Below are 521,984 nucleotides of genomic sequence, written 5' to 3' on the forward strand. Positions count from 1 at the left end.
TACTCACCAACAAACAAGAAAAAATCACGGCGGCCAAAATAAGCTACGATCTGCACTGTCTAATCTGCCTTCAGAATTACTGCATCTGTCGTAAGAGGTGAGCGGAGCAGGAAAATGAGCAAGTGAATTTAGTACAAAACATGGATATGTTCACCTGTAGTTTGCTGCTACATACGGCATCCTGTGGAAGCAATGGACGTCCTACATTTCTCCTAGACACACAGATGGCATTACTAGGTGGGTTAACCCTTAACTCACGAGCTGACTTTACTGTAACGTACACCACGAGGTGGGGTCTCTGGGACCCTATGTTTAAACCGAGACTTAAGGCAAAAATAATTTGAAATTTTTAATTTATGCCGGCCTCTGTGGCCTAGCGGTTCTACACGCTTCAGCATGGAACCGCGCTGCTACTGCGGTTGCAGGTTCGAATCCTGCCTTGGGCTTGGATGTGTGTGATGTCCTTAGGTTAGTTAGGTTTAAGTAGTTCCAAGTCTAGGGGAGTGATGACCAAGTCCCATAGTGCTTTTAGTGCAGGCAACTTAGTAAGAAAATCAGCAAATGGTGGAAAAAATTTATAAACTTCTGAAACTTCATATTGGGTATTGTAATAAGAAATAGAAAAGTTCCCCTTCGTAGGGGTGGTCCCCCTTTTACTCCCTCCTAAAGTCAATTTGTACCCATCTTTTCATTTATACGAATGGTATTTGAGGCATAAGAATTGGAATAGAATTCTATTAACGTAATAGTTTGCAGTTTATGTTGCTTTGCAAAATATTTAAATGAAAAGCGTAATTAAGTGTAAGGAAATATTTCGGAGCCTAAATATTCTACTTGATTATATTTCTTTTGCGATCGCTATTGTTGAAATCAGGAGTAGGTTCCAACAATGAATTCGTCAAGTTCCCTTTCCCATTCACTCAGCGCTTCCCTACCACTATTGTCGCCGCCGTTTCTTCCTTCCCAGTGTCAAGTTGAGTTAATGTTGTGAGGTGTCAAAGTAGTGCCAGAGAGTTCTGTTTTTGTGACAATATTTATCAGTTTGTGATGTTATGAAATGCTTCTTCTCAGTCTCATTTCTTTTGTCTGGACTGCAAAAACAATAATGCTGGACCCTGCTACTTGTTTTATTTGTGGTAAATCTGTTTCGGAAGGACTTGGAAACCTGATACGCGTCAGCAAGGAAAGGAAGAATGGGGCTCATAATCTTCTACAGAATGCTGGACTGACTGAAATGCATAAGGTACGCCGACATGAATATATTAAGGAACGTAGTATAAGGAAACTAATTAATCAGAAGGTTGCATAAACAGATGATAAAAGTTTGAGATCCTCTTCCTCTTATCAATTCAGTTTCAAAAAAGACTGTTTCATATGTGCTGGAAAGTCTGACATAGAGGCGGGAAAAAAAAGCACTACACAAATGCTTTGGAGCGTTTGAAGTTCGCTCTTTAACTGTGAAACATACAATGCTTGAGAAACTCGATGATTATATCGGTAGAAAGGTCAACAGTGTTTCGTGCTTAGTAGCTGCAGAAGCTCGTTATCATCAAGATTTCTATGCTAAATTAGTGTCGAAGCCCTCATCTGTTCGAAAAAGAGGCTGCCCTCAGGATACCAACTTCGATGCAGCTTTTAAAGAATTATGCAAATTTATAGATAGTTCAGAGGAATTTCAATTTTCACTGATTGATTTGTTGCAGAAAGTTAATGAATGTCTCCTATAAGGAGAGACAATGACTATAAAAACTGTGAAAAACAGACCTTCTGAAGACTTTGGTGATGGGGTCTTGTTTGCCACAATGCCAAATGCCACAATGCCAAAAAGTCCCCCCAGTTGTATGTTTTCGTGGCAGTGACCACAAACTTTTGAATAAGTGGTACAATTAACGAGCAATTAATGAAAAAGATGAGAGAAAGAGAATAGTAGAAGCAGCAGCAGCTATCATTCGTGAAAATATAAGAATGACTCCTTACAGTATTGCCGATTACCCAGATATCGATGACTTGACAGAGAATGCTGAAGTTATGGTTCCTGACACTTTACATGAATTTGTGAAGGGTATGGGTTTGTCAAAAAATAAAGGCAGTTAACAGTCCTCTTAAAAAAAAAAATGTACAGCAATATCCCATGCGACTGTGTCAGTTGCCAGGCTTTGTTCATTTATGTTCCCACTGCAACTTGGTCTTGCAGTGTACTTGTTTCGTAAAGTGGGATTAAAAAACATAGTTGAAACTGTCTCGAATATGGGTTTCTGCTTTTCATATAGCACTGCGGCCTTATTTGAGACGTCTGACATTTAGATCTGCAAACCAAATATTTCAAATGATTCGTTCTCACAGTTCGTTTTCGATAATGCTGACTGCAATATTGCAACAATGATGGGAAAAGGTACATGGGTGTAATCAGGTGTGCGAATACAAGGAGAGCGATAGAACTTCAGAAAGTAACAAAAGTCTCTGTCATGCCGAGCTCTACTGAAACATCAAGTGCCCAAAAAATTAGTCTGCTAACATTCCGAAGGCAGAACAAGAATTGGAATTGAAGAAATTGTCCTGCAAAATGTCTACTCAAAACAATCATTCACTAAAGCAACAGTGTCCTCCAATCACAATTTTACTTGGATGATTGGAAAGTTCTTACAGCTTTCTATTCCTGCATGGCAAGGTTTCATGGAGAAAATCACAACTGGAGAATCTTATACCGAATCAAAAGTACTAGTGCTTCCATTCATCAACAGTTTTAACTGCTTTAACTTATGCCATCATGGAGAGTGAGAAGACCGCACAGCAAACATGTATCATGACGTTTGATAAACTACTCTACATGAAAGTTAGATACACTCCTGGAAATCGAAAAAAGAACACATTGACACCGGTGTGTCAGACCCACCATACTTGCTCTGGACACTGCGAGAGGGCTCTACAAGCAATGATCACACGCACGGCACAGCGGACACACCAGGAACCGCGGTGTTGGCCGTCGAATGGCGCTAGCTGCGCAGCATTTGTGCACCACCGCCGTCAGTGTCAGCCAGTTTGCCGTGGCATACGGAGCTCCATCGCAGTCTTTAACACTGATAGCATGCCGCGACAGCGTGGACGTGAACCGTATGTGCATTTGACGGACTTTGAGCGAGGGTGTATAGTGGGCATGCGGGAGGCCGGGTGGACGTACCGCCGAATTGCTCAACACGTGGGGCGTGAGGTCTCCACAGTACATCGATGTTGTCGCCAGTGGTCGGCGGAAGGTGCACGTGCCCGTCGACCTGGGACCGGACCGCAACGGCGCACGGATGCACGCCAAGACCATAGGATCCTACGCAGTGCCGTAGGGGACCGCACCGCCACTTCCCAGCAAATTAGGGACACTGTTGCTCCTGGGGTATCGGCGAGGACCATTCGCAACCGTCTCCATGAAGCTGGGCTACGGTCCCGCACACCGTTAGGCCGTCTTCCGCTCACGCTCCAACATCGTGCAGCCCGCCTCCAGTGGTGTCGCGACAGGCGTGAATGGAGGGACGAATGGAGACGTGTCGTCTTCAGTGATGAGAGTCGCTTCTGCCTTGGTGCCAATGATGGTCGTATGCGTGTTTGGCGCGGTGCAGGTGAGCGCCACAATCAGGACTGCATACGACCGAGGCACACAGGGCCAACACCCGGCATCATGGTGTGGGGAGCGATCTCCTACACTGGCCGTACACCACTGGTGATCGTCGAGGGGACACTGAATAGTGCACGGTACATCCAAACTGTCATCGAACCCATCGTTCTACCATTCCTAGACCGGCAAGGGAACTTGCTGTTCCAACAGGACAATGCACGTCCGCATGTATCCCGTGCCACCCAACGTGCTCTAGAAGGTGTAAGTCAACTACCCTGGCCAGCAAGATCTCCGGATCTGTCCCCCATTGAGCATGTTTGGGACTGGATGAAGCGTCGTCTCACGCGGTCTGCACGTCCAGCACGAACGCTGGTCCAACTGAGGCGCCAGGTGGAAATGGCATGGCAAGCCGTTCCACAGGACTACATCCAGCATCTTTACGATCGTCTCCATGGGAGAATAGCAGCCTGCATTGCTGCGAAAGGTGGATATACACTGTACTAGTGCTGACATTGTGCATGCTCTGTTGCCTGTGTCTATGTGCCTGTGGTTCAGTCAGTGTGATCATGTGATGTATCTGACCCCAGGAATGTGTCAATAAAGTTTCCCCTTCCTGGGACAATGAATTCACGGTGTTCTTATTTCAATTTCCAGGAGTGTATATAGTTGCAGTGGAGGCTAATGGAGGGAATGAGCTATTCGCTAATGTAGTTATTTGATAATGTCTTTCCTAGGAGCAATAGAATTCTTAATGAGAGACAGTGGACTCTCTCAACTTTTGGAAACTGTATATGCTGCAGCTTCTGTTTTCCCACATACATAAGGCGTGTCATTTGTACCTCCAGGACATGGAAAAACTGAAAGAAACCATGAAACTCGTGGAGTTCGATAAATCCACCAAGGAGAGTTTCTTCACGGTTCGACACTCTGATAACTATTGGTGTGGAATATGGACTGACATGACGATAGAACAAGCTCTTATGAAGAACCTGAAGAGTGTTGGAGGTGTTTCACATGGAAGAGGTCTCACCAATAGTGTGTGAACTGATGCGTTTATGGTATACCAATAGTCTGTCACATATGTGCAGCTAGGGAACAGTTCTGGAATTTACATTCGGTTTCGAGTGATCAACATGTTGAACTGAGGAGTGGGAGGATAGATATTGATAAGAAAATTCACAGAAGATTTCAGATATGGTTCCAACAACACACTCCATTTGCTTATAAGGATCAGTTGTATTCCTTAGGATCTGGATTAGTAGCTTCTCGGGAAGGAAACTGCTACAAAGCAGTTGGTGAAGAAGCTCTTCAAACAATAGTTACTGTCTCGCCAAAATTTGGGCCTCTGAAGCTTAAGGCGATCCAGCATGGTTAGGACAATGTGCATGTCAACCGTTAGGCGTGAAAAAAATATAACTGAATTGGATGACTGTACAATCCTTTCGATCAAGTACCTGAAAGGAACACTGACAATAATGAATCGAAATTCTTTGTTATAGATGGAGGGTTTCTAATCCACCTTCTTCGTGTGGCCTGAGAACTTTTTGTGACATTTATAAAACCTTAATAGCCTATATTCTGAAACATTATAAAAATGATGTTGCTGTGGTATTTGACAGATATTCAGAAAGCTCTCAGAACATAAAAATTATTGAATGCCGAAAGCGAACAATGAAGCGGACCTCATGAGAAATGTTATTTAATGACGAGACATTATGCAGTGAATAACAGTCTGCCTTTCTTAGTAACCTCAGCAATAAGGAAATGTTTATTACACAGCTTGTGCAAAAACTAGACATTTTAGGTACTGAATCCAGGATTGCGGATGACGATTCAGATGTTGAAATTGTTGCTAAAGCTGTAAATGCATCAAAATTTTACCAACAATTGATTATAGTGGGTCATGGTGTAGATCTTCTTGTGTTACTTATTGCTCTTGCTCCAGATGACACAGACATAATTCTGATGAAGGAAGGCAAAGGTAGCATCAGAACAAGGTTTTATAGTTCTTAAGATATATGTCACTCCTCACTCGTTCATGAATGCAAGAATTCTATACTGTTTCCTCATGCAGTAAGTGGTTGTGACAACAGTTCAGAAAGCTGCAAGTTTTCCAACTATTCAACCGGTATCCCCAAATTCATAATATTCCAAAGATATTCAACGATCCTGCTTCCTCTCCTGATACCACTGCAAAAGCAGGAGAGAAATTTATACTCTCTCTCAACACAAAAACAGTAGAGAGCCCTGATAGTAACTTTAAATGCTATTCAATTTCAATGTTTCAATGTACTTGTGTGTCAGGCAAACAATGCTGTCATACACTCTCTTGTTTGCCACCCACTACTGATGCAGGACACCTCTACTCTTACTGAGTTTACCTACAAGTCCAGCTATTGCTGGGGAACAACTCGGAGGCCAGAAACTGGGGCTGGAGGTAATCAAACTAATTGCTCTCCCCGATTCACATGAAATGACTACCTGCTCCAGAGAAAATACTGCTACTGATTTCATGTGGCTGCACTCAAGGCTGTGGAAGAAAGTGCAGATGCGTGAAGGCTGACCTACATTGCACAACAATGTGCAAAAACTGTTGTGGACAAAGCTGCACTAATGTGCCTCACAGTGATTTGACCGAAGATTTCAATAATGGTTTTATGCCAAAAAATATTTACAAGAATTTATTTCTTTGAGAGATATTGTGGTATTTTCATTATCTACATGCTGTATGCTTGATTGTAAATATATTACAACAAAAGTAATTGTTCATTAGTTTTACAGTAATTCTTAATTTTCATGAAAAATTATTTTCATTTCAGTAATTTAAGTTGCATAAATCTGAGGTAAAAGACTATAAAGCAAAATTGTTCCATATAAGTGAAAGTCTGTTTTAAAAGAAATGTCACTTTTCTTTACCTACAAATTTTAGCACTCCTAAACTAATTACCTTGGTAAAATGTAAACGTCATGTGACTAGGGCCTCCCATCGGGTAGACCGTACACCGGGTGCAAGTCTTTCAACTTGATGCCACTTCGGCGACTTACGCATTGATGGGGATGAAATGAAGATGATTAGGACACCACAACACCAAGCCCCTGAGTGGAGAAAAATTTTCGACCCAGCCAGCAATCGAACCCAGGCCCTTAGGATTGACATTCTGTTGTGCTGACCACTCAGCTACTGGGGGCAGACATTACCTTGGTTAATCATGCATTTAACCTTCTCTGAGTAGAATTTCACTAGAAATATTTTCTGTCATATAGGTAACTTCGTTACATAACTGTTTTTCATCAAGTTTGGAAAAAAGGAAAATAAATTACATTAACGGGTGGAAGTGCCCCCTGTAGGGGAGGGAACTTTTCTTTTTTTACTTCTTCATTCCTTAAGAGTGTTTTCCCAAAGTTTCAAAACTTTGTAAATTTCCCCCCCATTTTTCCTATTTGCCTGGACTATTTACTTTGTTTCATTACGTCTACACACACTTTTTGCTGAGAAAAATATTCCACCATTGTATAGCTTATTCATCTCTCTTCTTAAACAGTTATCTTTCTTCTCTTCTTCTACCTGCAAGTCGGGTCTGGTGGTCCGACAGTAAATAGCACTTCTGGAAACTGAGAGGTTGCTGGATGGAGTCCACGGTAATTTTCAGTCTGCCTTCAGCCTACCCTTCACCTCTGGATGATAGGAGGAATCGACAGGAATGACACATGGTTTGGATTCCATGAAAACTGTAAGCACCCTTCCCCTGGTCAGATAACTGCAGTAGTTCAGGGACATGCAAGTCCCTTTAGTGGGATCCAACTGAAAGACTTGCACCCAGCCACTGAGCTGCACCCAGTTATTATCTGCAGACAACAAAGAGCTCAGCGAGTATTAGGACTAATCCTCCCATCTTGTCAATACATCATCTTCTATTTATATTTGTTGACAACGTAGTAGGAGACCTTATATTTTTCTGTCACAACCTTATTTGGTACTCGTCATGCACTTCTATTAGGTTATTGACTCATAGCTTTCCGTAGTTCAATGGTGCTTTTGTCTGCATTGTGACCCGTATTCTCAAGCATCTACATATTGAAATTCGCTTTGAATAGGTTCCAGTTTATTTTTTTGAGTTGCAAATCAGTTTTTGCCTGCAGTGCTTACTTGTTTTTGTATCTCCAGGCTACAGGAGAAAGGGCGTAAGGTTGTGGTTGCTTGTTGTCATATTATTTATGACACACCACAAAGACACATCGTTAATAGAATGGTGGTTTGCAAAGTTAGGTTATGTCTGTTTCTGCTCTTGCTCTGTTGTGCTACACAGATGTCTAACATAGCTTGTTTAGCACTTGGAGATAGAATTCAGCAATAATATCCAGTAGTTCTGCATCTCTATTGCGTGGCTCTATCGAAGTACAGATTTGGTGTTAGCATCTAAAATAAAAAATGCTCCAGCTCCACCACCCTGACCGTCACTAAACAAGTACACAAATTGTTCACAGAAAATGGCCTAAACCTAAATTTTTCAAAATTTTAATATAATGCAGCTTCAGATATCAAATAAAAAACTTCATGTTCCTGAACTGGATAGCAATTAGAACATTTTAATCGCACACATAAAATTTCTAGTAATCCTGATAGACAGTCAGCTAAGATTGAAAAAGCAAATTGATCAGATAGTCAAGAAACTTGCTCAAGGTACTTCACACTAAGAGCAATTTCTCACTTTCTTGACAGAGAAATAATACTGTTATATTCTGCATATTTCCGCTCCATACTCTTGAACACTATAATGTTCTACGGATATGCTGCAGGAGTTGAAAAAAACTTCAAACTTCAGAAATGAGCAGTGAACTAATATACGGGGTCTCTAACAGAACATCCTGTATGGTTCACATCAAGTGTCTCAGGATATTTACTATTACAGGTCAACATAAACTCACCAGAGAAGCAGTAAGACACCCACTGATGAACTATTAAACCTTTACAGATGGTGCAGCAATCAAGTCACTTGCTCAACCACCCACTCACTGCCTGCATGTGAGCATAAGGAAGTGGCATTGAAGTTTCAAGCAAAAACTGTACATAAACTTGGGTAAATGTAATGACATGACAATTGGCAAAAAAGGGAAATCGTGTCTGGCCATGCTCATGACCATATAGCTTGTGAAGTTGTTGAATTTGTTGGTGCTTAGTGGCGGACTATTCAGTGTGTCTAGTGCTTAGTGACAGACTATTCAATGTATCTACAAGAAGCAGTGTAGCACTTCTGGCCACAAAACATGACATCAGAATTGTGACGTCCCTCTATCAGATCCTGACAGAGGGTCAGGAGGGGAGTTAAAAGCCTTGTGAATCAAAATCACTTCCATATCTGACAAGAATTACTGAAGGCAGTTAATGAAGGCCAATTCCAACCTTTTAGTGAGAGAACATTGCAATGGGAACTGAGTCCAATAAACAGTTGGAGTCAGTCACCTCGAGAGACTCACACAAGAAGCCGGGTGTCTTCAATGTGCTAGATATCATTGAATATGGGCAGTAGCTGACTGGCAGAACTGAATGTATTTTGACAAATCATGTTTTTTCCTATATTAAAATGATGCACATCAATGAGTACACCAAAGGCCAAGTGAAGCATGTCGTCCTGGTTGTGTGCAAGGTCAGGTTCAAGCTGGTGCTGGGTCTATGATGTTTTCCTTATCATGAACTGGGCTAACTCACCAAGATGACCAATAACATGAACCTGCATGTTTATTTAAACATTCCGACTGATAAGGTGTTGCCTTTCAGTCAACATCTGCATGATAAGTATGCTGTTGATACTCCTAAATCTCAAGACAACAACAGGAAAGTTTATCAGGCTGAAAGAATATGGATTGGTTTCTTGAACATTGTGATTGGTTTCGAGAAACACTTCCCCACACTCTTCATCACCACTGACCTGCAAAATTGCCTGACTTGAACCAAAAAAGAAAATCTGCGAGAAATGATGGGACAGTGAGTAAAACTCCAATAGTATCCCCACAATTTGGTCAAATTGCATGATGAAATCCTCAATGAGTGCCTTAACTTGGATGTGACGTACCTGCACAACCCTGATGACTCACTTTCTAACCAAATCCATGATGTTATCAAGTCAAAGGGTAAAACTACACAGTGTTAAATAATGTAAGCAATGATTTATCTAGGAGTGACTAATTTTTTGTCTGTTGAGCTTATATACTTACTAATTATGGTTGCAGCAAACGTGAGGGAATTATTTCAGGAAAATTGTGACATTTAAAATCAGGACACAGGACTGATGAAAACTTTCCATTGAGGCTCTGCAACTCTCACAAAAGTGCACATGAGATTTGTTTATCGGTTGTAACAGTATACAAAAAGCTTCCCATCAACATAAAAAAAGAAATTAATAATGTACAAGTGTTCAAAAGGAAATTAAAACATTTCTCATGGGACAAACGTCTTATAAAATGAATGTGTTTTTATAGTTACAAACATCCCTTAGTGTAACAGTAGAGGAATTCACTTACCTAAAAACAGTCTTAAAAGAAAATATTCTTCCCATATGACATGAAGAAAAAATTTTCTATTATTTTAACTCAAATTATGATGTTAAAACATAAATTTGTTTTTCATTAGGATAAAAATATGTACTCTCAGGAGAAATTTTATATTTTAATTTGAAAATGTTAGTTCATATATATATCTTGTAGGATAAAAATGTGTACTTTCATTGATTTTACTATTTTAACCACTCAGTTAAACTTATGCCAATAAACAGCATGTTTTAATTCAAAGCAACCAAACATTTTTAGAATATAGGTAAAATGGTAATATGTGATATATAAAATGTACATATAATACTGTAGTGTCTCATTTGACTTGTCACAATTATTAGTACACTACTTGTACAATATGTAATCAACAAGACCCAATAAAAAGTCAAATCAAATCAGAGAGACCAAACGCATCCACATATAAACACAGATAGGAAAACACAAACCAGTTTTACTACTGGTTCACATGAAACGGTTAAACTGTTAAACTTACAAAAACTCATTTTACATAAAATCAAATCAGCTCACAGGTTCCAGACATAGTTATCAATGGAGACAAGCTGCATGGAGTTCCTAGGCATCCTAATGACTAATAAACTGAGGTGGCATCAGTATATAAATAAATTAACCTGAAGATGAGTTCCATCTGCTTTCTCTCTGGTTATGTTGACCTACAGGTGGGATTGCTGACAAACTTTACATACTTTCATTCTATACCATTCTATGGCATAACTCTCTGAGACAAGGTGCAGAAAGTATTTATTCTACATCATCACACAGTAAAAATATTATGTAAAATTGATGATATAAGATATTGCAGAAGCCTGTAGAGGGACATTGATTTCATTTAGATGTCAATATATTTAATCCCAGATTGTACTTGCAATTAACAATAAATGTGCACTTAGGGTGAAAAGTGAAATTCACAGTCACAATGCTGCAAGCAAAAATAATTTTGATATAGACACTGTGGCAATGTCTCGCTTTCAGTAATGAGTTTTACTCTGTTGCAAAAGTTGCCTGTGGACATCAGGCAGGAAACTAGAAATCCTCGGACATTCCAATACAAAGTAAAAGAGCACATTATTAGCCATTGCTATAATTTATAAGAATATTTGGGATCATGGACGTAAAATTCAACTAACATTAACGTCCATATTAAACAGAGTTTCAGCTTCTCTAGCTGACAGTTTATGTAAAATTACACGAATTAGAGAAATAGAAGTAGCCGAAAAGTTTAAGATGGAAAGCAATAGCTGTTTTTCAAATAAAGTAGGCCTAATCTAGAAGTAACTCCTATAATTATCAGTGTGAATAGATTAGCACTATAAATAATTTGTTATAAGGTCAATTTACAGAAGTTGCTGTTTCATGCTGTTAATATACAGCTTCACTTATTCCACAGCCCCAAGGACAGGATTTATGGAACATGACATATGAACAAAACAAATCAATGAATGTATGAGCAGTGCTTTGTCAATGTTATAGCTTAGCTTATAGCCACAAAACTTGTATTTGGCAATTAGTCTTCATTTTAATACAAAAATAAACATTCAAATGAAACTTTGAGTCAGTAAGATTATGGTTATTTTTGTTAAAATGTGCCCAGAGGCAGTTTATCCAAACAGCACGTGTAGTACATACCACAGGCCTCACACTCTCAGGGACCCCATAATACACTGACCAGTTTTTTTTTTTTTTTTGGGGGGGGGGGGGGTGGTAATTGACCATAAGTAGTTTTGAATAGCAGATAATAACACTGTATAGAATTATATGCACAAGATTATGCAGCATTTTTTAATCATTGGAAATAACAGATCAGTGACATACAGTTGTCCATTTGAGCATTAGAAGAATACATTCAAAATAATTCTATTTTATTAAATGACTGTTTACTTGTTACAAATTGCCATAAGAGTGTTATTAACATGTTGTAATCCACTGCTGTGTATTGCTATGAACCTGCACCACATTATTGTGGCAGAGTTTTTTGACTTTACATTGTGAACTAAACCTCCTAAAATTGTATATCAATGTACCCTTGCATCAAACATCTTGGCTCAGTAAACTGTAGAACAATCACAATTATTTCAAAGGTTGACAACTGTTCAATAGAATTAATGTTATTGGCATTCTGGCTCAATTAGTACTGTAGCCTTTTGCAAACTTTTTTTTATGTCCCTGTCACTAATATGGAGGTCAGGCACGATATGTTTGTCTACCATGCTTCAATTAAATTCTGTGGAGTTTCCACCTATGGTTTATCATTTAACCCATTCAGATTTCCCCCATGCTCTTTCTGTCCTGCCAAATGTAGTATTTGATTTCCAGCTTATACTACTAAGTATAATGTAGATTATGCTTTCTCAGCCAGTGTGCTGCAACATTTTACTGTGTGCCATACTGTTATGGAATTTGTCATGGCCCAGAGGTCAAAATTTTATAAGTTTATAATACTAGAGACTCACTACTTGTAAACAGTGTTTTTTCTCCCTCCTTAATACAAGCCAACAAGCCAACTTTGAAGTCTATAGTTTTAGTGTCTTATGTTATTTTGATTAAGTTTCTCAGGAATGGTTCACAAAATCAAGTACATAGGATCTGTTGACACTTAAATAGTGAAATAAAATTTTATTACATGTTACCTTCAAATGTTACATGGGAATAAAATAATAAACTGAAAAGCATATGAGTACATATAGCTGAATATGGGCCCTACAGTTCATCAATGCTATTGGCCATACACAGTCTTCAACCTACCCCACTGACATATAACACATGACAAGTAGTTTTGCCTTATTGAGAGGTTTAGTATGAGCAAATGCTGAATCGTGATTATGTTTGTCTCGCTTAGTGAAATATGATCTTGAGCTGAAAAAAATTATGTGGAGTCAGGAGATTTGACTGTTTTGTGAAACATATGCCATGAAAATTAACTTAGAATTTTCCAGCAATGAGTATATATTTGAACTTTGAACATTGTTGTGAAAGACACTGCTGGAATTTTTGACCTTAATGTTAGTTTGTACTGTCACCCTGAACTTCAATGTTTTTTTTACACTTTTCTGTACCATCTATAGAGTTTTTTGTCCAATTCAAACTCATTTATGATTCAGTTATTCATTCTAAGTGATATTTTTGTGCAAATTCTTACTTTTTTCAGCAGGAAAAGGCCATTGTCAAGGAACATACAGCTTTTCCAAACAAAAATTAGTGGGGTTTGTTCTGATAAATTTCAGATCTTTTGTGAACTTTTAAGTGAAATATGAAAGTGTTCCATTTTTTAGTTTGTGTGTTTTAATTGTTAATTGGAACTGGCATTTCTATATCACAGCTAGAACATTTCAAAGAAATTTTATGATAATCAGAGCAGTCTGCATCAAGAAATTTTGATAAATCACTCAAAAATAACCAGGACAAGCCACAGGAGGAAAAAAAATGCTGCAACTCCATTTTACATTTTATAATTTAATTAATTTATTCTTCATCTATCTTTTTTGCTATGACCAGCATTTCTTTGAGTAGCACCTCCTGAGTGGGTGTATAAATAGCCTAGAGAAAATGATACACCCCAGTAGCCTCCCTGAAAGCTGTTTATAGTTTGGGCCAATGATGTCTCCATAGTGGACTGTCACAAAATACAGAAAAATTAAATACACATGGAAAAAATTTTCTGTCTATGAAATGGCAGCAGAGACTTCCAGTGTTGGAGGCTCCTCCATCTTGCAAACTGAGAGAAGTTGATGGTAAAGAGACTGGCTAAGAGTTAATTAAGGAAAGGCAGAGAGCAGGAGGAATTCTAGACGTAATGGATGCAAGAAGCTGCTGTATGAGAGATCATGGTGGTAGGGGAGGAGATAAACAAGAGAGAATAAACTGAAAATGACAGATGTGGTAATGAGCAGTGGATATGACCAAATGCAAATTATAACTGGAGCAACTGCCATAAGTTTATGTGCAAGGGATGTTTAGAACAAAGTACATGCTGCAGAGCAAGCTACAAACTGAAATCCTGTTTCTGCAGCATGGGAAGAAACAAATAAAATTTACATTTTGCATAGCAGGTACGATGTCCATTAACATTTTGTTGCAAAATATGCCTTTGGGCAGAAAATTGTGCCTTGCCAATTATCCAAGAGCAGTTTCCAGTGCTTACCACTGACTTCCGAACCCTTTGCAGGCTGCAGATTTACTTGCAACATGCTGAGCTGAATGCTGCATCATTATCACCTAATATGTCTACCTACCCTAAGTATTCTGTGTTTAGGCTTATGTCTGGGCTGGTATTGACTGAGCAGCCTGCCTTGCCCTATGCTGAATATTTCTGGAGTGCTTTCTGTAGTGTCTCCTCCTGTCACTCTAAGTTTTGTCACTACTGAACGAAACATTATTGTAGGTGTAACAATTAGTTTCCAGCTTTGAAGCTGCTCTGTAAATTTATCAAAGTCATACAGCTGAAGAGGCATAACGATGGCATTTTCTTCAATAGTGTCCCATTATAGTATTACAGTATGAGATAATTCAGATTTGGGAGTACTATCAGTCATATAAACATATACATATGTATAATGTAGATTTAAAAAACCACTCACCAACTGGGAAAAGTAAAATACACATATAAATGTATTTAAATCTGCCAGCTTCCAAAGCCAGCAGAAGTATTGACGAAAGAAGAGGGGTAAAAGAAAAAGGCCGCTGAGGATTAGGAAACGGGGAGAACTCAGAAAAGTCACACAGAACCCTGACTCAGGGCAGACTTACTGGACAGGATGAGAAGGATAGGCTGGTTCTAGTTCCCATATAGATGAGGATAGAGGTTAGGAGTATCAGTAACCCCTGACATCTATGCTGACCTGCATGACATATGTTGTGCAGGAACTACTGGAATTCATTTCACAGGCTGTACATGTGGATGGGCACAGCTGAGCACAGAGAGGGGGAGGATGAGGTGCACTGAGAAAGTGTGGAGAAGAAGATGAACAGACAGAGAGGAGAGAGCAAAATGGACAGGTAGAGGCGTGAGGATGAAATGGACAAAGAGGTGGGGTAGGGAGAGAAGGACAGAGAGAAGGAGGGAGGAGGAGATGGAAAGTGAGGGGATTTGCAAGAAATGGACAAGGATATAGGGAGGAGGAGACAGGCAGAAAGACAGGGAAGGAGAAGATGGATAGAATGAGCAGGAGGAGGAAAATTAGAGGGAGAAGGGGAGGAGGAGATGGACAGAGAGAAAGGGGAAGAAGGAGGTGGAGAGGAAGGGGGGGGGGAGAACAGAGACAGGAGGAGGAGAATATGGAAACAGAGATAGACACAGGGAAGGGGGAGGATGAGATGGATAGTGAGAGGGGGGCAGAAGAGGATGGAATGAGATATGGGGGAGGAGGAGATGGACAGAGCTAGAGGGGATGGACAGGGAGAGTGGGAGGAGGAGAGGGTAAAGTGAGGGGGGAGGAGGAATGAATAGAGTGAGGTGGAGGAGTAAATGGACAGAGAGAGTGGGAGGAGAAGATGGCAGGAGATAGGAGAAAGAGATAGACAGAGAGGTCAGAGAAGAAGGAAATGGAAAGAGAGAGGGAGGAGGAGATGGACAGAGAGAGGGGCAGGAGGAGGAGATGTGAACAATGTATGTGCCATACACGTTCACAGGTGAAGCCATGGGTAACAGACTAGTTACGTCTATTGCTGAAACAGAAGAGTGTAGTGTTAATCTGCTGACACTCATGGCTCGGGACTGTAGTTTTCAGAATCTATGGACGACTTGTCACTTATGACAGCATTGAGTAATTCATCCCCATCATTCTTCCCAAGTATCTCCATGAACTTTTCCTCAGTACAACCATGATGCCTTGTTATTTTCCTTGTAGAACAGATGAGGAAAAACTGTGATGCTAAATCCTGATAAGCAATAAAACATAAAGCAAAGTTGAATGCAGATGAATGAGATCAAAGCAGACAAAGAATCTCAACACAACAACTAGAACTGTGGAAAGCTACTGAGATGTAGGGCAGGAATTCCACTGGGATGGCATGTCTCTTCTCGTTATTAGTGTTCAGCAGTCAACAAGGAGGCCAGAGTATACCACTGAAAGAAGATCCAAAGACCCTTCTTAATTTGTCAACATCACCTGGGGAGCAGCAGAGGTGATGAGCTAACTCATCAACAGCAGTCAAAGGGTTAAAAGATCACAACCCTTTTCATCACTACAGTAACTGCTTTACAAATCTATCACAGATGTAACATACATGACTAAAACTAGGAATTTCTGCCATTTTAAAATTATTCCAACACAATAAATGTGTATAAATGTAATTATTTGAAACCATAGCTTGGAGAACTAGAACACATACTTGGAACTAAATGGTCTCTGGGTAAAAATTAAGTTGAAATACATCACACCTTTGAAACTAGACTTTTTTTCCCTTACAAATTAAATACTTCTGAAATACTGCTCTGATGTCTTTTAAACATACAGAAATAGCTATGTTAAGTTCATTTTCACAATCAGGTTTTATTTGGTTATATTTTAAAAATTAGTACATAAATACATCAGTCTTTAAAATTTGTGTGAATTACATTAAGAGAAAAGCTCAAATAAATGTCTTCACATATTGTATTCTGAAATGTCACTGTTTTAATATTCCAAATAGCTCATTTACCAACTGATGTAACATATCTTGTTTTCAGCGAAGCATGTGTAAAAATTTCTTCAATGGCAGTGATATCCAGCTTGTGCAAAAAACAGTGTACACAAATAACACATTAAACTTAATGTTAATAAATGTTTTGAAAGAACTCTTTTTCAGTAATTGTGTTGGAACAGTGAATTTGGTATTATAGCAAGACATTTCAGATCAAAATTGTACATGTTAACATAAGGTAAAGTCAATTAAATTAACTCACACATTCACTTTAGTAAGTTTATTATGGATAAGGCACTGTGGTGTTTCTTGTAAGGATATCAGATAATTTTACAGAATTGCAATAGCCTGTCAGGAGTTGTATGAAATATTACTCAGCGATTTTTGTTGACAGTCCACAAACCTGCAATAAAATAATGAATTTGTATTAGTTAGTTTAGTTAGTTATTTGTTCCATAAATCATATTCTCTGTACACTTTATGATGTGGAACATTTCAACAGAGCATAGGCTTTTTCCATAAAAACAAGAAATTATTTTTATTCAAAAGTGACTCTATGATACAGAAGGAGTTTTTAAGAAAAAAAGACTTTAATGCATTTTTCAAAACATTTTTGATATCTGTCAGACACTTTCTTTCAATGCACAGATCATCCAAGAGTTTTATAGCTGCGTATTTCACTCCTTTCTGTTCCAAAGTTATATTCATTAAAGGATAATGCGCATCACTTTCCCTTCTAGTGTTGTAGTTGTGAAAATTTCTGTTACTCTCAAAAATGCAAATGGGTTGCTGATAACAAATGTCGTAAATGAATAAATATATTGTGAGGGTGTAATTACTACTCAGAGATGCTTAAAGAGATACCTGCAAAATTTATGTGTGTGGACCTCACTTTCTTTTTTGCACTGAACACCTTTTGCCTAAGTAAGAAGTTACCCTAGAATATTACCCCATAAGACATATGTGAATGAAAATATGCAAAAGATGTACCTTAATGACTTCTGCAAGTCCAAAGTTGGCAATTATTATTATGGAAAGAGAAGCTGTACCTACACATTTTAACAGATCTATTATACAGTTTTTTCCAGTTTAAGTTTTGATGAATATGTGCATCTAAAAACTTACCAACCTTATTTAATATTTTCTGTTTGTATGCTAAGTTAAAAGGAGATGGAGATATTTGTGATATTGTGCAAAGACAATAAAAGCTAATGCAACTACAGTTACTTTTAAAATAGGTTACCTCATCAGAACCTATTATTTTTATAGCACTTCATGATCTCATGTTCTACGAACCATTATGTCTATTCAAATCACTCGTTATCATGAGGCAGTCTGATTTTATGCAAAACAGATTTGGTTTTATCATTTCCCACAAAGAATGTGGTGATACTGTAATTCTTTTCTGCACTCACTGCACTGCTTCCATTCTTGACAGGTAGTCCATCTCTGGGTACAACCAGAGACACACTCGCCACTCAGTTTCATTATCATCAGCAATTTACTACATAAAATACCGGTATTGCTTTTCAACATCCAGATTCTAAATTATTTTATGATTTGCAGGCAGAATTCAATAAGTTGTAAGGTGTAACATGGAATCTCTGTAAAACTTGTTAACTCAAAGGTTCTCATGCAGGATCTTACAAACATCTGCTGATTCATTCCCAGCAGTGCCTTTAATATGACAATGGCTGCAGCAGGCATCCTATTCAGTCACATTTTTGACTCAAAACTCATTTTCTACAGTAGCAGTCATCACCGGTCATTCTATCCCACTTCTGTCTTCAAGGTGTTTTCTTCGAAGTGATAGCAGGTTCTTATGAATTTCGTGCCATATCCATTTGAAGAGTATGTATAGTGTTTCTTCTGGAAGATGGAAGGAGAGAGTATTACAGTAAAACTTTGTTTTTACATTCCCATATTTTATGTTTTCCCACTTTCTGTGTTCATTTTTGTCAGTTCCAACAGAAGTCCTATTCTCTCAATACAATGATGCTTTCCCGTCATTAATTATTCTGTGTTACACCATTTCCCACATTTTAAGTTTGCTCTGGCATTATCACAACCTTTAACTCTAATTCATACAGACTGCTCCAAAAAGTGCATTGCATTCCTGCTCAAAGTCAGCACTGGTTTAGAGTAGTAAGAAAGATGTTCATTGGCAATGTGTAGGGTACCCTGGCCACCTGCATTACAGGATTGCAGTGTTTGAGATGGTGGGAAATTGTGATGAATCACTGCCCTAATGGTAATTGTGATCTGACAATAGTGACTTTACTAGCAACCTTCCTTCTGCTCATTGAGTTGTATTACAACAGCTTTAATTTAATTTTAAAGCCATTTGTACAAATAAACACTGCTTTTAAAGACAGCTGCCTCTATAATGAGCATCCACAAATCATTGTTACTTCCTCATACAATATGCTAATCCACACTAGACATGCAGTGTTGGGGTAGTACCACCTGATGTCAGATGTAAACATACCTCCTCAAGATGCTCTGTAACATGACAACAGTTTCCACCTTATTTTTCACCCAGGAGAACCCTGAACTGAGTGTCCTCCTTGTCAAGAACAAGCTGTAGATTTCATGCTTATTTTTCTCTGTTTATGAAGACTCTCAACTTTAATATTTTAACCCATGTTGTGTTAAAAGTTTTATTTCCCATAATTTTATAATGGTTATCAATAACAAATCTCACTTTAGAACACAGATATCTTTTTAATAAGTTTTCATGATAGACTTTTGCTTCTGTGTTTTATTTGGACCATTGGACAGGACATGAAGTAAGAAAGAAACCCGTGTGCAAATGCCCTTGAGATTATCATGAAGGCAGTGGTGAGTGATAAAACACACAAATGTGTGCTTCCTTCTTTGTTCCAATCATGTCCAAAGGTGTAAATAAAACATGGAAGCAAAAGACTTTCATGAAACCACATTAAAAAGATATCCATGTTGTAATATATTGGTTAAAATACTTAGGTTAGCAGTCTTCATAAACAGATAATAACAGACATGAACTCTGCAGCTTGTAGCTGAAAAGGACGTCACTCAGCTCAGGGATGTCCTTGGTGAGAAAGAGGGCAGAAATTCTCATCATATTGCACAGCATCTTGAGGAGGAATGTTTATGTCTGACATCAGGTCCTACCAACCTCAGACTACACACCTAATATGGATTAGCATATTTCACACAGAAGTAACAATAATTTGTGAAAACCCATTATAGAGATGGCCATCTACAAAAGCAGTACTTATTTATATAAATGACCATGAACTTAAATTAAAGCTGTTGTAACACAATCCGATGAGGAGAATGAAGGTGGCTACTGGAGTCTTTCCTGTCAGACCATTTCAGTTGTTACAACAGAAGAAAGAAGACAGTCAGCAGGAGATGTTTCAAATCATGCCAACTTGCCACAAAAAGTTATGGAAAGGTCTAGGCAGAAAGTCCTCTTGTCACTAAAAAATAAAAATGATTACTGCACATTTAATCAGGAATTCTGAAATAAAATGTCCCACTAGATTAAACTTCACCAAAAGTAGTCAGTATAATTTATATTCTACCTTTTCCATATAGTGAATTTTCATTTGAATGCAACATGGGAGCTGCAATTCTAATAATGATCGTGGAAAAACAGTACTGTACCAGTAATAATAAGCAGACAAACACTAGTGTAAATGTCACATTCCGTACTAACTTGCAGCAGTGCCTATGAGTGAAATGATCAGAAAAGATGAGGAATGTACTTCTGTGGAAGAAAAAAAATTTCAATTTTACAACATGTAGATTCGCATGTTAGATGAGGAGTTCAGTTAGTGTAGGAACTTGGACTTCCCCTTTGATCCTGAATGTGATTGTGAGAAACCAGCCTAACATTGAAGCCAATGTGAGACAATCTGGTTCACTGGCAAACAAGCATACATACATTAGGCCATCAGCATATGATTTTTTTTTTTTTTTTTTTTTTTTTTTTGATAAACTTGTTGCAGAGTGGACTTTGACTTGATGGCAACATACTGATAGAAAAGGTTTGCTGCGAAAAATGAGGATGCCCAACGTCCCAGCTTCAAATGGTCAGACTGAGTGATTTAAAACTGTGTAGTGAAAGTGTAAGTGTTGATAGCAGAACTGTGAACCAATGCAAAGGAGATCTATAAATATCTTTAATGAATATGATCCAAAAACATATTTTTAATGTTCATTACACTGGTATTTTTTGTAGCAGGTTACCAAGTAGTCTGAAGCTTAAGGGACCAGTCAACCAGAATCAACGCACAAAGAAGTGGAACACAGAAGTACTAAGAAATGAAGAGATGCAGTTCAATTTCTCTGAGGCTGTAGACACTGCGATATTAAATAGCTCAGTAGGCAGTTCATTTGGAGAAGAATGGACATCTATAAAAAGGGCAGTCACAGAAGTTGGAGAAAAAAATGTAAGTACAAGGAAACCATGGGTAACACAAGAAATACCTCAGTTGACCAACAAAAATGGAAGTACAAAAATGTTCAGAGAAACTCAGGCATACAGAAATACAGGTCACTTACAAATGAAATAAACAGGAAGTGCAGGGAAGATAAGGCAAAATGGCTACATGAAAAATGTGAAGAAATAAAAAAAGAAACGATTACGGGAAGGACTTGCTCACCATATAGAAAAATTAAAACAAACTTCAGTGACATTAAATGTAAGGGAAGTAACATTAACAGTACAGTGGGAATTCCATTGTTAAATGCAGGATAGAGGGCAGACAGGTGGAAAGAGTACATTGAGGACCTCTATGAGGGAAAGGGCTTATCCGATAATTTGAGTGAAGAAGAAACTGGAGTTGATAGGGAAAAGATAGGGGATCCAGTATTAGAATCTGAATTTAGAAGAGGTTCAGAAGACTTAATATTAAATATGACAGAAGGGATAGATAATATTCCACCACAACTTATAAAATCACTGGGACAGGTGGCAACAAAACAACTGTTCACATTGGTTTGTAGAATGTGTGGAACTGGTGATATACCATCTACTTCAGGAAAACATCATCCACACAATTCCCAAGATTGCATGAGCCAACAAGTGTGTGAAGAAGAATGGAAAAGGAAACTGTGGATCTGTTAGATGATGATCAGTATGATCTTAGGAAAGGTCAAGATACCAGAGAGTCAGTCCTAACATTGTGGTTGATAATGGGAGCAAGACTGAAGAAAATTCAAGACATAGGATTTCTTGACCTGTCAAAAGTGTTCAACAATATAAAATGGTGCAAGGTATTCGAAGTCCTGAGAAAAATATGGGTAAGCTATACGGAAAGACGGGTGATATACAATATGTACAAGAATCATGAGGTAACAATAAGAGTGGAAGACCATGAACGATGTGCTTGGATTAAAAAGGGATATAAGACAGGGTTGTAGTCTTTAAATAAAAGAAAGGTTCCAGAGCAGGATTAAAATTCAAGATGAAAGGGTATCAGCGTTACAATCCACTGATGACATTGCTATCCTCACAGAGAGTGAAGAAGAATTACAGGACTTGTTGAATGGAATGAACAGACTAATGAGTACAGAATATGGATTGAGAGTAAACAGTAGAATGACAAAAGTTATGAGAAGTAGCAGAAATGAGAACAGTGAGAAATTTAACATCATAATTGGTGATCATGAAGTAGATGGAGTTAAGGGATTCTGCAACCTAGGCAGCAAAATAACCCATGATGGATGGGGCAAGGAAGACATAAAAACCAGACTAGATTTGGTAAAGAGTTACTCCTGGCCAAGAAAAGTCTATACTGGTATAAAACATAGATCTTAATTTAGGGAAGAAATTTTTGAAAACATACAGTTGGAACACAGCATTTATGACAGTGAGACATGGACTGTGGGAAAACCAGAACAGAAGAGAGTACAAGCATTTGAATGTTGAAAATTTGATGGACTGATAAGGTAAAGAATGATGAGGTTATCAGCAGAATCAGTTAGGAAAGGAATGTATGGAAAACACTGACAAGAAGAAGGGATAGGATGATAGGACATCTGTTAGGGAGTAAGGGAATAACTTCCACTTTACTACAAGGAGATGTATAGAGCGAAAACTGCACAGAAGATAGAGTTTGGGGTTGCAAGTGTTACTCTGAGATGAGAAGGTTGGAACAGAAGAGGAATTTGTGGTCGATTGCATCCACCCAGTTAGTAGACTGATGAATCACACACACATACATAAACACAAACACAAACACACACACACACACACACACACACACACACACACACACACACACACGGAAAATATTACAAAGTGATATCTTATGTTTTAAAGGCAAGAAATGCCACAGAGGAAAACTGAGTAAGCAGAGATAACCATTTTAGTTATGGTCAGTGCTGATGGATCTGAAAAATTACTTTCTTTGGTAATTTAAAAAGACAAGGTGTTCCAAAAATATGAGAACTCTGCCCACTAATTATGATTCCAACAGCACTGCATGGATGGTCAGATATATCTTCACATCCACCATGCATGCATTCGATGCTGAAATTGAGGCAAAAAATAGGAAAATGATGCTGCTACTTAACAGATGCCCAGTGCACCCTGACAACCTCCAGCTTAGAAATATTAAGTTAGTGTCCCTGGCTCCTAATTGTACAAGTGAGCTGTTAGATCTGAAAATAGTCCATTCATTTAAATGGAAAAATAGAAAAATGCTCTGCCAGAAGGCTATATTTATGCATGATAATGGCATGGACCTCAAATCTATGACCATATAACATTTGGGTGCTATGCATTACCTAGCCAAAGCATGGATGGGTGTGACTCCTTTAACTGTTTCTAACTGTTCCATGAAAGCAGGATTTAAGTTTACAGAAAACACACAGGATCCTCTGGAAGAAGATTTGTCGGAGCCTACTGGTATACGCATATCATCTGTGTTTCAAGAATATTTCAGAGCTGATGCTTCAGTTATCACTTCAGAGGTGCCAATAGTAGACAGCATCATTACCAAACATTTTGAATAAGGGAGGAAAGATGTGATTGTGAAGAGGATGACAAAGTTTATGACCAAGAACCAGTTGTGCCAAGTAGTAGAGAAGCTGTGGAATCTGCTAACACTTCGAGGCGGTACACTGCAAATGCATCACATAACAATAATGCATTTGATGCTTTGTATACTGTAGAGAGACATGTAGATTTAATTGCTGTGAGAAAGAAACAGAAGCAATTAATTATTTCAGATCTTTTTAAAAAGGCAATATTTAAATTGTTTTAATTTTATATTTTGAGCAATATAGAGAGAACGACATTTTCATTTGTTGTGTTTCCTTTGCTTTCCTATATTTTACACTTTTCTGCATTTTACACTTTTTGAGTCAGTCCACTGAAAAGTGTAAAAAGGGGACTTTCCTATATTTCAATATTTGTAGGCCCAATGTGATCTGACACAGTGGAAATGAGAGAACATTTTATTGAGCTAATCTCATGCTGTCAACTCATTAAACCAGTGGTGAAATGTTGTACTGTTGTTTTGTGAGTTAATGTCACCAGAAGCCTGCTGCCAATGTTCCAAACACTTATATTCAGTCTGCTGCCAATGTTCCAAACACTTATATGCAGTCACTCCTATCATAAACTAATAAAAATTTATTGGATTTAAATTCTCATGTTTCAGCTTAGTTATATTTTCAGTCCAACTGATGAAACAAATGACTGCCAAGAAAGCTGAAATGGGCATAACTTCATTACAATGGGTGCCACTACATACTACCTGTTATTAAAAACATTGCGATGAATAACAACCCAAACTATCTCCAAAAAATCTGAGTGGCACTGTTACAGACTTTGCCTTGGAATGTATAATTTAAAAACTCAGAAGAGAGATCATAGACACAGAAGTGCCCAGATAAACAGAGAGAATCTGAAACAAAAATCTTTGTTTTTTAGAAGTGCACAAATTTGGACTGTTCTAAAAAATTTAAGAATTACAACATAGTCCAAATAGGCTGTATGTTTTTTGTTATTTGACCTTATTTTCATTCTTGGTGAGGCCTTGAACACCCATGAAAATAAAATTTAAAAATGGTCTACAAGTGTAATTTCATGACAAGAAACGCCACTACTAAATTTTCTGTGGTTTGTTCAGAGGCTACAGAAACTGATCAACATTATTTATTGTACTTCCCAATGTGTGTAAATTATTTCTCATGTGATCACAAATAACAAAATGCAGAAAAAGACTGCTTAATACAAAATGCTCTAAGCTACTCATTCTGAAGGCAAAGACAAAGGTGTATTCTGTACTTAATACAAGAGATAATAATTAACATGACAGTGACCCAATGGAAAGATTTACACTGATTCATATGCTTTTGGAACATAAATTTCTCTTTCCAGTATGTAGGGAAACAATGGACAACAGTGAAAAGTCCATTAGACCTGAAAAACAGGAAGAGTCACACATAATGCACAATAACAGACAAGTAACATATCACTGTTATAGTTATTTTCTGCATTTCCATTCATTATCATTCCTTAAGATCTTCTGTTTATCTGTCTAAATTGCAAAGTCCATGTTTTCATATTTTTCTGGTTGAATAGAAATCATTATGCACACCCTTTCTTGTGCTTTACTGAAGCTTAACACTGTCAAGACCAAGTATATTGATCTGAACTACCAGAAATAAAATCAGTAAAATCTTACTCTCATGACAAAGTAAACAATGTGACACAAAAAAATTTAGTACAGTTTTGCCCACGGGCAGTCACAAAAGAGGAATTATGGGAATTCTTTGTTTCCACCAAGATCTCACTATTGCAAGTGTTGTGAAACTTGGAGCAGGTTTGCAAGAAGTTCTAAAAACTGTAAAAACAGTAACTGTGTGTTGTAAAATAAATGTGTTGCAATGTTAGGCTGATCAGATGACATGTATAAAAATGAACTAAAAGTAGCAAACAGAGTTTTTAAGAGACGCACTAGGTACATCAGCGGATAAAAAAGTGATTATGGTAGACATACGGTACAGGCATGATCTTATCAAATCTTCTTGTGTAAATAAAGAAGTCTGAAAAGCAAATGCAAATTACAGAAAGATCTGCAAGACCACTTAAAATGGTTTTTTCTTGCTATTGATGGTCTGAAAAGAAAGCACTTCACAACAGGTGGAACGCATGTAAATAAATGGGGCAAATCACTTCTTAGCCAGAAAATCAAAGTGCTAGTGAAAAGTGTTTTTCTAGAAGTCAGAAATGTGATACAATTTCATTGGCAACTATAAATAAGGCTGCAAAGTATCTTCCCTGCCAGCTCAGCAGAAATAGAATGTAAGGAAACATTAGTTACAGAAGAAAGTACTGAAGAAGAAGCAGCTATGTTAACAGTGGCAACTCATGGAACAACACAACCAAGAAGAAAGAAAAAAGAAACAGCAAGAGTGGCAGCATATCCAGTTACAGAAACAACTGCACCATTAGATGATACAGATGTGCATCATGCTGCAATGTTTAAACTACCCCCAAATAAGAACACAATATGTTAGAGCAAGACATCTGCCATGAAGAAATGGGAATTTTTACTGGCCACAGATGAGGACAGCACCTCCACATTGTAGACCAGAAGTGCTCTTCAGATGAAAGTGAAAAGAAAGCAGACACAAAAAGGGAAGTGGTGAATCAAATATGCCTATCAGAAGCCTCAAATTTATAGTGGTTCATCGAAATGTCCACTCACTCCAAGACAAAATCAAAAAACTACTAGGTCTACAACTTTGCTTCTGCTATTTATTCTCAAAGTTCGGGGCTTTATTGTCAAAAACTTACAGAAAAATTACGATTCATAGTATTTCCCATTGCTGGCCACTACATTCTCCCATCTTTTGAATAGCATACGAATCCCGTGGTGGAAGAACTGGGAGTCTTTTGTGGGGGATCCATGAATCGATTCAATTTTGCACTTGTTCATATGATCGGAAGTGCTGGTCAGCCAGACTGTATACCACTGATCAAAAAAGGTGGTAGTCAGAGAGAACAACATAGGGAGAATACGGCGGGAGTGATAGGACTTCTCATTTCAACGTTTCCATGTATATTTTGACTGGTTTTGCAACATGGGGCCGAGCACTGACCTGCTACAAAATTACCTTTACGTGTCTATCACTGTATTGTGGCTGTTTGTGTTTCACTGTTGAGCTCAAATGCATCAATTGCTTTCGATAATAATGTCCTGTGACTGTCTTCATCTGTTTCAGTAGCTACGAAAACGTTCTGTCTTCCACCGCCATGCTGTTCTTTGTCATCAAAATCACCATTCTTATGGCAGTGAAAACATTCTCTACACATTATTCCACTAATAGTTCCCTCACCATTGGTCTTACCCATCATTTTAAGAGCCACAGCCACAGGTTTCTTCATGTTAAAGCAGAAAATTAAAACTTCACCCAGACGGTGAGAAACGAGTACATAAGCTGATGTACTTAATCGATAATAACCTTATGATGCAATCACAAATCGACTTAATATTTTTATGGCATTATGCTTACAGATGCCTAAGCTTTTGGTATTGCACCTATGACCAACCACCTGAACCTCACTTGCTGCTACTGTTGTCTATTGCAAAACGGCGTAAACAAAATTGTAGACATAATGGAAGTATAATTGTCAGACCAATTACAAGAATATCTGTTATGTGCTTTAGTGAGCATTGTCTAACTGATGACATGTTAGCAAACATGAATATACAGGGTTTTGTTATGCCAGCTTATTTCGTAGAAAAATATCTGCTCATAAGTAATCGTGAAAGACGGAATCAACTTTTGTGCTTGAAATGTATGAAAAAGATTTTGAAATTTATGCTGTAGAACTAACTTAAATAAACTTTTGTGCCTACTGATACATCTCAGAAGTTGGCATTACTAATAAGCAAATCAGTCCTTTGTTTCTGATGCTAGTTTCCATTGAAAGTAGTGTGATTATTGGCTGTTCTTGTAGTAAGCTAACTTCTACTGCTTTTTATACAAATAAAATGAGTAAGTGTAAAAGTAACTTGAAGAAACACAAATTTGCAGGTAAAAGATATGTGAGACCTGCATTTTCTTCTGAAGTACTCAAAAACATGTGTGCTATAGTGAAGAAAACCACGATAATGTTTCTGAAGAGACCACAGCCCCTGTTGTTGTTGTGGTCTTCAGTCCCAAGACTGGTTTGATGCAGCTCTCCATGCTACTCTATCCTGTGCAAACTTCTTCATCTCCAAGTACCTTCTGCAGCCTACATCCTTCTGAATCTGCTTAGTGTATTCATCTCTTGGTCTCCCTCTATGATTTTTACCCTCCACGCTGTCCTCCAATACTAAATTGGTGATCCCTTGATGCCTCACAACATGTCCTACCAACCGATCCCTTCTTCTAGTCAAGTTGTGCCACAAACTCCTCTTCTCCCCAATTCTATTCAATACCTCCTCATTAGTTATGTGATCTACCCATCTAATCTTCAGCATTGTTCTGTAGCACCACATTTCGAACGCTTCTATTCTCTTCTTGTCTAAACTATTTATCGTCCATGTTTCACTTCCATACATGACGACACTCCATACAAATACTTTCAGAAACGACTTCCTGACACTTAAATCAATGCTCGATGTTAACAAACTTCTCTTCTTCAGAAACGCTTTCCTTGCCATTGCCAGTCTACATTTTATATCCTCTCTGCTTTGACCACCATCAGTTATTTTGCTCCCCAAATAGCAAAACTACTTTAAGTGTCTCATTTCCTAATGTAATTCCCTCAGCATCACCCAACTTAATTCGACTGCATTCCATTATCCCCGATTTGCTTTTGTTGATGTTCATCTTATACCCTCCTTTCAAGACACTGTCCATTCCGTTCAACTGCTCTTCAAAGTCCTTTGCTGTCTCTGACAGAATTACAATGTTATCGGTGAACCTCGAAGTTTTTATTTCTTCTCCATGGATTTTAATACCTACTCCGAACTTTTCTTTTGTTTCCTTTACTGCTTTCTCAATATACAAATTGAATAGCATCGGGGAGAGGCTACAACCCTGCCTCACTCCCTTCCCAACCACTGCTTTCCTTTCATGTCCCTCGACTCTTATAACTGCCATCTGCTTTTTGTACAACTTGTAAATAGCCTTTCGCTCCCTGTATTTTACCCCTGCCACCTTCAGAATTTGAAAGAGAGTATTCCAGTCAACACTGTCAAAAGCTTTCTCTAAGTCTACAAATGCTAGAAACGTAGGTTTGCCTTTCCTTAATCTTTCTTCTAAGATAAGTCGTAGGGTCAGTACTGCCTCACATGTTCCAACATTTCTACGGAATCCAAATTAATCTTCCCTGAGGTTGGCTTCTACCACTTTTTCCATTTGTCTGTAAAGAATTCACGTTAGTATTTTGCAGCTGTGACTTATTAAACTGATAGTTCGGTAATTTACACATCTGTCAACACCTGCTTTCTTTGGGATTGGAATTATTATATTCTCCTTGAAGTCTGAGGGAATTTCGCCTGTCTCATACATCTTGCTCACCAGATGGTAGAGTTTCGTCAGGACTGGCTCTCCCAAGGCTGTCAGTAGTTCTAATGGAATGTTGTCTACTCCCGGGGCCTTTCAGTGCTCTGTCAAACTCTTCACGCAGTACCATATCTCCCATTTTCATCTTCATCTACATTCTCTCCCCCATTTCCATAATATTGTCCACAAGAACATCGCCCCTGTATAGACCCTCTATATACTCCTTCTACCTTTCTGCTTTCCCTTCCTTGCTTAGAACTGGGTTTCCATCTGAGCTCTTGATATTCATGCAAGTGGTTCTCTTTTCTCCAAAGGTCTCTTTAATTTTCCTGTAGGCCATATCTATCTTACCCCTTGTGAGATAAGCCTCTACATCCTTACATTTGTCCTCTAGCCATCCCTGCTTAGCCATTTTGCACTTCCTGTCGATCTCATTTTTCAGACATTTGTATTCCTTTTTACCTGCTTCACTTACTGCATTTTTATATTTTCTCCTTTCATCAATTAAATTCAGTATCTCTTCTGTTACCCAAGCATTTCTACTAGCCCTCATCTTTTTACCTACTTGATCCTCTGCTGCCTTCACTATTTCTTTTCTCAAAGCTACCCATTCTTCTTCTACTGTATTTCTTTCCCCCATTCCTGTCAATTGTTCCCTTATGCTCTCCCTGAAACTCTGCACAACCTCTGGTTCTTTATGTTTATCCAGGTCCCATCTCCTTAAATTCCCACCTTTTTGCAGTTTCTTCAGTTTTAATCTACAGTTCATAACCAATAGATTGTGGTCAGAGTCCACATCTTCCCCTGGAAATGTCGTACAATTTAAAACGTGCTTCCTAAATCTCTGTCTTACCATTATATAATCTATCTGAAATCTTCTAATATCTCCAGGGTTCTTCCATGTTTACAACCTTGTTTCATGATTCTTGAACCAAGTGTTAGCTATGATTAAGTTATGCTCTGTGCAAAATTCTACCAGGCAGCTTCCTCTTTCATTTCTTAGCCCCAGTCCATATTCACCTACTACATTTCCTTCTCTTTCTTTTCCTACTGTCGAATTCCAGTCACCTATGACTATTAAATTTTCATCTCCCTTCACTACCTGAATAATTTCTTTTATCTCATCATACATTTCATCAATTTCTTCATCATCTGCAGAGCTAGTTGGCATATAAACTTGTATTACTGTAGTATGTGTGGGCTTCGTGTCTATCTTGGCCATAAAAATGCGTTCACTATGCTGTTTGTAGTAGCTTACCCGCACTCCTATTTTTTTTATGCATTATTAAACCTACTCCTGCATTACCCCTATTTGATTTTATATTTATAACCCTGTATTCACCTGACCAAAAGTCTTGTTCCTCCTACCACCGAACTTCACTAATTCCCACTATATCTAACTTTAACCTATCCATTTCCCTTTTTAAATTTTCTAACCTACCTGGCCGATTAAGGGATCTGACACTCCACGCTCCGATCCGTAGAAAGCCAGTTTTCTTTCTCCTGATAACGATGTCCTCCTGAGTAGTCCCCGTCCGGAGATCTGAATGGGGGACTATTTTACCTCCGGAATATTTTACCCAAGAGGACACCATCATCATACAGTAAAGCTGCATGCCCTCGGGAAAAATTATGGCTGTTCGCAGTACCACAACAGCAAGGCCGTTTTGGTTAGTGTTACAAGGCCAGATCAGTCAATCATCCAGACTGTTGCCCCTGCAACTACTGAAAAGTCTGCTGCCCCTCTTCAGAAACCACACGTTGGTCTGGCCTCTCAACAGATACCCCTCCATTGTGGGTGCACCTACGGTACGGCTATCTGTGTCATTGAGGCATGCAAGCCTCCCCACCAATGGCAAGGACCATGGTTCATGGGGGGAGGGGGGGGGGGGGGGGGCACAGCCCCTAGTGCATCAAAAAGGAAAGTAACTTTAGAAACAGGTGACAGTGGTAAAAGTAATGATATCATGGCAATCAAACCTATTTACAGTGATTTGGCAAATCCTGAGTTACTAAAGAAGTGTTTACATGGAAAGACCCAGTATGTGAATACCAAGCAAGGTGGTGCAGTGGTTAGCACACTGGACTTGCATTCGGGAGGATGACAGTTCAATCCCACGTCCGGTCATCCTGATTTAGGTTTTCCGTGATTTCCCTAAATTGCTCCAGGCAAATGCCGGTTCCTTCGATAGGGCATAGCTGACTTTCTTCCCCACCCTTCCCTAATGCAATGAGACCAATGACCTCACTGTTTGGTCTCCTCCCCCAAACAACCCAACCCAACCCAGAACATGAATGAGTCCTTCAGTAATGTTGTGTGGTACCGTGTGCTTAAAAATGTATTTGTTGGCCTTATGACTCTAAAGTTAGCAGTGCCTGATGCTGTAATACCTTTTAATGGTGGGAACTACACACGACTTAAGGTTCTGGAGAAGTTAGGGGTAAGATTTGGACAGAAGACAGCTAAAGGACTGTGGGAACTGGATGAGCTTCGTGTATGTGAAGCAGAGCTAGCTGCTCAGCAAATGACAAAAGAAGTGAGAAAGAAAAGGAGGAGGCAAGCACTGGGCTGTTGTGACACTGAAGAAGACACAGACTATGGGCCAGGGCAATTCTAGTGCATAAAAGATGCAGAAATGTAAGTCTGTATAAGAATTTGTAATAAAAAAGTTTTAAACCTCAGTATCTCTGGACTACATTTTTTTGCAATAAATGGCCTGTTTTCTAAAAAGGTACTGATGGTACAGACATGAAATTTTCACAGCATGCCAGAGTGTGAGATTCAACACACATGGAACTAGGATAATTAAAATATCCTGAGTTGTTTTGTTTTTATGTTCATTTATATACAAAATTCTGTCAAAAAATAGAGTGTTTGAAAAAGAAAAGATAACATGCCGCACAATACAATTTTAGTAATAATTCTAGTTAAGTGTATCTAGGAAGGTTCATTCAATAATTATGGAAAATTGTAAGTTGGTGTCTTAGAAAGTTTCCAAGGTAATGGGTCACAAAATTCAATAATTTTACATTAGCGGCAAAGGACATACAGCGTCCCCTTAACAACTTTAAGGTAGTCTTGATGATATCAGCAACCTGAACAAATGAGTTATGGTATGTGGAGGTTTTAGCAGTGACTTCAATAAAGTTTCAAAAGATTGGGATGATCTTTTGGATATTTGCAACACACAACTTGCTCCCAACTATAAATACCCCCACCAGAGTCACAAGTTTACCAACATCACTATTGATATGGTATTGGTAAGCAACACCACTATGCACAGATTCTTGAAATATCTTCAACACTGAGCTTAACTAAATGAATAGAAACTGCGCAAATGGGACAAACCTTCAACCAACAAAAAGGTTGAGAAGTTTATAAATCTACAAAGGAAGGAAACATGAGTTGATGTGTATATGTGTGAAAGTGCAGATGAAAAGTTCCTTTTAAACTGGAATTTTCCCATTATGCCTAAAAAGTGCCAACCTCAAACTGCTATTCAAACAAGGTAAAAAGGACAAAGTGACTAACTATAGGCTCTTTGCTCTACTCCATGTGATCTCAAAATTCATAGAAAAAGTTTTTCAAAGAAGAGTGGTAGATTTCCTGGAAAAGCACAAAATGTTATCTATGGCACAGTATGTTTTCAGAAAGGGCCAGTTAAGTGATACAGCGGTTTTTGAACTTTTAAATGCAGTATTTCAAAAATTAAGTTATGGTGAATGTGTCAGTGGAATACATCTAGATCTCTCTAAGGCTTCTGATATCATAGATCACACTAAACTCTTGCTGAAGACCAACAACATGCTCATCACAGGAACATCCAGCAACTGTATAAGATTGATAAGATCTTACATAAGTGGACAAATGCAAGTGGCTGAAGTGCATCACCACAAATTAGGACAACATCACTGAAAGCATGACCCATTAAATACGAAGGGCCACAAAGATCAGTGTTGGGATCTCTTCTATTTCTACTATCTGTCAGACAGGGGGAAGCAAATTATCATTTGTGGGGAGTTCAATGTTGATTCCCTGAAAGAGTGTAATAGGAAGAATGACCTTGTAGAATCACTCAGTTCTTTCAATTTGAGCTCCATCATTGATTTTCCTACTCGGATAACTAAGAACAGCAGTACATTGATAGATAACTTTTTTATAGACCAAGATAAGTTTAAGGACGTAAATGCTTATCCTGTTGAGAATGGTCTTTCAGATCATGGTGCACAGCTAGTTACAGTAAATGACATAGCTCCAGTATAGCAGTATATCAAATCAGACTTTCAAAGCAGTGCGTTCAATTAACAATATAAATATTGCAAACTTTAGGGAAAGCCTTCAGCAGCTAGATTGGGATGAAGTGTATAAGGAACCCGATGCAAACTTGAAATATAACTTATTTCACGATACATTTTTAAGGGTATTTGAAAATTGTTTTCCCAAGAAAATAGTTAAACATAATTCCAAGAAAACATATAAAAAAACCTTGGCTAACTAAAGGAATAAGAATATCTTGCAACCGTAAAAGAGAACTGTATCTAACAGCAAGATGAAGTACTGACCCCGAAATTGTTCAATATTAAAAAAAAAAAAATGGTTCAAATGGCTCTGAGCACTATGGGACTTTAACATCTGTGGTCATCAGTCCCCTAGAACTTAGAACTACTTAAACCTAACTAACCTAAGGACATCACACATACCCATGCCCGAGTGTTCAATATTATAAAAACTATTGTGCGGTACTAAGAAAAGTTATTAAAAAGTGCAGAAGCATGTGTATCATGTCTGATATCAGTAACTCTGATAATAAAATTAAAGTAATTTGGAATATTATTGAAGGGAAACAGGGCAACCAAGAGCACAGGAAGACTTAAGTGCCATAAAACTGAATGACAAGTGTACTAACAAACAATCAGAAATTGAAAATATTTTCAATACACATTTTTTAAATGTTGTGGGGAAAATAGGATCTAGATCTTCACTATAAGAGGCAAGGCTACTAATAGAAGAGGCCATACCTGTGCTGTTTGAAACAACTGTAATTCCACCAACCTCTCCCTCTGAAATCAGTAAAATAATAAACTCACTGAAAAGTAAAAGCTCTTACAGAATTGATAGTATTTCCAGCAAGGTACTTAAAGCTTGTTCCCCACAGATAAGTAGGATTCTCAGCCACGTATGTAATAGCTCTTTGGAGCAAGGTGTTTTCCCCGATAGACTGAAATATGCCATTGTAAAACCATTGCATAAAAAGGGGGATACGTCGGATGTCAACAACTACCGCTCAGTTTCTAACAGCTCTATCAAACATTTTTGAGAAAGTAATGTATTCAAGAGTAGCCTCCCATATTTGTAAAAATAAAGTACTAACAAATTGTCAGTTTGGTTTTCAGAAAGGCTTTTCAACAGAAAATGCTATATTCGCTTTCACTGATCAAATATTAAATGCTCTGAATAACCATTGGTATTTTTTTGTGATCTCTCAAAGGCCTTTGATTGTGTAAATCATGGAATTCTTTTAGATAAGCTAAATCATTATTGTTTGAGGAGGGCAGTGCACAAATGGTTTAATTCATACTTAACTGGAAGAATGCAGAAATTTGAAATAAGTGGTTCATGTAATGTTAAAACAACAGCTGATTCCTCAAACTGGGGGGCTATTAAGTACAGGGTCTCACAGGGTTCGGTCTTAGGTCCTTTACTGTTCTTGATATACATTAATGACTTACCATTCCACATTGATGAAGATGCAAAGTTAGTTCTCTTTGCTGATGATACAAGTATAGTAATAACATCCAAAAACCAAGAACTAAGTGATGTAATTGTAAATGATGCTTTTCACAAAATTATTAAGTGGTTCTCAGCAAACGGACTCTCTTTTAAATTTGGATAAAACACAGTATATACAGTTCCGTACAGTAAATGGCACAACTCCAGTAATAAATATAGACTTTGAACAGAAGTCTGTAGCTAAGGTAGAATTTTCAAAATTTTTAGGTGTGTCCATTGATGAGAGGTTAAACTGGAAGCAACACATTGATGGTTTGCTGAAACGTCTGAGTTCAGCTGCGTATGCTATTAGGGTCATTGCAAATTTTGGTGATAAGGATCTCAGTAAATTAGCTTACTATGCCTACTTTCATTCACTGCTTTCGTATGGCATCATATTCTGGGGTAATTCATCGTTGAGTAGAAAAGTATTCATTGCTCAAAAATGTGTAATCAGAATAATTGCTGGAGCCCACCCAGTCATCCTGCAGACATCTATTTAAGGATCTAGGGATCCTCACAGTAACCTCACAGTATATATATATTCACTTATGAAATTTATTGTTAATAATTCAACCCAGTTCAAAAGTAATAGCAGTGTGCATAGATATAACACCAGGAGAAAGGATGATCTTCACTATGCAGGGTTAAAAATCTGACTTTGGCACAGAAAGGGGTAAATTATGCTGCCACAAAAGTCTTTGGTCACATACCAAACAGCATCAAAAGCCTGACAGATAGCCAACTAACATTTAAAAATAAATTAAAAGAATTTCTAGATGACAACTCCTTCTACCCATTAGCTGAATTTTTGGATATAAATTAAGGGAAAAAAAAGAACTACTTAAACATTAGTGTCATGCAATATTTTGTGTAATGTAATATCTTGTACAGACATCTTTTATTAACCTGACATGTTCCACATCATTACAAAGTGTCATATTCATGATCTATGGAACAATTATTAATCTAATCTAATCTATATGGAATGACCTGAAAAAATTCTGTGAGAACATCATTCAGTTTGCTAATGATACTAGTGTGCTAGTTAGTGGGAAATAAAAATTAAATGCTTCAGAAGTATATAGCAGAGACACTGAATAATAGTGAAATCTCGTTCAGTCACAACATGTTGGTAATACATCCAAGTAAGACAGTGCCACTAAGTTTCTGCAATCTGAAGAACACTGAGCAGACTGTTCAGATTCAGATATCTGATAAAGAACTTTGGAGTGTAGACAATGCAAAGTCTTGTGTTTTAGGCTCCAAAATAATTGTAAAAGGGAGGCATATATTGAAAAAGTGTATGATAAATTAAGCACTGCATGCTACTTAATGAGGATATTCAAAGGATGCTGCAACAAGATTGTCTGAAAACTTTATACTTTGTCTACACAGTGTGTCCCAGAAATGTAGCGAGAAACCTCTAAGGGAAGTGGGGCACATCAAAAGGATTGAGAATTGCATAGCAACCTATTGCTGCAAACATCATTGTACACCACTAGGTGGTGCTGCACACAAGAGTACTGGAGGGGAACATGACGACTTCCTCATTTGAGTGCCAGCCAGTACACAAGGTAAGTGGAATGGTATACGAACTGTGAGGTTGCAAACTTTCACTTAATGTGTGGAGCAGCTCAGTGCAGTGGATGAGCCACTGGATCCATTTATCAATAACACTTCCCAGAGAAACAATAACTGTACCACACTTCGTTTGCACATCTGCATCAAAATTTGTGTGAATATGGGTCATTAAGAAGTTGTTGGGCTACTGAGGGCAGGCCGTGGTTGGTGCATTTGGTCATTACGGAAGAAAGCATGTTGGGGGGGGGGGGGGGGGGGGTGCAGCATTGCCAGCATATGTGTCATTGCATCGGACATAAGAATGTCATTGCATCGGACTTAAGAATGCCTCGAAGCAGTTCCCAACACGCTTTGAATGCCAAGTCTTTAAAAGCCTTTCATCTCCTAAGGGTGCAGTTAGGGCTTACTGATGACCATCCCATACATGTGTGTTTTGCACCAGTGGTTTCTGCATCAAAGTGACCAACATGTGCATTTCCCATCTTAAGTGATGTTCACTGATGAGGCCACGTTCACTAGCGGTGGTGTTTTCAATCACCACAATAAGCATTTCTGAGCATCAGAAAAACCCCATTGTGTGCGGCACAACATAGTTTCACAGTTAATGTGTGAGCAGGTATGGTTGGTAGCTGCATAGTCAGGCCATAACTTTCACCATCCCACTTGACTGCCATGAATTATCAGACCTCTCTGGAGCAGGTACTTCTTGGCTTGCTTGAAATTTTACAGAAAATGTGAGGCACAGCATTTTGGTTCCAACATGTGGGGCACCTGCTGATTTTGGACTGGCTGTACATAGGCATTTGAACAGGTCATTTCCGCATCAATGGATTGGGTGTAGTGGACTGGTTCCCTGGCCCCCGTGCTCACCAGATTTATCAAGCCTTAATCTCCATCTGTGGGGAGCCACAAAATCAATCACATATCATGATCCTGTGGAGTCTGAAATCGATCTCATCACGAGAATAGTCAGAACATCTGCTCCAAGTCAAAAAAACTCCTGGTTTGTTCAAGCATATCCAGGCTGTCAATGCTCCATCAGTGTCAGGCATGCATAGTCTTGGATGGTGAAAGTTGCTAGAATCTGTTGTAACATTAGGGCTGTATTCATGTGGTACACTGTGTGTACTCATTATATCCAATAAATGTTTCAGATTAATCATTCTCTTGTTTCCTTTCTGATCTTTGACCTCTGCTACTGCTTACAGTTGATATTTTTGGCCATGGCTTGCAGTGCAATTCTCAAACTTTATGATGTGTGCCACCTTTTCTAGAAGTTTGTCGCAACATTTCTGGGACACCCCGTATATACTCAAAACTTAACTATAAAATTATTTTCTGGGGTAACTCTTCTCACAGCTAAAAAGCTGTTAGTCTACAAGAAAGGATTACAAGAATAATGGAAGGTATAAAATTGAGAAAAACCTGTAGACCACCTTTAAACAGCTGGAAATCCTCCCACTTCCACAGATCTATGTGTATGAGATGCCTGTTTTCATGAAAAATGTTTACTGAAAAATCCCATTCTCTTCCCAGAAAATGAAAGTGTTCACTCCCATAAAAAAGGCAAAAAGGAAACTTTCAAACAGTGTCAGTGAACACCAGCTTAAATAAAAAAGAAACCTCACATTATGGTAAAGTTAGTTGGCATAAGTTTCCCCCAGATATTAAGTCAATAAATGACCTGAAAAAGTTCAGGTCAGCTGCTAAGGCATATCTGATTCATCACTGCTTCTATAGCCTGCAGGAGTTCTTCCAGGGATGTATTATATAAATGAATTACTTTAGTAGTGATTCTCCAACAGAAAGAGGTTCCTACTCAAAGGTCTGAAGATGACCACAGTAGTGGTCGAAACCGGTCACCTTGTTAAATAAATTGTGATCAAGACTGTTTTTAATAGTAATTATTATATAAATGTTGGTATCTTTAAGTACCTTAATTATCTACCATGTAGACAATAATGTAATACAAATATCAATTTACCTGTACAGTATATGCTCTTTCTGCTTTTACAATGTATTCTCTTTCCACTTGTACAATATATATTCTGTACACTATAACTTAATGCACATTTAATGTAAAATAGTGTAATTAATGTAATTTTAAATTCTGTAATATTACATTTTGTTAGACACTGACTTATGCTGCATCAGAATGTACCATATGTGTACTACATGATTACCTGGGCCAACAAGGATCTAATCTATCATGAAAAGGAAAATTTTTCTCCACTTTTAAATTTTTGAATCCCAATGAGAGACAAGAATGAGGCAACAGTGAAAGTAAAGCTGTGAGGGAAGGTCGTAAGTCCTGCTTGGACAACTCAGTTAGTAGAGCACTTCGCTGTGAAAGGCAAAGGTCTTAGGTTCAAGTCCTAGCTCAGCACACAGTTTTAATCCACCAGTAAGTTCCACATCAGCCTACATGCTGCTGCCAAGTGAAAATTCATTCTGGAAACAAGCCCACAGGCTGTGGCTAAGCCATGTCTCCATAATATCCTTTCTTCCAGTAGTGTTTGTCCCACAAGGTATGCAGGAGAACCTCTGTGAAGTTTGGGAGGTAGGAGATGAGGTACTGGCAGACATAAAGCTGTGGGGGCAGGTCGTGAGTCATGCTTAAACAGCTCAATTGTTAGACCACTTGCCCATCAAGGCTAGGTCCCAGGTTTGAGTCTTGGTCGGGCAAATGTTTAATCAGTTTCAAAGTTGAAACTATAACGGTGTTGACACTCCTGAAGTTAAGCATACCTATCTGCTATTAAAATCATGCCTTCAGTGTTGGTATTGCGAGATCTGGACAGAGCCAGTCTTGCAGCAGTGGGTACAAATATTACCTGGAGCTATTACATTTTGTTTGCAATGGACAGTATGCTGGCCTTCAATACATGCATGAGTTCAGTATCTGGGCTCTCACTGCAACTGGAACTGAATCACACTTGGATCCTATTTGAGAGTTTGTGTTACTTTTATGAACTTCATTCACTATTTAGGTCTTTTGGTTTGCTAGTCTCACTTGTACCTCCCTTGCTTTTGTTACCAATGTATCAAAAACTACTCTATGGATTCTACTGCAGCATTGCTTACAGTATATGCAACAAACTGAATAACACTAATGACAATTTTTTTCAGCTACCACAACAACTGAAGCAGTATTTAATTCTGGCAGCCCAGTCCCTACCATCTTTCTAGCCCTCCAGTGAGACGAAAGACACAAATGTTTGCTGCTTGTGTCAGGACTTTACCACCTTGGTAAAGGACCCCAACTTATATCAGACTTCAGTAGTTCATTTGCTGCACAAGTTGTCACTTTTCTCAGATCAAGTGACACTCTTTTATGACAAGATATTTGCGAGAATCTAACTGTATTCATAAGATTCGTTTAGGACCTGCACATCTGAAGTTTCCTAACATTAAGGTAGTATGAGCAATCATATTCATTGACATAAACATCAGACTTCAGTTGTACATTTCCTGCACAAGTTGTCACCTTTTGACCTATCACACAGAAATGTCCCATGTCTCAACAGACTGGGAATAAGAAGGTAGGTTGTGGAGATAGTGGGATATCTGCTTGGGAGTGGTAGGAATCATTTAAGGGAATAATCTCTCATTTCACTGTGTGATTCAGTTGTGTAAGTTGTAATGAGGTGAATGCACCTTTGTTGCTGGCTGGAGTGTTGGTAAGTACATTCAAAGTATAGGAGGGTATGACATGTCTATTTATGTATTAGGTTTTTAGAGTAGCATCGTACAGTGGAGTGCTTGTTAAGACCTACGACGTAAAGTGTGGCAAATTGCTCATTACTGCAAATTTACTGAGGATGAGTAGCAAGACTGCAAGGCAGATTTTTCATGTGGAATCAGTGGCAGCTATCAAAGTGAAGGTATTATCAGTGGTTAGTTATCTTAAAATGGATAGAGATTCTTTTAGATCCACCAGTGAGATGATAGTTAATGACAACAAATGTGCCTTACTGAACAGAAGAGGACATATGAAACAAACTAAATGTCATGAAGTTGCAAAGGAATGAGGGTAAAGTGTCCTGGCTCTGGGTGTAGATCAAAAGGCATCATCTGTTTATTTAAATCAAATTAAGTGGTTTAGGGTTCTGGTTGACTTGGAAGAATTCTTCTAATAAGCCCATGACCAAGAAACCATAGTAGGGGACCATGTGAGTGTCAGTGGTTGTGAAATTATTTATAAATGTATCTTACAAATGCAGGATAGATATTGATGAGGATATAGTTGGGGATACATATAAATGAAAAGGCAGGACAGTTGCAGCCACAAAGTTCTGCTCATTATTTGGGTCAGCAATTGATAGGCCCTGCATATTTTAAGCCAGAACAGCATAGCAGTTATTGGTGTCACCACTTGAAACATAAACCTATTACAGCATTTCAGTTGTTAACAAGATGTAATGTCTTCATATGTACTTACACTTCATGTTGACCTTCTTCTTCACTTTCTGTGGATTTATGTCTGTATGAGTGCGCCAATTTATGAAACTTTGGCCCCCATTTGCTCAGGAAGTCAAATTCTTGGTCTCCTTCTTCTGTCCCTGTAACAAGGTGTCTTATGTTGCCACTGAAACAGGTCAAGTCAAGCATAACATCAAATTGCTGCACAGGAAGCAATGTCTCAGCTTTCTCCCTGCCTGTCTTGACAATACATTCTGAGCTCATATCCTTCTCACCTTCTGTTTTTTTTTTTTTTTTGTATTTTCCAACAGCATCACATTCTTCTTTTCCCCAGCACAATAGACTGTCCACAATCACAAATTCTCATCTATATCTATGTCAATACTCTGTGAACCACTGTGAAGTACACAGCAGAGGATACACCCCACTTTTTCCCATCCCATTCCATTCCAACACGGGAAGAATGACTGTTTAAATGCCTCTATGCATGCTGTAATTAATGTAATCTTGTCCTCATGAACCCTATGGGAATAATATATATGGGATTTTAGTGTATTCCTAGTCATCATTTAAAGACTATTCTTGAAATTTGCTAGCAGGCTTTCTAAGGATAGTTTTTCATCTTTCCTCAAAAGTCTGCCAATTCACTTCTTTCAACATCACTGTGACCCTCTACCATGGATCACACAAACCTGTGACCATCCATGCTGTCCTTCTCGGTATACATTAAATAACCCCTTTAGTCCTATTTGCTACAGGTCTCCCACACTTGAGCAGTATTCTAGGATGGGTCACACGAGTGATTTGTAAGCAATCCCTTTTGTAGACTGAATTTCTCTAGTATCCTACTAACAGAGTGAAGTCTGTTCAACTCAAAATCCCTTTCAAGTGGATGAGGCATATGTTATCTATGTGGATACATAAATTTTCCATTTACAATAACAATATTAGGAAAATAAGTCTGCAGCAAAAAGTTAAGAACATTTTTAAGATTTTTTTCCTGAACTACTTATACAATATGACATAGCTGATTTAAACCTGATATTACTACCCTTGTACTGATTATGATATGTTACAAAGGCCCCCTGTATGCTAAAAAGACCCATTATCAGCAGTGTAACTATTGTCAAGACATTTAAATATTACTAGATATTTAGTAATGATTCAAAAAGTGCAAGAAAATCATTGACTAAAGAAAACTCTTCAGATAGAAATACAGGTTAACTGATTAGCTACAAAATTGGAGAAATATGTCTGTTAACATCACAGCAGTCAATGGAATGAGAAGCACCTTAAATAGACTAGTTCGTAAGACTTACACCATAATATTGAGTGAAATATAGTTCATATAACGAGAAAAACATGTAAGTGAACAGAAGTTTAACCATTCAGCTGCTGTTACCCAGTGTATTCCATTACTTATTCAGTGATGTTGAACGCCATTTGGGTTTTTAGCAGCTACACTTAATGAGTATATGTCTACATAGCAAGTATTCATATAGAGTAGCTGTACTTTTATACTCCTCACTGCTTCCCTCAGTATTGCACATAAATATTTTTGGTGTTCTGCCCTGACTTTTGAGTTCCTTTTAATGTGAATGAATATTGTTGTGTTTTTGCATTCCTAACACATAATATGTGTAGTCATACAGCATATTAGAGAGGTCAGGTCCTCATGGAATCTGCAGCTTGATCTATCTAAGATCTGGACATTATTCATGTTAGTGATTAGCTTCAGTACATCAAACTGCAACACTTGGTAGCTGCTAAGAGGAATGTGACCATTCTTTTTAATCAAAACCAGCCACAAAGAGAATTTTTTATGTTTCTCATACCCCTCTGAAATCTGATGCGTACCCAAGAAATTATAATTACCAATTGGACAAAATACTGGAATTATTGTATCATCTGTTGATCTTGCCACACAACCATCCTGTTTACCATGCAACATCTGGTTGGTGTTTTCTTTGACATAGAAAAAGCATGCAATATTATTTGGAGGTATAACATCCTATCAAAACTCCACAAACAGAAATTTCATGGACAATGTCTTACATTCATTCAGTCCTTCAAGTGTAAATATCTTTTCAAGTACTGTATCAGTCATGTCTGTCATCGTTTCTACCATTAGATTGGTGCCTCTTTGGTATCCACTTAACTTGACATAGTTGGGAGATTACTTCCCTTCCTTGGATTTCTACCACAGTGAATTGTAATATGATCATTTATAGAAAATAACATATCAACCCTAATAACAATTATAGTATTATTAACTACTATTACACTTTATTATTACATAAGAATTCAATTTTCAGCACTTATTATATCATACACTGACAACACTAATAACATGACAAAAAGCTGCCCCAATAATAACACTGTCACACTGTATTCAATCCAGAACATTCATTGTGCATAGGAAATCGAAAACCCAAAGGGCAAAAGACACACTAATTTTCTAAAGTTCCTTAGCCATATCTCAAGGGAAGCTGACAGAGCTCATTTGCACACTTTGTACAAGTCTTTTGTGTAATCCTGGCTCAATTATAGGCACATGGTTTATGGAAAAGCAAATACTTCATACTCAAAAAATTATTTTCTGTTTTCATAATGAGGGGATCAGACTTACAATAGCTGCATTTGAGATCTGACCTAGACAGAAATCAGTTCTAGACATGCTCAGGCCGGTGAGACACCATATGTAAACCAATACAGCTCTCCTTGCAGTGCCAGGCTTTTATTTATCACCAACAGTAAGTGGAATCTCATCTAGTACTGGAGTACATCTTTACAAATCAACGCCAAGCTATGAGGCCATATGGGAGTCTCACATACTGAGACACAGAGACATAATGCTCAATTGAGAGTGGATTAAGTCACTGTCCTGGTCACTGAGGAGGACCTAATTAGCTGTAGAACTGCTGAGATACAGGAGCAACTCACTATGTTTCTGAATGAATATTTTATTAAATTTTAGGTACTATATGAGGTTTAAATAGATGACTCCAAACACTGAGACCCCATCAGCTGCTCTGCAGTATTCCCTGAAAGTGCACTCAAGATAATTTAGCAAACAAATTTTCAGTTAATGTGATTTTAATGGGATTAGAACAGAATCAGATACAAATGAGCTATGAAATTCCTCACCTCCTTTAACTCCATAAATATTCTTCTAATTGTCGAGTCTACTTACACAGCAGATTAAAAGTCCACAAAATCTTGAATTCCCTTTGCCAACTGCAAGTGTCATTCTGCTGCATACTATGACATTTTGGCATTGAGAACTCAGACAAAATTGCCAAGGATGCCTGCATGAGACAAACTGTGCTACAGCACTTCCCTTTTGAGACAAAGAAACTTGCAATAAGAGGCTCAATGGAGGGCTACATTTGTTGATGAACAACGAACTGAACATAGGTAACTTTTTTGAGCCACTGAAAGGAGATTAAATAACTCCAGTAAGGCTCCTAGTAGCACACTATCCTAAGATGCATGGGGTACTTCTCCATCGATAGGACCCAACAGAATGAATAGCTTGAGTGATTGTTGCGTACAAATTTTGGTATGAAATTTTTTAATTAAGTCCGCCCCTCGTGGTCTCGCTGTAGCGTTCTCGCTTCCCGAGCACGGGGTCCCGGGTTCGATTCCCAGTGGGGTCAGGAATTTTCCCTGTCTCGAGATGACTGGGTGTTGTTGTGTCATCTTCATCATCATCATATTTCATTCCCATTACGGTCGGAGGAAGGCAACGGCAAACCACCTCCATTAGGACCTTGCCTACTAAGGCGGTGCGGGTCTCGCGCATTGTTCCCCTATGCTCTGTAAAGAAGCATGGGACTTCATTTCCATTTTCTTTTTAAATTAAATGTCTGTTTATCACTACAGACTGATTACTCATAGCTGCCCCACTACTTGTTTATTGCAATCTTCTATTGATCAGAATACAAAATCAAATATATCTAACATAAAACTAAATATATCTAAAAACAAAGATGATGTGACTTACCAAATGAAAGTGCTGGCAGGTCGACAGACACACAAACGAACACAAACATATACACAAAATTCTAGCTTTCGCAACCAACGGTTGCCTCGTCAGGAAAGAGGGAAGGAAAAGGAAAGACAAAAGGATATGGGTTTTTCATTATAACATAAAACTAAACTAGTTTTGTGCAGAATAAGCTCACTGATTGAGAGGAACATGATGGTTGACCTGTAAGTTCAATATAAGAGTTTTTTAATCCAAGATTATTTATATTTTTACAAGTAGAAGAACAGCATACAAATAATTAAGTAAAATATCTCTGCTGTAACCTAGGGCTTAGGCCCTATTGCAGTTCAGCCAGATCTGTCAAGCTGCATAACCTAGCTGATACCAAAAGCATAAATAACATGTTTGTGGGCTTGTTTGAAGGTGACAGGCAGTGTCAAGTTCACCACCAGTGAAAATAAAATTCTCACACTATTTTTCCTATGCCAGTTTCATATCTACAAGTGAGTGTGGCACATTTTCATCCACTCCACTTGTATTTAAGAGACAACATGAATCTAAGAGAACATTTCTGACAGTGGAGCCAGTTCCGGTTAACTTCACTTCAGTGACACTGAGTTCAGTTGCAACGACATGGTCCTCGGGAAGCCATTGATCAAGCATCCAGCACATCATCTACATGTGTTTGTTATTGCACTTTGCATCTAAGTTATGGTGTCCATTTGTCCTGTTTTTCCTGGGATAGTCCCCTTTTTTTCTAAAACGTTCCGCTGTCCCACGTTTCATCGGGGAGACTCCAGTGTCTTGCTTTAATGTCCCATTATCACAAAAGCTTTTTTTGGTGATGCTAAAACGTCCTGTGATTCAGCTTGGGTAAAGTATTTTATGCTAGCAGTTCATTCTGCAAGCATACATGCCAGGAAGTGTCACTTGTACAATTCGATCTACAATATTTGTTTATTTACTGTTAATATTTTGCACTATTGTTAGTACCAGTTTGTGTAGGGTCATATTTATGGTTGATTTAGGTAATAAGAATTTACATTTCTGTTGTCGTAAACAGTCTGAAGACACTGCTGTGGGTATGTGACTATTTTAAATCTGTGCAGTCAGTGTTTCAATCAGGCCAAAATGAAAGTGTAATTTGACACCAATCTAAAATGTGAGTTCACTTTTATCACCAGTAGTGCTGTAACTGTCAGAGAGAGAGATAAAACAGAATGAAAGCTGAAACAGTGAAGACCTTGCTCACTGGCAAAACAAGTTTTAACTGGGCATCACATGCTCATTTTTAAGAGACAATGTCAAAAGAAAATTCCCTTGTTGGTACCATTCATAAAATTAAAAAGTACAATGACAGTGCAGGAGAAACTGCATGGTGCAGATGTAAACATTTATTTCCATTAAATTTTGTTGATACTGTTTGTGTCCCATTTGCTCCCTTAATTGCCCCAGGTTCTATACTGTTATGTCTTTTTAATAAAACTGAAATGGACACCCTAGTTTAAATGATCCAGTAACTCTCCTGGTTTGGGCTAGAATCAGAAATAATAATTTTGTTTGGACCTTGTGTTATTTACATACCGAATCCCACGAGTTCAACTGTATAAACTGCAACCTGAATAAAAGTTTGAATTGTAATGAAACTGACATTGGTAGTTATGTAGCCTTAACAGAAAAAGCTAACAATGGAGAGCATGTGTTAAAGCACCCCATGACTGTTAAAGCACTCTGTGACTGCCGTCACAAAAGTACCAAAAGAGAAATACACATGAGCAAATTAAAAAATTAAAAGATTGAATGGCTGGCCAATACTTACCTCCAGCAGGTGAAATTCTTAGTACAAAATATTATCCTAGCTTTGAGAACTGAACTACTCCCTCATGCAGAAAAGAGGGATAGGTTTCGTAAGGTCAGAAAGGAAACACACGTCATTCAGATCCCATGATGAGAGAAACCAACCCGTTGTGAGGACTAATGTGAAAGATACCAACTTTAACCACTAACTCTCACTGATATCTCCTGCTTTACTTTTGCATCCCCCTATTGCCACAACGGGATGGTCCCTCTTAACCTGGAGCCTCAGTGAGCTGCCTTTCCTTTAAAACCTTCCTCAAATAACCCCTCTCTCCTCCCTCAGGAAAGAACTACATAAATCCAAAAGCTATGATGGTTACTGTGGCATCAGTCTCTAGCAGGCCACAGCAGCCAGCCAAGGGGTATTGGGTCATCCATGGGTGAAATACCTTCAGACCTAAAAAAGAATGTGATATTTCCAATACTGAAGAAAACAGTTGCTGATAAGTGTGATTACTGCCCAACCATCAATTTCGTAAGTCAGAGTGGTGAAATACAACACTTTTATCAGGGATAAAACACAGGGAGAAAAATTTTTACTTGCCCAAAGCCAAATTTCAATTCTAAGAATTGAAGAAATAGAATGCAATAGCAAAGAAGGGAATGAAACAGGGTTGTAGCATATCCATTGTGTTATTCAATCTGTACACTGAGCAAGCTTTCCAAATTTCCCCAGACGAATGATGAAGATTAGATAGATATGTCACATAACTAATGAAAAGTTACTGAATCAAACAGGGGAGAAAAGCACTTTACTGCACAAACTGACAAGGGAAGGGATAGGTTGATAAGACACAGTTGGAGACGTAGGGAACTGTTAATTTAATAGTGGTGGTAACTGTAGGTAGTAACAGCTATAAAGGGAGGCCAATGTCTGAGTACAGTAGAAGATTGAAATGGATGAAGTTTTCCAGAAATAAACTGTTTTCCACAAGGCGCACTAGTAAGGAGGGCTGCATCAAACCAGTCTTTGGACTGATGACCACAACAGCAGTAGCAGTAGCAATAAGAATACCAATTTTCATTCAAATTTCTCTACCTGTTCCAGATTACACTGGAACATAGATATATGGCTTGTACAGGGTGGTTATAATTCAACTTAAACTTTCAAAATAATGTAGAAATTAGACCACTAGTCAGAATGATGTCAAATTGCAATGAATATTATCGGAGATGGGGGAAAATGTATGGCAGAAGAGAAAAAATAGTGTCAAAATTGATCAATAGATGGCTATGCATGTGTCATAATATGTAAGTGAAAATGCCTGTCATGCACAAGACCCATAGAAGTTGGTATAAACATGCTGGGTACACAGCTTTTCCCTCCTTTCATGTCCACGAAGTTCGCCATGACTGTCTCAATGCCGAATCATGCTCTGCTTGTAAAACTACATCACAAAAGTGATGACTGTGCACACGTCGCTCTGCAGAAGTTCCAGGCACTGAGGGATTTAAAAAAGGTGGTCGAGGTCTGGAGAAAATGATTCAGAAATTCGAAAAGACAGGTTCTTTTGGTGTGCAACCTGGTAGAGGCAGCAAACGAATTGATTCAATGTCAGTGGAAGCAGTGGCCACAGCAATGCAGGAGGAGATGAGTAGTGGTGCGCAAATGTGTAGTGCATGGAAAATTGCCCAAACATTGGACATACCTATGATCACTGTGCATAAAATCCTACGAAACATCCTTCTTTGTTATCCATTCAATATTACCCATGTGCACGAGTTACTTCCTGTTGACCTGCCAGCAAGAGAGACCTTTGCTTTTAGAATTTCTTGCTTGCATGGAAGCAGACAACTGTCTGCCATGGAAGATTTTGTGGACAGACAAAGCCCACTTCCATCTGAAAGAATATGTCAATAAACAGAATTGTCGAAAATGGGCAATGGAAAATCCACACACAAATCAACCTGTACCACTTCATCCTGAAAAGGCCACTGTGTGGTGTGGGTTTACGGCATCATTTACCATAGGGCCATATTTTTTTGAAGAGACAGGTGCTTCCAGTCCTGTTACCTGTACTATCACTGGTAAGTACTATAAGTGTCTTTTGCACAACCATGTCATTCCAGCTCTCCAACAGAGTGCATGTGTGGATGGGATCATTTTTATTCAAGATGGCACACCTCCACACACTGCAAATCCAGTTAAGTAGCCACTGAAGTGCCATTTGAGAAATGCTAGAATTATCAGCCGCCATTTCCCTACAGCCTGGCTGTCCCCATCACTTGATCTTAATCTGTGTGACTTCTGGCTGTGGGGCTATCTGAAAGCTGTTGTGTTCAGTGTTCTGATTGTAAACTTAGCTGCATTGAAGGCATGCATTGTGCAACACATTCTGAATGTAACCCCGGAAACACTTCAATCAATTGTGGCCAGTGAAATATTTGCACTAGCAGAATAGAAATGTGGAAAACACAAGTCCAAAAACAATTTACTGGAATCACCAAAACAAAACAATAATACCATCTCCTAAAGTACAACCAACTCAATACCAACTTCAGATCGACGCAAATACAAAATAACAAACAATAATAGTAATAGAAAGACCTGACTCTTCACACGGAGTGAACACAATAAACAATTCTACAATGTCAAGAGGTTTGTCGACTATACCAAGTCCATCCACAAGAGATTGGCCAACTAGAAGAAGCATCTGGCCATGGCTGCTGGGCTGGCAGCTCTGTATCCTTCCAAGTGGTGTGTCGAACTGCCTTTTGCCAGCAGTGTGCCACCTTATAAATCCCGTTGGTGGATGTATCTGTGGGAACTATTTGCGATAATATGACTGCCATATCAATGTAGTTCCTGGGCTAGCTGCGACGTCTGGTGAAGCTGTTCTGCAGGCTCCATGAATGGGTAGCGGTCCCTGGCGGCCATTGATGGAGACCTGGTGGTGTGTTGTGTTGTGGTCGCTGGTAAGTATTTGCTTTGACAACACAGACAATGTAGGTTTTCCTGGTTAATATATGCCCCATGATGCAGGCATCCTGTGTTGGCTGGAAGTGAAGTGGGATGTCGATGCAGTAAGCACTATGATGTTCGAAGTGGGCGGCCACAGCAGACAGCATATTAAACATGTTTTACACCAGTCACATGGAAATTAATAATCCGATTTTATTTTGGTTGATGCTTTTTATGCGATTTTTGGCCTCAAGACAACTAAAAACCGATGTAATTCATGCTTTTTATGCAGTTTTTGGCCTCAGGATAATTCAATCCAATGTGATTGATGCTTTTTTAGCGGTTTTTGGCCTCAGGACAATTAACAACCGATGTGAGTGATGCTTTTTATGTAGTTTTTGACCTCAGGACAATCAAAAACCAATTTTTCCCATCCAACGTGATGTGACCTTGCTGTGATGGGTGGGCTTATGTAACTAATAGTATTACACCGTACACCCATGCACACTAAGTAGTACATTTTGTTTAACATCGAACGTACACCTTAGGCATTGTTTTATGATTGATTTGTCATTTGTAATCGACCACTCTTAAATTATGATGCTTACAGCGCCATCTATTGCTACATTTTGTAACTATTTGTTTTTCTTCTGCTATACATTATCCCCCTTCTCTGATAATATTCAGTTGCAATTTGATGTCATTCTGACCAATGGTGTTATTTATACAGTGATTTGAAAGTTTAACTTTAATTATAATCACCCTGTATATACACTGAAGAGCGAAAGAAACTGGTACATGTGCCTAATATTATGCAGGACCCCTGCGAGCATGAAGAAGTGCCACAACAAGACATGGCATAGACTCAACTAATGTATCAAGTAGTGCTGGAGGGAATGGACGTAATGAATCCTGCAGGGCTGTCCATAAATCCGTAAGAGTATGAGCGGGTGGAGATCTCTCCTGAACAGCATGTTGCACGGTATCCCAGATATGCCCAATGATGTTCATGTCTGGGGAGTTTGATATTCTCAGTGCACACATGAAATTGTCGTACAGGAAAATCCCCGCTTTATCGCTACCGTGGAGATGCCATGTCCCATTGCTCATGTGCTGACTATAACACAATGTTCAAATCACTTAAGTCTTGATAACCTGTCATATTATCAGCAGTAACTGATTTAACAGCTGCACAAGACACTTCTTGCAATTAAATAGGCACTGCCGACCGCAGCACCATATTCTGCCTGTTTACATAAGTCTGTATTTGAATACAAAGGCCTGTACCAGTTTCTTTGGCACTTCAGTGTATAATTCACTGACAAACTTTGAGAGTTTGTAGTTGTTATCATGAACAACAAACTGAGCCTAAGAACACACATCCAGAAACATAGCCAGTGAGATTCCAGAGCATTGAAATTACAGAGGAAAATATCTTCCACTATGTCACCCTTTTGTTGTCAGAAAACATGCACTTATATTCTGGCAGAATGCAAGTGGAACTTCCCAAAATAGAACTGACAGAATTCATGACGTTAGGTGGTGTCAAAGATGTCCATGCCTGGCATCAGAATGATATAAAGATTGCCAGTCATTATTGTGGCAGAGATGTCAACATAAAAACTCATGTTTGCTGCCACATGGGTAGCCTAGCAGCAGATAACTTCGATATTCCACAGAATCATTGGATAATGTTTCCAAATATGGATTGCTATCCTCAGTTCTGCAACCACAAGTTTGTCGGTATCACTTTGTGTCACCCTGTTGAGTTGTAATTGTATAGGTGAACATTAAAGTGACTGGAAGTTTTTAAAATTTTTTGTTGGAATTTTTTATTAAGGATGCTAACAACAATGTTGATGGACAGTAAATCTACAGTCATCATTATAAGCAAAGAAGCAAAATTAGTAGTGTAATGAATATAATAGAGGGAAACATTCCACGTGGGAAAAATATATTTAAAAATAAAGATTATGAGACTTACCAAACAAAAGCGCTGGCAGGTCGATAGACACACAAACAAACACAAACATACACACAAAATTCTAGCTTTCGCAACCAACGGTTGCCTCGTCAGGAAAGAGGGAAGGAGAAGGAAAGACAAAAGGATATGGGTTTTAAGGGAGAGGGTAAGGAGTCATTCCAATCCCGGGAGCGGAAAGACTTACCTTAGGGGGAAAAAAGGACAGGTATACACTCGCGCGCGCACACACACACATATCCATCCACACATACACAGACACAAGCAGACATTTGTAAAGGCAAAGAGCTTGGGCAGAGATGTTAGTCGGGATGGAAGTACAGAGGCAAAGATGATGTTGAAAGACAGGTGAGGTATGAGCGGCGGCAGATTGAAATTAGAAATTAGCGGAGATTGAGGCCTGGCGGATAGCGAGAAGAGAGAATATGCTGAAGGGCAAGTTCCCATCTCCGGAGTTCTGACAGGTTGGTGCTAGTGGGAAGTATCCAGATAACCCGGACGGTGTAACACTGTGCCAAGATGTGCTGGCCGTGCACCAAGGCATGTTTAGCCACAGGGTGATCCTCATTACCAACAAACACTGTCTGCCTGTGTCCATTCATGCGAATGGACAGTTTGTTGCTGGTCATTCCCACATAGAACGCTTCACAGTGTAGGCAGGTCAGTTGGTAAATCACGTGGGTGCTTTCACACGTGGCTCTGCCTTTGATCGTGTACACCTTCCGGGTTACAGGACTGGAATAGGTGGTGGTGGGAGGGTGCATGGGACAGGTTTTACACCGGGGGCGGTTACAGGGGTAGGAGCCAGAGGGTAGGGAAGGTGGTTTGGGGATTTCATAGGGATGAACTAAGAGGTTACGAAGGTTAGGTGGACGGCAGAAAGACACTCTTGGTGGAGTGGGGAGGATATCATGAAGGATGGATCTCATTTCACTTCATTTGACTTCCTCAAATCCTGCCCTGAAATGAGATCCATCCTTCATGAAATCCTCCCCACTCCACCAAGAGTGTCTTTCCGCCGTCCACCTAACCTTCGTAACCTCTTAGTTCATCCCTATGAAATCCCCAAACCACCTTCCCTACCCTCTGGCTCCTACCCCTGTAACCGCCCCCGGTGTAAAACCTGTCCCATGCACCCTCCCACCACCACCTATTCCAGTCCTGTAACCCGGAAGGTGTACACGATCAAAGGCAGAGCCACGTGTGAAAGCACCCACGTGATTTACCAACTGACCTGCCTACACTGTGAAGCGTTCTATGTGGGAATGACCAGCAACAAACTGTCCATTCGCATGAATGGACACAGGCAGACAGTGTTTGTTGGTAATGAGGATCACCCTGTGGCTAAACATGCCTTGGTGCACGGCCAGCACATCTTGGCACAGTGTTACACCGTCCGGGTTATCTGGATACTTCCCACTAGCACCAACCTGTCAGAACTCCGGAGATGGGAACTTGCCCTTCAGCATATCCTCTCTTCTCGCTATCCGCCAGGCCTCAATCTCCGCTAATTTCTAATTTCAATCTGCCGCCGCTCATACCTCACCTGTCTTTCAACATCATCTTTGCCTCTGTACTTACATCCCGACTAATATCTCTGCCCAAACTCTTTGCCTTTACAAATGTCTGCTTGTGTCTGTGTATGTGTGGATGGATATGTGTGTGTGTGCGCGAGTGTATACCTGTCCTTTTTTCCCCCTAAGGTAAGTCTTTCCGCTCCCGGGATTGGAATGACTCCTTACCCTCTCCCTTAAAACCCATATCCTTTTGTCTTTCCTTCTCCTTCCCTCTTTCCTGACGAGGCAACCGTTGGTTGCGAAAGCTAGAATTTTGTGTGTATGTTTGTGTTTGTTTGTGTGTCTATCGACCTGCCAGCGCTTTTGTTTGGTAAGTCTCATAATCTTTCTTTTTAAATATAAAATTAGCAGTGTTGTGTACGAGGTCCATACTATAGTCCCAACATGTCATCTTCACACTATCACTACATGATGATTTGTACATGTAAAGACATGAGAATACAAACAAAACCATTTGGTCTACATGCAGTAACTGTGATGTTCAATCAATCTTCAAAGATCTCACACCTCTTTCATTATAGTCTTTTACGGCAATGTCACAGAAACTCGTGACATACTCACTAACTAGACTTGGGAGTACCTTAGCCACTCACATGCTGTTCCAATGACACTAATATAAAAATCCCACTGCACACTAAACTGAAAATACGTGGACAATAGTGCAGTACCTATCACTATCTGCTCTCTCTCATCATCCTCTGAATACAAACTCACATATCATGAGTTCTGTACACAGTATTCTTTTCATCAAAGAGTGCTTCAAATATACAAAATACTGTGTGGGAACAATGTTTTCTACAGCTGTCCTTGCACCTCAAATCTTAACTTTTTGGTCTCTTTGTTTCCACAAGTGTTCCTTCAAAGGTTGTTAGTTCATAAACAATAACATTATACTGTACTTTTTGATCATAGTGCACTCTGTAACCTATTATGATTACAATTAGTCACAGGGAATTCTGAATATTCTGCCCATCTACTTGTGACTGTGAAGTAAGTTGTACATCTCTCTGAGTAAACAATACATTTTGGAAGTGACATCACATTATCCTCAAATGTAAAACATGTATTACAGGCTTCCTGTTTCACAGGTAGTTTTTAGTGACAATAAATCAAGTGTACCTCCAGCAATATGAAATGAGAATCTCTAACATATTCAAACAGAAATATCATGGCTGTTCTAATTTAGTGAACAAATATAATGGTGATGAAAATAAAATGTTTGACTTTTTTTACTTAGCCATTCCCTACTTCTGTTGACTAGATAATAAATAAAATCATTAAGGGGTTGCGTTTTCTTTCACATATCAAGATCACTTCATAAACACAGTTAGGAAAATGGAACAAGAGGGATAACTGTTGGAATAATCAACAACTAACCTGATGCCAGTGATGACAATGATCCAGCGACACTGCCACTTCCTTCATGAATAAAATTGTGGAGATCATCCACTGAGGCCATTTGACTATTGCTGTAACTAGGGTCTTCAATGGATGGGGCAACATGTGGCTCAGTATCTAAAGGATACTCTGAAAAATAATGTAACACAAAACTTTGAAAAGCCAAATTTACATTTCAAGTTCAGTAATATTAATGAAAGTTGAGAAAAGTTTATTTCAATTATCAATAACAACTAAACTTAAGAACAGTATATTACTTCAACACATTTTCTTCACTTGTTACTACCACTGACTTACACAGCTTTCAAAGCAATATGAGTACACAGCAAGATTTAAAATATGCTATTGCTGGGGGCAATGCACAACTAAACTAAAGCTCAGCTCACTTCAGTGATGTAGGATGTACTGGTTGCCTAGGGAGGACAACGTTTATTCATAGGGAATTCCAAATGTGGAATGAATTGAGAGTTTTATGAATCTTGAAAGACTTACAAAAAATGTACAGAAAATCCTTCATCATTCATTGTAATTGTATTTCAAAATAATATAAATTTATTATGTATATTATTCTTTGTTCCATATTTAAAATATTAATATCTGTAAAACTCTGGCCTTGATATTTGGATGAGGATAGATGTGAAAGACATTGTAAGTGTACTTACATTGCATTCTGGTTAAATATATCTGTTTATTTGCTCTTAAAACCTTTATTTATGTTTCTTTAGCATCTATACATGATAGGAAACTAATAACTTATTTTTCAGAATGTATGTGAGCTTACGAATGGTTGTTGCTGGTCGTTTGCACAGCCGCAATGTATTATTTGAAGATTGCCAATATTAAATGGCTCAAAGCTACAGCAATAGCTTACAAAGTTTGAATTTTTATTATGCTACTTAACTTCAGTGTCATTTTAGTTTATCTGCAAATATTAATAGCAGTTTTCATTAAGTTCATGTGGCAGCCGCATAATGGTTATCTTTTATTTCAGGTACGTAAATTCACAGAAATCAATTAACTCTGAAATGATCAATTATCAATACACTACACAATAATATGTCTCTTTGTGAACCCATGACATTAAAGCAGACTTAATTTCAATGAAATTGCAATGCAAAAATAGCCTGAGATATTTTGTTAACAGACAAGACAGTGCAGTGCTTCACACCACTCTTTACATGTTTCACATTGGAGGGATTAATCCTTCAAAAAATATTTCCACAAAAACAAAAGACTGTGTAATTTCCCCGTGATAATTTGTATTGTCACTTTAGTGTGTGCAGTGTCATTTGGTGTGTTACTATGCGTATATGTGCAAACAAATCGTACAGTTTAATGAACTGCACATATACATATAATTAAAGCACACCACTTGATGTACAGAACAGATCACAACAACATACATATTTAGAAAAAAATAAAAAATAATAAAAAAATGCAAGAGGGCAACTGTACACCAGCACTCTTAAGCCCATGCATTAACTAAAGAGCAGACTTTTAATTACAAAATTTGAAAATAGATGCTTGTCATCTGACAGTACAGTCTCTTGCTGTTAATCATAACGAAAGACTAAAGTTCATTATCCTAAAAACAGCTGCAAAAACAATCAAACAAGTCGATCATATGTAAGTCTCAATATTAACTGTCACAAAACAGTTTTAAAGTTCTCAGCTGCCTCAAGTTCCACAAATAAAGTTGAGGTTATTATGGGCACTGAAACTCAGTCTCTGAAACCACTATTAAATTTTGTAAGTTCATTGGAAAATTAAACTATGAGCCTGTGATCAGGCAAAACTACTCAAGTCTAATGAAATAATGTAAATGGATAGATAAAAACTCTACTCACCAAGCAGTGGCAGAGGAACACAGAGAAGGATTCAATGTGTACAAATTTTAAGAGCCAGTGGCTCCTTCTTCTAGCAGAAGAGTTGAAGGGTTCTACCAGAAAAAGGAGCCACTGGCTCTGAAAGCTTGTAAATGTTAAATCCTTTTGTGTACATGTTCCCCTGCCACCGCTTGGGGAGTAGATTTTTTTTCTACCCATTTACATTATATTATCAATAACTGATTACTTTCATTGTAATACAAGTCTAATGAAAAGCAGACATATGAGTCTGCACTCTTCAAAATCATTTTAAGTCCAATGATTGGAACTGGAACAAATTTAAAGCATTCATATAGCACTGCTGCTTTGACACCTAGACACTGTAGGTACCACTAAGCAAACCCACAGATGTAGCCCCCAACAACAAAAGACAGTTGTCACACTGCTGCTTCCCCTTAAATACCTTTTGTGACACCATGCATTACTGAATCCATGTTAATTACTCGAAGAATGGCCATCATTCAAAACAAAGACTATTTCCACATATGTACACATTATTAGAATAAATCCGCAATTATTACAGTCATTTTGCAACCTAAAATTACACAAACTATATACTATTACACAAGTTATCAACATATTTCATATACATGTTTACACCTTGTTTTACAATATGAAAGAATTACATCAAAATGACAGAATGCCTGAGGCCATCTCAAAGAAAGAGTATTCTTTTGTCCTGTAGGTATTGTGTTTTACTTTTTATTGTTTGCACTTCTACAGTGATTTAATATAACTTTCCTTAATGGACTTTTACTTACTTAACCCCATAAAGTATAACTAATACTTAATTCTATGAAGCCATTAACTAGGATGGTAAGGTGAGAACCTACATAACTCAAGCTGTCTTCATAACCCATGTAGCTTGTGGATGATTACGGCTGTAGCATATTTTCATATATAATTTTTTATAAAATCATTAGTAATTTAAAATATAAATGCAGGATTTGACATAAGGTCAGTAGTGGTGTTGACATTGTCAGCTTTAATTTGATGTGTCATATGGCGGGGAAGCTTCAATGATTTATAAGGTCAATAGTGGTGAAACTTCCTGGCAGATTAAAACTGTGTGCCCAACTGAGACTCGAACTCGAGACCTTTGCCTTTCGCAGGCAAGTGCTCTACCACCTGAGCTACCGAAGCATGACTCATGCCCGGTCCTCACAGCTTTACTTCTGCCAGTATCTCGTCTCCTACCTTCCAAACTTTACAGAAGCTCTCCTGTGAACCTTGCAGAACTAGCACTCCTGAAAGAAAGGATACAGGGAGACATGGCTTAGCCACAGCCTGGGGGATGTTTCCAGAATGAGATTTTCACTCTGCAGCAGAGTGTACGCTGACATAAAATTTCCTGGCAGATAAAAACTGTGTGCCCGACCGAGACTCGAATTCGGGACCTTTGCCTTTCACGGGCAAGTGCTGTACCATCTGAGCTACCGAAGCACGACTCATGCCCGGTCCTCACAGCTTTACTTCTGCCAGTATCTCGTCTCCTACCTTCCAAATTTTACAGAAGCTCTCCTGCGAACCTTGCAGAACTGGCAATCCTGAAAGAAAGGTATCCTGGCACACAGTTTTAATCTGCCAGGAAGTTTCATATCAGCACACACTTCGCTGCAGAGTGAAAATCTCATTCTGGTCAATAGCGGTGTTGACCTTATCAGCTTTAATTTGATATGTCATATGGTGGGAAAGCTTCAATGATTTAATTGTTGTTAATTTTTATTGTCCAGCAAAATAACCACAATTAAAAGCAATTGTAATGTTATTAATATTTATCATATAACCATGCATAATATTTATCATATAACCATGCTTAAAGCTGCAATAAGATCATTTCAATAGGAATAAATTATTAGAATTGGAACATTTTTGTAAGGTAAAAACATGTGATTTATTGTGTGTCTCATAACATTGGCTTACAGAAAAATCAAGTAGTTTTCTCATACCCTATGAGCACACACTGGCAGCACACTATAATGAGGAGAAATAGGGAAAAAAGGGGGTGTGGGGGGCAGATTGCAAAATTTGTGAGAAAATACATAATTTTTTTTAAAAATAGATATAAGATCATACTCCAATGAATTAAGTGGCAAATTTAGCTGTATAAGACTGATCGAATAGAACATCATAATAGTCCAATTTGTATAGATCTCCAAATGATGATGTTAATTTATTGTTTGAGAAATTTTAACAAATGTTGAGAAAAATTTTAAAACTCAAAACTCATGTAGCTGTATGTGGTGATTTCAACATAGAGTTGTCTGGCTCAAGTGAGTCAACTCAAAAACATTTTTAAACTTGCCTAGATCATTAAATTGATTTGTACTAGCAATAGCCCAACATGTGGAAATGCCTGTTTTGACAATATGATAGTTAATTTTTTCAAGAGACCTAAACAGTGTTAGCATAGCATATGAATGTTTTGCAAATCATGATCCACTACTCCTCACACACCGCCATGCTCAGTCAGATAACGATTGCCAAGCTTGCCACGGGTTAGAGGACAGAAAGAGGAATGTTTTAAGTTATTCACAGACTGCCTTAGAAACACAAATTGAGACTTTGTTTATGAATATGATGCAAATAAATTAATTGCTGAAACTCTCTGTAATAATTTCTTAAAGACATACATTGATTTATGGTACTCTTGTTCACCACTGAAAAGAAACAGTCTGAACCAAACAAAAAAAGGAAAAAGAAAAGAAACAGTTCTAAACCTAAATGACCTTGCTAGTATCTGGGAAAAAATGCTTTCACTGTACAAGATGTGTACAAATAATTGCAAACATTGCACAGAGCAGTACAACATTTTTTATAAAGCCTGCTTCAAATGTAAAAAACATTATAAAGCTGAAGTTAAACTTGCCAAACAATTTGCCTATGAAAATTATGCAGAAGAAATTACACAGAAGCAGCTCTGAGAAATATAAAGGTGCTTGGGATATTATAACACAAGAATCCACTTCTATCCAAATTAAAACATTCTGCTTGAGCCAGAAGAGCTCAATAGATACTTTATTATTATAGTAAATGAATTAAGACCTAAAATTAACCAGTCAGACACATCAGAAACTGACATACTTGCTGATCATCTTCCTAGAGTAAATGAATTCCACTGGGATCTTGTACCAACAGTAAAAGCTGTTTGAAATTTTTCTAACTCAAAAAGCATGAACTGTTATTGGCTATCCAATTACACATTGAAAAGGACAATACACCTTATTTGCAAACCACTTGCTTTTAGTATGAATAAAAGCCTTGAGTTTGGAATTTTCTCGAACCAGCTCAATATTTCAAAAGCTAATACAATGCCTGTACACAAAAAGGGGAAAAGAATACCCCTGAGAACAACAGGCAAATATCTATTGTTGCAATCTTTTCCAAAATATCTGAAGTAATTTTTCACATACCAGTCAGAAACTACTATGAAAAACATAGCCTTCACCACAGATCAAGATAGGTTACAGTTATGCCAGAAATCACTAAATTGGTTCACATCTAATAAACTACTCTGCATCCAGAGAAAATCACTTAATTGGTTCACATCTAATAAACTACTCTGCATCCAGGGAAAACTCAACACATGCTGCTGGGACAAGATAAAGACATAGAAGCAAAATCTGTAAAACTGCTTGGAATACATACTGATTTTAAACTAAAGTGGCAAACCCCTATTAATCATGTCTGCAGAAAGATATGAAGGGTGTCCTCTCTCCTATGGATACTATCTGATATAGTGAGAAATAAATATCTCATGAAAGCTTACTACAGACTTTTTCAGTTTCACATATCCTATGGGCTTTTGTTATGGGGTCACTCATGTCATGTTAGTGATGTATTACTGAGGGAAAGAAGGTGCTAAGAATAATGTGTAAGGATGGTCCAAGGGAAGACTGATGTCTGTGATAAATCTTTATATCTATGTATCATTGATATATATGGAAAAAAACATAGCAGATACTAACACAAGAGAGAACAAATGTTGTCATGACATTAGAAATAAGATTAATATTGACATTCCTAGACACAGGCTGACAAAAACAGGCAACTCTCACAAAGTGAACTGTCTGAAATAACAGTTTTTAATAAATTTCCACATTCTGTCATGAATACTTCTTTCAATAATTTTAAAAAGTAAGTTTTATACATGGTTAATAAACAATCCATTCTACAGTTTGAAAGAATTGCTGAATACTAGTAGTGAAGAAAATGAGTTTTAGGATCAGAATTACAATTCCGTACAACAGGTTAATGTAAGATAAATTGTTTGTACATGCAATGTGAACAGTAATTAATATAGAGATTGCTATTGTATATCAACGTAAAGCCCATTTCGCTACATGTGGTCAATGGCTAATAAAGAATCTGATCTGAATTGTGATTTTTATGGTATATTTGGTTTTATTGTATCTTGATTGAAGTCTATAACATATTATCCCTGGAAACGCAAACTTTTTCTCGTATTTTGTTTATTGTAGTTGACAATGTGCATTCTCTGACTGCCTCATTCATGTCTGTATGTGCCAGTCATGGAAAATCCCATCCCATGTCCACTGGTCAATGCTTACTAGAACCAGTCCTGCCGGGCCATTGCACTGACTGTTACTCGAGTATACAACAAATAACACTTCCCAGCAGATGTAAATATACAGTGAGAGAAATGCTCTCACTTTTACAGAATGGGAAAGATTTTGCTTCCATGACACTTGAGCTGAGAGAAGCGAAGCCTAAGATCAGATTCTGAAGAATGTTGCACAGTAAGGACAGTCAGTACATAAGCTCTCAAGCAAACAAGGCCAATTTTTAACTGTGGTCAGTAATATGTATGCTTAATCATGAGACACTGACATAAAATAACTGAACTCTGGTGAATACAAGGCAGTGACCTGATGTCTGCAACTGTCTCTCCTGAAAAAGGGCTTAATATCCCTTTCCTCTTGTTCCTGTGAATTTGCTCTATCTTTTCTCCATTTTTGGTGAAAGGATTTTAGGAAATACTGAAAATTAAAAACTTAAAAATTTCTGTCTTGTCATAACTGCACAAATTGTTTTAGTTTTAACATCCAGTAAATATTTACTTATCTTCAGTCAGAAATGTTACTAGCACCCACCTATCATATTTGTTTAGCTTTTTGTGACTCAAAAAGAGATAAAGTATTTTCTACCATCAAAAAAATGAAAGAAATGGAGTAAAGTGACATATGTTTATTATTCCCTTTTACAACTGTCAGACAAATTAGTTGTTGTGACCTTACCTTATGTGGAATAGAACCTCATTTTGGAACTTTAATAACAGACAATCTGTCACTTCATAATCTTTACTCTCAAGAGAACAGGTTTTTATGCACCTTTATGCAAATGCTTTGTTGTAATCAAGAGTTTTGAATCTTCTGTGCTATTCCAGAATTAAATGGTAACAAAATGTACTCACTGGATAATGTCTCTGTTGATGCGTCCATTGATTTTTTACTATCCAGTTGCACATTTGTCACATCTGATTCCATCATAGAATCCTTCCCACCACCTTCATCATCATATTTTATGATGTTTTCTCCAACACAATCTTCCTCTTTTTTCTTTTGTGTGTCTTCTTTGCATATGGCATTATACACAATTAAAATCAAGATTAACACTGAAATAAGCAATAACATTCATTAAACAATAAAGTAGTTCACAAGCTGTACACAATGTAAGAACAGATGTTTAATCTAAAATGTGGTCTCCCAATATTTAATTCTCATCATTTAGTAATTTACAATGAATTACTTCTATCTTTCAGAATCTCTTCAACTTCTGATTTAATCTGTGTCCCATTTCCAACAACTCATATCATTTAGTTTACCCTACAGAAAATGTAAGAGAGATGGCTTTATTATAACTTTAGTTTTAAAAAGTTTTAAAAAAAGGATAAAAGTTGCAAAAAAATTCGTGAAAGTTAATGATATCAAAATACCTACTGAAATACATTACTCAGAAAAAAGTGTACTCAATTATGCTTAACTATAAACTTATAAGTTAGATCATTAGAAGGAAGTGTATCCTGAATAACTTACACTTCTTTTACGGAGTTTGGGTTTTGCAAAAGTGTCAGTGAATTAGGCATGTTCCCAATTTTGATAAACAATGTCACTGGTATGGTTTCAAATATCTGTGAAGCATATGACTTTAATCTGTCATTAACTACTGAGATCAAAACACACTATATTAAACAAAACAAAAATTAGAGTCAAAAAGAAATAATGAATCTATAATTACAATACTAGAAAAAATACCTTCTTTCTCTTAATTAAAATAGAATTTAGGTGATATAGGGGTTAATAATGCAGCTACCAAAATCTTTGATCACTTACTCAATTACACTAAATGCCTAAAAGAAAGGAAATTTAATATGAAAGTAAGTAAGAAAAGATTCTTCTGGGTAACTCCTCATATTTCATACAAGAATTTTTATTCAGAAATTTGTACCTATGTTTACCTCATACATAACATATTTATTTCTGCTGTGCAAATGTTAGCATGAAACTATATTCAAATATTGGTTATGTTAATACTCTGCAAATTGATGTAGTCTGTAATAAATTGTGTATATGGACTACGTAACACATAACTACTAACTTAGTATCCAGTTTCTTATCTCAAACATTTCCTTCATTACTCTTCCTCCTACAAACACAGGCATTGCACAATAACACATTGCTTGACAGTTTTCTAATTCCCAGTTTCTTTGAAGCTTTAGAGGTGGAACTGTTGAATGAGGTCTCATCAGTTTTCAAGCTATCTCAGTACAAGCAATATCATCATTAATAATTGCATCCATTTTCCTCCATTGCTAACTTCAATTATGTTTTACCATTAAGAAAACTCCAATCTTTTGCAGACATGTTTCACTTACTTATGTTAGGCATCTTCAGTGGTATTCGATTTTGTGTCCTGTTCATGCAGTGTATATTTCTTGCTGTAAATATTTATTTGCACACAACCTATACTACAGTACACTGCACATGCTCGCCCTACTCTTGGTAAGATGCTTTAGAGCTCCAAAAGTGGGGAGATAATAGTCATGTGTGCATTTGTGCATGAGCTGTGTGTGTGTGTGTGTGTGTGTGTGTGTGTGTGTGTGTGTGTGTGTGTGTGTGTGTGTTTTATTTTTTTCTTTTCTGAAGAAGGCTTTGGCTAACCCTATAACTGTCTTTTCACTGTGCCTGTCTGCAACTCAACATCATATCTTTACGGTGAGCACCAATCTATCCTTTTCAAAATATTCTTGTGTATGAAAATATTGATTCTGATGTCTTATTGCATTATGCACACTATTTATTTTAATGTATTATCGTGTAACATTAGCTCATAAGTACTACCATTAATTTACTATATTGCAACATGGTGTATCAATTACCATAAATTTTTAAAAATCAAGACTGTAAATAGAAAACAACAGTTACTATTCCCATGTCAAAATGACTATAATGCTATTGGTATTAATGGAACTTGCAATAGTATAAATAAATAAACGAATCCTCCTAGTGACCCAATACTTTAACCCATCTGTCTTCCAATTCATTGATGACATCTTCATGGCCTTAACTCCTGAGGGTCAGATTCTACTCCTTCTCATTATCCTAAACATCCATTTGAAAATCTGTTTCATCGGGTCATTCTCAAACTAGCTATCTGCTGGTTGGCAGCACAGGTGCCCCTCAGAAGCTGCATTAGTGATAGTAATGCAGAATACACTATTTTCTAATGGAAAAGTGATTGTTTAAAATATCTTTAATAAGTAAGCTCATTCCATTATATTTCATTTATATGAGCAAGTGATGGTTTTTTGACCTGAGGTTTTGTATTTAAATTATCACATAAAATCGCATCACATATAGTATGCCATATTTTGCTCTTAGTAAACACTGTCAAATATCACGTAACAACCATGATCTGTGATGGTTAAGAGTTACATTTTATTGTGAATAAGTTACTTAAGATGTATGTGGTTAGTTGAGTGCTTAGCTCATGCATTAAATGGGAATAACTGCCTTTTTATGTTACATCATGCACCTGAGACATTAACCTGTATGCCAAATTTTTGCCACCCATAAATAACAAAAATTCGTGTTAAGTTATTTAGCTCTATTTTTAGGTGTTGGATCAATATTGCTGTAGGATAGTCATACAGTGAGTGGTACGGTATATGAAGATTGTGATTTGAGTTCCATTGTGACTCGTCCAGGTAGTTGAGTGAATTAAGGTGCCACTTACAGAATTTAGAGATATGAGTGTGCCCCAAACTGAATATGTCTCATGGATTAACAATGAGGGCTGGTGAGCTAGCCAGCCTGGATGTGGTTTATAGGTGGTTTCCCATGTCCAACTACATGGATACTAGCCTGGTACTCATGTCTCACCTCAGACACACACTGTGCTAATATTTAGAGAATATTCTGACACTTGCACGTGAGATTTACTCTAGAGGCAGAATGATTAAGTACACAGATTCCACCTCTGGGAGAGTAGTGGTGTCAGGAAGGGCATTCAGTCATCATCTGTCACTAACATTGCAAAAATCTGTATAACAGCACCAGCTTTGTGGAGAATACAGGAACAGGCAAGGAAGAGGAGGAAGAAGAAGAAGAAGAAAGCAAAAAATGAGAAGTTCCATTGGGGAGATTTCAGTGGGGATCTCAAGGGGTATGTCAACAAGGCTATCCCATGGAATTGTAGGTTCTGCATAAAACATAAGATAATGTCTGAACAAGAAGCAAAGATTTGTGCCCGTTAGGCTAAATCAGTTTACATGAAATTTTAACTAGACAGGTTAAATGGAGGATGATGGCCGCTGTTAAAGGTAACAAGTTATGGGCATAAGGGGAACAGTTCTTCAACTTCTTCAATTACATATTCACTTACAGTATTCAGTAAGTATGAGTTGTTACCTGAAGTAGGAGGGGAAGAGCCTCATCCAGTTATGGGTCACAGTATGGTGCAGCAGACTTCTAGCAAAGAAACTAATGAGGTAATGGTCCAATCTGACATGTCAAAACCTACCCAAAAATGTTTCACAAAGGAAGAATACATCAAAAGATATGCACCATCAAAATTTCAGCTGCTAAGGTGCACTTTTTTTAAAGAAATGTTACAGTTACTCCATTTTGTTGCATGAAGAACCACATATAGCAGCAGTTTTCCTAACATGCGAGTTGGCAAATAAGCAGATGCAACTATGGCAAAAGAACATAGCACTGCACAGCACGAAGTTCACAATGCACACATGTGAATTTTTAGCACTTAAACCATACCAAAAATGTCTCAAATCATTAATTTTGCAGTTCATATCAACAGCTAAACTGTTAAACAAGTAACTGGCAGACGAAATAAAATGAAGGCAGTGTATGATGATACATTACAGACGACTTCCATCAGTCAGTACTAATTTGTTGACATTAAAGATTTTATAACTGTTCCTGTAGCACAGTTCTTATAATAATTTTACTGACAATGAAACAGTTCTTTGTAGTCATCACAAAAATGCTAAGTGTCCACTGGATGATGAAAACAAACATTTTGCTTATACTCCCACACCCCTGATAAAAGATAAATTACTGCATTCAGACTCTTCCCAGTCATTTTTAGTTTCATTTTGGAAAGGAATAAGAAAAGGTCATGGGCATTGTTCTGCATACTGTACTGTGTACCTACCATACTTGATAAAATTTGTAAAATGTGGTGATGCAAACAGACAATGTTGAAATGACTGAAATTTAACAGTAACATTCTGCTGACAAAGAGCTATCAGAAATTATACTGGCTGACAATTTTCTGAAAACTGCTTTATATTGTTCAAATATATTTTTATCGAGAGGCTGAATCACACCATTAGTTCTGGGTGGAATCACAACTATATTAACTGTTTTTTCATTGTCGTCCTGAAGACAGAGGTGTCATTATGTCCAGCCAAAGAATCTAACAAAAGCAATGAATTATTTTCTGCAGATGGAAAGAAGAGGTTTTGATGTAACATTGAAAATTATTTCCCCCTTTTTCCAGCTTTTGCTGAGCTGATTCCAAGATTTTTGGGAGTAAACAGTCCTTTATTTTCTAATTGTGGTTCTAATTTGCCTTGAGGTTATTGAGGACAGATATGAAGCAGTGAAATCAGTATTCCATTGGCACTTACCACTGGCACTTTTGTACACAAATGTGTCATAGCATTCATCAATTGTACAAGTGACTCTCTCTCTCTCTGATTGGCTTTATACAAAGATTTTAGAGAATAGCAAGAAGCTATCATATTAGCTATGAATTTCTCTATAGTGTTACCTATTAATCAAATCTCCTCTACACATTTACTTAAGACAAATTTTGTAATTTTGCTACTTTCCTTCCCATATAATTTCCTGATTCTATTTAACAAGGTCAAAGAAACCCATAAAACAGTAATATTCATCTCACTTGCAATTCAAAGTGCCCAGTCTCACAGATCTTCATCAGTAACAGTGTACTGATTATCACATGCAGTTCTACATTTTTCTAATAGTCTTTCTTTCATACTTTTGCGAGCTTTATTTTGGCTCATGTTTTTTACTTTGTGTAAATTTTTCTTCCATTTATACAATTCATGTTCACATTTTATGAAGCAAAACTGGCTTTGCACACTGCTTAAATTGTATTGTTTCCTCTCTCCCACGAGTAACCAAAAAAATTACAGATTTTTCTGTGTCACCAAAAGCTATTACTGTATGTTGTCTTTGAGCTTGGAAGCTAGTCTATTCTTGTTATGGACTTTAATTGGTACAACAATCATTGCTGAACCCACAATTCACAGAATCGTCCAAGTTATTCCCCATTTCTTGTAATGTTTCCACAGTTACCAGCAAAATGGCAACATCATTCAAATGAATAGTCACTAAATTAACTAATAAATAATACACATCTAGGTCTTCAGGACAAGTAGATGATTTTGACTGAGTACCACATTCTCCATATTTCACCTTTGTGAGGTTGAAAACATTAGTTGGATTCCACATTACTGTGAAATGCTGGAAGTGGCACAAAGACAGATGCTATTAGCACGCTTATACAAAGAAAATTAATTCAGTTTTGTCTCCATTGTTAATACTTAGCAGACCCACAAAGGCAGTAACTAATTATTAAAGGTATTAAATGAGTTGCAAATTCAATCATATAGAAACTGAGAACAATTACCAAAGAAACCATCTATAGAAACTGAAATTCACTTTACAAATTATGATCATGTTGTGCCATGTTGTCTGTTTACAGATATGGCATCAACCAAGGCTATATTCTCATCATGTTGGGCATGCACTATCTGCTACATCTACAGTATGTGTGCATATTTCTCCACCCACCACATGAGCTACGAATCTGCCGATTTCCAAAAAAAAAAAAAAAAAGTGTGTGTCTTAACAGCTAAATTCTGACTTTTTTTGCTGCATACTCTCCCTGTATAACAAATTTCAGGAGGGGTTTTGACATGTTCTAGTGGACCATTCCCTAGATCATTAACAAAAGAAATTAGTAGGAAAACCATCTTGCTGCTATGTAAAAGGCATTGCAGGTGTGTAGGCCAGATGCTAAAGGGACGGGGTACCAGGCCACTACTATTGTGAAGCCAAGTGCTAGCCTTAGCCAGGTAACAGAGGATCCAGAGAAAATGTTAATGTTTGGTGGCCATGTGTGACATGTTTGCATTGTTCTGCTGGTAGATATCATCATGTGAAGGAAAACAAAGTGCATGCAGGAGTAGACATGGTCCCCAAGGATAGATGCATACTTGTGTTACATCATTGTACCCTCCAGAATGATGAGATCACCCAGAGAATGCCACATAAAACATTCCCCAGACCATAATGTTACCTTCTCCAACATGGATCCTTCCAACAATTCTTGCAGGGCTACACATGTCAAATGTCACCTGTCCAATGGAATATAAAACATACTTCATCTGAACAGGCCACTTGTCACCAGTCACGGGACATCCAGCTGTGGTATTGGTACGCAAATTCCAGACTTTCTCACTGATGAACTGAAGTCAGTATGGCTGCATGAACCAGGTGCCTGCTGCTGATGCCCACATGCAGCAATGTTTACTGAATGGTCATTGAGTGGACACTGTTGATAGCCCCTTGGTTCATCTGGATGATCAGTAGCTCAACTGTTGTATGTCTGATTGCCCATGCATATCGCTGCAGCCTTTTTTTTTTCACCCATATACCTGTGGTCTTTGGTGAATCCTAGATGCCATGGCCTCAGTTTTGGATAGTGCCATTTTGCCACACTTGGTATACTGGAACCATGGTGGCATGAGAACACTTTTTAAACTTAACCTTTCAGAATTGATTCCACCCTTGGTCCACAAACCAATGATAATAACTTACTGGACATCAGATAAACTGCTCCATTCCCACATTATTATGATGACTGCACTGCTTGCCATGTCCCCCAAACATGATTCATATATACCCTAGCCTGCTAGCACTACCACCTGCCATCTGTAAATGCTTATTGCACAATGACATCGACCATAGGTGGTGGACACATTAATGTGCCTTCCCTGTGTAGATCCCCATTGGGATACTTTGAACTGTTTGTGAGGAGTTTGGATTTCTTGCTATGCTATCTGCCTTTGGAAACCTTAATCTGATCCTAAAATTAGTTCTCAGTAATTAACTTTCCAACATAGGTGGATAAAGTCAGTATGACCATAACCAATAATTTTTTTCTTAGATGAAGATCAAAGTAAGATAATAACTGTATACCCAGCAACATATTTGTCCTCTGATCATGGTGAACAATTGGATAGGATAAATAATATAGTGTTTTACAGAATAGATGCTCTTCATTTAGAATAATTAAAGACTCCAGGGCTAATATTTTTAAGTACAGTTACAACAGGCGACATGGGATCAAATTTATAATTAACCGAATGCTGACATACAATTTAGTTTGTTGTTGTTGTTGTTGTTGTGGTCTTCAGTCCTGAGACTGGTTTGATGCAGCTCTCCATGCTACTCTATCCTGTGCAAACTTCATCTCCCAGTAACTACTGCAACCTACATCTTTCTGTATCTGCTGAGTGTATTCATCTCTTGGTCTCCCTCTACGATTTTTACCCTCCACACTGCCCTCCAGTACTAAATTGGTGATCCCTTGATGCCTCAGAACATGTCCTACCAACCAATCCCTTCTTCTGGTCAAGTTGTGCCACAAACTTGTCTTCTCCCCAATCCTATTCAATACTTCTTCATTAGTTATGTGGTCTACCCATCTAATCTTCAGTATTCTTCTGTAGCACCACGTTTCGAAAGCTTCTATTCTCTTCTTGTCCAAACTAGTTATCATCCACGTTTCACTTCCATACATGGCTACACTCCATACAAATACTTTCAGAAACGACTTCCTGACACTTAAATCTATACTCAAAGTTAACAAACATCTCTTCTTCAGAAATACTTTCCTTGCCATTGCCAATCTACATTTTATATCCTCTCTACTTTAACCATCATCAGTTATTTTGCTCCCCAAATAGCAAAACTCCTTTACTACTTTAAGTGTATCATTTCCTAAACTAATTCCCTCAGCATCACCCGACTTAATTCGACTACATTCCATTATCCTCATTTTGGTTTTGTTCATGTTCATCTTATATCCTCCTTTCAAGACACCATCCATTCCGTTCCACTGCTCTTCTAAGTCCTTTGCTGTCTCTGACAGAATTACAATGTCATCAGTGAACCTCAAAGTTTTTATTTCTTCTCCATGGATTTTAATACTTACTCTGAATTTTTCTTTTGTTTCCTTCACTGCTTGCTCGATATACAGATTGAATAACATCGGGGAGAGGCTACAACCCTGTCTCACTCCTTTCCCACCCACTGCTTCCCCTTCATGTCCATCGACTCTTATAACTGCCATCTGGTTTCCGTACAAATTGTAAATAGCCCTTCGCTCCCTGTATTTTACCCCTGCCACCTTCAGAATTTCAAAGAGACTATTCCAGTCAACATTGTCAAAAGCTTTCTCTAAGTCTACAAATGCTAGAAACGTAGGTTTGCCTTTCCTTAATCTAGCTTCTAAGATAAGTCGTAGGGTCAGTATTGCCTCATGTGTTCCAATATTTCTACGGAATCCAAACTGATCTTCCCCGAGGTCAGCTTCTACCAGTGTTTCCATTCATCTGTAAAGAATTCGCGTTAGTATTTTGCATCCGTGACTTATTAAACTGATTGTTTGGTAATTTTCACATCTGTCAGTACCTGCTTTCTTTGGGACTGGAATTATTATATTCTCCTTGAAGTCTGAGGGTATTTCGCCTGTCTCATACATCTTGCTCACCAGATGGTAGAGTATTGTTAGGCTTGGCTCTCCCAAGGCTGTCAGCAGTTCTAATGGAATGTTGTCTACTCCTGGGGCCTTGTTTCGACTTAGGTCTTTCAGTGCTCTATCAAACTCTTCACGCAGTATCGTATCTCCCATTTCATCTTCATCTACATCCTCTTCCATTTCCATAATATTGTCCTCAAGTATATCGTCCTTGTATAGACACACTATATACTCCTTCCACCTTTCTGCTTTCCCTTCTTTGCTTAGAACTGTGTTTCCATCTGAGCTCTTGATATTCATACAAGTGGTTCTCTTTTCTCCAAAGGTCTCTTTAATTTTCCTGTAGGCAGTATCTATCTTACCCCTAGTGAAATAAGCCCCTAAATCCTTACATTTGTCCTCTAGCCATCCCTGCTTAGCCATTTTGCACTTCCTGTCGATCTCGTTTTTGAGACGTTTTTACTCCTTTTTGCTTGCTTCGTTTACTGCATTTTTATATTTTCTCCTTTCATCTATTAAATTCAATATTTCCTCTGTTACCCAAGGATTTCTATTAGCCCTCGTCTTTTTACCTACTTGATCCTCTGCTGCCTTCACTACTTCATCTTTCAAAGCTACCCACTCTTCTTCTACTGTATTTCTTTCCCCCATTCCTGTCAATTGTTCTCTTATGCTCTCCCTGAAACTCTGTACAACCTCTGGTTTAGTCAGTTGATTCAGGTCCCATCTCCTTAAATTCCCACCTTTTTGCAATTTCTTCAGTTTTAATCTACAGTTTGTAATATTAGTAATTTTCGCCTCACAAACATTAATATACGCTCGATAGGAAACGCCTGATGGCCTAAAGTTATCAAGCAATTGTAAACTAATAGAAATGAACCATCACATAGCAGCGACAGAATTTATAATTCTTTATCTTTGCCGTTCTTGCGTGGTGCCAGTAAATCTCTATGTACATGTATCGATTAATGATGTAAAAAAGAATTCTGTTGTTTCAAGACAAATGAGGCTTTTGGCGCCTCACCTTTTACTGTTTGTATTCCATGAGAGGCGGACGTGGACTTGCTGCGTTCCGCAACTTTATTTTATATGCTATGTGAAAATATTCAGTGAAAATGCTAAATGTTATTTTTTTTAATCAGAAAACATGTAGTTTCTGGTAACTGATTACGAACAGACAGCATCAAGAGGACATTTTGACTGTTATGTATAAAGTATTTAACCACTATGGTCATCTATTGTAATTTAATATGAAAAGGTACGTAGCATTAAAAAAAACGTGTGTTAAAGATAAGTGTGCTTATTTTCGTAAATTAACCTTGATGATTCCATCTCCTTATTTACCTGAATGATAATTATTTTGTGTTACTTCATCATCAGAAATTACGATCACGCTGATGGGCCGAACGCAGCATGAGGCAGAAGGAACATTATCGCTTTCCTATTATTTCTGAACCAACTTTTTTTGTGTAGTGTTGCATTTCTTTTAAAGTCTATAAATCTTCTGGTCCCTTAGTGTTGATCCGGGTATGTTCTACATCGCGACTATAAAAATGCACAGAAATGATAATGTTTCTTCCGAACGATCTCAAATATATATCAATATGCTGCTCTTATTCAGGTATTTAATGCTCAACGTATGTTATTATAATAGTGTAATCAATCCCTGATTCTGTTGCCAAGTGGCCCACTAAAATATTCACCTTTTCACATCTTCCCCTGGAAATGGCTTACAATTTAAAACCTGGTTCCTAAATCTCTGTCTTACCATTATATAATCTATCTGAAACCTGTCAGTATCTCCAGGCTTCTTCCATGTATACAACCTTCTTTTATGATTCTTGAACCAAGTGTTGGCTATGATTAAGTTGTGCTCTGTGCAAAATTCTACCAGGCGGCTTCCTCTTTCATTTCTTAGCCCCAATCCATATTCACCTACTACGTTTCCTTCTCTCCCTTTTCCTACTACCGAATTCCGGTAACCCATGACTATTAAGTTTTCATCTCCCTTCACTATCTGAATAATTTCTTTTATTTCATCATACATTTCTTCAATTTCTTCGTCATCTGCAGAGCTAGTTGGCATATAAACTTGTACTACTGTAGTAGGCGTGGGCTTTGTGTCTATCTTGGCCACAGTAAGGCGTTCACTACGCTGTTTGTAGTAGCTTACCCGCACTCCTATTTTTTTTTTATTCATTATTAAACTGACTCCTGCACAATTTAGTTTATCCCATGGTAAATTCATATTATTACTTGAAAATAGTTTTCCACATAAGCTAATCAGAAAAGACATTAAACAGCAATGTAAAAATTCATGTATAACTAGCTGAATTAAAGTATTTAGTGAAAGGAAGAGGGAAACACACCTATTGACAACAATAAGTAAAGATCCTACAGTAGGAGTGAACTGCAAAAACTATTCAGAATTGCTGAGAAAACGTATGAAAAAAAAATCAAGTCCATTATTTCAGAAGTCAGTAATATTGATAACATACTAAATCTATGCAAAGTGTAGTGAAACGAAAGATGGGACGACAGGTGCACAGAACAGGGTAACATCATTACTCATTTAAAGGGAAGGGCAATAAATGATTAGTCACAGATAGTAGATATGTTTAATAATCATATAGCAGTATGTTGAAAAAGTATGTCAATATACAAAAGTCTCACTTACTTCTTCTGAAATTAAGAAAATCATACGTTCTATCAAAAATAAAACCCCATCTGGATTTTATGGCGTTTTCAACAGAGTATTAAAGACTTGTTCCCATACAATACTTGCTGTCTTTTCTAAAATATGTAATGCATCACTAACTTAGAGATTCTTAAAACCTATTATCAGAAAGGTGATAGATGGGATGTCAAAACTGCTTACACATTTCACCACATGACACCATTTTCTGAAATTTTTGAGAATGATACATATTGTGGAACAATGTTTCACCTGTGCAATCATAATATCTTCAGTAAACCACAGCATGGATTTGATGGGATAGTGAGCCTATGTATAATGGCATATTCAACAAAAAGAAGTTCAAAGTTTTACTTAATAATTCAACCAATGTGAACAGGGGAGATTTTCTGACTGAGAAGAAAATGATTATGGGGGTCCACAAGGTTCAATCTTAGAGCCATTATTGTTTCTCATTAATGTAAGTGACTTTCCATTTAATATACAACAAGCAGAGTTAGTTCTTTCTGCTTATGACACTAGTATTGCAATCAGTCCCAAAATACACATAGCAACAGAAGAAACGGTAAGCAATGTTTTTAATACACACATCAAAAAAATGTTTTGCTTTACCCCAGTTCCCAGAGCTCCTGAAGACAGACGTTGACTGTGGATATTGTATCACAGACACAGTCCCTTTGACTCTTCAGAGATGTCACTAAAACCACCGAAATATGTAAACAATCATGCATGTGCAGCGCCTATTAGTCAGAGGGGATCCAACAGCCAATCAGTTCCAGTCATTCCACCAGAAAGGAGGTACAAGGCTTGTGTTGTCTGTAGTTCAACCATGCCTAGACAGTCAATATCACAGTTCCATTGTTACTTTGTGCTAGGAAAAGCTCTCAACAAGAGAAGTGTCCAAGCGTCTCGGAATGAACCAAAGTGATGTTATTCGGAAATGGAGGAGCTACAGAGAGACAGGAACTTCCAATGACATGCCTCACTCAGGCCCCTCAAGGGCTACTACTGCAGTGGACGACCACTACCTACAGATTATGGCTCAGAACGAACTCTGACAGAAACGCCACCATGTTGAATAATGCTTTTCGTGCAGGTACAAGACGTCATGTTATGACTCAAACTGTGCGCAATAGGCTGCATGATGTGCACACTTCAGACAGACGTTGATGCATGCCTGTATTCGTCATGGCATACTATCCACAAGTTCATCAAGGCACTGTTGGTCCAGATTGTCCCACTCCTCAACGGCGATCTGGCGTAGATCCCTCAGAGGGTTTGGTGGGTTACGTCATCCATAAACACCATGCAGCATGATACAGATGGGCCCAGCAACATGCCGAATGGACCGCTCAGGACTGTCATCACGTTCTCTTCACCAATGAGTATTGCATATGCCTTCAACCAGACAATCGTTTGAGACGTGTTTGGAGGCAACCCGAACAGGCTGAATGCCTTAGACACACTGTCCAGCAAGTGCAGCAAGGTGGAGGTTCCCTGATGTTTTGGGCTGGCATTATGTGGTGCTGACATATGCTGCTGGTAGTCGTGGAAGGCACCAAAACAGTTGTACGGTATGTGAATGCCATCCTCTGACCGATACTGCAACCATATCAGCAGCATATTGGTGAGGCATTCATCTTGATGGATGACAATTCACACCCCCATCTTGTGAATGACTTCCTTCAGGATAATGACATTGCTTGACTGAAGTGGCTAGCATGTTCTCCAGACATGAACCCACTCGAACATTCCTGGGATTGATTGGAAAGGGCTGTTTATGGATGATGTAACCCACCAAACACTCTGAGGGATCTACGCCAGATCTCCATTGAGGAGTGGGACAATCTGGACCAACAGTGCCTTGATGAACTTGTGGATAGTATGCCACGACGAATACAGGCATGCATCAATGCAAGTGGACTTGCTACTGGTTATTAGAGGTACAGGTGTGTACAGCAATCTTGACCACCTCTGAAGTTCTCGCTGTATGGTGGTACAACATGCAAAGTGTGATTTTCATTAGCAATAAAAAGGGTGTAAATGATGTTTATGTTGATCTCTATTCCAATTTTCTGTATTGGTCTTGAACTCTTGGAACTGAGGTGATGCAAAACTTTTTTTTATGTGTATAGTTTTCCTGACTGGTTTTCTATAAATGGCATCATGTCAATTTTTAAAAGACACAACAAATACAGTTCTGTACATCTATAGATACTACACCAATAGTAATAATAACTATGGTGGAAACTTCATAACTTTTAGGTGCCTATACTGGTGAGAAATTAGTAAAAAAATTTGGAAGTACTAAAACAACTTAGTTCAGTCTCATTTGCACTTCAAATTATTGCAGATCTTTGGGAGAGAGTAGCCAGTAACTGCAAATATATTTTGTGTATTTTCATTCAGTAATAGAAAAATGTTCTGAGTTAACTCATCTTTTTTTAGGAACAATACGTTTATTGTGTAAAAAAGTACCGTAATATGTCGTTCTCACCCATGATCATTTTGTAGACAGCTGTTTGAGGAGTTAGGCATTTTAACTTCACAGTCTATTTATTCCCTAATATACTTTGTCATAAATAAACCACTGCTGTTCAAAAGAAACAATGACACCTATAATTACAACATCAGAAGAAAAAAGTGACAGTCATTGTTCCAAATTAAGGTCATCTTTAGCAGAAAACAAGTTTCACAATGCTGCCACCAATATTTATCACTTTCCCCCAATGATATAGATTGTCTGACAAGCAGCAAAGGTAAGTTTTAAAACAACTGGAAAAGTGTCTCCTCGACAACTCCTATTCCACAGCAGAATTTATATTTTTGTAGATTGTACAATATGATGGGTACAAATTACTAAATCATATCTGCATTTAAAAGGAAGGTCGGCATGCTGTCTTACTTAAATATGAATGTGTAATGTGAATGTAAAATGACTCATTCAACATCATTATGATTAATTGTACAAATGATCCATGGAAACTAAAACTAATTAACTTCAATGTGGTCTTCACCTTCACAACTCCATTTCCGAAAGATTTTGTTTTACAGCATGGGCACCACTTGCACCCAATTCAGCAATGTCAGTACAAATATTGTGATAACCTTGCCAGTGTCTTTACAGAAAGACAATATTATGTTCAGTTAATTCATAAATACATCTCTTTATTATTTATTAAATAAATCTCTTTTACTGCTATGCATGCAACTGCATATGCTATGGTGTGCAATATGTCCCAAAATGCTGAAGAAAATTGGTTTGTTCTTTTTTCATGTGATGTCAACAGTGAGCATAATGGACTTATGGAGACACCATTAGTTCACAGGCAATTCCATATAAAATCCCAAAAATGTGCTTTTTCACCATTTTTTGTACCAAAACTAAGTTGTGTATACCAAGAGGACCATGCACAGAAAATGGCTGAGATTTTTATGATATATTCCTAAGATTCAGATCTCAAATAATATTGAAGATTTTCTTAATATATTTGTCTGTTATTGAGATACAGAGATTCAAATTTTACCCTAGTTCTATATGAAAAATCAGGTATGACACAAAATCCAAATAATAAATAACCACAGAAATTGCTCAGTTCTTATTAGCACATTCACGAGGCATTTATCCAGAAGTGTGAGAAATACTCCATAAAATGGAATGAGGCAGTGGGAAAGAGTAGGAAAAGTAATAAGTACTGGAAGATAGTAGGCAGTGGTTGTGGTACAGAAAAAACAAAGGAGACAATGGCAGAGTGAGAGAAAGACAGGGACACTGTGGTAGTGGAACTTAGTTGACAATGACAGGACAGTGCTGGGAAAAAGAGTGATGGAGACAGTGCCAGTGAGAGAGGAATAGAGATGGAGAAAGTGGGAATGAGTGATAGCCAGTGATAATGACAGAGAGGATCTATGAGAATGCCAAGGAGGAAGAGAGAGACAGTGACAGCAAGAAGAGACAGCAACAGTGGGAAGGAAAGAATGAGAGAGAGATAGCAAAAGAGAGACAGTGACAGTGAGAGGGGACAGTAGTAGTAGGACGGAATGAAGGAGACTGTGGCTATGAGACAGGAGACAATGACAGTTAGAGAGACACAAAGAGACAATGGCAATGAGCTGGGCCAAATGAGTAAGTGAGAATGGGCAAGTGGGAATGGATTGGTATGAGCAGCTTACAGCGATGGGCCAGGGGGTGTGAGTGAGCCTGTGGGAGTGAGAGGTGACTTCCATGTTAAAAGGAACTTGAATATGTTCATATGCCAAAATTTATGGGAAAATTTTTTAGAGGTTATCAGGAAGGTAGAATGATCCACTTTTTGTTCAGAGTATTTTAATTAGCAGCTTACTCACCTTTTGTATTCCAATAGAAGCATTTCTTCATTGGTCATTTATACTCATATCTCCAGCAAATCTGTTGCTATTGCTTGCCTCCCATGAGTGAGTACTCTATGTATCAATCAAAGGCCTAGTGAAACATCTACATCCTTCACTGGGACATCAACCATTTCTTTTACCACTTAACACATGTTCATTTGAAAGACCCTGCCCAAAACCTTGCCTTCCTCTTCAAATGGTTATTACATCATCGATCCCTAAGCATGTCATAGTTCATCCATACACCACTTATATTCTCAGTCTTGGACCCTATGAGTCAGTCTCTTGTAAATGCAAGCTCTGTCCTGTACACCCATCGAACACTTCCTACTGAAGCACTACACAGACAATTCCTTACTATTACGTGTGGAGGCAGCTATGTCATCTACCAGCTGTGTTGCAACTACTGTGCAGTTTACAAGGTAGTTACATCTAAGGTATCTTATCCACTGTTGGCTGGGTATGGGCTTGTTCACTCAGGATTCCTGAACGATGAGCAGTTGTCAAGTACCATAAACCCTAAGAATGTTTCATCTACTGCTGATGGCAGTGACACTAAAAGGTAATACATCTCAGAGTATGGGGATCTTAACTTAATGGTCTAACGTCTTTTCTTTTTTTTTTCATGGAATTGACTGCTGCTGAAGTCACTTTAGTAACCTCACTGTATGTGTTTAGGGAAGATATGGATATATCAATATGCATAGCATTGCCCACAACCTGAGAGGGCACCTCCGTTGGGGAAGCTGCTGATATCAGAGGCTGGGACCTAAAATTCTGTAGTTGGCCAATATAATATCATCTGGTAGCTTGCTCACCCTCAGCTTTTCCTTCACTAGCTGCTGTTATCTGATTCTTCCTCTATGAAGTGAACTTCAACTGACACTGCTGTTAACCTGAGGATGGACTGGAGTTGTATTTTGACTACCATACTTTCCAAATTACTGCATAACTGGAGTGACGGGTCTGTTATCTGGACTCCATGGGCTTGTATAATATTTCTATATAATGCTTCTATTTGATGAGCATGTGGCTTCCACCACCATAAGTCTTATCTGGAGCAGTGGTTAACAGTTTGACCACTGGCAGCATTTGGTAAATGTTTCATTTTGGCCATTTCTCCGTGTTATTTTAAAACATCAGTTTTAACGTAATAAATGGGGTGTGGTAAAATTCGATGCAACTCATATATCTGAGGAAGAGATTATTACTGGAAAATAAGACTCCAACTACCTGTTATATAAGTGCTTTAATTATCAGAATAAAAAAACTTATGCGCAAAAACAGTCCATGCACATGAAACTCTGAGGACAAATTTGGCATTTCAGTGACACCTGCTTGCTATGTTTGATAGCATGCTTTTGCCCACCAGCTTTGGAGAGTTTGTGGTAACAGCTGTTACGTCTTCTCACTGGAATTTCAACCAGTTTGTGATTGCCATTCATTGATGTCTTCCGAACATCATCAATCCCGAGGAACGCACTTGCAATAGCCTCAGGGAAAGCAATGATACCCATTTTTTGTTTTGTAATTTGAACAAAGTATGAGCATTTACAAGAGTAGTATTGATTAGTAATTCAAAGGCCACTTTGTGGTACCACTTCCACAAGCATGAGTCATAGGTTTTCTTTTGATCTGAAAGATCAATGAAGGGTTTTGCTACATTGTAATCCACAGTTGCATTTGGTTTTTTCAATCCACCTCTCCTCGTTTTCACTGCCACAAGCTCAGGTTTATGTTTGGTTGTCAAAAAAATGACATCACTCTTGTCACACCACTTTCCAACAACTACCTTTGAGTTGCTTTCCACAACCACCATTTACCATTCGTCAACTTTTTCGTGGTGATAGTTTTGAGATCTACCCTTCTTTTTGCGTGGAGTGTTCCCACCAGATGAGTTTGTGTTCATAGAAGAATGTGCACCAAGTTCACAACAGTGTAAAAATTATCTACAAAGAGGGTCCTTCCAGAATTTGAAAGTGAATTGATTAATTCTAAAATGGCCGCCATTGTTACATCTACAGCATTAACTTCTTTTCCACGATACGCTTTAACATTCCAAGTATATCCATCTACAGCACACACTTGGGATAATTTCTCTCCATACTTAAAACATTTTCCAGGAACATACTGATGAAATCATAACCTTCCACAAAATGGAACCATTGTTTCATCAATACAAACAGATGATCCACAAGCTTCCTAATTTTGAACACCTTGTCATGTTCATCTATGTTTTCATTGTCACAAAAATGTATGCAACTGAGGAGAGAATAAAACATATTTTGGGACATAACAGAAGACACCTGGTTTTTGTAAAGTAGATTCTGATACTAATAATCCTCCAGGCCCCACCCACAACATAAGCCCCATAAATTTTCTCTAATCAACAACGCGGATATCACTCCACAAAGTCAGTCTGGATGATGGTGATAATGTTTCTGCAGCTATTTCACTAACAATCTTTTGCTCAGTATTGTTTGTTTCATTCACTATGAAATTGCACATTTCTTCATCAAGTAAAACATTGTAAACATCAATGGGATGGATATTTGCAGGTAGATTGTCCAAAAGTGCATTGCTTACTCCACAGTAAAAAGAAAAAAAAAAGAGGTTTAGGTTTTATTCAGGAAGTAGGGAGCCCATCAGTACAAGAGATCTCTTCAGATGACAGCTCACTTTCACTGTCTTCATCAGTGGAAGACGAAACTTTGTTTTCCCAACTGTAGATATATTATTTGTAACTTTCACATGTACCTTTTGTTTCTTCAAAGGAATTACCACTACTTCATCTTCACTACTACTCCCACTCAGGGAATGATCATGGTAATCTGGGTCACAATCACTACCGCTTCCAAAGAGTGATTCATCACAGAAATCAACTCCTCCAACCATTTTCAGATTCTCTCCTCTTGTGAGTCAATTTTTCGCCGAACATCTACAAAATCTTACTGAAAACAAGCACTACACATTGCCACATAAGTAAAAAAAAATATCTGTGCCAGCAAGGAACATGTACTGATGTTACATCGTAAACAGGTAACAACTGCCTGTCATCCATTCCTGCCACTACAAAACCAACATCACAATACTTTTACAACTGGCCGGTATAATGTGAAACTCATTTGATTCCAATGCAGGTGTGACTGTATATGCACCATAGGCAAATACTCAAGAACCCCCATGTGATTAAATATGATGCTCATGGCAAAAACGGAAAAACTGGTGTGCATCAACTATGATGCACAAGGTGGTGAAAGTTTTAATACACACATCAAAAAAAGTTTTGCATCACCCCAGTTCCCAGAACTCCTGAAGACAGACATTGACTGTGGATATTGTATCACAGACACAGTCCCTTTGACTGTTCAGAGATGTCACTAAACCCATCCAAATATGTAAACAACCATGCATAAGCAGTGCCTATTAGATGGAGAAGGTCCAACAGCTGATCAGGTCCAGTACTTCCACCAGAAAGGAGGTACATGGTTCGTGCTGTCTGTAATTCAACCATGCCTAGATGGCCAATAGTGCAGTTTCATTGTTACTTTGTGCCAGGAAGGGTTCTCAACAACAGAAGTGTCCAGGTATCTCGGAGTGAACCAAAGCAATGTTGTTCGGAGATGGAGGAGATACAGAGAGACAGGAACTGTCAATGACATCCATTTCTCAGGCCGCCCAAGGGCTACTACTGCCGTAGATGACCGCTACCTATGGATTATGGCTTGGAGGAACTGTGACAGCAAATCCACCATTTTTAGTAATGCTTTTTGTGCAGCAACAAGACGTCGTACTACAACTCAAAATGTGTGCAATAGGCTGTATGATGTGCAACTTGACTCCCAACGTCCATGGCGAGGTCCATCTTTGCAACCATGACACCATGCAGCATTGTACAGATGGGCTCAACAACAAGCCAAATGGACTGCTCAGGATTGGCATCACATTCTCTTCACTGATGAGTGTCGCATACGCCTTCAACCAGACAATCATCGGAGATGTGCTTGGAGGCAACCCGGTCAGGCTGAACACCTTAGACACACTGTCCAGCAAGTGTAGCATGGTGGAGGTTCTCTGCCATTTTGGGGTGGCATTACATGGGGTCGACGTATGCTGCTTGTGGTCATGGAAGGCACCATAACGGCTGTATGATAAGTGAATACCATCTTCTGACTGATAGTGGAACCATATCGGCAGCATATTGGCAAGACATTCATCTTCATGGCCGACAATTTGCACCCCCATCGTCCACATCTTGCAAATGACTTCCTTCAGGATAAAAACATCATTCGACTAGAGTGACCAGGCGTTCCCCAGACATGAACCCTATCGGACATACCTGGGATAGATTGAAAAGGGCTGTTTATGGATGACGCAACCCACCAAACACTCTGACGGATCTACGCCGAATCGCCATTGAGGAGTGGGACAATCTGGACCAACAGTGCCTTGATGAACTTGTGGATAGTATGCCATGACGAATACAGGCATACATCAATACATGAGGATGTGCTACTGGGTATTAGATGTACCAGTGTGTACAGCAATCGGGGGCACCGCCTCTGAAGGTCTCGCTTTATGGTGGTGCAACCTTCGTGTGATTTTCATGAGCAATAAAAAGGGCAGAAATGATGTTTATGTTGATCTCTTTTCCAATTTTCTGTACAGGTTCCAGCATCTCGGAACCATGGTGATGGAAAACTTTTTTTTTTATGTGTGTGTTAAAATTGCAACATACGTGTACAACAGCGCAGTAATACTTGGTTTTACATTAATTTTGATCAGGAACTATGATAGTTTGTTTTTGTGGACAATCAGAAAATATAATTGTATGTTCCAGAACGTTAATTTTAATGCACACAATGTGCTAGGGGATCTTACACAAAATTTCCTAGGAGTGGAACAGTTGAGGTCTTTGTATCAACAAACATATCTCTTGATATGCTCACCTTCCCCAGCAGATGTTGCTCTCTGGGGTGTACCTGGCAATGTGCTCTCCAGTAACAAATTGCTAAGGAATTCAGACTGTAGACTGAGAGGAGCCCAAACAAAGGGTAACTAGATGCTGTACGCATAACTACTGTGCTTGAACCTCATGACTATCCAGGTATGGGTGGATCACATTATGACTATTTTCACCTAGCTGGTAATACAGTCATTCCAAAATCTGCAGACAACCTATGTCCTAGAGAACTTCAAGTATAGTGTAAAATGGTAGCCTCCATAAGAACACAAGAGATAAAATGCACACAAAACATACTGACCAAGTGACAACTAATGGCAATAGGATACAGTCTTACATCACCACAGAGTCATCATTGATAAGAGGCCGTTTGTATATCTGTTTAAAGCAATGAGCTACTTTATAACAGTTCCTTTGCAGTGTAAGATCTGGAGCCAGTTTCGTCTAATTTTTAGTAAGACACCTGGTTGTTGTACTACACCATGCTGCAGCACCTATGATGGAATGCTATGAAAATCCTCCATAACCTGTTCAATTTGATCAAGAACAAAGACACTTCTCCAACTTGTGACACAATGCAATATTCACGTCTCCCATAAAACCATATAAGAACAGTAAATATCCAAGTAGTTATCATAGTGTTGCCCTCAACAGCTACATAGAAAAGATATCAGAGCAGTGAGTAAGCTATCATCTTATCTGGCCTCACAAATCTAGTGAGCTCCTTAGTTTGGTTCCAGAATTAGCTGAGGAGATATCATTCCATCACTGATAACCTGACATTCCTGGTGACATCTATACAGTAGGCTCTCCTATAAAAGCATATTTTTTCAATTTTTGAAAGGATAATGACCCCACTGTGAGGGATATTAGTCTCAGAAACTTCCTTCAGTGGAACTTTCAAGTACATTGTCTCTTCTTTGTCTGCTTACTCTTGTTGTGCCAAATTCTTAGATACTGATTCAGGGAAGCTCTGTTGGGATATTTTACATATCATTTACTGCAAACATGCATTGCAAAAGTAGGACATTACTCCAAGTGCTAGAGAATCAGTGAGATTTTGAGGCCTTCTTTCTGATGGCACACTTTATCAGTTACTATGTATGAGGGGGATCTGGAAGCAAGGAAACAAGTGCAGAATGTCCTTGAGCATATAGTCACAAGTGTTGGAAGAAGACATTACATAACTATTCCAGTTTTACAATGCTGTCATATTGCATTGGTTGGATTAACAACACTCACAGTCCAGCACAAACTTTGTATATTACGATCACATATTCTATACATCATGAGGTTGTAACCATACAAGACCAGCTCATAGCCAGTGTTTGTGCTGACTAAAGCTAGTGAGCTCCCGCTGCACATTCAACATCATTTCCTCATAGTGCATCATCAACGCAGGTTATTGTCATATTCACAAGATCAGATCTACAAGACTGCCCACAAGAAATGGGACTATTCTGTATATTTATGAAATGCAGATCTAGTGGCCCTTAGGTGGAACATATGAGTATTACACGTCCCTTCTAGAAATGGAACCACACACTTCCTAAATAGTAAGCAGCTCAAATTATTAACATTAATTTTTTTGTAACTGAAGGCAATGAAACATGAAATACAGATATTTATGGGCTTCAAATTCAAAAACAACTGTGAAGTAATGTGTTAGGTTTGTGATGGTTCTTCATGTGGTATAAAACAGATGGCTTCTGAACTTATGACATACAAAATGGGTAACACAACCTTCCAGTAACACACATTATCAATGAAAATGCTGTATCTTGCTTCTAGTGCATGTGAGTGTGACTGTGCCAAGTGTGAAGTCACCACGTGTGTGTGCTTGAATCGACCCCAAACAGTATCAGCATGGTCCAACCACCAGAGGTCGCCTGTGGAGTGCATGCACATGGCATGTCTCTGCCATACTTTCTGCCACTGACTCACACATATATATGTGCGGAGCAGCTCTGACTCTCCCTCTATGTTCATCCAGCTGTACTGCTCACATCATGTGTATTCACAAAAGGCTTATTTCCATTATTGTTCAGAGGTTTATGAATAAAGCCATATTTGTGTTACTTGAATCTGTTTCGTGTATTACTTTGTTGCTACATGACTGGTGATGACGATGGGATGGTTTCTGCATGTGCAGTCTTTAAGTGCAGTTTCATCACGCCAATCATTATGGACACCATGCTGCCAGCCCTCACTGAACAGCTTAGTTCAGCAGGAACCACTTTGTCAGCTTCCTTTAACAGAGAGGGCACCATTCCACTGATACATCCACACACTTTTCCTCAACATGATGAGTAAGCCACAGATTGCGAAGTTTCCAAAAAATGACTCAGATAGCATTTTTTGGCTTTCAGTGTGACTCAAATTTGTCCAAAACCTTCTTGCTCTCATGGAGTCTCTAAAATGTATCAATTACTGTGTCTGTCTGCTCCTTTACAAGAACTGGGAACTCTTACTTTTGATCACATGCACAGTTTACTGTCTAACTAGCATTGCAAACAAATGCATGTCATAGTGGTGCCACAAGAAATCAAACGAGTAATACAGGACCTGGGCAGCGAAACTTCATGGCCTCAGCCATAAGTGTCAACTCATTACTGATTTCTATAATGATTCTTATGCAAATTCTATGGTGCACAACATGATTATCTTTTTAGCTCTGGACAAGGAAGTGCGCCCGAAGGCTTTACTATGTGAAAAACCCCTGTTGACAAAGGTTTTGCAAATAGTACAATCTTCTGAAGTTTCTCAGGCAGCAATGAACCAAATTAAAATGTGGGCAATACGGCAGTAGTGTCACAAGATGTGCCCACTAGGACAACTGGTAGCTTGCACAAGGAAGCAGCAGTGGTGGTGGTAAACATGTGGGCCCAGTGCCAAGCAGACCAAGGCTGGCCCAAGCAGCCTTGACCTCCACAGCACCAGTGTCAGCATTCTCTGTTACTGTCATCTCCTTTCTGTTTTGTCCAGCATGAATTTTCTGCATGCCCTAAGTGCTGGGCTACTTGTAATGCTTTCCAGAAGCAAGGCCACATAGTGTCCACATGTCATTTGCTGAAGATTGCCCAGGATATGGATATGGGCATAAACTATGTGGCTCCAATGCTTGTGACTACTCCCAAGTTGTTTATTGAGTTACGTGTTGTTTGCCAAGTGCTCCAGCCACAGGCTGACACAGGTGCTGGAGTAATGTTATTGAAATCTCAAACCTATGTGAGTTTAGGCTCACTTCTGTTGAAGCAGATCACATGGAGGAGGTCAGTTGTAACAAACAGAACATTGTGTTGTTTGGACAATTTATGGCCTCCTTGTCTTACAAGACAGTGGTTCATTCCATTACATTTTTGGTGGTTGCTGATGTTGCTGTTGGGAACTTGTTCGGGATGGATGCATTTCAGGGACTTGGATTTTCTATCAGTGATGCAGTTCACCTTGTGGCTGATCAGGTACCATATTCTCAATATAAAATACATTGTTTGGAGTTTTCATACTTGTTTTCAGAAGGTATAGGGTATGTTTACAAATTTTCTGCTCATATTTTTTGAAATCCATGGCTCATTCTCACTTTTGTCGTGCATTTTCCATTCCTGTTGCCCTAAAACATCAAGTGAAAAAAGAACTGAGCAGACTTCAATCTCTATGGGTGGTACAACCTGTTATGGCTAGTGAATGGTAGTCTCATCTGGTCATCTGGTTGGAAGTCATCAGTGGAACTTCGCCTCTGTGGCAACTTCAGGACAAGTCAACATGCAGTTGGTTGTGGATACATATCCTCTTCCACCCCAAGAGGAACTGTTGTTGAAAATTTTGGGTCGCCAGTACGTTTCTAAAATTGATATGTCTGAATTGTATCTGCTTTTTTCCAATGATTTTAGAGCAACTGTTTACAGTGTAACCTCACAAAATCTCAGCTTTTTCAACCTTCCCTTGTTTATTTGGTGTTTGAAGTCTTGTAGAATGGTTTTTGCTCTCTACCAGATCACCTCACTGTTATGTCTACACCCTGCCCCTAATCCATGAAGGAGCTTCAGACCTTCTTAGGTTAGATGGCCCACTACTATAAATTCCTGCTGGAGGTGGCCACATTGGCCCTCCCATTGCATGCCTTGTTATGCAAGAATGTACCTTTCTCCTGGAGCTGGGACTGTGAACATGCTTTTCAAATGTTGAAATCCAAACTGCTCTTTGCCCCTTGTTTAGCTACATTCTCTCTGTACCTAAATTACTTGTTGCTTCTGTTTCTAAATCTCTCACTTTGGCCCAGCAGCATTACTCTCAGGTGGAGAGAGAAGCTCTTACCATAGGCTATGCTCTCTGGAAATTTTATGTTTTTTGTATGGCTCAAAGTTTCATCTTATTACTGACCAAAAACCCTTGGTTTCCATATTCAACCCTCCCATTTTCTTGCCTGACAAGGCAGCAAACTGCTTAAAATTCTGGGTGCTATGCCTAATCATACCAATGTGGATGCCTTGTCACACCTTCCTGTGGGTCCTAATCCTGACTTTGACCATGAATAAATCCTTTGCTTCCATCTTGACATTGAAAAGCAGGCTGTGGTTGAGGGTTTCCCAATAACTACCTCGAGCATAGCACCTGGAGTTGCTGCTGACCATGTTCCCCACTAGGTGACTTGGTCTGTTGAATAGGGCAAGCCAGATAAACCATGGGGTTGGGCTGCAGACCGTCTGAGGAATTATTTTTCCTTACAGTATTGTCTCTATGGTCCCAGAGCAGTCATTTCTGCTGCATTACTGCATGAGGTTCTACACCTTCTCCAGGGCAATTGGGAAATTTTGCACACTGAACTGTTAGCTAGAAGACATGTTTTTTGGCCAGGAATTGATGGTGAAATTGCTGGTTTTGTCACAGCTTGTCAGCAGTGTGCCAGGTAACTCCCAGAGTGGGACTGTTCCCCTGGACTGCTCCCCACCAACTATGCAAACACATTTGTGTAGACTTTGTGGGTCCCTTCTTGAATTCCTATAGTCTCTTGGTTGTGGATGCATTTTCCTGGTTTCCTTAGATTCTGCAGTATGCGTTGACCTCAACTGAGGTCACAATTCGTATGCTTTTTGATAGCTTTTCTATTGAGGGATTGCCTTCTACCTTAGTTTCCAATAATGGGCCCCAGTTTGTTTCTCTAAGCTTTCAATTGTTTAGTTCCTGTCATGGTATTCATCACGTTACAGCTCCACCATTCCACTCTCAGTCAAATGACAAGTCAAAATGACTCCTGCATATGTTCAAGTGTCAAATGAAAAGGTCTTTTGTGGATTCCTCACTGGACGATGCCTTCCTCCATTTTCTGAGCACTTGGAACACTTCATGCCTATGAGGCAGCAGAGCCCAGCTGAGATGCTTCATAGCCAGCAGCCATGCACACTCTTCCACCTTCTGCAGCCATGCTTTAGTGCCTGCCCGGCACCTTGTTCCACCCCTTCCACTGGCGCTGGCTGTCGCTGCTCTGCACATGATGGATGTGTCTCTCATCAGGCCACTGGCAGCTCCTCCATCACCTGGGTGCTTGCTTCGGCACTGACTATCTCACTCTATGTTCATCCAGTTGTAATGCTGACATCAGTTGTTCTGTGTCTTGTTACGTGTGGTTTCAAGAGAGGCTTATTTCCATTACTGTTCAGAGGTTTATGAATAAAAATAATAAAGTCATATTTGTGTTATCTGTATCAGTTTCATGTGTTACTTGGTTACTACAGAAACCACTTTGGCAATCATAGTTTTACAAATCCAAGAAAATCTGTAATTTGAATGTAGCAGCAGTAAAACTACCACTATAGAAGTAAGAGGGTTTTCATCAATGAGCTATGGTCTGCTGACCTCAAAAAATGTCACACAAGTTGCATGATATTGAATGCAAGACAAAATGCTAGAGACATTTTGTTAGTACCGTAACAGCAGTCACAAGTTCTTAATTTGGATATTTGTACTAAAACCTATGAAGTGTAAAAATCGACTACAGAAAAACATAGCATGGTCCTGTAGTTACAGCTGAGAAGTACATGCAATCTGTCTCAGAAAATCAGTATGTTCACAGATGGCATTGTAGCACTGGATTACATGACAATCTTAAAAAATAAAATAAAATACTGTATCATCCAAGTCATAATTTGTCGGTAGCTTAAGCAATATCGAGATAACGTAAATGGTAACTTACATAAGATAACAATAATACAAACAAAGAAGGCCACAACTGCATCTGTGCCCAGTTTTATTGTTAGTTCCTCTTGCAACATCTCACAGTTTACACCACCATATTTTTTTGGACACACGCAACTATAACGGAGATCAGGTTCCTGGTTTATACAAGTACCTCCATTCAGACAAGGCATATTCAAACATTCATTGTGGTCTATACAAGCATTTCCATCATGTGACAATATTCTCCCTTCACCACATCTGAAAGATTAGAGAGAAAATTATTCAAAACGTAATACACTTTACAAGGCAACACAAATTAAAAATAAAGCTCTCATAATATTTGACTACTTACCAGAGACTCTGGTATTCCATAACTTATACAATTTGGGACTAGGATTAATAAAGTTTTGAAACTTTGCACTTCATGGGCTTGAAAGTACATAAAACAAAGTAAACAATTATCATCTTAAGATGATATTTATTTTGACAGCAAAGTAATAAAGCACAACTAAGGGACTTCACTCAAAATATAAGGTGCACTAACTATGTATGTTCTTCTATACAGCATGATAAACTAGCATATCACTGATAAAGTCAGACCTTTTCATACTGACAAAGTCATCTAATTTTTGCTGTTGAATGAAAGTTACTGTCAGCACATATTTCGGGTGTCACTCATTGCACATTGTACAAGGATATTGTCTGAAACTTGTGGTGCTGTCAGTCACAATTATTCTCATGCATATTTTCTGATTAATAGTCCAATGCATATAGTAATGATCAAATTAGTGACTAACTCAATTTACTCAGATTTGCTGATAAATACACTAAGCAGCAGCCCAATGATGATGGGAAAAAGGAGCAGCTAAATGTTCTGATAAAAATATAATAAATAACTATGTTTTAAATAGCAAATGTTTCTTCACTGATGATCTATTGAAGGTGTGGAGACAAAAAAGGGTAACAAAATCGCTCATAGGAGGTTCACCATGTTCATTCACTCATTCATGATGCTGCACAGATGCCAACATTTTGATAATTATTCAGGAGAGTGGAATAAGTCAAAATGTACATTAATGTCTGCATGGTATTTGTGCACAATCTAAAGGGATCATGATTAAATTACCAGGAAAGCTGATAATTTGTAAAAAGCTGTCATTTCCACATTTATATCCAATAATGTTGCTTGTAACCTACTGGTTCTTTAATATTCATAAGACACTGATACTTATAAAGGCTGTAAGAAATGAGAACTCTTTTCAGTTAACACCATTACCTGTCATGCTGGAAATGAGTTTGCTGCAGTTTACACTAATCTCACAATGAGCCATGAGGTCATGCTGGTATCAGTGTCCACATCTAAATGCTGAACAAGGAATACTATTGAATTTACTTTTTTAGCTATACAGTCACGTTCTCATACACAAATGATGACACCTCAGACAACATTTTACTTTCATTGGCTTCATTTTCTTTATCTCTCTTGTTTACAATAGCACTGTTTTAAATGGCAGTTAAACAATCAACATTGCACCTTTCTAATGTAAAAAAAAGGTCCAGGATGAAAATTACCCTTTTTGCATTAGAAACTGTAATTATGTTTCATCAAACAATAAAAAAAATGCATGTATCCTCAGATTGCAGACATCTGGAAATAATGATGGTAGTTGGAAGCAGATCTTATAAAACATACCGTATTTACTCGAATCTAAGCCGCACCTGAAAAATGAGACTCGGAATCAAGGAAAAAAAAATTCCTCGAATCTAAGCCGCACCTGAAATTTGAGACTCGAAATTCAAGGGGAGAGAAAAGTTTTAGGCCGCACCTCCAAATCGAAACAAAGTTGGTGCATTTTAATATGAGACACAATTTAGGTCGAATGAATGACGATACAGCTACAGTAGTTTGGTTCGAGTCGTAAGCTTAGCAGTTACGCTTTACCAGGTAGCCATTGCTGTGCGTCAGGCGCTCTGTCCGTATTTATATGGGTACCCTTCCTTTTTCACGTGCTTCGTCTGGTTTGAATTGATTGCTTATTTTTCTTTGATCTCATAAGTGCCGTTCTCTTTGTTATAGGTGTTTACGTCACTCTATGCTGAGAATGCATTACTGTACTGTGTCATGCATTGTTTGCCGCATTCTGATAATGAGTGTTTATGGCCTGTCGCCGCTCGCGGCATGGCTTGCTTTTGTGCGCACTACCGCCGCTTACAATGGAAAAAAAAAGAAGAAGAAGAAGAAGAAGAAGAGAGGAATTGTCTCATTAGTGAAACAATGGCAAGAGACTGCTATTTGTTGTTACTTACATTGCTGCTTTCTTTGATAATGATCAACAAGAACCTAATAGACTGTGTATGATAGAAGATGTTCTGAATGAGAGTTTAGCGAAAATTTTTCTCCATTCGAAAATCTTTGCAGACGCCTCTTTAGTACATTACAATCTGCACAGAAATTAGAGTCATCTTAGATTTAAAAATCTAGTCAATTTCCGTGCTTCATTTCTGAATGTATTAGGCATAAGAATAATACCAATATAAACATGACATGATATGTATATCCTTCGTTTGCTGTTTTCTCACTCTAGTTTCGTAGTTTATTAGGCACACAGGATTTAAATGAGATAGCAGCAAACACGAAAGAATACATGGCAGAATGTTTATTTTCATATTATTCTTATGGTGAAGAGAATACTGCATGTGATTCATATTTCATCAGGTTCCTATTAGCAACCATCTCTTCTCACAGGTAGGTAAAAATTCAGAACGTAGAGTTGGCCATATTGACAAAAACCCCAGTCTTCCCAGTCGGATTTTAGTAGTACATTGAAATGCTGCTACATTCGAAGATGAACAATACGGAATTTGTATTTACTTCGTTGGATAATGTATGAAAATGCAGTGGTCGAAACTCGGTGCGGAGACAAAAAGCTCGTCTTCCACCTTTTTTTTAAATTTATTTACTGATGCAGAGGTTTTGGCACCAGTATTTATCTTTGTGCCTGCAAAGCAAGCATGTGTAGCGCTACATGTATTCGACGGCAGAAGTTAGTTGTGGCGGCACCTACCATTTTTCAGAACTTCCACTTACTTTGCACTCGATTCTAAGCTGCAGGCGGTTTTTTGGATTGCAAAAACTGGAAAAAAAGTGCTGTTTAGATTCGAGTAAATATGGTATTTGACCTTGAAGAACTGGGAAATGTGTAAAACAATGGTGAAGCACACTGTGAATTTCAAGAACCAGGACTGACAGTAATAGACAATCCTCCAATACCTGAAATAAGGAACCATTATGATATACTGTATCATCCATTTGCAAAACAGGAACACTTGCAAATTCATATTACCACAATGAAGCTATGGAACTGCTTAGGCTAGTGTTCACAGATGTTCAAATAACATACAGGAATGCAGCCAGGCTACACCTTTGACAATTGTCAATGTTTCGAGATATGCACATCCTACCATTTCTAAGGCATGAATGCTGCAAGGAAGTGCTGTGCAAGGGAACTGAAAACCTCAATTTGAAGAATTTAATTTCAATGGTGTCCTTAATAACACTATTCCAATAGCTGGGAGTGCATTCCAGAATCTCCATGTTGTTATATTCCAAATGATGACCATTGCTGAGGCAACCGCTCAGCTGTTGGAAGTGTTTGTGATGTCTATGCTCTGTACAATGGTTCTCCTTGGTCCTGACAATCTAAACAAAACGTAATATGCCACAACTGCAGGGAATACAATATCCACCTTAGACAAACCGAAAGAGACTTAATCTTATATGGTGGCCAAAAAATACATTTCACATCATATTTCTGCAAAATATGACAAATCCTTCTGGAAGTGCTTCCAGCATAAGGCAAAATGGCTGTAAACTTTGGTCCCACCTCTGCATTATCATCATTCACCTGACATGTTGTCAATCAATAGTGCAATGCACATGTTATCATTATTTCACTATAACTATTCTGACAAAAGATGGCTCTGAGATGGCCTAACTCTTGCGACTAACTTTAAGGTCTAAAATGACAAGGCCCCTGTGAACCAAGGTATAAAACACCCCTTCACATTGAGCCAGGTGGTGACAACTATCAGCCTTTAAATAGAAAGTGGTGTGATTTGGTTACCTATAAGCTGCATGTTCCCATGTACAATCAGCTATTTTCCTGACCAACATATCAAGAAAGAGAACGCAGCCATTCTTCCCACCTCCAATTTGAAACGAATATTCAAGTGAACTGAATCCAGATGTTCTAAAATGCCATTTAAATTCTTGCTATCACGAGGCCAAACAGCAAAAGTATTTTAAATATATTGAAAAGGGGGGGGGGGTTAAAATAGTTCTGTTAATTCAGTGTCAAGCTTAACATCAATTAACCATAACAATTCAGACAGAGAATGCAAATAAAAATATGAGTCATTCAAATGCAATCCCTTTAATTGGTGTTAGAAATATGCTGGGTTCTTAATGTGATGCTCACATCGACCTACAATTGAGCTCAACAGAGTTTCAAGGAATTATGCTATATGATATGTCATAGCAAGAATGTTTCTCACAACAGGCCTAAGAAACACACCTCCCTTGTAGATCTTTAGGTGCTCATCTACTTTAGTGGGGACCCCACAGTAAGAATTAAGACTCTTCATAATCTCCTGCAACAAGGAACTTTTATTCAGGATGATCTTTCCTTTGTGGGGGACCAGAACCACACAGAATTTTTTGAAAGAAATTTCTGCTGTTTGGCTGTTAAGGTACATCAGGCGTATCTTAATGGTTCAACATCCACCTGAGAATGACTAGAAAGTTGAAATCATGATTGTGTACAATACATGAGCAATTAACAGTCAAATGGTGGAAATTTCTTTCAAAAAATTTTCCTCAGGAGATTGATAGTCTTTCTCTCAACACTTTTTGTAGGGTCAGCACTGAGCCCATGATATGCTGAATCAGAGAGTAAGCACCACACTTTTTAAACATAATCCAGTTTTTCCAACACCACTGTAGCATTGACCTTGCCCATGGGTAAAATAGCAACACATGGATACACTCTAAGTGAACATAAAGCAGCCCCCTCTCAGCTGCTGTTATATCAATCTTGGGAGAAGGTGCCCCAGTCAACACAACATGCTTCCTGCCTAAACTCCTCTGCAGCATTAGAAGGTACTTCATAAATAGCCTGTTCAATGTATCTTATAAAATCAATGACTGGTAAACACTCAGACATCAGAGCAAAATCTAAACCTTTCCCTACCACAGAGAAAGCTCAGTCATGACAATTTTTCTCCCTGAGAATGAACACATAACATTGAGATATAATAATAGACACTGAGCCACTGAAATATTCAGATTTCACCAAATGCCATACAGTTAAAAAATGAAATTTATAGTCAGACTGTGACCAGGAAACACCATCCAGCCAATCCCAAGAAAACGGTGAAGTTTTTTGAGCAGTCAATAAATGAAGCTAAAATAATTCCTTGAAAACAAAATCCAATTGTTGGCAAGTGAAATTGGCTAAACCAGCCTGTTGCTTGATGCTCTGTAACCCAAGGTTTTAAATTCCTTGTGTAGCACTTCTTTTGCAGCATTTGTCCTTAAAAATGACAGGGTGTGCACCAATTGAAATACTGACAACTGTCAAAGACATAATCCAGATGCAGTCGTCTAAGTTACACGAACATTTTATATGCCAGTAGAAACTCATCTTTCACATTGTTTACAGATGAGTTCTTTCAACATGTAGGTAATGAAAATAATGATAATTCAGAGAGTATTCTTCTAAGAAAATTAAAATGGACAAATTACAATCTGTCACTGGAGAAAAGTACACTCAGGATAACTAACAGTCTTTTTCATAATTTTGTAATAATAGTGGTAATAATAATTAATAAAGTAATAATTTCATTCTCATTAAACCATTAAAGCAACAGGCAAAGTCAAATGCATAGTACACTTGTTAAACTGATAAACACAAAGGTCCCCTCCATAACTTTTAGCCCTACACTTTTCTCCATTACCAAACTGATAATTCCATTGTGTCTCGGGATGCATTCTATCGACTAATCCCTCTTTTGTAGACAAGTAGTGCCATAATGTTTTTTTATTTTCTCAGTCTGAATCAGTATGTCTCCAATAGTCACTCAATCTACCCACTAATCCTCGGCATTTTTCTGTAGCACCATATATCAACAGGTTCTATTCCCATCTAGCCTGAACTGCTTAACATCCACATTCCACTTCCAAACAAGGATAGATGAAGACAGACAAATACTTCCATAGGAGTTTTCCTGACTTAAATTTATAGTAGATGCTGACAAAGTCATCTTATTCAGAAATACTTTTCATGCTATAGCAGTCTGCTTTTTATGTCCTCTCTACTTTGGCCATTGCCAGTTATTTCACTGCTCAAACAGCAAAACTCATCTTAAAGTTTTAGTGTCTCATTTCCTATTCCAATTCCTTCAGCATCACCTGAGTTAATTTGAATACATTTCATAACGCTACTTTCACTTTTGTTGATATCTAGCTTATAACCCCTTCTCAAGGCACTATGAGTATAAATTCCATTCAATTGCTCTTCCAAGTCCTTTGCGACATCTGACAGAATCACAATGTCATAAGCAAACCTTTAAGTATTTATTTCTTCTCCCTGAACTTTAACCTCCTTTTCAAATTTCTCCTTGAATTCCATCACTGCTTGCTCAATTTACACATGGAATAACATCAACAAGATGCAAAAACCTTGTGTCACTCCCTTCTCAGCCATTACTTTTCATGACCACCTCGTATAATTTCAGGTTGGTTTCTGAACAAGTTGTAAACAAACTTTCACTACTGTATTTTATCCTTGCTACCCTCAAAATAGTTTTGTGTTCCATGAATCATTCCTTTTGAATTGCAGTGAATTATTTACAACAAACTTTACGAGTGAATAAATGTACTGTGAGACAGTAGTCACCACTATTAACTCCTTAGATAGATTCCAAGATGATGGTTGGTGAGCATCACATATTATTCTAGCAGCACTTGCTCAACAATGAAGACTTTCTTTCTTAAAAGCGAGTTAGAACAATATTCCATAAGACATTATTGAAGGAAACCATGCAAAATATATGAGCTTATTGATTTGACTCTCCTTAATATTTGCAATGATTTGAAGTACAAATCAAGCTGAACTAAATTGTTTTAGAAAGAAAGATACTTTTCCAGTTTAAATTCAAATAAGTACCTTGGGTGCACTGGTCTTCATCACAACTGGAACTCACAACTCACACCATCCTTGCATCATATGACAGGAACCTCTGAGCTAACAAGCCACTGCAGAGAATAGTCCCTACAACATTGTCAAAAGCTTTCTCTAAAGCTGTTTTTGTTCTGGTCTTCAGTCTGAAGATTATTTTTTTACAGCTTTCCATGCTATTCTGACCTGTACAATGCTCTTCTATGTACCACAATGTACGTCCCTTTGAACATGCTTACTGTATTCATGCCTTGGTCTGCCCCTACAATCCTTAGCCACCACATTTCCTTCTGTTACCAAATTGACAACTCCTTCATGCTTCAGCATGTGCCCTATCAACCACCCCTTTCTTTCAATCAAGGTGTGCCACAACTTACTTTCTCCCCAATCCAGTTCAGTTATTCAATATATCCACTTAATCTTCAGCATTTTTCTGTACCACTACATTCCAAAAACTCCTCTTCTTATCTGAACTAGTTATTGTCAACATTTCACTTCCATAAAAGATTAACTCCTATCAAATACCTTAGCAAAGACTTTCTAACCCTTAAACTCATTTTGATGTTAACACATTCCTCTTTGCCAGAAATGGTTTCCTTGCCTTTGGCTATCTGCATTTTACATTCTCTCTAATTTTTCCATTGTCAATTATTTCTCTACCCAACCAGCAACACTGATCTACTACATTTAGTGTCTCATTTCCTAATTTAAGTCCCTCAGCATCACCTGATTCAAGTCAATTACACTGCATTAACCTCACTTTACTTATATTGATGTTCATCTTATAATCCCTTTTCAAGACACTATGCATTCTGTTCTGTTCTGTTCTGACTCTTTGGTGTCTCTGCCAGAATTATGACATTATAGCCTGCCTCAAAAGTTGAGTGATCAATTTTGAAGCAGCTAGAAAACTTACTTGCTGTACAATTGCAACAAGGGGAGCATATCTGGCCAGTGATGCAAATCTTATTTTTTCTGCTGCATCGTGTTTGTCAGTACAAACTCAGATACTTAACAGTAATTTTTCTGTACAATTCCAATTTTTGTCATTGTCTTCTATTATGATTATAAATATACTATGTATTAAAAATAACAGAAGTTAGATTTGTTATGTAATTTACTTTTATTAATACAGACGTTGTCTTCCATAAAAAAAAGTGGCCCTTACAAGGAGATCAGCAGACCTTGTTTCAACTCTCAGCTCTGTCACATTCTTCTCACAGTATTGTATCTCACATCTCATGTACTTCCTCTATGCCTCCTGCAGTCTGTCATCTCATCCCCATCACCGCGCAAGTTGCCAAAGCGGTGTCAACTCAAAAGACTTGGACTAGGTGACTGGTCTACCCAACAGGAGGCCCTAGCCACATGACATTACATTTCACGATGTTACAAACAAATATTGAAGTTTTTATTTTTTCACCATGAACTTGAATTCACTTTCAAAATTTATCTTCGGTTTCCTTTACTGCTAACTCAATGTAAAGAATGAATAATAAGGGGGATATGCTACAGCCCTGTCTCACTTCCATCTCAACTACAGTTTCCTGCCATGCCCTTCTACTCTTATAACTGCAGTCTGGTTTCTGTACTATTTGTAAATAATTTTCCACTCCCTGTATTTTATACCTCCTACCTTCATAATTTCAGAGTGTACTTCAGGCAACACTGTCAAAAGTTTTCTCCAACTCTACAAATGCTATAAATATAGGTTTGCCTTTCCTTAATCTCTATTCTAAAGATAAATCACAGGGTCAGTATTGCCTTGTGTGTTCCAAAATTTTTCTGGAACTCAAATTGATCCTTCCCAAGGTCGGCTTGTACCAGTTTTTCCATTCTTCTATAAAAAATGTGTGCCAATATTTTACAACCATAACTCATTAAACTAACAGTTCGATAATATTCACAGCTGTCCACTCCAGCTTTCTTTGGATTTGAAACTATTACATTATTCGTTATGTCTGAGGATATTTTCCCCATCTTATGTACCTCATACACCATACAATAGAGTTTTCTCATGACTGACTCTTACAAGGAGATCAGCAGACCTTGTTTCAACACTCAGCTCTGTCAGATTCTTCTCACAGTATTGTATCTCCCATCTCATCTACTTCCTCTATGCTTTCTATAACATAGCAACATGCAGTCAGCACACCGCTCTCCCTGCCATTGTCAGGTTTTGTGACCAGAGCCACTACTTCTCAATCAAGTAGCTCCTCAACTCTGGCAACTTGGGTACGAGCATGAGGTGTGCTAGCTTGTGTGAATGAATGGTGTGTGTTTATCTTTTCCAATGAAGGCTGGGGCCAAAACTTATGTGTAACCGTCTTTTAATTGTGTCTGCCTCCAACTTAGCGTGTTGTCTTTATGGTACACAGCAATCTAGCCTTTCCTACATTGTTCATGTTCCTATCTGGAGTTTCCATTGTTCAACATTACGAAAAGTCGTAAGAGATGATTTTGCAGAAGTGTACGTGTTTTATATGAACACAGCAACTGTTACTTGACTGCACTCATAGTTAAAGGAGATGTTCAAAGTGTTGTTCTTGTACCCAGACACAGGTGTCTACCTGTCACTGCAATGAGTTTCAAATTCTTTCAGACATACCTGGATTATTCCACAATTCTTGACAACACTGACAAGAGTCTGCTCCAATGCTTCAACCATGTTAACTGGAGTGGTGTACACAACACCTTTAAGGTGGTCCCAAACATAAAAATCCACGGGGTTCAGATCTGGTGATCTTAGAGGCCATGGTAAAGGTTCTTCTCACCCAGTCCATCTTTGACCATTTCAGAGCATTAAATGATGTCTCACCATAGCAACAAAATGTGCAGATGTTCCATAATATATGTACCATGTCCTCTGTTATTGCTCTAAGGGAATACCCTCAAGCAGTCCACTAAGATGATCCCACAAAATCAAAGACAATTCCACCAATTTAGTTAATTTGGTAACAATAAGGCCATACCTAGTACCCCTAATCACATGTTAAATTATTTCACTGATCACTGTTACCAAGACTCATGAATACCATGTGGGTTGGAGCCAAGATGACTCCAAATGTAACAACTGTGATAATTAAAAACACCATCATGAGTGCACCCTGCTTCAGCTATAAATAAAAAGTTATTGTGAAACACAGGATTGCCTACAGTTTGCTGTTGCATCCACTGATAGAACATTAATCAAGGACCAATGTCCATCTCACTAAGACAATGAACTCACTGGAGGTGGTACAGATACATTGCACTGTGGAGCATTATTCTCCGAACACTACTGTGGGCCATTTCTGGAATTTGTGTCACAAATCTCCTTCATGAGATTCAAGAAGAGTATTTGAATGCTTACAGCATCACATATTCAAGCACAAGTGTAATTCATGCCATCCTACTGTTCTCACACCATGTCAAAGCTCCCAGTTTCTTTGAGGTGTCAATGCAACATTATAAATGTTTCACTTTTGGGATACCTTCAAGCAGTGTATGCATCTTGGTACTAGCATGCAGGTTCCTGCACGTTGTTGTTATCTGTAATATACATGAAATGCGTATATGCTTACTCCTTATTACTGTAGGTTCCACATTACCACCAACACTGGTGCAACACAACTGATGATCTGCAAACTACTAACTGTGTACTGTACTGTTGTAACCATTCTGTTTACAAATCTGTATCTCAATAATGTAATAAAGGACTACATCATGGATCAAGCATGGAGTGTTTACACAGTATCTTGTCAGTAGTGCCTGGTAAATGCGAAGTCACAGTTATGCCACAATGAATTCATTTGCAAGTCTATGTTTACTGAGACCTATTATTTCTATATCATGTACCTACAACTGCGTGCATCTATGACATAAATTATGATAATCGTATATATTCCTTCCACCTTCCAGCTCTCCCCTCTTTGCTTACAAATGGTTTTCCATCTGAGGACTTCATATTCACACAGCTACTTCTCTTTCTTCCAAAGGCCTTTTCAATTTTCTTTTAGGTGGTGCCTTTTTTCCCTTGTTATGCATTCTTCCTCTAGCCACTAATGCTTAGCCATTTTGCACTTCTTGTCAATCTTATTTTTTAGATGTTTGTATTTCCTTTCACCTGCCAGATTTTTATAATTAATTTTTATAATTAAATGCAGTATCTCCTGTGATATCCAAAGATTTCTACAACTCCTCATCTTTCTGCCTGTCTCACCCTCTGCTGCCTTCACTGTTTCATCTCTCAAAGCTACCCATTTTTCTTCTGCTGCATTCCTTTCCCCTGTTTCAGTCAGCCACTGCATAATGCTCCCTTTACAACTCTCAGCAATATTTGGTTCTTTCAGCTTATCCACGTCCCATCTCCTTAAATTAAAACCATTTTGCATATTCTTCAGTTTTCATCTACAGTTCATAACCAATAAATTATGTTAAGAGTCAACATCTGCCTCTGGAAATGCCTTACAGCTTATAATCTGGTTTTAAAACCTTTGTCTTACCACTATATAATTAATTTGAAAACCTCCAGGTCTCAGCCATGTATATGACATTCTTTCATGGTTCTTAAACCAAGTATTGGTGATGATTAAATTATGCACTGTACACAATTCTACCTGGTGGTTTCCTCTTTCTTTCCTTTTTCTTTCTTTCATTTTCCTGTCAGTCTATATTTTCCAAGTGTTTTTCCTTCTCTTCCCCCATCACAATTAGATTTTCATCTCCGTTAACTGTCTGAATAATTTCACTCATCTCATTACGTGTTCTTTCAAGTGATTCATTATCTGTAGAACTAGATGGCATATAAACTTGTAATTCTGTGGTGGATGTTGACTATATGTCTGTCCTGATTACAATAATGTGTTGACTATGCTGTTCATGCAGCTTATCTGCATTCCTGTTTCCTTATTCATTATTAGACCAGCTTCTGCTTCACCTCTACCGGATTTTGTATTTATAAGTCTGTACTCAACTGACCAGAAGTCCTACTCTTCCTTCCACAGCACTTCACTAATTCTCACTGTATCCAACTTCAACCTATCCATATCTCTTTTTAAATTTGCTGTCCTTTTTAGCTGATTAAGAGACCTAACAATCCTTGTTCAAAACCATAGATTGCCAGTTTTGTTTTTCTTGATGACAACATCCTCCAACACAGTCCTTGCTGAGAGATTGGAACAGAGGACTATTTTACCTGTTGAATATTTTGTCCAAGATGATTACATCATCATTTAATCATATAACAGAGCTGCATCTCTCAGGAAAAATAATAGCTGTAGTTTCTCCTTGCTTTCAGCTTTCAATCTCCTATACAGGGTGAATGTAAAGTCCGGGAACACTTCCTGTTATTTATTGCACAAGAACTAAACATTGTACAGATGTCATATACATTGCATTTTGAAGAGAAATTCTGAAAGTTTTTATTTTACAAACAATTCATATGCGAACCATGAGTGACCCAGCAGACATAAATACGGTAATCGAATTCTTGCCATACCCATCCCAGCATGGCATCGTCGACTGTGGCAGTCGCTTCCCATATTCTCTCCCGGAGCTCTGCTGCATTACGTGGTAGAGTCAGTACATACACCAGATCTTTAATGTGTCCCCACAGAAAAAAGTCACATGGAGTGGGATCTGGTGATCGGGAAGGCCATTTCATGAAACAGCTGTCCCCTTCTGTAGCAAGGCGAATCCATCGATGCAGCAGCTCTGTGTTCAGGTACCCACGAACTTCACGATGAAAATGAGGTGGGGTCCCATCCTGCTGGAAGATGAATGGAGAGTCTGATTGCATTTGAGGGATCAGCCATTGCTGCAACATGTCCAAGTAGGAATATCCAGTGACAGTGCTCTCGGCAAAGAACAACAGCCCGTACAGTTTTCGACGTGACAAGGCACAAAAAACATTTACCTTTAGGGAAACATGCTCAAATTCAATGCATTCATGTGGATGCTTTGTACCCCAGATTCAACAATAATGCCTATTCCCTTTCCCATTCGTGTGAAAAGTGGCTTCATCACTAAAAATTAAGCAATTAACAATGCCATCCCCATTTTCATTCAATTGTTACAAATGCAAACAAAACTCAAAATGCTTATCTTTATCGTCATCACTGGGCTTCTGCACTAGCTCTGATTTGAATGGTTTCGTAGATAGCTTGTTGGAGGACTTCCCATACCGTCATTGGAGCCATTTCAATTTCACGGGATGCATGATGCACCAATTTCTTTGGACTCATATATGTCTCTCACGTCACTCACACTGGGACATCCGCTTCTCTTTGTGGGGCACAAGCAACCAACGTAATGAATTTTTTTGGCCAGTGGTAAACGGCCTTCCTTGTTGGTGGCTTCTTACCGTACTTGGTTCTAAACATCCGTTGAACAGCTGTAGCACACTTTTTGTTGAACTCCAACACACAGAAAGCTCGTTCCACACCTGAACTCACCACATTTGCGACTAGCACTGACTATCAGCAAATTACCAAATTATGCTGTGATGGTATAAATGAAAAAAGACTTTCAGGGTTTCTCTTAGAAATGATGTATGTATGATATCTGTACAATGTTTCGTGCAATAAATAATTGAAAGTGTTCCCAGACTTTATGTACACCCTGTATATTGTGTGTTTAAATGCATGTTTAGAAATATCTTGTACAACTAGTGGCAAGTTATTAAACAATTTATACCCTACTAGCTCACAATCATTCATTGGTCTTGGTAATCTATTGCACGAGGTGTAAATATTTCTGTTGTTTTATGTATTGTAACCAATGATGTTTCTGTAGTGTTTTACTTTTGGCACCTTCTGCTTCAAATAAATTAAAACAGTGTGTGTGTGTGTAAAAGGGGGGGGGGGGAGAGGAGGTGCACATCATGATTTTTCTGCTTAGTAAACAAACAGAGGTTAACATGGTTTATGCAAAGAGCCAGTAATTACTCATTTGGCTTCTTACTGCAATAAAAAGATCTCATGAACAGACTTGCTCCATTAGAAAATGCATAGAAAAAGTGGAAAATTAATAGATGTAATATAGACTACAGGAACATGTTCTTAAGTAATGAATCACTATAGATGACTTACTACTAATACACTTCACATTTCATCATGAAGGTAACTTATAATGTACAACCAACAACTTGATACAACTACCATTATCAGAGGAAAATTTGGCCTTTAAACTAAAATTATTTGCTGTGTTTTGTTTCACTAACCAAAAATTCATGCACTCTAAACCAACAAGATTTTGAGCAGGTTACTGAGGTAACTGTAGCTGTGAAAGATTATAAATTTCCTGTTGAATCAATCTGTGACCATGCAGCACAGCCTTAGAGCTTAGAAAATTAGGGCAGATCAGTTATCATATGTCATACCTTTCTTTTTAGACAACTTACTTACAGTTATCCAGAGAGGACTTTCAAAGTTTAAGTCTATTGTGTCAAATACAATAAAATTCCAGCCAGTCTAGGAATGATACATATTGTCTTGTCTAAATCACAATCAAGTCAAAATCCAGAGGCAGTATCACCAATGAAATTTAACAACTAGTATCGAAAGCATATTTATTATTGACAACAACATACAACCAGAAGAGAACTGACTTCCTGGATGGAGAATGCAGCTATTTACACAAACTTTGAATATTCCAGAATGCTGGTATATATACAAACACTGATATTTCAGAATAAACAAACTTTACAAATGTCAGATATTTCTAAAAACCTTACAGAAAAGATAAATACTACATAACAACTAATTGTTTGTGACAGTTTGAATTGACAACCCACAACATGCCAGCCAGTGAGGCTAATAACAATGACATACTGCAAGCACTGCAGCTTGCAGTAATGCTTCTGCTCCTGGAGAATCAGCAATCCACTGTTTCAGAAGTTCTCATCAGAGCCAACAACAGCACTCTGGTTCCACATCTTGACAATGATCATGCATGCGGAGGCACTGGTGGATCCTTACAGTCTGATCATGTTTTTACACCCTCTTCAATAGGATCAGCACTGAAGGTAGCCCCTCCCATCAACAAACTCCATGTTCGTCAAGGGCCCTCAGTTTCCTTGAACCTCCCATTGTTGATTTGTACCTCTGGACAGTAGTAAGGCTTCGTACAGGGGGCACTGATAACATCTCTAAAATTTTGTCTTCCATATCAAGAGTCATAATCCTCTATTTCATATATGACATCAGCAAGAATTGGAGGATGTGATACAGTCCACAGCCTCAGGGCCATGGAGCAGAGAGAACGGTGTGAATGCTGTATTGTCTTGCTTCACTGTATTATATACAAATGTAACAACAAGCAGTAATACTAGTCTCGGCCAGGAAACTTTTCCACACTCAGAGATCATCATATGGGGTGCTCCACTCTTCAGGATAATGTCTTCTACATGGAACTTCACAATTACCAGGGCTTTGACAGTCAGCACAGCTTTCATGACAGCATACTAGCTGAGGTAGTCAGTGCAGACTATTATCCACTGATTCCAATTTGTTGACTTTCGGAATGTTCCCAAGAGGTCAATTCCAGTTTGGTGGAATGGTGGTGCTCCAGGTGGGATTGGTACCAGATGCCCCATAGGTAACTGCAGCACATGATTTCATTGCTAGCAGTACTTACAGAGGCTCACATAGTCTCTAACAGATCAGTAGCGACCTGGCCAATTATATCTGCATCTGACTTGACTCTAGTCTTCAGGAATGTTGCAACATTGTGCAAACAATTCAGGATTGCCACCTGCAGATGAACTGGGATGATGAACAACCATTTCTGCTTCACTGTATTATATTTCCTCTTATACAGTGTTCTGCTTATTAAATAGAATTCTCCTTTGGTCAGTTCCTCATTCTTCACAACTTCTATGGTTTACAGCAATGCTGGATCTTCCCTCTAATCAGCAGCAATGTCATTTAATGCAGAAATGAGATTTTGTCCATCCTGCTGTGTTTTGCTGAAGGATTCCTTAAAAGGCAGTCAGCATCCTTGTGTGCTGCATTCACTTTTTATGCTATGCAGATTTACTCTTGAACCCTCTGTGCCCATCAAACCAGTTCACCAGATGGATCCTTCAGGCTAGTCAGCAAGCACAGAGAATGGTGATTTGTCACAATGATGAATAGTTTGCCAACTAAACACAGCTGGATCTTGTTGATGGCCCAAACAACTGCAAGGCATTCTTTCTCAGTTGTAGAGCAGTGCTATGGAAGCATAGTACTGTCCCTATCTATAAACAGCTAGAACTGATGTAAGCTCTGCCTCACATTCTTGTCATACAATGCTAGATCTGGAGGTGTTAGCCCCTCCTTAAGCCAAGGGAAGATCTTTCTTGCCCATTGTTCCAAGAAAATCAGGCATCTCTCTGCAGCAGTTCTTGCAAAGGTCATGTCTTAGTACAGAAGATCTTCATGAATCACCAATAGTAAGAGAACATCTGAGAAAACTTCACACATTATGAACATGGCAAGAAGTTGGAAAAACTATGACTCCTCTTATGTTCTTTGGGTGGGGATGGGCTCCATTGTCATTCTCCAGGAGCCCCAAGACTTTTATTTCCAAGGTGACAAGGAAGCTTCAGCCAAAGAACTGCTGTGTGAATACACTTCTAGACAGTTGTTAGCTGGTTAAGATGTTCTTCAAACGTCTTAGAAAAATTGATAATGTCATCCAGATAGCAAAGACATGTCCGTTTAACATGTCACATCAAGTTGTCCATCATACTTTCAAAGGTGGCTGGAGTGTTACACTGTCCAAAGGGCATAGCTTTAAACTCAAAGAGGAGGTGAGGAATTATGAAGGCAGTCTTTCTCCAGTCATCCTTGCAAACCTCAGTTTTCCAGTAACTTGTCTGTACGTCCATAGCTGATAAACACTTTGCTTTGTTTTCAAGTGGTCTATTGTGTCATAAACGTGCAACAGTAGATATACAATGTTCTTCACTGTTTTGTTCACTTATCTGCACTCAATGCAAAAACACCACATGTCATCCTTCTTCTTGCCCAAGAACCAGAGGAGAGGACCAAGGACACTCTGAAGGTTTAAGTGTGTCACCTTGCAGTACCTCCTCTGCTTCCTTCCAGATTATTTGTTGTTCAGGTGATGACATTTTATATCAGAGCTAGATGTTTGGTGGGTGACCCTCGGTATTGATAAGTTGTTTTACTATGGGCCACTTGGTCAGATTTGGAAACATCTTAAAATTGACTAAGAGTGGCTATCATTCATTGATGTTGTTCCTTGGTCACCTCAGAACCTATTAGCAGCTCAACAACAGCTTCCTCCCCTGGTTTTTCTGTAATGGTAGCAAAGCATGAGTTTGCAATGATAACAATAACCTGCCCTTTCTCGACTGGTTCGGCTGTCTCTATGCACTTACCTTTAGGGATGAGTTGTGGCTGCTGATGACAATTAGTTATCCAAATTTCTTCTGGATCATCTACAGTGCTTAAGATTGTTTATAGCAACTAAAAATCCTTTGTGAGCCTGAGCAGCTTTTCATAACCAACAAATACTACACAGCTGCACTGAGCACCTTGGCTGTTGCCCGGAAGTCATTTTCTTGTCAGTGGTGTAATGATAATGTCTTCAATGCCAAACAATCAACCACAACCATTTTTGTTATTTGTGCTTGTTGGAATAGCTTTGTCAGTCTAAAGCTCTGACCTTCCACAGCCATTGCTGACTACATTTTGTTAAAATGACAAATTTGGAAGGTTGTGTTCTGTCACTGACATACTCTTAAAATGCATGCTTCTGTCAGCTGGACATATTTCCAATTTGAAACTTTCAGCACAATCACTGTTGCATCATGAAACATAGTCTCTTTTTCTTTTTTTTCTTTTTGGCTGATGATGGTAAACATTCAACATTAAAGAAAAATAATCCCCTGAGTTGTCTAGCACCCAGAGAGGTTTGCCATCATTGATGATGTTAGTGAGATTTCCTGACATCTTTGTGTGTCATCCATGGAGGATTGACATGTGTGGTGGCCTCATTTTCATAGATGGTTTCCTCAATTAGTGTTCATGAATTTTGCAGGGAGATGAGCAGCTGATACCTCTGTAGGGTGATGGGGAATGGCTGTGGTGCGTTGGGGAGTGACCTTGTATAAGGTACGACAATGTGCTTTGTCCCATAGTTCGACTGTAACCATCTGCAGCTTACTGGCACAAAAAAAACTGCTGTAATGTTTGACACCTGGTGATGTAGTAGTAATTGAAAACTCACCTTCTATCTCTGCAGTAGCATACAATGTGTCCAGGGCATTCACAGTGGAAACACACTGACATGTCTCTGTCTTCCCTTTGTAGTAGTATTCTTTTTTTGCGTTTCAGACTTCAGAGAATATATCATGATTATTTGATTACCTGCACTGTGGCAAATTTACACTTTAAAGTCCTCAGTGCTTCTCCATCCTCTGCTTTCCTCTTCATTCTTTGGTACTCTCTCTGACATGTCTCTGTCTTCCCTTTGTAGTAGTATTCTTTTTTTGCGTTTCAGACTACAGAAAATATATCATGATTATTTGATTACCTGCACTGTGTCAAATTTACACTTTAAAGTCCTCAGTGCTTCTCCGTCCTCTGCTTTCCTCTTCATTCTTTGGTACTCTCTTTATGGTATAATGGTATCATTCAGCATCTGGTATCTTCCTCTACCCTTCTCTCTCTTCCCCAGAACAAAACCTTCAATTGCCTCTGCTAGATGGCAATCTCATCTCAAATTATGTCCTATCCAATTTAGCTTCTTATTCTTCATTGTCAGCAACATCCTCTGATCTTCTCCAACTCATCTCAGTACCTCCTCATTCCTGCCATTTTCAGTCCAGCTAATCTTCTCCATTATGCACCATATCTACATTTCAGAAGTTTCAATTCTCCTCCTGTCCTACTTTCTCAAAGTCCAAATTTCTACTCTGTACAAGTTAATGCTCTGTACCAGACATTTAATTAGTCACTTCCTTAATTCAGTGTTCAAACCACTAGTTACAAGTCTTTTCTGCTCTTGAAATGCCTCTTTCACCAGCATATTTCTGACTTTGATGTCCTGTTCACAGTGCTTATCTTTCCTGATACAGCTTTCCAAATACTTGAATGTTTCCAGCAGTTCCATGGTTTGTGAAACTATTATATTTCACTCTTATTTTCTTTAAGCTACAACCATATCTTTCATTTTCTTTCTGCTTACTTTAATACCATATGATACACAAGTTTCATTGAGATCATTTAGCGTTTGAATCTATGTCTTGATTTTCTGCAAGAATCGCCATGTCATGCACGTATCTTATGGATTTTATTTTCTGTACATCTATCCTGATGTCTCTTTCCCCATCCAAAGAACTTTTCACTATTTACTCCAAATAAATATTTAATAGGATTGGTGAGCGACAACGTACCTGTTGACCCCTCTCCTGATCTTACTGTCTTTCAAAGTCTCACTTCCTACTCACAGTTTTACTTTCAGATTCCAGTAGATATTTTCAATCATAACATGTAAATAACAGATTTGTTTGTTTGTTAAGCATGCAATATAACACCTGAATTATGAACTGAAACAATATTTATAATGACATGTCATAATGGTAATATCCAAGTCAAAAGGGTTTTAAACAATTTGGCATACATTTACTCCCTTATGGAGTCTGTCACCAGTCTAGTGTGTGTGTGTGTGTGTGTGTGTGTGTGTGTGTGTGTGTGTGTGCGTGCGTGATGGCAGCAAGATCTAGTGTGTGTGTGTGTGTGTGTGTGTGTGTGTGTGTGTGTGTGTGTGCGTGATGGCAGCAAGATAACACCTTATCACTGAGAAAGTGAGTATAATTTTAAAATTGACTCATTCCACATCGCAGAGACATCACAATTATGATCCATGGAATATGCTAATAATGCCAACAGCTATACTAAGCAGTATCTCATGTGTAAAGCAGTATGTGCTAAGCAAGTATTCATTCCACTCCAAAAAGTTTTAATAATGAAACATTTGTAAAATAATTTTAATCACTGTTTTTACCAAACATTAAATCTTGTAATAAGACAAAATACAGAGCAAATAAAGTTCAGAAATGTAGGTCATAAACATCTCAAATAATTTTAATCAATGTTTTTGCCAAACAGTAAATCTTGTAGTAAGACAAAATGCAGAGCAAATAAAGCTCAGAAATGTAGGTCATAAACATCTCTTTGAGTCTGTTTAATTATACTGTTTTTGTCCTTTTTGGTGTGAAGACTCATTAAAGGCAACTCTCCTTGGAACCCTATCCTATGGTAACCTTTCAATCCCTGCATGACTATTGCAACATGAAACCACTTGATATTGCTAATTGTAGTTAAGCTCTGTTCAAATAGTGCATTTTTACCTCCTCTCCCTACTCCCCCTACAAACACACACTCTTTCCTCCACGAACAGACTAGACTGACTATCCATTGATGCCTGAGAACATATTCTCTTACTGAAGGCTGTTCCATTTTTGTTCCATGGGGCAAAGGCACACACACGCACTCATCAACTTGCCAGGAGTAGCTAGTATAGGCTATCTGCCATCTGTATATAGCTACACTCACAATAAATACTTTCTAAAAAGGCCTCCTAATGCTTAAATTCATTGCAAATGTTAACACTTTTTTTTCAGAAAAGATACTGTTGTATGTCTCCATTTTCTATTCTCTTTACTTGTCACTTAATTTCCTCCCAAAATATCACAACCCATCTATCACTTTTAGTGTCTCATTCGCTAACCTAATTCTCTCAGCATTTCTTGATTGAATTCATTTCTTTTCAAGTCACTATCCATTATGATTCAACTTATCACCTAATCCTTTGATCTCTGATTGAATTATACTGTCATTGCAAACCATGAAGTTTTTATTTTTTTGCACTGAACTTTAATTCATTTATCAAACTTCTTAACACTTTCCTTTACTGCTTGATCGACAAACAGATTGAATAACATTTTGGGTATGCTACAACCCTGCCTCACTCTCTTCCAACTACAGCTTCCATTTCATATTCTGCTATTTAAATGATAGAAGAATGAATTTTATTGCATTTATGGAACAAGTTTAGATTCCACTGTTAAAGATAACAATGACAGTTTGAATTCGGCAAAGGTAACCTCAGCTTCCATTTCAAAATAATCCTACAATTTCCTGCTACCATCAAAATGTCAAGAGCGTATTCCAGGCAACATTGTTATAAGTTTTCCTTAAATCTAAGAAGTAAAGCTGTCGTCAGTTAAAATACTGGTTTGAGCACCACAGTGCTTCACTAGGCACTGTCCTGTAGGTGGTGGTATACAACTGCCTTTCTCTAAACTTTGAACTACCTTACCCAGTCAATTATACGGGACCCTACAGTTTAATGTTAACTTTGGGCTGTGGCACAATTTGTCAGTTTTCACATTAACAAAACATTGCAAGAAGTAAAAGACATGATAAGTGGCAGATAGAATAAATAGGACTGACCAGAGATCTAATGCTATAAATGGAGTTTTCTGTTTTTCAATCTATCTTCAAAAAGAAGTCTTAATATCATGACCTCACATTTTCTAACATTTCTGTAGAGCCTAAATTGAGCTTCCTCAACAATGGCTTCTACCAGTCTTCCCTTTCTTTTGTAGATAACTCATGTTAATATTTGGCACCCATGATTTATTCAACTGAAGGTTCAACAATATTCACACTTGTGAGCACTTATTTTCATTGAAAATGGATTCATTATATTATTTTTGAGTCCTGAGGGTATTTTGACTGTCTCACATACCTTGCATAACCAGGTGGAATAGTATGTCTTGGTAAATTCTCCCAAGGAACTCCATGATTCTGAGGTAAATCCGCCACTCTAGGTGCCTTCTTTGACCTAGGTCTTTTGGTACTCTATGAGATTTTTCTTATAGTATCACACCTCTCATCTCATCTTCATCTACTGTCTCTTCCTTTTTCCTAATATTTCCTTTTAACTCCTTTCCTTTGTGTAGCACTTTTATAGATTTCTTTCAGTTTTCAGCTTCCCTTTCTTTTCTTGGCATTGGCTTGCCATTTGAGCTCTTCACACTTATACAGCTTTGTCTCTTTTCTCCAACGGTATCACTGTTTTCCTTTATGTGGCATTTATCTTGCTCATTCTCATGCATGTCCTGCAACATTTCTGTTCTAGCAATTTCTGCTTTGCAGTTTTTCACTACTTGTCATTCCCACTTTTTAGAAATCTGTATTCCCTTTCAGCTTATTCATTTGCTGCATTTCTTTTTATTTTCTCCTCTCATCACTTAAATTTAATTTCTATGGGGCATTGTCTCTTTCCCTATTAGTTCCTCTGCTGCCTTCATTATGTGATCTCTAAAGGTACTCATTTACCTTCTAACATGTTCCTTTCCCCTGTTCTAGTCAATAGCTGCCTAATGCTAATATTTGAATGTCTGAGCATCCTCTGATTCTTTCAACTTGTCCCAGTTGCACCTCCTTAATTTACTATGTTTCTATAATTTCTTCAGCTCTAATCTAAAGTTCATGGCCAAAAATTTGTGGCCAGAATCCACAACTACTCTTGGAAATTGTTTCTCAGACTAAAATTTGGTTTCTAAATTCCTGTCTTATGATTATATAATTTATCTGTAACACTGTGGTGTCTCCATGTCTCATACACATACAAAACCTTATTTTATGATTTTTAAAGCAAATGTTTGCAATTATTAAGTTGTCCACTGCGTAATTCTACCAGATGGTAACCCCTTTCATTCATTTTCTCCCAGTCCATGTTTTACCATCATTGTTTCTCTTCCTTGAACACAATTACATTTTTGTCTCCTATTACTCTCTGAAAAATCTATTTTACCATGCCATATTTATTGTTTTCAGTATTTTCATCATCTGTAAAATGAATAGGAGTCCAAGAGTCTGACTGTCATCTTACCAGGAATTATTGATCAAATGAAGAACAGTAGAACATAGAAACATTCTACTTATTGTCTGTAAAGAGACTGTGTGTGTGTGTGTGTGTGTGTGTGTGTGTGTGTGTGTGTGTGTGTGTGTGGGTGGGTGCGAGAGAGAGAGAGAGAGAGAGAGAGAGAGAGAAAGAGAGAGAGAAAGAGAGAGAGAGAGGCAGACTCAATTTTCAGTAAGTACATTTATGTGCAACACATAACAACAAACACACATATGCACACACACACACACACACACACACACACACACACACACACACACACTGTGGTTTCAGTTACCTGAGACTGCTGTCCTTTTGCATGTGTGTGTGTGTGTGTGTGTGTGTGTGTGTGTGTGTGTGTGTGTGTGCGCACACGCGCGCACACACACGTGTGTCTATTGTTGACAAAGGCCCATGGCCAAAAGCTTTAATTGTGAGAGTCTTTTTGTTGTGCCTATCTGCGACTCAGCATCTCCACTATATGCTGAGTAGCAACTTTCCTTCCATAATATTGTTACATTCTGTCCTGGGTTTTCGATTGTTCGACTTGTTCATATCAAATAACTTTGTAGTAAAGCTACTGACACTGGCAAGAGAAATACTTACGCACACTCATACTCATTCCAGAGATCAACACATACGAATGGCTCAGGGCATACAATGTTGATACAAGGACCATTTGAAAAGCATTTGTAACCCAAATTCTTTGACATAGTAGCTTGTCCCCACTGAGTTCCATTAACAGCAGGTGGCAGTGGTAATTGTTTCCCTTCAAGTTTGATGTCCTCCATACAACCTTGATCAAAAAAAGATTACAGGAATAATCTTTAGTTATTTAAATTATAAAAGGCTATATTTATTGCATCTGTACAACAGTTTGGATACTGGTACCAAAACAAACCATAATAAGTACAGTCTTTTGGAAGCAAAGGTAACCTCAGTTCCCATTTAAAAACAAACCAAGAATTTTAAATTTACTTACTGTAATGAAACGAATTTTGCAGACAACAATAAGAATTTATTATTGATGGTTCATTCTTGGAAAACACAAGACACCATTCATTTCTATACTAAAATAAATTACACCTATTGCTATTTACACAAGTAGGAAGAACATCATTCTGAAATAGTGGATGAATATCATTGAGTCACAGCTGGTATTGGTCTACTCATGCAAATGCCTCAGAGTATCACTCTGTAAAGGTAATGGAATGTAGTCAAATCAGATGATGCTAAGGGAATTAATTAGGAAGTGGGACACTTAAACTCACAGATAGTTTTGCTATTTTGACAGTAAGATAACTGATCAAAGCTGAATTTAAGATAATATAAAATATAGAAATAAAGGAGATGACTCACTGAAAGGCAGAAGCACTGTGTCGTCGATAGGTATACGAACAAAGGTACAGAGCTTGACCAGCTTTCAGAATGCACTTCCTTCTTCAGGTTTGCAGGAAAACCATGCACACAGATGCACATACAGTCACTCACATGCACACACCTGTTCCCTACATTGTGCTCAGTTGACTTCCAGCGCTTTTCTGGCCCATGGTGAGTGTGCTGGGGTGAGATGAGGGTTTGGGGTGGGGTGGGGTGAGGTGGGGTAGGGTGGGGTGAGGTGGGGTAGGGTGGGGTGGGGTGGGCTGGGGGAGGGAGAGAGGCAAGATGCTGTGAGGGGGTTGGGAAGAAGTGTCTAGCAGCTTGTGGGAGAATGGGGAGTCTGTGGGCTAGCAAGTGGTGCAGGTAGAGAGGGGAGTTGGCAGACAGCCAGGCACTTAATTTCATAGCCTAGGATGAGAGATAACAGCATGCATATAGCTAATGTCACAACACAAATTGGGTGGGGGTTCTGTGGCAGGGGAGCAGCCACTGAAATCTTGCATGTTGTGCCACTGGGTGGTCCACCTTGTTTTTAGCAACGGGTGTGTGGTGACCATTCATTCTAGTTGACAGGTGGTTGGTTGTCATACCAGTTTAAAATGCTGTGCGGTGGATGCAGCAGAGCTGGTATATAACACGGCTGCTTTCACAGGTGGCCTGACCTCTGACGGGGTAGGATAAGCCCAGAGTAGGAGGTGCTGGGTGGGTAGATTGAACATGTCTTGCATCTGGGTCTTCCACAGGGGTATGATCCCTGGGGCAGGAGTTGGGGGTGGGAGTGACATAGGGATGGATTAGGATATTGTGGAGGTTGGGTGGCAACAGAACACCACTTTCAGGGAGGTTGGAATTATCTTGTGTAAGATGTCCCTCATTTCAGGGCATGGTCGTAGATAATCAAAGCTCCAATGAAGAATGTGGTTCAGTCATTCCAGTCCAGGGTGGTATTGAGTGACAAGGGGAGGGGGGGGGGGAGGCACTTCTTTGTGGTTGGTTCTTGGGAGGGATTTGAGGATCAGGTGAGTGTGAGAATATGGCAAGGGAGAACTGTTCGTGAGTTAGATTTGGAGGGTACTGGCTGTCTGTGAAGGCCTTTGTGAGGCCTTCACAATTCTGGGTGAGGGAGTTTCTCATCACTTTAGATGCATTTTCCATTGGTGACTAGGCTCTAAGCGGCTGATTTTTTGGTGTGGAACAGGTGGCAGCTCTCAGTGTTCAGGTACTGTTGATAATTGTTGGGTCTGATGTGGACTGAGGTGTGGATGGAGCCATATGGGGAGAGGAGATTGACATTAGGAAGGTGGCACAATGGGTGGACCGGGGGGGGGGGGGGGGGGAAGGTGTTGTGGTTGTGGAGGAATGAGGATAAGGTGTCCTGACCTTTGGTCCAGATAATAAAGATGTCATCAATAAACCTGAACCAGAGCAGGAGTTTGCATTATTGGGAGGCTAGGAATGTTTTCTTTGTATGTATTGTATTGTATGCTAACCGGGGACCTAGAAACAATGGAGAAGCTCAGTCACCGCCGCAGCCGCAGTGGTCCACAACCGCACGACGACTACCACTTCATCCCTCCACCGACCCACACCGAACCCAGGTTTATTGTGCGGTTCAGACCCCGGTGGATCCCCCCAAGGAACGTCTCACACCAGACAAGTGTAACCCCTATGTTTATGTGGTAGGGTAATGGTGGTGTACATGTACATGGAGAACTTGTTTGCACAGCAATCACCGACATAGTGTAACTGAGGTGGAATAAGGGGAAACAGCCCACATTTGTTGAGGCAGATGGAAAACCACCTAAAAACCATCCAGAAACTGGCCAGTTCACTGGACCTCAACACAAATCCCCCGGGCGGATTTGTGCCGGGGACCAGGTGCTCCTTCCTGCCCGGAAAGCCGTGTATTAGACCACACTGCCAACCGGGCGGACTCATGTTTCCTGTAGGTGGCCCATAAAGAGGTTTGCGTAGGAGGATGCCATGCTGGTGCCCAGGGCTGTATTACAAATTTGTGTGTTACTGTGCTCATTTTGTGGGCATGATAATAGTTATGATGATGATAATGTTGATAATATTAATTATAATATGGTATTATGTACTTACCTTTCTGGTAGTCATTGTGAACTTCAAATGTCTGAACACCTGTATACTCAGCCTTTCCTCCAACATAAACACCTTCTTGCCTATCCACAACCAAAAGCTGATGGCCACTGAACTTGAAACTTTCATTGTATCGTAAACCTTCTCCATCATCAAGTATCAAAATAGAAACTGATCCATAACGAGTCACCTGGCAAATTTTTGGAAGAAAGAAAACAATGTAAGGGAAATAAAGTATAACTGAGAAGAGGCTATTGCTCATCATAGTGTAGTTTAATGTACAATGGTGTACTTCTCATGTAACCAACAATTTATTACCCATGTGATCCATGTAAGGAATAAAAAAAAATTGTCTAAGACAATATGGAGCACATAATAGCATATAGTACATCACAATACAACATGATAACAGACTGCAGAAATAATTGTTTTAGATTATGGAGGAGAAAGTTCCATATCACAGCATTACAAGCATAAGCACTACATACATATGAGTGATCAGGCACTTTTGACCTGTCAGGGAATATTTTTATTGCATCTAACCAATGCATTTGTGGGGTTATTGTGAAAATGCTATAACATGCAACATTTTAGTTTTGGGGAGCATGTGGATGTTGTGTGGTGTTCATGCCACATTCCTGCCTGGATTTATTGCATTTTTGTTGCTATGTTTTAACACACATGTAGGAAGATTTTGGTACAGGAGGCTAGCAACTAGGTAGGATCATAAGGTAGATTCATCAAACGATGCTCCAGATGGTCACATAGCATGAGAACAGCCGAGTGACCAAGAGCCATAATGCATTGGAACAAAGAGGGACAGTGGAGATTCACCAAGAATACCATGCACTTATCATTTCTAGACAGTCTATACATCTATAATAATCACCCTCCTGCTCAACTAGACATTGTTCACTAAGGCACCCAGTGATGCATTGGATTTGAATTGGTCTACAAAGATGGCTAAATTCTTCAGTTTTGTCCTGATACACTGGACACTTGCAACAACAACAGGCACATTTTCTTCTGGAATAATTACTAAATAGGAGAGCTGTACTTTCTCTTGAATAAAAAATGCTTTATATCTACATTTCAGGTCACACAAAAGGCTCCATTAATTAATACTTGAGCTCTCAGTCTACATTTAGTTTAAAACTGCAATTAAATCCATTCATGGTTAGTTCTCCAACTACAAAGTTCTTGTAGTCTTGAAAACACTCTCCCAAGAAAGCAGTTAATTTTCAGCTGTTGTGCCACTTCTTTGCTCTGGCCAAATAGAACCACATCTTCCTATTTCCACAAAACATGTTCACTTCTTTACCAGTACACGGATAAGCAAAGCATGTTTTTATCAGCAAACCATTACATTATGTGACAGCACAATTTACTCTACAGTAGATATCCTGGAGACACACATCCATTGAAAATAAGTTATTGTAACAGCTTAACAGACAGTGATAGGGAAGTATATATAGTGTAAAATACTGAGCTGAAGGGTTGAGGACAGCCTTGTTACATTTAGCATGTTTCCACCACCCCACTGCTCAACATTATGTGTGCCCAACACGTATGAAGCAGCCTTTGATGAAGCTATCTGGAAATATACAAGCATGAAATTTAAGGAATAGTTTATGAATATGTACACTGCAATTGAGATATCAATGAAGAATGTGGAGAGAAAACTGCACTTGATGAACACTTCCAAGTTGTTGAAGTTTAATACTGCATGATTATCTGATGTTCTACTTTCTTTTTGAAGCGATTTTGGGTGCTTGGTAAAACTGATATGGCAATTTGTTTGTAAGATGATGCTGTACACACAAACTTCTGAGTTCTGAAATCTTTGATTTCATCACAAGCTATATAAGAAATGGATTATAAATAAATATCTCTGCTTGTTTTATGTTATCATGCACTACATTTCATAATTTCAAATATCAACAATACCATAGTCAAAATTGAAGTTCTCACTTAATTCAGCAAGAAGGACTTTTCAAGATATAAACTTCATATTGCTTGCATCAACAACATAAAGTATTTTAAGTAAAATAAATTCATTTCTTATATTTAAAAATTAAAAAGTTCTTTTTCATTGTTATTCAAATTACTTAATCTCCCACATGTTACCTACTAACTCACTACAATGGTACTATTTTCTTGTCCATACTTTTCCATTGACTGTTGAGATTGACATATCAAAAGGCTGAGATACAGTGTTCAATGTTACATATTACTACCAGACATGATCTAGTTACTGTAGCTGATGTGTCTGTCTGCCTATACAGGGAGCTTCAGATCTCCTGTACAGACACTTTTTCTCAGCAAACAGAGGGTCCAGTCATGGTCAGGTAAAATGCACTTAGGGATATGACTGAGAAGTACTCTTGCAGTGCCTGTAAACTGTTGGAAAACTGAGAAAATGAACTCAATCTCAGACCTTCAAGCAGGAAAAATTAGTTATCGAGACATAGAGTGGTATGTTTGACTACAATTCACTGTTTTTTTCATAAGCAGAAACATGATGGCTGAAGCTAAGACTTCAAAGTTATTATCCTATTCATGAACTTTGCATTGTATTATGTATTTTCAACACAGTGTCAACAGGATTTTCTTTATTACTTCCTATGTCTCATTTTAACAATTTCCATACACTATTAGTGGTATCATCTCACTCTTCCTGACAATAATGAGCTATCTTTCTCCACTATCTTACAGTGACAGTGCTTATTTATTACTGATCCCTCCAACCAAAGCCAACACTGAAACTTTCTTCTCCTAGTTCATAACATCTTCCAACCATGAGCCATCCCCCCCCCCCCCCCCCCTCCGCCGCCAAACCTTCCTGTGATAACATTCCAGCAGTTACTTACTTACCTCCAACTTGGCCACACCTTCCTTGCCCATGTCATTTCCCAAGAACACAAACCTCTCAATGGAAGAAAGAACAGCCAAACACAGGCAAACCCTTATTAAATGTTTGTCCCTGCAGACAAAGACTCCCTGCAGAAAAAGGGTCTATCACTGTTGTGATGAAACAGCAATTATCTGACACAGTGCATCTATCAATGATCTCCGTTCTCCAACTGCAAGCTCTGCCTTAGTGATTCCCCCAACCTTCCCCCACAGAAGTCCAGCATAACTTCCAATCCCTATTTGAATACTTAATCCATCCAGAGTCTTCCTCCTCACCTCAACAATCCTCGCAGACCCACCTGCTACATACTTCCAAAAATTTACAAACCCAAAAGTTCTGCATGCTCCATCATTGTCCATTACTGTACTCCCACTAAAAATTCTCCACTTTTACCTCCAGAGCGTGGAATGTCAGATCCCTTAATCGGGCAGGTAGGTTAGAAAATTTAAAAAGGGAAATGAATAGGTTAAAGTTAGATATAGTGGGAATTAGTGAAGTTCGGTGGCAGGAGGAACAAGACTTCTGGTCAGGTGACTACAGGGTTATAAACACAAAATCAAATAGGGATAATGCAGGAGTAGGTTTAATAATAAATAGGAAAATAGGAATGCGGGTAAGCTACTACAAACGGCACAGCAAATGCATTGTTGTGGCCAAGATAGATACGAAGCCCACACCTACCACAGTAGTAGAAGTTTATATGCCAACTAGCTCTGCAGATGACGAAGAAATTGAAGAAATGTATGATGAAATAAAAGAAATTATTCAGATAGTGAAGGGAAATGAAAATTTAATAGTCATGGGTGACTGGAATTCGAGTGTAGGAAAAAGGAGAGAAGGAAATGTAGTAGGTGAATATGGATTGGGGCTAAGAAATGAAAGAGGAAGCCACTTGGTAGAATTTTGCACAGAGCACAACATAATCATAGCTAACACTTGGTTTAAGAATCATGAAAGAAGGTTGTATACATGGAAGAACCCTGGAGATATTAAAAGGTATCAGATAGGTTATATAATGGTAAGACAGAGATTTAGGAACCAGGTTTTAAATTGTAAGACACTTCCAGGGGCAGATGTGGACTCTGACCACAATGTATTGGTTATGAACTGTAGATAAAAACTGAAGAAACTGCAAAAAGGTGGGAATTTAAGAATATGGGACCTGGATGAACTGAAAAAACCAGAGGTTGTACAGAGTTTCAGGGAGAGCATAAGGGAACAATTGACAGGAATGTGGGAAAGAAATACAGTAGAAGAAGAATGGGTAGCTTTGAGGGATGAAGTAGTGAAGGCAGCAGAGGATCAAGTAAGTAAAAAGATGAGGGCTAGTAGAAATCCTTGGGTAACAGAAGAAATATTGAATTTAATTGATGAAAGGAGAAAATATAAAAATGCAGTAAATGAAGCAGGCAAAAAGGAATACAAACGTCTCAAAAATGAGATTGACAGGAAGTGCAAAATGGCTAAGCAGGGATGGCTAGAGGACAAATGTAAGGATGTACAGGCTTATCTCACTAGGGGTAAGATAGATACTGCCTACAGGAAAATTAAAGAGACCTTTGGAGATAAGAGAACCACTTGTATGAACATCAAGAGCTCAGATGGAAACCCAGTTCTAAGCAAACAAGGGAAAGCAGAAAGGTGGAAGGAGTATATAGAGGGTCTATACAAGGGTGATGTACTTGAGGACAATATTATGGAAATGGGAGAGGATGTAGATGAAGATGAAATGGGAGATATGATACTGCGTGAAGAGTTTGACAGAGCACTGAAAGATCTGAGTCGGAACAAGGCCCCCGGTGTAGACAACATTCCATTGGAACTACAGACGGCCTTGGGAGATGTATGAAACAGGCGAAATACCCTCAGACTTCAAGAAGAATATAATAATACCAATGCCAAAGAAAACAGGTGTTGACAGATGTGAAAATTACTGAACAATCAGTTTAATAAGCCACAGCTGCAAGATACTAACACGAATTCTTTACAGACAAATGGAAAAACTAGTAGAAGCCTACCTCGGGGAAGATCAGTTTGGATTCCATAGAAACACTGGAACACGTGTGGCAATACTGAGCTTACGACTTATCTTAGAAGAAAGATTAAGGAAAGGCAAACCTACATTTCTAGCATTTGTGGACTTAGAGAAAGCTTTTGACAACGTTGACTGGAATACTCTCTTTCAAATTCTAAAGGTGCCAGGGGTAAAATACAGGGAGTGAAAGGCTATTTACAATTTGTACAGAAACCAGATTGCAGTTATAAGAGTCGAGGGACATGAAAGGGAAGCAATGGTTGGGAAGGGAGTACGACATGGTTGTAGCCTCTCCCCGATGTTATTCAATCTGTACATTGAGCAAGCAGTAAAGGAAACAAAAGAAAAATTTGGAATAGGTATTAAAATCCATGGAGAAGAAATAAAAACTTTGAGGTTCGCCGCTGACATTGTAATTCTGTCAGAGAAAGCAAAGGACTTGGAAGAGCAGTTGAATGGAATGGACAGTGTCTTGAGAGGAGGATATAAGATGAACATCAACAAAAGCAAAACGAGGATAATGGAATGTATTCGAATTAAGTCGGGTGATGCTGAGGGAATTAGATTAGGAAATGAGACACTTAAAGTAGTAAAGGAGTTTTACCATTTGGGGAGCTAAATAACTGATGATGGTCGAAGTAGAGAGGATGTACAATGTAGACTGGCAATGGCAAGGAAAGCGTTTCTGAAGAAGAGAAATTTGTTAACATCAAGTATAGATTTAAGTGTCAGGAAGTCATTTCAGAAAGTATTTGTATGGAGTGTAGCAATGTATGGAAGTGAAACATGGACGATAAATAGTTTGGACAACAAGAGAATAGAAGCTTTCAAAATGTGGTGCTACAGAAGAATACTGAAGATTAGATGGGTAGACCACATAACTAATGAGGAAGTATTGAATAGGATTGGGGAGAAGAGAAGTTTGTGGCACAACTTGACCAGAAGAAGGGATCGGTTGGTAGGACATGTTCTGATGCATCAAGGGATCACCAATTTTGTATTGGAGGGCAGTGTGGAGGGTAAAAATGGTAGAGGGAGACCAAGAGATGAATACACTAAGCATATTCAGAAGGATGTAGGTTGCAGTAGGTAGTGGGAGATAAAGAAGCTTGCACAGGATAGAGTAGCATGGAGAGCTGCATCAAACCAGTCTCAGGACTGAAGACCACAACAACAACAACAACAACCTCAAAACCACTGTCAATGGTCTAGTCTCTTATTTTAAAGATATGAACCACTACTTTTACCAACTCCCAACCATCCCCACTCCATTATCACCTGAAATCCTACTCCTCACTGTTGATACCACCTCCTCAGCACTAAATTCCCTGTACTCATGGGCTTGCTGTGGCAGTCTGTCTCGTGGGTCATATAGCCACATGGACACTCACATAGCACCCTTCTATACCAGTGACATTATGGGTCATCTGGAAAACCCTCCCTTGTCTTCCAAAGCCCTTTTCTGGTTCAGGATCAATGATGACATCTTCATAATCTGGACCCAGGGCCAAGATATACTATCCTCACGCCTCCAAAGCCTCTATCTTCTCTTCCATTCAGCTCACCTGGTCTTCTTCCATTCACCACACCCGTGTCACCTTCCTGGACACAGTTTCATCCATACTTCTGTCCATATCAAGCCACTAATCAACAGTACCTGCATTTTGACAGCTGTCATCTCTGCCACACCAAAGAGTTGCTCCACATAATCTGGCCACCAGTGCACAGCACAGTTGCCTGACGTGAATTCCCTTGTGCACTATGTCAAAGGTCTCAATAATGCCTTTACACAGAAGCACTGTCCCCCAAACCTTGTCCACAAGCAGATTTCCCACACCATATTCTCACACATCACTGCTTCTCCCACCATCTCAATGAACCAGCAATGCCCCCACACCCAAAATAATCCTGGACCGGAGCAACTGAACCACATCCTTTGCCGTGGCTTTTACTTCCTATCATGGTGCACGTTTATGAGAGGTATCCTTCTCACAATCCTTCCCACCCTCCCCACATAATACCCTGCCCCATCCTTATGCCAAACCCACTTTCAACCCCTTGCCTATCCTGTGTAAGACCTAGGTGCAAAATATGCACAATTCACCCACCCAGCACATCCTACTCCAGTCAGGTCAGAGGCTAATTGTACCCCAGCAGAGACAGGACCACCTGTGAAACCATCCATGTTATATACCATCTCTGCTGCAATTTCTGCCTGGTATCTTATGTGAGCACGATTACAGACCAACTGTCCACCTGAATGAACAGTAACCAACATATGCGGATAAGAGCAGAGTTTGGAGCACAGCAAGATGGAAGCTCCTCATTTGTTATGTTTTCCACTGCCACAAATATTAATGGTTTTCATTCTTTCTTCAAGACAGCTGCACACGTAATATGCAGTATGTACACGAATGTATGAATATCAAGAGCTCAGATGGAAACCCAGTTCTAAGCAAAGAAGGGAAAGCAGAAAGTTGGAAGGAGTATATAGAGGGTCTATACAAGGGCGATGTACTTAAGCACAATATTATGGAAATGGAAGAGGATGTAGATGAAGATGAAATGGGAGATATGATACTGCTTGAAGAGTTTGACAGAGTGCTGAAAGACCTGAGTCGAAACAAGGCCCCGGGAGTAGACAACATTCCATTAGAACTACTGACAGCCTTGGGAGAGCCAGTCATGGCAAAACTCTACCAGCTGGTGAGCAAGATGTATGAGACAGGTGAAATATCCTCAGACTTCAAGAAGAATATAATAATACCAATCCCAAAGAAAGCAGGTGTTGACAGATGTGAAAATTACTGAACTATCAGTTTAATAAGTCACAGCTGCAAAATACTAACACGAATTTCTTAGACAAATGGAAAAACTGGTAGAAGTCGACCTCGGGGAAGATCAGTTTGGATTCTGTAGAAACGTTGGAACACGTGAGGCAATACTGACCATACGTCTTATCTTAGAAGAAAGATTAAGGAAAGGCAAACCTACATTTCTAGCATTTGTGGACTTAGAGAAAGCTTTTGACAACGTTGACTGGAATACTCTCTTTCAAATTCTAAAGGTGCCAGGGGTAAAATCAGGGAGCGAAAAGCTATTTACAATTTGTACAGAAACCAGATTGCAGTTATAAGAGTCGAGGGACATGAAAGGAGAGCAGTGATTGGGAAGGGAGTGAGACATGGTTGTAGCCTCTCCCCAATATTATTCAATCTGTATATTGAGCAAGCAGTAAAGGAAACAAAAGAAAAATTTGGAGTATGTATTAAAATCCATGGAGAAGAAATAAAAACTTTGAGGTTCGCCGATGACATTGTAATTCTGTCAGAGACAGCAAAGGACTTGGAAGAGCAGTTGAACGGAATGGACAGTGTCTTGAAAGGAGGATATAAGATGAACATCAACAAAAGCAAAACGAGGATAATGGAATGTAGTCGAATTAAGTCAGGTGATGCTGAGAGAATTAGATTAGGAAATGAGACACTTAAAGTAGTAAAGGAGTTTTGCTATTTGGGGAGCAAAATAACTGATGATGGTCGAAGTAGAGAGGATATAAAATGTAGACTGGCAATGGCAAGGAAAGCGTTTATGAAGAAGAGAAATTTGTTAACATCGAGAATATATTTAAGTGTCAGGAAGTCATTTCAGAAAGTATTTGTATGGAGTGTAGCCATGTATGGAAGTGAAATATGGACAATAAATAGTTTGGACAACAAGAGAATAGAAGCTTATGAAATGTGGTGCTACAGAAGAATGTTGAAGATTAGGTGGGTAGATCATGTAACTAATGAGGAGGTATTGAACAGGATTGGGGAGAAAAGAAGTTTGTGGCACTACTTTACTAGCAGAAGGGTTCGGTTGGTAGGACATGTTCTGAGGCATCAAGGGATCACAAATTTAGCATTGGAGGGCAGCGTGGAGGGTAAACATCATATAGGGAGACCAAGAGATGAATACATTAAGCAGATTCAGAAGTATGTAGGTTGCAGTAAGTACTGGGAGGTGAAGATGCTTGCACAGGATAGAGTAGCATGGAGAGCTGCATCAAACCAGTCTCAGGATTGAAGACCACAACAACAAACAACACGAATGTCCCTGAGGGTTAGTTACACATAGTTTCAATTAAATTTATAGTTCAGTTAATTATTTTTATCTTCTTGATTCAAATGGTACAATTACTCTCATTACAGGCTCAGTTAATTAAAAGTTATAACTAACTGAAATTCTGACTGTAGAAAGTAATGGGAAAAAACTTTGAGCTAATCAATAGAATACAGATTGTTGTTTTCATTCATTTGAAAATAGAAACCAACAACTATTAATTAGGTCATGGTGAGACTGCATAACCGTAAGTAGTACAGTACAGTTTACTGACTTGCACAAGACTGCCAGATGGAAGTGGTACATAGCAATGTAAGGAGCATTAGCCCAACAGAGGCTGCTGGCTATGGCTCAAGCAATTTAGTTGGAGGCCTGGAGCATCTGAACAGCACACTACTCAATTGTGTGAAATGCACACAGTAGTGGTGGCAGAGAATTGTTCCCAGTCAGAAGCTGATACAGCATGGAAACAGCCTCTCTGTCTAATACGTCAGCATGTTCAGTAGAAAAAGTCCTCATGGGATCAACTTTAACTTTTGTAACTCATGCTTGTAGTTGTACTAAACATTTGCAAGGTTTGTTACACAAAGTTTCAATTAAATTTATAGTTCAGTTAATTATTTTTAACTTCCTGATTCAATTGGTATAATTAATCTCACTGGAGGCTCAGTTAATTAAAAGTTATAGCTAACTGAAATTCTGACTCTAGTAAGTAATGGGAGAAGCTTTAGGGTTATGGATAGTATACAGAGTGTTCTTTTCCAAGAACACCAAATGAATGTAGTGTAATAATTACAAGTCAATTATCAGTCAGTATAGCTCCACACATGAATGAACTTTACTCACACTGCTACTATGAATTCTGATTCAAGAAGCTCCAAGACATTCACACAGAACTAAGTGGATCCCACACTTTCCCATCCATGGCCAAGCAAGTTTAGGTCCCTGTGTTGCAGTCAGACTTTCTGATTACTCAGCTATAGAGGAAGGTCTTTTACAAACACACTGTTATAGAAATTTGAAGGATTTTAGTATATCTACTGGATAACAGTAGTTAGAAGAAATGAACATGTTGTACTGTTATTATTTTAAGCTATTCAACATTCAGATGGCTTTTATATCATAGCATCTTCTTAACTTTATCAGATGTCATGAAGTTTCGTGAGTTGTTAGTATGAGAGCATGTTATACTTATCACCAAATAATAGTATATTACTGTGTAATTAGAACACACTTCAATAAACAGAATACACATAAACTTAAAATAACTCATTTAACCCAAGCAAGCATTACTACTCCATTTTCTGCAGTTAAAGCATATTATGAATATCCAAACAAAGGGTTGTGACTTTAGACCTCTGATGGAACAACAACTTACCTTTACTGTGTGCCATTGTCCATCACTGACTGTAATATTACTCAACCACAAATCTTTCTCTTCTGGTTGAAGGCTATTGAGGTTGTAATAGAAATGAAGCTTGCTGTCATTTATCTGCAGAAAACAATACATAAAACATGAACACATATTTTCCTAATAAAAACAAAAATGAAACACTAATATTCATATGGATACTCAAAATTCTATGTACAATAAAGAAACTGACAATATTTATGTCACTTCTCTACATATACTAAAATTATTAAGAAGGCCCATATTGAATCTCTTATATTCCTATATCATATTTTGATAGTTTAGTACCAACATGTATATCAAAAATATGGTGTGTTGTATGAGATTAAATTACTGATGGAGTTCAGGAACTCTCATTATGATGTATTTTTACTCTCTTTAACTATTTTTCTCACCTTTGGCCTCATCACCGAAGAATTTTGACCATGGGGTACTGCTTGAACTTTTGCTTAGCTGCCTGCCTATAGCTTGAGTGAGGAACCACACAAGCCCCATCAAGGGACTGACTGTATCCTAGGTTCCTCTTATGGCTTAGGAATGGATGCATCTGTGGCCAGATGGATTATGGGCATGGACTATGATAGTTATTGCTTGTAGTATTGTGATCCAGGACACAAGTGAGATATGGTGTGTGTCCTCCACAAAAACTGCTACCTCTCCCTTCACTCTGCACCAGTAAGGTAGTATCCCTCTACAGCTCCCTCTAGTTTCATTAAAATCATTACCTGATGTCTCACCAGATGCCCTATCATCATGTCCTTTTCTCTTATCAGGGTTTTCCATACAGACCATTCCTTGCTGATCCTATGGAGAACTTCCTCATTACTTATCAGCCCACCTAATTTTCAATATTCTTCTGAAGCATCTCAAATGCTTCTCTTTTCCTCTGCTCCAGTTTTCCCATGGTCCATATCTCACTATCATACAATTCTGTGCTCCAATTGTACATTCTCAGAAATTTATTCCTCAAATTAAGATCTGTGTTTGTTACTAGCTTACTTCTCTTGGTCAGGAATGCTCTTTTTACTAGTGATGGTCTGCTTTTTCTGTCCTCCTTGCTCTGTCTGGCATGGGTTATTTTGCTGCCTCAATTCTTTTCCACTTTCACTGAGGGTAGCAACATCATCACTGTGGATAGCAATGATATCAGTGAATCTTAAGATTGACATCCTCACAAATTGATTGTAATCCCACTTTTGAACCTTTCTTTTATTTCCATCATTACTTCTTTGACATATAGATTGAACAGTAGTGACAAATGACTACTACATACCTGTCTTTCACCCTTTTTAATCAGTTCAGTTCATACTTGGTCTTCCACTCTTATTGTTCCCTCTTTATTCTTGAACATATTGTATAGTACGTGTCTTTCCCTACAGCTTACCCCTACCTATTTTTCTCAGGATTTTGTACTTCTTGCATGATGTTACATTGCCAAACATTTTTTACAGGTCGACAAATCCTATGAATGTACTTGATTTTTCTTCAGTCTTCCTTCCATTACTATCTGCAATGTCAGAACAGCCTCTCTGACACCTATACTTTTCCTGTAGAGAAACTGATTGTGATCTAAAATATTCTCAATTTTCTTTTCCATTCTTCTGTACATTATTCGTGTCAGCAACTTGGATGCATGAGCTGTTCAGCTGATTGTGTGATAATTGTTGCTCTTGTTGTCTTTTGCAATCTTGTGAACTGTGTGCATGATGTTTTTCTGGAAGTCTGATGGTTTATCACCAGTCTCATATGTTCTATACACCAATGTGAACAATCGTTTTGTTGCACCTTCCCCCAATGATTTTAGAAATTATGATAGAATGTTATCCATTCCTTCTGCCTTATGTGACTTTAAGTCTTCCAGAGATTTTCTAAATTCTTATTGTAATATTGGATCCCCTACCTCTTCCCTATCGACTCCTGTTTCTTCTTCTATCAAACTGTCAGCTTAAAGTCCTCCCCCTCAAAGAGGCCGCCAATGCACTCCTTCCACCTGTCTGTGCTCTCCTCTGCATTTTTAGTAGTAGTAGTAACTTCATTCTTCTGTAGATCTCTTTTTACAAGGATATATAATATTTCAAAGTATTTACAAGTTTAGACCAGTTTAAAATAAGCTAATTCATATACGCATACATTTACAGACTTCTAGTTAGAGATTTACTCCTGGTATACAATAGTTCTTTTGTGAATAACATATTAAATAATGTAATGCCACACTGTTCTCTAATATTTCACTATCAGTCACTCAATGCACTACACACACATTGTTTCATAACACTTCACTCACTACACACACACACACACACACACACACACACACACACACACACACACACACACACATTGGTGATCTCTCGGCCATTTTCTGTACCGCAACTTCCCATTTGCTATCCTGAAAAAGTAAGTCAGCATCCTTCTATAATGAATGAGATGTTGAGCTCAGAAAAAGGAAGAGGTGTTAGTTTTGTGCTATGCATAGCTTGGGGTTAAGTTCTTCTATAAAAGGAAAAAAGAAAGAATAAAACTTAGTGTGAAAGTGTTATGTGGAATGTTGGATGTTTTATAATCATTATTATTGTTTATTTGTATAACATTTTTTTACCAAACCCCTACTCCATTTTATGTAAGTAATCCTTCAATGTATAAAATGTATTGCATAACAGGCACTTTTTAGTTGCCTTTTTAAATAAGTGTATTTTTGCAATTTCTTTAATCTCTTTTGGTAATTTATTGTACAGTTTTATTCCTTGGTAGAAAATGCTGTTTTGAGTTTTATGTTTATTTTTTCTTGGTAAATGTAAGTTCAGTCTAGCTCATGTTCCATGGTCATGGACAGCACTGTTTGTGCAATAATTACTAATGTTATTTCTGATGTGTACAACTGACTGGTAAATGTTTTCACACAGAGCAGTTATAGTCCCCAGTGTTTTGAACAGATCTTTAAAATGAGATCAATTACTGTTTTTGGTTATTATTCTTATGGCTCTTTTCTGGAGTTTGAAAATTGTTTTCATATTTTGTGCACTTGTTCCCCAAAAATGAATGCCATAACTAAGAACTGAAAGCGCCATATGAATAGTACACAACTAAAAGACACTGCATGTTACGCACTGACAATAGGCTTCTACGGACATAAAATGCTGACGACATTCTGTTTGCAATTACCTCTGTGTGTTCACACCACTTCAACTGACAATCAATATTTATTCCTAGAAATTTTGCATTTGTTACGCAGTCTATAGAGGTGACATCTGCATTTAATTTAACATCGTCATTTTCCCTCTTCAAACTGAAGTTCATGACATTAGTTTTCTTTACATTCAATGTGACTTTATTGCTTATTGACCAATCGTAAACTTCCTTCAGGGTTTGATTTGCTTTCTCTGCAAGGAGTTCTCTTGTTTTTGCAGTAGTTATAATGTTGCTGTTGCCAGTGAAGAGAAATTTTTCACCATGAATAACACTATTGGGAAAGCCATTGATATATATCAGGAATAGTATTGGTCCCAATATGCTACCTTGCGGAACCCCTATATTAATGTATTTTGGTTCTGATAAGTATTGGAATTCCCACTGCTCCATTGATATTACTACCCTTACTTTAATTTCACTGAAGTTTGTTTTAATTTTTCTATATGCTCAGACATTCCTTCCAACAATCATTTCTTTTTCGATTTCTTCATATTTTTCATGTAGCCATTTTGCCTTAGCTTCCCTGTAGTTCCTACTTCTTTCATTCCTAAGTGACTTGTATTTCTGTATTCTTGAATCTCCCTGAGCACTTTTGTACTTTCTTCTTTTGTCAAGAAACCGAAGTATTTCTTCTGTTACCCGCAGTTTCTTTAGTTATCTTCCTTGTACCTACATTTTTCTCTCAAACATCTGTGACTGCCCTTTTTTGAGATTTCCACTCCTCTTCAACTGAACTTCCTACAGAACTATTCAGTACTGACTATTAAAGTTCACCCTGCACTGCATCATTACTAAATTGTGATCTGAGTCTATTTCTGCTCCTGAGTATGCCTTACGATACAATATCTGATTTCAGAACATCTGCCTGACCATGATGTAATCTAACAGAAATCTTCCTTTATCTTTCAGGTTTTTCCTAGTATATCTGCTCCCCTTGTGATTCTTGAACAAAGTATTCACTATTACCATCTGAAATTCATTGCAGATCTCAGTTAGTCTTTCTCCTCTCTCATTCCTACTATCAACCTCGTATTCTCCCTTAACCTTAACTCATAGAACATTCTCCTTTCATTATTTATTCACTCTTTTTCTCATGGCCACCTCCCAATTTGCAGTCCCCTCCTGGAGATCTGAATGGGGGACTAGTCCATGAGTTTTTGCCAATGGAGAGATCATTTTCAGTCTCTTCCCAGAGATCTGAATGGGGGATTAGTCCATTATCTTTTGCCAATGGAGAGATCATCATGACACTTTTTCAATTACAGGCCACATGTCCTGTGGATACATGTTATGTGTCATTAATGGATTGGTTTCCATTGTCTTCTGCATCCTCATGCCATTGATCGTTGCTGATTCTTCCACTTTTCATTTCTGATTCTTCCATATTTTAGGGGTAGTTTCCCACCCCTAGGGCATGAAAGTCCCCTGAACCTCAGCCCTCTCCTCCACCCTCTTTGACAAGGCCACTGGCAGAATGAGGGTGACTTCTTATGTCAAAGGCTTTGACAGTCACTGTTGATGATTTTTATTCAAAATTTAAGCAGTGGCAGGGTTCAAACTTGGGACCTACACCATGGGTTTTGTACTTCACTTTAATGATGGCTTCACAGTCTCTGTCATATAGGTTCTTCCCACCAAGACCAGATTTTCTAAATTGTGCAGGTGAGAACTTTCTAAGGCATATACGAGGGTGGGTCAAATGAAAACCTTAAATTTGAAACAACAAATCAAAATTTCACGCCATTATCCTGTAAGTTGGTAAGCGTGCAACAAACAGCATGCAGAATGGCCTGTAGGTGGCAGCATAGTGCAGATGCACACATACCGCCGCAGTATCAGTATAAATATGGCTGCCCCACTTGTGGCTTGCACCAGGGAAGAACAGCATTCTGTTATTCGGTTTTTGCATAATGAAGGTGTAAAACCTATTGAAATTCATCAATAAATGAAGGTTCAGTATGGTGATGCATGTTTGTCACAGCAGCAAGTCTACTAATGGAGTAGGAAGTTTGTAAATGGTGTGACTTCAGTTGAAGATGCTCCTCGTCCAGGTCAGGCACAACGAGTTGTGACTCCACAGAACATTGCAGCAGTTGAAGCCACAGTGAAGGAAAACCGACGAGTGACACTGAATGACATTGCAGCATGTTTACAGATTAGTCATGGGTCAGCACACCACTTTGTGCATGATGTGCTACAGTTTCACAAAGTGTCTGCAAGATGGGTGCCATGGTAGCTGACTCCTGAAATGAGAGAACAATGTGTTGATGGTTGTGACAAACTTCTTCGGCACTTTGAACGAGAAGGTGATGGCTTTCTTGCATGAAGCGTTACTAGGGACAAAACCTGGGTTCACTTCCACCAACTGGAAAAGAAGAGAGCAAGCAAGGAATGGCGCCATTCCTCATCACCCAAACCAAAGAAGTTTCGAACAGAACCATCAGCAGGGGAGGTTATGCTGACTCTCTTTTGGGATGAAAAAGGCATCATTTTGTGGCATTACATGCCTAGAGGGACCACTGTCACCAGTGCATCATACACAGATCTCCTAAAAACTCATCTGGAGCCTGCAATCAAATAAAAGCGACATGGATTGCTGTCAGCAGGTGTGCTTTTGCAACATGACAATGCAAGGACCCACACTGCCCATACAACAGTTGCAACAATCACAGACCTGCATTTTGAGTGTCTTCCTCATCCACCATACTCACCAGACCTTGCCCCAAGTGATTTCCATATGTTTGCACACTCAAAGATGCAATGGGAGGTAAGAAGTTCCGTTCTGATCAAGAGGTATGCCACATGGTGCATGAGTGGTTGCGCAGACTACCAAAAGAATTTTTTTCTAAAGGAATTTATGCACTTTGTAAGAGCTTGAGGACTTGCACTGAGCATTGGGGGGGGAGGGGGGGGTTAATGTTGAAAAGTGATACAGCTTTGTATCACTTCTGCACAATAAATAATATTTAAAAAAATATTTAAGGTTTTCATTTGACTCACCCTCGTACTACATCCTTCCTGTAACTCCCCTAGCCTGCATTTCCCAGAGTCTGTGTCCTTCATCTGCCTATCCTGTTCCCTGCTACCACTCTAGCACTACAAACACCTTCTATCCTGTCAAAACATCAACATAGTCCTTTCTCCTTCTCTACTTCTACCCCCCCCCCCTTCTTCCCTCCTCCCTCCCCCACTGATGCACCAATGCAGCACCTAGCAGTCCTATCTTGTCTCCACCACATCCCTGCACATTCTCAAAGACAGCACTAGCATCCTACCACATCCCTACTTTGATATCACTCCCCCCCCCCCCCCCCCCCCCCCATGTATCTTCATTACCCTCACTACACACCCCAGCTAGACTGTTGCTCACATCAGATGCTGTCACAGTCAGGCCTCATGTGTTTATGTGTGTAAATTTTCTGCTTCTAAAGAAGGACATTGCCTGAAAGCCTATCTGTAACTCAATACCAGAAAATTATTATATCATTAGACATAGTCATACATAATAAGCAAGCTGCAAACATGCACTCTCAGTCACATAATACTTTCCATTATGCTTATCAAGCTGTAGCATTTGTAATTAGTTGTGGTGCTTAACACAGTCACAGAGCTCTGTTAACTAACAAAAGTCAACTGCCTATCATCTACCAAAGATTGTACTATATTATTACATTTGCATGAGGGGCAACAAACACACAACTATCTACACAAAAACCTTTGAACACCTGTATATCATGTCAAAACCAAAAAATAATTTTACACCTACATTTTAGTATTTGCAGCCAATGAAATGTGACTGAACATAATATTCACAGATGCATCATCTCACATATGCAACCCTTGGCAACCAAATGATTCCTCATTAGTAGCATAAGATCCACATTCTATAATGCTCGAACTACTTATGTTAAACATTACAAAGTGGAAACATTATAACTCAATTACTGCTAAGGACATTAGGTTGGAGCCTGTTTTTCTTAATACCATTCCTAAAGTTGAGTCCTGAAATGCCCACTGGACACCTCTGTCTTTTTGCTTAACATGTAAATTCCTTTATCTTTCAAATTGCAATATATTTCTATTTCCTCTAAATTCAACATCACCTAATGTTTTTCTTCTAAATGCAATACAGTTGGACCTGATTTATATGTATATCAAGTGAAAAAGAAAATAATTACTTGTAACTAGAAGTTACTTGTGACTAGAAGTCAACTACAGGCACAGTAATACACATCATATTTTTCATGACCCCCTTCCCCTCATGATCCTTCTCACAGAGAGAGAGAGAGAGCAAAATTAGATACTGTATTGTAATTTGGCACTTTTCACTGTACAAACAAAGCTACAGTATTAAGGAGAAAATAAATTATTTTGAACTTGATTCTGCTTTAAAGAAATAAGATCATTTGGCTTGTTTCACTTTTCACGCATTAAGTATATACACCTTATTTTGCAAATTTATTAATGAATTCAGACCTTTTTCACAACACGTTTTTGCACTGGTGTAATGCCTGCACACACCGATTGCACCTAACACTTCACTCTGTATAGGTTTTTCAAGATTCAAGCCATCATCTCTGTCTCGATCACTGTCACTTGAAACTGATCTACCTTCTTGATCATCATCGCATTGTTGGCACACATCAGCAATAATCTCATATTGTAGTTCTGCACACATGGCCACATTATCATCAAAACATACAAACTGTCAAAATCTTTACCCTCCAGAAGAGCTTGCTCATTACCAAACATGTCCTCCCCTAGTAGCTGAGTGGTCAGGGCGACAGGATGTCAATCCTGAGGGCCCGGGTTCAATTCCTGGCTGGGTGAACGGTCTGCTCGACGGAAGGCCCCAGTCACATGACATTTACATTTATATTACAAGACATGACTTCACTAAGTCCACCTCATCAGCAGCAGCAATCTCTCCCAGTAGGGCACCAGATTTAAAGAAACAGTTGTTGATTCTGGAGGATGACTCCAGTTGCAAGGCAGCCAAAATAAATTCCATGGCTTGTAGTAAATTAATGGAGAGATTTTCAATTCCTGCATTAGCTAGTGCTAACAAACGTTGAACCAGTTTTCCCTACAGTGTGGTGCAGATAAAAGTAGCCCTTGTAACTCTACCGGAAAAGCAGTGAAATTACAGAAATGTTGAGCTGACATGGGTTTAACATTTGTTTACAATGAAAAATACATTTACAGAAGATGCTGAAAGTGACCCCCTGCAACAAAAATACACAGCTGTGCACATATAAGCATATGCAGAAACAATCGGCATAAAGTTCAGATACTGATGGCACCAACTTCACAGCTGATGTTGTCTTTCAGTTCCTCTACTGCATGTGGATTTATTTAATAGACCTCGCTCTTCAAATGTCCCTACAAGAAAAAATCATATGTTGTTAGATCTGGCAAATGTGGTGACTGTAAATGTTTTCTGACAGTTCGTTCCTCAGTGAAGACATTATGGACTTGTTCCAGGTATGCATTAGAAGTGTGGCATGTTGCCCCACCTTGCTGGAAGAAGCAGTACTGTCTTTCATATTCAGTGTGTTGAGTGCAAAATGTTTCAAAAATTTCCATATGTGTAACCGATTGGAGGGTAGTGTCAAAAAATATCAGTCCAATGATGTGCATTCCTGTTCCACTACACCAGATGCCAATTTTTCATCATGGAGTGGTTGCTGACACACAGTGTTAGTGTTCTCCATTGCCCGGTATCTCATGTTCTGTGACTTCACATAAGTAGGAATATGAAACCAAGCTTCATCACTTATGATGTAATGGAAAGGATCTAGCAAACCATCACTGATATTATTCAAAAGCCAGGTGCAGCAATTTTCGAGTTTCTGATTGTCATCCTTCTGTAATTGCTGCACAATCATCACACAATATGGCTTCAAATGAAGATTTTTCAATATCTGCAGGCAACTCATCATACTTACATGTGCCTGTTGAGTCAATTTACATGTAGACTTCTTTGAGCTGTGAAATGTCTGCAAAAACTTCTGGTGTGCGAACTGAAGGAATTTCTTTGTCATTTTACATCTTGCACATATCTGTAGGTGTGCCAGTTTTTATACAGACTCTTAATTGCTCTCTTTGTTGGTAGTCCTCTATCTGGATACCTGACCCCAAAAATTTGAAGAGTTTCCTCAATCAAAACTGTTTTCATATATGCTTCCATAATTGTTTCTTTCTTCCATCGAGAAAGTCATTTTGCAGACCACAAAGAGAAACGTCTAACTTCACTGATGAAATAAATGGAAATGCTGACAGAAGAATATTAACAAGGGATTATTGCATGAAACTGTCCACAGTTGTAGTTGTTTACTTTATTTCACAAGTAGTAGCATTGCATTTGCATTCAAAGGAGAGGCAGACTACTTTTAACGATGCCGCCCTGTATAATGCACTTTGAAAATTGCAATAATGCCCAAATCAAGTGGATATAGAACACTGGTACAGTCTGGAAGGAAAAATTCCATGTGAACATTTTCCAAAACTACTTCGGGTGGATGTGCTGACATCAGTCCATAAGGAGAAGGATCCTCTCCCTCTCCTTTTCCCTAATGTCCTGTTTTTTTAATCATTGTTCAATTAAAATCATAATCACCCAAGAATTTTTATTGGATTTGTATTGTCTAGGCTCTGTCTTAACACCTTTGAAACACCTCAGATTCTTCTATTTTCCTGTCGCAAGTGGGGGAAGTTTGTCAGATCTATCTGCATTCGTGGCACGAGGAACTGTCATGCAGATTTTACTTTTGTTCCCTCCACAGCATGAGTCACCCTTTTCAGATGATGTTTTACTTTGAAGAAGACTATAAAATAGACCAGTCTCATCATGGCTGTATATGTTTTGAGGTTGGTAATCCCTTAAGATACCTGGCAGAATCTGATCAATTCAGTGTTGCATCATGACACCACATGACCACCACAGGTTTTGATTCGCCAGAAATTGTACTCCCTGTGATTCTACAATGATTTTTGAATCCTTGTAATCATCTAGATGAAGCCTTGAAAACAGTAGTGATGTTCAAACTTCTAGCTAAATCTATCGCCTTTGCTTTCAGGTTGTCACCATTGATAAGTAGAGCTACACCCCAAGTTCACTATAATCATATAAAAAGTGCCTTTTCCAAATCTATGTATCTCCCTTCTTGCTGACAGCTGTATTTTGTTGATTTTGCACCCAATTTTAAAAACCCATTCAAAATACTGTTTCTTTTGCTGATGACTGCACATAGTGTGGTACCGGCAATTCCTAAGTATGAAGCAATTTGAGATTTTGTTTTTCTGTGGATTAGGATCCTCCTCTCATACGAGGGGGGACCCAAAAGAAACCAGATTGTTGTCATAAAAAATTTATTGATGAACCTTTTTACAAAATTACTTCAGTCACATTCAAAATACTCTCCATTACATGCGATGCACTTGTCAAGTCTCTTTTCCCACTGTTGGAAGCATGTTTGGAACTCTTCAAGTTTGATATTGTCCAGTGCCCTTTGTGAAGCTGTTTTTACTGCCTCCACATCGTCATAATGCTCCCCTTTTAGAGTTTTTTCATTCGTGGAAATAGGAAAAAGTCCCACAGGGCTAGGTCCGGCAAATACGGAGCGTGGAGAACGACAGACCACATCTGAGATGCCAAATAGTGGGTCACTTGTAAGGCTGTGTGTGCTGGAGCGTTGTCATGATGCAGAAACCAGTCACCTGATCGCCAAAGCTCCAGGCGTTTCCTCCTCACATCCTCTCGCAGATGCCTTAAAACATCCAAGCAAAAGTGGCGCCTTATAACATCCAAGTAAAAGTGCTGGTTAACAGTCTGGCAAGGGGGTACGAATTCCCGATGCACAATTCCACGAACATAAAAAAAGACAATGATCATTGTCTTCACATTTGACCTCACTTGCCTTGCTTTTTTTGGTCTGGGAGAGTTGGGAGTCCTCCACTGACTTGACGCTTGCTTGGTTTCTCGGTCATACCCGTAACACCAACTCTCATCCACTGTAATGACTTTGTTCAAGAAGCTTGGATCACGTGCAATCTCTGTTTTCAAGTCCTGACACACATTCATGCGGATGGTTTTTTGCTCCTGTGTGAGAAGGCGTGGAACAAATTTAGCAACAACACGTCTCATGTGCAAATCCTCACTCAAAATCTGCTGGCACGAGCTCCAACTGATTCCTGTCTCTGCAAAAATTTGGTCAATTGTTTGGCGATGATCCTCGTTAATCTTTTGGGGGACCTTTTCCATGATCTACTCATTTCATGATGTTGAAGGGTGTCCAGAATGAGCTTGGTTTTCAACACACATCTCACCATGTTTAAAGCGCCCAAACCACTCGAAAACCTAAGTGCGCTCATACTGTCCTCCTGAAAAGCTTCCTGAAGCATTTGGTGTGTCTCTGTTGCAGTTTTTTAAGCAGGAAACAAAATTTCACACACACTCTTTATTCTTTTAAAGTGGTCATAACGACTTCGCAGAGGTAACCTGCCAACAGTCAGAGAAACACAATCTCACACTTGCACGTTCAGCTCTACACTGACGCTGTCTGCACAGCTGTTTCTACATCTACATCTACATCTACATTTATACTCCACAAGCCACCCAACGGTGTGTGGCGGAGGGCACTTTATGTGCCACTGTCATTACCTCCCTTTCCTGTTCCAGTCGCGTACGGTTCGCGGGAAGAACGACTGTCTGAAAGCCTCTGTGCGCGCTCTAATCTCTCTAATTTTACATTCGTGATCTCCTCAGGAGGTATAAGTAGGGGGAAGCAATATATTCGATACCTCAACCAGAAACGCACCCTCTCGAAACCTGGCGAGCAAGCTACACCGCGATGCAGAGCACCTCTCTTGCAGAGTCTGCCACTTGAGTTTGTTAAACATCTCCGTAACGCTATCATGGTTACCAAATAACCCTGTGACGAAACATGCCGCTCTTCTTTGGATCTTCTCTATCTCCTCCGTCAACCCGATCGGGTACGGATCCCACACTGATGAGCAATAGTCAAGTATAGGTCGAACAAGTGTTTTGTAAGCCACCTCCTTTGTTGATGGACTACATTTTCTAAGGACTCTCCCAATGAATCTCAACCTGGTACCCGCCTTACCAACAATTAATTTTATATGATCATTCCACTTCAAATCGTTCCGCACGCATACTCCCAGATATTTTACAGAAGTAACTTCTACCAGTGTTTGTTCCGCTATCATATAATCATACAATAAAGGATCCTTCTTTCTATGTATTCGCAATACATTACATTTGTCTATGTTAAGGGTCAGTTGCCACTCCCTGCACCAAGTGCCTATCTGCTGCAGATCTTCCTGCATTTCGCTACAATTTTCTAATGCTGCAACTTCTCTGTATACTACAGTATCATCCGCGAAAAGCCGCATGGAACTGCCGACACTATCTACTAGGTCATTTATATATATTGTGAAAAGCAATGGTCCCATAAAACTCCCCTGTGGCGTGCCAGAGGTTACTTTAATGTCTGTAGATGTCTCTCCGTTGATAACAACATGCTGTGTTCTGTTTGCTAAAAACTCTTCAATCCAGCCACACAGCTGGTCTGATATTCGGTAGGCTCTTACTTTGTTTATCAGGCGACAGTGCGGAACTGTATCGAACGCCTTCCGGAAGTCAAGAAAAATAGCATCTACCTGGGAGCCTGTATCTAATATTTTCTGGGCCTCATGAACAAATAAGGTCTCTACTAACACCATCTAGCGTGAGAACCCTGCACTACGTCTACGAGTTGCAGTGCCCTCGGAGTCCGGTTTCTTTTGGGTCCCCCCACGTATGAGGTTTTCTTCCTGATTTAGTGTGTTACTTTTCCTTTTTCTGTTCTCCTTGCCCAATTGAAAGTGACTGAAAGACAGAACCACTGTTCAACAACAAACAGCAACCAGTAACTTTTAACTTCTTGCTTGTTAGCATTAAAGAAATTCTCATACTTAAAATAACAGTGCCAGAAGTGTCTTTGTTTCCATGCTGCCAGCTCTGCTTAGTTATCTTTTTCTCCCTTGTCTCCATGGCACCACTAGCTCTTGCTTTGTATACATCAACAAAGTTAAGGATAATATCATAGGGATTCTTTTCAAGCAACAGTGCAGAGTTCAATTATGCTAAACTCAATTTATTTCACCGGATTTTGTTATGTATAGTACGAATTACATAAAAATGCATTATGTATATATAACATTTAATTAATCCTTTTCAATTTTTGTTTTTCTGGGCTGACAAAACGTTACATAAAAATAAGAATTCCTCAAAACAGAGTTAAGTATAAATCAGGCTTAACTGTATATTCAAGCTTTGCATGATATTTCCCTTTTTGGGCTTACTTTAGAGATGTTCCTTTGTAAAGCAGCCACCAATCTAATCTAAAACTAGAAACTGCAGTCCATCCCACAGGCCCCAAAGACCCCAATGGTACTGACCCATCAGCGTGTCTTCCTCTGTTAATGGCATCACAGTATGGAGTGGCTTGGAGTCCGCACACCACGCTCCCAGCCACTGGTGGTTTTTGTTACCTGGAGCCACTACTACTCAGTCAAGTAGCTCCTCAACTGGCCTTGTGAGACTAGGTGTACCTTGAACCAGTCCTCCTACCAAGGAAAAATACTGGCAGCAATGGGAATCAAACCAGGGTCCTCCTTAGTAATAATTAAGTTTTAGTGTTTCTACTTTGTAATTCTTAATACAGGGTGTACATAAAGCCCGAGAACACTTTCAATTATTTACTGTACAAGAACCAAACACTGTACGGATATCATACACATGTCATTTTGAAGAGAAACCCTGAAAGTTATGTATACCGCCACAGCGTAGTTCGGTAATTTGCCGTTAGTTAGTGCTAGTCATAAAGATGACGAGTGCAGGTGCTGTGCTACAGAAGGGGACAGCTGTTTCTTGAAATGGCCTCCCCAATCACCAGATCTCACTCTGTGTGACTTTTTTCTGTGAGGAAACATTAAAGATCTGGTGTATGTACTGCCTCTACCAAATGATGTAGCAGAGCTCCGGGAGAGAATACGGAAAGTGACTGCCACAGTCGACAATGCCATGCTGGGCTGGGTATGACAAGAATTTGATTACTGTATTGATGTCTGCCAGGGCACTCATGGTTTGCATATAAAATTATTGTAATTTAAAATAATAATAATAATAATCTTTGGTAGATGATGGGAGGTTGACTTTACAGAGCTCTGTGAGTGTGTTAAATGCCACTGGTATTATGAATAATATACATAATGGACAATCTTGTCCGGCTGACATAGCTTGTTTGCTGCTTATTTATTACTTTTGACTGTGCTTAAAGGCATAATAATTTTAAGGCAAGTAATACTACATGGGAAATATGGACAAATTTACATTATATGTACGTTACTACATGTAATAATATGAAGTAATGATTTGCTTTTCCTTGTTTTATAGAACTTTACAATGGGATCATACCATCCTAAAACAAGTTTTGTTTACTAAATCACACATTTGGACAACTGATGCATCATATCCCCCAAACTGTTGTCATGATATAGTTGTACCATAGCTTCACCACTCTTAACTCAGCTGGACAGTGTTAAGGATACTGCCTAAGACAAATTTGTAGCACTCAGAAAACATGGTCCGATGACAATGTCACTTAGTAAATGTAAACACCATTGGTGGGTATGTAAATGATTACATGAGCAATTCTCTATAGCAAGTAGAACAGCCACCAGAGTGCATTAGTGCTGTTGATGTACAGTGTTATTACCAGGCCTGGTATAGTATAAAAGCTGCCTGACCAGCATCAGATGCTGAGGGATCACTATGAAAAATGCAGATATGCTGTGTACTTGTATGAGAAAGCATTATCAGCACCTTATAGGGGTAGAAAGATATTACATATGTGTTGTGGGTCTCTATTTGGTTGATTGGTTACATCACGCAATTTTTAAATGTGGGAAGGATTTGGATATTACTGTGGCCTGATGTTGGACTGCATGGGAATGTGAGGGCAAGTACACTCATCATATGGTTCCAGTGGACCATATCCGACCACCACATGTGGATATCACCATATTGTGCACCAAGCACAATGTAACCACATCTGCAGCTGCCATTTGAGAACAAGTAATGGACTCTCTACAGCATTCCGTGCCAGTATGCATCATAGGTCAGAGACTAGCACCACCCACACTTGGAAATTACTCTCCCAAGTGTAGGCTGTCATTAACACAAGACAAATGGCTACATTTGGAGTGGTGCAGTGACTGGGAAGCATAGACTGCTGATGACAGACATTGAATTGTGTTCAATGATGAATAAGGATTCTGCTCTATCCAGGATGACCATTGTCGGTGAGCATGGCAGTGGGCCATGTACCATTCTTCCAATGTTTTGGAGAGGCACAGTGGTGTTGCTACAGGTGCTGGGGCATGAGAAACCATTGGATAGACTTCAATTGGGGCTTTCCACCCTTGCTAAAATTTTTGCAAGAGATGATTGTTCCTGCCATGACACATTACTGTGGCAGACATGCTAAACACACAAGTTGTAGTGTGCTAATGGTTGCATGTACAGTGCTATGTTGATCAGCCCATGAAGGAGTGATATAGCAATTTTCACCTCTCTTCCCTTGCTCATCAGGATGCAGTTTGTGTACTTCACTCGTTCTAAAGCTATCTCAATGTCACCATTGAATTTATTCACCACTGCCTGCAACTCTCAACATATGAACAACAGACAGTGACTTTTGGGAAGAATACTACAGTGCTACAATCAAGTTTTAAAGTTCTGGAATGCTATCTCATTTATTAATTCAAATGAAAATGAGGAAAATGTTCTTTCACTATAAATCCTATCTGAGATCCAGTCTAAAAGCAATCTTTGCAGTAACAATTACACGTTTTAATTACAACTTATCAAGTGGCACAATATTCACAATCCAGCACTCAATATCTGTTAATGCTTTGCAGACCGACCAGTTAGAACAATATTGGGCCAAGAAAACCAGCCATTTATGCCATTTTTAAAGTGTAACTAGTGCATATGCAGCTGATAGTCTTCATAACTAATACGTATGAAAAAAAGGCCAATCTTCAGGATTTATTTTTCATATTTCCTTTAGTTCTTTGACAGATTAGCAATTTTAAAATGATGATGACAGAAGGAATAATTATCATCCCAAGGAAAAAGTGTGAGGTGAGTTAGTGAGCAATTTATTCCTCATGAGCTCCCAAAACTTCTTGCTCACTCAACAAACATGATGTATTTATAACAGAATTACAGAAAACTGTGAAACCTATTGAGTACATGCACAAGATTATATCAAGGTGATCATACTTGCTCAGTCATTCACAATGGTTTCTGTTATGTTGTTTCTATTAAAATAATTCTATAACTGACACCAGAAGGCAGCACCAGTCATGGGGCAGCTCCAAATACTGATTATTGGGCTAGCCTGACTCTTTCATGCCCAATCAATTAGGGCTGTCTTGTGATTGTTCAGCCTAGTTCAACAATCACTGCTAACATTAAACTAATTCTGCAATTAATGTCTGCAAGTAAATTTTAAATGATTGACCATATAATTACATGTATGTCAGTATGGATAAAATCTTCAGTATTGTTAGAATAGTGTACAAACATATCAACATTAACTATTAATACTAACAGTTATTCGTCTTGGCAGCAGACCTAACATGGGATTCATTGCTCACTTCCGACATTTCAGCTTAACACAGCATATACCCTTAACATCTACTACAACCAGTGGAGTGGGTAGTCTCCCATTCATGTATTGTTTGCAAAGTTCCAGCAGTGTAATCACTGAGATATGATTTAATAAAAGATGGCCCAAAATGTGGCATAAACATGCATAGATATCTTGCATCCTCATGCGTTACCTCTCATGCAGTAGAATTGTGGTGCCCCCCCCCCTTTTTTTCACAGGACAATGTCATTTCACAAAAGGCACATGATTCTATGAGATGTCTATGCAATGCTGAGGTACCCCCATACTCCCATGGCCATTACCAAACTCAGTTCTGTTTCTGACAGAACTGTATAGAAACAGAGAGTACATCAAGTTCATCCAAATGCCAGCATCCAGGATACTGAGGACCATATACAACAGCTGCAGACCAGTTCAGGAGAGGATACAACAGATCTATAACACCCTTCCCAATTGAATCAGTGTATGCATTGAGGACAGAGTGGGTGCAACGTCATTCTGATAAGTGGGTCCATATGCCAGGTTCTATATAAATTTGGCTCACTTTAGTAATCCCTGAAATAAGATCACATGCTACCTCAGTCTGTATAGTTTTGTTTCATTTTTCCCTCCACTTCTGGGTGCTTCACTTTGTTTGTCAGGCAGTTTAGTTAAGTTTCAGATCTTCTATAAACGAAGTACATAATGTACCATAAATATTTCAGAATGAAAGTAATGCATGAAGTGTAAACAGGATCACAACAAGTGAATTGATCCAAATCTACTAGCAAAGCAGATTCTTAGATGGTCTGCTAGTATTTTTCTTTTTGATCTCACTTTTTAGTTTTTCAAATTCTTCCCTGGGTTTGTGCTATGCTACAGGCATCTAAAAACGTGTTTTCGGTAGCTAAGATCATTTGTCTAACTACTTCCAAAAATCAGACTTATTGCTATGATACACTTCAGTAATTTATGTTGACATTTTTGAAAATTTGGTCATCTGCAAAATTAAAAATTTCTGTAATTAGTATTTTTAGGTTTAGAATAATTGACTCTATCAATTTTATATGGTTTTGGTAGTACTGATATAAGTCAAAAACTTCAGTTAAGAGCTTATTATTATGTCCTTCTATCTACCACTAAACTGTGTCATAGATACCGACAACAGTTTTATAAAAGTACACATCTGATAATACATATGTTTTCATTTGATACTGTCTTAACAGGAGGAGGTTTTCATCATTCAACAACTGACTGGGATAATTACAGGTTTGTAAGTGGTGGAATTGACAAGACATTTAGCAAAATATTACTGAATGCTTTCTCTGAAAACTACTAGCAACAAAGAGCTAATTGAAACTAATAGATCTGACATATCTGTAGAAGTCCATATTGAAAATGATATGAAGTAGTTGTAGCTACAATTATTACTGAAGTAATAAGGACAGCAAAACAAGCACAAAGATTTCTTTAATTAGTGAACTAGTAAAGCTGCACAAATATTCAGCAAGATTTTGATCAGATTTCAAAATTGTTCAGAGATTGGTATTTTGCTCTAAATTCACAGAAATGTAAAACTGCACACTTCATAAAATGTAGAAGATTAGTATCCCATTACTACAGTATCAAGGAGTCACAACTGGAATCAGTCAACTCATACAAATACACAAGTAAAACAATTTGAGATGATAATGTTATGAAATGATCACTTAAGCCCAGTTACAGGTAAATTAGATGGCAAAGTAAGGTTAATTGGCAGTTTACAAAGGGCAATGGTTACAAAACCCTGTTATGCCCCATCTTAGAATATTGCTCAAGTTTATGGGATCATAGCAAATAAGACTGAAAGGGGATGTAGAGTAGATAAAATGAAGGGCAGCAAGAATAGTCACATGTTTGTTACACTGAAAGGAGAGCAGTATGGAAATGCTGAAAAATCTGAAATGGCAGACATATGAAGATAGATGCCAATTATCCCATAAAAGAGTAATCACAGGGTTTCTAGAGCCAGTGCAAAGTGATAAATCTGGAGCTATACTTTAGCTCCCTATGTACTGCTCGGAAAAAGATCACAAAAACAAGATTATGTTAACTGCAGCAAGCGCAGATGCATTTATGCAGTGATTCTTCAACACACAGAGTCAGAATAGGAAGGAACTCTAATATGTGGTACAATGCTAAGTATCACCTGGCATGCACTTCACAGTGGTTTGCTGGCAATGTACACTATATGATCAAAAGTATCCAGACACCCGGCTGAAAATGACTTACAAGTTTGTAGCGCCCTCCATCGGTGATGCTGGAATTCAATACGGTGTTAGCCCACCCTTAGCCTTGATGACAGCTTCGACTCTCACAGGCATACCTTCAATCAGGTGCTGGAAGGTTTCTTAGGAAATGGCAGCCCATTCTTCATGGAGTGCTGCACTGAGGAGAGGTATTGATGTCGGTCGGTGAGGCCTGGCATGAAGTCGGCGTTCCAAAACATCCAAAAGGTGTTCTGTAGGATTTACGTCAGGACTCTGTGTGGTCCAGTCCATTAACGGGATGTTATTGTCATGTAACCACTGTGCCACAGGCCATGCATTATGAACAGGTGCTCAATCACCATCCCTGAATTGCTCTTCAATGGTGGAAAGCAAGAAAGTGTTTAAAACACCAATGTAGACGTGCTGTGATAGTGCCACACAAAACAACAAGGGGTGCAAGTCCCCTCCATGAAAAACATGATCACACTGTAACACCATAAGCCTCCAAATTTTACTGTTGGCACTACACACACTGGCAGATGATGTTCATCTGGTATTTGCCAAACCCACACCCTGCCATCAGATTGCCATATTGTGTACTGTGATTCATCACTCCACACAACTTTTTTCCACTGTTCAATCATCCAATGTTTATGCTCCTTACACCAAGCGAGGCATCGTTTGGCATTTACCATTGTGATGTGTGGCTTATGAGCAGCCGCTTGACCATGAAATCCAAGTTTTCTCACATCCTGCCTAACTGTCATAGTACTTGCAGTGGATCTTGAAGCAGTCTGGAATTCCTGTGTGATGGTCTGGATAGATGTCTGCCTACTACACATTTCGACCTTCTTCAACTGTTGGCGTTCTCTGGCAGTCAACAGACGAGGTTGTCCTGCATTATTTTGTACTGTACATGTCCCTTCACATTTCCACTTCACTATCACATTGGAAACAGTGGACCTTGGGATGTTTAGGAGTGTGGAAAACTTGCATACAGATGTATGACACAAGTGACACCCAATCACCTGACCACATTCGAAGTCCGTGAGTTCTGCAGAGTACCCCATTCTGCTCTCTCACGATGTCTATTGACTACTAAGGTTGCTGATATGGAGTACCTGGCAGTAGGTGGCAGCACAATGCATCTAATATAAAAAAAAAAAAAACGTATGTTTTGGGAGCATCCAGATACTTTTTTTCCCATAGTGTATATAGCTGTACATGTATAAGCAGCGAGTAAGATGAAGTTAATAATATCTGCTTTTATCTAACTGGTTAAGGCAATCTGATCTGTGAAAATTTTCTAAAAATGAAGGAAAGTTATTGAAGCCAAGGCCAGTATAGATACAGTACTAATGGGGTTTGTATGTTCACAGATGTAAGAAGGGGGAAGGAAATGAGAAATTACCTTACTCAATCAAGAATCTCATTATTTATCTGCAGTGATTTATAGGAACCATGGGAAACTTAGAACAAAATTACTGGACAAGAATTGAGCCCTAATTCTTTTAAAAATAAGCATTAACTACAGTATTTACTCGAATCTAAGCCGCACTTGAATCTAAGCCGCACCTGAGAAATGAGACTCAAAATCAAGGAAAAAAAATTTTCCCGATCTAAGCCGCACCTGAAATATGAGACTCAAAATTCAAGGGGAGAGTAAAGTTTTAGGCCGCACCTCCAAATCGAAGCAAAGTTGGTCCATTGTAATATGAGACAATTTAGGTCGAATGAATGACGATACAGCTACAGTAGTTTGGTTCGCGTAGTAAGCTTAGCAGTTAGGCTTTACCAGGTAGTCATTGCTATCCGTCAGGCGCTCCGTCCATATTTATACGGGTACCCTTCCTTTTTCACGTGCTTCGTCTGGTTTGGATCGATTGCTTATTTTTCTTTGATCTGATAAGTGCCGTTCTCTTTGTTATAGGTGTTTACGTCACTCTAAGCTGAAAATGCATTACTGTACTGTGTCATGCACTGTTTGTCGCATTCTGATAATCAGTGTTTACGGCCTGTCGCCGCTCGCGGCTCGGCTTGCTTTTGTGCGCACTACCGCCGCTTACAATTAAAAAAAGAAAAAGAGAGAAATCGTCTCATTAGCGAAACAATGGCAAGAGACTGCTATTTGTTGTTACTAACACTGCTGCTTTCTTTGACGATCAACAAGAACCAAATAATAGACTGCGTATGATAGAAGATGTTCTGAACGAGAGTTTAGCGAAAATTTTTCTCTGTTTGAAAATCTTTGCAGACGTCTCTTTAGTACATAACATTCTGCACAGAAATTAGTCGTCTTAGATTTAAAAATCTAGTCAATTGACGTGCTTCATTTCTGACTATCACTATTAGTCATAAGAATAATACGAATATAAACATGAAATGATATGTATATTCTTCGGCGTTTGCTGTTGTCTCACTCTAGTTTCGTAGTTTATTAAGCAGACAGGATTTAAATGAGATAGCAGGAAACACGAAAGAATACATGGCAAAATGTTTATATACGTATTATTCTTATGGTGAAGAGAATACTGCATGTGATTCACAATTCATAAAAGTTCCTATTAGCAACCATCTCTTCTCATAGGTAGAAAAAATTCAGAACGTAGAGTTGGCCATATTGACAAACATCACAAACAGTCGTGCCAGTCGGATTTTCGTGGTACAGTACATTGAAATGTTGCTACATTCGAAGACAAACAATACGGAATTTGTATTTACTTCGTTGTATAGTATATGAAAATGCAGTGGTCGAAACTCGTGGCGGAGAAAAAATTTCGTCTTCCACCGTCTTTTTTTTATTTATTTACTGACGCAGAGGTTTTGGCGCCAGTATTTATCTTTGTGCCTGAAAAGCATGCATGTGAATCGCTACATATATTCGACGACAGAAGTTAGTTGTGGCGGCACCTACCAACATTTTTCAGAACTTCCGCTTACTTTGCACTCGATTCTAAGCCGCAGGCGGTTTTTTGGATTACAAAAACCGGAAAAAAAGTGCGGCTTAGATTCGAGTAAATACGGTACTGTCACATCATGTGCAGTTGTAACACATTTTATAATGAAACAAGAAGTTATATTCTGGAAGGAGCAAAATGCTGAGTGCTTTTACCATACCCTATCTTGGTGTTAATTCATGCTTTCATCTCAAAAGTAAACTTCTCTGCAGGTAACGGAAATATTGAAGGAAAAGCTGTAGATGGTAGAAAAAATACTACAACCCTTTCAGTTATCAAACATAGACTTTGTAGATAAGTCTTAAGAATATAGGTAATATTCTTTGTGTCTTAAATTTTTGAATTCTATTTGTAATCAATTAAAATCTAACTACAGGAGATTCAGACTGGTCTTTCCTCTGTTTTCACATCATCTACACTTATTATTTTCCCTTGTTCTCTGTAGCATATAGCAAAAAATAAAGCAAAATTGAAGATTTACTTTTGATTAATTCTTTCAGCTATGTTACATACATCAGTTCACTAATATGAGCTTTTAGATCAATTTTCATCTATATGGAAGAATGTCTTACTCAAGACCCTTATTTGGGAAGCAGTAGCGGGCAGCTTGAGAATCATCATGAAACTGATAAGCAAGTTCTGAAAGAATAACAGAGTTAATAATTGTTTAAAATCAATATGACATTATGCTACAAATGCCATTCACTACTGCAACATAGTGAAGATCATCCAATATAAAATTTTGCAGCAGCTGTACTGAAGCATTCACATCAAGCCATGATCTCAAAATATTTTGTCCTCATCAAATGAACAACACACAATGAAAACCTACCTCAAGCACAGCATATTCATGGCCATGCTTATCACTGGCTCGGAAGAGTTCTCCATTGATTTCTCTTGTACGGAAGCGTAGCTGCAGATCAGTGGAGAAACTGTTGGGTTCAAAAGAGAGCACATATTTTATGTAGCTCCCTGGGGCAAAACTTGTGGGTAGCACTGAGCCAGTACAACGTGCCCCTGTGTGCCCTATACTGCATGGGCTTCGGTGCCTCTGTGTAGGACAGTTGCCTCTATTACTGTATGAAAAACCCGATGATCCCAGATCCAGTAGCTGTAACATTCAACGGTGAAACAGAAATCAAGGTACATAATACAAACACATTTCACAACCTAGGTATACTCATGAAAAACAGGCTGTGAACTTTTTGTGCATAAAAACATGAAATGTATCACTTCAGTTAAAAGTATCTTCAGTCTTTCAGAAAGATGTGTCCTCTGGAAAGACTGGAAGAGTTAAAATTGGACACATCAGAAATTTTACACTGCTTAGGGAGCTGGTTATGAGTTACAAGTGTAAATATTTGGTACAAATTCCTTTGTTGAATTTCTAATACCTAAGTCTCTATCCTCAAAATAAATATAGTGTTACCCTTAGCCTCAGCACAGAAGCCTATTTCCTCTTACTTACCACTGATTGATTCTGTTCTTGGCAAACTCTTTTGATTTCAAGATTAAATCTTAGTTCAGGTACCAAAGTATATCCATATACTCAAATAAAAAGTATATTTTTCAACAAATGCTGAAGAAAAGAATATACAGAAAATTCAAGGATCATCCACACCAGTAGAGTAAGCTCTAAAAAAAAAGCTGTTCATGTTAGAAGATATTAGTGATTAGTATCAGAATGCAACATCCTTTCACCATTCAGACTTCCAAATAAACTACAATCACTCACTTCATGTGATGACTAGCCTAATATGAAGGCTTGTATGAAGTATCATACAAGAACTTATGTTAGGCTATCCATGACAAAAAGTAAGTGACTGAAGTCCACTTGTAAGTCTGAATGATGAAGGGATGCTGCATTCTGATAATATCCACTTATATTTGTTGATATGAAGAGGTTGGCCATATTTGCAACATATGAGAAACATTTTGTTGTTGAGTGTTTCAAAGAGAATATCAGGGATTGACACAGTGAACTAGTGAAAGAAATACAATAAAAATAAGTAAATTTGAGGTAAAATAGTCCTGACAGCAGAAGAATAACTAGTCAAAACACATAATAAATCATTGGATATGATAGGTGGTATTAAAATAGACCAATGAAAGAAGGAACTGTAGAACTGTAATAAATTAAGTAGGCAAAAGAGAACACAGACATATAAAAAATTAGACTGACAGAAAATGTAAAATAGCAAAGCAGAAATGCAAAACTATAGAAGCATTCATGACTGTAGGAAAATTAAAGAAACCTTTGGAGGAAAGAGAAATGGTTTTTAAAAACCATGACCTTACATGTCAGGCCAGTAATAAGTAAAGAGGGAAAATCTGAAAGATGGAATAAATGTATAAAAGGGTTTATAGGAAATAAATATGAAGACAATATTATAAAATGAGTAGATGATATGGATAAAGACAAGATGGTTGCTGCAGTACTATAAGAATACTGCAGAACACTGATGACATACACTGATGAACAAAAACAATGTGATCACTGCCCATTGTGAATCTGGACATCACTTGGTGACAATGTGGGCATGTGATGCATTAAGGAAAATATATAGACATGGCAGAAGCAAATGGGAAATCATTCTAGTGATGATAAAGAGTGAAAGTCTGGAAATCCACTGGCACTGACTTTGACAAATGGTAAACTGTTATCACCTGGTGCCCGGGAATAAGCATTTCAGAAATGGCACAGATGGTCAGCTGTTAGTGTGCTACTGACATCAGCATCTGTGGAAAGTGGTTGAAGGACAATGAAACCACAAATAGGCAACAAGCTGTTGGTCATTCATGCCTTGTCACAGAACGTGGAGGCTGAAGGTTTACCCAGTCTGTAAGGAAACATAGTCAGTGATGAGGCAGATCTGAAGAAAGAGTACAATCATGGTACTTTCATAAGTGTTTCTGAGCACTGCTGAACACTAGGGTTCTACAGCAGACAACCCTTACATGTATCCATGTTGACTCAAATGCATCATCAGTTTGACTGTAGTGGGCATAGAATCATAAATAATGGATGTGAAACAATGGAAATGTATCACCTTGTTAAACAAATCATGTTTCTTGTTACATAAAGTTGGTGGTTATATTTGTACATGCTGTCATCAAAGTAAATGGCTGCTCGAAATATGCACCATGGCATGGATCCATGCTGGTGGGATCAGCAATATGATATGGAGGTATTCACCTCAGTTCCAGCAGAACTAATATAGTAATCAAGGGCACCATGACAGTTCTGGACTATATGAACATTATTGTGGACTACCTGCATCCCTTCAAGCTTGATACCTTCTCTGGTGGTGATGGCATCTTCCAGCAGGATAAATGTGTATGTCAAAATGCCAGAATCATGCTATTATGGTGGGAGGAGCATGATAGTGAACTCATGGTGATGACTTGGCCACCAAATTTGCCTGATATTAACTTGATGGAAGCCTTTTGGGGTGTGATCAGGCAACAGCTCTGCACCTAAAAGCCACTGGCCTTTAATTGATGGGACCTTTGTGCCCCTTGCATAGATACCTGGTGCCACATAACACCAGAAAGCTACCAAAGACTTGCCAAATCCATGCCACACAGAACCACCACTGTATTGCCTTCCAAAGATGTACCCAAAAGCTATTGAGCAGGTAGTCATAATGTTTTGAATCATAAGTGTAAGTTGAGACAAGTCTTCTTGAAGTAGATGACACTCCTTCAGAATATTAAGAACAATAGAAGAGCTAATCATGACAGAACAGTTAATCTGGTATGAAGGATACAGAAAAATTTGAAATACCATCAGATTTCTGAAAGAATGTTGACTGGAATGCACTCTTTGAAATTCCATTCAGTTACATCAACATAAGTAAGTAAAATGTGGGTTTAAAGAGTAGTCAGTTTAAGTCAAGTGACACTGAATAAAGCACATTGGGAAATGAAACATTAAAAGTAGTAGGTAAGATTGGAATAGCAAAATAAATGAAAAGGAAGAAATATTAGAGTTTATCATTCTCTTGATGAGAAGGTACTAGTGATGGATCACAAACTAAAATAAGGAGCCACCTCAGCATTAGCTTCAAGTGATTTAGGGAACTATGGAAAATATAAATCTGGATAACAGGATAAAGAATTGAACTGTCATCCTCCCATACAGTGGCCCAGTGCATTACCATTGCGCCATTCCATGTGTTCCACTCCTTCCACTTGTTCCACTCCTAAATAACTGACAGTTTCAGTAGTAAACAGGATATACAAATTGAATTGACAATAATAAGAAAAGCATTACAGAAAAAGAGAATACACTAACATCCAATATAAATTATATAAATTTAAATTGTTACAAACACATTTGTCAAAGTCTTTGTCTGGATTATAGTCATATACAGAAGTAAAGAGTGATGACAAAGAAGACAATAAACTCATTTGAAATGTGATATTAATGAAGAATGCTGAAGATCAGATGGGCAGATAAATAATGAAGAGGTACTTAATTTAATCAGAGAAAAAACAAATACATGGCACAGCTTAACTAAAAGAAGGGACAAACTGGTAGAACACTGCATGAAACATCAAGCAATAATCAATGTGGCTATGGAAGGAAATTTGTGGGACGAAAACTGTAGAGGGAGCCCAGGGCTTGACTACAGGTTTTAATGCATGTAGATACCTAGAACTGAATAAGATGTTAAACACCTTACTGTTTGGTTACATGAAGGACAGGGCAGCTAGATGTGTCACAGAACTTTTGATGAGAGATATTTTACTAGCATTTGCAGATGTGCTTAAGCACAGGACACAAGGTAGGAGAAGTAGTTCCCTTTGATGTGAAGGTATACCAATAATTCCAAGGCACAGCCATGGGCACGTGCATAGCACACTGTATGCCAATCTGTTGATGGGCCACCTATAAGAAACCTTCCTGATCTCCCAAAACACCAATCCGTGATTTGATTCAGGTTCACTGATAATATCTTCATGATCTAGCCTCAGAGCTAAGACTCCCTGTCCTCATTTCTTCACAACCTTAACACCTTCTCTCCCACCTGCTTCAACAGCCGTCATCCCTTACACACCACAAGGTCCCTCCATACAGCCTGCTCATCTACGGGCAGTATTCTGCAATGACAAAAACCCCTTGTACTGTATGTTGAAGGTCCCACAAAGGCCTTCACAGACAGACAGTATCCTCGTATCGCCCACACCGTCCATAAACATATTTCCCATGCCTTATCCCCACACACTATCAATCCTCCCACTACTTCCAAGACCGCTACAAAGGAGTGCCACCTTCATCACCCAGTATCACCACAGACTGGAGCAACTGAACGACATCCTTTGTCAGAGCCATGTCATATGCCAGGTCTGCTGCATTCATTGCACAGCTTTTTACACTAGTATGAGCACAGCTTTTTATATTGGTACGACTACCAGCTGGCCATCCACCAGGATGAATGGCTGCTGCCAAACTGTGGCCAAGAGCAAGGTGGATCATCTTGTGGCACAACATGCAGCTGAACATAACATGCTTGATTTTAATGGCTGCTTCACAACACAGGCCATTTGGATCCTCTCCTCCACCATCAGCTTTGCTGTACTGCGCAGATAGGAGTTATCCTTACAACACGTTCTCCACTCCTGTAATCATTCTGGCCTCTCTCATGTTAGACATTGCTCCGTATCCTCCATCCAACAGTTTTCGCCCCCTCTGTCCTATCACCTCCTCCCAATTCATGTCCCGTCACCTCCATTGTATGCTGCTCCCTGCCAACAAGCCTTACAGGCTTTTTCCCTCTCTTCTCCTTTGCTTTCCCACCCCCTGTGCCTCCTGATGTTGCACCTGTCAGCCTTGTCCTACCTCCTTCTAGTCCCTTCATGCTCCACCAGACAGCACTCTTTTCTCCCCCACCCATACCCTGCTATCCCCACCCCTTCCCCATTATCCTCCAGATTGCTCCTTTCATTCAGTACTGTATTTGAAATGTCAGAGCAACTAGAGATAGTGAGCATGTGTTTGTCTGAGGTGTGCCTGTCAATTTCTGTGAATATATCACTGTTTTTCTTTCTTACTGAATAAGATTTTGGCTGAAAGTTCAGTGTGCAACAGGCTTTTTGTTGTGCCTGTCTGTAACTGTTGTTGTTGTTGTGGTCTACAGTCCTAAGACTGGTTTGATGCAGCTCTCCATGCTACTCTATCCTGTGCAAGCTTCTTCATCTCCCAGTACATACCGCAACCTACATCCTTCTGAATCTGCTTAGTGTATTCATCTCTTGGTCTCCCTCTACGATTTTTACCCTCCACGCTGCCCTCCAATACTAAATTGGTGATCCCTTGATGCCCCAGAACATGTCCTACCAACCGATCCCTTCTTCTAGTCAAGTTGTGCCACAAACTTCTCTTCTCCCCAATCCTATTCAATACTTCCTCATTAGTTATGTGATCTTCCCATCTAATTTTCAGCATTCTTCTGTAGCACCACACTTCCCAAAGCTTCTATTCTCTTCTTGTCCAAACTATTTATCGTCCATGTTTCACTTCCATACAAATACTTTCAGAAATGACTTCCTGACACTTAAATCTATACTCGATGTTAACAAATTTCTCTTCTTCAGAAACGCTTTCCTTGCCATTGCCAGTCTACATTTTATATCCTTTCTACTTCGACCATCATCAGTTATTTTGCTCCCAAAACAGCAAAACTCCTTTACTACTTTAAGTGTCTCATTTCCTAATCTAATTCCCTCAGCATCACTCGACTTAATTCGACTACATTCCATTATCCTCGTTTTGCTTTTGTTGATGTTCATCTTATACCCTCCTTTCAAGACACTATCCATTCCGTTCCACTGCTCTTCCAAGTCCTTTGCTGTCTCTGACAGAATTACAATGTCATCGGCGAACCTCATATTTATGGTGAGAAGCAATCTATCTATTTCGTAGTTGTTAATATGAAGAAATATTAATACCACAAGCTTAAATATGCTGACAAAGTCTATTGCATGGATTTATGCCGAACAAAATGTCATAGTAGTTTTGCATACATGAAGAGACTTAAAAAGCTGCATCAAACCAGTCTTCAGAACAAAGATGAAGAAGCCAACTGCAACAAGAAAAAACTTTAACTTATAATATGTAAAGATTTCCTCAAGTGTCACCAGAAAAGTATATATAACAAAGAAATAATACCTATTCAACATTTGACCAGTTTCTATCAACATCAGCAAAGGACATGGGTTGAGCAGACCATTTTAGAATGTCCAGAAAACTGTTCAAAGCTTCAGCAAGCTCCAGAATGTGTGATTTCAGTGTTGAATATTTGCAGCAGTCATTCTTGGAATTTGAGACACACAGTTTTCTTTAGGATATGTACAATACAGATCTTTTACCTTCAATAAAACTTGCCCCAAGGGAAAGGGGACTGATGTTTATAATCATCAAGAACATTTTATATTTATAATTATGAATATTTTGCACAGAAGGCCTACTTTAGTTTCATCTATGACTATGGCATAACAGGGATGCAGCTACACCATGTTTCCTGACTTCATATGGTGAGCATGTGATGACATGTTTGTTATAGAATGTTCAAACCGTAACAGAACACTAGAACTGTGTGTGAAATGTTTAACTTGGAAATAATAAGCATGTACAGCAGCTGACAACCTAAAGAAAATACACTTAAAACTCAGGAAAGGCAACCACCCAATTATGGCAGATTGCCATAAGGAGCACAAAAACATGTAACAGAAAGCAGTATTCACACAATCTTTCAAACAGTAGCTCTTTTTCTAACACACACACACACACACACACACACACACACACACACACACACACAAATACACAGTCCTTGCCCATGACAAGATTAATTATTGATAACTAATTATTGAAAGCAGATTCCTGAGCTGATGGAAGTGGGGAGGGGGGAGGGAAGGATGCATGGAGGGGATAGCAGGAAAGAGGCAGGTCTTTGGACAGGTGACTTATCAGTCACAAAACGAGATGAAAAGGGTACAAGAGTACAGAAGGCACAGCAAACAGAGATGTCACAAGAGGGAGAGAAGAGTAACTGAGTGGGGAAAGGGAGGGGGGGAAAGAGGGAAAAGTGAAGATGGAGAGGAAGAAAGGGAGGGGGCTAGAGAAGAGAGAGGAGTTGAAAAGGGAAAAGAGAAAAGGGAAAGAGAGAGAGAGAGGGAGAAAGGGGGGGCAGAGAGAGATAGAGAGAGACAGAGAGAGAGACAGAGAGAGAGAGAGAGAGAGAATACCGTAACCACTTGGGGGGAGGGGAGTGTGGTGGGAGATGGCAGTGTACAGTCTGTGCAGAGATTGAGTGGTGTGGATAGATGAAAGAAGGGAAAAGGTGAGATCAGACAGAGGGAAAAGTTTAGCAAAGGTTTAGGCCAAGGGGACTGCAAGATCACAAGATATTTCAGAGGGACAATTCTCATTTGTGTAGCTCAGAGAAACTTGCGCTAAAAGGAAGTATCCAAATGGTGAGTGTAGTGAAGCAGCTGTTGAAGTCATTTATGAAAATGCCAGGAAGGAGCAACAGGCAATTTATCAGAAAATTTATCTTTAAAGAGTGCTGTGAAATAATTAGAAGACCAGTAATATCTACCAAAATGAATTTTACTCACAATGACTGTGTGAACCTGAATAGAAATTTTATAGAATTTTCTCTGTGTGGACTTGAAAAGAAATTTTATAGTATTTTCTGAGAAGTATTGCGTAACCACAGGTTATCCAAATTGTGTTGTTGTCATTGTAATTTTCAGTCCAAAGACTGGTTTGATGGAGCTCTGTGCACTTATCTGTCCTGTGCAAGTTTCATCATCTCTGCGTAACAACTTCAATAAACATCCATCTGAACCTGCTTGCTGTATTAACCTGCCACACTGCCCTCATTTTAGTTGAACTGAGTATAAAGTTCTTTTATTCTTAATTCAATTCAGTATCTCTTTGCTGAATATACAATTACCTACATAATCTTCAGCATTCTTCTAAGAAGAAAAAAAACCTGTTCTTTGATTTTTTTGCTCCATTTATTATTTGCAGGTTAACTTTCATTTAACACTATATTGCACATAAACACTATCAGAAAAAAATTACAAACACTCACAATTACATTCACTACTAACATATTTCTCATTTCCTTGTGCTCTGTTATAAAGAACCCTACATTCTCCAAAAAGAAATCAGCAGTTCACATGCATTACACCAGATGTAAGAATGACACACACTATAAATTAAAAAAATCTGCACCCTTGTTTCCACTGATCTTATAAACATAAGAAGCAGCGAATCCGCTTTCAGAACTAAACTACACATATTTCTCTAGAATCATGGATACTAATCTGCTGAGGAATTTGTGAAAGAGAGCTTACCAAAGAAAAGATATAGCTAAACTGTTTCATAACTGTTGAAGTATTTTATGTAGATTAGGTTATTTTCATTTAGTCTTTTGTTGTGTGCTTGCCTCCATAGCTGAATGGTCAGCATGGCAGACTGCTATGCTGAGGACCCGGGTTCAGGTCCCATAATGCCAGAAATTTTTTCTTGTTGGGAAGACTGGAAAAGGGTCCATGCAGCTTTCTGATGCCAACAGATGAGCTACTTGAATAAGTAGCATGGGCTCCAGCTGACAACAGCTGGGAGAGTGATGTGCTGATCCATGCGTATCCATCAGGCATTCAAATCATGCTGCTGGCTCAGGATGACATGGCAGTTGGTCAGTCCCAATGTGCCCATCTGGGGCCAGAATGGTGGAGCTTATGAGGTTATGATTGCGTAGTGTGGATATATATTTTTGTTTATAGAGAAATACAGTTGAGGAGGTACTTGAATGAGAAGCATGGGCTCCAAGATTTACAAAGCTAACAACAGCTTGGAGAGTGTTGTGCTGATCCCACACCCCTCCATAACACATCCAAATGACACCACTGGTAGAAGAATGAGATGCAGTTGGTCGGTCCCAATTACAAGGGTGGTATGAAAAGTTCTTGCAGTCACCACAAGAAGTCAGCACTAGCGCAATGCGTTGTTCACATGATATTCATTGGACTGCTGCCTGTAAACATGTGCCACATCAGTGCTCTTGGAAGAGAGCTGTGACAGTGATGAGGCTCTGCTGTTGTTCCCGCTTAGTGACCTACGAAGACGGAAAAAATCAAAATTCGAGCAGTGATTAAGTGAGCAAAGGAAAATCATGCCAATTTCCAGAATACACTGGGGTACTCTGTTCCTTCATATTCAACTGTTGACAAGTGGACAAATATATTTAAATATGGTCAGGAGAGCTTAGATGATGATCCGCACAGTGGTTGGCCAAGACGTGTCACTACTCCAGAAATCATTGCAAAAGTGCATAAAATGGTCATGGAGGATCACCTATTGAAAGCATGTGAAATTGCTCATACTTTAAAGATATCATATGAAAGTGTGTATCACATTTTAACTGAAGAATTAGAAATGAAAAAATTATCTGCAAGATGGGTGCCGCAACTCTCGGCGTGTGCCCACACACATGTGCAGTCGCCAAGGCAAAATTACAAAAACTAAGGTGTGAATTGTTTCCACACCCACCATATTCAACTCATATGGCTCCATCAGACTTCAATCTCTTCCCAAAACTGAAAATTTTTCTTGGTGGATGAGGATTCATTTCAAACAATGAATTGATAGCCAGAGTTGACAACTATTTTGCAGGTCTGGAGAAAACTCATTTTCGAGATGGTATCAAGGCACTGGAACATCATTTGACCAAGTGCATTAATCTACAAGGAGACTACATTGAAAAAAAAAATGTTTCAGTGATGTAAGTACTTTTTTTCTATTCTGTTCCAAGAACTTTTCAATCCACCCTTGTAACCGGCCTCTGGCCAGAATGGCAGAGCTGATGAGCTTACCTTTGTGCAGTATGGGTACATATTTGTGCTAACAGAGAAATGCTGTTACTAAATAGAAGCTTTCAAATTGTAGGATCTCCTTCTAAAACTATTAGTGTACAAAGCCATAAACTTGTTTTTCTGACAGAAAACTGAGAATTTCTGATCTTCACTTTCTGTATCAAAGTAAAGGAAAAGTAGTATGTGAATATGGACTGGGGGTAAGGAATGAAAGAGGAAGCTGCCTGGTAGATTAATGCACAGAGCATAAATTATTCATCGCTAAAACTTGGTTCAAGAATCATGAAAGAAGGTTCTATATTTGGGAGAGACCTGGAGAAACCAGAAGTTTTCAGATCAATTATATAATGGCAAGACAGATTTAGGAACCGGATTTTAAATTGTAAGACATTTCCAGGGGCAGATGTAAACTCTGACCACAATTGATTGGTTATGAACTGTAGATAAAATGTGAAGAAACTACAAAAAGTAGGAATTTAAGGTGACAGGACCTGGATAAAGGAAAAGAACTAGAGGTTGTAGAAAGTGTCACAAAAACAGTGTTAAGGAATGATTGACAAGAACAGGGGAAAGGAAAACAGTAGAAGAAGAATGGGTAGCTTTGAGAGATGAAATAGTGAAGGCAGCAGAGGATCAAGTAGGTAAGAAGATGAGGGCTAGTAGAAATCCTTGTGTAACATAAGGGATATTGAATTTAATTGATGAAAGGAGAAAGTATAAAAATGCAGAAAATGAAGCAGGCAAAAAGGAATACAAGCGTCTCAAAAATGAGACTGACAGGAAATGCAAGATGGATAAGTGAGAATGGCTAGAGGACAAATGTAAGGATGCAGAACCATACATCACTAGGGGTAAGATAGATGCCCCCTACAGGAAAATTAAAGGGACCTTTGGAGAAAAGAGAGCCACCTGGACAAATATCAAGGGTTCAGATGGTAAACCAGACCTAAGAAAAGAAGCAAAGAAGGGAAAGCAGTAAGGTGGAAGGGGTACAAAAAGGGTCTACACAAAGGCAATGTACTCGAGATTATGGAAATGGAAGAGGATATAGATGAAGATGAGATGGGAAATATAACACTGCATAAAGAATTTAACAGAGCACGATGAGACCTAGGTCAAAATAAGGCCTTGTGAGTAGACATCATTCTGTTAGAGCTACTGATAGCCTTGGGAGAGCTGGCCATGACAAAATTCTTCCACCTGGTGAGCAAGATGTATGAGACAGGAGAACGACCCTCAGACTTCAAGAAGAATATAATAATTCCAATCCCAAAGAAAGCAGGTACTGCCAGGTGTGAAACTTATCGAACTATCAGTTTAATAATTCACAGTTGCAAATCTTAACATGAATTCTTTACAGATGAATGGAAAAACTGGTAGAATGTGACATCGGAGAAGACCAGTTTGGATTCCATAGAAATGTAGGAACACGCGAGGCCATATTGACCCTTCAACTTATCTTAGAAGATAGGTTAAGGAAAGGCACACCTACATTTATACCATTTGTAGACTTAGGGAAAACTTTTGACAATGTTGACTGGAATACTCTCTTTCAAATTATGAAAGTGGCAGGGGTAAAATACAGGGATCAAAAGCCTATTTACAACTTGTACAGAAACCACATAGCAATTGTAAGAGTCGAAGGCATGACAGGGAAGCAGTGGTTCAGAAGGGAGTGAGACAGGGTTGTAGCCTATCACCATTGTTATTCAATATGTATATTGAGCAAGCAGTAAAGGAAACAAAAGAAAAATTTGAAGTAGAAATTAAAATCCAGGGGAAGAAATAAAATCCTTGAGTTTCGTTGATGACATTGTTATTCTATCAGAGACAGCAAAGGACTTGGAAGAACAGTTGAACAGAGTGGACAGTGTCTTGAAAGGAAGATATAAGATGAACATCAACAAAAGCAAAACGAGGATAATGGAATGTAGTCGAATTAGGTCAAGTGATGCTGAGGGAATTAGATTAGGAAATGAGACACGTAAAGTAGTAAAGGAGTTTTGCTATTTGGGGAGCAAAATAACTGACGATGGTCGAAGTAGAGAGGATATAAAACATAGACTGGCAATGGCAAGGAAATTGTTTTTGAATAAGAGAAACTTGTTAACATCGAGTATAGATTTAAATGTCAGGAAGTCCTTTTAGAAATTATTTGTATGGAGTGTAGCCATGTATGGGAGTGAAACATGGATGATAAACAGTTTACAAAAGAAGAGAATAGAAGCTTTTGAAATGTGGTGCTAGAGAAACTGCTGAAGATTAGATGGGTAGATCATGTAACTAATGAGGAGGTACTGAATAGAATTGGGGAGAAGAGAGATTTGTGACATAACTTGACTAGGAGAAGGGACGCAATCTGAGGCATCAAGGGATCTCCAATTAAGTATTGGAGGGCAGCGTGGAGGGTAAAAACTGTAGAGGGAGACCAAGAGATGAATACACTAAGCATGTTCAGAAGGATGCAGACTGCAGCAGTTACCTGGAGGTGAAAAGATTTACACAGGATAGGGTAGTATGGAGAGCTGCATCAAACCAGTCTTTGGACTGAAGACCACAACAACAATAATCATTTATCTGTTACTGGTAAGAGAAGTACTACTAGTACAACCTTGTATGTCATTATTATGTAAACTAAAGCTATGACAATGTCCAAAAACTGATTGCTATATGGACAGCAAATAAATGGTACAAAAATAGCTAAGCCTACCACACTGTTCTGAGCAAGAGACTAATTAAGATACAATAATCATTTATTGTTTTATTTGTAATTTTACAGTATCTGTTGAGCAGTAAATTGTAACTCAATATATATGGAAATATATCTCATCATAATCCACTGTTCTGAGCAAGAGACTAATTAAGATACAATAATCATTTATTGTTTTATTTGTAATTTTACAGTATCTGTTGAGCAGTAAATTGTAACTCAATATATATGGAAATATATCTCATCATAATCTTGAAATGATCTACATCACTGCTTTTCTTGATCTACCCAAACTGACATTCGCCCAGATCATCTGCCACCAGTCATTCTGTTAGTTGACTCTTAAGGATTTCTTTGCAGATCTGCCATCACATCACATTTTATAAATCTCACAAGATTTCTTCAAGGTAACTCCTTCATATCATCAGGTGGGGGGTGCTGGTTACTCCTGAAAGAAGAAAGCTGTTTACTTGCGAGCAGTAACCAGCATTCATCACCTGTTGATTTCAATCAGTTATCTTTAAGAAAGACTGTAGAATTTACACAACATGCTCTGACCACATTCAGCATACTAAATAGGACAGCATTATTATGGTTGTTTTTCACAAGGAACTAAGTTATTGTGACAGGTTGTCATCTACTCTAGGTGCCTGGTTTTGATTTTGGTTGTTCAGGTTCAGTGTTCTGTCAAATTCTTATCACATTCTTGAATTACCCATCTCATCTTTAACCACTCACTTCCTTTTTTCACTCTCATTAAGCTTATATTCACCTTTCAAGACCAAGAGCAATGAACTGTTCATTTCTTGACAATCACCTCATCAACTTTCTCCTTCTACCCTATCAAGATTTTAATTTCTTTCACATTTATCTTTTACCTTGGTTTGTTGCATTACTCCAGCATAAGGTCTGTCAACTAACATGAGTTTCTGAAACTAAGGATCATCAAAACAAGATGTCAGTCTTGTCAATATTCACTTCTAGCATTGCAATAGGTAATGGTTTACTATTTACAATAGTAATAAAAATAGAAGAGAGATGAAAACACAATTCTACAGCTATTTACAAAACAGGAACTGTAATGAAGTGTGATTTTAGTATGAAATTTAACCCATTCTTGTAGTTTAGCAGGTCTTATTTAGACAACAAAAAAAGGTTACAAGTGAAACATAGGACTCTTATTCCTGAATAAAAATTTATAAAATCAGTATCTTGTCCCAGTCTGCACTGCATGTTGCTAAATTAAGCTGAGCCTTTGAAAAAATTCTAGTATTTTTTTAAAAAAATTATGCAACCGAATGACTAATGAAAAACAGTATTTCTTACCTGCCTATTGTAATAAATATTTCTAATACATCCACTGAAACGTTTTGTAAAAGGAGCTCCATGCCAGTGGAACATCTGTGGGTCAAACTCTTGTCTGTGGCAGCCACCTATCTGAAGTGGGTCATTGACATTCAAGTATTCACTGAAAGGTGGTACAACATCTTCAGCCTGACAGATTGTGTAATCAAATTTTGATAAGCTTCCATCCTCTTGCTCAGTAATATCCGCAAATTTACAGAAGTCCAGCACCATTCGAACACTCTGCAAACTCAAGAGTTTTCCACAGTTTCATATTCATGTAATGAAAAGTTCATTTTGAAATTGGTACTCAGATGCACAGACCTTATAAACAAAATACATCACCAAAACTTTCCTTTATGAGTAACACTTTCAGTTAATTACACAGGTTTAAGAAAAATTATGCTCATTTTATATTCATATTTTTCCTGGTATGATGTTCATTCCAAAAAGAAATACCTCCCACAATACATATTTCATATCTGACTGAATTATTTCACCATGTACTTAGGAAATAGAATATTATCTAGTCCCCCTCAGACTTTCATAAGATGGCACTTTACAGAGGCTTCATTAGAAGTATGTTTAATTTTATATTCACACTTAATGGATTTAATTCTTTCTCATTATATGTGATTCCTTAAGAAAATAAAATTAGAAAAGAGAGGTTAAGTGTCGTCGTGGGTGGAGGGCAAGGGCTGTGTGGGGAAGATATGTCATGGAAGAGATTATTGTGATGTGAGATACAAATATAGTTTTTACAAGACATTTATATTCTTGTATAAAACTTGGAACAAGTCCACTATTTGACAGCAAAATGGAATACTAGAGAAACAGTCTGCTGTTATAAATGAGAAAGTTGTGTATCAAAATAAACTATAACCGATTTATAAGTGTTTACATCAATTAGATTTCTGCACCCATGGTCTAGGGTTTGCATCTTTGATTAGTAATCAAAATTTCCTAATGCCAGGTTTGAAACCCAACAATGCTTAAATTTTAATTAATACTCAGTATTGGTGGCCGAAGACTTCCAGCATAAGAAGTCACCCTCTTTCTGTCAATGGTTTTGTCAAAGAAGGCAGAGGGGTGGACAGAGTTTCAGGGCAGTCTCTTGTCCTTGGAGTGGGAAACTGCCCCTAGAGGTGGAATAATCAGCAATGACAAAGGCATGAGGATGCAGAAGACAATGGAAACCACTGCATTAAAGACACATGACATGTAACCACAGGACATGTGGCCTGTAACTGAAAAAATGTCACAATGATCTCTCCTTTGGCAAAAGATTCTGGAATAGTCCCCCACTCAGATGTCTGGCAGGGGACTGCCAAGGGGGAGACAACCATCAGAAAAAGACTGAATAGCCAACGAAAGGACAATAATGTCAGATGCCTGAACGTGGTAGGGAAGCTAGAAAATTGGATAAGGGAAATGCAAAGGCTCAATCTAGATACAGCAGGGATCAGTGAAGTGAAATGGAGAGAAGAGAATGATTTCTGGTCAGATGAGTATAAAATAGGGAAATATCAACAGCAGTACAAAATGTTACAACGGGAGTAGGACTCATCATGATAGAAAGGTAGGGCAGACAGTGTGTGAAGAGTTCAGTGATAGGGTTGTTCTTATGAGAATCAACAGCAAACCAACATTGACAACAATAAATCAGGTATACATGCTGGCATCACAAGCAGAAGATGAAGAGATATAAAAAGTATATGAGGATACTGTACAGATAACTCAATACATAAAGTAAGATAAAAATCCAATGGTCATGGAGGATTGGAATCTGTGCGTAGGGGAAAGAGCAGAAGAAAGGGTTAAGGGAGAATATGAAGTTGATAGTAGAAATGAGAGAGAAGGAAGATTAACTGAGTTCTGCAATAAATTTCAGATGGTAATAGTGAATATTTTGTTCAAGAATCACAGGAGGAGCAGATATACTACGAAAAGGCTGAGAGATACAGAAAGGTTTCAGTTAGGTTACATCATGGTCAGGCAGATGTTTTGATATCAGATATTGGATTGTAAGGCATATTCAGCAGCAGATATAGAATTTTGTGGCCAGCTTGGCTTGGGTCAAATGGTTTAAACAAAAGCTTAAAATCAGGCAAAGTAAGATTACACAGTTTACCAGTTCCAAAGAATGTGCAACGATGGAAGAAGTATTAGTAGCTGTGGAAGAATTCTTCACACAAACAAAAATACTTATTCATAATTTTAACCTTGACTACGTAATCAACACTGAACAACTGGACTGTCAATATCAATCAATGTACAGTAGGTCCCTCTCAGAGAAAGGGGTGAGAACCAATCTCATGCAGAGAAAAGATTTAAACAAGACAAGTCATTCATACACAGCACAGTACACTTTAACTGCATCAGGAAAGGGCATCCCATACGTTTTTTTTACATATTCAGGCACCGTAGGGAAAATTTGGCCCTAATGTTCAGAAAGAGTGGATGAATTAACTCTCAAATTTAAAAGTGTAATTGTGTCCTACACAAAATGAGGGAAGTTCATGAAACTGGTGTACAAAGACTATTTAAAATCTGTGATTCTTCCATACATGGGAGGGAAAAAATTTCTACATGTCCTGTGCAAGTTTCATCATATCTGTGTAAGAACTATAATAAACATCCATCTAAAGCTGCTTACTGTATTTACCTGTCACACTGCCCTCATTTTAGTTGAACTGAGTCATAAAGTTCTTTTATTCTTAATTAAATTCACTATGTCTTTGCTAAATACCCAATTACCTACATAATCTTCAGCATTCTTCCAAGATAACATATTACAAAAACATCTGTTCTTTGTCTTTTTGTACCATTTGTTACTTGCAGGTTAACTTTCATTTAAGACTATATTGCACATAAACACTATCAGAAAAAAATTACAAACACTTACAATTACATTCGCTAGTAACATATTTCTCATTTCCTTGTGCTCTGTTATAAAGAATCCTACATTCTCCAAAAATAAATCTGCAGTTCACATGCATTACACTAGATGTAAAATTGACACACACTGTAAACTGAAAAAGTCTGTCCCTGGTGCAGAGAGCACCAGACTGATCTGACCATATATGATCACATCTTCGTGGACGAGAGGAAAGCGTGCACCTGCACCTTAAAAGTTATCCCACCAAAGGGTACTCTGCCAGCCTTGTAATGTATATTTTTACCGACAGGTTAAAATTTTCATGAAGAAAATTCAGAATACTCCCGATTTGTCGAAGACCAAGAGAGCAATTGCATCCAGGGCTGATTCCATAAAACTACACTCATTAATTTTGTATCAATTCAGGGCACCTACTTTTTTTAATACGATCTAATACGCATGGTTTGCATCAAAGTTAACGGATGAAAGAAAAACCTTTTTGAATGTAAATAGATAATGTTTTCCGGTATGAAAAGGACCCAAACATGGTACCTTCAGTGTGGTAGCTTGTCCACACACACTTGGTTGGAACATGGCCAACGTTACGCATATTACAGCATGCAGTGAACTTCAAAATCAATTTTCTCAAAAACCAAGGCATGTCACTTAAATAGGGGATAGCCTCATACTCAGTGCATGTCCCTCTACAACATGTCTGAGAACCATCAAAATCCGTTATGTACAATTCTGATGGCCCACCAGTAAGACTAAATGGCTGCATTGAAAATGTGAAGAAATAGAAAAAGTAATCATTGTCAGAAGCACTGACTCAGCATAGAGGTAAGTCAATGAAACCTTTGGGGAATCTCAAAGCATGGGTGGTAACATTAAGAGGGCAATGGGAATTCCACTGTTAAATGGAGAGTAGAGGACGGATAGGTGGAAAGAGTACATTGAAGGCCTCTATGAGGGGGAAGATTTGTCTGATGTGATAGAAGAAAAAGAAACAGGTATCGATTTAGAAAAGATAGGGAATCCAGTATTAGAATATGAATTTAAGGGAGCTTTGAAGAACTTAAGATCAATTAAGGCAGAAGGGATAGATAAAATTCCATTAGAATTTCTACAATCATTGGGGAAAGTGTCAACAAAATGACTGTTCACAGTGCTGTGCAAAATGTATGAGTCTGGTGACATACCACATGACTCTCAGAGAAATATCATCCACACAATTCTGAAGACAGCAAGAGCTGACAAGTGCGAGAACTACCGCACAATCAGCACATGCATCCAATTTGTTGACAGGAATAATATACAGAAGAATGGAAAAGAAAATTGAGGATGTGTTAGATGATGATCAGTTTTGCTTTAGGAAAGGGAAAGGCACCAAAGAGGCAATTCTGATGTTGTGGTTGATAATGGAAGCAAGACTAAAGAAAAATCCTGACATCTTCATAGAATTTGTCAACCTGGTAAAAACATTTGACAATGTAAAAGTGGTGAAAGATGTACAAAATTCTGAGAAAATAGGGGTTAGTTGTAGGGGAAGACAGGTAATATACAATGTGTACAAAAGCCAAGACGGAATAATATAAATGGATGACCAAGAACAAAGTGACTGGATTAAGAAGTGTGTAAGACACAGATGTAGTCTTTCACTTCTACTTTTCAATCAGAACATTGAAGAAGCTATGATGGAAATAAAAGAGTGTTTCCAGAGTGGAATTAAAATTCAAGGTGAAAGGATATTAATGATATGATTTGCTGATGACATTGCTATCTTGAGTGAAAGTGAAGAAGAATTATATGATCTGCTGAATGGAACGAACAGTCTAATGAGTACGGAATATGGATTGAGAGTAAATTAAAGAAAAATGAAAGTAATGAGAAATAGCAGAAATGAGAACAGTGAGAAACTTAACATCAGTATTGATGATCACAAAGTAGTTGAATTTAAGAAATTCTACTACCTAGGCAGCAAAATAATCAAGACAGAACAAGGAGGACATCAAAAGGAGACTAGCACTGGCAAAAAGAGCATTCCTGGCCAAGAGAAGTCAACTAGTATCAAATGTAGGCCTCAATTTGAAGAAGGAATTTCTGAGAATGCACACTTGGAGCACACCATTGTATGGTAGTGAAACATGGACTGTGGGAAAACTGGAACAGAAGATAATCGAAGCATTTGAGATGTGGTGCTACAGATGAATGTTCAAAATTAGGTGGAATGATAAAGAAAGGAATGAGGAGGTTCTGCACAGAACTGGAGAGGAAACGAGTATGGGGAAAACATTGACAAGGATGATAAGGTATCTCATACGACATCAGGGAATGACTTTCATGGTACCACCAGAGGGAGCTGTAGAGGGCAAAACTATAGAGGAAGACAGACATTGGAATACCTCCAGCAAATAATTGAGGACATAGGTTGCAACTGCTACTCTGAGATGAAGAAGTTGGCACAGGAGAGGAATTTGTGGTGGATTGCATCATACCAATCAGAAGTATGATGACTCAAAAAAAATCATCAAATACATATTTGAACCTCCTCGTTAATCAAATGTTTGGCATCACTGCATTTAGTGCAGCAGGACCTGGATATGACAGTGGTGGGGAAGGAGGTCCAGAACAGAATCAATCTACTATGTCTCATGAAGTCAAATGAGGAACTGCCTGAATAAAGAAACAGTGGCATCATCAGGATACATCTACTGGCATTAACAGCTGGAAGGACGGGCAACATGTCTATCAGGTGCGAGTTTGCCACTCAAAACAAGACTAAGGCCTAGTCTGTGGTGCTGAAGTTATGTTTGTGTTGTCAGCCACATATTTTGAAAGTTAACCAATTTCTATAACCTGACATTGTAACTGTCTGTTATTTTGCTGTGTTAGAGTGTGCATAGTAAAATAAGGCTTCACATCTTTTCAAATAATTATACTCTGATCAGCCAGAACATTATGACCACTGACTTATTATCGATACAAACCCATCCTGGTGATAGCAGCATAATCTGAGGAGGAATGCACGGTGCATGTAGTATCAGTGAGCATGCTATCAGTGTGTAGAGTGGGGAAGGTGCACACAATCTATTTGAGTTTGACTGGGGGCAAAATGTGATGGTCCTGAGACCTGGCAAGAGTATTTGGCAGACTGCATGACTTGTCGGTGTTCAAGGAGTGCTGTGGGGACTGTCTTCAACAGGCGGTGAAACCAAGGTGAAACTATGTGCAGATGTCATAGGTTTGGGCACATGACTACTGGAACTGGACATTGGCACAGTAGCAGAGCATATCATGGTCTGATGAAACCCAACATCTTCTTCATCAAGCCAATGGGAGAGTGCAAATCCATCATCTTCCAGTGAAACAGCTCATTGACCCCTGTACTGTGGGACAGAGATAAGCTGGCAGCAGCTCCATTGTGCTCTGGGGAACATCCATATGGGCATCCATGGATCCAGCGGAGCTCGTGCAAGGCACCATGATGCCCAAGGAGTATCGTATACTGGTTGCAGACCATGCACATACACTCCTTCATGACGATCACTTTTTCCAAAGGCAGCAGGATATTTCAGCAAGATAACGTGCCATGTCACAAGGCCAGGAGTGTAATAGAGTGGTCCAAGGAACATAGTGGTGAATTCCAATTGATGTGATCACCCTCTAACTCAACATATCTGAATCCAATGGAACATGTCTACAATGTGATTGAATGTGGCATCCCAGAATTTACAGGAATGAGGTCGACTTGTGTATGTAGATGTGGTGCTAACTTCCTCCAGCAACATAGGGAGGTCTCACAGCTTCCATGCCATGACAAGTCACTGCTGTTATCCATGCTAAAGGTGGACGTAATAGCTGTTAGGTAGATACATAATGTTCTGGCTGATCAGTGTACAGCTTTCCCATATGTTAAGCTGATATATTTGCACCTCCATGCAAATGCACAGTCTTGAGAATCAGCCTTACTTGAAGAATTTTCAAAGCACAGCAGTGTGTTTCCACATATAATCAGTTATTTTGTACAAGTAATGACATAATTATCTGCTTTTGCATTCAATCATTTCTACAGAAAATTGGGATTCTTGTGAGAAACAATGACTGTTTTCCCCTGCTCTCAATCTCTGCTTATCATTGTCTTCAACTTACCATGCATGACATCCTCCTGTTCACATACCATCCCATTGTCTTGCGCCCACATAATACTTTCTCTCCTCTTCACTCCCCTACTAGATCCCTTATAGGAATCTTTTCTTATATATCTTCATTTTCTAGTCTGGATCCTATAACTTGCCACTGTACTCTCCCTTTCCTCTCAACATCTCTCCTAAACTTCTCTCTCTCTCTGTGTGTGTGAGTGTGTGTGTGTGTGTGTGTGTGTGTGTGTGTGTGTGTGTGTGTGTGTGTGTGTGTGAGAGAGAGAGAGAGAGAGAGAGAGAGAGAGAGAGAGGAGGGGGGGGGGGTTGAGGGAGAGGTGGGGGGGTTGAGGGAGAGGTGAGGGGGTGAGGGAGAGGCGGGAGGGAGGGGGGGGGAGAGAGAGAGAGAGAGAGAGAGAGAGAGAGAGAGAGGGAGGGAGGGAGGGAGAGAGATCTCGTCCACACTGAAGTGTTTTGCATACAAATCATTTTGTTAGTGTTCTAAATTATGTAGATAATGTATAGGATGAATCAGAAAAGAATGGTAATTTTTCCCTCATTTGGAATATATAATAGCAGAATGTGGACAATAAACAGTTAGGATAAGAAGAGAATATAAATTTCTGAGATATAGTGCAACAGATGAATACTGAAGATTAGATGTATAGATAGGGTAACTAATGAAGCGGTACTGAATCGAACTGGCAAAAGAAGAATTTTGTGGCACAGTTTGACATGCCACATCCTCAGACATCAAAGAATTATCAATTTGGTAATGGAGGAAAGTGTAAGGGATAATTACTTTAGAGGAAGACTTAGGTTTGACTACAGTAAGCAGGTTAAAACTGATGTAGGCTGCAGTAGTTGGATAAATAATGAAATTATTTTGCAACAGATGTATGTGCCTATGAAATCATACCTTTGTTTCATATAATTGCTATGATGGCTTATTAAATGTTACAGCAGTCACAGGCACATCATGAAAGAATTCTTCCACAATACATAACATTTTGCTGATTGAAACCAGTTAAAAGAGAGTTAGATTTTGATGTAAAGAATAACAGTTTGAGTACTACATGCAACTGAGCAAATGAAATGATGATTTTTATTGCTTTTACCATTGTACTGGAAGATGACAGAACAACTACAGATATTGCAGCAAAATCACTAACATTTTCCATAAGCAAGGCAGTTCATATCCAACACATATACACAGAAGGTAACTGCCAAGATTACTAAACCCAAAACAAAAGCAAAGAAAATGGAGACTTGGTCAAAATCATTTTTAGTGCAGCATAGGGAAGCCTATCACAGTTCGATCATTTCAAATTTGAAAGTAAAATAAAGCAATAAAGCAAGTGTAGCCTGGTAATCATTCAGTTTACAGATAGTAAAGAAATTTGCTTGGCCAGTAGGAGACTATGGTGATTTGCATCTCCAGTTGATATGATTCTTCAATACATGCTTGCTCATTTACAATGGCTACTATAGCCATCATAGTTATCTAAAACCCATATATGTAAATTATACTGGATCCCAAGCTGAGTACTTTGAGGTACAAAATTAGTGGTCTACATAGACTTTTATGATTTATGAGGGGGACCAAAAATAAAACTGGAATAACATTGACTTGGGCAGAGCTTGTGTACTACGCATTTCTGCCACTATGTGTGTATAGCACAAGTCATTATCAGTTCAGTGCCACCAGTTCAGTGCCACCAGTTCAGTGCCACCTGTGTTGTCAATCTGGCTTGTTCTGTTCATCTGAAGTGATTCTTTTTGCTAGTGCTGCTTTGTTCTCGTTTTGTCTTTTATGATGACAAATTTAATTGAACAACGTGCGACTGTGAAATTTTGTTTACTACTTGGTGCTTTTAATATCAAAAATGATGCTAAGAGAAAAACTCAAGTGTACAAGTGGTTTGCTCAATTTAAAAATGTTGACATGTTGATTGATGACAAACATCGTTCTGGACCTCCATTACCTGCCAGAAACAATAAAAATATTTAAAAAATTCAAGAGCTTGTGCTCACATACTGTCAACAGAGAACTGATCAATTTTAGTGGATTATCTTGGAGCTCAGTTCAGTGATTTGTGGCAGACAGGAGACTGGTCCTTCCACCCTGACAATGCACCTGCAGGCACAGCCATCTCTGTTAGACAGTTCTTAGCTAAAAGTGGCATGGTTCCACTGCCCACACATCTTAATCACCTATCCTGGCTCTGCGCAAATTTTTCTTGTTTTCACACATGAAAAGGGGCATGAAAAGACACCAATTTCACAACATGTTTCAAACTGTGGAAGCACCAGTGGGGCAAATGTATTAGTTGTAATAGACAGTAGTATTTTGAAAGGGATACGGTTGTTTTGTAAACAATATGAAAATATATAGCTCTTAAAAATATTATATTTTATTTTATTTTTTTATTTTTTTTATACTCCCTCATATTGACTTAAGCACAGCACACACTTATAACAACAATTTAAGCTCAAACTTTCACTTTGAGCCTAATGGTCTAACGGTGAAGTGCATGCTGTTATTTAATTGTAGCAACTTTCAAAGTGACAGCCGATAGTCTCAATGCATGCATCACAACAGCACATAAAATTCTGTCACTCTCTTTCAAATACTCAAATTGTTTATTGAAAAATGAAGTGTTTGTTATGATCATATCAGCACTAATGACTTCACATAAAATCTGCATGTGTGAGATTTAGTAACTGCACAGGAGACTGTATCAGGTTTGAACCTCCATCCTAAATACATTAGGAAATGCTTCATCGCATTACAAACAGTGAGACATTAAATGCTTTCATTTTGGTAAGACTTCTATCTAATTGCTGACTAAAAGAAACATTGAATTTGTGATGCATCCATGATATATCCTAGATATTATCCCTTATGTGTTTATTTTCACTTGTCTGAAGCTGAAGGTCTATGGTAATTAATTTTTAAATCATGAAGGCTTGTTACTGAAAGAGTAGCAACCAGTTCAAAAGGCAATGTGGGAAGATGTGTTTTTGATACTTGTGGATGTGAAATAATTATATATTCTTTTTCTATTTGGAATGCAACATTTTTGAGTTTAGGGTTCAAAATACTATATTTTCAGCATCTAGCAACACAATGAATGGAAAATGAAGTAAATACGTAATTATTTTAACATACTTCTGTGTCCCAGAAAATGTCGATCCTGTGCCATTCTTCATCATTTAACTCTTTTCTTGTTATTATTTTGAGCTCTAATGTGCCAGAGCCAAAGTCAACCAGAAGTCTTGGCATCCCATCTACCAATTCAAGTGATATAAAATCTGCAAGAGAAATATGTAAACTACTAGTTGAGACTGTCGCCAGACATGCAACGACATATTTCATAATATTCTCAAACACAACTTCCTCATTAGAAACAAGGGCCAGTAAGACACAACAGAGATGTGATCTGTCTCTAATGCGAATAACTGATCTTGCCATCCATTCAAAAAACATGTTTGCAGGTATCTTCATGCTTGACAGATGTGGAATATGGTAACACCTATTATAAATGTATTTATAAACTGCAATAACAAATAAATATAGTTACTGCTGGATCATTTATGTCTTTAATAAAGGGCTTTAGCTGTACTATGCAGATGCCTTGATGATATTAAACAGGCAGAAATTCACTACTTTTCTAGTTACATTATTTAGCTTACATTTACAATATCTGCCAACCTGTATTTATAAACTGCAATAACAAATAAATATAGTTACTGCTGGTCCATTTATGTCTTTAATAAAGGGCTTTAGCTGTACTATGCAGATGCCTTGATGATATTAAACAGGCAGAAATTCACTACTTTTCTAGTTACATTATTTAGCTTACATTTACAATATCTGCCAACCTGTACTTCCTATTTTTCTAAATATATCAATGATATCATGATAATATGTGACTTCAGTTGTGTTAATAAATCATGCTGACTTTCACATTTGACATGGTTTCTGTTACAGATAGTACAATCTGTACAAGGTCTAATCATAAAAGAATCAATTAAGAATCAGTGATACAACTTTGTAAGCTTTCTCAGCAGAATAATTTGTGAGACTCTCCTTTGTTTGACAAGACTCAGAAGCAGCAGTGCCTCACTTGAAGATAATAGCCTAATGGATCACTGAGATATTGGATCAAATCGATTTGAAAATGTGGTTGTAAAAATGAGAAGAGTATCACAAGAATCATTGATCTTTGTTACAGAGAACGCTGAATTCCCTCTGCTTCTCTACTTTTATGTAAACTTTGCAGAAGGTGCTTTTAGTCATTAAGTAATAATTTGTATGGAACACACATAAGCAGTAAGGAAACAGTTTCATTACAACACACAGGAAAACTAAACATAACAATGAACAATAATGAATTTAAAATATTAACAAATTCAAACTTCAGTCCTAACAAACTTGAAGTACAATTCAAGACTCTGTTAAAGGCTATTTTTATGACTGGTTTGATATGACTTGCCACAAATTCCTGTGCCAAACTCTTCATATCAAGGGTAGCACTTTCAACCTACATCCTCAGGTACTTGTTGTATGTATTCCAATCTCTGTCTTCCCCGACAATTTTTACCCTCTATAGTCCCCTCTTCTACCATGGAAGTTATTTCTTGATGTCTTCAAACATGTCCTGTGATCCTGTCTCTTCATCTTGTCAGTGTTTTCCAGATTTTCCTTTCTACAGTAATTCTGCAGAGACTCTCCAAATATCTTAACTTATCAGTCACCCAATTTTCAACATTCTTCTGCAGAACCACATCTCAAATGCTTCAATTTCTCTTCTGGTTTTCGCACTGTTCATGATTTATTACCATATAATTGAAACATGTCAAAAATTTCTTCACAAAAAAGAGCCCTATGTTTGATACTAGTAGACTTTTTGTGGCTAGAAATGCCCCCTCTGCCTGTTCTAGTCTGCTCTTTATGACCACCTTGTTATCTGTCATGGGGTAGTTTGCTTCCATGGTAACACAGCTTCTTAACTTTGTGACCTCCAAGTTTGTTGTTCAGTTTCTCAGTATCCTCATTTCTGTTGTTTCTTATTACGTTCATTTTTCTTGCATTTCTTCTCAGTCCATATTCTGTATCCATTAGATTGTTCATTCCAGTCAGCAGATCCTGCAATTCTTCTTCACCTCCCCTGAGGATAGCAATAATATCATCAGTGAATCGTATCATTAATATCCATTCATCCTTAATTTTAATCCTATTCTTGAACCTTTCTTTTATTTCCATCATTGCTTGTTCAATGTACAGATTGAACAATAGGGGTGAAAGATTACATCTCTGTCTTACAGCCTTTTTAACCTCACTTTGTTCTTGATCTTCCAACTTTATTGTCCCCTTTTGGTTCTCCTACATGTTATAGATTACCTGCCATTCTCTATAGCTTAGTCCTATTTTTCTCCAAATTTTGAATGCCTTGCACCATTTTACACAACTCAAACCCTATGAACTTCTCTTAATTTTTCTTCTGTCTTGCTTCCATTATCAACAGACTGTCTCTCTGGTGTGTTTACCTTTCACCGCGAGTGATGCTTTTTAAATCCGTATAGCAGAGATGCTGAGTCGCAGATAGGCACAACAAAAAGACTCTCACAATTAAAGCTTTCAGCCATTAAGGCCTTCATCAACAATAGCTACACACACACACACACACACACACACACACACACACACGGAAAACATTTAGGATTATAAACAGACACACCACTGAAACCTTTACTCAGCAATTACAGCTTGTGGACTGGTCTCCTGTATATGCTACAGTTGATGTTAATTCAAAATTTAATATATTTATCAATGAAGTTACAAGCCTTTTTGAAGAATTATTTCCTAAAAAGTCTGTGAGAGAAAACCTGTTCAAGTCTGGAAACAAGCCTTTGATTACTAAAGGCATCAAAATGTCTTGTAAAACAACAAGAGAACTACACTCCTGGAAATTGAAATAAGAACACCGTGAATTCATTGTCCCAGGAAGGGGAAACTTTATTGACACATTCCTGTGGTCAGATACATCACATGATCACACTGACAGAACCACAGGCACATAGACACAGGCAACAGAGCATGCACAATGTCGGCACTAGTACAGTGTATATCCACCTTTCGCAGCAATGCAGGCTGCTATTCTCCCATGGAGACGATCGTAGAGATGCTGGATGTAGTCCTGTGGAACGGCTTGCCATGCCATTTCCACCTGGCGCCTCAGTTGGACCAGCGTTTGTGCTGGACGTGCAGACCGCGTGAGACGACGCTTCATCCAGTCCCAAACATGCTCAATGGGGGACAGATCCGGAGATCTTGCTGACCAGGGTAGTTGACTTACACCTTCTAGAGCACGTTGGGTGGCAAGGGATACATACGGACGTGCATTGTCCTGTTGGAACAGCAAGTTCCCTTGCCGGTCTAGGAATGGTAGAACGATGGGTTCGATGACGGTTTGGATGTACCGTGCACTATTCAGTGTCCCCTCGACGATCACCAGTGGTGTACGGCCAGTGTAGGAGATTGCTCCCCACACCATGATGCCGGGTGTTGGCCCTGTGTGCCTCGGTCATATGCAGTCCTGATTGTGGCGCTCACCTGCACGGCGCCAAACACGCATACGACCATCATTGGCACCAAGGCAGAAGCGACTCTCATCGCTGAAGACGACACGTCTCCATTCGTCCCTCCATTCACGCCTGTCGCGACACCACTGGAGGCGGGCTGCACGATGTTGGGGCATGAGCGGAAGACGGCCTAACGGTGTGCGGGATCGTAGCCCAGCTTCATGGAGACGGTTGCGAATGGTCCTCGCCGATACCCCAGGAGCAACAGTGTCCCTAATTTGCTGGGAAGTGGCGGTGCGGTCCCCTACGGCACTGCGTAGGATCCTACGGTCTTGGCGTGCATCCGTGCGTCGCTGCGGTCCGGTCCCAGGTCAACGGGCACGTGCACCTTCCACCGACCACTGGCGACAACATCGATGTACTGTGGAGACCTCACGCCCCACGTGTTGAGCAATTCGGCAGTGCGTCCACCCGGCCTCCCGCATGCCCACTATACGCCCTCGCTCAAAGTCCGTCAACTGCACATACGGTTCACGTCCACGCTGTCGCGGCATGCTACCAGTGTTAAAGACTGCGATGGAGCTCCGTATGCCACGGAAAACTGGCTGACACTGACGGCGGCGGTGCACAAATGCTGCGCAGCTAGCGCCATTCGACGGCCAACACCGCGGTTCCTGGTGTGTCCGCTGTGCCGTGCGTCTCATCATTGCTTGTACAGCCCTCTCGCAGTGTCCGGAGCAAGTATGGTGGGTCTGACACACCGGTGTCAATGTGTTCTTTTTTCCATTTCCAGGAGTGTATGTGCTGCAGCCAGTAGTTCAAATGATAACAGTAGGATTACACACTATAAAATTTACAATAAAGTTCTGAATAAGACCATTCAGGCAGCAAAGAACATGTGCTTGAAGACAGAAATTGACAACTCGAGCAATAAAGTAGAAACCATCTGGAAATTAGTAAAGAAGGAAATGGGGATAAATGCAGTTTGTACAGAAAATATCCAAATCAAAAGTGAGGGTAATCTTGTTAGCGATCCAAAAACAGTTGCAGACACATTCAACAACAATTTTTTAACAGTAACAGAAAAAATAGGTTTACAAGGGTCCATGAAGCAAGCCATCAATCTTTTGAAAGCTAGAGTACATGGTTCAGTACAACACATGAAGGTAAAAACAGTCACTGTTCAAGAAATTGAAAGAGTTATTAAATCCCTGAAAAGTAAAAACTCTGCTGGAACTCACAACATTTCTAACAAATTATTAAAATACTGCTCCAGTAAAGTAGTACTGTAAGTAAAGTCCTTTGCCACACTTTTAATGCATCACTTAAGCAAGGAATAGTTCCTGAGAGGCATAAGTATGCAGTTGTAAAACCACTGTATACAAAGGGGGATAAGAAGGATACTGCTAACTATAGGCCAGTATCACTACTGACAAGCTTTTCAAAGGTTTTAGAGAAACTAATGCATGTCAGGATAGTTAAGCATCTCAGTGAATATCTTCAGCAAAAGTCAGTTTGGGTTTCAGAAAGGTTTGTCAACAAAAGATGCAATATTTGCATTTACTGGCAAACTCTTGGAATCTATCAACAAAAAACTGAAAGTGGTTGGCATATTTTGTGACCTAACATAAGCATTTGACTCTGTAAATCACCAAATTCTTTTACAAAAAGCTGCACATCTCGGTATAAGTGGTGCAGCAGGGCAATGGCTTCACTCATACCTGTCAAACAGGAAACAAAAAGTTGTAGTAGAGAGTGAAGATGCTGTCCCATTATCTTCAGAATGGGGTATCATCACATGTGGGGAGCCGCAGGGCTCAGTTCTGGGCCCCCTACTTTTTATTATATTTATAAATGATCTCCCTCTCTGTATGGAATATTGTAGATTCACCATTTTCGCTGATGACACTACACTACTTATTGATAATTCAGTAGACAAACTTGAGGTAACAGCAAATAGGGTTTTAAATGAAACGGTGAACTGGTTTAACATTAATGGTCTTTCTTTAAATTACTGTAAAACAAACTACATTCAGTTCCAAACAACATCCAAAGATGAGGAAATAGTAGTAAAACTAGGTGAGCAGACAATAACCAGGGTAGATTCCTCAAAATATTTAGGCTTGCATATTGATAGCAAACTGAATTGGTCAAACCACATCCTGGATCTATGCAAAAGACTAAGTTCAGCGACATATGCACTGAGCATTGTTTCTTCTTATAGAAATATGGAAACTATGAAGTCAGCGTATTATGGTTACTTTCATGCAATTCTGGCATTTGGAATTATATTTTGGGGAAATCAGCCACTGGCTAAAAAAGTACTGTGTCTACTAAAAAAAAGAGCCATAAGGATCATGTCTGGAGTCCATCCTACAGCCACATGCAGGAATCTTTTTAAGTCGTTTGAAATACTTACATCCACTGTGCAATATGTATTCTCTTTGATGTGCTTCATAAGGAAAGAAAAATCCATCTTTAAGCTGAATAGTGCATATCACAGTCACAATACTAGAAGGAAACACGATATCCACTATGAACAGCCAAATCTAAGTATGGTGCAGAAAGGAGTCCATTTCAGTGGCTGTAAGATTTTTAATGCCCTCCCTTCAAGAATGAAGTGTTTGGTAGATGATGATCTCTTGTTTTAAAAAAAACCTTAAGGCAATTCCTATTGCAAGGATCATTTTATACAATAGAAGAGTTCCTGAACTACCGTGTTTAACATTTGTTGTATTGTAAATCGCAAATGTATGCCTAAATTTGTATTTTTAATACCGAATATTTTTAATGTAAACATATATTTTGCCATATTTATTTCTCTGTAACACTTATTATTTTGTAATCGTTATCTATCTCTAAAATGTATTTTTTGTAGTGGGACCTAAGTTAATGTTTACTGTTTTTGTTTTGTTTTATGTATTACCATAAATTCTGGCCAAAAGCTTGTAAAATTGACACATTCCATATCCTGTGATAGTGTCATAACATGAATCACTGGAACAAGAGATAAAACACAAACGCAGCTTACACATACAACTGTAGCCTCAGGCAAGAGTGCAGTCTCAGGCAAGACTGCAGTCATGTGTGTGAATTGTGTTTTCATGAGTGTTGTGTGTGTATGTGTGTGTATTGTTGACAAAGGCCTTAATGACCAAAAGCTTTAATTGATGAGTCTTTTTGTTGTGTCTATCTGCCACTCAGCATCTCTGCTATATGGTAATGTTCCTTCTCATAATATTGTTACATTCCATCCTGGATTTTACATTGTTTGATTTTTAAATCCATGCAAAACTTGATAAGAAGAAGGGACCGGTTGGTAGGACATGTTCTGAGGCATCAAGGGATCACAAATTTAGCTTTGGAGGGCAGCGTGGAGGGTAAAAATCGTATAGGGAGACCAAGAAATGAATACACTAAGCAGATTCAGAAGGACGTAGGTTGCAGTAAATACTGGGAGATGAAGAAGCTTGCACAGGATAGAGTAGCATGCAGAGCTGCATCAAACCAGTCTCAGGACTGAAGACCACAACAACAACTTGCTGATTTGTGTACAGACACTTTTCTGTCTCAAGGAAATTTTTTTTATATTTGAACTCAGAATGCGCTCGAGAATCCCGAGGTAACCAATGTTAAGGATACTGGACTTATGGATGTTCATTCTTTTAACCTTTCTTACATACAGGATTCACTTGTATTTTTCTCCAGTTGCTTGAGACTTTGTCCTGGATGAGAGATTCATGACAAATGCAAAATAAGTAAGGGGCCAATGCCACACAGTATTCTCTGTGAAACTGAACTGGGATTCTGTATGGACCTGTGCACTTATTTGTTTTCAACTCTTTCAGTTGCTTCTCCATGCCAGTGATGCCTATTTCCTTGTCCTCAATGTGAAAGTCTGTGCAAAAGTCAAATGATGATATTTTGAACAGTCCTCCTGAGTGAATGATATTATAAATGTGAAATTTAAAATTTCGGCTTTCCTTTTGCTGTCTTCTGTTGACCCATCAGACATGGTGAGTGACATGATAGAAACCTGTGAGTGACATGATAGAAACCTGTCATCCACTTTGTGATTTTATGAATGACCATAAGTTCCTTGGGTTCTTGGCAAGATATTGTGCTATGGTATGATGGTGGAAGTTTTTGTATGTTTCATGCATTCTTTGGAATCGGATCATAATGCTACACTATTCAAACCTGCATAATGCCTTACATTTTCAGAGCAACTCAAACAATACAATAAGTTGAGATTTTCTGAGTGTTGTTCCATGAAACCATGTCAAACAGACAAACAAACACACACACACACACACACACAATATATGGCACATCTTCTGCTTATGCTCACATTGACTAAACTCCTGAGGACATGTAGGTAAGGTTGGAATGTGGAACAGCATATTTTGAAGAATGGGAAATGCTATGCAATAGCAATGTTAAATTGTTTATTTCTCATAAGTTACTTAAAAAAGTCTAAATGAATCTGCTGAGAGAAGAAAAGACATTTCTACGCATACAGACAAATTTTCGCTCACAGAAGTTTGTTTTCATACAAAGGAATTTTACACATTTTTTACAAAGAAAGAAGAGAAAAAACGGGTATTCAGACTAGCTGCACTGTTCTTTTATTATTTTATGAAACACTTACATTAACTTATAATATACTTGTATCATTTTATTTCTCTGCAAGCTGAATTGAAATAACTTAGCAGCTTACAAAAGAACATTGAATATACCAGCATGAAAAATTAAGAAAGAAGAAAAACAAATGATTTGCTGTTTTCACTCAATTTACCAACATGGAGGGTTCACAAAGATAATACAGTATATACTGGGATTCCAAACACACAAAGAAAATGTGTAATACCGCATCATAGTCTATTGGTTACCATCACTGACTCTGGATCTTGAGGTCATAAGTTAAATTGCAGCTTGGTTGGAGATTTTCTTGATTCAGATGCTGAGTGTTTATGTTGACCGAACAATTTCATCTCATGCTTATCGTGTAAAGGCACAGAGTCCACTGAAGGGGCATCAAATACAAAGACTTGCACCAGGTGCAGAACAACTCCAAACAGGGTCTCCTGTCCAATTATGCCATACGATCACTTCATTTCCTTTTACAGAACATAATAATGCCTTTGTTTATTGCAAACATCTCACATGATGTTTCTACCTAACACAATGCCACCTATTGTAGGACCCTAGAACAAATATTTCCTGAGATATTGTCATAATACATTGTGAGAGTTGTCCATCCCATTGAAACCATCTCTTGAACAGCATCTACACTTTCTGGTAAACAAAGCACCATTACTTTGTGAACTGAAATATTAGAGAGGAGGAGGATAACATGGTAACAGTATGTTGACCACCTCACTTACATCACATGATGTTTTACAGCCTTTATGGAACAAATGTTTTCCCAGTTTTGGATTGACAGAAGAGGAACTGTACACTGACCACTCCATTCCTTTGATCTAAAACTACACAATTTAGTTTAATGTTCATGAGCTCACTAAGAACTAAAAGCATGAAAAATGTAGCCCAGTCACAAACAACTCTAGACCAGGTGTTCATAAGCAGTTCCTTCCAGTACTTAGTTCTTGTAACTACACTGTTGTTATATTAAACTTGTGTTTGTTAAACATTTCTTAAAACAGTTTTATTATCACATGAAAGAATATATCTTAACCTAATTTTCAATATAATTTCCACCAATATTAAGGCACTTACCATAGTGCCCAACCAACTTAAGAATTTCATCTTCACATTTGCCACCAGATTTTCCTGCTAAATAGACATTTTGATATGATCCTTGCTTTTGTAACATTAACTGCCTAAACTTCTTTTTTTATTCCAGGAACAAGTGTAAATCACTTGGTGCTACACCAGGGCCATATGGAGGGTGAGTCAGTTGTTGCCAGCAACATCATGTGATAATATCTTGTTTCCATTAAGCCACATGAGAATAAGCACAGTTATGAACCAAAATAGGAAAAATAACCTTTACTGAGGTTGCCATGTCTTTTGCTGGATTGCTCAACACAGTGTAATTCATGTCTTACAATACGTTTTATTGTCAGATCTTCAGAGCTAAAATTGTTCATTTCAATTTTACTTTCTTCAACAATGTTGATTAATGCAATTTTGGTGTTAAAGGAATCAGGCCCATTTCAACTCCAGTGACAGTTCAGCTGAAAAGTTCATTACTGTGCCAGTCAAGGAAATTCAAAGCACTGACTACACCAACGGTTTTGTGTGCCTTTTCAGCTGAATTGTCACATTTTCAGGGCCCTATGTATGAAAATTTCCAGTATTTTTATGTTCTGTGATAAGTTCATAAATAACACTTCTTGAACTGAATGAATCTCATTATTTTATAAGGATAAAATCATTTTCTTGAACTTCTACATCGGCTTTCTATACAAATTCTTCTGTGGTGACATTTGCTCTTCCTCAGCAAAATTAGTACAACCCTCTTTAAATGCTCTTGCATGCCCACTAACTGGCAGTAGGCACCCATGGGTACATGTGGGGAGGGATGGACAAACAACTGACTGTGGGCAGTTAGGCAGCTGTGCTGGAGCCTATGCAATAGTTTTGCACTGGCCGATTGAACATGGGCATGGGCACTAGTTTGTGCACACACAAAATGTATGTGATATAACTACCTGGCATGTACTCTATACCCGTGCTCATGCTACTGTGTAATCTAAGGGGCACTTGGAAGTGTCTGCACCCTATATGGTAGTGTTGTAATAGCCTGCTCCTACTCTTTTTCTTACCATTCCACTGATCACTGTGCCACTGAATCTTGACAGCTTTCACGTCCTTTCCACACCACAGTACTGCACATATTTTCCATTAACTGAGGCAATTCAAATAAGCACAAACAAATGAAAACTAGAGAAAATACATCCTTCAGTCAGTATCGAATAACAGAAGGTACTCAGTAGACAAGCACAGACTGCTGGCTACAGTAATCATATTTAAAAATGGCACCAACATAAAAATATGTTTCATAGATATTCACATTCTGCTTCAAATTGTGAAGCTCTTAGCTATCTTGTGACTGATTCATGATGAAATTTTACATCAAGATCTTTTAAAATTGAAAATTCACTTGTTAAATTACTTTTAAAACAGTAACATGAGTTATACCATTGTACTTTTTATTACTTTCAAGCATTATATGTTGCTGCAAAAATTTTATGGAATTTTTTTCAAGTTAACCTACTTTGATACATTTAAATACTACTTTTAGTGGAAACTTACTTTACCTGAAAGCAGTGTTTCATTTCCATCTGGAGCAGTTAATGGGCCATTATACAATAATAACCCTGCCTTATATTTTGTTCTAAATTCCAAACTAAGATGTGAATTGCCACACACTTCAAGAGCAGGATACCATGCCCAACTGTTTCCTTGGAAATTGCGAGATGTCTGCTGACATCGTGGACCATTAAATTCACTAGAGCAGGAGCACCTGCATAAAAAATGTAGTTGCTAAATACCAGTTACTAACTTAGATAAACTATTCATTTAAAGGTGTAACCATGACACACTGTCAAGAACTTCTTCAAAGAAAGGCAGTGTATAAAACTTTTACCAACACTCCAAACACATATACAATGTAACTGGATAGATAAAAACATCTTCTCACCAAGCGGCAGCAGAGGAACGAACACACACACACACACACACACACACACACACACACACACACACACACACACACACACACACAAAGTTTAAACTTAGGCAAGCTTTCAAAGCCAATGGCCCCTTCTTCTAGCAGAAGAGTTGAAGGGAAAGGAAGCAGAGGGGGGCACGGGGACTGAAAAAAGTAGACAGGTCAGAAAATGAAAATTATAGAAACTAAAATGAAGTGAAGAAATGAGTGGTTACTGTTAAGAAATGCTGAGATGGAAGTAATTAATGCATATTAAGGCCAGGTGGGTGGTGAGAACCAAGGACATGTTGCAGCATTAGTTCCCCACTTTCAGAGTTCTGAGAAACAGGTGTCTGGAGGAAGAATCTGGATGGTGTATCTGATGAAACAGGCACTGAGGTCAGAATTGCCATGTTGTAGAGCATGCCCTGCAACAGGATATTGTGTGTTAATGGTACACATGCTCTGCCTATGCCCATTGATCCTAACAGATTACTAGGTGGTAGTCAAGACAATGTAAAAGGATGAACAATATTTATGTAACAGATGATATGTGATGTGTCGTTTCACAGGTGGTTTTCTGTTTGATAGTACATGTTTTGCCAGTTACAGGGCTGGTATACACATATACAGATGCATACAAAAACTGGATTAGTTCTATATCAGTATAGAGGATGAAACAGTGCAAGATAGAAGGCATAATGAGGTACAAAAACTGGATTAGTTCTATATCAGTATAGAGGATGAAACAGTGCAAGATAGAAGGCATAATGAGATATTTCATTAGAATGAAGTTTACCATATGGTATACTTTTGCATTGAAATTAGGAGCATCACATTAACTGAAACTTGAGATGATGTTTCTCTTACAGTTTAACTTGTTATTTGATTAATACAGAGGCTGAGTGGACAGTGAGATCATCTGTCATGGTTGCGTTGAACATTTCTGTTGTGTTCCGTAGTACGGAGCTGTGAGACGTATCGATGTGACTGTCCAAAGTACTGCATCACATATTTGCGTTTAATACTGCAAACGACTAGTTGAACAGTCCTGGCTGGTCTGGTTGAACCAAGCATGTCCTTAATTTTCCAGGTTGCATGGAGAATGGTATTTATTTGATGTTTGCCCATTATTTTCATGATCATGCCCATTGACAGTCCCGCATATGGCAGGAATGGCACACATTATGTTGTTCTTCTTCTAGTTTCTCCTCCCTTCTCTTATCTGACTTTAAGGCACATCTTACTTCTATCTCATTGTAAACATTTTTGTTGAATGTTTCCTGCAGATGCTGTGTCATTCGGAAAACTCTTTCTGTTGCAGATGGCCCTGGCTCTTTTATATACTATGGTGGTTAGTGTTTAGATGGATGAAGGCGACTCCAAGCATTAACGTAAATGTCCATGTGCATCTTCTTACTGTAGACCAAGTGTCCCACATTGGAGCCCAAATGTCTCTTGATCAAAATTTCCAAGAAGGGTAGGTGTATATTCTCTTCTACCTCCACAGTGAACTTGATCCTGCCATGAATGTCACTGAGATGACATGGGAACTCCTGTAGGTTTTCTGTGCTATGTGGCCACACCACAAATGTGCCATCTATGTATCTGTAGAATGCATTTGACTTCAGGTGGGCACTATTCAGTGCTACATCTTTGAACTGTTCCAGGTACAGATTATTCACATGCAGAGCTAAGGGGTACCCATAGGAATCCTGTCTATTTGCTCATAGAATTTCACAACATTTGAAATAAGTGATTGTTAGTGCACGTTGAAAGACACTGACTGTGTCATTATCAAAGTGTTTGGCTGTTGAGTAGAGCTAGGAATCTTCCAGAGCTACATGGGCGAAAAGTGATGTGGCATCAAGGCTGACTACTAGGTGGTCCTTGTCCAAGTGTAATCCTTGGAATACCATCACTTTGCACAGGACACCGGTGGAAGATTCCTTAGCTTGACTAAAGGTAAACTTTGATTAGGGCACAGTCAAACTCTTTCAAAATGTACTAAACACCAGTGATTTGAAATGTGATGTAAAATTCTATGAGCAGTTAGATGGGGTTGCCATGCTGCAGTCCAGTATCACTATACTAGGTAGTTCTATGTAGTCATGTTGTCTGTAGTATTATTGAGTAGATGATCAATGTTCTTGCTTGTAGAATGTTGTTATAGTTGTTGTATTTCTTCATTTAGTAGACAGTGTTATTCTGGTTGCCTTCTTATGAAGTTGCTATGGGCTGATACGTGAATAATGAGATTTATGTTCACTTGTTCTGGGTATGTGTCTGTTTTTATGCCACTGGTGTCGAATAAGATTAGCGTTTGAAAATATTTTATCTACTGTTCAACTATTCTGGATGTTCCCTAATGAAAATATTTTATCTACTGTTCAACTATTCTGGATGTTCCCTAATATTAAAATATTACAGAGGAGGTGCTGACTCGCAGACAGGCACAACAAAAAAACTGCTAAACATATGAGCTTTTGGCCCAAAGGTCTCCATCTAAAATAGACAACACTTGCACGTTTATGCAAGTACAACTTGCACACAAAATGATCACTGTCTCTGGTCACTGAGGTTGGAATGCAAGCAACTGAGGATGATGGGAGAAGCAATCTGCGTGGTGCAGGAGGACGCTGGAGGAATGATAACAGGTAGGGGTGGCAGACAGTAATGTGCTGCTTGTGTGAGCATGCAGGGCAAGTGGAGACAAGGTAGGGGAGATAGGTGCAGTCACTAAATTAGAAGTGGAGGGGAGGGGGAGTTGGAGTGGAAAAGGAGAGAAATAGAGGACAGGAAAGAAGACTAGTGGATGCGATGCTGGAATAAAAGGCTGTGCTGTTCAGGAGTGGCTGCAGGAAAGGGGATGGATGGGTGAAGGACACGGACTAATGAAGATTGAAGCCAGAGGGTCACTGAAATGTAGGATATATTGCAGGAAGAGTTCTCACCTGGACAATTCAGAAAATTTGGTGCTGGTGGGAAAGATTCAGATAGCATACACTGTGAAGCAGTCACTGACGTGAAGAACATTGTGTTGAGTAACATGTCCAGCAACTGGGTGATCCAGCTGTCTCTTGGCCACAGTTTGGCGGTGGCCATTCATGTGGACAGACAGCTTGTTGGTTCTCATGCCACCATAGAAAACAACACAGTGATTACAGCTTAGTTTGTAGAGCACATAACTGCTCCCACAAGTCGCCCTGCCTTTCATGGGGTAGGTGACGCTTCAAACCAGAGTGGAGTAGGTGGTGGTAGGAGGATGTAGGAAGGGTAGTGGGTAGGATATTCCTCATTTGTGACCAGATGATGGGACTTTGGAAGATGGTGAGAGCATTCCACTCATCACTCAATAACATCCAGGCCTGGAGCAACTGAATCACATTCTCTGCTAAGGTTTTGACTATCTCTCATTGTGCCCTAAAATGAGAAATATCCTACCCACTACACTTACCAGATGTGCAGAAGTGGCATTCTTCTGCCCACCATAGTATCACAGTGGGTAGGAATTACTAAGTTTCATTAGCATATTTCTCTTTACCTTAAGAGGAATAGAGAGAGAGAGAGAGAGAGAGAGAGAGAGAGAGAGAGAGAGAGAGAATATAAAGTGACTTGTTCCATATAATTTTCATTAATTGTATAAATGATTCATGAAATGTGAAACTAACTGGCTATTAATTATTCATGGTGCCATTTATTTATTTATTTATGTTTATGGACCATTCTGTACAATGGTATTGGACATGTTTACATGAAATAGAAAAATTACAAGTTAAAAAATACACATCTACAAGCATATATCTGTAGAATGACCAATTTCCTCCAAAATAGTTCTAGAATTACAAGCATCTAAAGAAAAAAAAGAATGACATTGATATACATACATAATTACTAACAATTAAAATCACTTTATGCTTTCTCAAAGTTCTTTACATATTTACACAATTACATACGAAACATTACATTAATTTCTTACTTCAAAGTATTCTTCAACAGTTTATGGACAAGTTCTAATCCAGTGAAATTGTAGTTTATTTCTGAAAGCAGACATGTTTTCTGTTGTCTTTATACGGTCTCACAAACTGGTTATACAGAAGGCATCTGGCATCATGCTTCTACAGGCTCTTTGCCAGTTAACTTGAGCAGATTTCCTTAAATATGGTAATCACTTTTATTTCTTGTGTTACAGTTACATAGTTACAGATATCTCTGTTTAACCATACAGCATTGTTAAATAAATAATTTTTTCATGTATGTAAAGTGACATTAGTGTTTATATGTTTAGTTCCCTGAATTTATTTCTGCAGGAATCTCTAGATGACAATTTTGTTATGCATCTTATAGCCTTCTTTTGTAGCTTTACTACACTAGGTGTGTGTACATTTGCAGAATTTTCCCAGACCAGGATACCATACGAAATTTGTGAATGAACTAGCCCATTGTGTATTGTTAGCAGTGCTTGTGTGTTTATTGTACTTGACATTTCTCTTATTATAAATATACCTGAACTTACTTTGTAACAAATATTATTTATGTTTCTCCTATGACAAGTACCTACCCACTGTCATGCCCAGGAATTTAGAAGTTTCTGTCTGTTTTAGAACCAAGTCTCCAAGCTTGACTGTAATAGTGTTGAAGCAAGGTGTTTTGTTTGCATGTATTTGCATATATGTGGCTTTATTTATGTTTATAAAAATATTATTTCCTCTGAAATAACTGTTTCCATTTTCTATATTTAGAGAAGCTAGCTTTTGTAAGTCATCTGTTGAAACACTACTTATAATGAATGAAATGTCATTTTCATACATGACAACATTTCCAACGACTATTTGGGGCATATCATTTACATATAAAATAAAAAGCAGTGGGCCCACCACTGATCCATGAGGCACTACATATTTAACAAATTCAAAATCTGAGTAGACATTTGTTATAGTACTGTTCACATTTAGCTTTATTTCCAAACACTGTTCTCTATTTTCCATGAATGGTTTTATGATATTGGCTGCTTTCCCCCTTATACAATAACCCTTAAGCTTTTCTAACTGTAGCTTGTAGCATACACAATCAAAAGCTTTTGAAAGGTCAAGAGACATACCACAAGCTTTCTTTTGTTCATCTAGTGCCTTAGCTACACACACTGTAATCTATTGCTGTATTTCTGAATCTGGCCTTGCTAAACCCTTGCATTTTTCTAAAAAATTTATAATTCTGTCTTTAATTGCACATTTTATTATTTTAGACAGGTCAGGTATAATAAATTTGTTTTTCCAATTAAAAAAATGATAATTTCTGACCTTCATTATCTATATCAATGTGTGCACATATGTGTGTTAATTAACCTTTGTATATGTGAAGTAAAATCTATGACAGGGTCCAAAAATTGATTATTATATGGACAGCAAACAAATAAACAAATAGTAATCAGTCAGTAATTTCCTTGGTTCAAGATGGCCGCGAGTGTAGAAGTGTGTGAATCTAACTTGAGAAATAGTTATAGTTATGCTGTTAAAAAGGGTGTTTGTAAGAATTGTAACACTGCAATAACAACGCTAAAAGAACGAATTGCTAGCTTACAATTCATAGTCAGTTCCTTAAGAAGCGATATTGACTCACTCAAGAAAGAAAATCGGGATCTGCGATCGAAGCCAACACTAAGTGAAGTGATGCAAGACAAAAGTAATATATCGTCCGAGTGGGTAAAAGTGCCGTACAAAAATAGTGTTCCAACTACAAAAAGAACAACAAAGTCTGCTAAAAATGTCACATTTTCGGAGAAAAACAAATATCATGTTTTGCAAACAAGTGACTGTGATAACGACTCTCCAAATGATCGTGAACTTGAAAAAGACAGTGAACTGAAAATGAATAGCGTTTTTTCAAATAATGTCAACAACAAACACAGATCATCAGGGAAAAAGAGTAGTGTACTATTACTAACAGACAGTCATGGCAGGAATCTATCCAGCATGCTCCGTGAGAAAAATCGCGACATAGCAGTGACTAGTGTTGTGAAACCGGGAGCGGGATGTAAAAATGTTGTAGACATTAACTCTCAGACGAAATTAATGCAAGAAAATGACTTTATCGTCTGTATAATGGGTTCAAACGATGTGGCAAAAAATGAAGCAGAGGTTTGCGTGAAAACGCTACAGAAATTTTTACAAGCCAATAAATGCAAAAACACAGTAGTTGCCACACTTCGTCATAGGCATGATCTGATTTATAATTCGTGTGTAAACAAAGAAATTCGGAAAACAAACATTAAAATAAGGAAACTGTGTTCTCAATACACTAAGTGCGATGTACTGGATATAAGCAAGCTACATGGAAATCTGCACACGAAGCATGGAATGCATTTGAACTATGATGGGAAAAGATTTGTTTGTGATCGTGTTAGTGAAATAATCAAAGAAAGACTTGTAAGGGATAGAACAATTTATCAGCTTCCTGAACATCCTTCCAACAGCGAGGAAAACAAAATAAACAAGAAAGAAGAACAAAAATACAACGCTGCTGACGTTCCTAATTTAAACTGCTGATGCTGTAAATATGATTCCCAATTACCAAATCGTGAATACGCCCGAACAAAAAATTTATCACCATAATGTGCAATCCCTGCGTAATAAGATCGATGAAATTAACGTTCTTTTAACTCACGAACTTAATGATATCTCAGTGTTATGCATTTCAGAGCACTGGCTTAACCCAGAATTAATCCAGAATACGAAAATAAACAAATTTGTCTTGGCTGCTTACTACTGCAGGAAAAACAGCAAACAGGGTGGGGTAGCAATTTACACAAAGGATAATGTAGATTTTATTACACTACCTGACTTAACTAGGGCAAATGTCGAAAAGGATTATGAAATTGCAGCTATAAAAATTACTCAGTTCAACCTGGTTATTGCTACAGTTTACCGATCACCGTCCGGGAATTTTGAACTTTTCTTAAACAAAATGGAGTCATTGCTAAATAAAGTAAATAAAATGGATTGTGAATTGATAATCTGTGGTGACTTCAATATTGACTTCCTCACGAATAGTGGAAATAGGGAGACCATTTTGAACCTTGCAACGTCCTACAATTTAAAGGCTGAAGTAAAAGCAGCTACCCGAGTATCAGAAACTTGTCAAACAGCTCTTGATCAGTTTCTAGTAAAGAAGAGTTTACACAACACCTCACTAAAAATTTTCAATGCAGGTTTTAGTGATCATCTTGCTCAAATATTAAGCATAAAAGTACAAGGCAGTATTATTAACAACATGTCTTTTAGAACAGCATATCGAAGCTATAATCAGCATAATGTGAACTACTTCAACAACTTATTACAGAAAGAAAAATGGCTAGGAGTGTACAAAATGAACGATATAAATGAAAAATTCGACACTTTCATTGATACATTAACCCATTTCTTTGAACTTGCATTCCCACTGAAAACATTAACCATACAGGGAAACTCTAGAACAAACAGCTGGATCACAAAGGGAATAAGGGTTTCATGCCAGAAGAAAAGACTACTTCATGAAATATGTAACTCAAAAAATTCCTCACCTGTAGTACGCACATACTATAAAAAATACTCCAAAATATTAAGAAAAGCAATAAAAGCAGCAAAAATAATGCATAATGATGAAATAATTTATAATTCAGCTAATAAATCAAAGGCTATGTGGAGTGTTATAAAAAAAGAATGTGGAGAATACAGACAACCTTGGAAAAATATAACACTATCACATAAAAATAAAAAAGTAACAAACCCCTTAGAAGTAGCTAACACATTTAACAACTTTTTCACAGGTGTTGCTGAAAATATGTTACAATCAAACTTTAAGAGCATCCAGGCAAATGAATATAAAATAAGTACATGTAGAGGATCAATGTACATCAGTTCTGTTTCACAAGATGAAGTAGCAAAATCAATAAAAGGACTAAAAAATTCCAAATCGGCAGGTATTGATGGTATACCTGCAACAATGTTAAAGAAGAGCGCATCAAACCTAATTGAAGTACTCACACATTTATGCGACTGCTCACTTCAGGCAGGCACTTTCCCTGATGTGTTAAAAACATCAAAAGTTATTCCTGTATATAAAAAAGGGGATAAAGACAATGTAAATAACTACAGACCCATCACAATTTCCTCCTGCATCTCTAAAGTACTGGAAAAAGTTATGTAGGAGAAACTTATGAAATTTATAAATAAAAACAGCATCCTATGTAATGAACAACATGGATTCAGAAATAAGAGGTCAACGACAACTGCTGTCTATGAGTGCATCAATTCCATCCTAAACCTGATGGACAAAAAACAGGAAACAATAGGAGTCTTTATTGACTTGTCAAAAGCTTTTGACATGGTGGACCATAAAATTCTGCTATCAAAGCTAGAAAGATATGGTATTCGAGGTCTGTCCAACAAGTGGATCAGTTCCTTCCTGACAACTCGTATGCAGGCAGTGTGCGTCAAGCACACAAATACTGAACTAAAAACTGTATCTAATCACTTATCAGACTATAAACAAATAAAATGTGGTGTACCCCAAGGATCCGTATTGGGACCCCTTCTGTTTCTTCTGTACATAAATGATCTAAGCTTAAACATTGATGCACACAAATCAATCATATTTGCAGATGACACCACGATTCTACTAAAAGGAGACGACGATGAACAGTTACAGTAGACAGTAAACACGGTAACGAAACAACTTAGCAGCTGGGCACAGAGTAATCAGCTTGTAATAAACAGTAAGAAAACCGTTACTCTAAAATTCCACAATGTTCCTAACAAGGACATGTTTATCCCATCAGTCTCTATCAATGACGAACCAGTTGGTAACAGTACTGAAACCAAATTCTTAGGACTTTGGCTGCAGAGTAACATCAGATGGAATAAGCTTATTGAATGTCTCAATGCAGAACTGAGCAAAACATGTTATCTTCTTTGTTCATTAAAATCATGCTGTAGTGAGAAAACAGTATTGAATGCATATCATGTGTACTTTCATTCTCGTCTTAGATATGGGGTCACCTTCTGGGGAAACTCTAAAATAGCTAATAGCACTTTTAAACTACAAAAAAGGGCCATTAGAATCTTGTTTGGGTGCAAGCCTAGAGACTCTTGTAAACCCCTGTTTAAGAAATCTGGTATTCCCCCATTACCGTGTGTATACATTATGGAAACCCTTTTCTTCTTTAAATTAAATGTAATAGGCAAGGACCAGAGGCTACAAAAAAACTGTGATATACATGAGCACTTTACCAGACAAAACAGGAACTTACATATAACTCAAATCAGCACAGCACTGTGCCAAAAAGGTACTTTTCACATGGGAGTTAAGCTTTATAACAAACTTCCAGAAAACATAAAAGCTATCACTGAGGTCAATACATTTGGAAAATCTCTAAAGTCATTTTTACAGCATCACTGCTTTTATTCCATTGAAGAATATTTAAATTTATGAAATGTGTTATATAAATACTTGTGTGTAAAGTGTATTATTGTAAGCTTAAATATGTATGCCTTGAAATTATTTTCAGCCTGTATATTTATAACTTGACTTGTCCAATGTCTTATGCATAAGCTGCTATGTAGACAACAGGACCAATAAAATACAATCTACAATCCTGTATCTTCCTTGCTGCCTCAATCAAAAATAGGGATCATATTACTCCTTTTACACATTTCAGAAATATTCCTTCTTCCATGACTAAGCTTATGAGAAAAGTCAAAGACTTTACCACCCACAGCAGGCAGCATTTAATTAAGTATTTTTTGTTTTTAATCAGTATGTTATTTTTACTAACTCAGGTTCTTTTGTTGGGAGAAGGAACAAATTTTTATTTCATGAGGAATACTTTGTATGCATTTTTTGTCAGGAGAGTTTTGCTTTATTAATCTGTACACTACCTCAACATAATGCTGATTTAAATTATTACTATCTTATTTAGGGTCTTTTATTTCCTTCCCATTTTTCTTTATTATTACGTCCCCACTCTTTCTCATGTCTACACTTTCCTCTCTTTCTTTATGTTTGACCATATGGTTTTTGTGATGTTATTACAAGCCGCAATTTTGTTTCTGTAGTAATTGGATTTGGTTTCTTTTATCGGTTTCTTACATGATCTCTTCTTGTCCATACAGTCATCACAAGTTGCTTGTGTAGGATCTATCTGAGATTGTTCATACACAGTTTTTAGCTGTTCCAGCTTCCTTTTTACATCTACTGTGACCCAATTTTTATCGCTCTTAACATTGCATTCTTACATACTAATGGACATGCAAGCTCTATGTAATAGGATAATGTTTTGGAAAATGATTCCCATCTCTTATTTATGTTTGCTCTTTGGTATATATATCACTCCAGACTTCAGATTGCATTAATTTTTATAGCCTCCACAGGTCTGCTATTTTCTGACTTCATTATCTTATCTAATACCTCCATTAATATCCCAGCAATAGCTGTGTTTATTACCTGTAAATTTTGTCTGTATTGTGGTATTTTGTTAATTACATGATCTATTAACGTCTCTATATCTGTACTGCACCTTATGGGACTATTTACTACCAGATCTATATCATATGTGTTGATTAGATCACTGAAACTCCTAGTGTAACAGCTCTTTTTTAGTGTATTAACATTTAGATCACCTACTATTATTACATATGTTAATTGTCTAACAGCCTTCTCTAACGGAACTTGTAGCTGTTTTAGAAAACCATTTAGCTGACTGTTTGGTGATCTGTATATCCCTAATATCAAACACTTCTTCTCCATTTGAATGTTGTTAGTATTGCTGCCAATTCAAATAGCATTTCTGTACGGTTGTCCACTTGCCATGGTATGCAATCCCTCATTTCATTGTGTACATATACTACAACATCTCCACCTTTATGTTGTCATCTTCAGAAGTACACAGCTTTCTCAGAGCCCTATGTGTTGTATACATTAACTTCATTTCTTTATTCCATGTTCTGTTAAGAGAAATGTATGTGGTAGTTCTGCTGCTATATTACTTCTGTGTTATCTAATTTACTTGCTTGATGCATACTCATCTTTTTCACAATAATCAGAACTATGGAGAAACGACTACTTACCTATAACTGATTGATATGTTGTCCAAAGACATGCATAACAGTACAGAGACTTTATTAACAATTTGAATTTCTGTTCTTTTTCTAGTTTAAGTACACAGTTTCCAAAATGAATCAATTGATATCAACAAACCAGAGGTAGCAATGACATGCACTGAAACAATAATAAATATCTTTTCACTTACTTGGGGCCAAATCTTGTATCTATGCATCTTCCACCATTGAAGCAAAAGCTTTTGTGACATTTATCTGTCAAGATAAATTTGTGAACTGCACAGGTGCATTCTGGCATCACATGGACTTTTACACCAACTAATGCAGTTCTATTAGCATTTACTAAATGGAGCCTTTTATCCACACTGACATTATTTGTGCAACTTCCTTCACAGTTATATGTTTCATGAAGGCATTCATTTACACCAACCATTGTGATATTAATTCCAACTTCTTTTTCAATCTGTGAACACAAAAGTAAATAAATAACTGAAAAATTACTTTCCAGGAAACAAAGAAGCATAAATTTGCTGTCCACATAAAAAAGTAGTACCAATACCTCATTCCTATGCATTGCAATTAAACCATTCAGAACAAAGGATTTATACTTTTTTGAGCCATTAACTGTAAATCTGACATCAGTAATTAGTGGACTTCTTGAATGAAGCTGAACACTGTAAACAATAATGGTTTCTCTGTGAATGTTTAAAAGTTCAGCTACTTTGTCCCGTAGTTTGCTTAATTTGCTGGCTGTGTGAGTGTTTGTCTGAAATATCACATACAAATATGTCAATATACTTTGGACATAAAGGAATATAAGAATAAAAAATAAGATAAATGAGCTCACTCTATCACTCCAAGTCCTGATGAAATCTTCATCTGACACTCCTGCTATTCGAACTGAAGCAGAAGATTCAACATTTTCCTCTGAAATATTCTGCACTGTTATGGTAACATTAGCTTGGATGTCAGCTTGGTTATGCTTGTGATCATAAACTCTGAATTTCAGTTTATACCTGTAAAACAATTTAAAAAAAAAAAAAAAAGCTTCATTATCAAAATACAGCCACTTTCTCTTTTTTTACTGCAACATATTTATTTATAATAGGGAAGCTAATATTAAGTTAAGTAATACTGGAAACTCCTGGATGGTGCAATATGTAAAATAAGGGAAAGGCAACCACTCACCTATGGTGGACTGATGTGTGGAGTATGGGAACACATAAGAGGAGACGCAATGCATGCTATCTTTTGAGGACATGCTCTTCTGCTAGTAAAAGTACAAACATTAGCATATACAACTGTGCGGACACCAAAACATGCACTCCAGTGGCTGTGGCAAGAATAACCATGGCTGTGGGAATGCATGTTTAGGCCTCTGTGTGGTTTCATGTGTGAATGTGTGTACCTTTACAAGAAAAAAGGGTAAGAGCTCCAAAGCTAGTGTGAATACTTTTTTCTGTTACATGTTTTGATATTACACTCATCAGTGCACAATAGGTTGAAGTGTTTTACTTATTCCTGACACATAACTGAGCCATAATGAAGTGTTCTGTCTTAGTGGTTATGAGCGAAAATGTGTACTGGACAGGGATTTGAACCAAGGATCTCCTGATTATTAGGCAGGTGTGCTAAGCACTGCACCATCTGGGACACAGCATTATCACATCTGTATGGACTATCTCGGCATGCTTCACGGCTCATCCACATTTTCACCATGCGCAGATGGCACAGTGGTTACTGCATAAATAACTCTGACCTCCTGTGGGAATCTCTAAGTAGCAAACAGGAGTAAAAGGACAGTGACAGCGGATAGGTGGCACTCCATGGGAATGCGGATCGGCTATGAAGCGTACCGAGATAGCCCAGTAAGCAGGAGATCCTGGATTTGAATCTCAGTCTGGTACTCATTTTTGCTAGTCACTGCTGATTCCACTTAATGTCCCACTGCAACTGATAACAGTGATCCCCCTTCAATTTACATGTAGTGTTTCACAGCTGCAGGATCTGCATTGTGTCTATTCTTTCAAAGGAACAGACACCATGCATTCAAAAAACAGTGCCCGAATAACTGAGATTGTTTCGAAGCTGCAGACTACTTCACTACTACTTCTTATTCCATGCTGGGTGAAATGTTACCTTAATATTTGATCTCTACTAAATGACACCACTCCTTCTTGTAAATTATTCATGTACTGAACCTTTTGTTACAATACAAACCACATCACATACAGTTCATTTACAGAATTTGATTGGGCAAAGTTTGGCTATACAGTCAGTCTATCTCTGTACAGATCTGTCAAATGACTGCTGCATTCATTTATTGTGATATCACCGTGACTGTCACGATCTTCATTGAACCACAGGCTGGAGTGAATTTTCTAGCCTTCTTGCCAGTAATACGCCAACAGTAGCCTGTCATTTTCAGCCACTGTTTTGCCACTTCCACTGCACAAAGCAATGCGTCTTCCAGGTTGCAAGTGAGGAACCTTACCAGACACAAAATTTTTGCCTGTATTGGGAAGAAATATAACTCTGGACTTAGCTCAAATTAAAACTGGATTTTTAATATGTTTAAAGACACTATATAGATCTTATTGTATCTGGATTTCAGGATTTTTATGTGAATGTTGTAGAGGATAGAGACTTTACACTTTAAAAAATGGAAAATCCAGGATGGAATGTACCAATATTATGAAAGGGAAAGTTGCTACTTACCATACAGTAGAGAGGCTGAATCGCAGATTGGCACAACAAGAAGACAGTCACAAATCAACTTTCAGCCAGTATGGCCTCCATCAAAAACAGACAAAAGACACACACACACACACACACACACAAACACAACTCTCACACACCTGACTGCAGTCTCTGGCTACTGATCCCACACTGCAAGCAGCACCGGTGCATGATGGGAGTGGTAATCGTTTGGGGTAAGGAGGAGGTTGGGATGGGGAGGGGGAGGGATGTAAGATATGGATGGGGCCAGGGAAGTGCTTCTGGTGAGCACTGCTGGGATGAGATGGAAAGAGGGTAGGGCAGTTAGGTGCAGTTGGGAGGATTGATGGAGGGAAGGGGAAAGTTGGGGGGGGGGGGGGGGCGGGTAGCAGAAAAGGAGCAAAATGAGAAGATTGGGTGGGATGGTGGAATGAGGGTTGTGTAGTGCTGGTATCGAAACAAGGAAGGGGCTAGATGGGTGATGGCAATGACTAACTCTCCTTTTCTGGAAAACTACAGCTGTAATTTTTCCTGAGGGCATACAGCTCTACTGTGTGGTTAGATGGTGATGGTGCCCTCTTGGGCAAAATACTCTGGATGCAAAATAGTCCCCCATGAGGAACTCATCATCAGGAGAAACAAATCTGGAATTCTACAGACCTGAGTATGTAATGTTAGATCCCTTAATCAGGCAGTTAGGTAAAAAAAATTTAAAAAGAGGAAATGACTAGGTTAAAGTTAGATATAGTTCGAATCAGTAATGTACAGTGGCAGGAGGAACAGGTGAATCCAAGGTTATAAATATAAAATCAAATATGGGCAACGCAGGAGTATGTTTAATAATGAATATAAAAATAGGAATGCCGGTAAGCCACAATGACAATATTGTGAAAGCATTATTGTAGCCGACTCCTACCACAGTAGTACAAGTTTTTATGCCAACTAGCTCCACAGATGAAGAGATGGAAGAAGTGTAGGATCAGTTAAAAGAAATTATTCAGATACTTAAGGGAGACCACTATTTAATAGAAGTGGGGAACTGGAATTCTATAGGAGGAAAAGGAAGAGAAGGAAAAATAGTAGGTAAATATGGATTGGGGGAAAGGAATGAAAGAGGGAGCTGTCTGGTATAGTTCTGCACTGAACACAATTTAATCAATGATAACACTTAGTTGAAGCATCATGAAAGAAGGCATGTGGAAGACACCTGGAGACACCGGAAGGTTTCAGATTGATTGTATAATGGTAAGACAGAGATTTTTGAACCAGATTTTAAATTGTGAAACATTTCTAGAGTCAGATGTAGGTTCTGACCCAATTTTTTGGTTATGGAAAAAAGGTAGGAAAATAAGGAGCTGAAACCTGGATAAGTTGAAAGAACCATAGACTGTAGAAAGATTCAGATGGAGCTTCAGGCAACAATTGACAAGAGCAGGGGAAAGGAATGCAGTGGAAGACAAATGGGTGGCTATGAGAGATGAAATAGAGCAGAGGATTAAGTAAGTAAAAAGACAAGGCCTTGTAGAGATCCTTGGATAACATAGGAGATATTGAATTAATAGACGAAAGAAGAAAATATAAAAATGCAGTAAATAAAACAGACAAAAGGGAATACAAACACCTGGAAAAGCATTAATAGGAAGTGCAAAATGGAGCCCTGAAAGACCAAAGTTGAAACAAGGCTCCACGAGTAGACAGCTTTCCAACAGAACTACTGATGGTGTTGGAGAACCAGCCATAACAAAACATTTCCACCTGGTGGGCAAGATGTACGAGATAGGGGACATACCCTCAGACTTCAAGAAGAACATAATCATTCCAGTGCCAAAGAAAGCAGGTGCTGACAGGTGTGAATATTACAAATTTATCATTTTAATAAGTCACAGTTGCAAAATACTAACAGATGAATGGAAAAACTAGTAGAAGCCAACCTCTGGGAAGATCAGTCTAGATTCTGCAGAAATGTAGGAACATGCAAGGCAGTACTGACCCTGCAACCTTCCTTAGAAGACAGATTAAAGAAAGGAAAACCTATGTTTATAGCATTTGTAGACTTAAAGAAAGATTTTGACAGTGATGATTGGAATACTTCTTTGTAATTCCAAAGTCAGCAGCTGTAAAATTGAAGGAGAAAAATGCTATTTACAACTTGTACAGAAACCACACAAAAGAGTCAAGGTGTGTGAAAGGGATGAAGTGGTTGAGAAAGGAGTGGGACAGGGTTATAGCCTACCCCTATGTTATTCAATCTGTATATTGATCAAGCAGTAAAGGAACCAAAGAAAAATTTTGAGTAGGAATTAAACACCAGAGATAAGAAATAAAACCTCTGATGAAATCAACAAGAGCAAAACAAGGATAATGGAATGTAGTCAAATTAAATCAGGTGATGCTGAGGGAATCAGATTTGGAAACAAGACACTTAAAGTAGGTGATCAGTTATACTATATGGGTAGCAAAATAACTGATGATGGCCAAAGTAGAGAGGGTATAAAATATAGACTGGGAATGGCAAGAAAAGTATTTCTTAAGAAAAGAAGTTTGTTAACATGGAATATAGATAGAAATAAGTGTTAGGAAGTCTTTTCTGAAGGTATTCTTCTGTAGTGCAGCCATGTATGGAAGTGAAACGTGAATGATAAACAGTTCAGACAAGGAGAGAATAGAAGCTTTTGAAATGTTGTGCTACAGAAGAATTCTGAAGACTAAATGGGTAGATCTCATAACTAAGGAGGTACCAAACAGAAATGGGGAAAAAAGAAATTTGTGACACAACCTGACTCGAAGAAGGGATTGTTTGATAGGACACATTCTGAAACATCAAGGGATCACCAACACTGAAAGGAAGTGTGGAGGGTGAAAATCATAGAGGGAGACCAAAAGATGAATACAGTAAGCAGACTCAGAAGGATGTAGGTCACAGTAGTAGCTTGCACAGAATAGAGTAGCATGGAGATCTGCATGAAATCAGTCTCTGGACTGAAGACTACAACAGTTCAGCTCTAGAACATTTTACCAATAGACAACCCCTGCTCCCAGTCTCTCACTATTACAAAATCTGGCATCCCAATCTCCAGGTAACTTCAACAGCTCAATCCTAGTCCAGGATACCTATGACATAAACTGCTAGAGCAAACCACTTCTTCATACATTTGCACCCTCTACAGCAACATTTTGCTTCCTGACCAAAACAAACACCCCATGGCTTGATGACTTCACACAACACAATACAGTGCAGTGCAACTATGTCATGGGTGAAAGCATTCGGGTGGTATCCTACCTGGCTGTAATCAAGACTTTCAAGTCATTATCAATCAGCCTATAAGCACAATGGGATAGATAAGAAATCTACTCACCAAGTGGCAGCAAGAGATGCTCATAGAAGAAGGTTATAATTAAACAATGTTTCAGAGCCAGTGGCTCCTTCTTCTGGCGGAAGGGTTGAAGGGGAAAGAAGAGGGGGTGAAGGAAAAGGGCTGGAGAGGTTTAGGAAAAGGGGTCAGTCACAAAAGTCATCCAGAACATTCGGTCAGGGGAGACTTATCAGAAAGAATGACAAGAAAAGAATCATTGTTGGGGACTGCACTGGATGAGATTCGAAAACCTGAGAGTTTAAAGGTGGAAGACAGGGTAATATGTGAGACAGATTTACTGCCTACACTTTTTGCATAAGTTGATAAGAATGAAACTTTAAGAGGGTTGTATGTAACAGGGGGGGGGGGGGGGGGGGGAGACAGCGAAAAGTAGACAGGTTGGAAATTAAAATAGAGTGAAGAAATGAGTAATTACTGTTAAGAAATGCTGAGATGGAAATAATTAACACATATTAAGGCCAGGAGGGTGGCGAGAACCAAGGACATGTTGCAGCACTAGTTCCCACTTGCAGAGTTCTGAGAAACTGGTGTCTGGAGGAAGAATCCAGATGGTGCTTATGGTAAAACAGGCACCAAGATCATGGCTGTCATGTTGTCAGCTTGCTCTGCAACAGGATATTGTGAGTCAATGGAACACACCCTCTGCCTATGCCCATTCATAACTAGGTGGTAACCATGCCGATGTAAAAGGATGAACAGTGTTTACATAACAGCGGGTTTCTTCATTACAATGAAGTTTACCATACGGTAATTTTTTTAATTGAAATTAGGTGGATTAAGTTAACTGAAATTAAGATGATGTATTTCTTACAGCTTAACATGTTAGTTGCTTAATACAGAGGATGAGTGAACAGTGAGGTCATTTGTCAAGGTTCGGTCGAACATTTCTGCTGTGTTCCGTATGGAGTTGCGAGATGCATCAGTGTGACTGCCCGAAGTACTGAATCCCATATTTGCACTCAATACTGTAAATGACTGCTGTGTACAGTCCTTGGATGAGCCAAGCATGTCCTTAATTTTCCGGGTTGCATGGAGAATGGTATTTATTTGATGTTTGCCAATTATTTTCATGATCATGCCTGTTGGCAGCCCTGCACATCACAGGAATGGCACACATTTAGCTTGTTCTGGTTTCTCCTCCCTCCTCTTATCTGCCTTTAAGGCACATCTTATTTCTATCTCATTGTAACACATTTTTACTGAAAGTTTCCTGCAGATGGTGTAACTCATTTAGCAAACTCTACCTGTTGCAGATGGCCCTGGCTCTTTTATATACTATAGTGGTTGGTATCAAGCTCTGTTGAGATGGATGATGGTAACTCCAAGCATTAAGGTAAATGTCCATGTGCATATCCTTACCATAGTCCAAGTCTCCCATTTTGGAGTCTAAATTTCTCTCGATCAAAATTTCCAAGAAGGGTAGGTGTACATTCTCTTCGAACTGCACAGTGAACTTGATCCTGCTGTGAATGCCACTGAGATGAAATAGAAACTGCTGTAGGTGTTCTGTGCTGTTTGGCCACACCACAAATGTGCCATCTATGTATCTGTAGAATGCTTTGATTTTAAGCAAGCAGTATTTAGTGCTACATCTTCGAACTGTTCCAGGTATGAATTACCCACATGCAGAGCCAAAGGGTACCCATGAGAATCCTGTATATTTCCTCACAGAATTTCACACATTTGAAATAAGTGATGGTTAGAACATGTTGAAAGACTCAGACTGTGTCATTATCGAAATGTTTGTCCAGAGATAAGGAATCTTCCAGTGCTATATGGGCGAAAAGTGTTGCGGCCTCAAGGCTGACATGTAGGACCTTCTTGTCCAAGTGTAATCCTTGGAATACCATCACTTTGCACAGGACACCGGTGGAAGATTCCTTAGCTTGACTAAAGGTAAACTTTGATTAGGGCACAGTCAAACTCTCTCAACATATACTAACCACCTGTGATTTCAAATGTGGTGTGAAATTCTATGAGCAATTAGATGGGGTTGCCAGCTGCAGTCCAGTATCAGTATAGTAGGTAGCTCAACATAGTCATTTTGTCTGTAGTATTACTGAGTAGATGGCTGAGGTTCTTGCCTGCAAAATATTGTTCTAGTTGCTGCATTTGTTCATTTAGTAGACAGTGTTACTCTGGCTGTCTTCTTATGAAGTTTCTATGGGCTGATATGTGAATACTGAGATTTCTGTTCACTTGTTCTGGATATGTGTCTGTTTGTATGCAACTGGTGTGTAATAAGATTAGTAATTGAAAATATTTTATCTGCTGTTCAAATATTCTGGATGTTCCCTAATATGACGGTATTACAGAGGGTGACTCACAGACAGGCACAACAAAAAAACTGCTAAACATGTGAGCTTTTTGCCCAAAGGTCTCCATCTAAAGTAGACAACACATGCACATTTATGCAAGTACAACTCACACACAAAATGACCACTGTATCTAGTCACTGAGGTCAGACTGCAAGCAACTGCACATGGTGGTAGATGCAAGTTGGGTGGTGTGGGTCAGGAGACTGCTGGGGCAATGATAACAGAGTAAGGGTGATTGAGGTATGGGTGGCAGACAGTAATGTGCTGCTTGTGGGAGCATGCAGGGCAAGCTGGAGACAAGGTAGGAGAGATAGGTGCAGTCATGAGGCTAGAAATGGAGGGGGGAGGGGTTGGAGTGGAAAAGGAGAGAAGTAGAGGAGGGACAAGAAGACTAATGGGTGCAATGGCGGAATACAAGGCTGTGCTGTTCAGGAGTGGCTACAGGCAAGGGGATGGGTGGGTGTTCCTGTAATATTGGTATGTCAAAAGAAATAAAACTCAGTCCCAACAGTAGCAGCACCACAACCAATCATGTAATTAAAAATAAGCTCAAAATTTTTCACCAAAATATTCAAAGCCTGCTCTGTAAGTTAGACCAATTCATTATAAATATTGATGAACCAACAGGTGCAAATTGTGCTCATATTCTCTGTCTGACAGAACACCATGCACTTTTGGCATCAAAATGCTCAATATTCCAAACTATGTATTAGCTACCTCAGTTTGTAGAAAGCATACGTGCAAAGGTGGGGCAGCTATTTATGTGAAAAACAGCCTGTCCTTTAATACAATAGATGTAGAGAAATAATGTGTAGAGAAAGACTTTGAGGCATGTGGTACAGAAATAGTAGAAGCTAACAAGAAACTGGTAATTGTAGCAGTCTGGTAATTTTAAATTATTCATGAAACAATTAGATTCTGTGCTATTGTATCTCACAATGAAAAATAGGAACATTATAGTGACTGGAGATTTTAATACCGATCTGGTAATTTTAAAGTATTCATGAAACAATTAGATTCTGTGCTATTGTATCTCACAAGGAAAAATAGGAACATTATAGTGACTGGAGATTTTAATACAGATTTCCTAGAAAGCTCATCTTCCAAGACAGAGTTTGCAAATTTAATGCATACCTACAATCTTGTCTCCACTGTCAGTTTTCCCACAAGAACTACTGCCAATTCCAGCACTCTAATAGACAATATCTTTGTAGATATGAGTAGAACTCATCACATCAAAGTTGAAAAAGTCATAAATGGTCTCTCTGATCATGATGGGCAAATACTCACAATTGACAACTTAAATACAAATACTAGTGTACAGTGGAAAACCATTAGAAACATGAATGAGGAAAATATCCAAAACTTCAAATTATGCACTCGGGAGACTGACTGGAGGTTTGAAAGTGTCTTTCCAAAAATGATCTGTAGACTACAGAACAGGCAATCAAGCAAAAAACCATGGCTCACCAAGGGCATAAAAATATCATGCCAGAGAAAAAGAGAACTGTATATAATATCCACATAATCCAATAATTCCCCCCAGATGAACTATTATAGGACATACTGTAAAATCTTAACTAAAGTCATTAAAAAATCTAAAAGTATGCGCATACAATCTGAAATTAACTGTTCAAATAATAAAATCAGAACGATTTGGAATGTAATAAAGAGGGAAACAGGTACTACACCATCGGACAATGTAAAAACTGCTGTCCTAAAAATTAATGATTTGGAAATAACTGATAGTAAATAGATAGCAGACACATTTAATGACCACTTTCTAACTGTCACTTCTCAAATAGGTTGCAGTGATGACCTAAGGGAAGCTCCCACAATGTTTTAATGATATAAATGTAACACCCACAACTGTTAATGAAATAAAAAAAATTATTCACTCATTGAAATGTAAAGGATCTTCAGGTATAGATAACATCTCTAGTAAACTGTTGAAAGCTTGCAGCAGTGATGTGAGTGTAGCACTTGCTCCTATTTGCAACACGTCTCTTTATGAGGGAGTTGTTCCAGAGAGAATGAAATATACCATTGTGAGACCCCTTTTCAAATATGGCAATTCTACAGATGTCAAAAATTATTGTCCTGTCTCTCTCTTAACAACATTTTCAAAGGTTCTTGAAAAGGCAGTGTATAACAGGACTGTGGCACATCTTGATAAACTTAATATTATTAACCACAGACAGTTTGGTTTTCAAAAAGGGGTTTCCACAGAGTGTGCCATATATTCACTCACAAATGATGTCTTGGAGTCTATTAATAGTAAGAAGTCACCAGCTGGTGTTTTCTGTGATCTTTCCAAGGCTTCTGATTGTGTAAACCACAAGATACTCTTGGAGAAGGCCTATCATCACAGAATCCAAGGGCCTATAGGTAACTGGCTAAAATCATATCTTGAAGACAGGAAACAAAAGGTGGTTCTAAATGGCTGCAACAAAGGATCTTCTAATGTAGTGAATTCTGAATGGCGCAATATTCAGCATGGAGTTCCCCAGGGATCTGTCCTTGGACCCTTGCTGTTTTTAATATATGTTAATGATTTACCCCTGTCCATTAGTAAAAATTGTGAATTCACAATGTTTGCTGATGATAAAAGCATTGTAGTAGATGGTAAGTCTACTGCTGATCTGGAGACTGATGTTAATGATATACTCAGAGAAGTTACAGCTCAGTTTTCAATTAATTCTCTTTCAGTTAATATTAAAAAAACTAATGTTATACAGTTCCACACAAGAAATAAAATTCTAGAAAATATGGTAATTGCTCATGACAACCAGGAACTAGAACAGGTGCACTCCACTAAATTTCTGGGGGCTCACACCGACAGTCAGTCAGACAGCTCAACTGGGAACAGCATGTGTCCCTTACTCTAAAAAGGCTTTCATCAGCAACTTTTGCTCTAAGAATCATTACTCATCTTGGAGACTCAACATTTTAAAATCAGCTTACTTTGGATACTTTCACTCATTAATGAGTTACGTTATAATCTTCTGGGGTAACTCACCAGCCTGAAAAAAAATCTTAACTGCTCAGAAGAGAGCAGTCAGAATCATGTGTGGGGTTCCTCCACGAACCTCACGTAGAAAATTTTCACACAGTTACTGACCACAACATGTCAGTACATATACTCTCTGATGAATGTAGTGAATAAAGATTATGCTCAGTATGAAACAAACTGTTCGTACCATAACTACAATACTAGAGGTAAAGATGATCTAGATGTCGAACTAAAAAATTTATCACTTGTACAGAAGGGAGTAAAGTATGCTGCTATAAAGACTTTTAATGCATTGCCTAATTATATTAAATGTACAAGAGAAAATGAAATGCTGTTCAAAGGTACGTTAAAAAAATACCTGCTTGACCATCCACTGTACTCCTTAGATGAATTCTTTTCCAGAAGTAATGCACTCCCTTAATAGTAGATGTATTTAGTCTCTTAGTTATCAGATGGACGATACAATATTATGTTAACGTTATAATGTTAATGTTATAGAGTGAATTGCTATACTAGTTAAATGACAGCTTGTAAATGAGAAAAAGTGATACTTATTAATATCTACATCATTGTATTATATTACTATTCTGTTGCATTCACTGTATTTGTACAACTTTATTGACACGTTCCACATCCAGGTGAATCACTCGCATGTACAGATCTATGGAATATGCATACCAAATAAAATAAAATAAAAAAAGAAGAACAGGGACTAATGAAGGTTGAGGCCAGAGGGGTCACAGGAATGTAGGATATATTGGAGGAAGAGTTGTCACCCGCACAATTTAGAAAATTTGGTATTGATAGGAAGGATCCAGATGGAACATGCCTGAAATGAAGAACGTTGTTTTGAGCAGCATGCTCAGCAACTGGATGGTCCAGCTGTCTCTTGGCCACAGTTCGTCTGTGACCATTCAAGTGGACAATCAGCTTGTTGGTTCTCATACCACCACAGAAAACAGGACAGTGACCACACTTTAGTTCGTAGAGCACATGACTGCTCCCCCAGGTAGCCCTGCCTTTGATGGAGTAAGTGATGCTTGTGACCAGAGTGGAAAAGGTGGTGGTAGGAGGATATAAGTAGGGTAGTGGGTAGGATATCACTCATTTGTGCCCAGACAGTAGGACTTTGGAAGATGGTAAGAGCATTCCACCCGTGACTCAATAACATCCTGGCCTGGAGCAACTGTATCACAGTCCCTGCCAAGGTTCTGACTACCTCTCATTGTGCCCTGAAATGGGAAGCATCCTACCCACTACACTTCCCAGCTGAGCAACAGCAGCATTCTGCCACTTACCATAGAATCATAGTGGATAGGAATTGGTAAGTTTCATTAGCGTATGTAATGTAAATGTAAAATGAACTGTTCCATATCATTTTCGATAATCATATAAATGATCCATGAAATGTGAAACTAACTAACTATTAATTATTCATGGCATCATTTATTTATTTATGTCTGTGTACCATTCTGTACAATGGTACTGGAGAAGTTTACATGTGAAATGATAGTTAAATCAAGGCCTTAAGCTGTTGACAGGCATTGATATACATCAACGGGGACTGTTGAAAATGTGTGCCCCGACTGGGAGTCGAACGCGGGATCTCCTGCATACATGGAAGATGCTCTATCCATCTGAGCCACCAAGGGCACAGAGGATAGACTGCAGGGACTTATCCCTTGCACTCTCTCCATGAGACCCACATTCCCAGCTTAAAGTCCACACACTACATTCGTAGTGCCCCTGCCCATTACACTCATTACTCACAGCAGACAATCTTACCAAGCCCGTTACAGTTCTGGCAAAAGAAGGTCAATGGCCGGTTAGCCTTAACTATATGAAGATGGTATCTGTTCTTTTGGACATGTCCAAAAGAACAGACACCATTGGTGACTGTGCAGGTACCTAGAATGAAGGTAGGAGCAATAGGACAGGTAGATGGGTGCAGAAGAAGCATAGGCCTAACAAGAATTTTGCGGAGCTTTGGAGGTTGATGGAAAGATATTCTAGGTTTGATGGGTAAAATCTCAGACAGAACAGATCTTATTTCAGGGCATGATTTTGGGAAGTTGTGGCCTTGTCAGAGAAGCTGCTTAATACATTCCAGATCAGGATACTACTGAGTGGCCAGTGCTGTGCTCTGAAGCTGTTTTTTGGAGGGATCAGCAGTGCCATGACTTGATATGATGGCTTGGAAAATCTGCTTTTGAACTAGGTCAATACGTCGAGTGAAGGCTTAGGTGAGAATGGTGGTGTATTGCAGTGAAGAGTCTGCATCTGAACAAATACAGCAATGGCATTCGAGACAAATGTATTTGTTTGGATGCAGACTTTTTACAGCAATACACACCACATCCAATCCTGGTACTGCTTATCCCTCCAAAAAACAACTTCAGAGCACACCACTGGTCACTCAATATTATCCTGGTCTGGAATGTATCAATTAACAACTTTCACAAGGCCATGTCTTCCTAAAATCATGCCCAGAAAAGAGATCTGTTCTGTCTGAGATTTTAACTACCACACCTCACCCTCCACTCCAAATATCCACAATATTCTTGTCAGGCCCTATGCCCCTTCTGCAATATTTCCCTACTCTACAGCTCCTACCCCTGGGGCTGTCCACATTGCAAGATTTGCCCTATGCACCCTCCTACCATTATCTATACCAACCCTGTAATTGACAAAATGTGTACTACCAAAGGGAGAACCTCCTGTGAAATCAGCACGACTGCTACCAAATTATCAGTTAGGATGAATGGGCATAGGCAGAGGGTACATACTAGCAACACACAATATCATTTTGCAGAGCATGCTCTATTACATAACACTTGTGACCTCGGTACCTGTTTCAGCACATACGCCATCTGTATTCTTCACCCAGACACCTGTTTTTTCAACACTCCACAAGTGGGAACTAGTGCTACAACATGTCCTTGGTTCTTGCAGCCCACCTGGCTTTCATTTACATTAATTTCTTCTGTCTCAGCATTTCTTCACAGTAACTATTCATTTATCCACTTCGCTTTAGTTTTCTTCGTCTTTCATTTTCTAACCTGTCTGTTTTTGACATCATTCTCCCACCTTTGTTATGTACAAAGCACTTAGCTTTTCATTCTTACTAACTTATACATGATGTTTCAGCAGTGATATCTGTCTTACATATTACCATGTCTTCCATCTTTAAGCTCTCAAGTTTCTAAATCTTGTCCGGTTCAGTCCCCAACAATGAGTCTTTCCTTCCCATCCCACACAGTAAATCTGCCCTGACCTGTGGTTCTGGGTGAATTTTCCGAATTTTACCCCTTTTCATTGACCTCTCCAGTTCTTTTCCTTCACCCTCTTTCCTGTCCCCTTCAACCATTGTGCTGGAAGAATGAGCCACTGGCTGCAAAATTTTGCCTAATTATAACCTACTTTTATGTGCATGTCCTGCCGCCACTTGGTGAGTATATTTTTTATCTATCCTATTATATTAACCTGTTATATTGACCTATAAGCACAGATAGAATAAAAATATAATGAAAATGATAGATGCTACTTACCGTGTAGTGGAGATGTTGAGTCTCAGATGTTGTTGTTGTTGTGGTCTTCAGTCCTGAGACTGGTTTGATGCAGCTCTCCATGCTACTCTATCCTGTGCAAGCTTCATCATCTCCCAGTACCTACTGCAGCCTACATCCTTCTGAATCTGCTTAGTGTATTCATCTCTTGTTCTCCCTATACATTTTTTACCCTCCACGCTGCCCTCCAATACTAAATTGGTGATCTCTCGATGCGATCTCTCAGAACATGTCCTACCAACCGATCCCTTCTTCTAGTCAAGTTGTGCCACAAACTCTTCTTCTCCCCAATTCTGTTCAAAACCTCCTCATTAGTTATGTGATCTACCCATCTAATCTTCAGCATTCTTTTGTAGCACCACATTTCGAAAGCTTCTATTCTCTTCTTGTCTAAACTATTTATTGTCCACGTTTCACTTCCATACATGGCTACACTCCATACCAATACTTTCAGATAGGCATAACAAAAACATAGGTGTAACAAAAAGGCCTTTGCCTTGTTGGTCAAAAACTTATGTTGTGACAGTCTTTTTGTTATGACTATCTGTGACTCAGCATCTCCACTATACGGTGAGTAGCAACTTTCCTGTTTATAATATTGTTACATTCCATCCTGGATTTTATTAGAAAGATAAAAACATGTATATAGAAAAAGCATAGAATAGAAATTCCAGGTGGCAGTGATATCAACCTGTCATTGGTTAGAGCGTAGTACTTACATTCAGATGATATCTATGCAACAGGTTACAGCAGATGTAACATGCAAGTCAGTTCCACAGTCCTCAAGTGGAGCCACTTATAAACACTAGCATGATCTGTATTGAACAGGGACAGAATATTTATAATGCATGTGGGAAAACTATGAACAATATAACTTAAGTATATACTGAACAACAAACCACTGAAAATATGCATCACTTCATGTAACAACATCAAACTTATTCCTGTGTTATGTGGACATACTATGAAAATAAGTTTGATCTTTGTAAGTTTGCTTCCACATCTTCCAACTCAAACATTTTGAAATTTCATTACCAGAATGAAGATTGTAGTCCCAGATTGGCATTGGGAGTGGTGCAACAGAGGATGTGCACCAATTGAATTTTAGTAAACGTAATTTGCATAGCATGATTTGTTAGATTTGTTGATTTCAGAAAGATCAAAACTCCTGATGTATATGAATTATTACTTCCCTATTGTCACCTATGGTGGAGAAACATGAACAATGAAAGAAAGGGACTGGAGCAGACTGCAAGCAGGGGAAATGAAATTTCTCAGAGCAGTTAAGGGAAAAACAAGAATGGACAGAGTAAGGAATGTAGAGATTAGAAAGGACCTCAAACAAGAAAGTATGAGAGAAGAAATTGAAAGAAAGAGATTAAGATGGTACGGGCATGTTAAGAGGATGCATGGGCAGAGACTCCCCAAAATTATGGAAGAACTAAAGATGGATGGGAAATGACCTAGAGGGCGCCCAAGAACACGGTGGGAAATGGGAGTGAGAATATCTGTTGAAAGGAGAGGTGTGACCTGGCAGCAAGTGGAGGAAGAAAAGTGGTGGGAGGACCGAGCCAAATGGAGAGGACTCGTCAGCACCCAGACCCGGCAGTAGCTGGAGCGGGATTCGGATATAGATAGATAGATAGATAGATAGATTTGTTAGTCACTCTGTGTTGTATGATTGATTTAAAACAAATGCAGACTTCTTTTCTAAATGACTGCAGGTTCCACAGACACAATAGGTAAGAATGAAAAGTGCAAATTAGTAGTGAAATCATGCCAATGGTGAATTGCAGCCACATCAAAGTGTTATGTCTTCCCTGCTAGAAATGCTGAAAAATAAGACTCATAATACAACAAATAATGATAATGAACATACAAACGGGAGGATTTATAATAAAATAGCACATAAGTAACTAAAAATAAGTTAGTATATTGTGAAATAACTACAACTAGAACACATGACGCTTACATTATGGAGGTTGAAAGCAGAAAGACAAGTGCTTACAGACAGGTTTTTCCTAGATGCTCTCTAAATAACTTTAAGTCTATAGCTTCTTTTATTGCACAGATCATGCACATACGAACCTCAACTCTTTGGCCCCTTTCTTTACATAAATCTTTACATTAAATATAGTTTTTTAGAAAAGGATACTACAGCACCCCCTGAATAACTATGATAAAATTCACTGCTCAGTCATGAGCAGTCATCCAATCTTTGTACATTGAAACATTGGAAAGAAAAGTTAATATGTAGATTCCTTTTTCTTGCCTGATAAAAACAGTGGTTCTGTTCGGTTATGGTGAAGTTCTTGGTACACTCGACCTTTATCAGTGGGACATAAGAGCAACACGATGCTCTGAGGGTGGGCGTTGATTTTGAACAATTGTTGAGTTGTGCACACGAAACAATGCTGACTGCAATTTCATCAGAGGAGCAACATCAGACACGGACTGTGACATTAGACTTGGATGGTAACAGCAGACGCAGCTGCGTGATATCACCAGGCTGGCTGGTTTGATCTCCTGGAAATGCTTGCGGCGCGTGCACACATTGTTGTCTTCCAGGTTGTCCACCCCACTGTTCGCAAGCATACTCACAGAAAAGCCAAGGCTTAGTGTTTGTGCAATGGCGTTAAGTCCCTTGAAAGGGTGCACTTCTAAGGTGCATTCAGAATTAAAACACACAGAGAAACACACATACATTATAAAAATATCTTGGATTCATTCCTTTACAATAGTTGATAGCATAGGTTTATAACAAAAACGTTTCATTTTTTCTCATATTCTGTCAATAGGAAATACTTGGACATCATTCACAGCATTGGAATAACATGACTTCATGGAAATACAGACAAAGCTGAAAGTTTGTTCTCTGTTTGGATAGTAGATTGCTTATCTATAACATTAAAAATTATTGTAAAAAGAAAGATGTACCAAACAAAAGCGCTGGCAGGTCGATAGACACACAAACAAACACAAACATACACACAAAATTCTAGCTTTCGCAACCAACGGTTGCCTCGTCAGGAAAGAGGGAAGGAGAGGGAAAGACAAAAGGATATGGGTTTTAAGGGAAAGGGTAAGGAGTCATTCCAATCCTGGGAGCGGAAAGACTTACCTTAGGAGGAAAAAAGGACAGGTATACACTCGCACACACACACACATATCCATCCGCATATACACAGACACAAGCAGACATATCCTTTTGTCTTTCCCTCTCCTTCCCTCTTTCCTGACGAGGCAACCGTTGGTTGCGAAAGCTAGAATTTTGTGTGTATGTTTGTGTTTGTTTGTGTGTCTATCGACCTGCCAGCGCTTTTGTTTGGTAAGTCTCATCATCTTTCTTTTTACATATATTTTTACATATATTTTTCCCACGTGGAATGTTTCCCTCTATTATATCCATATCATTAAAAATTATTGAGTTAATATGAATATTAACATGTCCACAAGTTAGTTTTCTTGCACATGTATTAATGAGTATATTTAAATGGTCAATAACATCCACCGCACAGAATTCCGCCGACAATTACATTTGGCCACTGGTGCACCATGGCTTAGTTCAAGCAGACCACTGGACGTGGCACACAGTGTTTATATGATGTGGAACTTTTTCAGTGAGGATTGGTGCTGGAGATGCATTTTGAGTTTCTGTGCATGTGACTCCAACAACACCCTTTTGGTAGCATACCCTTTTGAAGGAAAAGGCTTCAATTTGTTCCCAAGATAAGTGTATATCTTATATTCGGCAGGAATGATATTCATTTGTCCTAATGTCTATTTAGCATTCCACTAAGGATCAAGATTTCACGTGTTGCAGTAATTTTTATGTCCCCTACACACAGTGGTCACTGTTTATCAGATGCACACCACTAGTTTGTTCTTCACTATGTTATTTCTTATTTACTGTGGGTTTTTACATTTACAGATTTTTCTTGACCAAGTCATTCTACCTGCTAATGTTATTCTGATTACCAGACACAAATTTTTACAAAGTTCATTTAACATATTTTGAGATTTTTAAAATATGGTTCAAAAATCTGAATTGAAAATTCATAAATCATGAAATTAATACTTCAAGTAATTACATACACTTAAAAGTCAGGTTAGAGAAAGGTCAGTAAAACACTTCACTGCTTACAGTATGTAAGTGCAAAATACCAAAATACACCTACTAGAAATGATTCAATTACAAAACAAACAATTGCTTATTAAAAACAGAGCAGAGACTTGAACCTCTACAATTTTCACATCAGCAGCACGCTACCATTCGTGTTGCTAAGCCATATGTTGTGTGAGTATACTATTGGTGTTTACTTTGTGAATAGGGCACAGTACATTACATACAGGAGTGTGACTGTGTTGTGTTTACGTGATATGTGATAAATAGTGCAGTGCACCTGTATGGCTGTTTTCATTTCTTGGCAGGGTGTCATTCTCTGGCATTTTACTATATTCACAGTTGTTTATTAGTTCACAACAATCCTTTACTTTCTTCAGAAAATACCTGTCACAGCATTAAAATGTGTTAAGCATGTAAAGCATTCAGCATTGTGTAAGTCTATCACACACTTTTGCACACACCTTATGCAGGTGAAAATACTTGACATTATAACAAATGCAGAAAATCATAGATAAAAGTGAGTTGGTGTTACTGCATGTCTTCTTCTAATTGTACACAAACAGATAAATATAATACCAGCTAGTGTAGACCTCATACCACTGGTTTATAGATATGTTGAAAATTTGATGCTTATTCTAAAGCAAAATCTGGAATCTTGAGGTTTGATGTTCTTAGTTCATTCAGCACTCAGTACAACAAATATTCTTGCAGTAAGTACTTGCCCTACATATTGTCTGCTCACTGGTTTTGTGTACATTGAAACTTCTTCAGGGTACAAATCTTTAATTCTATTGGATTTGTGTCGATGAAGGAATGTGTATGTCGGGAGTGCCAAAGATGGTGGACTTTGTGAAACCATAATAGCAGACATTTCAAAGCTCATGTCGAGATTAATAACAGCTAGAGGAATCATGATACCTTAAAAATAAAGATGTACATTACCGTTATTCGCACGACGATTATGATGGTGTAATCAATATCTTTATTAGTTTAAAGTTTAGTATCTGACTGTAAATTATATAAATAACACCCAGCAATGAATTTCCAAAACCAAAACAGTTCATGCGATTTTGTTGATCACTGTGTCTTTAGAAAGCTATTAGTGTAAACCTAAACTGGTATGAATTACAGGCAAGTAACTTGAATAGTACATGACTTATTGGAGGTCAAAGTGGCTGATTACTATTAATTGTGTGAGGCCAAAGTACTCCACAGTGACATGAAAAAATGTTAGGAGCATGCTTATAAATATATTTATTCGTCTATGTCTTTGTTTATATCCGATAAATACTATTCATGAAGAAATTGGTCAAATATTTACTGTGTTTTATTGTGTAATCTTTTATCCTTTTTTAACTGTGTTTTCACCATACATGTAGCAATTGAACTTTTTGAATGCCCACACAATTGTAGTGTTTCTAATTCCGTTGCTTCATAAGAATGCTCACATTCAGAAAGTGTTCTGCTAGCAAAGCTGATCACTTTTACTTCATACATATCCTGTCCTTAATCAGTTTGAAACAGACATGAGCCCAAACCTGTGTTTCAAGCATCTGTAGTGACACAAAAGCTTTGCTCACATTAGGGTGACACAAGATATCTGAACTAATTAATACTTGTTTACTGTGTCAAAGTCATTGGTGCTTTCTCGTTTCCAAAGCCATAAAGTGTTCTTCTTAAGTAAACTTAGTAATGCTGTGCTGTTCAATAATTGGTCAGGAATGAAATGTTTCAAGAAATGAGCAGAGTCCAAGGAATGCTTTTAACTGCTTCTTGGTGTCTGGATATGGGAAATTCTTGATTGTGCTAATTTTATCAGGATCTAGCCCTATCCCTTGTGAGGATATTATATGTCCTAGAAATCTGACCTTCTCTCTTGCAGTCCTAGAAATCTGATCTCTTTTGCAAACTTAGATTTTTGTAAATTTGCTGTTACTCCTGTTTGTGAAAATTTTTCTAGTGGTCTTTTTAGAATATGTAAATGTTCCTCCCAAGTAACTGTTGCTTTGAGAATGTTATCAACTTACATGTTACACTTTCTAACAGTTCTGGACGTAGTACTGTGTCTGAAGCTGTGACAAATACTCCAGAACTAACATTAAGTCTGAAAGCTAGCACACAAAACTGGTAACTTCTGCCACCAAAAGTAAAGGCCATACGCTTCCTAGATTCTGGAGTTAATTGAACCTGCCAGTGTGAACTTTTTTAAATTAATATTTGTAAGGAATTTGACACCGTGGAATTTTTGTAATTGCTCATCAAGGTTTCATGTCTTGTGCATATATTTAAAATTGTTTTGTTTATAAGTTGTGTGTCCAGTGTGAAATGAGTGTTTCCATAGGGCTTCGTTTCTGCTAACAATGGATTACAATAGTGTAACATAGATGGTTCAGTTATTTTCCATTCTAGCATTTGCTTGATTTCATCTCTCACTGCTGCTCACTTTGACCAGAGGATCATTAGGTGTTCCAGCAAAACATGTCAAGGGCTGAACTTCCATACTGTACACATATGTTTTAACAATGCCTGGTTTTCATGTAAATACCAGTACATATTGTAGTAGTAAATCATATAACTTACATTGTGGTTCTTGTGTAATTGCTGCAGATTCACCTATTAGTTCCTTTAAATCTGATATTTCACCCTTTGTTATGGGGATGGCTAGTGCCATGGTTGTCATCAGTGCCTAAAAATTGTATACAATAGCTCTGTCAATATTTTCCATGATTTGACTTTCATCTGCCCTGAATTACTTCAATATTGCTGCAACTGTGTGTTAATAAACATTTTCCTAAGAACCAATAAATTATTGTGTCTTTCTCTCTCACAAAATCTATGCCTATTAGGCAACCAGTAACTAAATGATCAATGACTAGAAATGGGCATTCTGCTGCTCCATCACCCACTTCAACTGTCACAAAAAAACTGCATCTGCATCCTAGCCCCATGTGACTTAAAGCCAACTGAACTCACGATTCAGCATTTTTGGACAGGAAAGTATAGGAGAGGGCCTAGTTTCCTCATCCTCTAATGCAAACTGTAATTACACTTTCTTTAGCCTGGTGTAGTGTAGTGTAGCAACTCGATGTGACATGGACTCATAACTGTGAAAGTGCTGCCGGCGCAGAATGTTGTGCACAAACTGATGTCTTGATTATGTCTCATAAATGTTCAATGGAATTCAAGTCGTGCAAACTGGGTTGCCAAATCATTCACTCAAACTGTCCAGTATGTTCCTCAAACCAATTGGCCTGGTGACATGACATCATTGTTTGGGAACACGAAGTTCATGAATGGCTGCAAATGGTCTCCAAGCAGGCAACTAGGGCCCATGGCTTCGAGAGGTTGGACTCACACTCGAACCCTACCGTCAGCTCCTTTTTTTTGTTGTCAGTCTTCTGACTAGTTTGCCACAGCCTCTATAGCTCCCTATAGTACCATGGAAGTTAATCCCTGATGTCTAAACAGATGTCCTACCATCCTGTCACTTCTTCTTCTCAGTGTTTCCACATATTCCTTTCCCTGCCAATTCTGCGAAGAACCTCCCTCATTCCTTACTTTATTGGTTCACCTAATTTGCAATATTCAATAGCATCACATCCCAAATGCTTCAATTCTCTTCTATTCTGGTTTTCCCACAGTCTATCTCATACAATACTGTGCTCCAGATGTATATTCTCAGAAACTTCTTCCTCAAATTAAGGCCTATGCTTGATACTAGTAGACTCCTCATGGCCAAGAAGGTTCTTTTTGTCAGTGCTAGTCCCCTTTGCCATCCTCCTTTCTCCATCCATCATTGGTTATTTTGAGCCCAGGTAGTAGAATCCCTTAACTTCATCTACTTTGTGAGCACCAAAAGTGGTGTTATGTTTCTCACTGATTTCATTTCTGCTATTTCTCGTTACTTTTGTCTTTCTTTGATGTACTCTCAATCCATATTCGGTACTCATTAGTCAGTTCATCCCATTCAGCACATTCTGTAATTCTTCTTTACTTTCACTCATGATAGCAATGTCATCAGCTAATCAAATCATTGATATCCTTCCACCCTGAATTTCAATCCCACTCCTGACCCTTCTTTTAAGTCCATCATTGCTTCTTTGATGTACAGATTGAACAGTAGGGGTGAAAGACTATGTCCTTGTCTTACACCCTCTTTAATCTGAACACTTCATTCTTGGCCATCCACTCTTATTATTCCCTCTTGGCTCTAGTACGTATTGTATATTACTGTTCTCTCCCTATAGCTTACCGCTATTTTTTTTTTTTTTTTTCAGAATTTCGATCACCTTGCACCATTTTACAATGGCAAACACTTTTTGCAGGTTGACAAATTCTATGAACATGTCTTGATTTTTCTTTTGTCTTGTTTCCATTATCAACTGCAAAATCATAACTGCCTCTCTGGTGCCTTTACCTTCCCTAAAGCCGAACTGGTCATCATCCAACACATCCTAAATTTTCTTTTCTGTTCTTCTGTATATTATCCTCATCAGAAACTTTGATGCATGAGCTGATAAGTTGATTGTGTGATAATTCTCACACTTGTCAGCTCTTGTAGTCTTCGGAATTATGTGGATGATATTTTTCTGAAAGTCAGATGGTATGTCACAAGACTCATGTTTCTACACACCAACGAGAAAAGTTATTTTGTTGCCTCTTCCCCAGTGAATTTACAAATTCTGGTGGAGTGTTATCCATCCCTTCTGCCTTATTTGATATTAAGTCCTCCAAAGCCCTCTTAAGTTCTGATTCTAATACTGGATAACCTATGTCTTCTAAATTGACTCCTGTTTTTTCTCCTGTCACATCAGACAAATCTTACCCCTGATAAAGACCTTCAATGTACTCTTTCTGCATATCCACTCTCTCCTCTGTATTTAACAGTGGAAATCCGCTTTGCACTCTTAAAGTTACCATCGTTGCTTTTAATTTCACTGAAGGTTGATTTGGCTTTCTTACAAGCTGAGTCAGTCCTTCTGATCATTTCTTTTATGATTTCTTCACATTTTCCATGCAGCCAGTCCAGTTCCTCCTGACTATCAGATTTTCATATCCCTTTACATGCTATATTAACCCTTCAATGTTCTTGCACACTTTCTCTATCTCTTCATCTTCAGTTTGCCACATCGCCATGTATATTTGAACTATCATTCTTGGTGTTGGTTTGCTGTTGATTGTGATAAGAACAACCCTATCACTGTTCACAGTAACACACTCTCTGCCTTACCTTCCAATTCATAACTCTCAGCCCTACCTTCCTATTTATAATGACTCCTACTCCCGTTATACCATTTACTGCTGCTGTTGATATAACCCTACACTCATCCACCAGAAATTCTTGTCTTCTTTCCATTTTACTTCGCTGACCCCTAATACATCTAAACTGAGCCTTTACATTTCCCTTTTTAGATTTTCTAGTTCCCCTACCACATTCAAGCTTCTGACATTCCACATCCTGACTCATAGAACATTATCCTTTCTTTGGTTATTCAGTCCTTTTCTCATGGTCACCTCCCCTCAGCAGTCCTCTCCTGGTGGACTATTCTCGAACCTTTTGCCAATGGAGAGATCATCATGACATTTTTCAGTTACAGGCCTCGTGGATACACATTATGTGTCTTTAATGCAGTGGTTTCCATTGCCTTCTGCTTCTTAAAACCATTCATCATTGCTGATTCTTCCACCTTTAGGGGCATTTTCCCACTCCAAGGACAAGAGAGTGTCTTGAACTTCTGTCCTTTCCTCCGCCCTCTTTGACATGGCCATTGATTGACTGAGGGTGACTTATGCTGGAAGTCGTTTGCTGCCAATGCTCATTATTAATCAAAATTTAAGTGTTGGTGGGTTTCTAACCCAGGACCAAGGATATTTTCATTACTAATCAAAAATGCTGCTTCCAGACCATGGGTGCATCAATTCTTACCCACTGAAATTGGGACTCTTACTGTCCAGGCCACAGTTTTTCAGCCCATTAATGCCAAATTCCACTCCACTGTCCTAATGAATACATTTGTCATCCATACCACATTGATTTCTGTGGCTATTTCATGTAATGTTGCTTGTCTGTCAGCACTGACAACTCTACACAAACACTGCTGCTCTCGGTCATTAAGTGAAGGGCACTGGCCATTGCATTGCCCATGTTGAGAGGTAATGCCTGAAATTTTGTATTCTTGGCACACTCTTGTCATATCAGAATTTTGAATTCCTAAATGATGACATAACAGAACGTCCCATGTGTCTAGCTCCAACTACCATTCTGCATTCAAAGTCTTAATTTCAATCATGTGGCCTTAATCACACCGGATACCTTTCCACATAAATCACATGAGTACAGATGACAGCTCTGCCAATGTACTGCCCTTTCATGCTTAGTGTACACAGTACTACTACCTTTTGTGGATGTGCATGTTGCTATCCCATGACTTTTGTCACTTCAGAGTATTGCTGCCTCCTTTCTTGTGTTGTTGCCTGTATCAGTTCATTCTTTGGGGAACGACATTTTGTTTTTCCTTCTACTAACTAGTTGCAAAGACCTATGCTGTCATTACACATTGATACACATATAGGCTCAGTCTGGTTATTACCTAGTCTAATATGGATCTTATAACCAACTTGTGACAAGGTGCCCCCCCCCCCCCCCCGCCCCTCTTCCTCTTCCTCCACCACCAATGTGTTTCTTGATCATCTGCTAGGGGTAAGATAAGACTGAATTTAGCCTGATGGGCCATCATTTGATGATTTAGGTTCATTTTCCACTTCAATTAATCCCCATGAGGATGTTGTGTTCGACAGTCACCCTGAACCACATAACTGTATGTTGTTTTGAAAATAACTTTGGTGGTTACTATTATTACTAAAGGCAGGCAGGTTCTCATGACAGATTTTACTGTTGTTTGATGGGCACCACTGTCACTGTACATTTCTGGAATTGTTATTATTATTATTATTATTACTATTATTGCTGTTATTATGGCACTTACTGTAAATATGGTTTTATGGCACTTATCATAATTATGGGTTCCATTGACATTCTGGTTCCCATTCCAATTGTTTAATCTGTTCTGAATGCCATTGTATTATAGATGGAAATGGGTCTCATTTTTATGTACTTATTTGGCATTTGTCGGCTGATTGGCCAGTCCTACAAAGCTAACAAAGTTTTGGCCATGAGAATCAGGTTGGCCATACTATCACAACTACATTCTTTGGGCTGTTTTATTACTGTTACATCACAAACCACACGTCTTCCTGGATTAAATTCAGTGAATTGAGTATAGACACAAAGCATTCTATGTCTGCCACCAGAAATTGAATGAGTTTTTCTCAGATTTGAAATAGTAATTTTGCTTTCAGTATCTGCAATACATTGTGTTTTGAGTTAGGATCGTACCTGCAGTGTGTTTTGAGTTAGGATTGTACCTGCAGTGCATCATCTTTAGGTATTTTTCAAAATAACGTCTTAAGCTGCCTTGAGGATTGAATAATTCTGGCTTAAAACACTTGTTTTCTGAATCTCCCTTGAACTGAGCATGACCAAAATTTGTTCAGGAAAAAGTTTTCAAACTCTTCATAGTCAATACCTTTATATGCTGTATTGTTTGTACATACTTTGGCCTCAGCCTGTACGTACCGTATCACATAATTAAATTTTTGTCAATCAGTCCATGTCCTGAGCAAAGTGTTTTTGAATGATTTTATGACTATGACAGGGTGGACAGTCTCTTTTTCTGGGTTATATACCTGAAAATGACAGTCTTTTAATGAACTCTCATCAAGTAGTACAGCTGTTATGTTAGGTACTGCTCCCCCACCCGCAAACCCCACCCCCACCACCCCCCACCCCACCCGCTGCCGATTATACAATGGGTCATTCATGGAGAATTGAGCACCTTACAGGTTTTCATTACTATTATTTCCTGCTGATTGCATGTGACTATTGTTCTTAGTCGTGGGTGCAAATGTAGGTGAGAAATGTGTCACTCCTTTCTGTACTTGCCAATTCCCTTTGTGAACTGGACAACTGTGAAGATACATTTTGTTGCCGAACGAGCAGATCTTTGTCAGGGGTTTCCTTAAGGTGTTTCAGTTCACTAATCTGTTCAGGTTTTGCAGCCTCATTGTTTGCGAAGTATTCACTCACCGACAGTTGCAACACTCATGATCACTCTTTGCTAATACAGTTATCAATGTATTCGTCTTTGTAGTCAATCCATTCTGAACAATTACTACTAGAACTATTAATCTGATCATCAAACTGTACCTTTATACCAATGATCATCAAACTAAGATCCATGGGCTGCATGTGCCCCAAATCAAGTGTTTGTGTGGCCTGCAGTTCACAATGGTATTTTGTAATAATATGCACCTAGTAGCTAATGGTCAAATCCAAAAATGTCAGCTACATTAACAGTTTGTTCAGACTAAGTTTTTTTATTCAATGACAAATAAAAATACAGAAACAGTAATTTTTAAGATGTGCTTCATTTTAATTGATATTGATGAATTTGGCTGTGAGCTGACAGTAAATAAGTTGGTCATTTATCTAAGTGGCAGGGGATAGGTAGCACAGCCACTGAGGGGTTAGAGGATGTGAAAGGGAGAACATTTTATTGCTTATTTTCCAGTACTAACATCATCTCAGGTGTGCATGACTTGTACCAATCAGCTGTTATGGTATAAATTTCAGTTGGAAGCAATAAGGATTCGCCTATGTGCTTTATAAACGTCACCTTCAAATGTGGTATGTGTTTGTAGCAAGAAATATTAAATGACACTAGGACTGTTTTAATACAAAGTTATGAGTAGAAGAAAAATTATATTCAAAATATTTGGTAAAAATTTTTGTTTTGATATCATTTGGCATAAACCACTTAAAATTAAGTGCAGGTACTGTTATTAAACAATTAACAACCCACTCCCACAGGCCACACAACAATAACAACACAACAGGTAGTTAGAGGGTGACAATTTTCAGGTCACTGAGGGTCACAGCAATGTGAATGGTGCTGACTTTTAACAATCTGTACTTGGGGATTGGTGACCAACTTATTGTGCCCATACTTTTGCTTATCTATTGGGAGGCTCATAACATATGTTTTTATGTAGGTTACCAATTAATAATAAAATCAATAAATACACTGCCTGGCGTGTTGCTTCACAGTGTCAGTATTGGCTCTAGAGCAAGGGAGTTTTTGGTGAAATGCTCTACTTCAGTGTGTGTACCATTTCACTGATCAGTGTGTGTACCATTTCACTGAGGGCAGCATCTTCTGTAGTGAGCTTCTCTGCATACATAGACAAATTCTGACAAACATTTGACAATTTCATCATACTGTCAGCTAATGTCTCCTGCTGTTATTTCTAATCTTTACTTTTTTCTGATATGTGTCCTACCTCTACTGAAATGTTACCAAACTGTTTCTGCAGATCTGCTACATTTGATGAGGGTTCTGAAATCTGGGCTGTAGTATTTAGTGTTACCTTACAAAACTTTATGATCATTTCAGCCAATACCATCATAGTAATTTCCCTTTTGATTTAATCTTTGAATGTGAACACATGAGTTTTTATTGCACTTTTGAACATGATCATGTCAATTTCAGTAGTCACATTAGTATTCAGAGTGGACACTTCAGTACTAAGAATGGACATATGAGTACTCAGAGTTGACATTCCAGTATTCATATTAGAAGCATAAGATGGCTGTCTAGCACTCACTACTCCAAGCACCAAAGCTCAATATTGAGTTTTCTCTTACCTTGTACCTGTCATTCTGGTTCTAGATTATTATTGGTTTCTTTTCATATTTACTTTATATTTTCTCTTTATCTCTTTCTAGATGTTTTGATTTTTGGTTCTGTTTACTTTATATTCCAACAGAAGTATTTTGAGTGATAGCTCCACCGTGAAAAAGGCAAACAGTTAGTACAATGAAAATACAATTACATACAATAGCTGATATTTAATAAATGTTCTGTCACGGTCACCAATTTAAGTTGGCTTCCATCTCTTGACAACTCAAATATTTTAAAATTTTGTTACCAGCAGGAATATAGCGATCCTAGATTGGTGCTGGAAGTGGTGCAACAGAGGATGTGAACCAACTGAATTTTAGTAGATGTAATTTGCGTATCATGGTTTGTTAGTCACTCTATGCTGTATGATTCATTTCAAAAAGACTTGGACTTGTTTTCTGAATGATTCTGGGTTCTGCACATACAATATGGAAGAATGGATATTGCAGATTAGTAATGAAATCAGATCAACGGTGGATCGGTGCACATGGAAGTGTTGTGTCTTTTCTGCTACAAATGCTGAAAAATGAGACTCATAACACAATGAACAATGAATTAAAAATGTGGACTATAGAATTAATAATTAAATAGCATTTAACTAGCTCAAAATAAGTTAGTATATTGTGACCTCACTACAACTACAACCCACGATGTTTACATTATGGAGACTGGAAGTGGAAAGGCAAGTGCAAACAGAAAAGGTTTTCCTACCTGTATCTAAAAAAATTGAAGACTGTGCTTCCTTTTGTTACACATATAATACAAATATGAACACAGATTCCTTGTTTGCAATCTTAACATAATTTTTTACACAAAGTATAGTTTTTTAGAAAAGGGATATTATATGCTGTTGCACAAAATGATTCTCAGTGGTTTATTGTTCGACAGGTACTTCAGTTATATTGTACATAGATTGAAAATGGAAGTTCTGTGCTAGAGTCTAAGAGAATTGAAAAAATGGAAATGAGCATATGGCATTGAAGGCCAGGAGTCCCCCACTTGGGGAAGTCTGGCCATCGAGGGCAAGTACTTGTTGCCTTTGACGCCACATTGGGCGACTTGCACATCAGAGATGGGGATGATATAATGATAAGGACAGCACAACACCCAGTCCCTGAGAGGAGAAAATCTCCTGCCCAAGCCGCGAATCTAGCTCTGGCTCCTTGGCGTGGCATTCCGCCATGCTGACCACTCAACTAATGGAGGTGGACTAAGAGAGTGGAATTACAATTTAATGGAAGAAGAGAGGATATCATTAAATAACATACAGAAGTAATACAGATGCATGTAACTGAAGTCTAGAGGAAGCATTTTTTACAGCAGTGAATGTGAAATTGATGAAAATAAATAAATAAACCAAACGTCTCTCATAATCAGGCAAATTTTCTCAGATGTTTTGATAAATATTTGCAGTTTCATTTTTTGCAGTGTACCGATGCAGTGAGCCCAAAAAAATACTGCTCATCATATGTTTCATGTGAAGCCCTATATTGATAGAAACCACTGATTTCTTTGCTACACTCAATTGTGATTTTAATGTATGAAGAACCGCAACAGCTGCTGAATGATCCTTTATTAAACCAACTGGTTTCACAGCTTTTAGTACATCCTCAGGTATGCATAGTCAGTTCATGTAAAATTCAGGCCAGGATTAAATTATGACCTGGATTTTATACGAACTGATTATATATACCTAAGAATGCAGCTGTAAGTTATGAAACCGGCTGTTTTAATAAAGGCTCATTTAACAGCTATAACGGTTCTTCATTTATCAAGCCATGACTGGCAAGAGTATAAAGTATTTTGTAAACAATTATGGAATTTTATGTGATTGTTCAATAGAGAAGCTGCAAATTAGTTTTACGGGATGTCTGGTTTAATGATGTGGTAACAGTGACAATAAAACATGAGGAATAACCAGTACTCCAGAAGCAACTGGATAAAGTTCACACATTTAATGAAAGTGAATACTGACCTAGACTAACCTGAGACTGTTCTGTGAAACAGGCACATTAAATTTCATTAAAAAATCATTTTGTTTGTAATGAGAAACAAACCCATGTTTTTATCAGTGCTGGACATTGAACAAAACATTTGATTGGTAGCATTTGTTTGTGCTCACTTTAACAACATATTTGAAATACTAAACTGCAAATATCAACTGAAACAGCAGAGGAAGGGTGACAAACAACTGTTATTAGAGACACCCAGTGAGTAAATTTGACCTGGGAATCAAGGAAAATAATAGGATGAAGGAAGATGTGAGAGATACACTTTTACCTTATTGTTCATTCTTACATTTGTCCCACATACAGTAGTATTTTTGTCTTTTCTATTAGGTGTTATAAATTGAGATTCTGTCTAACTTTATGATTAATTCTTCATAAGCAATATGTATCTTGTCTAATTGCTCTGTAGTACTATCCCTCTAATACATACTATCACTCTCATACACACATACTGTATCAGGTACCAGGTTCTAACTTTAGCTAAACAGAACTGAATGTCTTTTCCCACAACTGGTAAGTTCTTCTCAATATGGAGTCCAAGTCACCTGCCCATCATTTTACATATTCACAACCTATCCCTCTTTCCTTTGTGAAGAAGGATCAAAGCTAAGTTAAGCTTTTTCTCTTTCTATTTGTGTCTCTCAGCTATATTTGGAAATCACCTCCTGAAGTATGTGTGGACCAGACATTCCTTCTTCAACACTTGTTTGCTATCAACTAATACGTAGCAATTTCTTCTGTCTTCATTTAATTGGAATTGCACAGCTGAGTTCCTTTTCTTTATACATTCTCATGTAGAAATAAATTTCAGAATAAATAAGACCAGCAATACTATTATTAGTAAATTAAACTCACCTGCCATTAGGAGTTCCTTCTCGCATTGTTATCATTCCTGTGCTTGGGTTCAGCTGAAACAATGGGTGCTCTGAAGTTTCCCAATGAAATGTTTTGTCTGGTAAATCCCAATCATCCAGATCATATACATAAACACGGCCAATTTCTGTATCAGGTGCTTGGCCCTAACAAATTCACAGAACAAAATTAGCACCTGAAATAATGAAAATATTTACTTTGTAACAACGATCATATAGTAGCATAAAATATATGTTAATAAAGGATTGGTTGTTTGGTATTATGTACATCATCAGAGGCCTACAGAAGTTGGGAGCAGGTGGTTTATTCATTAGGTCCTAACAGCATACACAAAGACTATAAATCCATTGGCTTAAACATAAACAGACAATAAAATTAACATAAATAAATAATTGCATGAAGGCTTTATCAGTTTTCCAACACATAAGCCAAATGTGAAAATAGTTCCACATAAAAAAAATCAGTTATTAGTATCAAATTATTCAGTATCTTTAACTTATACAGGGCAGTTATAAGAATAATCTGGGACTGGTGAATAAAATTCTAACAATATCACAAATAAACAAAACATAATATCTGTCCATCAAATATATAGGCCATAACTGACAGTTCTAACAAAATTAAGAAAATATGTCATTATAGTAGTAATTAACAGCAACTGACTTCTCCACTCATTCATTCATTCTTCACTCATTCATTCATGCAATCTCTGGTTTATCATGTTATGTAGACCACATTATGAAAGAGAACCTTCAAAGTTGTGGAAAGAGTCAGGGAAAACATTCAAAGAAAACTGGCTATCAGAAACTAATTTCATACACTATATTAACAGTTAACAATATAACAGTAAGACGGTGATTTAGGAACCAGGTTTTAAATTGTAAAACATTTCCGGGGGCAGATGTGGACTCTGACCACAATCAATTGGTTATGAACTGTAGATTAAAGCTGAAGAAACTGCAAAAAGGTGGGAATTTAATGAGTTGGGACCTGGATAAACTGACTAAACCAGAGGTTGTAGAGAGTTTCAGGAAGAGCATAAGGGAACAATTGACAGGAATGGCAGAAAGAAACACAGTAGAAGAAGAATGGGTAGCTTTGAGGGATGAAGTACTGAAGGCAGCAGAGGATCAAGTAGGTAAAAAGAAGAGGGCTAGTAGAAATCCTTGGCTAAAAGAAATATTAAATTTAATTGATGAAAGGATGAAATATAAAAATGCAGTAAATGAAGCAGGCAAAAAGGAATACAAACGTCTCAAAAATGAGATCGACAGAAAGTGCAAAATGGATAAGCAGGGATGGCTAGAGGACAAATGTAAGGTTGTAGAGGCTTATCTCACTAGGGGTAAGATCGATACTGCCTACAGGAAAATTAAAGAGACCTTTGGAGAAAAGAGAACGACTTGTATGAATATCAAGAGCTCAGATGGATACCCAGTTCTAAGCAAAGAAGCAAAAGCAGAAAGGTGGAAGGAGTATATAGAGTGTATATACAAGGGTGATGTACTTGAGGACAATATTATGAAAATGGAAGAGGATTTAGATGAAGATGAAATGGGAGGTATGATACTGCGTGAAGAGTTTGACAGAACACTGAAAGATCTGAGTAGAAACAAGGTCCCAGGAGTAGACAACATTCCATTAGAACTACTGACAGCCTTGGGAGAGACATTCCTGACAAAACTCTACCATCTGGTGAGCAAGATGTATGAGACATGCGAAATACCCTCAGACTTCAAGAAGAATATAATAATTTCAATCCCAAAGAATGCAGGTGTTGACAGATGTGAAGATTACTGAACTATCAGTTTAATAAGTCACGGCTACAAAACACTAATGCAAATTCTTTACAGACGAATGGAAAAACTGGAAGAAGCCGACCTTGGGGAAGTTCAGTTGGATTCCGTAAAAATATTGGAACATGTGAGGCAATACTGACCCTACGACTTATCTTAGAAGAAAGATTAAGGAAAGGCAAACCTACATTTCTAGCATTTGTAGACTTAGAGAAAGCTTTTGACAATGTTGACTGGAATACTCTCTTTCAAATTCTAAAGGTGGCCGGGGTAAAATACAAGGAGCGAAAGGCTATTTACAATTTGTACAGAAACCAGATGGCAGTTACAAGAGTCGAGGGACATGAAAGGGCAATCTGTATATTGAGCAAGCAATAAAGGAAACAAAAGAAAAATTCAGAGTAGGAATTAAAATCCATGGAGAAGAAATAAAAACTTTGAGGTTCGCCTATGACATTGTAATTCTGTCAGAGAAAGCAAAGGACTTGGAAGAACTGTTGAACAGAATGGACAGTGTGTTGAAAGGAATATATAAGATGAACATCAACAAAAGCAAAACAAGGATAATGGAATGTAGTCGAATTAAATCGGGTGATGCTGACGGAATTAGATTAGGAAATGAGACACTTTAAGTAGTAAAGGAGTTTTGCTATTTGGGGAACAAACTAACTGATGATGGTTGAAGTAGAGAGGATATAAAATGTAGACTGGCAATGGCAAGGAAAGCATTTCTGAAGAAGAGAAATTTGTTAACATCGAGTATAGATTTAAGTGTCAGGAAGTCGTTTCTGAAAATATTTGTATGGAGTGTAGCCATGTAAGGAAGTGAAACATGGACGATAAATAGTTTGGACAAGAAGAGAATAAAAGCTTTCGAAATGTGGTGCTACAGAAGAATGCTGAAGATTAGATGGGTAGATCACATAACTAATGAGGAAATATTGAATTGAATTGGGGAGAAGACTAGAAGAAGGGATCAGTTGGTAGGACATGTTCTGAGGCATCAAGAGATCATCAATTTAGTATTGGAGGGCAGCGTGTTGGGTAAAAATCGTAGAGGGAGACCTAGAGATGAATACACTAAGCAGATTCAGAAGGATGTAGGCTGTGGTATGTACTGGGAGATGAAGCGGCTTGCACAGGATAGAGTGGCATGGAGAGCTGCATCAAACTGGTCTCGGGACTGAGGACCGCGACAACAACAACACCAACAAATTAATTATTCATTTTATTAATGTGGAAATTATATTTTCAGCAGCAAGAATGTACTCCTAGACACAACAAGATTTTGAGCCAGCTACAACAACGAGATTATCAAGACAGGTAAATAAGTTCTTCTTTTGTCATCTGACTCCCCTTGAAGTTTTCAAAATTTGCACAAAGAATGAGAACTTTAATGGTAATGTGTGGGAGGGTAAGATTACATATGACGCATTCAAAGTTCAACTAAGCTCAATGAGGCAGAGAAAAAACCTCAGTGACAGTGCTGGGTAAAACAGGAAAATCAAACACATTGTTACAGGATAAATTTGGAAATGTGGATAGTGTAACAGAAAAGGTGAGAGAAAGAGGAAAAGAGATAATAGTTACAGAGATTGGACAGAAAGTAAGAGGAGAAGATGGATGGGTAGTAGACAAGGAGAGAGTGGGGGAAGAGGGTGAGTGAGAGGGAGAGGGGAGAGGGGGAAGAGGAGAGGGTGGAAGGAGGGAGAGGGGGAGGAGGCAAAGGAGGAGGAGAGGTGAGGTGAGGAAAGAAGAGATAGAGGAATGTGAAACGATAGGGGAGAAGAGAGATGGGCAGAAGAGAGAGGGGGTGAGAGAAGTGGAGGAGGGAGATGGGAAGTAGAGAATGGGTAAAAAAGAGGGAAAGAAACAGGGGTGGGGTGACAGGGGATGCAGAGAGAGAAGGAGAAGGATAGGGGAGTGACAGATAGGGCAGAGAGAGAGAGAGAGAGAGAGAGAGAGGGAAAGGAGTTGGGAAAATGGAAGAGGAAGACAAAAAAGGGGGTGAAGGTGAGGAAAATGAAAGAGGGGGGAAAGAGGAACGATGGTAGGTTGAAAGGAGAGGGTGAGGTAGAGAGGGAGTTGGGAGAGTGGGGGAAGGGAGAGTAGGGGAAGAGAGTGAGGAGATGGATGGGGAGAATAGAGGAGGGGGAAGAGAAGGACAGTTGGGAATGGAAAAGGGGAGGGAGAAGGGGTAAGAAGGGAGAGGGGCATCGGGGAGTGGGGGAAAGCGAATGGGGGAAATAGGGAAGTGGGGAGAGAGTGAGGTGAGGGAGTGAATGGGAAGGGGGGACAGAGTGGGAAGGCAGAGAAAGGATGGAGAGTGAGTGTTTGGCACAGAGAGAGTGTGGAGAGACACTGGACGATGAGAGTGAGATAGTGAGTGGGAGGACAAGAGAATTGGAGGGGGGGGGGTGAAATGAGCAAGAAAGGGTGGGGAAAGTGGGCTGGGAACAGTGGGTAGGGGAAGGAAGGTCAGGTCAAGGAAGAGAGAGAATAGTCTGTTAATGAGAGAGAGGGTGGCGATGAATGTGATAGGAGAGTCAGAGCGAAAGAGTGAACGAAAGAGTGGGATGGAGAGGGAGAAATAAACAGTAAGTGATCAAAAGTGGATGAGGGAAGTAGGCTGTAAAGAATGGGTGGGGGAAGAAAGATTGGATCAGGGAGAAGAGAGTAGTCTGGTAAAGAGAGCCAGAGGGGATGGAATGGAAAGGTGTGGTAAAAGGCGGTCGAGGAGAGAGAAAAGTGCTAACGAGATGAGAGAAGAAGGGAGAAAGTAAAATAGATAGCATGAGAAAGAAGACAGAGCAAAAGAAAAACAGAGAGTGAGACAGGTGTGGAAAAACAGGGTCGAGGAAAAAGGTAAAGAAGGGGAGAAAAGGTAGTGGGTACTGGAAAAGACAGTCACATAACGGTGCAGGGGAGGGGGGGGGGGGGGGGGTGGCATGAGAAGGGTGAAAAGTGAGTGGAAAGAAGGGGAGCAGATGAGAGAGATGACTGGAGATATTGAAATGGTTGTAGAATTCTGGGAAGGATCTCTTGAATATGTAAATTAGGATTGGCAGCCAGCTAAGATAACATGAATAGACACAAGAGTAAGGAAGTTGTATCTGGATGTCTGTGCTATCTGTCTCTGTGCCTCCCAACATTGTGAAATGTGTGCCATATTCTTGTGACACACACACACACACACACACCAGCCACTGTTTCTTTCATTTGTTTGTTCACAGTTCAAGGTGGCTTGCCTGACTTCTGTTGTTGTTTCTTAAAAGTCAGTGACACAGAAATAGTGATAGGCTACTTTTTCCACAACAATTTGTCTGTTGTTAAATTAACTTCTAGGTTCTTTCTACCACTTACAATTATTTGACTATTCAATAAATATGCTCTATGTAACTGGAGTTGCTATAATAAAACATATAATTCGTCTCATACACAAGTAAGTCTCTAAGGATGAAGTCACATCACCTCGAATATGCGTGACTGGAAATGGTGTATGTGAGAAAAGAATTACCAATGGAAAATCCAGGATGGAATGTAACAATATTATGAGAAGGAAAGTTGCTACTCACCACATAGCAGAGATGCTGAGTTGCAGATAGGTACTACAAAAAGATTTTCACACTTAAAGCTGTCGGCCATGGCCTTTGTCAACAGTAGACGCACATAAAGACACACACGCATTTGCATTTGCATGTATGTGTGTACATATGTGTGTCTATTGTTGACAAAGGCTATTGTCCGAAAGCTTTAAGTGTGAAAACCTTTTTGTTGTGTCTATCTGCAACTCAGCATCTCCGCTATATGGTGAGTAGCAACTTTCCTTCTCATAATATTGAGAAAAGAATTAGAAGTTTAATAACAGAAAGCAAAAAATTGATTTCAAAAACTAATGTACTAAAAAGAATCTGAGAGCTTACCATGAAGTTGTAGACATATATATCTTTACTCCCAGGCAGCATCATGTTATCATTAATGTCTCCTATAGTTATTGTTAGTGTGCTAGTGCCGGACATTGGAGGATTCCCTGAATCCTTTATAATAATTGGTATGATGTACTGCTTCTGCAGTTCTCTGTCAAATGACCGAAGTGAGGACAGAACAGCCATACCATCACCCTGTGTGGCAGCTGGAGACAATGCAAAGTGAAATACTATTTTAGTAACAGTGTATTTACAGCTATTTTCAAGCAGTTGAGGTGTTGACACTGAACTAAATGTATGTTACGAAAAATAATAATAATAATAAAATAAAATTTTAGAAATTCAAAACCAGATTTTTAGTGGCTAACAATTAAGGATGTCTACCAGTAAACTGCTAGATGGAATAGTACAGTTGAGACATAAAAGAACTCACTAGATATGAACAGTATAATGGTTTCTGGAAATAAACATTAGAAAATAAATGACATCTTATGTTCAAGCTAATCACTCTATCTCAATAGAAAGGAGAGGGCCGCATGGTAACGGCCCCAAATTTCAAGCCTCTAGAATACAGGTTCACCCAACTACGCTTCACCAAAGCTTCGCGATCAAGATTACGTATGCTGTCAATCAGTTAACTTAATTGTGGGAGAGTCTCAAAATATTTTTAAGACCTTGATAAAGTAAAAGAAGAGAGAGGATGTAATTTACAATAACCACTGAAGAAACACTACAAAATGAGATACAAAGAGCTGAATGCTGATTAAATCAAAATGAATTTTTCCTCTATCCTAACAGAAGAAAATCATTATTCAAGACACATTTTAGGTAAGCTATTCTAACTCCAGATCTGATCATGTATAATGTGCAGCATACTTGTCAAATACAGTGAGCAGTCCTCAGAGGTTCTACCAACAGGTTTTCAAAAAATACATAAAACTTTAATTTCATCGCTCTTATTCAGAGTGTAATCCCACTGGACATATCGACGGATCACTCAACATAATTATGCGTACATTCACTGATGTTGCCATGTGCAGTGCAGAAGGATACATCTGCTGGTGCCAAATCCTGCGACAAAACACTTGTGACACATTTCAGGGCTCCTGTTAACTGCCACAGCCTCACTTGTCAATCAGTTGATGTTAACAGCAAGCTCTCCAGTGTACCTATTGATGATATCCCTGAACAATATGATTTTCTCCTGAACTGTGATTTGGACTTTGTTGATACCTGCCATCAACATTTGCCTAGCCCACAGTATTGCCTATCTGTCTGCTGTAGTACTGATTTTGCTCATAGCTCAACTGACCACTGTGCTTCCAGCACACTGGAAGCACTGAGATTGTGGTTCTTGCTCGACTGCTTCCCAGTTGACCCTATGTACAGTGTTCTCCTGATTAACATGAGAGTCATTCCACAAACTTCCAAAATACTGTACCAAACAAGAGGTATCCACCTTCAAAAGTCTTTTGTTTTGCATACTTCCAGAAGAGATGGAAACTATTACATTGTGTGAATTATTTAATAAAATCTGAGTCACTGAAGAAGTAGACTTATAGCAGTAGCAACAAGTATTTTAGGGAACTGCAACCCACTCCTTGCAAGAATAGGATTTGTCAAGCCATTTTTCTGACTGTGTCAACCCTGATGGACCATGATACTTTAGAGTTCTTGAAACAACAATTTGGCAACAGCAAGAGCTTCTACAGATGCTTACAGATCTGGCAATCCCAGCTTTCCAGATGTTCAGTGAAGTTCAAAAGTACTGTAACGAAAGTCTTCGGCACCTCATTATCAGACAGGTGATATTAATTGCCCTGCATAACAGTGGGGCATTTCTGTTATGTACAAACCCACTACTACATTATCTTGTGCAAAACTGTCCCTTTACCTGATTCATCAGTGCTGCCCCTCATCACTAGTCACTCACTTTTAGGGAAACATTTTACTACAAAAATGTAGTACATGGTGCCTGCTCATTTTAAAGTTCTTTCAACACTGTAAGGCAACATCAGACAGTTATTCATCACAGAACGATTAGCACCAGGCTGTGAAGTGCATGCTCAGAAAATATGACTGTAGCCTCCTTCTATAGTTGAAGTTTTGTATACTGCTAGTATATTTGAGAATTCTCAATCAGGTCAAGCTAGCATTTCCACAGACTTTGAAATATTGGAATTATCTCAATAATCAAATGTGGCACAACCTAGCCCTCGTGATCTTGACAATGGAAACATGTCTTGCCTTCCATATGGCAGTGGAATGGCCCCCTTCTGACTGGACAGGAATGAAATGTAGTGTCATAACAGTTATCCTCCTGGCTTTGACTAAACATATGCAAACTGCAGAATGTGCCTATTGCTCTTCTATACATGCTAGGCAGTTGCTCACATTATGATGACATCTGTCAACAGTGTTTTTCCCAGGACTCCATAGCAGATGTTTTTCAGAGTTGCTGCAGCAACGGCAATCGAATGAGGTGATGAAAATAAACAACATGAAAGTGGTGAGGGTAGCATCATGCTATCTTACACTACCAGCAACAGTTCATGCTATACCAATTTTATTCCTTTTGGGTCATTCTATGCAATCTTGCAGGCAATGCTAAAGTGATCATTTCAGAATTTAGTCACATTTGGTACATGTATAACCACATGTCTTAATAGTAAAACTGGCAAATAGCACTGTCATAATTCTAACCATTTTTGATAAATACAGGTTCAAAGGCTCAAGAGTATGTACCTGGTCAGCAGTCAAGCATCAATTTTGTTACTTTCAGAGATCTAGTATGTAGTACCGTAATGAGTTGACCTACAGACCTCAGTACTTTCATGCCAGGCCACCAAAACGATATAACATATAAAAAGTACAATAAATCATTCAAACATTTTATGAAAAATGTTGAAAAACCACTTTTTCTGTACTCTGCTTTAAATTCATGATTAAAAAAAAAAAAAAAGCGTAACTTCATACAGGGAAACAGTACAGACCTCATCTTGGCATTGCAATTCTTTAGTCCTGGTAACGATAATGGAAAGCATCTGGCATCACAATTAATAGTTCTTGCTTACACTTAAAGATGACTCCATCGGGAAAAAAAAGTCAAATTTGACAAACTTCAGAGTCATTATGGGGGGGGGGGGGGGGGGCGGCATAGACAGCTGAAACTCAACTTGATTTTTTGCAGAAATGTTTATATATCTGGTAGCAATCATACATGCAAAGAATAATATCTTAACTCATTTTATTCATTGGTAAAGAATAAAATTAAAGTGCCACTCACACATTTCACCAACATTTGATCCTACAGGGAATTGGTAAATAAGAACCATGTGTATTCCATGAAAAATTGTTCTTAATGTATTTATGGTTGACCTGCAAGTCAAAACTGTAAACAGGCGAGAGCTGCAATGTATATGTGGTAATTCATTGTTAAATGTATTTTTCAGTTTAAAGAGATAAAAGACAGCTTTGGTGCAAAAATATGAAGAGATATCCACATTCTAATACTGTACATTGAAAAGACAACTTCACTGAAATAAAAGAAAATATGCAAGCAATAATGAGAGACATTAATAACGATTTACATATATACTGATATAAAGTGACATAAGAGCAATTTCATAAAGATACTAAAATAAAATGAAGGAAATTTTATTTTTAAACCTCTTCCATCTTGCACATAGCATTGCTTCCTTGACATCTTGATCGAGAAATGAAATAAATTCACTTAAAGTTGATACATTCTTTTCATAACACTCACTGTCAAGTTTATACAGCCATGCTCTGTAATGATGAGACATCCACCTTAGATGTAACACTGGAGGATGGGACCCAAACAGCATCTACCCTACTAGGTCAGGTAAGGAATTGTGATCCACCAGGAGACATGCAGTCAATCTCATCATCTTTAAATGTATGTAATACTTGTGGAATATGTCCTGTGTATCAGTTTTCATTGTATTTGAAAGCCATTTAAACTCGCTTTCAGCTGTTCCAATAAAGCATTTTCATCAGCTCCCATAGCAAAAGTGGTATCTTTTGCTTTTGTTGGAAGTTCTTTCATTAGAAAGGTGTTAGTAGCAGTGACTAGAAATGCAAGCTGCGACTGTGTTCTTGTTTTCCAAGAAAACTTTATACGATGTGATTTCCCACAAAGGAACAAAGGACATATTAACACCCTGTATTTTGTGGACTATTTTGTGTACAGTTCTTTCAGACTAACTAAAGTAATTCTCTTCAGCACAGAACCTTCTTACCTACCATGATAGAAACATGATCTTTTCTTACTGCACAAAATCTTAAAATATTGTCAGTTTCTACAATATCACTACGACATGTTTTATAGTTTCAGGTAACAGCTTTTGACCATTACTGCATTCTGGAGAAGCAATTACACCATTACTGTCTTTAACTTTTCTTGATACTAATACCATGTGCCATGTGACACAAAAGTAGCTGCTACTTTGACAATGCTCCATGAAGGTGGAGTATTTGTTAGAGCTTGAATCTGTCCACTGCTAATTGAACTTCTGTCTGCACCAACAGCTGAGTGGTCAGCATGGTGGTCTGTCAAGCCCAGGGGCCCGGGTTTGATTCCCGGCTGGGTCAGAAATTTTCTTCGCTTAGGGACTGGGTGTTGTGTAGTCCTCATTATCATTTCATCATCAGTGGAAGGCAATGGGAAACCACCATTGGAATCACTTCCCTAGACGCTCATGCGGTGGACCTCCCTGATGAGGCTTCCCTCATGACAACACCTGCCATTAAGGCAGAACACAAAGTAGTTTTAATTGAACTTCAACATTTCTGAGTAAAGAGCTCCATTACATTGGGAAAATGTTTCCACTGTTCACAAGAGAACTCCACAAAATACAGGGCATTAGTATGTGCTTTGGTTCTTTACATGAGATCAAATCCTGTGAAGGATTCTTGGAACATAGACCAGATCATTGAGGATCGTTCCAGGGACATGACTGCACCATGAATCTCTACTCACTACTACTAATAACCCCTTTCTAATTGAGAGACTTTCAACAAATGCAAATCGGACCATTTTGTGAAAATGCTTTGTTGGAACAGCCGCAAGTGAGTCAGTATGTGATTAGATTATCTTATATTAGATTCAGTTTTTGTTCCATAGACCCAAAAATGAGGTAATTCTCATGGGTATGAAACATGTCAGAAAGAATAAAATAAGAAACAAAGAACATCTGAATATCATATTGACTTCCCTGATCATTTGTCAGGAGATTATCAAAATATGTGAATACATTACAGTAAATTGGAACAGAGAACACCTAATCTTAACTGTTGTGACCAAGTGCTTTCAAAACTGAGGTCTAACTGACAGTTTAAATTGAGCTGAGCTAACAGTTCCTGTGAATATTTTCATCTATAGAGTAGAAGGAGCTGCATACCAAAAAGTCTTTCAAACTCTGTTTAAACTATGCTTTATCTGAAACCAAATTTTTAATGGTTGTTAGCAATTTATTGTAAATATGTGTTCCTGAATATTGGACCCCTTTTTGGACCAAGGTATGTGGTTTTGGGTCTTTATGTGGCTGAAAGCAAGGGGAAACTACAGCCATAATTTTTTTCGAGGGCCTGCAGCTTTACTGTTTGGTTAAATGATGATGGCATCCTCTTGGGTAAAATATTCCAGAGGTAAAATAGCCCACCATTCGGCTCTCCAGGTGCAGACTACCCAGGAGGGCATTGTTATCAGGAGCAATGAGACTGGCTTTCTACAGATTGGAGAGTGGAGTGTCAGATCCCTTAATCAAAAAACTTCTGGTCAGGTGAATACTGGGTTATAAATACAAAATCAAATAGACGTAATGCCCTAGTAGGTTTAGTAATGGATAAAAGCTAGGAGCACAGGTAAGCTATTACAAAGTGCATAGTGAACACATTATTTTCGCCAAGATAGATACGAAGCCCATGCCTACCAAAGTATTACGAGTTTATATGCCAACTAGCTCCACAGACGACAAAGAGATCGAATAAATGTATTATGAGGTAAAAGAAATTATTCAGATAGGAAAGGGAGATGAAAATTTAACAGTCATGGGGGGCTGGAATTTGATAGTAGGAAAAGGAAGAGAAGGAAAATCTGTAGGTGAATATGGAATGGGAGTAAGAAATGAAAGAGGAAGCCACCTGGTAGAATTTTGCATAGAGCATAACTTAATCATAGTTAACACTTGGTTTAAGATCATGAAAGATGGTTGTAAACATGGAAGAGGCCTGGAGACACTGGAAGGTTTCAGATAGGTTATATAATGGTAAGATAGAGATTTAAAAACCAAGTTTTAAATTGTAAGACATTTCTAGGGCCACATGTGGGCTCTGACCACAATCTAATGGTTATGAACTGTAGATTAAAACTGAAGAAACTATGAAAAGGAGGAAATTTAAGGAGATGGAATCTGGATGAAAAAAAGAACCAGAGGTTGTAAAGAGTTTCAGAGAGAGCATTAGGGAATGATTGACAAGTGCAGGGGAAAGAAATACAGTTGAAGAGGAATGGGTAGCTTTGAGAGATGAAATAGTAAAGGCAGCAGAGAATCAACTAGGTAAAAGATGAGGGCTAGTAGAAATCCTTGGGTAACAGATGAGATACTGAATATAATTGATGAAAGGAGGAAATTCAAAAATGCAGTAAATGAAGTAGGCAAAAAGGGATACAAATGTCTCAAAAATGAGATCGAGAGGAAGTGCAAAATGACTAAGCAGAAACGGCTAGAGGACAAACATAAGGATGTAGAGGCATACATCAATAGAGGTAAAATGGATACTGCCTACATGAAAATTAAAGAGATCTTTGAAGAAAAGAGAACCACTTGTATGAATATGAAGAGCTGAGATGGAAAACCAATTCTAAGCAAAGAAGGGAAATCAGAAAGGTGGAAGGAGTAAGTAGAGGGTCTATACAAGGGTGATGTACTTCAGGGTGATATTATGGAACTGGAAGAGGAAGTAGATGAAGATGAAATTGGAGACATGATACTTAGTGAAGAATTTGACAGAGCACTGAAATGTCTGAGTCAAAACAAGCCCTGGGAGTAGACAGCATTCCATTAGAAATACTGATAGCCATGGGAGAGCCAGCCCTGACAAAACTCTACCATCTGGTGAGCAAGGTGTATGAGACAGGAAAATACCCTCAGACTTCCAGAAGAATATAATAATTGCAATCCCAAAGAAAGCAGGTGTTGACAGATGTGAAAATTACCAAACTATCAGTTTAATAAGTCATGGCTGCAAAATACTAATATGAATTCTTTACAGACGAATGGAAAAACTGGTAGAAGCCAACCTCTGGGATGATCAGTTTGGATTCCAAAGAAATGTTGGAACATGTGAGGCAATACTGATGCTAAGACTTATCTTAGAAGATGGATTAAGGAAAGGCAAGCCTACATTTCTAGCATTTCTGGTCTTAGAGAAGGCTCTTGACAATGTTGACTGGAATACTCTCTTTCAAATTCGGAAGGTGGCAGGGGTCAAATAAATGGAGCGGAAGGCTATTTACAATTTGTACAGAAACCAGATGGCAGTAATAAGAGTTGACGGACATGAAAGGGAAGCAGTGGTTGGTAAGGGAGTGGGACAGGGTTGTAGCCTACCCCTGGTATTATTCAATCTGTATGTTGAGCAAGAAATAAAGGAAACAAAAGAAAAATTTGGAATAGGAATAAAAATCCATTGAAAAGAAATAAAAACTTTGAGGTTTGCTGATGACATTGTAATTCTGTCAGAGACAGCAAAGGACCTGGAAGAGCAGTTGAATGGAATAGACAGTGTCTTGAAATGCAGTTGAATTAAATCAGGTGATGCTGAAGGAATTAGATAAGGAAATGAGACACTTAAAAGTAGTAGATGAGTTTTGTTATTTGGGGAGCAAAATAAGTGACGATGATCGGAGGAGAGAGGATATAAAATGTAGACTGACAACGGCAGCAAAGAAAGCGTTTCTGAAGAGGATAAATTTGTTCACATCGAGTATAGATTTAAGTGTCGAAAATCTTTTCTGAAAGTATGTGTATGGCGTGTAGCCATGTATGGAAGTGAAATATGTACGATAACTAGTTAAGTAAAGAAGAAAATAAAAGCTTTTGAAATGTGGTGCTACATAAGAATGCTGAAGATTAGATGGGAAAATCATGTAACTAATGAGGAGGTACTGAATAGGACTGGGGAGAAAAGGAATTTGTGATACAACTTGGCTGGTAGAAGGGACCGGTTGGTAGCACCTGTTCTGAGGCATCAAGGGATCACCAATTTGGTATTGGAGGGCAGCATGGAGGGTAAAAATCATAGAGGGAGACCAAGAGATGAGAACACTAAGTAGATTCAGAAGGACGCATGTTGCAGTAGTTACTTAGAAATGAAGAAGCTTGTGCAGTATAGAGTAGCATGGAGAGCTGCATCAAACCAGTCTCTGGACTGAAGATCACAACAACAATAACAACAACATGTAGATTGTTCTTATTCTTAGTGTTGATACTATGTATTGAGATATTGGTTGGAACTAGAGACATGTTACTGTATTTGCAACAAATTTCATTAAGGAATAAGAATACTGAGAAGCAGTGGTTAGAGTCTCCAGATCTCTGAAAATCTTTCTACACGCTTGTGCACTCTAAAAAGTTTTGCTCAGTTTGACAGTTATTCCAGAATATTAACCAATATGACAATAGAATTAAAGTAAGCAACATATCCAAGTTTTTTTTATATTTATATCTCCTGCATCTTATATCATTCACATCTGCAAATGAAGACTTGTTTAGGCACTTCAGCAATTCTGTAGTACAGCCTTTTCAAATGAATTTATTATTGAGTTGTAACACCAGAAATTTAACACTGTCAATCTCTTCTATCTGCATGGTTTCATATGTTACACACATGCTGGAAGGAAATCTCTTACAGGTTCCCAACTGCATATAGTGGGTCTTTTCAAAGTTTAATGTCAGTGAATTAGCTTTGAGTCATTTATCTAAGTCAGCGAAAATTTGATTACCGTATTTACTCGAATCTAAGCCGCACTTTTTTTCCGGTTTTCGTAATCCAAAAAACCGCCTGCGGCTTAGAATCGAGTGCAAAGCAAGCAGAAGTTATGAAAAATGTCGGTACATGCCGCCACAACTAACTTCTGCCGCCGAATATATGTAGCGCTACGCAGGCATGTTTTGTAGGCACAAGGATAAATACTGGCGCCAAAATCTCAGCGTCAGTAAATAAATTAAAAAAAAAAGTGAAAGATGAGCTTTTTTTTTCTCTGCCGCGAATTTCGACCACTGCATTTTCATACATTTTCCAACGAAGTAAATACAAATTCCGTATTGTTCATCTTCGAATGTAGCACAATTTCAGTGTACTACGAAAATCTGACTGGCAAGACTGTTTGGGATGTTTGTCAATATGGCCAACTCTACGTTCTGAATTTTTTGAAAATCTGACTGGCAAGACTGTTTGGGATGTTTGTCAATATGGCCAACTCTACGTTCTGAATTTTTTCCTATCTGTGAGAAGAGGTGGTTGCTAATAGGAACCTGATGAAATTTGAATCATATACAGTATTCTCTTCACCATAAGAATTATACGAATATAAACATTTTGACATGTATTCTTTCGTGTTTGCTGCTATCTCATTTAAATCCTGTCTGCCTAATAAACTACGAAACTAGAGTGAGACAACAGCAAACGCGGAAGAATATACGTATCGTGTCATGTTTATATTTGTATTACTCTTATGCCTAATAGTGATACAGTCAGAAATGAAGCACGGCAAGTGACTAGATTTTTAAATCTAAAATGACTAATTTCTGTTTAGAATTTGATGTAATAAAGAAGCGACCGCAAAGATTTTCAAACGGAGAAAAATTTTCGCCAAACTCTCGTTCAGAACATGTTATATCATACGCAGTCTATTATTTGGTTCTTGTTGATCATTATCAAAGAAAGCAGCAGTGTAAGTAACAACAAATAGCAGTCTCTTGCCATTGTTTCGCTAATGAGACGATTCCTCTTTTTTTTTTTAATTGTACGCGGCGGTAGTGCGCACAAAAGCAAGATGTGCCGCGACAGGCCGTAAACACGCACTATCAGAATGCGACAAACAATGCATGACACAGTGCAGTAATGCATTTTCAGCTTAAGAGTGACGCAAACACCTATAACAAAGAAAACGGCATTTATCAGATCAAAGCAAAATAAGCAATCGATTCAAACCAGACGAAGCACGTGAAAAAGGAAGGGCACCCGTATAAATACGGACGGAGCGCCTGAAGAATAGCAATGGGTACCTGGTAAAGCGTAACTGCTAAGCTTAGATTCGAACCAAACTACTGTAGCTGTATCGTCATTCATTCGACCTAAATTGTGTCTCATATTACAATGGACAAACTTTGTTTCGATTTGGAGGTGCGGCCTAAAACTTTTCTCTCCCCTTGAATTTCGAGTCTCAAATTTCAGGTGCGGCTTAGATTTGGAAATTTTTTTTCCCTTTATTTCGAGTCTCATTTTTCAGGTGCGGCTTAGATTCGAGTGCGGCTTAGATTCGAGTAAATACGGTAGCAGCCACTTCTAAATCTGTTCTTGCCCGGATATTTATTGAAAAGTCTGTATCATAGGCAAACAAAACAAACTTATCATCTGGCAATGTGTCCGACCCGGTAGTTGAATGGTCAGCGTGACGGAATGTCAATCCTAAGGTCCCGGGTTCGATTCCCGGCTGGGTCGGAGATTTTCTCCGCTCAGGGACTGGGTGTTGGGTTGTCCTAATCATCATCATTTCATCCCCATCGACACGCAGGTCGCCGAAGTGGCGTCAACTCGAAAGACCTGCACCAGGCGAACGGTCTACCCGACGGGAGGCCCTAGCCACACGACATTTCATTTATCTGGCAATGTAACAGACGAGAGGAGATTAATCTACACAAGGAAAATCAACAGACCCAAGATGGAACCTTGAGAAACAGCATATGTAATTAATTCCCAATCAGATGAAGGCTGATTGATTACTCCAAAGGTATTTTGCAATGACACTCTTTGTTTCCTGTTAGTTAGGTATGACTTGAACCATTTTGCAGTACTGCCAATGACTCCATAATATTCTAATTTATTTTTGAGAATACTGTGATTCACACAGTCAAAAGCTTTCAACATGTCACAGAAAATGTCAGTAGCTTTAATTTGTTATCTAATGAATTAAGTATATTCTCTCTGTGCTTGTAAATAGTCTTCTCTATATCTGAATCTTTATGGAACTCAAATTGTCATTTGGACAATATATTATTTTCAGTCAGATACTTAAGAAGATGCTTGAACAAAATCTTATAAAATATTTTTGAAAAAGCCAGCAAAAGTGAAACTGGTCAATAATATGATGGTATCTTTTTATCCCTCTTCTTGTAAAGAGGTTCAACATCAGCATATTTTAGGCATACTAGAAATATTCCACTAATAAGAGATTGATCACACAAATAAATTAAGATAGAACTCAACTCACATGAGCACTTTTTGATTAACTTGTTGAGTGGTTATCATAACCAACTAAAATACTCTGGTTTTAACAATTTTATGAAGGATGCTACTTCTTTGGGAGAAGTGAGTGTCATTTCCATTTTATTGAAGTTATTTGAAGAGACTGGTCTCAGATACTCCATTGCACTATTTATTGAACCTCATAACCCCAAGCTGTCAGTAACAGAAACAAAGTACTTGTTTAACAGTTCGGAAACATTGCATGCACTTGTTAACAATGTCTCACTTATTTTTAGAGCTATCTGTTCCTCTTCCTTTCTGATCCCTCCCATCTCTGTCTCTACTATATCCTATATAGTTTTTATTTTGTTGTCTCATGCGAAGAAACATAACACATGGTAATGTCCAACATTCTGTGAAGTGCCCATGTGAATAGTGCAGACAATTTTCCAATGTAATGGAGCTCTTTACTCAGAAATGTAGAAGTTCAACTCACAGTGAACAGGTTCAAGTTCTAACAAGTATTCCACCTTCATGGAGCAGTGTCAGAATAGCAGCTACTTTTTGAGTCACAGGACACATGGTCATCATCATCTTGGACTATTTCCAGCCTCTGGCTGGGTCTGTTTGGAACATAGGCTCCTCCATCGCCTTCTGTCTTGCCACATCTCTCTGTTTTCACCTTGGTCCAGTCGTTCCTTTCTTCTGGATGCATTCCTCAACTCCTTTTAGTCATCTGTCTCTCAGCCTTCCTCTTGGTCTCTTTCCTTCCTGTTTCATCTTGTGTATCCTCTTGGGTATCCTCTTCTCCCCCATTCTCTTAACATGTCCATACCATTTCAGCATTTAATCACAGAGCACAGGCTGTTGTTATCCACATTTGGCCCTAAGTCAAAGGGGCCTGAAAGAACATCTTGTAGATTGCAATTCTTGGATCTTCTCTTCTCAAATTACCAATATTCTATTCATTATCACACACTGGCCTTGCACCTGTATGCAGACACACGGTCATAGTTTCCTATCTCAATCAGAAATTTTTGTTAACAAGAGACTGTTTGCAGGCACTCTTGAGACAGGTTTGTCAGTTGTGCAACCTGATTGGGCACAGGTCCAACCTTTGGCGGCCTCTCTGAAACTTCATTGTTTCTTTGCACAATGCCATGCTCTTCATCTTTTCAAATTTGTCCTCTTATTGAATCAAGATGATCATCGGTGTTGGATGGTAATTCTTGAAGTTCTGCAATACTGTCAATTGTGGTTGCTGCATCAATCGCATTGGAGCATTTCCAGAACGGACTCTAGCCTAGTGACAAGTTGATTGGATATGGACTACTGAGATATTGTGCACATGTCTCAAACACAACAACCTGCACTGCCACAAGCCTACCAGCTGTGGCCTATGCCTGTCCAGCCATGGGACTGGCTGCATGCAGATTTTGTGGGTCCATTCTGTGAGGTCATGTAATTGATTTTAGGAGATGCTTGTTCTCATTCTCCAAATGTCATCTGAAAACAAAGACGACACTAAAACAGAGGTTACTGTTTTCTCTATTAAAGGAGCCACACAAGCTCTTGCCTGAAACAGCGGGATGGTGTTTGAATCCACTGGTTCTAAACCTGTGTTTTGTCTTACCTCTATTGGCATGGCTGCACATTTTGCGTAAATCTTTGAAATGCAGACAGAACACTACTAACTTCAAGCCTACCAGTTCTGCACTGCTTTCCTTTTTATCATCTTATGAGGTGATGCTGGTCCACTCTTGAAGCTCTTGCATGAATACCCTCTTTGTTCCTTATTAAATCTGTTGCAGCCTCTATTTAGGTCGGTTCAGCCTTCATCACAACAAGAAGATGAAGCAGACACACCTCTTAAGGGCACGGATGTTCAGATTGCCAGCTGATCTTGGTGGCCCCTCCTCAAAGCACTCTGACTGGCACCAGAATCAACTCCATTTGCACAATCCAGGGCAAGCTTATCCTATGAATCTGTCACACTGGTGTGGCCAGCACTTCTTGTCCACCCTTCAGAGCAACAACAGTTGTGATGTCTTATTCCAGGACAACACCACAGTTGCTGGGCATCTGGCATTCCGGTTCTCTAGTTGTCTATCGCACCTACTGATATAGGCCTAGCCCATATGCAGGAGGCTCCCTCAGTCTGCACTGGGTCTGATGTCAGACTCGCTCTCTTCCCCAGAATCAGCAACAAGCTAGGACTATGAACAATAGTTGCCTCCTGCGTCTGTGGCTCCAGACCCAGGTGCAACTCCTCCAAAGCCAACAGAATCTGAAGCTGCACCATAGCCATTGCAGCATGCTGTGCTCATCTTGTCCTCCTAAACACAGGCTAGGATGGTTCTGGCACTGTGGGGTGATTCAGGGGGGGGGGGGGGGGGGGGACTTGTAATATCACCGGTTATACTAATGATCAAGAGATATGATAAAGCATATGCCCCACAAGGTTCCTAGGCATGGTATGGAAAGACACATCTGCAGCACCAGGTCAGGTGGCAAAATATCTGTGACAGATTTAAGAGCTATTGCTGTGCTCCTTAGCCTCACTTGTCAACCAGCTGACATTCACAGCAAGCTCTCATGTGCATCTATTGACAATGACCCTCTTCTAGGTGGTTTTCTTCTAGACTGTGATTTGGGCTGTGTTATTATCTGCTGTTGACAATTGGCTAGCCCACAGTATTACCTGTCTGCCTAGTGTGTTACTGTTTTTGCACACCTTGATTTCCTAACAAAAAGAGCCCTGCTGATTTGGCCTGATGATTGTGCAGAACAAATTAAGAAATCAGGTGGCTCTTATGAAAGTTATTTGGGTTATGTCTAATAAATGTTTCAAAACAGTTAACAATGAAGATAATCAATTTTTGACATTATAATGTCATATATCACTTGTCAGTTCCCAACAATCAGTCTTTCCTTCTCATTCCATCTAACAAGTTTTCCTTGCCCTAGGATTCTGGAGACTTTTCTGAACTCTGCCTCTTTTCCTAAACCTCTCCAGTACTTTTCCTTCACCCCTCTTCATTCCCCTTCAGCCTTTCTGCTGGAAGGAGCCACTCTCCAAAAGCTTGCATAAGTAAAATCTTTCTTTATGTTTGCGTTCTCCAGCTACTTGGTGAGTAGACTTTTTGCTATCCAATTATAAAACAGCTGATTTGAAATTTCTAGTTTCTATAGCAGAGATTTTGTGGCAGAGGTTTTGCCATTACTGAGAAAATCAAGGAAGTGAGTAAAACAATGGTTACAAATATGGTTATTATTTCATGTTGTCTTTCAGAAGCCTGATGATTTTTCCATGTGGCAATACTTGAACACAAATACTTTGAAAATCAGCACCTTTGATCACAAATCAAGACAATTTTCGTTTCACTGTCACTTGCCTTACAGTCATTGAGCTGGAGACAGAAAGAAAACAGGTTTATGCAGGTAGGATAGATCTTGGGCACTGTCACTGACATAAGACCTCACTTCTTGAGAGCAGAACCTCCATTAGTGGATCTAAGAAGAAAGATTTACTGGCCACACTTAAAGTTTTTGGATAAAAACAACACACACATATTATAGACAAGTATGCACTGCAAATTAACAAATGTATGTATGAAAATATCATACCTTTTCAGAGAAATGAACATTTCAAATTAGCAAATGGACACAAAACTTGTTTATTTCATACTACCCCAGTTCCACTATTTCATTTTAGTTTTGTATGTATCATAGTCAGTTTACACAAACAAAATTCTTTTATAACACACTTGTAAAGATTTTATACTTCTGTAAAATATAGCTTTTGTGATTTACATGCTTTCTCATGTCAACATCTCAACTGTAGAACAGAATACAGAGAAGTTCAGTTTCCCCCTCACTCATTTAAATATGCTGATAAATCCTCTTGAGACAAGACTCTTGCTGTGGTCATGGGAGTGTGCATTTGGATGTGTGTGTGTGTGTGTGTGTGTGTGTGTGTGTGTGTGTGTGTGTGTGTGTGTGACAGAGAGAGAGAGAGAGAGAGAGAGAGAGAGAGAGAGTCAGTAGTTCCCTTTCCCTTATTTTACAAGATGTGTATGTTTCATATCACTAGTGGTCTTAAATGGGTGAAAAAAATTGTTACAACCTCTGAACAGGAAACTCATTTCCCATTCCCTAATATTGTAACAGTACTATTGTACAATTTGTTCATTATTGGAACCATTTAACATATGCAGCTTTCAATAATTTCCATACATAAGGGTATTATGTGGTACCAGTACACCCTAAATGAGTATATAACTTCCTGGTATTTCATTTTTCAGTGTTTACTTTGAGATCACATATAATTTTCAGATACCTTTTTATGGACCCTTTGAAGAAATTACACAGTGACAGACACCCCTGAACTAGCTCTTGTAGCTAACTTTAGAACGAGAAAGGGAGTATGCTCCACAACCAGTTACCTATAAATGGGAGCCAACTGATAAAATGTGATAAATAGTGTGTCTAATTTTGGTTCCGTGCACAAGACTTAACATATGGTGCCCAGACATGCAAGGAAGACATTTATTGTTGGTTATTTCAGTGTTCTACAAACCATACTGAACACATCACTATACAGATCCATGGAACAAGGAATATATAAATACATAAATAAATTACATCATACTTCAAGATACCAAGAAATCTCTACATAAAGGCAGATTAAATAAAAAATGGAATGAAATCTGAACTAAACAACAACTGTTGAGCATTGTCTGTTAATGTCTTAATTATCAAGACAGTAATAATAATAACAATAATAATGCCTCATGGTTTTTCAAACATACAGCAATGTAGCAGAAAATTCTGAAAATGAAAAATTGTTGGATTAGAAAACAAAGTTACCAATGTGTCCATGCAGAAGTAATAGAGAGGGGCCTGTGACAAGTTGAGAGTTCTGAGTCTGTTTATACAAATGTTTAAGCAATGCTGACTCAACAGCACTGCCTATTAAAGCTGGTGTCCTAGTTTCAGTCAAAATCCAGCAGATTTAAACATTTTATTTATTTACTGGTTCTGTGGATCTAGGACTGTGCAATGCATGAAAGATATTGGACCATTCCTTAATTAGCACACTTATTTTTTGAAATTTATACACATCAGTTTAGAAAAAGGTAAGATTACAGAATATTTTGTTATTCTGTACACTTCACACAAACAATCTTAAATGGTGCTGCAGTTTTGTTTTTTTCTACATACTCCCTTACTGTATAAAAGCACTACTTCACCATGTAATCCTACAATGATAATAAAAAATTGTTTCTGTCCATTATTATCTTTGAGGAATTTGATAATACATTATACAATTTTATGCTGAGGTGAAGAATGCCTTTCTGTAATAGTGCTGTGTTTGTCTGTTCTACAGATATATTTTTTATTTGTCTTGTGTGGTAGCTACATCCATATTAATTATGGATGAAGCATTGACTTCTGCTGTTTAATACATTATACAATTTTATGCTGAGGTGAAGAATGCCTTTCTGTAATAGTGCTGTGTTTGTCTGTTCTACAGATATATTTTTTATTTGTCTTGTGTGGTAGCTACATCCATATTAATTATGGATGAAGCATTGACTTCTGCTGTTTAATTTTTCTTTCATAACAATTACATTTTCTAGTATGTAAAGACATGGAAGTAGCAGTATTTTATTTTTATAAGATAGGGCTTGCATGATGATCTTTGGTCTACCCCATCCATTCATCTAACATTCTTTTTCTGTAATCTAAATGATCTCAAATCTGCTCCACAATTTCCCCAAAATGCTACACCATACTTAAATACTCAGTGAACATAAGCAAAATATATGTCTTGACATTGTCATATGATATACAGTTTCTTAGTATTCTTTATTATGAAACATGTTTTGCTGAGTTTTCTGTTTATGTAGTCTATGTGTGTACCTCGTTTCCTATTCTGTTGTATCCGCATACTGAGAAATTTTATACTATCTGATTTTCTGATTGTTTGTCCATTTATTTCAGTATGTGGATTTTTCCCAGATTTATAATCAAGCCTTTTGCATCAAAGTACTCTAATATATCCTTTTTGATGTTATTAATATTGTTTTCAAAACTTTCTTTGATACTGCCTATAACTAAGCTGCTGGCATCATCTGTAAATTGGTATAGTTCACTATTTCTACTATTTATATACAGGTCATTTACATGTAGCAAGAATGAGATTGGACACAAAATAGACCCTTGGGGAACTCCACGTTTGACCACATAAATATGACTGCCCCATTTACTTCATTTGTGGTCCCTGTGAACTGTTTTCTATCATGGAAGTTTGATTAAATCCAGTTATGTGTTGCTTCCCTAATGCCCCAGTTCTGAATCTTACCAACAATTTACCATAATTTAGGGTATCAAACAATTTTGATACATCTAGGAATATGCTAAGGGTATGTCCCCTCCCTATCTAGGTTTTTCAATGTCTCATACAGAAAAGAAAATGATGCTGCTTCAGCTGAATGATTTTCTCTAAAATCAAGCTGTAATTCTATTAGTATATTATATTTATTTATGAAATTAGATAGTCTTTTATAAAAATGTTTCTCTAGAATTTTGAAAATACAGACATAAAAGAAACAGGTATGTAGTTTCACCTCTTCCTGCTTTCCTTTTTTGTGTAGTGGTGTTTCACTTTAGCATTTTTAAGCATTTTGGAAAGTTGCCAGTTGAGAAGAACCAGTTTACATGATAGATCGGTGGTTGTTATCTATTCCTGATGAGTGATTTTATTTTGGAAGCTTGCTTTCTTCCTGTACTTCTTGTATATTAGATGCAATGAGAAATACTGTGTTTTCTACCTGATCAATGTTTGGTGTCATTTGTGTAGGGTGATTATGGATGATGATTTGCCCAATAAGCTTTTCTGTTACATCCAGTAAAAACTGTTAAAACATATTAGCTTCATCATTTGGTTTCCTGATACTTTGTGAATTTTCATTTAATTGTGTATTATTATCGCATACAATAAATAATACAACACATTTTTTCAGCCAATTTCAGTTGACAAAATGCTGAATTTGTTGTGGGACATCATGAAATATTCCCACTTCAGCCCCTATAGTGTCATGTAGTTCTGATATATGGCAGACTACACATAACCTTCAAAATGGCTTCTGTAACAGGGGTGTGTTCCAAGCAGATATTCATGGGCATTTGCAGAATGTTTACAGAGACTAGTCACTGAAAAAATGCCCGGTGAGTCATTGGATGAAGCATCTGTCATCATCACAACAAGGTAGCGCAAATCTATATAATCTCCCATGTGTCATCTGGTAGCATACAACTGTGACTTCTGTGATGTTGGAACATGCAGATACTCTCATTTGAAGTGATCAATGGATCAAAATCAACCATGCTGCTGCTCAACTGGATGTCTCTGTTGCTAGTGCTGACATGCTCATCCACCAGTAGGGGTAGTAAAAGGTTAAGTGCCCATTAGGTTCCTTGCCACCTAACAGAAGACCATAAAGAGCAACGAAGGACTATCTGTGTCAATTACTTGTACATTGTAAGGTCAAGCATGACAATTTTTTTGTTGGTCATCATCACAGGTAATGAAACATGGTTTTGCCACTCTCAACCAGAAACAAAATGGAAATCTGTGGAGAGGCACCATACCTCATCTCCTCCAAAGAAAAGTTCAAAGCTGAACCTTCTGCTGGTAAAATCATGGTGACAACCTCCTGGGACTCTGAAATGGTTACTCTGTTTGGTGTTCTCCCTCATGGTGCAGCAATCAACTCTGAAGTGTATTGTGCTACCCTCAGGACACTGAAGAAATGGTTTCAGTGTGTTTGTTTCCCAAAAATGCAAATTAACTTGTCCTTCTCCATGACAGTGCAAGGACTCATACAAGCCTGCACACCTGAGAGGAGCTCACAAAACATCATTAGATTGTTCTTCCTCACCCATCCTACAGCCTCGATCTCACACCTTCCAACTTCCACCTGTTTGGCCCAGTGAAGGATGATACACTTTGCGGGAAACAGTATGTGGATGATGGGGAGGTTATTGGTGCAGCAAGATGTAGGGTGGCATATGGCCACTGGTGTATGTTCATCGCATTGAAAAGAGATTATCTTGAAAAAATAAAGTTTTGTAGCCAAAAGAGTGGGAAATAAAACGGTGTACTGGACTCCCGAATAATGACTTTGCTGTTTTGTACTCTCCCCCAAATCAACCAAGCAACTTCTGGATGAAGTCAATTTGCTTTCACAAAAAAATGTTTTGCACTACTTACTGAATGGTGCTTGTACTTTTAGCTTTCTCACTTCCTGTTTATTTCTTTACAACACTCAAAACAGCTTTCATATTATTGGTTGCATTTCTTATTATCTGCCATTTTCCATCATTTTTGCAATTTTAATTGTGTTACTTAGTTTTGTTTTAAAAGTTTTTAAAATACCTATCAAATTCAGGAGTTGTAGGACATATTTTACCATTTCTGTAAGGGGAATCATTTCTGTGCACATGATTTTCTAACATGTTAGTGCTACAAAGATCTCAAATTTTTCAGGTATGGTTCCAGTACCATACATTTGCTCCCATGATTGTTTCTAATAATTCCAAAATATTTCAGCTTTCTAATCATTGTAAGTTCTGCACTCATATATGCTTGTCAGTTTGTTGGCCTTATCATTTTCAATATTGAAACATATGGTTTGTGCATAGTGCTCTCCACAGCCACTCATTATTTCTGCTTTATAATGTTGTTGATTACCATTAATTATTATTAGATCTATTGCAAATTTTGTATAGCAAGTTTCTTCTGGGGTAAATTTACTGTGATTTTTATGTTATGAGGGATTAAGAGATTCAGTAGTTGCGGTCTTACTTTGTGGGGTTTGCTAAAGAGTTTATTGAAAGTAGCACAGATGAGGGTTGTGTGCTTAATTTTTACAGTTTGAATTACTATTTTTCCTTGTGTTGTAAGAAGTTTTTTTGTCTGTGTCAGAAGATCTATAAAGGCATACTGCAATTGTTTGAGTGGTGGTAATTCTGTGGCTGATATTTCAAAATCCTTTGTGCTATATGGTGTCTTCAATCATTCTTCCTTTTTTGGTAGAGATGCAACTTCTACCACACTGGAATTGCTCTCTAGAAGTACTGACTGCCAGTTCATAGTCTTTTTGTTCATTGTTTGTGATGCATCCTTTCTTAACTGTGTACTCCTTAAGACACAATACAGAAGCATCAATAAACACCCCTGAAAGCATTACTTCTAATTCTATTATTTCACAGCAACTGAACAGTCTGACAGAACAGCATAAAATTATGGATCATTTTTTCTAAAGTGTTTGGTTGTGCACATACCTCTACTTTGCATTCTGACTCCTGTTTCTCATTACATATTTCGAGTAGATAATTCATTTTACTGGAGGATAGAGACCAATGTTTTTCTGTTCTTATTTAAATCATCATTCCCTTTACTAGAAATCAGTTTCACTTGTTTTCTATAACTGCACTCTCATCTGCCAATACTTTACTTCAGATTTTGGAGGCTAACCTCTTCAAATGCAATCCATCTTGTGCTTGGCACTTACTGGTAATGAATTTATTAATTTTTAAGATGTAGAAGTACTGCCCCTGGTGTGTCACACTATTTTCATGACCAGTCATTTATCCTATTTATATACATCCGCTGTCTTGGATTTGAGATTGACAGTTTTGGCTGTATATCTCTCACCTTGTTTATGAGCTCACTTCATTTATTCCCACATGCACAAGGACATGTTATACAAATAAATAATCATAATGATTATAAAACATCCAACATTCGACATAATACCTTTCACACTATGTTTTTTTCTTTCTTTTTTCCTTTTCTAGAAAATCTTACTCCCAAGCTATGCAAAGCACAATACTAACACCTCTTCCTCTTTCTGAGCTCAACATCTCACTCATTATAGAGGGATGCTGACTCAGTTTCTCAGGATAGCAAATGGGAAGCTGCAGTACAGAAAAAAAGCTCAGAGATCACCAGTGTGAGTGTGTTAGTGTGTGTGGTGAGTGAAGTGTTATGAAACAATGTGTGTTTAGTGTTTGCAGTGACCAGTAGTGAGATATGAATGAACAGTGTGGCATTACATTATTTAGTAAGTTATTTGTAAAGAAGTCTTGTATACCAGGAGTAAATCTAATGATTGTCTCTAACTAGAAGTCCGTAAATGTGTGTGTATATGAATTAGCTTATTTTAAATTTGTCTAAATACTTTAACATGTCCTATATCCTTGTAAAAAGAGATCTACAGATGAATAAAGCTACTACTACTACTACTACTACTACTACTACTACTACTACTACTACTTCTACCACTACTGCCACCACCACCACCACCACCACCACCACCTTCATATATTTAATTGCAAGCTACAGATCTCACGTCCTTTGAGTTTCGTCTGGCATTCCAGATGTCTTTTAGGTGTTTATTCATCTGATGTATCCTAATCCCAGGTCAAACATCAATTTTACAGTTTGGTACATCGGTGTTCCTTACATTACTGGCACTCCATTTGTATACGTTTGCCGATTTCCCATGTTTTCGGTCCTTGTTCACTTCATTTTCATCTATGTCTACATGATTACTCTGCAATTCACAATAAAGTGCCTGGCAGAGGGTTCCATGAACCACCTTCAAGCTGTCTCTCTACTGTTTCAATCTCGAAAGGCGCATGGGAAAAATTAGCACTTAAATTTTTCTGTGCAAGCACTGATTTCTCTTATTTTATCATGACACTCATTTCTCCCTGTGTAGGTGGGTGCCACCATAATGTTTTCGCCATTGGAGGAGAAATCTGGTGGTGGAAATTGCATGAGAAGATCCCGTCACAACAGAAAACATCCAGTTCACATATCATGTCTGTGGCACTATCTCCCCTATTCTGCGAAAATACAAAATAAGCTGCCCTTCTTTGTACTTTTTTGATGTCATCCGTCAGGCCCACCTGATGCGAATCCCACCTGTTGTGCCTTCTAAGTGTTCTGCCAATGAATCATAGTCTTTGGTTTGCCCTGCCCACAACATTATCTATGTGATCATTCCAATTTAGGTTATCTGTAATTGTAATCCCTAAGTATTTAGTTGAATTTACAGCCTTCAGATTTGTGTGACTTATCGTGTCATCGAAATTTAGCACTCATGTGAATAACTTCACACTTTTCTTTATTCATGGTCAATTGCCACCTTTTGCACCATACAGATATCTTATCTAAATCATTTTGCAACTAGATTTGATCATCTGATGACTTTACAAGATGGTAAATGACAGCATCATCTGCAAACAATCTTAGATGGCTACTCAGATTGTCTCTTATGTTGTTAATATAGATCAGGAACAACAGAGGGCCTACAACACATATAACATTTTGACAATCTGTAAGATTATTTCTCACACATTGCACTATCTTTTGATAAGGACTGAAATGGTGTTTCTTTCATTACTTGTACTCCATTTGTATATGTTTGTTGGTTTCTAATGTATCTGGTCCTTGTTCACTTCATTCTGACAACCTGTCTCACACATTACACTGTATTTTGATAAGGATTGATGTTTTGTTTATATTCACTTTTGTGTTTATCAGATTCAGAATATGATCACTTTTCAACAAACAGCTTCACATTTTCTTCTTTCGATTCCGTTTTACATTTAACAACTTCACAATATGTTCTATTTTCATTGGAGTGTTTCACATTTTCTTCTTTCAATGAAGCAATTCCTTTTGCTAAAGTTTCTGTCACTTGATAGTTGTTGTATAGTTATATTTTTTGAGTTCAAAGTTTTTATCATTTCCAACTTTCCTTCGTGTTCACAGTCACAACACAGCCATAGAAAATTGTCATTTATAAATGTTACGTTGTTTTCCACATATTTCAAGTCACCAGTAGTTACATTTTACACAAATGATGCCTTTTTTAACACGTTTCTCACATTTCTTACATGCTGAAGCATTGCATACTGGCTTTTTTATGGATATCAAAGTGTTACTGGGTTCATGCATTCCTGTCATGTAGGTCAGAGTATGTAGTAATTGATGGAAAGTCATCGAGTCAAACAATCATAATATCTGGCATTCCCCAAGGAAATGTTACAGGCTCTCTGCTGTTCCTGATCTACATAAACGACACAGGAGACAATCTGAGCAGCTCTCTTAGATGTTTTCAGGTGACGCTGTCATTTACCATCTTGTCAAGTCAGCAGATGATCAAAACCAGCTGTAAAATGATTTAGACATGATAGTTCTATGGTGCAAAAAGTGGCAATTGACTCTAAATAATGAAAAGTGTGAAGTTATCCACATGAACACTAAAAGAAATCCACTAAATTTTGGTCACACAATAAATCACTACAATTAACTTCAGTTGGAATGATCACACAGATAATTTTGAAGGTAAAGCAAACCACAGACTGTGATTTATTGGTAGTAAATTTACAAAACGCAACAGACTGACTAAAATGACTGCATAAACCAGGCTTGTCCACACATCTAGAATATTGCTGTGCAGTGTGGTATCCACATCAGATGGGAGTAATGGAGGACACCAAAAAAGTTCAAAGAATGGCAGCTGGTTTTGTATTATCGCAAAGAGAGAGGGCAACAGATATGACGTGTGAATTAGGTTGGCAGTGGTCATTTTTCGTTGCAGCTGAATCTGCTCATAAAATGCCAATCACCAACTTTCTCCTCTGAATGTGAAAATATTCTTTTGACTCCGACCTACAGAGTGAGAAATGATCATCATGACAAAATAGGATAAATCGGAGCTGGTGCAAAAAGACTTAAGTGCTTGTTTTTTCCGTGCACTGTTAGAGAGTGGAACCATAGAGAAATAGCTTGAAGGTGGTTCAATGAACCCTCTGCCATGTACTTAACTGTGAACTGCAGAGTAATCATGTAGATGTAGATGTGCACTGATCTGTTGGCACCATCATTCTTGCTGACAGTTTTAGCTTGATATGGTGTTGTTTATGTTGTCAGCGTACTGGAGTACTATAAAGTCGAGTTCATCAATATGGCATTCCATTTGAATGAATTCCCTTGGTAGGAAAGCCCCGAGTTTTATTTCATTTTTTGATTTATTACTGATGAAGAATATTGTTATATCCTAGCCAGTAATGCCAACCAAGCCCGCTGCCAAAAGGTTGGCAGCATCAAAGTCCGGACGCCGTCCGCATAAGCAGCGCCAGCGATACAGGAAATCGCCGCAAGTCTGCGCGCGCCACCGCTGGCTTCTGGCTTCTTAAGCGCTGGAGTCGCGAGCGCTAGCACAGTTCTGTATTCGCCGCTCAGTTGTATACTCGCCACCGATTTGTGTACTTCCTAGTCAGTTGTGTGTTCATCGCAGCAGAGTTGTTGTTTGTCGTCAGCCGACGCTGACCTAGCCGCTCCGACTCGAACTAGACAGATTTCTGTAGACACGGAGTTCACTACTGTGTTTCTGTATCTTCGTTAATAAAGATAAGTACCGACTTTTATTTAATCAGAGTGTTTGGGTTTTCATCTTTCTGTTCACTGTTCCAGCGGACCGGTCGGCCCGCTATTAAAAGTGTGGCGGTGACTTCGTAAGCCGTTTCTACAGCGAAGTGTTTGTCGCTATGAACCCCGCCACAAAACTGGCGACGAGGACTTCCGAACTCGTGTGCAGGGCTGGTTCAACTTGTTTCTTGTTATACTAATTATAGAGATAAAATTTTGGGGGCTGGTTTAATTTGTGTTCACTATGTCTGCCGAATTACAACAGTTGATCTTGTTACAGAGTCAGCAAATACAAAGTCTGGTGGAAGCAATCGCCAAACAAGCGGCTAATCCACCAACACAAAAGGTACAAGCAAAGGCAGCACCACCTTTCCGTGCTTTTGATGCATCAAGAGAAGAATGGCGAGAATATTTCGCGCAGTTGCAGGCGCACATGACAGTCTACAAAATCACAGGTAATGAGCGGCAGCTTTATTTAATTTCCACTGGAGGCGTGGAAGTCTATAGACTACTTTGTAAGTTGTTCCCGGAATCCAAGCCAGAAGCTTTAGACTATGACGTTGTTGTTAACAAGCTTGCTGAGTATTTCGAGTCGCGAGTTCATGTAGCAGCAGCCAGATTCAAGTTCTTCAGATTAAAGAAACTGCCACATCAATCTAATAAACAGTGGTTAACAGATTTACAGGGCCTCACCCGTCAGTGCCGATTTAATTGTGTGTGTGGAGCTTCCTACAGTGATGTCATGTTACGAGACGCTATTACTCAAAACATTGCAGATTCTCGTATTCGTGCTGCTATCTTAAAGTTGCCTGACCCATCATTAGAGACTGTGATGAACATCATTGAAGCCCAAGATACTTTTGACTAGGCTGAGTGTGAGTTAGATCAGCCATGTATTTCTCAAATTGCCTGTGCTAAGCAAGTTATGTCACGCCCGCGGCCCCACCGGCAGAGTCAGACTGTAAACATTAGCCGGCCGCGTCGTGTTAAAAACATTCGTCAGCCGCGTGTGCAAAATGATAGAGTTAAGTCTTGTCCTAAGTGTGTTCTTGCTCATCCTCGTGAACGTTGCCCGTTAAGACACGCGGTTTGTCACTGTTGTCAAAGGAAAGGACACATCCAGACTGTTTGTTTGCGTAAACGCAAGAACAATTCTAGTGCTGCCCAGCCCATGGATATTCATGTTATTCAAAGCCAGCCCGCCCAGAAGGTCGCGTTCGCAATAAGCCACCCACCCAGCCCTCTGCTATGCGACCCAAGCGTAATACAAACGCTGTAAAAAGTAATGTACAGACTGCAAGTGAAGCGGGAGTTGTTGTTCCACCCGCCCAACCCACGAGTTGTCGTAAGCAGCGAACACGCGCTAAACGCGCTGATTTTGTGTCTTCCGACTCCACTGCACCGATCCAGAGACAGTGTAATAAACTATTTGTGAAGCTACGCATCCAGGATAAGACCTTCAATTTTCAATTAGACACTGGTGCGTCTGTGACTCTAATCAATAGTGCTACGTATGCGGCTATCGGCCGCCCTAAACTTTCAGCGGCAAAACATTCTTTGGCTACTTATAGTGGAGAACAAATTCCTGTGTTAGGTGTATGTAGCGTGCCAGCCACATTCCGTGGCAATACAAAAACAGTTTCATTCACAGTGCTCCGCGCTACAGACAGTGTAAACATTTTCGGATTAGACTGTTTTGACTTGTTTGGCCTGTCTATCCAAGACAATGTGTTGCGAATTAATTCTGTTGTTGTTCCTCAAGACAGCATAACCGATTTGTGTAAACAATACAGTGACATATTTAAAGACGAACTAGGTTGTGCTGCGAACTTTGCCGCTCATATTAGTTAAAAGATAATGCTCAGCCTCGATTTTTTCAAGCTCGTCCAGTGCCTCACGCCCTCCGGGCACCTGTAGAAGATGAACTTCGTCGTTGGCAAAACAACGGTGTTATTCAACCCGTTTCAGCGAGCCAGTTATTATAAAGAAACCGTCTGGCAAGTTACGTTTGTGTGCTGATTTTAAGTCGACAGTTAATCCTCAGACTGTCATTGATTCTTTTCCTTTGCCTAGGCCGGACGAGCTGATGGATAAGTTAGGGGAAGCTCGTTTCTTTTCCAAAATTGATCTCCGTGAAGCATATTTGCAATTGCCCCTCGACGAGCAATCACAACAGTATTTTGTCATAAACACGTCGTTGGGGTTGTTCCGTTTTCTGCGTTTGCCTTTTGGTTGTGCGTCAGCTCCAGCTGTTTTTCAGCGTTTTTTGTCACAACTTCTGGCTAATGTGCCATCGTGTTGCAACTATTTAGACGATATTGTTGTGTCCGGTCGGACGCCTGCTGAACATTTCCGTAATTTGGAGTGTTTGTTTACAGTGTTGTCTCAGGCAGGCCTACGTTGCAACATCGATAAATGTTCATTTTTCCTTACGGAGATGGAGTATCTGGGACATGTTATTAATGCTCAAGGCATTCATCCCTCCCAGTCACATTTAGCAGCTATTCGTGATTTGCCCGCCCCTCGCAATCTGCATGAATTGCAAGCAGTTCTTGGCAAATTGACATATTATATTAGGTTTATACCTAATGCATCACAGATTGCTGCACCGTTGCATCGTCTCCGCCGTAAGAATGTTCCATTTGTGTGGTCGGCTGATTGCCAATCAGCCTTTCAGCAGCTTAAAGAGGCTTTATTGAATGATCGTTGTCTGGTCCATTACGACCCAAACAAGCCTCTAGTGTTAGCTTGTGATGCCTCTTCTTTTGGCCTCGGTGCAGTGTTGTCTCACCGAGTCGGTAACACCGAACGTCCTATTGCGTTCGCATCTAAATTGCTAAACAAAGCTCAGTGTAATTATAGCCAATTGGACAAGGAAGCGTTGGCTATTGTGTTCGGTGTCACAAAATTCCATCACTACCTCTATGGTAGACCATTCTATTTAGTAACAGATCACAAGCCTCTGACGTCACTGTTTCATCCGTCTAAGCCAGTTCCTCAGCGGACAGCTCAGAGACTACAACGTTGGGCTCTTTTGTTATCACAATACCAGTATAAGATACTGTATTGCCCTACAGCTCAGCATGCAAACGCTGACGCGCTTTCTAGATTGCCGATTGCTGCGGATGATGTCTTCGATTCCTCTGAAGACTCTTGCCATCAGATTGACGCTGATGAGCATCAATCCCTCCGGGATTTTCCAATTGATTATCGTCAGGTGGCACGTGAGACAGCTACGGATCCTCATCTGAGTTTACTATTACGTTTTGTTCAACGTGGTTGGCCGTCCAAGGCAAAGGACATATCGGATCCTGTGGTTCGTCGCTATTATCCGCAACGTCATCTGTTGTCTGTTTCACAAGGAGTTTTGCTGTTACGCACCGAGAATGACCAGCTTCGTGTAGTGGTTCCCCAAGTGCTCCAATCCAAGGTCCTCGACTTGTTGCATCAAGGTCATTGGGGAGTGGTCCGCACCAAGCAGCTTGCCCGCCGTCATTGTACATGGATCGGCATCGATAAGCAGATTACGCAGATGTCTACAGATTGTTCGACGTGTGCCGAACACCAAGCTGCTTCGCCTCAACGCTATTTTGAGTGGGCACGCCCTGCCGGTCCCTGGCAGCGAGTACATATTGATTTCGCTGGTCCATATTGGAATTCTCGTTAGCTTATCGTGATAGATGCATTTAGTAATTTTCCGTTTGTTGTGCCCATGCAGTCTACAACGTCTGCACAAACTATACAGGGGTTGACTTCAATTTTTTGTATTGAGGGTCTTCCAGAAGTTTTAGTGTCTGACAATGGTCCACAATTTACCTCTGCTGAATTTGAAAGTTTTTGTTCTGCCAATGGCATTCGCAATGTTCTTACTCCGCCGTTCCACCCTCAATCGAATGGTGCAGCGGAACGTTTTGTACGCACATTCAAGGATCATATGGACTGCCTTCGTGCTACGCACTCTCGTCAGCAGGCCCTCATCACGTTCCTGTCGTCGTACCGGACCACGCCACGCGATGGCCCTTCGCCTGCGGAGCTTCTCCACGGCCGTTGTCATCGCACCCTACTACGGTTGTTGCACCCCCCGGATCGACCCGCCGCTTCTGAGCATCGCACGCGTTTTCAGCGCAACGACGATGTTTTTCTCAGAGTTTATCACGGTCGCCATCATTGGGAACGAGGCACCGTGATAAGTGTCCAGGGTCGCTGTTTTTATACTGTTCAAGGTGCTACTGGGGTGCACAGGAGGCATCAGAACCAGTTGCGCCGCGCTGGCCGCCCGGATTCTGCTGCTCGTTCTTTGTCCACAGATTTGGTCCGCGGCGGGTTCCAGGCGCGCCTTCCGACTTCGCTGCCGCCTCCAGGGCAGCAGCAGCAGCCGTCGCCGCTACCACGCTGACAGCCCGTCCCATTGATGCCTCCCGCGCAGCTTCATCCGGGAGCGCCCCAGGTGGTCGCTCCGGCGCCTGCGGTCCCTCTTCAGTCGCCACCGCCTTCGGAGCAGATGGACGTCAACCCCTCAGCCGGGCCGCCATCCCAAGCGGTGGCTGTGCAGCCTGTCCTGCAGCCGCTTTCCTTGGGCACCCCCAAGGAGTATGACACCGCAGCGCCTTGTCCGGTGCCCACTCAGCAGCCGTCGACGCAGCGTCCGGAGACGCTGCCTCTCTTCGTGGGTCCCGACGCCCCGTCGCGTCCAGTACCAGAAGCTGCGCCCCTGGTCACAGGCGTGCACCCTGACCTCGGTTTTCAGTCGGTGTTTCTCGAGGCCCTGCGCAGCCAATGCTGGGGTGCGGACCGGGGACTGCCACCGACAACAGTCTCCGCCCCGGTCTCTTCTGCTACGCCTGCGGCCAGACCCCTCCCCCACCGTCGACGCTCGCCACGTCATTATTCAACGACGGTGCGGTGATTTGGGGGGGAGGAGTGTTATATCCTAGCCAGTAATGCCAACCGAGCCCGCTGCCAAAAGGTTGGCAGCATCAAAGTCCGGACGCCGTCCGCATAAGCAGCGCCAGCGATACAGGAAATCGCCGCAAGTCTGCGCGCGCCACCGCTGGCTTCTGGCTTCTTAAGCGCTGGAGTCGCGAGCGCTAGCACAGTTCTGTATTCGCCGCTCAGTTGTATACTCGCCACCGAATTGTGTACTTGCTAGTCAGTTGTGTGTTCATCGCAGCAGAGTTGTTGTTTGTCGTCAGCCGACGCTGACCTAGCCGCTCCGACTCGAACTAGACAGATTTCTGTAGACACGGAGTTCACTACTGTGTTTCTGTATCTTCGTTAATAAAGATAAGTACCGACTTTTATTTAATCAGAGTGTTTGGGTTTTCATCTTTCTGTTCACTGTTCCAGCGGACCGGTCGGCCCGCTATTAAAAGTGTGGCGGTGACTTCGTAAGCCGTTTCTACAGTGAAGTGTTTGTCGCTACGAACCCCGCCACAAAAAATATATTGTATACTCATCCACGAGTCAAAGAATGTCATTTCAGTATCAAGTTTTAATTAACATACGATAAGTTTCTTTTCACAAAGAACTGCTGTTTTTAAAGAGTGATTAATTTTAATGTTCCATCCTTGCCTGTTTGTGAATATATCCATCAAGTTGAATACTGACAATGGTCCTATTATAGATTAACTTACTTTACAAGGGCAACAATATCCTAGATTGTGTGAATACATGAATTTCTAAAACAAGAAGGCATTAGAAATACATGTATGCTACACATATTAAACTATCTTTAAGTAATTTTAGTTACTAAATTTTTCTCTACCACATGCACTGCTGCACACTAAACTCCCAATAAAATCACAGTTATGGGACTGAGGAGGTGTCATATTATCAAAAATGTTGGATTACTGAAGCTAGGATTCGTAAAATTAAGCTCAAACTTCTAAGCCTAGAAAATTTCAGTTGTTTGTATAAACATTGAGTGGGTACTGCTCATACTGTAGTACGCCTATTTTTGCAATACATATTGAGTACACACATACGTATTTCACAGCCATTGAGGTCATAAAAAATACAAATGTAGATATAAGACAACTTTATTATGTAGGTATGTATGTATCTATATATGTATTACACTTGTATACAAATACATACAAACATTTTCATACATAGGTCCATCATATTTCGGGCTTGCAGCCGGATCACGTTGACATCTTGGCATGATATTTCGGCTAACAAACATGCAGCCATCTTCAGGTGAGTACGAGACTGAAGATTACTGGTGCGCGTCGTTCTATATATACCGAAAATTGGCGCGGCGGCGCCTGCGCAGTGGAGAAGGCTAATACAGCGCCCCCTATCTAATTTGGCGTGCTCTGCAGCAGAAGCGGGCCGCGGATGCATAGTGGTGTATCTACATTTGCGCTATCTGTCGTAAAGCGCCTTCGCGCAGCTGAGGCGCGGTAGTCGAAAGTATAAAATCAATTTTAGTCAGCCGATGCACTAGATACAGATCTCTGTGAAGTGATTAAAGAAATTACAGGATCCCATGCTTTATCCATCTGAAAGCCGCCGTCTCGATTAATAAGATCTTCTGCCAATCGTATCTCCAAGGACTCCTTGATAATGGATTCCCAAAGTTTTAGCGACAACTAGATCTTTTTGGGAATCCATTATCAAGGAGTCCGTGGAGATACGATTGGCAGAAGACCTTATTAATCGAGACGGAGGCTTTCAGATGGATAAAGTGTGGGATCCTGTAATTTCTTTAATTGCTTCACAGAGACATTGGCCTGTATCTAGTGCGACGGCTGACGAAAATTGATTTTATACTTTCGACTACCGCGCCTCAGCTGCGCGAAGGCACTTTACGACAGATAGCGCAAACGTAGGTACACCACTACGCATGCGCGGCCTGCTTCTGCTGCGGAGCGCACCAAATTAGATAGGGGGCACGGTATTAGCCTTCTCCACTGCGCAGGCGCCGCCGCGCCAATTTTCGGTATATATAGAACGACGCGCACCAGTAATCTTCAGTCTCGCACTCACCTGAAGATGGCTGCATGTTTGTTAGCCGAAATATCGTGCCAAGATGTCAACATGATCCGGCTGCAAGCCCAAAATATGATGGACCAATCAATACACCGGGAAAACTTCAAAATACACATTTTCATACATACATACAAAGGTATACAAATAGCATATTTATCACTTAGAAATATCTGTAATAGTTTTTTGCCTTTTCTTTCACAAAGGGTGCATCATGGCTTTTTCGTGAATGTCTTTTAACATTAATACGATCTCGTAGTTGAGTTCTCTCCCTTCACACCAACATACCAAAGTGTTGGCAGCCACCATAAACTCTTTGCAAGTGCTGGTGCATTTCACTTCTGTGGCCGCCTCAATTGGGTCATCGTCTACAACATAAGCCATAACTTCTTGGATTATCTCCTCTTCTGTCAGTTCAGAAACAAGGTTAACGTGTAACAACCATTTTTTCAGTTATTCTGCATCTTATTGCTGAATGTTAATTTCATCACAAAAAGTGCTCACAGCCTTGGTAACTTCATTACTATCTTCAGATTTATTATCTCTGCCATCTTTCTTTGGAAGAACTATGATTCAAGGTCAAATATTTCCCCAAAATTTTATCAGTGTTACAGGGCTGACTAGATGCCATGCAAATGCTCCAATCACAATAGCATCCTTGATGTTAAACTTTTTCAAGTTTAATGTGATGTCTGCAACAGGTTGTCTGAGGATATCAATCAGAGATGCTTTTAGTAATGTACTTTCAATGTTTTGATAACATCTTAATTCGTCAGCTGAATCACTACAGTGATATTTTTTGGCAAATACAAAGCCGTTATGTAGCCATCAGCCATCTTAAAACTCATTCCTCCTTGTCCAGGAGACCTGGAGCATTATCTACAACAAAAGGGCCTTCAATGGCAGATTTTTTTTCTCTGACTTCTTGTACAAAGTGGTAGGAAAACCATTCCAAAAACTTACTTTAGTAACCCATGCTTTGGCTTTTGTGTGACACTGGAAGAGACTTGATTTTAAAAAAAAATGCCCATGGGATTTAGATTTGCCAACAGCTAAGAGTTTTAACATATGGATTCCAGAGGCATTTGCACAAACCATTACTGTGATATGCCCTTTTTGAGGTTTCCTTCCTGAAACTTCTTTTCTTCCTCCATGACAAAAGTTTTTATTGGGAGCTGCAATCAGTTTAAGCCCGTTTCATTGGCATTATACAGTTGTTTGGGCAAAAGGCCTAGTTACTTAATTTTGGCATTTAAATCTTGAATGAACTGAGAAACTTCAGTCTCATCAGCTGATAGTTTTTCTCCACTCATCTGCAAGAAATGAATGCCATGCCAGTTCTTGAAGTTTGCAAACCAACCATCGCTAGCATGAAAATCATCTTTGTTGGTCATTTCACGATAAAAAAGCTGAGTTTCTGTTTTAAAATATCTCCTGAAATAGGGAAATGTCTGCTTCTTTTTTGTTTAAACCAAACGTACAGAGCTTCCTCAACTTGAGGGTATTTGCTCATGCGGGGGCTCTCTCTTACACTCATTTTCAATAGTTTCTATAAATTGTCCTACTTTACACCTCTCTTTTAAATTTCATAAATGGTAGATCACCCTATATCAAAAGCTTTAGAAATGGAAGTTAGAGGTTCATCACGGTCATAGTATTTAATATTTCCCATTTATCAGTAAGAGTACTGGATTTATGCTTACGTTTAGCATTCCCACATAGTTTATGTTTAGCATTTCCACTTATACCCACCATTGTACAACACTTTTTAACATAAAAATCAAAACATAACAATTGATCTATGTTTCAAAATTCAAATTCAGTAATATGTGAAAGGTGCACTCTCAATAGCACATTTGAAGCATGTGCGTGAATAATGCTATATGGTACATTTTGCATCACCTTGCTACAATCCACCATTCTTGTAATGTACAGTATTATTCGCACTGAGGCTTCAAAACTGCATGAGTCTCCTTGCTGTTTAGTGTTCCTCTCAGATGACACAGCTCAACTACACTCATGTTTAGAAAAAACAGAACACCTTGAACAACTAGAGATAGGACATTCATAATCATAGGACATGTACATTAATATGATCTGCAGAAATGATTAGCATTTGAATCATGTCAGTATATGGTTTCAGGGTCAACAATGTTATTGCAGCACAATACCACCTACCAGAAAAACATGCCTGCAGCTCTCTTTGTTGCTATAAACTGGCGGTAATAGATCAGTGTGACTCGAGCAGATGTGCAGGATGCCTTGTAGACACATGCACGAACCATACCATCAGATCCAGGAAATTGCTGCTCATGTGGGATGAACTGCTTTCGCAGTGCAATAATTCACAGAAAGCCGTAGAACATGACAAGATGAGCCTAGTCACACCACCCACACCAGCTCCCCAATAAGATTTACACCTTATACAAATGGCATTACAGGACAGATCTGCATCCTCCTTGGCTCTAGTGGAACAGTGGAACACATCATACACCATTAGGGGTGACAGTCTGCCCCATTTATTATGGCAAGTGTAACATAATTTTTGTCCACTTTGCCTACCTTTGGTGAACGCGCAGAAATATGGTAGATGGCAGTGGTGTATGGAACGATATCACTGGGGACAGGAACGGAATCAGATAGTACTTTTGGATGAATCCAGGTTCTGTTAGAAAATTACGGCCGCATTTTGTTTCACCGCAGACAGGGGAAGTGACATCACAGTGACTGTATTCGCACAAGACATACTGCACCAACTAAAGGCCTTATTGTGTGGGTTTCTATTTGGTACAACCACAAATCACAGCTGATGCTTGTCCAGGGCACTGTGACCAGTGTGCCCTACATAAAAGGGCATCCTGCAACCCATAGCCATACCATTTCTGCACAACACCCCAGACATCATTTTGCAGCAAGACAATGCATGATTACATGTTTCTGCACAAACATATGTCTTCTTGTTGTCACAGGATGTCAATTTTTTGCTCTGACCTGGCAGATCAGCAGACTTGTCACCAGTTGAAAATGCTCGGATATTTTGTAATGATGGGTGCAGCACTGTGTCCAAGTGCCAAGCAACACAGATGAACTTTCAGGGCCACTGGCAGACCCTATGCGTACTAGGAAGCAGGACGCATGCCGAACCAAGGTGACTGAAATGCTAATCATTTCTGTAGAACACACTAATGTATATATTGTATGAATATGAAATCCTACCTCTAGTTATTCAAAGTGTTCTGTTTTCTCTGAACATGAGGGTATTACAACACGCAATGCAGACTGCCATATACATCATTTCGTGTGATTCTATAAAATGTCAAAATGTACCATAAAGTGCATGTTTCATTTATACTTGTGTGAGGCCCAGGGCAGATGGGAGGCAGCACCTGTCATGACAAGTGTGCGCCTGACTGTGTCTGGAACAAGCACAGTGCTGACTTCCGACATGGTGTCAGACTACCAAGTGTGTCGGGCTGTCAAATGTCAGATTACTGCAAGTCTACTGTAGAAGTTCTACAAATATTTATTTTTTCTCAAAAACTAAAGATTTACTTCTATGAACTTACTTTGTTCACACTCAACTTTAAAGGAGGCGTGGATTATACTGCTTGCATTTGGGTCTATTCTAAAACTGAAAGGTGGGCCGTTATTTTTTAATTTGTCGTCATCATCTGTAGCAAAAATTTCTGCAACTTTAGTCGGTGGTATGTGCTCAAGAATGACAGGCTGATAATCTTCAATTAATCTTGGTGCATTGTCATTAACATCTTGAACAATTACCATTAAAGTCGCAGATGAAGTTTTTGCTGGCACGCCATCATCTATTGCCAGAATCCTGATCTGTAAAAAAATCGAAACAGTAAAACTTGTTGATGGTGTAGCAAATCCTTTTTGTCATACCACACTGATTATTACAAGCGTAACACATTTCAAAGGTTAGTCAAATGATATTCCAGTAACAAAAACTAATTTATAATGAAGTGTTTAGCATATAAAATAATTACCTGATGTTTAGCATGGTTCTCTCTATCTAGCTGTCTTTGGATTAACACAGCTCCTTCATTATTAATAGAAAACTGTTTCCTCCTATCAGTTGCTCGATCGATTACATATTTAATTTTGCTTTTTCCGCCGTTGTCAGCATCTAAAGCTTGGAAGTTGCCTACTGTTGTTCCAATTTCAGCATTTTCATTGACAAACACTTCAACATTGTCATTTTCAAACTGTGGTTTATTGTCATTGACATCTAGAAGCCTAACAGAAACCCAGGAATAATCTGTATGATATATGTCACTGTCAGCATTATGTCCCTGAAAAGATTGAAAACAAATGGATTGCTAGTGCCATAACAGCTACAAAAAATGAGGTCTAAGAAACTGCAGTGTGCTACTTGTTGGATCTGGTATGTCAGCTTTGTTTTCATGATCCACATTTAACAAAATAATATATATTTTCATCGCACTAAGTCAAAAATCCATTTCTACACAATGGAAAGTACAATAAACCACTGATTACTGACAAATGAGGCATTTTTTCTATAAATAATTAGAAAAAAACTATATAGAACAAATGAGCACTCGCAACAGACAAAGCTTAGAAATAAGCAGTTTATGGAACACATCTTGATGATGATTAAATCTTCTCAGGTCAACAGCTGAGTCAATGTGTTGTTCTCTGGCAATGTTTCAGCAAGTTTCTTACTTGCCATCTTCAGGCGACATTTTGTCTAAGATGTCAAGTAAGAAACTTACTTAAGGGTTGCTGGAAAACAACGCATTGACTTGGCTGTCAACCCGAGAAGATTTTATCATCAAGATTCAACGAGAAAGCTTGCATTCTCACATCCTGATGATGAGCATGACAGTGAGCTTTAAACTCACTCAACATCAGCATATGTAGCAACCTCACACAGCTACATTATGAGAGGTAACCATCTCTAAGAGAGAAAGTTCTCAATGAACCGAATGATGTAGTACAAATAATACTCACTGCTCACACAAAAATAATTTGTAAGAAACCTTTTCAGGAGAAAAGTATTTTTACCTTAACTTGGCAGTATATATATTTTCTCACAAAATTTGTAGACAAAAATCAGGTTAGAGGCCACCTATCTCACTGAATGACAAATAGGCGCATATGAAAATCATATAAGCTAACTGGCTTTCAAGCTTCAACTTGTCTTCTAGTTCTGATATGGTACACACATCCATGTCTGCGAGGTGAAATCAGAATTATATTAACACAAAAGTGTTGGTCTCTCACTGTGCAAAATGAAAAGCCGTTTCGAGTATTTGAAAATAAAATTTTGAGGAAAATTTTTGGAGCAAAAAGGGATGGCATTAGTGGAGAGTGGAAAAAACTGCATACGAAGAGGTTCACTAACTCTATTCAAGCCCTGACATAATCAGTATTATTAAATCATGTAGGCTGTGATGGGCGGGTCACGTAGCTCGAATGGATGAGGGCAAGACAGCACGCAGAGTACTGGTAGGGCGCTTAGAGGGAAAACGTCCTGTGGGGAGGCCGAGGCGTAGATGGGAGGACAATGTGAAGGCTGATTTGAGGAGCCTAGGTATTGAAGGTGTATGGAAGGAAATAGCCCAAGACACGGACAGATGGCGAAAATACATTGCTGCGGTAATGGACTCTCGAATCCGGCATGACCAGTGAGTGTGTGTGTATTAACACAAAACTGTTTTGAGTGAAGCTGCTATTCTTTAGCTGAAATACAGAAGCTAATCTTCTGTCATAAATATTGTTGAACTTCATTTTTCAGTTTCAATTTGAGTTAATCTGTCCATTAGTCTGCTTCATCACCATATGACAAATTAATTAATCACAGTGATAATTTAGAACCTAAGTTCCACTGATAAATTCCGATAGTACTGTATCAATGTTTTGGTTAAAACTATATACCACTTTCAGTTAGGTGGCAGCTATCTATGATAGACAATGTCACTAAACCATGTAGTCTGCACAAAAGTCACTATTCTAGCCAATGACGGGTACTCAGTCAGCAAACTGAGGAACTGAGTCATGGAAAATTTGTTGTGTGTGTCAATCTAAACGAAGCAGAGGATCTGAACACTATGTAGGGACTGACAGAAAGGAAGCACAAATGCAGCCACCATGAATGATCAAAATATTTAGCCTGTGGAACCAATTTGGAAGCCATGCCTATATTAGCTGATTTTTGTAAGAACTGACTGGCCTGGTCTATTGCTGCTGGCAAATAAACACCTTAGTCAGCAGGTCAGCCCATACTAGACTCCATGTGTGCAGTCTGTGATGACTTTCTTGACTACTCTGACATGAGAACCATGTCACCCCATCTGTGTCCCTCTGTATGTCTGCTGGTGGGAATACTAAATCACTCTCTCCTGACCTGGCCAGGGCCTTGTTCCCAAAGCAACCTCTGACATGAAATTGGAGATTTCCCAGCGGTGGGTCTATCACTGAATAGGCAGTGGGTGATTCAGTTGGCTCTGTGGGTCTATCACTGAGTAGGCAATGATGATTCAGTTGACTCTGCTGGAATGGTGGAAGATTGTGGAGGCTAGCAGAACTGCAGGTCTACCTGCGTCACCAGGGTTGAGGCCTCATCCAAGGGCAAGTGGGGAAATGAGGGCACAGGTCCCAAGTCCATGGACTCAGCATCAGGAGGCATGGCTAATCGCCATCAGCACCCTATTCCACAGACGAAAGTAGGATGTCGGTAGGTGTGGTGGGAGTGGCAGCAGTTGTGCACACTTCCACAATTGGTAGACTCCTACAGAGAAAACATCACCAACCCTGTTGCTCGTCTGGAGCAGAGACGGTGGTATTGTGGGTTGAATGGTTCACAAGTGCAACTGTTCTGAATGACAGGTCAGATGCTCCTGATTCACATCCACTACAAACAAATGCCAACCTCTATCAACCACCACAACTTCCAACAGACATCCCTGCTGGCAGTCAGAAGACTGGGCTCAAATGGCAACACTGCAAGGAAGAGTAACAAATTGATGAGGCCCTACAGCTGGTGCATGTGCAAACATGGTGAAATATGGTGGTAATCAGATGTGGGATACCACTGTGAAGGCAAAAAATCTGCAGACTCACACAACACCAGTTGACAACTGTTATCATCTATGAAGCTCTGTGGGGAGCCCTCGAAGACAAAAGTGACTGGCAACATGTGAATAGTTGCTAATGACATCATGAAGTATGGTTTGACTATACAGAGGAAACTGGAGATGCAGAAACCACCACCAAGCACGTTTCCACAAATTGGGCCTATGAAGACATGTACCCTGTCCGAAGAGTGCTTTGAGAGTGGCTGGGAAACCTGACACAGCAGTGCTGCCTGTTTCTGTGCACAGGCTGCATAAGCACACACAAGATGTTCAATACTGTGTTCTGTCAGTGGCCAGTGGACATGGCACTGAGCCAGAGCCCTAATGTGGGACATACTTTAGTAAGACGCATGCAGAAGATGGAGTATGTGAGGATGCAACGCCAGAGGGACAACCACTCAACACCTTTGCACGATAAGAATGAGAACCTTCTAGATAACATTGAACTGATCTCATAGTAGGAAAAATGTATGGTATCCAAGTCTGCTTCTAACAGAGTGCGCTCTGCCCATCCTGTCTGAACTGCTGAGACAGTTTTCTGAAAAAGTGGGTCAGCAGTAGTGTCATCCTGCACTGTTAATGAAAACTCCAGAAATGTCTGTTGCAAGGTATCATCAAATGTGGAAATGAGAGCCACCTGTTGACAAAACTCCAGATTGGGTCCCGTTGACATCCGTGATAGTGCATTTGCATTAGCTTGCTTGGAGGTCATAATAATAATTACTAAGAAACAGTGCACACTTCTACACTCAGTGGGCAGTCCTATCTGGTAGCTTAGAACAGGGGCAAAATAAAGAAATTAGTGGCTTGTGGTTGGTGATCAGTAGAAACTTTACTTCATAAAAAGTGTGAAGTTTTTTAATAATGAAAGTGATAGCCAGTACCTCCTTCTTCACCTGTGAATAATTTTTTTGTGTGGCTGAAAGCATCTGATACATAAGCAATGGTTTGCTCAGTGCCAGGTGACGACTGCCACACTGGAATGACTCAGTGGTCAGGATTAATGACTTAACTGGCTTTATAGAAGCCAAACAGGGAGCGGATCACACCACTTCCTCCTGTTGGCAGTTCACAGACAACACAAATGTGATACTCTTTAGGTGAAGCTTCTAAGGGTTTCGGTGATAAGAGAAGAGGTGCAAAGCTGGACTGTGAACTTCACACTTCTCTTACTACAGTGGACTTACTTGAAACTTTTAGCCGATCCTCTTCTCTGGATATGCGGCTGTGTCAACCTCCACAACTTCTTCTCTGAAGAAATAATGCCAATTAGAGGAACTAACAAATACTCTCTCTCTCACTAGAAATAACTCGGTAACCTCATACTTTCAGTTCAGTTCAGGTACATTTTCATCTCCACAAATTTCACATAAACATACAAATTCTTGTAAGCCAACTGTGATGACACCCATTAGATACAATGAAACATAAATACAATTGCCTGGTTTTAACAACCAAATAATTTATAGACGCCCCCTGAGTCTTGCTTCATTCAGAGCTAAGATATGAAGTAAGTTAAAAGTCTATAGTCAAATGTTCATTTTTCTTTTTCGTTTTTATTTTTCAACAATCACATTTACTAACACAGTAAAGAGTAGCATTTAATTACTCTGTGTTCTCTCCTACAGAGTCTGTGTTGTATGCAGCAAACACCTGTCGGTGCCGCTCGTCTGTGCAGCTCCTATCTTCCCATGATAAATGTCAATCCTGCACATACAGACATGTGTTGCACAGTAAATAGGCTCTCTTTCACACTTATCTTTAAAATATCACATGTTCGAGGTGGCAGAAGGTCGAGTGGTTCCAGAATTTAGGTGTAAATTCTCTAAGCACTACAAGCTGTTTAAGAGGATGGCAGATGTGCATGGCTTGGGGCACAAACTCATAATAAGAACAATCTCACCCAAAAAGGAGTGGAACTCCTTCAGGTTCTTGGGCACCAACAAGATAACGCTGGTTTCGACATGCTCAGCCTTAGAGATGAGATCATCTTTGCTAAGCACATGTCCCAAAAAATGCAACTTTGGGGCAAAAATCTACATTTTTGTAATCTGCAATGAAGACCATTCTCCATGCATTGGGAAAGTGCATCCACATTGTATATAAGCTCCTTTCATGTGAAACCCATGACCTGAATGACATCAAGGTATGTAACACAACAGAGAATGGTCTTAACCCAATGCTTCATGTATCCTTGATAAATTCCTGGGGAGACAACATTCCAAAATGAAAGTGCATAAAACGGTGAACCCCAAACACTGAGAAGTCGTATTAAATGGCAACTGCAGGTATGCATCACACAAGTCAATGTGGGAAAAGTACTGGCACCCTGACAACTTTACCAACAACTTCTCCAGCTACACAAAATGGGATATGAGTCCACAACAAACTGCACATTGAGTGCCTGTTTAAAATCACCAAAAAGGCACACAGCAGTATCTGTCTTCTGATTTTCACCATTGGGGTCGCCCACCACTGACTAGAATACATGGGAGAGATGGCATTGATTTCCTGTCAGCACTGCAATTTGGCCTTGACCTTGTTGTGCATGGGAAAGGGAAAGAATTTGGGGGAAACAAAATTTAGTTATTGCTGATGGCTTAAGGGAGACATGGATTTTGACATTTTTCACCTGACCCAAGACATTCTCAAACAGCAGGTTGTATGGCCGTAGTAGAGAGTCCAAATCTTGAAAGCGGATTGAATCAAACTAACGAGACTTTCTCACTGATCTAGAATCCCAAAACAGAAAAAGCACTTAGTCAAAAAATATTTTGCAGCAAATTTGAATCTACCAATCAAAACATAAGTTGCCGTTTCACGTTCTTATAAGATACTGAGAATAGAACTGCACCTGAAATAGAATAAGCTGTTAATTATAATATAGTACTTACAAAGTAGGACAGGCCAAGAGCCTGTTCATGTCTAAATTAATCAGGCATACTATTGCCTCTTGTCAATTTGAAACTCTATCAGTTATCCATCCATGATCAATGCAGGTGGAGTACACTGGGTAGATGCTCATGGGGTGTTGGAGACAGCCTCAGAGGGATAACACGGGGGGCCTTTGATGACCATCCGGCAGCTTGCTGACTGTCGCAAACTAGTGCCAAGTGGCCTCCTCTTTGGTATACCCCACACACAGTATATATGTACAGGCATTCTTGTCTAATGTCTAGCTTATGGCAACCAAAGCAGGATCATCAACTCACCCTCTGAGCAGCAAGAGATGCAAAAGGAGAGAAATGCCGAAAGCCTGAAAAACATCTTGAGTGTGGGCTACAACCCTTTGACTTACTTGTTCCCATCAAGGTGCTGCAGATAATGATGGATGTGCAGCATCATGTTACCAAACTCTAAACATCAATGGCATCATTATACGGTGGCTCAGTGGAAGCGGAGGTCACCTGGCCCATTCCACAAGGTAGTGCAGGCTATTTAGATGGGTATCTAACTTCAACACTTACTGGCAGCTGGCCTATGAGTGAGAGTGTGGTTACCACACCTCCTTATCCTAAAATCAATCTCTGAAGATCAATTGTAGGACTGGACTGGATGGGTGAGGAATAGAGAGCAGTCTTACATAATGATATGAGATTCTGTCTTGATGCTAGGGATGATCATCTGTAAGTGCAGCCTCAAGCAGAAAGTAACTACTGATATGGGTTGGATTGGTTTGTTTGGGGGATGAGGCCAAACAGCGTGGTCATCGGTCTCATTGGATTAGGGAAGGACGGGAAAGGAAGTTGGCCATGCCCTTCCAAAGGAACATCCCAGCATTTGCCTGGAGCGATTTACAGAAATCACAGAAAACCTAAATCAGGTTGACTGAACACAGGATTGAACCATCGTCCTCCCGAATGCGAGTCCAGTGTGCTAACCACTGCGCCACCTAGCTCAGTCATCTACTGGTATGTAATAGGCATTGAGATGCTAGACCAATTCCAGGCATGATATGGGGAGCCTAAACCTAACCTGACCATATACCTCTGTTATTGGTGGAGGGATTATTCAATGACACGAGATAAATCCAAACCATTGTTGAGGGGGTCAATCCATATGAAATGATCCAATGAGAGTTGCTTGACCATTTTTAAATATTCTGATTTTTTTTTTACATATGATTACCCTACAACTGAGAAGTCCAAAACCATTTTTTAAAAAAATTACCTTGCACTATTACTGAATGGCAGCCATTTTTATTTGTTAATGCACAACGGCTTTTCAATTTGGAGATATTATCATTAAGTTGAATACCTCTGCACTGGGTTAAGTTACAACATTGCAACTGACATGACTGTTTTTAGAAAGTCTCCTCTACAACACTGTTTATTACCCAAAATACCCAAAATTCAAAAATAACCAGCTAAAAAGACCTCCAACGTTTAGTGCTGAAAATTTAGAACATCCACTTTTTAGACCCCAAAATAACAACCAAGGAGTAATTTGTCAGAGGTTCCTTTACACAGAGCAAGAACACTGACAAATGTTCATCTAATTTCTTAAAAATTTTTGAAATTTGAAAATCTTTATTTTTTATGAACGTAAAAAATTTGGTTTTTTGCAAATTTTGTACACTTGCATGATAGCAAAGTACTGTCAAAATTTCAACATTGATATTTGGCTGTGAACAAAGATATGAATTTTTGAAAATGATGAAATAATTCACATTACACTACAGTTGATCCTACAGTTGTTGCCTACTTAAATAGTTTATTGTTTCATTGTAATGAAATTTACTTGTAACCTCTATTTAGTTAACACTATCAGCCTGTGTTTAGTTAGTATTATTTATTTCAATAATAAAATATTAATCAATAGGAGCTTTTGCTTTAGTTCTATGTTAAAAAAATTGCCCATTTGCATCTAGGTTTATTCTCAGTTAAGTAACACTTTATTACATGCTCAAAATGATAAAAGTAAAATAACAAACATGTGAAATTTCTCTACTGTTGAGAAGTGTACAGTTTTGTGCATGAATTTAGACCTCCAGAAAAATTTGTAGAGGAGCTCAGTGGACAGAGTTACAAGTCGGCACAGGAGGCCTGTAGTCAGTGACAAGTCTGTACATGAACTGTGTACCTCCACTACATTTGCTTGGTGTGGCACTGTTGTAGTCAGTTTGTTCAGAAATCTGTGTTAGAGTGGATGCACATTCTTCATTGGTGTGTAGAATATTTTATGTGCTTTTGACAGGAGTGTATTTTTTTAATTAACTAAAATAATTTTAAAATTTAATAATAAATAAATTTGAAAGACTAATTGGAATGCAATAAAAAGGATGAACAGTGCTCTATTGAACATACAGTAAGTGAAGTGTGTCACAAAACAGTTTATGGTTCAGTTTGAAAAAACCTACAAAATGTTAACGATTCTGATGAAGACCTACAAACTTTGATTGAATTACAAGCAATTTCTTCTATAATGATGAAAGAAATCAATTTTTGACAAAATAATGTAATTGGATAGAAAAAAAAAAATACTACTCACCAAGCGGCAGCAGAACACACAAATAAAAGAAGAGACAGTAACTCTCTCCTTCCCTGTGGTTCTGGGTGACTTTCCTGAAATCTACACCTTTTCTTACACCTCTCCAATCCTTTTCCTTCACCCCTATTCCTTCCCCTTCAACCCTTCTGTCTGAAGAACAAGTCACTGGCTCAAAATGCTTGCCTTATTATAGCTAAGTAGATTCTTCTGTATCATCAGTTTGCAAGCATCACGAGGAAAAATATATTCCGAAGTACAATCACATTTTTGGAAAAAATGCTATGATCTACTCAAATTTCCTAAAAATCCTGTTATTAAAGGTTTGAGGGAAATACAACTTGAGCATTTGTCCTTGTAAAGTGCAAGTAAAACAGCTTCCCAAGTGAAACTTAATGTTATTCCTGGAAATTCCCTGTGGCCAAATTGTTACTCAAAAATGTTTAACGTGAATCAAGGGTCCAGAATCATGTAACCTTGTTAATGACATTTATATTCCTCATGAGGAAGCTATTAGCAAATTGGATTTTGCTTGTTCTAATTTAGAGGCATCTCCTGCTTCCAAATAAGAAAACTGAGTAGCGGTACACGAAAAGCAGCTACTGAAAGCAAGATACAATGAATTTCAGACAAAATTAGGTAAGACTTAGAGTCATGCTGTAATAAAGGAGATGCCAACTGTATTTCTAAAAAAGAAGAAAACCTATAACCAGAATCATCCAACACTGAATATTTGGCTTAACTGAGATAATAAAAAGCAAGTGTTCAGTAACACCTAAAGAGGAAAAAATTTAAAATTTAAGTTTGCTCCCTGATGCATGGTCAAGAGACAAAACAGTTCATGAGTTTACTGTTTCTGATCGTTTGGTTAGACTAGCCCAAAAATTACTGAAAGAACAAGGTATTCAGCCAATTTTAGAAAAGAAGAAAGGAGCAGATGCAACTGAAGAAACAACTGAAAAGATCCACCAGTTTTTCTGCAGATGATGAAAACAGAACAATGTGCACAGATAGGAAAAGAGTTGTTATAAATGGAGTTAAAGTAATAAACCAGAAACTACTAGTGCTGTCAAATTTAAATGAACTTTATGTAGTTTTCAAAAATTCTCATCCTGAATGCAAAATTGGAAAGTCAAAATTTTGGGACCTTCACCCTGAGTGGTGTATTTTGACAGTTATGACTGCATGATGAGTTTACATGATAAATGTCAAAGTAAAGAAACTGCTCTCGAGCTGTTTAACAAATCTCAGGAGGAAATGTCCAATAATGTTACCTTCAAACAGTGTGTCACAACCGACAGCACTGAAATGGTAATGGTGGTGAAGTCTCTGGAAGAGTACTTTGAATCTTTAATTGATAACAAGAAAATCTCAAAAATCACCACCATGTTTCTAAAATACAAAGTAAGTTTTTGAAGGACAAAAAGGCACAACTTTATGAAACTGAACGCATAACCCCTGCTGATTTTGCAGAAAACTTTATATTTGTGGCTCAGGATGAAATACAAGGGTAACACTGGGTCAATGACCAGGCAACAGTGCATCCATTTGTTCTGTTCTTCAAAAATGAGAAAGATGAAATTTGCAGTTCTTCAATTTGCATTCTAAGTGACCACTTAAAGCATGACACTTTGGTTGTCCATGTGTTTTTAAAGTACATAGCAAATTACATAATAGAAAAGTTTCCCAAGGTTGAGAAAGTCATATACTTTTCAGATGGAAGTGGTAGTCAGTACAAGAACAAAAATAATTTTTCAAATCTTCGCAACCCCCAAGTATATTTTGGGCTGGAGGCTGAAAGGCACTTTTTTGCCTCTTCCATGCACAGACCAAATTCTTACAATAGAGGACAATGTATGCCTTTTGCAACGATAATATTAAAGACATCACATATTTTCTCTTCAAGAAAGAAGAGGTAGTTCTTCATATCAAAACAACACCTCAGAAATGAATTGAAAACTGTACAGCAATAAAAGAAACAAAGTAATCCCACAAATTCCTTTGCATTGTAGAAAGCTTAGGCTGATGCTATGTAATATCAGACACCAAAATTTATGAGGATCATTGTGTCACTAAATTACACATCTGTCTTTAACATTGAATGATGTAGTGGCAGGTGAGTATTGTATTGTATTGTATATTTTTGGTCCCGTGAATCATACACTCTACAGGTGTACATAATGATATAGGACAAGTCAAATAATTTGCAATAAAGTTTAACAGGAAAACTGTTGTATGGTTTTCAGTAAATAGCAATATAACTCTAACATATGGGAATAACATTTCACAAATACACAAATAAATTTTACATGCACACATTTCATACTTTCGGCCTTGATTATACAGACACACACATATATGTAATAGACCACATATAATACATAGATAAATCTACATGTACACATTTCTTATTTTGGCCTTAATTGTATAAACTATTTAAATTTTTCACATATTTACATTGTAAATAAAAATTCATCAACACTATAGTAGCAATTCTGTAGCAAGTAGTCACTCACTGCAGTTTTGAATTTATGCATGCCAGTTATTGCCTTACCTTTTTGAGGTAGTTTGTTATACAGTTTTTTTCCTGATTTCAAGGGTCCTTTTTGTTTTAGTGTTGTACGTGAAAACTGCATATGTAAATCTTGATTATTCTTTGTGTTGTATGAATGGCTATTTTGGTTTTTGGAGCAATCTTGCTATTTTCGTCTACAATTTTCCTTATAAACATTATTGTTTCTAGGATATGTAGGCATGGCAATGGAAGAATATGACACTTTTTAAATGAGGGTTTGCATGAAGATCGAGGTGCTGAGGGTTCCACGGTTCCTATAATTCTTTTTTGTGCAATAAAATATGATGGACAATAGGTGCTTAAACAGGTTGGACGAATAAGTTTGGAAAGCAGTGATCAGTGATGTTTTTGTGCATATTTACCACCCTGCTGGCCCAAGAACACCACTGAAGAAATCTATTAACAACAAAGTTTGGATTCCAATGAAATATTTATTAAGGAAGCTTTCAGTGCTTGAACTTGCAACACAACTGGGAGGTCTTATTCTATATTTCTAAAGCTTTCTGAAGAAATAAGTGTTCTTAACAGTCACTACTACGATTAGGAAGCAGCCACATCTCAAAAGTATGTAATTGGAAACATTTATTTTAAAATTTGTAAAGATATTATAAATGTTTAGTTCAATAATTTCTCAGGTTTTTGCATATAATTCAGTACCTTAACTTCAATAGTAATTCATCACATCCCGCCAAATATCACATATGAATTAATGAATTCAATACCTTAACTTCAATATTAATTCATCACACCCAGCCAATATCACATATGAATTAATGAATTAGACAACAGCCATAAGATCAATTGTAGTGTAATGTGAATTATTTTCTGATTTTCAAAAATTCATATCTTTGTTCACCCGGCAGATATCCATGTTGAAATTTTTACAGTACTTTACTATCATACAGGTGTACAAAATATGCAAAAATCAAATTTTTATACTCAATACCACCAGAAATAACTGGCCTAAATTCTACAAAAAATAAGGATTTTCAATTTCAATGTTGTGTTCTATCAGTGGCCAGTGGACATGGCACTGGGACATAGCCTTCATGTGGGACATACTTTAGTGACATGCATGTGCCTGCTGCCAGTTTAAAATCAACATGATAATACTGGTCATTGTGACAGAGTATCTATATTTGTGATAGAATAACCACAAGAAATTAAGGAAACATTTGTCAGTGTTCTTGCTCCATATGTGGCTAGTAGTTTATGATACAAAACTACAGAAATGAAATACACTTTTATAAATCATTCCTTGGGTCTAAAAAGTGGATTTTCTAAAATTTGAATACCAAACATTCGAGGTCATTTCAACTAGTTATTTTTGAATTTTGGATAATAAACAGTGCTGTAGAGCAGACTTTTCCAAAAACAATCATGTCACTTGTAATGTCATAACTTAACACAGTGTTGAGTTATTCAAATTAATGGTAATGTCTCCAAATTGCAAATCTGCCATGCACTTACAAATAAAAATGGCCACCATTCAGTAACTATGCAAGGTAAAATTAAAAAAAAAAAGCTGTTTTGGACTACTCATTTATAGGGTAATCATATATAAAAAATATTTAATAATGGGCTAGAAACCAATTTAATTTTTATTGGATCACTTGACTTGGATTGACTTGAGTCTATTCTGCTTCCATTAAAAAATGATAGGGAGATCCTCTGAGCAGTGAGATTACCAGGCCTGTCCACTGTCAAAAATATGCACAACTTGGTGGTTTGGGCTGAACACCTGAATGTGAGTTTGTGCTTTAAAAGATATGTACTGTGATTATTGTTCTAGTGATCTAGCCATAGTTTATGTTCTTGTAATCATTTTTCTAGTTTTCACAAGTGGATTTTGGAACACCTGTGCATACTGTCTCTTGTTCTGTTACTACACCATAAAAGATCTCACACCCCTGTCATATTTTTTTCCTCTGAAGCCCCTCCTTAATTATGATAAAATCATCTATATCTTTTTTAAGAGCTTTCAGTCTATTGGCTGATTATTGTCTTACATTTCACAATCCAATTACATGTGTAAGTAGTCATATGAGCCACTGGAAAATTCAGTCAAGATCTTGGAACTTATGGCTATAGTAGCCATTTACCCCCAGCTGTCAGTTTAAAATCAACACGATAATACTAACCATTTTGGCAGAATATCTACACGTGTGATAGAATAACCACAAGAAATTAGGACGATTTACAATTTAAGTACGGTAATCTACAAGCAGCTGAAGTTGACACTGAGTGAGAAACACTATCTAAATTGTATGCAAATTGTCAAATGAAATTCCCAACCATTAGTAATGTTAGACATGAGAATGTTAAGATAACTTATAGGTAGTATGGCTAAATGTGTATGCCTGTAATTCATTAATTAAATGTCCATAATTACATAAGAAATGTATTTTATATCTCTTACAACACTGTTAAAGTGCTTTGCTCAAAATACCTCCATTACATAGTTATTGTAATCTGTTCTTATCTATTGGGATCCAGCCAAGAACTCCCTTGGTCCATTCTCCTTGCAGCTACCAGGCTACATCATTACTGTGACAATTATATCTTACGGTCCCCTTTTTCCTTATCCACTTGCACCTTTTTTTTGCATCTCGTAGGAATTCTCAACAGACATGCTTCCTGTGAAATCCTCTCAAAGGGTTTTCAACTGAAAGTTGATGTTTCACTGCCAATGTCAAAATTAGTTATAGCCTACATACTGATAGTAAACTTAAAGCTCACTTTTATTATTTGTTTAGAAAATGCTCTTCAGGTAATTTTTAGTCTTATGTTCATATCTTTTACTGTCCACACAGACTTTGTCTTTAGCTGTCCTAAATTGAAAATCGTTCTATAACACCATTTTTAGTTTCTTTTCCATGTGATTCTTACAAGTTTTGCAATCAGTACATGTCCTTTCCGTTAACAAGTATTCCTGCTTCTTCTTGACAACTTAGAGATTCAAAGATTCCCATTAGGGTTGCTGATAATAGTCTTCATAATAATGAATACTACAATGATGAAGTCAAATGGATACTGTATGACTAACTAAAATCATCAGAATATTAAAATATGTTGAACCAGAGCACTAGCTGAAAACTGCTGAGGATGTATCACATGACAACATATTGCTTAAGTTTTAATTTACTATGGAGGTGAAATTTTATATTTCACTCATGCCTTTCAGCTACATTTTAACATACCCCTGCCACAACATATAATAGAGTTGTCCATATATCCTTCTGCAGAAGACTTTTTTTTTATGAATGTTGAAACCGTGGTAAAGAGACATTAATAAGCCTTCCAGTTTGCAACTGATAGGCTGTTTACTATTTCTACAAGAAAATCCCACACTGTTCTTGTATTGGGGAATTGTGTCACTTCAAAAACATTCTGTGAGTACTCTCAAGTTCCTGTAATATTACTTTTCCTGTCTGTTTAACCACTTCTGTTAAAATACTACCTGTTACAAGCAGCTTTCCTTTATTCATACCTCAAGCGGCTTTACACATTTCATCTGACATTATTTTCAGATTGTTAGTATTTTCATTATCAACACCTGTGATTTTGACTAATTTCTGGACTACATGAATATTTAAAGAAATTTTCAAATGCTAAAATTTTCTCTGTGCTGTTAGTTACAATGGTGTTCGTCATTTTTTAATTTATATACCCAACATGTCACTTAACTTAACAAGACCATGTCTTCAGAAGGATATGAGAAGGTAAAATGAAAATTTAAAAATTCAATTAACTGAAAATGATAAAAGATTGAAGGATACAAAACAAGTTTATGTTCCATAGATATTAATGCTATGTGTCAACTGAAGAAAGCTATCAACATTCTAAGCCCGTCCAGTGTGTTAGTGAATATCAGAAAATCTGTAAAATAAAAATGTTCTTGGGAAATGGCGTGAAGATTTTCTTGTTCTAAAAGCTAACTTGGAAAATAAGTAATAAAAATCAATTAGTATAACATGAGGAAGCAGTGGTGACTTTCAGATAATTGATTTTGATGTTAATTTTATATCTGTCATTTTCAGAAGATGTAAGCAGGCATATGATGTAGAAGTGTAATTGCAAATACAGTGTGCAGAGTTAGGTACTGATACTACTGTTCTATGGAAACACACATTTGGTATCACAACCCTGAAGCTCCTCCTACATGATGAATGAGTAATCATAATTCGTTCGTGCTTTTTTTTATTTACTACTAGACAGACATGATAATTTACACAACAGGGAAAATAATATATGAGGTTTATTTAAAAAGTTACATGATTTTTTCTCTAATTTCATGAGTTTTGTAATTACATAAGTGTGATTTTTGTTGTTGTTGTTGCTTTGGTTCACATGCCTGAAATTAATTGATAGTTGAGTCAGCTTGGGTTGAAGCTGACAGTTGCAGTGGGCTAGGCATTGCAGTTTTAGTTGCCTACCTCACCCAATAACATAATGTGATTTTGTAAACAAATCTATGGCAGTGCCTCATTGTTGTCAGATCTATAGATGGCTACTGTTTTGGCCTTAGGTCATTAGCACTTCGCAGCTGAGAGCTAGCAACAGCACTGCGAGCTGTTAGGGATCTTCTTACACAGTTTCAGCGATGGATAGTGTTAGCCATATTGAACATTTAGTCTCTTGTCAGCTGAAGATGTTACATGCATTTTCATAGTCTCAGCAATCATTCATTTTATATAAAAATGGATCAGAGAAGTTGTATCAAATTTCTCTAAAAGAACAGAATAAAGTGGAGGGAGGTTTTAGAAATTTCAAATATTACTTTTGGTGGGTCTGCTGTGTGTAAATCATGAGTGGTATGTTTAAAAAATGACTGTGAAGACATTAAAGATGACAAGAGATTCGGACACCACAGCAACTCGTCAACTGATTAAATCAGAGAGAAAGTAGAAGATATGACAACAAATGATCACCAAATCACAATCAGGAAAGTTACTATCATGTTGGCATTGCTTCAGGTTAGGAATTTAGTACGAATTTTTTTGGATATGAAGTGTGTAACATAATAATTTATTCCAAAATTATGGAATTTCAAATAAAAATGGAAGGAAATGCAAGCTGATCAGGAGTCACTACTTGGAGATTTACTGAAATGTTTCATAAGACTTTTCTTCAGATATAATGTCAAAACTAAGGTTCAGTAGTCCCAATAGAAGCATCATGGATTGACAACAATGAAAAAACTTTGTCAAATGTATGGTGAATACTGAAAGTTATGCTCACCACAAGTTCTCACCACAAGGCTGAATCATCGATAAGATGTGCTTATTACAAGCTCAATACTGTTTGGTTGTATCATTTAAGAAAATCTGTATTTTTGGTGAAACAGATTACCATATTTACTCGAATCTAAGCCGCACTTGAATCTAAGCCGCACCTGAAAAATGAGACTCGAAATCAAGGAAAAAAAATTTTCCCGAATCTAAGCCGCACCTGAAGTTTGAGACGCGAAATTCAAGAGGAGAGAAAAGTTTTAGGCCACACCTCCAAATCGAAACAAAGTTCGCCCATTGTAATATGAGACACAATTTAGGTCGAATAAATGACGATACAGCTACAGTAGTTTGGTTCGAGTCATAAGCTTAGCAGTTAAGCTGTCTCAGGTAGCCATTGCTATGTGTCAGTCGCTCCGTCCGTATTTATATGGGTACCCATCCTTTTTCACGTGCTTCGTCTGGTTTGAATTGATTGCTTATTTTTCTTTGATCTGATAAGTGCCGTTCTCTTTGTTATAGGTGTTTACGTCACTCTAAGCTGAAAATGCATTACTGTACTGTCATGCACTGTTTATCGCATTCTGATAATGAGTTCACGGCCTGTTGCCGCTCGCGGCATGGCTTGCTTTTGTGTGCGCTACCGCCGCTTACAATTTTAAAAAGAGAGGGATCGTCTCATTATCGAAACAATGGCAAGAGACTGCTATTTGTTGTTACTACACTGCTGCTTTCTTTGATAATGATCAAGAAGAACCAAATAATAGGCTGCGTATGATAGAAGATGTTCTGAATGAGAGTTTAGCGAAAATTTTTCTCCATTTGAAAATCTTTGCAGACGCCTCTTTAGTACATTATATTCTGCACAGAAATTAGTCATCTTAGATTTAAAAATCTAGTCAATTGCCGTGCTTCAATTCTGACTGTATCACTATTAGGCATAAGAATAATACGAATATAAACATGAGATGATATGTATATTCTTCCGCATTTGTTGTTGTCTCACTCTAGTTTCGTAGTTTATTAGGCAGACAGGATTTAAATGAGATAGCAGCAAATACGAAAGAATGCATGGTAAAATGTTTATATTCATATTATTCTTATGGTGAAGAGAATACTGCGTGTGATTCACAATTCATAGAAGTTCCTATTAGCAACCATCTCTTCTCACATATAGGAAAAAATTCAGAACGTAGAGTTGGCCATATTGACAAATATCCCAGTCTTGCCAGTCGGATTTTTGTAGTACATTGAAATGCTGCTACATTCGAAGATGAACAATACAGAATTTGTATTTGCTTCATTGGATAATGTATGAAAATGAATTGGTTGAAACTCGGGGCAGAGAAAAAAAGCTCGTCTTCCACCTTTTTTTTTTAAATTTTTTACTGACGCAGAGGTTTTGGCGCCAGTATTTATCTTTGTGCCTGCAAAGCATGCCTGTGCAGCGCTACACATATTCGAAGGCAGAAGTTAGTTGTGGCAGCACCTACCAACATTTTTCAGAACTTCCGCTTACTTTGCACTTGATTCTAAGCCGCAGGCGGTTTTTTGGATTACAAAAACCGGAAAAAAAGTGCGGCTTAGATTCGAGTAACTACGGTATGTCTTTTGCACCATAATAGTGTACCTGCTTACGTTTTGTGGCTTGCTTGGGAATTTTTGGCCAAGAACATTACTGTAATGATGCCCCAGCCGCCGTATTGACCAGGCATGGCCACATGTGAATTTGCTATGTTCCCAAAAACAAAACAAAAAATCTTAAAGGACTGCAGTTTAAAAGCACAGATACGTTTAAAAATGCATTACTCACAGAGCTAAAAGCTATCCCAAAGACTGTTTCAGAAGTGTCCCAGGGACTGGAAAAAGTACTTGCATAAGTGTGTAATATCTAATGTGGACTTTTTTGAAAGGGTTAACAGTAAAGTAGGTCCTTAAAGAAATCCAGTTACTTTTTGAACATGCCCTTTTGTACATGGAAGAGATTTCATGTATTAGGCTTGTATTGATCACCAAATGTTTAGATAAAACATTATCTGGTTTGTCAAACTTACTATCTATTAACTTTTTAATGATTGTTGGTGATTTCAACAGAGACAGAAGAAAGACACAGCCAAAAATAAAGTATTTACAGATGTGATACACAGTTATATCACTGGCATTAAAATGGATAAGCCATGAATTGGCTTATTGTACTGAAATAACTATAGCTTGACTTTTTAATGTTTGTTGGTGATTTCAACAGAGACAGAACAAAGATACAGCAAAAAATACAGTATTTACAGATGTACTACACAGTTATATCACTGACATTAAAATGGATAAACCATGACTTGGCTTAGTGTACTGAAACAACTATAGCTTGGTAATAATGACTTTATCTTCAGAAAAATATGTTAGCCTGGCAGTAAAAACCACACTAGCTGATAACTTTGTAGTCATAGACATTAATATGAAGACTGATAGATTTGCGGAGACTATATGGGAGAAGGAACATGAAAAATAAAAACTGTGTGTGACAAGGTTTGTACTCAGGCTAATACTACTTCATTCCGGTAGGTTAATGGTTTCCCACAAAATTATAGTCACAAACTTTTAACGTACAATGATCACATTACAGTTACCACTGCAACTTAGACAAAGCAGATCTCGAAAACAAATTAGTTTTGAATACTGAAAATGCAAATCAGTAACCACTTTAAAACATTAATTTTATAAAACATCCAACACAATTAACACAGAATATCGAATAAAAGGTGTAAAATTTATGTAAATACTAAAATAAATACTACTCAAATAATTTATGAAATAAACACATCAAAAATTTTATGAACTATGTTGATGCATTTTTGATAAGAGGAGTGTAGAGTGTCACACAGGCCCTAGATATACTGTCAACAGATGAACACAGGGATTTTCAGTTCAATTTGGCTTTGGAGAAGTGTATAAGATGACTATTTAAAAAAACATTTTCATACTTGAGAAAAGATAAATGAGCTGTATTGCAAAAAAACTACTCAACAGTCAGACAATCTCACAAACAATGTTTTGTAAAATTTAATGTTACAGCAGTGTACTGTGGTATATATATTAGATATAACAGGGAAAGGAAGTGACATCCACATCATTAACAAGGACAACAATGACAATACAATGTAAGAAGGGAAAATTGCTATAGAAGACAATGAAGCTCCAACTGACAAGGAATACATCTAATGCAACAGACAGAAGTATTATTTTTTTCTTAGCTACCTAGCACTAAGCTCTACAATGACAGAGTAAATGGGTGCCAGAAGAAAAAGTACATAAACACTATGAATGAATATTTGTAATTAAAATAAATTAAAAACACCAGATTTACAAACAGAAAATGTAACTACATATATACACACACACACACATCAAAAAACATTTTGTATCAGCTCGGAATTCTGGAACCTGTACAGAAAATTGGAATAGAGATCAACATAAACATCATTTCCAACCTGTTTATTGCTCATGAAAATCACGCATTCCATGTTGTACCACCATACAGTGAGAACTTCAGAGGTGGTGGTCCAGATTGTTGTACACACAGGAACCTTTAAGACCCAGTAGCACGTCCTCTTGCATTGATGCATACCTGTATTCGTCGCAGTACACGACCCACAAGTTCATCAAGGCACTGTTAGTCCAGATTGTCCCACTCCTCAACGGTGCTTCTGTGTAGATCCTTCAGAGTGGTTGGTGGGACACGTCGTCCATAAACAGCCCTTTTCAATCTATCTCAGGCATGTTTGATAGGATTCGTGTCTGGATATCAAGATGGTCACTCTAGTCGAGCAGTGTCATTATCCTGAAGGAAGTCATTCACAAGATGTCCACGATGGGGGCATGAATTGTCATCCATCAAGACAAATGCCTCAAATGCCTCATCAATATGCTGCCAAAATGGTTGCACTATCGGTTGGAGGATGGCATTCACGTATCAAACAGCCATTAAGTTATCTTCCATGACCACCAGTGGCGTACGTCGGCCCCACATAATGTCACCCCAAAACAGCAGGTAACCTCCAACTTGTTGCACTTGCTGGACAGTGTGTCTAAGGCATTCAGCTTGACCGAGTTGCCACCAAACACATGTCTGATGATTGTCTGGTTGAAGGCATAAGCGACACTCATTGGTGAAGAGAACTTGATGCCAATCCTGAGCAGTCCATTTGTCATGTTGTTGGGACCATCTGTACCGTGCTGCATGGTGTTGTGGTTGCACAGATGGACTTCATCATGGGCATTGGGAGTGAAGTTCTGAATCATGCAGCCTACTGCGCACAGTTTGAGTCATATCACGATATCCTGTGGCTGCACGAAAAGCATTATTCAACATGGTGGCATTGCTGTAAGGGTTCCTCCGAACCATAATCTGTAGGTAGCGGTCCTCCCCTGCAGGAGTTGCCGTTGGGCAGCCTGAGCAAGGCATGCCATCGATAGTTCCTGTGTCTCTGTATCTCCTCCATGTCTGAACAACATCGCTTCATTTCACTCCGAGATGCCTGGACACTTCCCTCGTTGAAAGCTCTTTCGTGGCACAAAGTAACAATGCAGACACAATCGAAGCACAGTATTGACTGTCTAGGCATGGTTGAACTACAGACAACACGAGCCGTGTACCTCATTTCTGGTGGAATGACTGGAACTGATTGGCTGTCGGACCCCCTCCGTCTAATAGGGGCTGCTCATGCAGGGTTGTTTACATTTTTGGAGTTAATGTGAAACTAAAATCAGAACATAAAGGACAGATACTAAATGCACCAAACACAGAGTTACATCCTACTCCAAAACCTCATTTCCTCATTATCATGATTTTCATTAACCACATTCTGTGGCTTCAGATTTATATAAAACTGCCTAGATTACAAAGTACTACTACTACTACTACTACTACTACTACTACTATTACTACTTAAATTATGTCGACATCTGTGAAATTGGTTGTACTGCTTTTCATGAATGTTCATATACACAATGTGGGCCAATATATGTATATGTAGATAAAGTTAGTAATCGTAAGATCAAAAGATGTCAGGAGCATGCATACAAACTACGATCTCAAAACTGATGACAGGGCACTTTAGGCACTTATGGCTTTCAGCACCTCATATATTTGTATTAATTTTAATTATGCCTTGATATAGACTTTTCTAAAATGATAAATTCATGTTTAGACCAACAATAGGATTATTCAGACTATATACAGTTAGTAAAAATAATAGAACTCAAGAAATTATTTGCAACATCATTTAACATAACCACTGGATCCACGACACTTTCATTAAATACCCACAAGTGAACAATCAAATCCCCACTGACAACAATGTGAACCAGATGGAGCTTTTATTGGTGGATTCTAGGCACCTATCAGACCACCTCATTCTGTGACACTTCAGGAACTCAATATATACGGAATGGTACGAGCCGGGGTCGGGATAAGAATATATGATACATCAAAAATAACCGGAACAAAACCTCATGATGACAACACAGCAGTCCAAGAGACAACTGAAAACAAAAAGCAATACCAAGAAATACCAACAGAGGCATTAGAGTGAGTAGACATGCACAACAGCACTGAAAAAAAGGCGGGAAGATAACAACCGAAACCACAGCAACTATATTGCTGAAGATGATAAATGTATGCAGGAGCCATCAATGGTTTGGAGCTCAGTGCATAAAAGCAACTTTAGAAAATGATAAGGCACACAACAGTTCATTAAAAACTAGCTATATTGGCAAAATAAATCAAGATTACCAAGAGTAAAGGAGTACTGAAACAACAATTTATCAATGAAAGATAAAATACTGGTTGAAACAAATGTGGAACAATTGGAGTTACTGTGGAGGCTGAATGAAGCAAGACACTTTACACAGATAAGTGTTACACTAATGTCACTTAGCTCTAAGAGACATCTATGAAGAATAAGTAAAAGAAAATGTTGTTCCTTCAACAATTGAAAAACTTAAAATTCACATAAAATGCTAAAAGGATAATTAGGTAGTTAGTAAACAGTAAAGTCTCAGCTAAATTTCTAAAAGTAGTGATAAGGGTGGAAAAGTTCCTCACAAAAATGATGACAATGTGACAACATTATCATGTGATAGGGTTATAACAGTGAGATTATATGATGCCCTAAGAGATATGGCAACTCCTGAGATACTCGTGAAATTGCTTTCAATGAGCAAGGTAAGAGGCAGAATAAGAATCTGAAAAATACTACTGAAACGGACAGATAGTGATAAAACGTGTTCACAAAGATGACGCACTGGAAAACCTTTTCAGAGTAGCACTGGAATTGTGGTACAAGAAAGTAACCTACAGTATGCAGTAAACAGTGCACATAATAAGCAAAATTGAAGAAAGAGTCACAGCTGTAAGATCTCAGAAGATAATAGAGGTGCTGTTTACTGCAGTGAAACAGACTGATAGGAAGACAGAACTGGCTGTCAAGAGGCTAGTTGTAAGACTAAATATTTGGCATGTGGAGGAGCACACATGAGGAAGAAGCTGACATCAGTGACTATATACAGCTGCAAATTTGTGAAAGTTCTAACCTCCAACAAACAAACAGTCTACTAGCATCGTATCTCACATCATTAAACATTTATAAAAACACTTGTAGGAAGCATTCAGGTGCACCTCCAACATTTGGGCATTAACAGCAAGGGATGCCAACATGTTGGACATCTTTGAGAGGAAGGTACTGTGCATAATAATAGATTCATACTGTAATGGAGGAAAAATTGAGATGGGCTGCACATGTGACACTGATGAGTAATAAAAAGGTTCCAAAGGAGAATTGACTGGAAATCCTGGAACGCAACAATGCCACAGAAGACCAAAAACTAGGTGCACAGATATTTCTGATTATGACCAACTGTGAATAAGATACTTTTACATGAACTGGAGAGCACAAGCACAAAAGTAGACCATCTGTCACAATATTGTGTATGAAGCACATGTTCACAGTGGAGTACAGACACACAGAAGAAGATATCTGCAGTAGAGCGTCGATTATCCAAAGTAATTGGGGGACATGGGTGTTCGGAAAACTGGTTTGTTCGGATAATCGAACTGTACATGTTTATTTGCCAAAAAGAAGTACTGTACAGTAAATTTATTCATAAAAACAGGCATCTCATTTAGTATTACAAAGTAACATACAAAGGCAACTTCAGTAGGAATATATTGTAATAATCTCGTACTTGTCCCTCATAGAAAGAACATCATGTTAGCATTTAAGCATTTTGTATCATCAAGTTCACTTCTTCACGCAGCAGCACACAAGTGGTCGTAACAGAGAACAGAAGGTGACTGTTTGCACCGTAAGAAGCTCTTCTTAGGGGTGCGCAATACTTCAAACTGCGTGGAGCGGCACGCCTCAACTCTAAGCTGGCGTAGCTATTGCTGTGAACAGCTTTGATACTGCCACTACTTCTACTGCCAGTGCCAAGCTGACAGAAGTGTGCTGATTGTTGAAACACAGCGACTGGCGGCTCGGCCGGTCAGCAGCGCCTTGTGAAAGCCCCATTAGAAACAATGTTCCGCCAGCGGTGGCCCAGTGTGGCGACTACTGCGGGAAACTTGGTTTGGGAGTGAGGGGGATGATGGACGGTACAGTGGGAGAGTAACCGGTGCAAGCGAGTACACAGTTCAGTTAAGCGGTCGTTCGGTTGACCGACGTTCAGATAATCGACGCTCTACTGTACGTACATAGTCCAGTCACATTTATACTGCCATTGCCTACATCTGATGTCAACATGCAATAAGAACTCACAGACAATATGTGGTAGTACTAGCAGGGGAGAGTATATAAAGTGTGTTGGGGGGGGGACATGGAAAACATTGCTGTCATGGAAGCAATTCTGAAACTGTTACGTCTGTAAACTGTTCAAGTGCTGCCATGGTTAAAGTATACTGTGCATGGCAAAATGGTGCAATCCAAAAACTGGCGTTGAGGCAACTGTGGCGCACCAAGGGCCATATGTGACACAGATGAATGGTGGTTGTGGAAATATGTATGAGTTGACAGATGTGCAACTGTTGAGCAAGTGATGCCCAGTTTGAACCAAGGGGCTACCAACATTGTCTCTTCAACATCTGTCCAGTTTGCATCCATGCTGACTGGAATTTGTGGCCTAGCTAATAGTGCAATTGGATGTCCAATGAGTGGTGACAGGTGGCCTTTTCAGATAAATCAAGTTTTATGTTCCATCAGACAGATGGCTATTGACACATATGGCGTGAAATGTCTGAAACCAGACATCCTGCAACAATTGTCAGAAGGACTATTTCCGTGAATAATACTGTCACTCTGAAAGGCAAAATAAATTAACACAAGTATGCCTCTATCTTTGGGGATGACATCAACCCCTGCATATAGTTAGTTTTTCCTCGGCTTGATGGCATCTATCAGTAGGGCGATGCAATGTGTCATACAGTTCACAGTGTATGTGTGAGCTTCAAGGAGCACCAGGATGAGTTTACCGTACTCCCCTGGCCACCAAACTGGAATTTAAACCCATTCGAGAATATCTGTTCGTGCTATGGATCCTTGAACAAGGTATTCCAATGCAGATGACTATGGCACTGGAGTTAGCATGGCTTCACATCCCTGTATGTGCCTTCCACAATCTCACTGAATATGCACATCTCACAGTGCTTTGTGCTACAAAAGGTGGTTATTCAGGCTTCTGACAGGTGGTCACATTAACGTAACTGGGCAGTGTAAATGCAATCACAGGATAGACATTATGTTCTAGGCCTCTAATCAGGGTGTTTACAGAAATTGTTGCACAAATATCATGAAGTGTCCAAGGGAAAAGAATAAATAAACAAACATCTGGTGTGTAAATCAAAGTGAGCACACACTACTTTTCATTGTTATGCTGTCCCTTCAATAAACTCTGACATAAACCTTTCAATGAACTCTGAAATTATAAAAATATATCACTACATACGATACTATTGTATCAACTTGGTATGACAGTAATGTAGGATGACCACTGTTGAAGTACAATAATGCTATTTGATAAGTTTACAGTTAATGAATGACACATACATCACATCTGACAAGAACGTCCACAGAAGATTTGCAGTGGAAGAGAAACGGAATTAGTGTTGGATTGAATGACATAACATTTTTGAGATTTCACAACAAATGGCTCCAGATACACTTGCAAAAAGGTCAGTATCCATTATTATTATTATTATAACTATTTTTAAAAGCTGATAGTGGATACATTTCGATGGAGAAAGGTTGGGGGCTGACCTATCTCACATTGGGTATCGCCTTTGTGACTTGACTAAAATATAGTACAGCTTACTTGGTTAACCAAAGCAAGTAAGTTTGAAGACAATGTACATTATCTTAAAATTCACTTTACCTGAAATCAGTACTGTGGTATAGGTACTGGATGCCTTGTTAATTTTAATGAATCAATTGCTTGTTCAGGACAGGCCTGTAGATTTTTATGTTGCTTGACTCTATGTTCTTCATGAAACTACGTTAACTATGGTATTAACAGTTCTAATAATTAGTACAATATTTTAATTTATTTAGTATTTGATGCGGTTTTCTGGTAGGCCTACCTTGTCACTAACTCGTATCTTGAATCTGAATCCATGTCTCTGCATGAGATCTTCATAATCAAGGTCCTTAACAATTTTAATAGAACCACTTCCATCGCTGTTACTTATTATTATAAATTTATCTGAACCGTAACCGCTGTTTTCGATGATCTATAAAGTTAGAAACAACAATTATTTATTAAGTTTCCTTGGAATTAATTTCAAATGAAAATCTAAGACATTCACTTACGTCGTAGACAAAATCATTTGTTTCATCTTCATCATGCACGCTCACTGTGAGAATAGGTTCTTCAGGTATGTTTCTGCTATCAGTTTCTTCCACTTCACAGAACCATTCCTTCTTAGTAAAACGCGGCGACATGTCGTTCACATCTTGAATTTTAATTGATGCAGTACCAGTACCTAACAATATTCAAAATACGTTAGACATTTATTAATGCAAGAAATGGACAAGTAGAAATCACCGGTACCACCCCATTGTTTTGTACCAGAATTCGAGTGCGACTTTGCTGATAGCTAATGCGTGGCAAACGTCTAAACAATAATAATAATAAGAAGAAGATAACAGCACATACAACGACAAGAATGTAAAGTAATTAGTTTCGTAGAAAACCGGGTCTTACTTGACTACTTCCATATGAGTGATCATACCCATTGTAGACTGTAAGCGACAGTGGAAAGTAATTTCTAAAGCGGCCCCCAAGGCAGTCAGTAATACTGCGCAGTATTCCTGGATGCCCAATATTTCTGGAAGCGCAATAATACTGACCGCATAGGAGTGAGATTGAGAGGTAGCGCAATAATACTGAGCGGCTCAAAAACTTATGAAATTACTGTACTCCCTGAAAATGGTGTGCCGCATACGGGCAGGGTTGTCAATATTCTTGCCAATCTCTCACGCGCTACAGACCGTGACAGTATATCATGTAACTAGATATTATGATAAGGCGGGTCTGCGGCAAAGTTTCCCACAATGCGTTTCATGCTGTGACGTCATCCGGCAGACTGCCGGCAATGTGCGAATGGTGCGTGTGTAATCCAGACGCAACACGAGATTAAATAATTATTGTAACCGCGTAGCGAGAGAGCGAAAGAGATAAGCAAAAATACGAGTAATTGTACAGTTGCAAACTGTAACAATTATGGCTGTAAAACTAATGGTGCAATTTATCGTTGTCTCCCTAAAAACGCAGTACAAAGGGAGTGGGTAGGTCGTCGCAAGCGAGCAGATAAAATCAGTGTTAACAATGCACAAATCTGCTCAGTTCATTTTCTTCCGAAGATTAGAACGTGATTTAAGGAACGAACTCCTTGGTTTGCAGATAAAAAAGAATCTGAAAGCAAATGCAGTTCCATCACAGCATTTAGCAGACATGGAACCGAAAGCAACAGCGAAGCAAGATAAATATATTCTTATTTTTACGTCTACATCAACGTCTATACTCAGCAAACCACCGTAAGGTGCATGGCGGAAGATACGTTCCCTTGTAACTGTTATTAGGGTTTCTTCCTGTTCCATTCACGTATGGAGTGCAGGAATGATTGATTGAATGTCTCTGTGCATGTAGTAATTATTCTGATCTTGTCTTCACGATCCCTATGTGAGCGATATGTAGGGGGCTGTAGTGTATTCCTAGAGTAATCATTTAAAGCCGGTTCTTGAAACTATTCGTGCTGCCTTGCTCTGTATACTTTCAATATCACTAGTCAGTCCTGTCTGGTACAGGTCCACACACTTGGACAATATTGTAGAACCGGCCGCACTAATGATTAGTAAGAAACCTCCTTTGTAGATTGATTGCACTTACCCAGTATTCTACCAATAAACCGAAGTCTACCGCCTGCTTTACCTACGACTGAACCTATGTGATCATTCTATTGCATATTCCAGTAGTGACTCATTGATAATATAGTCATAGGATACAGCGTTTTTTCGTTTTGTGCAGTGCAAAATTTTACAGTTCTAAAAATTTAAAAAAAGTTCTCAATCTCTGCACCCCTTTGAAATCTTATCAAGATCTGACTGAACATTTGTTCTTTCAGACAGTACTTCGTTATAGATAGCTCCATCATCTGCAAAAAGCTTGATTTTACTATTAATGTTGTCTGCAATGTCATTAACATACAACATGAACAGCAGGGATCCCTTATTTTGAACTGATTAAACTAATTTACAGTGTTGATTTCATTAACTTAAATCTTCTCAAGTGGCATTTATTTTATATGTGGACACGTAGTTATTATTTCTCACGTATTATTAATAAAACAGACAACATGAACCAAACAATTAACCACCTTGTTTGTTATTCCTGCAGCCTGTACGTGAGCGAGCTCTATACTATGAAGATGGAGATGTGCGAATGAGAACAGCTGAAGCCTTGGAATCTATATCCCCAAAGAAAGGGAAACTGGGCCGAATAACAAATATAGTGCCCATCTGTGAACTCACTGCTTTAAGACTCAAGTACAAAGAAATCAAAAGACTACTGGGCCGAATAACAAATATAGTGCCCATCTGTGAACTCACTGCTTTAAGACTCAAGTACAAATAAATCAAAAGACTGAATAAAGAAATTGAAGTTTTGAGGAAGAAAAACGTAGTGTCAGAAATGCAGCCCTGAAAAGAATCAGAGCTGCCAGGCGCTTGTTGATAAAAAAGAGAAAATTAAGTACAACTATGAAAGAACATATGGCAAGGAAGAAGGTAGAAAATGTATTATCTAAATGTTTCAGTCCGGGACAAATTCGCTGTTTGTTACAAAGCAAACGACGGGTTAAATGGAGTTCCCAAGATATTGCCAATACACTAACTTTAAAAGCCCTTTCTTCAAAAGCTTTTACGTATTTGAGAAACAACAATATTCCTTTGCCCTATAGTGCAAAGCTTAAATATTGGAATAGAAATTTCAAGTGCAATCCATGCGTTTCGTAAGAAGTTTTGACAATTTTGAGGGCAAAGCCTCATTCATTTACTGTGTTAGAAAAGAGAACTGTGCTGTGTTTTGACGAAAAGAACATAGACGGCTGCATCTGCTATGAAGCAACGGAAGACAAGATTTTACGACTTCACAGCAATTTTATCGGTGTGATTATTAGTGGTTTATAGAAATATTGGAAGCAACCAGTTTATTATGATTCTGCTGTGACCGAACAGTTACCTGCTCTAAGATATAATAAAGAAAGTTGAACGTTCAGGGCTACATGTCATGGCCGTAACGTATGATGCTGGAGGAAAACATTCTAGAGTGTGGAGTCGACACATCCAAAACATTTTTCACAAATTCAGCGGACAAGGAAAGGAAGATCTAGTTTTCTACGATGTGGCTCACTTACTGAAGCTTCTGAACCACTTTTTGGATGAAGGAGTAGTTCTACCTAATGAAACTTCACTAACGTAGAAGTTAATTGAGAGCCTTTTGAACAGTCAGAAAGGTGACCTGAGTGTTTAGGAAAGGAACGTGAAAGAATTTTCTTTGAATTAGTCTGTTATATGTTCGACGTTTTGAATTCTAGAGTTCGCTTTGAGCGTGGCACGCTTCTACGTAAGGGGTTCGACTTGAATCTTCCAAGCCAAGAGATCACTTTAATAAGGTTTCGAGATGCTTGCCACGAACCGCGCTTTGGAAACAGAAAGGGTTTGTTGCCGTTGCAGAAGGGGTGTATCATCTCCATCAGATTACTTCTAGGACTGTTTGAAGAAGTAAGAAAAGATAAAGGAAGGCATATCCTAAACATCCCAACTAAATCAAGACTGCATGGAAAATTATTTTTCGAGTAGTCGAGCGCTAAGTGCATTCTATAACAACCCTTCAGCAGTCGAGATCACGTACAGCATTCGGCTTGTTCTTTTAATAAGAAAGGGAGACGACGCATCATTATCAAGCTGTGCATCGGTTGCTGTTGAGGGAATCAGTACAGCTGCTGCAGACATCGAAACGCACGATGACGAATTCATGAAATTCGTTACCAGTGAACTTTGTATTGACGTGACAGAGGAAAACTAAGTGAAAGCTCAGTGTGCAAATAGTTGTGACATTGCACACGTTATGGAAAAGGAGGAAGAATTCCTGAGAATAGTCCACAAAACAGAAGAAAAAAATTCAGACGCAGAAGACGTTTCGCCTGACTGTTCGCTACGTGGCAGGCGGCCTTGCATTTGAGAGTCGAACCACTGAAAATCCTTTTTTATCACGAACTGAAATGTGCTCAGTTCCTGGAACAAGTTCTGATTGCTGGATATCTACAGTTTCTCGAGGGGGTCTTTTAAATCCAACAACAGACTGCATGAACGTAGGTAAACAGCTTGAAACTTTGTTTTCTAGGTTTTTTGGACATATCGTTTCTAAGTGCGACGAAGTATTTAAAACTTTGAACATGCGATTCATAAAATGACAGTATGTAGGTTTGTTCGTATACAGAACTGAATTATTGCATCTTGTGTGGAATTATTTTCAGTTATGTATTTCTTAGGGTCTATTTATTTTTTTCTGTTTCTTTAACACATTTTAAAAGCGTTTAAAACATTTACAGAAGGCACATGTTTCCTAAACCGTCTCGCAACTTTGCTTTCATACAGCGAGCTGCTTAGTGCGGCCGGAGGTTGTTGACGTCAAGCGGGAGAGACCAATCACCGTTTCTCTGTTGGACTACCCCCCCTCCCCCCCCCCCCCCTCCGACCGGATATGTTTGTCCGCTGTTGCCATCTGCCCAGATGTATCGGGGCTGTCACCATTATTAATCTTCTTGGCCCGACATCCGAGTCCCAATTTTGTCCCGATTTTCCAAAATACTGTTACAAGCTTGGCACAACTACTGAAGTAACGCCATTTTTAGTGCAACATGTAAACGAAGCCTCAGTGTTATTTATGTCAACAAATTTATGTTGACAAGGTCGTCTCACAGATGGTGTTGCATGTTGCGTATCCTGTATTGACGATGCAAGTTCTAAATAGCTCTGAGCACTATGCGACTTAACTGCTGTCACCAGTCGCCTAGAACTTAGAACTAATTAAACCTAACTAACCTAAGGACATCACACAATCCATGCCCGAGGCAGGATTCGAACCTGCGAGCGTAGCGGTCGCTCGGCTCCAGACTGCAGCGCCTAGAACCGCACGGCCACTCGACGATGCAAGTACCTTCTACAGGGTGTTTCAAAAATGACCGGTATATTTGAAATGGCAATAAAAACTAAACGAGCAGCGATAGAAATACACCGTTTGTTGCAATATGCTTGGGACAACAGTACATTTTCAGGCGGACAAACTTTCGAAATTACAGTAGTTACAATTTTCAACAACAGATGGCGCTGCAAGTGATGTGAAAGATATAGAAGACAACGCAGTCTGTGGGTGCGCCATTCTGTACATCGTCTTTCTGCTGTAAGCGTTGCTGTTCACAACGTGCAAGTGTGCTGTAGACAACATGGTTTATTCCTTAGAACAGAGGATTTTTCTGGTGTTGAAATTCCACCGCCTAGAACACAGTGTTGATGCAACAAGACGAAGTTTTCAACAGAGGTTTAATGTGACCAAAGGACCGAAAAGCGATACAATAAAGGATCTGTTTGAAAAATTTCAACGGACTGGGAACGTGACGGATGAACGTGCTGGAAAGGTAGGGCGACCGCGTACGGCAACCACAGAGGGCAACGCGTAGCTAGTGCAGCAGGTGATCCAACAGCGGCCTCGGGTTTCCGTTCGCCGTGTTGCAGCTGCGGTCCATATGACGCCAACGTCCACGTATCGTCTCATGCGCCAGAGTTTACACCTCTATCCATACAAAATTCAAACGCGGCAACCCCTCAGCGCCGCTACCATTGCTGCACGAGAGACATTCGCTAACGATATAGTGCACAGGATTGATGACGGCGATATGCATGTGGGCAGCATTTGGTTTACTGACGAAGCTCATTTTTACCTGGACGGCTTCGTCAATAAACGGAACTGGCGCATATGGGGAACCGAAAAGCCCCATGTTGCAGTCCCATCGTCCCTGCATCCTCAAAAAGTACTGGTCTGGGCCGCCATTTCTTCCAAAGGAATCATTGGCCCATTTTTCAGATCCGAAACGATTACTGCATCACGCTATCTGGACATTCTTCGTGAATTTGTGGCGGTACAAACTGCCTTAGACGACACTGCGAACACCTCGTGGTTTATGCAAGATGGTGCCCGGCCACATCGCACGGCCGACGTCTTTAATTTCCTGAATGAATATTTCGATGATCGTGTGATTGCTTTGGGCTATCCGAAACATACGGGAGGCGGCGTGGATTGGCCTCCCTATTCGCCAGACGTGAACCCCTGTCACTTCTTTCTGTGGGGACACTTGAAAGACCAGGTGTACCGCCAGAATCCAGAAACAATTGAACAGCTGAAGCAGTACATCTCATCTGCATGTGAAGCCATTCCGCCAGACACGTTGTCAAAGGTTTCGGGTAATTTCATTCAGAGACTACGCCAAATTATTGCTACGCATGGTGGATATGTGGAAAATATCGTACTATAGTTTTTCCCAGACCGCAGCGCCATCTGTTGTTGAAAATTGTAACTACTGTAATTTCGAAAGTTTGTCTGCCTGAAAATGTACTGTTGTCCCAAGCATATTGCAACGAACGGTGTATTTCTATCGCTGCTCGTTTAGTTTTTATTGCCGTTTCAAATATACCGGTCATTTTTGAAACACCCTGTAGATCTAGCACAGTCCTTCGAGAAAATACGAGACTTCCCTAGTAGAACGGCTGGAACTATTAAGCAGCGCGACACGGAAGAATCGGACAGTTCCCATTTGAATAGCGATCTGATAAGACGATTCTTTCGATACGTAAAATGAACAACTAGTGCAAGTTATAATAATGTTTGAAGTATATTGGACGTGGAATGCATAGTGACGTGAACTTCGATGACTAATGTGTTATTGTCGACTATTTATAGTCCAATAAACTTATCACTTACGAAAATGCCTAAGGATGGGAAGAGAAACTGTCACTTTTAGGATGATTACACAAAAGGGTGATCTTTTATCAAGAAAGGACTTTCGGAGTTGTGTGAGATCTGTAGCTGCTTCATCTCAGTAACTCACAAAGATAAGGCAGATGTGAGGCATTACATTTCTTCAAAGAATCGTACAAATAGATTCGCGGTAGCATCGACATCAAAGCCTATTTTTACATTCATGACTATAGAAGAAACCTAGGAAGAATTGTACGTTGCTTCTGCAGAACTAACAACAGCTTATAAAGTTGTCAAGCATTATCAATCCTTCATTTCTCTTGACAGTACTGCAAAACTGAATGCCACAACATAGTCCGACTCCGAAGTCGCCACAAAGCAGTCTACAGCCAGGACCAAAGTGACAGCGATTGTTAAAAATATTCTCGTACCACACACTGTCCCTGAATGCACAAAACACTTGCAAGAAGTTTCATTTTACGGCATAGGCCCGACGTATCAAACTAAAAGGCTGGAAAGATGTTTTCTTTAGTTGTTCAATACTTTACTGAAACTGACGAAATCCAACAAATTGTTGAAGTTTGATTCGCTGAATAACAAAACATCGGAGACAAATGCAAAGTTTTGTTTAGACACTTTGAGATAACTGCAAATTCCTTTATGTAAATTAATCACTTTTTATGGAAACAATACCAATACCGACTTCGGAGGACTTCATCAATGCGGCCAGTGGAATGTGTTTCGCCAAATAAAGAAGACCTGGCAAAAATGTAGAAGGATTTGGGTGCCCCCCCTCCTCCATATTTTCCAGAACACTACATCAGGCGCTGCTGAATTCTTTACTGCCAACACTGAAATAATCGTCTTAAAAATATTTGATTATTTTTCAATTACATTGTAAGAACAGAGAAGCTGAATGAATTCTACTTATGCTAAAATAATTTCAGATTTTCTCAGTAGTCCGATCAGTGAAATTTTCTTCATGTTTCGGCAGTCCAATTTGGCTCTGTTTGAAAAAAAAAAATATAAAAAGCATGGAGAAGAATAAAGTTTAAATATCCAGCTGTGAATTTGTGAAGGTTCTGACTTCCAACAAAACAAAGGAAGACTGCCAGTTTTATTGGCATGCAAACTAAGACGTATTTGAACAAATTAAAGAATGAGAACCATAACCAAGAAATAATTAATTTGATTTCGAAATCTGAGGAAGAGACAATGGTTTTCTAAACCACATCATTTGATTAATTAGGGAAATTGACTATTTTTTAAAAATAAATATCAAGTATTTGATTGGATGATCCTATCTGAAACCCTAGACTGGGTGATGATTGAAAACACTATTAAATACCTGACTAAAAATGGTGTGAAGATTTCAGGCAACAATTGTTTTCAGGAGTAAATGTACCTGAAGAGCTTTCTAGAAACTAAGTACGCCTTGGAAGACTGAACGTCTAAACACTACGAGGAACACAAACGCCAACTACTAAAAGTATGCGAGTATTTGTTTCCTGTTCGCGCACACAGTGCTACTGTGGAAAGAGTATTTTCGCTGATGTCGGCCCAGTGGACTGACGAAAGAAGTCGACCGCAATCAGGGACTGTGGTATCAATATTACAGTGCCAGTTTAACTACAAGCTGGCTTGCATGGAGAAAGGGAAAAATGACTTGCTGAGAAAGGTGAAATCTTCCAAACAATATGGTGTACCAACTACTTCTGTAGCAACAATTCCTTGTAATTGTGTTCTAAATAAAGAATAATTATATTAAATAAACTTTTTATTTCATTTCTAAACCCCCATCTCGGAGTGTCCCGACGAGGCCCCAGCTATATATGACAATCTTAGTTATAATTGAGTTCAAAACAAAACGGGTGAACGTCATGTCATTGTTAGAGTGCATCTAAACGTAATAAATCATTGCTAGCATTGTGGTATGTTGGGCAATTGCATCTCTTTTCCTGTAATATTTTCTTCTGATCATGGGAATAAGGGTGTCAGCAGAAATTTATGTCTAATGGGGAGGGTCTAGAGTTGTAATTTTCCGATAAAACGAACTGTTCGTTTTGAGATGTGTCATTCCACAAGGGCTAAATTTTATAGTTAACTCAAAACACTGATCATCCATACTTAATGTGGTGTCACCGCCAGACAGCACACTTGCTAGGTGGTAGCCTTTAAATCGGCCGCGGTCCGCTAGTATACGTCGGACCCGCGTGTCGCCACTGTCAGTGATTGCAGACCGAGCGCCGCCACACGGCAGGTCTAGAGAGACTTACTAGCACTCGCCCCAGTTGTACAGCCGACTTTGCTAGCGAAGCTACACTGACAAATACGCTGTCATTTGCCGAGACGATAGTTAGCATAGCCTTCAGCTACGTCATTTGCTACGACCTAGCAAGGCGCCATTACCAGTTTATATTGAGATTGTACTTATGTATCATCAAGAGCGATGTACATGGATTAAAGTTAAGTATTCCAGCAAATACGTTCTTTTCTTACTAGACTCAACTACTTTACATTGTTCCAGACCTCACGCCAGTCTGCGTGAGCTTAAACGCCTGCATTTCGGCCTCCTCTAGCAACACGGTGTTGGCTCTTCTGCCAACACACCACTTAATATTATAAATTGCGAAAGTAACACTGTTACGCTTTCACGACTAAACCGCTGAACAGATTTTGATAAAATCTGGTATAGAGATAGCTTGAACGCTGAGGGAGAACAAAGGCTACAAAGTGTGTAGTACAACATGCTTATTAATTTGAAGAATATAACGGGAAGTATAGAACAATAATTACTCTTTGAAGAAGCAATTTACTCTTCGACTTGTGAACTTTATTACACGTGAAATTACTTTTATTGTTTGATATGTTTTACACAATACGATTCAACATGAAGCCAATGTTTAAGAAGTCCTAAGGAGAGCTTCAATAACGATGCACAATAATAATGTTACACTGCAATATTATTGACCACCTAGGAGGCGCTTAGTAGCGAAGAACTGTAGCTACACTTATTTTAATATTTATCAAGACTTCTTTCTGTTGGGCACTTGCGAACGTGCAATTTAGATACTCTCATTAGGATCACACTGCAACAAAAGATGGAAACATATCTCCATATGCATTCTACGATACTGTTAGCATGAAGGGCCAAACGCTGCGAAGAATTTTCCTTCAGCAGGAAAAAGAACAGAAAAGAGCAGTGTAGATTTGATACCTTATCACAATATTGATCGTTGTCGAAAGCACGTTGGAAAAAATGAACAGATTCTAAAATTAGCTGATAGCGAATTATGCGAATATCAACACAGAAAATAAAGTAGGCCTAAGCGCATAGCTTTTACTGAACAGTCAAGTTCGGTTTCTTGTCGGTTTACTTTATGATTTAATTCTACGGAATTCTATACACATTTTGCAAATCAAAGATGGACTGTAAACAGACGATTTATATCTAACCAATTGCTTCAGAAGGAAGATCGTTTGTACATCAAAACAGAAATCTTCATGTAGGCTAATAAAACGTCGTTCTAAGGTAACCCAGCAGACACCTTCGGCTAGGTACTTCATGTCTGTTGACGTGATAGTGGAAAAAAGGATTCGATATAGGTAAAAACGGGGATTCAGTATTAGACTGAGAGTTTAACAGAGATTTGGAAGTTCTGCAATCAAATAAGAAGAAGGGATGGATAAAAATCCTTCGAAATCTCTAAAATCGTTTCGTTAAGAGGCAACAAAGCAACTATTGAAGTTGGTGTGCTGAACCTTTGAGTCTGGAGAGATACCACAAGCCTTTCGGAAAAATATCAGCTGCACAGTCGCGAAGACAGCAAGGGTAGATAACTGCGAGAACTGTCGCACGGCAGCCCTTGATGCCCACTCTCAAATCCTGACCGCTCGACCTCCTGCACACTGTCGTCACGAGGCATATGGGACAACCTTCTCCCCCCTTCCCTTCCCATATACATTAACATTGGTGACCAGAAGGTGGATCTTATACAGTAACATTGGTGTCAGAATTGGAATAGTTTGTAATGAAAAATAGGGGTCGTTATTTCTCATTCGGTGCTTGTTAGATCTCACATCGCTGCATATGAATTTTTCTTCAAACTTGAGATCTGTATCTATCATCAGTTCTGGAAAATTATATGAATGTGTGGTGTCTGTTCATTTGGACATGTTCGAAAGAAGAAGCACCTTGCAGAATCCGCAGCTGTTGTGCGTTATATGTAAATTGAAAGTGAAGAGGGGAAGAAAAGAAAGGAAAGGGAGGGTATCACTGCTGTCAGCCGTATCGGGACATCATGCGGAATCAGCAGTGACGGGTGAACATGTGTACCGGACCGGGATTCGAGCCTCGGATCTCCTGCCTGCTAAACAGATGCGTTAACCATTTCACCATCTGGGACACAGCGTTGCCTAATAAGCCGTCCAGTGCACACGTTCACTTGTCTCCGCTGATTCCGCGTAACATTCCTATGCAGATGACAGCAGTAATCCCCCTCCTTTCCTTTCCTTTCTTCTTCTCTCCACCTTCAATTTACATACAATCTCGCAAAATTATATTACATATAATGGAATCGCTTCCGATCATTTGCACAAAACAGAGGTCGTGTGGAAGTGAAATATAAACAACATTCCTCATATCTCATAAATGGTTCAAGATACCGAAACGAATTTTCGACAAACGATAACATGCACAGGAGAGAGTATTTTGTCACATAATTAACATGAGGAACTACATGATCTACGATGATATACTAGTGATTACAGATTTTTTCAATAAAATAACGTACCGGTAATTCTTTGAAGGGCCGTCGATAGCTGGTGAATAAGAATTAGCACGGATGTGTAACAACATAAATGAAAGAATCACAGTTTGATTTTATATCAAGCATGAGCTTTTCATAAGCTGTTGACCTTACTTGTCCCCGATGTAGAATGTTTCAGGATTCTGTCGCAATTGCAGCTGAGTTAGCATGTTAGGGATTTGAATTGTATAAATACCACTGTATTTTGGGGAAAATAAGCTAATTTTAACATGGCAACAAGAGAAAGAAAATGGTGTACGACACAGGCGAAAATGAACTCCACTCTCTGATGAAATTTCAGCCTATGAATAGTGGCAGACGTAACAAAAGGGGGTGGCATGAATATCCTAGTACAATATAAACTGACAAACGAAACTGTATGTAAACAAATTTTGTAATAGAATTTCGAGGAAATGAACCACTTGAAAAGACTACTGGCAGTCGTATGAAGGTTTTTTTGCGAATAGTATGGGTTTGAAATCACCAAAAAATTGCCTACAGGCGAGCTGCAGCTGGTCATTTAGTAAATTCCAATCTTTGCACTCAAAATGTTTATAGATCTCTAATTCTTCCCGGATGTCCATCAAGCGCTATTTAATTTCTCTCTGAAGAATAACTGTGTCTTTCAAATTTATCGGAGTGTGGTTGGCAATCAGCAGATGTTCAGCAGACAGCGTTGTATATGTTAGCTCCTTTCTTTTCTAACAGATGCTGTTTGCGTCTTGTCCTCACAGGTCTGCATCTGTGACCAATGTAATAGCATAGGGAGTTATTGCAGGTTAATTTATAGACACCTGTATTCGAAAACGAGTCACCACTACTTCCCAGTCTGCAAATATTTTCTCTGCAAACTATTGTCTGTAGAGACAGAGACATTACAATTGTATTTATTCACTAGAAGACGTTTAATCCTGTAAGAAATGTAACTCATCCACGAAAGAAATGGCTTATAAAGCGCTTGTTCGCACGATTCTTGAGTATTGTTCTTCTATCTGGGATCGCTATCAGGTAGGACTGATGGAGGAGATAGAGAAGATCTAACAAAGAGCGGCGCGTTTAGTCACGGGATCGTTTAACTGGCGAGAGAGCGTTACGTAGATGTTAAGCAAACTCCACTGGCAGACGTTACAAGAGAGATGTTGTGCATCACGAAGAGATTAACTATTGAAATTTTGGGACAGCACTTTTCAAGAGGAGTCAGACAACATATTACTTCCCAGCCCCCCCCCCCCCCCCCCCACATACATCTCGCGTATTGACCACGAGGAGAAAATTCGAGAAATCAGAGCCATACGGAGGCTTACAGTCAATAATTTTTCCCACGCACTATTCGCGAGTGAAACAGGGTTGGAGGGATCGGATAGTGGTACTGGAAGTACCCTCCGCCAAACACCATTAGGTGGCTTGCGGAGTGTGATGTGGATGTAGATAGATGAAGAAACATTTCCTAAAAAGCATATGAAATTTTAATGGTACGAGGAGAACCGTTGCAAAACTTCGAACATTTTTGAGAGGGTTTCTGTTTGAAGATATGATCTGCAGTGCTCTGATCATGTCCGTTATTGAATTCGACTGATTTGATGACATTTAACTCATTTAGCTGACTGGTAGGCGATAAAGGGGTAGTTAACAAGAAGGGCTTGTTTTCTACAGAAATTGTTAAATCAAGAAAATGTAGTTCTCTTTTTTCGTTTTGAAGTTCTTCGGTGAAGCAAATTTTCTCCTAGAAGTTATTAAGGGGAGTTAGAACGGATTTTTCTTTTCACATTTTCGGATTCTTATCTCATTATAAAATTTGCAATTTTCCGAATAAAATGATATATAATTTTTACGTGCATTACTTAAAGATCTAATAAAATTTTTTATATAGAAGGCTGTGGATTGCTGTGTTATAAAGGTCATGTCCAGAAGAGGATGGACACCAGGTTGAGTTCAGACAAAGTCTGAGAGACAAGAAACCTTCTGATGGTAAAACCATAAGAGGCAGGCTGATAGACGAAATGATTGATGTGCTACAGCAGTATTATGGGATGGCCATTAGAAATAATACTGAGGATTTGTTGAAAATGAAGAAGGCAGTATGGGCTACCTTCTTCCACAGACTGTCGACTGATGAAAAATCAGTACTCAACCTTTGCCCTTCTGGACCTGATTCATGGTGCAATTACCGCAATGCCCAATACTCAAACAGTTCATACAGCCATAAACATTCCATCCCAGCAGCAGTCATGGATATCATAAAACCTATTTGCAGAGGCCTGGCAAATCCTAAATTACTGAAGAAATGTCTGTATGGTCACACTCAAACTCCCAGTGAGTCGTTCAATATTCTTATATGGCCTCGCTTACCAAAAATTGTTTTTGTTGGAATGAAGACACTAAAGTGGGGGGGGGGGGTCAGTGATCCTGTTATTGCTTTTAATGATGGCAACATTGGTAGTGAAGGTGCTACAGCACATGAGAATTAATCCTGGAGAAAACTGCATCAGACAACTTGAACAGATGAAAAAGGTTCGCATTGATAAAGCAGAGTATGTAGCACAGCTGGCCACTAAGGAGTCCTTAAAAGAAGAAAAGAACAAAAAACTTGGAAAAAGATCAAGAGGATGGTATACAGTATGGTGCAGGGTGCTTCTGAGTGACGAAAAATAAAAAAAAAAATTAAGCTATATTAAGTGAGTTACAGCCTCTTGAAACTTTAGAAACCGTTCCTGAAAATTTACATTTTCTGTTGCATTTTTCTCTAAATCTCAGAAACCACTTGGAGTAGAGTATTCAAATTTTCAGGGAGTAATAACATCCATATTCTAAGTGTACTGAACGAAAAGAAGAACATAATGTTATGTGTAATTAAAATTATTTAGGATTATGTACAAAAAAGTACACAAAATATTAACCGTGTAATTGAAAAACTGTATTTTCGAAAGCAGGGGCTGAAATTCAATTATTGTATTTCAGTAGACTCAGAACATACAGTTTAATGTCCGGTAAAAGTTTCATGTCAATAGTTACAGTGGTTCCTGAAATACAGGGAAGCCATGTCACTAAATTTAACATTGTCGGGATAGGGCATTCCAACCCCCCTTAATTGCATCGGAGAGTATTTCCAACTCGTCATGATTACCGTCGAAAGCAATGATTATATGGTCAACATATCTCGCGTAAAAACGAATTTTTTTATGTAACTCCGAATGGAATTGAAAAATGTTCCCGAAGTGGCCGTGCGGTTAAAGGCGCTGCAGTCTGGAACCGCAAGACCGCTACGGCCGCAGGTTCGAATCCTGCCTCGGGCATGGATGTTTGTGATGTCCTTAGGTTAGTTAGGTTTAACTAGTTCTAAGTTCTAGGGGACTAATGACCTCAGCAGTTGAGTCCCATAGTGCTCAGAGCCATTTGAACCATTTGAAAAATGTTCTTTCAAGTGCGTTGATGAAGACGTCAGCCAAAATACCAGCAAGTGCATTCCCCACAGCCGAACCGTAAAACTGAATATACATTTTACCGTCGAACGTGAAAAAATTATATTTGAGGGCAAATTTCAATAGCCTGATGAGCTCAGCAGTCTGTATTGTACTCATTTTTTATGTTGCAGAAGGGTCCTCTCAATGACAGTTATAACTGCATTTACGGGAACATTAGTACATAGACTGATAATATCCAAGAGAGTCCAACCTCGTATCAGCTGTACAACGTATCATTTGGGTTTTGCCGATTAAATCTTTAAAGTTTTTAACAGAGAAGTTTTGTACAAAAACGAATCCTTAATTTTAAAAGTTAGGTATTCGTTTGTTTGTTTGTTTGTTCAAAAACAATTTTTTGCTGGTTTGAAACTCTTACTGTTCGCAAAAAAATCTTCGTACGACTGCCGGTTGCCTTTGCAGGTCATCCATTTCCTCAAAATTCTATTCTACAATTTATGTGCAATTAGTTTCGTTTGTCAGTTTATATTGTACTAGGATATTGATGCCACCAACTTTTGTTACGTTTGCCACTACTCAGAGACCTACGAATTGTTGCTCATTGCTGTAATTATGTTTAATAGCGTGCTTATGCTTGGCAGTTTTACTTCTCATACGATGATCTATTGGAGGTGATATTAATTTCATTGCTGTCAGTATGCTTGTAATAACGTACTAATACACAGACACCACTATTTCCTTACGATAATAATGTACTGATGGTAACATAAGGGTCTCAACTATGTTGGTATATTTTGTGTGTCTTTTTCGACATCCTAGACTATTCTCGCTGATTCTCATGGTGTATTTCTGTTAGTAACTTCAATGTGTTTATGCTTAATGGCTGTTTAGAGCGCCAAGCGTACATGTTTACTGGCACCCGCGCCTCAGGTGTTGTTACCGTGGTATCCACGCTCTTCACTCTTCTTCAGTCGGCATGTAGCTGCTAACATGGTCTGTTATTTTAAGTGACTGATTTTAGTGATATGACAAGCTCTTGATTCCAGGGCCTTAATTTTTAGACACATGGACACACAGATGGTTGCCGATACATGTCATGTGGAGACCGCTTTCACTGAATGAATCGCTAATGTGAATTTTGTAAGTATTACTTGTCCTATGTTGACATATACCATGTTGTTTGTGATATTCCTATAGTTGTTGTAGAAAGAACCTTCTATTAAACACGTAAAATAGATCTATCGCGCTTTTATTATAAGTTATGTTATCGCATTGTATGGAGGTTTGTCCTTCTGAAGAAGACAGGTTTAAATCCGTCGAAACCATGGTAAAGGTTGTTTGAAAACCACCATATATTGCAGCTGATTGGCTGTCTATTATACCTTTTGTTCTGTAACCGTTCCTGTAGTGCAGCCATGTTCAAAATATTGAATATCAGGATGTTTATTTCTACTAATGGAAAATGTGGTGAAACGTTATAACTTCAATATCGTGGGACATTTTCACGCAATGGGAAAGGTTCAGAAATCAGATGCATACGCACTGCATGCTACAACCCAAATCATGAAAATCCATCAGAAAAGTGAAGTACCTGAACGTTAATGGGTATTACACGTTTACAGTAGTACGATTTCGAAACTAAATAATTTTGTTAGTATAGTCTGGCCCTAATATATCAATTGCTTCCCCATTACTAATACTAAGATGGTAGCGTTCGATTACGGTCTGTACATCATCGACATGAGTGTTTGTTATGATCTGCAGTGAGTAGCCCAACGAACACTAGTACAACAGAGTTTTCGAACATGGCGTGTATAGTGCCGAGCCTTATCATAAGGATCACAGAAAGAAAGAATAAGCAAAAGATATTACATTTGCACTAGAATTAGGAACAGAACGTCAAAGAGGAGTAAAGAAAATTTGGACTTACCTTTCAATCCTCCACCGTCAATGGCGACAACCTGAATAGCGTAATCTGTCGTTTTCTCGCGATCAAGACAACATACTGCTGTCTTAATGATGCCAGTATCTGCTTCGATTTCAAATATTGGCACTCCGGTTTCTTCTTCAATAACATTCTTCTCGATAGTATAAGTAAGTTTAGCGTTTGTTCCTTCGTCTGGGTCGTCGTAGTCAACTGCTGTCACTGACATGACAAACATTCCTGAAATACCGTTTCCATCAGTACAAGCATTAAAACAATATGAAACTGTGAAACACAGGCATGCTACAGATACTACAGTAAATCCTGTACCTGCGGTTCCGTTTTCTGTCACATTGCCAAAGTAAGTTGTCTTGGGAAAGCTGGGAGCATTGTCGTTGATGTCCTTGACGTTTATCTGGATATCGGCATAACCTACTAGGCCTTGCCCTCCTTCATCTTGAGCGAATACAGTAAACTTCCACTGCGGTCGGCCGTCTGGTTTATCTCGATCTAAAGGCTGGAAGCAACGTATAAACTTGTCACAACTTAATCGCACACCAGATAACAGGAATAGCAATTGGAAGGTACAGTCATCTGCACTGTTTGCATAATAATGCGACAGACTAAGCAATCTAAGAACCTGAAAGAAAAGAAGCGTTACTGACTGCAAGTATATTTGCCACATATTTCGCCACGAATGTTATAATTTCTTTCGAAATGAATATTATGCCATAAACTCTCAACTGGCTTCTTTCGGACCACAACAAAAATAATTAATAGGAATAAAGAAAAGTCTTAAAGAATTTGTGTAACTGGGGCCAGAGATAGTTTAGCAACTGTGAATAGCGACTGCTAAATTTTCCGTCCAAATGTGGGTCATTCGCATTCTTAGTAGTTACAAACTAAATTTGCAGTCTGCTGAACTGTTAGGATTCATACATCTGCATAGAGATTTGCGACAAATATTTACTAGCTATTGACTGGCAACTGAAAATACAATCAATCTGTGATGGTGTGCTAAATTGAAGGACAAAAGTATCTTTCACAGGATGCGTCACTGCTAAGAAACACAGCTCGATAAAACTCGGATCACACATGGAAAGGTCTGCTACAGTATAGTATAGTACAGTACAGTACCAAAGGTAAGTGAAAGACATAATGTTGCATGGGCGCACTGGCCACCAAATCTTTGGACACGGTACACTCACTGATCAATGTTATTGTAACACTGTACGTCTTCCCTATGTGCATCTGAACAGGCGTACATTTAGCACTGACAATGCGCGACGGCGTCGAACTTCGCGCGATAAGGACCTCTTGGAGCGAGAGGACATTCGGTGAGTGGACTGGTCTGCCTGTTTCCTCGACTTAAATTTCAGTATATGCAGAGATGGGCCCCTGCGTGTTCACCCCCTCCTCAATGAGAAAGTCAATTGCTTGAACTTTTCGGGGAATTTCGCAACTGGACCAAATCGGGTAACTTTCTTTGGTGAGACTGTTAGAGGTCTGAGTAACTCATTACCGGTTAAATACTCTGTGGATATCCTGTGTGTCACTGGTGTTTGAGTCCACAAGGATGTAGGCGGCTTGCAGTTTGTCAAGTGAGATGCTCGTTGCCAGCCCTTAATTTTTAGAGTGAAATGTTTTGTTTTTCGCTCTAGGACTTTAAAGGGCCCTTCATACGGTAGCATTAGATTGGCTTTCACTTCGTCATTTCTCATAAATACGTGAGTTGTATTATGCAGATCTTTACTGACAAATGGTGTTTCCTTTAGCTTGTGGGAACATTCTGTAGAGCGTAGTTTATCCATATGTTAGGGTAATATCAGACATGCCGCATTCGGCTGGGTAGACTTTACAGCCACTGCTCGTTTATCTCTGGCGCATGCGTACTTACTCTGTAGCAGAATCAGACCCGTTATTTTACAGCCACAGCGTAACTCAACGTGAGAAAATACGCAGATAGTTTTCACTTAGTGTTTGAGAATGAGGGCACTTAAGCGACTTGCAGCAAGCTACACGGTACGTATAATTTCGAACCTTTACGAAACTTTTTCTCGCTGACACGCACCACAAAGTGATGAATGGAAAAACGTTTATTGCAGACTATATTTTGCTTGTCAATGCAGTAAAACTACCGCATCAAACAGGACATTTTTATTGATTACTTTTTTACTACTAATTCTATTTGCTATCCACCTTGCGGACAGTATCCACATATACCACTGAATGCATCAGCAAAATTACATCATTGCACGACACATAGTTCAGGGGATATGACGTCATAAAAATTGAGCTGCGTGAAATACTACGAGAGTCGAACAGAAAATAATGCACCACATTATTTTTCTTCTACAGTTATTTACTGGACACACTGAAACGTACACACAAGAAAGAATAATGTTTCTCCTACATTCTCGATGTTGACGCGTAATCTCCTTCCAGTTCTATGACCGAGCGAGGTGGCGCAGTGGTTAGCACACTGGACTCGCATTCGGGAGGACGACGGTTCAATCCCGTCTCCGGCCATCCTGATTTAGGTTTTCCGTGATTTCCCTAAATCGCTTCAGGCAAATGCCGGGATGGTTCCTTTGAAAGGGCACGGCCGATTTCCTTCCCCATCCTTCCCTCACCCGAGCTTGCGCTCCGTCTCTAATGACCTCGTTGTCGACGGGACGTTAAACACTAATCTCCCCCCCCCCCCCCCCCTCCAGTTCTATGACCTTCCTCGAGCGAGAGTGGGCGTATGTGCCCTGTCGGTACCACTGCTTTGTCTGGTCACGAAACATTCACACTTCCTTTGATGATTGACAGTTTCAGCGCCAGCTTCCGAGTCGTTATCCGCCGGTTCTCGCGAATGAGCACATCAGCAAACTGCATCTTGTGCGGTGTGACAGCCGTGGATCGTCTCTCAGAACACTGCAAATCTTGGAGCTCTGCCGAACCGCCTTCGCGTAATGGCCATACCCTCTTTGCCCAGCAACTAACCGCACTTCTGTCGACTGCAGATGCTCAATAAATTGCAGAAAAACGTTTGTGAATGTTCCCAACAGTTTCTTTGTCCGCAATGAGAAATTCAATGACGACACGCTGCTTGTAATGTATGTCACTTCCACATGCCATCTTGAAACACCTATTGGAGGAAACGAAAAAGTTGCGCACGCGCTTCGGAAATTTCAAAAAATGCCAACCTAGAGTTTCGCACTCGTATCAGTGTTGTTGACTGAGAGAAAAAAAAGTTGTGCATACTTCCTGGGCGACCCTCGTAGCTTCTGCCAAAACTGAGTGCAAATTACCCATATTATACTCAATCAGTGTTTGATAATGAGATCACTTAGCGACTTCCAACATACTCAAAACATAATTTCAAACCTTTTCTAAATCTTTTCTCCGGTAATGCTTAACGTCATGTATTTAACACATTAACTCATTTGTAAAGTTATCATAAGTCCGAAGCTGTTTTACATATGGGAGTTCGATCCATTAAAGAAGGAAGAAAATTTACAGGTTTCACAGAAATAGTTGGAAATACAAGTTAGTCATTTGAGGATATGACCAAGAAAGAACTTGTGAGCTAGATACTGAATACGACCGTTCCGATCGTATTTAAGGATTAGTGCGAAGTTGAACATTCAGTACAACATCCTTGGCTGTGAGCATTTTGTCTCTTACGGCGTGTGCAACGATGGTTATACTGTTCTCTATACGTAGGCTTGTGCAACCATTGTCAAAATACATATATTATCTTGCGCATTAGACGAGGTGGTGTTGATTATACCACGACTTGAGAGACGATTTGTGGCCGAACGGTATGCATTTATATACTGTACATTTATAGACTGGGGAGTGGTTTAAGTATGGGCTAGGGGGGCTGGGCGCGCAGAAAGTGCTGCCACCTGGCCGTGGCACGTGTAAACCTGTCCCGCACCACCCCGAAGACGACTGCAAACAACTGCTTGTGCGAACCTGTATTGTTTGGTGGCTGTGAGATTTTGCGAGTGAAAATCTCGATCCTGTGGGCTGCACTTTATCGACAGATATGTGCTTAATAATTTTCTTAATAATTTGACTTAGCTCAGCATGCAATTCGTTCGAAGAACTGTATTACTGCTAAGTGAAAGTATCTGTTTCCCAGTTTTCATTGTTCTGTCTGTATTTCGTAATGACCATTAGGGCGACTTTGCAGGAACCACAGTGGGCTCCAAATATGGCCTAGCCCATATTTGAACCAATTTAGACTCCTACAATTTTAGTTGAAATCTGCTCAAGATTTGTTTTTCAGGATGCCACGTACCTAGCCTAAATACCAAGCCAAGGACAGAAGGAAGATGTGGGGCCCTTTAAAGATGGATGAAGCCATCACTGCTGTGAGGGCGAAGAAAATGGGAACTCTGAAGGCTGCAAAAGTACATCGCCTACCTCACTATACCCTGCAGACTTTGCGTAAGAAAACAGATCTTATGCCAACTGCTGCTGCCAGTGTGATGTTAGGTAGGCCTTCCGTTTTATGACTACGTATGGGGGAAGACCTTGTTCCTTACATGTTGACTATGGAACAAACGTTTTTTGGTTTGAAACGAATGACATTTGTTTTGGCAGAGATGAATGGCATTAATGGACTTTCCACCTCTAACGCAGCTGGTAGGTGTTGAATCGCTATTTCTTCAGTCGCTATTCATCTCGCCTAATATAGTAACCCTCCCAACAAATTCAGGTTATACTCCCCTCAGCCAGGAGCGTTTTCTCAGTTTCCTCTGCTCATTCCTTCCTTACTACACGCAAAACCAGAAACTTCGATACCTGTTAGCCCTTTTGACATCTCCCCACCAACTACAATTGCAAAGAAAACAAGCAATAAAAAACGGAAATCTGCAAAAGCTTCCTTGATTACGGGATGACCGTGTAAGGAAGAGTTTGGACAGGCTACTGAAGAGGAAGAAACAGGTAACTTTTCATGATAAAAAATTGAAGCAGATTCAAAAATCAAATAAAAAAGGCAAGCGAAACAAAAGAAAATTACAGAAGAAAAAGAAAGTAGACCTATCTTCGTCTGACGAATTATGTAATGAGGAAGAGCCTATCCTAGACGATGAGGAAAGCGATTCCGAGCTTCCCGAAGACCGCACGCCTTCTGCGACAGATGTATCGTGCGTATTCTGCACATACTCAATGTGCAGGGATGGACAGTGGAGTTTATATTAGTGATTATTGCAAATAAACTTGCTCTTCAAACTTGTTTTTAAATATGTTTTCCTTCATGCTAAAGGTAGCCCATATGTGGACCCCAGAAAAAAATCGGTGCTTTTGTATTGGCTTGTTACATAAATTATTTAAAATAAGAGGAATGTTATGCTTGCACTTGAGGTTAATAGCCGTCAGTTTGAGCCCATTTTGTAAGGTACAGTACAAATTGTTCGTTCATGGTGTCAATGATGGTATTTGCAGTAACAGTAATGTGATTTTATTGCTATTATCTCCTTAAGATGGCTTTTAACAGAACATAGAGGGTGCTCTGCTGAACAGTTTGAGGTAGGGAACCTGGGGTAGGAGGAGCCAGTTTAAGAAGATAATAGGAATCAGATCACATTACTGTTACTTTTTTATTTACATTAGCTAGTTGCAAATACCATTACTGACACTATAAGGTACCATTTGTACTGTATCTTATAAAATATGGTCAAACTGACTGCCACCAACTTCAATGCAACTATGACATCGGCGAACAAGTTTCTGACGCACTCTGACAAATATCTCTGACGTGTTTCAACCACATCACATGCAGTTACAATTCTGGCAACTAATTCCATCTCCGTATCCACTGGGGTCTCACGCACAAGTGATTTAAATGTCCCCATAGGAAATTATCAAGGGTATTCAGGTCAGGTGATCTCGCAGGCCGTGGAGTAGGACCTCCCCTTCCAGTCCAGAGACCAGGAAATACTGTACGGGTACTGCTCCATCGTATTGTACTGTACGCCTCTGAACAGCACTGAGTAATGAATGGGTCTGTCATTGATTCATAGCACGTTCTGTAATGGGACAATGTAAATACCGTACAAAGGAGCCACCTTACGGACAAGTAAAGTAAGTAAAACCTGAATCATAATTTCCTGGTAATTAGGCTCCTCCTCATTGTTTCCTTGTAGGAAATAATGTACATGTAAATAAATAGCACAATAGGTGTAAACTTGTGTGCATGATAGCAGTAAATAAGCTGAAATACAGTAATGCTAGACAAGGCAGTAGACAAGTTTACATCCAAATCTCCTTAAGCTGGCTTCTCCGACCATAGCTTCCCTACCTTAAATTGTTCAGTATGTGTTGTAACTTTAGATCGAGAGATGTATGGAGGACTCTCAAGTGAAAAGACGTGTTGTATCTGATGTGTTCTGGACATACAGGGTGGCCCATTGATCGTGACCGGTCCAAATATCTCACGAAATAAGCGTCAAACGAAAAAACTACAAAGAACAAAACTTGTCTAGCTTGAAGGGGGAACTAAGATGGCGCTATGGTTGTCCCGCTAGATGGCGCTGCCATAGGTCAAACGGATATCAACTGCGTTTTTTAAAATACGAACCTCCATTTTTTATCACATATTCGTGTAGTACGTAAAGAAATATGAATGTTTTAGTTGGACCACTTTTTTCGCTTTGGGACAGATGGCGCTGTAATAGTCACAAACATATGGCTCACAATTTTAGACGAACAGTTGGTAACAGGTAGGTTTTTTAAATTAAAATACAGAACGTAGGTACGTTTGAAAATTCTATTTCGGTTTTTCCAATGTGATACATGTACCTTTGTGAACTTATCATTTCTGAGAACGCATGCCTCTACAGCGTGATTACCTGTAAATACCACATTAATGCAATAAATGCTCAAAATGATGTCCGTCAACCTCAATGCATTTGGCAATACGTGCAACGATATTGCTCTCAACAGCGAGTAGTTTGCGTTCCGTAAAATGTTCGCACATGCATTGACAATGCGCTGACGCATGTTGTCAGGCGTTGTCAGGGGATCACGATAGCAAATATCCTTCAGCTTTCACCACAGAAAGAAATCGGGGAAGTCAGATACGATGAACGTGCGGGCCATGGTATGGTGCTTCGACGACCAATCCACCTGTCATGATGCTGTTCAATACCGCTTCAACAGCACGCGAGCTATGTGCCGGACATCCATCATATTGGAAGTACATTGCCATTCTGTCATGCAGTGAAACATCTTGTAGTAACATCGGTAGAACATTATGTAGGAAGTCAGCATACACTGCACCATTTAGATTGCCATCGATAAAATGGGGACCAATTATCCTTCCTTCCCTAATGCCGCACCATACATTAACCCGCCGAGGTCGCTGATGTTCCACTTGGCGCAGCCATCGTGGATTTTCCGTTGCTCAATAGTGCACATTATGGCGGTTGACGTTAGCGCTGTTGGTGAATGACGCTTCGTCGCTAAATAGAACGCGTGCAAAAAATCTGCCATCGTCCCGTAATTTCTCTTGTGTCCAGTGGCAGAACTGTGCACGACGTTCAACGTCGTCGCCATGCAATTCCTGGTGCATAGAAATATGGTACGGCTGCAATCGATGTTGATGTAGCATTCTCAACACCGACGTCTTTGAGCTTCCCGATTCTCGCGCAATTTATCTATTACTCATGTGCGGATTAGCCACGACAGCAGCTAAAACACCTACTTGGGCTTCATCATTTGTTGCAGGACGTGGTTGACGCTTAACATGTGGCTGAACACTTCCTGTTTCCTTAAATAACGTAACTACGCGGCGAACCGTCCGGACACCTGGATGATGTCGCCCAGGATACCGAGCAGCATACATAGCACACGCTCGTTGGCCATTTTGATCTCAATAGCCATACATCAACACGATATCGACCTTTTCTGCAATTGGTAAACGGTCCATTTTAACACGGGTAATGTATCACGAAGCAAGTAGCGTCCGCATTGGCGGATTCTTACGTGACACCACGTACTTATACGTTTGTGGCTATTACAGCGCCATCTATCACAAAGCGAAAAGTGGTCCAGCTAAAACATTCATATTTCTTTATGTACTACACGAATATGTAATAAAAAATGGAGGTCCTATTTTTAAAAAAATGCAGTTGATATCCGTTTGACCTATTGCAGCGCCATCTAGTGGGCCAACCACAGCGCCATCTGGTTTCCCCCTTCAAGCTAGACAAGTTTCATTCTTTCTAGTTTTTTCGTTTGACGCTTATTTCGTGAGATATTTGGCTCGGTCACTATCAATGGACCACCCTGTACACGTATTTACTATGGGTAGTGATGATTTTTTTCATTTGCAAGATATTGTGACGTTTGCTATCTGTAAAAGGAATCTCAACAGAAATTGGAAATAATTAAGAAAAAGAAAGTTGTTTTGCTACTAATGCGCGTATTCATAAGTGATGACTGAGACAGTGTATAGCACTCACATCTAGTCATTTTGCAAAGCTAATTCTTAATGTATAAACAGTTCATTGAGTGTGTTAATTGCGAGCACTATTAATTTTCTTAGAGTAAAAATATAAGTTTTAAAGTCAATGCCATATTGTTACTTACCGTAAGTCAGGGGTGGGGAATTGTTTTGGCTCGGGGGCCACATTATAGACACAGAGGTTAGCGGAGGGCCGCACCTTATAAACCTTTTAACTTCTAATGCCGTATATATACTGGCGGCATATATATGTGCAGTATTCCCAAAATTTTTATGAAGATGCAAGTTTTCTTTATTTATAATCACATCTCACACACAGAGTTGCAATTTCGGGTGTAGCAGTGAAAGTGTTAAACTGCATCGATTAGTTAGTTTTACATTTCATAAAAGGTATCATAAAAATCATTGGATATAAATGAAAGAGCCAGAAGCAAAGGGGTAAAAGTGTACTTCTTACGATTTCGATAAGACTAAAGTCACTTGTACCTCTTTCCTTCTGACATCCTCAAATAAGATAGTTGAGTTCAATTTCATTTATTTTGGTAATTTAATGTCATCTCCAAGTACATTTTAAAACAAGTTTAATGGGACAAATGCATCCTATCACAATTTTGCACAATTTTTTGAAATCAGGAGTCGACTGCTAGTTGATATTCTCATCACAGCCAGCAAATTACTGTCTGTTAAACAGCTTCGGTATTTGCTCTTGTTGATTTTCAAGCAAGAAAAACTTTGTTCACAAATATACGTCGATCCAAAGATGGAGAACATTTTGCCTGCAAATTTCTTGATACATGGAAATTTTTCAGCTGACAAAGATTTATAAAAGTCAACTAAAGTTACAGCACTAAACATTTCTTTCACTGCGTGATCTGCCTGCATGTCAATCAGTTCAAGTTGCAGCTCCTGTGGTGCAGTGTCAATAACAGCAGTGATGGGATACGATAAAACATTAAATTGAGGCTCAATTTTCTTAAAATCCTGAAATCTTGTAGTAAACTCAGCCTCTAAACTCTGCAGATAATCCCTAATCTTAGCTGAAACACTTCCAGGTACTTTCTGTTTCCCTAGTAAAGGGAAATGACAAAATTTGCCTTCATTTGCTTCCCTTGTAAACAGACCTAGTTTTGTTTTAAATGCTTTGACATTTGTCCACATTTCATGAGCAAACAACCCCTTTCCCTGCAATGTCATATTCAGCTCATTCAGTTTTTCAAAAATATCAGCTGCAAACATCATCTCATATCTCCACTCTTAACATCCCATTTTTGCAACAAAATCATGAGATATCTCCTTAGTGTCCAGAAATAAAATAATTTCATCCTGTAATGCCCAGACTCTTTTTAATACTTTGCCCAAGCTCAACCACCTCACACTGTCATGGTAAATTACATCTTCATGTTCTGCTCCCACCTCCTCAAGAAGAGATTTGAACTGTCTGTGATGGAGTGCCCTTGCTCCGATTGTGTCCACAACACCAACAACAGGATCTACCACATGCTTTAAGTTTAGTGCAGTCTTGCAGAGGCTTTCCTGATGTAAAATACAACGAAAATCCAAAATATCACTGTCTGTGTCATCGGCTTGTAACTTGTTTTTTAAAAGTTTCACCATACCTATATTTTTCCCACAGAAAGCTCTGGACCCATCTGTTGTAATGCTTACCATTTTGTTCCAGGATAAGCCACTTGTTTCCTCACAATTAACAACACATTCTAACAATTCCTGACCAGTGGTTCTACCTTTCATGGATACTATACCAAGTAATTCCTCGGTGATGACGAAATGTTCATAAATTCCACGGATAAAGAAGAGTACTTGTGCAGTGTCTTCAATATCTGTGCTTTCGCCCATTGCCAGTGGAAACCAAACAAAATATTCGCTCACAGTATTTAGCTGGTCTGCAAGTTCGTCACTAATTAAATCAAAGCGCCGCGCTAAAGCCCTCCTTGACAACGAAATGCTCTCGTATTTGGTTTTAACCACAGGGCACAATACACTTGCACACTCTACCATGCACTGTTTAATAAACTCGCCATCCGAAAAAGGTTTGTTTCGTTTAGCAAGGTTATAGGCGACCATGAAACTTGCTTCTGTAGCACTATTTTGAAGCGGTGTTTGCTTCGTAAATAACGCTTGTTGCTTATCAAGCGTTTCACGACCTCCGCTGCTTCTATTTTTCGTTCTTCATCTGAAAGTTTGCAGCCAAAGTCACTGTGTTTTATTTCGTGATGTCGTTTCGGATTGTACTCCTTGAATACGGCAACTCTATCATGGCATAGTAAGCATGCGGCTTTATTTCCTGCATCAATAAAGAAATATTTGGTCGTCCAGTCTTCATTAAACAGACGGCACTTGTCACCGACTTTACGTTTCTTCTTAGGAGTCATGATTGCATTGAAGTAAAAAAATATATATATTACTTTGTACTGCTGCACAGACAAAACACATGTAAACCACCCGAAAAAGAAGAAAATTGCTATTCACTCGGCGCGGGAGAAATACAGCGCTCCCATCAGCCACCACGTGGAGCATAAATTTGCGCCAATAGCAGGATGCACAGTGCTTTCTTCCGTGCCCGTGGTGTCTGATGGTAGTGTTCCCATAATCCACCGCGCCCACATGCAGCTAGGTTGGTTGCGTGACTGTAGAGACGTCTGTCGGTAGTACGCACTACCAAGTAGCGCAGACGCTCTCGGATTTTTTTAGTCGCGCGGGGAAGGGAAATTTTGCTTTTCCTATGATTTTTGTAAATGTTTTGGCGGGCCACACAAAACCCCTCCGCGGGCCACATGTGGCCCGCGGGCCGCTATTTGCCCACCCCTGCCCTAAGTCAATACCAATTCACAGCTCCATGTCATTTTTGGTTTACTATTTTTCTCAAGAAGTTATTGTCTCAGTCATATTCGATTTAATTAAAGTGTATGCTAAGCAAGTCTTGCACAATAGCCGTTTGCTAACTATACAATGTAAAGAACTAACAGAGAGCAGTGCGAAGAGCGTTACCATTGCGCAGATAAAGATAAGAAGTTTTATTATCTCAGGGATAGCATTCATTAAGCACAGAGACCATTATTTTCAAATTGAACAATTTTTGTTTCATTCCAGGGCCTATTTCAAATCAATAGTGTTGCATTAGATTCAATTTTTGTGTTGCGTAATTTCATGCAGTTCTGGTTTGGTTTCAATTTATTGACAGTTTAAATTCTCGCAGCTGAGTTAAATTCACATTCTAGGAGTCAGGAAAGTTCAGTACAGGGCAAAGCGCATGGGCGACGAGATAAAATGCACATTTACATGCCATTTCCATTCTAACAGTTGTGTTTCCCCTACTGTCAGTTACGTAATTTCAATCATATTTCAAACATACATGTTTCAACAGTTCTGTTCGAGATGAAAATGGATTCTCGCAGTGTCGGAAATCAGTAGTCTGCCAGTACACTTTCAGCAAGTTGGTGACGTAAACCTAAAGGCAGAAAAGCTGACTGTCGATAGGATAGGTTAAGTGGGCTCTCCATGTGCAGTTGTCCACTCCTACGATTTTAGCCCTGCTGCGTATGATTTTCACTACAGTGAACAGCTTTTAATAGCCACTTCTCTGCAGTTTTCAGCCAGTCATCATGCTTGAAATGCACGCAGGGCGCATCAGTAGGGAGTGCCCACTGCAGAGGACTGTGTGCACTTGCAACTTCAGGACTGATTGAAAACGCCAAGAAACAACGATTGACAGCTGCCCACTGTACTGGACACTATGCACCACAGGGTTAAGTGCGTCTGCTAGTCGCTGGCCATTGATTGGCACTCTTTGGCGGAATTACGTAAGAACAGGTGCTTTTGGCAGGCACTCGGTAAAGGCACGACTAAAATACCGGAATGCTTTGTGAGTTATTTTCCTGATTAACAATTTCATTTCTTTCTTTTGGATGTTATGAGGGGATTTTTAGTCACTTCGGTTGTAAATTTACGTGTGCACGAATAATATAGTAACTTTTGCTACCATTTTGTCCAGTACTTTCTTCGTATCTTTACCAGGCGTCTTTGGTGATAGGAAGTACCCTCATTATTCACATACTTTTCAGAAGTAATAGTTTATGGAGGGAAAAGGTCGGTCCAGTAATTCGTACTGTTCCAACTGCATTCCACACTCCTGTTTCTACATTATGTAGAACGGCTTGACGCAAAATGATGAGGAATTTCAGAACTCCTTTATCGGTTATTCTGCGAGATGACTTACCGCAATCAATGTTTCATCATGAGAAAAGTATTTCAAAATCAGTCTCTCCATCTTGTACAGATTGCAGTAACAAGTATTAGTACTGACATTGAGCAACAATTTCAGTTTGAGGAACTACACGGCCCTGCAAGTAGATGTCACTGACAAAAAATGCGCCGCTAGCCATAGTCCGAGAATGAACCAGAGTGTATGGGACGATCGCAGCCTGCCTACCTTGTATAGCTTGAATCACAGCACTTGAATCGTACGTGAAATAACCTATAGATAAGAACCGGGCAACGACAATCGTTCCTTGTGTCCGCTGTTCTGCAACTTCAACGAATTGTATGAAATGGATACTGTTGTAATAACAATCCACTAGTATGCATTTCATACAATTTGTTGAGGCTGAAATGCATATCCGTGGATTATTATTATAATAGTATGCGTTTCATATAAAATGATCAGGCTGACTATTATTGTTGTAGTGAAGGGGCGTAAGCATTATACGAGTTTCCACAGGCATGAATTTCTTACACGTGCATGCCTCCACCACCACTCGCGTAAGTCCTAACTGCACACCATTATGCCAGATTATGCACAAGTTACGGAAGTTATAATGCGTTTAACTTTCTTGTATGAAGTCGCTTCCTGCAAAATCTCCCAAGAGCTTCTTCAACTCCCACTAGGTGGAACAACGATCAGCATAATCTATGTGTCCGACCGTTAACTTGTGGTAGAAAATATCAGCAGGAGATTTTCTTGCTTACCTTTGGCAGCACTTCATTTCTGACATCTTGTTTGGCTCTCTCTACGGAGAATACTGAACAAGAGCTAAACTGAGATGCAGGTAAGAAGTTCTCTTCAAAAGAATTAGTCTGTATCCTATTACAGGCAACTGTCTAAAAAACTTTCGAAATGGGCCTGAAATCAGAGGAGGTTTCATACTCAAGTCTTTCAGTAAAGATTCCCCACGTAATTGACCGGTCACAAATACCAGCGTAGTTCTACCAAGTCATCGCAAAGGTTTAACACCGTACTCTACATGGAACACTATCATAGTCAGCAGAATCACTGCAGTTTAATGACCTGATTAATTCTGTAATTTCTTAAGGGGTTTCGTTTTTGCAACTAATGTCTGTCGGTGGTACATGCAGTGTCTGGTGAAGTAAAAGCAATGTATCCGTAGGTGGTTGTTAGTAAGTGGGTGCACTGTCTGTTGCCACTGTAAAGTCGAATTTGGTGACCATTTATTTCAAGGTTCACCACTTCTGTTACATTTAACTGCTGTTGACTCAACTTTAGGTGCATTACTGTACTTATTTTGTTTAATAATATCCAAACTTGTCTTCATTCTTTCTTAAAATATTTTATTCTTTGAGCAAAGTACTTGTATTTAGCTTTTTCAAAAACGGGAGGGATGATTTTGCAGTACTGACTGTAAGACATTTTCAAGACTGACTGCGTCCGCCGCTCGTGGTCTAGTGCCTGGCGTTGTTGCCTCTGGATCACGGGGTCCCGGGTTCGAGTCTCGGCCGGGTTGAGGATATGGTTCGCCCGGGGACCACGTATTTGTGTTGTCCTCATCATTTCATCATCATCATCATCATCGTTCGTGACAGTGGCTAAATTGGACTGAGTAAAGAAATTGGACTGTGTGAAAAATTGGGACTTTGTATGGGCGCTGATGACCACGCAGTTGAACGCCCAATAAAACCAAACCAAACATCAAGACTGACTGCAGCTTGTCTTTTGAATTACGTAATGATCTCTCTAGCACAAGATGCATTAATCCCAGCAGATGTCCATCCATTGTTTTTGATTCTGTTCGATTTTACACAGTTATGTTTTGGGGACAGGGCATTTCCCATACGTGTACTAAAATTTTGCATAGAGCCAACCATATCGTATACTCCTAACTACTCCTGTAGGGTATCTGTTTCCGTATCCAAAATTTGTGCGTCCGCTTTTTCTTAATCAACATCACTATAAGCTCTTCGGGTGAAAGCCGAGCAACCGTAACTCTCTCACGAACAACTACACTCGACGCTCACATGAAAGTGGTGTAAGTTGCATTTCCAACTTGGACGTATGGAAAAGTTAAGTGGCATGTAAGGGTAGTGGCTGGGTGATGCACATGTAATTAACTCATGTGTGCGGAAAACTGGCTTTAGAATCCACAGCAGGTGTAACTAAACTTCCATTTACTGAAAACAGCGTTACTGTCCTTGGCGAGTCAATAGACAGATGTGTTATCTCCAGATGAATACCTTCCACCAGTAGCCTTCTACTGTATCCTAAACGTTTCAGGAACACCTGAACACATCGGAACAGCTCTGGCTCACGGTGCTTTCCATATTATCCACAGCTGCGGTCGCTAAAGTACGCCTGAACGCTGACGCTCGTCTCAGGTAGTTGGCGTTGCATGAAATTTTCATCGCCAATATTTGGATGGAAAAATATAAGGAGCAGTCAAATGAAAACCGAACACACGCCTCAACGGGCCCTAGAGTTGTACCATTCAAAATTAGTCACCAAGTGCGTTAAGACATTTATCCCACTGGTGAGCGGTATGATTGATTCGTGTCCCGTAGAACGCGGTAGGACGCTGACGGACCCACGACGACACTCACTCTTGTACTTCCTCGTCCGACAGAAATACATGTCCATGCATGTCTTTCTTCTGGTTGACAAAGATGTGAAAATCACACAGTGAAATATCCGGGCTATACAGAGGATGTTGCAGTTTTCCCAACCAAATCGCAAATCCGATTGGCAGTTTGGGGGCGGGCGTTATCGTGCAACTTACCGGAAATTAGGTGAACAGCTTTGAATTTCTTTGGTGACAGAATTGTGGGATGTTTCAGTTTTTGGCTTTCCCGTTTGGCCTTGGGCTCGAAATGGTGACACTACGTAAGGTCTTGATGACCTCTTACTTCGAGTGCAGGGATTCTCTCCTTGTCAATTTTCACGAGCATTGAATCAAAATCAATGTGCAGCACTATGAAGACACTTTGCAGAAACTGCAACGCGCCGTGAAGTCAAAACCCCCAGGAACGCTGGCACACGGAATCATCCTGTTACACGATAACGCCTGCCCCCCGCCCCACGATGCCAATACGCCGAAAGCTACGGTTCAGCGATTTGGTTGGGAAACTGCAAAATCCTCCATAGAGCCTGGATATTTCACCGTGTCATCTTTGGGGACGTGAAGAAAGACATGGGTGGGCGTCAGTTTCAGTCAGACGAGGAAGAGACGAGTGGGTAATGTTTGGATCCGTCAGCGGCCGATCGCGTTCTATATAACAGGAATTTTGTCTCCCTGTGGGATAAATTTTTTAATGCGTGTGGTGACTACTTTCGAATGGATTGTGGTGGGTGTTCCGTTTTCATTTCCGTGTCAACTGTCCTTCACAATTAACCATGCTGTTCGCTTCGGGTTTATATGAACCAAAATGGTTATAAATTTCGTTTCTCAGTATGAAATACCAGGATTTAGCAACTTTATTAAATTTTGTGACTTTTCTGAAAATACATAACCAACACACGTATAAAAATATTTTAAAATACAGGGTTATTCTAAGTTAGTTAGCCTGCTTAAAAGCAACAGTAAGTAATTTCGGAACCACTGAATAACTATCCGGCAGCTCCAAACCTTGGGCTATGTTCTCAAGTTTCAATCCTTCGCCTCCAGCTGTCTCTCCATTTGCTCATTATGCGTGACCACAGTAACAATGGAGACATGCGGTTCGGTACGTTTTAAGTGTTTGCTTGTGGTATCATGAAATGCAGTCACCAGCTGTTGTAAGAAGACGCTTCATAGTTGAGTATCACTAAGCTCCCCCTCAGGTATAGACTATAAAAGCACGGCATGGCCGAATTTTTATTATTATTTTCAACAAAATGTAGTATATAACAATGTCAAAAATATACTAAAATTTGTGTTAGTAGAAGTTTTTTGCAGTATTTTAATGTCGAGTCATATTAACCCAAACAGTACATTTGTAAAGCAAAAGCGAACAGAATAGCAGGGTTAACGTGGTGGTGTACAGTTTCTGATCACCAGACTTCACAACAGTGCCATGCATTAAATTTTAAAGTCGCTACAGTGTCTTAATGAAGATGGTGAACATCCTATATCCTCAAACATCAGAGTTATTTACTATTTTTCTTGCGCTTTTTCTCTGGTATAGCTGCATATCGTGGGGTGAAGTACCTATAGTCATGTAGGTACAGCTGTTTAAACGGTATCCAGCAGAAAAAATAAACTTCTCCTGCGACAATGATTTATGCATTACCTTTGTTATGCTCGTTGTGCAGGCGTTGTTCGTATTTGAATTGAAAACAGTTGGTTCGCAGCACTCGTGAGCAGCAGACCAGTTGCTGTGTGTAGTGTGTCTGGGGAAAACAAGAACAAAATTGTACCTCTCACGAGACTATGTTTGGTTTAACCATTCGAGCTGCGTTTACAGTGTAACTGAACTTTCATTTTGAAGCAGTTAAATTTATCTTGTGACATCTGGAATTTTTCTGATTCATTATAGTTGAAATGTTTGGAGAAAGGACAACTGCAATAAGTAACGATACATTTTGCGATCAGAAATTACTTGTCGTCACTTATAGCTTTTACTGTCCGTAACACGTTCCGTTTCTTAACGGACACGTTAATCATCACTGGGGTAATTGTAAGCTAATAAACTGCTTCAATTAATTGATTTTCATTCGTCGATTGCGAACGAGTCACGGAGAAGGTGCAGACAAGAGACGACTCGCTAATATTCAGCAACTTACACAAATCAGTGATGCATTTTACAACTCTGCTTCAATCTGATTAAATCTAATAATGGCTTAAAAAACTCTTCCAACGTTTTTTATCCATGTGCAGTTCGTTCCTACATCTCTGCACCTAATTGTCTCTCCTATCTCGAAAATTTTATCGCAGATGAGTAGTAATAAGAATTTATAGACTTTTTGGCTATATACAAATCGTTCTGCAATTGTAATTTTTGTTGAAAGACGATTTTCACGGATTCTGTTTCTTGTCCATATTTACTACAAAAGTGTGAGACAAGAGTCTAGATGATTATGTTGTGTGAATTACCTAAAAAATAAATCGTAATCGTAGAGCCCAAAATTAGGCTTTTGGTTAATGATAGAATCCGAAAGAGTGAGAATTTGCAATACAGATATTACTCGGAAGTTTGTTATCTACCTACAGCGTACTTTTAACGACGTACAACAACTCATAAAAACAGGAATTAATTTAACAGATTCCTGGTAATTCCAGCGAAACCTATGTCAAAGTTAGCCGGTTTTGGAGTGTCCAGAACCCAGAAGCTTACGTATGGTATGTAGTCATTTCTCTTTTTCATTTCGACCGTCTACTTTCTCTTTTGATCCGACTACCATTATCTCTAGTCATCTCTCTTTCTTTTTTACTGCCACTGTCTCTTAGCGACCATCACTATCTCCTCTGTCTTTTGCTTTCAATGCTATTGAATTCATCATCTCTCTTTCTCTTTCACTGCCACTTTATCTCTCCCGCCATCACTGTGCCTGCTCTCTTTCTCTCCCACTGGCAGTCTCCTCTCTCTTCCACGATCACTGTCTCTCTGCTTCTCTCAGCACAAAAAACGCGAATGCATTCGCATACCTAAATTTGTGGTGCAGAGGGAGAAATAAGGCTTGAAGCGGCTAGTTCCCCACTTTTCTGTCAGTCTTTTAAAGAGGAGCGTATTCCCCCTTTCTGAGCTGGACTGGAGAATTTTTCTGCTAGTTCCCTTATTTCCTTGTCATAGCAGGGTGTGCTGCTTATATAATACGAATTCAGTAGGTCAATAAAGTTTTGACAGTTTATTTATACACAGTACTTAAAAAAAAAGTACATACTTTGAGTCACATAAACAACAAATCAGCATGCATAATATAAGGCCGACACAAAATCGTCTCCCATTCAACGGAATTTAACTTTTATACTATTCTACATTAAAAAGCACAACATTTTTAGGCTACATCTACAGTGTACAAAAAATGCGCAGTTTATTTGCAAATTCAAAGAATTTCGCATGATAAAATTTTTTTTGTAAATTGTGACGCTGCCAGGTGGCACCATCGAAAATTTCCCCAGGTCAAGGCAGGTAGTGTGAAGTGCCTATTATAGGGTCATGAAGTTTTATTTGTGAAAAAATGACAACTAGAAGTTAGTTTAGAGACATTAAAAAACTTGCGATGACCCTTGCCATGTGTTCACTAGCTCAGTTAAAACTACATTTACGCCTCAGAACAGATATTACGTGCATGTATTCAGTGCATGAGTAGGGTAAATTTGAACCTCTTCACATCTCGATAACAATTAATGATATCAAAAATATTCAAGGTTCCTCTAGAACATATTCTTAAGAACGTATGGTAAAAATTTCGACGATTTACCATGATTAGAAATTATAGAAGTGGCCATCCCTACAGTTGTTTCTTTTCGTAAACAAAAATCGTCGTTTTCGGGTGTATTTTGGTAACGGATAAAGATTTTCGAAAACGGGAAAATGTCGTTCTCAAATAACTGTGTGAGGAAAGTACACTTAAAATTTGAGCCATTTGTTATGGTTGGTTATTTAGATAATTTCGGAACACGGTTTAAAATCGGCTAAAAACCAGTTTTGCGGTTTTCTGCACCAGTACGGTACCTCCGAGCCTCTGAATCTTGGAAATGGATAACGATATCAAAAATGTTTCGTGGTTCCCTGAGAACATCACCTTCAGAACGTAAGCTACAAGTTTTGACAATTTAACATGTATAGGAATTATAGAAGTGGCCATCCCCACATCTGTATTTTTCGCACTAAAAATCTCGGTTTTTCGGGGTTTTATCAGGAATCATCCATGAAAAAATGGAGCTTTCATGAGCCGCCTAAGGCCCATCCTAGAGCACCGTAATGCAACCAATCAATTAACTGTTTACCAGGGCTGGAGGAAGTACATAATGTTTCATTTTGATTGATGGCTCTGAGTACTATGGGACTTAACATCAGAGGTCATCAGTCCCCTAGAACTTAGAACTACTTAAACCTAACTAACCTAAGGACATTACACACATCCATGCCCGAGGCAGGATTCGCACCTGCGACCGTAGCGGTCACGCGGTTCCAGACTGAAGCACCTAGAACCTCACGGCCACACCGGCCGGCCCATAATGTTTCAGTTTTGACCCTGTACTATGGGATATCTACATTATGCCCATTCTTGCAGTAAGTATAGAAAAGGTCACTACGCCAAGGGATATCCAGGACATTTGACCCTTTACCTCTGAGATCAACAGAATCAGACATATGACCCCCACCGGCCGGGGTGGCCGAGCGGTTCTAGGCGCTACAGTGTGGAAACGCGCGACCGCTCCCGTCGCATGTTGGAATCCTGCCTCGGGCATGGATGTGTGTGATGTCCTTAGGTTAGTTAGGTTTAAGTAATTCTAGATTCTAGAGGACTGATGACCTCAGAAGTTAAGTCCCATACCGCTCAGAGCCATTTGAACCAACCATATGACCTCCAGAAAAATTACATTTTCGCTCACGGCTTTTCGGAACATACTGGTAACGCGCACTGTCGTGCACAGACCGATTAGAAAATAACTCAGGTATGTGCAATACTCAGGCAACCCAGTATTAAACATCTAAAAACTGCCAGTGGAATGTGAAAGTATAGGTCGTTACCGAATGCAGCTCCAGTGCTACTTCGAAACTACCTGAATCCGTATTGTTGTGATGAAAAAAAAAAAAAAAAACGCCAATTCGATAGCGAAGGGGGATCAATTCTAGCAAAAATTCTACTATGGAGGTAAAAAAAAGAGGGGAATAGTCATTACGTAACAAAACTGATACCGACGTCCACCGTCTTGCACAGCGCAAAAGATTAGGTTCACCGCATTTATACATTAACGGTTCAAAGCCCCATGATGTCACTCTCCTGTGCCCTTTCCCAGTTTCAACCGTTGGGGATACCTATTGACTTCTGTGATCGTATTCGAAATAGCATGTGGTGCTTTGATTGTGTGGAAACGTAGTTGTTTCCTCAAAAATGCCCGCTTTTGTCGTTTACGGGTGTACTAATTGATCCGATCGTAATCTAAGTTTTAAAGGTCTCACATTTCATTTCATTCGTTAGTGGAGCCTTTCAAGCAATATTTTCTTTTGTGTACTTGAATATTATCAGGAGAAAATAAACGGCATTCTACGGATCGGAGCGTGGAATGTCAGATCCCTTAATCCGGCAGGTGGGTTAGAAAATTTATAAAGTGAAATGGATAGGTTAAAGTTAGATATAGTGGGAATTAGTGAAGTTCGGTGGCAGGAGGAACAAGACTTCTGGTCAGGTGAATACAGGGTTATAAATACAAAATCAAATAGGGGTAATGCAGGAGTAGGTTTAATAATGTAGGAGTGCTGGTAAGCTACTACAAACAGCATAGTGAACGTATTATAGTGGCCAAGATAGACACGTAGCCCATGCCTACTACAGTAGTACAAGTTTATATGCCAACTAGCTCTGCAGATGACGAAGAAATTGAATAAATGTATGATGAGATAAAAGAAATTATTCAGGTAGTGAAGGGAGACGAAAATTTAAGTCATGGGTGCCTGGAATTCGACAGTAGGAAAAGGGAGAGAAGGAAACATAGTAGGTGAATATGGATTGGGGCTAATAAATGAAAGAGGAAGCCGCCTGGTAGAATTTTGCACTGAGCACAACTTAATCAGAGCTAACACTTGGTTCAAGAATCATAAAAGAAGGCTGTATACATGGAAGAAGCCTGGAGATACTGACAGGTTTCAGATAGATTATATAATGGTAAGACAGAGATTTCGGAACCAGGTTTTAAATTGTAAGACATTTCCAGGGGCATATGTGGACTCTGACCACAATCTGTTGGTTATGACCTGTAAATTAAAACTGAAGAAACTGCAAAAAGGTGGGAATTTAAGGAGATGGGACCTGGATAAACTGACTAAACCAGAGGTTGTACAGAGTTTCAGGGAGAGCATAAGGGAACAATTGACAGGCATTGGGGAAAGAAATACAGTAGAAGAAGAATGGGTAGCTTTGAGGGATGAAGTAGTGAAGGCAGCAGAGGATCAAGTAGGTAAAAAGACGAGGGCTAATAGAAAGCCTTGGGTAACTGAAGAGATATTGAATTTAATTGATGAAAGGAGAAAATATAAAAATGCCGTAAATGACGCAGGCAAAAAGGAATACAGACGTCTCAAAAATGAGATCGACAGGAAGTGCAAAATGGCTAAGCAGGGATGGCTAGAGGACAAATGTAAGGATGTAGAGGCTTATCTCACTAGGGGTGAGATAAATACTGCCTACAGGAAAATTAAAGAGACCTTTGGAGATAAGAGAGCCACTTGCATGAACATCAAGAGCTCAGATGGAAACCCAGTTCTAAGCAAAGAAAGGAAAGCAGAAAGGTGGAAGGAGTATATAGAGGGTCTATACAAGGGCGATGTTCTTGAGCACAATATTATGGAAATGGAAGAGGAGGTAGATGAACATGAAATGGGAGATACGATACTGCGTGAAGAGTGTGACAGAGCACTGAAAGACCTGAGTCGAAACAAGGCCCCCGGAGTAGACAACATTAGAACTACTGACGGCCTTGGGAGAGCCAGTCCTGACAAAACTCTACCATCTGGTGAGCAAGATGTATGAAACAGGTGAAATAACCTCAGACTTCAAAAAGAATATAATAATTCCAATCCCAAAGAAAGCAGGTGTTGATAGATGTGAAAACTACCGAACTATCAGTCTAATAAGTCACAGCTGCAAAATACTAACGCGAATCCTTTACAGACGAATGGAAAAACTAGTAGAAGCCGACCTTGGGGAGATCAGTTTGGGTTCCGTAGAAATGTTGGAACACGTGAGGCAATACTGACCCTGACGTGGAACTACACATTAATGCAGCTTTGAGCGTGCGGTGTAGTCGTTCCACCATTCCATTACTAGATGAATGATAGCTTGTGGTGCGTAGGTGGTTGCACCCGCACAGTAGTAAAAGCTCATTGAAAAGTTGGCTTTAACTGCCTCCCGCGATTTGTTGTTATGTTTTGCGGAACGCCAAACCTGGAGAACCATGAATGCAACAGTGCTTTTGCAACCGACTCCGCAGAAATGTCTTGTATTACAACGACTTCTGGCCACCTGGTAAAACGATCAATGATTGTGAGCAAATAGCGTTGTTCTGAAGAGCATGATAGCGGGCCCACAATGTCCACATGTATATGTAAAAATCTTGCAGATGGCGTCGGGAAGTCAGCAATAGGTGCAAAGACATGTCTGCCGATTTTATTACGCTGGCATGTTAGGCATGCACGCGCCCATGCACGACAATCTTTTTGTATTCCGGGGCACACTACTTTGGAGGAAACTAACTTGGCTGTAGCTCGTACTCCTGGATGTGATAGATTATGTAGTGCACTATAAATCTCGCGACGATATTGTTCTGGAATGTAAGGTCGCTCCTTTCCTTTTGCTACATCACACCAAATTCCGTCTGGAACATTTGGGACAGACACACGTCTGAGCTGCAGCGCAGTTCTCTGTTCCTCTATCAGACGGCGCAAGAAAGGGTCTTCTCGTTGTTTAGACGCTAACTCGGTCCAACGAATTGAATTTAAACTGGCACAATTCCTAGACAGGCAATCTGCGACCAGGTTGTCTTTTCCTGAAATGTGACGCACGTCAGTTGTGAACTGTGCAATGTACTCGACTTTCCTGCACTGACGTGGTGAATTGAGCTCTGTGTCTCGTTGAAATATAGCTACTAACGGCTTGTGATCGGTAAAAATTGCAAAGTGCCTCCCTTCGACAGACGTGCGAAAATGCTTTATGGCTACGTAAGTAGCAAGCAACTCACGGTCAGTAGCACTCCATTTTTGCTGCTGTCGAGTCAGGTTTTTAGAGAAAAATGCGAGCGGCTGCCATCTGCCATCAACTCCTTGCTGTAGCGCTGCACCCACTGCTGTTTGGCTCGCATCAACCATGAGCGCTAAAGGAGCGCTCAATCTTGGATGTCCCAGTAGTGTTGCCCGAGAAAGACATCTCTTTAAGTCATGGAAAGCTGCTTCAGCATCTGGACTCCATGGAATTTTACGATTTCCTGTTGTATTTTTACCTGCAAGTAACGTTGTGAGTGGCTCTTGGGCGGCAGCTAATTTAGGTAAGTGACGTCTGTAATAGTTGAGCATGCCTAAAAATCTGCGAAGTCCTTTGTAAGTTGTGGGCAGGGGCATCTGTTGAACTGCTTCAACCCGCTCAGGCAAAGGTGAAAGGCCTGCTGCTGAAACCAAATATCCCAGGAACTTAACCTCGCGTTTTCCAAACGTGCACTTTGTTTCGTTAATAATTATGCCATACCCTGTCAGACGGCGGAAAAGCTGCCGCAGATGTTCGACATGCTGATATACAGAACCAGAGAATACTAAAATGTCGTCCATATAACAAAATACGAATGGTAATTCTCGAAGTACCTCATGCATAAATCTTTGCCATGTTTGGGGAGCGTTTCGGAGGCCAAATGGCATAAAACTGTACTCAAACAAACCGAATGGTGTGATAACTGCTGTTTTTTTAATGTCAGATGGAGCCATGGGAATCTGGGAAAATGCTTTGGCGCAATCAATCATACTAAATATTTTGGCATTGCTAATCGTACTGTTAAAATCAGTCACATTGGGTACTGGGTAGCGGTCGGGAATTGTGCGGGCATTGAGCGCCCTGTAGTCTCCACATACTCTCCATGAATTGTCTTTTTTACGGACCATGTGAATTGGAGATGCCCATGAACCATCAGACCAACTTACAATACCTGTTTTTAGAAGTCTGTCGAACTCAGCTCGCGCCGCGAGCAGCTTCTCTGGAGGCAGACGCCGCGGGCGGAAGGCAACGGGCTGACCTTGTGTCGTGCTGATGTGGTGTTTGTAATGACATATTCCGACGCAGAGACATACAATACCTTAAAAGCTGCGCCAAAGATAAATTGAGAGGCATGTATATTATAATCTTTGTAAAGTTCACATTGGATTCTCTTTTGTTTCATACTCCAAGGAGCTAAGGGACACTTTCGATTGTTGCCTCGTGGAGGATGGACGTGATTTTTGGACTGTGAGAAAGGCAGCCATGTAGTTAGTAATTATGGTTTGTGCGACGAGCAGAGCAAGTCTTATTGTCTTGTGAATAAAAAATAGTGAGAAGTATCGAAGTGTTACGAAAATTATTTAAAGCAACGTAGCATTGTATTCCCTGGTTTCCACCGTCTTCGTGAAGTGAACCGATGCCGACTTAGGAAGATACACACGGTCAACAAAGAGAAGAACTTCGATGGCGACTGATGAATTAATATTGTGGCAGAAGGACTAATTCTACGTCTAAGGTGAGAACTCGGATTAAATCAACAATGTCGTAGAATTCAAAATGTAATTAATCGGAATGGTAAATTATATTACAGGCATATTTCACGCAGCACTGTATTTGTCTGCATTCAAGCCGGTCAATACAATCCGTAGAAAAGTCTTTCAAAAATTATAAAGTTAAAAAACACAATAAAATCAAATGTTTTTTTTTATTTATTTCGCCACACTGGCGACCGCTGACAGGGACAGTGCTGGTGGAACAAAGAGTAAGTACTTCATTGTTGTGCTACAAATGTACTTGTACTAATTACTGTTTCTCTGTTACATGACGCACATGGAAAATGACGAATAAGGTGAAACAATGTTAACTGTATAAACAGATGGCACAATAACCAGAAGGAACAAGGACAAGGATTTACAAAACTAACGTAATCGTGAGTGACGCAGCTCAGCCGGAATTAAGGTAGGAAAGCGCAAACGCATGCAGTGGCTGCACCTTGGCTTAGCTCCACTTAAAGCAGAACCTTTTCCTTTCCATATTAAAATCCTGGTAGTGTTTGTGGCAACACACAATTACACTTTGATAATTACTTTTTTATGTTCAACAATCGCAGAATTAGAAGACGTAGTGCGACATCTTGTAAATTTCCGACGCGCAACAAATAACAATCGCGAGATATTTTTATTAATTCAACTGCGAGAGAATTTAAAGATTTAGATTAACAGTAAAGTACAGATAAAAATAATATCTTCACAATGGAATCGAAGAACTTTAATTTGACAAATGTTCATGGACGCGTCACTGATTCTGACAATAGTGACGTAAATGATGACGCAATTAGTTTTTCAGCACAACATAATGTAGAAGTAAATACGATTCAATTGCACTCCACAGGGATTAACAATAATGAACCACTTGCAAATGAAACCTTGTGCACAGTCGATGAAGCATCGATTACCAGATCAGATGAAAATATTTCGCGTGAAATCAGTGAACCTAGCCCGGTTTCGATTCAATCAGATCGTGGTAGAGAAACAATGGCTACAAATAATGGCATAAATACAAACACACAAGCTTCGTCAGTTACGCTTGAGGCATTATATAGTCTGATGTCAAACGTGAGCGAGCAATTATCTGATTTAAAGATCAGCCACAACACAACGAACACAAAACTGGCGAATCTAGAAGTCAGCCACAACACAACCAACACAAAACTGTCGAATCTAGAAATCAGCCACAACATGACAAACACAAAATTGTCAAACATGGAAATTGGGTTCCAACAGCAGTTTTCAAGTGTAAACACGCAATTTGAAAACATGCACAGACATTTCGATCAACGCTTAAATAAACTCACCAATGAAATCGATCAAAAGATCGAAGACAAAGTCATCAAAACCGTCAATAGTGTATACAATGTATTGGCAAATGACTTAGAAAAGAAATTGTCAGATCTTACAAACAAACAGGAACAGGAACTGTCAGAAATAGTAGAAACACACAATCAAACACAAACCGTACAAAAAGAAATACATGAAAACGTACAGGCTATTCAATTAAATTTAACAAGAGTACAGTCCGCATGTGAAGAAATACCTGACCAAGTTAATAAAGTTAACGAAGAAGTCGGTTTTCTGAAACAGGAGACTCGACGTATCAATGCGGACATTATCAAAATAAATGAAACTTTAGAAAACGGTAATGTAAATGAATCAATAACTGACCGGGAAACAAAACTTTTTGAAAAATTAGGTAATGAAATCAAAGTAGCCGAGGATAGAATACGCAAGGAAATTGCTGGTAGACTGAATGTTTCAAATGATTTGCCTACGTCAAGCAACAGGCAGCGCGACACTTATTCGCGCAGAACATCACGCGCCCAGTTCGGCGTATGTGCACGCACCGGCGCAGGCAAACAATGGCTATTCGCCAAACGCGGTGCTGCAACAGGCAGTAGGCGTGTCGCCTTGCATCTCGACGATTCTAGTCGATGAGAGCCTGTTGAAACATAGACAGTTTCCAGTTTTCTCCACAGAATCCAGAAAAACTCATCCAGTCGTATTTGTAAGAGCATTTAAAAATGTCTTACCAAGAAACTGGACTGAGGCACAGAAAATTAGATATGTAGTAGGCTTCACACAAGGCGACGCACTTTTGTGGGCCACAGACATGGCTGAACAGTGCGTCACCTACGAACAATTTGAACGGGCTTTCTTGGAGAAATATTGGTTTGCTGGGGTCCAAGAAAGACTGCGCCGTGAGGTATTCAACCCACAACCGTTCAACCTCAAAAACGGCGGGTTGAGAAAGTATTTCGAAAAGTACTTGAATAAGACGCGCTATTGGAACAATCCAATACCGCACGTAGACGTTCTCAAAATTCTGAAAAACAGACTACCCGCGAACTTACGCGAAAAATTGGTAACCATACCGGAGAACGACCTTGAATACTTTCTTTCCGTGCTTGACTCAATTGATCTAATATACGAAGAAGAGCCGAGCACAAGTAATCGGAATGAACACTCCGTAACCAATCAAAACAACGGTAACGGGAATCATTTTAATGGCAGTGGACAAAACACACACAGTTGGCATCCGTATCCGACAAGGCCAAGTAATGGAACCTGGAATTACGGAAATCGGAAGAATTCGGCGCCACAGAGACGTGAAGACCGAAGGTGTCGTGCAGATTACGGTCCACGCCGGTATGGAAATGATAGAAATCACGTGAATGATTGGTCAGGCCCGCGTGATGAAAGGCGGCACACAAATGAAAATTACAATAGTTACAGTAATAGGAATGACAGACCAAGGAGGAATAGCGACGGCCGGTCGCAAGAAAATGTTGCACGCAGCGGTCTGGAACCTAATTGACGACAGAATAACCACTCAGTACACTTTGTAGAGGTAACGGACAGTACTGAAGCAACGCCGTTGTCTCCCCCGGTAAACAACAATCGGTCGTAATGAGCCCCCACCGGCCGACCAATTTGACAACAGGGGGCACAAACAAGCACACATTACATCTTAGAGAATTATTTTTAAGATATGATCAGGATGCGACCGTAGAAGATGATCTATGTGAAGAAGAGATGAAAGCACCAGACAAGGTAAGTGACCTCGTGCAGGCTGTAATAACACCAAAGATAGGAACTATAATTACCAACGTAATTTTAGATACAGGGGCATCTACGAATATTATTTCTAACAGTTTATTCAAAGAAGTTTCGAAAGCATTAAAAGTACCAGTGTTGCCAACGGAAAATTGTAAAATCTTGACAGCTGTAGGTAACAAGTCAAAAAGTATTAAGTGGCAGACGCAAATACCTACCATTAGCGATGTCACGATAAACTGTACATTCTTAATCGTTGACAAGTTAATCGTCAATTGTATTTTAGGTATGGAAGTTTTCCGGCAGCATAAAGTAAACATCGAAACTAGTAACCAACTGGGGGCATATGCCAGCTTTAAAACGCATAGTTAACCACACCTAATGAAACATGTGTTACTGTGAGTCTTAACACTATAAAATAAACCACACGGTACTTTTGTAGTCCAACTCAGTTATTTAAGAGAGAGGAACAATGCCAAATTAACGCGAAGGCCAGCGTTGGTTCGCTTGAGGCGAGCAACAAGCCACGCGTCGAAGTTGCAATCCAACGCTCAGCTGATGAGCACGCGATAGCTGCATGTCAAGACGAGGTCATTGGCCGCGCTGTAGGCAGCGAGCCGGGGAGAAATCTTCCCCCTTCCCTGTCCGATCAGCTGAGTGTATACAAAGCGCGAAGGCGCATGCGCGGTCGAGTCCAGACGACACGTGACTCATATTACACGATGGCGGCTATCACGAATAATGTTCACCAACAATGCAGAGTTTTCTCCGCGCCTGCAGTCCAGTCATGGTACACAAGCGTGCATGCGCGGAACGTTTAAAAGTTTTGAGACCACGCTTACTATGAGACACAGTGACGAGAGCCATTCAAAAACAAGAAAGAAAAGGATACTCAAGTCTTGTAAATAGTAGCTTAGAAAATTTAATTATAAGCTGGTATTACGTAATAAAAGTGAACATACAAGGACATACTGGTCATGGACGGTATTGTAATATTATATTATATTGAGTAAAATCTTAGCTTGTACGGAAGGAGAAAGAAAATAAAAAAAAAATAAATAAATAATGCAGATAGATAACCGGAAGAAAAGCTATGTACACGAGAACAACACACAATTACATATTGGGAAAAAGCAGCAAAGAGGAAAGCAAAGAGATAACGCATACATTTACATTACACAGTAGCTAGCGATTTTCAGAATGAACAACAAGGTAAACGTGTGAATTTTTGTGACTAAGGAAAAAAATGACACAAGCCTTAAAATAGGAAAATAATAAACAGATCTATGCAGCGTGAGTAATGAACTGAATCGCTCTCAAAACAAATACCTAGGATTTGAAACACATTAACGTTAGGAAACAACTAAGGCACTCAGCAAACAACTTTGTAGAATATATAAGCTATACACGAGGTTATATGTACGAAGGCTAAAGTGTAAAGGAGGAAAATATGGAATGATTGCGCATTAATGGACCGTAAGGCAGTTATGTATGTAGGAAGAAATATTTAGTTGTAAGTATTATTAGTATGAAGGGACGATGCTCAGCACACCCTGAACTATTTTGGAATATTGAGGGAATGGTGCAGGGTACCGAAAAAGGGCCTCACCAGCAATGTGTAGATTAAGTGGTAGATATTTTTTGTGTGTAGAAACGTATATATGAATGTGGGAAAGGCGAAAGAAGCTCTGTACATGTACGGAACTTAAACAACGTAGAAGTGTATAAGGAAAATTAAACTCTAAGACAACTTCGTATAAACAGGTATACCTAACGTCAAGAACCAACTTAATTAAAACCGTAAGACTCTACGAGTTTACGAGAAAATGCGAAAAACCTGATACAAAGTGCAACATTAGCGATTCTTCACTCATGTATGCAGAAGGAAGGTATGGATTACTTTACACACTTGAAACATGAAATGATAAATCACGTTAAAATTATATCTTACATACATATCACGATTTACAGTCACAAAGAATGAAAATGATATCGCCGCTGTACGAGAAACAGGTAAGTAGTGTGATCGACGACCTGTAAGCAAAAGAATCGTCTATAAAATAAACTGTGAAAAAAAAACGTCATACAGAATTTCATTCTGCACTGAAGCTATGCAAGTCTGATTATTCGTGTACATAGATTTTCATGACAACCGATGCATTAAAATGTCTGTATTTTTTCCTCCCATGATAACACAAGACGCCTATAAGCGTACTTAAATTGAAAATGATACACGCACACAAGGGCGTGCCGCTATTATGAAACACTGTACATATTAATAGTAGCTACACCCTGAACTTCAAGATTGTATGTTTATATGTCTATGTTAATGTAGGAAATTTTATTAGAGGTAACGATTTACAAGCACACCAGAACGTGCTTAAGCACAAAACACTGTACATATTAGGGTTACGCTGCATATAAATGATTATTTCGTGCATTTTCATATTTTATAGGTAAAAACCGTAGCATACACGTAGTCGTTGCCATTACCCTAAGTAGAAGGTAGAAAATTCCCTTCCCAAGGTGCAGTGGAGCGGCTACAGGTGTATTCTCTGCATGCTGATGCATGTCGTTGCGTATGAAGAATACGTAACGAAGGTAAACCTTAACTTACACTCGAGTTCAAGAAGGAAAACAAAGGACTTGTTCCTTCTAACAGATTAATGGAAAAAGGCGAGTGTGTGTGTGTCAGTAAAATCCAAGACGAAGAAGCCACTATGGGTGGTCAAAAAAAAAAAATTTTTTTTTCAATTTTAGTCGATAGTTTTTTCCTATAGTTAATGTAAACAATGTATTGTATGTATTATATGTTATTCCATTGTATGTGATGTATTTTGTATTTCATGCCAAGTCCCGTGACTTACAAATTTGTGAATATTTATGTACATTGACCAGAAGTATTGAGGGGAATGAATCTCGGTACAATAGGTAAAAGGGGTTAATGCGAAAAAAAAAGTGTAGTGAAAAAGGAAGTTTCGATCGCAATACTCGCGATTAAAGTGGTGTGTGTAGAAATTGAAATTGTGCAAAGTAGTGCTACGTTGCAAGTGTCAGCGAGCCTAAACAAGGGACATCGAAAAATTGAAGCTAGTATCGTCAAACGACCCATGGCGTCACAATAGGAAAGGACAATGCCAAACAAGTTTGACATGGTACGCTTCTTACCTGGAGCGGCATCGACGGGATCGTCCTCCACCTCGCACATAGTGTGGTGTGTTCTTCGGGGCACATATTCCAATGTACCTCGTCGTATCCAGTCTAAGTACTGGAAGGAACTACAAAAAGCACACGCATACTGAGGTTCGGAAGTCTTGACGGTACCCGCACGTCGGTGTATATTCAGTGCACTGGCGCGCGCATTCAACCAACGTCGCCCGCTAACGGACGACCAATCAGGCGCGCGTATCACCCGCCCATATTCAAAACGGGCTAGCGAACAAAGCTCGTCACCCCAGAATAAATACAGAAAGCAATACAAGGACTTAATTTTCACCTCTGATGAGGAAGGAAACATTTGTAAATAACGTTGTATTCATTGTATATTTTATTGTACAACCTTTACCACATGATGTTGATTTCTCAGTGTTAACCAAAACTTTGTATATTAGGATTAAGGTTTGTAAATATTAGCATAAGTATACCAAAAAACTGACACACACTCAGTAATACCAAAGAATTCACAGTGCCATGAAAATGAGACAATAGAAATGAAGTTTGTACATAAAAGAACCCCAAACCTATCAATTGCAAGGTCGACTACTGTATCCTGTCAACCAAATAAAATTTTCTAGTGACAGTATACAGTAGGGGGGCAGTTGTAATGACATATTCCGACGCAGAGACATACAATACCTTAAAAGCTGCGCCAAAGATAAATTGAGAGGCATGTATATTATAATCTTTGTAAAGTTCACATTGGATTCTCTTTTGTTTCATACTCCAAGGAGCTAAGGGACACTTTCGATTGTTGCCTCGTGGAGGATGGACGTGATTTTTGGACTGTGAGAAAGGCAGCCATGTAGTTAGTAATTATGGTTTGTGCGACGAGCAGAGCAAGTCTTATTGTCTTGTGAATAAAAAATAGTGAGAAGTATCGAAGTGTTACGAAAATTATTTAAAGCAACGTAGCATTGTATTCCCTGGTTTCCACCGTCTTCGTGAAGTGAACCGATGCCGACTTAGGAAGATACACACGGTCAACAAAGAGAAGAACTTCGATGGCGACTGATGAATTAATATTGTGGCAGAAGGACTAATTCTACGTCTAAGGTGAGAACTCGGATTAAATCAACAATGTCGTAGAATTCAAAATGTAATTAATCGGAATGGTAAATTATATTACAGGCATATTTCACGCAGCACTGTATTTGTCCGCATTCAAGCCGGTCAATACAATCCGTAGAAAAGTCTTTCAAAAATTATAAAGTTAAAAAACACAATAAAATCAAATGTTTTTTTAATTTATTTCGCCACATGTTGAGTATTGTGTCTGCATTTCCTGGTTGCGTTGACGGGTTCGGTAAGTGCTGGAAAGTCTTGAAGCAGTTTACGAAAAAGTGATTCCTCCGACAGTGCTCTGATATTGCCTACAGTATACGAATCGTTACGACTGTCGGGTGTCTTCTTGCGTGACGCACACGTGTGCGCCCCGCATAATTGCAGGTACGAAATCGTATCACAATATCCCGACGCGGATGACGCGGTAGAGGAGCCGGAAATCTTCGTGCGGAAAGACACGGGCACATCGCACTGCACTTGAACCGACGCGGAAGACACAGTAGGCAATATCCATTCTGTGGGAACTGTCACCAAACGACGGTTAACCAGGTCGGGCATAAGTCGGTAGTTCCGTAAAAAGTCCGCCCCAATTATAGGACTCGGCACATCAGCAACCACAAAAGTCCATTTTGGATGGAAGTTGGAATTCAGATGTAATGCCAACTGTTTCTCACCATAGGTAGATATTCTGGAATTGTTTGCCGCAGTCAGCACATGTTGCGTCGTTGTCGTGAGTATATCACCTCTCTTTCTTGGATAAACACTGACGTCTGAACCTGTGTCAATCAGAAACTTCTCACCTGAAGAGAGGTCCAACACGAACAATCGGTGTGATTGGTTGACTGCAGATACCGTGGCGTTTTCACCTCTTTGAATCACGCTATGACTCGGGCGCCTATGTTGTTGTTGACGAACGTTAGCGCCCTTTAACGCCCGCCTTTTAAGTTTGGGTAGCTGCAGGGTTGAATACATTGACGGGCAGTGTTACCGAAGCGTCTGTAGTACCAGCACCATTGATCTGTCAAATCCTGTTGGATAGCATTTCTTCGTCTTTTCCAACTGCGACTTCGTAGCTGCTGGTGGTGTGAAGTTACTTGCACGTTGAGTTTTGCCACTTGTGCTGCCAGTTGCTGTATGGTGGGTTCGGTCGATGAGCACTGCTGTTGGGTTAAGTGTTATTGCATGTTCCTGGCTCACTGACGTCAGAGTCCATCACACTACACGTTCTTGGGCCTCTATCCTGGCTGTAGTTGAATTCGAAACACGCAGAAACTTCGGTTAAGGTGTTTGCGATGGTGTCTGCCTTTTTTGCTAAGACTTGCAAAGGCAAGTCTGTTTCTGCTGCAATGACGGCACGGATGTTGGCAGGAAGTTTACGAAGCCATATTAGACGTAAAAACTCTTCAGGTAGGAGTTCCGGGCCGGCTAATGTACGTAAGGCTTTGAGTACTTGTGACGGAGTCTTGTCGTCCAAATCTTCGTATGCGAAAATTTTTTGTAGTCGCAAATCTGGTGACAACGTATAATGCTGTATGAGAGCTTCCTTTAGCACAAAGTAATTTTGTTGCGACAAGGTTTCTTCTACTTGCTCTATAACTTCTAAATTTAGATGTGAAACCACTATATTAAATTTGTCAATGTTGTTAGACACCCCACGCTGCCGAAATATGCATTCAGTCTGCGTAAACCAAAGCAGGGGGCGCGTCGGCCAGAACGCGGAAAGCTTAATATTTCCGTGTCGCGCGTAGGTACTCCCATCTTTTGCGTTAACATCTGTCGTTCCGTTTTGTGGCGAATCAAAGGGCGTGGACCGCGATCCTTGGTCAAACAGACTGTAGTCTTCAATCTCGATTCCACTGCCCCATGCTTTTGTCTCTGAATTCATTATTCTCGTCAGTATATATATTTTCTTTATGCTTCTGCTACGATTTTTCGGGGTCACCACTATGGGAGCCTTTATATTTTATGAAGTAACAGCTTTTTCATGAGATGAGAAAACATTTTATTTTCCAAGCACAGATCAAAAACTCACAAGAATAAACAACTCGTAATCAAGCCGACTACGGCAAAGATAACAATCTGTCAGCTACAGCTTTCACCCGCTGTTTTTGGCGCAGTGGATAAATGACGTCGCCACAATACCATAAATTACAAGTACAGTTCAAGCGAGTAATTGTGTAACCACAAATTACGTCACATATAAATGCGATACATAAAAAATTACGATAGGAAGAAAATAATATATACGTTGGTAAAATAAATTCGAACCATAGTTCACAAGAGTAACTAAAACAACCACGGACAACCCTTAACGTCCACTTCTATACTCCGCATCAGAAAACTCATGCCGGTATAAGATCGCGGTAATTGTTAATAACAAATAATGAATCTAAAAAGACTACCGCAATAAAGTTGGGTTTTGGGCGGTGACAAACTAAAATCTAAAACAACAACGGCAAAATGAAAGAAATGGATACTTTTAAAAACTCAAAAATTAACGGGAAACAGCGGAAAATCAATACGAATATCCTAAAAAAATGGTTCAAATGGCTCTGAGCACTATGGGACTCAACATCTTAGGTCATAAGTCCCCTAGAACTTAGAACTACTTAAACCTAACTAACCTAAGGACATCACACACACCCATGCCCGAGGCAGGATTCGAACCTGCGACCGTAGCAGTCCCGCGGTTCCGGACTGTAGCGCCAGAACCGCTAGACCACCGCGGCCGGCGAATATCCTAAAATAAATCGCATTACACATGTAACCAAAATTCATAAAAAATAGCGAAACGTGGAATCGACAACTAGAATTCACATTTATGGGGCAATTGTAGTTGTAAATTGCAAGGTTTATTATTTTTCGCTGTGTTTGCAGTAGGTGTGTACTGTGCTTTCTTTAGGATTTTCATTTTTGGTATCGATCTATGTACTTGAGCTATATAGGTCAATTTCAACTGCCGATTCAACGACCGATATTTTTTGTGATGTTTATTAGGTATATATTGTTAATTCGTTAAGGATTTAACTTTTTGGTACTGGTTTCTGTTCGACTGCAAAAGCGCGCCAGACAAAAAGCTTGGAATCAGCAACTGTAATTGTGCTATATAGGTGGAGTACACAGAGTGATACCAAAAAATAAATCCTACATAAAATAACACACACATAATGAAAAATCACTCGCTGCAAGTCCACTTAGGTTCCTGAGTAACCTTACTCTCGGATATTGTTCCATATCCGGAATAAACAGGATGTACACCGGTTACTAAGACAAACACAGATAATTATAACTATACCTCCATGTCCATTACATCCTTCGCATCACACCGGTTACTAAGACAACTACAGGTAATTGTAACTATACCTCCATGTCCCGTACATCCTCATCGTAAACTCATGACGCCACACACTGCGTCATGGCTCAAAGCCTACAGGTGGAATCACACACTAGAGAAATATTTCATACTAGCCGTCGGCTTTGACCAGTGGCATAGGAAATATGCGAAAAACGTCGTAAACAACTTGGCGACTATAACGCGATTTTTGCAGATGGGATAACTTACAGATCACTGTGTCACCACAACCAATTTCTTTGCTTTCACGTTTATTGGCTTCACGACTCACATCTAAACTGTCACTTCCAACCTAAGCTGACCTCAGAATAAGTTACAGATAAGGCTGTCACTACAGCTAACAACATCCACGTCGCTTGCATCCTATGCATCGTAAATCCCTTCGCATCGTAAACTCATCTTACGGATTTGATTTCACGTGAAGCTGAAGCCAAGCTGTCTCGGGCAGTGATGAATTCAGGGGGTGGCCCGGAGGGGAGGGGGGGGGGGAAGTCCCCCCGCCCCGGAAATTGGAAATTTCCCCCCCTCTCGAGAAATTCATATCTATAGTTGTGGTGAAACATAAAAATTATCACCTGGTCTGTTAACTTGTACAGTTGTGACAAAATTTAAACTAAGCCAGCTGCTGTCGCTAACAAAGTTTGGAGTCAACTATGGAGAAGTCGTGATGACATGCAGTTTTTACAAGCAAAATGAATGTGTAACACAATAGGTGGCGGCTGGGTCCCTATAGTTTGGTTTCGTTACTTATCGGTTCGGTTTGGAACACTTAGCGTCGATTGTTCTGTTATTATTATTATATTATTATTATTGTTATTGCCAACACCATCAAATTAGCAGTTGCTGTATAATAGGTGTGCGGTAAAGCTAGGCGTTGCAGGGTGTGTTGGCAACGCCGATTGTGGAATAAGTCAGCCTTTCCTCTCATGTCTTCCCTCACCGCACCACCAATCGGCCTAACGTGTAAGCTAATCCCTTAGCTACGCAGCCCACCCTCGCTGCGAACTTTATTCTTATCCGCCACTCGTATCTATACTTTATTTGCCCTTAGAATAAACCTGATGTCGCAAAACACGTCCCCGGGTATTGCTACGGAATTGGAAGTAGCATCTGACATTATAAAAGATTGTTTTAATTTTTTTATTCCATTACTGGGAATATTTCCAAGATTTAATAGCCATATAAATTTTTCCTAATCGATGAGTCCAAAGCTCAAACCAAATATTTGTGTACACTTGACAATGATTTTCGCAGTGTCAATGGGGATACACAATTTTTGCCTAAAGAAGCGGTACATTCCACCATGAGTTGGACGTTTGGCAACGCTGCTCTACGGGCATAATCTAAGCTTTCATTGCTGTATAAAAACTCAATGCATTGTTGAAAGTGTTGTAAGGTTGTAACAGTCAGTCGACAGGTTACTATGGAAGTGTGTTGTGATCATGCAGTGTACTACGTGCAGTCTTCGTCAGTTTATAACATAAAAAGAAGTGTTAGTGCCGAAATACAATGTCGAAACAACAAACTTTAATTTCTTTCTTTTCTAATAAAAGACAGTGTATTGCAAAAGACAAAGACGAGTGTGAGTCTACTGAAAGTAGTGCTAGTGATTGTGACGATGAATTGCGTAGGTCTACCAAGTCTTCAATTTCCCTTCCACAGTTTTCAAACGATAAATGTGCTATTTCTGGCCAATTCGTAAATTGCAATTCTAAACAAGGTATTGAACGCGAGATTAAGTATCAGCAAAAATGGGAGTGTAAGTACAATTGTTTGTACTTTGATCACGAGCGGGGTGGGGCTTTTTGCAAATTGTGTGAAATGCATTTAAAAAACGATATCAAAGCTCTACAGAAAAATTTAGAAACGCTACCGGAAGCACGGGAAAACTAGAAAAGCACGCCAACTCAGAAAAACATGAAAGAGCCGTTGCACTTGAAAGTTGTAGATTACAGAGATTAAACGCTCCAATTCATACACAGATATTTAAACAAAATGAAAATGAAAAAGCTTTAAACCGCCAAGCATTGTCATCGTTAATTCGAAGTCTGTATTTCTTTAGTAAGGAAGAAATACCCCACACAACAAAATATGAACCTCTAATTCGTACGGTAGTACTGAAAAGCGAAATTAATCTTGAAGAGTGGTTAAAATTTCAGAGTGAAGGATCCTCGTATCTTAGTAAGCATGCTGCGTCAGAATTGTTGTTGACAGATTATTATCTTGTTCTTTCGATGGTGCTGCTAATTTTAGTGGTTCTATGTCAGGAGTCCGCGCTCGGTTGTCAGAGAGGAAGGGCCATAAGCTGCCATACATTCACATTAGAGCACATGTTTTGTCAATTTCTGCCACCAACTCTAGGAATAAACACCCCATTATAAAACGTACATTACATGTTGTTAATGATATATACAAACTTTTTCATGGTTCTTCCAAACGAGAAAATATTTTGTATGAAATTCAGTATGCTTTAGAGCAACCTGTTTCAAAAATACCAGGAGCTGTTGACATCCGATAGTTAAGTACATATCGCACAGTTCATGCTATTTTCCTAACCTACAAGTACATTATAATGGCATGTGAACATATACACAAGGACGGCGCGGATTTAACAATTTTAGCTGGAGAAATCTTATTAGAAATGATGAATTCCAATTTCATTGTAGGTTTAGTGTTTTTAGACGATACGTTAAATGCAGTCTCAAACTTATGTAATGTTTTGCAGAGATAATCACTTAAAATTTCGCAAATCCCTCTACTTGTTTCTGGAACTCTGGAACGTTTAAGACACATCGACTGTCTTTGTGACTGCGATGAACATAATGCAGAAAATGAAACTCTTAATAAAATTAAACAACTGCATGAGGACGCAACAGAAGTTAAAGGTGTGCTATTCACGATAGATGAGGAGCAGATTCAAACTATGAAAAGCGCAAGGAAATTTGTTAAAAGTATGATTGATGAAATGGAGCAACGGTTTGATGAGAAGACAATCAAAGTGATAGAACTAAGAGCATTTTTGAAAGTTTTAAAAATTTTCTAGAGTTTAGTGATAATGATTGTAAAGAACTGTGCTTGATTTTGGGACTTACAAACGTCGACGCTGTTATTGCAGACTTTAATTCCTTTAGGTACGTTGTTAGTAATAAATTAGACGATACGTCTTCTGATGTCGCTTCTTTCATTCTGAGAGCCGACATCGTCTACGAAGCACTACGGACATTCGCTGAATGTGTACTGTTCATTCCCGTTTCGACTTGCAGTATGGAAAGGTCATTTAGTACAATGAACAGCGTGATGACAAAGTTAAGGAATATGATGGGTCAGGAAACGCTCCAAGCTTGTGTGAAGATTTCAACTGACGGGAACGACGAGCTAACAGATAGTTTTATTGATGACGTCATCAAGTGATATGCTGTAAGAAAGCCTCGACGTATTAGTTTGATGTAAATGTGAGGTTTTTTTGCATGCAACAAAATTGTTTTATTATTTAATATAATTAACTTAGGCTTAGCCTAACAGTTTAGTACGTAACCTACATATTATTTAATAATATACTAGCTAGTCATGAAAACTTTTAAATATTAATAGTGCTGCTACGTCTTTAGAACGCTATCACTTAAATTTTAAGCCTATAGCTTTGTCCTCTCCTCCCCCCCCCCCTCCCATTCCCGTCAAATTATATATCCTCCCCGGGGGAAAGTGGCTGTATTCATCACTGGTCTCAGGTACAGTCAAGTACGACAGTAAGGATACGGTATGTGGTGTGCGCTACTCGCATATCGACCAGCGACAATACGGGACAACAGCGTTAGGGCGCGTTTAACTTGGACAGCACTGGCCAGCCATCTGGTCCAACTAACCTGCAGTGGTGTGGGCAGTTGTGGTTAGACGTAAAAACAGACGAGCAGAGAAACAATATAGCTTCGAATGTCATTTAATTTTTAAACAGAATGAAATAATATTCAGCAAAACTCCAGCAATACCGCACCTTTCTTGGGTGACCAGAGATAAAGCTTAACATACTCTCGTTCTTAGCTAACATAGCATAGTAATTAAGAACAAGAGTGATGAAAATTCGTAACTTAAGCCGAACAATGTGTGACTCAAAACTGTATTTCACCTATTTCTTCGCATACACTGACGAGCCAAAACATTATGACCACTGTACACCGAGACGTTGGAGGCTGCCTGATGGCGTTACGGGTACGTGACGCGGTAACAAAAGTATGTAAGCGGAGCAGACATGGACGGGGGACCACCCTGTCGAAGATATGGGCTGCAAATGGAGAAATCCATTGAAATATGTTGCCTCTGGATCACGGGGTCCTGGGTTCGATTCCCGGCCGGGTTGGGGATTTTCTCTGCCCGGGGACTGGGTGTTTGTGTTGTCCTCATCATCATCATTATCATTCGTAACAGTGGCTAGATTGGATGTCAGCACTGGATTATGTAATAATTGGAACTTTGTACAGGCGCTGATGACCGCGCAGTTGAGCACCCCACAAACCAATCATCATCATCCATTGAAATAAGCGACTTTGACAAAGGGCAGGTTATTGTTTCGCTGGGCCTATGAATAAGTAGCACGAAAACGGTGAAGCTGGTCGAATGTTCACATGTTACTTTCTTGAATATCTATGGAAAGAGCTAGGACAGTGAAACTAGGACTACGCGTTAAATGGTTGGAGGTCCACCTGCTCTTCGCAGAATGTGTGGTTCCGAGGCTTATCTACTCGGTAAATTTTGATAGATGGTGATGTCTGGAATCTCTGCTGAAAGAGCACAAGGATGCACACACAAGTGTTTCGGAGCACACCGGTCATCGTACATTGTTGAACATGGAGCTCTGCAGCAGACGGTCCATACGCGTTCACATATTGATCCAACGACAGCGTCAATCACGATTGCAGCGGGCAAGGAATCATTGGGATCCGACCGTCCATCAATGGAAACGTGTCGGCTCCACACGCTTGGTCCATGGCCGTGTCCACAAACGCCGTCATCCAGGTGAACCGTGCAGCGCGCAACGGACACAAGCTGTTGGAAGCAGCATTATGCTATGGGAGTCATTTCACTGCGCTTACGTGGGACCTGTGGAAGTGATCGAAGACACGCTGACAGCTGAGAACTACCTGCATCCCTTTATGCTTGATGTCTTCCCCAACGGCGATGTCATCTTTCAGCAGTATACTTGCCCGTGTTTCGGGGCCAGAACCGTGCTACAGTGGCCTGAGGAACAGTATACTGAACTCACGTTGATGTCTCGGCAACCAAATTCGCCTGATGTAAATCCTGTAGAACCCATATGGGTCGCTATATGGCGGCTTCGCCGCGTACGCAAATCCAGCGCTCCATTATTCACGCGAATTTCATGATCTCTGCGTAGACATCTAATACCACATACCTCCACAAATCTACCAATAAACTGTCGGTCTCTGATACTCAGAATCAGTGATGTATTTCGTTCCAAAGACGAAGAAACATGCTATTAAGCAGGAGGTCATAACGTTTTGGCTCATCAGTGTAGTTAAAGAATAAATTTGTTACTTATAGTCATTCGTCCCGAAATTTCTTAACTCCTTGTTTATCCGTATCTGAGAAATATCATTCAGTACTGGATCTGTCATCTGCTAACAACAGAATCCAAGAAGCCATTCAAGCGCTACATTCTTTCCTCATTTATGACGGGCCCTTGTATATCCCGCCAGCATTCCCCAGTGACGTGTGACAAGCTTCGTACCCTAGTTCCAGTAAATCTGGCAGCTTAACTGTCTTGTTATTTCTCGCGACAAATCCCGAAACTTCGCTCCAGATCAGTTTGTTGGGTTCATATTGGAGTGGTAAGGTGGCAAATGCAGCATTTGTATGGTGTGCTCGATATTGTAAAAACTATTTTCCATGTTTCTGCGATGCCCTGGCTCGTTTAATACCGTATCATTGGTACAGAATAATGGGCACTGTCCAGTTAAGAGAACTTGATTTTTCATTTTTGTTCTAAAACTTTAATTTGTTATGTTTTCTTAATTTAAACAACCTATATTAACAATCTTTTATAAAATATCGATAATTCAGAATTTATATTTGCAATGAAAACTGGAATATTGAGAACAACATGTAATTAGAAACAAGTAGATGTGCATGAAAATCAGATATGTGTTATGAATTTTATATTTAAAAGATGTAGATATTCCAAATTGCACGAAAAGAAAAAAAAGCAGACTGGGAGATTTGAACCCTCGAGCTCGAAAGTCTAGCTTTCGATTTTTTATTGCGATTTTCGGTTATATATTTTTTATATAAAGCAGTTTTAATATTTTTTAAATACCTTTATTTTTTAAATTCTTTTAGTTTACTTTTTTTAAGTTACCTACTTGAATCCTATTAAGAAGCTTAAAGTAGAAGGCTTCAATAGTGAAAAGAAACATAAAGATTGTAAATTAAAGTCTCATATTTTATTCAACTAGACAACCAATAATAATAACGAAACTAAAGGCATTATTACCAAAAAAGCTTTATCCAGATGAAACTACAGTATGTGATGAAAAGTATCCGGACACCTGACTGAGAATGACTTACAAGTTCGTGGCGTCCTCCATCGGTAATGCTGGAATTCAATATGGTGTTGGCTCATCCTTAGCCTTGATGACAGCTTCCACTCGTGAAGAAATACGTTCAATCAGGTGACGGAAGGTTTCTTGGGGAATGGCAGCCCATTCTTCACGGAGTGCATCACTGAGAAAAGGTATCGATGTCGGTCGGTGAGGCCTAGCACGAAGTCGGAGTTCCAAAACATCCTAAAGGTGTTCTGTAGGAATCAGAACAGCACTCTGTGTGGGCCAGTCCATTACAGGGATGTTATTGCCGTATAACCACTCTGCCACAGGCCGTGCATTATGAACAGGTGCTCGATCATGTTGAAAGATGCAATCGCTATCCCCGAATTGCTCTTCAACAATGGAAAGCAAGAAGGTGCTTAAAACATCACCTGGTGTGATAGTGCCACGCAAAACAACAAGGGATGCATGACCCCTCCATGAGGAACACAATCACACCAATAGCACCCTGCCATCGGATCGCCACATTGTGTACCGTGATTCGTCAGTCCACACAACGTTTTTCCACTGTTCAATCGTCCAATGTTAATGCTCATAACACCAAGCGAGGCGTCGTTTGGCATTTAATGGCATGATGTACGGATTATGAGCAGCCGCTCGACCATGAAATCCAAGTTTCCTCACCTACCGTCTAGCTGTCATAGTACTTGCAGTGGATCCTGATGCAGTTTGGAATTCCTGTGTGATGGTCTGGATAGATGTCTGCCTATTACACATTACGACCCTCTTCAACTGTCGGCGGCGTCTGTCAGTCAACTGACGAGGTCGGCCTGTTCTCTTTTGTGCTGTACGTGCCCCTTCACGTTTCCACTTCTCTATCACATTGGAAGCAGTGGACCAAGGGATGTTTAGGAGTGTGGAAATCTCGCTTACAACTGACACCCAGTCACCTGACCACGTTCGAAGTCCGTGAGTTCCGCAGAGCGCCCCATTGTGCTCTCTCACGATGTCTAATGACTGCTGAGGTCGCTGATATGGAGCAACTGGCAGTAGGTGGCAGCACAGTGCACCTAGTATGAAAAACGTATGTGTTTAGGGGTGTCCGGATACTTTTCATCACATAGTATACGCTTAAAAAGTATCACTGAGAGAGGGCGGATACCCTTTTACACGAATTTCATCTGGTGTCTAATATCTTCATATCATTATTCTTATTTTTCTTTCTTTTTTTTTTGTATTTCCGCTTGTTATAACAAATGTGGCTATGAAGCGTAGTCACCCGGAACAGATTATGTACATACTACAAACAGCTAACAACGAGGTAATAAGTCATCCTGTCTCAGTAAAGGTAGACGCAGAGGTCTAAAAGTTAGAGTTGGACTTTTTCAATTTGGAAAAACCCTTAACATAACAGGTGGAGTTTGAGTGTCAATTTTAAGTGTGATTTTCTGTATCCATGGACTCAAGCAGCCGACAGAAAATGATGGAATAAGTGTAGGTGGCTGTTTACTGATCGTATTTTATGGTATTGTGTCCATGGGAAACACCATCTTGCTGTGTTTCGGCCTCGGGAAATGTTGATGGTCAGGCTAAAAGACACAACTAACCGTCACGAATGATAAATGTCACCATTACCTGGAATATTTCCAGACTGTTAATACGTTAGGACATGGAAAGCGGTGCTCTCATGTGTCAGGTCTATTATACTTAATACAATTTGCTGAGGACAACAGGTAAATGTCCGCGAGACGCCGGTTTGTTGGTATCGTATTACTTACTAGTCTATACCAAAGTGCACTTGCATCTGACGACAGTAAGGTACTGTTGATGTTAGACCACACTTGTCGCCATTTCGCAGTGGGTAGACGAGATTCCAGCTTGTGCACGGGAGGTCGTCCAAACAAAGTCATATAGAGCTTCCGGACTTACCTGTATTTGCTAAGAAGTAAGCTTTGATGAAAGATATTTATAAACGAGAGTCTGCTATCATGACGGGTACTTGTGCAGACTGGGGCTGATACTTTGCGGGCAGTGTTGCTGTCGTTCCACCTGGGTTACTGGCCTGTATGGTAGCTGTGTGGTGAACTATACTGGTCTAATATTGCTTGATAGTTGACACTTCAGGGGCTGGAGCCAGTTTTCTCCAACCAAGCGAGCGAGGTGGCTCAGCGGTTAGCATACTGGACTCGAATTCGGGAGGACGATGGTTCAAACCCGCGTCCGGCCGTACTTATTTAGATTTTCTATAATTTCCCTAAATCGCTTCAGGCAAATAACTGGATGGTTCCTTTCAAAGTGCGCGGCCGACTTCGTTCCCCATCATTCCCTAATTTTATGGGGCCGATGACGTCGTTGACTGGTCCTCTTCCCCAAATCAATCAACTAATCCGCCAACAATCAGAGCGCTCAACGTCACGCAAGAACCGTTCGCCATTGCCTAATTGCCACTACATCTGCGCAGTTCACCTTGTCCGGCTCTCATTGTTGTGTTTGGACCCGAATCCTGGATCTGGCCCTTTAATTTCGTGTTTCATCACACATGATGATCATAAAACAACACTGCCTCTCCTTCCCCCCCCCCCCCTCCACCACGACACCCACCCACCCATTCCCCCCTCCTCACCCCCTCCGCTCCCCCCCCTCCCATACACACAGTCAAACGCGCGCGCGCAACGATGCTAAGGACACAGACGCGTTTCATGCACAGCACCAACCAAGCACTACTAAATCCTTACGCACAAGACGCGGTTCAGCTCACATATACAGTTATTATGTTCACAGAGACAGGCTTACATTAGAATAGTTTGGCACAACTTTATGTGAAACCAAATTTTTGAAGCCATAAATGTAACATCTACAACCAAGCGTCAAACAGGACTGCTCATCAGTTGGTAGCCAGTGTAAGCATAGTTTAAGGTAACCAATGAATGATAGCGAGAAATTACAGTTAGTTTTTTAGTGCTGAAACTGAAATTTTTCTGCCTTGAGCTTGCTCGTAGATGTTTATTTCAGTCACCGTGAAGTTCCGCCGCAAATTATTGACTGCCTTTTTCTCGGATACATTGCACATCTCGAGATTGTGGTTAGAATAGGAAATGAGTTAAATTTCAGGACTACAATACGCGTCGTTTGCCGCATGTCAGTCACTGTTCACTTAAAATCAGCATCTTGCATGTCCGTCGTACCTCGCGGCGGCCGCTTCCAACATTACTCCGTGTTACACATTAACAGCATTTGTGAAGAGTCCCTTCCTGTTTCTGTGTCATGTATAACCGAGCGGTAGCCGGCAGTCGATGTTGCAATCTGTAGCGGCAAGTGACAGATGTGACTATCAAGAAATTTTAACAACGTAGTGACACAGCTATGAGTCCCGTAAACGAACAATGTCTTAACTTGTGTAAATAAAGTCTCGAAAAACTTCAAAGCCGATTTTTTTTCTGTACACTTTCGAAAAGCATTGAGAACAATGTTTCTCGTTACGTTGTGACAGTTCCCCGCGCGCTTCACTAGAGAGCAGGAGGGAGCATCAGCCTTTTTCGTACTATATATTAACAGCGCGACAATCAGACCACAACAGTACAGAAACTGTGATTGTACATGATTTTCGAAATAAAAACTATAACGCTAAACCATGATTAAGAAAAAATAGTTGGCTGTTAATATATGAGAGTATCATGAAGTTTCATTGGCCGTAACATAGTAACAAGATATCCAATACATGAGTAGACCTACTTCCAAGAGTGTAAAAACATCAGTGTACGTGTGATAAGGCTGCTAGCCAATCATTGCGTTTGTTGATCTACATCAGGTATATTCTTATGACGAAAAAAGTACAGTAGTCAGTTTTGAGCAGTGACGTAGGAAACATGCAACGAACCTCGTTAACAACGACTATAGCGTGACATTAGTGGTGAGTTTTTAAAACGGGCTAATTTATAGATCAGTATGTCTCTACAACCCGTTATTTTTGCTTTCAAATTCTTTGGTTTCGCCACTCATCCGAACTATCGCGCTCTAACCTAACCCAGATCTCGGGATAAGCTACAGATCAATATGTCACCACAACCAGATTCTTTGCTTCCACATTCTTGACTTCGCCAACTAGCAATCAAACAAAGTATGAATCGCAAGGTGGAGACGTCGCAGCACCCATTAAAATTATGTCGCTTGTCAAAGCCGATGATTAATATTAATTGCTAGAAACAAATAGAAATTATCTTTATTTTTCGAATACAGATAATTGCAGCATCCAAGAAGAAATCGTGGGAAGACTTTGGAAACAGGTTGGAGACTATGGGTCAAGCTGCTGGAAAACCATTCTGGAGTGTAATTAGCAGTCTTCGAAAGGGAGGTAAGAAGGAAATGACAAGTATTTTGGACAGGTCAGGAAAACTGCTGGTGAATCCTGTGGATGCCTTGGGCAGATGGAGGGAATATTTTGAAGAGTTGCTCAATGTAGGTGAAAATGCGATCAGTGATGTTTCAGATTTCGAGGTAGAATGGGATAGGAATGATGATGGAAATAGGATCACATTTGAGGAAGTGGAAAAAATGGTCAATAGATTGCAGTGCAATAAAGCGGCTGGGGTGGATGAAATTAAGTCGGAACTCATCAAATACAGTGGAATGTCAGGTCTTAAATGGCTACACAGGATAATTGAAATGGCCTGGGAGTCGGGACAGGTTCCATCAGACTGGACAAAAGCAGTAATCACACCAATCTTTAAACATGGAAACAGAAAAGATTGTAACAACTACAGAGGTATCTCTTTAATCAGCGTTGTGGGTAAAATCTTCTCAGGTATTGTTGAAAGGAAAGTGCGAGTATTAGTTGAGGACCAATTGGATGAAAATCAGTGTGGGTTTAGGCCTCTTAGAGGTTGTCAGGACCAGCTCTTTAGCTTACGGCAAATAATGGAGAAGTGTTATGAGTGGAACAGGGAATTGTATCTATGCTTTATAGATCTAGAAAAGGCATATGACCGGGTTCCTAGGAGGAAGTTATTGTCTGTTCTACAAGATTATGGAATAGGAGGCAAACTTTTGCAAGCAATTAAAGGTCTTTACATGGATAGTCAGGCAGCAGTTAGAGTTGACGGTAAATTGAGTTCATGGTTCAGAGTAGTTTCAGGGGTAAGACAAGGCTGCAACCTGTCTCCACTGTTGTTCATATTATTTATGGATCATATGTTGAAAACAATAGACTGGCTGGGTGAGATTAAGATATGTGAACACACAATAAGCAGTCTTTCATATGCGGATGACTTAGTTGTGATGGCAGATTCGATTGAAAGTTTGCAAAGTAATATTTCAGAGCTAGATGAGAAATGTAAGGACTATGGTATGAAGATTAGCATCTCCAAAACGAAAGTAATGTCAGTGGGAAAGAAATATAAACGGATTGAGTGCCAAATAGGAGGAACAAAGTTAGAACAGGTGGACGGTTTCAAGTACTTAGGATGCATATTCTCACAGGATGGCAACATAGTGAAAGAACTGGAAGCGAGGTGTAGCAAAGCTAAAGCAGTGAGCGCTCAGCTACGATCTACTCTCTTCTGCAAGAAGGAAGTCAGTACCAAGACAAAGTTATCTGTGCACCGTTCAATTTTTCGACCAACTTTGTTGTATGGGAGCGAAAGCTGGGTGGATTCAGGTTACCTTATCAACAAGGTTGAGGTTACAGATATGAAAGTAGCTAGGATGATTGCAGGTACTAGTAGATGGGAACAATGGCAGGAGGGTGTCCACAATGAGGAAATCAAAGAAAAACTGGGAATGAACTCTATAGATGTAGCAGTCAGGGCGAACAGGCTTAGATGGTGGGGTCATGTTACACGCATGGGAGAAGCAAGGTTACCCAAGAGACTCATGAATTCAGCAGTAGAGGGTAGGAGGAGTCGGGGCAGACCGAGGAGAAGGTACCTGGATTCGGTTAAGAATGATTTTGAAGTAATAGGTTTAACATCAGAAGAGGCACCAATGTTAGCACTGAATAGGGGATCATGGAGGAACTGTATAAGGGGGGCTATGCTCCAGACTGAACGCTGAAAGGCATAATCAGTCTTAAATGATGATGATGATGATGATGATGATTTCGAATACATGCTAACACTGCACTATAGAATTACTGTATAGAAGTTTGGGTCAGTGCATTCGGCAGCGATTGGAACTCTCCGCGTAATGTCACAGTCGAAAAGCGGTAACAGCGCGAGACGTTCTCTCACGTTCTGGTATGCCACTATTCCCCTTAAAGTCACAATCAGTTAAGAAAACTGAAGGGGAATATAATGTATTTCCGTTCGATAGAAACGTACATACACAGGAACTGAATGACATTACTTGCTACAGCCAAGAAACTGATTCATAATTTCCTTTATAGATATCGAGTGCTCGTGACGTATATATTCTATTACCCTTTTTTATTGGATAACTTACAGTCTGCCGTCCTTAATTTGCAATAATACTGCATGCACATCAATCAGAAGAGTTTTCACTCTAGTAAACACGTTTTACGCTTGACAATCGGCAGTAGTATTCAGCATATTTTTCATGCAGGTATGAGGTAGGCTAACAAGAAAACGCCGTGATTCCAGTTAATTGCAAAAGCATAATTGCACAAAAGCTTGGGTGTCAGGATGATACAGACATGAATTTTTTAAAGTCGGAAATCCTATATAAGTTTTCCTGGACGAAGAATGTGATAGCAACGTTTTGCTTGTATCTTTCCGACTCCAATGGGCTCTCTTCTCGTATTTGACGACGTGTTTAATTTCTTTGTTTGTAAGGACTTCATGTAACATCTGGTGAACTTCAGTTATTAGTTTAGCACTGAGTCGATACCGAAGGCTATGTCATCGATTTGTCTAAGTAAAGCGTGAGCCCGTAATCTGTTATTTTTTGCTTCTCGTTTCCAGCGTATTGTTTTCGGTTATTAAACGCAGGTTTCTTTTGTCAGTAGTATTACTTCTTTCTCGAGTTTTCTAATTTCATCGTCGGTAGGGCCTGATTCTGATTCTGCGCTTTGGTCCACTTTTTTTCTTCAGTGGCAATGAAGCTAGTGTATTAAGGGCACGTTTACGAGTTTCACGAGCTATTCGTCTGTCATTCCTGTGTGATACATGTTGTTCAGAGGCTGGAAATGCAGCAGAAAGGGCTTTAATTAGGTACCATGTAGGCAGTCTGCTTGAAGATCTTCTTTTGTGGAAGCTTTAATAATTCGTCCCGGAGATCCCTTAAATAATCGTCCTCTTTAAATTCATGGTGAAAACAGCAGTATTTGTAATGTTAATGCAGCCACTTCATCTACAGAGTTGAGCTTATGATCACATGTTTTCTGATCTTTGAGATAATTATGATTAGTTTTCTGATTTTTGGTTTTCACTTACAGACACGGTTCAGTCTGGCATCATGAATGTCAAACAGAACGAACTAACACGTTGGAAAAGAAAAAAACAAAAAGCAGTGACACAAAACTGTCCTCAGCACCTACGAGCGCACGCCAACTGAACGGTGTTTCATACAGCGGAGAGAATTCTCACTTCTACGCACACACGTCGCCTGTCATCCCTCCCCTCCTCCCCGTCCCCCGTCCACTTCCTTTCGACTGTGATAAATAGCTTTTTTAAGTAGATGCTACCAAGTATTGGAAACTTGCATAAACGAAAGAAAGCTCTTTACTGAAAGCTCATGGTGTGAACTATTTATTACAATCCAGCACAATAAATATAGTTTTCAGGCTAAGACAGAAAAAATAATATTTGGACGTAGCATATATCATACATAAAGACTGAGGAATGTCAAACCGGATAACAAGAAAGCTGAACAGGCTTGCATTCTATAATTTCTCTCTTCCGATTCCAACCGTATCATTGAGAGCAACACTTTTTTATACCAAACCCACTTAAGGTAACATTTTAAAACACCTTACTCAGTATATGCTAATTAAAATTTTTTGGTATGTATTTACTGGACCCCTCAAAAATTATTACTGGAAACATAAAACGACCTGCACCGTAATGTATGATTACACACACGTAGAAAGCCAGTCCTAACATAACATGAAACTTACCGGTTTGAGGTTTTAAAAAAGACTTCGATAGACGATTGTTTCCCTCCTTTAGCCCTCTTCCGTTCTGCAGTATCCTCCACTAACGTAGACAGATTATGTCAGCTCGCGTTGCTTCTTCGTGCTCTCATGTATTGCAGTGCTGCCTCAATCACCTTGAACTCTCCGAATGTGGTCTGAGTTTTCTCCTGTCATCTAAGATTGCCTCCTCCTTCTCTTTTGTTACTTCCCCTGTATCATCATTTCCACAGCATTGTCAGTTAGTTCATCAACTTCATCACCTGCCATCCATTCTGTGGCGTCCTCTGTATCATCGTCCTGACTGCGTGGCAGCTTTTTGAGCAATGAAAGGATGTCATCGTTTCCATCTGTGACATTGATTTGGCACATGGATTCAAAGTTAAAAAATATCCATCTTCATGGTGTGAAAGAATTTTCCAAGACGTTGCAAGTGATATGTTCTGAATCTGCTCGCACGCTTCGGCTAAGCAACTTACGGCATCATGTAAGTCAGTCCTCTTCAAAGTGGTTACACGGTCTTCACTGTTATCAGTCGCTGATATCAATTATTTGAGGGGATGTTAGCTATTTTTCTTCTGTATCATTTGAAGGATGCCCTGGTCCATCGGCTGAAAAAGGGCAGCCACATTTGGTAGTAAAATTAATGGTTATATATCTCCATCTGTGAGTACTTCATTGGCAAGATGCGAAGGTGAGTTATCAAGAAGCAGCAGAAATCACACCGTTAAACTGTTGTCTTGAAAATATTTCACTACAACTGTTACGAATTCATTATGGAATGGGGTTTTAAAATTTTCTGAATTAATCCACGCTTTATTTTTTTGAGTGTTCTGATGAGTGTAAGTTGGCCTCCTCCTCTAGTGTGATTTTTCAGGTTTGCGATAGTTAATGTAAGCCGAAGCTTGTGGTTGCCAACTACATTACTGCAAGCCAATATGGTAACTCTTTTCCCCGTTTTCTTGCATCCAGGTGCCTCAACTTCCTATTTTGAAGCAAGCCCTTTTGTAAGGAGCATCTTGTAATTTAAACCACTCTCCTCGCAATTGTACAATTATTCGCCAGAAATTCTCTCGTCGTCAATTACCTTCGAAACAGAGCCCATTTGTCAGCGGAAAAAGCTTCTCCACTAAGGGCAATCTGGCGAATATATAACCTTTTCTTTCCTCCCGTCTAAGAATCCATCACTGGCAGTAAATTCTCAATCTTCTCCTTCTGTTTTCCGCTGAAATTGAAGTGCTTTTTCCTGCAATATCGGCTCAGTAACGGATAGACCTTTTCCTCTTAATTGTCACGCCACAAATGTAAAATTTTGTCGACTTCTTTATGCTTACCCTTCAACATTGTCTTTATTACTTGGAGTTCACTTCCACTAGCTTGCGAAGAACATCACTTTCAATTTCTACAAGATTTTTCTTCCTGACCAACTGTACTTTTCCCTGCCCCTAATTCCACTGCAATAGTTTTGGCAGTTGCACTACAGCAACTGATTCATAGTCAATACAGTTTCTTTATGAATCCCCAGTTTCGGACTCTTTGATTAAAACACAAAGGGCCACACAAAACGACAACTTCACGGCGTTGCATTTTAGTCATTTGATGTGCAACTGAAGAAAGAAAGAACACAAGGTTGCCAACGGAGCTGCTCTCTTCGTATGCTCATTGTTGTTTGAGAGGCCCTAGAAGAGAGTTTCTAAGCATCGTTTGTTGAAGAATGGTTACAGTAATTTATTCAATATTAACAACAGAGTACGTACCGTATAACTGAGACGACAAATGTTCGAGAAGCACAAAAGATGCATAAAACACTTTGAACGGCCACAGAGCACTGTAGCCGGCGCCCGTTTGCTGGAGGTTTGGGGAAAGTACAATACTTACAATAAATTCATAATCTTATCACGGAGAAATATTATTGTGATATTAATTAAATAATTCGGACAGCTGATAGTATACTATATGTCTATATTAGTATCGGGAAAAAAACCTGTTAACAAGGGCAGAGCAGCGTAGGAGACCTCGAATCGCGCGAAAGTTTCCAAATAACGAGAGGTTTGCAATAGATTGGTGTGGAGCTATAGTCATATAAAACGACAGCCAATCAACGACTAGCGCGCTGAAGTTTGTGCCTCAGATGAAACCTATTATACTAACGAGCGCAGTTACTAATTAAGTTATCTGAAGATAATGATTTCAGTTGAACAGACGAAGCTAGACAACTTCAAATTTATTTCCGTGGGTGATTGCATTAGATACGTCAATCAACTACCAATGCGCCAAAAGTATTGCTAAGGGCATTAATTAGATAGTCGGGCCAAACCGCAATACTGGGTACACTCAAAATAAGACCGCACACCGGGCCAGTACCCGGATGTTCGCCACTAATCGGCTGTCGTTTTATGGACGCGGCTTCACAATAGTGAATTTCCACCCTATGGTCGTTGTCTGAATGGTCTATTCCACGTCCACTACTCTGTTCTTATTGACAGGTTGTCCTTTTCTTTACTTTTTTGCTTAGTTTCGTTTTTGTTCTTCGTGTATATAAAGATGTCTCTCAAGTACAATTGAAATAGCTGTATGAGTAAGAGCAGTGATTGTTACGTTGTTAAATACAAGAAAAAACAATGTTACATCAATAATGGAGTATTCCAAAACGACAATTACGTCGTATTTCGCAAGATAAAAGTTGCCCTCCAGCGAGTAAGATCACGGGAACAAATAACAGATAGCGTCTTTATGTAGGTAAGTTTCAGATTGAGGTAATGCATCCGCAAATAAAGTTGACACTCCGCGCGGTGGCTGCTGGGAGCGACCGTAAAGGCATTTCCCAAATACAGTCGCTCCCATCAGACACCGCGCCGAATGTCGACTTCGTTTGCGCTTTTAATACACCTCTGTTCCCGGTCGCGAGGCAGAATGTTTTTAACGATTATAAACCATCATGTTTAATGCAACTGTACAATGACGTGTAAAATTAAAGGATGAAAGTAACTTTCACATCATGTGTCAATGCCAAGCAACATACACTCCTGGAAATTGAAATAAGAACACCGTGAATTCATTGTCCCAGGAAGGGGAAACTTTATTGACACATTCCTGGGGTCAGATACATCACATGATAACACTAACAGAACCACAGGCACATAGACACAGGCAACAGAGCATGCACAATGTCGGCACTACTACGGTGTATATCCACCTTTCGCAGCAATGCAGGCTGCTATTCTCCCATGGAGACGATCGTAGAGATGCTGGATGTAGTCCTGTGGAACGGCTTGCCATGCCATTTCCACCTGGCGCCTCAGTTGGACCAGCGTTCGTGCTGGACGTGCAGACCGCGTGAGACGACGCTTCATCCAGTCCCAAACATGCTCAATGGGGGACAGATCCGGAGATCTTGTTGGCCAGGGTAGTTGACTTACACCTTCTAGAGCACATTGGGTGGCACGGGATACATGCGGACGTGCATTGTCCTGTTGGAACAGCAAGTTCCCTTGCCGGTCTAGGAATGGTAGAACGATGGGTTCGATGACGGTTTGGATGTACCGTGCACTATTCAGTGTCCCCTCGACGATCACCAGTGGTGTACGGCCAGTGTAGGAGATCGCTCCCCACACCATGATGCCGGGTGTTGGCCCTGTGTGCCTCGGTCGTATGCAGTCCTGATTGTGGCGCTCACCTGCACGGCGCCAAACACGCATACGACCATCATTGGCACCAAGGCAGAAGCGACTCTCATCGCTGAAGACGACACGTCTCCATTCGTCCCTCCATTCACGCCTGTCGCGACACCACTGGAGGCGGGCTGCACGATGTTGGGGCGTGAGCGGAAGACGGCCTAACGGTGTGCGGGACCGTAGCCCAGCTTCATGGAGACGGTTGCGAATGGTCCTCGCCGATACCCCAGGAGCAACAGTGTCCCTAATTTGCTGGGAAGTGGCGGTGCGGTCCCCTACGGCACTGCGTAGGATCCTACGGTCTTGGCGTGCATCCGTGCGTCGCTGCGGTCCGGTCCCAGGTCGACGGGCACGTGCACCTTCCGCCGACCACTGGCGACAACATCGATGTACTGTGGAGACCTCACGCCCCACGTGTTGAGCAATTCGGCGGTACGTCCACCCGGCCTCCCGCATGCCCACTATACGCCCTCGCTCAAAGTCCGTCAACTGCACATACGGTTCACGTCCACGCTGTCGCGGCATGCTACCAGTGTTAAAGACTGCGATGGAGCTCCGTATGCCACGGCAAACTGGCTGACACTGACGGCGGCGGTGCACAAATGCTGCGCAGCTAGCGCCATTCGACGGCCAACACCGCCGTTCCTGGTGTGTCCGCTGTGCCGTGCGTGTGATCATTGCTTGTACAGCCCTCTCGCAGTGTCCGGAGCAAGTATGGTGGGTCTGACACACCGGTGTCAATGTGTTCTTTTTTCCATTTCCAGGAGTGTAGTTCGATGAGACTTGTACCGTAAGTACTAAGAACTGCTGCAATATTTTACAACACAGTACAGTACAGTACAGAAGGGGACTGGAAGAAATAGGCTATGAGGCGAACAGAAATGACACTTTTTTCCATGACAATTGTTAACTGAAGTCACTGGAAATTACAAAATGGGGGGAAAGGGTTCATAATAGGGTGTGTAATCACTACGGACGGCAGTGCATGCTCCGCAACATGCTCCCCCTCCCTTTAAGCAGCCATAGTGCCAGTAGAGTCAGTGTCGTCGTAACTGTCGTCTGCTTCACATCTGCTGTGCAGCGAGCTACGTTATGTATTAACTGTATTTTTTCTTACTTTTCACTTCTTCTTCCGTGTGGTTTTGTTGTTCCATAGATTTCATGTTTGTTTTGAATACAGAGAGAGTCCCTTCAGTCAGCTGTAGTACCAGTAGTGCTAGTGTTTGTTTTGAATACAGTCTAGAGACAGGTAGTGCTTATTTTCATTGTTTTCAACAAGAAGTGTCTAGTAACCACAGTTTAGTCAGCTATCAGCCGCCTTTAGTGAATTAGCAGTCTAGTTAAAAGTTGATTAACTCTCTACAGTAAATTGTTGATTTCTTAGGATGGATAGGATGTGTGACTGCTGTGTACGGACGCAGGAGGAGCTGGCCACTGTTCGCGAACAGCTGAACGTGTTGATGGCCGCGGTCAGCCGTCTTCAGGCTGCTGCCTCGGAGTGTATCGGCAGTGGGGAGTCCGGTGCGTCGCATGGTACATCCCAAGGTGTTACATGCTTTACCCACTGTCCCTGCTGTCGAGAAATCTTCGCGGGTACCGGGCGCAGTTGGGCCACCCTCTCCTCAAGGGGAGTGGCGGGTTCAGCGGCGTTCGCGGCGCACGAGGCGGAGGGTCAATGTGGAGGCTGGCCGTGTGGCATCGCCCGCTCTACCTGTGAGTGGACATGTGGCCGCTCTTTCAGCAAGGTCCGAGCAGGCACACGGGGGGGAGGGGTTTATTAGTGATTGGGAGCTCCAACGTTAGGCGGGTGATGGAGCCCCTTAGGGAAATAGCGGAAAGGTCGGGGAAGAAGGCCAGTGTTCACTATGTCTGCTTGCCGGGGGGTCTCATCCGAGTTGTGGAGAAGGCCTGCCAGCGGCGATACAGAGCACTGGGTGCACCAGACTGCAAACTGTTGCTCATGTAGGCGCCAGTGACTCCTGCCGTCTGGGTTCAGAGGTCATCCTCAGTTCATACAGGTGGTTGGTGGAGTTGGTGAAGGCGGAAAGCCTCGCTCGCGAGGTGGAATCTGAGCTAACTATTTGTAGTATCGTTTCCAGAACCGATCGCGGTCCTCTGGTTTGGAGCCGCGTGGAAGGCTTAAACCAGAGGCTCAGACGATTCTGCGGAGATCTGGGGTGCCAATTTCTCAACCTCCGCTATCGGGTGGAGAAATGTAGGTTCCCCCTGAACAGGTCAGGCGTGCATTACATGGCCGGCCGCAGTGGCCGTGCGGTTAAAGGCGCTGCAGTCTGAAACCGCAAGACCGCTACGGTCGCAGGTTCGAATCCTGCCTCGGGCATGGATGTTTGTGATGTCCTTAGGTTAGTTAGGTTTAACTAGTTCTAAGTTCTAGGGGACTAATGACCTCAGCAGTTGAGTCCCATAGTGCTCAGAGACATTTGAACCATTACATGCAGGGAGCGGCTACAAGGGTAGCGGAGTACGTGTGGGGTGCATATGTGGGTTTTTTAGGTTAGAGAATTCCCTCCCTAGGCCCGACAAGACGCCTCCTGAGACGCGACAAGGTAGTAGTAGGCAAAACGCAACAGGGAATAATAATATTAATGTGGTAATAGTAAACTCCAGGAGCGTCTATAGAAAGGTCCCAGAACTGCTCTCATTAATAAACGGTCACAATGCCCACATAGTACTAGGGACAGGAAGTCGGCGGAAACCAGATGTAAACAGTAATTAAATTCTAAACTCAGATTAGAATATATACCGCAGAGACAGGCTGGACAGTGAAGGGGGAGGCGTGTTTATAACGATAAAAAAGTGCAATAGTATCGAAGGAAATTGACGGAGACCGAAATGTGAAATAATTTGGGTGAAGGTCACGGTTAAAGCAGGCTCAAACATGGTAATTGGATGTCTCTATATGCCCCCTGGCTCAGCAGCTGTTGTGGCAGAGCACCTGAAGGAAAATTTGGAAAATATTTCGATTAGATTTCGCGACCATGTTATAGTTCTGGATGGAGATTTTAATTTGCCGGATATAGACTGGGAGACTCAAATGTTTATAACGGGTGGCAGGGACAAAGAATCCAGTGAAATTTTTTAAAGTGCGTTATCTAAAACTACCTTTAGACAGTTAAACAGAAAACCGACTCGTGGCGATAACATATTAGACCTTCTGGTGACAAACAGACCCGGACTATTTGAAACAGTTAACGCAGAACAGGGAATCAGCGATCATAAAGCGGTTACTGCATCGATGATTTCAGCCATAAATAGAAATATTAAAAAAGGTAGGAAGATTTTTCTGTTTAGCAAAAGTGACAAAAATCTGATTTCAGCGTATTTGACGGCTCAACAAAAGTTTTGTCTCAAGTACAGATAGTGCTGAGGATCAGTGGACAACGTTCAAAACCATCGTACAATATAATATACATTAGATGAATATGTGCCAAGCAAGATCGTAAGAGATGGAAAAGAGCCACCGTGGTACAACAACCGAGTTAGAAAACTGCTGTGGATGCGAAGGGAAATTCACAGCAAATATAAATATAGCCAAAGCCTTGCAGACAAACAAAAATTACGCGAAGCGAAATGTAGTATGAGGAGGGCTATACGAGAGGCGTTAAATGAATTCGAAAGTAAAGCTTTATGTACTGACTTGGCAGAAAATCCTAAGAAAGTTTGGTCTTATGTCAAAGTGGCAGGTGGATCAAAACAAAATGTCCAGACACTCTGTGACCAAAATGGTACTGAAACAGAGGATGACAGACTGTAGTTCCTTCTCTAGATTGTCGCACAGATGACAAAATGGTAGATATCGAAATAGATGACAGAGAGATAGAAAAACAATTAAAATCGCTCAAAAGAGGAAAGCCGCTGGACCTGATGGGATACCAGTTCGATTTTACACAGAGTACGCGAAGGAACTTGCCGCCCTTCTTGCAGCGGTGTACCGTAGGTTTCTAGAAGAGCGTAGAGTTCCAAAGGATTGGAAAAGGGCACAGGTCATCCCCGTTTTCAGGAAGGGACGTCGAACAGATGTGCAGAACTATAGACCTATATCTCTAACGTCGATCAGTTGTAGAATTTTGGAACACGTATTATGCTCGAGTATAATGACTTTTCTGGAGACTAGAAATCTACTCTGTAGGAATCAGCATGGGTTTCGAAAAAGACGATCGTGTGAAACCCAGCTCGCGCTATTTGTCCACGAGACTCAGAGGGCCATAGACACGGGTTCCCAGGTAGATGCCGTGTCTCTTGACTTCCGCAAGGCGTTCGATACAGTTCCCCACAGTTGTTTAATGAACAAAGTAAGAGCATGTGGACTATCAGACCAGTTGTATGATTGGATTGAAGAGTTCCTAGATAACAGAACGCAGCATGTCATTCTCAATGGAGAGAAGTCTTCCGAAGTACGAGTGATTTCAGGTGCGCCGCAGGGGAGTGTAGTAGGACCGTTGCTATTCACAATATACATAAATGACCTTGTGAATAACATCGGAAGTTCACTGAGGCTTTTTGCGGATGATGCTGTAGTATATCGAGAGGTTGTAACAATGAAAAATTGTACTGAAACGCAGGAAGATCTGCAACGAATTGACGCATGGTGCAGGGAATGGCAATTGAATCTCAATGTAGACAAGTGTAATGTGCTGCGAATACATAGAAAGAAAGATCCTTTATCATTTAGCTACAATATAGCAGGTCAGCAACTGGAAGCAGTTAATTCCATAAATTATCTGGGAGTAGGCATTAGGAGTGATTTAAAATGGAATGATCATACAAAGTTGATCGTCGGTAAAACAGATGCCAGATTGAGATTCATTGGAAGAATCCCAAGGAAATGCAATCCGAAAACAAAGGAAGTAGGTTACAGTACGCTTGTTCGCCCACTGCTTGAATATTGCTCACCAGTGTGGGATCCGTACCAGACAGGGTTAATAGAAGAGATAGAGAAGATCCAACGGAGAGCAGCGCGCTTCATTACAGGATCATTTAGTAATCGCGAAAGCGTTACGGAGATGATAGATAAACTCCAATGGAAGACTTTGCAGGAGAGACGCTCAGTAGCTCGGTACGGGCTTTTGTTGAAGTTTCGAGAACATACCATCACTGAGGAGTCAAGCAGTATATTGCTTCCTCCTACGTATATCTCGCGAAGAGACCATGAGGATAAAATCAGAGAAATTAGAGCCCACACAGAGGCATACCGACAATCTTTCTTTCCACGAACAATACGAGACTGGAATAGAAGGGAGAACCGATAGTTACTCAAAGTATCCTCCGCCACACACCGTAAGGTAGCTTGCGGAGTATGGATTCAGATGTAGATGTAGAAGGATGCTAAGGAGTTCTTTTAACTAATTCCAATGGCAGACGCTACAAGAGAGAGGTTTTGGATCATTCAGAGATTTACTATTGAAATTTCGAGCGAGTACTTCCTAGAAGAAACGAACAAAGTATTACTTCTTCCTACATACAGCTCGCAAAATGACCGCGACGATAAAATTAGAGAAATTTGAGCTAATACAGAGGTTATATATTCCTCACATGATCACTCTGCGGGTGATCTGCAACGTACGATAACTGAAGAAAACTTCACAAGCCAAGATCGTTAAAAAAACCATTTTGTTGGATAACTGCTTTCGACAGAGCTATGCTGTCATAATCTACTATACTGTGTTCATCATAAGAACAAACTTGATGTAAATAATACACCATGTATTCTTCCGCACTTGCTGGAGTCTCATTGGAATTCGCTTCACGTGGAGCGGAAGCCAAGATGTCTCGAGTATAGCTACGTACGACAATAAAGATATTGTACGTTTTATGGTGTGCGTTACGCACACATCGCCTGAGCGATAATACGGGACAACAGCTTTACCGGCACATTTAACTTGGGCAGCACTAAGGTGCAGTGATGTGAGCAAGTGCAGTTAGGACGCAAGAAAGAGTTGAGTAGGAAAACAATATAGTAGCAAAGGAAGGGAATTGAGTTTAACGTCATGTCGACATCGAGGCCATTAGTGACGGAACAGTATTGCTTTGAATGTCATTTAATTTTTAAAAAGAAAACTCCGGCAGTACTGCACGCTTCTTAGGGGAACCAATGTAAAGCGTAACATGCTCTCGTTCGTAGCTAAAATAGTATTTCAATTAAAAAAAGAGTAATGAAAATTCCAAACCTAAACACAGGGTAATTTACCTGAGTGAGTAATGTGTAATGCAAAAGCGTATTGCGGGGGTTTCACAGTACAGTAAAATATTGAAGCAACTGAAGGTATTACAGTCAGCCATCTGCAAATATCTGAACTACTTATATATGCCAATCCGAGGAACACATTACAGTACTGAAAATCTCATCTACTACGTTGATTACGAGGCGATCAATAACAGAATTCACGAAGCCACTGAAGCGCCACATTTTGTCCTTACCTGTTATGGAGAGTGGTTATGAATCACGTTAGTGACGTGTGACAAAGCTACGTACAATAGTTCCAGTCCGTTTGTCAGCTTGAATATCTTGTTATTTCTAGCTACAAATCGCTTTACTTGGGTCTGGAGTAGTTGTGTTGGGCTCATATTAGAATAGTACAGTGGCAACTGTAAAAATTTAGCATGTGTACGGTGTGCTCGATTGCAGTAGAAATGATTGCTTTTCATGAACTACTCTGGCTCGTGTGAGACCACATCTGAGGTGTAAAACAATGGACGTAGTCAAAATAAAGAGTATTTGATTTTTGGTTTTTGTCTTAAACATTTAATTTGCAATGTTTTGTCAGTTTGAACAATCTTTGTTACCAATATTGTATCTAATATTGATAATTAAGAATTTGCGTTTGCAATGAAGACTGGAATTTTGCGTGCAATTTGTAATTAGAAAGAAGATGTGCATTTTTCATAAAAATGATTAGATATGTATTAATTAGCATAAATTTGACGACATTTACTTGTGAAGGGAGTGGGTATTTCAAACTGAACGAGAAAAATACAAAGCTCAAAGCAAGATTGGAACCATGGATCCATCGATCCATTTCCTCTGCCAACCCCCCTCTCCCTCCATAGCGCTACCGATTCACCCAAGCATCCCATGTTGCGTTAGTGATTAACTGTAATAAATAGATTTCCTTGGACAACTGCGAAGACGATTTTTTTCTGTAAACTTGTGAAAAACCTTAGGAACAACATGTTTCTCGCCGCTTTTTAACGGTGTTCTGCTCATATTACACTATGAAGAAGGAAAGAGTGTCAGCCATTTTTACAATGCATATAAACAGAGCAACAATCAGAACACCACACTACAGAGACTGCGACTGGACACGTTTTTTTAAATAATACCTGCATAGCTAAAGCATTATTAAGGAAGACGTTGATGGCTGATGATACATTAAATATCTTAAAGTTTCATTTATTGTAACTTCGCAATAAGATTTCTAATACCTAAGTAGGATCTAGCTCGAAGAGCGTAACAACACAAGTGTACGTGTGCTACTGCTGCTCACTGATCATCGCGTTTGTGGTTGTTTACATCAGGTTTAGTCTTATGATGAACACAGTATAATACAGCGGCTTACCGAAATCATTCTTCCCAGGCGCCATTCGTGAGTGTAACAGGGAAAAGGAGATCAGTTAGTGACACCAGAAGTACCCACCGCTGCTTGCTTAGTATCGATATAAATATGGAGTTCTCGTGGTAAGGCGTACCATTCTTTCACCAGGGCTGTTGACAACTGCTGCATAGTCGTTGGTGCACGTGGACATGCTGCAATATGTCTCCCCGGTGCATATCACACCAGCTCGTCTGTCTTTAAGTCGGTGGTGGTGGTGGGCGGAGGGGGGGGGGGGGCAGAGTTGAGAACAAGTAATGGACACAGCAACATTGTCAACCACGGTTGGTTTGGTGCTCCGGGTGTTTTGATATTGGGAGGCATGCTGCATAGGCGTACTGAGAGGCATACTGACGTCTAAATCTTTGAGCACTACGCCCATCGATAGATGTTATTGTGACACTGTAGTCATTTCACATGTATGCCTTATCGGGGGTGTATCGGCACTGACTCAATTTTTATAGGCGACAACGCGCGACCGCATCGAACCGTGCAAGTGGTGAAACTCTTGGAACGAGAAGATATTCAACGAATAGCCAGGCCTGCCCGTCCCTTCGACTTAAATCCCATCGATCACATATGGGATGCGATGGGGACATATTCACACGCAGCAATGTCATCCGATAATTGGTAACCGCGCTGGGTTGAAGAATGGAATGCTCAACTAGCATACCTTACCAAACTGTGGCCAACACAGGAACACGTTCAGACCATGCACTGTTGTCAATGGTGATCACACGTTATCAAAAACCATGTACCTCATTTTCTAATCTCCAGGGCACCATCATAAATCGCGGTGACTTTAGCGTAATTGTTGTCTTTGAATAAAAGTGTCATTTCTGTTTGTTTGCTTTCACTATTCTTTCGATTAGTTTCTGTGCTATAATGCTGGATTTCTTTCTATGCCTGGAACAAATTTCATCGACTTTTGTTACTTAGCAGTGAGAAATCATCAGTGTTCACTGAGGTGACAAACTCGCCTCCTGTTATCATGTCGGACCTCATTTTGTCCGGTACAGTGCAACAGATCGACGTAGTGTGGACTCAACAAGTAGCCGGAAGGCCCTTGCAGAAATATTGAGCCATGCTGCATTTATAGTCAGACATGCTTGCGGGCGGAAGTGTTGTCGGTGCAGGATTTTGTGCACAAACTGACCTCTCTATAATATCTCATAAATTTTCTTCGGGAATCATATCGGGCAATCTGGGTGGCCAAATCATTTCTTTCGAACCGTCTAGAATGTTCTTCAAACCAATTGCGAACAATTGTGGCCCACTGACATGGCGCATTGTCATCTATAAAAATTGTATCTTCGTTTGGGAACGTGAAGTCCATGAATGGCTGCAAGTAGTCTTCATCTAGACGAAAATAACCAATTCCAGTCAATGATCGGTTCAGTTGGATCCATACCATGAATAAACACAGCTCATACCATTATGATGCCAACACCACCTTGCACAGTTTCCTGCTGATACCTTGGATCCATGGTTTCGAAGGCCTTACTCGAACCCTACCATCAGTTTTTACCATTGAATTTGGGACTCATCTGAACAGGTCATGGTTCTCCAATCGTCTAGATTCCTACCGATGTGGTGACGAGCCCAGGAGAGGCGCTGCAGGCAATGTCGTGCTGTTAGCAAAGGCACTCGCGTCGGTCGTCTGTTGCCACAGCCAATTTACGCCATATTTCGCCGCACTGTCCTAGCGAATACGTTCTTCGTACGTCGCACATTGATTTCTGCGGTTATTTCACGCAGTATTGCTTGCCTGTTAGCACTGAAAACTCTACGCAGACGCCACTGCTCTCCGTTGTTAAGGGAAGGCCGTCGGTCACTGCGTTGTCCGTGGTGAGAGGTAATGCCTGAAATGTGGTTTTCTCGGCATGCTCTTGACACTGTGGGTCTTGGAATGTTGCAATTCCCTAACGATGTCCGAAATGGACTGCCCAAAGCGTCTAGTTCCAACTACCAATCCGCTTTCAAAGTCTGTTAATTCCCATCGTGCGGCCGTAATCACATCGGAGACCTTCTCACATGAATCACCTGAGTACAAAATGACAGCTCCGAAAATGTACTGCCCTTTTATACCTTGTGTAGGCGATACTACAGCCATCTGCATATGTGTATATCGCTGTCCCATGACTTTCGCCACCTCGTTTTATTCAGGATTTGTTTGAACGCCATAATGCCTTACTAGGTATGGTTCTTTTAGGAAAAAATATAAAGGAAAATTCGGACTTAAAAGGTCCCATCAACGGCCAAATCATTCGAGATGAAGGTTCAGACTGGATAGGCCAAATAAGCGAGTGGAAATCCGACCTGAGGCTTTTAAATGAACTAACATGAATATGACTTGAAAGATATTCAATAACGAGCAGAAACCTAAATCTGACTGACCGGATAGGCATTTGAGCCCTGCTCCTTAAAAAGGCGAATCCACACACTGAGTGCAGAACATCCAAGGTAAGTCAGGAAGGTAGGATACGGAGGTACTGGCGGAAGTAAAGCTGTGAGGAGGGGATCTTTAATTCTTGCTTGGGTAGCTCAGTCGGTATAGCACTTGCCGCGAAAGACAAAGGTCCCGAGTTCAAATCTCGGCCCGGCACATAGTTTCAATCTGCCAGCACATACTCCGCCACAGAGTGAACATTTCATTCTGGATCTAAGGTAAAACCCTAAAACTAGCGGAATGGTCGAAGCTGTGTAATGTATTCCGAGATGACGTACATTAATTTATCATAAGGAAATCGAGGTAAAGTACACCTAACTCAAATAAATCCAAATGATAGAATAGCAAGCTTAATAAAAAATATAAAAGAGTAAAAATCACCCTCTAAAAATTAAAGCCAATAACATACTTATAAAAACATTTTTAGTATATTCCACCAAAAAAATTAAAGTAAAACCACCTGAATCATATTCAATATTAAAACCTGAAACTAATTCAGACTCACCTTCAGCAAAATCAAAAGAGTTAGCTGTCTGGATTTGAGAACCAGATAGATACTAGAAAGTAGCTAAGAACTAGGTCTACAAGTGATGTAAACGTAAAAAGGCAACATTTATGAAACACTATACGAGTTGATAAGCTAGGAAAATATTGACGCGCCACTTAATTCTCACTTTGTCATTGCTACCTTCCACAATATAGTTAACATCGGAGGGCAGTGGTTCAGTTCCACGTCTAACCATTTGGATTTAGTTTTCTCGTGGTCTCCCGAAATCACTGAGGACCTAAGGCCAATGTTGGAATGGCTCCTTTGAATCGTCGAATATATTTTCGAAGCCATTCCAGTCTTAGCAGCAGCATTATTACAAGTGACGTAGCTTCCTGTTGAAGAGTACATGTTTCCAAAGTGTATGAACATTTTCATAATGTCTCTATTTGAAATCTGTTTTTCTGTAAAGAGGAAGGAAACTAATGTGAACTCAGGTACAGTAGGAAAGGAGAGCTGCAGATTGATGTGCAGCCTCTGCAAATGAAAAGTCAACGTGTAATAGAACTCATTATTGAACTTGTGGTCTACGGGTAGCGTCTTTCACTAATAATTAAAAAGTCCTGGGTCCCGATTTGGAACCTACTCACTGTTTGAATTAAAAAAAAAAAATCATCGGCAATGACGACCGAAGACGTCCGGCGTAAGTGCTCTCGCTCTGTTGTCAAAGAGGGTGAAGTAGCAGACAGAGATTGAGGGCACACTCTTGCCCATTGTGTGGCAAACTGCCCTAAAATGCGAAATACTAAGCAATGATTGTTCAGCTGCATGAGAATGCAAGAGGCGGTGGAAACTATTGCATAGAGACACACAATGCTTATCCTCAGTACCTGCGGCCTCTAACTGAAAAAGTGCCATGATGACCACTCCACTAGCAAAAGACTGCAGATTAGTACCACATTCGGACCTCCGGGAGGGGACCTTCAAGGAACACGTGACCATGAGAAAATGAGTGAATAACCAACGAAATAGTGAAGTTCTAGGAACCGCGGAGCGGAATTTCAGAAGTTTGACCGCGGTAGGGCAGATAGAAAATGTTAAAGGAAAATGTAAAGGCTCAGTTCATATGTAATGGCAGTCAGTGACGTGAAATGGAAAAAAGAGAAGGATTTCTGGTCAGACGAAAACAGGGTAATATCAGCAGCAGCAGAAAATGGTGTAACTGGGGTAGGATTCGCTATGAATAGGGAGAGGGGGTGGAGAGTGAGCTACTGTGAACAGTTCAGAGACAGGGTTGTCCTCACCAGATTCTAAAGCAAACTAACGTCAACGATGGTTTGGGTATACATGCCCACGACGAAGGCAGAAGACGAAGAGAAAGTATGTGAGGATATTGAACGGATGATCCTGTACGCAAAGGGAGATTACAGTCAAACAGTCGTGGTCGACTGGAATGTGGTTGCAGGAGGAGGAGTAGAAAAAAGGGTTAAGGGATAATATGAGCTTAGTACTAGGAAAAAGAGAGGAGAAAGACTAAATGAATCTGGCAATAAATTTAAGGTGGTAACAGCCAATATTCTGTTCAGGAATGAGAAGAGGAGGAGGTATACATGGAAGAGACACGGAGACAAGGGAAGATTCCAGCTGGATTACATCATGGTCAGTCAATGTATCCGCAATTTGGTATTTGATTGTAATAAATCTTGGGTAACAGAATAAATACTTCAATTGATCAACGGAAGTACCAATATGTTCGGAGAAAGACAGAAATACAGTGATATACATCCACTAGGAATTAAATAAATAGGATGGACCTGTCAAGCCGAAATGGTTGCTGGAAAAAAGTGATGAAATCTAAAAAGAAATGATTGTCAGAAGGACTGACTCAATATACAAGAATGTCAAAACAAACTTCGATAAAATTAAAAGGAAGGGTCGACATAAATCGTGCAATGTAATTCCACAGTTGAATGTAACGAAAAGGGTAGATAGGTGGAAAGAGCATACTGAGAACCTCTATGAGCGGGAGGACGTGTCTGATAACTTGATAGAAGAAGAAACTGGAGTCGTTCGGGAAGACGTAGGGGATCCAGTATAGAGTGAGAATTTAAAACAGTTATGTAAGACTTGAGATCGAATAAAACTGAAAGAATGGATAACACTACATCGGACTTTCTAAAATCATGGGAGGAAAATAGCAATCAAATGACTATTCAACTTTATCGGCAGAAACTATGAGACTGATGACGTACCATCAAACCTTCGCAAAAGTATCATTTACAAACTTCAGAAGATAGTGAGAGCAGATAAGTATGAAAACTGTCGCACAATCGGCTTCAAAGCTCATGCATCCAAGCTGCTGCAAGAATAATATACGGAAAAATGGAGAAGGTAGATGCCTATTAGTTTGGCTTTAGGAAAGTTAAAAAGAGCAAAACATTAGAAAAATCGAGAAACCTTCATAGAACTTGTAGACCTAGAAAAAGCATCTGAAAATGTAAAATGGTGGAAGGTATCCGAAATAAGAGTAGGTTTAGGGGACAGATGCTTAAAATACAATGTGTAGCGTCTTTGATTCTTAATCAAAACGTTTTCGGTCCCGGGTTCGAATCCCGTCACTGCTAAATTTTGATTAATGATCAGCATTGGTGGCATAAGAAATCACCCTCATTCTGCCAACGCCCTTGTCAAAGAGGGCGGTGGAGTGGACAGAGGTTCAGGCCACTCCCTTGTCCTTGGGGAGAGAAACTGCCCCTAAAGGCAGAATCAGCAATGATCAACGGCATGAAGATGCAGAAGGCAATGGAAATCACTGCATTAAAGATACGTAACGTGTATCCAGAGGACATGTGGTCTGTAATTGAAGAAGTGTCATGATGACCTCTCCATTGGCAAAAGATTCCGGAATAGTCCCCTATTCGGATATCCGGGATGGGACTGCCAAGGCGGAGGTTATCATCAGAGAAAGATTGAATAGTTACTGAAAGGATAATGTTCTAGGAGTCGAGGCGTGGAATGTCAGAAGCTTGAACGTGGTATGGAAACTAGAAAATCTGAAAAGGGAAATGCGAAGGCTCAATCTAGATATAGTAGGGGTCAGTGAAGTGAAGTGAAAGAAAACAAGGATTTCTCGTCAGATCACTATAGGGTAATATCAACAGCAGCAGAAAATGGTATAACGGGAGTAGGATTCGTTATGAACAGAAAGGTAGGACAGAGAGAGTGTTACTGTGAACAGTTCAGTGACTGGGTTGTTTTTATCAGAATCGACGTCAAACCAACACCGTCAACGATAGTTTAGGTATACATGCCGACGTCGCAAGCTGATGATGAAGAGATAGAGAAAGTGTATAATGATATTGAAAGGTTAATACAGTATTTAAAGGAGGATGAAAATTTAATAGTCATGGGGGACTGGAATGCAGTTGTAGGGGAAGGAGTAAGAGGAAAGGTTACAGGAGAATATGGGCTTGGGACAAGGAATGAGAGAGGAGAAAGACTAATTCAGTTCTGTAACAAGTTTCAGCTAGTAATAGCGAATACACTGTTTAACAATCACAAAAGGAGGAGGTGTATTTGTAAAAGGCAGGGTGATACGGGAAGATTTCAGTTAGATTACATCATGGTCAGACAGAGATTCCGAAATCAAATACTGGATTGTAAGGCATACCTAGGAGCAGATATAGACTCAGATCACAGTATAGTAGTGATAAACAGTACGCTGAAGACATTAGTCAGGAAGAATCAATACGCAAAGAAGTGGGATACGGAAGTACTAAGGAATGACGAGATACGCTTGAAGTTCTCTAAGGCTATAGATACAGCAATAAGGAATAGACCAGTAGACAGTATAGTTGAAGAAGAATGAACATCTCTAAAAAGGACCAACACAGAAGTTGAAATGGAAAACATAGGTACAAAGAAGGTAACTCCGAAGAAACCATGGGTAACAAAAAAAAAAAAAAACTTCAATTGATCGGTGAAAGAAGGAAGTACAAAAACGTTCCGGGAAAGTCAGGAATACAGAAATACAAGACGCTGAGGAATGAAATAAATAGGAAGTGCAGGGAAGCTAAGACGAAATGGCTGCAGGAAAAATGTACAGACATCGAAAAAGAAATGACTGTCGGAAGGACAGAGTCAGCGTACCGGAAAGTCAAAACAACCTTCGGTGACATTAAAATCAAGGGCGATAACATTAAGAGTGCAACGGGAATTCCATTGTTAAATGCAGACGAGAGAGCGGATAGGTGGAAAGAATGCGTTGAAAGCCTCTATGAGGGGGAAGATTTGTCTGATTTGATAGAAGAAGGAACAAGAGTCGATTTAGAAGAGATGGGGGATCCAGTATTAGAATCAGAATTTAAAAGAGCTTTGGAGGGTTTAAAATCAAATAAGGCAGAAGGAGTAGATAACATTCCATCAGAATATCTAAAATCGTTGGGGGAAGTGGCAACAGAACGACTATTTACGTTGGTGTGTAGACTGTATAAGTCTGGCGACATACTCTCTGACTTTCGGAAAAGCATCATCCACACAATTCCGAAGACGGCAAGAGCTGACAAATTCGAGAATTATCGCACAATGAGCTTAACAGCTCATGCATCCAAGTTGCTTACAAGAATAATATACAGAGGAATGGAAAAGAAAATTGAGGATGCGCTAGATGACGATCAGTTTGGCTTTAGGAAAGGTAAAGGCACGAGAGAGGCAATTCTGACGTTGCGGTTAATAATGGAAGCAAGACTAAAGAAAAATCAAGACTCGTTCATAGGATTTGTCGATCTGGAAAAAGCTTTAGACAATTTAATATGGTGGGAGATGTTCGAAATTCTGAAAAAAGTAGAGGTAAGCTATAGATCTCCCCATAGTATGGGGAGAGACGAGTGATATACAATATGTACAACAGCCCAGAGGGAATAATAAGAGTGGACGACCAAGAACTAAGTGCTCATATTAAAGAGGATGTAAGACAAGGATGTAGCCTTTCGTCCCTACTGTTCAATCTGTACATCAAGGAAGCAATAATGCAAATAAAAGAAAGGTTCAGGAGCGGAATTAAAATTCAAGGTGAAAGGATATCAATGATACGATTTGCTGATAACATTGCTATTATGAGTGAAAGTAAAGAAGAATTACGTGATCTGCTGAACGGAATGAACAGTCTAATGAGTATAGAGTATGGATTGAGAGTAAATCGAATAAAGACGAAGGTAATGAGAAGTGGTAGAAAAGAGAACAGCGAGAAACCTAACATTGGGATTGACGGTCACGAAGTAGATGAAGTTAAGGAATTCAGCTATCTACGTAGTAAAATAACCAATGACGGACATCAAAAGCAGACTAGCAATGGCAAAAAGGGCATTCCTGGACAACAGAAATCTTCTGATATCAAATATCGGTCTTAATTTGAGGAAGAAATTTCTGAGAATGTACGTCTGGAGTACATCATTGTATGGTGGTGAATCTTCGACTATGGGAAAACCGGAACAGAAAAGAATCGTAGCATCTGAGTTGTGGTGCTGCAGACGAATGTTGAAAATTGGATGGGCTGGTGAGATAATAAATGAGAAGGTTCTGCGTAGAATCGGAGAGTACAGGAACATGTGGAAAACACTGATACGGAGAAGGGAGAGGATGGTAGAACATCTGTTAAGACATGAAAGTATGAATTCCATGATACTAGAAGGAGCTGTAAATAAAAACTGTAGAGGAAGACAGAGATTGGAATACATTCAGCAAATAATTGAGGACATAGGTCGCAAGTGCTACTCTGAGATGAAGAGGTTAGCACAACAGGTGAGGAATTCGTGGCGGGCTCCCTCACATCAGTCAGAAGACTGATGCCAAAAAATAACCTAGAATCAAGCGGGAACAATAAAAGTGGAAGACAGGGAAGAAAGTGCTAGGACGGAAAAAGTGTGTAAGACAGGAATGCAGTCCCTTCGCCCTTACCTTTCAATCTATACATCGAACAAGGAATGACGGAAATGAAAGGAAGGTTACCGAGCGAGATGGCGCACTCGTTACCAAACTGGACTCGCAGTCGGGAGGACGACGGTTCAAACACGCGTCCGGCCACCCAAATTTAGGTTTTCCGTGATTTACGTAAATCGCTCTAGCCAAATACCGGGAAGTTATACATCTTATAATTAAATTTTCTTCGAGATATTTGTCTCATTTTTATTTACGATAATGATGGAAGCTGAAAAAATGAGTTAAAATGTGTGCCCGCAGCCGTGACTTGAACCTTGGTCTCCTTGCTTACTAGGCAAGACTTCTATTACACCACCGCAGCACTATCGTCAATATTCCTGCACGGAATCCTCCCAGGTGTCCATCCAGGAATTAGGTATCCTGCGACTCCTCTAAAGTATAGTGAATGTCGGCGATCTCCTTCCCCATTTCTGTCTTGTTCGAGCTTGGGTTTTGTGTCTAATGATAACACACGCTGATCTTCCTGCTTTTCCGTTTCAGAAATTTATAGTACTTAATGCAACGTTGCTCAACTAATCTATCAGAATTTCGGAAGTGTGTTTAGCGTTTTATGCACATCATTTCTGCACTGCAGTGGAAAAACGAGTCGACCGATGAGTCAAGATTTGACAGTTAATGGTTTTTCTTTCATAGTAATCTATGCCCTGACACTCAAGTAGAGCCATGCGATTCGAATCCAAAGGTCGAAGAGTGGAAACTCGTATCCTTTGTATAAATCTTTTTGCCCCAAGAGACGGTGCAGCTGCTATGTCCAGAGATAACTAGACACCCAAGAGATCTTTACGCTGCGATATTATCGTCAGCTTGTGTATAAAACCTGTGTCTCACTGTGATGAAGTTGCTACACTTTCACTTTAATTTAACTCCTTACTGCTTTATGAAATTATCATCCGTCATTTCGGTTCATCAGAAAATGACAAGGAGAAACAGCACAGAAAGCTGGAAACACGAATTAATTGTCGTTGGGAAAAACATTCAGAAACTACTAAAACGAACGCCACCGAAGGAGGTTGGCATTACTCGTTTTTACCATATTTCAGTAAAATAAAATATTATTACCACTGTTAGACTATATCGAATCTACCTTACGACAAGATAAATCTTCTTCCATTTCGATAGTATCTCAAAAAATACTTACAAGGAAGGCCAGTTAGCAAGCTCAGTCTTTAGTAAGGCTTATTTGAAAGTGTTGTGTCGATTAGGCACACACTCTTAAAGAATGCAGATGGAATCATATTGGGTGTAACGGGGTGATGAGAAATGATGGACTGTGATGGCATGCAGCTAAGTGCCAAACAGTCTGTCGTGGAGATAGTCGTGAAACTGGCTATCCTTTAAGGCGTAGCTGACGATAGTGGGATAATATGTTTTATAGGCACAGAAAAACCAACATCGAGAGACTGAATTTGTCCATTGGTTCCAGGTGGTATGAACTGCAGTGTCACACACTTTTCAAGAGGGATAGTTTTCTCTAAAGGAGTATGACATTCATACGCAGACCAGGCATCAGGCAAAAGCAAGTTATTTTAACCAACTTTTGGCCAAAAGCAATGCTCATACCATAGTAGTTGTTCTCTTATGCCAATTTTCCCATTCTTGCCTGCTGTGACGTAAATATTCCCTACAGTACTTGTTAAGATGACGCACTCGAGGAAGAATCGTAGGGGGGCAGAACACCTCCAACTTCTCGCAGCGCAATAAATAACTTTCCAGCCAATTTACTATCCAGTCGGTGTAATTGTTTACGAATGAGTTAAGGCACTGGTGTTAGTTGATCTTCATACAGCTCCCTTGGTATCTCAAATTTCCAGGGATCCTTTCATATGCATTTCCTCTTCAAATTCCGATTCGTCAGAATTGAAATAAATACCTTGCTAAACGATGGGATAAGTTTGTTTATCTAATCTACAAATTTTTGGGCCGATTCCGCAGTTTACTGGGCATCATCAAGTTGACTCTTTGTTTGAAATTTAGTTATCTTACGTCTTCCAGTTCTGTACCACTGTCTGAAGTTATGCAGCCATCCACTGCTTCCCTTAAAATCGTTGTAATTTATGTCTCGCGTAATGTGATGTGCATAACGTAGAAGATCACAATCATGCAGTTCCTGTAAATTGAATCAAGACATTTGAAACACTCAAACACCAGTTTCTGTAACAAGTACTCCTTGACCTCCCTTGAATATCTGTAGTTTTTCTTACACACTACACGGTCATATTGCTGCGGACATACTTGAAATATGTTCCTAATTGTTATTTTACTATGCTGCGGATGATCTTCCATGTACGTAGTTTTGTTTAGTACCCGCTCAATGGACAACGATTGTCCTGTACCATGTTTCACTGGAGACGAGATTTGTAGCTCCCCTTTCGATATGGGTGATGACTTACATGGCTCGACACCTGTTTCAATATCTCATTCACTTGTTATGCACATAACGTCGTCAGTGTACTCCTCATGCGCATGGTCTGCGCAGTCGAGCGTATACGGCACCACGCATTCCACTGACTCATCTTGCAGAAACGCACTTCTGTCTCACTCTGCGATATTCCTTGGGTTAGTTGCTGACGGAATGTCAACTTAGGAAACTGTCGTTATAAATATAAGGCAATGTCTGCTTTGTTTGTCGTTGCTATTGCTCTGCTTTGTCTCAACACCAGTATCATTGTGACACTGTTGTGAGTTACTCGTCGACTGAGCAGCAACCACGCTCCGTAGTCTGTGCTCACCACTGGATACCGTTAGTCCCGCCCGCTGTTGCCATTAGCAGCCAATATTGTGGTTGCATGGTAGACAATATGTGGGGCGTCAAATTCTGTAAGCGTCATTGGCCTTTTGGGACCTCTTACTCAGGGGGTTTCCTGTTAGACGCCTCAAAAGTTTCAGTTAGTCAGGCTTCATGACTGTGGAAAACAAAAGAAAATCTGGACGTCGCTTATCACAACAAAAGCTTCTGTGATCTCCGTTAGAGAGAAACACATTTTATTCTGAAACGATGAATCACTGTCACGTATGATCAGGAAAACTATAGTGCTTGTCTTGTGCAGCGACGTTTAGTGAAAAAAAGGAAAACAGACATTCGTTTTGTGCTTGAATTTTTGAGAGAAGAAAAAAAGCAATTGTACACTTGTGGTTTAAGTGCGTAAGAACTTGTTTAAGGATTGAAATTCTATCAGTCTGCACAGCTCAACATCTATATAATTCATTTTTAACTTTGAAAAATTGTAAAAAAGTCCTTTTGATCTGATTCTCCCAAAATTACTTTGTACCTGAAAATGTTCATCATTCCCAAGTGTTAATAAAAAAAGAAAGATTTTTTTTTATATTCTGATCGCTACAGTCTTTTCGCTCTCCTAGAAAATTTTTTGTAGCACTTTGATCAGTTAATTTTTTCTGTTTCGATACACTAATACTAATCCACATGAAATACCTGATACTTAACACTGTTCTAAATTCATTAATTTCGTACAACGTCTATACAGTGACACATGTTTAGTGACGTCAAAGAACTGCAACTTTCACTTGCCACACACAAAGAGGAGAGAGAGCTGGGGCGTAGCTAATTCCTGCGGCCAGAAGCGTTCTATTTTACTCTGGAAACACTTCTAAGCTGCTAACGGATTTAAACGAGAATGTTATTAATGGCACAGCATCTCTGTTCTTTGAGGCAACCTTTCCCCTTTAAGTTCAGTATACGCAGAACGCTAATTAAATAGCGAGGGAATTTGCCCAACAATAACGTGCAAAGTAAAGCCGGCAGTGCTATAGATCCATCAACACGCGATACAACACAACGTCGCTAGAACTGTAGGCTCGGCTTTGTGGCTCCCTAAATGGCAGCAATGTTTGGTGAGTCGCGAAATGCTATCGATTGTGTGGCTCTTTGTTTCCTAAACCTACTGCCTTGCGCAGCTCAACGGTGTAACACACTAAAGACGAAGTTATTGGTTAATCCCACAACTCACAGCACATTTTGCTAACAAATTTAATCTTCTTCTATTTCGCGTAGCGAATGTTTGAAAAAATTTATTACGAGAGCACAATTTGAGCAGGTTCTTTCTTTTTACTACAGTTTGTCCTTCAATGATGTTGAATCATTTTCTACGTCTCATCGTTTTCCCAAAACAACAGATCAGATACCGTCATTTGGAGATCCTTTCCGTGCGCAGCGCGATTGTCGCATTTCACTCCTATGGGTTTGTTCTCCCACCATACTTGCTCCGGACACTGCGAGAGGGCTGTACAAGCAATGATCACACGCACGGCACAGCGGACACACCAGGAACCGCGGTGTTGGCCGCCGAATGGCGCTAGCTGCGCAGCATTTGTGCACCGCCGCCGTCAGTGTCAGCCAGTTTGCCGTGGCATACGGAGCTCCATCGCAGTCTTTAACACTGGTAGCATGCCGCGACAGCGTGGACGTGAACCGTATGTGCAGTTGACGGACTTTGAGCGAGGGCGTATAGTGGGCATGCGGAAGGCCGGGTGGACGTACCGCCGAATTGCTCAACACGTGGGGCGTGAGGTCTCCACAGTACATCCATCGATGTTGTCGCCAGTGGTCGGCGGAAGGTGCACGTGCCCGTCGACCTGGGACCGGACCGCAGCGACGCACGGATGCACGCCAAGACCGTAGGATCCTACGCAGTGCCGTAGGGGACCGCACCGCCACTTCCCAGCAAATTAGGGACACTGTTGCTCCTGGGGTATCGGCGAGGACCATTCGCAACCGTCTCCATGAAGCTGGGCTACGGTCCCGCACACCGTTAGGCCGTCTTCCGCTCACGCCCCAACATCGTGCAGCCCGCCTCCAGTGGTGTCGCGACAGGCGTGAATGGAGGGACGAATGGAGACGTGTCGTCTTCAGCGATGAGAGTCGCTTCTGCCTTGGTGCCAATGATGGTCGTATGCGTGTTTGGCGCCGTGCAGGTGAGCGCCACAATCAGGACTGCATACGACCGAGGCACACAGGGCCAACACCCGGCATCATGGTGTGGGGAGCGATCTCCTACACTGGCCGTACACCACTGGTGATCGTCGAGGGGACACTGAATAGTGCACGGTACATCCAAACCGTCATCGAACCCATCGTTCTACCATTCCTAGACCGGCAAGGGAACTTGCTGTTCCAACAGGACAATGCACGTCCGCATGTATCCCGTGCCACCCAACGTGCTCTAGAAGGTGTAAGTCAACTACCCTGGCCAGCAAGATCTCCGGATCTGTCCCCCATTGAGCATGTTTGGGACTGGATGAAGCGTCGTCTCACGCGGTCTGCACGTCCAGCACGAACGCTGGTCCAACTGAGGCGCCAGGTGGAAATGGCATGGCAAGCCGTTCCACAGGACTACATCCAGTATCTCTACGATCGTCTCCATGGGAGAATAGCAGCCTGCATTTCTGCGAAAAGTGGATATACACTGTACTAGTGCCGAAATTGTGCATGCTCTGTTGCCTGTGTCTATGTGCCTGTGGTTCTGTCAGTGTGATCATGTGATGTATCTGACCACAGGAATGTGTCAATAAAGTTTCCCCTTCCTGGGACAATGAATTCACGGTGTTCTTATTTCAATTTCCAGGAGTGTATATGAAACCCCAATAGAAACTGAAAATGAATTAATTGAGAATAACCTATCAGTCTGTGTCATTATACAACGGAATATCTGAGAGACAACGGAGAAAACCTTATCTTGGCCAGCAAGTTTGCTGGATCTCTCCCCAGCTGAGAAAGCTTGGAGCAATATGGGCACGGACGTCCAACTGGCTGGGGATTTGCAAGATACAACGCACTAGCAGGTCAGAATTTGGCACGATGTCCCTCAGGAGGACAGCCAACAACTCTGCCAATAAATGCCTTGCAGAATAATTGCATGCATAAGGGCCAGGGGTGGAACAACGCGTTACTAGCATGCTCAGTTTGTGAAACGCTTTCTCGTCAATGAAACATTCAATATTTGTGAAATTGTTATCATTTGTTTGTACATGTACATTACAATTACGATTTCCATTCGATTCGGATGATTACTTCGTGGTGTGTCGTTTTTTTGCCTGAGATTGCATATTAAAAACGCAAAATTACTTTTACTGAAAAGTAATTGTGGATTGAGAGGGAACAGTAGCGCTGCGTGGCTATGTATTAGCAGGAACGGTGGATTGACGATCTTTTGCGCATCTCTAGTTAAATGTTTATCAAAACCAAGCTCTTGGCGACGCTGTATCACGTATACTCCATGCCGTGTCGCAGTTCATTGGGCAGCAAAGGCTGCATCTATCGGATTTGATATTAGGGACCACAAAGGGCCACAAACTAATTCATACAAACGAGCCATGCTGTGAATGATATCAGAGAACATAAATAAATAAATAAATTAATTAATTAAAATTAAAAATTGTAAATTTCTCATGTATTATCATTCTAAGAACCGAAATTCACTTGTGCCACTGTTACTCTTGAATGAAAAGATATTGCGGAGACGTGGCTTAACCACAACCTGGGCGATGTTTCCGGAAAGAATTTTTCACTCTGTACAGTAGTGTGCGCTGAAGTTAAAGCTATGCAGCCGGCCGGTGTGGCCGTGCGGTTCTAGGCGCTTCAGTCTGGAACCGCGTGACCGCTACGGTAGCAGGTTCGAATCCTGCCTCGGGCATGGATGTGTGTGGTGTCCTTAGGTTAGTTAGGTTTAAGTAGTTCTAAGTTCTAGGGGACTGATGACCACAGATGTTAAGTCCCATAGTGGTCAGAGCCATTTGAACCATTTTTGAAAGCTATGCTGATGTTAAAGCTGAGAGAACAGAGTCTGCGTAGCTCGGTTGGTAGAATACTTGCCTGCAAAATAAAATGGTTCCAGTTTCGAGTCCTAGACCGGTACACAGTTACAAACTCCCACGAAATTTCACATCCGTGCGCACGTCACTGCGGAGTGAGAAATTCGTTCTAGGGACATTCCCCAGGCTTCGGCTTAGACATGTACCTGCAGTGTCCTATCTTTAAGGAGTACTAGACCCACAACTTCCGCAGGATAACTCCTTTAAAATTGGGAAAGTGGCACATGAGGCACTGGCGGAAGTAAATCTATGAGGAATGATCATGGGACACGCTTGGGCAGCTTAGTTGGTAGAGCAATTACCCGCAAAAGGCAAAGGTCCTGGGATCGAGTCCCAATCCGCCACATGGTTTTAATCTGCCAGTAAGTTAGATAACTGCTCCCAGTCCGCTGCAGAGGGAAAAATTCATTCTGGTGGAGCGGTATGTATGCTGCAGACAGAGGAGGATGACTCTTGGAACGCGGCCACCCTGACACAGGGGCACCATCACAGCCATTCTTCAAGGACGGCAGCGTACAGCTTTCTACTACTTCCGCATTGCAGGATGGTGGGTTGGTGGTTCCGCAACTGGTGGCCAGTGGTAGGCAGGCTAGCCCAGCGGAACTATCCCAGGTTTTTAGCACCGAATTTGCAGGCTTGGAAGGGGTGCACCAAGATGGATGGACCTCACTGTGTGGCTTGTACCAGTGGCAGTGCGGCCGGCTGTTAAGAGCTGAGGCAGTTAGTCAGCTGTCGGTTGTTCGCGTACCGGGTACAGACATAACGGATGACTTAAAAGTAGTCATGGACTGTGCGGCTGGTCCCGGCGGAGGTTCGAGTCCTCCCTCGGGCATGGGTGTGTGTGTTTGTCCTTAGGATAATTTAGCATAAGTAGTGTGTAAGCTTAGGGACTGATGACCTTAGCAGTTGAGTCCCATAAGATTTCACACACATTTGAACATTTGAACTCAAAAGTATACTGCTAGCTGCCACAGTCTTGACGTCACACTAGTGCTCAGCTGTCCGATGATGACATTCTGGTCCTCTGCGATGGTGCAGGACGTTTAAATACCGCTTTAAGGCGCCATATGTTGCAGAAGAAGCTGCGTTTCTGAGTCACATCGAAATTTCTCGATAGGCCCGGTGTTCTAGGCGTGGGTGTGTTGCTTGTGAAGGGGTCGACGCGAAAGTGGACCAAGAGTGAAGGGTTGCTACGTCGAAAAGCTTCCGTCTGCGACTGCTGGCAGTGACTGGTGCCTTGTTACAGCTCTGGACTGTGGAGGAATTTTGTTCTGTTGCATTTCCTCCTTCCCCAAATTAATTCAGCCCACTGGATTGTTAACCGGTATGTCTATCATTGTTTGTACACTTTACGTTTTAGTGCGCAAATTAGAAATAAATACGAATGTTGACTGAAAAGTAATGCCTCCACCTTCGTAACTCTTCAACAGTTGGCAGCATTGGTATGGGGCAGGTACTGGCTTGTTCCTTAGCCTCTTCTCTACAGCTCCAGTTGACGGGAAGCCTTAGCATTGAAGTGCTATGTTGTTACTGCGACTTACGCAACGTGCAGTCATTGAATTCTTGACAGCAGAAAGTATCGCCCCAAAGGAGATTCTTCAGAAAATGAAAACAATTTATGGTGAATGTGTCGATGTGAGTACTTTGCGTTGTTGGGCGAGTAAGTTTAAAGATGTTGAGGGGAACATCTGACCTGCGTGACAAACAAAGAGTTTGAGTGCTGTGACAGCAACTACCGAGTTTCACAAGCAAAATATTGACAGATTTATTCACGCCGAGCGACGTATCACTCAGAGAGAAATTGCAAGCACAAGGAATATCGACACAAAGATTCACCCGAGATAAAGAAATTCAAAACGCAGCCCTCAGCTGGAAAAATCATGGCCATAGTCTTCTGGGACGCAGATGGTGTTATCCTTGTTGATATCCTTGATCTTGGAACAACATGAAAATAACAGTGTGAAGTCACAACGCTCCGAACTCTGAAACGACGGCTAACAAGGGTCTGAAAGGAAAAGGGAAATGTTTTCTTGCAGTATGGCAATGCCAAACCACACATGCCACCACAGCAGAACTTCAGAGACTGAATCTCACCACCGTACGGCATCCCCCATCTCTAAGGGTAGGTCTGATAGATCGATTGACGAGTAGTTGGTGTTTAGTGTTGTGGTTCCGGTAGCTATGGGTGGTAACAGAAAAAGGTCCTCAAATGTATAATGGACCGATTATCAACAAACCATGCCCTTGCCGTTCTATTCGATGTTTGCCGCCGAAATGATCTTGTTCATAGCGGATGCAAATGATGACTGCAGCTCTGATACAGATAATAGTGACCGTGATCCTGTGTTCTGGAAGAATCTGGTTTCAGATAAAAGTGTCCTTTTTGGGGCACTCGGAACTCAATCGTCGGCTTCCCAGAGCGAAACAGAGTGCACTCACGTCACCCAGGGACTGTGCGTACCCATTTTGTGACTTGCCAGGTTCGACACTGCAGTAATCCCACGGTGGAGATTGCACTTCCGCCGGCCGGGGTGGCCGAGCGGTTCTAGGCGCTACAGTCTGGATCCGGGCGACCGCTACGGTCGCAGTTTCGAATCCTGCCTCGGGCATGGATGTGTGTGATGTCCTTAGGTTAGTTAGGTTTAAGTAGTTCTAAGTTTTAGGGGACTGATGACCTCAGAAGCCATTTGAACCATTTTGAATGGATGTTCCTGAAATTCATCGCTTTAAATAACCCATAAAACATTTACCATAATGGATTTTTATTGCTAAAGTTAAAGCCAGGGTGTGTCACATATATAAACATTTACCTTCAGTTACCTCCAGCCTATTCCCTGTTGCAACACAGCACCACTACATCTACACAAAGCACTTACTTAACATAACAATAAACGTACTGCACCATGTCATTGCTGTTTATATTACCTAAACAAAACGTTGCCTCTATGCTCCCTTGTGAGCGTCTTTCAGAGGGAATACATACAAAAGACATAACCATAATACATGTTCACGAATTTCCCTAATAACCACGCAAAAAATTGTTCAAAAAACCACCTCATTATCTTAAGGAGTATGTATACATTGGAGTAACAGTAGGTACCCCTGATGCCTTGCCTGTCTTGTTCTACTGAAACTGACGAATCCTTCTCATTGCAGTACTGGAGATTGTAATTTGATGTTAACTGGAGACGTTCTTGGCTACCTGACAGGGCATTTTGTCACACAAAATGAACTCAGTTTTCACTTCCAGTAAGCAAGGATTAGATAACATTACCCAATATCCAGTGAGGTACTTAGGTACTTTTTCCAATCTTTTGTGGTTGTCTTCGTGCCGTGCCAGATATTTTGTAACCTTTTAGCAAAATTTTGCACGGTTGATACTTCTTCTCCCGGGGTAGGTTTGCTTAAATTGCAAGTGAAGGGAATTTTTTTTGGCCAAAAAACAACCACATACGGTGATAAGTCCATATTTTCATGCACCTTCGCATTCTACGCTGCTACTACATATGACAGTAGAGCATCCCATTCTTTATGGCTAATATTTACCTGATAACTTAGCATTTTGCATTCGGAGTACTCCTCCTGTTCTGCCATTTGTTTGCCAGTCATTAGTCTGTTATGTAACAGTCGACATAATTGTGTCAACAAGTCAGACGTAAAGTTAGTGCTGTTGTCAGTTTTTACAGTCTCTGGCATTCTGAATTTCAGTAACCATAGCCACCATTTCTGTCTGTGGAGTTCCTTTGGTGACCATGTCCAAAAACATTAGAAACTGTAATGATAGTTAGTACATATCAATTCCTTGTTGGTGTTGCCGCAAAGGGACCAGAATGTCCATTCCCAGCATTTGGACTGGTCTATCCACACCAGGTAATATTTTAAATGGGATTCATTAATGACTCAGCTTGGCTTTTTGGGTCCAAGGGATGCATTTCTATACATCAAGCTATACATCTTGCGTCTACGTTAGCCACCAATAGTTCTCTTTGCCACAGCACTCTCTGGGACGTTATCTGCTATATTATTATGCCCTGCCAAAAAGGAATCATGTATCTACCTCAGTACTTCATTCTGCAAACCTGCTGGCATAACTATGTGGTGGCCACTGTGGTGTCACCGCCAGACACCACACTTACTGGGTGGTAGCCTTTAAATCGACTGCGGTCCGTTAGTATACGTCGGACCCGCGTGTCGCCACTATCAGTGATTGCAGACCGAGCGCCGCCACACGGCAGGTCTAGAGAGACTCCCTAGCACTCGTCCCAGTTGTACAGCCGACTTTGCTAGCGATGGTTCACTGTCTACATACGCTCTCATTTGCAGAGACGACAGTTTAGCATAGCCTTCAGCTACGTCATTTGCTACGACCTAGCAAGGCGCCAAATTGTTACTAGAAGTCATATCTTAAGAATGTATTCGGAACAGATAATATTGTGACTCATGTACGTCAATAATGGATTAAAGTTAAGTATGAAACTAATTACGTCCGCTTTCTGAATTCTAATTCCTTGTCATATTCCAGACCTCACGTCAGAATAGTCATTCCCTCCTCACGCCAGCGAGCGTGAGCTAAAACGCGTGCATTTCGGCCGTCTCTAGTAACACGGTGTCGGCTCTTCTGCCAACATAACAGCCACACTTTGTTTGCCTGTACAGCACTGTCATTAGAGATGAATTTCACCTGCCTTGGGAACTGTTGACAAACTGTGTCAACAGTTTGCGCTATTCTTTCCACAGGTATCCCAGTACAGTCTATTGTGTAGATTTTGCGACTAAGTCCATTTGTATTCCAGTGAGACTTTCCTGGACGATGTACAACCTGAGAGTCAAACTCACTTAGTTGTAAAACACGCAGGAAAGACGACTGGTTGAATATTTTAGTTCTAGAAGCCATTTCAGTGCTGTTTAGTTGGTCGTGACCTCAGAATGTCACCCATACAGATGAAAATGGAAATAGGTAATGTCAAAAATTAGTGCGAACTTTTCTTCAGAAGACGCATAGTTCTATTCTGGCTTTTAGAGTTATCTAGAACTACAGAATATTGGGTGTTTCCTCTAATTTAGCTCTTGGTTCAAAACACAGCCTAGAGCATGGTCTCTCTAGCCAAAAAACAATATACTCATAAATTGTTTTTTATAGTTCAAAAAAGCAAGGATGAAGCTTTAATCGTTCAAATTCTGCTTTGCATCTGGATTCCAGCGAAACTTCACTCCCTTCTTTAACAAATGAATAAGGAGTCCTGCTACATCTGTAAATTTTGGCATAAATTTTCTACAGTGATTAGTGATCCCAAGATATTACTAATCCTTTTTACTGTGATAGGCACTGGGAAATCCTTATGGCTTGTACAATTCGAGAGTCAGTTCGTATACCATACTGGCTAATAATATGACCTAAATAGTGGACCTACTATGATATCAAACGAGAGTTTTCTAAACTAAGGGTCAGTCATATCACATGTAATCCATCTAATACGTCTCATAGACACATCAAGTATTCCTGGATGTCCTTGGAGAATACAATGATATCATCTAGGCAGGCCATGCTTTGTTTCATTTTCAGATCCGGTAGCACATCAGCTAAAAAGTGCTGGAAAGTCGCCAGTGCTTTTTTCGTAGCAAATAGCATCCGATGGTACTGACAGTTACCAGATGGAACCGAAAATGCTATTTAAGGTCAGCCCTTGAGTGCTATCTCTAACTCGCGGTACCTATTTCACAAATCCACTATGGCACTGCACCAGATGAGCACTTCCTTGGAATGATGAAGACTGAAAGGTACTTTCTTCTGTAGGTCTGTCCTGGACCTGTTCACCACTGGTCGTGGACGGGGTGGGACATGATACTGCCTTTTGTACACTCCCAGTAGGAACTGTGTGCACCACTAGTGACACAGCTGGCAATGGTTCAGGATGGTTAAATAATGTATACTCTTCCACTAACTTCTCCCCGTGGTGTTAGGGTAGCGTCTTTGATTCATAATCAAAAAACGTCTTTGGTCCCGGGTTCGAATCCCTCCGCTGGTTAAATTTTGATTAATAATGAGCATTGACGGCCGAAGACTTCCGGCATAAGAAATCACCCTCATTCTGCCAACGGCCTTGTCAAAGAGGGCAGAGGAGCGGATAGAGGTTCAGGGCATTCTCTTGTCCTAGGGGTGGGAAACTGGCCCTACAGGCGGAAGAATCAGCAATGATCAGCCGCATGAGGATGCAGAAGGCAATGGAAACCGTTGCATTAAAGACACATAACGTGTATCCACAGGACATGTGGCCTGTAATTGAAGGGGTGACATGATGATCTCTCCATTGGCAAAAGATTCCGGAATAGTCCTCCATTCGGATCTCTGGGATGGGAGAGTCAAGGAAGAGGTTATCATCATGAGAAAAAGACTGAATAATCGACGAAAGGATAACGTACTGCGAGTCGAGGCGTGGAATGACAGAAGCTTGAACGTGGTAGGGAAACTAGAAAATCTGAAAAGGGAAATGCGAAGGCTCAATCTAGATATAATAGGGGTCAGTGAAGTGAAGTGGACAGAAGACACGGATTTATGGTCAGATAAGTATAGCGTAAAATCAACAGCAGCAGAAAATGGTATGACGGGAGTAGGATTCGTTAAGAATAGGAAGGTAGGGCAGAGAGAGTGTTACTGTGAACAGTTCAGTGATAAGGTTATTCTTATCAGAATCGACGGCAAACCAACACCGACAACGGTAGCGACATCGCAAGCTGAAGATGAAGAGATAGGAAAAGTGTATCAGGATATTGGAAGGGTAATGCAGTATGTAAAGGGAGAAGAAAATGTAATAGTTATGGGGGATTGAAATGCAGTTGTAGGGGAAGGAGTAGAAGAAAAGGTTATAGGAGAATATGGGCTTGGGGCAAAGAATGAGAGAGGAGAAAGATTAATTGAGTTCTGTAATGAACTTCAGCTAATAATAGCGAATACTCTGTTCAGGAATCACAAGAGGAGGAGGTATACTTGGAAAAAGCGGGGTGATACGAGAAGATTTTAGTTAGATTACATCATGGTAAGACAGAGATTCCGAAATAAGATACTTGATTGTAAGGCGTACCCAGGAGCAGATATAGACTCAGATCACAGTATAATAGTGTTGAAGAGTAGGCTGAAATTTAAGACATCAGGAAGAATCAGTACACAAGGAAGTTGGATACGGAAGTACAAACGAATGACGAGATACATTTGAAGTTCTCTAAGGCTATAGATACAGCAATAAGAAATAGCTCAGTAGGCAGTACAGCTGAAGAGGAATGGACATCTCTAAAAAGGGCGATAACAGAAGTTGGGAAGGAAAACATAGGTACAAAGAAGGTAACTGCGAAGAAACCATGGGTAACAGAAGAAATAATCCAAATGATCGATGAAAGGAGGAAGTACAAAAATGTTCCAGGAAACACAGGAATACAGAAATACAAGTCGCTGAGGAATGAAATAAACAGGAAGCGCAGGGAAGCTAAGACGCAATGGCTGCAGGAAAAATGTGAAGAAATCGAAAAAGAAATGAGTGTCGGAAGGACACACTCAGCATACCGGAAAGTCAAAACAACCTTTAGTGACATTAAAATCAAGCGTGATAACATTAAGAGTGCAACGGGTATTACAATGTTAAACGCAGTGGAGAGAGCGGATAGGTGGAAAGCTTAAATGAAAGGGAAGATTGGTCGGATGTGATAGAAGAAGAAACAGGAGTCGATTTAGAAGAGATATGGGACCCGGTATTAGAATCAGAATGTAAAAGAGATTTGGAGGACTTCAGATCAAATAAGGCAGAAGGGGTAGTTAACATTCTATCAGAATATCTAAAATCGTTGGGGGAAGTGGCAACAAAGCGACTATTTACGTCGGTGTATAAAATGTATAAGTCTGGCGACATACCATCTGACTTTCGGAAAAGCATCATTCACACAATTCCGAAGACGGCAAGAGCTGACAAATGCGATAATTACCGCACAGTCAGCTTAACAGCTCATGCATCCAAGTTGCTTACAAGAATAATATTCAGAAGAATGGAAAAGAAAATTGAGCATGCTCTGGATGATAATCAGTGTGGCTTTAGAAAAAGTAAAGGAAAGATAGAGGCAATTCTGACTTTGCGGTTAATAATGAAAGCAAGACTAAAGAAAAATCAAGACATGTTCACAAGATTTGTCGATCTGGAAAAAGCGTTCGACAATGTAAAATGTTGTAAGATGTGCGAAATTCTCAGGAAAATAGGGGTGAGCTGTAGGAAGAGACGGGTCATATACAATAGGTGCAACAACGAAGAGGGAATAAGAAGAGTGGACGATCAAGGACGAAGCGCTCGTATTAAAGAGGGTATAAGAGAAGGATATAGTCTTTCACCCCTACTGTTCAATCTGTACGTCGAGGAAGCAATGACAGAAACAAAAGAAAGGTCCAGGAGTAAAATTAAAATTCAAGGTGAAAGGATATCAATGATACGATTCGTTGATTACATTGCTATCCTGAGTGAAAGTAAAGAAGAATTACACGCTCTGCTGAATGGAATGAACAGTCTAATGGGTACACAGTATGGACTGAAAGTAAATCGAAGAAAGAAGAAGGTAATGAGAAGTAGTAGAAATGAGAACAGCCAGAAACTTAATATCAGGATCGATGGTGACGAAGTAGATGAAGTTAAGGAATTCTTCTACCTAGGCAGTAAAATAACGAGTGACGGACGGAGCAAGGAGGACATCATAGGCAGATTAGCAATGGCAAAAAGGGCATTCCTGGACAAGAGAAGTCTACTAATATCAAATATCGGCCTTAAACTGAGGAAGAAATTTCTGAGAATATACGTTTGGGGCATTGTATGGTAGTGAAACATGGGCTGCGGGAAAACCGGAGCAGAAGAGAATCGAAACATTTGAGATGTGGGGCTACAGACTAATGTTGAAAATTGGGTGTACTGGTAAAGTAGGGATTGAGGAGGTTATGCGCAGAATCGGAGAGGAAAGGAACATGCGGAAAACACTCATAAGGAGAAGGGGCAAGCTGATAGGACATCTGTTAAGACATGGGGGAATGACTTCCATGGTACTACAGGGAGCTGTAGAGGCAAAAACTATAGAGGACGACAGAGACTGGAATACATCCAACAAATAATAGTGGACGTAGTTTGCAAGTGCTACGCTGTCAGACACCACTCGGTTTCCAGCAGTTTCCTAAAAATCTACATCACATGAAACTTCGGAATTGATACAGCTCCTCGTTTTCTGGTAAGGGCTGTATTACAAATAAAGTATCAATAGCAGACCAGGTCCTACATTCATCCAAAGCAGGCTTCCTGTACCTTTCGGAATTATATCACATGATCTGAGTCTAAGAGACCATGTATGCAGCCTAGTTGGCTTATCTGAAATTTTCGGTGTTCCTTGCCACAGTTTCGTTCTTTCAGCGCTAAAACCAAGATGAAAATATATTTCACCCACCTTCATTATGTATTGTTGAACAACGACTTTGGCGTGATGTTTAATCAGGGAATATCATGGCTTACGCTCATAGCTTATGCCTACACCAGGGAGAACTTCCATTTACACACCCGGAAATCTTTCCTCCCGACTCGGAAATCCAGCAATGCTGAACCGAGCGAGCGAACACAGTTACTGTTCAAAATGGCTCTGAGCACAATGGGACTTAACTTCTGAGGTCATCAGTCCTCTAGAACTTAGAACTACTTAAACCTAACTAAACTAAGGACATCACACACATCCATGCCCGAGGCAGGATTCGAACCTGCGAACGTAGCGGTTGCGCGGTTCCAGAATGTAGCGCCCAGAACCGACAGTTACCGTCCCCACTACTTAGTCCACAACATGGTGGGTTCAAATTCACATCACAAAATACACTCTGACTCTTCACAGATACCTGTGATCCTGTACCCAACAAAATTTTCCCTTTACAAAGCTGGACAGACAAATGTCTGCAACCGATTTCGCACGGGGGTGTCCAGTGGTCACACTTACTAGGAGCTTTGTGCAGTGGTCACATCACCCCCTGGGCCGTTTAACACAGTGGCTTGAGTGTTAGCCCTACCCTGATTTCACCTTCGCTTGCAGACATTTTAGAGTGGACTGTTCCACGTCTTTGTACCTTTGATACTGTGGCTTCCTTTGAAACCACTGAATTGGCCTGGAAAGCCACATTTATAACAAATGAGTTGTGTGTTAAAAATCAGTCTCCTCTCTCTCAGCCTAATGACCAAGTCAATTTCAGCCGAAGCCGATATAGTTGCTCACACTTCGTCCATAGTTTTCAGGATTTCACCGGCAATTTTCGTGACGTTTCATCTGGGTCGACTCTGAAAACGCATCAAACACTGATTTCTGCAAAATTATTGGCATAATCATGTTCCGTCAGTTCATAAGTATCTACATTGGTTTTCGGTCTACAGAACTTTCTACTAATTCCCCTTGTAGTTGAACTATGCCAGTAAGTCGTTCCCAGTAATACCTAGAACTATTCTTTATTCTATAACTACTCACTAGCCTTACTTGAAGGTCCGCAAAGAACTGAGAATCCGGCAACTTCTCACTGCACATTACATATATAGCATTCTCTATTAATTTTAAAAGAGCCGTACATAACAACTGCTTACTGCTCCAGTTTCCTAACTTCGTGGGTGGATGCAAACCATCATAAAAGAAAATAACATCTTCCTTACATTTTCACCAAAAAATAGGGCTACCAGTGAGGCAGAATTTGATCATTCATTTCATTCACCCTTTGCGCAATATCTTCAATACGATGCAGTGTCAGTGGCCGTCTGATCAGTGTCCTGAGTCTTTGTGGTTAGGTGGTTGATTGATTCGTGGAAGGGGACCAAACAGCGACACCATGCGTCCCATGATCCAGGGTGGCAGAAACCAAGGAAGAAACAACACGAACACCACAGTCCAGTCAAGGGAAAGGGATAACGTGCAAACAAAGAGGGAAAAGGGACATCAGGGCAGCAGGAAGAGGATAGAGTAAGAGGGGGGTGGGTAGGAACAGAAAGAAGAGCAGAGGCGCCCCAGCTACATACGGTGGAGCACCAGCACCGTCTCCGACCCATCCTGACACCCACACCAAAGGAAGAAGGCACAAGAAAAGGGGAAACAAAACAGCACAGCAGATCAGACAAAATGTAAGGAGCAGGCGTGAGAACCCCGCGCCGGTGTGAAGGCAAGGTCAAGGCCTCCATAACCAGCACCTAAGCTAACTGATGGACTAAAATGCAAGAAGAAAATTCAGGGACTTATATCAAATAATACAAACCACTTTCGTGAAGAAAACCAAGGACAAACATAGCCACACGAGGATCGACCTCTAACGCCTAAGATAAGGAATGTGGGAAGGCATATTTAATGCTAAGGGCCAAAAGGCGGGTCAGTCCAGAAAAATATGGATAGCTGGAGTGGAGCTCTGCAACTACAAAGGGGGGTAATTCCTTGTGGAGTAAAAAACCTTGAGTCAACCTGGTCTTGTCAATACAAAGACTGCAGAGGATGGTAGATTCCCTCCTGGAGAGGCAGAGGGAAGAACGCCACATGGTGGTAGTCTGCTTGGTGGCGCGAAGTTTATTAGACAGGAGGGTAGCCACTCTAGAGTCAGCCCATGATTGAGCAAAAAAGGTTTTGATGTAAATCTGCAAATTCGCCCTGAGGAGTCATGGAGTGGGTGGGATTTGGGTAGGTGGTCGCTTCTCTGAGCCAGACGATGCAAGTTCGTTACCCAGGATACCCATGTTGCCAGGGTCCCAAAAGAAATCAACCAAACAGTATAATCAAGATCAGCGAGAAGATCGTGGATGACAGAGACCGAGAGGTGACGGGAAAAACACCGAAAATAGCCTCAAGGTCACTCATTGAGTCCACACATAACAAAACTCGGGTGTGGGAGGACCATTTTATAAAACAGAGGGCCCAATCGATGGCCAAGAGTTCCCCAGTAAACATCCCACACATGGCAATCAAGAGATGGTGTTCCACGCCTACAGAAGACATAAAAGCTTATCCCTATTGATCAGCAGATTTAGAGCTATCAGTATAAAAAAACTATAACATCCTGAAAATCCCCTAAGAGCGTTCGGAGCAAACAATGAAGCACCATTTGAGTGCTATAGGCTTCTGGTCCCCAGAAGAGATCCATCTAAATCCATGGCTGAGGAACTAACCATGGGTGGTGGTTAGAAGTGAACATGAGGAAGACGAGAAGGAGGGGAGATGGAAGCCAAAGTAGAGAGAAGTTAGGTGGAGCCCAACTGGTAAATCCATCAGAGGGTGGGCGGCAGGCGGGTGACAGCCCAAAGCTGCAAAAAGAATAGGAAGCGTGAGTAGGAGAAGAGCAGATAGCGATGGCGTTGGAAACCAGGAGCTACGTCTGCTGAATTGAAAGGTGAGGGATCCTGGCGTCAACCAGAAGACCATCGACTGGACTAATGCAAAAGACACCAGTGGCCAAGCAGATATCGCTGTTATAAACTGTGTCCAAGAGGAGCAGTGTGGGAGGGCATCCGATCTATAAACTTGAGAACCATAATCAAGATGGGACAGAACTAATACCCAGTAAAGGTGCAGAAGTGTCATATCATCTGTGCCCCAGGAGGTGTGGGCAAGGAAGCAAAGGAAACTGAGTTTACGGAAATAGCCAACCATCAGATGATGGATAGGGCGAAACCAAGTAAGTTTGTTGCCAAAAGGAAGACTTAAGAAATGGAACTATGGGGCCAAGGTCAAGGGTTGGGCATCAAGGAAGAGCTCTGGATAAGGATGGACCATAGTATCTAACATTCTGCATGGTGTCTGTTTGTTCTATATCGTGTCTCCCTACCACTTTCGCGCAACGACGCTCTGAGCGTGTTTTTTAAGGGAATTGAGTAGTTTGAACCTGGGACCTGTTGCTGGTAAGGAGACGCCAGACCACACATGACATGTAGAATTCAGAAGAGTTCAGTGAGACTAGCGATGATATAACCAAATACTTAATGATTTCACGTCAGCTCCACTGCACTCCCTGTAAAAGAATCTAAATACTAACTAAATTTAGTGGAAGGGGTTCAAGGCTTTCCTATTTTTAGTTAGCTGGTAAAATAACGTAGAAAAAGCAGTTAAGTTTACTATTGGAAATTTTATTCTACTCACAAAACATTGTTTATAAATTGCACTATTGATAAAAGGAAATGTTTTAAAATTGTTCAAATGGCTCTGAGCACTATGGGACTTAACATCTATGGTCATCAGTCCCCTAGAACTTAGAACTACTTAAACCTAACTAACCTAAGGATGGCACACAACACCCAGTCATCAAGAGGCAGAGAAAATCCCTGGCCCCGCCGGGAATCGAACCCGGGAACCCGGGCGTGGGAAGCGAGAACGCTACCGCACGACCACGAGCTGCGGACGGAAATGTTTTAATACAGGATGGTAAAAACCAACTGCGTTCAACAAAAATGTGAACGAATATTCCCTGAGTGGGTTTCCAAGTTCTACAATGGATCGAAGGATGACCTATGCCATATCACATCTATAATCTAGGTTTAAATTAAGTTTCACAAGAGAGAAAACTATCAAAATGGTCTACAGCGACCCTCAATTATCTTTAATTGCTTATCTAACTTGTCGTAAATTACAGTGCCTGATGTGGCTTCTCAATAACTATGTAACAGAAAATCATCGCGTTTCAGGTTTTTACTTCAAGTGGCAAATGTGAACACCATGAGCTTTAATTGACGATCGACACTAGTATTACGCAAAAAGGGGGTGTAACAGATGAGACGTCTGCAGTTCTGAGTGAAGCTTTATGCGCTGTTATGCGGCATCGCGTGCATTCATTACCTTGTTGGTGTTCGTCAGGGGGCGGCGAGCAGCACAGCTCCGCTCACCTCGCCGTCTCGGGAGCAACTCCCTCCTAACTTCTCCTTACTACAATTTACCGAAGTTGGTTTAAAAAAACTATCTGGCTGTGTTTTCATCTGACCAATCAGGGTCTCAATGTTAACCTTAAGCTCCGCCTACAAAAATTCTGTCTATCCATGAGAAACGTTATACTTTTCGTGGTGGGGCAATGTTTTTAAAGTTTGCAACGTAACAGAGACGCGAAAAAGTCTCACGCTAAAACTTGCAGCTGGTGTGGTCCTTTAGTGTTATCGTAAGATCTATACTGTTCTTCTGGAGGGCTCTAGCTTTTAACATGGGCTGGGGGGTGGTCCTGACGTAACAGAGACGCGAAAAAGTCTCACGCTAAAACTTGCAGCTGGGGTGGTCCTAGTGGTTAGCTGGCGACGTGGGTGTCCAGTCCGTCTCTTATCGTAGGGCCTTCTAGCTTAACATGGTTCTGCTCTCGCCTTCTGTTCTCGTTTCTCCCCTCGGAACTGCGTCTGTCTCATGGTGGGAAGGTATGAAATGCATTTAGGCATTCTTGTGTTAGTCTGTGGTATTCCATTTGCTCGTATTACTTTGGTTAATTTAATGTCACGATTTATTCGGAGCTATGTGACATACTACTGGATTTGCTTATCATGTCAGGGTTTTCATGGAAGGTGTTGGATTTGCCTGACACCTTACAAGTATGGCAACAAAAACGTACCCCCCCTCGACTTAAGGAGGGAGAACTGAAAACCATGTGAAAGTATCCACATGGATGTGTGCCAGATGGCACCCTAGAGCTAGAATCCATCCACATACAGAGCAGTAGTGAGCGACGGTATGGCTGAGGCCATAAGTCAAAATAAATAAATGTAAATGTCGTGTGACTAGGGCCTCCCAGGTGCAAGTCTTTCGATTTGACGCCGCTTCGGCGACTTGCGCGTCGATGGGGATGAAATGACGAGGATTAGGACAACACAACAACAAATCCCTGAGCGGAGAAAATCTCCAACCCTGGCCCTTAGGACTGATATTCTGTCGTGCCGACCCCTTAATACAGAGCCCTCGGGAACGCCATTCTCCAGGGTCTGCGGAGAGCTGAGAATAGTGACAACCCAGACTGAACGACTGGCGGGACAGGAATTGGCGAACAAAAATCGGGAGGCGGCCCAGAGACCCTAGTTGTGGATTGTGAGGATGATGTGATGGCACCAAACCTCGATAAGATAGCGGCGCTGACAAAAAGCCTGTGGAATTGCTGTTTCCAATCGAAGCAGACGATCAATTGGAGACTATCCTTCCTGAAAGCCACACCAGTAAGGAGATGAAAGACCCTGATATTGAAGGACCCAATTTAGCCGTTCGGCCACCATCCATTCTCGTTACTTGCAGGAGACATTTGTCAGGCTAATGTGCCACTAATTGTCAAGAGACGACGGTGGCTATTGCAAGACGCCTTCCAAAGGGTGTATTGCTAACTGCAGCTAGCAATACACCTTGAGGAAGCCGAAACATCGGAATTTTATAGTTGAAAATGCGGCCTCAAACCCAGAAGAATTTTATTGATTGGAGGAGAGGTTGATGTTGTAGAGGACTGAGGTGTTGAAGCAATTGGTTATGGATGTAGTCAGGACCAGGAACTGAATTGTGATAAAGGGCCAGAAAAAGCTCCCATTCGGTAAAAGGTTCATTATAGGATTTCTGACAAGGGACAAGGGATAAAATATAAGCGTGAAGCTTTAGCCCACTGTTTCCGGTGGAGGAAGGCTGCTTCATAGGAGGCTGTCGCTAAAGCCATCGTAAAAAGTGCTGTGAAGTGTTCCCTGAGAACTGACTGACCTGTACAGAGGCCATTTGGAAGGGCAAGGACCAGAATGAAAGAATGCCATAGACAGCCTTGGAAGATGCAGAGTGTAGCCCACACCCGTCTGCTCTGTTTGATTAAGTAACGGGCTTTGGTACAAAGACGATAAAAGATAATAGACAAGCGGAGGACACGTGCCACTTAAGACGTTGGAAGGCATGACGACGATCACTGATACTGGTGGCAATAGACATGCTCCACCATGGAACTGGACGATGTTGAACGGGGCCTGTCAAGCGGCAACATCGGCAGTGCGGATTGTCGGACGGATCACGGACGACAATTTGACAAAGAAGGTGAAGAAGTAACGTGGGAGGTATACAGAGGCCAATCAGCTTGATGGAAAGCCCGGATGGAAAACTTGGCGGGAAGGGACCGAGAACACCAAGAAAGAGGTGGGCGAGGGTAGTGGGGAAGGAGTGAGGATGGGGAGGGAGCTGCAGGGGCAAGGAAATGCTGAGTAGTTTTGACTGTTATTATGTTGGAGTTCTGTGCACTGGACAGTGGACAAATAATTGGTGCTCGTATGGTGGCTGTTACCATGACCTAAGTAGCTGAATTTGGTGTTCCCATATCTAAGATTTACACTGCATAGAGGGAAAGTTGGGAAACATCTGCTAAGTGACAATGTGGACGAAAACGTGTGTTCAGTGATCGTGATGAATGGTCATTGAAGAGAATTGTGATGAAAAATAAGAAGCTGACTGCTGCAAATGTCACTGCATAGCAGAATGTTGCCCTCGCGAACTCTGTCAGCACCAACACTACACGAAGGGGATTACAGGGAAAGCTGGCTCTCCAAAACCACTCATCAGTGATGAAAATGCCTGAACAGGAAATCGTGGTGCCAAAGCCATGCAAAAGCTTGCACAGCAAAACCTGGGCTTTGGGACAATGGAAGAATGTCATTTGGTTGGATGAATCTTTTTCCACAATAATGAATCTTTTTCCACAATAACTTTGGGTCGAGTTTATATTTCAAGAGTGAAACATGGCGGGGGTTCGGTGATGATTTGGGCAGCCATACATGGGCCCCATTGTTACTCCGCAAGGTTACGTTAGTGCCAAGGATTGTGTGATCCTTTTGGCTGATCAAATCCATCCAATGGCACAATGGTGAAAGCTATTTTCCAATGCGTCAGGTCACCTTTTTACACAGCTCACAGCATCTGGGACTGATTTTGTGAGCACGAGGATGAATCGTCGGATCTCCCCTGGCCACAACAGTCACCACATCTCAGTATTATTGAGCCTTTGTGGTCTGTGTTGGTGAGAAGTGTGCTTGATCACTATTCCCTCCACGATCATTACCTGAACGTGCCATTATTTTGCGGGTGGAATGGTGGAATGGCATAAAATTTTCTTGAAAATCGTACTGGACCCTTATTTACCCATTCCTACACCTTATTAGACATAGTAATGTGTTGTGATGATGGAACTTGAATTCTCTGTCCGCCTCCCTATGCAAAGCTTCATAATCAGCCCAAAATTTAGCTACTTCCTCCAGCAAACACTGAATTGTCATCTGGGTTTCCAGTCTCGTGCTGACAGACTTTTTGCTTACTACCTCCACCAAAAGCGTATAATACACATAAACGGAAAAGAAAGAAAATGAAATTACCCTCTGTTGATCCACCATGCAGAATCCAATAGCTTTTCTGACCCCATATATAATGGGTGTAGACGTGGGCAACTGTCCCTCTGCCGGAGGTGGGTGAAGGTGTTGACAATGTAGACAGCCAACTTGTTGGTGAAGCTCTTTATTCATGAACATACACGTAGTGGTGGAACTGTAGCTGGCAGACTACAGTTGATATGCGATAACCATCAGACCTGAACGTGCTGGCACAGATGCCCCAACACAGGTGTTCCCCTAAGAAGTCAGCATACAGGTTTCTGCTCTGTCTGCATTGCAGTGGACGATGCTAGCTCCACAATAGGGTGGGGCGGCAGAGCCAGCAAATCTGCCCCAGGTATCGAGTACAGACCTCTGTAGCTAGAGAGTGGCGGCACGAAGCTAGGTGGATCTCAAAGTGTGTCTCGGATCACGTGTCGGCAGTACTGTGGCTGTCTGCTAGGACCCAAGGCAGTCAGGCAATGCTTAACGGTGCAGGTGTTGGAGGCAGTGCATTATCCAAGTACACCTCTTGGTGTGACTAAAAGGTTGAAAGATTCGAATGAAAGGGCCGAAGCCTGTGACCGACTGAAGCTTTGCGTGTGCTGATGTTGCGTAATATGAAACAGGGTGATTTTGCTGGAGGGGGACAAATTTCAGAAAAAAATTCGTGAAAGGATAAGGACATAAGGACATAATAGCTCGAAATGCGTCCCAAGGAAGGTACACCCACTTGAAATTCAAGAAAAAAATTATTTAATACTGTGGAATATGACCCTCCAATATCAGTGCAAGGCAGGTGGTCTGCCTGCATGTGAAAGCCAGACGACCCCATGGAACATTCTCCATCACAAGTACCACTGTCCGTAGTATTTGTAACATGCACAGACCTTACTGATTGTGGACTTGCCTCCGCAGCGACGGTTTTATCACTGGTTTGTCGCTCAGGTCACCATAGTGCCGGAGTTTTTGTCAACCATCCTATTCCAAGATGATGCTACCTTTATGAAGGGTAGCATCATTAACCTCCACAGCACTCACCTGTGGGCTACCGACAATCCCCGTGATATGGTTGCAACCAGCTATTAGATCTGCTTCAGTCTGTGTGTAGACGGTCATTATTGACGACTACCTTGTGGGATGAGTGAAACTTCCACAACGCTTCACAGGCGAGACGTATCTGAATTAACTGTCGGTGACTTTGTGTTACCTGCTGGAAGACGTGCCTTTGGTGGTACAAAGGGTGATGTGGCCATAAGTCCATTGGACTATCATTTCGGACCAGTGAATCGCTTGTGTGTTCAGTGAGGTCCAATCATTAGCGATATGCACAACATCTACAATGATTCTGGTTCGAATATGTGTGACGGTCGATGCCGTACTGCTGCCTTTTGGCCCAAATAACGTTGAAACACTAATGCACATAAGAAAATAATTATTGAAACATTAATATGATTAAGCTTAGGTTTAAAAAAAGTATCTGAAATCAGACTGGCAAATAAAAACTTAACGAGTTTCTAGATTCCGAAGGCTTACTATGTAGACTAATATACATGTTTAAATTCTACTTGTAAATTTATTACAACTATAAAAATAGGAAACACGTCCGAAAAGATGACCATATAACTCTAAATGGATTTACTAAAATCATTGAGATAAACTGATCGATGGAGCATCATATCTTGGCTATTATATTACGACGGTCTCTTGTTCACCTTTCTCCATGAATGTAATAATTAACTGACTGAAAGTGCTGATCCTTTACAGACAAGAGTGACGACAGAATCGATTCAGAACAATGACTTAATAGATCATGATTGTTATGAATAGTCAAGAATTATGAACACACAGCCAAGCCAAATTCCACATGCCGCCATACGTTATTGATTGCGTACACACTGAAACTTAAACGGTAACCGACTGCGGCGTGAATGACCATTTTAAGAAATCATTAGCAAAACAGTCTAACAGTCCCAGCTAGTTGGTTGGTTTGTGTAAAAGGAAGAGGGGGGGGGGAGTAGACAAAACTGCGAGGTCATCGGTCCCTTGTTCCCAGTTGAACAATTACCCAAGGGAAAGAAGAAAACAAAGAAGACGTACGGCATTATAACAGGAGAACGGAAGAACCAGAAGAACAACAGAACGACAACGAACACGACAATGGACAAAACAGAACAAGAAAACCCCAGTGAGACGCAAGAAACAGGGAGAGGAGATTAAAAACAAGAAAGCAGATTACTATGGCTGGCTGACCATGAGAATCAAACAGGAGAAGCCAGCCACTCTGCAACACATTAACACCTCAACCCTAAAATCCCTAGAGTGGAGGACACAGAGGGACAAAGGACATGTACTAAAACTCAGATCAAGTGATAAAACCTAACCTCACGAATAAAACGTAAAACTAAAGTTGCTGTTGGGGTATTGTCACCCAACACCGAAGGTAGGGTGCTGGGAAAGTTAAAGTTCCACCGAGGAGCGGCTAGAAGTGGGCAATCCAGCAAGAGGTGGACGACAGTCATTTAGGAGCCACAGTGACACTGAGGTGGGTCCTCATGGTGGAGGAGGTAACCATTTGTGTGCCAAGTTTGGCCAATGCAGAGTCGACAAAGGACAACTGATTCCCTGCAAGAAGCCCACAGGCAAGACTTCCAGACATATGCAGTCTCCTAAATGACACGCAGTTTGTTGTGCGTACTGTTATGCCACTGCATCTCCCAAAGCCGACAAACCTTGTGGCGCAAGACAGAATGCATATCAGATTCAGAGATGCTTATGTCCAGGAGCGGATCCTGCATAGCCTGTTTGGCCAGCCTGTCGGCAAGTTCGTTGCCTGGGATTCCAATGTATCCTGGGTTGGTTGGTTGGCTTAGAAGAGAGGGGGGGGGGGGGAAGGGCCCAAACTGCGAGGTCATTGGTGCCTTGTTCCTGGTAAAATAATTACACAAAGAAAGAAGAAAAGAAAGAGATGTACAGCACAATAACAGGAGAAAGTAAGAACTGAAAAAACGACAAAAGGACAACCAACACTACTGTGGACAAAACAGGAAAAGAAAACCACAGAGAGAAGCAAGAAACAGGTAGAAAGGGTAAAGACAAGAGAGCAGATGACCGTGGCTGGCCGACCACGAGAATAAAAAGGAAAAGCCAGACGCTCTGTGACACATTAAAACATCCACCCTAAAGCACTAGAATTCAGAATGCAAAGGGACAAAGGACATGCGATACAACTTATATAGAATGATAAAACCCACTGTCACGTGTAAAATGTAAAACTAAATTAGCCGATGAGGCGTTGTCAGCTAAAATTAATGGCAACTAGTCTGGTAGCTGAAGAGTCTATTGCAGGGCAACCAAAGGAGGACAGCTCACCAAGATATGGGCCACTATCAGCCGGGCTCCGCACTCACACTGCGATGGGGTATCACGGCGCAGGAGGTTACCATGTGTCACCCAAGTATGGCCAATGTGGAGCCGGCAGAGAACCACAGAGTCCGTGCGAGAGGCCCATATGGTGGACTGACACACATTCGTAGTCTCCTTAATGGCACGCAGTTTGTTGTGCATGCTGAGGTTACGTCGTTTCGTCTCCCAAAGCCACAAAACCTTGTGGCATCGTACTGAATGCGGGTCAGTTACAGAGAAGCTGAATTCCTTAAGCGGTTTCCGCGTAGCCTGTTTGGCCAGCCTGTCGGCAAGTTCATTGCCTGGGATTCCGACGTGATCTCGGGTCCTGACAAACACCACTGAACGACTGGACCGTTCCAGGGCATAGATGTACTCCTGGATGATGGCTTCCAAAGGATGACGAGGGTAGCACTGGTTGATAGCTTGTAGGCTGCTCAAGGGGTCAGTACAGAGAAGAAACGACTCCCCAGGGTATGAACGGATGTGCTCAAGAGAATGAGATATAGCCACCAGCTCCGTCGTAAAAACACTGCAGCCATTGGGCAAGGAATGCTGTTGAATATGTCTTCCATGGACATACGCGAAGCCGACGTGAACATCAGCCATCGAGCTGTTGGTGTAAAGCACTTCGTGGCCTTAGTACATGTCAAGAGTGGAGAGGAAGTGGCAGCGGAGAGCCACAGGGTAACAGAGTCCTTAGGGCCATGTGAAAGGTCCAGGCGAAGCTGCGGCCTAGGTGTACACCATAGAGGTGTACGTAATGGACCTCAAGTAAAGGTGGTAAAGGCAAGGACTCCAGTTTGGAAAAAAGGGATCGGACACGAACTGCAATTGGAAGCCCTGGCTTGGGCCGCCGATGCGGGAGATAAACCGTCGTGGGTGGGAAGAGGAGACGGTGACTCAGATTCGCAGGAGAACTACAAACGTGTGCAACGTAACTGTTCAGCAGTTGTGCACGCCTAACCTGCAATGGAGGAACTCTGGCCTCCACAATGACGCTGGTCACCAGACTCGTCTTAAAAGCTCCTGTCGCTTGGAGAACGCCACAGTGGTGCACTGTACCTGTTATCGCCGCTCAGCAACACCAGTACTGGTGGAGCAGGACGAAATGCAGAAGTCGTCTGCATACAGAGAAGGTGAGACAGACGGCCCTACAGTTGCTTCTAGACCATTAATGGCCACTAAAGATAGAGAAACTCTCAATACAGAGCCCTGCGGGACCCCATTCTCCTGGATATGAGGGGTACTATGGGAGGCACCAACCTGGACATGGAAAGTATGAAGCGTCAGGAGATTTTGAATAAAAATCGGGAGCAGGCCTTAGAGACCCCACTTGTATAATGTGGCAAGGATATGATGTCACCAGGTGGTGTCATACGATTTTCGTAAATAAAAAATGACAGCAACCAGGTGTTGGCGTCTGGAAAAGGCTGTTCGGATGGCGGACTCGAGGGACACCAGATTATCAGTGGTAGAGCCACCCTGACGGAAGCTGCCCTGACATGGAGCCAGTAGGCCACGTGACTCCAGGACCCAACCCAACCGCCGACATACCATACGTTCCAGCAGATTACAAAGAACGTTGGTGAGGCTGATGGGCTGATAGCTATCCAAATCAAGCAGGTTTTTACCGGGTTTAAGCACCGGAATGATGGTGCCCTCCCGCCATTGAGATGGAAAGACGCCATCGCGTCAGATCCAGTTGAAGACGACGAGGAGATGTCACTTGTAGTCAGGTGAGAGATGTTTGATTACCTGACTGTGGATCCGATCTGGCCCAGGAGCTGCGTCAGGGCAATGTGCAAGAGCACTGAGGAGCCCCCACTCTGTAAATAGGGCTTTATAGGACTCACTGTGGCATGTAGGAAACTAGAGCACTTTCCCTTCCATCCGCTATTTGAGAGTGGGAAAGGCTGGAGGGTAATTCTCCGACACAGAGGCTCTAGCACTGTGCTCAGCAAAGTGCTCGGAAATCGCGTTTGCGTCGGTAGATAACACGCCATTTATGTTAACACTGGGAACACCTGTTGGTGTCTGGTACCCAAAATCACGTTTGATCTTTGCCCAGACTTGGGAAGGTGACGTATGACACCCAATGGTCGAGCCATATCTCCCCCAACACTCCTGTTTCGGTCGTTTGGTAAGTCGGCGAATGCTGGCATGGAGCCGTTTAAAGGTGCTCAAGGGAAGGTGCTGCATATGCCGCTGTAGAGCTCGCCAAGCTCCTTAATTGCTTCAGTGGCCTCCAGCGACCACCAAGCGACTGCCTTTCGCCGGGGCACCTTAAAGAGCGAGGGATCGTGTTTTCTGCCCCAGAAACGATTGTTGTAGTCACCTGCTCAACCATAACATCGATGTTACCGTGTGAGGGAGATTCAATGGTGACAGCAGAGGTGAAAGTTTCCAAGTCTGCCTTGTTTAAAGCCCATCTGGGAAGGCCTCCATGGGCCTGACGCTGGGCCAGTGAAAGGAAGATGGGGAAGTGGTCACTACCAGACAGGTCCTCATGCGCTCTCCATTGGATAGATGGGAGAAGTCCTGGGCTGACAATTGATAAATCAATGGCCGTGTAACTACCATGAGCCACACTGAAATGTGTGACAGCCCCATTATTTAAGAGGCAGAGGTCGAACTGAGACAGTAAAGTTTTGACATCTCTCCCTCGGACAGTAAGCACAGTGCCATCCCACTAGGGGTTATGAGCGTTAAAATCTCCCACTAGTAGGAAAGGTTTAGGGAGTTGATCAATCAGTGCAGTTAATACATTCAGGGATACTGCACCATCTGGAAGAAGATATTCATTGCAGACAGTTATTTCCTGTGTCGTCCTTATTCTGAAAACAACAGCTTCAAGAGGGGTTTGAAGGGGCACAGTTTCACTACAGAATGAGTTTAGGACATAAACGCAAAATCCACCTGACACTCGATTGTAATCACTACAGTTCCTGTAGTATCCTTTATACCTGCCGAGGGCAGGGGTCTGCATTGCCAGGAACCAGGTTTCCTGGAGGGCAATGCAGAAAGCAGGTGTAAATCTTAACAGCTGCCGTAGCTCAGGCAGGCGGTGGAAAAAACCGCCGCAATTCCACTGGAGGATGACGTCATCGTGAGACTGGGAAGGCATGAAACCCCCAATGAGGCAGTTTACGCCTGAGGGTCACGTGCGCCACCGACTTTTTGCCTGAGTAGACTATGTCCATTGCACCTGAGGGTCCGAAGAGATCTAGTTGCTCAGTGGACGCCAGAATCTCCACATCATGCACAGATGAACAGCTTGTAGGTAGCAGTGGTGTGGGTGCCACTGCAATTCCCTTGGTCTTGAGGACCTTCTTTTTGGATTTCTCTCGCTGCTCCTTAGGTTTCACTGGCTGGGAGGACTTCACTGATTCAGTCTCCAGAACTGAGGATGAGCATGAAGGCCTATGACCAGCTGTTTTTGGGCTCTTCAGCCACTGGCGGGTGTCATCTTAGCCACTAGCAGAAACCTGGGAAGGGAGTGATCCAAGGGACCCCTTCCTAGCGAGAGGAGCCGAAGAAGACTTATGCTTCTCTGGCTCAGAAGTGGGGACTGATATCCCCAACGGGTGGGGGAGGGGGCGAGTGTTGCTCCTGAAGTAGGTGGTGCAGGAGCAACAGGGAGGGAAGTGTCCCCCACCATCAGGGGGGCATGTGTAGTCTTCTGGTTCTGAGAGGCGACAGGAACACGAGGAACTGATGGGGCGACAACTGTTCTTGTAGCGGAGGTCATAGCCACAGTATGAAGGCGCTCATATTTCCTCTTAGCCTCTGTATAGGTCAGTCGGTCCAGCGTCTTATATTCCACGATTTTTCTCTCTTTCTGTAAAATCATGCAGTCTGGCGAGCAAGGTGAATGATGCTCTCCGCAGGTGACACAGATGGGACGTGGGGCACATGGATGTGATGGACGTCCAAATCTCGACATGTGACGCTGGAAGTACACCGGGAAGATATGTGGCCAAATTTCCAGCACTTAAAGCACCGCATGGGGAGAGGAATATACAGCTTGACGTCACAGCGGTAGACCATCACCTTGACCTTCTCAGGCAATGTTCACCCTTGAACGCCAAGATAAAGGCACTGGTGGCAAACCTGATTATCCCACGGACCCTGAGGGCCGCGCTGGACGAAATGAACACCTCGCCGCTGTAAATTGGCGCGCAGCACGTCGTCAGGCTGCAAAAGAAGGTCCCCGTGGGTACCCTGGACTATATTTAAGCTCTTATGGGGCGTGATGGTAACAGAAACATCCCAAAACTTGTCACAAGCGAGTAGTGCCCGTGACTGGGCAGAGGATGCTGTTTTTATCAAGACTGACCCAGAGCGCATTTTGGACAAGTCCTCCACCTCCCCAGACTTGTCCTCCAAATGTTCCACAAAAAATGAGGCTTGATGGACATGAAAGATTCCTCATCAACTCTCGCGCATACGTTGTACTGGGCGAATAAGCTTCACTACCATCCTTAGCCTGGCGTTCCTCCCATGGTGTGGCCAGGGAGGGGAACGATTTGAGGTAATATTTCTTAGCACTGAAGTTAGACTTTGCCAGCTTAGAGACTGCTGCCGGCGGACCACCAGCAATACATGATGTACTATGCTTCATGGCGCGACGCGTCCTGCGGTCCACACAAACACTACTGAACGACTGGATCGTTCCAGGGGAGAGATGGACTCCTGGATGTTCGCTTCCAAAGGATGGCGAGGATGGCACCGCTCGATAGCTTGTAAGCTGCTCAGGGAGTCAAAACAGAGAAGAAACGACTCACCAGAACAGGAACGGATGTACTGAAGTGTACGAGATATGGCCACAAGCTCTGCAGTGAATACACTGCAGCCAGCGAGCAAGGAATGCTGTTCAATACGGCCTCTGTGGACACAGGCGAAGCCAACATTACCATCAGCCATCGAGCCGTCGGTGTAAACAACTTCAGAGCCCCGGAACACGAGAAGAAGTGATAGCACAGAGCGGCGGGGTTAACGGAGTCCTTAGGGCCATGCGAAATGTCCAGATGAAGCTTCGGCCGAGGTGTACACCGTGGAGGTGTACGTGAATGGACCTCAAGTAGAGGTAGTAAAGGGAAGGAGTCCAGTTTGGAGAGAACGGATCGCACGCGAACCGTAATCTTGAGCCCTGACCTGGGCCGCCGATGTTGGAGATGAACTGTCGCGGCTGGGAAAAGTTCATAACATCCTTCCTTTTACATGCCTTGTTAACCGTTTTATACCACAGAGGAAACTAATAACCACGCTGCCATTGATGCAGCAACTGGAGTAATTGCCTGGGTTATGGCAACGAAATACACGCAATATTTCTTCTGGAAAGCATTTGACTCCAGCAAAAGGACGAGGTCATCGGAGTTGGAACGCAGATTGGGAAGAAAATCGGTCTTGCCATTTGAAAAGAAACAGGCCGGCATTTGCCGAAAGAAATTTAAAAAAAACCACGGGAAATCTGAGCCTGGATGGGCAGACGGGATTTCGAACCACCATCTTCCTGAATACGAACCCAGTGTTTCACCGCTGCGCTACATCGCTCCACTGATGTACTATATAGCACAGTAGGGCTTATTAACGGAAGTACAGCTACGTGGGGAATAAAAACAAAATTTGATGATGATTTGAGAATGCATGACGCGGCATGTTATCTTCGATGGACAGTCATTGACAGATGCTGAAGAAATTTCATGTGGACCCCACGGAAATGTGCAGGGGGTCCTGCTATTCAAGATGTATGTTAGTGACTCGACAGGCAGTGTTAATTTTTGCTGGTGACGCAGTTATGTATCGTGAGATACCATCTGAAAAAAATGTTGCACAAATGCCCACTCGGGCCTTGATAAGATTTCGTCGCAGTCCAAAGATAGAAATGTCGAATAAGCTACTTCGCAATTATGAAAGAGCGCCAATTGGAAGTAGTCGACTCGTAGAAGTGATTCCTAGATGTATGAAGTAGAACGATGAAATACTCAGTCGTTGGAAGGCTAGTGGCAGACTTCCTTTAACGAGTAGAATACTGGGAAAATGCAATTAGTCTGCGAAGAAAATTGTTTAAAAAACACTCAAGGGACTAATCCTAGGATACAGTTGAATTGTGTGGGATCCACACTATAAAGGAATAATGGGGAATACTGAACGTATACAAAAAAGGGCAGCAAAAATGGTCATGTGTTTGATTCACAGGAGAGGATAACAGAAGTGCTTAAAGACATGAGCCGCCAGGCATCTGAAAATAGGTGTGACCTATTCGGAAAAACCTAGTTACAAGGTTTCAAGAAGCAATATTAAGCGAATAATCTAGGAGATTACAACAACCCCTTCCATATCACTTCCGTAGCACTCACGAAGCCAAGATTAGACTAATTGCAGAGCTCTCAGAGGCCTTTAAGCGAAGACGCGTTTCAGACGCGAATGGAACGGACATTAAACCTGACACGCGGTGCAATGGGGCGTACCGTCTGCCACGAAGTCCACAGTTGTTTGTCGAGTCTGGGTGTAGTGCAGAATCTTCATTCAAGTTACGCCCCTTACACATTTAAATGGCATTTTGGGATACAGTTTCTTCTAAGCACTGGGATACGAGAACGAATTTTGAAGGCGTAGACGTACCTTGAGAACAAATATCTCGCCAGTGTCCCTGTCGATGTGGAAGCTGCTGCTGGCGGGGTTGTTGGGGTCAACGCCCTCGCCTGTCAGGGAGTATGCGATGCCCAGAAGTCTGTCCGTGTCGCAGTCCTTCGCAGTCACCTGCAAAAACACAGGCGCATCCTAAATACACAGGGACACTCTCCAAGAGAGAGACAACAAAGCTCTTTTCACAAGGAATACAATCAGGAAAACGTATCCACTACTTACACTCAAATAAATAAGCTCACCAAACAAAACATTGGGCACACCCTTAAAAGAACGCACTGGTAGCTTTAGAGTGTTGCAGGTGCCGTAGAACTAGTATCAGACGGCGATGTGATTCTCCATTGCTAATATAAGTGATAATAGAGAAAGTGACATGTGTCTGCGAGTTATATGGGGTCAGAACAGTGGAGACGCGACAGATAAGCAGAAAAAAGTTACCCAGTAGGCACATGCCCATGACCACTCTGTGAATGAAGTTGCACGACTTGTTGACGTAACACCGCGGACCGTCAAGTGTGCCTACAAGGAACGGTGTTCCCTTAGCAGTCTGCAACACTGCCGAAGAACAGACTCCATAAAAGTGTCGCAACTGACAGGGACGGAGGCGAGTCTCACACCTTCTCAATGGCATTCGATTTCAAACCAGACTCGAATTGCAGCAACTCTATATCAACCAGTTTCCAGGTGAACTCTGTGAAGAGAAGTGCATGCATTGTGCTGCTCATAGCAACGTATATAGCTGCACGTTTTCAGTGGGCCAAACAACAAATAGACTGGACAGTAACTGACTGTTGTCCGACGAGCCGCGATTTTCTCTTTGTTAATTAAGGCGAAGCGTCAAGTGCACGGGCGACCCAATGAGACGACCTGCAGTGTTTATGGAGGGTGTTGTTCAGGCCTGGAGTGGGTCTGTGATGTTTAAGGTTTTTTTTTCTTTGTACCCTAACTTGGTTCACTTAACGGGTTATTGTGAACAACTGCCAAGACGTTTATTTCATCATTACAAGTGACCAACTATCAGCCTCTTTTTTACATCTTCATGATGAGTATGATGTCAATATTCCTATCTTCCGAGACGACAAAAGCCACATTCACGTGGCAGCACGCTAGAGAAGAGAAATGAGCTCTGTGTTTTCGCTTTAAATTCGTCAGCGTGTCCTATGATGTCATCTCCGAACTCGCCGTCCCCGTACGTTTGGAGACTCGCGAGTCTCCGTCGCTACCCGTTCAGTCGAAAACTCGCCACTTGAGTCTAGCGTCGGATACAAGTGGACTATACTAGTGCAGAAAGGACAGCGGGTACACGAGTTCACAAGTATAACTGAGGACTTGCAGCACTGCCACTCCATTCGCCACCGTTTGTCATTGCGATTTTAGTTACTAGTTTATTTTTGTAATTTCTTGCGTGTTTGAGCGCTTACTAGGAGCAACCTTTCATTTCATTTTAAAAACAGCGTAGTGTACAGTACCGCCGTTTCTATAGACCGTTATATCGAGCCTCGTATCGTACAGGCTTTCGTATGTTTTGCTTGTGTCGGTTAGACCGTCAGTGAGAGAGCACCGCGAGTTCCTGCTACTAATAAGGCGAGTACACCGTTTGTTTATTACATATCTTTTCGAGTTTCAAACTGTGATTGCTATGTACAGCTGCGAGCTAAGTCGGTGACACTTCACTCGCAGATGCAGGCAGTGTTGGCTTCCGTTACACAGCTTGAGGATGCTGCCAAGGGACATCATCGTGTGGGGTCGGACGCGGGGATACGAGGGACGTCAAGCACGACCCACTTGTCCCCTGATCGATCCACTGCTGTGGCCGCCTCGGGTACTGCCTGCACTGAGGTTGACCCCTCACCTGTGGTCGAGTGGGAGATCATTGCAAAGTCTGGCATGCAGCGAAAGACTTGCCGTGGGGCCTATCGTAGGGCCTCCCCGGTTCGTTCGATGAACAGGTTTCGGGCGTTATCTGTGGCTGCCGAAGTCTCTGAGCCGGATACAGTCGTCCACCCTGTTGCAAAGGAAGCTTCTCGGCACACAAGGTCTGGGCATTCACAGAAGGTGAGAACGATCACATAGATAGTGTTGTGGGTAGAGCAAACCAAAGACTGCGATTCATTGACAGAACACTTAGAAGGTGCAACGGACCTACTAAAGAGATTGCTTACACTACACTTGTGTCCGCAGCTCGTGGTCGTGCGGTAGCGTTCTCGCTTCCCACGCTCGGGTTCCCGGGTTCGATTCCCGGCGGGGTCAGGGATTTTCTCTGCCTCGTGATGACTGGGTGTTGTGTGATGTCCTTAGGTTACCTAGGTTTAAGTAGTTCTAAGTTCTAGGGGACTGATGACCATAGATGTTAAGTCCCATAGTGCTCGAGCTACACTACACTTGTCCGCCTTGTTCTGGAGTATTGCTGTGTGGTGTGGGATCCGTATCAGGTGGGACTGACGGATGATATTGAAAAAGTTCAAAGAAGGGCGGCTCGTTTTGATTATCGGGAAGTAGGGGAGATAATGCCACAGACATGATATGTGAATTGGAGTGGCAATCATTAAAACATAGGCGTTTTTAGTTGCGACTGGATCTTCTCATGAAATTTCAATCACCAGTTTTCCCCTCCGATTGCGAAAACATTCTGTTGGGACCCATCTACATAGGGAGAAATGATCATCACGATAAAATAAGAGAAATCAGGGCACGCACAGAAAAACCTAAGTGCTTGTTTTTTCACGAGCGCCGTTCGAGAGTGGAACGGTAGAGAGATAGCTTGAAGGTGGTTCATTGGACCCTCTGCCAGGAACTTAATTGTGAATAGTCGAGTAATCACGTAGATGTACATGTAGATTATGCACCAATAGAATAACTGATCAGTCAGCAGTGAATACAGTTTATACGTACATTTTTATAGACGTGTGTTTACACACATACGCGCGCGCGCGCGCGGGCGCACTCTCTCTTTCTCTCTCTCTCTCTCTCTCTCTCTCACACACACACACACACACACACACACACACACACACACACACACACACACAGACACACCTACTACGAGCGCGCGCGCGCGCACGGTGTCCCAGAAATGTCGTGACAGCCTTCGCGTGTTTGTAGAGGGTAGGAAATGTATCCGGAAATGTCATTCAGCTATACTAAAGAGCGTCAAAGTTATAGGCGGCGACGCCTGCTACAGGCCATCCCTTTGGCAGCAAATGCGACTTTTGTAATCTGACAGAACGGAACGTCTCACAGTTTGGTTTTCCAGTGATCGTCACTGATAGCTACGATCACCAATGGAGGAGATAGAGCAGCTGCTGGGAGGAAAGGCCTCGTCTCCTATGAATCAGTCGCTCTGTTACCTCAGTGGATGACGGTTTCAGACACAGGCTTCCCTCCACAGTTTATTTTTATCCTGGAATCCTCTGAAGTCTCCAGTGCTTGTCGACGTACAGGAGAAAAATAAACAGCACATGGCAACCAGTGTCCGAAGTTATCAACCAGCAAGGCAACAGATTATCGCATTCATAGGAGACAGGGCTTTCTGTGCAGCAGCTAGCTCCAGCCTTTCCAATCGCGATCGGTGAATAAAAAACGACATTGCGAGACATTCCGCCTACAGTCCGTCAGCGTACAGAGTCACCTATGCTGCGGAAGGGACATCCTAGTTTCAGGCGCCGGCTCCTATAACTTCGACGCTCTGCAGCGGCGTTGGATGACGTCTCTGGACACATCTACATCTAAATCATACTCCGCAAGCCACATAATGGTGTGTGGCGGAGGGTACTTTCGGTACCACTATCTGATCCCTCCAGCCGTGTTCCACTCGCGAATAGTGCGTGGGAAGAATGATTGTCGGTAAGCCTCTGTATTGGCTCTAATTTCTCGAATTTTCTCCTCGTGGTCAATACGTGAGATGTATGTTAGCGGAAGTAATATGTTGTCCGACTCCTCCTGAAAAGTGCTGTTCTGAAATTTCAATAATAAATCTCTCTGTGATGCACAGCGCGTCTCTTGTAACGTCTGCCAGTGGAGCTTGTTTAGCACCTCCGTAACGCTCTCTTGCCAGCTAAACGATCCTGTGACGAAACGCTCCGTTCTTCGTTGGATCTTCTCTATGTCTTCTATCAGTCCTACCTGATAGGGATCCCAGATAGGTGATGGTGGGTGGTGGGTTTGAGATTGCAAGGGACCAAACTGCATGATCATCGGTCCCTTCCCAGATAGATGAACAATACTCAAGAATCTGGCAAACAAGCGCCTTATAAGTCACTTTTCATGGATGAGTTACATTTCCTTAAGATTCTTCCGATGAATCTGAGTCTGGTGTCTGGTTTTCCTACTATCTGTTTTTATGGTCATTCCACTTAAGGTTTCTCTGGATAATGAAGCCTAGATATTTTACGGCAGAAGCTGTCGTCTGTAGCTGCTTTTAATCAATAGTGTAGCAGTACAGTAGTGGATTTCTTTTCCTATGTATGCCCAATATGTTACATTTATTTACGTTCAGGGTCAACTGTCAGAGTCTGCACCATTCATCAATTCTCTGCAGGTCGTTCTGCAAATTCTTAATATCTTCTGTCGTTGCTACGTTGGTATAGACAACTGCGTCATCTGCGAATAACCTTAAAGAGCATCCGACGCTTTCTACTAGATCATTTATATATACTGTAAACAGCAACGGCCCTATAGCACTTCCCTATGGTACTCCAGATATTACCTTTACATCTGTCAATTTAGTTCAGTTAAGAACGACATGTTGAGTTCTATCTGCAAGAAAGTCTTGAATCCAATGCAAGTCTGCTCCGATACTCCGTAAGCTTGTATTTTTTTTCATTAAGTGGCAATGCGGGAATGTGTCAAATGCCTTACTGAAATCAAGGAACACGGCATCAACCTGAGCGTCGTTGTCCACTGCGCTGTGGATCTCATGGAGGAACAGAGCGAGCTGAGTTTCGCAGGATCTCTGTTTGCGGAATCCATGTTGATTTTTATAGAGGAAATGTTCATTTTCCAAAAACAAGACAGTTCTTGAGCGTATAACATGTTCCATAATTCTACAACAGATTGAGTCAACGATATGGGTCTATAATTGTGTGGATCTGTGTTACGGCCTTTCTTAAAAACGGGAATGACCTTCTCTTTTTTCCAGTCGTTACGTACCTTTCGTTGCTCAAGCGACTACGATAAATTACTGCTAGAAGGGGAGCAAGTTCTTTCGCATAATCTTTATAGAATCTTAAAGATATCTCATCTGGTTCTGTAGCCTTTTCACTGTTAAGCGATTGTAGCTGCTTTACAATGCGACCGGTTATCTCAATATCTGCCATTTCGATGTTCGTACGACGATTGAAAGGAGGGACAGTGTTACGATCTTCCGCTGTGAAACAACTTCGGAAGATCGAATTCAGTATTTCTGCCTTCCCTCTGTTATCTTCCGTTTCGGTGCCGGTGTGGTCGCTCGATTTGTTCCTCAGGACACCCTCTGCAGCCCTCGACATTAGTCGCTACGTTTCTTGAACGCCCTGTATATGCTCAATTTTCGTTTGGCGGCAGACGTGTGTTTTTCATACCAAGAATACAAGTATTTTGTATGCATTTTCATTCGAAGTGTGGGCTATAGCATATGCATTACTAGTACTCTAACGGAGAATATTTGCAATTGTGGACCCTGCATCACTTAATTTTCGTCTTTTACCCTCATTCATTCTCACGAAAAACAGTTTTGCTAGAAGCCGTCTGATCCTGAAGATCGGTCATTTCACACTGTCAGTGCTTCTGCATGATGGTGCACTCGATTTCCGTACTAATTCATGACTAGACTCAGTCCAGTACTCTTCAGTAAGAGAGAGCGAATAGACGAGTGGGATGTGACTGCACTGCCACCGTTCTCTCATTGTCCATAATCACAGAGCTACAGTGAGTATAGCACTTGGGTAACAGTGGCGCCTTGGTATCTGATGTATGCAAACCTCAACTTTGGACTCACACTTGCTCCATTTCTGACATCTACTACACGTTCCTGGTTTGACCAACCACCACACATCGAAATGTGCTAAATCATGATCTTAATCCTACAGAAAATGTCAGATTATTTGTAACAGTGGGTGAAACATAACAACCAACATATTCCCATTTTCATAGTTCTACACAGTCAAATCATCACTTACTGTTAACAGATGCGTACGGAAATACCTCAAGAAAATTGTGCACACTCTTCCTCTCCGAAATTAGCTCATTATCAAGCTTGTGGTCATGCTCCATGGTATTACCGCAATGTCTCCTTGTGTGCTCATGACTAAATATTTTGTTCTGTGTGCTTGTCAAGGGCTAGGTGCAGTGATGGAACTGCCATCCTTGATGTTATGAGCTACTTTTTCAAATGGATATGCACTATTACACCTTTTGTGTATTGTCTGGTGCAGTCAGTTTGCAGCCAATTTTTTGAAGAACTCTCGTTGATAGTTACTGCTTCACTGGCGCTTAACGATAAGTTATGTTTTATTTCGCAATACACGTTTCACATGATTGCAAATATATTCTACATGAAGCTCAAAGGCGTGACTCGGCCAAATATAATCCCAGCACTTCCATGCTAACTAGTCTTGGAAGTAGATGACATCAAAGCAACTTGTTCGAGTACTGTAACTGTAATTGTAATTCCCCTGTGTGCCTGACAGACGATGGCAGAGATATTATGTCGGTCAGTTCTGATACCCATTCAGCTTCAAACAATAATGCTTTAAGTTCAATTTGGAACGAATTCATGCCATTTGCAGAGATATATTATCACTTGACAATGAGATCGCACAGGTTCGAGACTTGTACTCCCATCAACATGACGGATCACATCGGTAGTTAGTATACAGCTGGAATCAAGGTCGTTCTTAGTTAAGAGCTTCGAGGTGGAGCCACCCCAAAATATATTTTTCCAGTGATGTAGTAGACAATTTAAATTACCGGGAATTTTCAACATAGATATAAATGACAGCCGTCAGATATTTTTTAGAACCGTTGATATTGGGACTTTTTTTAAGGATGTCGTGGCTAGTCGTATGGCTGCGCCTTGACTACTCGCCGTTCGAAGTTTGGAATATTTTTATAAATCGCATCAAAGACTTTGCAAATACATAAATGAATGACGAGCCAGATGTAATAACTTGTCCCCTAAAGCTGTTACAGATATTACATATTTATATTTTCTTACGAAAGTTTCAACAATTGCGCAGAACATGTCAGTTAACGTTCTTTTATGGCGAAAATGAAGACTAGGGAAAAGAAGTGCTAGTCAATGGAGAAGGGATGATGGGATGAACCCGGCGTGATCTAGTTTAATGAGTAATCAGTCACAGTTTTTGCCTTGCGAGCTAAAGTAGAGAAACGTATCAGTGATCATAAGGCTCTTAGAAAACTGCTCCGTAAACAAAGACAGATTCAAGTCAGACTCAAGAAAATGCAAAAATTACCTGACAAACAGAATCTGAACGAAGCGAAAACGAGTGTATAGAGAACAATGAGACAAGCGTTCACGGACCTTGAAAGTAAGATTTTGTCAAAGAATCCGAGTAAAAACCTTAAGAGGCTTTGGCCTTACGTAAAATCAGCAAGCAGTTTGAAATCGTCTATTCATTTACTCAGAGACCATACTGACACCGAAACAGAAGAGAACAAAGAGAATGCCGAAGTACTGCATTCGCTCTTCCGAAAGTGTATTACCGCCAAAGGTCGTAACACAATCCCTCGTTTCAGTCATTGTACGAACGTCGAAATGGCACATACTGGCATAACTGGTCGCGGAATAGAAAAGCACCTACAATCACTAAGAAGTGGAAAGGCATCAGTACAAGATGAGCTACCTATAGGATTCTAAAAAGATTCTGCGAAAGAACTTGCTGTCATTCTAGCAGCATTTGGTTGCAGATCGCTTGGGCAGCGAAGGGTACCTAGCGACTGAAAAAAAGCACTGGTCATTCGTTTTTAAGAAGGGTAGTAGGACAGATGCACACAATTGTCGGCCTATATCGTTAGTATCAATCGGTTGTAGAATTAAGGTACATGTTTTATGCTCAAGAATTATGACGGCGCTCAATAGAAATCAGCACGGTTTCCGCAAACAGAGATCTTGTGAAACTCGGCTCTCTCTGTTCCTCTATGAGATCCATAACGCTGTAGACAACGGTGCTCAGGTTGATGCCGTTTTTCTTGACTTCAGGAAGCATTTAACACCGTCCCGCACTGCCGTTTAGCGAAAAAATTACGAGCTTATGAGTATCGGACCAGATTTGCGACTGGATTCAAGACTTCCTTTCAGACAGAACTCATCATGTTGCTCTTAGTGGAATAAAATCGACTGATATAAAGATAATTTCAAGAGCACACCAAGGAAGTGTGACTGGAGCGTTATTATTTACAATGTATGGAATTGATGTAGTAGAAAGCGTGCTCTTTAACATGTTTGTAGACGATGCGATTATAGATAACAAAGCAGCAGCGGCAGATGGCAGTATCGATTTTCAGAATGACCTGCAGAGGATGGAATGGTGCAGTCTCTGTCAGTTGACTCCGAATGTAAATAAATGTAACATATCGAGAATAGATAGGAAACGAAAACCACTACGAACAACTACACTACTGATGAGAAACTCCTGAAACCAAAATCTGCCGTAAAATATGTAGGAGTAACTACCAAGAGTGACCTTAACTGGAATGACCACATAAAATAAATAGTAGGAAAAGCAGATACCAGACTGAGATTCGTAGGATGAATCGTAAGAAAATGTAACTCATCCACGAAAGAAGTGGCTTACAAGGCAGTTGTTCGATTCTTGAGTACTGTTTATCGATCTTCTATTAGTCCTACCTTATCAGGTAGGGCTAATGGAAAATACAGAGAAGATCCAACAACATGCAGTGTGCTTCGTCCATGGATCGTTTGGTCGGCACGAGATCGTTACCGAGATGCCGAACAAACTGCATTGGCAGACGTTACAAAAGAGGCGTTATGCTTCACAGAGAGGTTTACTGTTGAAATTTCGAGGGAACGCTTTCCGGTTAGAGGCGGACAACATATTACCTCCTCCCACGTACATAATGACCACGACGAGAAAATTCAAGACATTAGAGCCCATAGGGCTTACCGACGGTTATTGTTCCCACGTGCATGCAAGAGTGAAACAGTGTTGAGGGGATCATTGAGTGGTACCAGAAGTACCCTACGCCACACACTATTAGGTATGTTGCAGGGTATGAAGTAGATAAAGAGATTTGAGGAGCCGCGGACGAGGACCTGAACCACAGTCCTTCCGAAAGTCGATCCTGCGCCATATTTTTCGGCTGCTATTATGGCGAGAAATTTGCGACTCGTAACTACCAGACGTGCTGTGGCAGATGCAGCGACTGTTTCGAAACATTTTCTGCCTGACGTATTTGTTTAGTAATGAATATATTGCTCCAGATTTTATTAACATGAGTACTGAAATAGAGGTCGCTGACAGGCAATAAACGAAACAAAGCGCGAAGCAATTACTGGAATATTGTTTTTCAATACAGCATTCGCTGCAGGAACATCACACGAAAACATAATTACAGAGCTGAAATGAGCTATACGCTCATGAGAACTCAAAGCTGTTTCTCTGTTCTTCCTCATCGACAGACGAAAATGTTATCCCTGAAAGGGCAGAGTCACGGTAAATATCACCAGTGTAATATTTTGGAACTTCAAATGAGAATGACGATCTTTATAGATTAGAATTAGATTTAACCACTTTGGATACCTGCAATCAACCACAAAATATCCCGCGCAGGCGGCGTAAGTTACCCATTATAAAATGCTAGCATTTTCGTAGAAATGATTTAACATTTCATGATGAAGACGATGTGAGTTATAACGTATGTCCATTCTTGTGGTTCGTGGTTCAAATTTGACAAATACCTGAAAAATAGAGCCCAGTCAGTGCGAAAAGAATGTGAACTATAGGAACGGTACAAGAGAGTCACATTTGTCAACGGTAATCATTTTCAAATTTGACAGGAATTGCTGGTGTGAGTGAATGCAACCGATTTCCGAGCGAACATTGCGAAGGAACCTTCTCAAAACAGACGTTTAGGTTCTGGTACTTCGCAAAAGGTCACTACTCGCAGCGGCGCGTAAAACCTCCGTTTCAATAGTCCCAACAACGCAGCAACTGAACGATGGCTGACAGTAGGCGCATAGTGTTTTGCGACGAGTCGCGAGGGGTTTAACACATTGTATACGGACCCGTGGTTCAGGGGCAGCGATGAAGGACTTGCAGGGTCCTGGGGTTCGAAGATTTTCCCGTATAAATTCTGAATAAAAATCATCAGCAATGACCGCCGAAGGCTTCTTGTGAAGGGAGTTCCCATCGTTCTTCCAACGACTTTGTCAAAGACGGTGGAAGAGCGGGCAGAGTTTCAGAGAAACTCTTGTCCTTGGAGTGGGAATGAGCCACTAAAAGGTGGAAGACTCAGCCGTAATGAACTGCATGAGGATGTAGAAGGCAGTGAGTTAGAGTCGTAGAAGGTATCTCATTAGGTCTTGTGGCCTGTAATTGAAAAACATATCATGATGATCTCTCCGCTTCCAAAACATTCTCAGATTAGTCTCAAATTTGGGTCTCTCGGCGGAGGGGGTGGGGATTCCGAGGGAGGAGTAACCACCAGAAAAGCGTTGAATAACCAACGAAAGAATAACATACTACAAGCTGGGCGTCGAATTCCAGAAATTTGAATGTGGTAGGGAAACTAGAAAATCTGTAAAGGCAAATGCAAAAGCTCATTCTAGATATAGTTGAGTCGGATCCATCAAATATATTACAGCTATTGCAGGTTAGTCCTATTTTGCTTTATCACTCGTCATTAATTTGTGAAGGAAGCATGCCTCTCAGAAGGAATCAGTCAGTTTATCCTCCGTAGTTACATCGACTGTTGATATTTTTTGTTCTTGTATACCTTTCCTGTTATTTAATCCAGTACGCGCAACTGAGATGAGCAAATTTGAGTTTTATGAGGATGGCCTTATGTTTGTCTGCTAATGCAGTTTTAGAAAGGTAGAGAGCTTTAGTTTGACCAGGTAAATACATTTAAATTGACACAGGAACGATCATCTTTGCGTACCTCCTCTTCGCTGAAAACCGAGGGATGGTCACAGCTCATCCGGTAAAAGCACACATTGCTGCTGAGACTGGATAAGAACGGACGTGCTTTCGGATAATCTGCGGATTGAATTTACTTAGTGTATGAAATTTATGTTCAATAATCTTTATTTAAGAATTTTCATTATTAGAGATTTTGTCTATGAGCGAGTGGGTTACCGTACGGTGTTCAGTATAAAGAGAATTTATTCTCCAATACAGTTAGTAAAATGTATGAAGTAAACGTATAAAAGTAAAATGTAAAAGTAAAATGTATAAAATAAATCTGCAGAGCACAACTGTGTGACATGTGGAACTGAATTTTATATTGTTATTTCATTTCATGGGTTTGAAATTTTGTGGTTTTGTCCAGCTGACCTTGATGGAAATCAGCTTTCTTCTTCCATTACTTCTCGGTAAATGGTTTCTCCTTCAGTGCTTATGCAATATTTGCATAGATTTTCAAATTTGATTTTTCTAAGAAAGGAAACGGGGTTTTTCGTGGGATAGAGCTGAAATCGTGGAGCAGACTGGATACCTATAGAGATGAATTATTTTTCTTCATTTTGGAGTTGTGCAGTTTAATAGAGTCTTTCCAGTTGGGCACATTCAGTGCGTTGAGCTAAGACTATCTGTCGGGTATGCTGTGGACTGTGCAGTGGTTATCAGTAATGAATTTCTTCATCTCTATTTCTTCGATGAATAAACAAACTTGTGATTACGAGATTACCATCCTAAACAATGTGTTTTTTGTTTGAACATACCCACCTGTCTACTATCACTATTCAGTATAGATACACTGATGAAATGGCCGTATGGCACTGATGGCCGGCCGCGGTGGTCTCGCGGTTCTAGGCGCGCAGTCCGGAACCGCGCGACTGCTACGGTCGCAGGTTCGAATCCTGCCTCGGGCATGGATGTGTGTGATGTACTTAGGTTAGTTAGGTTTAAGTAGTTCTAAGTTCTAGGGGACTGATGACCACAGCTGTTAAGTCCCATAGTGCTCAGAGCCATTTGAACCATTTTTTTTGGCACTGATGACCAGGAGGAGTCCCCACCTGGAGAAGTTCGACCGCCGAGCTGCAAGACTTTTCAGTTGAAGCCACATTGGGCGAACTACGTGTCGATGATGATGAGGACTATACAAAACCTATTCCCCGAGAGGAGAAAAACTTCGACCGGTCCGGGAATCGAACCTGGGCCCGCAGCATGACAGTCAGAGCCGCTGACCGCTTTCGTTTCATGATTACTAAGGAACCTAAACAAAAGGGACTATTTGCCACCGCCAGTTCGACCCTAAAAAAAATAATTCTGCACCACTTCAGGGGAAGGCCCTTAACATAGCTTACTTATCCCAACAGTTCTACCTAAACAAAGAAAGGAGAAAATCCACTCAGCTAAGACGGCGGACAGATATGTCGCCACTGTAGTGAAAATTCTAGAGAGGATAGAAGCAGGAAACATTTACATGTTCGAACCTGCCAGGATATTTTATATTTTAATAGCGTAGTAACCACTTAGTTGTCGAGTTCTAGGAAGTATCATATTACTGTCATTAAAATAGAAACCATTTATGATGGTGGCAAGTGAAGTGAAACGGAAAAAACGTAAGTGTTCAGAATGAATTTTCAGTCTGCTGCGGAGTCTGTGCTTATCAGATTAACACTGTATGCCGGAATTGGACTCGAATTTGGGACTTTTATTTTTAGTGGGCAAGTGCTCTACCAATTGAGCTATCTTTTTCGTCTTTTTTGTTTAAATTTTTCTTGTTTTCTATTTTTCCATTTTTTTCGTTATTTTGATCCTTTACAGCCCATCCTTCGTTCGTCAAAATCTTCTTCATCGTCACCGGCTTCTTCTGCCACTCTGGACTTTTCATTGTTATTCCATATCTGCTTTTACATCCGTCATCTGCATGCAGTGGTTTCCACTGCCATCGGCAGGAGTCCTTGTCGAAATGTTTAGAGGTTGTTGAAATGAAACAAAAAATTCAGATTGTAAGAAGCTGAGTTCTGGTGTGTATCACTCCCATTGCTGCCTGAGTCACTGGCCTCTCTCACAGTACAAAAGCATATTCTAATGGAACGAATTGTAATACAGACTATGACAGTCGCCAACTCTCTTCTGTAGCCTGTAGAAAGGAGGATGAAGATACTGTGTTTAGGGAAGGGTATGGAAATGGGAGACGTGTGATTGTCGGTAAAGGTGTGGGCTTTGTAAGGCGGATGAAGTTATGGCAAGTAGGTTCTTGTCTTGTTGACAGGCGCTTCATTAAATAACAATAGCGATTTTCAAGATGGGCCCTGAAGTGTCAAGTAATTGGTGATGGTTTGGTTTGTATTGGCGATCCTCAACACTGAGGAGCCCCTCTCAGAACTTCACTTCCGCCAGTACCTCATCTCCTCACATTCCGCTGCAGAGTGAAAATTCATGCTGGAAACAATTCCTCAGGCTTTAGATAATGTACTTTCTTTCAGGAGTGTTAGATCCTCAAGATATGCAGGTGAACTTCTGTGAAGTTTGGCAGGTAGAAGTTGAGGCACTGACGAAATTACTTACATGAGGGTGGATTGTGAGTCGTGCTTGGGTAGTTCAGTCAGTAAAACACTTGCCCATGAAAGGCAAACGTCTCAGGTTCGAGTACGGGTTTGTCACATGCTATTAACTTGCCTGAAAATTTCAAGATAAGTAGTTCTGGCCACACGAATGTAGGGCAGTATCAACAGCAGCTGAAAATGGTAAAATGGGAATGAGGTGCATCATGAATAGGAATGTAGGACCAGGCCAGCTTGACAACATTTTTCCACACAAGCAACTTGAATTTGACGTCACCCTCCTTCTTTCTCTTGCGCACTTTCAACCGTGTCTGTTTTCGCTACTAAGTGTGAAACGCACTGCATACGAATCTCCCGCTTGGGTGCCTGTGGCGTCTTTCTCAGCGGCGGCTGTGTCATTTCGGCCATGAACCGGCTCTGTATGGAAGTGAGAGAGTTGCTGTGATCAGTTCAGTTATAGGATTGTTCTTATCAGAATCGACAGCAAACTAACTCCAGCAACAATATTTCAGGTATACATGTCGACGAAGATTAAGAGGTAGGGAAAGTACACTGGCGGAAAACAATTTCAAGAAGGAATTATGCGACGTAAACGAAAGTTGCTAGGCGTGTTTCTACATCTGAAAGGCGATGTATATTCTCCCTTTGCGCCAGTCGCATAAGAGTGGCGCTAGAAGCGCCACAATGAGGATCCAAATCAGGTTTGCTTTGAACACACGCTGTAACGGTCGTGAGCGTTATTTACCTTTGAGACTGAATGCAGGCATGGAATTGATGTTAGCCTATAACGACTTTAAGGAGACAAAGACGCCATTATCAACACTTCACTGGGTTTGAACAAGAGTGTGTAACAGGACTGCGAGAAGCTGGATGTTCCTTCTGCGATGTTACTAAAAGACAGAGTGTAGCCACTGTACATGATTGTTGGCAGCGGTGGTTACGAGACTGTACAGTCACAAGAAGACCGGGCTCCGAAAGGCCATGTGGTACTAACGACAGGGAACCACACGTATTCGGCGTCTGGCCCTGGTGCATCGTATTGAACTTACAGCCGCAATTTGAGCAGTAGTTGGCCCCTCGTGAAACAGCGAAGTGTTATAAGTCAGTTATTTCAAAGAAAGCTCCGAATCAGACGCCCTGTAGCATTTATTCCACTGACCCCAAATCACGGCCATTACGACTTCATTGGTGTCGCGCGTGAGCTCATTGTGTTTTCTGATGGAAGCTTGTTCTGCCTCGGTGCCAGTAATGACTGTATGTTGGCTAGGAGGAGGCCAGTTGAGGCCTTCAACCAACTTGTTTACGTGCTAGACAAAGCCGACCCACACCTGGCTTTATAGTCTGGGATGATATTTTGTATGACACAGGAGTTCTCTCGTGGTTATTCTACGCACCCTGACTGCAAATCTGTAATTCAATGTGGTGATTCAACCTGTTGTGCTGCCATCCATGAACAACATTCCAGGGGGTGTTTTCCAACAGGATAACGCTTTCCCACATACGGCTGTTGTACCCCAACATGCTCTACTGAGAGTTGATACATTGCGTTGGCCTGGTAAGTCACCGGATCTGCCTCCAGTCGACCACATATGGGGCTTCATGGGACGACAACTCCAACATCGTCCGCAACCAGCACTGACCGCGCTGTATGGATGGACCGAGTGCAACAGGCATGGAATTCCATCCTACAAACCGACATCCGGCACCTGTAAAACACAATGCATGCAAGTTTACATGCTCGCATTCAACATTCTGCCGACTGCACCGGTTATTAATGTACCAGCATTTCAAATTTGCAGTGGCTTTGTTCGCGCTTACATCAGTCTGTGATCTTGTAATGTTAATCACTTAAATAATTATGTTTCCTAGACAAATGCATTTCTGAAGTATAACTAGTGCAAGGATAATTTTATATGTAAATAGTTGATAATCTAACTATCATCAATGACTGGTAGCAGGGGAAGGAACAGAAGAGAATATGAGCTCCGTAGTAGGAATGAATGAAGAGATTGGCTACTGGATTGTACGTCATACCTGGAGGCAGATATAGATACACTCGCATCACAATTTAACAATGATCAAGAGTAAGCTGAAATGTAAAAAAAATATCGTCTGGCAGACGCAATGCTCAATGACGTACGATACTAAAGTACAGAGGAATAATGAGACGCATTTGAAGTTCGCTGAGGCTGTATATGCTGCGATATTGAGTATCACAATAAAGTCGAGAAAAAAAATCTTCGTCAGAAAACAAAACGAAAAACAAAAATAGGGAAATTTAAGAATATAGAAATGCCTATAGAAAACAAGTGAAGATTTCTAAGATTCTGCTTACAGAAAACGCAACTGAAAGTAAGGGTGGTAAAATTAAGAGTGCAATATGAATTCTACATTTAAACAAAGAGGATAGTGCGGATAGATGTAGCAAGGGCAGATACGTGTGGGAAACCCTGCACAATCAGCTTAACAGATCAAGAGTCCAAACAGAAAGACAAGGAAAATACACAAATAAATGGAAAATAAGACAGAGGATCTATTAGATGACGATCAATTTGTCTTACGGACAGGTTAAAGCAGTAAAGAGGCAGTTGTGACGCTTTCAATAACGGAAACAAGACTTCCGTAAAAAAAGTCAAGACAATTTTATAGGACTTCTCGAGCTGTAAAAAGCATTCGACACTATAAAATGGTGCACGATGTTCGAAATTCTGAGAAAAAACAGGAGTAAGCTCTAGGGAAAGGCGGATAATATGAAGCACATACAAAAATCAAGAGGGAACAATAAGAACTGAAGATGAAGAACGGAGTGCATGGATTAAAAAGGGTGTAAGACAGGAATGTAATCTCTGATCCCTGCTGTTCAATCTATACATCGAAAAACCAACGACCGACATCAAAGAGAGATTTAAGAGAGGGGATTAAATTTCAGGGTGAAAGGATATCAATGTTAAGATACGCTCATAACTTGCTATCCTTAGTAAAAGTGAAGAAGAATTACAGGATCTATTCAGTGGAATGATCAGTCTAAAGAGTACAGAACATGCATTGAGACTAAACCGGAAAAAGATGAAGGTAACAGGAGGAACCGAAATGAGAACAGCGAGGAAATTAACATCAAAATTGGGGATCAAGTACTAGACGAAGTTAAGAACTTGTAACACCACAGCTCTTATGCTGTATGGATTTATTTTGCTTTTGATTTATTTAATGTCACATTGTTGATCGTCTGTGAATGTGTTTAAATCGATAACATAAAATTGTGTACTCTTTTCTTTATGTAAACTTTGAAGTCATGTTTTGATTCTATGCAAAGTAGTGTATCTGTAATTTAAAGTTCTTTGTCCCAAATGTTCTGTTTTATTTAATGTATTTGTTTGCTGTTATGTAAATTGCTGATCCTCACTTAGGGTTCTTAGTTAGTTTGTATGTAAATGGTGTAGTGGTTCCCCTCTGGAACGGAAATGCGTATCGCGCGCAAATTGTGGTTGGCATAGGTGGAAAAGGTGGAACTGATAGTCAGTCGGAGACGAGCCACCAGTCGGAAAGGAGCTACGAGTCTGTGCACTGTCACTGTAAAGGTGCATATCGTGCAGATTCAGAGAGAGGCTTTTCCTGCTTCTTTCTAAAGCCTCGGATGGGTGGATAAATAGCTGGAACTATTCTGGAATTTGTATGAATCATCGCCATGAAGATACGATAAAGTCCGGCAATTCTACCTGCAATTCCACCTACCAACATGCAGTTACCACCACATTGCGCAATCACTGTAACGTAATACTATATTGATGTACAGTGAAGGATCAGCCTAATGGATGTGTTAGTGTGCTGAAATATAAGGTAATTCATATCGGAATTTATTTACCTAATACCTTGATTTTACTCCTCATCATAACACCTCTCAGGGTCCTCTCCGTTTGAAGAAAAGTGATTACCGAGTGTCCTTACTGAAAGTACGTTGAAGCCTAGAGCTTTGTTAAATAATGCCTCTTGAACTTATTAAAAAGATACTTAAAGCTAAAGTGGTAACAGAATGAGTTAAAGCAAATGTTATTTGTCCAATAATAATCTTTCTATTGAAACTGCTATTTAAAGTGCTGTTACTAACTTCAAACTTTAGGCTGAGTCTTATAAAGTAAATGATCACGTTGTTGTCGGTGGTAAATTCTAAAAGGTGAGTCAGTTTCTTGCAATTTTGTCAACATTGTGTTTCGTTGTAGTAAAAGTGAGAAAGCTGCAGTTGTGAAACTTTACATTCTCATGTATGCCAAGTGTTTGTCTCTCTTGTGTGCATATTAACAGTATAAAGACCACTCATTTTGTGTAAACCCTGAAAGTGATAGTGTTTTTCTGTATCTGTTATCATTTTGAAAATAATTCCTACTGCTCTAACTGTTAGCTTCAATCTTAAAACATATGTGTGTGTTAGAGTTCATTGCACTCGCGTGTGGCTAAGTCTAGGTTGCGTCCGTCGTGTTGTCCATTATAGTTACTTATACCTACTTTTATAAACGAGAATGTTAATCTTTCTCTTGCCTAATTAGGCTGGCGACCGTTTCCCTTATTCTATAAACAGTATAACTAGGCAAAATTTTGTTTGTCACTATTCCAATATTAACGTAATTCTTACTTTCATTTCCGATAAGCCAACTCCGTTAGGAACAATACGGTCAAATTAACAAAATTCCTCTCAGAGGGTAACACTGCTCTGTTGCTTTGTGCCATAGTTACTTTTACAAAATTGTTTTATGTTACAACCTGCTTCTGGCATTGAGGTTATGGTACAGTAGTTAGCAGTTAGGAGTGTTATACGTGGCGCCGCGTGACAGGACGTTGTTCAGTTTGCACCTACAGACGGAAAAAATTATAAGTAGTTTGCATTTTACAAACATTGAGTGAACATAAAACGTCCAGCGGCACGAACCTGTACATAACTTGACAGAACTAGTAGTGAAAGTTCAGTTTAAATTAAAAATAAACGGTATCAGTACGTAATAATAACTAAAATGGACAGGAAATTAGAAATAAATATAGACACGAGAGAGCAGAATGCAACCGAGAGCAGTTCAGGCAGCACACCAATAGATGGCACGACGCGCGGCATGCGAATACAGGCGGACGTAAACAAACCGATCCAAGCTACGAACAGTGCACAAACTAAACAGGATGAAACAGACGATGTTGCTAAAGACAATGGCTATGCTAACGAATCGAGGGATATGTTCGAATCATCGGAAACAGCAAGGGAAGTAGTACGTGAACACGAAAATGCAGTAATAACCAAAAGTGAAAAGACACCAGATATGACTGATTTGATTAGGATGCTGTCTGCGCAATTTGCAGCGCAAAATGACTATATATCTAAACAATTGACAGCGCACTATGACGATATTTCTACACAATTGACAGCATTATTATGATAATATATCTGCACAAATGGCAGCACAAAGTAAACAAATCGAAATGCAATGCAACAGAATTATCGAAAAAATTGATATGTCATTCAATGATGATCTTTCAATGTCAGAATCGTGTGAAAAGGTATTATTAAAAAATGAAAGTGAGCCAGGAAATGCGAGTGAAAAGGAGGATATTTGTACTGTTAATGATGTGTATGAGATCAAAGACGTAGATGTAGGGGAGGGTATGATGAAATATGCCACGCAAAAGACGTGTGCACAACTAATAATAGGTGGAAGTGATGTAAAGGAGGACGTTAGTAAACATGACATTATAAACAGTGCAGGTGAAATTATTGTTGATGGAAAGGTGTTTCGTGGCTCGAATGCAGAAGGGTCTGGTAGGGATTTCGCACGATTATCTGAAACTGATACTAAAGGAATCAGTGAAACGAAGGTTATCGATGTATATGACGATTATACTATGTACGAAACTAAGGCTGAGATCGTTCAGAGTAATTCAACAGAAGTATCTGAGTGTCCAAATGGTGTGCATTGTGTAGAAAATGAGTCGAAAAACGAAGTGGCTGAAAAATCTAGTGATAATCTGCTCCACTGTCTAAAAGTTGCTTTCCTGCTAGAATCTGATGACGAAAATGAAATCAGTGATAGTTCAGATGATGAGGGGTATATGAATACAGGTAAGAATGAATATACTAACTTTCTCTGTTGTTCAAAAATCGAGTACTTAAGTAAATCTGACGGTGAGGAAGAGAGTAGTGATGACTCCAGTGAAGATGAATTCTCAGGTGTAAACGAAAGTGAATATACTTTTACTGAAAGAGGGTATGAGAAAATTAGTGACATTTTTCCAAAGCAAGATACAGGAAGTAGAACTGGGCCAAAACCGAAAGAATTATTCAGTAATGTAGCACAGGGGCATAATATGCAGGAACCTCCAGATGATACTATACTGGGGCAAGCCTTAACAAATGTAATGAAAGAAATAGATTTACAGATACCAAAAGAACCACCTGATAAAATAATAGCAAAGCAGGAGATGTTGTACCTTGCTAAAGACTTTGAAATTCCAAAACCTAAAAAGCCACCTGATGAAACAAAACGTTGGCAAGATCTGAATAGCTTAGTGAAAGATGTAGAAAGTAGGAGGCCTAAAAAGCCACCAGACTTAAATGACTAATTTATGAACCATAAAAGACTGCCTTGTTAATAAAGAGACTGGGGGGCAGGTTGATGTATGTGTATATACTGTTAATTTAATGCATGACTTTATTATTATTATATCTGAGTGTTACCTGAAAGTGGATTATTGTTTTGTTGATCTTGAGGCCATGTGGGAGGTTGTTGCTTATTTACTGTAATGTACTGTTTGTCTTTGCTTAGGAACTGTTTGTTTTTAATTGAACACTTACTGTTGCCAGTCTAATTATGAAGATAGGGTCATGTAGTGTGAGAAACATGAACACTTTGTGAATGAATATGCTTATGGTAACTTAATGAAAGTGCAAAGAACTCTTCAAGATAATAATTAATTTCTAATTTACTTAAAGACCAGAAAGGGCTTATGTTTGCACCATGTTGTGTATTTAAAGGTACATGTCCTCAGATGAGGGTTCTCAACCCTCAGGGGGCAATGCACTCTTTGCATTGTCAGGTGCCTGACGAGTACCAGGGACCCGAGTCGTTGCTAGCACTACTTCCGTTTCTTTTCGTGCTGCCAACCTTCCTCTTCATCATTCAGAACTTTTACTATCTTCTTTCCTTCTTCTCTATCAGAGTGTATTGAATAGTGTGGCAATGATGTAAGATATTGTGTATTGTTTGTGGATAAGTAAATAAATAATTACATTGGATACACTACAAAATGACCAAGAATAATGAAAGTATAGTGGGTACTGTAAAGGAAAAATGAAATGGGAAAGTAATTGGAAAGAGAAATATGGATGAGAAAAGGTAAGAATATTGAAAAGAAAAGGTAAATTAATTGTCCTGATCTTAATGTGTGTAATGACCTAACTGTGTGTGAAAAAGCCATGATAAAGGAGTAAATGGTTTTGTTACCAGTGTCTAATTGCTGTTTCAAAGTTGCAGGTTTAATGCAAATTTTACCAAAGATGTGACAGAATGATGAAAAAACCTGGAAATGATGACAATAAACTGCTCAAAAATGTGTTGATGGGCAGTAAAACAAGACAAAATAATAAAAATGCTGTGCTCCTGATGCTAAGGACTACAAAATATACGATGTGAGCAATAACCAAAGGACTTGCCATTGTGGGGCAAGGAGCTGATAAGTGGTCATGAACTGCCAAACCTAGAGGATGGGGCAGTGTGTCAATTTAAAAAAATGTGTTTTTTTAGTGTTCTTTATCTAAATTGTGTATTTGTGCCTAAATGTGTATGTAAAAAGACTGCTAAACCAATAATGGGCAGAATGTGTAACATGGACTGCTAGTGCTGAGGCAGGCAGTGAATTAAGTTCGGTTTTTTGAGCAATATGTTATGAACTGACTATTCTTATTGAAGTCAGTGAAAAGTTATTATAAAATATATATGCAACTTATTTATATGGATGTAGATGTTTTTGAGACTAAGTTTTCTTGGATAACTTAAAGTTTTGGACTGCCTTGTTTTAAAACACAGCAGTGATGGTTAAAGATAGGCTCTGAATATGTTAGTGTGTTTATGTGTAACAAATATTTTGGACTGCTATTAATGAAGAGCAGCTTTAAAGTTAATTAATTTGAAAAAACCTTGCAAAGTTACTTTGGTATTTAAGGAGTCAGTTGGAAAAGGTTTCCATAGCTGTTTGTGTAAATATTTGTACATATGTGGATGCAAACTGAAATTTTCAATATTTCATTAATTACTGAACCTTGTAAAATGTATTGTGATCATTAATATGCTTGTGTGTCTGTGAAATTTTACATTCCTCTAAAATTATTGAGAGACAAACTTCTGTTTTGCTAAGTTAGAATGTTCTGTGTTGTTGTATATGTGTATTTTCTTTATTCTATTTGAAGGCTATACCATATTCTACTAATATGCAGATTAATTCTGTACTGATTGCCTATTAATTGAACTGTGTGTGTATGAAAAGAACATGCTTAAAGATATTTTGTGTAATGATGAAAATTAGTTTTCTTAAACTAGTGTGAATATGAAAATTTATATAAATGTCTTATTTTGAAAATCTTTTGGAAGAAATACATGCAAATTTCTTAGTGTATATACTGTATATTTGTAATGTGTGTGTGCGTCTTTTTTTTTTTTTCTCCCAACTGAAGTTGGATGGAATAAATTTTTTTTTGCAGCCAGCACCACTTAGGTGTTATGGATGTTTCCTTGAAGTATCCCTGACGGGAAACTTCAACGAAACATGGGGCATGTGTAACACCACAGCTCTTATGCTGTATGAATTTATTTTGCTTTTGCTTTATTTAATGTTACATTGTTGATCGTCTGTAAATGTGTTCAAATCGATAACATAAAATTGTGTACTCTTTTCTTTATATAAACTTTGAAGTCATGTTTTGATTCTATGCAAAGTAGTGTATCTGTAATTTAAAGTTCTTTGTCCCATTTGGAGGGAACAGAACTTATTGTATGTAATTGTAATTTTGTGTGAATAATTTTTTGTAGAAGTGTCAATATGTGAATGTTCTGTTTTATTTAATGTATTTGTTTGCTGTTATGTAAATTGCTGATCCTCACTTAGGGTTCTTAGTTAGTTTGTATGTAAATGGTGTAGTGGTTCCCCTCTGGAACGGAAATGCGTATCGCGCGCAAATTGTGGTTGGCATAGGTGGAAAAGGTGGAACTGATAGTCAGTCGGAGACGAGCAACCAGTCGGAAAGGAGCTACGAGTCTGTGCACTGTATTGTAAAGGTGCATATCGTGCTGATTCAGAGAGAGGCTTTTCCTGCTTCTTTCCAATGCCTCGGATGGGTGGATAAATGGCTGGAACTATTCTGGAATTTGTATGAATCATCGCCATGAAGATACGATAAAGTCCGGCAATTCTACCTGCAATTCCACCTACCAACATGCAGTTGCCACCACATTGCGCAATCACTGTAACGTAATACTATATTGATGTACAGTGAAGGATCAGCCTAATGGATGTGTTAGTGTGCTGAAATATAAGGTAATTCATATTGGAATTTATTTACCTACCTTGATTTACTCCTCATCATAACACCTCTCAGGGTCCTCTCCGTTTGAAGTAAAGTGATTACCGAGTGTCCTTACTGAAAGTACGTTGAAGCCTAGAGCTTTGTTAAATAATGCCTCTTGAACTTATTAAAAAGATAGTTAAAGCTAATGTGGTAACAGAGTGAGTTAAAGCAAATGTTATTTGTCTAATGATAATTTTCCTATTGAAACTGTTATTTAAAGTGCTGTTACCAACTTCAAACTTTAGGCTGAGTCTTATAAAGTAAATGATCACGTTGTTGTCTGTAGTAAATTCTAAAAAGGAGAGTCAGTTTCTTGCAATTTTGTCAACATTGTGTTTCGTTGTAGTAAAAGTGAGAAAGCTGCAGTTGTGAAACGTTACATTCTCATGTATGCCAAGTGTTTGTCTCTCTTGTGTGCATATTAACAGTATAAAGACCACTCAGTTTGTGTAAACCCTGAAAGTGATAGTGTTTTTCTGTACCTGTTATAATTTTGAAAATAGTTCCTGCTGCACTAACTGTTAGCTTCAATCTTAAAACATATGTGTGTCAGAGTTTATTGCACTCGAGAGTTGCTAAGTCTAGGTTGTGTTTGTTGTGTTGTCCATTATAGTTACTTATACCTACTTTCATAAACGAGAATGTTAATCTTTCTCTTGCCTAATTAGGCTGGCGACCGTTTCCCTTATTCTAGGAATAGTATAGCTAGGCAAAATTTTGTTTGTCACTATTCCAACATTTACGTAATTCTTACTTTCATTTCCGATAAGCCAACTCCGTTAGGAACAATACGGTCAAATTAACAAAATTCCTCTCAGAGGGTAACACTGCTCTGTTGCTTTGTGCCATAGTTACTTTTACAAAATTGTTTTATGTTACAACCTGCTTCTGGCATTGAGGTTATGGTACAGTAGTTAGCAGACGGGGAGTGTTATAATCTTTTGCTTCCTTGCAAGCATAACAACGCATAAAGGACGAAGCAAGAAGATTAGCACGGGCAGAAGGGTTATATGCTGCCAATAGAAGTCTATTATTATTATACATTGTTCTTAATTTGAGGAAGAGATTTCTGAAAATGTACGTTTAGAGCACAATAGTGTGTGGTAGCGATACATGGAATGTAGGAAAATCAGAGTTTGAGATGTGGTGGTGTAGTACCAATAAGTTGACTAGTAAGATAAACTGGGAGCTTCTCCGCTGAATCGTCCAGGAGAGGAACACACGGGAAACATTGAAAAGAAGTTCAGGCTAGAGATGGTTCGGTAAAGCAGAGGGTGCAGAGTGTTTTCTAAGCCCTCTCCTTCAAGTGAACATGAACGAGGAATTTTATTTCTTTACAACAATATCCAGGCGTTATTATTTGTTCTAAATCTTCAAGATGGGTATGGTGGACGCTGCCGTGTTCCAAGACGATAACAGCCTTGTTGACAAGGCTGCAAGTGTGTCACAAATCCCAATTCAATTAATCTAAGAGGGTGGTGGCGCTATTTATAGTAAGCCACTGGAGTTATATTCATCTGGTGTGAAACTGAAATCCTCTTTCGGTCGTCCGTTCTGAATTAGGTTTTCAGTTGTTTCCCTGATCCATTGGAATTCCTCCGCAGTTCTTTCGATGAAGCCACTACCTTTTATTTTCCCTCGTCGCATTGCCTCTTGATGATCAAGCCCTGGACTAGAATTTAACTACTGATCATGGAGCCACGATGGGACGGCACATTTGGTATGTAAGCACGAATAACACTAGCTCTGGCATGAACGTGTACACGTGTAACCTGTAATTATTAAAAAATAAGTAACTTGGTCGAAGAACTTAGAGTAGTCAATACTACAAAGATATGACGTTGGAAAATTACGTGATGGTCTGGTGACTGACGTTTCCGGTATACACAGAGGAACCAACGAAGATAAAACCAGCACACAGAGAAAACCTGGCTTTCTCTATATATTGAAATTATGTTCGTTCTATCCACAGGCTTGGATAAATAACAAAATGAAAGTGAACTCATATTTTATTTCAGAAATGAAAAAAAAATCATAAGTAAGCGGTTTGCATTACGAAGAAGAAATGCGCTATCTACAAATGTTTAAAAATAGTTCTAAGTATTAAGCCTTATTTTCATCATGAATCAGCCTCAATAGAGACCAAAATCAACATAAAAATAATGTAACCTCAACTTACCGACCATAAACTTTGTACAGACCCATAAAAATAGATGAAAACGTAAATTAAAAAAGCCGCATCTGATGAAAATATAATACTGTTCATGATAATAAAAGAGGAAAAACGATGTGAACAATACCACAGTCACTTGAGAAGTAAACTGTGACGATTCTCACCTCCAGCACATGATACTGGAACGTGAAACATTTATATACTGTGTAAGATTGTCATGAGAAGAAAGAGGTGGTGATACTCGTAACCTTGGTTTTCGCAAAAAGAGTAAGTAAAATGTCGTACAAAAATTTTGTGTATCGTCATTTCACACTACAGGACGTAAAGATCGCTATGTTTCAACTGTAATCTGGCTCTTATTGAGATATAGAGTCTTTTATTTATTTATTTTTAAGTCGAAATTGTTAGTCAATATTGCGATCATTTACTACTGAGCTTAATTTCGTGCTGCTGGGTTAGAGGTTTTATTTGTAACGTCTTGAGTTCTGGCCATCCTCGTAGACCATCTAGACGATTGTTTGTGAAGTACACGTATAGCATCGCTAAGAGCAAGTCTATAAACTACTCGAAAAAACTGAGCACGTCTGTCCGCTATAAAAGTTTGTGCGGAACTCTGAAGAGACAATACGAAGCAGAGGAAAACGAAAAGTTCTACGCCCAGCTGTGTGGGGCATGTGAAGCAACGTGTAAATTTATTGTTTCAGACAAGATTAAATTAACAGCATAAACCAACCGCTTTGGCCACAACTAACTGATAAATTATCAAGCGATTCTGAACCTAAATTTTGGGGAAAAATTTAAAAGAGTATGCAAATCAACAATGCTGTTTACAGATATTTGAGATCTCTTTTTTTCTACGATGTAATTATACAGTCCAACAGAATAAGAGAATTTTTCTGAAGTGAGTTTGAAACATACCAATGGCCAATTGACATAGGGAGTGATTTACTTCCAGAATATTTTCAAATCTTGTGAGTGAGAAAGAGTACAGTACCTATAAAACAGTAGACTGGAAAGTGCGACAAAATGTCTTACCTGGAATCCGTTATTTAATCTCTTAGGAAAGCAGAAACTCCTTCACAAATTGTGTGCTTGGCAAATTGCACTTGTCGCTACAACACGAAAGAATCTCTCTGTCTGTGCAAGTGCTCAAGTCATGCCTGGAGAAGTAAGGACTTCGAGGAATTTTATAGAAACTGGGCATCGGAATAAAACCACGAATTTTCCCTCTCTGTCCGTGCTTTGCAATTCTACGAGCGTTGGGTGGCTATGAAACCTCAATTATTACCGCACACTAAGCCCGTTCACAAGGAACAGTTGACGACCTTCAGTACTCTAATTCGTACATTCACAAAAAATTAAGAAAAACAGTATTTATCTCTGAATTAAATTGTTGCTGAGCTCAATCTTTCTCTGCTTTGTGCTAATTTTGTAATCTACCTAAATTTTTTCACCCAATTGAATCTTTTTCTACGCCTACATCCGTTCTCCGCAACAGTTCCTTTCAGTGCGAGGTAAAGTATTCCTATAGAGCACATAATCTACGAGCCTGCCCTTTATCTAGTAATGGTTTTCCAAGGATCTCCTTCATTAACAATTCTTCCCACTACGACTTCATTTTATACTTCATGCGGTCACTTACTTTCTTTAATATTCTTATCTTTCTGTCTTTGCTTCCAAATTTGCACGTTTCACGCATCATTTCCACTGAATATTGGGGCCTAGGTGTGTAAAGCGATATCTTCCTGACGTCAATGTCGCTATTTGACGCCTAAATATCAGTTTTGTTCTTCTTTTCTTCTCGGTTTATTATTAACGTCTTTCTTGTGCAGTCTTGTATAATATTGCGTCCTAAACAGCTACTGTATCTCCTTTCCTCTGGTCACTTTTGTTTTAAGATTGGTCCAGAGTTATCCCACATTTCATATTCATTATTCTTACCATTCCACGCAACAGGTCTAATTATATACCTACACAAAAAACATTGTACACATTCACAAATCCTTTGCCAGATAAATCTATATCTTATAAAAAAAACTGTATTTATGAACGAAATACTTCTTTAGCTTTTTCATCTCTTTGCATTACAATGAATTGTCAAATAAGACAGTGTAATTTATCTATGGACGAATAAACTAAATAAGTAAGCAACTTGAGTGTTATTGTTTTTTCTCCCGCAGTTTTTTCTTTCACTCTCTTCATTTCTTCTATGAATCACAACTTAAGCTACAGAGAAGGTTACAAAAAACTTGAAGCATGTATGAAGGCAAACATGAATGCGTCGCTCTTTGCCCTCGATTGGTTTTCATGAGTATTGTAATTGACTCGTGTGTCTTCTTCGAAGGATTTAAATTTCACTTGTGTAGTCAAAACCGTTCTCCAGACTCATGAATACTGCCTATCTGTGTTGGATGTTCTTTAGTCTTCCTTCCAATACGAAATGAAATCACAGAACTGTTTCTCTGGTAACTATGGTTACTTCCAACAAACTAATTTGACTGCATTTCCCCTCTATTTTTCCGTATAATGTTACACCAGATTTCCACTCTTGAGATACATTGATCATGTTGTGATTCTCACATTCAAACATTCAGTCTCTAGCTCCTTCTTTGGTAGTGCGCAGATTTTCCTAGAAATATGGTACTAATTTCTAGCTGTCACAACTTATTAACCCAAGATCACAAAAGCTCCTATTATTACACTTGTCACAGATTTTAGTTGTCCTGATAACTTATTTGAGCTCAGATAAGTCATTATTTTGTCAAATGATGCGTAATGTTCTTGGTAATGATGATCGTTTATAATCTCTGGCTTTCGTTCCAGCAGCAAAAGTTTTACTTGTTTATTGAGGCTGTATTTCAGCCCAAATTTACTCTAATAATTTTCTCAGTATCGGATTTTTCTACTGGAGGTTAATTTGAGAATATGCAATACCAACAGAGCAACTAATTTCGGTTTGGAAACACGAGCTGTAGAGGGCTATGAAATTGAATTCCTATAAATTTCCTGATGGTGACAATATACACTAGCCGAGCACTCATCTGCCGCGAGAAGTTGTTCCGTCTTTCTATGGAGATATAATTAATTATGGCGCTAGGTGATATTGATTAAACGTTGGAAAACAAAAATTGTCATTGCCATACTCGTGACCTACGAAGATTCTTCAATTGTCGGATGTTATAGTCCAATGGTATCCCTATCGTGCACAGGAAATCATCTTTGGGGTGACCCAACCAGATATGATGTACTAATGGTCTAGGAGCATTGCACTTTATAACGGCATAAAAGCCTAACTCTAAGAGTGTAGAGAAGAAAAATATGTATAGAAGAAGAACACAGCAATGTACAGTTAAATGGTGATGTTTTCTTTCAAAAGAAAAAAAAAGATGAAATAAAATAAAAAATGGGAAGTTGACTAAGCAGACACTAGAATTGTGGCTTCAGTGAAGGAACGTTCTCAAATTTTATTAAGGAAATTAAATTTAGACTACCTCAGAACGGAATATTCAGCTCATTACTTTAGAGAACTTATACGCTGGATATCGAAGCTATTATTTCCCCATTCACGAAAACAAAGCAGTAAGCATGTGACATTCGTTTATATTGGAAAGAACATGTGAAAGGGGACTGTCTTATATGCCATGACGATTTGCAGGTGGTTTTGGTCATAAATGTGGATGAAAGTGCCAATTTGATAAATGTACTCAAACTCTGTAATATTATATTCTTTAGCCGGAGAGGTTACTTCTTTTGAGGAGAGTAGCAGTGTTTGTTGGACAGTCTGACAATGTACTTAGTTTGAAAACTGATGGAGGCAGACCTGTTGTGTACTGGTGGCAGCATTATTTAAATTGGAATTTTATAATAATCTATTTTCACGAAAGAAAATGAGAATATATTAATGGAAGAGTCTCAAAAACCCAAATTTTAAGTTAATTCACTTTTTTTTGTATATTTGTAACTGTCTAGTTTCTTACTGTTAGAACATTGCATATGGTTGAAGTTTGCCGTAAAAATTTTGTAATGCAACACATGATTCTGTCTTGCAGTTGAAACAAGTGTCAAGGAAGGAAATTGTACACAAGAGAATTAAGAAATGTGTTGCTAATTTGTCTACGTGTGAAAAGGTTACGAAAATACGTATTGTTGTCATGACTTAATAAAGCATGGTTAAACTTCGTCCTTGTTATCATTTATTAGTCGTTAAGATGAGTTCTGCATTTTCATTTACTTTCATGACTATATGCACACTCGCATTGTACATCACGAGCTGTGTCCTGAGAAACATTTTATGAAAATTGATAACATACCGTATTGAACTGCCATCGCAAGTACGCCAAATGAAATTTGGTTTTGGATAGTGACATCAGTATTCCTAATAGTGACAAGTTGCAGAGCAGACGAGCGTTTCGTGCACACAAGTATGATGGTAAATTTAATTTTTCATCAAACTTCGTGTCCACTGTAAGGCACAGATTGTTAAAGTTATTTGTGAAAATAATATCAGTTCAGAGGCTTAATGCCAATAGAAGATTTCAGTAAAATGCTATCTTGTGAATTTGCAAGCAGTTTGAACAGAAACTCAGATGTGTTATTCTTACGTTTCATTTGTTGTGTAGTTACAATAACAGCTCTGATACAGGTATTGTTTGCAAGACTAAAGTAAAGTTGAACAATATTCAGGGCCAACATTTTAATCTGAGTCATTTTGTTGTGCAGTCAGATGAGGTATGTAAATCTCGTTGAAAAAGGACTGCTCTATCGCAGACGAATTGTTTGATGTACCAATTAGTCTGGATTTAACACTGTGTTGCGTGAGCGTCAGATATTTCTGTTCAAAACCAAGTTTTCACGTAGTGCTGTTGCCCTGCACCGATATGTACACATTCCGATATCTTTTCTCAGTTACCAACTTGAGACTTATAAACATGAATTTAGAAAAATAACAAACTTTCACATGCTTTAAGTGGAGGAGGACTTGCAATACGGTTGGTAGATACAGGAATAGGTGATCTTATCGCAATTGATTAGAAACGTCACGTTAGAGGTTAACAGCAGCAATAGTCACAAGGCAAGTCGTTACGGAGTAGCGACCATAATTCTAATTTCTTAAATTTTTACACTAAAATCGAAAATATAAGTTCTTTGACTGATTTCATTCTCGATTAACATGGACTTGTCACATAAACAATTATTGTGTCTTACTTGGAAGTCGTAAATACAAATAAATGAGAATTGCTGTAAATATCAATACAGTCGCTGAATCTCTCAAGACGTTTGAACCTCTATGACTCATGACAATATGAATGTTTACATCCGTTTTACTCATTTTATTAATGTTGACAACTGTTCTTTTTCAGTACCCTATCACATAATAATGACTTAAGGTCGAAAATACAGTCGTGGAAGTTGTAATAAAAAAGACAGTCAATGGCAAACAACACGTAATTGTAAAAATAAGCGTAATTGTAATCCAAAATAAATACTATTGTGTACATTTTATGCGTCCAAAAGCAAGAGGATATAGAAAATGCACCACCAGTTGAGACCTCGAATTTTAATGTGCAATGACTCGGTATCCTGCAAGCGTTGAAGTACATATGGAGATAGCAATAAACAAAATTTTACCAAGAACAGGCATTGTCAGCATGGGAAGCGACTGTTAAAGATAAGTAAACAACCGCAAGTCGCATTTTTTTTTATTATGACCGGTCTCGCCCTTCAGATGAACTAGAGCATCATCAGAATACACAGTTTAAAGTTGGCTGATAGCATTAAAGTTGGTTGACAGCTCTAAAGATTAATTTGGCTGACTATAGTACTTGTTTAAAAAACGTTGAAAGTGTATTAGTAAATGGTGACACTGGATTTCAATGTCATCATTTACTACTGTACTGCAAAAGGATTGAAAACAAATGATGTACTTCATATATCCCCACTGCTATCTATTTGTTTCATAAAGATTTTGGTTTGATTCTACTCTGACGGCTAGGTTCAGAAATAGCATCACTAGCATTTATATTTGCCTCTGACTTTACTTTTAGAAACATGCTGTGATAAAGAAACTGCAACAAACTGTCTAGTTATATTGATAATGTATCAACAGGAACCTGAATTCCTCTCGTTTCTGCAAACATAGGTAATTCTGGGAGTGCATCAAAAGGACACCATTCATTATGAAGGGCAGAAACCTGACTAATAGAAACTTGGGCATTAGCTTCTTCATACTCACTACCATGTTTCTGTCAGCAGCACAGGTTTCGCTCTCCAGCTCACTTGATACATCGTCGTCTTCTAAAAATCGCCAATGTCGTCTGAAAGATCGTCAAGTTCTGAGCCATTGTTCAAGAGCTCTTCAATCTCTAAGTTCGACAAGCAATGTCTGTTAGCCATATACACTATTTATATGTTTTTACACACAGGAAGGATGCGCACAATAGCACAACACTGCAGCCGATATGGAAAAAAAAAACAGGCTTCAAAAATATTCCGAGCGCGCGCGTCAGTTCACGCAACAGCAGCACCATTCACGAGAAACTGGCACGCACTAGCCATCAACAATGCTCTTACGACAAGCCAAACAATTAGACTTACCACTTACAAACGTAAAACACGCGTTTAAATCATGAATAAATAAGTCGGAAGGAAGAACGTATGACATACGTCCGTCGGATTTTATGGTTAAAACGTAGTGAACGTATCCAGTACGTCCGTCGTCCCCAATGCGTTAAAGGATGCTATTCGAGGAAGACATTTTGAGGACGATGACGAGGTGATTCACACAGTGATGCACTGGCTCCGCCACCAGGACATGGATTGGTACCGACGGGACATAAACGCCCTTGTTTAACGCTGGAAGAAGGTCATAGAACATGGTGGAGATAACGTGGAATAATAAGGTGTATAGATAAAACACCATTCTTTCGTGTGTGTAATTCTCATTGTGTTCAATAAAGACTTGTTGAAGAAAAAGAATGCCGAGCATTAGTTTCCGGACAACCCTCGCACTTACACAGAAGTAAATGTAAAATTTTACTAGTCAGAATTTCATAGATTCACTGTAATCTACATTATGCTGCTTTGCCAAGAGGACTGGAACAAACAAAGAGGCAATTACTACTCAACAGCTCAAGATAAGGTCGCATCGGAAGCTAGGTTCCACAAAACCAACTGCAGAAGTGTCTCCAGTTTAATAAGGACTCACCCTAAACCATAATAATTTTTCAAGTGATTGGTATCACCTTGGACTTCATGAGATATCCTACTAAGCAAATAGGGGTAATTAAGAAACTAGTGAAGGAAAACGTACCTCTCTCTTCGTTCGACAGTACTCTGTTGGGGTCAGGAGTAATTACCGACTGCGACCTAGAGATAAATTTTTTTTTTAGAAAAGTAATCTATAGATTTAGTGCATATTCATCGCAAGAACCATAAGGCATACATAGCAGTTAATGGAAAAAATGAGTGGGATTACTTTTAATTCCATTGTTTATGATAGTATTTTATTAGCTACAGTTATTCCCTTTCTACTGTAAAATTTGATTTTAAGCCCTCATTATCATCACACAAGATGTTCAGTACTTTAATGAAACTTATATTCTAAGTGTATGTTTAATGTAAATGTGAGCACAGAGGATGGTTGTGCGAAAAGGGTCTGGATTAAAATAAAGAAACAATTCCTCTGGCCCATCGTAAAATGTAATACATTTGCTTTAATGGAGTAACTGCTACCCAGGAGGGTATTTAAACACTATTTTGATGAAGCCATGTAGAGTTCTCCATAATTGGCTGTGGTTAATGGGGTGTAACGTAAATGTTATCCCTGCAGTAACACAGAGAACGGTACACATATCCTCATCTGGGTTGCTTAACGCTGCGTGCATTAACTCTAATTACAACCAACGCGTTACGGCCTGCGTGTGCAAGAGTAGCCTCGTAATAGCTGGAATATGATGCTAGGCGTTGCGTAAGCGAGAGATAAAAAAACCGCACAGGAGTGGACGTGCCCCTGCCAAGGCGTACATAGATAGCTGGTGCTGCTCAGTAGGGATAAAAATATGTCTCGAGTGCTCCGTGGTAAAAAGCCATGCCGCTGCGGTATGAGATGGTTCATCTTACAATGTAAACAGGAAGTGAACCTTAAAAGCATTCCAGATATGAAGTCAGCTCTGTGACAGTTTTCTGGTATATCTTTCCTTTCTTTTTTCTTGTACGTGGTAGAGGTACCTTTCCCCTCAAATAATTAATTTCTGTATCTGTAAAGATTGGTGAGCCTATCAGGCAACATCCTGTTGATGGGGTAGCTGATGCATCCCCATCTGCTGGTCTGAGGAAACTGCGAAATACCGAAATACTTAAAATTGCTGCCATACTCATGACTGGAACATTCTCCCACCACACGAGCAGTACGCTAATCTTTCCCTTCAGGTTTCCAGCTAAAAAAAAAAAAAAAAAAAAAAAAAAAAAAAAAAAAAAAAAAAAATGAAAATCAGTAACTATTGCCGCGTATAAGAAAAATATATTGTCGTACGACTTTACTTACTTTTTGAAGCACGTTAATGCGTTAGTTGTGCCTTGGACTGCGGCTACTGGACGTACAGTATGTGCAAAGAACAACAATAACTGGGGGCAGAATTATAGACTGGAAAGTCGTCTACGTAATCTGCAGACCGCAAGAAAACCGAATATTGTCTAGTGTTCAACAAATTAGTTCTCTGTATGAAATCATCATGCATCGCCACAGTTCGCCTAAAGCTCGTATACCGATATCGAAGATAAAGATGACTTTTAGCTTAACGGAAGTAAATACTGAAACGTTTTCCAGCTGTGCACGGGCGTGAGCAATTAATAAGATTACACCTAGAATAAAAAATTAACCTTCGTTTCTTATCTTGTAGTCATGACGTGTAACTACCTATTTCTTACTGAAGTATTTGACGAGGTGACGAATCACTGTGCAGTCAATTAGGTAAGCTCATGTTAATGGGGACAGTCGCTGAATAGGGACAACTTGGGAATATTGATTGACCAGAAGAAACGAACTGCGTGGAAGAAGTTGTTGCCATCTCTAGATTATCGTTTGTAATTGATGTATCAGAAAAGCGCCAAAGAGGGCTCCAGTCGAGAGACTTGTTGAAGGTAAGAGGAACAGACACTTGCGATTTCTAATATTTTGTTTCTTTAAATTTAGTATAATAAGTTAATCGTTACTTTGATTATACATTTTTTTGTGGTATATAATAAATCGGAGACCTGGAAGGAGTTCAGGGTATTTCTCCTGTTCATGGAAAACAGTTTGTGTTACTGACCTCTGTAGATTTGAAACACTAGTTTTTGGTTGAATAGGGACACTAAATTAAGCCTGAATAACGACATAACATTTTGGTAATTTAGTTTTTACTATTATCTCGTAGATGTGTAATGATAAAGGCGGTTGAACGGAAGATGATATGGACAAAGTTATTATTGCATTCCACCAAGGGAGGAGCATAAGAACTGTTTGGTGTTCCTCGTTTCCATCTTTACCGTCAACTTCTGAGGACGACAAATGGACAATTATGTTTATCATTGAACAAGAAAAGCATTTAGAAAAATGGATGCTTAGTTTCTCGGCTTGCAGTTTCAGATTGGTTTCTGACGTTTTAGGAAAAGCTGTTTTCTTCTTCGCAGAGTAAAATGGAATGGAACATAATTTTTTGAAACAATAAAAAATGGCAGTCTCGACATAACATTCAGGTGGGCTGTAGGTCTCTTTTCATATCGTTGCAAGGGCCTTAATAAGCATGTCATTGAGCAATATTTTATTTTATTGGATAAAACCATGGACAATCGTCCTGAGAGACTCAGTATACCTTTTTAATATATATGTGCACTATATGACAACTAAAAAAAAAAGAAATATTATTGTAACACTGTCCCGGTTCGCCTCAGTGACTGTCCCGACTCATCCTCACTGGCAACAGTAAATAAGGAGACGTGGTATCTAATTGTTATCTTTAATACATTCTGTATGTATTCGATTATAAAAGCAATGTGCCCTGTAATTCGTTGCTTAAATGTTGTGGTAAAGAATGTACTAGAAAATTTACCGTTTCTAGTAACAACAAGACAAGTATTATAAATTTTCAGATTTTTGTCCCGATTCACCCGAGCTTACCTATAGCGGCGCAAAAATCAAATACCTGTTCAGCTGTCTTGACCTAGATTCTTTGTATTATTTAACAAAAGTTACTTCTGGAAATAAATGATTCCTGTAGCAATATCACCTCACGAATAAGTAATGCTTCTGTATCTGTCAACAAAATTCGTTTTCTTTGACTTCTCAAAGACCGTATGTTTTAATGCTTTTTCTCGCTAATTGTAATCGAAACTTGCAAAATATCGCACCCGATTGTAGACGTAGTATCTGTCTCATTTATTAACATATTACGGCGGAACAATTTACGAAAAAATGCCGGTCGAATGCACAGAACCAAGTCCAAGCGTAATCATCAGTGAAAAGCTAGCGAGAATTGAACTTGGCCACATAGTAACATTTCAGCAAAAACCTCAGACTGATGGCAGTGGGGCATAGGGAGTCCCAATAAGAAATAATTGGGAAGGGAATTATATCATTTGACGTACAACCAAGGAAACCTCCAAAAGACCTACGTCTGGCCATCTTATGCAGCTCCAGAGACCAAGGGTTTGCGCCAGGTCGTCGCATCGGAGGGTTGTGTCTGCTGCATATAGTGCCGCCGCTTTTGGTGAAAGCATGACGAACAGTTTGCCGCCAAGATACTAACTGGAAAACCTTTTCGTCGGAATCACAGTCGGAGTCACTGACGGATATAGTTCTGATCTTACGGCTTGTTCTCGATTACCAAGGGAAGTACATCACTAATGTAGCTCATTTCTTCTTTAGCCGCCAACCGTTGAGCAAAAGGATATAAGAGATCTCGTAAATACTTTTTAGTGGCCGGTAGAACTCAGTGGATGACTAAGGTATCAAAGTAATGACTGTTGTGGGAGAAGCTTGCCTTTTTCAAGTTTGTAACACACAGTAAACACTTTAAATCTTAGCACTAAGAGTGGGAAAAAATGGAAGCTGTTACTCATTGACTGCATGGCTAAAAAACCTTCTGTTAATCCAAACGAAAGTAAAGTGGGAAAGAGAAATCCTAACATTTACACTATGGTGTTGTTACTGTATCATTTTCTGCTTTTGTATCTTTAGTCATTAATCAAAGTCGATACAGCAAATTTTTGTCGAGTATTCTGTTCATCAGGCTCTTTTCAGAGAGATTCTACGGAAAGTGTAACTGCGGCAGGAAAAGCTCACAGGGAGTGGTAAATAAGTTTCATAATTCACTTTAATCAGAAACTGATCAGAAATTATTTACCGCGACGGGCAGTGGTAGCGTTGATATGTTGGCAAAAGTTTGTATTTCCTTTTGGTCTTGACAGGCCCATGAACTTATCTTTATGCAAGTACAAAAAAGGAACATGAATGAAAGGGTGAAAAGAAAGGAAGAAAGAAAGAGGATATGAAGGAAAGTAAATGTTAAAGTAAATAATCAGCTATATGTAAGCTATAGCTTGTCTGCTATAGATAATCTTGCGTAATTATTATGGTCTTAAAGAAGAGTAGGAAATCCAAAGAGGAGACGTCTGAATATCTTAGAAATGTACATTTTGTCCTACACAATATCCGTTAAATACTGAGCGCAATTTGTTTTGTTTACCTTGGAACGAATTCGAGGTATTTAGTTCATCTACATGAGTACTATTTTGTTTCATAGGTTTTCCTAATGTCGTTTAACGTGCTGTGGATATCAGGGTCATTCGAGACGTTATTCCGCATTCCGCCATAATTCGTGAATTTTTGTTGCGGTAAATGCTTCAGTCTGTATCGGCAGAACAATTGGTTTAATTGCCCTTTGAACTACATTTCCTGTTTTTGCTTCTGTTGTATGTATTTGGCTCTTGCACTGTCTGGGTAACTTGTTGTCAGTAGAGTACAATCAACGCCGTACTTTGCAGGACATCACAGGTACCGAAATGTGAACCTGACCTGTATACCCGTAATGCACAATAGCCGTTATAATTCGGCCAACAATTGTTGCAAATCATATGGAATTGCTGATGCGTCAGGTCAGCAACTGCGATTTTTTTCAACATTAAAACGTAAGCTCAAGCAAGTTTCAGAATGCAAAAGTATTTCGAAGGAAAAGGGCTTCATAATCACAAATATTCTATAAGAATCTTATAAAAGCGTTAAAGGTAAAAATATAAACAGATATTAAAAATTCGAGGTTACTTCCCTCGTAATCGTATCTTTCTTGGTCACGAATGTTTAATAGTTATATTTATATTTTTATCTTTATCGCTTTAATAAAATTATTGTAGAGTAATTCAGATAATGAAGACCAGCTCCTTCCAAACGCGTCAAATTCAGTGCTTTTGCGTTGAGAAAGATTGTTCAGTTTACATTTTAACGTTGATTTTAACTATCATGATAAAGTATACATTATGGATAAAATGAAATTGTAACTTTTTAATAGCCCAGGAGCTTTTACGACTGGAACAGGAGTTAAATGAACGTTAAAGCGGTCCTAATTACTTAAGTAATCTGTTTCCCTGTATAGTTAGAAAATTTCAGAGAAAGTAGTCAGGGAACAAATATGCACTTGTAAACATGTAATAGAGTTCTTGTTGAAACTAATACGTCTCAAACTGTTCATACATTTGAAAATTTTGTCGCTTTCCATGATATGCGAGACGGGAGGATAAACCTTGAACCACACTGTTTCAAATCCTTTCATCGTGTTCATCTCGTGAGTTAGCAGATTTAATGTGAAACAGTGTTCCTGAAGAAGTCGTAACATTTTTTAAGGTGATAAAATTTTAATCGTTAGATGTTCGTGACTGTGTTTCCCTGTTTTGAAAGGGTGTTTCGGAGTTCATTTTATAAATAGCATTGCAACTGAAAGTTGTGTAGCGGGGAGTCAGGGGCATCGTCACTGTGTGGGTGCAAGGACATCCCAGGGTGCCTGATGGTTTGCCGAAATTGAGGTTCTCGTTGGGAAACAGCGTCACGCTCCCAGAAAAAAGTGTGAGCGGCGCCTAGATATAAAATAACAAAAAAAAAGTGGTTTCTGAAGACAAAGACGAAGCAGCAGTACAAAGAAATACCGAGTGTATTCGATCAGGACAGCACAGGTATCTGCTTCTGCATCTACATACGTCGATCAGCCAGAAGATTATGACCACCTAACTAATAGCCGGTACGTCCACCTTTGCACGAATCACAACGGCGACTCGTCGTGGCATGGAAGCGCTGAGGCCGTGGAGTGCTGGAGGGAGTTGGCACCACATCTGCCCACACAAGTCACCTGACTCCCGTAAATTCCGGGGAGGGGCGATGAGCTCTAACGCCACGTGCAACCACATCCTAGATGTGTTCGATCGGGTTCAGATCTGGCGAATGGGGGAGGGCAGCATATCAAATGGAACTAGCCACTGCCTTCCCCGAACCACTCCATCTCACTATTGGCCTTGCGACATGGCGCATTATCTTGTTGAAAAACACCACTGCCATAGGGAGACATGACCGTCTTGACGGGGTGTACGTGGTCTGCAACCAGTGTACGATGCTCCTTGGCGGTCACGGTGCCTTGCATAAGCTCCAATGGACCCATGGATGTCCACGTGAATGTTCCCCAGAGCATAATGGAGCCGCCACCAGCTTGTCTCTATCCCGCAGTACAACTGTCAAGGATCTGTTCCGCTGGAAGACGACGGATTCGGTCCTCCCATCGGCACGATGAAGAAAGTATCGGAATTCATCAGACCGTGCAACACTCTCCCACTGCGGCAACGTTCAGTGCCGATGGTCACGTGCCCATTTCAGTCATAGCTGCCGATGTCGAGCTGTTATCATTGGCACATCCATGGGTCGTCGGCTGCCGAGGCTCATACACTCCTGGAAATGGAAAAAAGAACACATTGACACCGGTGTGTCAGACACACCATACTTGCTCCGGACACTGCGAGAGGGCTGTACAAGCAATGATCACACGCACGGCACAGCGGACACACCAGGAACCGCGGTGTTGGCCGTCGAATGGCGCTAGCTGCGCAGCATTTGTGCACCGCCGCCGTCAGTGTCAGCCAGTTTGCCGTGGCATACGGAGCTCCATCGCAGTCTTTAACACCGGTAGCATGCCGCGACAGCGTGGACGTGAACCGTATGTGCAGTTGACGGACTTTGAGCGAGGGCGTATAGTGGGCATGCGGGAGGCCGGGTGGACGTACCGCCGAATTGCTCAACACGTGGGGCGTGAGGTCTCCACAGTACATCGATGTTGTCGCCAGTGGTCGGCGGAAGGTGCACGTGCCCGTCGACCTGGGACCGGGCCGCAGCGACGCACGGATGCACGCCAAGACCGTAGGATCCTACGCAGTGCCGTAGGGGACCGCACCGCCACTTCTACATCTACATCTACATCTACATTTATACTCCGCAAGCCACCCAACGGTGTGTGGTGGAGGGCACTTTAAGTGCCACTGTCATTACCTCCCTTTCCTGTTCCAGTCGCGTATGGTTCGCGGGAAGAACGACTGTCTGAAAGCCTCTGTGCGCGCTCTAATCTCTCTAATTTTACATTCGTGATCTCCTCGGGAGGTATAAGTAGGGGGAAGCAATATATTCGATACCTCATCCAGAAACGCACCCTCTCGAAACCTGGCGAGCAAGCTACACCGCGAAGCAGAGCGCCTCTCTTGCAGAGTCCGCCACTTGAGTTTGTTAAACATCTCCGTAACGCTATCACGGTTACCAAATAACCCTGTGACGAAACGCGCCGCTCTTCTTTGAATCTTCTCTATCTCCTCCGTCAACCCGATCTGGTACGGATCCCACACTGATGAGCAATACTCAAGTATAGGTCGAACGAGTGTTTTGTAAGCCACCTCCTTTGTTGATGGACTACATTTTCTAAGGACTCTCCCAATGAATCTCAACCTGGTACCCGCCTTACCAACAATTAATTTTATATGATCATTCCACTTCAAATCGTTCCGCACGCATACTCCCAGATATTTTACAGAAGTAACTGCTACCAGTGTTTGTTCCGCTATCATATAATCATACAATAAAGGATCCTTCTTTCTATGTATTCGCAATACATTACATTTGTCTATGTTAAGGGTCAGTTGCCACTCCCTGCACCAAGTGCCTATCCGCTGCAGATCTTCCTGCATTTCGCTACAATTTTCTAATGCTGCAACTTCTCTGTATACTACAGCATCATCCGCGAAAAGCCGCATGGAACTTCCGACACTATCTACTAGGTCATTTATATATATATTGTGAAAAGCAATGGTCCCATAACACTCCCCTGTGGCACACCAGAGGTTACTTTAACGTCTGTAGACGTCTCTCCGTTGATAACAACATGCTGCGTTCTGTTTGCTAAAAACTCTTCAATCCAGCCACACAGCTGGTCTGATATTCCGTAGGCTCTTACTTTGTTTATCAGGCGACAGTGCGGAACTGTATCGAACGCCTTCCGGAAGTCAAGAAAAATAGCATCTACCTGGGAGCCTGTATCTAATATTTTCTGGGTCTCATGAACAAATAAAGCGAGTTGGGTCTCACACGATCGCTGTTTCCGGAATCTATGTTGATTCCTACATAGTAGATTCTGAGTTTCCAAAAACGACATGATATTCGAGCAAAAAACATGTTCTAAAATTCTACAACAGATCGACGTCAGAGATATAGGTCTATAGTTTTGCGCATCTGCTCGACGACCCTTCTTGAAGACTGGGACTACCTGTGCTCTTTTCCAATCATTTGGAACCTTCCGTTCCTCTAGAGACTTGCGGTACACGGCTGTTAGAAGGGGGGCAAGTTCTTTCGCGTACTCTGTGTAGAATCGAATTGGTATCCCGTCAGGTCCAGTGGACTTTCCTCTGTTGAGTGATTCCAGTTGCTTTTCTATTCCTTGGACATTTATTTCGATGTCAGCCATTTTTTCGTTTGTGCGAGGATTTAGAGAAGGAACTGCAGTGCGGTCTTCCTCTGTGAAACAGCTTTGGAAAAAGGTGTTTAGTATTTCAGCTTAACGCTTGTCATCCTCTGTTTCAATGCCATCATCATCCCGGAGTGTCTGGATATGCTGTTTCGAGCCACTTACTGATTTAACGTAAGACCAGAACTTCCTAGGGTTTTCTGTCAAGTCGGTACATAGAATTTTACTTTCGAATTCACCGAACGCTTCACGCATAGCCCTCCTTACGCCAACTTTGACATCGTTTAGCTTCTGTTTGTCTGAGAGGTTTTGGCTGCGTTTAAACTTGCAGTGAAGCTCTCTTTGCTCTCGCAGTAGTTTCCTAACTTTGTTGTTGTACCACAGTGGGTTTTTCCCGTCCCTCACAGTTTTACTCGGCACGTACCTGTCTAAAACGCATTTTACGATTGCCTTGAACTTTTTCCATAAACACTCAACATTGTCAGTGTCGGAACAGAAATTTTCGTTTTGATCTGTTAGGTAGTCTGAAATCTGCCTTCTATTACTCTTGCTAAACAGATAAACCTTCCGCCCTTTTTTTATATTCCTATTAACTTCCAAATTCAGGGATGCTGCAACGGCCTTATGATCACTGATTCCCTGTTCTGCACTTACAGAGTCGAAAAGTTCGGGTCTGTTTGTTACCAGTAGGTCCAAGATGTTATCTCCACGAGTCGGTTCTCTGTTTAATTGCTCGAGGTAATTTTCGGATAGTGCACTCAGTATAATGTCACTCGATGCTCTGTCCCTACCACCCGTCCTAAACATCTGAGTGTCCCAGTCTATATCTGGTAAATTGAAATTTCCACCTAAGACTATAACATGCTGAGAAAATTTATGTGAAATGTATTCCAAATTTTCTCTCAGTTGTTCTGCCACTAATGCTGCTGAGTCGGGGGGTCGGTAAAAGGAGCCAATTATTAACCTAGCTCGGTTGTTGAGTGTAACCTCCACCCATAATAATTCACAGGAACTATCCACTTCTACTTCACTACAGGATAAACTACTACTAACAGCGACGAACACTCCACCACCGGTTGCATGCAATCTATCCTTTCTAAACACCGTATGTGCCTTTGTAAAAATTTCGGCAGAATTTATCTCTGGCTTCAGCCAGCTTTCTGTACCTATAACGATTTCAGCTTCAGTGCTTTCTATCAGCGCTTGAAGTTCCGGTACTTTACCAACGCAGCTTCGACAGTTTACAACTACAATACCGATTGCTGCTTGGTCCCCGCATGTTCTGACTTTGCCCCGCACCCGTTGAGGCTGTTGCCCTTTCTGTACTTGCCCGAGGCCATCTAACCTAAAAAACCGCCCAGCCCACGCCACACAACCCCTGCTACCCGTGTAGCCGCTTGTTGCTTCCCAGCAAATTAGGGACACTATTGCTCCTGGGGTATCGGCGAGGACCATTCGCAACCGTCTCCATGAAGCTGGGCTACGGTCCCGCACACCGTTAGGCCGTCTTCCGCTCACGCCCCAACATCGTGCAGCCCGCCTCCAGTGGTGTCGCGACAGGCGTGAATGGAGGGACGAATGGAGACGTGTCGTCTTCAGCGATGAGAGTCGCTTCTGCCTTGGTGCCAATGATGGTCGTATGCGTGTTTGGCACCGTGCAGGTGAGCGCCACAATCAGGACTGCATACGACCGAGGCACACAGGGCCAACACCCGGCATCATGGTGTGGGGAGCGATCTCCTACACTGGCCGTACACCACTGGTGATCGTCGAGGGGACACTGAATAGTGCACGGTACATCCAAACCGTCATCGAACCCATCGTTCTACCATTCCTAGACCGGCAAGGGAACTTGCTGTTCCAACAGGACAATGCACGTCCGCATGTATCCCGTGCCACCCAACGTGCTCTAGAAGGTGTAAGTCAACTACCCTGGCCAGCAAGATCTCCGGATCTGTCCCCCATTGAGCATGTTTGGGACTGGATGAAGCGTCGTCTCACGCGGTCTGCACGTCCAGCACGAACGCTGGTCCAACTGAGGCGCCAGGTGGAAATGGCATGGCAAGCCGTTCCACAGGACTACATCCAGCATCTCTACGATCGTCTCCATGGGAGAATAGCAGCCTGCATTGCTGCGAAAGGTGGATATACACTGTACTAATGCCGACATTGTGCATGCTCTGTTGCCTGTGTCTATGTGCCTGTGGTTCTGTCAGTGTGATCATGTGATGTATCTGACCCCAGGAATGTGTCAATAAAGTTTCCCCTTCCTGGTACAATGAATTCACGGTGTTCTTATTTCAATTTCCAGGAGTGTATTTAGGAGTGTTCGGGACACTGTGTGTTCCGATACGCTTGTACTCTGCCCAGCATTAAAGCCTGATGTTAGTTCCGCCACAGTTCGCCAACTGTCCTGTTTTATCTGTCTTCCCAGCCTACGACGTGCGACACCTGTAATGAGGGGTGGCCGCCCAAACGCGTCTGGAGTTGTTTCACCTTTTTTGTATATCCATCCTTTTGACTGAAGATCTTGGGGAGCAGGGCCGTTCACTTTTGTAAGAAAATGGAACGCCTACAGCCGTCCTTATGAACTTCTTGATTGTGTAGCTGTCGGTTTCGGCGCTTCAATGGGCCGTCATCAAGCCGTCTTCAGCAATACAACCATCAATTGAACGTGGACGTTGGAGACTTACCCACTCTATAAGCCAGGAGGCGGTGATCTGTGGGAGATCTGATGCAGAGTAAATTACTGCTTCAGGGGGAAATGTTTTGAATCATCGTTCAGCACACATTGTTAACACTGGCCTCTGCAACATACGATCACAGTGTGTTCCTATTATGCCACAATGGCATCGTTAACTACCATTCCAGTGCCCACGAGATCATTGAAATAGGGCAGTGGATAAATGTAAACCTGTCGCCTGGTACGATGAATCACGTTTCTTGTTTACCGGTCATGTGCGCCTCCGAATACGCAGTCATTCACGTGAACAGCGCTGAGGATCCTGGACGGTGGAAACTGAAATGTTGCACCTCTAAATACACACACATAAAAAAAAAGTTTGCATCACTTCGGTTCAGAGGGTTCCGGAACCAGTACAGAAAATTGGAATACAGGTAAACATAAACATATTTTCCGCCCTTTTTATTGCTCATGAAAACCACGCATTGTATGCTGCACCACCACGCAGCGAGACCTTCATAGGTAGTGGTCCAGATTGCTGTACACACAGGTACCTCTAATACCCAGTAACACGTCCTCTTGCATTGATGCATGCCTGTATTCGTCGTGGCATACTATCCACAAGTTCATCAAGGCACTGTTGGTCCAGATTGTCCCACTCTTCAATGGCGATTCCTCGTAGATTCCTCAGAGTGGCTGGTGGGTCACGTCGTCTATAAACAGTCCTTTTCAATCTATCCCAGGCATGTGCGATAGGGTTCATGTCTGGAGAACATGCTGGCCACTCTGTTCGAGCGATGTCGCTATCCTGAAGGAAGTCATTCACAAGATGTGCACGATAGGGCGTGAACTATCGTCCATCAAGATGAATGCTTCGCCAATGTGTTGCCGATATGGTTGTACTATCGGTCGGAGGATGACATTCATGTATCATACAGCTGTTACGGCCGCCTTCAATGACCACCAGCGGTGTAGGTCGGCCCCACATAATGCCACCTGGAAACAGCAGGGAACCTCCACCTTGCTGCACTCGCTGGACAGTGTATCTAAGGTACCTCCAAACACATCTCCGACGAGTGTCTAGTTGAAGGCATATGCAACTCTCATCGGTGAAGAGGACGTGATGCCAATCCTGAGCGGTCCATTCGGCATGTTATTCTGCCCATCTGTACCGCGCTGCATGGTGTCGTAGTTACAAAGACAGACCTCACCATGGACATTGGGAGTGAAGTTGCGCATCATGCATCCTATTGCGCACAGTTTGAGTCGTAACATGAAGTCCTGTGGCTGCACGGAAAGCATTATTCAACATGGTGGCGTTGCTGTCAGGATTCCTCCGAGCCATAATCCGTAGGTAGCGGTCATCCGCTGCAGTAGTAGCCCTTGGGCGGCCTGAGCTAGGCATGCCATCGACATATCCGAACAACATTGCTTTGGTTCTCTCCAAAACGCCTGGACACTTCCCTTGTTGAGAGCCCTTCCTGGCACAAAGCAACAAGGCGGACGCAATCAAACCGCGGTATTGGTCGTATAGGCACGGTTCAACTACAGACCAACACGAGCCGTGTACATCCTTCGCGGTTGAATTACTGGAACTGATCGGCTGTCGGACCCCCTCCGTCTAATATTGCATCGTTGTTTACATCTTTGTGCGGGTTTAGTGACATCTCTGAACAGTCTGTGATATAATATCCACAGTCAACGTCTATCTACAGGGGTTTTGGGAACCGGGGTAATGCAACATTTTTTTTGATGGGTTTAGTATAGCAGTCTAATGCTAAAAAATTATTAATATTCTTCACTGGTGACTCGAGATGTCAGGACGCCTGAGTCGATGACCGGCGAACTGCCAGGTCGGAGGAAATGCTGAGTAGGTCGAGGCGAACGCGGAAGCATTCCGACACTCCCAACCGGCCGAGCGCCCCAATCCGCAAGTGAAGCACATTGACATGATGGCAACCGCCGACTATTGCCATACTGATGACAGTAGAGTGTCACTAGAAAGTCCAGTTATAAAGCAATAGCCTGGACTCGCTTTCGGGATGACGACGGTTCAAACCCGCGTCCGGCCATCCTGATTTAGGTTTTCCGTGATTTCCCTAAATCGTTTCAGGCAAATTCCGGGATGGTTCCTTTGAAAGGACATGGCTGACTTCCTTACCTAATCTGATGGGACCGATGACTTCGCTATTTTGGTCCCCTCCCCCAAATCAAACAGCCAACCATCCAACGAACCAACAGCTAACCACACGAGAAAAATAGTACACACGATGTCACTGCTATCTTCACCGTAGCAGAGCGCACAGAAAGCGGCAGTACAAATACTACACCTTCCTCAATCTCATTCGCAGTTTCATATGTTTCGTGGTACAGGGGAGGCTGTGTCAGTCGACTTTCTGTGTGCCTAATCGTCTACAATCATCTGTGGAGTCGCAAGTCTCGCTGGAGAGACTCTCCCACTGCAAGCTGCACCGCAGCGCCTACTTCTGACTCATCACTGATGGGATACAGGGACCGCCATCAATCTGCTGGCATACTTGAGGCATGACCAGTAGGGCCGGGAAGCTGTACGTCATTCGCTAAGAGGGAGCCACTGCTGCTGCTGCTGGTCCTATTCTTGCAGCCGACAATGATGCTGCCGGCCTCTATCTCTTAACTGGAGACTCCACGCGATAACGAGGACTTCAGTCTCTCAACTAGAGGGCTTCAGAGTCGACCCATAGGGGCTGCAGCTGTACAGCGAGCGACCGAGCCTTGAAGTAACGGCCACTACACGAGCCTTCCGCTATGTAGCAGAACTGCGGCGATGAACACTCGCTTCTACTGACTGGTTCCCCAAGCCGCTGGCTTTACTGAGCTGCCAGCCTCTGAGGGAGACAATCCTGTACTTCTGATTAATACATCTCGAGCGTGAACAGCTCCTCCTCACTGCACTCTGCTCGGTTCAATCCTGACTAGCGCAGGGGTCTGGGTCTGGCCACTATACCTTCTGTCAGAAGTGGCTGACAGCGCTGTAGTGGGGGTCAGGGCGTCGCTGCCAGCGGTGGAGATGTGTACGCTTGGAGCTACACCAAGACGTTGTTATGGCATAGGAGATATTAATTTGGCCTTCTATGGGACCTGTTATAGAAATCTAAGGAGCCATGGAAGCTGTGGACTACGCAGACGTTATTGAGAACCATATGCATCCATGCATGTTCAATGCTTCCTCGACGGTAATGGCATCTTCCAGCGAGATAACGGTGTGTCATAAGCAGTAATCGTGCTACAATGGTTTGCGGAAGATAATAGTGAACTCACGTCGATGTCTTGATCGCTTAATCAATCTGATCTGAACATGACGGGACACACGTGGGACGCTATCGGAACCCAGCTCCACGCCCTGCGGCCCGTGATTTACGGGAGCTGCGTGACCTGTGCGTAGACACCTGGTGTCGTGTTCCTCCAGAAAGATGCGGCTCATTAGCGTGTAACACCACACCAGAATTGAATGGATGTGGAAAACAAAAGAGTTCTTCTGAAATTTTCCTGGCGTGTTTCTCCTTGTAAGAACGTTCGAGTTTGCAGCCGGATCCCACAGACATTCTGCCACGATATTTCGGCCCAGGTGAGTAGACAACTCCAATGCAGTAGTAGTACATTGTAGTTGTCTACTCACCTGGAGGTGGCCGGTCATCTCTGGGCCGAAATATCGTGGCAGAATGTCGACGGGATTCGGCTGCAGACTCGAAAATTATTAGAAAATGAGTCCTTACAAGCGAACACTAATTCTCGTGCATTGTTATGTATGTAGATGATCTTAAAAAATGAGCACACGCTCGGAACTGGCCTGTAGTATTAAATAAAGAACTAATTTGCCGGAAATGATGCCGTTCTTTGAATTTGTCAGTCACGTGGTGCCCGCCTGGAAGAAGTAATATTGACAACTGCAAATAATGCACAGCTTTCTCTTAGTGAGGAGAAATTATAAAAGCAACAATTATTTTGTAAAGCATAAGGCAGTTGATGCGAACGTTATTTTGTTAGTGAAACAGAGATGTAGAATATCTGTCACAAATGAACTACTGGCACTGCACTTTTGTCTTCCTCACCGACACATATCAGTCAGTTACTTGTCGAATAGTAGTAAAGCAGATTAAACTGTCAGACTGAATGAACAGAGCGGTCGTGCTATCATTTAACCAACGAAGTGCAGAGCTACACTGTTGTCACAATAGAGATGGATCAAAGAGCCAGACGTGATCAGGTGTTTTAATGCTGCTGCCACCGGCGCTTCATGAATGTATTATGTATGCACATGAGGCGACCGGCCAGGAGCGCGTAACTCATTGCTTGTGACATGGGTGCATGTTAGCAGTGCCAATATACGGACTGGATTACAGGTCAAAAGGGCACCGGTGGCTTTACGTATTTAACCCAAAGTAATTTACAAAATGGCAGGTGACAAATTATAATTTCGTGAGTACCTGGAATCCGTATATCATTCATTTCCAGATGGAGAGAAGCAATGCAATTTGCGTGTGTACATGTTATGGTAGACGCACACGTCTCAGTGTTTCAGGTGGAGCTGACTTTGCAGATTTACAGACATGACGTCCTCGGAGGCCCTAAAGGAGATCCTTGTGCTGTCGCTTTATGTAAAGATTTCGTCCTTCAAGGCGATAGTAGTTGACATCCCACCGATCGTTCCATAGGTTAATATCTTCACCACAAAAAATTTCAACGTACTGTGTATTCTCGATCACATGATCTGAATTCAGAACAAGATGTTTCGTAACTACTCGCGAGGCGAGGTACATTCCTATCACCGAAACTGAATTTCCATGTAGGACTGTGTTATCAACACTTAGGTAAGATGAGCTACACTCGGTCCACAACACCCCCCCCCCCCCCATTTACATTTTTATCGATACACTGTAAAGGTGCTAAAGATATCTGCAAGACCAGGGGCTTTACGCAAATGCCATAACATCTCGATAGTTCAGGCTTGCCCTGTGGTTTTCTCACATCTTTGTTAGAAAATTTTGAACATACGAATGTGATTGCACAAATAAGATTGCATTGCAAATATTTGCATATTTTACATATATAAGTGAGTGTAAGTAAAGGATACATGTTGTCTTCTCCTATTGGATGTCTCAGTTCCCAGTCAATATTGACTGATATAGAAGACAACCTGTCAACGAGTTCATGAGCAATTTCTTTGGCTACTGATGAGTGGAATTGTAAAACAAGTGATGTACTAGGTCACGCCTAACGAATTACTTGTAAAAATGGTCGCGTCACCAACATGTTTTCATATGATTGTAGCACGGAATCGATGTTTTCGGATATGGGTACCACTTCAAAATATTTTCTACTCACTTCCCTCTGCAAGCCCTAGAAGTTTGTAATGCGAATTTTTGAACACCCTGTATAAAAAAATACGTTCGTGGCTGCGAATTTCAAGTTTTAGGATACAGATACATTTGAAGTAGAATTTCGTAAACATCATAGTCCAGAAAGAATTTTGGACGCTGCTGCGGAGCGTCCATTGCTTTACTGAAACGTCTTGACACATTAAAATTGGATGTTCGACTGTCTCTCGAACCTGAGCTATCCACTCACGACCTACAACTCTCTTATCCTCGCAGCTTCAAATCTGCTCGTACCTCTCCCAATCTTCAGACGTTGGTGGACTACCAATCCGGAAAGAGAAGGTACTGCGTTGATATAGGTTAGCCACGGGAAACAAAGGCTTCTCCACAGTGCTAGTCCACTTGTTAAGTGCAAGAGCTTATGTGAAGTAGTGAACAGAGGAAGATTTGATGCTATGGGTAAGAGTCGGAAGTGGAACCAAGTAACAGTCTTAATCTGTGACGAAGTTTCATTACTTAAAGTCGCTACTAGATTTTTTTCTATGGTCAATATAGTACCTTACCAACAACATTTATTTCTTCTCACTCTAAATCTGTCACGACGATAAGAGACGCTTTCTCCAGTACTTTGAAATCGCTCCGGAGTAGTGTTCCACTGCGCAACAAAAAGATGATGTCTCTTGCCAGAGTGGCGTCGACAGAAAGTAGTGACCGCCGTAGCTTACGTGGAAAAATAACATGTTACAAATAAACCAGAATGTCCGATACCAATTGTCGGTTTTTACCAGTGACGTTATATCAGGTCCCATGATGTTAACTAAAACAGACTATATACGCTCCGGGACAACAGGGAATTCCGGGAAAAACCGGGGAATTTTAGCATCCGGGAGTAATCCAGGAAAAACCCGGAAATTTTTATAATTCTGGGATTTTTTCATTGTTTTAGTATTCAGTTAAATTTTTGTAATTTTGGATGGTAATAACTGATACTCCAACAAAGAATTTTACTTTAGCCCGCTACTGTAGGATAATACTGCGGCATTAAAACAGGAACGAGACAATAACACCAGAATAAAGCTTTATTTGCGAAGAAAATGAGCCATTTACAATAACGAAACGCAGCCCGTCGACAGAAAAATGTGTCAGACTACGCAATACTTCGTAACAACAAACTGCTTCCAATGCGTCTTCCTCGTGGGTCTCGTTTAGATAAACATGAAGTCACAACTGTTCATATTCCTAACACGTCGCGGGAAAACGTTGCGAATAGTGATTTGAGAAGCGTTACTATCAAAGTAAATTTCCTTTACACAAGATGAATTATGTTACATGTGAGAATGTGTGACGAATTCCTAAAATCGAAGATCGTTAGACTCTCATTCAAATTTTAACACTGAAGACCAGCCACTTAGAAAAATGTCAGGCCCAGAAGACCAGCCATTTATGCCATTATTTGAAATTTTACTGGCACATATGTGTTTGATATACGTTAAAGGGTAGCACTCACCAAGAAAGATCAAGTTTCAAGATTAATTTTTCATATTTATTTAGTTCTTTCATAGATTATAAATTATACAATAATGATGGCAAAGAGAATAATTATATTTCAAAAAAGAGCGAAATTGGTTCTTGAGCAGTCTCACATGTAATGGGATTTCTATGGAAAAGTGCTCGACGGAACATGTATTCAGGCAAGTAACCCACGACAAGTTCGTTACGTAGCAGTGAAATTTATAACCGTGCTTGCCAGAAATATTCAGTTGCTGCAATTTACGCTGTGCGCTTATGATCCTGCCTAACCACAATCTCGGAAAAAAATTGGAGATTAATGTTATACGTAAAAAATCAGCTTTTTTTGTAGCTATACTGTATGTATATTAATTTAAACCATTGACTTCTCCTATTTGTGTGTCCGCTGTACTTAATAATATGTTGTATTGCCTGACTACATCAAACGTCCTATGCCCTGAATATTTGCTATCATTGGCTGGCGAGCTTTACAGCTCCGAGGGGACGTGTACTGTCATTTAACACGTAAAAAATTACTTTCCCTAGGGGGATAGCGAATTTTTATCCGGGAAAAAGTGTATTTACACCAGAGAAAAAGTGTATTTTTAACCGGGAAATCCGGGAATTTCTTTTTCTTGTCCGCGTATACACCCTGTAAACATGATGTAAAAATGGTGACCAATAACATTACGTCTCGGCATGGAGTAAAAATATAAACATCAGATACAGAATCGTAGAAATTCTTAATAATAAATATTGAAGTTTACGGCACAACCGTGGCAAATTGGGGGTTTTGAGTGGGACAAATTAAAATCTAAAATAATAATTGGAATACCACGATAATAGTAAAATATACTGAATGGACAACCATATAAACAAGTCACATTAATCTCAAAAATGCAAAAATTAGCGAAAACCATCACCTCACTTGACCCATAACTCAAAATACCAATACCAATACAGAAAGCCGGCCGGAGTGGCCGTGCGGTTCTAGGCGCTACAGTCTGGAACCGAGCGACCGCTACGGTCGCAGGTTCGAATCCTGCCTCGGGCATGGATGTGTATGATGTCCTTAGGTTAGTTAGGTTTCATTAGTTCTAAGTTCTAGGCAACTGATGACCTCAGAAGTTAAGTCGCATAGTGCTCAGAGCCATTTGAACCAATACAGAAATCTAAAAACGGATATCATCGTGGCACGTCTACATAGGATGCAGCCAAGTATCTTGGGCAGAGGAGGACGAATAGTAGGCGAGACTGATAAAATTGCTGTACCCAACGAAACAGTGCTGACCACGTTACGTCATTTTGCTGCGCGTAGCATTATTTAGTGTGACTAATGGAGGTGCAGACAACACGGAGGCTCCTTCGGTATGCGGAACTGGGCAAACGGTCTTCCTCTCCTTGCAGATACGTTTCACAGCTTAATGGTTGTACCATGAATTGCCTGGCTAGAACACGAATTTGTGACACTAACCGTCGGCTTTGACGTACCACGTAATGGTAATAGTTGCTGTGACGTCATTCCTTCGTGTGTATTTTGATTTGGAATCTATAGCGCTGTTTATTGTCATATTTTAGTTGGCTACGAGAAAAATTATATTTTTTTATCATTAATGCGTCTGTTGTATTTCTGTGGGAACACACAAATTTCAGTAGCCACTGTCACGGCCAGTAAAATAACTCTGCGTGTATAACCGCATTGTCAGTTGTGTAAAACCTCCGATGTTTCGGTCGCTATTGCAAATAGCCTTCTTCATGGTGCTTTTTATGACAGTCAGAAAAACAAGCTGAGGAAGGCCACTTTCAATAGCGGCCGAAACGTCGGAAGTTTCACACATTGACAATGCGGTTACATACCAAGAAGAGTTTTATTGACAATATTTAGTGGGTTTATCAGTCTTTTTTCTTTACAATAAATATTTTTATTTTACTTCGTACAGTTCATTATTGTCCCCACTACAGCGTAAGTGTTTTCTTACAACACACGGTTTCATTCCAGCGAAAAGGCGAAGTTCTTGTGTGATAATCGCTTCGGTTTGGTACTGACACATCCTTACAGCGTATCCCAGTCTTCAACTGAACTACACAGACAAAATGTATTTTCGATAGTATAGTTGATTTGTTTAGGATAAATATTTCTTTTCTTCATTCGTACTGTGTATCGTGGTTTCCACTACTGTTGCTTTTAAGATAAATTCAATTTCTTTGGACAAACAGTTGCAGTGTTTCTTGTCAAACAACTTTCGATTTACTGCTCAAACTATATAAATTCGAAACTTCGTATTACACTCTCCTTTTGAGGTATATAGGTAAATTGTGTTTTTCGAATCTAGCAACGATTTATTTACGAAAAGCGTACTTTTTACTTCTTAGTATATGTCGTGATGTGCATTACAGCTGTAGAGCTCTTTTCCTGATACTCTTTTTTATTTTGTCTGACAAAATGTTAAGGTTCTTCTTGTCATAATTATTCCGATTTACGCCTGTACCTAAGTATATTCGTAAATGCGTATCGCAGTCTCCTCTTGAGCTATATTCTAAAGTGTATTTTCCACTCTACCTTCTACAGACGTATGTTTGTTAAATTCGTACTCTGTGTCGAGATGTCGGATACAGATGTAGTAGCAAGGATAAAATAGAGGGAGCTAAAGTTTATTTACAGTTTGTACAGAAACCAGACTGCAATTACAAGAGTTATCCGACAGACTCCTGTATAGCGGACATAGTAATAAACATCGCTGGTATAGAGAAACAATTCAAAGAGCTGAAAGCGAACAAGTCGACAGGTCCTGATGGAATCCCAATTCGATTTTATAAAGAGTACTCTACAGCACTGGCTTCTTATTCAGCTTGAATTGATCGCGAATCTGTCGCCCAGCGCAAAGCTCCAAGTGACTGGAAAAAAGTGCAAGTGACTGGTTGGTTGGTTGGTTTAAAAGAGGGGGAGGGGGGGGGGGGGGTGGGACCAAACTGCTAGGTCATCGGACCCTCGTTCAGAATAAAATAATTCCACAAGGGTGGGAGTAAAATAATCGAGACACACAAAACACTCATGGAAGAAAGGAAAAAACTACAAGAATGACAGAAGGGCGAATAAACACTAAAATGGACGAAATCGGAAAAGAAAACCAGAGAGATGGAAGAAACATGTAGAAGATATCAAAACAACAGAGGAGATTACTATGGCTGGCTGACCAGGGGAATTAAAAGGTAATGAAACCAACCTTTACCTAGGTTTCAGCCCAAATAATTGAGCCTTCTTCAGAAGGTATATTTGAATCTATAATCTGTCTAAGAGCGCATGGTCTAAAAATAAAACTAAAACAGTCTGAAGAAGGCTCAATTATTTGGGCTGAAACCTAGGTAAAGGTTGGTTTCATTACCACAACAGAGGCAGATAGTTTCTTATATATTAGATTATCACGATTGCTGACTGTGCTGCTATGTTGAAAGTACAAGAATAAAAAGGAGAAGCCAGCCACTCTCCAACACGTTAAAACTTCCACCCTAAAAGCACTAGGGTGGAGGACAGACAGGGACAAACGACATGCGCTAAAACTTAGATCAAATGATAAAACCCACCCTCACGAATAAAACATAAAACTTAAGTCGCTGTTGAGGTACTGTCACCCAACACCGAAGGTAGGGTGCTGGAAAGTTAAAAGTCCGCCGCAGAACGGCTAAAAGTGGGCAGTACAGCAAGAGGTGGACGACCGTCATTTGTGAGACACAGCGACACCGAAGTGGGTCCTCGCGACGGAGGAGGTAAGAATGCATTAGCCACGTATGACGAATGCGGAGCCAGCAGAAGACAACTGATTCCATGCGAGAGAACCGCATGGAAGACTTACACACATTCGTAGTCTCCTTAATGACACGCACTTTGTTGTGCATACTGTTATGCCATCTTCCAAAGCCGAAAAAACCTGCGGCCTAAGACAAAATACAGGTCAGTTTCGGAGACACCCATCTCCAGAAGCGGTTTCCGCGTAGCCTGTTTGGCCTGCCTGTCGGCAAATTCGTTGCCTGGCATTCCGACGTGTCCTGGGGCCCACACAAACACTACTGAACGACTGGACCATTCCAGGGCATAGATGGACTCCTGAATTGACGCTACTGAAGGATGGCGAGGGTAGCACTGGTCGATAGCTTGTAGGCTGCTCAAGGAATAAGTACACAGGACAAAAGACTCGCCAGGGCATGAACGGATGTGCTCAAGAGCACGAGATATGGGCGCCAGCTCTGCAGTGAAAACACTGCAGCCATCTGGCAAGGAGTTCTGTTCAAAATTTCTTCCATGAACATACGCAAAGTCTACGTGACCATCAGCCATCGAACCATCAGTGTAAACCACTTCATGGTTCCGGTACATGTCGAGAATCCAAAGGAAGTGACAGCGGAGAGCCACAGGGTTATCAGAGTCCTCAGGACCATGCGAAAGGTCCAGAAGAATCTGCGGCGTAGGTGTACACCATGGAGGTGCACGTGAATGGACCTTAAGGGGAGGTGGTAATAGGAAGAACTCCAGTTCAGACAGAAGGGACCTGACACGAACCGCAATCGTAAGCCCTGACCTGGGCAGCCGATGCAGGAGTTGAACCGCTGTGGTTGGGAAAAGGAGACAGTAATTCGGTAGTGCAGGAGAACTATGAATGTGTGCATTGTAATTGGTGAGCAGTTGTGCAAGCCTAAACTTCAACGGAGGGACTCCGGCCTCCATCAGGACACTGATCACCGGACTCATTCTAAAAGCTCCCGTTGCAAGGCGAACTCCACAGTGGTGCACTGGGTCGAGTAAACGCAACGCTGAAGGCGCCGCTGAACCGGGATTGAACAAGGGCTCTTTAGAGCTGCAGCAGCGTAGAGCGACCTGCATCGCAGTTGGTGTTGCTCAGACAACGGATGGCATTGAAGTGCTGCCAGCACTTCCGCTTAAGCTGACGGAGGTGAGGTAGCCAAGACATTCGGGCGTCGATAACCAGTCCTAAGAATCGATGTCTCCACTACAGTGAGTAGATCGTCATTAAGGTAAAGTTCTGGTTCTGGATGAATGGTGCGACGCGCGACAGAAATGCATGACACACGACTTTGCGGTTGAAAACTGGAAGCTCTGGGCTAGAGCCCATGACTGCACCTTGTGAATGGCTCCCTGTAGACGCCGCTCAGCAACACCAGTACTGGAGGAGCAGTACGAAATGCAAAAGTCATCCGCATACAGGGAAGGGGAGACGGACGCCATACAGCTGCTGCTAGACCGTTAATAGCCACTAAAAATAGAGACACTCAATATGGAGCCCTGCAGAACGCCATCTGAATACAGGGGGGAACTATGGGAGGCACCAACTTGGACATGGAATGTACGGGAGCGACAGGAAGTTTTGGATAAAAATCGGGAGTGGGCCCTGGAGACCTCACTCATACAATATGGCAAGGATATGATGCCGCCAGTTCGTGTCATACGCTTTTTGTAAATCAAAAAAGACGGCAACCAGGTGATGGCGCCTGTAAAAGGCTGTTCGGATGGCAGACTCGAGGGACAAGATTATCACTAGTAGAGCGACCCTGGCGGAAGTCGTCCTGATCTGGAGTCAGTGGGCCACGTGACTCCAGGACCCAACACAACCGCCGACACAGCTTACAAAGCTTGGTGAGGCTGATGGGCTGGTAGCTATCCACATCAAGTGGGTTTTGACCGGGTTTGAGCACTGGAATGATAGTGCTCAAACGTGATTGCGATGTAAAGATGCCATCGCACTAGATCCGGTTGAGGACAACGAGGAGATGTCGCTTGTAGTCAGACGAGAGATGTTTAATCATCTGACTGTGGATTCGATCCAGCCCAGGAGCTGTGTGGGGACAATTTTCAAGGGTGCTGAGGAGCTCCCACTCTGTAAATGGGGCCCTATAAGGTTCACTGTGGCGTGAAGTGAACGAGAGGACTTTCCTTTCAATCCGACATTTGAGGGCGCGAAAGGCTGGGGGATAGTTCTCTGACGCAGAGGTTCGAGTATAGTGCTCAGCCAAGTGCTCGGCAAACGCTTTTGCGTCAGTAGATAACACGCCATTTATGTTAATGTCAGGGACACCTGTTGCGGTCTGGTACCCAAGAAGACGTCTGATCTTCATCCAGATATGCGAAGGTGACGTATGGCACCAATGGTCGAGATATATATCTCCCAACACTCTTGTTTCGTGCGTTTTATAAGCTGGCGAACGTGGACACGGAGCCTCTTAAAGGCTGTTAAGTGTTCTAGGGAAGGGCGCCAGCTTATGTCGCTGTAGAGCTCCCCGACTCTCTTTAACTGCCTAGGCGACCACCAACGGATTGTCTTTCGTCGGGGACACCCTAAAGGACGAGGGATCGCGTTTTCCGCCCCAGAAACGATCATTGTAATGGCGTGCTCAAGGACAACATCGATGGAACCATGTTGGGGAGATTCACCGGTGACAGTAGAGGTCAAGGCTTCCCAGTCTGCCTTGTTTAAAGCCCATTTGCATAGGCGTCCGTGGGCATGACGTTGGGGGAGTGACAGGACGATGGGGAAGTGGTCACTACCACATGGGTCATCATGTTCTCTCCAGTGGATAGGTGGGAGAAAGCCAGGACGGCAGACTGAGATCAGTGGCCAAATATGTGCCATGTGCCACTCTGGAATGTGTGGGGGCACCTGTATTTAAGAGGCTGAGAACGAGTTGTAACAGTAAATTGTCGACCTCCCTACCTCAGCCAGTAAGCATGGTGCCATCACACAAGGAGTTATGAGCATTAAAATCTCCTAAAAGTAGGAAAGGTTTAGGAGTTGATCAACCAGTGCAGCCAATACGTTCAGGGGTACTGTACCATCTGGAGGAAGATATACATTTGCAGACAGTTATTTCCTGTGTTGTCTTTGTCCTGGCAGCCATAGTTTCAAGAGGGGTTGGAAGGGGCACAGGTCTACTACATACTGAATTAAGGACATAGACGCAGACTCCACCTGAAACTCTATTATAGTCACTAGGGTTCCTGTAATATCCCTTACAGCCACTGAGGGCTGGGGTCCGCATTGCTGGGAACCAGATTTCCTGGAGGGAAATGCAGAAAGCAGGTGTAAAGCTTACCATAGCTCAGCCAGGCAGTGTAAAAAACCGCCATATTCCACTGGAGGATTACGTGATCATGAGACTGGGAAGGCATGAAACACTCAATGAAGCAGTCTATGCCTCAGGGTCACCTGCTGCCACCGGATTGACATCCATTGTATCTGAGGGCTCAGCGAGATCTAGGTCCTCAGCGGACGCCAGAATCTCCACCTCATCCTCAGACACAGAGCTTGTAGGTAGTGGTGGTGTGTGTGCCACTGCAGTGCCATGGTTTTTGGGGGTCTTTTTAGGTTTCTCTCGCTGCTCCTTAGGTTTGTCTGGCTGGGAGGGCTTCACTGATTCAGTCTCGCTGACTGAGGAGGACCATGAAGCCCTACAACCAGCTACCTGTAGTTGCCTCAGCCACTGGTAGGTGTCTGCTTTGCCACTGGTAGGAACCTGGAAAGGGAGTGACCCGAAGCATCCTTTCTTGGTGAGGGGAGACGAAGGAGACTTAAACTTCTCCAGCTGAGAAGTGGGGACTGACACCCCCACTGCTGGTAGGGGGGGTTGTTGTTTTTGAAGTAGGTTGTGCAGAAGCAGCAGGGAGGGAATTGCCCCACACCATCAAGGGGGCAGGTGGAGTGTGATGGCTCTGAGAGCCAACTGCACACAGCAGAACGGAAGAACCGTTGTCATATGGCGGCATAGGTTGACGTCATATGCACTGGATGTAGCTTCTCATATTTTCTCTTAGCCTCAGTATAAGTCAGTCGGTCTAGGGTCTTGTATTACATTATTGTTCTTTCTTTCTGGAGAATCCTTCAGTCTGGTGAGTAAGGCGAATGTTGCTCTCTGCAGTTGACATGAATGAGAGGTGGGGCACTGGGAGTATTAGGAAGTGAAGGAAGCCACAATCCTGACAGGTGACACTGGAAGTACAGCGGGGAGACATATGGCTGAACTTCCAGCACTCAGAGCACCGCATCGGGGAGGGCTATATGGCTTGACATCACAGTGGTAGACCATCACCTTCACCTTCCCGGGCAATGTGTCACCCTCGAAGGCCAAGATGAAGGCACCGGTGGCAACCTGATTATCCCTCGGACCCCAGTGGACCCGCCGGACGAAATGGACACCTCGCCACTCTAAATTGGCGCACAGCTCATCGTCAGACTGCAAAAGAAGGTCCCTGTGGAATATAATACCCTGGATCATATTTAAGCTCTTATGGGGCGTGATGGAGACAGAAACATCCCCTATCTTGTCACAGGCGAGTAGTGCCCATGACTGGTCAGAGGATGCTGTTTCGATCAAGACTGACCCTGACCGCATCTTGAACAATCCCTCCACTTTCCCAAACTTGTCCTTTAAATGCTCCACAAAAAACTGAGGTTTCATTGACAAGAAAGGTTCCCTAGCAACTCTCGTACTTACGAGGTACTGGGGTGAATAAACTTCGCTGCCATCCTTAGCCTGGATGATTTGGTGTCGTATTTCTTAGCATTGAAGTTGTACCTTGACTGCTTAGAGACGCTGGTGTTTGACCACCAGCGAGAGATGACATACTACGCTTCATGGCGTGTCATCGTCCCTGATGCCACCCACTCCGACCAGGGGCCCTCCACAAGGGCGCCACCCAGCCACAGCAAAGGCCACCTGGCAGTATGGCCATTGCTGGGAGTCTCGATACCCTAGGGTGACGGGCATCTACTCCTTGGTATACATGGGGAGTTAACGGTGAAGGCATGAGCAGATCGATTCCTGTGTGGTCAGGGGGCTACAACAACAGGGTACATGGCGGCCCTACCACAACGGACTGGCTTCCGCGCTGGATATCAGGCGCAAACGAGCTAAGAAGGCCATTATCGTCGACAGCGCAGAAATCGATGCTGCACAAAGGATGAAGGAAAACGTACCCACGAGCGTGACCTCACCCAACAGCTGGAGAATGAGTGGAAGTGCAGACCCACGTCGACGAAGGATGCGAGAGGTCTCAGCGAATTATGGACACTATGCATCATGTAAGGCGCCCTTCCCCAAGTGGCTCGCTTTTTGGGGAAATTTTGAAAAATGGAGGTCAAACCCTACAGGGGGCAATCACATGAAGGCCGAAAGTTGTGAGACATGTTTTAGTCGCCTCTTACGACAAGCAGGAATACCTTGGGCCTATTCCAACTTCCGGACCCTCAGGGGGAAAGTGCAGGTGACTTCTGCATATACCGAAGGGTAAAAGAATGGACCCGCAAAACTACAGACGAACATGTTTAACATCGCTTTGCTGCAGAATCCTTGAATATATTGTCAATTCTAACTGTCCATGAGAGGAAAAAGCTTCTGTCCACAAATCAGCACGGTTTTAGAAAGCATCGCTTATGCGAAACTCAGATTGTGCTTTTCTCACAAGAGATGCTGCAAACCATGGATGAAAGGCAACAGGCGGATTTCACATCCCCAGATTTCCTTAAAGTTTTGACACGGTAGCACACTGCCGACTCTTAACGAAGGTAAAAGCGTATGGAATAAGTTTTCAGGTATGTGTGTAGCTCGAAGTCTTCTTGAGTAACACAATCCGCTATCTTGTCCACGACTGCGAGCATTCATCAGAGACAAGGATTTCGCAAGAGTGCCTCAGGGATGTGTGATAAGACTGCTGTAATTTTCTATATATATAAACCATCCGGCAGACAGATTAAGCAGCAGTCTGCGGCTGTTTTCTGATGATACTTTGGTGAGTGGGAAACCGTCGTTACTGAGTGGCTGTAGGAGGAAACGACTTGACCTACACAAAATTTCTAGCTGATGTGATCAATGGCAGCTATTTCTAAGTGTAGAAAAATGTAAATTAATGCAGATGAATAGGAAAAACAATTCCATAATGTTCTAATACAGTAGTGTATTGCTTGACACAGGCACATCGATTAGATACCTAGATATAAGGTTGCAAAGCCATGTGAAATGGAATGAGCATGCAAGGACTACAGTAGGGAGAGCGAATGGGAGAATTATAGGAAAGTCTGGTCCATCTGTAAAAGAGACTGCAGATAGGGCGCTAGTGCGACCCATTATTGAGTACTGTTCGAGTGTTTGCGTTTCGCACCAGGTCGGAATAAAGACATCGAAGCTGTTCAGATGCGGGCTGATAGATTTGTTACCGGTAAATTCGAGCAACACGCAAGTATTACGGAGATGCTTTGGGAACTCCAGTGGGAATCACTAGAGGGAAAGCTACTTTGTTTTCGAGGAGCACTATTGAGAAAATTTAGAGAAGCGGCATTTGAGGCTGACTGCAAGACGTTTCTATTGCCATCAACTTACATTTAGTGTAAGGACCATGAGGATGAGATTAGAGAAACAGGGCCCATATGGAGCCATATAGATAGACGTTTTTCCCTCGCTCTATTTTCGAGTGGAACAGAAAAGGAAATGGCTAGTAGTGGTACGGAGTACCCTCCGCCAGGTGCCATACGGTGGCTTGAAGAGCATGTATTTAAACGTAGATGTAGAAGAGTCGAAGAAGTGGTTGAGAAGAGAGTGAGACGGGGTTGTAGTATACCCCTGATGTTACTTAAGCTGTACATCGTGCAAGCATTAAAAGAAACCAAGAAGAAATTTGGAAAGGGAATTAAAGTTCAGGAAGAAGAAATAGAAGCGTTATGGCTTGTCCAATATATAGTTAGAGACAGCAAAGGACTTTGAACGGCACCTGAACGGAATGGATGCTGTCTTGAAAACAGATAAGACGAACATATACAAAAGTAAAACATGGGTAACGGAATATAATGGAATTAAATTAGGCGATGCTACTATTACTAGATTAGTAAGTGAGACATTAAAAGTAGTAGCTGAAATTTGCTATTTAGGTAGTGAAATAACGGATGATTGCCGAAACGGAGAGGATATAAATTACAAATAAAACTCGTTCCTGTAACACAGGAAATCTTTTTTCCATTTCCAGGAGTGTATAAGGAAACAGCATGTTACTACGCACTTGCGGTCAGCACCACTCATTTCTCATTATTTTAAGATGTGTTGCTGTAGTCTTTAGTCCAAAGACTGGTTTGATGCGTCTCTCTACCCTGGTCTCCCCTGTGCAAGTCTCTTCATCTATGCATAACTACAACCTACATCCATTTCAACCTGCTTACTGTATTCTCGCTTAGGTCTCCTCCTCCGTATTTCCAAATTCTCTGTTCCTTGACGCCTCAGGCTGCGTCCTATCAACTAAAAAATTCTTCTAGTCAAGTTGTGACGTAAATTTATTTTTTTCCCAAGTTATTTCAGCACCTTCTCATTAGCGGCGCGTGTTTTCCACCCAACAAAAACAAATTGATTGTATGACATTCTCCCATCTGGTGGTGTTCGGCCGTCTATCGTAAGGGTTTTTTTTAATGACACATCGCGTCGGTGATGATGAAATTATAATGAAGGCAACACAGTACCCACTCCCCCAGTGAATAAAAACTTTGAGCCGACCGGGAGTCGAACCCAAGAGCCCATAAGCTAGATGCAGGAACGCTAAGCACGAGCTGTGGGTTAGCCACATAAATTTCAGCATGCTTCTGTAGCACCACAACTCAAAAGCTTATATTCTTTTCTAGTCCACGGAGGAAACCTACACTCACGACAATAAACTTCAGTAAATACTTCCTAATTATTAAATTTATGTTATTCTAGCTGACAAGTCTAGTATTGTCCAGGCATTCACTTTGCTAATTTTCTATTAGATACGAAAACAAAAAACGAACTGCTTTTGTAGTGAACTATTGAAAACTTTCGTTTCCATATATTTGTGAAAAAACCTTGTACATTATGGAAAAGTATGCATAGTGTACAAATGTGTAAGTGCAGTATCTAAATTAAGAAACATGATCCTGGACAATTTCTTCGGGCGCAGCTGCTTTGCGTGTTCGTAGCCCGATTTTGTAAAGGGCTTTGTAGGAATGCCTCAACGTTACTCTCTAGATGGCTATCTATATGGCCTTTTTGCCACTGTGTATGAGAACAGGCCTTGAGATCGTACTTCGCTTGCTGCAGTAATAACATCTACATAATAACATATTCAACACGACAACACAACTTTGAATTGATAACAGACTGCTAAATTCAAGGCTCGTGAGACTAGCAATGCAAGAATAGATCAGCTGCACTTAGTGAGCTCTGTGTCAGCTTACGTTACTAGGTACTTTGGTCACAGGAACCCATACAATACTAAAGGTAAAATATGTAGAATAAATAACATACAAAAGATAGCTAAACAAGGAGTAAAAGCTCTGCTCGTCGCTAGAACAAAACACAGCGCCCATATCGGAACGCGTGAAACTACTTGGCGCACGCGCTAAAATTGACACTTCCATTCGGGTTGTCACTCGAGCACTAAGAGAATACATACCAGAAAATGGCTACGGTCGCTACAACAGCCTCCTCGACGGGAGCGAAGTGCTATCTAGAAAGCACGTATAACGGACAAATCTCGTGGTGCAGTATCGTACAGATGGTGCTAGCTGCTGGCGAAGGTAGTGTGATCGTGCGGGTCGCTTCTGGGGTACAGGTGGGCTCTGGACCAGGCGGCGGAAGATGTGGTGATTATCGGTCCACGGGTGATGGCGGCTCATGGAACACGTAGGCTGGCATCACTCTGCCTACGCTGACTGTGGTGCATTTTCCGCTGAAGAGGATGCTAATGGTGGGGTCTCCCCTGCTGACGACCTCGAATGGACCAGTGTAGGGCGGCTGGAGAGGCGGTCTGAGGCCATCGCTATGTAGTACCACGTATGAGCGCGAGCTGAGATCCTTGTGCGTGAATAGCGGTACTGTGTCTGGATGGCTGTGGAGGCGCATCTTCTCTATGAGTCAACGAGCGTAGATGGTTTGATCTGTTGCCGTAGAGCGGCTTCTACGAAATCGCAGGGTAGTCCCAGTGCTTCCCCATTTACTAGCTCTGTCGAGGAACCAGCCAGATCTAGGCTATAGGTGTTGCGAAGGCGAGGACAACTGGCAGAGCCTCGATCCACCTGGCCGCATGGCGCATCAGGGTCGCTTTTAGGGTGTGGTACCATCTTTCCACTATTCCGCCGCTGGCCTGATGGAAGGTGGTCGTTTTATGATGGCTCATGCTGCAAAGTGCTGCCAGTTTTGCGAACAACTCCGAATAAAGTTGCTGCCTCTATCGCTTGTGGCTTAGAGCGGGCACCCAAACCGCGGTATACAGTGTATTACGAAGGCCTGCGCCAAGGTTTTGGACAAGATACTGTCTATCGGAATTTCTTCAAGCCAACGAGTGAATCTGTAGAAATTGTCGCTGGCCGTTAGAGGGCGGTAGCGCTCCGACGTCAACGAGGACATGTGTAAAGCGCCCTATGATGTTGAGGAAATCATCAACTAGTGCATGAATGTGCCTGCTAACCTTGCTGCGTTAACTGTAGATAGCACTTCCGTCCACTCTCTGCAGTCCTCTTTCGCCCCTAGCCACACGAAGCGAACTAGAACTAAACAGAGCGTAAACCTCGTGCTCTGGAGGCTCATGTTGTGTAGGGATTCGGTCGCTTGCCAACGGCAGTTAGGAGGCAGGTATGGACATGGCTTGGCAGTGGACATATTGCAATACAGTTGTTTGCCGGTGTCAAGAATGTAGCTGTAGCGATGAGCTAGTGTCCTGTAACGGGCCTTGAGCTCTTGATCCGACGTCTGTGGTTCTGCGATTGCCGTATAGTCTGTTCTAGAGACGCTTCCGACGCGAGAGACGCAGTCTGCCGCGATTTTGTCCGTAACTCAGACGTGCTGGACGTCCTTGGTAAATTGGGCTACGTACAGCAGCTAAGTGTGTTGCTCCTGCGAGCAGCTCAAGTTATTTTGCCAAAAGGCGAAGATCAGTAGCTTGTGATCAGTAAATACTGAGAGAGTGCGAGCTTCGACATGAGGGCGGAAGTACTTGAGGGCTTCGTACATCGCCAGTAATTCCTGCATCGCCAGTAATTCCCTACAGTACGCGCTCAGTTTCTTTCTGTGAAGTGGTCAGCTATTTAGAAGAGAAAGCTAGTGACTGCCAGGTCACGGCGACACGATTTTAAAGTACACCGTCTATTGACGTTTGACTCGCGTCTACTAACACAGCCAACAGTGCATTTGGCTCAGGATGTGCCAACAATGACGCGTCCTCTATCGCTTGTTTAGACTTCTCAAATGCCACGATTATATCGTCTGTCCAGATAACTGCTAAGTTGCTCTTAACCTTCGAGCCCATCAGCGCGGCTGTCAGTGGCTTTTGAACTTCAGTTGCATGCGGCAGATACCGTCGATAAAAGTTCAGCGTGCCTAAATAGCGCCTTAATTCTTTGTATGTGGCCGGCTATGGCAGCTGACTCGCAATGATAGCGAGCCTGAGGGGGGAATGCGGTGGCCTAGAATGTCTATATGCAGCTGTCCGAAGACGCTCTTCGCCAAGGTTCAGGACGATTCCATGTTAACTTAGTCGTTGAAAAAACTGGACGAGATGCTGGTGGTTTTCTTCTGGTGATGCGGAAAAAACTAAGATGTCGTCCAGGTATGCGAAGCAAAACACAGATTACGCAGCACTAAATCGACAAAACTTTGCCACGTCTACTCCGCATTCCAGAGGCCGAAAGTCATGAACTTGCTCTCAAATAAGCCAAATGGCGTAATAACAGCTGTCTTCAATATTTTCTCTTCTGCCACCAGAATCTGTGTGTAAGCCTTGGCGCAATCTAGTACACTGTATACACAGGCCCCAAGCCCCCCCCCCCCCCAACCTTGAACCACGGACCTTGCCGTTGGCCAGACAAACGTGTGGTTCCTGAAGAGGGGCAGCAGGCTTTTCAGTAGTTGCAGGGGCAACAGTCTGGATGATTGATTCATCTGGACTTGTAACAATAACTAAAACAGTTTTGCTCTGCTGGTACTGCGAACGGCTGAAAGCAAGGGGAAACTATAGCAAGGGCATGCAGCTTTACTGTATGGATAAATGATGATGGCGTCATCTTGGGTAAAATATTTCGGAAGTAAAATAGTCCCCCATTCGGGTCCCCCGGGCGGGCACTACTCAGGAGGACGTCGTTATCAGGAGAAAGGAAACTGGCGTTATAAGGATCAGAGCGTGGAATGTCAGATTCCTTAATCGGGCAGGTAGGTTAGAAAATTTTAAAAGGGAAGTGGATAGCTTAAAGTTAGATATAATGGGAATTAGTGAAGTTCGGTGGCAGGAGGAACAAGACTTTTGGTCAGGTGAATACCAAATCGAATAAGGGTAATGCAGGAGTAAGTTTAATAATGAATAAAAAATAGGAGTGCGGGTAAGCTACTACAACAGCATAGTGAACGCATTATTGTGGCCAAAATAGACACGAAGTCCACGCCTACTACAGTAGTACAAGTTTATATGCCAACTAGCTCTGCAGATAATGAAGAAATAGATTAAATGTATGATGAGATAAAAGAAATTATTCAGGTAGTGAAGGGAGACGAAAATTTAATAGTCATGGGTGACTGGAATTCGAGAGTAGGAAAAAGGGAGAGAGGGAAACACAGTAGGTGAATATGGATTGGGGCTAAGAAATGAAAGAGGAAGCCGTGTGGTAGAATTTTGTGCAGAGCATAACTTAATCATAGCTAACACTTGGTTCAAGAATCATGAAAGAAGGTTGTACACATGGAAGAACCCTGGAGATACTAGAAGATATCAGATAGATTATATATTGGTAAGACAGAGATTTCGGAACCAGGTTTTAAATTGTAAGACATTTCCAGGGGCAGATGTGGACTCTGACCACAATCTATTGGTTATGAACTGAAGAAACTGCAAAAAGGTGGGAATTTTAGCAGATGGGACCTGGATAAACTGAAAGAACCAGAGGTTGTACAGGGTTTCAGGGAGAGCATAAGGGAGCAGTTGACAGGAATGGGGGAAAGAAATACAGTAGAAGAAGAATGGAGAGCTTTGAGGGATGAAATTGTGAAGGCAGCTGAGGATCAAATAGGTATAAAGACGACGGCTTATAGAAACTCTTGGGTAACAGAAGAAATATTTAATTTAACTGATGAAAGGAGAAAATATAAAAATGCAGTAAATGAAGCAGGCAAAATGGAATACAAATGTCTCAAAAATGAGATCGACAGGAAGTGCAAAATGCCCAAGAAGGGATGGCTAGAGGGAAATGTAAGGATGTAGAGGCTTATCTCACTTCGAGTAAGATAGATACTGCCTACAGGAAAATTAAAGAGACCTTTGGAGAAAGGAGAATCACTTGCATGAACATCAAGAGCTTTGATGGAAGCCCAGTTCTAAGCAAATAAGGGAATGCAGAAAGGTGGAAGGAGTAGAGGATGTAGATGAAGATGAAATGGGAGATACGATACTGCGTGAAGAGTTTGACAGAGCACTGAAAGACCTGAGTCGAAACAAGGCCCCCGGAGTAGACAACATTCCATTAGAACTACTGACGGCCTTGGGAGAGCCAGTCCTGACAAAACTCTACCATCTGGTGAGCAAGATATATGAGACAGGCGAAATACCGTCAGACTTCAAGAAAAATATAATAATTCCAATCCCAAAGACAGCAATGTGTTGACAGATGTGAAAATTACCGAACTATCAGTTTAATAAGTCACAGCTGCAAAATACTAACGCGAATTTTTTACAGACGAATGGAAAAACTGATAGAATCCGACCTCGGGGAAGATCAGTTTGGATTCCGTAGAAATGCTGGAACACGTGAGGCAATACTGACTCAACGATTTATCTTAGAGGAAAGATTAAGGAAAGACAAACCTACGTTTCTAGCATTTGTAGACTTAGAGAAAGCTTTTGACAATGATGACTGGAATACCCGCTTTCAAATTCTGATGGTGGCAGGGGTAAAATACAGGGTGCGAAAGGTTATTTACAATCTGTACAGAAACCAGATGGCAGCTATAAGAGTCGAGGGGTATGGAAGGGAAGCAGTGGTTGGAAAGGGAGTGAGACAGTGTTGTAGCCTCTCCCCGATGTTATTCAATCTGTATATTGAGCAAGCAGTAAAGGAAACAAACCAAAATTCGGAGTAGGAATTATAATCCATGGAGAAGAAATAAAAACTTTGAGGTTCGCCGATGACATTGTAATTCTGTCAGAGACAGCAAAGTACGTGGAAGAGTAGTTGAACGGAATGGACAGTGTCTGGAAAGGCGGATATAAGATGAACATCAACAAAAGCAGAATGAGGATAATGGAATGTAACCGAATTAAATCGGTTGATGCTGAGGGAATTACACTCCTGGAAATTGAAATAAGAACACCGTGAATTCATTGTCCCAGGAAGGGGAAACTTTATTGACACATTCCTGGGGTCAGATACATCACATGATCACACTGACAGAACCACAGGCACATAGACACAGGCAACAGGGCATGCACAATGTCGGCACTAGTACAGTGTATATCCACCTTTCGCAGCAATGCAGGCTGCTATTCTCCCATGGAGACGATCGTAGAGATGCTGGATGTAGTCCTGTGGAACGGCTTGCCATGCCATTTCCACCTGGCGCCTCAGTTGGACCAGCGTTCGTGCTGGACGTGCAGACCGCGTGAGACGACGCTTCATCCAGTCCCAAACATGCTCAATGGGGGACAGATCCGGAGATCTTGCTGGCCAGGGTAGTTGACTTACACCTTCTAGAGCACGTTGGGTGGCACGGGATACATGCGGACGTGCATTGTCCTGTTGGAACAGCAAGTTCCCTTGCCGGTCTAGGAATGGTAGAACGATGGGTTCGATGACGGTTTGGATGTACCGTGCATTATTCAGTGTCCCCTCGACGATCACCAGTGGTGTACGGCCAGTGTAGGAGATCGCTCCCCAAACCATGATGCCGGGTGTTGGCCCTGTGTGCCTCGGTCGTATGCAGTCCTGATTGTGGCGCTCACCTGCACGGCGCCAAACACCCATACGACCATCATTGGCACCAAGGCAGAAGCGACTCTCATCGCTGAAGACGACACGTCTCCATTCGTCCCTCCATTCACGCCTGTCGCGACACCACTGGAGGCGGGCTGCACGATGTTGGGGCGTGAGCGGAAGACGGCCTAACGGTGTGCGGGATCGTAGTCCAGCTTCATGGAGACGGTTGCGAATGGTCCTCGCCGATACCCCAGGAGCAACAGTGTCCCTAATTTGCTGGGAAGTGGCGGTGCGGTCCCCTACGGCACTGCGTAGGATCCTACGGTCTTGGCGTGCATCCGTGCGTCGCTGCGGTCCGGTCCCAGGTCGACGGGCACGTGCACCTTCCGCCGACCACTAGCGACAACATCGATGTACTGTGGAGACCTCACGCCCCACGTGTTGAGCAATTCGGCGGTACGTCCACCCGGCCTCCCGCATGCCCACTATACGCCCTCGCTCAAAGTCCGTCAACTGCACATACGGTTCACGTCGACGCTGTCGCGGCATGCTACCAGTGTTAAGGACTGCGATGGAGCTCCGTATGCCACGGCAAACTGGCTGACACTGACAGCGGCGGTGCACAAATGCTGCGCAGCTAGCGCCATTCGACGGCCAACACCGCGGTTCCTGGTGTGTCCGCTGTGCCGTGCGTGTGATCATTGCTTGTACAGCCCTCTCGCAGTGTCCGGAGCAAGTATGGTGGGTCTGACACACCGGTGTCAATGTGTTCTTTTTTCCATTTCCAGGAGTGTAGATTAGGAAATGAGACACATAAGTAGTAGAGGAGTTTTGCTATTTGGGGAGCAAAATGACTGATGATGGTCGAAGTAGAGCGGATATAAAATGTAGACTGGCAGTGGCAAGGAAAGCGTTTCTGAAGAAGAGAAATTTGCTAACGTGGAGTATAGATTTAAGTGCCAGGAAGTCTTTTCTGAAAGTATTTGTATGGAGTGTAGCCATGTATGGAAGTGAAAGATGGTCGATAAATAGTTTAGACAAGAAGAGAATAGAAGCTTTCGAAATGTGGTGCTACAAGAGAATGCAGAAGATTAGATGAGTACATCACATAACTAACGATAAGGTAATGCATAAAATTGGGGAGAAGAGAAATTTGTGGTACAACTTGACTAGAAGAAGGTATCGGTTGGTAGGACATGTTCTGAGGTACAAGGGATCACCAATTTAGTATTGGAGGGCAGCGTGCAGGATAAAAATCGTAGAGGGAGACAAAAAGATGAATACACTAAGCAGATTCAGAAGGATGTAGGTTGCAGTAGGTACTGGGAGATGAAGAAGCTTGCACAGGACAGAGTAGCATGGAGAGCTGCTTCACATCAGTCTCTGTACTGAAGACCACAACAACAACAACAACATACACAAGCACCGCTCACCGCATAGTTGCCGGCTGCAATCTCCACCGACGCTGCAGTTGGATCATTCGTTGCGTCAGTTGATCGACTTTTACCGCTAATGCCTTGTACTGGGCGCGGGGTGCCGTGGTGGTTGTACTCTCGCATTGCGCGACTGATAGTCGTAAGTGGGGCAGGCGATACGGTATCCACTACCCTGTCGGCCAACTTTGTACGGCGTCTTGCGACATCTCTAACTGCGTCGCATAAATCGCCTTGGCAAAGGATGGCAAGCGACTGCTTCAGATCGTACGCAACAGCTGATTGGGTACGGTATCTGCGTCAGTTTTGCTTCTAAGATACCGTAGGTACTGTGACCGTCTTCGGTCGTCCATGTTCTCTAGCGTCAGAACCTGTCTAATACCCTCCTCTTGAGATGTGGAAACACGGTGGACCAGTTCCGACATCAGGCGGTCATATGCATTCAGTGTTGGAGGTGCTATAACGATGTCCTAAACTTCTGCCACGTATTGTGGTTCCAATTGGCTCAAAAATTCAAACTTCGTGCACAATGCGGCAGTTTTTCACCTATCTCAGTGTTTACGACGTCATATCTCCTGAATATGGACAATGGTAAAACGGGAACAGAGAGATTTAGTGCTACAGAAGGACGTTGAAAATTTGGTGGACTGATAAGGTAAGGAAGGAGGAGGTTCTCCGCGGAATCGGTGAGGAGAGGAATATACGGAAAACAATGACGAGAAAAAGGGACAGTTAAGACATCAGGTAATAACTTTGATGATAGTAGAGGGAGCTGTAGAGGGTAAAAATTGTAGAGGACGACAGGAATTGGAATACATCCAGAAAACTATTCAGGACGTACTTTTCAAGTGCTACTCGGAGAAAAGGTTTGCAAAGGAGAGGATTTCGTGACGGGCTGCATCAAACCAGTCAGAAGAGTGATGACTCAAAAGAAAATCTCTCGAACTACATTAGATAGATAGTTCTTACCCCCCACAGCGATTGCTGCCTGATAGTAGAGAATATGTGTACCAAGTTTGTTTGGAATCGCTCCAGTTATTTAGGAGGAGATGTGGAACACACACACACATCATGTTTTTATAATATGTAAGTATATTAACTACACTCCTGGAAATGGAAAAAAGAACACATTGACACCGGTGTGTCAGACCCACCATACTTGCTCCGGACACTGCGAGAGGGCTGTACAAGCAATGATCACACGCACGGCACAGCGGACACACCAGGAACCGCGGTGTTGGCCGTCGAATGGCGCTAGCTGCGCAGCATTTGTGCACCGCCGCCGTCAGTGTCAGCCAGTTTGCCGTGGCATACGGAGCTCCATCGCAGTCTTTAACACTGGTAGCATGCCGCGACAGCGTGGACGTGAACCGTATGTGCAGTTGACGGACTTTGAGCGAGGGCGTATAGTGGGCATGCGGGAGGCCGGGTGGACGTACCGCCGAATTGCTCAATACGTGGGGCGTGAGGTCTCCACAGTACATCGATGTTGTCGCCAGTGGTCGGCGGAAGGTGCACGTGCCCGTCGACCTGGGACCGGGCCGCAGCGACGCACGGATGCACGCCAAGACCGTAGGATCCTACGAAGTGCCGTAGGGGACCACACCGCCACTTCCCAGCAAATTAGGGACACTGTTGCTACTGGGGTATCGGCGAGGACCATTCGCAACCGTCTCCATGAAGCTGGGCTACGGTCCCGCACACCGTTAGGCCGTCTTCCGCTCACGCCCCAACATCGTGCAGCCCGCCTCCAGTGGTGTCGCGACAGGCGTGAATGGAGGGACGAATGGAGACGTGTCGTCTTCAGCGATGAGAGTCGCTTCTGCCTTGGTGCCAATGATGGTCGTATGCGTGTTTGGCGCCGTGCAGGTGAGCGCCACAATCAGGACTGCATGCGACCGAGGCACATAGGGCAAACACCCGGCATCATGGTGTGGGGAGCGATCTCCTACACTGGCCGTACACCAGTGGTGATCGTCGAGGGGACACTGAATAGTGCACGGTACATCCAAACCGTCATTTAACCCATCGTTCTACCATTCCTAGACCGGCAAGGGAACTTGCTGTTCCAACAGGACAATGCACGTCCGCATGTATCCCGTGCCACCCAACGTGCTCTAGAAGGTGTAAGTCAACTACCCTGGCCAGCAAGATCTCCGGATCTGTCCCCCATTGAGCATGTTTGGGACTGGATGAAGCGTCGTCTCACGCGGTCTGCACGTCCAGCACGAACGCTGGTCCAACTGAGGCGCCAGGTGGAAATGGCATGGCAAGCCGTTCCACAGGACTACATCCAGCATCTCTACGATCGCCTCCATGGGAGAATAGCAGCCTGCATTGCTGCGAAAGGTGGATATACACTGTACTAGTGCCGACATTGTGCATGCTCTGTTGCCTGTGTCTATGTGCCTGTGGTTCTGTCAGTGTGATCATGTGATGTATCTGACCCCAGGAATGTGTCAATAAAGTTTCCCCTTCCTGGGACAATGAATTCACGGTGTTCTTATTTCAATTTCCAGGAGTGTATATCCAGCAACCATAATTTAGATATTGGATAATGCATTAGGAAAACTTCAGTATTACGAGAATTATCTCATTTGTGGGCATGCATATGATTTTCAGACCGTTGCGTGGATAGAAATTTTAAAAAGTATTATTCTTTCTGTCTGCGAACTGTTTTCCATCGTAAACATGAATTTACTTTGATGTTGTTAAGAGAACAGCAGTGTTGATTGCTATTGGAGCGCAGATCGTAATTTTACGTGTGTGGTCTGTCAAAGTAAATTTACACACACTGGTGTATTATGAGGCAGATGATGCCCTGCGTGTTCGATGCTATGTTTACTGCCTACGTACACGAAACTCATTCGCTGATATGAAATTTAAATTCCTTGCTTTGTATTCGGCTGGCGAACGAGTTTTCAGCGTTCCTATTTGGTCTGGTAATTTGTTTATCCTCTGTTATTGGCGTCTGGAACGAAGAATTGACGATGAGAGTATTTTAAATTTCAGAAAGGAGGTCGTTGCCCAACCAAGTGGTGTCAGTTGCGGGCCTGGACGTGAACAGCAAAATATTACCAGAAGTTTTGTATTACTGGAAGCATAAACAACGTGCAACAATAGTGCAATCTTTCAAAAACGTTTTAAGTGCGTATCCGTAAGTATTACACGCGAAAAGAGCAAGGCAACAAAAAAACACACATTGGCAGGCAAGTGTTCATTGGCAGGCAAATGTTGCCGCACTCGCATATAATTTTTGATGAGCATGTAGCTACAACGTAACAAGTGATGATAGAACTATAAGATTAAATTTCACGCCAATATGAACGACACATCGCCAAAGAACTCGAATGTGGTGGCTTCAGTGTTGGCAATGGACTCGAATTAGTGAGGAGTGGACGTGAACTCGACACGCTGCTATGCGATTTAGTTCTTCCGTGACCTTCCTAAATGACCGGTGGCAAAATTCCTGTAGGCCCTTCGCAAAGTTCATGACCGAATACCTTTTACATTGTCGCCCTGCCACAGCTTGTGCTTCATCTGTAATAAACTCCTTCCTTCAGATTTCAATATTATCGTTAATAAGTACTAATAATTAGCTAGTGGAACGGAGAGATAACACTTACGATAGAAAGTCCTTAACGTGGCATCGTGCAAGAGTAAACTGTTAAAGCTTTTGAGTAAAACGTTTTTAATGGTCTAAATCTGTATTTTTCAGGTTTACATGTTTCCAGCCCTCTGCCGCTAGAGGGCTCCGATTTGCAGCATGTAACACGCCCCTGTGTAACGTAAGTTTTAACAGTTCGTCCATACATGGAGAACACTCTCATTTAGCGTGACTAGTTCAGACCAGTTTCTATGGTCATCGGTGAAAGTGGCAATGAAACAACTATTCACGTTGGTTTGTAGAATGTATGAGACTGACGATATACCACCAGAATTTCTGGAAAACATCGTCAACACAAATTCGAAGACAGCAAGTGCCGACAAACGCTAGAATTATCGCACTGTTAGTTTACCAGCTCAAGCATCAAAGTTGCTGACAGGGGTAATACACAGAAGGATGGAAAATAAAATTGAGGATATGTTAGAAGACAATCAGTTTGGCTTTAGGATAGAAAGGGCACAAGAGAGGCTGTTGTGATTTTGCTGATTTCGATAAAGCGTTAAAATCATTCCAAATGGTGCAAGATGTTCGAAATTGGGCGAAAAATAGGAGTAAGCTAGAAGGTAAAACGAGTAAAATAGAATACGTACAAGAACCAAGAGGCAACAATAAGAGTAGAAGACCAATAACGAAGTGCTCGAATTAAAAAGGATGTAAGACAGGGATGTAGTGTTTTGCTCCCACTGCTGAAGCAATGGCGGGGATATCAATGATGAGATTCGCTGATGACACTGCTATCTCAGTGAAAGTGAAGAAGAATTACAGGATGTGCTGAATTGAATGAACAGCCTAATGAATACAGAGTATGGACTGAAGGTAAACCGGAAAAAAAGGAAGTAGTGAGAAGCAACAGAAATGGGAACAGCGAGAAACTCATCAGATTTGAGGATCATGAAGTAGACGAAATTAAGGAATTCTGCTACTTAGGCAGCAAAATAAACCATGATGGAGGAATGAGGAGGACATCGAAAGCGGACTCGCACAGACAATGAGGGCATTCCTGGCTAACAGAAGCTTGCTAGTATCACACATAGGACTTGTTTTTGTTCTGTTTTGCTTTAGGGTGTATAAAACAACTGGGGTCATACGCGCCCAAGTCAAAACTATAGAACACGAACACAGAGAGGAGTTAAACGACTATACGTCTGTCCCAATGGACGGAATGAGAGACAGCTAAAAACAGGCACTTGGAAAAAGGGCTAAAAAACACCATGCAGAAATGGAGGTCCAAAACTAAAAATTAAATGGCCTTCGCCATATTGCTTCGGCGGATAAAAAGTAAAGCGCGGCCGACAGTCCGCACGTTATTCGCTAAAACGGCTGATAAATCAGACGGAAACCCCAGCTGAAACGTAAATGGTTAAGAAAAGGGCATTCCAGCAAGGAGTGTCGGACAGTTAAAATTTGGGTTGAATATGTACAAAGTGGTGCGGTAGCGCCACTTAGCAAATGACGATGGCTGAAAAGGCAGTGCCCAATACGCAACCGAGTTAAAATAATCTCCTCCCGGCGGGAAGCCGCTGGGAGAGGCTTAATGAGGCGAAACTTATTCCCGTGAAGGGAGGACCATTGGCGACGCCAAAGGGAAAGCACCTCCTGACAGATGGCAACGCAGAGATCATCGGAGGGAATATAGATACTCGCTGACTGAGGTAAGAGGACTACAGCCTTGGCAGCTGCGTCAGCAGCCTCGTTTCCTGGCAGACCGACATGACCAGGGACGCACAGAAACATGACACTGGTTCCACGAAGAGTGAGCAAGTGACAGTTTTCCTAGACCCGCTGTACTAAGGGATGAATAGTGTACAGCGCACATAGACTTTGGAGGGCACTAAGTGAGGCTAAGCAGAGGACACAATTGGAAAGGCTGTGTCACCGGATGTACTCCGTGGCCTGATACAAGGCGAAGAGCCCAGCTGTAAATACTGAGGAGCGTGCCGGAAGCCGATATCGAAAGACACGGCTGCCAATGACGATAGGCACACCCGACCCCATTGTTAGTGCGAGAACCATCGGTGTTACCAAAGGTACTATCGCGAAGTTCCATGTGAAGATTGTGAAACTGGAGGCTATAGACCGAGGCTGGAATAGTGTCCTTAGGAAGCGAATGAAGGCCAAGGTTAACATGGGCTGCTTCAGGAAGCCAAGGTGGTGAAGGGTTCACACCCACCGGGTAAGTTTCAGGTAGTGTGAAGTTAAGCCAGGAGGTAACAGAGAAGAGGGACGAGCTCCATACTGACGATCAAAGGAATCATCAAAGAAGGAGGCATAGGAGGGGTGGCCACGCATGGCAGACAAACGGCATGCATAACTGCTGTGGAGAAAGTCACGGCGGTAGGACAGTGGGAGTCCAGCAGCTTTAGTATACAGACTCTCAACCGTACTGGTGTAAATGGCGCCTGTGGCCGAACGGATGCCATGATGGTGGATGGGACGGCGTAATAGGGATGGACGTGCAGACGCATGTACAAAGCACCCATAGTCGAGTTTCGACCGGACAAGGGACCGCTACAAACGGAGGAGGGTTGTTCGATCGGCACCCCAGGAAATACCATCAAGGGCACGTAGGAGATTGCGGGTCCGCGGGTAGCGGGCTGCCAGGTAAGACACATGGGAGGACCGAGAGAGATTCCTATCGACCATGGGCCCCAGAAATGTAGTTTCAACGAACGGAAGGGCTTGATTTGAAGAAGAAATTTTTTAGAATGTACGTTTGGAGTACAGCACGGTATGGTAGTGAAATATGGGCTGCGGGAAAATCGGAACAGAAGAGGATCAGTGCATTTCAGATAGGGTACTAGAAAAGAATGTTGAAAATTAGGTGGACTGACAAGATAAGGAATGAGGAGTTTCTCCGCAGAATCGGCGAAAAAAAAAAAAAAAAAACACTGACAAGAAGAAGGGACGGGATTATAGGACACCTGTTAAGACATCAGGGAATAAATTCCATGGCGCTACAGGGAGATTTAGACGATAAAAGCTGTAGAGGAAGACAGAATGGAATATATCCAGCAAATGAGAGGGGACAGAGGTTCTGTTTTGAGATGAAAATGCAGACACTGGAGAGGAATTCGTGACGGGCCGCATCAGACTAGTCAGGAGTCCCATGACTAAAAAATATTCCAGTGAATGCCTAGATCACTCTTATAATATGAGCGATCACAAAATTTCCAAATGTCACCTAAGAAACCACGTGCAAGAGTGTGCAGGCTCTTTTCCACGTTATTTCCTGTAGATGTAAAATTAGGGATTCCGTTGACGATATAACTGGTAGGCGTTCATTTTCTCGAGTGACATGGATCTGTGTTTATGATCATGTCAGTATTAAACAGGTTTCTGAGAACACCTATATACTTTTCTTAGCTTTTTTTGTTACGGTTGAGTTCTCTAATTCATCTGTAAATTTAATTTTACAATGCATGACAATAAACTACTTTGACGCTATCTATATACCTTTCTGGTAGCCATCGTACAAAACTAAATATCCCTTACGTACCCTATAAAAATAATTTTCTTCAAAATTGTCTATTTTAATATACATTTACCTCTTTTATTTGTAATTTATGCTTACATGTGCTATTGTACTGTATAAACATTTACGTCATGAAGGGCATGGAAAACACTAAAGGTAACATTTCGACTAGTTTGACATACTCTCCTCAACTGAATTTTATATATTCTGGAACATTCTTTTTTCAGATTTACAACGTTTCTTAAGCGGGTGAGGCAACAATAAGATAGCTTATAAATCAACATAATGAAACGAAACAAGGATATCACTTTCTAGAGTTTAGAAATTTTAAAAAAAGGAAACAAGTATGTTGCGTTCGCCAAAGGTACGTGCCCAAGGTAAACGTAACAAGAAACTAACTTCTTGCCAGAGATATCTGTATCCGAGTGGAAAGCGCTGTGTTAAGTGTATTGAGACCGATGGGGAATCTATGCTATGGAAATTGCGGAGGGTACTTCCTCTTGTAGCATTTATAGCGGTTTCTTTCCTTTTTACTCGGTTGTGGTGCGCAAGAAGAATGGCTAGTTAAACGCTTCTGTGCTCAGTGTAGTTACTCAAATCTTGTTTTTGGGGCACCTGAGATACATAAACAGTTTGTAGAACATTCATAGATTCCTCACTTAATAACGATTCTTCACCTTTATAAGTGGACTTCTGCGGTACAGTATTTTTTACGACTAACTTCGAACGTCTATCAGGTCATGCTTTTCAGCATCTCCATGACACACTCCTAGGGATCAAAGGTACCCATAATCAGTCACGCTGCCTTTCTTTGATATGTTTTGTATCCCATGTAAGTCCTATTTCGTGCAGGTCCCGCACACTTGGGTATTAGGACAGTTCCGAAGATTGTTTTGTAAGCAGTCTCTTTCGTACACTTACTGGATTTTCCGAGTACCCTACCCATGAACCGTAGTCTGGTAGTCCGCAGCTCGTGGTCGCGCGCTAGCGTTCTCGCTTCCCGCGCGCGGGCTCCCGGGTTCGATTCCCGGCGGGGCCAGGGATTTTCTCTGCCTCGTGATGACTGGGTGTTGTGTGATGTCCTTAGCTTAGTTAGGTTTAAGTAGTTCTAAGTTCTAGGGGACTGATGACCATAGATGTTAAGTCCCATAGTGCTCAGAGCCATTTGAACCATTTGAACGTAGTCTAGTACCTGATACAAATGTTCGTAGCAGATTAAAACTGTGTGTCGATCTGGGACTCGTATCGGGAACCTGTGCCTTTCGCGGTCAATTGCTCTCCCAGCTGTGCTACGCAACTCGGCTCGCCACCCGTCATCACAGCTTTGCTCGTATTTCTACATGAACATCTACCCAAATACTCTGTAAGCCACGCTGAAATACATGGTGATGTGTACAGAGTACAGATGTTATGAATTTTCCTTCCCATTCTACGCCGAGGTGACAAAGTTCACGGGATAGCGATATGCACATATACAGATCGTGGTAGCATCGTGTACGCAACGTACAGAAGGGCAGCATGTTGGCGGAGCTGTCATTTGTACTCAGCTGCTTCATGTGAAATCGTTTCCGACGTAATTATGATCGCACGACAGGAATTAACAGAATTTGAACGCTGAATGGTTGTAGGAGCTAAAAGTATCGGACATTCCATTTCGGAAACCGTTAGGGAATCTACAGTGTCAAGAGTGCAACGAGAATACCACATTTCAGGCATTATCTCTCACCACGAAGAATACAGTGGCCGACGGCCTTCAATTACCGACAGAGAGCAGCGGCGTTTGCGTAGAGTTGTCAGAACAGTCCTCCGTGAAATAGCTGCAGATATTAATGTGGGACGTATATCGAAGGCATCCATTGGAACAGTGCGGCGAATTTTGCCGTTAATGTGCTTTGGCAGCAGAAACCGACGGGTGTACCTTTGCTGATACTATGACGCCGCCTGCAGCGCCGTTCCACGGCTCGTGATCATACCGGTTAGACTCTAGACGTCTGGAGAACCGTGGCCTTTGTCATATTAGTCCCGATTGGTAAGAGCTGATGGTAGGGTTCGAGTGTGACGCAGATCCCACGAAGTCATGGAGCCAAATAGTCAATAGGGCACTGTGCAAGGTCGTGGTGGCTCCATAATGGTGTGGGTTGTATTTACATGAAAATGACTGGGTTCTCTGGTCCCACTGAACCAATTATTGACTTTAAAAGTTGCGTTCTGCCATTTTCAGTTCATTGGATTTCATGTTCGCAAACAACGATGGAATTGTTATGGATGACGATACACCATGTCATCGGGCCAGAATTGTTCGCCATTGGTTTGAAGAACATTCTGGACAATTCGAGCGAATGATTTGACAACCTAGATTGTCCGATATGATTCACATCGAGCATTTCTGGGCCATTATTGGAGGTCTGTTCGTGGACAAAATCCTGCACCAGCAACTCTTTCGCAATTAAGGACAGCTATAAAAACAGCATGGCTCAATATTTCTGCAGAGGCCTTCCACGACTTTTTTCGCCTCAGTTTGATTATGTTACGCAGTGTTGTTTAGATGGATGTAAAGTTTCGAACAAGCGTCAAAATACTTTTTCCATCAACTAAAGAACACGAATAGTCAGAAAAACAAATTTCTAATTTACAGAAATACTTTCACCAATGAATTTAGAACAATAACGTGTACTTTCAGAGCAAATTAATTTGCAGAGGATCTCTCCATGAACTGGAAACATAAAAACAGCAGACACTTTTCATATGAAATCAGAAGTATGTAGTAAAACGAAATATTAACGTGTGCTATTGTTGTGATTCTGGCCGGAAGACGTTTAATGAACCTCTCTAAGATAGTCTATCGACTGCAAGTCTCTGCAGAATTACTGCAACCTACAATCACTTGAACCTGTTTGCTGGACTCAAGCACCGGTCTCGTCTTACACATTACCTGCCAAGAGCACTGCTATACCCACTCACCACCGCCGCCGCCGACACAAATGGTTCAAATGGCTCTGAGCACTATGGGACTTTACATCTGAGGTCATCAGTCCCCTAGAACTTAGAACTACTTAAATCTAACTAACCTAAGGACATCAAACACAACCATGCTCGAGGCAGGATTCGAACCTGCGACCGTAGCGGTCGAATGGTTCTGGACTGAAGCGCCTAGAACGGCTCGGCCACAGCGGCCGGAGCTGCCGCCGCCGCCCCACTCCCACTTCGCAACTCTTCCCTCTACTACTAAATTGAAGATTCATTGAAATTTTAGGGCATGTGATATAAACTTATCCCTTCCTTTAGTCAAGATGTGCCATAATTTCCTTTTCCCCAATTAGATTCGATATCTCCTCACTCAGTAGTTATTTGATCTACCCAACAAATACTGAGCATTGTATGTAGCGTCACATTTCAAAATCTTCTACTCGCTTATTGTCTGAATTGTTTTGTGCCCACGCCTCACCTTCGCACGAGGCTGCGCTGCAGACAATCAACTTCACAAAAGACTTACTGTCATTTAAATTTATAGGGGGCCATTCAAAGGTTTCCGTTTGAGGCGTTGCTGCAGCGTATATGCAAATTAGCACGACTCCGATGCGGGTATACAGTATAAGTACCGACTTGTAGGCAAGGGACTAATGTGGCTTCGAAATGGAAATTTTTGATCGCCCATTACACAAGGTGTAAGGGGTATATTTTTATATGTAGCACCTTAATATGTACACATGTCAGTGCGTTGGTTGTTTTTCTCTGCGTCGAACTGGGTTCAAACGAACACGTCACGAAGTTTAAGATCTTAGCTATGTTGCACTGTCGTACTGCAGTATAGACTAACCGTTTTGCATCCACGCACCCACACTTCAACACTTGACCTGCTGCCCAGCGAAAAATCTGCGGTAGTTGCTTATTCTTGTCGCAAGTACTTCGAGGTACTAACCAACCTAAAAACTTATAACAGCTATCATTATTAATCGGCAAATGACGTAAATAGTGATGTGATGTTTTTCAGTAGACCGTTCTCAGCCATGTAAAGACCCTGTATATTATACGTTAAACAATTTCTCTTTTTCCGTAATGATTTTCTGGATGTTAGCAATGTGCATTGTATATACTCTTTACGTTGGCCACTATCATTTATTTTGCTGCCGAAGTAACAAAACTCACCTACTAACATGTACGTAAGTATTAAGTTAAGTAAAGTTTAAAGCTATAACTTGCAGTTGTACATGAAATTTCGAGACGTTTTAAGATTTCTCGGCAATTAAGCTTATTTTCAACATAAATGATTAATATTAAATTAAATTACGTCACTAAACATCACTATAAACAAACTTGCTTTGACGTGTGTCATCAGTTCTGAACAAATTGTAGCGTTAAACTCTACCATAGTGGTGAAACAGTAGCTTAGATGGTGTAGAAAGAAACTGCCGAGTATTGCGTGCAGCAAATAAGAGGAAAAGAACATCAGTGATCGTTAACAACATGTTAATAGAGTCCATAATGCTGTGCCAAGCGTCAAATGAAGACAAAGTAGTCCTAGAGCTGACTAGAGGAGTTTCGTGCGTGCAGTATCTACCCGATGGAAATAAAACGACGTACTTCAAGAAACTAGACGAGATTTTAAATTTAAGAGAGGAATTGGAGTGCTAACTGCCGTAGATAGTAATGCTCGCTCAACAATATGGCCTGATGAAACTGCAAGTACTAATGGCGAGGGGAAGAAATGGAGGCATATTTGAGTGCTAATAACCTCTTTCTCCCAACTGAAATGAAAAAAATAATAGATCTAACTAGCGACTGCCTTCTGCGATCACTTAGTGACTGGAAATGCTGCAACGAAGAAAGTTGCTCAGATCACAGATTTATCACTTTTAATAAAAATGGCTCTGAGCACTATGGGACTTAACATCTATGGTCATCAGTCCCCTAGAACTTAGAACTACTTAAACCTAACTAACCTAAGGACAGCACACAACACCCAGCCATCACGAGGTAGAGAAAATCCCTGACCCCGCCGGGAATCGAACCCGGGAACCCGGGCGTGGGAAGCGAGAACGCTACCGCACGACCACGAGATGCGGGCTATCACTTTTAATAAAGGAGGCGTCAGTGGACTAGACAATATTAAATATGCAGATAACAGTGAAAAAAAGCTGGAACCAGTCACGATTATTGAATGCTTTACTTCGTTGGAACTAGTTTTGAGAATGAGTCCATCACCAGAGAGCATCAAGGATTTCTTATACAAAGTTCACATTATTTTGGTTCTATAACAGAACAGCGTATTTAACATTCTTTACAAAAGGGTTTACATTATATACGTACAAGTCTTCACATTTTACTCACTTGAGGAAAGGTTTTATTTATGCTTCACATGATAGGGGTCTCCGTCACTGAAATGGAGAATGCTCCAGCATCAGAAGATTATCCAGTACCTACTATAAGAGCAAAGTCAACATCATTTTAATCGTTCTCATGTTCTTCACAAAATAATACTTACTGATAAGCCGTCTCATCGTTAGTATCTCCTTCGAACCGTCCTAAAATTATCTTCACATTCCAGAATAGAAAAAGCACCGGTAGGTAGTGTAGGTGCTGTCTCAATGGTCTTCAAGAGATGTGCTGAGAATATGACGCTAAGAAATATTCGGTGCTGTGAAGACATCTCTCAAATGGTCTCAAGAGCTTTGACGTATCGCTGACAAAAAAGAATTCCGACGTAAGTGATTCCATACTTATTACTGTAAAGAAACTCCTAATCTACTGCTAGTTCACTTTGCAGTGTTTCTGGTATAATCAGTCAAGTGCTATAAGTTAAGTGTGACCGCTTGAGCAAATTTACTCTTCTTACCTGAAGGATGGTAACCAAAAGCCTTAGTTGACCGTATCGTTGACGCTAGAAATAGCCATTTTCTGTTGGCCCTGTAATGATATAAGAATGCTGATATTCTTCACTGTTATGTTGAGCCTCTGTCGTGGCAATTTTTTAACCGCTACTACGAAATGAATTATTACCAGGAAAAGCTCGGTTTTACAAAAGGAGTGGTTTTGTGTGACAAGCGGAAAAGCGGAACCGAAACATGATCAGCCATCACATCGAGTCAGTGCTCACACAGTTTCGTTGTAGAAACGTAATTTTAGATTGACGTCTGTGTATATATTCAGTCGGTTCGCATTTCGCAAAAAAAAAAAATAATTGACAGATCAAATTTATATTTGAAAACAGGATATAGAAGATAAAAAATATAGAATGAAGGGTTTTAAAACTTGCATCGATGATCTGTTGTGTCATGTTACTCCATAGCCCTGCAAACTGAAATGTACATCAGCAGATGTGCATTACAACAAATACCTGTGCTAGTAGCCACATCGTGGTCATTCTGTGCTATAAATATTGCTGTGTTCAGTTATAACTTATCATCAGTCGACAAGGCTTGTGGCGGTTCGTCGATTGATGATTGTCCTCGGTGTTGTCGTACTGCTTTGCTACACTGGCTGAAAAATGGGGTTTGTGGATTCCGACACAGACTACTTTCAATGATGTAGCCGACAGATGCACAGTTACGTTTTACAGTACCTTAATTTCACTGATCACAACCCCCCTAATAATACACATTTATAATGCCAGTGCACTATTACGTAACCTTCGATAAGCCTCGTTAATAGAGTTAGCAGGCGAAACTCCACATACTGATACAATAGTTTACTGTTGAACATCTACGAGCAGTAAAACCTAACCACCAAGTTCACAGTTCTTGAAGAGCAATCAGATACGTATGGAGCAGATACTGTCACTGTTTTTACACATGGCCTAATTGTTTAACACTTATTCCACAGCTAATATGAAGCATTGTTGTTGTTCTAACCAGCAGAGGTTACTCGTCAGAAACTCGGCCATGGACTGAATGTGTCGTGACCAAAAATCGGGTCCTTATATATCATCACAATAACAGATACTGCATCTACACATTATTCGAAGTTTGATTTACAGAAATTACAATTAAAACTTGACTCAATAAATTAAATTAGTACATCGAAAATACAGTTCCTTTTAACAGTTTCTTTTACTGCAAGAGTTAGGCCAAATTATTCGTTTAAATCATGAAATTAACAAATATAGTTTCGCAAACAATACTTTTGACAGAACTATTAATTCCTTTGGAATTAATTAAGGGCTGGCTTTGCTAACATGTTTTCGAATAGAGACAAATAAATACTTTAAGATGCTATTGTTTCGTCTCCCAAATGTTTATAATTGGTACAGAATCTATATTTGTTTATACGTCAACAATAGAATTCAAGTTACGAAACAGTTACTTATTTCACCATATAAGAAAAGATATTAACTAGGAATAGTCAAAATAAATTAGAAAATCAATTACATACATAAAACTAAGCACGAAATTAAATCTGATGTTATTTACCTTAAAACTGAGGGCCAATCTTTCTCTTTTATGGAAATGCTGATTATATTCACGTATGCTAATGATAATTAGTTAAAAGTAACAAAACGAATTTAAGAGGCAGATGGCAAAACAAGAGGGGAATTAAAATTATCCCAGCTTGCTTCGTCACAGGTTCTGCTTAAAGTGAAACCACTCTTTGGGACAAATTACCTCGTGGTTAGAATTTTAATTCCCTTTTCTCCTAAGTGGTTTCTTTAATTTTTTAGTGCCCAGACGAATAAATAACACGTGAGACCGAATATAGCGCCTCCGATTAGCCGTTACTTGCAAATCATGTTTTCCTCTGCTTTCAAACGATAGAAAGACAGCAGTGCGGACATACTGATAGTCAAGATTCTCTTCGCAACCCATTTGCGATTCAATGCACTGAATCACCTTTTAATTTTTAATTTTAGAACTAGAAAACAATGTGTGGTAACTGAATACAAGTTAACAAGCCAAGAACGCTCAAAAAGAATTTCATTAGATGACCGATCGTCAGCTGGAGATGAACATGAGCAGTTGTAATCGGTGCAGTACAGATATGATTATGTTTCTACATAGTAATTTTACACTTGATTTGCTATGTGTAGTGATCTTCATGATACTGGGAAGTGTGTATGCACTGTGAAACGATTTGCAACACTGATGATGAACAATATGTTGTAATATTTTAAAGCGTAAGATCTGATGAAGACAGTATAGCTCTGTTTTATATATATCGGTGCAGTACAGATATGATTATGTTTCTACATAGTAATTTTACACTTGATATTTCTATGTGTAGTGATCTTCATGATACTGGGAAGTGTGTATGCACTGTGAAACGATTTGCAACACTGATGAAGACAGTATAGCTCTGTTATATATATATATATAGGCTTGTAAATTTTTCTTCACTTACTATACACTGGAGATCGCCCTCATGCTGACATAATCAGGAATACAGGAATCTATATCGAAAACAAAGTATGGCATGATCGTTTTCATGGAAGGTGTAACTTGAGGACGAAAATGAAGCCTCAATTGAAATTCTTTACCGTACATTTACCAAACTGAAAGTTTCAGAAAATAATTGTTTCAGTAGTCACACAAAACATAGTTTTCCGTAATATTGTTTTTCGTCATTTACAAAATAGGTGTTTTCATTTCTGATCATAGAATGAAGTGAAATTATGAGGTAGGGAAATTCTGCGTTATTTCAGAGTGGTATACCTTGTGTGAAAGTGAGTCGTGAAGTAAATGTTTATAGGGGATAATGTTTACGTTCTTAAGGACTAATGTCAACATTTCCTTGTGGTCCTAAATGGCCGAAACCCTATGGTGATCACTTGACAAGAATGTAACAACAATGTCATATCGTCCACTACATGGAATTACCTAAACAGCATTACTGCCTGCGTCTAGCGCATAGAAGCATGCAAAGAGAATTAACACTGCCAGGATACGAATAAGGCACCAAAGTATACTGTGTTCATCATAGGAAGAAACCTGATGTAAACATTATACAATACATTTTTCTGCGCTTGCTGGAATCTTTTTGGATTTCTTTGCCCTTGGAGCGGAAGCCAAACTGTCGCGACTACAGTTAAGCACGATAACAAGAATACATTTTATGGTGTGCGTTACGCGATCATCAACTCAGCGATAATACTGGGCAACATATTCCTTGTCGCATTTAGCTCAGACAGCACTGGCGTGACAGATTGTCCAACTAAACTGCTCTGATGTGAACAGTTGCAGTTAAAACATAAAAAGTGACGAGCAGAGAAACAACCTAGCTTGGAATGTTATTTGTAAGCATAATCAAATATATAACTAATGCGCCTTACGCTTCTTAGGGAACCAGAGGCAAAACATAAGCTGTCGTTCTTAGCGAACACAGTACTGCAATTAAAAACAAGAGTGATCAAAATTCCTAACTTACACGGTATTTTTTCTCCGTGGGCTATGTGTGGCGTAAAACCACGTTGCAGGGATTTCCCCATGTAGTTAAATGGTGAAGCTACTAAAGGTATCACTTACAGTCAGTCGTCTGGTTATATCTGAACTCCTACCACATTCGAATCCAAGAGCTGTATTTCAGTACTAGAACTGTCATCTGCTACCTTCATAACGAGTCGGTCAACAACAGGATCTAGGAAGCCACAGAAACGCCACATTTGCTCCTCTTTTTTTTTGGTGATGATCAGTTCTGCATCCCGTCAGCATTAGGCAATGACGTGTGACAAAGCTTCATACACTAGTTCCAGTACGTCCGGCAGCTTAAATGTTTTATTTCTCAAGACAAATCCTTTAATTTGGCGTTAGATCAACTCTATTGGGTTAAGATTGCTGTGGTACGGTGGCAACAGTAAAAATGCAGCATTTGTTTTGCGTGCTCGATACCGTGAAAATTGTTTTCCATTTTTCTGCCACACTTATCACTCTAGCTCGTGAGAGAGATGCACGATCATTGTACCCCTTCTTTTTTAACACCCAGTAAACCGTCATTGCGATGGATTGCTGGTAGCACGTCGTAACTGTCGAGTAATCTCTTTCGTCGATTTCAAGAGATATATTTGCAACCACCCTTCGCAATGCTCGACGGTCCCTGTCCGTCACTAGATGACGTTTTTGTTTCCTTACTTTAGATGAGTAGTTCAGCAGGACAAAATTGAGGGGCAAATCTGCATGCTTACGTATTCTACACAGATGACAAAATGCTAGTATATGTTGCCAGATACAACAATGTAACATAGGAGTTAATTTCTCCAGGGGCTCCCCGCCAGAATTGAAGAAGTGATTCATGAGGAGATGTGAATGTGCGAGGATTTCTATTAAGATTTTTAATTCATGTGGTACGCTACTGAAAATGGATGCAGCAGAATCCTGCACTCTTTCCTGCACATGAGTCAAGGATTTGCGATTCAATGTAGATTGGATTCCTGCCTAGTTTTAATTGAGTGAAAGCTGTTAATTTTTGGTAATAATCTCATATTGTTAACAACAAACGACATAAAGAAAATCTCTATTGGGAGGCTAATATCACAGTCCACAGACTTCTGAACAGGGTCGACAAGAGCTTTCAGAATTTACACCGTATATTGCTCGAACTGCCTGTTTCAGAGCTACTGAAAATGGATGCAGCAGAATCCTGCACTCTTTCCTGCACATGAGTCAAGGATTTGCGATTCAATGTAGATTGGATTCCTGCCTAGTTTTAATTGAGTGAAAGCTGTTAATTTTTGGTAATAATCTCATATTGTTAACAACAAACGACATAAAGAAAATCTCTATTGGGAGGCTAATATCACAGTCCACAGACTTCTGAACAGGGTCGACAAGAGCTTTCAGAATTTACACCGTATATTGCTCGAACTGCCTGTTTCAGAGCTAAAAATATCTTTTGTGAATGGGAAGATTTCTCCCAGAATATGATGCTGCATGACAGAAGAAATGAGAGCAAGACAAGTAAACCAATTTTCCTGTTGGATCCTCACTTACTGCAGAAATTCTTCTTAGGGTAAGTATAGTAGAACTCAGTTTTTGAACAAGATCCTAAACACGGCTTTCCATGACAGTTTAGTATCTATGCGAACACGCAGAAATTTGAATTTTTAAGTCTCATTAATCATATGCCCGTTCTGTTCAATCAGAATGTCAGTTTGGTTTAATTTTTTGTTAGAAACTATAAAAACTGAGTATTACTGTGATTTAGAATCAATTTTTTTCTACGATCGATAAACTTGTGTCTTGAACTGCAGTATTTGATACATTACCCATGTTGCACTCACAATCCTTCACTACCAATCTGGTATCACAACAAAGAGTGTCAGAAAGGCAAAGCTGCGAATTCCTGAAGTGACCACATGAGCAGACCAAACGGGAAAGCCAGAACGGGTGATGTCATTGCCACCTCACCGTACCATAGCAATACACCTCAGTCCATAACATTTCTTACCTCACCCAGGCCACACACTCCTAACTTTTACCTTCTTTCTAAGATCCACAAACCTATTCATCGTAGTGTTCCATTGTTGCTGGCTTCAAAGCAGCCACTGAAGGTATCTCTGTCTTGGTTGATCAACACCAGAAATCTGTAGTTTAAAGACTTCTCTCCTGCATAAAAGACATCAACCGTTTCCTAGATCATCTGAAATCAGTGCCCATCCCACTCCCACCACATTTCTTCATTTAAGTATGTATCTCTCCCTTCTTACAGTGTAAGAAAGACCATTTTCTGAATTAAAGAATGTCCCGGCGGACAAATGCGTGAGTCTAAGTGAGGATAAGTTGGATTATCATTTATTTATCATGCGGGTTTTAGTGCCGGTAGTCTCCACTGCGATGCTCGACTCGCCTTCGAAGCAGCTCTTTTCATTCAAGCAGAGGGGTGCATATTTAAGGGAAATTTTTCGTGGAAGAAAAGTGTTCGGAAGGAATTGGCTGTGACCTATAGTAAGGGACCAACCCATGAATTTGCCTAAATTTAAGGAAACCACAGAAAACCATTTTCAAGGTAGCCAACAGATGGATTCAAATCACCTCGCCTCTCAAATCCAGGGACTGCTAGCTCAGCGTCTCAACGCGCTGAGCTACTTCAGTGGAGAACTTGAAAAATGGTTATTGTCAATTATTTATAAATAAAATAAAATTCAACAGAATAAAAGACTGAATTCTCACAGATGTTTTTCCTGTAATTGTGGGTGTTTAGTCATTCGATTGTGCAGAAATGCATTCATATTTTAAGATTTAATTATGCATGGAATTGCTGGCTTCAGTTACTATAATATTACAAAAATGTCAATAGATTTAGGATGAAAGGGTGAGAAAGGAATGGAGGGCGCAGTTGGCTCGAACGAATTCAAGCAGTCTGCTGAAAAAATCTTTTAGAAACTATCGAACTATAGAACATTCTGTTATCACATGGCCCTTCCGCTCTCCACCTGCCCCTCCCCATTGTTTTGCATCAGAAATGGTTTTCATAGCTGAGTACCGCTAAGGTCACCAGATTGGGCGACATTTTTGCTATTTGGCTACTAATGATAGAACATTGAGCAAACCCGCCAGGGTAGCCGAGAGCGCCAACTCGCTGCCTCCTGTACTCGGGTAGGAGCGCCGGCCCCAGATCGAGTCCGCCTGGTGGACTAACGATGAGGGCCGTTGTGCTGGCCAGCCTGGATGTGGTGAATAACAGGTGGTTCCCACGGTCCGCCTCAGTTACATGACTCGCAGACATTTGAACTGGGGGGTGGTATGGGGTGGCGACAGGAAGCGCATCCGTTCACCTCTTAGAATTAACATGCCACATCCAGTTAACGCTATCAGCAGACCCTGCCAGTCGGGATTAATGCTTGGAACGAGAGAGATAGAATATTGAGCAAATTTTGTAAAGAAATGCAACCGTCGCCATTTGCGCGGTATTTTTGTTGATCAACTCGATTTTTGGATGACATAGACACATCCAAGTGTATTTTTATGCACTGATTTTAATTTCATGTTATTAGTAATGGTATTTACCGCTCTGTTGACTTGTGAAATACTAAAATATTGCAATCCCAAAGTTCTACCAGCCTCCAAATAACGACTCCGGCGCTAACATCAAATTGCTATAGATAGGTAATTAGGCTATTATAGCAGTGTGTACATATTTCTAAGTTACCATAACGCTAGCGGACAGATCAAAATCAGTTTTCTACATCTACATGATTACTCTGCAATTCACAATCAAGTGCCAGAGGGTTCACTGAATCACCTTCGAGCTATTTGTCTACCGTTCACTTTTCGACAGCGCGTGGGGAAAAACGAACACTTAAGTCTTTCTGTGCGAGCTCTGATTTCTCTTATTGTATTATGATGATCGTTCCCCTCTGTGTCGGAGGATGTCAAACAAATATTTTCACACCGTGAGAAGAAAGTTGGTGGTTGAAATTTTATGAGAAGATCCTGCTGCAACGAAAAAGGCATTTGTTTTAATGATTGTCACCCCAATTCACGTACCAAATTCGTGGCGCTCTCTCATGTATTTGGTGATAGTACAAAACGAGCTGCCCTTCTTTGAACTGTATCGATGTCCTCTGATGATCCCATCTGATGCGATTCGCAAAAATACAATAGTTCTTCAGGAGAGTACTTGGAAGCGTTGTGTAGGCAGTGTTTGTGGTAGATCTGTGGCATTTTCTCAGTGTTCTGCAAATAAATGGTAGTCTTGGGTTTCATTTAGCCACAACATCATATACGTGTTCGTTACAATTTAAGTTATTTGTAATTGTGATCTAAAAGCATTTAGTTGAATTTATAGCCTTTAGATTTGTGTGATTTATCGTGTAACCGAAATTTAGCGGATTCCTTGTAGTACTCATGTGGATGAACTCACAATTTCATTATTTAAGAGTCCGATCATCTCATGACTTTATAAGACTGTAAACGATAGCATTAGCTGCAAGAAATCTGAGAGTACTGCGCAAATTGTCTCCTAAATCACTTATGTGGACCAGGAACAACAGAGGGCCTACAACACTTCCTTGGGGAACGCCCGATTGTACATCTATTTTACTCGATGACTTTCCGTCAATTACTGCTATCTGTGACCTTCCTGACAGGAAATCACGAATCCAATCGCACAACTGAGACGACACTCCATAGACACGTAAGTTGATTAGAAGTCGCTTGCGAGGTACGGTGTCAAAATTATTCTGGAAATCTAAAAATATGGAACCAGTTCGTCATCCCCTACCAATATCACTCACTACTTCGCAAGAATAAAGAGCTAGTTGTGTTTCTCAGGAATGATACTTTCTTAATCCGTTTTGGCTGTTTGTCAATAAACCGTTTTCTTCGAGATAACTCATAATGGTCGAACACTATGTATCTTCCAAAAGCCTACTGCAAATCGATGGTAGTGAGATGGTCTGTAATTTAGTGGATTACTCCTGTTTCCTTTCTTGCGTGTTGGCGTGACATGTACACTTTCCAGTCTTTAGGCGTGGATCTTTCAACGAGCGATCAGTTGCATATAATTGCTAATTTTGAAGGTATTGTATCAGCATACTCTGAGAGGAGCCTGACTGGTATACAACCAGGACCACAGGCGTTGCCTTTTATTAACTGATGTAAGCTGATTTGCTACACCGAGGACTTGTACTTGTAAGTTACTCATGTTGGCAGTTGTTCTTGGTTCGAATTGTGGAATGGTTACTTCGGCTTCTTTGATGAAGGAATTTTGGAAAAGAATATTTAGTAAATCTGTTTTAGTAACACTATCATCGATAACATCACCATTGTTATCGCGCAATGAAGGTACTGATTGTGTCCCTTTGGATGACCTGCCAGATTTCGAGACAGAGCTTCGTTTTGGAAAGTATTAAAAGGATCTTGCATTGAAATTCAGGCTACCGTACGTTTCGAGCTTCTGTAAAACTTCGCCAAACTTGAGAGTGTTTAGTTCTTTTTAATTTGACATGCTTTTTTCGTTGTTTCTGCAACTGTATTCTGACTTGGTTTGTGTACCAGCTCTAATATATATGTTGTTCTTGTGGTCTTCAGTCCTGAGACTGGTTTGATGCAGCTCTCCATGCTACTCTATCCTGTGCAAGCTTCTTCATCTCCCAGTACCTACTGCAACCTACATCCTTCTGAATCTGCTTGGTGTATTCATCTCTTGGTCTCCCTCTACGATTTTTACCCTCCACGCTGCCCTCCAATACTTAATTGGTGATCCCTTGATGCCTCAGAACATGTCCTACCAACCGATCCCTTCTTCTAGTCAAGTTGTGCCACAAACTTCTCTTCTCCCCACTCCTATTCAACACCTCCTCATTAGTTATGTGATATATCCATCTAATCTTCAGCATTCTTCTGTAGCACCACATTTCGAAAGCTTCTATTCTCTTCTCGTCTAAACTATTTATCGTCCATGTTTCACTTCCATACATGGCTACACTCCATACAAATACTTTCAGAAAAGACTTCCTTACACTTAAATCTATACACGATGTTAACAAATTTCTCTTCTTCAGAAACGCTTTCCTTCCCATTGCCAGTCTACATTTTATATCCTCTCTATTTCGACCATCATCAGTTATTTTGCTCAACAAATAGCAAAACTCATTTCCTAATCTAATTCCCGCAGCATCACTTGATTTAATTCTACATTCCATTATCCTCGTTTTGCTTTTGTTGATGTTCATCTTATACCCTTCTTTCAAGACAATGTCGATTCCGTTCAACTGCTCTTCCAAGTCCTTTGCTGTCTCTGACAGAATTACAATGTCACCGGCGAACCTCAAAGTTTTTATTTCTTCTCCATGGATTTTAATACCTGCTCCGAATTTTTCTTTTCTTTCCTTTATTGCTTGCTCAATATATAGATTGAATAACATCGGGGAGAGGCTAAAACCCTGTTTCACTCCCTTCCCAACCACTGCTTCCCTTTCATGCTCGTCAACTCCTGTAACTGCCATTTGGTTTCTATACAAATTGTAAATAGCCTTTCGCTCCCTACATTTTACCCCTGCCACCTTCAGAATTTGAAAGAGAGTATTCCAGGCAACATTGTCAAAAGCTTTCTCTAAGTCTACAAATGCTAGAAATGTAGGTTTGCCTTTCCTTAATCTAGCTTCTAAGATAAGTCATAGGGTCAGTGTTGCCTCACGTGTTCCAATATTTCTACGGAATCCAAATTGATCTTCCCCTAGGTCGGCTTCTACTAGTTTTTCCATTCGTCTGTAAAGAATTCGCGTTAGTATTTTGCAGCCTTGGTTTATTAAACTGATAGTTCGGTAATTTTCACATCTGTCAACACCTGCTTTCTTTGGGATTGGAATTATTATATTCTTTTTGAAGTCTGAGGGTATTTCGCCTGTCTCATACATCTTGCTCACCAGATGGTAGAGTTTTCTCAGGACTGGCTCTCCCAAGGCTGTCAGTAGTTCTAATGGAATGTTGTCTACTCCTGGGGCCTTGTTTCGACTCAGGTCTTTCAGTGCTTTGTCAAACTCTTCACGCACCATTTCATCTTCATCTACATCCTCTTCCATTTCCATAATACTGTCTCAAGTACATTGCCCTTGTATAGACCCTCTACATACTCCTTCCACCTTTCTGCTTTCCCTTCTTTGCTTAGAACTGGGTTTCCATCTGAGCTCTTAATATTCATACAAGTGGTTCTCTTTTCTCCAAAGGTCTCTTTTATTTTCCTGTAGGCAGTATCTATCTTACCCCTAGTGAGATAAGCCTCTACATCCTTACATTTATCCTCTAGCCATCCCTGCTTAGCCATTTTTCACTTCCTGTCGATCTCATTTTTGAGACGTTTGTATTCCTTTTTTGCCTCCTTCATTTACTGCATTTTTATATTTTCTCCTTTCATCAATTAAATTCAATATTTCTTCTGTTACCCAAGGATTTCTACTAGCCCTCGCCTTTTTACCTACTTGATCCTCTGCTGCCTTTACTACTTCATCCCTCAAAGTTACCCATTCTTCGTCTAGTATACATATACATATATATATATATATATATATATATATATATATATATATATATATATATATATATATCGATACTAGCTTTTTTAAATTTTAACCATGTCTGGTCTGCGCTTACATATTCAGTTTGGAGGAGGCCGTTACTTAAGAAGGCCTCTAGCGAATTATAATCTTCCTTTTTAAACAGATGTATTTTGTGTTTATTTTTGGTGGGTTTCAGTGCTACAGTATTGAGTCTCGCTACAACAACCCTGTGGTCTCAGATCCTTGTATCCGTCATGATACTCTCTATTTGCTGAGAATTATTTGCTCCTAATAGATCAAGAACTGTTTCGCGATTACTAGTATCTACACTTCGAGTCGGCTCCTGAGCAAACTGTTCAGAATAATTTTTAGAGAACGCATGCAGAACGATATCGGACAACGTTTTATGCCCACTTCCGACTTTAAACATGTATTTTCGCCTACATATCGGGGGCAGACTGAAAACACAACTAACCATAACTGTATGAGCGGGATACGTAACTGAAATGAGCCTCAAATTTTCTTTGAACTGAGCAGAGACTGTATCATATGAATCGAAGGTTCGGTAGAAGGAACCTATTATCACTTTATTGCGGTTGTCAAATATAGTCTCTACCAATAATAACCTCCAGGAATTATGTACTTCGATTTCACTAGTAAGTAAACTACTTCTGACGGCAGTAAACACTCCGCCACCAACTCCATTTAATCTACGCTTTCTGAACACGGTAAGGTCCATTATAAAATTTCGGCTGAACTTATTTGCGGCTTTAGCCAGCTTTCCGTACTTAAGACAGTCTGAGCGTCAGTGCTTTCTATTTGTGCCTGAGACCGTGATTCTTCCCCGATGCAGCAATGTCGATTTACAATTACATTACCAATAGTTTCTCGGTCTACTTTTCTATGTTTGTCCTACATCATTTTAGATAAACGCCCTTTCGTAGTTTACCGGGACACTCTAATATAAAAAAGCGCCCAGTCCCTCCTCAGAACGCCAGATACCCGTGTAGCCAATTCCTATGTGTAGTGTGTTCTCCTGTTCTTTCTTGTTACAAACTTGTCCTTAATTAGAAACAATAAAAACAGCATATAGGTAGTTTATGATTGTTCTTGCTGACTGTCAGTAGTGTGTATCCCTTTTTTGTCGTATGACTGAAAATCAAAGTATCTTTCAGTTGCACTACATAGATACTGAGTCATGTGCAATTTCATATAGGCAGTCAGAGGGAGAGACGGTCCGGACCCCTGGACAGCCCCTTTGACTACGTCCTAATGTGGAACTCAGCTCAGTTTGCAGCCATCCTGTCGAGAGGACAGGCTTGTGTCCGTTGACCATTTGCACATCTAGTCACCTTCTATCTTCTATGGAGAGGCAAGTCCTGTCTGGAGGGTTTTGGTCGCTGTGAGCTGCAGCGCCGATCAAGATTAATGAAAGTACCTGTTTGCTTTTGTAGAATTTGCTATTGTAGAACAAAAGCAAACTGGTGCTTTTCATTTATTATTATAATGTTGTTCTACCAAGAACCGACGGAAGATTCTGTTAATATTAATGAAAGTTGTGGGTGTTACGGTCTGACTGGCCTTATGGCAGGACTCTTGATACTCCTGAGATTTTGTTAAAAATGGCGGTACTCCGATACATTGATATTAAAAAAGATACCATTATCGACCCTCGACATATGAAAAAAGTATCGATATACTGAAGTTTGAAGAACGCGGTACCGGCCAATCAATATATCGGCCTACACATTGTACATATACTGCCGGTTTTAGAACTGTATATTTAAACACTGGTTTATTATTAGATGTTCTGTAAATCAACGAGCTACCAGTCTGCTTATCCCAATTAGAGCAAGAATTGAAAGGAAAACGATGTATGTTTACACTTAGCGATAACCACTTGGCTAACAATGGTAACTGCACGTAAGCAGCACAACAAAAGGTGTCCGATGGGTTTGTAGTTCTGTTTCGTCACAATTCGGATTTGTCCAGAACGCTTCAAGTCGATTTAGTCGTTTTTTTTCCTTTTTTTTTATTGATTGGTTCAAATGTCTCTAAACACTATGGTACTTAACGTCTGAGGTCATCAGAACTATTTAAACCTAACTAACATAAAGACAACACACATCCATGCCCGAGGCAGGATTCGAACCTGCGACAGTAGCAGCAGCGCGGTTTGAAACTGAAGCGCCTAGAACCGCGCGGTCACAAAGGCCGGCTGTTTTTTTCCTTTTCCATTTTTCTTTTTTAATTTCTATAGGCGCTAGTGACCTAGCACTTATAGTGTCAAAACTGCGCGGTGAAATTAAACGTAGCAGTTTCTGATAGTGGCACCGATTACGTCAGCATTACCTCTCACACCACTCCACTCACCACAAAGACCAATATTGTAATTTAGATTTTTGTTCATTTCGAGCAATTGTTTTTGAAGTATGCCGATGTGAAGAAATAGCACGCTAGTTGCGTTAAAAATTGTTTTTGGAGGCAAATGGTGTGCTATTTCCTCACATCCGAAATATTATTGTTCTATTACACCGCCTCCCTCCAGTGCAATCAACCTACTTCTTTGTGCTATGTATACTTGCTTCACACAGTCAAAGAGAAAGACTTCTTCATACGGTCGAAGTTAAATTATGTTCTACTACAGTTTCAAAAGAACAGTTTCAAATATTTATCGAAAATTGCGAAAAAGATATAAAATAAAAATGTTGGTAGCCTATACTGCCATTTCGATATCTATATATCGGGAAAGAAGTACCGCCGAAATATATCGATATTTTTCGGGAAAAATTTGGATATTTTATCAACAGCCCTGACTTATGGTGAACTAACTAGCAGGGCGTGGGAGGTGATCACCAACAGACATCGTGTAGAGGAGCCACTGATGTAGCCCACCCCCTTTTCTATGGCAGACTTCGGTGGTGCCAGGCTCTCTTTCTTGACGGGAGACCACAGCACTTCTATGCACGAAATCATGTACTCCAGCAGACCTGGTAGACGCAATCTGTGAGCAATCTACGACGGGATCTTGGGTGGCCTGGCCATGGTCTCCTGGAGGCTATGTGCAGCCATACTTGGCGTGGACGTGGATGAGTGCCAAGGCTGAGCAGATACATTGCTGTCTGTGTGCCGAGTGCAGACCCTCACATTCCACGGCAGTATGCTACCGGTAGTCCTGGCCGCACTGCCTGCCTGGACGTCGTAGCTTGAACGGTTGTACTTTGTGGACAATATATTTTTACACAGTTTATTTTACAATGCCTGTCCCTTCCGACATGCCTGCTTGTCTTAAAAAACAGAAATCGTAAAATAAACTGTGTAATACGTACCTAGAGAGGCGCACGACGATAGTAATAATGCTGAACACGTTATTGTCTCATTGTTGTCTCACTTTTCCTATTACGGGAATACACGTAATGTTGCGAGCACAATGGCATGTGGGCAATATATCATATGGAGATTTGGATCGGTCCAGGAAGCGTGAACAGGTAGCCGAATGGGTAAGACAATTGCTCGCGATAAGCAGCAAATCAGGGTTCGAGGCCTTGTCTGACACAAATCTTCATGTGTCACTACTACGTGTTATATCTATACCTAACACAGCTAATGTCAAAGATTTCACGATCAGCGAAGAAATTTCGTAATAAATGTGTAATATTGTAATACTGTTTCACTAACAGCTTCGGGTGTCAGACAGGCATTTATCCTCTGAGTCGGAAAACCTACGCACCTTGCGTGCTGCTCTGTCAGCCTCCTGACCTCGGAGAAACCACCAACCATAGCGTTGTAACCCCCAGCGCGCTACAGTACTTATCGTTATTACTCACAATGACTGATAAAATTGAATATAATATTTTCTGAAATGTGGGAACAATTTTAAAAGTGGTCACCCTGGCAACTACCACAACCAGTAGAATCGAGGAGCGAGCTATCGTATTGTGGAAGTATGGTACATTGTTGCTATCGAGCTACTGCTTCGCGTTTGTAGCGATAAAACTCTAAGAATAAGCTACAGAGTTTTAACTCACTTTATAAAAGTCATCCCGAAAATTACATTCAATGAATATAATATATGTATGTAATGTAAATGTACGTACAGTGGGGATCATTGTACCAAGTCGTTCGGTCGCAGGTTCGAATCCTGCCTCGGGCATGGATGTGTGTGATGTCCTTAGGTTAGTTAGGTTTAAGTAGTTCTAAGTTCTAGGGGACTGATGACCTCAGAAGTTAAGTCCCATAGTGCTCAGAGCCATTTGAACCATAGTTTAAACCAAGTCCTTATTACCGAGAATAGTATCCAAATTCTTTAGTCCTATGTTCTGTCAATCAAAGAACTATGATGAAAGTGATTAACGAAATTTACCATTTCTGCCAAAAATTAAAATTAAATTTTCTCAATTTCAAAGCATAGATTGTTTCTAAGTAATTATCACATTAATCTAAATTTGAATGACACTAACAATGATTGAAGTTTTGAAGATAATGTCTGGAAGACCTATTCAGAATAAAACAGCCTCGCAAATGTCAATAATTTCCTTTTTGTTTAGCTAATTGATGAAATTTTGTGCTCGTTGCGCAAGCGTTGCAGTAGCGTTGTGTAGTTTATTTGTAGATATGAATATTATTCCTCATGTTAAGTATTCCTAAATTTATGATTCTGAAATCTAACGTGTATAAAAATTACGGTCCACTAAGTGCAAAATTCGCTTCCGAACGAGCACTGGCGGATGTAGTGCGGGTACAAATAAGCATTACGCGAATCTGAGATTAACCGTAACTAATTAACCCTAAGCCTAAGGGAGTGCTTTAGGACTGGCGATTGTGTTCATTTATAATTTAATTTAAGCGAAATACGAATATTAATCAACCATGTGACCTTCCCCTATGGAGAAACGTAAGTGACAAGTTTGCATCCCGATGTTCTAATCAAGTCAAGTGAAGTTAAGTTTTATTGGTCAGTTGTACTCTGTCCCGTATTGAACTGGTCAGAACACTTCGCCACCGATGTTTTCTCAGTTTTTTAGGTGCACGTAATCACGGTCAAATTAATTAGGCCGAATGAAATGGCGGGGTTACACAGTGACACTTTCTGGTTTGAAGTTATCTTTCACTTATTTGTATTCTCTCCCTGTTTACCAGTTACAAATTGGAAGTATGTGTATATTTTCAGTCTTTCGAGTGGTTTGTTCTACAAACCTAAGATGTGTTAATCCTTGGTAATTTTTTCTACATTCACTAATCTTGGTCTGCCTTTCCAATTATACGCTCTACCGTCTTTCCGGTTGCTGGATCAATTAAAAAATTACTCCATTAATAATTTATTACTCTGGTAAACTTTTCTCAGAAGTTACTTTGCTATTATTTCTCACATTCCTGTGTTTCATTGTCTATCAGTTGCTTTATAGCTGTCTCAGTATTACATGTCAGACAAGGTGTTTCAAAAAATTTGGCGTGTTTCACAAGTTTGTATTTTCCAGATGAATGAAAACAAAAAGTCTGGATGCATTTTGACTTACGCACATGACTACAAATTTGTAAATTTAAGTAGGAACACCCCATTTTAAAAGAGTCTATCTGTTACATGCACTCCCATACAATTCTGAGATACTTTTCAGAATTATCTTTAGGATAACGTTTTCATTTACTTTACATAGATAGATATTCGTCCTATACTTTTACGAGCATTCTAGAGTCTCTTCATTCACTGCCGTTGCTGTGTGACGTCTCAGATCACCCTAGATTATTGGAAGGGTAGCCTCATGCACGGAGTTTCACACAAACCCACAAAAATATCACGTACACTGAGAACAAGCGGCCTTGGAGGCTACTGGAACAGTCCGAGGTTGGTAATTCCCATACTGCTGATCCATAGGGTGAGCCAGTGGTTAACTGCTAAGGAATTCTGCTACATGTTACATGCTTGTGTTATTAGAGTAGCTCTACGTTCTGCTGAAAAATGGTTTTCTGCGTACTACCCCAATTGGGGAGAACGACAGATCTCTAGCAAATCCAGTACGTGATCCTTTTGAGGAAAAAAGAACGGGCCACAAAAATTTTCTCGGGAATCAGGTAAAACCACAAGAAACTTTGGAGAACCTTTCTTGTGCTTGACAATGCTATGTGAGTAGCTGCTTTCCCTATATTCTTACCTTGTAACGATTTATTTTTATTTATTTTTCCACTTAAATTAAACGTAGCTTTTCCAATGAAGACTAAATCGTGAAAGGAAATAACTATCTTTCATCACAACGCCAAGAATGAAGGTTTGAAGCAACTGAGTCCTGCTGCATAGTTGAAACACAAACGTCGGCTCAGAACGTTAAACTGAAAGATCACTATGGCTAACTCTTGACTTCCACGTTGAATAGAATGTCGCAGACCTGTTAAACGCAATCTGCACGTTAGGTCGATCTGTGTATTTCCTGTGAAACATATCTGTTACGGGGAGAGGGGGAGGGGGAGGTGGCGGGAAGGGACTGTACACGAGGGCGTGCTGGAAAGTAATGCCTCCGAATTTTTTATTCTGTTTTGAATATCAGTTGGGGTATTGCATGTCATACATATGACATGGTCGACTTTTCTCCTTCGCTGACGCGGCCGTTAGAGGGCGTCAAATTGTAGTGTCGTATGGCGATGTGTAGAGTGTACCCAGAATAAAATAGCCGTAGATGCGCAATCTGCAGGGCAAGCCTTGGAAGAGGGGTTGTGGTGGCGGTTGCGGGCAAGCGCTATAGGTGTTACGTCGAGCGCTGGTGGTGAAGTGCTATTTTAAGCTGAAGCCTAAGTTCTCATTTTTTGTATACACTCCTGGAAATTGAAGTAAGAACACCGTGAATTCATTGTCCCAGGAAGGGGAAACTTTATTGACACATTCCTGGGGTCAGATACATCACATGATCACACTGACAGAACCACAGGCACATAGACACAGGCAACAGAGCATGCACAATGTCGGCTCTAGTACAGTGTATATCCACCTTTCGCAGCAATGCAGGCTGCTATTCTCCCATGGAGACGATCGTAGAGATGCTGGATGTAGTCCTGTGGAACGGCTTGCCATGCCATTTCCACCTAGCGCCTCAGTTGGACCAGCGTTCGTGCTGGACGTGCAGACCGCGTGAGACGACGCTTCATCCAGTCCCAAACATGCTCAATGGGGGACAGATCCGGAGATCTTGCTGGCCAGGGTAGTTGACTTACACCTTCTAGAGCACGTAGGGTGGCACGGGATACATGCGGACGTGCATTGTCCTGTTGGAACAGCAAGTTCCCTTGCCGGTCTAGGAATGGTAGAACGATGGGTTCGATGACGGTTTGGATGTACCGTGCACTATTCAGTGTCCCCTCGACGATCACCAGTGGTGTACGGCCAGTGTAGGAGATCGCTCCCCACACCATGATGCCGGGTGTTGGCCCTGTGTGCCTCGGTCGTATGCAGTCCTGATTGTGGCGCTCACCTGCACGGCGCCAAACACGCATACGACCATCATTGGCACCAAGGCAGAAGCGACTCTCATCGCTGAAGACGACACGTCTCCATTCGTCCCTCCATTCACGCCTGTCGCGACACCACTGGAGGCGGGCTGCACGATGTTGGGGCGTGAGCGGAAGACGGCCTAACGGTGTGCGGGACCGTAGCCCAGCTTCATGGAGACGGTTGCGAATGGTCCTCGCCGATACCCCAGGAGCAACAGTGTCCCTAATTTGCTGGGAAGTGGCGGTGCGGTCCCCTACGGCACTGCGTAGGATCCTACGGTCTTGGCGTGCATCCGTGCGTCGCTGCGGTCCGGTCCCAGGTCGACGGGCACGTGCACCTTCCACCGACCACTGGCGACAACATCGATGTACTGTGGAGACCTCACGCCCCACGTGTTGAGCAATTCGGCGGTACGTCCACCCGGCCTCCCGCATGCCCACTATACGCCCTCGCTCAAAGTCCGTCAACTGCACATACGGTTTACGTCCACGCTGTCGCGGCATGCTACCAGTGTTAAAGACTGCGATGGAGCTCCGTATGCCACGGCAAACTGGCTGACACTGACGGCGGCGGTGCACAAATGCTGCGCAGCTAGCGCCATTCGACGGCCAACACCGTGGTTCCTGGTGTGTCCGCTGTGCCGTGCGTGTGATCATTGCTTGTACAGCCCTCTCGCAGTGTCCGGAGCAAGTATGGTGGGTCTGACACACCGGTGTCAATGTGTTCTTTTTTCCATTTCCAGGAGTGTATATTAAATGGAGCTCCTCTGCGCCAACACTTGCATGGTGACCATTCAAAAAGATCTGCTGTCACCTCTGCTTCGGTAGGTATCTAAACAGAATTCCACTCAAAATGCAACAAAAGCAACGATTATTATCATCTTTCTTGTTAACCGCTTGTAACTTTCAGAGAAGTGTCATGAGTGCCGAATTTTGAGTAAAACCTACATTTATCGTGTTGCCACGTTAAAATTTTCTTCTTTTGCTAAAACATAGTGGAGCCGACACAATATCGCCACACTAATTTGTTGTGCAGTCGCAGTTGCGAGAGAATTCTGAAGCAGTGGTTTATTAAATTTATTAACTGAGGAACTGAGCAAAAGATAGGTCAATAGCCTTAGTAAAAGCACATCCTCAATAAAAAACAAACGTGTAATGAAACTTCCTGGCAGATTAAAACCGATTGTCCCGAGTTTTAATCGTGTAATGCCTCCACTTAAGTTGTTCCAAAACCTGCAGCATTTATTCTTTCACCAGCTATCGACGGCACTTAAAAATTACGTTCTTTCGTGGAAATAGTTTGTAGTTACTGGAATAACACGGTAGATAATGAAGTTGCGCATAGGAACCATGTGGCACAATGCGTGGTTTTCAATTGCTAAAATCATCTCAAATCGTTCATGAACTATGAGGAATGATGTGGATATTTCGTTCTGACTATCGCTAGCGCACGCGAACGCAAACGAATATGCTGCATCAGATCAGTTTCCTCGAGATTGCCGATAGATGGAGTCCTCCATCAAAGTCTAAAGAAAACTTCGATATTCTGGCTAAATTTCATATGTGGAAACACATTATGTAATACGCACCAAACGCAAAATCATAGCGATCACTGTTTTTAATTGCGAACTCTTTTGAATTTCGAGCAATGTCTTACTTACGTGCAGGTATCAGAATAACTATGACCATTAACGAAATGATGGGCATGTCATCATGAAGCTGACAGATAAAGGTAAGTAACGCAAAAATACTTTTTTTACCGAACAGTTTCCGTAAAATCGTTTGAGAAAGAGTGCAGGTCGTGCGCATTGATTCTGTCGTCGGAACGCAACGCTCACCGGTCGAAAGCGGGCAAACAATGTTGGTCTGGCCTTCCGAACAAACGAATGAACCAGCCCTGCTCATTGACCGAAAACTGGTCACTGCGCAACGTCCACCTGTCCTGTGCGGACTCTAACGTACCTACATCGGTGCATGAGAAACAACGTATTGTAATCGAGTTTCTAACCGCAGGAAACGTTCCGGCAATTGAAATCCATAGAACTATGAAAGCTGTGTACCGTAATTATTATATCGAAATCAGTAATGTGTGACGTTGGATTGCTGCTGCTCGTAATGGCTTGCACAACAGAATTTTCATCTCATAAACAAACATGACACTGATAACAAACTATCGAAATGACAGTAAAAAGAATTCAGTTACTTTACATTTATTTTCAAGTACTTACATACGTGGGGAAGAAACACAATCCAACGAGAGTTTTCATTCAAAATTAACCCACTGAATACGAGGAACGCGCCGGCACGTTACTTCAATCCATAGCCAGCGATGGAGGGCGTATCGGCGCACTTCCCCATACCCCCCTCGCAGTGACTGATGGCGTACCGGACTACTCGCAGCTTTCACTTCTACGTTTACCTTTCTCCAAGCCAGTCCCCTGCTAAAATCGATGTGATCTGACAGTGACTGCGAAAAGCTTAGGGAACCACGTGCACGTCTTCCCTTTCCGATATCCAAGGCAGTTCGCCGTCAGTAACTCTGCAATCTCAAGGTAAGTAGGGCGAATTTTTTGCGCATTTCTATTCGATTGTTATGTTGAATACTAAAATAAATCATTCTTATTTTGGTACCTAATCAATGTACAATCACATATTATTGTGCGTTATTGGAACAAATAGGTTTTTAGTAACTCCTTGTCTGAGCATGTATCTTATTCTGATTATCTTTGGCA

The 521,984-nt window shown here is 40.3% G+C and overlaps 1 protein-coding gene across 1 annotated transcript; it reads right to left on the reverse strand.

The window, feature by feature from the left end:
* Positions 1-16,699: 16,699 nt before the first annotated feature.
* Positions 16,700-313,068, reverse strand: LOC126088338 (neural-cadherin-like). The gene is made up of 23 exons (XM_049906473.1): positions 312,714-313,068; positions 312,390-312,623; positions 295,509-295,681; positions 295,280-295,429; positions 269,251-269,556; positions 268,813-269,086; positions 233,248-233,456; positions 227,511-227,674; positions 196,579-196,747; positions 196,291-196,497; positions 195,923-196,194; positions 184,247-184,452; positions 173,545-173,687; positions 163,341-163,601; positions 149,244-149,522; positions 126,263-126,376; positions 115,835-116,021; positions 112,955-113,144; positions 89,218-89,459; positions 62,096-62,296; positions 54,755-54,904; positions 41,089-41,209; positions 16,700-17,189 (listed from the first exon to the last, which is right to left on the reverse strand). Exons 1-23 carry the CDS (start codon positions 313,066-313,068, stop codon positions 17,138-17,140), a joined length of 4,659 nt encoding a protein of 1,552 aa, XP_049762430.1. The 3' UTR covers positions 16,700-17,137.
* Positions 313,069-521,984: the final 208,916 nt, after the last annotated feature.

The sequence above is a fragment of the Schistocerca cancellata genome, chromosome 6 (genome assembly GCF_023864275.1).
Source record: "Schistocerca cancellata isolate TAMUIC-IGC-003103 chromosome 6, iqSchCanc2.1, whole genome shotgun sequence".
In the NCBI taxonomy this organism is placed as follows: Eukaryota; Metazoa; Arthropoda; class Insecta; order Orthoptera; family Acrididae; genus Schistocerca; species Schistocerca cancellata.

Coding starts and splice junctions, on each gene's coding strand:
- LOC126088338 (XM_049906473.1), bottom strand. CDS start 313,068: ATGTGGCAAATATACTTGCAGTCAGTAACGCTTCTTTTCTTTCAGGTT. Junction 312,624..312,713: donor GACAGAAAACGGAACCGCAG/GTACAGGATTTA, acceptor ACGGTATTTCAG/GAATGTTTGTCATGTCAGTG. Junction 196,748..227,510: donor GAAGGAACTCCTAATGGCAG/GTGAGTTTAATT, acceptor ATTGTTTTACAG/GTATAAACTGAAATTCAGAG.